The 576,716-nt window shown below is 37.1% G+C and overlaps 2 protein-coding genes and 1 pseudogene across 7 annotated transcripts; 2 read left to right on the forward strand and 1 right to left on the reverse strand.

Moving 5' to 3' along the window:
* Positions 1–1,547: 1,547 nt before the first annotated feature.
* GABRA6 (gamma-aminobutyric acid type A receptor subunit alpha6) lies at positions 1,548–17,486 on the reverse strand. 4 transcript variants are annotated; one of them, XM_049708483.1, is made up of 10 exons: positions 17,046–17,486; positions 16,728–16,846; positions 16,074–16,141; positions 15,448–15,543; positions 13,893–14,113; positions 13,725–13,807; positions 13,266–13,409; positions 12,474–12,626; positions 11,013–11,272; positions 1,548–2,176 (listed from the first exon to the last, which is right to left on the reverse strand). In XM_049708483.1, the coding sequence occupies exons 1-10, from the start codon at positions 17,081–17,083 to the stop codon at positions 1,907–1,909; spliced, it is 1,452 nt and encodes a 483-aa protein (XP_049564440.1). In that variant the 5' UTR covers positions 17,084–17,486; the 3' UTR covers positions 1,548–1,906. The 4 variants fall into 4 exon arrangements, with proteins under 4 accessions (XP_049564440.1, XP_004272009.1, XP_033287922.1 ...); XM_004271961.4 differs by lacking the exon at positions 15,448–15,543 and having other exon boundaries at positions 17,046–17,478; XM_033432031.2 differs by lacking the exons at positions 15,448–15,543; positions 16,074–16,141 and having other exon boundaries at positions 17,046–17,482.
* A 98,810-nt stretch (positions 17,487–116,296) lies between these two features.
* On the forward strand, positions 116,297–416,441 carry GABRB2 (gamma-aminobutyric acid type A receptor subunit beta2). Of its 3 annotated transcripts, none has more exons than XM_049708482.1 (11): positions 116,297–116,866; positions 118,027–118,236; positions 118,392–118,483; positions 119,501–119,568; positions 219,526–219,746; positions 260,276–260,358; positions 354,277–354,414; positions 356,045–356,197; positions 360,085–360,329; positions 364,768–364,881; positions 410,493–416,441. In XM_049708482.1, the coding sequence occupies exons 2-11, from the start codon at positions 118,160–118,162 to the stop codon at positions 410,838–410,840; spliced, it is 1,539 nt and encodes a 512-aa protein (XP_049564439.1). In that variant the 5' UTR covers positions 116,297–116,866; positions 118,027–118,159; the 3' UTR covers positions 410,841–416,441. The 3 variants fall into 3 exon arrangements, with proteins under 3 accessions (XP_049564439.1, XP_004272008.1, XP_004272006.1); XM_004271958.3 differs by lacking the exon at positions 116,297–116,866 and adding an exon at positions 117,203–117,313; XM_004271960.2 differs by lacking the exon at positions 364,768–364,881 and having other exon boundaries at positions 116,310–116,866.
* A 3,769-nt stretch (positions 416,442–420,210) lies between these two features.
* Positions 420,211–420,931, forward strand: LOC101288577 (YEATS domain-containing protein 4-like; annotated as a pseudogene).
* Positions 420,932–576,716: the final 155,785 nt, after the last annotated feature.

A 576,716-nucleotide genomic window follows, 5' to 3' on the forward strand; every position in this document is an offset into this window, starting at 1 on the left:
GTGAGCCATGGCTGCTGAGCCTGCGCGTCCGGAGCCTGCGCTCCGCAATGGGAGAGGCCACAACAGTGAGAGGCCCGCGTACCACAAAAAAAAAAAAAAAAAAAAAGTAATGAAACAAACATAAGCTGTTCAAAATGGAAGGACCTTCAGAGGGTGTCCATTCCATCCCCCTCGTCCTATAGGTGAGACTAGAGCTATGTCTTCCAGAGGCTGATTTTTTTATGAGCTAATTAATAGGGAAGTTAGATGGATATCTCAACTTCCTCACCCTTAGTAGAGAGCTATTTCAATTAAACTCTAATTTGTTTGGCTGTAGGATTTTTTTTTGTATTTTCCTGGATAAAGGCAAGAGGTAGTAATTCCAGAATATTTCTTTCTGGGTTCAGAGCTCTGGCTGATCTCAATGATGTTTAAGACCCAGCTACAACTCATGAGGGGTTTATTGATTTGCACAAACCACACCACATGCTTTCTCCCACTCCTAGTTCCTGTTTCCCTAATACCATTCTGTGTGGGAGAAACATGGGTAGAGTTAGCATCAGAAAGAGCTGGAATAGTAGAAAGGAAGAAAAAGAGTTTCATTCATTTTTTTCAGCTTGATTGAAGTACAGCTGATAAATAAATATTGCAAGATATTTAACATATCCGTCATTTCACATATTTACTTTTTTCTTTTTGTTGAGAACATTTAATTTCTGCTCTCTTAGCAAATTTCAATTACACAATACAGTGTCATCAACTATAGTCACCAAGTTATACATTAGATCCTCAGACCCCATTCATCTTATAACAGAAAGTGTGTTGAGTGAGCAGAAAAGAGATGAAGGATTGACTTTTTTAATATATCCTCTATCTTTATTTTGCTGGTTACAGAATTCTGGGTTGAAAATCATTTTCCCTCAGCATTTTGAAGATGTTGTTCCGTTGTTTTCTAGCAGGATTGACTATTTGAATACAAATTCACGTGTTTTTTTTAGAGCTGGGTGACCAAGCCTGGCTGTCCCATACCTTCTATCTCTCAGAATCTGCAGGGACACTAACACTGGGGAGGTAACCACTTCATTTCCCCATACTTAAGGAAACTTCTGAGCTTTATTAAACAGACCCAGAGAACCATGTTTATTGTTGTTTTGTTTAGTGATACACTTAGAAAGGTAAAGCATGTGAGATATAAGAACAGTCATAATATACAAGCCTTCGACCACTTCATGGAATTATGAATGAGCATATTATTTTAACAGGAGAGCTTAGTGAGATAAAACAACACTGTATTGCAGTCCAACTAAAGCTATGTACAAATGCATATATAATTTATGATCTATGTATAATTCATATGTATACAAACACCATATTTTATTGAGGTAAAGTAGCACAGCAAGGTTAAAAACAAATGGCTAAGCTCAATGCAGGCTTTATAATGTCACTGAAAGCCATTTTACTAGCATAAAGGCCTCCAACATGCTGGTATTAACCTACTGATAAATATTTAGACTATTTATATTTTGTTCTCTTGAGAACTAAGCCAAAATAAACATTTAAAGGCAGGCTTTGGAAGTGTCAGCATTTCTTATTTTTATTTGCTTTGTGGTAAATGATATTCACAGTGACAATTAAAATATTAAACAATGAAGGACAAAGATTGGCAACTTCATCTTGAATCCATTTTATCCTTTTATAAAATTTTCTCTAATGTGCGGAAAAGTCATATTTTTCACCAACCTTCACCTTCCAATTTTGAAGAGTAACGTTATTGCTTTTCTTGCCCATACATGCTTACTCAAAGCTATGTGTGAGAGATTTTCAATTTCGATTTCATGTTCAGAAAAGCATCTATACAAGTCTCATTGCTATTTTTAAACATTCAGAAAATGAGAACTCACAGAATACAGGTTATTACGGCTACAACCTATTCAACACTGCTGCTCACTTCCATCGTGTCTTTGGAAAGATAAACTATCCAGTATACAAGGTTGAATCCTGCAAATGCAACTGGGAAGAGAATCCGAGAATACTGGTCTATTTTACTGGTACCCGCAAAGGTAGGAGAGAGGGGTGGGGGCGTGACAGGTGTTGACTGTAAGATGGGAGCTCTTGTGAGGACTGTGCTGGAGGATGGAACTATTGGCAACGTCAGAGAGGTGATTCTTTTCTTCAGATAGTACTTGGAATCAGGATGCTGTAGAGGAAAAGATACATATATATTCAGCCTGGGTAAAAGAATAGACATCCCTTAATCATTCATTTTTTCCGTCATTGACAGATAGTTATTGACTACTTACTATATAAGTTAAAATATCAGCAAATTCTTGATAGTAATTGATGGCGCTACTTTTCCAAGAAAGCGGTAAAACAAATTTTAAAAACATCGATTTGCTAACATCCAACGTCCTCTAATTTAATACATCAGCAATTGATGCTAAGCATGTTCCATGCCCCAGAAACTGTGTTGAGTGTTGTACCATTAGGAGATAAGCCAGGTTATAAGGGCTTATCCACCCACCACCCCAGTTATGCATAAACCTATAGGGCAATGGGTATGGGCAATGAGAGGGAATTTCATTTGGGAATGTGTGGGCAATTACTCAATACAAGAAAATAACAGCTCGGCTAAATGTTATTTAGACACATTCTAGACACATTCCCAGCCAACAGTCTAATCTTTACCATTCATAAATTTGAACCAACTGAGGTATCAACAACAGCAAAAAAAATATAAAGGTGCTTATGTACATCAAATGCCAGTGACAAAATAGAAATACCCTTATATTGAGTGGGATGACTATTCTTCCCTGGAAATACGACTACCTCTTGGTCCAGAGTTGTATATTGAGAGCTTTCTGCTTTCCATTCAGAGCTTCTCCACTGGTCTCCCTCCATCTTAAGTTACCAAAGTGATATATTTACTAACCTCAGAATTGTCATATGTTCTTTTCTATCATGAGATTTTCTGTTCCACTGAAATCATAAGACAACCAATCCTAGTCTTGAAAGGGATCTTCAGTGCATTAAGTAACAGATGAGAAGGCTGAGGTCCAGATGTGGGAATTGCTTCGCCCATAGTTTCACAGCCCGTAATAAACCGCCTTGGTCAATCTCACTGCTTGTTTCATCCCAGCATTTTCTCACCTTTAAAGTATTGAGCCTGGTTCAGAGACTCTAATTCTATTTGCGTTAGACTCTTTTCATAATGGTGGAGACTGGGGGGCTTCCTCTGATTCTTACATTTTCTTGTCTACGGCCTATAACAATCACTCTCCTTGTGGCCAGGTTGTCCTTGCTGGGTCCCTGCCTTCACACCCTGGCTGTACATTAACCCTGCTCTTGTAAAACTGCCTCGTTTTCTCCTTGGCAGCAGAATTACCACTTTGCTGCCTGGCAGGGTGTGTTACTCACGTGGACACAGACTCCTGGAGCTTTAGACAGCAGCGCCCCCAGCAACGGGATGAGGCTGCCGCCTCCCCTGTGCTGGTTGAGCCACAGGACCAGAATTACCCACCGACGTGGTGACATTTGGACTGCGGGAAACAACCACCCCGAGAACCGCTCCTCTCTATACTCCCATCCTGAATTTTGCTTTTGATTTGTCATGGAAGTTTGCCCAGTATCTATAATAGTCATCATAGAGAGTTCAAGCCCACTGTGCTTTTAGGGGCCATGGGAAAATTTGTTTCTTTACCAAAAGCAAAAATAAATCAGTATGAAGTCTGATGTGACATGACCATGGTGAATTTCAAGCAAAGAATATCTTTATTTGTTATCTGTTGACCCAGTATTAGGCTAGGCACTCTGGACAGAATGAAATAAATCATAGGTATTGGAGGTAGAAGAGAATTTAAAATAGAAGAGTGCCAAGTCTACTGATCTTGGATAGGAAATAAGTGACATTTTCTATTAAAAATATGTGACAACCCAGGACTACTGTGCCCAGGGTCACTAGATAGTGTGTGGATAGGACCAGAGTAGTGGTATTTTGGTCTCAATGCATGCTACCTGTATTAGAGAATAAACATAGCATTGTCTGCCAAGAGCTTTCTATCATGTTTCTCAAACTCTGATTTGAATTTTCATCTATTATATATGTTATTAAAATATTCTCCACCTGAAAGAGCAAAATTTGTCACAGTTTAATTCTTCAGAAAGAGTTCTCCTCCTCCCAGATATAAGGAACATTAAAATATTTTGCTCTAGTAAATTTTCTAAGGATCGTAATGGAAAGAAAGAGGGCAAGGCTTTAGAGCAGATTTTCTTCTAAACACGTCTTGATTTTTAATAGCATGCATTGTCTGTCTGACACCTATGTTTCTTCCTTTTTTAGGGAGAAACAGGGCAGACATGAATAAGTTCACTGAGATGAAAGTGATTATAAACCATAATCTAGCATAAAAATGTAAGGCATTGTTTTACCTCTCTCTCTCTTTTGGAGATGTTGGGAAAACTTATTTGTCAATCTCTTGGCATCGTCACAGTGTCACAAATGACTTAATGAAGATTGCTGAATAACCCTTGTCCAGAGTTAAGCAACATCATTCACCACCTAACAGCATGAAAAATGTATGCACAATGGCATTAGCCTGGAATTAAAGGTCTCCTACAGTAGGATTCCTCTTTTCCTCATCTGCTTCCCCAGACAATCTCTATGGAGGGTTGCTTAGGAGTTAAGAGGGCAGCAGAGTCAGAAAGCCCTAGACTGCAATTCCATAGATACTACTTAGCTGCTGTATGACTTAGACATGCCTTAGGAGTCACTGACTCTCCCTAAGCTTACATTGAAATCAACTATACTTGAATAAAAAAAAGAAAGAAAATTAAACAAAAAAGAAAAAAAGAAAGGGGCAATTACTGTTTCAGCTGTAAGGTTTTTTTCTTTAAGAACTTGAGAAAGGAAATGTGTTTTTTCTCTGTACACATTTCTGCCTACCTACCTAACTGTTACAACTCTCTGCTGTCATCACCTCTTCCCTGTAAATATTATTTCCATTGTGCTTTATCCCCTTTCCTGACATGAAATCGCCTTAGTGGTAGAGGGCATATTATTCTCATGTGTAAGTGTTCCACAGTGCCTAGCCAGTGCACAGAACACAGTGAACGCTTAATAAACATATGCCGAATAAACGAATGAAAATCTAAACATTTCCCAAGACTCTGTAGTCAGGCAAAGAGAAGGGAACAAAAGGTTTTATGATTATTTTACACTATATTTTAGCATATTGTTGATATTACATTATATTATCGTTACCATATCTAAATGCCTACCATTAACAAGCACTGCATGGCACTTTGCATGCATTATTTTGCTTATTCCTAGGAAGAATCTATCATGTAAAAATATTATTTTCATTTCAGAGATGAGCAAATGAAGGTGTAAGCAGAAAGCTCACACAAGTAATAAGCAGCAGTACCTCACTCAATCCCTCTCAGATCCCTAAGACCATACTCTTTTTTTTTTTTTTTTTTTTTTTGCGGTACGCGGGCCTCTCACTGTTGTGGCCTCTCCCGTTGCGGAGCACAGGCTCCGGACGCGCAGGCTCAGCGGCCATGGCTTGCGGGCCCAGCCGCTCCGCGGCATGTGGGATCTTCCCGGACCGGGGCTCGAACCTGTGTCCCCTGCATCGGCAGGCGGACTCTCAACCACTGTGCCACCAGGGAAGCCCCACTCTTAATAAATATTACTTTTTCTTTCCATCAGCTTTAGGGTTTAGGGCATGGTTTCTCAACCACAAAGCTACGGATATACTGATACTTCTTAGTTGTGGGAACTGCCCTGTACATCATGGGGTGTTGAGCAGCATCCCTGTCCTCTACCCACAAGATGCCTGTAGCAACCACCTCCTCGGGGTTTTGACAACCAAAAATATCCTTGTTCCTTGACAAATGTCCTCTGGGGGAAAATTCACCCACCATTGAGCTTCGCTGGTTTAGAATTACACTGTCTCATTGCCCAATGATGGCTGGGGGATTTCTAGCAGTCAGCAAATACAAGGTGCTCGAGGAAATGCCAGAGGGCTGGCTAACCCACACGCTGGATAATCAGCTCCTGGATAATTGGGAATCGGCAGTGTAGGAGACTGGACACCTAAAATTTAGAAGAATCACACTGAATTTCTGAAATGAAAAGAAAGCCAATATTGCAAACCATTCAAGCTACAGGTTTGTGTCAGATCCCGCCTGCTCTATTGTAAGCTCAGCAGCTTCAGCTGATGGTAAAATAAGCTTTTGTCAGAGTCCAGATGAGGGCTCAGCTTGGGGCTGTCACTGTTTTGAGTGGAACGCCTGTGGTTTTGAATTTTTCCGGGGCTCCCCTGCTGTTCAGTGTCATCCTGCTTTGGGTATTTTTAGAGCACTGTTTTGTTTTAAGTAACGCCATATTGCAAAGGTACTTGGAGTCAAACTGGACTTTGTGACAATCAGTTATTTGGTATAGGGATGAGGCATTTGGGAAGTACTTAGAGCAATTCTGATACAGCATTTAGTGAGTCTAATATATTAAAGAAGAGGGGGCAACGGGTTACCTCTTAGGAGAGATATTCTAACCAGGGCTGCATTACTCAAAGGACAAACAAAGTATCTGCTTTTAGAACCAGCGAACAGGGGCACCAAAAACAAGAGAAAATATTTTTGAAAACATTTATTATTTGACCTTTTTTAAGCTACATATTAATCATTATGGAGAAAATAAACTCTGTCAAATGTCCCCACATTTATTTTACAGCTGGTAGAATTGAGGAGCGGAGACAATTCCAGAATGCCTGCAGAGAAGCAGCTTATTGGTAGCAATCTGGTGGGTCAGTGGTGCTAGTGGCATGTCTGAAAACCATACTGGAATGTTTGGAGGGTGCAAAAAGGAATATTGGGTGGTGATTTGATGGAAGGTATAGGGAGAGAGCCAACCACCTACACCCCTCATCTAATCCACCCCACCCTCCCTATAAGTCATATGATGGCGCTACCATGGGGAAGGGACATCGTGATCTTTCTGGTGCTCAGAGTCTCTGATGGTCTTAATTCAACTGTTCATTCTTTGGAGTAATGGTAGTACTGAAAGAAATCTTAGCACGATTTGGAACAGGGGAGGTAAATCTTTCAGTATGCTATGATTCATATTTTTCTACACAGGTGAAGGGCAACATAGTAATGGCCCAGCAGACGTTCCAACCTTGAAAGGAGTGCAGGAAGGAAAATATGTCTTATTTCCCTCTCTGTGCCCAAGTTTCTCACAACTGACTGAGAGTTTCTAGAGCAGGGCCAGGCTCATCTTTCTTTTCTCTGCATAGGCATCACTTCCTCCACAATCACCCCTCCAGACTGAGTTAGGTACTGTCTCATGGCTTTTTTTCAGCCTTCTATACATCTCTAACCACAGCCTTTATCACAGTATATTGTCATGGCTCCTTGAGTAGTTTCCTCTCTTCATGCTCAACAGGCAGCTCCATGATGGAAGAGGCCCTGTTGACATCACTTACTAAGGTAGCTTCAGCATTCTACAAAGGATCTGGCAAAAAAGCACTTAACAAATAAAGGCTTATGGTATGAATAATTTGATGAACACATAGGTACTCAATAAATTGGTGTCAGGTGAAAAGAAGTAATGTAATCAGTATAAATATAGTTATTATCTTGACCAATTAAATTTTGGTCAACTTAGTTTGTAGATAATTTACCAAGAACATCACACGTTCTGTGAAAAAGAGAAGCCACAGGGCTTCCCCGGTGGCGCAGTGGTTGAGAGTCCGCCTGCCGATGCAGGGGACACAGGTTCGTGACCCGGTCTGGGAAGATACCACATGCCACGGAGCGGCTGGGCCCGTGAGCCATGGCCGCTGAACCTGCGCGTCCGGAGCCTGTGCCCCACAACGGGAGAGGCCACAACAGTGAGAGGCCCACGTACCGCAAGAAAAAAAAAAAAAAAAAAAGAGAAACCGCATTGGATGTATTGATGGGTAGGGGGCCAGGGGATTCATTCTTAGGAACATAGTGGTGAGGGCTTAGATTTTTAAAGTAACAAGAAAACTAGCAAAACATCCAGAAAGAGATCAAAGTCTAAATTTGGTCTTATATATAAAATAAATCTACCCCAGACACGTAATAAGCTCTGAAACATAAATACAGGAATAACTCTCTAAAGCCAAAATAGCATACCAAATAAAAACAATATGGAAAGATACCCTATAAGCAGGAAAGAAACTGTGGACAATTTCTTCTCCAAATCCAAAAATGTAAAGTCTCCACTTCCAAATGCCTTAAAATAAGAAAGATTAATACTCCATAGAGCACTTCTGAAGATTTAGTTTTAGATGAGTCTTCAGGTGTGAGTACTAGGCTTTAAATGCCTGAATCTCTTTGTCATTATTATAATAAATTTCAAGGTCAAATTCAAAGTGATAAAGTTTTCACATTCATTCTAAGCAGTTTCCTTTGAAAAGCAATGTGCATATTAAAACATACAAGTTAGAATCACATGAAATATCCAAGCACTTAATCTCATTTCAGCTTTACCACATTGGTTTCTATTTCAATGTCCAACTTACTCAAATAATGTCATTTTGAGTACAACTGAATAGGCATTTTAAAATGTCATGGTATTTGAAAGAAAAAATGACCTTGCAATCATAATATACCATTGTGCTGTATAAATTTGAAATGTGTAATTTGTTTGTTCCTCTATATTATATAAGGCAATAGCCAAGTTTTGACATAAATAAATAAAACTGTACATGTTCTATGTAATCATCTATATTTTTTGATGCCTACAAGGTTAATATTGTTAGGTTTGGTTACTTTTCTTTTTATTTTTACACTTTAACTTAGCCTTTCAGAAACAAAATTCTCCTTTTCATTGCCTTGGAATATTTTAAGTGGAGCCAGGTTTAGAAATATTTTTTGTAGGGAAAAAAGTCAACTTGCAAGGAAAAAACTACTTTGAGATGGTTTAAATGCAATTTTTTATCCAACTTCCCAAAGAACCTGCTCATTATATGTTACTACTTTAGAACTATTAGAAGATAGTTTATATGAAGACCTGAGATCTTAAATTCCATCTTATTAATAAATTATACCTTTAAAATAATGGACTTAGGGAACGATAACTCTATGCTTTCTCTAAGGATTTGAAATCATATTCTTCTTAGTAATATATATTTTAAAAGAGTTGAAGTAAGGAAGTTGGTCTTTCTTTTTGTTTCAATATCAGATCAGTGACTATATTCAAAATCACTTTTCTTAGCCGCTTTTTCATGAATTTCTTTTTTTATTTTTACTGTGTTTCTCAAATAAGAAACTGTTAAATGGAATTATGATAAATTCCTTCTTCCTTTCCAGCTATATGTTAAGATAATATATGACCTTTGGACAATATGCCAATTATATACCTATGTAAGTACAGATAGGTTGTAACATAATCACTTATTTTTACAAACAAAATAATTCTCAAAAATATTTTGAATTTATCTTTTCTGAAATATATAATTTTCAAGTCTTTTGAACTGGATCCTTAACATATTTGTTACAAAATTTATATTTTTGTGAACTTTCAAAGCACACACACATATATAAAGAAAACATCATTAAATTAAGGGAAGAATTTTGGGAATAACCTTACCTACATACAGAAAATGTTTTGTCCAGGGGTACACACTCTATTATATTTCAGTCTTTGAAAAAGTGTTGGGCCTCAGCCTCTGTAAATCTGTGGATGTTAGGAGTTCTGGAATCAATTCCTAGTTTTTCTACCAACTAGTGCCTAATGTTTTCCTTCTCTGAGGCTCTGTTTTTTATTCGTAAGTGTAATTAGACCAGATTACTGGATGGCAAACTTTTTTTTTTGTTTGTTTAAAAACAAAGTCTAATTCAAGAAAAAAAAGTCTTTAAATTACATATTGCCACTTATCATGGGATTGGTCTTATCCTTTAAAGAAAATGTAAATTCTTTAACAAGTTTCTAAGTTTATCAAAGAGAAAAGTTTCAATACAAAATTATCTTTTAAAGCCAATAAACACCTGAGTATTTGGAAAGTAAAACACATATAGCTTTATAATTTTTATCATAAGATTTAACCAAGAATTAATTCGGCTGTATGTGGTTTTGCGATTTGGAAATAGTCATGAGAATTGATCAGTTATAAAGAAATTTTCAGTTCAAAGTGTCTGCATTACTTGATTTTGTAGAGCAAAATTTTCCTCTTTTCAAGAGCTACTTGTTTAGAGTTTGTTTTGAAATAAAAATGTACACTTGTCAATCAGTTCTATAATCCAGTTTTTAAAAAGTACATGCGATTTGATTGTTGTGAGAATTTATTCATATGTGAAATTGAAATTTGGGGGCACATTTAAGACCCTTGAATTATTAATACTATCATTTATTTTTTATTCAAAAAAACTTTGGGGACCAGAGCTTAGCCACAGCAAATCTAAACTTAATTTTATAGGTATTTCTCACTGATTGTGTCTCAAAAAAACCACATTAATATACATAATAATATGTATATTATATACATATAACATGAATGTGAACATGAGAACGTTTTCACATGAGTCAAAAACTTGGCTTATGACTCAGCATTCATAGAACCTAATATACACATTGTGCCCTCCTGAAATAAAGCAGCGAGTGGATTTCTAACAGAAATGGTCCATGGAGTCCCTGCTTGTTTCCTTCAGACTCTGAAACCTCATTAGGAACTTTTTTTTTTTAACTTTATTCTCCCTAGTCGGTATAACGGAACCTGTTCAAAGAAAACATCTAAAGGCTAAGAATTTTCTGTCTCCTCTGAGAGCTTGCAATCTGCCAGTATTAGTGAGGGTGATAAAAGAGGAATACCAAAAGTTTAGAGCAAAGATAAATGAAGGATTGTTGCTTGGCTTTTTTCTGTGAAGCTGGAGAAGAAGTTGGCCTTGGAACCAAATTTATGTAACTCATGCCCCACTAATATTACTTTTGGACTATTTAATTGTTTGTGGTAACTATTCTGGCTGCCTTTTCCTATATGGTAGCTAACATTAGAAAAGTAAACAATTACCAAAACAATCTCAGCTTCCAAGGGTTCAGTCGCTTTTGCTATTGTCACTGGGGGTGAGGCTGCAATCTGTGCCTTCCTTTTGGCCTTCTGTGTCTGAAGATTGGTAAAGTAGTTGACAGCTGCGAACTCAATAAGAGCAGAGAAGACAAAAGCAAAGCAAACAGCTATAAACCAATCCATGGCGGTCGCATAAGACACTTTTGGCAAGGAGTGCCTGGCACTGATGCTTAGAGTGGTCATGGTTAAGACAGTGGTGATCCCTAGAATGAAACAGAATGAGAAATGCACTATTAGCATTTGCAATCCAATAACAAGATCAAGTGGGAACATGCTGGTGGAGAGGATTTTTGTTACAAATGTATTTTTTGTTATTTTATTATTTTTAATTGTTCACAGTTATCATAGGCATTCACATTTTGGTTTCCTTCAAAGCCTAGTGTGGTGATGTGTATTAATAATAATATATTATAATATAATAGCAAATTATTACATAACTAATAAAGCTTTGAACTTCTGATCAAATTTAATGCTGATATAATCTTTCATCATATTTAATAAGTCTATTTGGTGTGAATAATAAATATAAATCAGATTTCTCAATTTTTTTTATTTCTAGCTTGGTTTTAAGATAAAATATCTAATCATGAGAAAATAATTTCATTACTCATCTGCCAGCAGTCTTCTGTCTTGGAGGATTTATATAATTCAAAGATGGTAAACATCAGTATATAAATATTCTTTTATAACTTGCAAAAAGAGATCTATTTTAGTATGAAATTAAAAAGTCAAAATTCATCTGAGATTTCAATTAAACTCAGGTCTTCCCTATGAACTACTAAATTTATAATCACAAAAACTGAGAAAAATATTGGATTTCGTTACAGATGATATTTTTCTGTTATAGCTCTTTTTCTTATTTCATTTTGTTCCATCACACTAGTAATGATTCTGTGCATCATAAATGTAACTAAATATTTAGGTTGAACAATGGGGAAACTGGTGATATTTATCTATTTTTAGACCTAAAAATGGCAATTTTTTTTAAGATCCAACCTAATAAAAGTGAGATATAATTTATGTATTTGTGGGTTCAATATCTTAGCCTTTGTTTTCATTGCTTTACATGTCAGTTTTTAATTTTCTGCTTTTTTTTTAGTTATGAAAACGCAAATTGAGTTTAAAAAACAAAACAAACCAACAAAAAAACAACTTTCCTAAATAGGGCACGTCAAAGTCACAGGAAACCAGCCAGAATTCTTGCTGAGACTAATCTTTTGTTGATTCGCCACACAATGTGAGATAAGATGAGGGTCATTTTATATGATACATGTGTCTGAATGAGATAGGAGTTTATTTCCTTTGTGGGTTGAAAAAGTGCACTGGTGTGAACATTCCCCTAAGATACACAAGCAATGTGAGCTGGAGGATGACAGAAAGTAGAGCCCAAAGAGTGAAGCATACCAAAGACAGTTCTGGCTGGAACAGACTCCTTATTAATCCAGAAAGACACCTGGGAAAGAATGACCGTCATAATGCAAGGAGTATAGATCTGTATCATAAAATAGCCCATCTTCCTTTGCAAGTGGAAATAAACTGTCATTATTACGTATTCACCTGTTGGAAGACAGGTATATCAGGATTATTGCTGTTGACAGTGTGCAGAAAGAATGCAACTGGAAATAAATCTTGCAGATCTTTAAATTAATATGGGTGGGAAGAAAACAAGCAAAGGCATTTTTTCAATATATGACAAAGCTACTCAATCAGCAGATGATAGATACATCAGCTCATTGTTTTCTGTGGGGTTCTTTGTGTCATATACATACAAAACTACTCACTCCAAGGCTACACAAATCTTTATATGCACATGGTTGCAAAATCAATTTTTTTTTTTTTTTTTTTTTTGCATTACGCGGGCCTCTCACTGCTGTGGCCTCTCCCGCCGCGAAGCACAGGCTCCGGACGCGCAGGCCCAGCGGCCACGGCTCACGGGCCCAGCCGCTCCGCGGCATGCGGGACCCTCCCAGACCGGGGCACGAACCCGCGCCCCCCGCATCGGCAGGCGGACTCCCAACCACTGCGCCACCAGGGAAGCCCGGTTGCAAAATCAATTTTAAAGAAAGCTACTTATCACTTTAAAACAATAAGTTTAGCTGAGGATGGATAATGCAGAAGAAAAAGAAATAGATATTTTGAAAATGTGCACTGGAGTCACCATGCAGGATTACATCCATGCATTGATCAAATGCTTACCTGTGTTAGATTTAATTGTCTCACTAGATACTGTTTGTCCAATCAGATCATACTGAAGGAGGCTTGAAGATTCTTCTGGGACTTCCACTGAGTAAAGTGGTCCTTTTTTCCATGTATATATGATTTCACTTTTGGGGTAAGCATCTGAATTTTTTAAACAAATTAAACAGAGAAGTAAATCTGGCTAATTGTGTGTTTTTTTTTTTTTCTTTCAAAGCAAATCTTGTTCATTATAAAAAGGAAGTACAAACAAATTTTTTAAATGATTTTCTTTAATCCTGGTGACCAAAACCTCTGACTGTATGATTGAGAGAGACGTGATTAAGTAAGTTAATTCCTGGAATCATACTGAGAACGTCAGAGTAATATTTCTCTTTTGCTTTCCAGTGTCTGACTAAAACCAAATAATTATATATTTTGAATGCATTATTTGACTCTCAGAAGCTTTTTGTAACTTACAACTCCCAAACTTGAGTGGACAAGCATGCCCATCCATAGGAAAGTTAACCAGCCTCATAGGACAGTCAGCGTTGATGGTAAGCCTAAGGAACATTGAAATAAGTGGTTCTGAGTTAGTGTGATGGACAGATAATTTGGGCAGAGGAAGTAGAATTGGGGAAACCTCACCTCATGGTGTATAGAATTGTTCCATTCTGCATTATTCTGAAGAGTTTGTTAGGAGTTGTCATATTGTGAGCAATTGATTTTTTGCCATTCCTGAAAAAAGTGTCAGGTGTCCAGATTTTACTGACCATCAGGTTATTCAAACTCAGAATCTCAGCTGGCCCCCCAAACTTCAACCTCTCATCGGTCCAAGTCTGGCGGAAGAAAACGTCCATTGTATACTCCTAAGACAAAATAAGAGATTCATGCATGCTGGGCAGATGGCTTATTAAGAATAGTTTATTCACTAGCTTACATACCCAATCTTAAAACTTAAGAAATGAAGCAACTTTTGATGACAATAACCTATCAGGAAAGTGATAATTTCAGTGACTTATTATGTTTTCACACTCCAAGATTGTAATATTATTATAAAAGGTAGTGTGGTATTGTGCAAACCTCTCTCTTCCACCTTCACCCTCCTTAACATTCTTCCTCTTTTTCTATCAGTCATCCATCTCTTCATCTATTGACCTATTGAGCTCCCCCTCCTTAATTTAGAAGAAAAATAGAAAAAGATTTAGTCTAGGTTTTATGCTGACCTTCCTACCATCAGTGAGTCTAACCAGTCCCTTAGCAGCTTGTTCACCTTCAAAGGTATCTCTGAGCAACATGGTACCACTTAGTAAAGTTCCAAGGATAGAGAAACTTTACTTGATAAGCATACTCTTGTCTGCACATCATGATTGTTTTATACTGTTCTCAGAGAACATAAAAAGCAAATGTTACCATAATTACCCAAACAGAGCATCATTTAAGCATGCATAATCAAAATTATGAGTTTTAATTTGTGGCTTTTATGAAATAACATTAAAAATCTTAAGAATTATGATAAGGGCCTTTGCAAAAGTCAATGATAAATAACAACTTATAATTAGGTCAAAATATTGCCAAGAATTGCTTTGCCTACTTTATATGTTCCTTTATGAGACCTATTACTGCAAGTGGTGATTATATTTTAAAACTATAATTTGACACACAACATATCCATATAATGATGATCCAGGCTATAACAAGCCTCTCTTGTACAAATATAAGATGTATGTCTTAAAAAAGAGACACATGCATAAAATAAATTCTAAGTGTCCCCAGATTTCAATGGTACCATAAGATATGGTTGTGGTTATTTATTCTTGGGGTGAGTCAGTACTCAAATGAAAAAATATGATAAGTAATTGAGAATTCTGGAGAATGCTGACTCTAATTTCTCTCAAGTCTTAAGACATTTATCTCTTAAATAAAGTACTCCTCACTCTCTCCCCCTCTTCTGTGTTGTTTTTTCTTCTCTTCTCCTGCACCCCCTTTCTCTTTCTCTTTTACTCCTTCCTTTTTCCCTTTTTTTAATTCCTCCTCCTTTCCTTTCTCCTTATCTCGTCAACTCAAAAAGCAGAAGATGAAAGTATCTAATAACTGTTTTTCTAGAATTACATTCCCCTAATACATTTAATGCACCACTTTAAAGAGTTATGTTTTTCTTCAGTTTTAGTATGTATATTTTACTTTTAGGGGGACATACTACCTGAGAAATATGAAGGAATATCATAATATACTTTGTTCTAGAAGGCTGGTTCAGGTTTTCATTGCCGCTTACTATGAATCCTATAGCCATCTGTACCTGGAACAGAGTCCCCAGAACACCTATTGGTCCATTTGCAAACATAAAAGGTGGAATGCATTACTCTTTCCAAAGGACTCCCTTTACTGTTTTAATAACACATACCGAGAAAGATACACTGCCCAAACAGCTATGTTTTAAATTTAATAGACATTCTCAATATACACTTATGTAGCATACCATCTTTGCTGGTTTCTCTTTTTTCTCCTCCAAAAATTTACTAGGACTTCATAAAGATGGGGAAAGATCTTCTCTTTGTAGGGAAGAATAGATGCATGATATGTGAACAGAAGAGAGGGTATCACCATAAAAGGCCCCTCAGATTAGTATTCAAGCAGAGCCTTTAGTGAAATGTGAAAGAGATGAAGCCAGGAATCTGCTCTAAGGGCCATTCCTTCCCAGCAGGAGCACACATATTGCTTTTGGATCTGGAGCCAAGTTTGGTAACAACGCCCCTTATCACTCATTCTGGGATTCAGCCCTCTCCCCCAACTAAGCAAAATTACTCTCCTCACTCAGAGCTCACTCACCATCTCCACATCTGACACGGGCCCAAAACTTGTTACGTAAATGTCTGTTTTGACTTCAGTGACAGCACCTGAAATGAGCCCAGAGGGATGGGGGCAATTATCATCAATGATGTTAAGGGGACTGAACTGAATAAGTCTATCACAAAGTCCCTTCTCATGGCCAGAATCTGCAACCATCCTAAAGTAATTCCAGCAGCAGGAATTCTTTGGATTTTCAACTTTACAAACTCACACCAGTTGCATTATTTTGAATGCATTCTGGCAAAATTGTGAAATTTAAGGAATGGACGAGAACTAGGTTAGTATTCTAAAGAAAATTACAACAATAATTAATGTTTAGTGATGGCATTCATGGGATAAATGCTAAAGGAAGTGTTTTATATGGCAAATCTCATTTTACACTCAAACGCCCTATGAGGCAAGCACTGTTCATACACCCACACTACATTTGAGAAAGCTGAGGCTTAGAGTTCAAATGACTGGCATATAAGGTTGCAAATTGAGGAAGGGACAGAGACTGGATGGGAACATACACATGGTCCCTCCCCAAGCTCTGCAACCTGCCACTCTGCTATCCTGAGGCCTCTGTGCCTTGGAATGGCACTAAGGGGGAAGAAAAGTACAGACGTTTGGTCTAGTAAGGACACCTCTCACCTCCAAATCCCGGTCGCAGCCGATTGTCATAGCCTTCAAGCAAGTTGTCCAAGATCCGACTGATGTTTCTGGAGTAGAAGTTTCCTTCATCTTCCAGTTTCCCTAGGGCATTTTCTACCCTGTGAGTAGACAGTCAATGACCCTCACTCCTGGCCTCAGAGGAAATAGGCTGTTCATTCCAGCCTCGTCTGCCCCACCACACATACATGCCACACCACCCAGGCTGCTTCCATGATTTGGTATAGAAGTCACCCAATGGGTGTGTGCTTGCCCTTTCCTCCGAGCAAAAAGGAAAAATCGGAAAAAAGTCTTACTCACCATAGAATAATGTAGAGCCAGGGCAGAGGCGATGCCATCCTGCGGTGCACTGAAATGCCCAGTTCTCCCTCCTCCTGGGTTCTCCTCCTCCCAACCAGCTCCCCTTTGCCAATTAACTAGAGCAATCTCCCGGACCACTCATAGCCCTTCTTGTTTGTGTCTGGCCAGTAATCCAGTAGGTGAGAAGGTTGCCAGCTAAACTTGCAGGGTTCCCCTTGCTCTCTTCACTCTCTGTTCCGTCTTTTCACATGGAACAAGGTGGTTTGCGGTCTTAGAGTACGTCCTAATGGACACTTAGCCTCCTCTGACTGACTTAGTTGGGAAATGAGAGTCTGAAGCGACAGTGCATGGTCAGAGAGCAGTGACAATAATCGAATAAGGCATAAGGGGAGGTTAGATGGGAGAAATCCACTGCTAGTTTTGGCATGGACTTCGCAGGGCCCTGTGAGGAAATCTGGAAGGCAGTGGCATCTTGCTGATTGAGATTATGTTCCAACGGGCTCAGCATTTATTATTTCCGTGGTTCACAGAAGGATTTCTACACGGCTCTCACGGCTTAAAATGTCTAACAACATTGGGATCCTCTCAGATTCTCTTTCTGATTTCACCAGGTTTATTGCATCAGACGCCCCTTTCCTCTCTATTTAAAAATTGGTCCTCATTCTTCTTTGGAAAAAGCATTTATGAGACACCAGAATTACATTCCCACAGCTCTGGACCATCTTGCTTTTGGATTAGCATTTTTTTAAAGTGCTGAGTACTTCGCTGATCCTTCTTGTCAAAGGTGCGGCGTCTCAAGCTAAGATACAAAGTTCTACCACTATCTTTAGAAGCCTGGCCAGTTTCACGAATGCTGCCTATAAGAGACAGTCTGGAAATAGCTTATTAAGGTTCCCATGTAGAAATGCTGTAAGAATAAAGCATCCATACATAATGGTTAATGATGATGTTGCTGGCACTATTTTATTAGGCTTGCCACAGGTCACAAGCAAAATGTTTGAACCCAAGAAATAGCATTCTCCGCCCAGTCTGGTAAGGGAAAGTTGGAGTAAAAAGAAGTCTCTTTAAACCTTAAAATTGTAATCTTTAAAAAAATAAAATTAATAAAGTATTGTGAATATATATATTTAATTCAGGAGCATAAGAGCAAGAAGCAAATGTCTTCTTCAGCATCTTCCGGCCCACTATCTACCTAGTTCACAGTCTGTATTTTTAGATTCTACAAAAGTGATGGTAACTTGATGCCATACAGCACAGTCTTAAATTAAGAGTTATCTCTGAAGACCTAAGTCATTTGAGAAACATCAAGAAATTAGCTATAAACAAAACAAAACAACAACAACAACAGTGAAAACAGAACAAGTGCAAGATTTCTTATAAAATATATTTTTTAAGATTACCTCATCTTAGTTACATGGAATTTTCTGGTTACTCATCGAAAACCTGAATTCCCTCCAGCATTCCTGGCAAGTGGTATTCAGCGTGTGATTTCTCACATTGTTTTACTTGTGCTGAGTTGAAGCCTGCACCCAGGTCCCAGTTCTCACCTTTGAAGCTACACAAAATAATTTTTCAGGGAAAAGCTACATGACAGCCACATAAACAAAGGTACCTATCATGTCCTCTCTAATTTAAGCTAAGACTCCTAAAATCTTTTTTTGTTCATTATAGAACCTGGTTTTCATCTCTCATTCTTTTCCCTCTACTTTAAAGTTCCTACAACTAATCACCACAACATATTTTCAATTCCCATTGATTGCACTAAAACCCTAAATATATGATGCTATTAAGTAATTCTCTATTCGTTTTTACTACAACTTATTATTTTTATTCATTGTAGGATTCCAAAATATGGCTAAATAATCCCTGCAACTTTGTATCATTTTTTTCAATCATTATGTTTACTATCCATCTCTTATTTGTATCATCCTCAAACTTAGGTTTCTAAGACTGAATATTTTTTCATACGGTAAAAAAAATGATCATGGGTAAAAAAAAATGCAATATGTGCATTTATATACATATTCCTATAGAATAGGCATGTTTTTCTCCTGAAAATTATTTATCCAAAAAAGGAACAAATGATAGTTGTTACATTTGTCTCTAAAGAGAAGATTAACATACTTGAGTCTATTTTCAGATGGGTTTTAATTAGTAGTTTAATGAAGGAGAAGGAATACCTTTACTACTCTCAGTAGGAAGAAAAAAAAAAGAAGTCCTAGGTCTGGAAGGATAATAAGGGCATGTAATCTAAGTCATTTCACCTCTGAGGACTTTACCTGTAAATGAGTGTGCTGGACCTAAGGTACTCAAGCTCTCTAATTCTGTGCATTCAATTTATACGTTGGTGTCTGTACGTAATGAAGTCACTTGTTCACACATCCCTGTCAGAATTGGCAGACAAGCTCTAGTAGCAACATTGTTAATTTGACTGCAGTTATTATTTTCCTATGGAACTAGCCATAAAAGAGAGAGTTCAAAAACATGACAATGGCTATGACTCTGAGAAATGTATGGTCATTTATGTAGCGTACTGTCTATGCAAAGCAAGCATTTGGGAGCGCCCCCTATTTAGAGAATTACCTTCTTCTGGTAAATTAGAGAACATTTATCTCATACCTGTCTCCTTCACAACTGTTTTTCCTAAATATGTTTTTAAATTATCTTGGACAGCCACTTGCTTGCTTTGCTATTTCTCTCCACTGGAAAGCCTAGAACTACCATCCTCCCCAACAATACAGTGGGCTTAGCAGAAGGACAAAGTGAAAACAATCTGTCTCCCTTCTTTGTCCTAAACTTTGAACTCCTTGTACCAACACCTACAACACAGGTTTGTGTGTGTGAAATTAAAGACTCAACGATGACTGGAGGAGGTCATTGCATAGAAAAAACAAACTTGGCACCAGACAATAAATAGTACTTTCTATGATACAAAAGAATGAATACACACATTTATGCATTTATACATTAAGTATAGAACAAACAACCAAAATCTTCAGGATAGGTATGGAATTACCTATCCAGGATAGGTATGGAATTACAGCACAAGGTTGTGTCTTCTCACAGCAAATCTCCACTGGGCTTTAAAACACAGTGTTAGAACTGAGCCTCAAAAAACCAGTAGCTGTTGTTTTGTCAAATAATAACTTCAAGCAAGTAACTTTATTATTTGAGCATTAGTGTTCTTAAATATATGAGGAGCTTGAACCAAAGGATTCCGGTATTTGTATGATTACTTCCCACCTAATACAGGAGGACTTGAAACATTTTCCCTGTTTGTCTTAGAAACTGTTATGGAAAGCAAGTCAGTCAATAAATGCAATTTAAGACTGTGTCAGTGGAAATTAACACAGTATTAATAATAGATACCAAATATTTAACATTTACCATGTACCAAGAATTATGTTAAGAATTCCGCATACTCCAACTTATTCACTGCTAACACAAAAATCTATGAGTTGCCTATAATTGAGTCTATTTTGTAGGTCATTAAGTCTGTAACTTGCCTAATCTCACACAGCTAGTAAGTGACAGAATTAGAATTTAAAACCAGATTATTCTAACTCAAAACCAACTAGGTACAAACTAAGGCCAGTGGGAAGAATCCAATGAAAAATATGTTTCAATTCTTTAAAGGAATAATTTCTGTCATACTTATCCAAAGATGGAATGGACTATCATAGAAGAAAATGAATTTTTTTTATTAACAAAAGTATTCAAGTATGGCCTGGAACACCATGAGTGGGTTTCATGAATATATGTTTCAGGAGGAAATTACATGATCCCTAAGAACATTCAGCAGAAGATTGAGGTTATTTTGGGGACATCCTAAAGATGAGCTGTTTGATAGAGAGCTTGAGTGAATATTTGGGTTCAAAGACTCAGCTATGGAGTATTTCTGGAGTGATGTGAGAAGAATTTAAAGAGGTTCTTGGTGGTAAAATGTACTTTGGAGGTACATTGGAGGAGAAAAATGGAGAGGTCCTACTAAGTTGTATTAAAGGAGGAAGTAAAAGTGGTAGATTATATAATAATGGTTAATATTTATTGAACAATTACTAGATGTCAATCATATACGTTGGTATTATCTCTAATCCGGGTAACTGCCTTATAAAGTAGCCATTTCTAGCATCATTGCGCAAAAGGGTAAAATGAAGCTCACAAACGTATGTAACAGCCTAATGTCTCTGGAGACATTACTCTCCAGAGCTAGAAAGTATCTCAATTCCAAAGTACATGCTCTTATACACAGTGCTTTATATATGACAGATCTGACATCGTTTTCTTTTTTTTAACTGAAATAACGTTGATGTACAATGTTGTGTTAGGTTCAGGTGTACAGGAAAATGATTCATTATACACACACACATACATATATATATATATATATATATGTTCTTTGTTAGATTCTTTTCCATTATAATTTATTACAAGATATTGAATATAGTTCTCCATGCTATACAGTAGGACCTTGTTGTTTATCTATTTCACATATAGTAGCTTGTATATGTTAGTCCCAAACTCCTAATTTATCCTTACCCCCCTTTTTTTTTAACATCTTTATTGGAGTATAATTGCTTTACAATTGTGTGTTAGTTTCTGCTTTATAACAAAGTGAATCAGTTATACATGTAGTTATATCCCCTTATCTCTTCCCTCTTGTGTCTCCCTCCCTCCCACCCTCCCTATCCCACCCCTCTAGGTGGTCACAAAGCACCGAGCTGATCTCCATGTGCTATGTGGCTGCTTCCCACTAGCTATCGGTTTTACATTTGGTATTCCCCTTTGCTAACCATAAGTTTGTTTTTTTATGTCTATGAGTCTGTTTCTGTTTTGTGAAAGTCAATTTGTACCATTTTTTTAGATTCCACAGTTAAGTGATATCGTATGGTATTTGTCTTTCTCTGTCTGACTAACTTCACTTAGTATGATAATCTCTAGGTCCATCCATGTTGATGCAAATGGCATTATTTCATTCTTTTCTATGAGTAATATTCCATTGTATATATATATTTACCACATCTTCTTTATGCATTCATCTGTTGATGGGCATTTAGGTTGTTTCCATGTCTTGGCTATTGTAAATTGTGCTGCTATGAACATTGGGGAGCATGCATCTTTTTGAATTAGAGTTTTCTCTGGTTATATGCCCAGGAGTGGGATTGCTGGATCATACAGTAATTATATTTTTAGTTTTTTAAGGAACCTCCATACTGTTTTCCATAGTGGCTATACTAATTTACATTCTCACCAACAGTGTAGGAGGGCTCCCTTTTCTCCACACCCTCTCCAGCATTTATGGTTCGTAGACTTTTTAATTATGGACATTCTGACTGGTATGAGTTAATACCTCATTGTAGTTTTGATTTGCATTTCCTCTAATAATTAGCGATGTTGACCATCTCTTCATGTGCCTTTTGGCCTTCTATACTGACATTGTTGTCTAAAGTTAAGGCTCTAAACTCCCTGGACCAACAATATTTTTTACATTGTTGTTAAGGTATAAGTGACCTCTCAGTGGACATTGTAGAAAATCCCCATGCAGTCTCTCTTGGGAATTCAGTGCAAAAAGGATAAAATTGCTCTGGGAAACAAAGGACAATAAAGGGACAGTTTTCTGTACAGCCGCTTTAAATTGTTCTGGCTTAGTTAGCAATAGAATGTTGAACATATTATAGGGCATTTTGGTGCTCCCAAAAGTATAGGCAGGCAATATGGATTTCAAACCTCAAGACACAAATATAGAGAGACCAAAATATCATATCTAAAAGAACACAGGCATACGAATTCATGGTTTATACCTGTTCAGCCAGTATCAGTTCAATTTAGACTTTATTTATTGTCATATATTGAGGATATAGTTATTTTTTTAAAATAATACCCTCAGGAAGTTCATGTTGTAGATATTCATAATCAGTGTGATAGAGCAGATAAAATGCTAAGTGCAAAAGATATAATTTATTAACACTGTGCTTATGGAAACAGGGTGAGGAGGCATCTCTGTAGGGAGGGAGGGATCAGTGATTATTTCATGAAAAAGATGACATTTGGACTGAGTTTCAGCAATAGAATAACCTTTTAGTAGATTAGAAAAGGCCTTTCCAGGCTGCATGGTAAGCTCAGAGGCATGGCAATTCAGTGTTTATGAACAACAAATAACTCTGAGAAACTGGAATACAGGAAACAAAGAAGAATGTAATGGATAAAAAGACTAGAAGAGAAAACTGAGTCCAATAGAGGGAGATGTCCATGCTCCTCACTAGAGGATTTGAGAAAAGGCACAGACATCTATACTAGACCATAATGGGGTTTTGTAAACAATTCATAAGAGCACTTTTTCTCTGAGAATTGCCCTGCTGTGTCATGGGGTGGAGCCTTATTTGTCATGCTTGTCCTACTCAACCCTCCTACCTCAACCCTCCATTGTTTAGACCACTTTGGAATCAGGTAATTTGGGTTCATTAGCAGGCAAGTTACTTTAGGCAAATTATTTATCATCTCTAGGCATCATCTTCATCACCCATAAAATGGGATTACAGGGTCTCCATGAGAATTAAGTGAAAAATGCATGAAGGTGTTTATCATGGGGAATTGCCCACAGTAAACACGAAATAAAAATGTCTATCAACACCGCTACCACCGTCATCACTATAATCATCACTGTCGTCATCATTTTTGGTCAGATCAAGTCTTCTTTCTCCATCATTTAGAAATGGGGTCGAAAATTAAAGTTTGGTCTGTGTAATTTACTAAGTCTGTCAGTGTTGGAGGTAGGTGTGCTTGGCCAAGTTCATGCAACATCAGAGAAATATCTGTGTAGAGAGAGGGAAAAAAAAAAACAAAACAAATGTTTCTTTCTACAGAAAGAAACAGAGACAAGTCACTGCAACCCCAAAATCTGAGAGAGCAGCTACCTAGATTTCTGATGGCCTCCTTGATTTCATTCCTTCATTATCTAGTTGCCATTTCTGCCCTTGAGTTCCTCCTGAAAGCACTGTAGCTTTCTTATAAAGTCCACTTTTTTGCTTCAGGTAAGTGGGTTACTGTCACTAGCTCCTAAAAGGAGCCTTTTAACTCGGGAGACTATATCCCAAACTTGACAGTAAAATTTCAGATTGTCATGATACAGTATGACACTTTGATGGACTGCACGACACACTAGATAGCAAACCTAGACAATGTAGAATCTCGAGTGTACTTCGTGGACCTTCTGGAAAGGAATGTGCTAATTGGCAGCTACTTAATGATATTGCTGCTTCATGAATCTCTCACACCTCCTTGGAGTAGAATAAGCACTTTAGTATACTGCATGAACTCTTTCAGGCCACTAGGGGACCACTGAGCATCATCTCCTGGCAGTGCTACCCAAGGCCCAGAATGTATGCCTATTATCTGATGCTTGGAGTATAGGAAAGACAGGACAGAATTTTGGGTTCAAGCCCAGTGATGAGACCTGGGGAAACGTTATAGAAGAACAAGCAGAATGGAAGTCTATTAGCATGCATTCTGTTGGACTTGGATAAGGTGTATAATTCCAAACCTACGGCCTCCTAAAGGGATACTCTCAAAGCAAGAGAAAAAAAATGAACATTTGAAAGTGCCATGGAAAGGTCAGAGGCCTTCATGGGAACAATTGTGTCCTTCATGTTGCCATATTAAATGACTTAATGTTTCTACTTTTTTTAACATCTTTATTGGAGTATAATTGCTTTACAATGGTGCGTTAGTTTCTGCTTTATAACAAAGTGAATCAGTTATACATATACATATATCCCCATATCTCTTCCACTTGCATCTCCCTCCCTCCCACCCTCCCTATCCCACCCCTCTAGGTGGTCACAAAGCACCGAGCTGATCTCCCTATGCTATGCGGCTGCTTCCCACTAGCTATCTAATTCACATTTGGTAGTGTATATATGTCCATGCCACTCTCTCACTTTGTCACAGCTTACCCTTCCCCCTCCCCATATCCTCAAGTCCGTTCTCTAGTAGGTCTGTGTCTTTATTCCCATCTTGCCCCTAGGTTCTTCATGACCATTTTTTTCCCTTACATTCCATATATGTGTGTTAGCATATGTTATTTGTTTTTCTCTTTCTGACTTACTTCACTCTGTATGACAGACTCTAGGTCCATCCAACTCACTACAAATAACTCAATTTCGTTTCTTTTTATAGCTGAGTAATATTTCATTGTATATATGTGTTACATCTTCTTTATCCATTCATCTGTCGATGGACACTTAGGTTGCTTCCATGTCCTGGCTATTGTAAATAGAGCTGCAATGAACATTGTGGTACATGACTCTTTTTGAATTATGGTTTTCTCAGTAGTGGGATTGCTGGGTCGTATGGTAGTTCTATTTGTAGTTTGTAAAGGAACCTCCATACTGTTCTCCATAGTGGCTGTATCAATTTACATTCCCACCAACAGTGCAAGAGGGTTCCCTTTTCTCCATATGCTCTCCAGCATTTATTGTTTGTAGATTTTTTGTTGATGGCCATTCTGACTGGTGTGAGATGATATCTCATTGTAGTTTTGATTTGCATTTCTCTAATGATTAATGATGTTGAGCATTCTTTCATGTGTTTGTTGGCAATCTGTATATGTTCTTTGGAGAAATGTCTATTTAGGTCTTCTGCCCATTTTTGGATTGGGTTTTTTTTTTTTTTTGATATTGAGCTGTATGAGCTGCTTGTAAATTTTGGAGATTAATCCTTTGCCAGTTGCTACATTTGCAAATATTTTCTCCCATTCTGAGGGTTGTCTTTTTGTCTGGTTTATGGTTTCCTTTGCTGTGCAAAACTTTGAAGTTTCATTAGGTCCCATTTGTTTATTTTTGTTTTTATTTCCATTTCTCTAGGAGGTGGGTCAAAAAGGATCTTGCTGTGATTTATGTCATGGAGTGTTCTGCCTAAGTTTTCCTCTAAGAGTTTAATAATGTCTGGCCTTACATTTAGGTCTTTAATCTGTTTTGAGTTTATTTTTGTGTATGGTGTTAGGGAGTGTTCTAATTTCATTCTTTTACATGGAACTGTCCAGTTTTCCCAGAACCACTTATTGAAGAGGCTGTCCTTTCTCCACTGTATATTCTTGCCTCCTTTATCAAAGATAAGGTGACCATGTGTGTGTGGGTTTATCTCTGGGCTTTCTATCTTGTTCCATTGAGCTGTATTTCTGTTTTTGTGCCAGTACCGTACTGTCTTGATTACTGTAGCTTTGTAGTATAGTCTGAAGTCAGGGAGCCTGATTCCTCCAGCTCCATTTTTCATCCTTAAGATTGCTTTGGCTATGTCTTTTGTGTTTCCATACAAATTGTGAGAATTTTTGTTCTAGTTCTATGAAAAATGCCAGTGGTAGTTTGATGTGATTGCATTGAATCTATAAATTGCTTTGGGTAGTATAGTCATTTTCACAATGTTGATTCTTCCAATGCGAGAACATGGTATATCTCTCCATCTATTTGTATCATCTTTAATTTCTTTCATCAGTGTCTTATAATTTTCTGCATACAGGCCTTTTGTCTCCTTAGGTAGGTTTATTCCTAGATATTTTATTCTTTTTGTTGCAATGGTAAATGGGAGTGTTTCTTAATTTCAGTTTGAGATTTTTCATCGTTAGTGTATAGGATTCCAAATTGGGAAAAAAAAAGAAGTAAAGCTGTCACTGTTTGCAGATGACATGATACTATACATAGAGAATCCTAAACATGCTACCAGAAAACTACTGGAGTTAATCAATGAATTTGGTAAAGTAGCAGGATACAAAATTAATGCATAGAAATCTCTTGCATTCCTATACACTAATGATGAAAAATCTGAAAGTGAAGTTAATGTTTCTTTTTAAAATAAAATGTAGGAGGATTGCCATTTATATATGAATGATCTAATCTCAGAGAGGAAAAAATAAGTGATGGGGTGGGGGACTATTCAGAGAAGAAGCTAAGAGGTGTTTGATGCAAAATTTTGAGCTAATGACTCATCAGTGACTGATGATATTGCCCCAGAAAAACAAAAAACCCAACCGGTGAAAGCTCTCTAACAAACTCTGACCATCAAAGGAACAAATGGATTATTTAAAAGTACTTTTAACGGGTTTTGGAGAGAGCATGCTAGGAGTACAGTATCTGATATGTCAGAATTAAAAGAGCTATGTAGCTCTGTGGACTTTATGTGAATTTATTGTTGTTGTTGCTGTGTGCTTTGTTATTATGGCACTGTATCAGTAAGGAATGCAATAGATGAAAAAACAGAAAACCTAACTTGCAGTGGTATAAAGAAAATGGCTTATTTTTTTTCTTACAGTAGGAAAAGGATGGAGGTAGGCAGCCCCTGGCTTTGGCAGCTAAGTAATGGCAGTGCTGACACAGCAGAATTTCATGTAGTCTTCCTTCATGGTTGCAATTTGGCTACCTGGGTTTGTCATCATACTTCCATTCAACAGAAGAAATAAAGGACCGGATCAAAGGGCCACTTCTAGCTACAGAAGAAGCTGAGAATGTTGTAAGAGATTCCCTGCTTCCTGAATTAGGAAATGAATTTATACAGATAAATGTTCAGATGAATCTTATAAAAATCCTTTGATACTTACTGTAGAAATCTAGGAATGAACTAATTCCAATAGCAAGGGATATTCTTGTCTAGTTTTGTCATACTTTATAAGGTAGGTGGCCAAGGAAGATAAGTGATAGTTAAATTGCTTTCTAAGCAGTCTCTCACAGGCAAGGAACCCCCTGTAGGTCGATTAATTACAACAAGATACCCTTTACTCTGAGCTGAAGGCATAGGGAGAGGAGTGCTGGCTATGTTTCTGTTGCCACTGGCACACTCAGCTGCTGGGCCAGGCACAATCTGCACAAATTAAGTGCAGAAGCCTGGTGAGAGGCTTGTGAAAAGTTTGAGAAATACTTTCTCAGTATGTTTCTTAATATCTTTCTTAATATTTTAAGATGTTCTGCCTGAATTCCATGGCCATCTGATATGGTTAATCCAGCCACTCTCCAATGGCTAATAGAAAAAGACCTGATGCTCAGTTAAAGCCCTCAGGCCATCAAAGGCCTAAATAGTTGAACCACCCTAGTTTAGCTCCTACCAGAATTACTCTTCCTGGGTTGCATTTCTAAGTTACAAACTGAGATTTTTTTTAAGTTTCCTACAGGAAAGAAATCAAAATAAATTTTACCCATTACATCAATTAGTATCTATTATAAGTCCCATCTGGGAAGTATCTTGTAAAGCTAAGTGACAGGAAAATATTTGCCTTGATAAGAAATTGACAAGTTCTTCTTTTCACAGACTGTACAACTGAGCATGTTTCTCCTTTTGACCTTGCTGCCAGGAAACTCAAAGTCAAAACTGAATTATATTTGTTTGTGTTCGTCTTCTCTTATTCCTGTCCCTGTTTTTCTATTCCTATTCTATACTTTGCATTTTTCTTTTTCTGTGATGCTCCTCAAAACGTTCAGGGAAGAAGATAGGATATAAATAAATATCAGTCAATGAAACAGTTATTGATGACTTTCACTTAGTCATTTGGATCAACTTTATTCACATTATCTATTGATTACTTCATCTGGAGTAGTATCTGAGCTAAAACCCAAGATAAAATGGAATAATACAGAACGGAGAAGGCATTAATTATGAGAGGAGAGTTGGAAGCAGACGATTCTAGCAAAACCAGAAATCAGACACTAAACTGGAGATAATACATTTTATAGAAAAGAGGCAGTTACTGTGAAGCTCCAGCCAATTTATACTTTGAAACTACATTAGCAAAATGCCACATATCTTATTTTTTAAATTTTATTGCAGTATAGTTGATTTACAATGTTGTGTTAATTTCTGCTGTACAGCAAAACGATTCAGTTATACATACATATATTCTTTTTCATAATTTTGTCCATTATGGTTTATCATAGGATATTGAATATAGTTCCCTGTTTTACACAGTAGGACCTTATTGTTTATCCATGCTATATATAATAGTTTGCATCTGCTAATCCCAAACTCCCAGTCTATCTCTCCTCCATCTCCCCTCCCCCTTGGCAATGACAATTCTGTTTTCTATGACCGTGAGTCTGCTTCTGTTTAGTAGATTGGTTCATTTGTGTCGTATTTAAGATTCCACATATAAGTGATATGGTATTTGTCTTTCTCCTTCTGACTTACTTCACTTCATATGGTAATCTCTAGGTCCATTCATGTTGCTGCAAATGTCATTATTTCATTCTTTTTTATGGCTGAGTAGTATTGCATTGGAATGAATCCATTCCACATCTTCTTTATCCATTCATCTGTCTGTGTACATTTAGGTTGTTTCCATGTCCTGGCTATTGTGAATAGTGCTGCTTTGAACATAGGGGTGCGTGCATCTTTTTGAATTGTACTTTTGTCTGGATATATGCCTAGGAGTGGGGTTGCTGGATAGCTTCTTATATTTAAGGTAAGAAGGAGACAGTGTTTTATTTATGTGGTAAAAATATTATACTTTTTTTACTTTATTTTTTAAGAGAAATTTTAAGTTCACAGCAAAATTAAGAGGAATGTGCAGAGATTTCCCACACATCCCCTACTCATACACGTGCACAGCCTTCTCCATTATCAACTTCTCCCACCAGAGGGGCCGATTTGTTACAATTGGTGAACCTACATGGACGCATCACTGTCACCCAAAGTCCACAGTTTACATCGGGGTTCCCTCTTGGTTTCGTACATTCCCTGGGTTTGGAAAATGTAGAATGACATGTATCCACTACTAGAGTATCACACACAGTGTTTTCATTGCCCTAAAAATGCTCTGTGCTCCACCTATTCAGCCCTCCCCCAGCTGAGCCCCTGAACATTACTGATCTTTTTACTCTCTACATAGTTTTACCTTTTCCAGAATGTCGTATAGCTGGAATCATATAGTGTATAGCTTTTCAGATTGGCTTCTTTCACTTAGCAAAATTCATGTAAGTTTTCTCCTCATCTTTTCATGGCGTGGTAGCTCATTTCCTTTTAACATTGACTAATATTCTATTGTTTGGATGTACCACAATATATTTATGCATTCAATACTGAAGGACATCTTGGTTGCTTCCAAGTTTTGGCAATTATGAATAAAGTTGTTATAAATACCCACGTACAGGTTTTTGCATCGATGTAAGTTTTCAGCTCCTTTGGGTAAATACCAAGGGGCACAATAATGGAATCATATGGTAAGAGTAGGTTTAGTTTTCTAAGAAACCACCAAACTGTTTTCCAAAGTGGCTGTACCATTTTGAATTCCCACCAGCAATAAATGAGAGCTTCTGTTGCTACACATCCTCACCAGCATTTGGTGGTGTCAGCGTTCTGGATCTGGGCTATTCTAATAAAATGCAGTGGTAACACATTGTTGTCTTAATTTGATTTTCCTGATGACATATGATATGGAACATATTTTCATATGCTTATTTTTCATCTGTATATCTTCTTTGATGAGGTTTCTGTTAAGGTCTTTGGCTCACTTAGGTTGTTTGTTTTCTTATTTTTGAGTTTTTAAAGGTCCTTGTATATTTTGGGTAACAGTCTTTCTTTTATCAGATATATCTTTTGCAAATATTTTCTCCCAGTCTGTGGCTTATCTTCTCATTCTCTTGACATTGTCTTCTGCAGAGCAGAAGTTTTTAACTCAAATGAAGTCTAGCTTCCCAATCAGTTTGTCAGTGTTCATAAAATAACTTGGTGGGATTTTTATTGAGATTGCATTGAATCTATAGATTAAGTTAGGAAGAACTGACAAACTGACAATAGTTATTTTATTTTGAAGAGTTTTTCAAATATAGAAATGTGTAGAGAGTAGTCCCCATGCATTGTGCCACCTAGCAGGAGATTATAAACATAAACATGTTTTTCTCTTCAGCTAAAATGTTTTGGACATAGAAAATTCCAAATCAAGCTGTAGTTCTGTTTGTGTCTTTCCAGATTCTTTTCTACTCCCTTGAGAAATTCAAATAATATCTTAATATGTTATATACCTTTAGAGTAAATGCTTTTGTATTTTTACCACATGTGTGTTTGTGCATTAGATAAGTTTATGTTTTTAATTTACAAAAATGTTATACTGTATCAGTCTGTCATTTGCTTCTTTCATTGAATATCACTTTCTAGACTTGCTGTATCATAATTCAATTTTATATTCGCCACTCTACAAACGTTTGAGTTGGGTTGTTTCTAATGTTTTAGATTACAAATAATGCTATAATGCATATCCTTTTACATGTCCCTTATTATACATGTATAAAATACCCTTGAAGGATTTTATGCTTGTGCATTTTCACCTCTATTAGACATTGCAAAATTGTTTTCCAAAGTTGTTTTACCAATACATCAATTCATCAGCCCTAATACATGCAAATTCTTGTCTCCTTTGCACCAATCTTGATATTGTCAATATTGTCAGCCTTTTTTTTCTAATCTGATACATTTGACATATCTCATTGTTGTTTTAATTTGCATATCTTTACTATTAAGATTTCAAAAAATATTTTATGGCCTTTTTGTATTTCTTCCTAGTGTAATCACCTATTTACCGTCCTTATCCATTTTATTACTTAGTTGCTCATCTTTCATATTAATTTATAAATTAGTAAAATTATTTTAAAATTTCATGTTAATTTATATAAATTAAAAATATTTTGCTGTTACATATTCAACCATTGCATTCTCCTAGTCAATTACTTTGTTTCCAGCATATTTTGTCACACACATTTTTACATTTTAATATTGTCAACTTTATTTTGTTTTTTCTTAATAGCATATGATCTTGGGGTTTATCTAATAAATTATTTCCTCCTATAAATAAAAACATCTAGTATATTTTCTTGTAGCTTTGAAGTATATTTCCATTAAAATTCTTTATTATCTGGAATATATTTTTGTGAATGGGTAGTATTAAGGATCTATTTTTTGTTGTAATTGTAATGCAATTATTCCAGTACCAAGCATAAAATGGTTTCTATTTTCTTCACTGATTTATAATATCCCCTCTATTGTATAACAATTTTCCACTTTTGCTTGGGGATATATCTGAGCTCTCAGTTCTGTTCCATTGACTTATTTACTTATATGCACACCATTGTTTTTCATCTTCTTCCTTAAATACTGTGTGTAATGGATGTTACGGTATGCCTCTTGCTGCAAATCTCCTTTTAAGACTGAAGCAGTCATTTCTCTACCTGCTGGGAGTGCTGTGAATCCTTTTCCAGATTCCATCAGCTGAAGAGGCTTGTAGCTAAGCACAAATATTTATTGGAGCGGCCAACATTCAATAACATGGATACAAATATCTAGCCCCCTCCCCAGAACTTGAGACAAATACAGAAGGCCACCTTAGCTTCAGAGCTCCCGCGGAGTTGGCTGGGGCCATTGTTAAGACTGCAAATTCTCTAGTCCAGTCCCTCCCATTCCACAGCTGGTAATCCCAATAGCACTTCCTAATAAAATGCCTACATGCTAACCTCTGATTCAGAATCTGCTGTCTAGGGAAGGCAGCCCGTGACTCAATGCAGATTAATTGGTGGCCTGCCAGTTTGTAAACTCTTGTACAAACTTTTCCATATACGTGGACTTTTGTATCCTATATTTCTAAGTGGTAAGCTATCTTTCCTTGAGAAGATCTGTAGGTATAGCATAATAGGGAATTAGGCCATATATGTAATTTCAGAAATACCACAAAAGAGTATTTTGAAAAAATCTATTATGAAAACATATACACTTCACATTTTTTGGAAAATTTTGACAAACATTTAGATCTAGTATGTACTAGACCTTACATGTGATTCCAGAGATCAAATAAAAAGTATTGGCAGACTGGATTTGGAGACTGCACTTGAAGGCTCAATTTTATTTCACTTATCAATGGATTATCTATTTTTGTTTCATTTTTAATCATTTCTTCTAGACCACACATTCATATTTTGAAATCTTTGGGAAATATTTTGATATCTTTATGTTTTATTTCTTCCTCTTCATTTTACCTCTATATTTTCCCCAGTAAATCAGGCAGCAAATTCTATCCTCCCTTGCTACAGGGCAGAAAGCAATGAATACACTTTAGTTTTTAGCTTTTGTTTCCAAAAGGTCTAGTGTAGGCTTAAACAAAGTGGTTTGAAGAAACATGAAAACAGAAAGATTTCACTCAGACTACAAGTAAATTCCCACAGACTAGGGGAATAGAAAAACATGGAAATATATGTAGGTTGGGAAAGAGCAAGGGAGCTGTGCCATGCTTTCCAGCTCTACCACCTGGGAGGCAAGGCACCAAGATAGAAATGATGTTCTGGTAGATTATGCAAATGGGACTACAAGCAGATGTCTGTCCCCCAGGAATAGCTCAGAAGCTATGGAGAACCACTAGATCTCACAGGACCATACAGGCAGGGGCAATGAAATTTCACTGTCAACTCTGTGAACTGATGCTTGAGAACAGATGCCCTGTCCCCAGTCCATGTCTTGGCACTAAATTAGACCCTATTTCTGTAGCATCAGGAAGGAAGAGTTTTCGTAGTTTGCAAGCCAGAATTTGTCAACAGAGATTTATGTCTGCAACAAACGTGTAATATTCTGTTTTCCTGTCTATTATTTGCCTTCTGTTCAAATACCGCTTCTTTCACTATTTCATAATCCTTTTTCAGGACCCTCTTGGGGGTCAAAATGAGAAAAGAATTTATGAAGAAAATAGGACCTGGAATAGAGAAATAGAAGCAATAAACTAGTTTTCTTCTCAAAAACATTTTTTGGCCTCAGTCTTCAGCTGCAAAATGATATTTCATCTGTAACGGTGGTAAGGGGTATTGGTAATTATTCACAGACTTGATGCCCAGATTTCATTCATTATCTAGTCTTTTCCACTGAGGCATATCCCTCAGAGATTTCTGAATTTATAATCTCAGGAATAGATCTATTATGATGGATATCACTTGTTAATCCTCTTGACCTTGCATCTCATACTCCAAGTTGCAACTTAAATGTCAATTTCACAGTTAAATTTACCTATTTCCAATTTCCTACTCCAAATAAATAGTTTTGATTCTTCAATTAGCTATCCTCACAGAACATAGTAGTCTATTGTGCACTTATCATAATAATAGTTAAATATTTTATGTAATTCTTTGTTTAACAGTATCCCTCCTCCCACTTAGAATGTAAGCTGATATTCAAAGAGTTACTTCCAGAGTACTTAGTACAGTGTTTGACACATAAAATGTATTTAATACATATTGCTTAAGTGAGCATGTGAATGAATAAACTTCATTTTATTGTTTCCGTTCTTCCCAATAATACACACACACACACACACACACACACACACACACACACACACATTTGTGTGCATATGGATATACACATGCCTATAGTCCATGAACACATGGCGTTTTTAATAGGTGTCATTTTATAATGGATAGAAAAAATTCAGGTGGTAATTCATATGAGAATAGAGTAGAGTGAAAAACTGCAAATTGAATAAAGGATTTTTTGCATCCATTTCTGCAGCCTCTGCTGTTGGATCAAGCTTGAAGAGTATTCAGATAATGCATATTCAGGGAGATATATGTGACCAGATAAAAACCATGGTGTTATGAGCAATTCAAGGTTGTTATTCAGTTATACTTCTCTCCTGGGGTGCTCTTCATGTATTTGCACATCTGAGGGATATTTATTGGGCTCCATATTGGCTCTTTATGCCAAGAAAATCATTGAGAAAAACGTAATTGTGTACCTTCAACACCCACAATGTACTGGGTGGCAGAATCTGAATGCCGGAAAGCATTGTCAAATGAAGGAAAATGAATATGGCAAAAAAAAAAAAAAGCAATTCCCAAAGTGTCCCAACCAACCCATTAAAAACTACTTGTATTTCGCAAGATCACACCAGTCAGTTATATTTGAAGGTTTTATAAACACAAGTCCCTTAAGACTTTGTGAAAGATAAAAGATGATATCACTTTAGCCCACAGTACCTTGTTGCTCAGGGTAGTGGCTTCATTTTAGTCACTAATAAAAAAATATTATTCTAGATGTGAAGCCCAGTAACAGTCGTGTCTATATCATGTGACCTGGGTCAGAAACTCTATAATCATTCTGAAGATGTTGTTCTAGTAAATGTAAAATAATCATTAAGCTAACTTTTGTCATTTCTGTTTTATTTCTGTTTCTGATGCATAAGACTAAGAAACAACTTTTTTCGTTTTGTTTAATGTTCTGTATATTGTGTTCACTTTTGCCCAACATTTTTTTTTAACATCTTTATTGGAGTGTAATTGCTTTACAATGGTGTGTTAGTTTCTGCTGTATAACAAAGTGAATCAGCTATACGTATACATATATCCCCGTACCGCTCCCTCTTACGTCTCCCTCCCACTCTCCCTATCCCACCCCTCTACATGGTCACAAAGCACCGAGCTGATCTCCCTGTGCTATGCACCTGCTTCCCACTAGCTATCTATTTTACATTTGGTAGTGTATATATGTCCATGCCACTCTCTTACTTCGTCCCATCTTACCCTTCCTCCTCCCCATGTCCTCAAGTCCATTCTCTACGTCTGCGTCTTTATTCCTGTCCTGCCCCTACGTTCATCAGAACCATTTTTTTTTTAGATTCCATATATGTGTTAGCATAATGTATTTGTTTTTCTCTTTCTGAGTTACTTCACTCTGTATGACAGTATCTAGGTCCATCTACCTCACTACAAATAACTCAATTTTGTTTCTTTTTATGGCTGAGTAATATTCCATTGTATATATGTGCCACCTCTTCTTTATCCATAAGAAACAGCTTTTAAAAGGCACTCATCTTGCCCTATGTTTTGATATATTTTGTTTAAATCTTTTATTTATTGCTTATATTAGGGAAATAGCATAACAATAGTGTTTAATTTGATTATGTAATTTAAAATATATTTAATGTGCTATAAAAATGTTTTCATCATTGCAAATAATGTTATTCTGGCATACTAATAAGTGCCAATGTGTGAACAGAATATAAGTATACATAGATATTATTAAGGATACTAGATACTTTATCCATATTTCATATTTTTTCTGTAATAGAGACGTGGATATAAATGTGTACCTCTTTCTAATGTTCTTCACTTGGGGTTATTTATAAGGACATCTCAATGGGTGTTACACTATTACATTGCTGGAGGAGTGCTTATTTTATTTAGTGTGAATTCTTCTTTTTAGGTAAGTGTGTAGATGAATCAGGCTCCTGTGTACTCTGAGAAACTTCCCAGAAACCTACAGGCAGTGCTACATTAAAGCTGGAAAAAAAAATCAAACCTCAAGCATTCTTATTAAATTACAGTTTTGGTTAATACCCACTGAGAGATAGGTCAGAAATTCAACGAAAGAAATAAGGACGTTCTTAGAACTTTCATGAAGATAGAAAGGGATGGAGTAGGACAGAGATCTATATTGGGAGCAAAAAGACCTACCCAAATTTTGTTACTTACATGTGTTAGAGTTGTCTAGAGAAATAGAGCCAATACGGTATGAAGCTATTTATTATAAGGAATTGGCTCACAGGATTATGGAGGCTGAAATGTACCAGGATCTACCGTCAGCAAACTGGAGACATAGAGAGGAAATCATGTAGAAAAAGTCAAATCTTGGTTGCATAGAGAAATGACAGGAAACCTAAAGTCAGCTACTCTCCTTTGAGTCACTTGGCCTTATTCCTTTAGAAACATGATGCACAGCTTTCACCTCCACCAAAACCTCTACCATAATTATGAGATATTTTACTGTTCATGTAACTCCTCGTGGATCTGTTTTATGTCAGCAGTGTTCTCACTGAGTCCACTACAGCCACCTATTCCCAGGGACACATCCTAGGAACTTCAGGGCCTGGAAAAACCCCACCTCAGAAACACCTAACAGTATTTACTCTCTGAACACCAGACCCATCAATGCAAGGTTGTCATCATCTTGTTTGCAACGCTTCTGCTCTGTGTTCTCATGGAGATTTCCAGTCTTTTGATAATTCCTCAGTCTATATGTCTCTTCTTGATATCTTTTCCCTAAACCTACTAGAACCACAAGCTTGATTGTCTCAACTATTTTCTCCCCAGTAGCCCCCATTTTATAGCACACTTATCTTACTAACATATATGCCAGGAAAAAAAGGAAAAAACAAAAACAAACAAAACTCTGCTCTGAACACCAAACATCTTATCAGATTGCTGTCTACTATTGGAGAAAAAAAAATTAAACCATCATGATTATAAGCACACTAAATCCATAGTCTCCAAAATTACCATAATTCTCTGTGCATTATTCAGTCATTTGACTTATTCTTGATCAGCTTGAGCCCCCATGTTTTCTAACGCCTATTCTAAGTCTTCATCTCTGAGCCAGCTAATAAGAATCATCCTCTCTCTGTACTATGATTCCACAGGAAATATTTAGTCAGTAAAGATTCAGGAGATTTTATGGAACACATGGTACCTTCAAAGACTGAAAAAAACAGATGTGCAAGGAGATTCCATAAATTTCAATCATTTGCCAATTCCTCTACTTCTCTTCTAATGAAACACACTCAGGAACACCCTTAAAGCATTATTGAACTAAGATCATGTTTCTGTATATGGATTTCAAATTACATAACTCCCAAATAAGAGTAAGGAAGTCGAATAAACATTTTATTATTTTTTGATTTATGACAGCTTTGGTGGTTTCTTAAAAAAATCCTGTATGAAATTGTTTCAATAATTTTACTACTTTGGTGCTCTTGTTTTGCTGGAATCTGTTCAGATGTTTAATTTACCTGTTGAGTAGTACAGAACTGAACACCAGAAACACCCACATGCAAAAGGGGAAGGAAGTATAAAGAAAAACATTGAGAAATTTTGCAACTTTAATTCTTTGTACTGAGAAATCTTTTCCCATTCCTTAGTATTTTAAATAACTAATGAGTAGATTCCTTAGCACATCATGCTACACCTAAAAAATCCAAATTTCTATGGTTATTACATCAGATGGAGAAATGGAGCAATATAGACTTTTTAAGTCTTTCCCACCTTAACCCATGTTCACAGAAGGATGTACATGTGTCCAAGAAACAGAACTTGTTTGTTTAATAGAGATATTCTAACTCAGTTGGCTGCAAAGGAATAAAAGAAAGTCATTTTGTAGATGTTTGTCCATTGAAAGCCACCCACATCAAAGACGTTCATTAAAGACTGGGTCAGTGGTAAGAGATTTAAATTTTTCTGATCAGTTCATTTTCAATTTTGATTTACTGTTAAATCGCCATTTTTTTTCCAGTAACGGGCTTAATGATATATAACTTAATTTACATTCTATAAAATTCACCCTCAAAGTTATACAATTCAGGAGTTTTTAGTATATTCACATTGTTGTGAGTGATGGCAGGTGGATAATGGCAGCTCCACACTTGCATTCTTCCAGCTCATTAGCTTCTCTAGGACATATGACTACCCCTTCATAATAGCTCAAACAATTTTCCAAGATTGAGTCTTATTTGGCTATCTGGGGTCTAAATAAAACTGCAGTGGTTTCACATTGCACTGAAAATTAAATGTAAACTTCTTTCTTTGACCTATGAAACCATCTCTAAAAGATACGGCCACTCTCTCCCTTCCTCTCTGATCTTATAGCCTAATACTACGCCCGCCCATCCCTCTCCAGACATGCAGAGTTTCTGTCTGGTCTTAGAATATTCTGGTCTTTTTCCTACTCTGTAGGCTTTAGGGTTTTATACTTGATCTTCCTTTGTTGAGAGTGTGACATTATGAAAGATGTTAGTAGTTGTTGTAGGAAGTATTTATTATTTAGGTGCTATCCCTTTCTTGTTTTATGCAGTTTTGGTAATAGCTGTAAAACAAGATATTTTTTGTCCTGGCCAAGAGGTAGAAATGTTAGCCTTAGCCAATCAGATTCTTTCTTCTGGAATTTTGTACTTTGATTGAATTTGTGTAAAGACGGACAGAGTTTACACTTATTTAGTACATGGGTTGTGATACTGAAGTAACTATTCACTAGTTTTTACAATTCCTGGAGATCACCTTATTTGCATTCTTTCTGAGACTTGGTTGTTCAGTAACATATTTGTTAGGGCTTCCGTAACAAAGTACCACAGATTGGGAAGCTTAAACAATATAAACTTATTTTCTCATAGTTCTGGAGGTTAGAAGTCCAAGATCAAGGGTTGGTTTCTTTTTAGGCTTGTGGATGGCCCTCTGTCTTCACATGGCCTTTCCTTTGTGCATGCCCATGTCCAATCTCCTCTTATAAAGACATCAGTCATATTGAATTAGGGTCTACCTATAAGAGCTCACTTTAATTATGTCTTTAAGGATTGTATTGAATATCTCCAAATACAGTTCATATTCTGAGGTGCTGGGGAATTGGGACTTCAATTTATGTATTTACGGGGAAATAATTCAGTCCATAATCTCTTCAATTTTATGACTAAACTGTAACTTCCAATACACATATATTTTGTTTAGCTTAGTCTAAATCAGCCTCTGTTGCTTGCAGTCAAAGAACCCAAATGACTAAACTGGACCACAGTTTCAGATATGGAACTCATTGAACCATTATGCTATTTTATGTCCTGTTTACAGAGAATATAAAAATACATGGCCATTTAGTCGTGTGAAAGGAACTCTATGAGGCATGAGTGAATATCGACACTTTTGCTACCTTTACTTAGGGGCCAATTTATTTAAAATTTTGTATTCATAGCTTTTTTTTTCCTGGAACTCGGGCTTCTTTGCTTGTCCAAGGGGAAGGGAAAGTCATTTGGGGGACAGAGGAGAAACAGCAGCCATATTTTATTAAACTTGTACCAACCTAAAATCAGATTCTTAAGTTTATACATGGTTTACATATCAGACCTGTTTTGTTATTGAAAATCTTAGCTCCCTAGTAAAATAATGATTTTTATCATTATTTCAATCTTTATTAAAGCATCATTATTTTTTAAATTTATTTAAACTCAAAGAATAAAAAACACTGTATCATACTTGCTCTCTGTAGCAGTCAGTTATACACTGAAACATCTGTTGTACTCTACACAAGGATTCTGATAGCAGATTTTTTATAAACATACTATTTGTATAAAACTCAAAATAATATATACAATTAAATGTACTATATAAGCAGAAATTTCTTCATTTGCTAAGCTTTTTACATAATCTATGAACATGTATTTCTTCTTAAACTATTCCAAGTAATTATCCCAATGCCACCTGAAAGTAAATTGTTCAAAACTGGATGTTATCCTATTCTTACCTTAAAATTGCTGCTGTTTCTGTTTTCACATTTAGCCATTTTCACTGTTTTAAATGTACTCAGTTTTTCAAACTAAGGAACTTGAAATCACGCTTGATTTTTCTTAATATTTGGGCCTTTTTCAATCAATCACCAAGATCCATTGCCTTGGAATTACCACTTCACTCTCAGTCCATGAGGATTTGGTGGAGATGATGCTATCATTCAGTTCTGGGGCATCCTACTATACTTCGCAGAAGTGATAAATGGTGACCCCAGATGGCCTACTAGGACTCAGTCTTGGGAATGTTTTTGAGTTATTAGGAAGGGTTAGCCATATTTCCCAGAGAAGCTTTTGAGCTGGAAGAATGTAAGTGTGGAGCTGCCATTAGCCACCTTCCAGCATAAGGTAGAAATCTGTTTGAGAATAAATGTGACCAGAGTAAATCACTGATTGATTCTAGAGAGATACAGATATTCAATGACATGTTTGAACTCTAGTCTGTTTCTGAAGTTAGCAGATATCTCTGAACTTTTCTGTTCCCTGAGCAAATAAATTCTCCTTTCCTTTAGTCTGAGCTGGGTTCTGTCAACTACAGTAGAAAGAATCCAGTCTTATAACATTGAATAAATGAGGAGCTATTATTTTAATATTTTGGAAGTTATTTTCCAAATATATCAATACTAACACTTATGGGATTCCTTTATTTCACAATCTCTGCTCTATTCCCCATGGCATATTTAGATTATTGTTACAACTTCTATTCTTTTTTACCCTATGACCCAGTTTACATAACAGTATTCACATTTAGGCTTTTTTTTCATGATTCAAAATAAAGAAGATCTGTGTGTGTGTGTGTGTGTGTGTGTGTGTGTGTGTGTGAGAGAGAGAGAGAGAGAGAGAGAGAGAGAGAGAGATATGAGCCCACTGGAGCTGTAACAAAATATGCTGCTTTCACTCTTGTAATTGTGGTCCAACTACTCCTGCTCCTTCTAAGGCTAATCTTAATACATAGATATAAAATCAACACCATTTCACCTTCTCAAAGTTTTCGCTTCTGAAATCATCTCTGCATCCCTCACTACATTTATCAGTTGTACTCTCTGTACTGAGTCACTTCATCAGCGTAAAATATGCCATAATATACCCCAATTTAAATATATTATATGACCCTTTCCCTATCTCCCTATTCAGCTCTTCTTTCCGTATCACTGCCTCTCTTTTAGGAAAATTCTTCACATTTTTCTCTGTCTTCACATCTTATCCTTCTACCCTCATCAAATTTTTGTTTCTACTACTACTTAGAAACTACTTTTGTTTGGATCAACAGTGGCTCTCAATATTACTAAATTTACATTCTGAAACTGTCTTATTTCCTTAGTATTTAACACAGTGGAAAATTTTTCTTTACTAGAGAAGAGGTATCTCAAATTAAGGTAGTCAACACTGACCTCTTAATATTTCACCAAGCACCCCTTTGCTCCCAGCTGTGCTTTCTTAGATTCCCTCTCACTTAATCATATATAATTCACTTAATTATCCAGGTCAAAAATCTAACAGTTAGTTAGTCTCCTTTTTTCCTCTCCTTTGATATGCAATTAATCAGCAAGTTCTCTTAGCTTCTCCTTCAAAATACATCCTGAATCTAACCGTGTCTCACCAACTCTTCTGCTTCTGTTTTGGTCTGAGTCAGCATCTCCCTCATGCCACAATCCTCCCTGTCACACATCTTGCTTTGTTTCCTGCTACACACCTCCTCTGGTATATTCCCAGCGTGATAGTTCTGTTTATGGTTCCTTGTCTGGCAAATACGGTAAGCCTCATTTTACAAGTACAGCTACAGTTTATAGGGGTGAAGTAATTTGTCCAAAATCATATCATTTCACATATCATTTCTGAAAGTTAGGTTTCACTCAACTCTGCCTGCCTAAAGGTTTGGGCTCTTAATCTTATATCTGTGCATATTGTTTGTCCCTCCGTAAAGAATATATATGCCATTCTTTTGTTTTCCGATTGGTAAATTGAGACTCAAAATTAAGAACGGACTTGCCTAAGATCCCACAGTTAGCTGTCAACGGTGCTCAGGTTATCATCCAGTATCTTAAAATGTAGGAAAGTTTTATTCAGTAGAGGATTCTATTTTTAAAATTGAATAGCTTATTCCTATTGTTGTTTATTTTAAATATACTCTTCATGGTTACAAACTGTGCTGCAAGCAAAACTGTACTATTGAGATCAAGAAACTCAGAACAGTGCGGCTTGAAGAACAAATAAGGAAATCTTTTTTTTTCAGTTGGTTCCGATAAACCAATTAGTTATTTTTTCTTACCATGATGATATACACTAAGACTATAAAAGTATCTTTATTATTGAAAGCACTGGGAAAAAATTGCTTTTGTAAGTTTAATACTTTATAGTCCATAAATGCTTTCTTCCATTGAAATGATTTAACTGAAAATTGCAATGCAAGGTAACTATTGCAATGCACTGTAATACAGCAGATTGGAGTTTCATGAATTAAGTGAATAAAAATTATGTAGACAAATAACCACACTTTCTCTCTTGTATTATATAAAATTATGCTTGAGAAATAGTTATCATTTTTCTTTTTATTATGTTTTCAAAATGAGAGGTTTGAGCGGGTAATATTCTAATTTTGCAAGATTTTAACTAAAACTTTGTAAAAATGGAAAATAATGTCAATAAAATATGAATTAATCATAGCTTTACTTGTCAAATTTAGAATTTATTTCAGGGCTTCCCTGGTGGCGCAGTGGTTGAGAATCTGCCTGCCAATCCAGGGTACACAGGTTCAATCCCTGGTCCGGGAGGATCCCACGTGCCTCAGAGCAGATAAGACTGTGTGCCACAACTACTGAGCCTGCACTCTAGAGCCCATGAGCCACAACTACTGAGCCCGCATGTCACAACTACTGAAGCCCACGCACCTAGAGCCCATGCTCTGAAACAAAGAGAAGGTACCTCAATGAGAAGCCCGCACACTGCAATGAAGAGTAACCCCTGCTCACCACAACTAGAGAAAGCCCACATGCAGCAACGAAGACCCAACACAGCCAAAAATTAATTAATTAATTAATTAATTTAAAAAAATTTATTTCAGCAAGAGAGAATACATTCATAATTAAAAATTTCCATAGCAACCAAAAAATGTTCATTTACAGTAGCAGCTTTAAGGGAGAATGAAACATTAAATTTATCTGGTCTATTAAGATAAAACTTTAAAAGAACCTTGACAGAGGAAAATATTAAACAACAGTTATATTTTTAATCAGTCTTCTAAATCAAGATGATTCTTTTGTATTGATGCAAAATAAAGATAAGCAAATAATAATTATATTTATATAAATTAATAAAAAGTAAGCATATTCTTGGCATAAAAATTGATGAAAGAAAAAAATGAAAAAATGATAAAGTTTTGCTACTTGACATAAGCATATTTAAATATAATTAAAATTAATTATAAAATTGTTTAAAATAACAAATCTATTCACTGTTTGACAATTGAGTGGTTGGATTTTGGCTATTACTTTCATCTTTTTCTATAAGTTTATTTTGCTCTCAATTTACTTAACGAGAAAATAGAAAAAGGATGACAAGGGGGAAATTAACAAAGTTTTAAAAATTCATATCAAAAGCTCTTTTAATTAGAAAAAAATGTGAATTCGTCCAGCTTTTCATCAGATAATCATTTTGCACATATGATATCCAGATGTGAAAAAAGGAACTACCTCAAACCATTTAGCTGTCCTATATTGCTTGCAACGTGCTCATGCTACTAGAAGTAAGATTCAGTTCTTTGATATAAATATTTTGCACAGCTAAAGTTCAAACTTTATTGTTTCTATCATCTATAGTTAAGCAGTCAAATGGAACAGAAACATATTTCCGTTTTGGGTGTGAATTTGTATTCTATATGTTATAAAATAATTTAATCTAGGCCAGATGAAAATTGTTGCATACTTAGAATGGGAGAAGTTTACCCAATCTCTGAATTATAGATCTTGTCCCATATCCAATTGTAGTGAATACAGGAGTCCTTACCTATTCAGATATATTTTTTTAACATCTTTATTGGAGTATAATTGCTTCACAATGGTGTATTAGTTTCTGCTTTATAACAAAGTGAATCAGATATACATAAACACATATCCCCATATCTCCACCCTCTTGTGACTCCCTCCCACTCTCCCTATCCCACCACTCTAGGTGGTCACAAAGCACTGAGCTGATCTCCCTGTGCTATGAGGCTGCTTCCCACTAGCTCTCTATTTTACATTTGGTAGTGTATATAAGTCCATGCCACTCTTTCACTTCGTCCCAGCTTACCCTTCCCCCTCCCCGTGTCCTCAAGTCCATTCTCTACATCTACGTCTTTATTCCTGTCCTGCCTCTAGGTTCTTCAGAACCATTTTTATTTTTTAATTTTTTTTAGATTCCATATATACGTGTTAGCATACGGTATTTGTTTTTCTCTTTCTGACTTACTTCACTCTGTATGACAGACTCTAGGTCCATCCACCTCACCACAAATAACTCAATTTTATTTCTTTTTATGGCTGAGTAATATTCCATTGTATATATGTGCCACATCTTCTTTGTCCATTCATCTGTCGGTGACACTTAGCTTGCTTCCATGTCCTGGGTATTGTAAATAGAGCTGCAATGAACACCGTGGTACATGCCTCTTTTTTTCAATTATGGTTTTCTCAGGGTATATGCCCAGTAGTGGGATTGCTGGGTCGTATGGTAGTTCTATTTTTAGTTCTTCAAGGAACCTCCATACTGTTCTCCATAGTAGCTGTATCAACTTACATTCCCACCAACAGTGTAGAAGGGTTCCCTTTTCTCCACACCCTCTCCAGCATTTATTGTTTGTAAATATTTTGATGATGGCCATTCTGAGTGGTGTGAGGTGATACCTCATTGTAGTTTTGATTTGCATTTCTCTAAAGATTAGTGATGTTGAGCATTCTTTCATGTGTTTGTTGGCAATCTGTATATGTTCTTTGGAGAAATGTCTATTTAGGTCTTCTGCCCATTTTTGGACTGGGTTGTTTGTTTTTTGGATACTGAGCTGCATGAGCTACTTGTAAATTTTGGAGATTAATCCTTTGTCAGTTTCTTCATTTGCAAATATTTTCTCCCATTCTGAGGGTTGTCTTTTTTATTTTTAATGAACATGTTTTCTTTCACTATACTAGAAATCTAGAAATTGTTTTGTTCCCCTTTTTATTAAAGGAGTCTGTTGCACCTCCCTGGCTCACCTTTCCCCCCACCTCCTTCTCTCCCAATTACATTGCTAATGCTCTAGCAATGTTGATGTTGACAATAGCACTGCAAGGGATTGTCCAGTACAACAGATATTCAGTTACAAAGAGTGATTTTTTTAAAATATATTTTTACAACCCATGGCTCTTAAGGCTTTTAAAGCCTAATGGAAAACGTTGGCAATTCCTAAATTCACTACTTTGTACTCTGTGGTACTTAACTATCATGGAATTTTGCTCTATTAAATTATACTCCATTATGTAAACAAGTATTAGCTCTCTGTCTGTTAAAAATAAATGAATTCCCCGGGCAAAAGACTAAAAGGCTAACAAGAAATATGAATTCAATCAGAGTGTTTAAAGTTGATGGCTTCAAATTCTGAAGGCAGAGATTCAGACTTTCTAGAACTTAATTCCAGCCACATCACTGATATTTGGATAGCAGAGAAGTAGAAATGGTAGCCTGTGAATAATTCTCTCACTTGCCTACAAGCTACATATTATATGTTCTAGACAACAGATGGATAAAAGATTATCTTTTGTTTCTATATCTACTAGAGGTACATACTCCCTTACAAATACAGCACTTCAATTGTGAGAACTCAGTGTCAAGCCGTTTCCCTCTGGCACGGAGAATATATTTCTTTTCTCTGTTTTATTTGCAAAATGTATTATAACATGGTGTTCTTTCAGAGTTTTGTGATAAGCATTGCTAGCATCCATGTACTTTAAATTGCACTCAAATACAACTATTTCTCAAACGCTTGTAACATTTTTTCAGGGTTATTCAGTACTCTTCTCACTGATCCTAACACCAAGTACAACATTCTTAACTTGGTAGCAGTTAAACTGTTTGTACCTATAACACTGAAAAGGCTTTTAGGGATTGGTTCCAATGAGGCAATTCAGGTATATCAGCCTGAAGTATTCTGGCATATAGTTCTTCACTCTGTCTGGATGGAAGTCAAATTGGAAGAAAAGAGGCACTTTGGGTCTAGCAGAGAGGTGAGTGATACTTTTGAATATCTACAAATACCATTTTTCTTTCAAGTTCACAGTACTTTTGGGGAAGATTCTTGCCAATATCTCAAGGAAGCTGCTTGCCTCAGAAGAGAGCCCTAGGAAAGGAAAGTTGTGTGAATGAGAGTGTAAAAGGATGGAAAGCAGGCATTTCTGCAATCTTTTACTTGATTTGGCCTCAATCTACTTTTGAATGTGTTTTGGCTAGAAGACTTCCTGTTTTTGCACTTCAGAAGAGACATGGATTTTTAAAAGACTAGATTTTTACATGAGAAAAACTGGATCCTTACGTTCACCAATATAATTCCATCAAAAGAAGTGTCTTAGTAGAGGGTCTAAAACCACTCACATACGTGCCAGTCTCGCCAGGAAGTGATGACATGGGATATTTCAGCACCTTCTGTGTCCTTTCCGTATTCAGAGTGTGAGAATCTCAGAGCTCTTCCAGTTCCTGAAAATGTCATCTTCACAGATCTGTTCAGCCTCACACATGTCACTTGACTTTGGTTTGATCCAAGGATGTTTCAGGGAATAGTCTTTGATGCCGGACATATGTTCTAAGGATGTATCGCCAGAGTGTAAGTGGAGGCCATTAACTGACTACGGACTTAACACCTACATAAAATTTTAGGAGGACTTTTCTTCATAGCTATCATTCCATTTTCACACCTCAGCTCCCAACTCTAGCTTGTCAATGATTATTGTTTGACAGCAAAATGGCAAATTAAATATTCCAAAAAGCGTATTTCTTTTCTATAAGTCCTTTGGGAAGGAAGACAAAGGAGGAATTTATGGCTAAGCAATTTCTTAGGGCGTAGATTTCACCATCCAGTTCTACACAGGTAGTGTTCATATTATTATTATTTCTTTCCCCGTGAAAAAATCTTTTATTAACTCACTTTTTTTCAGAGGTTTAAATTTGAAAAAAACAAAAACAGTCAGTAGCCTATGGGGTGTCAGCACTAGCATTGACATTGTAGATTTAGGATTTATTTTTTATTTATTTATTTTTTACATCTTTATTGGAGTATAATTGCTTAACAATGGTGTGTTAGTTTCTGCTTTATAACAAAGTGAATCAGTTATACATATGTTCCCATATCTCTTCCCTCTTGCATCTCCCTCCCTCCCACCCTCCCTATCCCAACCCTCTAGGTGGCCACAAAGCACCGAGCTGATCTCCCTGTGCTATGCGGCTGCTTCCCACTAGCTATCTATTTTATGTTTGGAAGTGTATATATGTTCATGCCACTCTCTCCCTTTGTCACAGCTTATCCTTCCCCCTCCCCGTATACTCAAGTCCATTCTCTAGTAGGTCTGTATCTTTATTCCTGTCTTACCCCTAGGTTCTTTATGACATTTTTCCCCCCTTAGGTTCCATATATATGTATTAGCATACGGTATTTGTCTTTCTCTTTCTGACTTCCTTCACTCTGTATGACAGACTCTAGGTCCATCCACCTCACCACAAATAACTCAATTTCATTTCTTTTTATGGCTGAGTAATATTCCATTGTATATATGTACCACATCTTCTTTATCCATTCATCTGATGATAGACACTTAGGTTACTTCCATGTCCTGGCTATTGTAGGTAGAGCTGCAATGAACATTTTGGTATGTGACTCTCTTTGAATTATGGTTTTCTCAGGGTATATGCCCAGTAGTGTGATTGCTGGGTCGTATGGTACTTCCATTTGTAGTTTTTTAAGGAATCTCCATACTGTTCTCCATAGTGGCTGTACCAATTCACATTACCACCAGCAGTGCAAGAGTGTTCCTTTTTCTCCACACCGTCTCCGGCATTTATTGTTTGTAGATTTTTTGTTGATGGCCATTCTGACTGGTGTGAAATGATATCTCATTGTAGTTTTGATTTGCATTTCTCTAATGATTAATGATGTTGAGCATTCTTTCATGTGTTTGTTGGCAATCTGTATATGTTCTTTGGAGAAATGTCTATTTAGGTCTTCTGCCCATTTTTGGATTGGGTTGTTTGTTTTTTGGATACTGAGCTGCATGAGCTGCTTGTAAATTTTGGAGATAATCCTTTGCCAGTTGCTTCATTTGCAAATATTTTCTCACATTCTGAGGAGTGTCTTTTGGTCTTGTTTATGGTTTCCTTTGCTGTGCAAAAGCTTTGAAGTTTCATTAGGTCCAATTTGTTTATTTTTGTTTTTATTTCCATTTCTCTAGGAGGTGGGTAAAAAAGGATCTTGCTGTGATTTATGTCATAGAGTGTTCTGCCTATGTTTTCCTCTAAGAATTTGATAGTTTCTGGCCTTATATTTAGGTCTTTAATCCATTTTGAGCTTATTTTTGTGTATGGTGGTAGGGAGTGTTCTAATCTCATACTTCTACATGTACCTGTCCAGTTTTCCCAGCACCACTGATTGAAGAGGCTGTCCTTTCTCCACTGTACATTCCTGCCTCCTTTATCAAAGATAAGGTGACCATATGTGCGTGCGTTTCTCTCTGAGCTTTTTATCCTGTTCCATTGATCTATATTTCTGTTTTTGTGCCAGTACCATACTGTCTTGATTACTGTAGCTTTGTAGTATAGTCTGAAGTCAGGGAGCCTGATTCCTCCAGCTCTGCTTTTCATTCTCAAGATTGCTTTGGCTATTCGGGGTCTTTTGTGTTTCCATACAAATTGTGAAATTTTTTGTTCTAGTTCTGTGAAAAATGCCAGTGGTAGTTTGATAGGGATTGCATTGAATCTGTAGATTGCTTTGCGTAGTAGAGTCAGTTTCACAATGTTGATTCTTCCGATCTAAGAATATGGTATATCTGTCCATCTATTTGTATCATCTTTAATTTCTTTCATCAGTGTCTTATAATTTTCTGCATACAGGTCTCTTGTGTCCTTAGGTAAGTTTATTCCTAGATATTTTATTTTTTGTTGCAATGGTAAATGGGAGTATTTTCTTAATTTCACTTTCAGATTTTTTATCATTAGTTTATAGGAATGCCAGAGATTTCTGTGCATTAATTTTATATCCTGCTACTTTACCAAATTCATTGATTAGCTCTAGTAGTTTTCTGGTAGTGTCTTTAGAATTCTCTATGTATAGTATCATGTCATCTGCAAACAGTGACAGCTTTACTTTTTCTTTTCCTATTTGGATTCCTTTTATTTCCTTTTCTTCTCTGATTGCTGTGTCTAAAACTTCCAAAACTGTGTTGAATAAGAGTGGTGAGAGTGGGCAACCTTGTCTTGTTTCTGATCTTAGTGGAAATGGTTTCAGTTTTTCACCATTGAGGACGATGTTGGCTGTGGGTTTGTCATATATGGCCTTTATTATGTTGAGGAAAGTTCCCTCTATGCCTACTTGCTGCAGGGTTTTTTTCATAAATGGGTGTTGAATTTTGTTGAAAGCTTTCTCTGTATCTATTGAGATGATCATATAGTTTTTCTCCTTCTATTAATATGGTGTATCACGTTGATTGATTTGTTTATATTGAAGAATCCTTGCATTTCTGGAATAAATCCCACTTGCTCATGGTGTATGATCCTTTTAATGTGCTGTTGGATTCTGTTTGCTAGTATTTAGTTGAGAATATTTGCATCTGTGTTCATCAGTGTTATTGGCCTGTAGTTTTCTTTCTTCGTGACATCCTTGTCTGGTTTTGGTATCAGGGTGATGGTGGCCTCGTAGAATGAGTTTGGGAGTGTTCCTCCCTCTGCTACATTTTGGAAGAGTTTGAGAAGGATAGGTGTTAGCTCTTCTCTAAATGTTTGATAGAATTCGCCTGTGAAGCCATCTGGTCCTGGGCTTTTGTTTGTTGGAAGATTTTTAATCACAGTTTCAATTTCAGTGCTTGTGATTGGTCTGTTCATATTTTCTATTTCTTCCTGATTCAGTCTTGGCAGGTTGTGCATTTCTAAGAAATTGTCCATTTCTTCCGGGGTGTCCATTTTATTGGCATAGAGTTGCTTGTAGTAATCTCTCATGTTCTTTTGTATTTCTGCAATTGTAAATATTTCTGCACCCAACACAGGAGCACCTCAATACATAAGGCAAATACTAACAGCCATAGAAAGGGAAATCGACAGTAACACATTCATAGTAGGGGACTTTAACACACCACTTTCACCAATGGACAGATCATCCAAAATGAAAATAAATAAGGAAACAGAAGCTTTAAATGATACATTAAAAAGGATGGACTTAATTGATATTTATAGGACTTTCCATCCAAAAACAACAGAATACACATTTTTCTCAAGTGCTCATGGAATATTCTCCAGGATAGATTATATCTTGGGTCACAAATCAAGCCTTAGTAAAGGAAGAAAATTGAAATTATATCAACTATATTTTCCGACCACTATGCTATGAGACTAGATATCAATTACAGGAAAAGATCTGTAAAAAATACAAACACATGGAGGCTAAACAACACACTACTTAATAACGAAGTGATCACTGAAGAAATAAAAAAATACCTAGAAACAAATGACAATGAAGACACGACGACCCAAAACCTATGGGATGCAGCAAAAGCAGTTCTAAGAGGGAAGTTTATAGCAATACAATCCTACCTTAAGAAACAGGAAACATCTCCCATAAACAACCTAACCTTGTACCTAAAGCAGTTAGAGAAAGAAGAAAAAAGAAACCCCAAAGTTAGCAGAAGGAAAGAAATCATAAATATCAGATCAGAAATAATGAAAAAGAAATGAAGGAAATGATACAAAGATCAATAAAACTAAAAGCTGGTTCTTTGAGAAGATAAATAAAATTGATAAACCATTAGCCAGACTCATCAAGACAAAAAGGGGAATCAATAGAATTAGAAATGAAAAAGGAGTAGTGTTCGTATTATTAATTTCCATATAATCTCTTGTAAAGCACCACTTTGTACTCGTTGCTTTATATTGACTTTCTTTGTGCTTTTTGTGCCTTTGAAGAGAGGAGCTGAAATGTTCAGTTATCAATGATTGTATTTTTCCTTTGTGTCTTTGACCAGAATGGCCTTTAGTCTCAGTTGGTTATTGCTGCAATAAAGAAAAGATGAATTTCACAATTGTGTGATTTCTCAGGTAAAATTGTTGATGAAGATAAGCTGGAAACACAAAATGAACTGTTGGTATGTTAAAATATTGATTTCTATATACAAATCAAGACAACAGTGCTCAGGCAGGATACTGTTTATGATATACTTCAATGAAGTTATTGAACCAATATAAAAACCTATATGAAACTTATGAATTTAGTTAAATGTGTAAGTTGCTTTTTCTTTACTTTGGAAAGATTTGAACAATACGTTGAATTTTGTAACATGCACATATGTGTTGCTGTATTCATAGAAAAAGATGAGAGAAAGTTTAATATTTTTTTCAATAGTACATATACAAACTTTAATTCAAGGCTTGGATTATAAGTCTACGTTGTTCAGTTTATTTACAGAGCTGATTTAAAACTTTATGAACAACAATGAAAGTGAAAAATTATTAATCATAGGCTTTATCTCCAGAAAAATGAAAAAGTTTAGGTGTCAAAGCAAAAATGCAAAGGAAAGACCATCATAAGTATAGCACAAAATTATTATTCTGTTCTTGGTCTCAGAACTCAAGTTATTATAGTTGTAGTTTCCATACATGTGAACTAAGAAGTAACATAAGTTCAATAATCCTTTTATTAGTCCGCTCTGTCTAAACAATGCTATAACCATTTTTAACATATCCATATAACCAAAAAATTAAAACACAGCAGAAAATGATGAATGTGGAACTTAATACCCATATACAGCAATGAAGGAAAAAGGAGACATCTTCTGGAAAGAGGCTCATGGTACCAGTGATAGGAAGGATGACACATGCAGAGAGATTAATTCCACCGACATCTATTCCCAAAGCAACAGACCAAACAGAAGTCTTCCTTTTTGCACGTCCAAATCATGGCCCATGTGTGCACACCACAAAACTGTGTCTATGATATGCATACTGTACTCCTGGTTATATTTTGAACATGCTTCCAAGATGGAGCAAAATCTGATGTTCAGAACAATTCTGTAAATCCAGTGATTTGAGCCATAGAAACAACCAACCCAGGTTAATCATAGAATCACTTCTGTCAGCTGTATAATAAGTGGTGGGCACTGTTATTCAGACAGTTAGCTCAGTTATCACAGGCAGAATCTAACTAAATGCATCAAGGAGCCTTTTTTCATATGGTCAGGCTGTCCAAAGTTTTCAACTTCTTATATTCCATATGGTCAAATTATCCCACATTTTCCATTACTTCTGTGCATTAGCAATAGCCGTCACAATAACATTTCTAGATGTAGGGGAACCATGAGAGCTATACTATAAAATAAATTTTATTTTACATGACAATATGGCTCTGCTGATTATTGCAAAGAGTTTTTAACTTGTTTTTCTGCTGTCTTTATCAGAAACTTCATATATTCAGTAATTTTCTTAACAAACAACTCAAACACCTACAGATTTAAAAAGGAATAATGCTGTAATGATTGTCATATATGCATACTTAATGGATGTATTGTTTCCTTTTCTAGTTTTATTGAGAAATAATTAACATATCATTTTACTTTTTTTAAAAGTTTGTGTCACATGTTCGGCCATCTTCTCTCTTTAGGGTTTGACAAAAGAAGATTGTTTTGAAACTAACCTGGGAACATTTAAATGTTGGATAATTAATGAAGCAGTGATGTCATCATTATATACTATCGATTGGCATTTAATAAATTTGAAAAATCCCTCTTGAATGTGTTATCCCATACAACAGATACTGATTTTCTCTAAAAAATATTTAAACTTCCAGAGTGAAGATTTGAATTTTAAGTTAGTTTTAAGATTTTGATTATATACCAACTATGAAGAGATATTATGATTTTGGAGGCAGATTTTTATGGTGAAATCTTTTGTTTAGAGGTAAAATACAAAAGCATCATTCAAAAAAATTATTTCCATCCAAAATGAAAATAAATAAAGAAACACAAGCTTTAAATGACACATTACACAAGATGGACTTAATTGATATTTAAGGACAGTCCATCCAAAAACAACAGAATACACTTTCTTCTCAGGTGCTCATGGAACATTCTCCAGGATACATCATATCTTGGTCACAATTCAAGCCTTGATAAATTTAAGAAAATTGAAATCATAACAAGTATCTTTTCCGACCAGAATGCTATAAGACTATATATCAATTACAGGAAGAAAAAACTGTAAAAAATACAAACACATGGAGGCTAAACAATATGCTACTAAATAATCAAGAGATCACTGAAGAAATCAAAGAAGAAATAAAAAATTCTAGAAACAAATCACAATGAAAACACAACGACTCAAAACGTATGGGATGCAGCAAGATCAGTTATAAGAGGGAAGTTAACAGCAGTACAATCCTACCTCAAGAAACAAGAAAAATCTCAAACAACCTAACCTTACACCTAAAGCAATTAGAGAAAGAAGAACAAAAAAAAAACCCAGAGTTAGCAGAAGGAAAAGAAATCATAAAGATCAGATCAGAAATAATGAAAAAGAAATGAAGGAAATGATAACAAAGATCAATAAAACTAAAAGCTGGTTCTTTGAGAAGATAAAGAAAATTGATAAACCGGAAGCCAGACTCAAGAAGAAAAAAAGGGAGAAGACTCAAATCAACAGAATTAGAAACGAAAAAGGAGAAGTAACAACTGACACTGCAGAAATACAAAGGGCTGTGAGAGATTACTACAAGCAACTATATGCCAATAAAACGGACAATTTGGAAGAAATGGACAGATTCTTAGAAAAGCACAACCTTCCAACACTGAACCAGGAAGAAATAGAAAATATGAACACACCAATCACAAGCGCTGAAATTGAGACAGTGATTTAAAATCTTCCAACAAACAAAAGACCAGGATCACATGGCTGCACAGATGAATCTATCAAACATTCAGAGAAGAGCTAACACCTATCCTTCTCAAACTCTTCCAGAATATAGCAGAGGGAGGAACACTCCAAAACTCATTCTATGAGGCCACCATCACCCTGATACCAAAACCAGATAAAGATGTCAGAAAGAAAGAAAACTACAGACCAATATCTCTAATGAACATAGATGGAAACATCCTCAACAAAATACTAGCAAACAGAATCCAACAGCACATTAAAAGGATCATACACCATGATCAAGTGGGATTTATCCCAGGAATGCAAGGATTTTTCAATATACGCCAATCAATGAATGTGATACACCATATTAACAAATTGAAGGAGAAAAACCATATGATCATATCAATAAATGCAGAAAAAGCTTTCAACAAAATTCAACACCGATTTATGATAAAAATTCTCCAGAAAGTAGGCATAGAGGGAACTTACCTCAACATAATAAAGGCCATATATGACAAACACACAGCCATCATTGTTCTCAATGGTGAAAACTGAAAGCATTTCTTCTAAGATCAGGAGCAAGACAAGGTTGCCCACTCTCACTGCTATTATTCAACATAGTTTTGGAAGTTTTAGCCACAGTAGTGAGAGAAGAAAAAGAAATAAAAGTAATCCAAATCAGAAAAGAAGAATTAAAACTGTCACTGTTTGCAGATGACATGATACTATACATAGATAATCCTAAAGATGCTACGAGAAAACTTGTAGAGCTAAGCAATGAATTTGGTGAAGTAGCAGGATACAAAATTAATGCACCGAAATCTCTGACATTCCTATACACTAATGATGAAAAATCTGTAAGAGAAATTAAGGAAACACTCCCATTTACCATTGCAACAAAAAGAATAAAATACCTAGGAATAAACCTACATAGGGAGACAAAAGTCCTGTATGCAGAAAATGTAAGACACTAGTGAAAGAAATTAAAGATAATAAAAACAGATGGAAAGATATACCATGTTCTTGGATTAGAAGAATCAACATTGTGAAAATGACTATACTACCCAAAGCAATCTACAGATTCAGTGCATCCCCTATCAAACTACCAATGGCACTTTTCACAGAACTAGAACAAAATATTTCACATTTTGTATGGAAACACAAGAGATCCTGACTAGCCAAAGCAATCTTGAGAAAGAAAAATGGAGCTGTAGGAATCAGGCTCCTGGACTTCAGACTATACTACAAAGCTACAGTAATCAAGACAGTATGATACTGGCACAAAAACAGAAATATAGATCAATGGAACAGGATAGAAAGCCCAGAGATAAACCCACACACATATGGTCACCATATCTTTGATAAAGGAGGCAAGAATATACAGTGGAGAAAAGACAGCCTCTTCAGTAAGTGGTGCTGGGAAAACTGGACAGCTACATGTAAAAGAAAGAAATTAGAACACTCTCTAACACCATATACAAAATAAACTCAAAATGGTTTAAAGACCTAAAGGTAAGGGCAGATACTATCAAACTCTTAGAGGAAAACTTAGGCAGAACACTCTATGACGTAAATCACTGCAAGATCCTTTTTGACCCAGCTCCTAGAGAAATGGAAATAAAAACAAAAATAAACAAATGGGACCTAATCAAACTCAAAAGCTTTTGCACAGCAAAGGAAACCATAAACAAGATGAAAAGACAACCTTCAGAATGGGAGAAAATATTTGCAAACAAAGCAACTGACAAAGGATTAATCTCCAAAATATACAAGCAGCTCATGCAGCTCAACATCAAAAAAACAAACAACCAAATCCAAAAATGGGCAGAAGACCTAAATAGATATTTCTCCAAAGAATATATACAGATGGCCAGCAAACACATAAAAGGATGCTCAACATCACTAATCATTAGAGAAATGAAAATCAAAATTACAATGAGGTATCACCTCACACCAGGCAGAATGGCCATCATCAAAAAAATCTAGAAACAATAAATGCTGGAGAGGGTGTGGAGAAAAGGGAACACTGTTGCACTGCTGGTGGGAATGTGAATTGGTACAGCCACTATGGAGAACAGTATGGAGGTTCCTTAAAAAACTACTAATAGAACTACCATATGACCCAGCAATCCCACTACTGGGCATATACCCTGAGAAAACCAAAATTCAAAAAGAGTCATGTACCAAAATGTTCATTGCAGCTCTATTTACAATAGCCCGGAGATGGAAACAACCTAAGTGTCCATCATCGGATGAATGGATATAGACGATGTGGCCCACATATACAATGGAATATTACTCAGCCATAAAAAGAAACGAAATTGAGTTATTTGTAATGAGGTGGATAGACCTAGAGTCTTTCATACAGAGTGAAGTAAGTCAGAAAGAAAAAGACAAATACCGTATGCTAACACATATATATGGAATTTAAGAAAAAAAAAATGTCATGAAGAACCTAGGGGTAAGACAGGAATAAAGACGCAGACCTACTGGAGAACGGACTTGAGGTTATGGGGAGGGGGAAGGGTGAGCTGTGACAGGGCGAGAGAGAGTCATGGACATATACACACTAACAAACGTAATAAGGTAGATAGCTAGTGGGAAGCAGCCGCGTGGCACAGGGATATTGGCTTGGTGCTTTGCAGCCTGGAGGGGTGGGATAGGGAGGGTGAGAGGGAGGGAGACGCAGGGGGGAAGACATATGGGGATGTGTGTATACGTGTAACTGATTCACTTTGTCGTGGAGCAGAAGCTAACACACCATTGTGAAGCAATTATACCCCAATAAAGATGTTAAAGAAATAAAATAAAATAAAAACATGGGCATAGTAAAAAAAAAAAAAAAAAAAAGAATGAAAAAGGAAGAAAAAAATTAATAAAGAAATGGATATACAGTGACAAAATCATAAGAGTTTCGTAAATGCTGAAAGCAAAGATGTGGGTTTAGAGAATAAATAGAAAGTGATAAAATGATTTTTAGGTGGTGAGACTCACCATTTCAGCAGATAGAGAATGAAGAATGAACACATACATTGTATTTTTTTCCTCACAGAAAGCACTATGATTAAATATAAACTAGATTTTGCCCAAAATATTTTTATGTGCCAAATATTTTTCTGACCAAGTTTGCATTTTCAATGAGGCTAAAAATTATGAAATAAATATTTATGTTTTTTATTTATAGAAATTTTTAAAATGTTTAGCCTGTTGTACATTAGGAGTCTTTATGATGTCATGACAGAAACCTCAATTCTAATTGGCTTTAACTGTAAAAGAAATTTTGGGCCTTATGAAATCAGGAAGCCTAACAGCTGACCCTACTTGAAGCTTTAGGCATGGGCTCAAAAGAAACCACTTGTGATGGTTAATTTTATATGTTAACCTGACTGGGCAATGCCCAGATAGCTGGTAAAACATTATTGCTGGCTGTGTCTGTGAAGGTGTTTCTGGGAGAAATAAGAACGTAGTCTGTTGACTGAGTAAAGAAGATTGCCCTCACCAATGCAGGTGGGCATCATCCAATCTACTGAGGTTCTGAACAGAACAAAGATGGTGGAGAAAGGGCGAATTTGCTCTCTGCTCTCTGCAACCTCTCCCCTCATGATTGCAGGATGTCTGCCAGGTAGTCCTTAAACTACATGCTCTTTTTTCAAGCAGGAAAGATAAAGTATCTATCTCCAATAGCTATGAAATTCACATACTCACTTTAATTGGATGTCCAGTTTATGTATCTATTCCTGAGCCAATTATGATGGCCAAAGGAATGTAATTTTGTGATTTGTTTCGGACTGGTCAAATGCACCACTCCTAGAAACAAGGGTGTATTCATTTTCAATCAGAAGCACATGAGTAAAGAGTAGGGAATGGGTGGTGATCAAGAGGAACATCAGGGTATGGTTCCTTGTAGTGGTTTCCTGAAACTGCAGTAACAAATTGCCACAGACTTGGTGACTTCAAACAAAACACATTTTTTTTAATAGTTCTGGAGGCAAGAAGCCCAAAATCAGGCAGTAGGGCCTCACCCCTTCTTTCTACTCCTCTAAGGAAGAATCTCTTTGAGGCTTCACCAGCATTCCTTGGCTTGTGGTTACTCTGCTGTGTGCCTTTGTGGTCACATTGCCTCCTCTTCCTTGTTTCTCTATAAAAATACCTGTGAGTTTCCTTATGAAAATATTTGTGAGTTTATTTAGGTCCCACCTGGAAATCTAGGATAATTACATTATCTCAAAATCTTTAATTACATCTGCAAGGATCCTCTTCCCAAATATAAAGTTTAAAAGTTACAGGGATCAGGACTTGATATCTTTGGGTCGCTATGATTACATTACATTTATCAAATAATATGAAATCAGAGCTGGATGACCCTAAACAATAAATGTCCACCACATTCACCAATGGAGAGAATATGATACGATGGACGAGTAGGATTGCAGCCCAGCTTTGGTAATTGGGTTGGAATCTTAGCTGTGCCAATTACAGTCTTTATGTCCTGTACAATTTACCTTAGCTATACCTACACGAGCGATAATAAAATTATCTACCTCATAGGGTTGAATGGGGATTAAATAAAATGTATGTAAAAAGTTCGCATAGATATACTACCAAATGTAAAATAGATAGCTAGTGGGAAGCAGCCGCATAGCATAGGGAGATCAGCTCGGTGCTTTGTGACCACCTAGAGGGGTGGGATAGGGAGGGCGGGAGGGAGACGCAAGAGGGAGGGGATATGGGGATATATGTATACGTATAGCTGATTCACTTTGTTATAAAGCAGAAACGAACACACCATTGTAAAGCAATTATACTCCAATAAAGGTGTTAAAAAAAAAGCATTTTACCTAATACATAGTACTGAATAAATATTAGCTATTAGTATTTGTTTAACATTTTAATACTGACATATCAGAATAAAACACCCCTGAAGATTTTAATGCCATTTGTTTCCCTCTTTTTTGCCACACAAAAAAGTAATACAACAGAATGCAAAGAGTGAACAATTGGGAGGTAGGAGATCTGACCTCTCGCCACTGATCTGAAACCAGAGACAGGTATGTCCTGTCTGGACAGCACTCTCTCTATCTACAAATGGAGATGAATGTAGATCAGAGGTCAGCAAACCACACTCTGTGGCCCAAATCTGGCCACATTCATTCATTGAGGTTTTGTCTGTGGCCACTTCCGCTGTAACACAACAGCAGAGCTGAGCAGTCCTTAGGAAGACTGTCTAGCCCTCAAAGCCAAAAATATTCACTATCTGATCCTTTACAGAAAAAAATTGCCAATCTCTAGTTTAGATGCTTACTTAGGACTCTCTGCCTTAAGTTTCTATAATTCCCAAAACCTCACTTTTCAGATTGTGGACCAAGTAAACCAATAGATGTTGGGGTTAATTTATCTAGATCATGCACTGAATTATAGAGCCTCATAGAGATAATACATTTATAGGTATAATACATTTCCAAATAAATCAGTTGGTACTTGATAATTTAATTGGAGGATGGGGATGGAATCAAAACAAAAAGAAACTAATCCTTCTGAATAAATGACAAAGGCTTCTCAAATGGATAAATAACTCAAACATAGTCTTGTTTTCCATAATGATTTTAGCCTAATAAGGACTCACTTGAGGAATAGATGTTTTAAAATATTAAGCGTTATTTATTAGAAGTACACAAATAATTGCAACACTCTACCCTTCTCTAGTTGCCTAATGATGTCTGTTTTAAGGAATAGATAAGAATAGTTATAATTGTCATATCAAAATACCAGTTAAGTAAGACTGGCCTCTACTGGTATCAATGTTATAATAGGCTAGATTCTAAATTTCCATGAGTCTTTGAGGCTCCTGCAGTGAGAAAACCTTTTCCTTATGATTACCACTCTTTAGCAACTGTGTTAAAGAAACAAAGAGGACATTAAAATTAAAAAAAAGCGCCTTGCGTCAAGTTTAGTCAGCACTCCGTAAGAGATTGTCTTTGCACCTGAGGGGGAGTAGTCTGAGTCTAGGGTAGCTGATCCTTGGGTTGGCTGTTGCCGGGCCACCTCCTCTGCGGAAGAATACAATTTTCTGTATGTGCCATGGTGTGAGGAAGGCTGGGAAGCACTCTAGAATCTGAAGTGGGACGGTGGGAGGCTATAAATTAATGGGTGAAATTGTTCCAACATTTGGAGATGTGGTGCCGCTTGATCGCCCACCCCTCCTTTCTAAGATTTCTAACAAATTGATAAATAGATGTAATTAGCCAACTGAAGAGTTCTCAGCGTCGCCGTAAAGCAGAACCGGAGAATGTGGCGGCTGGAAATGCAGTGAATTTTATCATGGATTTGAGAAACCTATTGCTAAAGTTATATCCTTAAATTGATAGTTATTGGCATGGAATGGAGGAAAGGAGGAGGTGAAGGGAGGAAATGTCCATTCAAATATTCTTCCCTAAGAATGGGAAGTCTCCTCCTCCCGCTAGAAACATAAATGAAAGAGAACAAGCATATCTTTTAACACATTTACATAGCACAATAACAAAACTCTGACCTAAAACCAGGAAATTGGGATACTAGTTCTTTACTAGTATGTTGCTAATTCTAGAATTTGCCTTAAATCCTCTGAGCCACCAGTGCATCTTCTATTATGTATAAGTCAAAGTATCTTGCCTTTTAGAAGTCACTCTAATATATTATCATGTGTAGTCCCTTCCCTTCTAAGATCAGTGATAACTTAAAAAGTGACTAATAATCAGTTCTTAGGAGTATTACAAGCTCTGACTTAATTAGAAGAAATTAACTTATCTTAAACATTCTATTCTAAGAAACTATAGTGGGAAGTGGGATGGTATTGTATCACCATATACTCTATTATTTCATGACTCCCTGTTTATAAATGGCACAATAATTATTGCCTATAGGATTAAGTTGCTTAAAATCTCGTGCAGGAAATCTTTTTCTATTAAAGAGGAAGTTTATTAGTAAAAAGAACAGTATATTCTCTTTTCTTTTTGAATGAAAATTTTAACTGTTCTTATATTGTATTATTTTATTTTATTTTGTTTTCTCACTGAACAAATGTCTATTGATTTCTGATTTTGTGCAGAACATTGTGTTAAGCCCCAGAGGGGCGGGGTGCCAGGATTAATACAAGTTTCTGCCACTGAAGAACTGCCAGTGTGTTCATATTACATGTATGGTATGTGACAGTGATGTGAGGGACAGGAATGTCAGAGAAGCACATAGATGACTCTGTCTGAGAAGTTGGGGAGGCTGCATAGAGGAAATGACCTTTGACCCAAGTTATAAATCATGAACAGTAATTTACACTTTACCCAAGAAAAAAGTAAGCTCGTTGATTTTTTTTAAACCTTGCCTCTACTCCTCAATGACTGTGCTGATTGATGACTGTTATCCTTAGCAATGGATGTTAAATTATATAGTGCTGAGGAAGATGAAGAGATCAGAGGCATTTTGCTAGAAACGTCACATGTTATAGAAGAACCTTGTAGAATGGAAAGAGAGAAGAAAAGAAGGAAAATATTTGCTTAATATTATTTCTTCATATAGAAAGAACACTGTCTTCTAATAGAAAAGACACCTTGGGAGCCAATTAAAAATAAACAAATAATAATCTTGGGGAATGAATTAAAAGATATACTTCTACTCTAGACCTGCTAATAATCTTGAAAAAATGTGATAACTGCATTATTATTAAACAATTTCATCCCAGGATGAAATGACTATAATAAAAAATAATTTTGGGGCTTCCCTGGTGGCGCAGTGGTTGAGAGTCCGCCTGCCGATGCAGAGGACACGGTTTCGTGCCCCGGTCCGGGAAGATCACACATGCCGCGGAGCGGCTGGGCCCATAAGCCATGGCAGCTGAGCCTGCGTGTCCAGAGCCTGTGCTCCGCAACGGGAGAGACCACAACAGTGAGAGGCCTGTGTACCACGAAAAAAAAAAATTGATTTTACAGAAACATTTTATTATGGAACAATACAGTATATACAGTACATAACAACTTCACAAATATACTTATGAACATACTAAAATGAAACAATCATTTTTCCCTAATTATTTTCCGTGAATTTTATAGTCATTTAGGTGAGTAAATATAGTTAAATTATGAAAAGATGTGAAAAATGATTTGTATAATGAATGTTGAAAGCACTGCACTTTTTTTTTTTTCCATTAGGCGGGCCTCTCACTGTTGCGGCCTCTCCCGTTGCGGAGCACAGGCTCCGGATGCGCAGGCTCAGCGGTCATAGCTCACGGGCCCAGCCACTCCACGGCATGTGGGATCTTCCCGGACCGGGGCACGAACCTGTGTCCCCTGCATCGGCAGGCGGACTCTCAACCACTGCGCCACCAGGGAAGCCCAGCACTGCACTTTTGACACAGATTTACGGATGAAATTATTTGTCCTGGAAGTAAATTATAATATAAATCAGTGTTAATAATTTATTTTAGCTCTGTTACCTCCAAATAATTACATTTGTATCACAATAGAAACTATCTTGAATATAATGGTGCTAAAAAATCATAACAGAATAGAATAAAATCAATTTGTAATTTTTCAGAAATGTTCACCAGAAGCATAGATATCATCTTCATTAATACAGCATTTTCTATTTATGCAGTGCTTTTGTTTAATTGACTGTGCAAAATTGTTATTTATAAGCAACACAGCATTCTCCTTCTGATCCACAAATTTTGAGATGTTTTAAAAGAAATTACTTTGAATGTATATTGTTTTGGCAGGAGTAGTGGACAGAGAGCCATGCATATAATGAAAGAAATTTTGACCCTGTAAGATTGGGATGAGGGATAAAATACATAAAGTGTCTAACAGAATTCTTGGAACAAAACAACTGTTCAAATCCTACAATTTTGCCATTGGTTATTAGAACAAGAAGGCATCAGTGTTGAATTTGTAGCAAAGAGTTCAAGGTAGAGATGGGTGTTTTAATTCATTTTATTATGCATTTAATCAGCAAAGTTTTATCGATCACCTACTATATGCCAGACGTTTAACTATATACTAGAGATACAATTGTGAAAGCAACACTATCCCTGCCTATAGTTTAGAAATGAGGAAGCTAATAATTAATTTTTAAAAAGTTTATTCAAGGACTTCCCTGGTGGCGCAGTGGTTAAAAATCTGCCTGCCAATGCAGGGGGCACGGGTTCGATCCCTGGTCCAGGAAGATCCCACATGCCGTGGAGCAACTAAGACCATGTACCACAACTACTGAGCCTGCGCTCTAGAGCCTGCGTGCCACAACTACTGAAGCCCGCGTGCCTAGAGCCCATGCTCCGCAACGAGAAGCCACTGCAATGAGAAGCCGGCGCACCGCAACGAAGAGTAGCTCCCGCTCGCCGCAACTAGAGAAAGCCCGTGTGCAGCAACAAAGACCCAACGCGGCCAAAAATAAATTAATTAAAAAAAAAGAAAGGTTATTCAAGCTTATATACCATGTTAATGGAAAGATACAAGACAAGAAAATAACTGCGGAGCAACACCCAGAACTGTAATATTCTATAAATCCTTTCTTAAACTAAATAAGATCAAATACGTAAAATCATCTAACCTAGTACTCAGCATAGTGTAGCAATGGAAAAATAAAATTATGTTTGCAACTGTGTTGTGATACAAACATCTGCTTTTGTAACTCAAACTACCAGACATAAGATGTCAGGACCATACACAGGCGGTGTGAAGTGCTCTGATTTCATTTTGTACATAGTTAATTTTTTTTTTTTCCTGACACCTGAAATATTACTTTGAAAACTTTGTAAATTTACTACTAGGTATACTAGATATTTCTATAGCATGGAGAGAGTGTTTTTTAAAAAATTAAGAATTTGGGGCAATAAAGTTTAACTACACAATTGGACAAAGTAAGGTATCCTACTCATTCAACACATTTTCATTACTTCTAGCACATTCTAGGTCTAGGGATACAATAATAAATGGGATATTGTTCTGACCCTCTAGCAGAAGGGTGCCCCTTGGCTTTTTTTTTTTTTTTTTTTTTTGCGGTACGCGGGCCTGTCACTGCTGTGGCCTCTCCCGTTGCGGAGCACAGCCTCCGGATGCACAGGCTCAGTAGCCATGGCTCACGGGCCCAGCCACTCCGCGGCATGTGGGATCTTCCCAGACCGGGGCACGAACCCGCGTCCCCTGCATCGGCAGGCGAACTCTCAACCACTGAGGCACCAGGGAAGCCCCGCCCCTTGGCATTTTTAAGCAGAAACAGCTCCTGGGATTAGGAGAAACAACAGAATGAAAAGACTATTTGACTTAATAAGAATTGGTAGATTTTTCCAAATACCTGAAATGATAACATATTGAAAAAAGAATTCAAGTTTTATGTAACTCAACAAAGCAGAGTTAGAACCAAAGGGAAGGCAATTTGGCTACCAATGGAATTATCCAATATGGGCACTAGCTGCTTTGAGACTACAGCTATTCAATGCTAAGCTTCTTTGTCCTTTGTCAAGACTATTGGAGGACCTCCTGGAAAATGTGCCCTCTATTCCTCATGCCATGACCAGAGCACACAGCACTGATCAATCATGGTGCTCTGAGCCCAGACGAATCTCAGAAAATGTCTCAACATAGGATTACAGGCAGCCACAGCTATTAGATTAGGTTTTTCTTTTAGCTGAAATGTTGCCATTCCTGAGATGTAATAAACTCCTCGATATATTAGTGATTAGAGTTTACCAAAGATTTTTTTTCTAAATGAATTGTTATATCTCCTATTCATTAAAGCTTTTTAGTCACACCCTTCCTAACTGCTATCTTGATGGAGTGAATAAATATGACAGCCTTACCTTGTTTCTGATCTTAAAAAGCGTTAAATATTTTTCTAAAAGCATGATATTAGCTGTAGGTTCATTCTGTAGATGATTAATTTTAGATTGAATAGTATCTCTTCAATTTCGAGTTTGCTACAGGTTTTCATTAAAAGCAGTTATTGAATTTTATCAAAGGTATTTTTTTACATTGATTATTGTATGATTTTTCTTCTTCATTCTTCTTATGTTATGAATTATATTGATTGAGTTTAAAAGTAATACCAAGTTTGTGTTTCTGGAAGAAGTCCAAGAATTTAGTTCTAGAGTAGTATCATTTTTTTTATGTATTGTTGGATTTTTTTAACATTTCATTAAAGTGTTTGCATCTATGCTAATAAGGGATGCTATCTAAAATTTTATTTTCTTCTAATATTTATTGTCAGTTTTGGTATCAGAGTTATTGTAATGGTCTCAAAAAACAAGTTGGGGACTTCCCTGGTGGTGCAGTGGTTAAGAATCCACCTGCCAATGCAGGGGACATGGGTTTGAGCCCTGTTCTGGGAAGATCCCACATGCCGTGGAGCAACTAAGCCCGTGCACCACAACTACTGAGCCTGAGCTCTAGAGGCCGTGAGCCACAAATATTGAGCCCATGTGCCACAACTTCTGAAGCCCGCACACCTAGAGCCCGTGCTCCCCAACAAACAGAAGCCACTGCAATGAGAAGCCTGCACACTGCAACGAAGAGTATCCCCCGCTTGCCACAACTAGAGAAAGCCTGTGTGCAGTGACGAAGACCCAATGCAGCCGAAAATAAATAATAAATAAATAAATTAAAAAACAAATTGTTACATGTTCCCTCCTCCTGTTTTTGAAAGAATTATTATAAATTGCTATTATTTGATCCTTAAATGTTTGATAAGATTCACCAGTAAAACCATCTGGTCCTGGAGTTTTCTTTGTGGGAAAATGTTTAGTAATTAGTTCACAGCTTTAATAGTTACAAGGTATTACATTTTAATTTTTTTGTGTGTTACTCTTAGTGAATTGTAATTTTCAAGGAGACTGTCCATGTAGTCAGCATCTACATTGCTGACTTTATTAGACTAAAGTTTTTCATGGTAGCCCCATACTATCCTGTCAATGTCTGTAAGCTATGTAGCGATACACCCTGTCTCCTTCCTGATATTGTTAATTTGTGTTTCTTCTTTTTTCTTTGTGTCTTGCTATCGATTCTATCAATATTTTTAATTTTATTATTTTTTCAAAGAAATCAAACTTTCGCTTTGTTAATTTTCTGCATTGTTTATTCTGTATTTAAATCTCTTATGTTCTTATTTTTATTTAATTTATTCTGTTTGAGTTTGTTTATCCTTTTTTAAAAAATTCCTTGAGATATTTGCTTATTTTAAACCTTTAATATTTTCTAAAATATGAATTTAAAGCTAAAAATTTCCTGCTAAACAGGATTTTTAAATTTTTTATTCATTGTCATTGAGTTAACATTTTAAAATTTTCCTTATGATTTCTTCTTTGATACATGGACTATTTAGAAGTAGGTCACTTAAGTTTCAAATATTTGGACATTTTCTAATTTTCTTGTTATTTCCAATTTAATTCCACTATGGTATGAGAGTACAGGCTGTATGCTTTCAATCTTAAATCAGTTAATGCTTAATTTATAGTACAGCACATGGTCTATTTTGAGTAATGTTTTATATGCACCTGAAAAAATGTATTCTGAAATTGTTTCAGGTAGTGTTCAGCAGTGTCAGTTTGGTCACACTTGTTACTAATGTTGTACAATTTTTCTATGTCCTTTCATGATTTTTGTCTCTGTACTCTATTAATTTTTGAGGAAAATAATTTATCATTATAAAATGTTCTTCTTTTGTATCTTGGTAATACTCATTTTCTTAATGCCTACCTTATCTGCTATTAATTGGCTCTTCTGTGATTACTGCTTGCTTTGTTTATTTTTTCTCATCCTTTCATTTCAGCCAGTCTACGTATTTATATATAATTTTAGTACCACTCATCACTAAAACCAGTCTGACAATCTCTTTCTTTTAATTGGTGCGTTTAGTCCATATATAATAAATGCTATTATTGACATATTGGATTTAAGTCTATATTTCGCCTCTTTATTTTCTATATGTCCTGTCTGGTATTTTGTTCCTTTCTTCCTTCTTTTTTACTGAGTATTTTACATTACCTCATTTTATCTCCCCTTTTAAGCTACTAGTTTCATTTCTTTGTTTAATTTTTCAATGTTTGTTTTGAATCATTAACTTTTCATTGTCTAACTTAAATTGATATTATACTTTAACGTGTATAATTTAACTTACCCACTCTGCTTCTATTATCAGATGTTTTATTTCTATGAATATAATTATTTATTCCTTTAAAGAATCAATAGACACTTAAAGAAGTTAAGAATAATACAATCCTTATATACTCATATATTTACTATTTCCAGTTGTCTTAATGTTTTCTTGTATCTAGGTTTCCTTGGTGGATTATTTTTCTTCACCCTGAAGAAATTCTATTAGTTTTTTTTAATGACAAATTAGTTCAGCTTTTATCTCTTCCCTCTCAAATAAAACTGTCAATCTCTTCTCCATTTATAAAAGATATTTGAGGATAGGATCTAGAATTCTAGGTTCACAGTTTTCTTACCACCCTTACTCCCACCAGCACTTAGGAGGTATCTTTATTTTTTTTAAATTTTGTTTTATATGGGAGTAGAGTTGATTAATAGTGTTGTGTTAGTTTCAGGTGTACAGCAAAGTGACTCAGTTATACATGTACATATACGTATTCTTTTTCAAATTCTTTTCCCATTTAGGTTATTACAGAGTATTGAGCAGAGTTCCCTGTGCTATACAGTAGGTCCTTGTTGGTTATCTATTTTAAACATAGCAGTGTGTGCATATCAATCCCAAACTCCCAATCTGTTCCTCCCCCTCGCCCTTCCCCACTGGTAACCTAAGTCATTATCTAAGACTGTGAGTCTGTTTCTGTTTTGTAAATAAGTTCATTTGTATCTTTTTTTTTAAGATTCCACATATAAGCAATACCATATGGTATTGGTCTTTCTCTGTCTGACTTACTTCATTTAGTATGATAATCTCCAGTTCCATCTATGTTGCTGCAAATGGCATTACTTCATTCTTTTTTAATGGCTGAGTAATATTCCATTCTATATATGTAACACATCTTCTTTATCCATTCATCTGTTGATGGACATTTAGATTGCTTCCATGTCTTGGCTATTGTAAACAGTGCTGCAATGAACGTTGGGGTGCATGTATCTTTTCGAAGCATATTTTTCTCTGGATATATGCTCAGGAGTCGGATTGCTGGGTCATATGGTAGCTCTATTTTTAGTTTCTTAAGGAACCTCCCTACTGTTTTCCATAGTGGCTGTACCAATTTGGTTGGTGTTTTTTGATATTGAACCGCATGAACTGTTTGTAAATTTTGGAGGTTAATCCCTTGTCAGTTGCATCATTTGCAAATATTTTCCCCCACTCTGTGGGTTGTCTTTTCATTTCGTGTATGGTTTCCTTTGCTGTGCAAAAGTTTTTGAGTTTCATTAGGTCCCATTTGTTTATTTTTGTTTTTATTTCCCTTACTCTAGGAGATGGATTGAAAAAGATATTGCTGTGATTTATGTCAAAGAGTGTTCTGTCTGTATTTTCCTCTAAGAGTTTTATAGTACCCGGTCTTACATTTAGGTCTTTAATCCATTTTGAGTTTATTTTTGTGTATAATGTTAAAGAGTGTTCTCATTTCATTTCTAATTATATATTTTTTTACATGTAGCTGTCCAGTTTTCCCAGCACCATTTACTGAAGAGACTGTCTTTTCTCCATTGTATATTCTTGCCTCCTCTGTCATAGATTAATTGACCATAGTTGCATGGGTTTATTTCTGGATATTCTATGCGGTTCCACTGATCTATGTTTCTGTTTTTGTGCCAATGCCATACTGTTTTGATTACTATAACTTTGTAGTATAGTTTGAAGTCAGAGAGCCTGATTCCTAGCTCAGTTTTTCTTTCTCAAGTTTGCTTTGGCTATTCGGGGTCTTTTGTGTCTCCATACAAATTTTGATAACTTTCTATTATCATCTGTCTTTGACTTTTTTCCAATAAGAAATGGGTCTTCATTCTTATTCTTGTTTAGTGTAATACCATGAATCTTTTTTTTGTTCTAGCTGCTTTTAACTTTTTTTTCTTTATCTCTGGTTTTCAACAGTCTGACAATAATGCCCGTTGGTGTGTTTTTCTTTGTGTTTTTCTTGCTTGGGGTTTCCTGAGATTTTCCATTAATTTTTGAAATGTTTTGACTATTATCTCTTCATATATTTGTTTTATTTCTTATTCTCTCACCTCCACTTAGGAACCATGATTACGTATTACTATTTTGTATTAGGTAATAAGTCTCAAATGCTCTGTTCTGGCTTTTATTTTCATATTTTAATTCTTTGTTTCAGTTTAAATAGTTTCTCTTGATCTGTCTTTGTAGTTATTGATTATTTTCTCTGCTCTGTCTAGCTGATCCAAATATCTTTTATATGTTAGATGTATTTTTCTCTTATAATAATCCCATTTGGTTCTTTTTTAGGTTTTTCCATTTCTTGGCTGTGATTCTCCATTTCTGGTTCACCCAGTTTCACCATATTTTCCTGAGTCTTCCAATATATCTATAATCCATGTTTCAATATGTTTATTAAACCTGGTTTAAAATTTTTATTGCTAATTCCATTATCTAAGTCATATATGTGTCTATTTCTTTTGACTTCATTTTGATTTTTGCATCCAATTTTTCTCTTTCTTCTCATATCTTGTGAATTTGAAGTGCATACTGGACATTATGGGTAATATATTGTAGAAAATCTGGGTTATGCTATCTTCTTTGAAAGAATGTTGTGTTTCATTCCAGTAGAGATTTAGAAAACTAGCAGGTTCACTTGATGTAATTGTAATTTTCTTTTAATTGGTCCCTTAAGAACCTAGCTTTGCTCTTAGAACTAGAATGTAGCCTTGACTCCTTCTTAAGGCATGGATCTTCTGGGATTTCAAGGGAAATCCAAAGATGTTTACCAAGTTCCTCTAACTTGTTAGGACTTGAACTCCAAGTGTCTCTCTAACAATAGGTTGCCAGAATTTCTGCTCAAGTCTTTATTCTAGCAGCCTTTTTTTCTGAGTTCCTTTTGTATCACCTTGCACATGCAAAGGCATCTGCCAATATTTAAGGAGAATTTGTACACAGTTTTGGTGCTTTTCCCTCTGTGGCATCTTTCTTTAAGGAATGTTCCCCTCAATTTCCAGCCATTCTAGCAGCTCCAAATTCCTGCCTCTGTCTCTTCGTCCCAGTAAAACAGATGATTTCAGCTTCAAGTTCTTTTCCTTCTTTGCTACTGGTACCCTTGGGGAAAAGCTATTTAATTGCAAAACTCACTTAGTTTATTTCCCTTCCTTTAAAGATTGTTTCTCTTTTAGTTTCTACCTTCTTTTGCTTTTCTCCAGAACTTTAAAATAATTGTTTTGTAACACTTGTTTTAATATCTGTCCAAAGTTTATACTTGTCATTAGCAGAATGATTAGTGTGTATCAAGCTACTCTACCTTTATTGAAACCAGAAATTTCGAGTATTAATTTTAAAAATTGATAACATTAGTTGAGCACATTTTATAAAATCCAGGTACTATGTTTTGCATGCATTTTAAGATTTAATTATCAGAAAAGTCTTGTAAGGTATTTACTATTATTATTCTAATTTTTCAGATGAGAAAACTGTATCACAGAGAATGAGGGTAACTCCCACTAAGCCCATAACTAGTAGGAGGTAGCATAGGATTTTAAATCTAGGCAATCTATTGTATATTGCACCTTTAAACTAGTCCCTTCATCTTAATAACAGAAAGTGATTCAAAATGTATCTAGATTATTATTTCCATATCTCAAACATATACTTTTTCTATAATATTTTCTATGAGATATTTCCTTTGGCTCTGAAAAAGTACCATGCAACTCAATTTTGTACCATGTGAGCTGTGGTGTCACTTTTGTAACTTATTCATATCCAATGACTTATCAGACTGTTGCAATCTCTGAAATATATATTCAAAGCCACTCGGATCATGCGTTCACCCAAAGCACATTGGCCCAAAGTGGCTATTAACTGAGTTTACCCATGAATTGGTATTCTCAAATAACCTCATGCTAAACACACATTTTCAACTGGGGCAAGTAGAAAATATGGTGTATTGAATTGACTTACCTTCATATTGACCATAATTCTGACATATCTATATTATTTCATAGAATAAGAGATTTTTAGGCCCAAAGTATGTATGGTCGAAGTCTTTCACCACATATGTAAAAAACATGAGGACCACAGAAGTTAAAGTGGTATCACCTAATGTCACACAGCTATATAGTTTCAGACACAGGACCCAAGTAACAAATTTACCTCTCTTTGTAATAATGATAAAAAAAAATCATTCTTACATTAAAAACAGAGTAAGTATAGCACAGAGTATTTTGTCTTAAAGTGGTAGAAATCCCTTGTTTGTATCCATAACCTCTGAAATAGTGTTGATTAATTCACTGGGTTTCCACAAAATAGCTGTTGTGGATCAAATATATATTAAATATCACCATAATTCATTTTCCCTGGATCCCTAAAACTTTATAATAGCTTTTATTTATTATGACACTTCATATTATTTCAATTGCCCAAATCAGTCTTTTTTTTCCCAGTTGTTTCAGAGACATGCATAGTCAAATCTAAAATCATATGACTGAATAGTAATAAACTTATTAGTGCTATATTGAACAAAACTAAGGGAAAAAAATCACTAAAATTCTTCAGATGCCCCTTTGGGAGGGCTGTAGCTCTTTCAGTGAGCTACACCAACTGCATGCTAACCACACCCAACATGTTCTTTGTCCTGTGTTCATAACTTCTTAAGTGCACTACAGTTTATATTTCATCCTGGTGGTATTATAAGCATATATCTTCAATCTCAAAGTTGGCAGTGATAGCATCAAGAAATAATAAGGTCTAATCTTCACCATTAGAATACAAATCCGTGGTTATTTCACTTTTGTACAATGGAAATAATTTGGTCCAGAGAGGTAAAGTGACTTTTTTAGAGTTGAACAGATAGTGAGTAAGGGTGAAAACTGATATCCTGATTGTCACCCAAACATGGCATCATCCTCCTATGAGACATCGTATCTCCCTCCATGTGTGTTATGTCAGAATGTGGCAAGACTTGGTAAGCTATACTGAGACAATGCTACATCTGACAGGTTTATTTTCCAGAGGGGAATCTATTGGTAACTGGAACAACTGGATGAGAGAGGACATACATAATTCTCCCAGTCAAAAAAGTGTGGGAGGAGCTGGATGAAACAGTCAAGCGTGTTTCTTTGGTGCTTGACTTATCTGAACCTTTAGTATACTAATATGCATGTACATTTCTAAAAGGGGGATAGAAACATTTACCAAAATTATTTGACCAAAGAATTTGTTTAAAAAATTTTTGCAAATATCATCCATTACAATAAATATCTGATAGAACACATTTAGAAAAATTCTTCTCTAGAGGTTTAGCTATCTTCAGAACATTGTCGATATTTAATAAAATTATATTGAAAGAAGGAATGGACATTAAAATTGTATGTACATTCGTAATAATTTATACCTAAGGTCCATCCATTATCAAATCCTGGTTCAGATAATATCACCAAGGGCCATCTTGTGGGAAAAGAGGGTAGTTTATCTTCATGATGGTGACCTCAGTGGATGGAGATATATTCCAAAGACTTCTAACTTCACTCTGTATCCTGATAGGGTACCATGCCTCTTCATCTCATTTAACTGCCATGTCGTTTAGAGTGACTATGTTTTAAAGAGATTAATAGAATCCATTATTGTATGTGAAATTTTAACTGAGTTTAAACATCTACAGGAACACCAACACCCGGGAACATTGCCAAAATTGCCATGTTGATTTCAGAAAGAGAAGTCTGTGAACTGACAGCCCTTTTTTTTTTTTTTTTTTTTTTTTTTTGTGGTACGCGGGCCTCTCACTGCTGTGGCCTCCCCCACCGCAGAGCACAGGCTCCGGATGCGCAGGCCTAGCGGCCACGGGCCACGGACCCAGCCGCCCCGCGGCATGTGGTATCCTCCCGGACCGGGGCACGAACCCGCGTCCCCTGTATCGGCAGGCGGACTCTCAACCACTGCGCCACCAGGGAAGCCCCTGACAGCCCTTTTTAGGTCGTGCCCAGCTAGAGAGTGAATCAAAAAAATAAATAGGTTAGCCAATTTTAATTTCCCTGGAAGCACTGATTTTACTTTCCAATGGAATAAAATGCTATATTAAAGTATGTTAGACAAGAAAGCACAATTAGTAGCAATTGTTTCTTCAAATTTGTTTATAAGAGGAAAAATTCATTCAGAATTGATGATGGTTTTTTGTATACATTTATAATATATATAACTACATATATTTGTAATATTTTATGATTTTATTTCAATTACATCCTTAGAAATGAGAATCAAAACAAGCATTACTTTACCTGTTAGAAATTTCTAATTCAATGAGTATTGAATGAATATATTGCAGAGAATCAAATATAAAGTCCCTACTCTCAAAGAGCTTGAAATCTAAAAAGGGAAAATGACAAGTATACAAAAAAATAACTATAATGACAGGCAGAAAGAGGTAAGTCAATTTTAAACAGGACAGAACCCTATGAAGTTTCCATATAGGGAGAAATCACATTCTACTATGTGGAAATCAGGGAAGGTAACAAGAGGTGGGTGGATTTGGGCTTGTAATCTAGTGTTAAGATTAGTATTATGAGGGATCAATGCAGGGTTTTATGTAAGCATATTGCAGGGATCCTGACAAATACTACTTCTTCCATGGTGTCTTTTCTGGCTGTCCATTACTGAATATGATTTCTGTGCATTTGAGCAGTGTATAGAGTGCATGAATAGAAATATGGAAGAGAAGTCTTTTGGGCTCAACATGAAGCCCTTTGATTGGTGATTTTATTAAATGTTGAAATAGTATTGAAGATTTTTTAAAAAATCAAAACTGACGTAATCAGGACTGATCTGGAAACACTGTTTATGAAGGGGAAAGATAAGGGAAGATGAACTGGAAGCAGAGAAATAAGTGCAATGATTCAGGTAAACAGCCTTCAACTTAGGTACTGGAAGTGAGAATGGAGCGAAGGTGTTGGGGACATGGTATTACAAAGCAGAAATGACAAGTAGAGCAATTATTGAGTAGTGGAGGGAGAGGGACAACTAAAAAAATCAACTCTAGTTTTCAGGCCTGAGTGAAAAGAAAATCATCATGCCATATACCAAAATAAGCACTAGAGGCAAGAAAGTTTGTGCAGAGCCTACAGTGAGTTCAGATTTAGTGATTATGTTTGACAGGTTGGTGAGACTTCCAGATGCAGTGCTTGAAAAGTAAATAGGAAATGTGGGGCATGAGTTACCCAAGGCAAAGGTGAGAATTAATAACTAGTCTGGCGTGGACTACAGGCAATAAGGCATGAGCACTGGGCAGTTAGAATAGCTACTGGTTGTTAAGTAGCTGGTATTAGTGAAGACCATTGGAAGGTCCACGCTGCCTGAATAGAAAAGTAACTGAATCCACCCTGTGAGAAAGTATACAACAAAGAGGGTTGGGAGGAAGCCTTGGGGGAATATTTACATAAGAATCTGTTAGAAGTATAGCCAAACAAAAGTCCAGGGAGGAAATTGTTGGAAGAGGAGGAAATAAAATTCAATAGACATACTCAATGCCTTTAGCTTCTGTGCATATGTAGTTTAAAAGACACCATCGTTCATTGTCTCTCTCATCTCTATTTGATTTATGTATGTGACTTGTTTCCAAACTACACTGGAAGAATTTGAAGAAAAATAACCTATCTTCTATCTAGGTATTCCTCATAGTGTTTTAGATGCTCATGGATGTGGAAGATTTAAATTTTGAATTAGCCAATTAAGTTTACGTATCATTTTAACATGTTATATCACTTGTCTAGCATACCCCACATATCACAATAATGTGGGGTAAGCTAGACAAATGCAAGAGATTCCATTTTACAGATAAAACTCAGAGAGGTTAAGTGACTTGGCTAATGTCTTTGACTTAATTAATGGAGGATTCAGGGCTTCATCCTGGGTCTACTGGTTCATTGTTAAGTGTTCTTTTCTAAGTACCCTACCGGTTTATATTCTACTTCCATTCTTCTGCTTACCTCGGGTAATCCAAATTTTCCTAGTACCTACCCTATGGTCATCTTCACAATTCTCCTCCCAATATGGCAGAAACAGTCCCAACTGCCATGCCATACAGTAGACAGCTCTTCCAGGGAATTAAGCTTATGCATTCTTCCCTTTAAAATATACCAAGTTCAGATAATCTTCTGGGAAAATAGGTTTCTTTTATGTTTGTTTTATTGTATTTATTTTTTATCATAGTGTACACTAGAGGTGTCCAATTCTTTTGCCCACTGTGCATAACAGATGATATATGTCAGCATTAAAACCAAGTAAACACATCTGCTAGGATAGTAGTTACTTCAGTTGGAGCAGGCAAAAGGCCATTGAGGATTAATATTGCCCTCAAACAACGTTTTAATGAATTTAAGGCTACAAGACCTTTCTGAATCCCTAGCTCTTACTCTGTTTACTATGCTTGGCTCTTCTTTTCTGAAGACTATCAAAAGCATTTGGATTGATCTTGTATTATAGGAAGCATATCCCTTTCAGCTTAGGTAATACCATCAGAATCATACCTGGAAATGGACCTCACTTTGAGTTCAAGATTCCTGAAATGACAGCTACACCAGCCTTGACTCACTGCATCTTTAGGAGTCTACTGCCTACGAAGACACATTTCAAAGTTTTTAGTTGAGGCCAGCATTTTTCTGGTAGGCTCACAGAGCTTGAAAGTGAAATCTTTAGAGCCAGGCTTAGAAAATAAACATTTAAACATATTTTGCTCTCTTTGTATACCCACAGGCTTATTTATAGGATTATGAATGTCACATATACATATATTTACACCTAAATGGGCATGTCCATGCTGTAGTTGATGTTTACTGTACATGCCTCCATAAAATGCACCACCATAAAATGGAACTATAACACATTTGCTGAATCACCATTTTCATATTCTGATTTAATGCCTGAATATACTGCTTATAACAATACATTTTTTGATGTAACCCTGGACTGATAAGCAAGATGGTGTTTTGCAGAGAGCTCCCCATGTTATCCAAATTACGGAATTTTTTAGTTGGAAGCCAATAGATGTCATTTATGTCATTTTACAGATAAGGAAACTGAAGTCTTGAGGGTAAGCTTGGGGTTCTGGCCCAACCTCAAGCTAACTGTGGCAGAACCAAGATTGGGACCCTGTTTCACCCACTCCTGAGACCAACACTCGATCAGTAAAAACTGGTTTTAAGCAATGGGGTCATATGATTGAAGCAGCTTTAAATTAGATACTGGAGATAACTTTTCTGGATAAAATGGGTCTGTGCTAATCCTTCTCAAAAGGAATTTGGTTATTACAACATCAAGTTAAATTTATTGAACATTTATTTTGTGCCCAAAATTCTACTAAGCACTTTGCATAGATTGTCCCCTTTAATCATCATAAACATCCTAAGGGGTTATACTATTATGATAGAACAGAGGCTTAGAGAATTCAATTTCCTAGGATCCCACAGCTGGTGATGGGGATCCAGGATCAAACAGAAGATCATCTATTTTAAAGGCACTCCCCTTAACTACTACAGTATAAAAACACTAATAGGCATGCACATTAAAAATTTCAAGTTTCCAGTGAATTCAAGTATGTACAAAGAGACATTCCCATAGAAAAGATGCAGAAAAGATAATGTGGAGCCATAAAACAGCATTAGGGTAAAATTAAATGCTATTTCTATGTTCATGAGATAGCTTTGCAGTAAGGACTAAAGAGATAATTTCCTATCATTTAAACACATTAGGTCTGTTAGACTCCACTTTTGACTACTCACCTACAATGAAACAAAAGAAAGAAAACAGAACCATAAGGTTAAGGATTGGACAGGCACATAAACAACTAGAGAATAAGGTCTAAAGTCTTCATTTCTGTAGTTTAGTGGTTGGTATGCTTGCCTCACAAAAGCTGTATCTCCTGTCTATAACAGGTAGAAAATATCTTGTTCCTCTGCCTCCATGGCTCTGTTTCATTTTTTATTTATCTTTCAAGGTATGTTCAAACAGCGTCTGTGGAGCCCTTCTAAACATCTCCACCTACACCTAGACCTGCCATGTGGCAGACAGAAAAAAATAATAATAATTTAGAACCTCCTCTCTTTTCATGTAGCATGTTACCTGTGTTTCTATTACACAACACATAGCACACAAAATTTTTATTGGCTTATATACACATTTGCCTCCCCAGGAGACTATAAACTGTTCAAAAGTAGGAACATATCTTATTCAACTCTGATACTCAGTCCCTAGCATAGTACTTCCCACAGAGTAGTTGTTCACATTAAACTTTTTTGGATGAGTTAATTAGTAGAATTATTTTGTATTTACTAGAACAGAATCATTTCCCCATGATTATAATTACAACCTCTGAATTTCTTTGGTACAACATCTGTCCCTGACTTTAATCCATGCTCCATCAGAACTCCAGACACACATATGTAACCCAAGTCCAAGCCAATCTAAAGAATTTGCAGAGCGATTGACTCATAAATGAGCACATGACCTAAGCTGGTCCATTCAGAGTGAATGTCAGGACTTTCTAGGGAGTCCCTATTGGGGGGGGCGGGTTCCAATATGGCTCTCTATAGCTTTACATCTCCTACTCAAGAGAGAAGAAAACAGAGCTGAGAAATGGAAAGAAACAGTTCTCTATCAATTTCACTTAAGTTCCTGGACTTAGTCATTTCTGAATCCATCACAACAATCCTGGACTTTCTCAATTTTAAAATAAAAGTTCATTTTACTTTAAGTTAAATTTTCTACCACTTTTAAAAGCAAAAAAAAAAAACACCCCACAAACCCACATCCAAATAACACAATTAATTTATTCAGAATATCTCAGCATCATGCAGGTTGAAGAAAAGGATAAGAGAAACAGAATACATACAGTCTTAAATAGTTCTTCTATCAATAGCTAATTTTTTTCCAAGCCCCCCCAGAAAGTTCAGTGCTAAAAAAGGAGTAAAGGAAAGAGAGGAGTAAAACAGAAAAGCTTTCATTTGATGGAAAAAGCCCCAAATTTCTTACTCCACGGTCTTAAATCACCAACAAGTGTAATCCAGCATTACTCAGGGTTTCATTACTCTCTAATCCCTTCATCGCCTTGGGATTCCTCTGCAGCCACCATTTTTAATGTCTAACAACCAAGTTTGGTGGTGACATGTAAGGTGCCAGCTGACAGGGAGACTCAGGAGTCTCAAAAATAAAGGCTGCCTACGCAGACATGTCTATCTGGCATTTCTCATTGGTGAAATGGTTTGTTAGCAAGATTCAGGGCGGATTCAGCAAAATAACTGAATGTTTAATCAGCTATAACTTCTCTTCTCCTACTTCCTGGTTACATTGAAAGTGGGCCTATTACTGCTTTATGTATCAGCTTCCTGGTACCACAAACTGGGTGGCTTAAAACAATAGAAATGTATTGTCTCAGGCTTATGAAAGCTAGAAGTCCAAAATCAAGATGTTGGCAGGATTGATTCCGTATGGGGGCTACGAGGGAAAATCTGTTCCATACCTCTCTCCTAGCTTCTGGTGGTTTGCTGGCAATATTTAGCCTTCCCTGGCTGATATCTGCCTTCATGTTCACATAGTTTTCTTTTGTGTATGTGTCTGTGTCCAAATTGCCCATTTTATAAGAACATCATTTGTACCAGATTAGAAGCCCCCTCTACTCCAGAATGACCTCACCCTAGTTCATTATATCTGCAACAACCTTATTTCCAAATAAGTTCTCATTCTGAGGTACTAGGGGTTAGAACTTCAACATATCAATTTGTGGGGTGTGGAAATAATACAATAATACAATAACACTCTGGCATTAGCAATGTTCTCACCTTCAAGACAGAAACTTACAGACCATTATATCTAATGCAATAATGCTAAAGAATAAGAGTTTATTAAAACAAGTTTAGGAATCCAGGTTCTGTTAACATAATTTTGACACCATTTTTAAAAGAAGAAAGGTAAATAAATCCAATGACAAGTGAAGTATTATGAAGGTTACAGCTGAGTCATCCAGATTACTACAAAGCACGCACACACACACACACACACACACACACACACACACACAAAGTTTTATATTTAATAGATGAAGAACATGGGAAGAAGATTTATCAGATAGAGTATGGCAACAAATTAGATTCTGCAGTGGGAATTATTGTGTTTTGAATAAAATAAGAAAATTAATATTTGGAGTGAAGGTCTGCAGCTTCTTGGGTTTTTTTTTACATTTTTGCTTTATTTTTTAAGATGGGAGTTTGATTAAAGCAAGGAAAATTATGATCCAACCCAAAGAGACATTTCTTGATGAGGACTTGGGATGACTTATCTTTCTTGGACAACTTCCCAAGGAAGAAGACACTGGTCAGGGGAATTTAAAGTAAGGAACTGGGTCAGCTGGTTTTTCTTTCTTTCTGTTAAAATGACTAGGATTTCTAATAGATGTTTCTACTTCCAATTCACTGCCTTTAAGAAAATTGCCTTGAGAAATAAACAGATTCAAATTCCTTCACAAAACTAGTTGGGTTTATATCCCACTAATTAAACATGGCGATTTGCAGAAGACCAGACTGAAATGGTTTTCATTAACAGGCGGTAATCACATCACTGAAACTCTCCGACACTTACTCAGAGCATGCACTTCGCACCACAATTCTTAATCTGAGCAGGCGGAGAGAGTCAGAAATTGCCCTCACTTTCTTTAAGCTACATATTTTTGACTCTGTGCTACATGAACCACACAAATATTGTGAGAATTAAAACTAACACATACCTATTAAAATTCTTGAAAATGGCATCAGTACCTATTGTTACTATAAAATTATTGTTTACTACAGTTTATAAAAATGTTTAACAGAAAATAGAGAAGATCACAGAAACATTAATTTAACTAACATCTACCAAGCAGACTATATCTGAGAGCACTCTGCCGGCAGTGATGAAGAATCAAAGACGAATAAAACCTAATCCCTGAACACTATAGCATAAAAGGGAAACAGCCTGATTCTCTCCTTCCCTTCTGTTGTGATGAAGAAGGCATCTTCCTGAAATACACTAATTTTAAGTGAATCATTCAATGAGTTTTAGCAAGTGAATACAACCATGAAATCCAAATCCCAACAAAAATATATGGCATTTCCATCATCTCAGAAAAGTTCCCCATGCTCCGTATTAGTCAATCCTATCCCTGTCACTCTTAGAGGCAACCCCTGTTCTAATTATTTTTCACCATGATTAATTTTGCCTGCTTTAGAATTTCAGATAAATGAAATCATATAGCATATACTCTTTGGGGTAAGTCATCTTTTACTCAGCATATTGTTTTTGAGATTCATGGTGTTTGAATGTATCAGTTCCTTTCTTTTTAATGCTGAAATTGAATATACAAATGCCAGTTTTGTTTAAGCATCAGCGTGTGTGTGTGTGTGTGTGTGTGTGTGTGTGTGTGTGTGTGTTAAAATCACTTTCCTGTTGATGGATACCCAGATTGTTTTCACTTTGGGACTATTATGAACAAAGATGCTGTGAATACTCTTGTGCAAGTCTTTTTGTGGAATATATTATCATTTCTCTTGGGTAAATATCTAGAAGCAGAATTGATGGAAATAGTAGATGTTTGTTCAGTCTTATATGAAACTAAACTTTGTTTCCAAAGTGGTGGTGGTAACATTTTATTCTCACACTGTTAACATATGAGAGTCCTAGTTACTCCAGATTCTCATCAACATTTGGAGTTGTCCATCTTTTAAAACTTCACCCATTCTGGTGGGTATGTAGCAGTATCTCAGTGGTTTAACTTACATTTCCCTGATAACTAATAATGTTGAGCACATCTTTGTGTACCAAATGGCAATTCATATGTTCATATTGTTGCTTACTTTTCACTCAGTTATCTATTTATTACTGAGTCTCAGGGGTTCTTTCTATATTCTGGATGTAAGTGTTTTGTCAGGTATGTGTTTTGTCAGTATTTTATCCCAATCTGTGGCTTGCTTTTTTATTTTCTTAACAGTGTTGCTGTATTTTCAAATATTTGGAAATTTCCTAGATAACTCATTGTCTTTGACTTCTAATTTAATTCCATGGTTTTTAGATAATACAGTCACTGGGATTTCAGTGAATGTGCCACGTGCACTTGAAAAGAATGTATATCCTGAACTTCTTGAGGGTAATGTTCTAAATATGTTACTTGAATCAAAGTGTTCCATAGTGTTATTCAGATCTTCTCACCTTTACTGAATCTTTTGACTCACTGTTTTCTCAGTTACTGAGAGAGAGTGTGAAATCTCCAAATGTATTTGTCTATTTCTCTCTTTAATTCTGTCAAATTTTGCTTCACATATTTTGATATTCTGCATACATATTAGGATTGTTATGTCTTGCCAGTGAATTGACCCTTTTATCATTTAAAACTGTCTTGCTTTGTGGCTGGTGATGTACTACGGTAATGAGGTTTATTTTATCTTACCGTAATATACCTAGTCTAGCCTTCTTTATGATTAGTGTTTGCAAGGCCTATCTTTTTCCATTCTTTTACTTTGAACTGACCTATGTCTTCATATTCAGTATGCAATTCTTACAGAAAACACAGTCCAGTCTTGCTTTTTTATTCAGCTTGATAATCTATGTCTTTAACGGGCATGTTTAGTCCATCAGCATTTAATGTCGGATTGATATGATTGGATTTAGGCCAACTATTTTGCTATTTGTTTTCTGCTTGTCCCATCCTTTATTTTTCCCCTTCTGTCCCTCCTTTTTTTCCTTCTTTTGGTTTGAATACTTTCTAAAATTCTATCTCAATTTCTCTATTGGCTTTTTAGCTAATTCCTCTTTTCATTATTGTTTTTTATGTTTCCTCTAGAGATTGAAATTTACATCTTTAACATTCCACAATCTAACTAGAGTTAATATTGTGCTAGTTTATGTAAAATGAAAGATCCACAAATCATATGACTTTATTTATTCCTCATTTTTATAAGTTGTCCTATACATTATGTCTATGTACATTATACAGCCCACAGTACAATGCTATACTTTCAGTTTAAATAGTATCTGAATTTTGAGCCATTAGGAGAAATATAAAATATAGTGTTTTTTTAACTTACATATTTACTATTCAGAGTGATCTCCATTCTTTTCTGAACATTCAAGTTTCATCTAGGATTATTTCTCTTCAGCCAGAACTTCCTTCAGTATTTCTTTTCGTGCAGGTCTGCAGCTAACAAATATGTATATTTATATATTTTTACTTATCACAAAATGCTGTTATTTCTCCTTCATTCTGGAGTGATATTTTTCTTGGATATAAATTTCTGAGTGACAGATTTTTCTTCTCTTAGAACTTTAAATACATTGTTCTTCCATCTTCTTAACACCATTGTTTCTGATGAGAATTTAGCAGTAATTTTTCATTGTTCTCTTGTATATAATGCATCATTTTTCTCTGTACTTTAAAGATTTTCTCTTCATCTTTGTTTTTCAGTAATTTGACAATAATGTGTCAAATGAAGTTTGCTTTGTATTTGTCCTTCTTGGGGTTTGCTAACGAGCTTTTTGAAGAATTTAATTTCTGCCTTTAATCAAATTTTGGAAATATTTTTTCTTGCCCCATTCTCTCTACCCTGTACCCTAAGCCTCTGATTTACACATGTGTTAGACCTCTCCATATTGCTCCATAAATCTCTGAGTCCCTTCTCATCATTTTTCAATCTTTTTTCCCTCTGTTTTTCAACTTTATCATCACCAACTCTTTCTTCTGTCATCTTAAATAGGCTATTAAAGGTATCCAGTAAATTTTTTACTTTAGATATTGTATTTTTTTAATCGTCAAATTTCCATTTAATTCTTTTAATAGTTCATAGTTTTCTGCTGAGATTTGCTAGCTTTTCAATCTTTATGACCTTATTTTTCCTTACATCTATAGTTATAATAGCTACTTGAAAATGTTTGCTAATTCCAAATTTTGGGTCATCTTGGGTCAGTCTCCATTGATTGTATTTTCTCTTGATTATGAGCCATGTTTCCCAAATATTGTCAACGATTTGTTGTAGAGACTGTGGATTCTACTATGCTCTTATGAAGAGAATTTATTTTGTTTTGTTTTATCAGGCTGCTAATTTACTGAATTCAAACTCCACACACTGTCCCCAGACCCTGAAATCTCTATTCTGTTATTTTAGCCTAGCTAGTAAGATTGGAGTTTGTCCCACATATGCATGGTTCATAGCCAGACGTTTGGAGTTTATATGCAGTACAGCACATAGTAAGGCTCAATAAATGTTTTGAAATTAATAAATAAAGGAGACTAAATCACACATGAGGCAGCAGAGTCAGGCAGAACTTAGTTCAAATTCCTCCTCTGCACTTTTTTTGTTACTTGATCTTGGGAAAATCACTCAATCTCTCTGTTTTAGGTTCTCTTCCTTCAAATGAAGAGAATAAAAGCTACTTCTCAAGCTTAAGTTGGAGATTGCATTAATTAGGTAGTGTTTGGCATATCAACATGTGAGGACTCTCATTATTATTCCAAGGTTGATTGAGAAAAGTTTCATGAGAAGGGTGTACTGTCAAGCTTTTCAAAGGACGCAGCAACAATTTTCATTGGAGGGGAGAATTTTTGGAGGGATTTAGTATTTGAGGTAGGCCTTGAGGGGTGGAAATTATTTAATTCAAGATATTTACTTACAGCTTTTCAAATTTATATATTTTATCCTTATGCATCTCTATAAGTACATATAGAGACAATATGTGTACACAAATATGTGTACATATTTATATCTATGTTTTCTATAGATGTAACTATAGAGATATTTATAGATCTAGATATCTATACATCTCTCTATATATGTATATAGCTCTATAGGTGTAGGTAGTATATATATAGATATATGTATATATGCATATATGTATATAGAGAGATCTATAGATATAGATGCAGTTATGGATTTAGATTAGATATATCTATGGATATATAGAGATAAGATAGAAACACACATATACATTTAATAATATAAACAAAGAATCAAAATATCATTTAAATGTAGGTCAAGGACAAAGTCAAAAGCCCGAATATAAGACTTTTGCAAAGCTAAAGATGATGAGGAAAGTCATGAAATGTTTGAGCACTTTCCAGAATTATTATGCTCCCTCTGTCAGAGATGAGCTAAAATCAGAATTTGCATTGTGTCTGACACTTGAAATTTGGATACAAACTTCCTTGTTTCAAAGAATTACAAAATGTGTGCCTCGGAGCTGAGTTTTTGTCCTCTGGAGCTAATCTGATTGTGGCTTCAGATGATGTTTGAAGTTCCACTGGTATTGCAAAAGGAATGGTCTGTGTAAAATATGCAGGCCTTCTTCCTCTGTCATGTCAGGTTTCACCTTGACAACGTTCTCGGTGGTCTGGTAAGCCATGGTATACTGATAGAAGAGATTACTGACCATTTTAAGGCCGTGAAACCCAATGACAGGGAACTGATAGTTTAGAGTTCTGAGTTCTAGCCCTGGCTCAGCTACTTGCTGTGCAAACTTACCCAAGTGAAACTGTATCCCTTGCTCATTTCCGTCTAGTTAAAACGGGGAGCAGGGAGTGGGGGCACTCTCATTTCCCTTCTAAATAATATTTACAAAAATGAATTTGTGAACAGTCTACAAGAAGAATAGGCACTATCATGCTGAAATTTACTTATGATCATGTGGTGCTTTCGGGATTTTTTTCTAAATTGTATCACATTTAGTAACTGAAGGCTAAAAAATTACTTCTAACCACATCATTTAAAAAAAATAACGTAATTATTAAAATAAATACTAAATCAAGCATATCCTCAGTTAGTGACCAATACATTCATTAAAATAGTTGTAATCAACAACAAGGAGCAAATTGCTGTTTTTAAGTTGAAAGAAATCTAAACTTGTTCACATAGTAGCAGTTGTATACTGTCAAAAATACAATTTCTTGGGCTTCCCTGGTGGCGCAGTGGTTAAGAATCCACCTGCTAATGCAAGGGACACGGGTTCGAGCCCTGGTCCGGGAAGATCCCACATGCTGCGGAGCTCTAGAGCCTTCGAGCCACAGATACTGAAGCCCGTGTGCCTAGAGCCCGTGCTCTGCAACAAGAGAAGCCACCACAATGAGAAGCCTGCACACAGCAACGAAGACCCAATGCAGCCATAAATAAGTAAATAAATTAATTAATTAAAAAAATAAAAAGGGAAATCTCTTAAAAAATACAATTTCTCAAATATAAAATGTATTTGCTTTTACACATAGATCCAGTAATTTTTCTTGACAATTTTAATTTGTTTCTTTTTGATAATCTCTCTCTTTTGGAAAGTGAGGGTTAAGGATCAGAAATAACCTCTATTAAAGTATTTTCTTTCGGTTCTAGGACTTGGTTTGAGTTACTTTCTTAATCGTGATCATCATGCAATCTAAGCCTGAATTGTTTTACTATTTTTATCACAACACTAATCAGTTCTATTTTTAGAGTTAATTGCAATGAAGAATGATTTGAAAATGTTATCAATGATCCTGATTGCAAAATAAAATTGCAAATTGTTTGCAGAGCTGAGTTTAAAAACAGGCTTCTCTCTACTGTGCCAGGAATGATCACTACCTCTTCAGACCTCCCTCGTGCTGCTGTCATTGGAGAATAATTCATGACTCTGGGACTCTCGTCCCCGAATTTGTCATTGCCTAGCCATTTGACCTTGAGTATGTCAACTATTAACTTTTTCGTGTCGTGATTTTCTTCACCTGTAATAACAAGGTAATACCTGTCTTGTCTAAGTCACAGGTTTATCATGAAGATATAATAACTTACTATTTGTGAAAATGCTGTGTAAATCATAAAGAGCTATAGAAGGTATTTTTATTATCTTGGTTTAGCTTTAAAAAGATATTCTGAAGAAACAGTATCACAAACAAGTCTTTTATAGAACCACTAAGTCTGAGGACGTTCACATGAAAGTGAATGTATTGCAAGCACTAATTCAAGTCCACGGTATAAGCTTAGTGGTAAAGAGTTGGGCTCTAAAGTCAGAAAGGGTTGTTCAAGTCACAGTTCTTTCTTTTATTGAGTCTTTGACCTTGAACAAATCAGAAATTTACTTGAGTCTTCAACTTATGAGTAAAATGCATATAATACCTACTTGATAACCTATTAATTAGGATAGGCTAGGACAGGTGATGCTATGATAAACAATTTCAAAATTTTAGTGGCCTATACAACAAAGGTTTGTTTGCCCTTTCACTCATGCTGTATGTCTTTTGTGGGTCATTTGAGGAGCTCTCCTCCACTTCTTTTCACTCTGGAACCTTTTTGGATAGAATAGCTACCACGTAAAATTTTGTTGATAATTAGGGCAGAGGGAAAGTGAGAGCAGGTAACTGTATACTGACTTGACTATAACTGCATATATTTCACAAACCAAAGAAAGTCATATGACCCCACCCAACTTCAAGGGGGCAGAGAAGTGTAATCCTATCATAGACCTTGGAGGAGAACTGGAAATATTTGAAGGACAACCTTAATCATTGTCACAACCAAGTTCTTATAAAATTATATAAATATGAAATGCTTATCACAATGCCTGGACTCAATAATATTTTAGTAGGGTGTGCTTTTATCTCAGTTACCTTGTGTTTACACACAGAAATAATTTTGAGATTTCCATCATCTACACTTAAAATACATTGACCGGGGCAGCAGAAAGCTGGAGAATCTAACAGAAGCTTGAGTGTCTAGGTTATTTTGTAATAAGGAATAGTAATTTCTCTCCCTCTTAAATATTTGCTTTTCTCCCTTAAAAAATAATCACAAAGAGAAATATTGTGAGTGTGAAAATATTATATGATATTGCAAAGCAGTTTGAGCTTTTAAGAAGTCCCGGTGTGATATGAACTGAATCTATTTTTTTATTGAGAGATAGCCCAGAGGTATCATTCCTGATGCTTCAAAGAAGGGATGAAACTTGCAAATAGATCCTGCTTTTAAAATGACTTTGAGGTTCTTTCCCTGGAAGCCCTCTGACTGTTCTTCCATTCTACATGGAGACTGTGATTCAGGTTGACTCTCTGTGATCCCCAAAATATCCCAGCTTCTAATCCTGATGACAATTATAAGCAAGTCAAAGGGAGAAAAATGAAAAACAAAGGCACTCATGGAGTGACTAGCATAGTTCCTGGGCATGTACTACACGCAGTGGTAATTTCTTTTTAGTTAGACGGTTGGCATATTACCTCTTTAGTTTACATTTAGTCCTTCAGTTGTCCATTTTTCTGAAACGTGGTGCCAATTATTCAGGTTATATAAGAATAAATATAAGAATTATATAAGAATAAATATCTAGGCTCTGTAATTTTTTATGTCAAATGTAAAAGTATCCTGTACAAAATCGCAAATGTATAGATTAGTTATATTATATAGAATAATGAATTTATGGAACCACAATGCCCACAAAAGAAGACATGAGTCATACTTATTTTGTAGCGGCTACTCCCATCCCTCATCCCCCTACCCGCCTCTGCACAGCTCCAGCACAGGCTCAGAAATGTTCATTAAAAAATGAATAACGATGTTTAATGCCCGCTCAGGTAGCTGGGTGGTTATGTATGAAACGCTAGACAAGCTTCTTGAATATGGTGCTCCAGGTTGAGGTGGCAGCAAGTAGGTAGTATTCTTAACCGGCGTAGAATCAGGCCTTATAAAAGAATGGTTGTGACAATCAGTTCCAGCGAGTGTCTTCATATTTTCTAGCCTACCAGCCGCATGACCAGATGTGTTTAACTATGGGCCTCTTTAGACACATGCACTGGTTTCGGGGCAGCAATTCTCCGTTGCTTTGGAAAGTACTATTTTGGGGGCGTGGGCACAATTAAATATTCAGTTTTATGCAGGTGTTCCATCTCTGACAGGCTTTTCTTTTCTCATCGCCTCCACCCCCCACCTTGTTTCTGTTCTTTTTATTTTTGTAAGTCTATTTGTTGAAGTAGAATTCTGGCCCGGAGAGGCGCAGCATTTGTCAGTGGGAGAAGCTGTGGGTGGGAACAAATGTATTTTTCGAGTCACTGCCTTACTCTGCATTCAGAGCATGACTCCTGCTGTCAGGATGGATACCTGTGAGAATTCTTCCCTCAGGGGCAAGCTTCGATACTTAATTTATGGACAAGCTCAGCCTGATTTTAGAAAATACCTGGCGATGTAAGACTAAGAATCAAGGAAAAAGATCAAGTTCTCACAGTAGCTGCTTGCTAATTAATCCCAGTGATTAACCACCTGAGAGAATCATCTCAGAATAGCTGTACTGGGCAGTATCTTTTTTCTATCGTTTTCCCCTCTATCGTTGGCTCTCCACAAGCAGGAGAAGACAGAGGATATTTGGAAGTGAATATTTTGACAGTTTTAGAACAATAATCAAGGCTGTAGTGACTTCACTGAGTTTTGCTTTGGTGAACTGTATCTTTCCAAGAGGAGCAAGACAGCCTTTCTTTTCATTTGCAGCCTTGTTTTCACTTTGAAATAGTTCAGCTTGGGGTATCCTCAGACGTATGCATAAAGCCATATAAAAGATTTTCATAAAACCCAAACTCTGGAGGCAACATAATCAATTCTAGATAGCATAATCCATTTCTTTATAAAGTATGTACCCCGATAAGGACTGAAAAAGTTACAATTAATGCTTTCATCATATCGACAAAATCTGAATTAGTCCATTTTACATTATCTAAAGTATGTAATAATTTATTAAGTAGTCTAAAGCGTTCTACTGTATGTGTGTTTGTATATATGCATATTTACAAATAAAGCATTCAAAAATGTACTGAACACCTACTATATGGCAAGCATTATATTTGCACACAAACTCCGATGTCTTTATGTATAACATTGTACATTCATATATTTGTCTTAAAACTAATGATGAATGTGTTGGCTAAAATGGTCATAGAATGAACTTTATTGTTCAATAATTATGAGATGCCGTAAAATTCTAACACTCAGAGATCTCTGATAGCATTTCACTATAGGTCACTCTAGGTATTTCTCTCTACATATATAGAAAATTTTCAAAAATGGGATCTACAGACGATTTGGAAATGTAGTATGATTTTAAAAGCCTAAGTATGAATTTTTTAAATAGCATTACTTTTTTTTTTTTTTTTTTTTTGTGGTACGCGGGCCTCTTACTGTTGTGGCCCCTCCCGTTGCAGAGCACAGGCTCCAGACGCGCGCGCTCAGTGGCCATGGCTCACGGGCCCAGCTGCTCCGCGGCATGTGGGATCTTCCCGGACTGGGGCACGAACCGGCATCCCCTGCATCGGCAGGCGGACTCTCAACCACTGCGCCACCAGGGAAGCCCGCATTACTTTTTTATTATCATTACTCTGCAGATGTTTACTCTTAGTGGTCTTGACCTCTCAAAGGTCAAGTATACAGGTATTCCCTTTGAAAGGAACTGCCCTGAGGTTCATCCTCCAACAGTCCATTAATTCCTTCTGTGGTACAGTAGGAAGATGGAAGAAGCTCAGAAATTCTCCTTCTAACTAGACATATGACCTTCAGCAAACATTACCCTTCCCTGGAATTCATTATGTGTATTCATTCAATGAGGGAATTAGAATAAATGACTCCTGAATCTTAATGACTTCATCTAATCTCTCTAGGGAGCTCAAGACTTCCTCTCAGAAATTCACACCATACCCCGCGGTCTGCTAAGATGGGTCCTGGGACAAAGAGGCTCAAAGGAACCCACTTTCATTCTTTCACTCAACAAAAGTTTACCAAGCTCAGCTTCTGTGCTAGGTACTTAAGATATAGGGGTAAACAAGCAGATGTGATTCCCTATCTAACAAACTATATTCTGGATACTTAAAACTTCCTCTCATCTAGATTTGAAGGTAATTCAGAAATTCTGGGGGCTCATATTTTGAATATCAGGACAAGAGATCAAATAGGCAGGATTCAGAGTTAAAGCCTAGCTAATAAAGAAAATCCATTTGTTTGGCTTGTTTTCTGGGTATCACTCAGTTTCTGATCTTTTGTGGTTGCTGATGAGATAGCGTTCAAGGGTTTAGAGATCCTGAATCTGGTCACGTGCCAACATAGTTCTTTGCAACTCTTAAAGTCTGTCTTATTTTGCTAGGCCTAATATACCATGAGTTTTTGGTTGTTAAGTACTTGTTCAAAATCATGATACCAGTCAGCATTTCCAGTACCTGGCACATTGTGAGGGCTTAATGTATGTTTATTAAATGAATTAATTACTCAGGTTCCTCTCTTCTCAAAATGCTAAATCCACACACTGGAACACAAAGGTTAGAGGCAGGGGTTCACTTCATCTACCTAGACCTTAGCTAGAAGATACCAATTGCATCCTTGGTATGCAGAAAGTGAAGGCAAATCAGAAAAGGGAAAATGGCCAAAGACTACTGTTCCTTTGCCTTCTAAATCCGGTGCTTGCTCATCATCCATTGAACTGATTGTGAGTGTTCCTGGAGTTGAGGATAGAGCAAGGACATTAGAGAATCAGCAAGTTCAGTGCTGTTTTTTATTGATGCAATCATTTTTATTGAGAGCCTGTGATGTCTTGAGTATGTCCTACATTCTTCAAATTAAGAAGGAAATATATGTTTTCTTATCCCACCCAATTAGATCTTTATACAAAAATAATCCTAACAAATCTCAGTTTAGAATGAGGATAGAATAAGAATGCTATCCCAAAAATCTTTTCTAGGAAGTTAAACACATTTGTGAAATCACATCACTATTTTCAGTATTATCATCTGCAACAAGGGTGTTCTGGTCCTTTATCTCATTGCTATGCTTGTTCTTAGTGCTCTGTTTTTCCAAACCAGTCCCCGCCACCAATATATATATATATATATATATATATATATATATATAAAATGGAGAAAAAATATCAGTAAGGTGAAATTGCTGCAGTATTTTTCTTCTCAACTGTCTGAATTTCGTTTCTTTACCTGTGTGTCAGTTGCCTAGGAAACCTTAGTAGGGTACCATTTGATTGGCTGTCATGCTGGACTTATCATGAGAGTTCTGAGCATAGAGTTAGAGTGGCATAGCCCCAGATAAGTTGCTTCGAAGCTATAACAATGCATCTCTGTGCTTATTTGCAAGCAGATGCAAACTATACTGAGTTTGAGGTGTCGTCATGTTACAGGAAGAACTGTGCATGGAATTTTAAAGACTCTCATAACAGATACTACACAACACTATTTTCTCAGTACTGCAACCTTGATCCTCTTACCAGGTATCCAAGATTTGTTTTCTAACTTGTAGTCTGGGATTCTTAATTTAAGGTCCAAATTTGAGATTCTTAATTGTACTATGCATCCAGACAAGCAGACCTGTCTACTAAGCTAGGGTATTTTACCTGCTCATGGTTGATGATTAAAGTACCTATGATATATTTTCCAGTACTGTTGCACTCATTACATAATGTATTTGATAATTTTAATATCTGTAATAACACTATAATTTATAAACTGTTTATATATACGTTACCTCATTCGATTCTTTTTGGAACCTGGGACCTAGGTAGGACAATTCTAATTAGGTCACTTAAGACATGAGATAGTAAAGGCCCAAACACATGAAGCTATTTGTGTGTGATCACACAATTGGAAAGTAACAGAGCTGAAATTCACGTCTGGCTCTGATGATTAAGTACAGGGCTCTGTCCATAAGAATTTCTAATGGTTCACATCTAATAAAACAGCATGTCCTTGGTGCCTCCAGCTCCAAAATATATCCCAAATCCATCTATTTTGCACATTCTCTGTTATATCACTTTTTGTTCCTTCCAGACTTGCACAGTAGACTCCTAAGTGGTTTCCTTGATACTATTCTAACTTCCTAAAATTCATTCTCCCCACAGTAGCCAAGTATTTTTAAAATTGTAATGTAGGTGTGTTTGAAGTAAAATTTACATGCCACAAAAGGCACAGATTGTAAAAATACAATTCAATGAGTTTTGATAAATATATTCTTCATGTACCTACTACCAAGATTGGAATATAGAACATTTCAGAACTTGAGAAATTTCTCTCGTGCCCTCTTCCAATCCCCATCCCTTAGAGAAAACCACTATTTTGATTTCTTTCACTTGGAAATTATATAAATGAGATCGTGCAGTATGCACTCTTGATTCTGGCTTCTTTCCTCAATACATTATTTTTTAAATGCATCCACGTTGTTGCATGCATGAGGAGTTTGTTATTTTTAGTGCACTTTAGTAGTCCATCGTAAGCATAGGCCTAAATTTGTTTATTTACTATACTGCTGATGGACTCAAGTTATTTCCTATTTTTTATCATTACACTACAGTCATTTTTTAGTAAAAATTTTATTTTAGAATAATCTCATATTTATAGAAAAGTTGTGAAAAGAGTAAAATGAGTTCCTATATACCCCACACCCAGTTGACTCTATTATTAAAATTTTACGGTCGTGTGGTCTCTTTGTCACAATAATAAACCAATATTGACACGTTATTATTACCTCAAGTTCATACTTTATTCAGATATCCTTAGATTTTACCTAATGTTATTTCTCTATTCCAGGACTCCATCCAGAATACCACATTAGATTCATTTGACGTTTCCTTAGGCTCCTCTAGACTGTGACAGTTTCTCAGACTTGTCCTTGTTTTTGATGACTTGGAGAGTTTTGAAGAGTAGTAGAGAGGTATTTTTTAGAATATCTCTGAATTGGGCTTTCTTTTTTTTATTATTAAAATGGAGTTATGGCGTTTTGGGAAAATAGCCATAGAGGTAAGGTGCCATTTCATTGCATCATAGGAAGAGTTCATAGTACCAACATGACATCACTGTGGATATAAAACGTGATCACTTGGCTGAGGCGGTGTTTGTCAGCTTGCTCCACTGTAAACTTATTCTTTCCTTCTTTCCATAAGGTAATCTTTGGAAGGAAGTCACACTGTGCACAGCTCACACTTAAGGGGTGGAGAGTTATGCCCACTTCCCCCACCTTCGGGGGGTGGTTTTCTATATAAATTATTTGGAATTCTTCTGCAGAAGAAACTTTGCTCTTCTCCATTTATTTATTTATTAAATCACTTATTTATATGTAAGTATGGATTCATGCCTATTTGTTTTATATTTTATGTTATAATCCAATACTATGGGATTTATTTTGCTCCTCGAATTGTTCCAGTTTTGTCCATCGGGAGCTCTTTCAGTTGGCTTCTGTGCCCTTGCCATACCCTGTAGTTGTGTATGGTATTTTATTTTGTTCTGCTTTGTTATGAGTTCTTCCTTGTTTTCTGGCACTACAGTCTGCCCCAGGTTCATCTTGTATATACCAACCCCAGTCCCAGAGTCATGCTTTTCTTCAAAGAGTCTTGGCTCCTTTTATTTGGAGAATAGTATTAGAAACCAAGAGCTCCTCTAAGCTCAACTGTTTCTTTCTCAGATTAAAATATTTTAATTTTAATATAGTTTAATTTACCATCCTTTTTTCTTTCCTGAATGTGTTTTTAGTTGCATCTAAAAGGTCATCACCCAATGTCACATAGATTTTCTCCTGTGTTTTCTTCTATAATTTTTACAGTTCTTCATTTTACATTTACATATATGATCTACCTTAGATTAATTTTTGTATAAGGTATAATATCTGTGATTAGGCTCATATTTGGACTTCCAGATATTTTTTTTCAGCAGCACTGGTTGAAAAAACTATCCTTTCCAGCACCATTGGTTGAAAAGAATATCCTTTGTCCATTGAATTGCCTGTGCATTTGTTAAAAATAAATTAAACTTGTGTGGGTCTATTCCTGAGTTATGTAAATTGTCACATTGATCTGTATGTCTATTCTTTCCCCAAAACAAGGTGCTATGATTACTGTAGCTTTATAGTTACTCTAGAAGTAGGGTAGTTTATTCATCCAATTTTATTTTGCTTCTTCACTGTCATGTTAGCTATTCTATGTCCTTTGCATCTGCATATAAATTTTAGAATCAGTTTGTCGATATCTATACAATAGCTTGTTAGAATTTTGATTGGGAGAGGGTTGAATCTATAGATCAAGTTGGAAAGAACTGACATCTTAACGACACTGAGTCTTCCAATCTATGAACATATATTTCCACTTATTGAGATTTCTTTCATCAGTGTATTTTTAGTTTTCCTCCTACAGATCTTTTGCATATTTTCTTAGATTTATACCCAACTACTTTTGAGGAGCTAATGTAAATATTTTTAATTTCAAATTCCAATTTCTTATAGCTGGTACAAATAGTAAGCTTTGAAACATAAAGCAATGTCATGTTTAACCACTGCCCTTAAAAGGCAAATTCCTTACTCTGTCCTGCAAGACCCTGCCAATCTCTCTAAACTAATCTCAAGCCAGGTTACCCTTTGATCCTGAAGTTCAAAGTGACTCTTTTTTAATTTCTTGACTTATTCCAAGCTTTTTCATGCCTCAGGGGTTTTGCTCTTCATTTTGCTGGGTTTTCTCTTCTCCTAAGTGGTTTTCTCTTTGGTTCTGGCACCTTTCATCTTTCGGGTCTCAAATCAAATTTCAAATGTCAGAGTGGCCTTCCCTCATCATTACATCTAAAGTAGCCTCAGCTTTTCTTCCTCTGCTCTTCTTCGTTTACCTTTCATAGCCTTCATGGTACTTATCACTCTTTGACATTATCTTATTTATTTGTTACTCTTCTTGGTTATTATCTGTCTTTACCAAAATAGAATATAAATTAGATGAGAATAAAGACTTTGCCTTTTTCATTCACCACCTTATTCCCAGTCCTTATTATCATATTTAAAGTATAGTAGATGCTCATGTAAATATCTTTGAATGAACATACTTTCTTATAACAAGAAAGATTCACCAAAATCAAATGCCTCAACTTCAATGAAATCTTTCTTGAGTCCCTAAACTGGAAGTGATACCCTCTGCTCCGAGTTTCCCTAAAAATATATTCCTTCTTATGTAATAACTTATAGTTATGTTTGTTTATATACATCTTTTAACTCCTGCTAGGCTATAAAATCACTGAGAACAGGGGCAGGAATTAATCATCTTTGTATTCTCCATGTCTTTTATAAAAAGTATCTTAATTTGAATTTTTAAAAATTAATAGATAGATAGTGAATTAGCTGGTAACTGGAAGACCTTGGATCTGACCCAGACAAATCTCACCAATTAATTAGGTAACTGTTGGAAAACCACCTCACCTCAGTAGGCCTTATTTTACATTAAGGGAATTAGACTAGATTGGTAATTCTTAAACTATTCTTTTTCTATTGAAGGAGGTATAACAGAAACTGTCAGTGCTTCATCTATACCCCCTGGGAACCCTTTACCACTTTCATGGACATCAGATTCTAGTCTGCTTTTACTCCCAACATCTCTTCACTAGAAGACTGCCCTCAGGCTTCCTGAGAAAGCTTTACCTGCAAACTGAGAAAGTCAGAACTATAACCCGCACCTCTGCTCCAGGAAGCCGTGAGCCACTGACTAAGGATGCAGAGTATAAATGTTCCAGCTTCTTAAGCCCTGATAACCACAGCTCTGAGTGGGGGTTACACAATCTCCAGAGCTCCCCTATAAAAGGGACCCAACGCTACCCTCCGTAGGACTTCGATATCTAACCGTTGCTTGGCCCTGTTGCATTCCCAGCCTCACTTCCTCACTTGACAACCTGTTTTTCTTGGAGAAATTTCTTCATGCATCACTTTCACATGAATACTCATCTCAGAACCGCTTCTGGGGAACTCAACTTGAGACTTGAGACAGTGGGTCAGACTTTGAAATTCTGCTAAAAAACATGGCTTGTCTTCAGAAAAAAAAAAAGCATTATATTATTCATGCAAGGTTATTTATATAATCTATGGATTTTAATTTAAGAATCCCTTGACCAAAAATCCCTAAGGTAATGAACGTCTTGTTCTTAAATTCATTCATTCCTTCAAAAATGTTTATTAAGAATCTACAGGGCTTCCCTGGTGGCACAGTTGTTGGGAGTCCGCCTGCCGGTGCAGGGGATGTGGGTTCGTGCCCTTTTCCGGGAGGATCCCGCATGTTGCGGAGCGGTTGGGCCCGTGAGCCATGGCCGCTGGGCCTGCGCGTCCAGAGCCTGTGCTATGTGGCGGGAGAGGCCGCGGCAGTGAGAGGCCCACGTACCGCAAAAAAAAAAAAAAAAAGGAATCTACAATATACCTGTCAGTATTGTAATTCCCGAGGACACTGGAGTGAACAAAACCAACCAGAACCTTGCATCTGAGGAGTTCATCTTCACGTGGAGGAAGATGATAATAAACTGGGTAAGAAGAAGAGGAGGAAATGTTAAGTGTTAAGATAATTAAAATACATAGAAAGCTAGTAAGCGACTACCTTATGTATGATGAGGAAAGGAGACCTCTGGGAGGATAAGGCATTTAAGCTGCAATTTTAATGACAAGCAGGAACCAGCCATATAAAGTTCAAGGGGTGGCAACACAGGCAGAGGGAACAACCAGTGCAAACTCTCTAAGTTAGGAACAATCTTGGTTAAGTCCGAGGATCCAAAAGGTTTGAGTGTCTAAACCATAGTATGCAAAGCAGAGAATAGTATGAGATGGAGTTTAAAAAGTGGTCGGGCACCTGTTGATAGATGGTAAATAAGGGTAAGGAGTTTGGATTTTCTTCTAGATACAGTGGAAATAATGATAATCAGTGCTAGTCTTCTACTGGAACATTCTACTGCTAAGTGCTATAGTATGGGGTTTGGACTCTAATTGTACTTTAATCAGTTCCATTGATACCACCCCTTTACTGTTCTTTCCTTACGTACCCCTTCTTTGTCACCTGACTATAAGTTAATGGGTCCCTGGTTCCTCCCTGCTAAGTCTTCCCTTACAGGAGAAAAAAGGAAATGACAGGATGAGTAATTGTATAAACTAAAGCCATCTCTGAATGACTCTAACTCCATGAATAATGAGAATTTCCCTGAAAATTTACACTGCTCAGATGAACCATCCTTGACCCCTGACTAGCTCTAGAGCTAGGCTTTTGTTCAGAGGATCGTCCATTAAAGTGATAAAATCTTAGAGCATCCAGGGTATGTGGTACTGCTATCTTCACTTTTGTTTATGTTGGGTGGGTGGAGATTTGGATTGATGGCCATGGTTAGCATTGATTTCATATGGATTTAATTTCAAAGAAAAAAGCTACAGATGCTCATTTACTTAAGTCCGTAAAATTCGGCGGAAGGTTGTCTAAAAGCACAGTAGATATGAACAGAATCTCAAATTCAAGCAAAAAAAAAAAAGTCACAATATGGCTTCTGAAATATTTTTTATTCCAATTCTTTCACTGGCACCATCGTAGTTATTCTGCAACTCATGCCCCCTAACAGGAAAGGAGTCTTTCTGACAAAGCAAGCTTGATAAGACAGCTGGAGTTTCTTGGAGAATGTTGACCAAAGTAATTACTGTATTTCTGACAGCAGCTGTAAAGATTTGTTGCTAAAAATTTAACCCCTGACTAACTGAATTCAAAGGAATGGTCATATTTTGCTGACACATATGAGGATATTACTTTAAAAATATGAGCGGGCTTCCCTGGTGGCGCAGTGGTTGAGAGTCCGCCTGCCGATGCAGGGGACGCGGGTTCGTGCCCCGGTCTGCGAAGATCCCACATGCCGCGGAGCGGCTGGGCCCGTGAGCCATGGCCGCTGAGCCTGCGCCTCCGGAGCCTGTGCTCCGCAACGGGAGAGGCCACAACAGTGAGAGGCCCGCGTACCGCAAAAAAAAAAAAAAAAAAAAAAAAATGAGCTATTTAATTAGATTAAGAGCATAATGATTTCTTCCTTGATACCCTGGGTTCAAAAGCTTTGTAAAAATATTTATAGAACACATGAAGGAAAAGTGATTCTCTTTAGTGGTCTGCTTTTCCCCACTCTGGTTTCCATAGTTGTATGAACCCTAACATTTAACCTACTTGGCAAGCAACAAAACAATCTGCTTTTGGATACAGTTAAGCTTGAAGCAATATGGAGGTAATATAGTGTAAAATGCAGTACCTTCTCTAATCCTAGATTGCTAAAATTATCTCTAAAATTTGTCTCCCGTAGTTCTCCTAAATTATCAAAACTCATTGTTTTGCAACAACCAGTTGCCACATATTGGCTGAGTATCTACTATTTACAAGATATAAAAACGAATGGATTACAAAGAAATATAAAACATGATTTCTGCCTTCAGAGTTTATGCGACACGTATGGCACTGAGCTGTATGGAAAAATAACTATCGAGAGTAGGTAATACCTTTACAGGCATCATCATGATGAAAATTTTATTATTTAGAGCCTGGTTGCTGTGCAGGAGGATTCTGAATAATATTCAAATAAACGATGTGCACAGCATTGTTTTAGGAATTTTGCTGATGTCAAGCTATGAGAATAAAATGCTGCCTTGATTACAGTAGAAGTGTTCATGGTAGTCGTAACAGCAGTAGTAGAGTAGGTAGTATAAGAATAGCAAACATTTACTAATCAGACACTACATGTCACATGCTCTGCATTTATTATTTCTAGCCCACTCAACCATCCTATGAAGTAAGTGCAGTGAGCCACATTTTTACAAATGAGAACTCTGAGGCTCGCATCCATCCCAAATTAGGAATTCAATCAGAATTACAAAGTCAGGACTTCTTGTCTCTGCCGTGATGCCCTTAAACACATCAATTCAGGCTTCAGGGAAGAGACTGGATTGGAAATAAGTTTAGCACATATGAAACTTGATTCAAACATTCACCCCTAAAGGAAGTATCCATTTATTTTCTAGAAATCAACCTAAAACCTTTCTCCAGTTCCCCAGCATGTGGAACATCACATGGGTTATTTTTATTCCACCTCCGGCCATTTGTACCGAGGTTGTTGAATTTGTTTAAAAATGGGCAGGAAGCAGCCTCCCTCCTTGAATGCTGAAGATTCTCTCATTTATGTGCTGAACTGTTGCTAGGCGTCCAGTGCCCTATATACAGCACTCAACCATCCCCTCAGGCATGTGACCTCAGACCTCCATCCGCTTCCCAGGCAGGGGATTCTCCTGATAGCTGCTGCTTCTCAAAGGGCCACTGCCTCCTCCTCCTCAAGAAAACCAGCACAGTTCTTCTCAGTGGCTTATGCCTCAAGAAAGCAAAAAACCGACTAGGATGTGTCTTGCAAGTCACCTTTCTTTCAGCCCAGAAACAGAAATCTCTCCTGAGACAAGGAGACACACAGGGTCATACTATCTTTGTGAAATGGATAGAGATGGGAAAGGACCGTGAGGAAAGAAAGCAAATGAGGATCTCATTGAACCACTCTGTCACATAACCATCAAAGACAAGTAGGAATGAGACAGGCAAAGAGGACTAGGTAGGGCATAGTTCACCTGAGATTTTACTGGCCTCTGTGTAGAGTCTTGCTACCCGAGTGTGGTTCTAGCATCAGCAACCACTGTATCACATGGGAATCTGTTAGAAATGCGTTGCAATCCCAACGCAGACTCAAGAACGCTAATAAATGTGTTCTGTAATAAATACTAATAAATATATACTTTAACAAGATTCCCAGATGACTTGTATACATATTTTAGTTTGCCCGCCAGTATAGAGGGCAAAAAGCACAAAGTAAGTTCAGGGTACAGTAAGTAGATCATTTGGCTAAAACACGGGGTTAGTGCAAGAGAAAAAGTCTGATGTGTCTAGAAATGATGGCTGGTCCAGACAGTCAAGAGACTTGAAAGCCATGTTGAAGGAATTAGAAGTTTTCCGGTAGTCACAGGGAGCCAGTGGAAGTTTCTGCGCTGAAGAATGACATAATTAAAGGGATGGCTTAGGAGGATTTTTCTATCAACTTTGGAAGAAGGAGGACTATTTGTGGAAGAACATGATGATCTGTAATCTCAAATTGTCTCTGTAAGGTACCCCTTTAAGTTTATTAGATACTTTCAGAAATACATAGGTTTTTTCCGGCTGCTGGGAGACTATTAAATGTACTAACATTTTATGATGCAAAGACGTTCCTATTAATAATTTGAAAGAGTAATTTTAGCTTTTGGCGTCACTGGGTTCTGCAAAGAGGCAGTGGGAGCTACAATCCCAGGGATAAGAGAATGTTCATAGCCAGTTAGAAACGAACACCGAACAGACAGAAAATGTAGGGCAAACAGGGCCCTGGGAACACAGTAGATGAATCTTTCACATTTCTCAGCGCTGCAGCATGTACCTCCTTTCACCTGCCCTTCGGCGATTTCACCACTTATTTGAATTCTTACCTGAGGTAGTTCAAGATGCAGAGTGGAGCTAGACGTTGTCATCCTCTAGGTCAGTGGTTTGCAACCATCACTACACATTAGAATCACCCAGGAAGCTTTAAACACAGCAGCTGCCCAGCCATACCCCCAGACCAATCAAATGGTAATTTCTGGTAGTTCTAACAATCAGCCAGGTGTAGCTAGAGCCAAGTAAATGCCCTCAAACTGAAAATTACAATAAAAGAGAAAATGTTCTTCTGGTTCAGTGTGTGGAGTACAATATAAGGGTTCCCTTTTATTAACTCTATGATATATGACAAACACTGAGATCTGTGTTGCACATGCATTATCTGTTTAGCCCCCCCCCCCCCCCGCCAGATAACTTGTGTGTCAAGTAAGATTTTTACCATAATCCCCAATTTACAAAACGGTAAACTGAGGCTCAAAGAAACGAATGCACTTGCCTACACTCAGCAAGCGGTCGAGCCAGGATTCCACTAAGTGGGCAAAACTTAGAGGCTGATCCTTGGTCCAAATCACAGATTCTGAGAATTATTTGTGAGTTCATTCATCCTTTCCACTCTGAACCAAGGCTACTGAATACAAAGTAGTTTTTCAATATTATGAAAAGAGTGTATTCTTGTGATTCAGTCTGCGAATGCTCCAATTTGTTTTGGCATGATGGGTCATTTCTAAAAGCCATCAGTATATAGTGTGGTGCCTTGCCTGCTGCAGGCATTCAATAACTGCTTTGTAAGTGATGAAATATGTGAACTCATGGAACTTTGTAAAAGAGTACAGAGACATCTGATTAAATCAATCCTATCACTGAAAAATACACATGAGAATGTCTTTTCAACAGCCATTGCCAGTAGCTCCACCTTAACTTGGTTTACCTACCAAATAAGGCCAAGTCTCTGTATTTTCGGTCTCACCTGCTCACTTTGCTCCAGCTACATTGGAGATCCTCAGTCAGTCTTTTTCCTGTCTGCAGATGGGGAGACATCACACTTGCTGTTCTCTCCACGAGACTCATCTCTTCCTACTCCTCTCCTCATTTCCCACCCAACACTGTCTCTACCACTCTCTGCCTGGGTAATACCTATCAGATTCCAATTTAAATGGGATTGTTTTACACAGCATATAATGACTTCTCACCACCCCTTCTTCCCATCATTTTCCCTCACTCTTCCCCTTCTTTTCTTAAAACACATTACCACAATTTGTTATTATGTATCTACTTGTAGGCTTATTTATTCAATAACTGATTCCCCACTAAAATACGCCTTCCTTGAGCAAAGGGATAATGTCTTGCTTTCCACCGTATTTCTGTGCCTAAAAGTACCTGGCACACAGTAGGTGCTCAGTAAAAGCGTTGAACATTAAGTGTTTTTAAGTAACTGGTTTAATTTCTAAAAATAGCATTGTTTTTTTCTTAATTTCCAGTCTTACTAAGTGATCTAAATTATATATACAGTAGTCCCCACTTATCCACGGTTTTGCTTTCAGAAGTGTCAGTTACCCACGGTCAACTGAAGTCCAGAAAAAGTAAATGGAAAATTCCAGAAGTAAATGATTCACAAAATTTTAAATGGTGCACCCTTTGACTAGTGTGAGGAAATCTCGTGCCATCCTGCTCTGTCCTGTCCTGGATGTGAATCTTCCCTTTGTCCGTCACATCCCACCTTTTAGGCACTTAGCTTAATTAGTCATTCTTGTTTATCAGATTGGCTAGTACACTATTGCAGTGCTCGTGTTCAAGTCACCCTTATTTTACTTAATAATGGTTCCAAAGTACTAGAGTAGTGATGCTGGCAATCCAGATCTGCCAAAGAGGAGCTGTAAAGTGCGTCCTTCAAGTGAAAAGGTGAAAGTTCTCAACTTAATAAGAAAGTCGTACGTGATGTTGCTAAGATCTATGGTGAGAACGAATCGTATATTGATGAAATTGTGAAGAAAGAAAAAGAAATACACAGTAATTTTAAACTATCACACCTTGAACTATAAAAGTTATGTCCACTACGTGTGATAAGTACTTAGTTACTCTGGAGAAGGCATTAAATTTGTACAGTAAGATGTTCTGAGAGGGAGAGAGACTGCATTCACATAACTTTTATTACAGTATATTGTTTTATTTTATTATTAGTTACTGTTGATAATTTCTGATTGTGCCTATCTTATAAATTAAACTTTATCATAGGTATGTATAGGAAAAAACAGTATATATAGGGCTTGGTACTCTCCATGGCTTCAGGCATTCACTGGGGTCTCAGGATGTATCATCTGTGGATAAGGGGGTACTACTATACTTGTTTTTTCTCACTTCAGTGTTTTCAACTGATGCATAAAAGTAAATCGCCAACTCAATATGTAGTACTTCCATTCAGTAGCCTACTAGTTTTTTTGAAAACCATTTACCTGCAGGAAATCAGTGAGAATCAATGTAAATTCAAGAAAATTCCCTGGAGGCAGAAAGTAATCAGAGAATGAGTCCATTTTGAGACAGGGCTTTTGTGATATGATCTGTTAATCTAGGGGACAGAATATTTTACTTCAGCCAATTTCCTGGAATTTTTCAATAAACTTTAAAAGAACTAGTTAATTTCTACATATAGATATACTACTCTCTTGCAGTAATTCACCTTAAGATATATACTGTGATGACTCAGACTCCATATTTGTTTGGACAGTAGATTCCATTCGGTGCTGAAACAGTGTGAATTCTTAAGAAGTTTCTGTGGGATTTTTTTCTGATTTTTATCGTCTGTCTATTCCTTTAGTCAATTTAGTTCAATAAGCGTTGATAACATGTTTACAAGGTGACTGACCCAATGTTCCTTGATATTGGAATGTAAAAGAAACCTATAACAAGGTATTCAAAGGACTCCTAACCATATCAAGGTTACAGGATAAAACCCATGATTTGAAGTAGGGGAGAGATTGGAATGGAAAAGCATAGGAGACAGCATGTAATAAAGGGAGATACAGAGCACACAAGGACCTCACTTTAATATTGCCACATATGTCAAGCCCACAGCTAACATCACATTCAATGGTGAAAGGTTGAAAGCTCTTCCTTTAAGATCAGAAACAAGTGTGTCCACTCTCACCACTCCTATGCAACATAGTACTATAAGTCCTAGCAAGAGCAATCAGGCAAGAAAAAGAAATAAAAGGCATCCACATAGCTTAATGGCAATCAGCTTTGAAATCACCTGACATCTGTTTAAATTCTGGTTCTGATATTTATTAGCTTTGTCAGTTTCCATGGGCATATTAATAGTTACCTCGATTAATAGTTTTAAGGATCAAAATATGCAAAGTGTCTCATATATCTCAAAAATATGCAGTTTTCTCTCTGATTTGAGGAAGAAAAAAGCAGTATTAAGTCAAGGAAGAAAGATCCATGGAGAAGGAGAAATTTGAAGTTTAGTCATTTATTCAATATACATTTTACTTTAGACCTATTATGTGTCAGATCCTTTGGATACTCTGTCAAAGAAGATAGACGTGATTTCTTGAATTTTATATTTTAGTAGGAGAAAGTAGACAATAAGCAGGTTAAAGAATACAGTTCAGAAGAGGCCATTAAAGGCTATACTGTGATAGAAAGAGACTTGACCAGAGTTGGAGAAGCATAGGGACAGCCACTCTGAGCAGGTCCTATGTGAGATGAGACCTGGACATGCAGCTCATCATGGGAAGATCTGGGGGAAGAGTCTTCCAGGCAGAGGGGCAGCAAGGACAAAGCTCAGAGGCAGGAGCCTGCTTGGTGTACATGGCCACTGTCAATGGAGGGAGTGAAGGAGAGAGAGAGTGATTGAGGTGAGGTTCCAGAAGTAATTCTGGGCTCTAACACAGAGTGCCTGGAAGGCCATGGAGCAAAAGGATTTGACTAGATGCGCCTGTTGCACCTCCTCAAGTCGTGCAGGAGAACACTGCAAGTTAATTACCATAGAAGAAAAAAAAGCATAAGGCATAAAAAGGAAAAATGATCCTGGCTGAAATAAAAAGTCATCATCTGTGCAAGTTCATAGAACAGTACTTTCGATTTAAGCAAAGGAAATTTGATGCCATAATTACTAGTTTTTCTTAAAAGGTACCTATGACTGTCAACAGAAGTTCCTCACCAATTCTAATGCCTTCCATGGCTTGTTTCTTCATTTAAGGATTCGGTTTTCTTCTTGGTCAAATCTTAATGAAACAATGCTGACAAATCAAGTTCTTAAATTCCAAATGCATTATATTCTACATGGAGAACCCTCCTAAAAATAAAGTATTAGGAATGCAGAATTTATATTTTTAAACAGGCTGTCTGCTTTGAACTTTTTATATTACTAAGCAAGAGACCTTATATTTTTTCTGTTTTCCTTATCCTTTTCCAGTCTCAGAGGCAGATTCAATGGTTTATGGAATCCACATGCATAGTATTAAAACGTGGTGAAGAATGATATATACTTCTTTCAAGGCAAGTAGACATTATTTAAACAACAGGTGTTTTCGAAACCATGATACTCTGTCCCTTTGGTTTCTTTAAATTGATTTGCAAAAAAAAAAAAAAAAAAAAACACCAAAATGTTGGAACTTCCCTAAATTATCAGAGCTTTTTCTTTTATAAGCTTATAATACCACCACTCTAGAATGTATATTTTTCTAAGTCTATAGGAGAGTGCCAACATGCTTCCCACTGCTACCCACAGTATACTCTACCTTCTTCCTGTGTAGTTGCAGAAAAGATAACTGACCTCCTGCATCTTTGTTTCATATATGTTTGTGAAGAGAAATGAGCTAACATATATTAGTTTAGGGACAATGCTCAACATAGAGTAAGTCCTCGATAAATGCGGATTCCTTTTCCATAGTTCAGAAAATTTCTGTTTCAGAATCAGGTTCCCTTACATCTTATATGCTAATGAAAGATAATGGAGTTTGTAGGTCCTTCTACCCTGTTTCTTAGCCCAGATGCTAAGAACATCAGACACCTATCCCCAAATCCCTGATCTCTATGAAGCTTCTAAGCAGGATAAATGTTTATTTCTCTAATTACCTTGATGACTGATATTTCCAATCTGTTCTTGACCTTGGTAATACAATTTCTTTACCCTGTTGATCTAGATTCATCATAAGGTCTGATCTCTACTTGGCAGCCTACATCTTTCTTGATTCACCTTGATATTTGAGAATTTCTATATCTTAACTGTTTGGGTTCTTCTATAGGGTTAAGATAGAAGCAGACTGACCTGAGTTGGAATCTTGATTATATTATTTACTGGTCAAGTGACCTTGGGCAAGTCCCTCAACTTTTTACAACCTTAGCTTCCTCATCTGAAAATGGTAGTTGACAAACCCACCGCCAGAGACTAATATGAAGATTAAATGAAGTAAAGCATATTAAGCACTTATCACAGTGGCTAGCACAATTACATTCTCAGGCATTTAGTTAACAACAGAAATGTAAAACACAGACACACAGAGAGAGCAAGAGGGACAGAGACAGAGACAGAGAAATTGGTTTAATCATAATGCAGACCCAAACATTACTACAAATGGTAATGTTAGGAGATCTGGCCTGGGCAGAGTAAGGAATGTTATCATCTACTTTACCTACATGAAGAAAGGAGTTAAATTACAGCTATAATGACCAAAACCACGTATTTGAACCAAGTTCATATGATAAATTAAAGAAACAGGAATTCATATTAGCCACCCCCTACCCCTCCATGAGCAAAATCCTACCTGTCATTTAAGGAAGATACATTGAGAAATGTCTATCTTCTCCTCTTTTGCATGTTTCCTTCTTCCTCAGCTTACATCAGTATATGAACTTGTTCCATCCAAATAAGAATCCACCTCAGTGGAAAAGGATATACAAATATATTTTGAGGGAATTTATGTCAGTGGGCTCTAAAACAACAACAACAACAACAAAAAACCCAAGACAGACTCTGCTGATGCCCTGTAACACTGTGGATTGTTCAAAAGTAAAATTGTCTGCCCTCGGCATTGTCATTCATCACGTTGCCTCAGCAGAATTGCAGTCTCAGAGGAAGTGGGAAGGGGATGAGAAGCGAGAAGTGACATAAAATGATTAGTTCTGCTCCATAGATGCGGGATGCTGGCATGTGAGGACCAAGTCAAGCATCTTAGTTGTGAATTTGTTTGTGAACGTGACTGTGATTTGCACCATGAAGAAAAGATGAAAAGAACATGAAACCACATTTTAGGACTGCATGTGATGGTGAAAAAATAAGCAGGCTATATTTTATTCTTTGTGTTATTTCCTAACAACTTTGCTGAACCTATAGACACCCTCCCTCTCCCTCTCCTCCATTCATGCTTCCACATGCGTTCCTGTTAATACTAACCCCTCTACTAAAGACAAAATAAACACAACATAGTTACTATGAGTCAGAAGGATTCAACATTCATTTTCACTGTGGCCTTCTCAAATCAGGGCAGTTCAGCATGGTGGTTAAAAGTGCTAACTCTGGAAGCAGAATGACTGAATGTGAATCTCAGCTTTGCCTTTACTTGCCCTGTAAACTTGGGCAAGAAGTTACTTGACCGTACTTTGTCTCAATTTCCTCATCAGACTTAAAAAAAATGTTGAGGATGAAAATAGACCTACTTCATAGGCTACTCAGTTCTGTAGTTGTAGCCTGAAAGTAAGCACAGTCAATATCTAAACTAATGAGCATGGCTGTGTTCCAACAAAATTTTATTTATGAAACAGAAGGCAGGACTGGATTTGGCCAGAGAGCCATAGTTTGCCAACCCCTGACTTAGGTCTTAGAATTTTAGGTCTGGGAGGAACTTTTTAGAGATCACCTAGTTTGACACCCTCATTTTACATATGAGACAACTAAGAGACAGGATGACACTGTAACTTGTCCACTTTCTCCCCGCTCCCCCAATCACACAGCTAGTGTTTTTTAAAAAAATAAAGCTAGTTCTTGTTCTTACACAACTCATGATATGCTCGGCTTTAGAGTTCCAACAATGATGTCTGATTTTCTAGAAGTAAATATTTCCCCCTGTTATGCATCTCAAAGTTCCACTGGTCTTAGGTTCATTCTCTAGAAGCAGACCAAGAGGATTCATGGGCAAATGATAATCAGGTGGGGGAAATAAGACAAGGGAGGGAGGGTGAGCCCAAACAAGGGTGAGATTTCAAGCAAAAGCTATTCAGAGGATAAACTTGAGCCTCATCCCACAGGGAACTCTGGAGAGTAAGTTGTTTAAGAATTGTTTTATTTCCCACCTGATAATCATTGATTAATCGGCACCCTGGGAGGCTGCAAACTTTCCGGGTATTTCCCAGTGGCCCATGGCTGCCACAGTAGACCAAGAGTAGCATACTGAAGAGGCTGCATGCAGGTACTGGCCACAGAAATCACTCCCCAAAATATGTTATATGTGTGTGTTGCGGTGCGGTTGGAATACAAAAATGATCTGAGGGAATTTGGGCTGAGCATTTTCATTGTCTCCTGCACGATCTTAATAACAGAGGAAAATAAATAAATGAACTTGTTTGAAGTTATATACCAGAGATTCCTGCTGCAAATTAGGTATTTATTTAAACTTTCTTGTTTTATCTATAAAAATTTATATGACTTTGGTATTTTACCTTAACATCTCAATGATTACTGGAAGGTCTTTCCAAATCTATGAATTTGATTTGCTGTCTTCAAAAGACATGGCTGGAGTATACCAAATTTCCAAAGTAATCACTGCTTCTTGTTGATATATCCTCGGCCCCAACAGCTAAATCATTTAATTCTAAACTCCTGTTAAGATAAGTTATATCTTAAAAAGTAAACATTGGGAGCTATTGATTGTTGGACTTTCTGGCCTGAAAGGGACTTTCTTTAGTTTATAGACATGGCTATGCTCTAGGCCACCACATACCGTAACTGTCAGTAGGAACACTTTCACTCACAGCTCATAATCATTTATTTGAACCTAAAACTAAATTATTATTCTCAGGAACTAGGAACAAAACATGTTTTCATGTAGTTTCTATTACAGGAGAATTATGCTAAAACAAATGGAAGGAAACCGGTTATTATCACCTACTCTTTAGGTTTCCAATTAAAGGAAATCTTCACTCTGATAGACATTGACTAGTTACTTTTCTCCATTCCTCCTTTTCTGGAGAGAAGCTTTTCTTAATCATAATCATAAAAAATTACTTTCAGAAAATTGTGAAGTGAGGATAGTATTAGAACTCACCTCATAGTATTTTGTGAAAATTAAGTGAAGTGTAGAAAGGTTAAATATAAGTATCAGGAAAGGTCATTTATTATCAGCAATGACTTATGTGTCATAGTTAAATATTAAACAAAGGTGAATTTTAATTATGAAGGAAAATCATACGTTGAAACTAATTAGGAAGAAAATATCCTATGATTATAAATATGAGAAATATTTTATTTAAATGCTTAATTAGCAAAAAAGGTTGTTGTAGAATTCATTCTTTCAAAAATTTACTTATTTAGCTATACAGATAGGTCTTACTGTGAATAAGTGGAACTAATGCAATTATTTGACATTAACATTACAATATTTTTACTAATAGGTCTCAGTTACCCACATTTTCAGTTACTGAGTATCTTTATCCTTAGTCATTCTTGTTCATAATTTTATTAAATTTTTCCATTGATTCTTACAAGTATTTATTTATGTTATGACTGTTGTAAAGCAATTTTCAGGATGATTGTTTCATGCATGACTATGTGAGTTGCTGAAATCTGAGTAGCAATCATCCACCCATCCACTCTTGACATGAATCTGAGAGGCCAGGTGTCCTAGATTGATGCATCCATCCATTCAGCCTTGTCATCCAATTGCAAGGACATTCACGTAAGACAGATACCATGAGTGTGGATCCCTCTTCCAGTCACATCCAAGTCGCCATGAGACTATTTATCAACAAGATATGCTTAGTAATAACACCTATCCTACCTTTAGTAGACATCTGTGGCTTCTATCTGTTCATCATTCATGCTTCCTCTTCCTGGAGAGAGCACACTAGTGACCTTTCTTTGGGTAATCATTCCTCAGCCATTCCCAGTCCACAAGGTTTGGATGTGGTTCACCCCAGCTTCAGGACCAGGGGTGAACACATGCCCATCTGTCAGAGCAAGTAATACGTTGAAGGTAGAACTGTGATCCAAGTGCACTGAGAGTGTCCTATCTTGTAATTTTAGGGGAGTTAGTAAATGGCTAATACTCTCAGGGATGCTAAACCAGAGCAGCTGATGGTCATCTTTGCAAGAGAGCCTGTCTGAGAATGAAGCCAACTTCCCTAAAACAGAATTAGGAGGTGAAGTACTTTAAACCTCTGAATCCACGTGTAGCCAAAGCTGAACACCCTTAACTTTTTCGGTTACATGACCTAATAGTCACTTACTGTAGCTAGTTTGAATTTGGTTCCTGTCACTTTCAACCCCAAGGGCACTGAATAATACACTACGGAATAATAAGTACACTTCAAAGAATTAAATGAGTAATCACTGGTGTTTATCACAAAGTGAGCCAGCTAGTGAGCAAGCACTCAATAAGTATTAGCTATCACTAAGAACTGTAATTAATTTATCAATTACTGAGTGCCTTATACAAGTTAGGCAAATGCACTGAGCTTGGGGAATAATAAAAACAGAGTAAAAAAATTCCTTGTAGAATTAGCAAATGGAGATGTTTCCAAAGGGGATTTAAAGGAAAAAACAAAACCAAAACAGAAACAAAAAAGCAAGACACTACAATTGACATTAGGTGCCTAGAAGTAGGGAGAGTAAGTTTGCCTGAGACTGGAGACAGCTGGAGCTTTTTAAGACCTTCATATGTCCAAGTTCTTTAACTTTTGGAGGCCCCTTGACACATAACATAAAGCGCATTAAAATGTACCTTTCCCATATGAAATGTGAATTTGTGAACAGTACTAAATTTTTATAGACTTTTAATTAAACATTAATTAATTTCAACATTTACAGCTTTTTAAAATTTGGACCCAGTATGTACACTGGAATTCCAACATTTTTTATAAGCCCTCAAAAGGCTTGTAAACCCTAGGCTTTCTAACTCAGGCATTTAGTAGAAAAACAGTCCTGGTAGAGGAGCATCAGGAAAGGCCTCAGATTGCGTGACCCACATTCTGGAAAATTCCATTTTGCATACTGGATTATCTATCTTTGGCAATCTCTTACTGGCCATCCCTAAGAAACCAACCTGAGAGGGATGTTGAGAAATTATTCCTTAGGACAGTCAATGTCACTGCTTATACAGCAGTTTTGCTCATTTATTTATATTGATAAGCACACCTCTCCTCCCCTGCCGGTCTGGAGAAGCAGTTGGTGAAAAGGACTTCTCTCCCACTCTATCCTTTTCTAGGATAAGGGATACGGTGTTGCATTGCTTCTGAGACTGTGCATGAATATAATTAGCATCCCCATGGTGTCAGAGCTCAGGTAATTTCCTCGTCTAACAATTTTGCCTCCATTTGGAGCATCAGTAATTTCATTTTGTACTTAGAGGTACACTCTTCTGTACTCTTGAAGATGGACTCATTTGAGGTGGTGCTAAAAGGTATTTTCCTTCAAAAGGTGTCCAGTAACTCTAGCTCTCAAAATTTCCTATTGGTCATTTGATTGTTAAATCAAGTCTCTGTTAGGTGCAGAGATCCTTTGTCTGGGCTATGATTTTATTTCTGTTATATTAACTCAATGGGTGAGACAAGCTGAGAACTGTAGACAAATCTGCAGGAGTTTTATATATAAAGTCACATAGGACTCAGGAAGAGCCTGAGTTCATTAATATTTTCTTATAAACTGTGCAATCTTATAGCTACTTAATCTCTGCTTCTGTTTCCTTATATATAAAATGGGGATATTAATTATTAACATTTTATAGACACATTGTGAGGATTAAATATTTTACTATACATAAAGGATTTGGAACAGTATCTGACACACTGATATTATTATTTTATTATTATTACTACATGTTATATTTTAGTTAAGTAATTTAAATTGATTTATATGTCATCAGTCTTACTGTGGTCAAAAATTTTATAGACACTCAGGTTTAATGTTAGTGCTATCTGCTGAAGGAGGAACAGCCAGACTCAGTGGGCATAGAATTCACGTTTCTAATTCTGCAGATCAAAACTTCATTAACCCATAAGCCCATAATTTGGAATTTATGGTAATATAGGAGAAATTTAATTTTCTGGTGTCTGTGAAGGTAAGGTTTGCCAGACAAATAAATAGAGGGTATTTTTGACTAGCATAAGGGAAAATATTTGATAAAATTAAACTACTCTAGGAATATTCTTTAGCACATAAAAATAAAGGTGCATTCATAAATAAGATATTTGGAGAGGTTATTTTAAAATAGTTCTTATTTGTATATTACAGTAGGTCCAGGAAGCCATATACTTGACAACACTTTATTAATAATTAGTAAGTACTGAAAGTAATAAATGTATATTTTCTTTCAGCATATTCTTTCTGACTTTCTCCCTACTCTTCAATATTAATGAAATTTCTACACACTATTTAAAAAGACCCCAATCAATATTCAAAGCTAAGAGACTCATTATTCATTTTAAAAAAGAATAATAAATACAAATGTTCAATCAATTCAGCAAAACAGGTAACCCACGTTCCATGAGAACTTTGTCCATGCTGCACCAGAGCAGGAGGTCAGGGAAGTTGCCCTGGCACCTGTGGGCATATCCTATACTTGTTCTTCAACAGGATAAAGGCTATGGTGTGGAATACCATGTTACCTTCCCCCCAGCTGAATTGTGTGAGATTCTAGGGAGGGAATCAGGGTGGCAGAGGGACACAATGGCTCAACTTTTGAATTTTATACCAGGAGCATGTCATATCTATTCAAAACTTTTAAAACTTTATAAGGATTTAATACAGTTGACTAGTCCTTTTTTATCAGAATATTATCTTTTCTTGGCTTTGATCATACCACAGTGATTTTCCTCTTACCTTTTGGGCCATTTCTAATTTCACTCTTCTGGATGACTGTAATTGCCCTTCTCTGGAAGATTCTCATCTTAGTCTGTTCATCCTGCCTGCATAAGTCTCATATACTCCCATGACTTAAGTTGTTTGCATCTGCAGGATCATCAAATACAGACTTATTCATTAAAATGTACATATTAGGTTTCTCCTGTGGGCACTAGGCACTAGAATACAGCACTTAGCAAAGCAGGCAAAATTTTCTGTTTTTCTGAACTTGCATTCCAGTCAGGAAGATAGAATTACAATGGGCAAAATAAAATATGTTAGACAGTAATATGTCTTAAAGAGAAACATTCAGACAGAAAGGGAAGTAGTGTCAGGATGGGATGCAGAAATTTTGTACTGGTCCCACATCAGCCCTCAGTTCTGAGCTTCAGGTACATATATCAAAATGTTCAGTGCACCCTGCATGACTAGCTGGGAACTTAAACTCATTGTGACCCAAACTGAATGTACTATCCCTATCAACTATCTTCTACCACCACCACTGAGATGCTCAAACCAGAATGTATGAGTCATTCTTGCATCCTTCTTCTCCCTCATTCCTCATATCCCATGGATGACAAAGTTAGCCAGTTCTCCCACATAACTCTAGCCCCTTCTCTCCATCTTCACCATCACTATCCTAATTTGGACCAACATCACCTGTCACCTGGATTCTTGCAGTAAGAAATCCCCTATAGCCATTACCACCTTCCTCCAGTGTGATTAAAACTCATCTTGTCACTCCTCTACTTGAACAGGTCAGTGACACCAAATTGCTCTTGCCCAGCTCCCCAGACACACCACTCTTGGAGCCACTCTTACCCTTGTCCCCTAGTCTTTGTTCGTCCTTCATTCTTCATTTATGCCATCCTCTCTTGGCCCAGGATATTTTCACATACTGTTTCTTCTTCCTGGAATATTCTTCCCCTAACTCTTCATCAGGCTAACTTGTCCTTCAAATTTCAATTAAAACATCACTCTATCAGGCAAGTTTTACCCAAATTCTCAAACTGAGTTATTTGCATCAATTATGCATTCCATAATATCCTATCTTCCCCACTTCACAATACATGCTACATGTGTTATCACTTCTATACTGCTCTTTCCCACACTGGAACGTAAGCTCCAAGAGGATAAGGACCATGTCTGCCTTTTCAACACATCATCCCTAGTGCTCGTCAAATAATGTTTGACGTAGAGTAGGTGCCCAGTACATATTTACTGAACAAATGAATAAATATTATAGCAAAGACAAATTGCATATGATTAGTGACGGTTATTACTTGGCATTTGTATGCTTCATACTCAGACATGATTTTGAATCATGATCTCTTAAGAGTACTTACATATTGCCTTCTCATCGTACATCTGGGATCATGGAGGATGCTCTCCAGCAACTGACACATTTCCAGAATCCAGCAGTGCCTTCCCTTGCACATTGTTGTTCCAAATTTCACATTCCTAGGCAGCATTACCAGCCCAGTCTTCCAGAGAGATGTCCTACTGTTGATTCTGCTGTAAAATAGAGACCCACTTTAGGCATAAATTGATCTCAGAGTTTGTAACCAGTAGGACTATCTCTAATTATATTAGTTACCGTTATTATTAAGAAATAACAATGAGATGGTACCACATAAAGAAAATAAATACGATTTTGTCTTCTGTCCTTTTGATTGCTGCTTGGGTCTTTAATACATTTTCTTCTTACCCTTATCTTAATTCCCTTGGAATATCTGCTTCTCTGTTCTCAGGCTAATCTATGCCTTCTCAGGATCATTGCACCAAACTGAAGTCCAGTCAGTCTTTATAGGCTAATGCTATTAAACCTTGTTTGCTTTCTTGCCCATTCATTATTCCTTCCTTATTCACTAAAAATTGCCGATATTTATTAATCGCATGCCAAATGCTACACATATGTTTACATCATTCTACAGCAAACAAAGAAGGCACTATATTTTAATTTTTAAAGAAGAGGAAGCTGAGATTTAGAGAAGTTAAGTGACCTGCCCAAGTCCCCAAAACACTAAGTATCTGAACTGGGATTTGAGCCCAAAGGTCTGCCTCCAGTTCCTTTGAAACTGTTGGCACTGTGCTATTGTCTTACTTGCTGAGACGCAGGTTACTGTAGCTGTTCGGCCTCCTTTCCCTTAATTTTCCCTTTATGTTAGGTCTTCAATAAATACTGTTTAACTTTTCCCTGGGCTGTTATTATTATTAGTGGATGATGACTGATGGTATTCGTGGTTTCGTTCTGTTCACTGAATTCTGTTCTTTCAACCGAAATTGAACTGAGCTTAAATAAGAGGAGCTGGTAGTGCAGCAAGTGCAACGTGGATAACCCTGTCAGAAGGAAAACCCTATTTCAAGGTGTTTTCAAGAAGAAGAAGAGCTTTCTAGGGCTTCAGGAGTTGGTGTAGTCAAACTGTTTGGGAATCCTTTGGTATAATGTTAATACGTAATCTAAACTTTCCCCACCTTCAGTAGGGTGAGCCTATGTAAAAGATTACCATTGTTTTGTGAGTCCATAGAAAGAGGGAAATAGGCAGTTTTCCTGAGCCATAGGTCTGTATTTTGATTCCTGTAACTCTCAACCTAAGTAATTAGATAGGAGTTACAGATTTCCAATCTCTCCCTCTCCCTCTCTCTCTGTGTCTCTGTCTCTGTCTCTCTCTCGTGTTCGTATGTGTGTATCTTTGGACCGACTCCTAGGAGCTGGGAGACCGCCACACTCTAAATCTGTACGTCTGCACTATTGAAGAGGCTGTTTTACCGTCTCAAATCCAGAAACTCCCCCTCCCGCTCGCCTTCTGTCCTCGGGGAGCTGTCAGATTCCCGCCTAGCAGCCCTCCCGCCTCCACACTGCCTCTGGAGTCAGTACCCGGCGGCCCCAGAATGACCCCTGACCTTGGCGGGGAAGGAGGGAGATTGCCAAGAGGTATAAATGGGTCAAGAGTGCCGAAGGGACCAGGACCTTGAGGAGTCCGGGTGCGACGTCGGGCGCCCCCTCCTTTCTGCAGACGGAGGCGGGGGCCAGCCTGGTGCGAGGCGCGCGCCCGCATCTCTCGAGGCCTCCGGGGGCTCGGCGGCAGCAGGAGCTGCGCCGCAAGAGGAGTCCGCGGCCGGCAAGGTCGGGGCGAGTCAAGACCGTCTTGTCTAATGGTTAGGGTCGCTGGCTTTCGCGTCCAATCTCGGTTTCACCTCTAGCCACCTGGGTGACCTTGGGCGATTTCCTTAGCGTTAGCGCGCCAGTTTCTAAATCCATAATGTGGGAAAAGCGAGGTGCTGGCTAAACCTGGGCTTGTAAGAATGAACTAATGAAGCACTCTTGGCACGTAGTAGGCGCTCGGTTACAGGTTAAGCTGAGGAGGAGGAGTTAGAAGTTCCGCTTTGGGGTCCGGAACGTAGGTTCCAGCTCTGACTTCTCCTGTATTCACCAAGGAGAGGGGGAGGGGGCAGCGGGAGCACCTATCCTCCCCCCTCCCCTGCTCCTCTGTTGCCAGATAAACTCGGGAGAACCCGGAGAGTTCGTCCCGGGCCGGGGCACCCCCAGACTGCCCGGCTGCCGGAGACTAGCAACGTCTCCGGGCGCCCGCGGCGCATCTCTTTGCCGCGAGCCGAGGAAAGATTTCTTCCGTGTATCTCCCTCCCTCTCGAACCCTGGAGCTCGCTCGCTGCTGCCTCTGGGTCCCGGCGGCCGCGGAGAGCCGGGTCGAGCCTCCGGCTGCAGGGAAGAGGCAACCCCGGGGCGTGCGAGTCCCTCCTGGCCCCGAGCTGGGGAGCGAGGAAGAGGTGGCGCGGAGCCCGCGGGAGGACGCGGAGGCCCCGAGCCCCTTCCTCATCTCGCCCGCCTTCCGGGGACCGCTCTGACTTTTTGCGTCCCAAGGCACCGCCACCCACCCTCCCCGGCCGGGGCCAAGGGCCGAGGGGCCGAGGGGCCGAGGGCCAGAGGAGCCGGGGACCGCAGCGCCGCGCAGCGGGATTGGGCAGCGAGCGCAGGCCGGCGAGGTGAGGAGGGGCGCGCGGCAGGCGGGGAGGGTGCCGCCCGTGCGCGCGCGCGAGTGCGCGTGCTCTGAGGGGGCGTGGGTGCCAGCCAGGCGAGTGCCAGCCAGGCGAGTCCCAGCCAGGCGAGTCCCACCCGGCCGCCAGCCCTTCCTGCACCCGGTCACCGCCGGAGCCTCTCGCCACCCGGCCTCCCTAGGCCCCCAAGTCCCATCAACCCTTCCTGCAAACTCCACCCTCCCTACTAATAATTTCCCAATGCAGAATCAGACCGAAACCTTGAGAGACAGCGCTGTCTTTCTACTCCCCTCGCCCCCCCCCGCCCCCCGCCCTTCCTGCTATAAATAATCCGGACCAGCGGGTCAGGCACGTCACACGGTGAGAAACCGGGACCCCGAGGTTTTCTTCTCTGGGGATAGGGGGCAAAGAGTGAGGAGGAGAAAGAAATTGCTCGTGAGTAGTGAAGAAAAGCTTGCTCTTTAACTCCTAGAAAAGACCAGGCATCATTTTATTATCATTCTTTTTTTTCCTTTTTTTTTTCATTTCCGTGTCTGTCTTATTCTCCATGCTACGTCCCCCCCTCCACTCCCGGCCCCAAATCCAACGCACTGCTCAACACTCCTCCCATCGGTTTCTTTCCTCCCTCCCCCTTTCACTCCCGCTCCCACCTTCCCCTTCCCTCCTCTTCCCTCCGCCACCCCCCGCCCCCACCTCCGCCTCCAGCACCCATTTCGCCCCAGGCAGGGAATGCTATTTGCCACGGAAATAAAGTTCAGATTTCTCTCCCCACCCCACCCCCGCCGCTTGCTGATACCAGAAGTGGACTCTCAGGCACCCATCTTCCCCCTAGCACTACACACCTGCTCTCCTTTAAATTCCTAATCTGGTTTTGCATATTTAAGAGGAAACACCCCCCCACACACACACACCCCAAAACCCCACAACCCGCGAGGTGCAAAACTGCCTCCTGCAAGTACCAAAACTTAACAGACTCTCTAGTTGTTTTTGTCTTAACAAAAGGACAACAAAGATTTTGCTCCGGGTCCTCCTGTGGGGTGACTTTTCTATATTATTCAAATACGCATATATTATACATATATATGTTTTTCCTTTTTCCCCTTTGATTTTTTTTTTCCTCCTTAACAAGAAAATCTTCTCGGTCCCAGGCAACCGCTGCTGCCCCTTTGATGTTTTGGTACGCCTTGCGCATGCGCCTCACATTAGAATTACTGCACTGGGCAGACTAAGTTGGATCTCCTGTCTCCAGTGAAACCCTCAATCCCGTCCAAAACTAAAGGGATGTGGAGAGTCCGGAAAAAGGGCTACTTTGGGATCTGGCCGTTCCCCTTAATAATCGCCGCTGTCTGTGCGCAGAGGTAAGTGTGTCTAGCGTTCCTGTTTCCTTTTTCACTTTGAAAGGCTCTGTCTACCTACCTCTGTGAGCAGGGATCTGTAGTGAGGATCAGATAGATGCTGAAGCGCTGTGCCTGCTGTCTTATTGATGCCTGTTTATTGTCTTTTCTTTCTTTAGTGTCAATGACCCTAGTAATATGTCGCTGGTTAAAGAGACGGTGGACAGACTCCTGAAAGGCTATGATATTCGGCTGAGACCAGATTTTGGAGGTAATGGGGTTGCCTTGGAAATAAGAAACAGCCCAGCAGCTATAGCCTAAGCTGTCTTTTGAGCTTTGTGCGCTGTCTTCCCTCTCCCTCATTGTGGGTTGCATGTGGTGTACTGAACATGTCTCTGTGTTACAATATTGAGAAACAGATCCAAACTTAAGCTGGTTTGTTACTCTCTAGCACTTAGATGGTCTTTCAGAGAGACCTTCTTAGCCTGTAGTGGTGACTGCTGTCCTTCAGCTTCACTGTTTAAATCCTTTGCTTCACTGTCTTTGTTTCCTTGAGATACAAACCTCTTAAGTTTAGTTAATGGTGTGCCCAGTGAACCTGGCTTACTGAAGGCCATCAGGAACATTTTTGGGGACAAGATATGCAGACAGTTGGTTGAGAAGTCGCATTAACCCCCTGTGCCCACCTACTTTGGAAGAGTTCTAGCCATGGTTTAAATTGGCTGGTGTCTGGATATTATCCAGTCCTGGAAACCTCACTGCAGGGGACAGTGGGGTGGGGGGAGAGGGGCCTGGGGGGATGGGAGGATAGGGAGGGTAGTGGAAGAAGGGCTAGAGACCTCTTTTGCTGCAGCCTTAGATACACTGATATGCCTATTTAATTTGACTCCAGACTCTAACAAAGCTCAAAGAGTTAAAACCTGCACAGAAGCGGGGGGTGGGAAGAATGAGGAGGGGGTGCAGTATATAACTGCAGTGCAATATATAACATTTCGCTTGGGCTAGCCAGATTCCGGTGCTTTTGTGGTTGTGTGTATTCTCATGCTAAGATACCTACCTATGTAGACAGACGTGGAATCCCTCACGCATCGGACACGTGTGTGCCTGTTCAATAGAGCATTTCCCAGAGGAGTACCTGTCACTCTTTAAAAAGGAGCAGAGAATTGAAGAATTTGAGTGTGAGCAGTGGGAAGGGATTTGGGGCAGAGTGTCCCGTGCCCGGGGACTACTCTTGCTAAGAATGCATGAAGTTCTGAGAAATCACGTGGCTGGCCATTTTGGTTTGCAGGTCCCCCTGTGGCTGTGGGAATGAACATCGACATCGCCAGCATCGATATGGTTTCTGAAGTCAATATGGTGAGTATTGAGGTTTATGGCTGTGTCTCTGCAAACCTTCATTTGGGGACAGGAAGGAGAAAGGCTCCAACTGGTGAGGGTGGGGTGTGCATGAGTATGTGTAGGAAGTGGGGTGAGGGCAGGGCATTTTGCTTTGGAACCCACTGTCTTTGAGGCTTCAGAGCTGGCTCTTTCTGGTCCCTAAAGATTTTTCCAACCTGGTTTGAAATCGTGGGACTTGGCGAAGAGGGTGTAAAATGCATCACACGTTCATGTGCAAAACGCAGCCACGTGCAGGAGAACCCCTGCAGGAGTCACATTTCCTAAGGTTCAGTGGGAAACCCACTTCATCAAGTGATTTTTCTGAGTTTGGTGTGGGGTCAGGGAAGGAAAGAAGAGGAGAGAAAAGGGAAGTGTTTTGATTTGACATTTCGCAGAGAATATAACCTGGGAACTAAACTAGTGGAGAGGCTGAATAAATGACCCTCGGATACTGATATCCACTTGTTGCTTTTGGAGCCAGCCTCTTTACAGTTGATGGCAAGCCCCGCCCCCTGCCCATGGCTCACCTGCTCCTTTAACCCCCAAAATAAATAAAATAAAAATTGGCCACCCTGCTTTCAAAAGGTAAGCTCAGACCTATGTGTCATCTCTGGTCACTTCTGCAATGGTATTCACTGCATGTCCTAAGCCTGTGTGATTTATGGACAGCAGCACTCCTTAGTGGCCCCCTCCTTGGTCTTGGGGCAAGTGCTAAGAGAAAAAGCCTCCGTCTTCCCCTCCCGGGAACACTTGTGTGTATGGGGGTGGGGGGGGCGGGGGGGGGGGCGGGGCTGAGGGGAGGGTTGCTTCATGCAGGAGCGCCCCCTGCTGCCCATGTTGGGGCACTGCAGACATACAAGACAATAAGTGTCCCAGATACCCCTGCTTACTTGCGCCATTTCTTCAGTGACTTTTCTACTCTGTGTTTTTGAAGTTTTCACCCTTGGAAAAGTCTCTCTAGAAAGGCCACATTTGAATGTAAGATGCCAGGGTTACTTTCAGTCCTAATAGGATACAGCACATTGCAGAAGATTGTATTGTAGTGTAGTTTTGCCTGGAAACAGGATGCACTGTTAAAGAAGAGGGTCTAGTGTGTAAGGTTTTATGCAAAACGGTTCTAAGCCAGCCATCAGGACTTGAAAGTTAGGACACTTATTAATTCACTCGAGAGCCAAATACTAGGTAGTGGATATGCTCTTAACATGATATAAATTTTCATCACCCCAGAATTCAAATATAGAGGAAGCTCAAATAACCAGCCCAACCTTATACAATGTCCAAAGATAGGTGATAATCCTGAGCTATCACAAGCTTATGAAACATCTGTGACTACTCCAGAGAACATTCAACTCTTTCAGTGATGTTTTTAAGGACGTGTATCTTGTTATATTCTAATTATTGGGAAAGCATTTTATGATATAGGATTTGAACACAGACTGAAGATGCTATTGGATGATTCAGAACCATAGATTTCCCACACATTGTGAGAATCTCCTGTGTGGGTAGAGAATATTTCTTTCTTGGGAAACTAAACATTTAACTTCTCAGATGTACAAATATTCACTTCTGTGAAATTTTAGAGGTCTTTCATCAGTTTATATTTTGAATTTTACCATGAAAATAGAAAATGTCCTCATGTGGGTACCTGCTAAGTCCTAGGTACTTGAATCTAAATTGTGTGGCTAAAAAGAAAGTGATATGGAAATCAGGTGTAGTTCTGTGTGTCCTGTCTTGATTTCCTTATGCTCTTTTCCCACATTTTATTCTGTCATCTTCCTCTTCAGAGCATCAGAAAGGTGAGACTTTATGGAAAAATTAAGAAATATTTAGAATCTAAAGAGACAGTGATGAGATGATTAGAAGTTGCTGCATTAGAACTTAGATGTATAAGTTAGCTGAGAACTTAGACCTATTATATCCCAAAATGGCTTAAGAGTAGTGGCATTGTTTTCTTATTCTTAAGTTTTGTTCATTTTTCACCAGCATGCAGCATTTTGGAGAGGTGTCAGAGCTGGACATGATGCCAAGACCTGCTAGTCAAAATATAGACCCAGTTAAGGCGAGGTGTCATCTCTTACAGCTATTTACTGTTGCAGAAAAGTCTCGGGATGTTGAAAGTGTAGAAACAAACGTCAGGTTGTAAATAAGCCAGTACTGCAGCATTAATGATTAGAACCAAGCATTATAAATTCCATGCTAGATTCCTTTCTTAGCCTACTGCTAACACACGTGGACTTGTCCAGACACAGTTTTACTTGTTGAAAAATTAACACTTTTATGATTAACAATCATAGTGACTTTAATCCTTCAAAGAAAAATTTTGTGATATGTACTATTTTTTAAAGTATGGTTATTTGATTTGAAGCAACAGATGGGAAATTCCATCCCTGATGTCTAAATAAAAGAAGATGTTTATGGCATATTGCCCATTGTATACAGGTCTAAAAGGGTTAGGATCTTTCGATTAGATTCAGCTCTGAAAGAATGGTTGATTGATTATTTAAGTGAAACCTCAAAATTGATTAATGCACATGTTTCTGCCTCATTATCCTTTGTGGCCTGCAACCTCTGGTACTTGTAGCTTTCTTTTATTATAGCAAATCTTCCTTTGAAGAATGGTAGGCACCAGACCATTTAGACTGTCATTGACTCATTTGTACTGAAAGGAAAAATGGCCCATGTCGATGTGGTGCTCCTGGTAAATGACAAAGATAGAAAGACCTGAATACTAGTTCTGCTTCTGCTGTTCAGTCAACTTGAGGGAATTGACAGCCCCATGGGGCTTGGTTTCTCTTTATATATATATATATATATATATATTTATTTATTTATTTATTTATTTGGCTGCACCTGGTCTTAGTGGTGGCACGCAGGATCTTTAGTTCTGGCATGTGAACTCTTAGTTGAGGCATGTGGGATCTAGTTCCCTGACCAGGGATCAAACCCGGGCCCCCTGCCTAGAGAGCATGGAGTTTTAGCCACTGGACCACCAGGGAGGTCCTGGGGCTTGATCTCTTCACCTGCTAAAAGGGAATAATAGTCCCCGTTTACATATTTTAGGTGAGTACCAGAATTAATAAAATGATGCAAGTGAAAGTACTGGTGTCCCATGAACATAGCTTATATAGAAGACTGAATATCAGCCTGTCACTAAGGAGACCCAGTGTCCATTCCAGCCGCTGCCCTAAGTGTACTTGGGTCAGTGATTTACATTACGTGGTCTCAGTTTCCATATGTTTGAAATGAGAGGGACATGCCAAATTGACTTCTAACTCAAAGTTACATGTGTTTCTGCTTTGGTTTATTATAATAGCTCTGTTGGGTACAAAGAAGTTCCAGGAAACTTGGAAATCCAGCATAAACGTTAGAAAAATGCAGAATTCCTAAATGGCATGCAGTTCTGAGTTCTTAGGAGGGTGATGATGGTATCTTACTCACCCATGTGACTCAGGTGACTGTTGAGCCAGTGGAAGATCTCTGGAAGAACACAATCTCAATTAGAATGTTCCTGAGCAGAAAGCTTGGCTTTAGAATGAAACATTTTTAGATGTCTTGGTTAAATTGGCAGGACTCTTTTTGTTAAGATTCTTTGATGAAAATGCATTTTAAGTTCCAAAATTGGCTCTGAGGATTATGGACTGAAATAGCTTTCTCTTCATTTAAAGCAGATTCTTCTCCATCTTGGAACAACACATTTGCCAACCGAAGAGTGAAGCAATATTTCACTTTTGAGGAAAGCGTTCTAGTAAACATATACACAAATTACCTTTTTATGGAATGGCAAATGGTGAAAAGTGCTGCCTTTTTTTTTAAAAAACAGATGTTTTCTTGCATCACCAGCTGCACAGTTTAAAATTCAATTCGACACAAGTACTTATTTAGCAGCTACTATGATCCAGCTATGTGTTAGGCCATAGGGACAGAGCAGCAAACAAGAATGACTTGTCCCCTGACCTCATGAAACTTAATATCTTGGTGTTTACTATCGTTAATTCTACTGCAGGCTCCTATCATACTTATGTTTAACATGAGCATTTTCTCTAAAAATTTTATGAGCAGCCTCTTGAGGACCTAGTTGTCTGTATCTCCCATGCGTTCCTTTGTCACTTGTTGATTTCACCATTCGTTATTTGATATTTCAAATTGCCTGATATGTTACATATTTATTGTCTTCCTAAATGATTTGTATAAAATACATGTAGCGAAGGTTATAGTATCTCTCTCCATGTGGTTTTGCTCTGTAAACAACCGTTGGTTGGAAGTTTGACTACATAGTATCATATATGTGGAGAGACAGAGCATGGACTTGTAGGCCTCAAATTCAAGACACTTTTTAAATTACTATTTAAATCAATTAATGTGGAAAGAATCACAGTGTAAGACCACTGAGTTCTTTGAAAGCAGAAATACACAGGGCATATTGGAAATACAGAATTCTGAGGTATTATGTAGAAATTACTAGGTGAAGATGGGGGTTAGAGGTCTGTGGATAAATGTTTTAAGCAGAAAGAGTGGCATATAGGAGAAAAAACAGGAAAAATAAATGGGATTAGGAATTTGCAAGTAGCTTTAAATGGCTGGATTTGGGAGTGGGAGTGAGGAAGTGATAAGATTTGGTATTGAGATCATAAGTGGTGATCAAATTATATAGACCATTTTTGTAGCTTGCAGAAGAGTTTACATTTTGTTCCAAAGGCTGTAGGGACCCATGAAAAGATGTCAGTAGGAGAATCGCTTGAACAGATTCACACTTGAGGAAGATGCTTTTGAAGTATGAGGGGTGCAGCAAGACCAAAGGTTGGGAGATAAGGTGAAAATCCACTGCAAAAATCCAGAAAGAATGGATGAACAGAGACAGGGATGTAAAGGAGAAGATACAAAATCAGGGCTTTTACGAGGCAGAAGTGGCAGGACTTGGTGAATCCTAAGTTTCTGATGGTTTCATTTATCGATATGGGGAACACCAAAAGGGCAGCCAGTTTGGGGGTGGGCTGGGGATTGAGGTGTGTGGGAAGACAGTTCATTTTGGGAAACGCTGACTTTTCTCCACACATGGAATCTCCAAATGGAGATTGGAAAATACAGGTCTGGAGCTTAGTAAGACGTCATGACTAGAGAGATGAACTTGGACATTGTCAGCATATAAGTGGTACTTATAACGGTGTGAATGGATACAATTAAAAAGGGAAAGTGAAAGGACGGCAAAAAATGGGGATCTGGTGAGCAGTGTAATTTAAGTGGTGGAATGCTGAAAAGGAGCCCACACAGATTAGTAAGTAGCTAAGCAGCAGTCAGATGGTAGGAGAACCCACAGATAATAATGTCTTCAAAGCTGAGGCACAAGAGAGTTTAAAAAGGAAGGAAATGTTCATCTGCATCAGATGCCACAACGATCAATTGAAATAAGTTCTGAGACTTGTCTCCCAGCTATAGTAAGTAACAGGAGCGCGTTGGTAAATGTAGCGAGAGGAGTCTTAGTGGTTGAAGACTACACCTTTGAAAAGTGTGGATCTGAAGCAAAGTCGGGAGAGGGCAACTGCTAAAAGAAGTCATATATCATTTGGAGAAGTACCCCTAGAAGGGAGTAGGTTGCAGATACGAAGCAGGAGCTGGGGTGGGTGACGGGATGTGGAGCGAGGGGAAGGGGTTGTGAAGACTCACTGACCCAGACTTCATTCTCAATAAATAACGCATGAAGCTCTCCTACCCAATTTTAGCAAGCTGTCGTTTTCTCGCCTTCTTTTCCTTCTGCTTCCCCTTCTCTTTCCCCTCTACTCCCCCTCTGTGCAATGCCCAACATTTTCCACCATCACAGCACTAATATAAGAAAATAATCACAGTTATTGCTCATTGGGCCCTTAACTTGTGCAGGTATCCTCTTGATGTGTATTATCTCATCCAGTCCTCCTATAAAAGCAGTGGTATGGCTAGTGTCCACCTTTTTATAAAAGAGGAGCCTGAGGCCCAGAGAGGTTAAGTGACTTATTCAAGGTCACCCAGACTGTGATTGACTTTACATCCCTCAGTCTTAGCCCTCTGGTTATACTGCACTTTTAGATGTAGTAAGGCATCATTTAAAAAAAATTATTCTCATTCCTTATGGACCTGTTTTGTTGTAGTTGTTTGTTTTTATTTTATTTTATTTTATTTATTTTTTTGGAAACAGTGGGTAGATCAGATAAACTAATCCTATATGTTACTGTTACTCCTCAATCTCTCCACCTTGAAAAAAAATCTTAATTTCATTAAAATGACTTTTTCAAATAGGTACTTTATTCAGTGTGTATTAAATATAAGACATGGTTTCTGTCCTTGAGAAATTTATACTTTATATTACATCTATTACCAGGTAATAAAGGAAGATTTATATAAGATCTTGAAAAGTCAAGGATGTTGCTTGTGTCATGATTTCTTTCATTATGAATGGGTGCTGTTAACTTGTCTAATAATTTTCCTATTGCTCCAACAGAATCTGTCATATAACCATTAAGGCCAATAGCTGTCACAAAATGTTGGATGATAAAGTTCAAGAACTGTGTCAGTGGTTTTAAGCTTTGGGTGGACACTATGTGAAAAGACCCTTTCCCTTTTTTTCTTTTATTATCAATTGAATTTTTTCCATTGAAAACACATTTTTGTGATTTCTGATAGATTACTCCTGCGAATAATCTCTTAAAAGTGGTGGAGTGTTTTTCTTCTCTTCCCGGATCTTTACTCCCTGTGGCCCACACAGTATAAATGAGGTTCATTATAAAGATTACATCTCAAGAAGATTTATTCATCAATTTTTAAACAATTATTGCACATGATATAGGCAGTTTATAAATCATTTTCTCTGGGTTAACTCTTAGGGCAGGTCCTTTGCTGTTGCTTTGTAGGACCCTAAACAATGCCCTTGCTTGATCGTGACATGAAATAAAAATCTGACTGTGAGCTTACCCTGCAAGAGAAGGAAGGGGAGGGAAATATCCCAAGTTTCATATTTTAGAAGCACCTCAAAGCGTGCTTTAGTGTGATCCCTCCCACCTCCTTGTTAAATGGTCTTGAGAATTTCTATAAGAATGTAAATCAGAGAAAGTCCTTTTCTTAACACTGTGACAGGGGTACTGACTAATTTCGGGGTGGGGCACTGGCTTGTTTTGAAATCATTCATTCTGTAACATTTATTTGTGATCAGTGCTCTTGGCATCGTGACCAGATAATTCGTTGTTGTGAGGGGGCTGTTGTGAGGGGGCTGTCATGTGCATTGTAAGAAGCCAGCATGTCTGGCTTCTACCTACTAGATGCCAGAGGTACCCTCGCAGTTATGAAAACCAAAAATGTCTCCAGATATTGCCAGATGTGTCCTGGGGGATGAACTTGTCCTCAGCTCAGAACCCCCAGTGTAGAATATGGTGTTGTGCTTTTGTCTCCAAACAAGTTGAGAAAAGAAGAGATTTTCTCATTGAGTAATGGTTTTCATACTTAATCACCATTTTCATTTCTGTTTCATGGTACATTATGACAAAGCCAATTTTAAAAGATCAACAAACATCAAAGGCAAAAATTATCCACATCCCCGTCACTTCATTAAAACTGTTTTAATTTGCCTATAATACCTTCTACTTCTTGTCTATTTGCTTATTCATACTTTACACATTACACTTAGTTATTTGTAGAGAGAATTTTATAGTCTGTGTTTTCACTTAACAGACCATGAGTATTTTTGCAGTTTTATGCTTTCTCTAAAAAAATGCACACCTTTATTACTACCAGTGTAAACTGATGTGTATTCTTCTATGGCTTTTTGGTGATCTTACAAACATATACAAACATATGAATATATTGACATTTTCTTTTTTATTGTATATTTTTTCAAAAAAATTTTAAAATACATTTTATAGATTATTAGTCATAATTCTAGCTATAGGTTATTTGAAAATAAATATATAATTTACTTATAAACTATTAACAACTACATAAAAATCATATATAAAATAGAGAACTGGATTTAAATAGCATAAATGGAAACTTTTATCTATCAATTTGATTCTCATTTACACAGCTACTCTTTCCTCTATTTTTAGCCTGATATTACTCAGCTTTTCCAAAATCATTTTACATTTTTGGATGACACAAAAATACTTTGAAACACACAGTTAAAAGAGGAATGAGAAAGTAGATGGTTATGAGTTTTTAAAAGATACAAACACAAGATTTACATGTTCCTTCCAGATATGCATTTTATTTGCAAAATATGTATTTTATTAAACAAGGAGAAAAATGGGTCTATATTATTCTGTCCCTATTTATATGGAAAAATATGGCCATGTCTTTAACCCATTGTCTCTTGCCTAGTGCTCATTTTGTAAACATTCTATTGGCCTTTTTATCGCCAAGTCTTATTTTCCCTGCTCTGTAATTTGGCATGTACTGCCCACTTACCTGCCAAGAGGTCTTAACTTAGAAGTAATTGCTTGGGCAATTAAAGATGAAATAACTTTTCTCCTAACCCAATAGCCAGAATTAAAGTAATGAAGTTTTTAAGGTGACTCTACATGTATCTTAGAAAAGTGATACATGAATAAGCCATGGCTAAATATTAGAGATATTGAGGTATGCGAATGTATGGAAATTGTCTGCATCCCAGTGCCTAGCACAATTCCGGACAATTAGTAGATACTCAACAAATATGTGGTGAAAGGAGTTGTTGGAGGGGGTAATGGAAAGACTGCAGTATATCAGGCTAACAGGAAGTATTTATATAATACTCCTTAACCAGCACCATGTCAGTTAGGCTATTTTGTGGAAGGATATGAAATGGTTCTTACACTAGACCTAAGGCTCACTCTAGAGTCAAGAAAGAGTGATCTTCATTGCCTGAAGAGGGAGGTGAGGGTTGATGGAGAGAAGAGTGTTTCAGATCTGTGGGAGAGGAGAGTAGTATATCCCTGTGGTAGAGGAATCAAAATAAAAGGTTGAGATCCAGGTTTTTACAGTGGTTCTCAGGCTTTACTGTGCAACAGAATCACCTGAGTCTTGTATTAATATTTGTATTTTCAGGGCACATGCCCAGAGTCTAATTCAGGAGGTCTAGGATGGAGTTCAGGAATTCGCATGTTTAAAATCTCTTTATGTGACTGACGTAGGTACTGTCTGAGGGCCACTGTTTTCGGAACACTAGTTTTATAGTGAAGGTGGAAGCTAATACAATCACTAATAAAGGAATTTGACAACAGAACTGGTCTCTAGTTGTCATATGAATTTTTGCAATGAGAAAGCTCCAAGTGGTCAGAGTCGGTGGGATTTGTAGAAGACTTGGTAGAAGAGGGAGAGCTGGACTGAGCAAGAAGGATCAGTGCAATATGAATGGATAGAAAATAAGGAGAACCGTCCTATGTGAGTCAGTGGGCATGGAGACAGTATGAAGAAAGGCATTACATGTTAGCAATAATAATATTGCAAAAATAAACACTTAGAGCGCATATAACTATCCCACTTAATGTTCACAAAAATCTCATGAGCTAGATAATATTATCATCCTCTTTTATAAGCGTAGAAACAAGGACTAGAGGGATTGTATAATTTCTACAATTACAGAGCTAATATATGTGGACAGGAACGGTAGGGTGCATATGTAGGGTATACCTATGTATGGTGAAGCTTAATTGCATAAGACCTTGGCACCTGTGCAGAGGAGACACTGAAATTTCTGGGGTGGATGCTAGGAATGATGAGTCTTAAGCACCTTCACAAAGAATAAAAGTAAGGGTCATTTACTAAGGGTAAGAATGAGAGAGTAGAAAAACATTTTCCAGATCTGATTTTTATTTTTATAAAATGCCCCTTTGAACCTCCATACTAATTTTTTTGACACAAATGATGAAAAGAATCATAGTTCTGTATTTTAAAAGGTCAAACAAAGTTTGTGAAATGGGAGGAGGGATTAGCACAGGGTTTGATGCTATGAATATAATTAATAATAGCTGCATCAGTTATTTGGTTATAAGAGGTCTGGGTAATATCAGAAATACTGATATTTTAACATACGTTTTAGGATAATATGATTTGACTATTCCTTCCTGTTTAGAAAGATAGCTATTTGATTGGTGGTTAGTACTAATAGTATTACACATTTACATGTAGGGAAAATGCCATTAAAATAGCTTCCTACAAATTATTTATGGCTGCTTAATTGTATTTCTTGAAGTATATGCTTAAATTTGAAGGTCTCAGTGATTAAGCATCTTGAGGGTGCTCGTCTACAGATCAGTAATTTAGTGCCTAATTGGTGCAAGACCATCGAATCAAAAATTTTTTTAAAAGTTTATCTACTGGCTTTTACATGTCTCTCTTTTAACTAAATAATCTCTAAAAGTCACCTTTTATTCTGCTATTTTTAAAAAATTTTAGATAGAAATGATGCTGTTATCATGAGAATTGAACCTTTGACTACTTGACTTGCTTAATAAATGAATGTCTGTTTATCTGTGCACCAATATGTAATGTCCATTATAAAACATACCCAAAATAGAGATTTAAAGAGGATTTGATAAAAATATATAAAGTTACAATATTTTTATCTCATACTCACCTTGATACTGGCTTAGAGTTCTTTATTTCCCATGAAAATAAGAATATAGCAAATAGTGATGGAAAATTACAGTCTGTTCTGTTCTGCATATTAGTCTGTTAATGGGAACTTTTGGATAGTAGGGCTTATAATATAGATAATTCAAAGGTGACTGCTATTTTCTATGGATACAGCCCCATTTATTCCTACCTTGCAACTTCTAAAGCATCAACATAGAAAAAATGTTTTAGTGTGCTGTTCATCCCTTCCAGGAGGGAGTATTTGTTTTAAAATAATCGTTGAATCTTCCTGCTTCCTAGGACTACACGTTAACTGGATTGACCAAAAAATTATATAATCAGACAGCTGGCTTTTAAACAAATATACAAAGATCATCTTTAAAATTTGTTCATTTTAGTGAGGGTATTGACATTTCTTTGAGTGTAAATCTTTTACAGTCAATGAAACGTTTTAAATATTAATCTTAAATGATTTATAGGCCATTTAAAAGACTATCACAAAATAAGAAGCAGAAATGTTAAAGAGTTTTAAATGTGAGTGAGCAGGTGCCAGTTATTAGGTTGTAAAATCAAATCACCATTCTGTGTTTTCACTGTTATTGAAGACACAGTGCTCCAAAAAATGAAATTTAAGTAACTTTTCTCTTTCTTTTCCTTGACCTACAGACAAAGAAAGACTTATTTTGTAAATACAGATTTCTGAATTTTTTTGTTTTTTGTTTTGCTTTTCTTTTTTCTTTTTCTTTTTCTTTTTTTTTTTTGCCAAATGAACGTTTGAGTTAATAGACTGAAGATCTTTTGAAATGTTCTCTGATCAGTCAGTCATGTAAACCATTCCTCTTTCAAGCACTGCTAAGCCAGTACTCTCTTGGACACTGGTGGGACTGATCTGCTAGGCTGTGTAAATTTGCGTCTGGCTTATGTGTTGTAAGAATGCTCATTACTTGAATCCCATTAGTAGACCTGTGTGGCAAACCATTTTTCTAACAGAATTCATTAGAGAATGATACCTTTGTCATTCTAAAAGTCATAATATTTTAAGCACTTGCCAGATTTACAGTTGAAAGATCTATGGAATTACAGACCACATGACAAACAAAGAGCTTATTTCCTTCGGAGTTTTTAGATGATTTATTTTTAGACTTCAGGTTTTGGAGGCCAATTTTCTATCTATTTAATGAGCCAGTTTTGAGAACCACATTTTAAAATGGCTTTATCTTTTTATTTTACTAACTGGATGTGATCATCATCACCAGGTAGATCACTTAGGTAGAAATTTGTTGTAATGGAATTTTCTTGACTTAGGATGCTTTAGTCAAAGTGGCAAATGTTATAAATGGGTTCTGGTAGTACAATTCCCAGATTTGGACATAATACCTCTTAAGGGTTTATGCTCTCATTTTAAAAATTAGCCACAATTCTGGAGCTCTGGTTTTCCTGCTTTGTTGTTTTGGTGCATAGTGCAATCGTGGCAAGAATAAAACCTGATTAAATTAAATGCCACTTGTGCTGTTGGGCTTTAAAGAGAGAGAGAACGAGAAAGAGAGACCAAGAGAGGGAGATGGAGGAAGAGATAGACAAATGTGGTTCCTGGCCTTGAGGAATTTGTAATTGTTTTCAATAGTTGAGAAATAACAGAAGGCCTTTTTTTAATAAAGTTATCTGTGTTTTGTTTTTTGTTAGCATAAATGAGTATCATATAAAATATGCAACAAGGATTTGCCATATAAGAATGTGTATATAATCAGGGACTGTCCTTTTGAATTTACATGATATGGAATCAAAGGTATCAAAGTGCATGTGGATTCTCTTTGTTCTTTTAAGCATTTGATAGTTTGCAAACAAATACTATTAAAAAGAGTCAATGAAAAACAGGATTTGAAAAAATTGCATTATACCTTTTAACTGGGATATATATTTTTTATGACTAATAACACTACTAAGAATCACCACCATTTATTGAGATAATTTTATGAAATGAAGTTTAATTTTTCAGTGACTTCACATTTAATTTTCAAAAACCTCTATGAAATAAGAAGTGTTATCACAGTTTACAGATGGCTAAACTGAGGGTTAGAAGATGTGTGTGAGTTAGAACCAAGACAATACAGCTTTCCTTTATTTTACAGCTAGAAAGTGCTGGAACTGGAGTTAGAGCCCAGTTTGTCTCCTATCCTACTTATTTTGTGTTTTTCTCAAGTTAAAGGAAGGGGAAGTTTAAAAAATTGAATGGACCTGCCTCCACTATAATCTCCCAGAATGATTAATAGTCCACATTCCAGTTCCCCAGATAAATTTTGGGAAACTTATAAAAATCAAACAAATAGAACATGAAGGATAAAATCTGTAATATGCAAAAATAGTCTAAGTCATTTGGAAATAAATTACAATAGTAATTATCACTGTTTAGGTATCATTAGGGTTGGTGGGTAAATTGAAAATTATGATTTACTTTTTTCTTGGTCATTTTAAATCATCTTTCATCACTAGGGAATGATTTCAATTCTGGCTCAAAACAAAAATCTGCTCTGAAAAAATGTATCTGGTAATCCTGAGAATTAATAACAAAATTAGATTTGACTAAATTTAAGAGAGGCTTTTTTAGAACCAAGAAAATATCAGCCCTTCATATCTTACTTGTTATTTTAATGAGGTGGAACGTATCTCAGAATATTCAGTAAAATGACGATTGGTATTTGTGTGAAATAATAATTGTGATGCATTTCAAGGTCAGTTCAAAAGACTTCAGTTTAAATATATTTGTGTTCCTCAAGGTTGGGAAAAATATGTGGCTTAAACAAAATGTTTCTAATCTCTTTTCTTTTTTTCTTTCTTAAATGTCCAACTGGGTTGATAAAAATTATGAATAAAATTAAGCCAGGTATATCATGTATATCTAAAAACACTGTGTATATATACATATATGAATATGACTATATGAACATATATAATTTAAAAATAATTACTAAGTTCTGTATTTCTTTTGAAAGCAAACAGTCCTTGGACTAAAATATGCTATTGCATTTTTTTAGAGATTATTTCTGTGGTTACTGTGGAAAGGTATTTATATCAAAAGCAGGGACTGGGAAGTTCTGAATTTGTCCTGAATTTGTCACTGATGATAAAACTTTGTAAACATTTCTTAAATTCTAGTTCAGAGTTACTGTATTTGAAAATGAAACAAATTAAATGAAAGAGATAAGGTTACTTCCAGCTAAGTGTTATGTTTGCTTTGTAAAACAGGTAAGTTTGTCTGTCACATAATTTTCTTAAGAGTCTGCAATTTTTAAATCTGAATTGCTTTTATTACTTATTTCTCTCCATTATAGAAAAATCAGTAATAAACTGTAGTGAAAAGTGAAGATCTCTATTAATATCACTCAGAAATAAATACTGTTAGCAAAAGGATCGCTAAACCTCAAGACTTCTTGGGAATTCACGTGTGTACATGAAATAGAATCAGATAGTATACATTATGGGTTTTTTTTTCTTTTTTTAGAGAGACATTTAATCTTTATTTTTAACATAGACATTCTTTACTTCTGGTCAATGTGCCATTTTCTTCAAAAATTAAACAGTTGTACAACATATGTTTCATAGGCCACAAATGACCTATTAGCATAAAATTCAAGTAAACTCATATATAAGCCAGAGTGACTTTTCTATATCACAATATGTAAAAATTTATTTTATCATTCCCCCCTCTTTTTTTTAACATCTTTATTGGAGTATAATTGCTTTACAATGGTGTGTTAGTTTCTGCTGTATAACAAAGTAAGTCAGCTATACATATACATATATCCCCATATCCCTTCCCTTTCGCATCTCCTTCCCACCCTCCCTATCGCACCCCTCTAGGTGGACACAAAGCACCGAGCTGATCTCCCTGTGCTATGCAGCTGCTTCCCACAAGCTATTTTACATTTGGTAGTGTATATATGTCTATGCCACTCTCTCACTTCGTCCCAGCTTACCCTTCCCCCTCCCCATGTCCTCAAGTCCATTCTCTACGTCTGTGTCTTTATTCCTGTCCTGCCCCTAGGTTCTTCATTACCTTTTTTTTTTTTAGATTCCATATATATGTGTTAGGATACGGTATTTGTTTTTCTCTTTCTGACTTACTTCACTCTGTATGACAGACTCTGGGTCCATCCACCTCACTACAAATAGCTCAATTTCATTTCTTTTTATGGCTGAGTAATATTCCATTGTATATATGTGCCACATCTTCTTTATCCATTCATCTGTTGATGGACACTTAGGTTGCTTCCAATACATTATGTTCTATAATATGATTTCTGCACTTAACATTTTGTGAGCATCTTTTGATGCTATCTAAAATTTTTCTGTAACAAAATATCCAGTGGTTGTATAGAATTTCATTGTATGGCTGTACCATATTTATGAAATCAGTCCTCTGTTGGTGGTCATTATGATTATTTTGTGTATTTTTACTCTTATGAACTAAACTGTATTAAACTGTCCTGTGTATTCATATTTGATGCAATTATAACATTTTTCCCCTAAATTCTTAGAACTAGGATTACTGGAACCCAAAGCAGGGTTGATACATATTTTAGATATTATACATTTTACATATTTATATATTTAGATTTGGATACATATTACAAATCTATCCTTCCTTTAAAACATTGTTAATTAATGTTCACACCACCCAGTGTATGGGAGTTCCATTTGCACACTCCCAGACCAGTCCTGGGTATCTCCCTCAGGATATTCATCCTTTCCATCTTTGCTAATCTCTAAGGTGAAATTAGTAATTTCCTTTATCAGTTAAAATTTTTATTGCCAGGTAACTATCTCAAATACCTTTTTGTATTCATAGACCATTTGCATTTTTTCATTTTGAATTGCCTTTTTATGTCATTTATTGATTTTTTTTCTATTAGAATAATTTTTTGTTAGCTATTTGTTAGAACTTTCTATACATTGGGTTGGCCAAAATGTTCATTCGGGTTTTTCCATAAGATGTTACGGAAAAACCCAAACGAACATTTTGGCCAACCCAATATTAAGATTATAACCCTTTGTCATATATTGCAAACATACTTCTTTGTATAATAACTTTGTGAATACTATCTTTTGATGTACTAAAGAATGTTATGGATTTTGATCTTGGCTTTTAGACTTTGAAAAGTCTTATTTGCCATAAGATTTAAAAAAAGAAATGTTCAAATCATCTGTCATTATTTTACGTATTTTTTACCATAGAAATTGAATCCATTTGAGATGTATTTTAGAGTAAGTTCTGAAGCAGGAATATACATAGGTAGGATAGATAGATAGATAGATAGATGTCACAATAATTTTTAAGGCAATCTGTCATTTTCCTAATGATTTGAAATGTTGTCTTCCTCACATATGAAATCTCATATGTCCTTAGGTCTTTGTTTTTATTCTGTAACTTATCTCATTAATATTTTCCTATATTGTTGTACCAAAACTATGTGTTTTTAATTTTTCTAGCTTTAAATATTAAGACAGATTTCCCACAATGTAGTCTTATCTCACACCTGTTAGAGTGGCTGTCACCAAAAAGACAAGAAATAACAAGTGTTGGTGAGGGTGTGGAGAAAAGGGAACCCTTGTGCACTGTTGCTGGGAATGTAAATTGGTGCAGCCACTATGGAAAACAGCATGGAGGTTCCTCAAAAAATTAAAAATAGAACTACCATATGATTCAGCAATTCTGCTTCTGTGTATTTAGCCAAAGGAAATGAACCACCAACTCAAAAAGATACTTTATCTGTCTGTCTACCTATCTATCTGTCTATCTGCCTATCTACATAAATATCCCCATGTTCATTGCAGTCTTATTTACAATAGCCAAGATATGGGAAAAAAATCTAAGTATCCATCAATGGATGGATAAAGAAAATGTGATATATAAATATATAAAATATATACAATGGAATATTATTCTGCCATAAAAAGAATAAAGTCTTACTATTTGTGACAATATGGGTGGACCTTGAGGGCATTATGCTAAGAGAAATAAGTCAGAGAAAGACAAATACTGTATAATCTCACTTATATATGGAATCTAAAAGCAAACAAAGAACGAACTCATAGATAAGACAGAGAACAGATTGATGGATGCCAGAGGCAGGGGCTGGGAAGTGGGCATAGTAAGTGACGGCGGTCAAAAGATACAGACTTTTATAAAAATAAATACAGTGTAAAGTTTTAAAATAAATGTCATGGGGATGTAATTTACAGCATAGTGGCTATAGCTGATAATACTGTTTTGCATATTGAAAGTTGCCGAGAGAGTAGATCTTAAAAGTTCTCATCACAAGAGAAAATTTGTAGCTGTGTGTGGTGATGGATGCTAAGTAGACTTATTGTGGAGATCATTTTGCCACATATACAGATACTGAATTACCCTGTTATACAATGAAACTGAGTTAATGTTTTATGTCAGTTATAACTAAAAAAAAGGACAAATCTCCCCTCATTATGTTTCTACTTAATTGTACTTAACCTTTATGAAATAGTTATGCCTTCATACAATCTTTAAATTTTGGCAAGTTGAAAATAATGCTACTAAGGGTAAGCTGGGATGAAGTGAGAGAGTGGCATGGACACATATATGCTACCAAATGTAAAATAGATAGCTAGTGGGAAGCAGCCGCATAGCACAGGGAGACCAACTCGGTGCTTTGTGACCACCTAGAGGGGTGGGATAGAGAGGGTGGGACGGAAACGCAAGAGGGAGGGGATATGGGGATATATGTATACGTACAGCTGGTTCACTTTGTTATACAGCAGACACTAACACAACACTGCAAAGCAATTATACTCAAATAAAGATGTTAAAAAAAATAATGCTACTTGTATTTTGGTTGTAATTGCAGTATAATTTATGAAGGAGTTTGGAAGGAAATTTACTTAGCGGTATTGGTTCTTCCTATTGAAGAACATACTGTGTCTCCTCATTTATACATATTCTTTTATGTCCTTCTGTAAAATTTTACAGTTTTCTCTGGGTAAGTCTTGCAGATTTCTTGTTAAATTTATTCCCATAGGGCTTACATAATTCTTGTTAAATTCAGTGCTTTTCAGCTTTTATGGTTATTGTGAATGGGATTTTTATATCCAGTGATTATTTTTCATTCCTGGCCAAAAGAACAAATGCCATATAACCACCCTAGAAGGGGGTGTCTTTTAACTTTACAACTCAGAGCACCATTTCCATTTCAATTTATGCATACACCTTGGGTATCACTAATATATTTAAGATGTATGCACAGAAACATTGTGCATTTTTTTTTTGCAGTTTGTTATATTTCTAATCAGTGTAAACATTTTAAAAGTGATTGTTTTACTTCCACTTCAGTCTTCTACATAGGACTCATTTACTTGGCCCCATAGAACCAACACAAATTACCACTGAGGGTACAGTCTAGATTTAAAGCAGTAGTCTCTGCTTAATATATCCCATTTTTTATTTTGTACATAATAACTTTATGAAAGCAAGAAAATTTTTTGGATATAGTAAGCCAAATTATCATCATGTGCTATATCTAAACTCTGGTGTCTATTACTTGCAGTGTGGATGATTCAATTACAAATAGTTCAGGAGGGGCTATTTCATGTTAAGAACAGTTACAAGCAGAAAATAAAACACCATAACTGACACACTGTGTGCGGATATTGCTACAAATACTGTTTCAGAGTGAAGACTTGGCTACATCATGACTTTTATCCACAGGCTTGATCACCAAAGATTAAGAACTATAAAAGCTCTTTCATTATGGTAAATTATAAATCATAATTGGTTTGACTGTTTTAAATACATTTTTTTTACATCTTTATTGGAGTATAATTACTTTACAATGGTGTGTTAGTTTCTGCTTTATAACAAAGTGAATCAGTTATACATATACATATGTTCCCATATCTCTTCCCTCTTGTGTCTCCCTCCCTCCCACCCTCCCTATCCCACCCCTCCAGGAGGTCACAAAGCACCAAGCTGATTTCCCTGTGCTATGCGGCTGCTTCCCACTAGCTATCTACCTTACCTTTGGTAGTGTATATATGTCCATGCGTCTCTCTCGCTTTGTCACAGCTTACCCTTCCCCCTCCCCATATCCTCAAGTCCATTCTCTAGTAGGTCTGTGTCTTTATTCCTGTCTTACCCCTAGGTTCTTCATGACATTCTTTTTCTCTTAAATTCCATATATATGTGTTAGCATACAGTATTTGTCTTTCTCTTTCTGATTTACTTCACTCTGTATGACAGACTCTACATGTGTCCACCTCATTACAAATAGCTCAATTTCATTCCTCTTTATGGCTGAGTAATATTCCATTGTATATATGTGCCACATCTTCTTTATCCATTCATCCGTCGATGGACACTTAGGTTGTTTCCATCTCCGGGCTATTGTAAATACAGTTGCGATGAACATTTTGGTACATGACTCTTTTTTTTTTTTTTTTTTTTTTTTTTTTTTTTTTTTTTTTTAACATCTTTATTGGGGTATAATTGCTTTACAATGGTGTGTTAGTTTCTGCTTTATAACAAAGTGAATCAGTCATACATAAACATATGTTCCCATATGTCTTCCCTGTTGCGTCTCCCTCCCTCCCACCCTCCCCATCCCACCCCTCCAGGCTGTCACAAAGCACCGAGCCAATATCCCTGTGCCATGCGGCTGCTTCCCACTAGCTATCTACCTTACTGCGTTTGTTAGTGTGTATATGCCCATGACTCTCTCTCGCCCTGTCACAGCTCACCCTTCCCCCTCCCCATAACCTCAAGTCCGTTCTCTAAGAGGTCTGCGTCTTTATTCCTGCTTTACCCCTAGGTTCTTCATGACATTTTTTTCTTAAATTCCATATATATGTGTTAGCATACGGTATTTGTCTTTTTCTTTCTGACTTACTTCACTCTGTATGACAGACTCTAGGTCTATCCACCTCATTACAAATAGCTCAATTTCGTTTCTTTTTATGGCTGAGTAATATTCCATTGTATATATGTGCCACATCTTCTTTATCCATTCATCCGATGACGGGCACTTAGGTTGTTTCCATCTCCGGGCTATTGTAAATAGAGCTGCAATGAACATTTTGGTACATGACTCTTTTTGAATTTTGGTTTTCTCAGGGTATATGCCCAGTAGTGGGATTGCTGGGTCATATGGTAGTTCTATTTGTAGTTTGTAAAGGAACCTCCATACTGTTCTCCATAGTGGCTGAACCAATTCACATTCCCACCAGCAGTGCAAGAGTGTTCCCTTTTCTCCACACCCTCTCCAGCATTTATTGTTTCAACATTTTTTGATGATGGCCATTCTGACTGGTGTGAGATGATATCTCATTGTAGTTTTGATTTGCATTTCCCTAATGATTAGTGATGTTGAGCATTCTTTCATGTGTTTGTTGGCAGTCTGTATATCTTCTTTGGAGAAATGTCTATTGAGGTCTTCTGCCCATTTTTGGATTGGGTTGTTTGGTTTTTTGTTATTGAGCTACATGAGCTGCTTATAAATTTTGGAGATTAATCCTTTGTCAGTTGCTTCATTTGCAAATATTTTCTCCCATTCTGAGGGTTGTCTTTTGGTCTTGTTTATAGTTTCCTTTGCTCTGCAAAAGCTTTGAAGTTTCATTAGGTCCCATTTGTTTATTTTTGTTTCCATTTCTCTAGGAGCTGGGTCAAAAAGGACCTTGCTGTGATTTATGTCATAGAGTGTTCTGCCTAAGTTTTCTTCTAAGAGTTTGATAGTTTCTGGCCTTACATTTAGGTCTTTAAACCATTTTGAGCTTATTTTTGTGTATGGTGGTAGGGAGTGATCTAATCTCATACTTTTACATGTACCTGTCCAGTTTTCCCAGCACCACTTACTGAAGAGGCTGTCCTTTCTCCACTGTACATTCCTGCCTCCTTTATCAAAGATAAGGTGACCATATGTGCGTGGGTTTATCTCTGGGCTTTCTATCCTGTTCCATCGATCTATCTTTCTGTTTTTGTGCTATTACCATACTGTCTTGATTACTGTAGCTTTGTAGTATAGTCTGAAGTCAGGGAGCCTGATCCCTCCAGCTCCGTTTTTCGTTCTCAAGATTGCTTTGGCTATTTGGGGTCTTTTGTGTTTCCATGCAAATTGCGAAATTTTTTGTTCTAGTTCTGTGAAAAATACCAGTGCTAGTTTGATAGGGATTGCATCGAATCTGTAGATTGCTTTGGGTAGTAGAGTCATTTTCACAATGTTGATTCTTCCAGTCCGAGAACGTGGTATATCTCTCCATCTATTTGTATCATCTTTAATTTCTTTTATCAGTGTCATAATTTTCTGCATATAGGTCTTTTGTCTCCTTAGGTAGGTTTATTCCTAGATATTTTATTCTTTTTGTTGCAATGGTAAATGGGAGTGTTTTCTTGATCTCACTGTCAGATTTTTCATCATTAGTGTATAGGAATGCCAGAGATTTCTGCTACTTTACCAAATTCATTGATTAGCTCTAGTAGTTTTCTGGTAGCATCTTTAGGATTCTCTGTGTTTGGTATCATGTCATCAAATTCATTGATTAGCTCTGGTAGATTCCTGGTCACACCTTTAGGATTCTCTATGTATAGTATCGTGTCATCTGCAAACAGTAACAGTTTTACTTCTTCTTTTCCAATTTGGATACCTTTTATTTCTTTTTCTTCTCTGATTGCTGTGGCTAGAACTTCCAAAGCTATGTTGTGATGAGAGTGGGCAACCTTGTCTTGTTCCTGATCTTAGTGGAAATGCTTTCAGTGTTTCACCATTGAGGATGATGTTGGCTGTGGGTTTGTCATATATGGCCTTTATTATGTTGAGGAAAGTTCCTTCTATGCCTACTTTCTGCAGGGTTTTTATCATAAATCGGTGTTGAATTTTGTCGAAAGCTTTCTCTGCATCTATTGAGATGATCATATGGTTTTTCTCCTTCAATTTGTTAATATGGTGTATATCATGTTGATTGATTTGCGTATATTGAAGAATCCTTGCATTCCTGGGTTAAACCCCACTTCATCATTGTGTATGATCCTTTTAATGTGCTGTTGGATTCTGTTTGCTAGTATTTTGTTGAGGATTTTTGCATCTATATTCATCAATGATATTGGCCTGTAGTTTTCTTTCTTTGTGGCATCCTTGTCTGGTTTTGGTATCAAGGTGATGGTGCCCTCGTAGAATGAGTTTGAGAGTGTTCCTCCCTCTGCTATAGTTTGGAAGAGTTTGAGAAGGATAGGTGTTAGTTCTTTTCTAAATGCTTGATAGAATTTGCCTGTGAAGCCATTTGGTCCTGGGCTTTTGTTTGTTGGAAGATTTTTAATCACAGTTTCAATTTCAGTGCTTGTGATTGGTCTGTTCATATTTTCTATTTCTTCCTGATTCAGTCTTGGCAGGTTGTGCATTTCTAAGAATTTGTCCATTTCTTCCAGGTTGTCCATTTTATTGGCATAGAGTTGCTTGTAGTAATCTCTCATGATCCTTTGTATTTCTGCAGTGTCAGTTGTTACTTCTCCTTTTTCATTTCTAATTCTATTGATTTGAGTCTTCTCCCTTTTTTTCTTGATGAGTCTGGCTAATGGTTTATCAATTTTGTTCATCTTCTCAAAGAACCAGCTTTTAGTTTTATTGATCTTTGCTATAGTTTTCTTCATTTCTTTTTCATTTATTTCTGATCTAATTTTTATTATTTCTTTCCTTCTGCTAACTTTGGGTTTTTTTTGTTCTTCTTTCTCTAATTGCTTTAGGTACAAGGTTAGGTTGTTTATTTGAGATGTTTCCTGTTTCTTAAGGTAGGATTGTATTGCTATAAACTTCCCTCTTAGAACTGCTTTTGCTGCATCCCATAGGTTTTGGGTCATCGTGTCTCCATTGTCATTTGTTTCTAGGTATTTTTTGATTTCCTCTTTGATTTCTTCAGTGATCACTTCGTTATTAAGTAGTGTATTGTTTAGCCTCTGTGTGTTTGTTTTTTTACAGATCTTTTTCTGTAATTGATATGTAGTCTCATAGCATTGTGGTTGGAAAAGATACTTGATACAATTTCAATTTTCTTAAATTTACCAAGGCTTGATTTGTGACCCAAGATATGATCTATCCTGGAGAATGTTCCATGAGCACTTAAGAAAACTGTGTATTCTGTTGTTTTTGAATGGAATGTCCTATAAATATCAATTAAGTACATCTTGTTTAATTATCATTTAAGGCTTGTGTTTCCTTATTTATTTTCATTTTGGATGATCTGTCCATTGGTGAAAGTGGGGTATTAAAGTCCCCTACTATGAATGTGTTACTGTCGATTTCCCCTTTTATAGCTGTTAGTATTTGCCTTATGTATTGAGGTGCTCCTATGTTGGGTGCGTAAATATTTACAATTGTTATATCTTCTTCTTGGATCGATCCCTTGATCATTATGTAGTGTCCTTCCTTGTCTCTTGTAATAGTCTTTATTTTGAAGTCTATTTTGTCTGATATGAGAATTGCTACTCCAGCTTTCTTTTGGTTTCCATTTGCATGAAATATCTTTTTCCATCTCCTTACTTTCAGTCTGTATGTGTCTTTAGGTCTGAAGTGGGTCTCTTGTAGACAGCATATATATGGGTCTTGTTTTTGTATCCATTCAGCCAATCTGTGTCTTTTGGTGGGAGCATTTAGTCCATTTACATTTAAGGTAATTATCGATATGTATGTTCCTATTCCCATTTTCTTAATTGTTTTGGGTTTGTTATTGTAGGTCTTTTCCTTCTCTTGTGTTTCTTGCCTAGAGAAGTTCCTTTAGCATTGTTGTAAAGCTGGTTTGGTGGTGCTGAACTCTCTCAGCTTTTGCTTGTCTCTAAAGGTTTTAATTTCTCCATGAAATCTGAATGAGATCCTTGCTGGGAGAGTAATCTTGGTTGCAGGTTTTTTGCCTTCATCACTTTAAATATGTCCTGCCAGTCCCTCTGGCTTGCAGAGTTTAAGCTGAAAGATCAACTGTTAACCTTATGGGGATTCCCTTGTGTGTTATTTGTTGTTTTTCCCTTTCTGCTTTTAATATGTTTTCTTTGTATTTAATTTTTGACAGTTTGATTAATATGTGTCTTGGCGTATTTCTCCTTGGATTTATCCTGTATGGGACTCTCTGTGCTTCCTGGACTTGATTAACTATTTCCTTTCCCTTATTAGGAAAGTTTTCAACTATAATCTCTTCAAATATTTTCTCAGTCCCTTTATTTTTCTCTTCTTCTTCTGGAGCCCTTATAATTCGAATGTTGGTGCGTTTAATGTTGTCCCAGAGGTCTCTGAGACTGTCCTTAGTTCTTTTTATTCTTTTTTCTTTATTCTGCTCTGCAGTAGTTATTTCCACAAGTATTTTATCTTCCCGGTCACTTATCCGTTCTTCTGCCTCAGTTATTCTGCTATTGATCCCATCTAGAGTATTTTTAATTTCATTTATTGTGTTGTTCATCATTGCTTGTTTCATCTTTAGTTCTTCTAGGTCATTTTTAAATGTTTCTTGCATTTTGTCTATTCTCTTTCCAAGATTTTGGATCATCTTTACTATCACTATTCTGAATTCTTTTTTCAGGTAGACTGCCTATTTCCTCTTCATTTGTTAGGTCTGGTGGGTTTTTATCTTGCTCCTTCATCTGCTGTGTGTTTTTCTGTCTTCTCATTTTGCTTATCTTACTGTGTTTGGGGTCTCCTTTTTGCAGGCCGCCAGTTTGTAGTTCCCGTTGTTTTTGGTGTCTGTCCCCAGTGGCTAATGTTGGTTCATTGGGTTGTGTAGGTTTCCTGGTGGAGGGGACTCGTGCCTGTGTTTTGGTGGATGAGGCTGGATCTTGTCTTTCTGGTGGGCAGGTCCACGTCTGGTGGTGTGTTTTGGGGTGTCTGTGGACTTATTATGATTTTTGGCAGCCTCTCTGCTAATGGGCGGGGTTGTGTTCCTGTCTTGCTTGTTGTTTGGCATAGGGTGTCCAGCACTGTAGCTTGCTGGTCATTGAGTGAAGCTGGATGTTGGTGTTGAGATGGAGATCTCTGGGAGATTTTCGCCATTTGATATTATGTGGGGCTGAGAGATCTCTTGTGGACCAGTGTCCTGAAGTTGGCTCTCCCACCTCAGAGGTACAGCACTGACTCCTTGCTGCAGCACCAAGATCCTTTTATCCACACGGCTCAGAATAAAAGGGAGAAAAAGTAGAAAGAAAGAATTAGTAGGAGTAGAAGGAAAGAAAGAAAGAAGATAAAGTAAATTAAAATAAAGTAAGATAAAATAAAGTTATTAAAATAAAAAATAATTATTAAGAAAAAAAACGGAAGGATAGAAGCCTAGGACAAATGGTGGAAGCAAAGCTATACAGACAAAATCTCACACAGAAGCATACACATACACACTCACAAAAAGAGGAAAAGGGGAAAAAATCATAAATCTTGCTCTCAAAGTCCACCTCCTCAATTTGGGATGATTCGTTGTCTATTCATGTATTCCACAGACATCAAGTTGATTGTGGAGATTTAATCCGCTGCTTCTGAGGCTGCTGGGAGAGATTTCCCTTTCTCTTCTTTGTTCTCACAGCTCCCGGGGCTCAGCTTTGGATTTGGCCCCGGCACTGCGTGTAGGTCGCCGGAGGGCGTCTGTTCTTCGCTCAGACAGGACGGGGTTAAAGGAGCAGCTGCTTCAGGGACTCTGGCTCACTCAGGCCGCGGGGAGGGTGGGGTACGGAGTGCGGGGCTAGCCTGCCGCGGCAGAGGCCGGCGTGACGTTGCACCAGCCTGAGGCGCGCCGTGCGTTCTCCCGGGGAAGTTGTACCTGGATCCTGGGACCCTGGCAGTGGCGGGCTGCACAGGCTTCCCGGAAGGGGGGTGTGGATAGTGACCTGTGCTCGCACACAGACTTCTTGGTGGCGGCAGTAGCCGCCTTAGCGTCTCATGCCTGTCTCTGGGGTCCGCGCTTTTAGCCGTGGCTCGCGCCTGTCTCTGGAGCTCCTTTAAGCAGCGTTCTTAATCCCCTCTCCTCGCGCACCAGGAAGCAAAGAGGGAAGAAAAAGTCTCTTGCCTCTTCGTCAGGTCCAGACTTTTCCCCGGACTCCCTCCCAGCTAGCCGTGGTGCACTAACCCCCTGCAGGCTGTGTTCATGCCGCCAGCCCCAGTCCTCTCCCTGCGCTCCGACCCGAAGCCCGAGCCTCAGCTCCTAAATACCTTGTTAATCTGAACAATTCTAATTATCATTCTGAGCCTGTCAGCTAGAATAGTTTAGTTATGCATGAGATTTTTTAGAAAATATCTCAATGAATGTTATAAAAGTTTGGAGAAAATATACCATATACATTTTACTGGATTTAGTGACTCCTTAGTTGAGTTGTAACTTTTGTGTTGGTTAAATCAGATGTGCCTTCTGAGCAAAAGCTCAGAAGTTGTAGGAGAAAAGAATTCTATAAACCAGCTCCACATTGTCAATAGTATACAGTATTTGGCTGTCATGCACATAGACACACACACATACACATGCATATGTAATATAAAACCAAGTATGAAATGGTTATATTTTTCCTAAGTAATTACTTATTTATCACTAAGTAATCAACTTATCAGGTTGAATTATTTAAGACTAGTGAGCTTAAATTAGATGTAGACTGGAATATAATGTGAAATTAACAATGCTGCATTCATCAGCTTGAAAAGACCTTGGGTATCCTTAGGCAGGAAGGTGTGCTTCCTGTGACTCAATATAGAGAAAGTAAAACAAAGCTGGAATTCCATGCTATTTTGCATGAGTTTACTGAAAATACATTTTTATATGCAAAATGAAATGTCTATACTAGAATCTTTTTGTATTAAAGTATGGACATGCTACATTTCAATAAATTCAGACTTGTATCAAGAGAGACTTAAGTCTTTTGAAAACTGTCTTGGTTTTGTATATTTTTATAAAAAATACAAATAAAGTACTATCATAAATGGAACACTTACTACAGCACAATTGAAAGGGAATACAGATTTATTTCTCCTTTTCAAATATAATTATGAAATTTTATCTTCAAAGATATACTTCAGAATACTTTTTAAACTGGATTTTAATGAGACACGCTTTTGACGCCTGTGCTTTTCAGCTAGTGTTGGCCAAAAGATTACTGATATTTTAGAGCAGAAGTAAACCAAATATGGCTGGGTGCCTGTTTTTATTTTTTATTTATTTATATATATTTTTGGCTGTGCTGCATGGCTTGTGGGATCTTAGTTCCCCGGCCAGGGATTGAACCCAGGCCCTGGCAATGAAAGCTCCGAGTCCTAACCACTGGACCACCAGGGACCATATGGTCTGCAGAGTCGAAAATATTTACTATGGGGTCAGTACAGAAAAAAAAAAGTTATTGTTTGTTTTGAAGCAATAAGTATGGCATGAAATATAACATACTCTGTATATAATCCAGTGGAAGGTACAGCATATGAAATTGCATATCATTACTCGGTTTTTATGCTTGTATATTTATTAGGACTTCACTTGAAAGAGAAATGATTCAAATTAAATAAGAATGTGTTAAAGGTGTAATTTCATGGAGAAATAAATTTTTATTAATTGAGGTTATTGAAGCACGAAAAGGAAAACATCTTTATTAAGATTGGAATAGTTATGGAAAATAATGTGAGGCTCTTTGTGTCATATTAATTATCTTAGATTGGCTCTTCAACTCTCACAGTTTTTAAAAAAGTGATAGCAATTTATGTTCAGATTTGTTTACAGCAAATTATGAAGTTTTATGAACTAATAACATATGAATGCTTTTAAGAAGATTGATATATTGTTGGTATAAGAATTAGAATCAAGAAAATCTTTTTTACTCTTGAACTTTAAAAGTTTTGCTCCACTAGGTAATAATACCATTGCTTTGTGTCATGAGGTCAAGACCGTGTCTGTTTTCTTGACTATTCCAATCTCAGCCAGGTCTAGCTCAAAAAGGTTCTGACTCATGGAAGTTACATAAGAAATGAATTAAACACATGTTAGAATAACCTATAATTCCTTTTTAGTTCTTTTTGCTCTTAAGAAGTTGCAATGCAACAAAATTATAGTTTTGTTCAGAAGTTTTTATCCTTTGCTTACATTGAACTTGCAATTTTTATTGAAGGGTGTTTTCATTGATTTTCAGAATTTGCTCTTGGATGTCTTGTACAACATTATCACAGTAGTCCTACAGTTATGTAAGGATCTGCATATCAGTAAAGATGACTGTAGAATACACAAATCTCTTCAAAAATGCTTCCCAACTTGACATCTTTAAGGCAGATAGCATTCACTCCTGAAGTTTGGACACTGGAATCATGGCTAGGATTAAAAACTAAACCAAAGAGCAGAGCTAAGCAGGAGTACCAGATTGTACATAAAATGAGGTATAATTGTTGTGAATTAACGTTTAATAAATATGCTGTAATATTTCAGATGTAAGAAGAGCAGGAAAATTAACAGTGAATTAATTTAGCCTATCAGATAAATAAAGCCAAATTGTAACCTCGATCCCCGAACGTCTTTATTAATATTGTCTTTGAAGTTGGTGAAGTATTTAAAGAACTGAATGATACACAATCTGTTTTTTATTGCTTGGTTAGAACTAAATGCATTTGGTTGTTACTTCTCCAACTGGTAGAAATTTACTTTTCTTTCTTAAGCCTGACAAAAGTAGGGTTACTTGTGAAAATTTATGGGGTGTATGTTTTCTCTTTGATGTTTTTATAAACACTGGTAGCATTTCATAGTAGTAGTTGAAAATCTAGGCCCTGAAATCTTGGCTCTTTCTACTTATACTGTGTAATTTGGTCCAGATTACTTAATTCATTAAACTATCCCTTTTCTCGCCTGTAGAATAGGATTAATAGTAGTATTAGCCTTAAAATATTATTCTAAAAGTTAAATGATTTAATATGCATAGAAGGGTTAGTAAAGTTCTTTGCACATAATAAATCTCAAAAATAATATCTAATAATAATATCACACACACACACATAAATAATTTTATACGATGCCACAAGACCTCTGATACGTTCATGATTTCAGTTTATACACAGTGGACACCAAATCAAGGGTAATGTTATCCTGAAGATAATTCTTTGTGATAATTCAGTGTTCAGAGAAGCTATGGAGTAGATAGATTCCTAGATACTAGGGCACTAGACTAGGATTCAGGAGACCTGTATTCTAAATCTGGTTCACCTACGCACTAGTGTGTGATGTAAACCACAGTTAGATTTCTGTTGGGAGAGTGGGGAAGGATTGGGTTAATATATCCTTCCAGTTCTGAAATCCTGAAGACTGAGTCTAAAAAAATTTTTTAACAGATATTTTTTATTTCTAAATTGTTAAATTTGCAGCCAAAGTTGGAAAGAACTAGGGAAAAAAAAAAGACAGAATTGCTTATTAGGCCAGAAAAAGAGCTGACAAGTAGTAGTTGTGTTGTTTATCAGAAAATGTGCCTCTTTCCAACTGAATATTTTGCAATTGTTTTGCAGAATAAGCACTTTGCTAATTCTGTAGAGCTTTAGGGGTATAATCATCCCAAGGTGTTCTGGCTGCAGGATGAGGCTATGAAGTTGTTAGATGCTAATATTTCTATATGCTAATATCTGTTCATATTTCTGAGAATTTTACTGAGAAGCTAAAATATAAAACAAATCACCAATTCTACTGTCAGCTCTTTAGTCTTCTTTCTGAATCAAATGTGTGTTATCTTAAAAGTGTGATAACATGTAGGGAGCTATTAAATGTACATGAGTCTAACAAGAGTGTTGTCTTCGAAAGACAAAGATCAAAGGTTCATATACAGAAAATGACACTCTTCTTTTTGGAAATAGCCTGGGATTTCACCTTGGGAAATTCAGATGCCCTACAACATGGCTTTATAGCTCCCCTTTGCCTTCTATGATAGAGGAAAATAAAAGAACTGATTGTACAGCTTAGTAATGCTAGAAAGACCACTCAGTCTTCTCTAGTTCATTTGGAAGTAATTGCCAAGGTCATTCTCAGAGTGTTAAAAATAGTAAAATAAAATACAAATGTTCAGAGTACACAGCCTGTCCTACCTTCATAGTTTGATTTACTTGCTTTTCTGAGACAGAAATCTATGACTTTGACATCACAGAGTTGCTCAGATCTCACCCTCCATAGTTTGGTTTAGATACCATCTTTCAGCACTATTTTTTGAAATTTAATATGTGCTACCAAAGCTATTTCCTGGTTAAGTATAAATACTTAGAACAATGATAATACCAATGCTAACATTTTTACCACATCTGAGAATTTTAAAAGCACTTTAATATAACCTACCACATTTGATCCTCTCACCATTTCTGAGAGGAGTGAACATAACAAATGTTTGTATATCTTTCCTTCTTTCCCTCTCTCTCTTTCTCTTTTTCAAAGAAAAAAAAATATCCAGGGTTGTTAAGTGACTTATTATTACTTAACTCATATGGTTAACCTAATAGCAAAATTTGAACTAGAATCCTGATTTTACAACTCAAATCCAGTGTTCTATTTACTATTTCAGAAAGCACATGAGTGGAAGTATAATCAAGGAAAAGGTTTTGTCAAGTATTAAGAGTGATGGGGGTTTTGGTGACCAGGATTAAGGTACTTGGAGTAAGCACCAAATACATTGTTTTGAAGAGCTGATAAACCTAATAGTTAATCCAAAAGGAGCAAGTTGGATTTGCTAAGCATCATTTCATTTTAATGCCTTGGGCAATCTCAAGAAACCACTAAAACCAATGGACCTCCAGCTTTTCTGTCCCCGTGAGATTTGTCTAGGTTTGAAGGATTGGTATACTTAATCAAGCATTGTAAAATCATAGATGTTCCTAGTCACAGCCAACAAAGTACATCTCTTGCAGACAACCACCCAAATCAGTAAGTATGATTTGTTATATCTGTTTTCTGAGGCAGTGTATTGCATCAGCTGTTGTTTGGCAAGCTTTATTTTACCATTGAAGTCTAATGTGGCAAGCTGTGGTGAGGAGTTTAGCCATGCTTCTTTTTTGTTGATTTCACAAAGACAAATATGCGTTATCTATGGTCCTAGAGCCCATACAAAAACAACCAGGTTATCAGCTGTCATAGGATGCATGCATTCTTGTGAACTAGTTTCATAGTACATGGTCTGGACACAGATGGACTATATTAACATCTCAAGCACATGTGAACTTAACCAAGTTACTAATTCCTGAGCCTCAATGTCCTCATCTGTACAATGAAGTAAGTCTCCTCATGGAGTTATTGCCGATTATATATGACAGTGTCTTTAATTTTTTTAGGATATCTCCTGGGAGAGGAAAGCATTCGGCATTCATTAAAAATCAGGTTTAATACATATGAATGTTGGCTATCACAGTGTGTCAAAAAAGAGGGACACTCTTCCCAAAGAAGCTAAGGAAAAAGGATGAACTAGTGGTCAGCTGGTAACTGAATACTGAGAATTTGAACAGACTGAAAAAAGTAAAAGAGTCTTTTGATTTTCTAACTCCATAGTTACATAAGGATTTTTTCTTTGTTAAATTAAAACATGCAAATAAATATTAGCAAAGCAAAAAGGCATCTGCAGGTCACTATGTCCCGGTCTCGTAATTTTATGGTGAAAGAGCTGAGTATCAGTTAGGTAAGTGTTCAGGATTATAGATGACACGAGACAAGTACTCTGACATCGAGCTTTTACAAGCCTGTTCTCCCTACATACTCTTAGAGGCAGCTGCAGACATAACTTCCTAATTATACAACTCACAAAACCTCATGTCCAGGTGGGAGGCTTGGTTCTTTTTTTTAAGTTGCTACGAACTTTTTCCTCTTTCCTTTAATGTCCTTACATTGCACTTGGTGGTAAATTATCTTAAAAGCAGGTCGCTAAGACCCATTTTCTGCTCCATTTTAATGCAAAATCTAACATCAACACTGCTAAGGAGGCAAAAACAGTGCTGGAAAAGGGAACTATAAAAAGAAAATATGATCATGGTGTTCGATGCCATGTAAAACAATCAAATGTATTTTCTATCCCACTTTGACCTCTCTTGGCTTGTTGGAAAGATTTCTTTGACTTAACTTTTATATCACACAATTTGCAGATTTAGAGAACAAACAAACTGCAGAATGACTTGCAAAACTTCACCTTTCTTCACCTTTGTTCACGTTCAAATCATTTTTTTGTCTTCTTGAATTGTGATATTATATTTTAATTTTAGTTTCCCATAAAAATGTTCCTGGGATTTTTCAGAATTTAGTCCTGTTCCTTTAATCTGCATTTCCTTTAGTAATTATGAACCATTTATTGATTGCATTTATGCTTTAGTTGGTGCCTCAATCTTTGATGAGACTTTGAGGAGACTTACATCTAATAAAATTATGATAATGACTTTTGTTGAATCTCACAAGTTTCAGTGCAAGGCTTCATTGATTTTCCCTTCATCAGTAGATATTGGGTGGCCACTTTTAGTGGTAGAATGATTCGCAGAAGGGTAGGTACCTAGGGGAGAGATCGTAAAGCCTCCTGCATACGTTCATGATTGTGTTTCTAAAAAAAAAGTGTTCCTCTTCAAAAAACGGTGGTATCTTAGTGTAGGCCAAATATAATCACTGTACTTCAGGGAAAGCAGTTTGGAATTGCAAGGTAATTGAAATGAATGTATGGTGAGTGCACTCTGTGAGTCTGTATGTGTGCCTGGATCAATTTCTAGTCTCTTTTTAAAGTGTTATCAGTTCAGCTGTGGCTCATGGTCTCCAGAAGGAAACCTCTGACCTGCTTATTCATCTCTTTTCTAGTACGTGTTAAAGGGCGTAGCAGCTTTCAACATAGTGACATCTAAACGTAACCTTTCTTTAGAGACTCTGAAAAGGCCATCTGAACATGTTCATTACCACTTCATAAATTCTGCCCTGAAGCTACATACTGTTCTTTGTTAACCTTATAAAGCTCAAAGGTAGTTGTTAGATTGGTGCCTAAGAAACGGCCACCACTGCTTTCCACAGTGATTTGTTTCAAGAGTTAATAAATTCCACTTTGAACTCAAATTTGATATTGGAGCTTGGGTCAATAGCTTGTGTTATAGATATGACACAAAGAATTCTGATTTAGTTTATAAATTGTAGTTTATAATATGTCTTTTATTACTTTTGAAAATAATATGTATACTTGAAGATATCTTCTCAAAATACCTAGTGGTACCCAGACACTCTGTCGGTGTCTCTTTTTCATTACCTAGTGTGAATCAGAACATTTCTTTGTCATGTGGGTATATTTATAGCAACTTTTAGAAATCTTTGGCTTCTGTGGGATGCACTGTTTATGAATGGTATGCTCTCAGTAATCAAGAATAATTCTAGGGCTTCCCTGGTGGCTCAGTGGTTGAGAGTCCGCCTGCCGATGCAGGGGACATGGGTTCGTGCCCTGGTCCGGGAGGATCCCACATGCCGCGGAGCGGCTGGGCCCGTGAGCCATGGCCGCTGAGCCTGCGCGTCCGGAGCCTGTGCTCCGCAATGGGAGAGGCCACAACAGTGAGAGGCCCGCATAACGCAAAAAAAAAAAAAAAAAAAAGAATAATTCTACGGTCAAGTAGCATCACCTATAAAAGACTGCTTTATGGTGGAGTCATAAATATAATAGATATATTTCCAACTTTCACAGTCAAATGTACTTTTACTATAAACTGTTACAGAAGTCAGAGAGTCCCAGAGGATTTTAACTGATGATTAAAAACATTAATCCCGACAACCTGTTTTTCAGTGAAGTTATAGCAACAGGGAATGGTAATGTCCCCAGTTGGAGATGTCTGTATGAGGCCTCCTTTTTAGGCACATAAAAACTTGGTCTTTATTTCCCTTAAAATTTGTTTTTTAGATCACTGGGATTTTTTTAGATCAGGAACCTATTTTCAAGGGGATTCATTTTGTTCATACTTTTTATTTTGTATAAAATATTGAGAAAATAATAAGCTTTCCCCATGTGGTACAGAAAGTTCTTTTCTTCACATTTACCTCTCATGAACAAATCAGAAATTTCCAGTTTTATTTTGTCATCTATGAGTTATTTCAGTCACACTCCCTTGTTTCTCACCAAAATGTAGGTAGGATGTGTTCATTAGACTCAGCCCTTTAAACACACCCCTATGGCATTAAGGCATGATTCTGTGACTTAATAGGACCCATTTGGCAGCCTGAGTATAGAGAGTGATGCAGTCAGTGGGTCACTATAATTGAAGCAATGCCTAGCCAAATTTTGCATTAATTCCCCCTCCAGGTTTTCTTGCAGGCCATAGGAGGATGAGTGGCACAGACATAAAAATGTCATGTGTAACCTTATATTACCCCAAATTGCTTCAGCCAAAGTCATTGGGAAAAACAGTAGTTATCCACCATACTTATAAGTCAAGATCAAGGTTAATTAACCCTTTTAAATCTAACTCACATTTTTTTTTTGTAGTGACCTCACTCTTTGCCTGCTGCATAAATTCATCGTCAGAGAGAAACTCAAATTTGAGTTACTCCCAGCCCTAAGGATACAGTGTTATATATCCTATGAGATCTAGAGTCTTTTATGTTGCCTTTGGCAGGTATGACCTTATTACTTCTTGCAGAATGATGTGAGATTTTCTCTCTCAAGGTCGCTAATCTAACTCTATGAAGGACATAAGAGGGAAACTTTTATGCCTCTCAAGGATACCGTAATAATAACCACATATACCTGATAATATTCACCTTGTCCCAATTCTGCCTCCATCACAGCTGTCCTGGTGAAAAGTTTGGGCACAAACACATAATGAATGTTTCATATAATATCCCTCATCATGCCAGTTTCTGTCCTGTTAATTTATGTATCGTACCATACCATCAAAATTCAGTCACAGAACAGATTAAGGCCTAGTGAAATATCTGGAAAATTGATGCTGCTTTACAGACATGAAAAAGGTGAGAATGTTTACTAAGTGAGATGAGGTGAGCTGTTCTCATAAGTAGAGATTGTTGCTAGGAACAAAAGTAGAGACATCTCTAGGACTAGGAACTAATAGATGTGAATGACCGTGCTTTTCAGTTCCTTGAGTCAGAGCTTCATTTTTTTTTTTGTGGTACGCGGGCCTCTCACTGTTGTGGCCTCTCCCATTGCGGAGCACAGGCTCCAGACGCGCAGGCTCAGCGGCCATGGCTCACGGGCCTAGCCGCTCCACGGCATGTGGGATCCTCCCGGACCGGGGCACGAACCCATGTCCCCTGCATCAGCTGGCGGATTCTCAACCACTGCGCCACCAGGGAAGCCCCCAGAGCTTCATTTTTATCTTTGGCACTTGGGCTATTGATAGCAGTCCGTTATGCCTTTCTTTTTGTTTTGATTATTTGAACATGGATTGAGCAAAACAATTTTTGGACAAAGTAAATTTATAATTTCCCAGTAAGCGTATTTGGTGAAATGTGCTACAGTGGCACTTGCAAGAATAAAATCCATTGTGTTGAAATCTTCCTCAAAGACAGGAATTAGGTGTTCTCTTTCTTTTGCACACCTACAGCACATGTATCAGAAGAGTGTGCCATATCAGAAACACCACTGCTCTTAACATCATAAAATAGCTGAGTACAAGTTTGGCCTCATTAATTACCTATGTCTGGGGAGGTTTCATTGCCTTTCTTATCTCCAGTTTTCTCTTCCATAATTTGGGCGCAGAAGTGATTAACTTTGGTTGCAGTGATGAAATCATGTGTCTTCTGCAGAAACCATGGTGTCTATAGGGGTTAAGAAGAGGAGTTTGGAAGTCAGGCAGTCACCAACCGTGAAACCACAGCTGATTCACATCGTTTCCTCATCTGCAAAGCAGGGATAACGATAATATCTACCTCATGGGGTTGTTGTGGCGATTAAATGAAAGAATCTGTATAAATCCCTTCATACTGTACACTTAGTAACTATGAAATAGTCAATAAATATTAACTAAAGTATTGAGAAATATATATATGGCAAAGCAGTTGAGATTAGTCAGCAACAGTAAAAGACCTTCAACTTATTTAAGTACCATTAAATGCAGGTGATGCTAATTGGTATAATTTTGCAGATGAGGAAAGTAAGAGTAAGAACGTACAGTACACGTGACCGCCCCACTGGTAAATGCTAGGGTCAAAACTCAAAGTCTTGTAAGCAACACTCAGTGCTCATTTACTAAAACTGCTGCCTCTTGGCAAACCTCCGTGAAGCAGCAGGCAGACAAGCTACCCAGGAATCAAGCCAACCTTTGCACGCCAGGTTAGTCGTACCTCTGACTTCCTCACATACCTTTTTAGCACGGCATGCTGCTTGTTCTCTTGTTCTAGCGAAATTACGATACCTGTTGATTATTTCATAAAGGTGTTTTCTTACCTATAAAACAGATATGGTAATGGGTTTCTCTTGAAGCTATTTGAGAATTACATTTTTAATATATTGAAAATAATCTTAAGGTGTTCCAGCCACAGAGTAGGAATTCATAAATTATTTTTTGTTATTAACAGGAAAGAGGCAAATTCCTTTATCAGCTCTTCTCCATGTGCTTCTAACCTTTAGCTCTAAGAAGCTTAGTTAATACATTTGCATGGTAATTAAAAATCAGTGACGTTTAAAGGAACTTAAATCCAGTGTGGAATTAATGGGATATGTGAAGCATACCAGAACTTAAATATTTTGTTTAGCCAATTGCAGTGCTTAGGAAAAATCTCTAGTAGAGTTCCTCACAGCTACACTTGTATGTAATAATATACTTATTCATTTCCCAGATTAAAAAAGTCTATTTTGCAAATTGTCTCCTAGGTAGAATGGAACATATTTTCCGATAATAGACACGTTGCTGAAAACAAAAGTTTTATTTTACTTTTGATTTTTTTTGCACTTTAGCTTTCTTTTAACTCATATTTAGTAGAAGTTAAATATGGTTTTAGAGAAATCTTGAAGATTTTAATGTGGAAGTGATTAGGGGGATATTTTTAATGAGAAAAAAAGGATGTCACTTAAAGAAGAGGTTGATTTAAAGGCCGAGTTAATATTTCCTAACATGGTCCTTTTTCTTATCTCTCTATGCTGTATTTCAAGTGAACTCAGCAGCAGTTGAAATTAACTGGTCTAAATGGATAGAGTATAATTGCATATGGCAGCATCACCAAACATGGATTAATGATATGGTGATGGTTAATTTTATATGTCAACTTGATCCTAAATAATACAGGTGTTATAGCTACTCCTTAATGAGCACTTGCTCTGATAAGGCCTTGGGATAACATACATTTTCTTTTTCTTTCCTTTTTTTTTTTAACATACATTTTCTTATTTAAAAGTCATTAACAATTCTGAGAGTAAGGTATATTTAATGTGCAGAAAGTAGAGATTAGAAAGCATAAGCAATCTCTTAAACTCACAACATCTCCTAAATGAAGGAGACCAGTTTGGCTCAAAATCTAAGCTAACGTTTGAGATGACTGGAGTATGGAGTGGTGTGTGGACATTAATTTTGACTGAGGAATCTGGGAGACCTCAGAGCACTGTAGAGTTGTCTAAAAGGCCCAAATTCTATGGTGACTGTGGATCCTCTGTACATAAGTTTCATAATTAGTGCACGATGTTTCGCATGCACACTGAAGGCCATTTTCAGACAGTCAACTTGTAAGAATGACTCCATTAAAATATACATATATATACAATTTAGTGATAGAAAGAAGGCAAAAAAATGTACTTTCTCATTCTTGTTTTTATTTATTTATTCAACAAGTACTCATTAAGCATTTACTCTAGGGCAGACCCTCTTCTATGTGTTTTATATTTAGGAGATGAAAAGATAAACACGACAGACCAGATCTTTTATATTATGATGCTTTTTCTAGTACAGGAGATAAACAATAGTCAAGTCAAAATGCAAATAAGAATATGATACATTATTCTGTGCAGCAAATAAACAGGTGGATGATGAGGGAGTAATTTAGGGTAGAGGGACTGTTTTAGAACAAGGGGTAAGCCCTCCCAAGAGGTTGCATTTAAGCACAAGGTGAAGGATGAGAGGGTGCCACCTTTGGGAATGGTTGAGGGAAGAGTGTCCAAAACTCTGGTCAGATAATTAGCAAACACATTTGTGACTATTTAAGCAAAAGTGTCAGGTGATGAGCACATCATTGTGTTCTCTAGAGCTGCCATCATGAAGTTCTGGAATGAAATCACACTTGGCTAACATTTTTGGCTGGGAAGAGTATAACTATATGAAAAACATTTCCTTTTTTGCTTCAAATGAAATATACCCCAAATTCCTGACTTTGAAATGAATTTGTCTTTGAAAACACAAATGGTAAGGAACCCACATTTTAGTACTGTTTAGTACTGAGCTTAGGTGCAGTTGGCATTTCCAGTGTGTGTGATTTTTTTGTTGCAATTTTTTTCTATTGATGGTTGGTGTTAGTTGGGATATTTGGCTATCTGTTATAGATGAGAGTACTAGAGATTTATCTAAACCCTAGTATTTTGATATAAAATCTTGTTTGAAATTCAATTTGTTTAGTTTGGTAATATTAATCCTTAAGTTTTCAAAACAATATGTAATGAACTTACGCTAAAGATAGTATTTGAGTATATTTCCTATTCTAGACTATTATTATTTTGCATTTGTTGGCTCTGTTTGAAGCTACTGCTTTGCTTTTCAACTTAAGTGATGAGGAAGTTTTGTTTTGATTAGTGCCTTAGTAAGAATAGCCTATGTATTATATAACTGGATGGTAGGAATTATAAATGTTTAAACTTTGTATACTTCTCTATATTTTTAAAGTTTTTTTTCAAAGACTGTTTATTTTACAGTCTGAAAAAGATGTTTTCTTGAACGTAAAATAAAAGTGACACAGTTTATATAAGAGCAAGATTTTCTAGGTGTGTTGATCTGTCTTTTTAACCTTTCTATGTCTTCAGTTTTGATATAGAATAGTACAATAACCTCAACCATCAGACTAAATCTGTTCATGAGAAACACCACTATAATGATGTATTTAGTACATATTTGAGGTTGCTACTTTTGCAGTCATTGTAGACAAGCCCTTTTACTTTACCATAAAACTAACTGTGGTGTAGTATGAGTACACACAGTCAAAATGCTAATAGTATCATGTTTGTTTCCATAACCTGATAATCATTATCTTGTCTATTGTGGTGTAGAAGGGATATGGTTCTGAGCCTCTAACAATTATGAATATACACTTAAAGACCAAAGAAATAAATTAGAAGATGCAAAAATTTAGGGATAGTCAAATCATTAGGAAAAATGGATTTTTCTTCCTTCTTGCCTTCTTTCCATAATGATTTTTTTAGCGAAGTATAAATGTCAGATATAAAGTAGTTAGGATATACTAATGGATATGCAAATTTAAAGACCCAACTACTGTCCTTGAGACTGTAGTGGAAATCCGGGCTTAAATAATTAAAATTCACAAATACTATATAATAAAAGTTTTTAAAGAGTGAGAGAACCTTATATTTTGGATTTATGTTGAAAAATAATTTTCTGAGAAAGTGAAAGCCAAGCTGAATCTTAGAAGAGTAATCAGAATTAGCTCTATAGAAAGATTATGCTAGTCACAGTGTGAAGAGGGAACTCAAGCGGGCGACTTTAGAGGCAGGGAGGCCTTTAGGAAGTAATGCAAGTGGCTAAGCAGAAATGACGGTGGCCTTCCCTAGGACAGTGGCAATGGGGTATGGTGGAAAGTTTCATATTTATGCACTGTGTACTGGTTGTAGAAGGCCAGTGTTTGTTCTCATTGGTCAGTCTGTATATCACACTGAGTATAATATCTTTAGTGTGATTCATGGGAGGAGGTGGTATGAAGAGAGGGTTGAGAAATATTTATGAGGAAGAGTCAAAAGGGTAGACATGTAAATAAATAACAGTGCTGAGTGCAGTAATCAGCCTGGATGTGTGTAAGATAGAACTGATCCTAAGGATACAGTGAGCATGTCAGAGAAGACTTTTCAGAGAATGTGATGCCTGAGCTGGTTTTACTCCAGTAATAAATGAAACAGGCTGTTGAGGGAAAAGAAACAGCACATGCCCAATTTGCAAGGTAATAAAACAAGAGTGTGATATTCAGGGATGTACACGTGGATTGGCATTGCTAACCTATAGTGTACACAGTAAGAAGGTGTGGTAGGCATATTACTGGGAAGCTATTTTCTCTTGCAAGACATTGGGGTGGATGAAAATCACTGAAGTTCCCTTAGCTAATCATATTTAATGTATTTTGTATCTGATATTTATTAGTTGTTGAGGTACTTTAATCAAAGAGTGAATTGTCCATGGCATGTTTTACATCTATTTTTTTGAGACTTAATGCAAAGTGAATGAAATAAGAGCGATCTAGCACTCCGCTTATGTAGTGTTGCCTCATTTCTTTATATAGCTTTCTGTAATGGAGTTAAGTATTGCTGCTTTAAAAAGGAGCCACAAAGCCTCTCCGGAGAGAGAATAGCTTAGAGAAAATTAGGTTAGTCTGGCAAATTCACTCTACCTTAATTATACAATGGTGGTTTACAGATTTACCTGCCTTGTTTTTATTATATTAGCAAAAACTTGATGATTCTAGGGCCATGTACCATAAATATGATGTGTGAAACCAAATAAGAATAGCCGAGGAGAATAATTTGGCCTACCCTGTTCTGAATTGGTGCTGGGGCCAGATACCGTGTACTTATCTCTTTATCTACTTACTGTATTCCCAGGTCTCTTTGTTGTTGCCTCTTCTTCATGGAAATCACAGACTTGGTCCTATTTTCTGTTCAGAAACCTGGACCGTTTATCTTCCTTTTTATAAATTTAGTTAAAAGTTACTTACTTAAGTTTGTTTTAATGTCTGTCTACTTGCTAAAGTGTCAACTTGAGAGGAGCGATGCCATCTTGAGAGACAAGAAATGTAATGTGGTATTCTTTTTGGTACGATAGTGTTGTGGTCAGGGTTCTACATTTGGGGTCAGAGAAATTGGATCCAAATCCCAGCCTCCATCTCTCAGGCCTCATCTGTAAAATGAGGACAACATTGTTACCCATGTCAACGTTGTCTTAATTTATCTATCAGCCCTCTCCCCGTCCAGAGTGCAAGCTTTATGGGAACAGGGAAATTGACATGCAGTTTGTTATGTGCGAGAGCATTGCTTGACACACTGTAAGTTCTTAAATATTTGTGGAATAACTGAATTAATAGGCAACCTATGTAGCTATGTAGTGCTTCTGTGAGGGTTAAATAAGTTTTTTATCTCTAAAGCTCTTAGCACAGTGCCTATGACAGAGTAGGCATTTCGTGATAGAAAAAAGAATCTGCTTTTATTTAATAGCTAGTATTAAAACAGTTTTTCGCTTAAAACAGTCTTTGCACATTTTTGTTCAAGTCATTTTGTGTAGATATGTTTCCATTTATCTTGGATAAATAGCCAGTACTAAGTGGGATTAGAGAGTTTTTGTGTAGTTATGTTTAACTTTACAAGAGACTGCCAAACTATTCTCCAAAGTGGTCATTTCACTTTACACTCCCACCAGCAGTGTATGAAAATTTGGTTTGCTCTACATCCTTGCCAACTGTTGGTGTTGTTCTTTATAAATTTAGCCGTTCTAGTGGGGGTGTAGTGGTATCTCACTGTAGTTTTAATTTGCATTTTCTCTGATGACTAATGCTATGGAGCAATCTTTCATATGCTTATTGACCGGTTTGCATAGCTTCTTTTGTGAAGTGTCTGTTTTAGTTTTTTGTTCATTTTTAATTGGCTTGTTTGTTTTATAACTGAATCAGTTATGTACACATTCTGCTTATAGTCCCTTACACGATATATATACATCTATATGTGAATGTATATATATATATTTTTTTCTTTTTTTCTCCTGGTCTGTGACTTGTCTGTTCATTTTCATAGCAGCATTTTTTTCCTCTCAGTAGTTTTATTTCAGCATAATTTTAGATTTACAGAGGAGTTTCAAAGAGAGTCCAGAGAGTTCCCAAATACCCTTCATCTAGCTTCCTCTAATGTTAACATCTTATGTAACATTTTTCAAAACTAAGAAATTAACATTGGTACAATACTATTAAATAACCTACAGTCTTTATGCAGATTTCCCCAGTTTTTCCACTGATGTCCTTTTTCTGGTCCGGAATGCATTCTAGGATACCACATTACATTTAGTTTTCATGTCTCCTTAGTCTCCAACAATGTGTGATAGTTTCTTGGGCTTTCCTTGTCTTTCAGGACCTCAGAAATTTTTTAGGTTCTGGTCATTTATTTTTTGGAATATGCCTCAGTTTGGGATTAACAACTTTTTATAAGCAGAAGTTTTAATTTTTTTTGGAGTTCACTTTAGCACTGTTTTCTTACCTAATTAATACTTTCTGTGCTCTGTTCAAAAAATCTTTGACTATCTAAAGGTTATAAAATATTCTCCTATGTTTTCTTCAGGGAGCTTTGTAGTTGTTGCTTTTATGTTTAAGTCTATGATCCAATTTGAATTAATTTTTCTCTGTGGATTGAGATAGGAAATCGAGGTTCTTTTTTATGGATAACAAGTTTTCCAATATTATTTGTTTAAAAAAGTGACCCTTTTTCACTATATTGCTTTAGTGTCTCTGACAAAAATTAGAATATGTGTGAGTCCCTTGCTGGATTCTAGTCTGTTCCATTGCTCACTTTGTCTCATGCTGGTATCACCATCTTGATTACTGTAGCTTTACATCAGGGGTTGATAAACTTTTTCTAAAAGAGGCAAACAGTAAGTGTTTTGGGTTTGCAGGCCATAAGGTCTCTCTTAAAATGACTTGGCTCTGATGTAAAATGATAGCAGCCACAAATAATATGTAAGTGAATGGCTGTTTCTGTGTTCCACTAAAACTTTATTTACAAAAACAAGCAGCCAGCCTGTGGGCAATAGTTTGCTCATCCCTGCTTTAGAGTAGGACTTGAAATCAGATCATGCAGGTCCTCTAACTTGGTTCTTCTTTTTTGTAATTGTTTTGGTTTTCTAGGTCCTTTGCAAGTTCATATAAATTGTGGAATAAAGTTATCAATTTCTGAAAAAAAAAAAACCCTGCTGGAAGATTTATTTTGATTGCATTGAATTTACGTATCAATTTGGGGAGAATTGACAACTTAAGAATATTTTGTCTTCCATTCCATGAGCATGATGTATTTCTTAATTTATTTTGGTTTTCTCTAATTTATCTCATGAATGTTTGTGTAGAGGTATTGCACATGGTTTGTTAAAATGGTCCCCAAGTATTTTGCGTTTTTGATGTTTTTATAAATGGTATGAGTTAATTTATTTTACAGTTGTCCTATCGTTAACCTTGCCTTCTGTGAGCTTCCTAAATTCCCTTATCAAACTTAGTACTTTTGCTTGTGCGTTCTTTAGGATTTCCTATGTACATAGTCATGTCGTCTGTGAACACAGACAGTTTTATGCCTTCCTTTTTAATCCCTTTTATTTTATTTACTTAACTAAGATATTACAGTGGCTTCGATTTCCAGTACAATATTTGATAGACGTAGAAGTGATGATAGCAGAGATCCTAGCTTTATTTCTGATCTTAGGAGGAAATAAGTTTCTGAATATTAAATATGATATTATCTGCAGATTTTTCAGAGATGTCTTTTATTAGAGTAAGAAAGTTCCTGTCTATGTCTAATTGCTGTGGTTTTTTTAAAATCACAAATTGGTATTGAGTTTTACAACATGCTTTTTGAACCTACTCATGAACTTACTTTTATGAACCTAGTCATATGATCATGTTATTTTTCTTGTCCACTTGGTTAATGAGTAGAGAAATATATGAATTGATTTTAAAATACTAAAGCATGTTGACATGCCTAGGATAAACTCCTTTTGATCATGCTGTATTACACTTTTAATGTATTACTAGGTTTTATTTGCTAACATTTTGTTAAAGATTTGTGTGCCTATATTCATGTGGAATATAGGTGTATACTTTTCTTGTAATGTCCTTTGCAGGTGTTGGTATTAGGGTTATACTGGCTTCAAGATAAGACTTGGGAATGTTTAATCTTCACCTATTTTTTGAAGTTATGTATATAAAATTAATAACATTTCTTCTTTAAATTTGATAACACTCACTAGTGAAGCTACCTGGGATTATAGGGCTTCTTTATGTGGAAAATTTTTCATTAGGAATTATTTTTATTTTTATTTTATAGTTATTGGGCAGTTTATATTCACTCTTTACTCGTGTGTCATTTTTGTGAGTTGTCTTTGTAAATGAATTTGCTACCCTTCAACTAATTTGGAAAATGTATGCACATAAAGGCCATAATATTTCCTTATTTTTCTTTTAATGCCTTGAGGCTTTTTAGTGATATTTCCTTTTGCATTCCAGGTATTGGTAGTGTGTATTCTCTCTCTCTCTCTCATCTTTTCTCTCTCCCTCCCCCTCATCAATGTGAATAAGAGTTTATCAATGTCTTTGACATTTTCAAAGAATCTGCTTTTGGTCTAACTAATTTGTAACTGTTTTCCACCTTACAGTTTCCTTCTCTTATATTTATTATTTCCATCTTTATACCTTGTGTTTGATTTGCACTTGTTTTGATAATTCCTCAAGGTAAATCTTAGATCATTATATTTAAACCTTTCTTTTTTTCAAATATAACCATATACAAGGCTATGAATTTCTCTATAAACACTGTTTTGGGTGCATCCCAGAAATTTTGAAATGTTCTGTTTTTGGTTATCATTCAATTTAAGATATTTTAATATCCCATGGATTCACTTACACAATCCATGAGGTATTTAAAAGTATTTTGTTTAATTTCTAAATACTGTGTGTTTTTCCAAGGTTGTGTTGTTGCTCTTGTTATTGGAATCTAATTTTATTCCGTTGTTATCAGAGAATACACCAGACACACACACACACACACACAAAGATAACATTAATTCTTATAAATTTTTGAGACATTAAATGCCCTGACATATAATTTACCTTAGTAAATATTCCATGTGCATTAGAAAATTATGTATATTCTTCTGTCTGGGTGTAGTATTCTATAAATATTAATTAGGTTATCTTGTTTGTTCATTCACATCATCAGTGTCCTTCTTGATTTTTTGGTCTACTTTATCTATCAGTTACTAAGAGAAGGTTGTTAACATTTCCAACCATAGTTATGGATTAGTCTTTTTTCCCTTTAGATCTATCAGTTTTTGCTTCATGTATTTCAAAGCTCTACAGTCAGGTGCATACACATCTCATGTTGTCTTTTGATGAATTGATGCTTTTACCAGTGTGATATTCTCTGTTTATGTTTAGTTACATTTCTTATCTAGAAGTCTAATTTGTCAATTTTTAACTAGCCTCTCTACTTTTCCTATTTTTAGTTTTAGAATTGTGTGTGTGTATTTTATATATATATATATATATATATATATATGTGTGTATATATATATATATATATACACACACACATATATAATTTTACATCTCTCTGGACCTTTATATTCAAAATATATCTCTTGTGAGATATAATTGAGTCTTTCCTTCTTATCCAATTCAACAGTCTCTGTATGAATGGAGTGTCTGGTCTATTTATACCAACATTCAATATAATTATTGAGCTGTTTGGGGGCTTAAATCAACCATATTGCTATTTCAGATCTGTTTGTCCCATTTGCTTTTTTTTTCTTTTTAAAAAATTCTTCCTGCCATATTTTTAATTTACTGACAATATTTCAGTTACATTTTTTCTTTTCTTTTTCAATTCCAGAACTTCTAATTGATTTTAATAAAATATTTTTTATATATGTGCTGAGATTTCCCATCTATTTCTTTTTTATATACATCTTTTCCTTTGAATCCATGAAAATATTTATGAAAGCTGTTTTAAAGTCCTTATCTAAGAATACTAGAATACCTCCCCCCGCAAAAAAAGAACCCTGGGTCTTCTCTCATTGACTATTTTTTCTCCTGTTTATCAGTCATTTTCCTCTTCCCCCAGTCTAGTAATATTTGAATTCATGTTGAACTTTTTTTTTAAAGGCTACATTGTCAATAGTTTAGATTTTGTTTTCATTTAAATTTTGTTGAGTGTTCTGATAGGTAATTAGTAGTAGGTTAGTTTGCTCTTGTTGAGGCTGATTTTTAGGCTTTTTATTTTTTTGGTGGGGGGAGGGGGGAAGGGCTAGAGTAGTTGGACTCCTAAGGAATGGCTTCTTTGAATCTCAACTAGAGTTTCCCTCTGAAAGTCTTCATTCTCTGTCTCGTTGAAAGTCCAATGCCTGTAATTACTGTCTTATTGAATTCCCATTTAGCTCACAGATCCCCAGATCCATTTCTTCTACTTACCAGACACTTCCCATTGCTGTGCTTTGGACAGTGCTTCCAAGCAAGAGGTTATGGAGCTTATGAATCTTACTTCCTATGTTTCCTTTCTTCCAAGGATTACAGCCCTGTGCTGATCTGATGTCCAGTACTTGAACGGAGTTGCTTCATACTATGTCTGATTTTATAGTTGTTTACAGCAGGCAGTAAAGGGAGGAAGAACCTGAGATATGGCAATTTAAGTGTAATACCCATTAGTCCTCATAACTAGAACCAGAAGTTAGAAATCGATTTTAATCTCATGTTCATGTTCAAGATAACTTTTGATTTGTAGATCATACAGTTCATTCATTTGCACATACATGTATACATTCCATATTTATTCTAATAAACTACTTGTCTCTCTTATGGTGAATATATTAAATAATGAAAGTACTGATATTTTACACAATCTATATACTTTTGTTTATCATCATTTACACTGGAATAAATGTATCTCATTATTCTAGTGGAGCTCATCGTACCAAAAAGACAACTCTATTTTTTCACCTTATTTTATATTTTGATTTAGATACACTTGATATCTGTGTAATATTGGATGTGTAGCAGTAACTTAAGATGAAACACTTTAGCTGATAAGTCTCTAAAATTGTGCCATTAACATTGAAAAATAAAAGCTTAATTAGGTTGCTATCTTTTAAATTGTCAAAAGGAAAAGTTACATAGTTCAACATTTTAGAAAATAAAACACTCAAAAGGCCGCTGCAATTTAAAATGGATAATGGAAAATCACAACTGTTTGTTTAAAGATCTGTGGTTTAAATTAATTATAATTAATTCCACCTTGCTAACGGCCAATTATTTTCTCATCCTTTGAATACCACTCACGACACTTTTCTTTTTTTTTGTAACAACAACTTGACACACAGATTTTTAAAAAGAAATTCAGACTTCTTTTAGAAAGCAGATCTCATTTATGTGTATAGCTTTTTGTGTTTTCCTCTTTAAGGTGGTTTTATAATTTGGCCAATGTGATTTTTTTTTTTTTTTTTTTTTTTGCGGTACGCAGGCCTCCCACTGTTGTGGCCTCTCCCATTGCGGAGCACAGGCTCCGGACGCGCAGGCCCAGCGGCCACGGCTCACGGGCCCAGCCGCTCCGCGGCACGTGGGATCCTCCCGGACCGGGGCACGAACCCGTGTCCCCTGCATCAGCAGGCGGGTTCTCAACCACTGCGCCACCAGGGAAGCCCTGGCCAATGTGATTTTAATGTATATTTTCTTTATATGACCACTTATTCCATACCTTTTAAGGGGTTTCACTAAGTACTGAAAATTTATTTATTATTTAAAACATTCTATGTATTAGATGATATAAGCCCATTTTAAAATAAATACATTGGGAAAAACTTGATTAAAAATAATTTGAGATTAAAATATTTGGGGAAATTTTATGAACCTACTTGACATGTTTGGAGACATCTTTTAATAGCATAAAACCTGAAGTAGAAATCACTGATCAGTAATCTCCCTTAAATTATATGAATTTTTACTTTTACCGTTGAGAGAATATTGTACATATGAGCCTTTAGTTATTAAAGGCTTAAGGGAGACCCATGCTAGTGGTTGGATATCATTCAAAGAGGAGTTACAAAGTAAGAGAGATGGGAAAGGAAAACAGATCAAAGGCAACAACAGTAGCAATAAAAAACAAGTAAACCAAAAAGTCCATTCACCAACTTCCCATTAAGGGTTACCCAAAATGGTAGTCACTTTATATACATTTAGTAGTTAATCCCCACAACAATTGTATGATATCCACTGTACAAATGGAGCCCCATTTGCCAGATCCCTAAGCCCATGTTCTGTTCATTAGTCCATATTGACTTTAAGGTCTTTCAGTCTAGCCCCTTTTTTTATATATGGGGGAAAAAAAGGAAAAGAAAAACAATAACCAAACACACAAAGGCCAGAAACTGGCACAGAAAAAATAGAAGTACTTAGTTTATTTAATTAATGACACACAGCAAGTAAGTAGTAGCCTGGGTATTTAGTCTCAAACCTCCCCACTGCTTTCCTCTGTATCACTCAAGCAATGTTATACTTAGAATGATAAAACTCACCTTAGGAAATGAACTCTGAGAGAATTTGCATATTTAAATTCTAAAAATCTGCATCCACAAGATCTACAGATTTCCACCCTTGGGGACTTTGTACTACTTGTCTTGTTTTATTTTTGAATGACCTTTTTTCATTGCTCTCGTAGCCAGTAGGCTTGATATTTGAACCATGAAATCAATTTTCCTCATCATAGAGTGTGAAGAGCAACAAAATATAGTATTTTCTTAAAAAATTTATTAATAGAGATAAGCAAAACAATTAGTGAGTGAACAATTCATGTTCACCAACCTTTGTCTTTCCCTTCCCCCACCCCAGGATGAAGACTAAATACTTGGGCTTTTTATGCTTCTCTTTTATCTAATCTATCTGGTGGTCATTGTAATAAATGGCTTGAAAATATTTGCCAGATGGTTCTCATATTAGTAGAAAAAAATTATTGTTATATTTGTTTTTGTTATATCTTTATTATTGTTTTGTTATATTGTTTATTTATGTTGTATTTTGTTTAGTCAATTATTTTCAAAATGCTAAGGAGTCATTAAAAGTCATGGTATTGGTAATACCTCGAGAGGGGATGATAATTCCATTATTTAAAGTTACACTGCATATATTTTACACATTTCAACTACACATTGAAATGTTGAACTCTTGAATGTTTTGGAGGAAGGTCATGAACATTCACACTTTACAAGGGCCCAGAGAGGATTAAATAGTCTAGTTTATTCCTCTTATTGTACAGATGAAGAAATGAGCCCCAATGAGAATAATTTGCTCAAGGTCACTCTGACTGTCAGTCTAAGGCCACACTGTACAGGCTCCTAATGTAATTCAATTTCAGGAAAAAAAAAACCAACAAAAAAAACTTACTAAATTATTTCACTGTTTTCAAAATGAGATTCTGTTCTCCTCATGTTTGCCACCTATTGTGGCTTATAATTTGGGCCTCAGAAAGTGATGCATGCTTTCTCTCTTAAATAAGATTACTGATTCTTATTTTCCTGTTTTTTGAATTATTTTTAAAATAGTGATTGATGAGCTAGTATTGGAAAAAGGGATTGATGCACAGACTTTGAAACAGGTGCCTGCAAGTAGAATCTAGTGGATTACTGTCTTTGATCGGGTGAGTGACCTTTAATAGTTTTCCAACCAAAATTTAAGGTTCTTATAGCTCTGGAATATGAGAGCCAATAGAGATAAAGGAATATGACATTTTGGTTCTTAGTTTATTTAAAAAATGCATTGGCATTGGTGCTACTCTAAGTGTGGCTAGAAGAAATGAAATAAAACTAATTTTAATCTGTCTTAATTCCTTGTTAAAGAAAGAGCAGTGATTCTTCAAAAGATACCAAGGAAAGTTAACGTAATACATTTATATGGCACATACTCGTTGCTATTTGAATGCTTGTAAGGATCAGCTATGATATATTTTAAGGCATCCATTTCAGTCACCTTTCTCTTTCTATATTTTTATCCTTTGTGTCTGTTGTATGACAAAAACATGCTCAAAGATCCATGCAGAGCCTTCTAAATTTCGTGGTCAAATCAGTATTTCCCATATGCAAGAAAGTAGTATTTTCATGGCTGTACTACTATTCAGTAGCTTTTCAAAGAAAATAAGCTATGTTTGCCCTCTTTATTTCCAAAAGTTGATTATTTCCAAATGTTTCTCTAAAACACATCCCAATATATCATATTGAAGACAGTTAAGAAATGTTTAAATAATCTTGAATTTGACCAAGAGACCCAAGTAAAGAAAATTTTCACCCAAAGTGATTATAGGCCAGGGGTGGTGTCACTCCAAGAAAAGAGGCAGAATCATGGAAGGCTTTGCGAGTCAAGATCAGTTTGAGGACAGTCCAGCAGCCCCACTGGACAGGGAATGACATAAGTGACCTTGCATGAGCCCTCTGTCCCCTCTATCAAGTAGAAAGGTTGTAATAAACTCAGCTTGTGCGATGCGTAGAACGAGTTCAGCTTTGAGGGGACAAAGGGATTTTGTGAAGATACTACTGCGTTAGTATTATTTTCTTGATTATGCTGTCTCATACTCTAGGCTTCACAGGTCTTCATTAGCATCAAAGACTGGCTGCCTTCTGCACAGGCTCACTGGGAAATTCTAGTCATTGTTTAAAAAGGAAAAAGGCAGTACAGTTAAACTTGAGTTCCTATGGAATCGTGTAATTATGCCCTGCTGAGTTCACATTAGATTCTGCCTCTTAGATAGAACACCTTAGAAGTCTTAATGCCTTGAGACTTAATGGTGCTTTCTACCTGGTCAGTGCTAATGACTATCACCTTACCTGGGGCTGTGTCCTTCAGGTTTAGTCCTCTAGCAAGCCTCAACATTCAGGGCTTGGGAGAGGTTTTCCAGATGCTGAGTGAATTATTGCTAAGATTCCCTGCTGCCATATTCACTTAAAGAAGGGATATAATCATATGGAAAAATCATCTTTGAGCTTGAAGTAAATTTTTAAAATCTAAAACATAATAGAGTTAGAACTCATTGAGTTAGAACTCATCTTGGTAGGTTCAATAACTTTGAACTCAGTTTCTAAATATTTCATACATAAGATTCAAAACTTCCACCTTGGGGGCATCTCCCCTCAAATGTTGGATATTGTTGGGTTATTCACTTTTTAAATGGAACTTTAAAAATTCACTTCTAAGGGCAGCTGAGGGGGCATGAGACTTATGGAGAATACAGCTATTATTATGTAATAGTTATATCAAATAATAATAATAGATATAAAGTACTCCCTAAGGAAATATTTTGCCAAGTGTATAAAAAGGAAATATTTAAGAATGCTCCTTGCAGAGTTATTCATACTTTTTTGAATGTTAATGAAAACATTTTATTTTATAATGTTGGATACATCTAAAAATGTATTTCAAGGTATATTTGTAGCTTTTTTTTCACACACACACACACACACACACACACACACACTGTATTTTATTTTTACAAGAGATAAATAAACTGACACCAAGCATTGTAAATGGATGACCACAACAAAAGCAACAATGATTGCAATTACCAAACATGAAACACACTCATACTATGTCATAATATTGACATTCAGTCCAGTAATCCTCCACTGTAACAGCTCCTTTACTCTGCAGTGAAAATTGATTTGTATAGTTTTTGCCTCTGAGTCCTTGTGGGATTTTTTTTTTTATTCAAACAGAAAGTCACAAAAATTATAGTCATCCTCATCAGTTCACTCAGTCCCATGTAATTAACTTTTTTTTCATCTTGATCTTTTGTTAGCACTTTTATGAATTCATCAGTTTTCCATTAGAGTTCTGAAAATGCTTATTCATTCAGTTCAGCAGTGTAGTCAGTTAACAGAAACCTGTACTTGTCAGAGTCCTTTCCATGAATTCCTTGAAGATGAAACCCTTTTATAGGAACATTTTTGCAAAAGCATCAGAGTACACCCAGAACTGTCTGTAAATGACAAAAGACTTAAAAATGACCGTGGTTAAAGATTTGATGAAAGCTCATAATAATGCAATTGACAAGGAAATTTAGTTATTTCTGAGATATACATTTTAAAGTAATAACTAGAATTATGACTTACAGCATTATACCAGAACATATAAGGTTTTTAGAAATTTCATGTAATGTCTAAAACATTTATATTAACATATTTACATACAAATATCCCAAAGAAAGTTTAGTATTAGTTGTTTTGTTTGTTTGTTTGTATCTTTGTTTTTTTATACTGCAGGTTCTTATTAGTCATCAATTTTATACACATCAGTGTATACATGTCAATCCCAGTAGCCCAATTCAGCACACCACCATCCCCACTCCACCGTGGTTTTCCCTTCTTGGTGTCCATACGTTTGTTTTCTACATCTGTGTCTCAACTTCTGCCCTGAAAACCGGTTCATCTGTACCAGTTTTCTAGGTTCCACATACATGCGTTAATATACGATATTTGTTTTTCTCTTTCTGACTTACTTCACTCTGTATGACAGTCTTTAGATCCATCCACGTCTCAACAAATGACTTAATTTCATTCCTTTCTATGGCTGAGTAATATTCCATTGTATATATGTATCACATCTTCTTTATCCATTTGTCTGTCGATGGGCATCTAGGTTGCATCGATGACCTGGCTATTGTAAATAGTGCTGCAAAGAACATGGGGTGCATGTGTCTTTTTTTTTTTTTTAACATCTTTATTGGAGTATAATTGCTTTAAATGGTGTGTTAGTTTCTGCTTTATAACAAAGTGAATCAGTTATACATATACATATGTTCCCATATCTCTTCCCTCTTGTGTCTCCCTCCCTCTCACCCTCCCTATCCCACCCCTCTAGGAGGCAACAAAGCACTGAGCTGATCTCCCTGTGCTATGCAGCTGCTTCCCACTAGCTATCTACCTTACCTTTGGTAGTGTAAATATGTCCATGCCTCTCTCTCGCTTTGTCACAGCTTACCCTTCCCCCTTCCCATATCCTCAAGTCCATTCTCTAGTAGGTTTTTGTCTTTATTCGTGTCTTACCCCTAGGTTCTTCATGACATTTTTATTTTTCTTAAATTCCATATATGTGTTAGCATACGGTATTTGTCTTTCTCTTTCTGACTTACTTCACTCTGTATGACAGACTCTAGGTCTATCCACCTCATTACAAATAACTCAATTTCGTTTCTTTTTATGGCTGAGTAATATTCCATTGTATATGTGGGCCACATCTTCTATATCCATTCATCCGATGATGGACACTTAGGTTGTTTCCATCTCCGGGCTATTGTAAATAGAGCTGCAATGAACATTTTGGTACATGACTCTTTTTGAATTATGGTTTTCTCAGGGTATATGCCCAGTAGTGGGATTGCTGGGTCATATGGTAGTTCTATTTGTAGTTTTTTAAGGAACCTCCATACTGTTCTCCACAGTGGCTGTATCAATTTACATTCCCACCAACAGTGCAAGAGGGTTCGCTTTTCTCCACACCCTCTCCAGCATTTATTGTTTCTAGATTTTTTGATGATGGCCATTGTGACTGGTGTAAGATGATATCTCATTGCAGTTTTGATTTGCATTTCTCTAATGATCAGTGATGTTGAGCATTCTTTCATGTGTTTGTTGGCAATCTGTGTATCTTCTTTGGAGAAATGTCTATTGAGGTCTTCTGCCAATTTTTGGATTGGATTGTTTATATTTTGTTATTAAGCTGCATGAGCTGCTTGTGTCTTTTTGAATTATGGTTTTCTCTGGGTATATGCCCAGTAGTGGGATTGCTGGGTCATATGGTAATTCTATTTTTAGTTCTTTAAGGAACCTCCATACTGTTCTCCATAGTGGCTGTATCAATTTACATTCCCACCAACAGTGCAAGAGGGTTCCCTTTTCTCCACACCCTCTCCAGCATTTGTTTGTAGATTTTCTGATGATGGCCATTCTGACTGGTGTGAGATGATACCTTATTGTAGTTTTGATTTGCATTTCTCTAATGATTAGTGATTTTGAGCATCCTTTCACGTGTTTGTTGGCAATCTGTATATCTTCTTTGGAGAAAAGTCTATTTAGGTTTTCTGCCCACTTTTGGATTGGGTTGTTTGTTTTTTTGATATTGAGCTGCATGACCTGCTTGTAAATTTTAGAGATTAATCCTTTGTCTGATGTTTCATTTGCAAATATTTTCTCCCATACTGAGGGTTGTCTTTTCATCTTGTTTATGGTTTCCTGTGCTGTGCAAAAGCTTTTAAGTTTCATTAGGTCCCAATTGTTTATCTTTGTTTTTATTTCCATTGCTCTGGGAGGTGGATCAAAAAAGACCCTGCTGTGATTTATGTCAAAGAGTACTCTTCCTATGTTTTCCTCTAAGAGTTTTATAGTGCCCGGTCTTACATTTAGGTTTCTAATCCATTTTGAGTTTATTTTTGTGTATGGTGTTAGGGAGTGTTCTCATTTCATTCTTTTACATGTACCTGTCCAGTTTTCCCAGCACCACTTATTGAGAGACTGTCTTTTCTCCATTGTATATCTTTGCCTCCTTTGTCATAGATTAGTTGACCATAGGTGCATGGGTTTATCTCTGGGCTTTCTATCTTGTACCATTGATCTATGTTTCTGTTTTTCTGCCAGTACCATACTGTCTTGATGACTGTAGCTTTGTATTATAGTCTGAAATCAGGGAGTCTGATTCCTCCAGCTCCGTTTTTTTCCTTCAAGACTGCTTTGGCTATTCGGGGTCTTTTGTGTCTCCATACAAATATTAAGATGATTTGTTCTAGTTCCGTAAAAAATGCCATTGGTATTTTGAAAGGGATTGCATTGAATCTGTAGATTGCTTTGGGTAGTAGAGTCATTTTCACAATATTGATTCTTCCAATCCAAGAACACGGTATATCTCTCCATCTGTTGGTATCATCTTAAATTTCTTACATCAGTGTCTTATAATTTTCTGCATACAGGTTTTTTGTCTCCCTAGGTAGGTTTATTCCTAGGTATTTTATTCTTTTTGTTGCAATGGTAAATGTGAGTGTTTCCATAATTTCTCTTTCAGATTTTTCATCATTAGTGTATAGGAATGCAAGCGATTTCTGTGCATTAATTTTGTATCCTGCAGCTTTACCAAATTCATTGATTAGCTGTAGTAGTTTTCTGGTGGCATTTTTAGGATTGTCTATATATAGTATCATGTCATCTGCAAACAGTAACAGCTTTACTTCTTCTTTTCCAATTTGTATTCCTTTTATTTCCTTTTCTTCTCTGATTGCCATGGCTAGGACTTCCAAAACTATGTTGAATAATAGTGATGAGAGTGGACATCCTTGTCATTTTCCTGATCTTAGAGGAAATGTTTTCAGTTTTTCACCCTTGAGAGTGATGTTTGCTGTGGGTTTGTTGTATATGGCCTTTATTATTTTGAGGTAGGGTCCCTCTGTGCCCACTTTCTGGAGAGTTTTTATCATAAATGGGTGTTGAATTTTGTCAGAAGCTTTTTCTGCATCTACTGAGATGATCATATGGTTTTTTTTCTTCAATTTGTTAATATGGTGTATCACATTGATTGATTTGCGTATATTGAAGAATCCTTGCATCCCTAGGATAAATCCCACTTGATCGTGGTGTATGATCCTTTTAATGTGTTGTTGGATTCTGTTTGCTAGTATTTTATTGAGAATTTTTGCATCTATATTCATGAGTGATATTGGTCTGTAATTTTCTTTTTTTGTAGTATCTTTGTCTGGTTTTGGTATCAGGGTGATGGTGGCCTCATAGAATGAGTTTGTGAGTGTTCCTCTGCAATTTTTTGGAAGAGTTTGAGAAGGACGGGTGTTAGCTCTTCTCTAAATGTTTGATAGAATTCACCTGTGAAGCCATCTGGTCCTGGACTTTTGTTTGTTGGAAGATTTTTAATCACAGTTTCAATTTCATTACTTGTGATTGGTCTGTTCATATTTTCTGTTTCTTCCTGGTTCAGTCTTGGAAGGTTTTACCTTTCTAAGAATTTTTCCATTTCTTCCAGGTTGTCCATTTTATTGGCATATAGTTGCTTGTAGTAATCTCTTATGACGCTTTGTATTTCTGCAGTTTCAGTTGTTACTTCTCCTTTTTCATTTCTAATGGTATTGATTTGAGTCTTCTCCCTTTTTTTCCTGATGAGTCTGTCCAATGGTTTATCAATTTTGTTTATCTTCTCAAAGAACCAGCTTTTAGTTTTATTGATCTTTGCTATTGTTTTCTTTGTTTCTATTTCATTTATTTCTGCTCTGATCTTTATGATTTCTTTCCTTCTGCTAACTTTGGGTTTTGTTTGTTCTTCTTTCTCTAGTTCCTTTAGGTGTAAGGTTAGATTGTTTACTTGGGATTTTTCTTGTTTCTTGAGGTAGGCTTGTATAGCTATAAACTTCCCTCTTAGAACTGCTTTTCTGCATCCCATAGGTTTTGGATCGTCATATTTTCATTGTCATTTGTCTCTAGGTATTTTTTGCTTTCCTCTTTGAATTCTTCAGTGACCTCTTGGTTATTTAGTAACATATTGTTTAGCCTTCATGTGTTTGTGTTTTTTACGTTTTTTTCCCTCTAATTCATTTCTAATCTCATAGAGTTGTGGTCAGAAAAGATGCTTGATATGATTTCAATTTTCTTAAATTTAGTGAGGCTTGATTTGTGACCCAAGATGTGATATATTGGAGAATGTTCCATGTGCACTTGAGAAGAAAGTGTATACTGCTGTTTTTGGATGCAATGTCCTATAAATATCAATTAAATCTATCTGGTCTGTTTTGTCATTTAAAGCTTCTGTTTCCTTATTTATTTTCATTTTGCATGACCTGTACATTGGTGTAAGTGAGGTGTTAAAGTCCCCCACTGTTATTGTGTTACTGTCAGTTTCCTCTTTTATAGCTGTTAACAGTTGCCTTATGTATTGAGGTGCTCCTATGTTGGGTGCATATATATTTATAATTGTTATATTTTCTTCTTGGATTGATCCCTTGATCATTATATAGTGTCCTTCCTTGTCTCTTGTAATATTCTTTATTTTAAAGTCTATTTTTTTTTTTTTTTTGGCGGTACACGGGCCTCTCCCGTTGCGAGCACAGGCTCCAGACGCGCAGGCTTAGTGGCCATGGCTCACGGGTGCAACTGCTCTGTGGCATGTGCGATCTTCCCAGACCGAGGCATGAACCCATGTCCACTGCATCGGCAGGCGGACTCTCAACCACTGCGCCACCAGGGAAGCCCTAAAGTCTATTTTATCTGATAGGAGTATAGCTACTTCAGCTTTCCTTTAATTTCCATTTGCATGGAATATCTTTTTCCATCCCCTCACTTTCAGTCTGTATGTGTCCCTAGGTCTGAAGTGGGTCTCTTGATATATATGGGTCTTGTTTTTGTATCTCTTCAGCCAGCCTGTGTCTCTTGGTTGGAGCATTTAATCCATTCACGTTTAAGGTAACTATCGATATGTATGTTCCTGTGACCATTTTCTTAATTGTTTTGGGTTTGTTTTTGTAGGTCCTTTCCTTCTCTTGTGTTTCCCACTTAGAGAAGTTCCTTTAGCATTTGTTGTAGAGCTGGTTTGGTGGTGCTGAATTCTCTTACCTTTTGCTTGTCTGTAAAGCTTTTGATTGCTCCATCGAATCTGAATGAGATCCTTGCCGGGTAGAGTAATGTTGGTTGTAGGTTCTTCCCTTTCATCACTCTAAGTATATCATGCCACTCCCTTCTGGCTTGTAGAGTTTCTGCTGAGAATTCAGCTGTTAACCTTATGGGAGATCACTTGTATGTTATTTGTCATTTTTCCTTAGCTGCTTTCAATAATTTTTCTGTCTTTAATTTTTGCCAGTTTGATTACTATGTGTCTCAGCATGTTTCTCCTTGGGTTTATCCTGTATGGGACTTACTGCGCTTCCTGGACTTGGGTGGCTAATTCCTTTCCCATGTTAGGGAATTTTCGACTATAATCTCTTCAAATATTTTCTCTGGTCCTTTCTCTTTCTCTTCTCCTTCTGGGACCCCTATAATGTGAATGTTGTTGCGTTTAATGTTGTCCCAGTGCTCTTAGGCTGTCCTCATTTCTTTTCATTCTTTATTCTTTATTCTGTTCCACAGCAGTGAATTCCACCATTCTGTCTTCCAGGTCACTTATCCGTTCTTCTGCCTCAGTTATTCTGCTATTGATTCCTTCTAGTGTAGTTATCATTTCAGTTATTGTATTGTTCATCTTTGTTTGTTTGTTCTTTAATTCTTCTAGGTCTTTGTTAAAGATTTCTTGCATCTTCTCGATCTTTGCCTCCATTCTTTTTCCAAGGTCCTGGATCATCTTCACTATTATTATTCTGAATACTTTTTCTGGAAGGTTGCCTATCTCCACTTTATTTAGTTGTTTTTCTGGGGTTTTATCTTTTTCCTTCATATAGTACATAGCCCTCTGCCTTTTCATCTTGTCTATGTTTCTGTGAATGTCCAAGTTATTCATATTAAAAGGAAAAAAATGTTACAGAAGAAAAACACATTAATCAATAAGAGAGTATCAGTGGTTTCTAAAACTGAGGACATTGAATATGTTAATTAAAATAATGACATTAAAATGATGATGTAGAAGATATCTAGGATATGTTTTAAATTTAAAAAGTTAAAAAATAGCATATACAGTATGGTTATATAAATGTTTACATTTATATTTGTTTTCTGCTAGGTTATATGCCAGTTTTTTAACAGTGGCTATTTCTAAGTGGTGTGTTATGGCTTATTACTTTCCCCTTTATTATTTTCTGTGGTCTCTAGTTTTTCTATAATTACTATGGATTATTTTTATAAGAAAAACATCTGTTTTAATTTTGAGAAAAATAATCTTATCTGGAGACAAAATAAATTGAAAAATTAATATGTACTGAGCAGCTACTAAGTACCTTATACCTGTTGGGCATTTTGAATGGTTCATTTATTTAACCCTCACGTAAATCCTCTAAGGTAGGTAGTATGGTCACTATTTTACTAGTAGGAAAAAAGAATCAGAAGTTGTATTACTTGTCCAAAGTCGAATCACATAGATAGTAAGTAATAGAATCAGGAATAGCTATCAGATTTCTCTGAATCTGTCAGTTGTTCCCACATTGCCTCCCTGAAGACAGTTCGGTGGCCTGTTGTCAATGGCCTATTAGCCTTGGAAATGGGAAAGTGGTAGTGCTTGTCACCATTGATGATAGCCTCTGCTTTCCAGTATGGGTTGTAGCATCATTCTAGATGTCCAGTTAGGGATGGTGACAGAAGGATGTCCAGTTAGGGATGGTGACAGAAGTCTTCCTTGATTACAGAAAGTGTAATGTGAAGGTTTACAGCAGTGGATCAGAGGAAGCATGCACAGCTTGTCTGCTTTCATTTATTTTAGTTTTCCCAACTCATTATAGAAGGGAGGCATAAGGGTATGAAATTATAAAATGCATTTTTTTGTGTGCTGCCAACTCATGAGGATGTCTCACTCTATCTCTATTTTAGAGTGGCATATTTCCTTGTGGAGTGTGTCCCTGAATTATTTCTGGTTCAGCTAATAACATGGTTGAAACCCCACTAATATTAGCAGAAAAATCTTCCATTTGTGGCCACGATTTTAATCATTGAGCCTTGAATGCCATTCAGCCTCTGGAGTATAGAAACCACTATTTTCAGATGTTAACATTTAATTTCTCAAGGGTACATTGATATAGCAGAAATTCAGGGTGACTCAGGGAAGCCATCTTTAAACTTTTTTATAGAAGAAGAAACTGTAAAAGCAAAATCTTTAAAATGAGTGAAACAAACATTTTTCTTTTTAAAAGTTCTAATGCCATTAAACCATTCATTTGTTTTCAAATTATTCTATATAAATCAGTTTTCCCTTTCTTCTGTAGTATTTTGTTATGCAATAATACTTGATATCTCTTTTTATATTATATTTACTTTTGATCAAACTTGTAGAATTCAAACAACAACGAATACCATAAATAATAGATTCTTCTCATGGGCATGTAAAGTAGGGCTTATTCAAGAAAGTGTCCCTATAATAATTTGTTCAATTAATCTAACATTTAATCAGACAATAACAGACTAATACTTGAAAAGTGTATTTTAAAGTATTCAAAAAATGGAGAATGTAACTTTAGGATAGTTGGATGTTAATTTGTGACTTATCATGTGAGTTGGTAATTTAACTATACAATAACAGCAGTAACAACAGCAAGCACTTTAAACATGGAATATTTTGTAAGCCAGTTAAAATGTTACATGTCAAACTCTTGGGAAAGAGTTAGGAAGCTAGAATCTTTGTATAAACTAGTTTTCTAAGTTTCTACTACCCATGTGCATAGAGAGTTGCTGAGTAATGGATATATTCTCTCTTCCAGGAGGCATTAGGAGAAATGGTTATGGAATATTTGTTTACTGATTTGAATTTTTCTTTTAGCAGGATTTTAAAAGAAAGATACCAAGTGACATTTAAGGTTTGAAAACACACAATATTCCAGTAACTTTGAACATTACACACTGCCTGGAGAAATACTAAGTACATTATATGGTGTAAAATTTGGCTTCATATTTAATGTTTTTCCACATAGAAAAGTAAATTTACTCTTTACCCTTCAGGAGATACTGGAAAATATTTTCAGTATTCATTAATCCCATTCACACATATGCTCACGCACACACATATGCACACAAAAACATATGTATCAGGAAATTTATCCCCACTGCTTTTGAATTGTTAAGGTGAAGTTGTATATAACCATTGGTTAACTCATTTAAATAATGTATTGCAAGGCACCATGATTTATATTCCATATTGGAACTAGGGCAGTAGAGGAGAAATTAAGTCAATTCTTATACAGTCTCTCCTCATCTACTACATAATCCAGTGGGCAATTCCCAGATTCTTTTTTTTTTTTTGCTTGTTATCAAATGTAGACAGTCTTAGAATAGCACCTAACAGTCATCTGGTAATTGATAAAAGTTTTCGTTATATATTTCTGATTATATTATAAGCTCCCCTAGGAAATAGATCATGTTCATTCAATTCTGTTACCACCTTAGTAGCTAACGTGATATTCTATACACATGATAAATCAGTGCTCAATATGTGATCACTGGATAAATGAAAAACAGAGAACAGATACCTTTTGCGCAAAGAACGCATACCAAGACATACTGCTATCACTTATTTATTTATTCTTGGTGTCTTTACTTGAAAGACATATAATGAACATGTGTTTTTAAGTACCAGACATCTATTTTTCAGTTCATAGCAGCCCTTACTATTCCCTAAGTCTAACTCTGTACTAGTTTATGTCACTTGCTTGGTTCCCATAGACATTTGAGTTTGAGATCTTGTTAGAGATCATTTCTTATTGTGACTATAGATGTATAATTAGCAGTGTTTTCAGATATATCATATCAAGGAGGGGTTTTTAGCTGAAAATCCTTCCATGTTAGCAAATATATTAGTGCAGTTCCTTATATTAATACATTAAAGGCAAAAATTATCATCATCTCCATAGATGATAAAAAGATAGTTTATTACAGTGGTCAGATACCATATAATTATACAAAAATTGGTAGTTTTCCTTTGGGTCAACAGTCATCTGTGAAAATGTGATAGAAATACACCTTGAAATACACATAGTTGTTTATGAAAAGAAAAACAAAATTGAATCTGAATAACTTTATAAACACACATTTTCTTGTTGTTGGAACCAATGTTATAAAGACCTCAGTTCTCCCACATTGATCTGAAAATACAACAGAATTTATATGAAAATCTCAATGGAATTTATTAAAGAGAAAATGAGGCTTTCAGCCCAAATAGTAAATTTCTGAATTAAGTAGATCAGTGAAGCTTAGTCTATGAAAAGGTGACATTTAGGATCAATGCGAAAAGGATGAAATATCTAAAATGATTAACAGCTATATGATCAAGCATGGAATTAATAAAATAGAAGATTTTTCTCCTGCTTTTCCAGAATTAGGGGAGGGCAAACCACTTAGGATAAAGTGTTATTATCTATGATATGTAAGCATCTCATTTGTAACAATAAGGAAAAAGTAGAAAAATGAGAAGAAGAGACATTAATGGCAAATTAATATGTGAAATGTGCCTCAGCCTCAGTGATAATTAAAGGGATGATAAGTTAAAGTAATAAGGAGATACCTCCTTATTTTTTGAAGACATTAAAATATCATTAGCACTCTAAACAATTCAAAACACTGTTCCTGGCTACTTGACAGTATCTGTCAAAATTAAAAATGCAGCTTGGTGGAGCTGTCTTTTTTTGGATATGTATATAAGCTATCTTTGATTTAGGAATCTATAATTCAGCAATACTAGCATTGGTGCAAAAATATGTATTTGCAATGACTTTTTCAACATTATTTTTAATACAAAAAATTGAAACCAACATAGTAGTATCTCAATGAGAGAATGAATGTATAAATTTTTGTAAATCAATACAACAAAAAATTAGGTAGAAATAAAAAAGTTAAGGTAAATTTACATATACTCATTTGAAACATGTCTTAGCTGTATCATGAAGTGAAAAAAAATGCCTGTTGAAGGTAAACATGTCTAGTATGACCCAGTTAGAACCACACCAAGCTGTTTGCAGTGTCTACCTTTGAAGTGTGGGCTACCTTGAAATTATACAATTTCATCTTTTTTTGATGAAAAAAGAACTTTCCTTTTTATATTGTATACATTGTTTGAATTTATCACAAGTTATTTGTTATTTTTTTAAAAAAACAAATGAACAGATTCTAAAAAAGGAAGGAAAAAAGAAGAAAAAAGCAAGAGAAAAAGAAAAGAAGAAATGCGAAGTCATAGACCCTGGTAACCATGTGGAACATGCATGGATTGCAGGGCAATGGGAAGAGTAGCAGGAAGAACTTTTAGGAGCTCTCTGCATTAATCTAAGGGGCGGATGATCCTTTATGGAGTAGGGACTAGAATGAGGACAAGGGACTAGGTTCTATAGATACTTAGGAGGTAGGATTAACATAATTGGATATAGAGAGGAAGAGACAGAGAAGTGCTAACAATAACATCTAATGAGAATACCTTGAGCCTTGAGACTGATTTTTAAAATTAGTAATTTAAGACCTTATGCTGGGATTATAGGGATGATTAAAGGTATTTGGTGAGTCTAGCTACCTCATATAAAAATGAAGAGAATCAAGTTCTTTTTTTAGAGTTCTGAATGATTCTTATTTTCTGAGATCTTTTAGTGAAGGAGTAGGTTCTTAATAGACAAGATAGAAATATGGACATATAAGCAGATAGAATTCATAAACATACTATACTTATTTGTATTGGGAACATAAATAATTTACTTATTAATCTGTTTTTGCATGTGACTTATAAGGAGTCCCCTTCCCAGCACACCACTTTCTCTATTGACCGTGTCACATGATACTATTACTTGTGCAAGACTTGATATGCCACTGCCTCTTGATACTCATTCTTGTTCTGTTGGTGATGCCAAACTCCTGGCAAAAGGTAAAACAGCTGCTCTCATGCAGACAGAATGCAGTGTGTGTGTAATCAGAATGCCAGCTTACTTAATTTACTCTAAAATATAATCTCCAGTAATACGGAGCAGATTTCTGAGGCTGAGAATTTTCTAGGCAAATCTCTCTTACCTTACAATGAAGAACTCCTGGAAGACTAATCACGTTTCCTGGTTTTGAGTTCCAAAAAGGGATGCTGCTCACTACACCCTTGGGCAGTTATCTTCCCAAATGAATAGAACAATCCTTGTGGTATTGATGGACCCCTAGAAAAGATTCCAAATGACATCTTCAGAAGCCTTTCTTCTGGTCTGGAACCAGTACTGTTCCTATCAGAAGATGACAGAAATAACTGCTTTTATTTAATTACTTTATTAGTTTCATTCACATAGTTCCTGTGAATTGCACTTGCACCCAAGTTTTGCATTGAAAACATGAATTGTAAATAACAGCATTCCTTTCTTAAGGAACACTAATGACAAGTAATGAGTTATAGACTTAAATCTCATAGGAAAGAACTTTAGTCTTCCAACTGTTCATTAAGTTTTCATTTTCATTATGCAGATGGTAACCATTTTCTACTTTAAATAATTTGCTGGGACCCTTATATTAGGAAACTTGTTTTCTCATCTCCTTCTCCTCTTCCTCCCTCTCCCCGTCTTCCCCCTCCTTCCCCGTCCTTCTCCTTTTCCTGACTTTTTTCTGTGAATTACAGGGGCAACAGTTATATCTTTTTTAAAGTCTCTTTTCCTTGTCATGGGTAAATTTGGTAAGTATTATTTTCATTTTGCAATGCTGGCTTTATCTACCCCCAAATAGGATTTCCCTTTTATGAAGAAAGATTTACAAATGGGGGAGGGTCTGATGTCTTGTGATGCCGTTAAGGACTGTAATGAAATTTTAGCATAAGGAAAAAAAGTTATAAACAGGTGTTACTCTGACTGCTATCTGGAGATAGACCTAGAAGAAATAACTTTCTAGAAGTAACTTAGGATCAGTAAACATGAGGTACAGTTTGAGAATCTTTTAAAGAAAAAGCAATTCACCAGGAGGCAGATGTGTGTTTTACATTCTATATTATCTCTTTATCAAAATTTATTGTAAACTTACTATGTGACAAATTCAGCCATGGGTACTCTGTCAGGTTACTCATTAATTTTAGACCCATGTTGCCTCTTCTGTAAACTTGAGGTAATTTTTTTACAGCCTAAAGTTTGGGGGTTGAGCAGACAGTAGTAATTCCGTAAGCTCATTGAACACTTACCCTGGGCTGGATAGTATTCTGAATGTTTAATGAACAATGGTTCTGCCAGGTAGAATTGATCCTCCCCATTTTATAATTCATTGAAAGGGTTTAGGAGGTACATATGCAACTTACACAAGTTCATGTTGTTGATAAACTATAAACCATCTTTGTGAATCAAGTTTGTCTGGCTCTAAGAACTTTCTACCAGTCCCTACATTGTTTCCACAGATGATTTTTTCTGATGTTTTATTTTGAAGATCTGTGTTTATTATATCTCCCCAAATGCTTAGCCTAGTGCTGGACATATGTACAGTTTATATTTTTAAAACTTGCTTTTAGGCATGGCATGTAGAATCCAAGGCAGTCTCAGAAATCTTTGTGAATTTGGTTTAGACTCCGAGCCAGAGAGAGTAAGTCTAGGTAAGTGACTTAAATGTTTACACAACTGAACACATTTGCAGCTGAGATAATAATATCCCCCCACCCCCCCACCAAAACACTGTGGGACAAATTTCATTTTTTTCTGAAGTCTAGCAATCACCTTCCATGCTTAAAGCACAAACGTTGAATTTTCTGATCTGCTACAAAAAGCATTTTGCTATCTGCTGCCCCATAATCTGTAATTTGAGACCTATGGTATGCTTTAGGGGAAACATTTGACAGAACTTAGAATTTAAGTCTATAAAAACAGTTCGATCTCATAAAGAGAAGGAGCTTGTATTCTTATAGTCATCAAATGGAGGGATTTTAATAAGCCTAAGGCTAAGCATTTTTGGGTAGCTTTTTTGTTTCTTTTGCTTCTCTAAAGATCAGTCCTTGACTGCATAAATCCTTCAATGAAGATTGTTTAACTTGGTATGGAGAAAAAATTTATATGAAAATTACAATATTGCTCAAGCATATGGCCTGATACAGTTTTTTCTCATTGTAGCCTATGTCAGTAATTTCCTTAAGATGCTGTACTAGTGAAAACTTCAGCCCTTTAAACTGCCTGGATTTGAGTTCAGGTTCCTTCATTTCCTACCTGTGTGACCTTGACACATATATTTACACTGTCTGTCCTTTGGTTTCATCGTATGTAAGAAAGAAAGATGGTGATAATACCCACCTCATAAGGTTGTTGGGAAGATTAAATTAGTTGAGATAACTATGGAAATTGCCTGGTTCAGAAAATGTGCTTCATAAATGTTACCTATTATTACCTTCCTCATTTATGGTATCTTTTTCATGGGTTATAAAAAAATCTTAATACATTAATGTTGAGGATTCTTCTATCTTCTACTGTATTAGTATTATTACAAGAAATATAGTTTTCTAAAAAACTGGGTTGATCATCTCTGCAGGGAAGAAACTGTGATTAGAAAGCCTATTACAGCTTTGTTACTCTGCAGCCATCACCTTCAACACTGATCATCTGTTCTTTTGAAGAGTGTTGGCTGTTTGATTAGAGTACACAGTTCCAACCATCAAATAATTATCAACTTGAATTTCAGTGTGTCTTACTTTTCTTTAGAAGGCATTTCTGGCCTCTAATAATCCGTTAACCCCTTGACACATAATCTAAGTATAGGCACTTAACATAGTGTAAAAAATAATTATCCTTTGCAACACAGCTGTGAACAGATTTCTGATTCATGAGTTTGCTAAGTGCTTTTTCCTGGCTGGGAATAATATCTATTGCTTACTGTACAGCCATGACATCAGTTTACATCTTTTGTTAATATTGTGTTCTGAAGAGAGACTACACAAAATTAGTAACAAAGCAACAATTAAACATGTTTTGCTTTAGGCTGGAAAAGAGCTTTTTTGGTGCTATGCATATGGAATGGATTCGGTAAGAATTTAGAGGAGTAATTAATTTTATTACTTGAGGATAATAAAAAGATAACCGTAATATGAAAAAAATCAGCCATTTTAATAACTGAGAAATTTCCTTAAAACATTCTGTAATCCAAAGCCAATAATCATAAAATAGTAAGAGGCAATAACTTTTTTCCCACCCCAAGGGTTTTATAATATCTCTTAAGGCATAAAACCATATTTATACAATCATTTCTCACCAAAGCTGCATAGTTAAAGTGAGATAATGAGCTATAGGTAGAAGAGACTAAAGACCAGAGGGGAGAAATTGTATACCCCTCCTCTGAGAGGCTGGGGAACAAAGCGTCCTGGGCCTGGAATCTTGTCCTAGGACAGAACCTCAGTGTCTGCGTTGGCATGTGACTTGAAGGGTGTCTTGAAGCTGTTGGAGTCTTAAGGTCCTTGGAAGAAAGTAAAGAACTAAAACTGAAAGAAAAATCCAAACTGCTGTGCCAAGCCAGCCTCTTCTGTTATACTCTCTCAAGGGTTCTCCACTTTTCATCCAATCCATTTTGACCTTTGAAGCATTATTTCCATAAGTGGGAAAAGCAACGGAGGAGGAGCAGTGATTAATTTGTTCATTTTTCAAAACTGGTCAATTATTCTTGTGCATGAAAGTAAATGTACCTATGCATTTAAATGGAGATGGGTGTGCTCTGTTCTCTTCTAGTGCTTAAGGATTTTTTATTCTTTGCCACTGAATGATCTAGTTTCAGCCAGTAGTTTTACAGTCAGAGGCCCTGCCAGACTCTCCTTTTGAATTTTGGGTAGTAAAAGTATCACAGTATAAGAATTTAGGAGGATGGCAGTGGGGGAATTCTCTTTACAGCAGTCCCCCCCTTAACTGTGGGGAATACGTTCCAAGACCCCCGTGGATGCCTAAAACCACACGTAGTACCAAACCGTGTGTACACTATGCTTTTTCCTGTACACACATACCTATGATAAAGCTTAGTTTATAAATTAGGCACAGTAAGAGGTTAACAACATAACTAATAATAAAATAGAACAGTTCTAATAATATACTATTACAAAAGTTATCTGAATGTGGTCCCTCTCTTTGTCTCTCAAAATACCTTATTGTAAAAAGTTAATGCCTTTTCCATCTTAACAAAGCACTTACCATGAACTGTGGTCTAACTTTGCAGCTTGAGGTGCAACAGTAGAACTAGCACAAATCTCTTTTTTCTTCTTCACAGTATCATGGAAAGAAGATTCATTCTTACCATAGATCTTAGCAATCCCACATAGAACTTTCTTCTTTTCTTATAAGGTTGAGAAGTTTCACCTTTTTACTTAAACCTTCATGGCTTCTCTTTGGCATGTCCAAATTGCAAGCATCACTACTCTTGCACTTTGGGACCACCATTAAATATAATAGGAATTGCTTAAATAGAAGCACAGTGATATCTCAACAATTGAGATGGCTACTAAGTGACTAACAGACAGGATACACTGGACAAAAGGATGATTCCCACCCAGGCAGGACAGAGCAGGATGGCTGGAGATTTCATCACACAACTCAGAGTGGTGCACAATTTAAAACTTATGAGTTGTTTATTTCTGGAATTTTCCATGTAAAATATTTGGACCGTTGTTGACCTTGAGTAACTGAAACCATGGAAAGCAAAATAGAAGATAAGGGGGAACTACTGTACCCATTTATAATTCCCATCATCCCAGCTACCATTTATTCAGTGCTTACTATATATCAGTCACCAGGATAAATGTTTTTCACGTGTTATTTTGTTTAACTCTGTAAATTGGGCATTAATGTTACTAATTTACGGGTACGAAAACTTACTGAAAGGGTGAATGAGTAGCCCAATTCACACAACTGAAAAGAAGCAGAGCCAGGCCTGAGTTCCAAATCCATGTATGTGCCATACCTCTTACGACAGACCTTTCATCAGTGCCCTACAGTCAAGGGATAGGAAGCATTTTCCTTACATTTAAGATCTTTTCCAAAACCTTTCTGTTTGGCTCCATAAGCCAAAAATTTATTTGAATTTTTTTCTTTTCAAAAATTCACGTTCAACAGCTTTCAACCCAAATAACAATATATTTACAATTTAATATGATGGCGTTTTTGTTTTTTTTTTTTTACTGTGTCTCTCCCCTCAAATATCTCTTATTACCTGCCTAAGTCCAATTTTTGTCATCTTCTACCACTTTGGGAAAAAATATTGGAGAGCTCTGTGATACTAGGAAGGCAAGAATTTTTCAGATTAACTTGTCACTCAGAAGAAGAGCATGGGACAAAGGACAAATAGTTTTCACCAGGAAAATTTGCAGAGGAACATTTTCAAAACCTGTGGTGCCACTGAGGCAGGCATACCTAGAAAATATATCAATTCCCTGGCTTTTAGACAGCATGAAAGCAAGCTATGGAATGAGGTACTTGTAATCTTCTGGAATTCTGCTTAGGGACTACCCAATCTTATTACTGAATCAAAGACATAATTTTTTCTTTCTTCTTGGTAAATTTGGTAAAGATTCCTTGTCTACTGGAATCCAAAGTATGTAGAAAAGTATTGGCACTTGAGCTGTGTTCAGTGACATCCAAAATTTGTATGAAGTAGTTCATCACAGTGACATGTCTAGCACTTGGAAGACAGTAGATTGCCAGTGTTGAGTTGATGTCTCTCTGAAATGAATATGTGTATCTCCATCTGCAGAGGAAGAGACTTAGAAAGATAGGACTGCATGGGAGGAAAAAGCATATTAGTCTTTTTCAGGGCGGCATTAAGAAAGCCACTGCGTTAGTATATAAATGTATGCATTACACTGCTGACTTAACATGCACACACTAACACACTTGAAATCAATGCACCTGCCTTCCAGCCTAACCTGTTGTGTTCTCAGGCCAAGCTATTGTGATGTGCTGGTATGAGCCAGGTTGGAGTATACTGTAGATGGATCAGTATCTCTTTTAGTGATTTGTGTCGGAGATTAAAATGTAATCCATCATTGTTAAGTGCCTTCATGTGTTCATTTTCTAGGAATTTAGATTCACTGCACAATATATTTAGTTCTGGAGACTATTCACTGATGGTGGATGCAGTGTATAGACCAAACTCTGAGAACGTTGAGGGCAAAAATGGTGGCTTATTAATTTTATGGTGCCTATTTCCAAGCAGGTGGCTTGATATAGATAGGGTGGGCATTTAATGAAAATTCGTGTCACTAGTGAGGAAAACCTTTCTCCTCTTTTCTCTGCAAATCCTACCTATTTTTCAAAGTTCAGTGTGGACCTATTTGGTTATCCTAACCATAAGTAAGTTTCCATATATTAAGCATGTTTCACTTGCATGGCCAGTGACAGAGACAAAACACAGACAGGCTTATGCAAAGAGGGAATGTAATGTATTATCTTAGTAATTACAATGACCGGGGTTGTTTTGGTTTTAGGCATGGCTAAGTCTCTAGGTGCTCAAACAGTGTTACCAGGAATTGGCCTTTCTCCATCTCTTGGCTGTACTTTCCGTTTTGTTGCCTTTGCTCCCAGGAAAAAACGCTTTCCAAATTGTGACCTCCAAACTTCCAGGGCACAAAGGAAAATAGCTTCTTTTTCCAAATTGCTACAACGTAAGTCATGGGATTGAATCCCAATGATACAGCTGGAGTCACACGACCATCTCTGAACCAGGAGGATGAAATAGTCTAGCCAGGTATATCTCACATGAACATCTCAAGAGTGGGAGGTAAATACCATCTGAACAACATGGACACATTGGAAGAGAGGGTTTGTTCCCCAAGGGAGAGGTTTAAGTTGCTATAACCAGAAACTGAAGAAGTGGAATTTGGGCAGGCAGAGGCAACAAATGGTAACTCCTCCCTCTTCTAAACTCTAGTATTGTGCATTCCAGCTCTGGACCTTAGCATATAGTTATGGTGGCTTTGGAAACAGCCCTGAGTTTAAATCCTGCTCTGTCATTTAACTGTGCTCCTTGAATAAGTAACTAAATTCTCAATTTCCTAATTTTGAAACAAGATAATTTTACATTTTTGTGAAGATTATAAATAATTTGTATAAAACATGAAACACTGTGTTTTGCACATATTAATCCCTTAATATTGGATGGTGGCGGTGGTGGTAGTAGTAGTTGTAATAGTAATAGTTATTTCTCTCTCCAACTATAATAATGATAAGCTATCTATTTAAAACATTCATTTCATATTTCTATCTTCTCTACATCATTGATATCTACAATGACTCTCTGACAAGGGATTTTTTTTTAATCCTATTTCTACACTGAACTCCTGCATGGCAGGGTATTTTTTTTTTATTTTATAAGAGACATCTACATTTTGATAGCTATACTTTTCAGATAATTATGTCTTCTGTTAAGTTAAATTTTCCTCCTTAAATTTCTCCCTATTAGCCCTGGTTTCTAGCTCCAGAGTTGTACATAGATGGTGGTCTCTTCCTTCCAGGTAATGGCTCTGTTAATATATGACAAAGTGAACCTACAAGAACTTTATTCCTTTTCCCCTAGATGTCTTCAAATGATCTCCTTTAACTGTTCCTCATGTTGCAGTGTTTGGGGTTGTATTGTCCTTTTGTTGTTGCATTCAGAAGTGCTTTATCCATTCTTCCATGTGTTCAACCTATATTTTGGGATTTACTACTTGTGCTAGTCATCAGTGGTGCTAAGGATATTACAGTGAGTAAAATGACCAGGGGAGGGACAAATTCACAGTTGTATGTATGCAGGGGTAGAGGATTGCAGTAGAGGTGGAGAATCAGTCATTAGAAAAGGTTTCATTGAGGAAGTGGTGTATACTTTAGGACCTCAAGAGTTAATAGGAGTTCTCCAAATGAAGAGGGGATGGCTAGATAGGAGGGGAAGGGAAGATTAATATAGGCAGAAGAAACAGCTTATGCAAAGGTCTAGCTATTGGGTAGCCTAGCAGGTCAAGGAAATTAAATAAGTTGAATGTTCTGAAAAATAACCTCTGAGCTTGGACATTTCTGGAGAGGCGACTGGAAAAATGTGCAGGTGCTGATATGCACACTAAGAAGTTTCGTTCTGTCCTGAGGACTGTAGATCACTATTGAAAGAATTATAAGCAGGGTAATGACATGATCAGAATTGCATTTTGAGAAGCTGTCTCTGGAAAAATGTGGAAAATAAGTGAGAGAGAACAAGTTTGGATGCAAAGAGACAGTTTTAATAATACAGGGGAGACACAATGATGACCTAAATACAGTTGGGAGTTGTGGGATGGAGATAAGTGAATACATTGTGTACACTGCATTTACATAAAGTAAACTCCTTACTGTGAAAATTGGATGTCCTTTTAGATATTTAGTTTTATACTTAGGCTAGTATTTCTATAAAATGAACAGTAAAAACAATGAACCTCATTTTTCAAAAGTTTCCTTTGGGTAGAAATGGAGTAGAAGAAGGATTTTATGTACCAGGAGCTGATTCCTTTGGAGGTCCTTCTCCCAGGCAGGTACTTTTCTCCTCCATGACTCATCTCTGCTTCTCTGTTGTACTTTGAAAGGTGGGCCATCCCTCAGTAGATAAGTGTCCAGTTATAGTTAGCCACATGACGGAGGATCTAGGGCATGGCAGAGAAGGGAGAATTTAGTAAGGGAGTTAATATAGGAGAGGAAATGAACACAAGTTGATGACTTCTTTTTAATTCAAGAATGAATGGTATATAAATGTAGATGTCTTCAGGAGATAAATATATCTCAGTAGACGTATTTTGGGCTAATGTTTTTAATCCAGTAGTAGTTGTAAGGAAACTGTCCAGGCAGAAATTCGAGGATTGGATCAAATGCGATGGGCATAATGATAACCAAGTGGACGTGGAACACGCTTCAGTGAAATAAAGGTCTGCTTATTTTTGGTCATTTCCTTTGTCTCTGAGGTGTACTTTGTGACAAAGTTCTCAAGCCACACATCAGCTACGTTTTTAAAGGAAGAATCAGTTTTAGTATATCTGTGGGTGAAAATACTAGGTAAGCATATTTCTTATAATTGTCACCATCCAAAAGTGCAAATCCAGCCTTGCCAGGGAGAGATTTTTGTTACTGGACACATCCAAGCAAAATTTGGGTTACCATCTCTCAGGGATTTGGGAGAAAGGATTCTTTCATTAAAGAAAGATGTTGGAATAAGAAAATAAAATCATAATAATCCTACTGCTTTTAACACCTTACTGTATTTTCATCCAGATTTTTTTAGGCTAACTCATAAATATATGTATTTTATGCTACATTTTAAACTAGCAACTACCTTTCTATTTCAATATGTTTGCTCCTATAACATACCATGTTAAAATTCTTTACCAAGTTTTCCTTAACAGTGGGCTTTTCTAAAGCTGAATCCTGAATCCAGGATTACAGCATGCATCTGAGAGTTATTCATCTTAAATCTATTTTAATTCACTCCAATCCCTATTTCTTAAAATACTGACTCAATAAAGAGATGAGACAGTAATCTTATAGAATATTTAACCTACTGTTTTGTTTTTTTGTTTTCTTGGCTGTATCATAATTTTTTAATAATGGAATTTGTCAATTTGCTCATTCAGAATTATTTTTGAGACATAACTGTGTTAGGTCATCTGTTCAGCCCTGGGAATACAGCAGTAAGCGAGAGAGAGGAGTCTTGTCTTGGTATAGCTTGCAGTCTAAGAAGGAAATAAAAATAGAGAGGTCTTTTTAAAATAATACAAAAACATTACATGTAAACTGGGGAGGAATTAGGAATGGAGCTTCCTGTAATGCGTGATCATTTCTTAGTGAGTTTGCAGAAGTCTAATTCTATCAATACTAGCTCCTATTCATTACATGGTCAATGAGTTTGAAAGATTCTGGATTAAACAAGGTTAATATTTCTTAACTATAGGACTTCTCAGAGCTATTAATAAACTAATATGCATGGTAAATCTCTAAGGAAAAATAAACATGGAATGTATGTAGAGTTTTCCTAATACATTTGTCTTAACATCTTTATTGGAGTATAATTGCTTTACAATGGTGTGTTAGCTTCTGCTTTATCACAAAGTGGATCAGCTATACATATACATATATCCCCATATCTCCTTCCTCTTATATCTCTCTCCCACCCTCCATGTCCCACCCCTCTAGATGGTCACAAAGCACTGAGCTGATCTTCCTGTGCTATGCGGCTGCTTCCCACTAGCTATCTATTTTACATTTAGTAGTGTATATATGTCCATGCCACTCTCTCACTTCGTCCCAGCTTACCCTTCCCACTCCCCCTGTCCTCAAGTCACTCTCTACATCTGCATCTTTATTCCTGTCCTGCCCAGAGGTTCTTCAGAACCTTTTTTTCCCCCTAGATTCCTTATATATGTGTTAGCACACAGTATTGGTTTATCTCTTTCTGACTTACTTCACTCTGTATGACAGACTCTAGGTCCATCCACCTCACTACAAATAACTCAATTTCATTTCCTTTTATGGCTGGGTAATATTCCATTGTATATAGGTGCCACATCTTCTTTATCCATTCATCTGTCGATGGACACTTGGGTTGCTTCCATATCCTGGCTATTGTAAATAGTGTTATAGTGAACATTGTGGTACATGACTTTTTGAATTATGGTTTTCTCAGGGTATATGCCCAGTAGTGGGATTGCTGGGTCATATGGTAACTCTATTTTCAGTTTTTTAAGGAACCTCCATACTATTCTCCATAGCGGCTGTATCAATTTACATTCCCACCAACAGTGCAAGAGGGTTCCCTTTTCTCCACACCCTCTCCAGCATGTGTTGTTTGTAGAGTTTTTGATGATGGCCATCCTGACTTGTGTGAGGTGATACCTCATTGTAGTTTTGATTTACTTTTTTCTAATAATTAGTGACGTTGAGCATCTTTTCATGTATTTGTTGGTAATCTGTATATCTTCTTTGTAGAAATGTCTATTTAGGTCTTCTGCCTATTTTTAGATTGGGTTGTTTGTTTTTTTGATTGAGCCTGCATGAGCTGCTTGTATATTTTGGAGATTAATCCCTTGTCAGTTGCTGCGTTTGCAAATATTTTCTCCCATTCTGAGGGTTGTCTTTTCATCTTGTTTACAGTTTCCTTTGCTGTGCAAAAGCTTTTAAGTTTCATTAGGTCCCATTTGTTTATTTTTGTTTTCATTTCCATTTCTCTAGGAGGTGGGTCAAAAAGGATCTTGCTGTGATTTATGTCATAGAGTGTTCTGCCTATGTTTTCCTCTAATAGTTTTATACTGTCTGGCCTAACATTTAGGTCTTTAATCCATTTTGAGTTTGTTTTTGTGTATGGTGTTAGGGAGTGTTCTAATTTCATTCTTTTACATGTAGCTATCAGGTTTTCCCAGCACCACTTATTGAAGAGACTGTCTTTTCTCCATTGTATATTCTCGCCTCTTTTATCAAAGATAAGGTGACCATATGTACGTGGGTTTATCTCTGGGCTTTCTATCCTGTTCCATTGATCTATATTTCTGGTTTTGTGCCACTACCATACTGTCGATTACCGTAGCTTTGTAGTATAGTGGGAAGTCAGGCAGCCTGATTCCTCCAGCTCCGTTTTCCTTTCTCAAGGTTGCTTTGGTTATTAAGGGTCTTTTGTGTTTCCATAAAAATTGTGAAATGTTTTGTTCTAGTTCTATGAAAAATGCCATTGGTAGTTTGATAGGGATTGCATTGAATCTGTAGATTGCTTTGGGTAGTAGAGTCATTTTCACAATGTTGATTCTTTCAATCCAAGAACGTGGTATATCTCTCCATCTGTTTGTATCATCTTTAATTTCTTTCATCAGTGTCTTATAGTTTTCTGCATACAGGTCTTTTGTCTCCTTAGGTAGGTTTATTCCTAGGTTTTTATTCTTTTTGTTGCCATGGTAAATGGGAGTGTTTCCTTAATTTCACTTTCAGATTTTTCATCATTAGTGTATAGGAATGCAAGAGATTTCTGTGCATTAATTTTGTATCCTTCTACTTTACCAAATTCATTGATTAGCTCTAGTAGTTTTTTGGTAGCATCTTTAGGATTCTCTATGTATAGTATTGTGTCATCTGCAAACAATGACAGTTTTACCTTTTCTTTTCCGATTTGGATTCCTTTTATTTCTTTCTCTTCTCTGATTGCTGTAGCTGAAACTTCCAAAACTATGTTGAATAATAGTGGTGAGAGTGGACAACCTTTTCTTGTTCCTGATCTTAGTGGAAATGATTTCTGTTTTTCACCACTGGGAATGATGTTGGCTGTGTGTTTGTCACATGTGGTCTTTATTATGTTAAGTTCCCTCTATGCCTAGTTTCTGGAGGGTTTTTATCATAAATGGGTGTTGAATTTTGTCAAAAGCTTTTTCTGCATCTATTGAGATGATCATATGGTTTTTCTCCTTCAATTTGTTAATATGGTTTATCTAATTGATTGATTTGCATATATTGAAGAATCTTTGCATTCCTGGGATAAACCCCACTTGATCATGGTGTATGATCCTTTTAGTGTGCTGTTGGATTCTGTTTGCTAGTATTTTGTTGAGGATTTTTGCATCTATATTCATCAGTGATATTGGCCTGTAGTTTTCTTTCTTTGTGACATCTTTGTCTGGTTTTGGTGTCAGGGTGATGGTGGCCTCGTAGAATGAATTTGAGAGTGTTCCTCCCTCTGCTATATTCTGGAAGAGTTTGAGAAGGATAGGTGTTAGCTCTTCTCTAAATGTTTTTTAGAGATAGAAGATAGAATTTGCCTGTGAAGCCATCTGGTCCTGGGCTTTGGTTTCTTGGAAGATATTTAATCACAGTCTCAATTTCAGTGCTTGTGATTTGTCTGTTTATATTTTCTATTTCTTCCTGGTTCAGTCTCAGAAAGTTGTGCTTCTCTAAAAGAATTTGTCCATTTCTTCCAGGTTGTCCATTTTATTGGCATATAGCTGCTTGTAGTAATCTCTCATGATGCTTTGTATTTCTGCAGTTTCAGTTGTTACTTCTTCTGTTTCATTTCTAATGCTATTGATTTGAGTCTTCTCCCTTTTTTTCCTGATGGGTCTGTCCAATGGTTTATCAATTTTGTTTATCTTCTCAAAGAACCAGCTTTTAGTTTTATTGATCATTGCTATTGGTCTCTTCATTTCTTTTTCATTTATTTCTGATGTGATCTTTATGATTTCTTTCCTTCTGCTAACTTTGGGGATTTTTTGTTGTTCTTTCTCTAATTGCTTTAGGTGTAAGGTTAGATTGTTTATTTGAGATGCTTCTTTTTTCCTGAGGTAGGATTGTATTGCTATAAAATTCCCTCTTAGAACTGCTTTTGCTGCATCCCATAGGTTTTGGGTCATCGTGTTTTCATTGTCATTTGTTTCTAGGTATTTTTTAATTTCCTCTTTGATTTCTTTAGTGAACTCTTGGTTATTTAGTAGTGTATTGTTTAGCCTCCATGTGTTGTATTTTTTACAGGTTTTTTTCCTGTAATTGATATCTAGTCTCATAGTATTGTGGTTGGAAAAGATACTTGATACGATTTCAATTTTCTTACATTAACCAAGGTTTGATTTGTGACCCAAGATATCATCTATCCTGGAGAATGTTCCATGAGTGCTTGAGAAGAATGTGTATTCTGTTGGTTTTGGTTGGAATGTCCTATAAATATCAATTAAGTCCATCTTGTTTAATGTATCATTTAAAGCTTGTGTTTCCTTATTTATTTTCATTGTGGAAGATCTTTCCATTGGTGAAAGTGGGGTGTTAACGTCCCCTACATGATTGTGTTACTGTTGATTTCCCCTTTTATGGCTGTTAGTGTTTGCCTTATGTATTGAGGTGCTCCTATGTTGGGTGCATAAATATTTACAATTGTTATATCTTCTTCTTGGATTGATCCCTTGATCATTATGTAATGTCCTTCTTTGTCTCTTTTAATAATCTTTATTCTAATGTCTATTTTGTCTGATATGAGAATCGCTACTCCAGCTTTCTTTTGATTTCCATTTGCATGGAATATCTTTTTCCATCCCCTCACTTTCAGTCTGTATGTGTCCCTAGGTCTGAAGTGGAACTCTTGGAGACAGCATGTATATGGGTCTTGTTTTTGTGTCCATTCAGCCAGTCTATGTCTTTTGGATGGAGCATTTAATCTGTTTACATTTAAGGTAATTATTGATATGTAAGTTCCTATGACCATTTTCTTAATTGTTTTGCATTTGGTTTTGTAGGTCTTTTCCTTATCCCATGTTTCCTGCCTAGAGAAATTCCTTTAGCATTTGTTGTAAAGCTGGTTTGGTGGTGCTGACTTATCTCAGCTTTTGGTTGGCTGTAAAGATTTTAATTTCTGTATCTAATCTGAATGAGATCCTTGCTGGGTAGAATAATCTTGGTTGTAGGTTTTTCCCTTTCATCACTTTAAATATGTCCTGCCAGTCCCTTCTGGCTTGCAGAGTTTCTGCTGAAAGATCAGCTGTTAACCTTATGGGGACTCCTTTTGTATGTTATTTGTTGTTTTTCCCTTGCTGCTTTTAATATTTTTTCTTTGTATTTAATTTTTGACAGTGTGATTAATATGTTTCTTGGCGTGTTTCTCATTGAATTTATCCTGTATGGGACCCTCTGTGCTTCGCGGACTTGATTGACTATTTCCTTTCCCACATTAAGGAAGTTTCAACTGTAATCTTTTGAAATATTTTCTCAGTCCCTTTCTTTTTCTCTTCTTCTTTTGGGACCCCTATCATTCGAATGTTGGTGTGTTTAATGTCATCTCAGAGGTCTCTAAGACTGTCCTCAATTCTTTTCATTCTTTTTTCTTTTTTGTGCTCTCCAGTAGTTATTTCCACTATTTTTTCTTCCAGATCACTTCTCTGTTCTTCTGCCTCAGTTATTCTGCTATTGATTCCTTCTAGAGAATTTTTAATTTCATTTATTGTGTTGTTTGTTTGCTCTTTAGTTCTTCTAGGTCCTTGTTAAACATTTCTTGTATTTTCTGCATTGTATTTCCAAAATTTTGGATCATCTTTACTATGATTACTCTGAATTCTTTTTCAGGTGGACTGCCTATTTCCTCTTCATTTGTTTGGTTTGGTGGGATTTTGTTTGCTCCTTCGTCTGCTGTGTTTCTCTGTCTTCTCATTTTGCTTAACTTACTGTGTTTGGGGTGTCCTTTTCACAGGCTGCAGGTCTGTAGTTCTTGTGGTTTTTGGTGTCTGCCTCCAGTGGCTAAGGTTGATTCAGTTGGTTGTGTAGGCTTCCTGGTGGAAGGGACTGTTGCCAGTGTTCTGGTGGGTGAGGCTGGATTTTGTCTTTAGGTGGGCAGGACTGCATCTGGTGGTGTGTTTTTGGATGTCTGTCATCTTATTATGATTTTATGCAGCCTGTCTGCTAATGGATGGGGTTGTGTTCCTGTGTTGCTAGTTGTTTGGCATAGGGTGTCCAGCACTGTAGCTAGCTGGTCATTGAGTGGAGCTGTATCTAAGCATTGACATGGAGATCTCTGGAAGAGCTTTTGACATTTGATACTATGTGGAGCCAGGAGGTCTCTGAGGGACCAGTGTCCTGAAGTCGGCTCTCCCACCTCAAAGGCACAGGCCTGACACCCAGCCAGAGCACCAAGACCCTGTCAGCCACACGACTCAGAAGAAAAGGGAGAAAAAAAGAAAGAAAGAAAATTAAAAAAAGTTATTAAAGAATAAAAAACATTATTAAAAACAAAAAGTAGTTTAAAAAAAAGAAAATAAGAAAGAAGCGAGTGACCAAACCAAAACACAAATCCACCAATTATAACAAGTGCTAAAAACTATACTAAAAAAACAAAAATGGAGAGATAGAACCCTAGGACAAATACTAAAAGCAAAACTATACAGACAGAATCACACAAAGAAGCATACACATACACACTCACAAAAAGAGAAGAAGGAAAAAATATATATATCATGGCCTCTGCTGACCCCTTAGTCCCTCCAGTTCAGTGTACTTCAGCTACACTGGACATCTTTCAGGTCCTCAACCACATTAAATTCTTTTCCAGTTTAGAGACTGTGCACTTGCTGTTTCCTCTTCACTCTGTTCAGTGGCCACCAACTGGATCCTTAGGTTCACTTAACTTCTTGGAAAACGCATGTTGTTCACAAAGAGAACAGGAGGGCAGTGAGGAAATGTATCACTTCTTCTAACTGGGCTCCCAGCACCGGAATCCCTGCCTCAACCTGCGAGGGAGTGGCCGAGGGGGGTGCAGGTGAGTTTTCCTAATACATTTGACCATGGCACACTTTTCTTGAGAAACATCTTAGTGGAACTATTGTTGTGTAGAATACGTTTTGGCTAGGCTGATGGTATATGTGAAAATTCCTAGCACAGTCAAGTAGGAAATATTCTACAAAAGTCTAGAGATTCTAAAGTCAAACAGAATGGTTGCTGTCTACTTTTCAGCCTTTGTAAGTGGCAATTAAATATGGAGCAAAATACCCAACTCAAAATAAAATAATCTTCTCGAACTTCTGTGTTCAATAGGGTATATTTCATCAAAGGACTTGTATGCCAGAGGAGGTATCTTTGAGTGTTTATCACATACAGATCTATAAAGTATGTGCTTTAAAAGAAGTAATATGATCATGCCTATGCCTCTGGGGCACCACCTACTTTTAAGGATAGGATGTTGGTTCAGCACTATAGAGGGGAAGGTTACTGTGATCTAGATAGACTTGTCAGGGGCCCAAAGATCGACTTAATTTGTATAGAGAAGGCAGCTTCAGTATTAACATACATTAAAGATTCTGCTTTCTGCCATGAGACAGCCCCTGAGCCACACTTGAGAAAGAAGAATTAAAGTGAGAAGAAATGGTGTTGGACTTTGAAAACTGTCACAGTAATTATCTTGCTGTAAAGTCACCTAAAATCCTGTCTTTCAATCAGGAACCAACCCTACTATGTGGAACCAAAAGAAGACAGGAACAGTACATGGATAGATGTAGCTGAAGAGTTTGGGCAGGTCTTTTTTTTGTAGAAAGCATATAGTTTCATTTTCTAAATCTCTGAAACTCAGACACAAATGCACACATTGTGAAGGACATGTTTCATTTGCCACCTTCCTGCTCACATCCTCAGAAGGTATTTTAATGTTGAATGAGAAGGTTTGAAAGCAGCAAAGCTTACTATTCATGATGAAGCTGAGAATGGGGAGAGAGTACAGGATAGCATGGTACAGCACCTTGGGATCTGTCTCCACCCAGCCCTTAAGTGGTTATATGGTCGCGGGAAGAATTACAGGTTTCAGGATTTCATTTTTCTCTTTGTAAATTTAGAAGACTGGACTCCAGAGAGCCTCCCAGTTCCAAGCATTGGACTCTCTGTAATGATTTGGGGATTCAGGACCATTGCTGCCTTTTGGATCATTTACCCTGGAGTCTGGGAAAGATGAATGTCTAAGTCATTCTAGTTTCAGACTATTGATGTTTGGTTCGGAATTAGGCACTGAAAGCACGTGGACAGCTCTGCCCTCAAAATGCATGGGGTCAAAATGTACAAATAAGACTAGTACCACATTTTTATTATTAAAGTTCTTTGAATGGATTAAAGCTAACCATGGTCCATACCAGGTTTGGGGATGGAATTAATTGTACATTATTAACGTGCTTCTGCTTTCAGTGAGGTAAGATATATTTCTTTTCACAGAAAAAAAGATGCAGAGAACAGGCCTATTCTAAATGATAGTTGTGCCATGTATAAGAGTGCATCACATATTTTTAATTGCCATTTATATATTCATGTTGGTGAAGTCAGACATTTCTTTTGCTGTAGAGTAACTCAGTTTCCCATAGGACCCTGGTATATCTATGGCAGTTTCTTTTACCTTCAGAAATAAGTCAGTGTAGTTATTAGGAGACTTATTCCTATTCTGTGCCAAAGCCTTTATGTACATTAACTCTTATCCTCACTATGACTCTGCCAGTAGGCTTCTTCACTAGTATGACCATATTTAATATGTGATTCTGTTCCCCTCATTGCCTTTGTCTATGTTTTCAGGGGAAACTAGATTTAGTACATGAAATACTGTACTTGAAGAATGGGCCTGTATATTATAGTTGGCATCAGCACTTAATACCTGATAGGTAACCAAGTATTCAGGTAAACGCATTTGTTGCCTAAAGAGGTGTATATTTATGTAATTATGTGTGTATATGCTGTTTCATATTTGTTTTTCCTCTGTCATTTATCTCCTGTTAGGTAAGACTGGAAGTATAAATTTATTATTGATTTAAAAACCCAAATTGATAACGCTTTAGCTTAGTGACAGAATGTTTTCCCATCATTTTAAATATACTAAAATGAGAAGCATTATTACATTCCCCATCACACTGTAAACGTTTATGCATTTCTTAATGAATACCAGTAGCACTTTTATGAATTTTAAGAAGGCTGCTAATGGTCCAAAGTTGACCACGTTTAACACTTCTATTGTATCTAATTTGCTTCAGCACTGGTTCCTGGCAAACGTGTTTTTGACTCGGTCAGCTCAAATCCTCTTGAGAAGTAGGTGCAGCATGATATACTAAGTAATAAGAAAATGAAAATATCTATTTTTTAGTTTGATACAGGAAAAACAATAGGCATCCTTTTAAGAACAGTTATCATTTGTTTAATCTGCTTGTTTAAATAATAACCGTCAATACGGAACACTGACTTTGTACTGGGCACAGACACACTTATATGTGCTCTTTCATTCTTTTTTTTTTTAATATCTTTATTGGAGTATAATTGCTTTACAATGGTGTGTTAGTTTCTGCTTTATAACAAAGTGAATCAGTTATACATACACACATGTCCCCATATCTCTTCCCTCTTGCGTCTCCCTCCCTCCCACCCTCCCTACTCTTTCATTCTTAACAATAGTCTTGCAAGATACTCATCATTCTGTTCAGTTTGCAGAGGAGAGTGCAGGCCTTCTCTTGTTGGAGGCTGCACAGGAAGTTAGTAATCCAGTCATTGAAACTCCGGTTCTGTCATGACCTATGAATTTAATAGGTAAACATCTGGCGAATTTATTCATTTCTGCAGCATTAGGCTAACACCAGCTTCTATAATCAACCTCCAAGTTTCTGTGATGTAACACAGTAGAGGTTCATTTCTCACTCATTGACCAAACCAGTGAAGTTGTTCCCTTTTTAACAGGTAGCTTTCATTTATGCTGTGACTCTGAGACTTGGTTTCTTTCCATTTTGGGGCTCTGTCATTCCCCAGGGTCAGGAAAGAGAAGAGAGAGGGCCACTGTGGTCTAAAAGTGACATGCTATACAGGCTTGCATCTGATGGCCTCAAAAAGATGAGGAGAGAGGGGGTGGGGAGGGCTGGGAAGGGTAGTCTCAGGCTTGGCTTTTTAAAATACAAGCATTAAGAAGTGTGCTTGACATAGAGAATGGACTTGAGGACACGGAGTGGGGGAAGGGTAAGCTGGGACGAAGTGAGAGAGTGGCATGGACATATATACACTACCAAAGGTGAAATAGATAGCTAGTGGGAAGCAGTTGCATAGCACAGGGAGATCAGCTCGGTGCTTTGTGACCACCTAGAGGGGTTGGATAGGGAGGGTGGGAGAGAGACGCAAGAGGGAGCGGGTACGGGGATATATGTGTATGTATAGCTGATTCACTTTGTTATACAGCAGAAGCTAACACACCATTGTAAAGCAATTATACTCCAATAAAGATGGTAAAATTACTAAATAACTAAATAAAATAGTGAAAAAAAAAAGAAGTGTGTGTGTGTGCACCCGTGTAGGATAAGATCCTAACTTTGTAATACTAAGGGCACTGCGTTGAAAAATTGCCTAAAAGGTCTAATGTGTTCATGGTTACTCTGGATAGTGATACTTTGAGCTATTTAAATTTTCTTCATCTTATCTTTATATAGTGTCCAAATTTTCTATAATCAGTTTTATAATAATAAAAACCAGTAAACACCATTTTTCAAGGCTCCTGAGAGGTGTACCGGTACATCATGCAGGGCCAAGACTAGCGGGGGTGTCAGGGCCTACAATTTAAAAAGGCTTGTCGAGTGCTGACTCTACACTCGCAGAAGGCAGCTATGCGGTAGGTGATTATACTCACAAAGGAAGGGGATGCCACTCCAGCCCCAGAAATGCCAGACCGTTGGTGCATTCAGTGGATATTAAGAATATCTGATGCAGACAGAGGCAGTGGTAAAGCTCTGTGCCCAATGTCACTTTCATCTCAGTTTCTTTTAAAAATTGGCTTTGCCTCCAAAAGTGATCACATGCATTTCTGTTTCATCTCAGCACATCAGGTATTCTCTTGGAAGCCTTGGCTAGGTATATTCTCTTTGCTCCAGCCTGGGTCGGCGTATTGGCCTTCTTCTCAGCTTCTACAAGCTTGTCAAAAGTATGAAAGCAGTGATATGTACTTACTTGAAAACGTCCTTTTTTGTTAATACTGTCAGATCTCTTCAGAGGATGCTGCTTCAGAGAGAATGAGCCTATCCCATGCTGAGTAGAATAAAAATAAGCGTCTAAAGTATTGAAAAGGGTCTACTTAGCACTTTCTGTCTCTCTGTGTCAGTTTCCTCATACTTTTCACTTTTCCTATAAAAATCACTTCTTAGATTGAAGGGAAGAAAATAGTCAAATAAGAGAGGATGAGCTCTACCCCTTTCAAGTATGCATAAGACAAATTTGGTTGAAAGAAGGACACATAATGTGATATAGTATGTGTTATAGTCAACCATAACAAATGCTTATTGAAATCTATGTGAGATATTTGTCTGTCTGTTCCCTGATCCTTGATATCTGTTGCAAAGTTGTTCTTCTGTAAATAGCAGATTAATGATCCATTGTTGCAAACTTTATGGGGATCAAAAAACACAAGAAGCATCTTGTAAATAATTTTATTTTGATGTACTTAATAATACTGTGCACGACTGGCCAGAGTGCCATAGACAGAAAATGGATTCTTAAAACTTAATAGCACTGATTTCAAAGATCATTTTCGAGACCACCATCAGATGTACCACATCTGGAAAAAGTCAAAATTTACAGCAGTGATCACTCAACGAATTTGGTTTGAAAATAGAATGGTGATGTGTAAGTAACTTCTGTTATTCAAGGTGAGTTTTTAAAAATAACAATGGTGTCGTGTCAGTTAGTCATATATGCAATTTTCCTTGGAGATTATATACATATATGTGATTTTCCTGATTAACTTGATCAAACCAATCTCTCTGTACCCTGTAGCAACAGAGACTTTGTGATATTGAGCTCTTTACTTAGTGTATCTGTGCAGAAGGAGAGACAAAGAATAGTTCTAGCTTTTCTTATGTTTTATAACACCTCATGTTAGTGAAGTAAGTCAGAAAGAGAAAAACAAATACATATGCTAATGCATATATATGGAATCTAGAAAAATGGTACTGATGAACCTAGTGGCAGGGCAGGAATAAAGATGCAGACGTAGAGACCAGACTTGAGGACACAGGGCGGCGGGGGGAAAGGGAAGCTGGGATGAAGTGAGAAAGTAACTTTGACATATCTACACTACCAAATGTAAAATGTATGGCTAGTGAGAAGCAGCTGCATAGCACAGGAAGATCTACTCGATGCTTTGTGACCACCTAGAGAGGTGGGACAAGGATGGGGGGAGGGTGGCTCAAGAGGGAGGGGACATGAGGATGTATGTATACATATAGCTGATTCACTTTGTTGTACAGCAGAAACTAACACACCATTGTAAAGCAATTATACTCCAATAAAGATGTGAAAAAAATAAATGAGAAGGTTTACTAAATAAATATGTAGAAATCCAAAATTATAAAGCAAGTGATCATTTCTTTGCAAAATGATTCTTGCATTTTCCACACACAATACCTTAGCTAATTAAGTGTCCCTAATATACTTTTTTAAGTGTACAGTTCAGTAGCAATAAGTATTTTCGTATTGTTATGCCCCTAATCTCCAGGACACTTTTCATCTTGCAAAACTGAAACTCTGTACCTATTAAACAACTCTACCTTTCCTTCTCCTCCCAGCCCCTAGTAAATACCATTCTATTTTCTGTCTCAATGGATTTGGCTATTTTAGATATCTCACATGAGCAGAATCTGTTTGTGATTAGGTCACTTTACTTAGCATAATGGTCTCAAGCATCATCTATGTTGTAGCATGTGCCCGAATTTTCTTCCCTCTTAAAGCTGAAAAATAATCCATTGTCTATGCAACATTTTGTTTAACCACTCCCCTGCTAATGAACATTTGGGTTGCTACCACCTCTTGACTATTGTGAATAATGTTGTTATGAAAATGAGTGTGCAAATATCTCTTAGAGATCCTGCTTTCAATTCTTTTGGCTATATATCCAGAAGTGAGATTGCTGGATCATATAGTAATTCTATTTTTAATGTTTTGAAGAACCACCATATTGTTTTTCATAGCAGTTCCTTCATTTTGCGTTCACACCAACAATGTGTAAGAGTTCTAATTTCTCTATATCCTCGTCAACGCTTGTTATTTTCTTCCTTTCTTTCTTTTTTCCTCCCTCCCTCCTCCCTTTTCTTTCCCTCTTTATTTTTTATTCTTTCTTCCTTCCTTCCTTCCTCCCTCCCTCCCCCTCCTTTCTTTCTCTCCTTTTCTTTCTTCCTTCCTTTCTTCCTTCCTTCCTTCCTTCCTTCCTTCCTTCCTTCCTTCCTTTGACATTCTAATGGATATGAGGTGATATCTATTGTGGTTTTGATTAGCATTCTCTAATGATTAGTGATGTTTCAAATCTTGCTATATGCTTATTGGCCATTTGTATGTCATGTTTGGAGAAATGTCGATTTAAGTCCTTTGCCCATTTTTCAGTCTGGTTATTTATTTATTGCTGAGTTGTAGGAATTCTTTATATATTCTGTATATTAACTCCTTGTCAGATATGTGACCTGCAAATATTTTCTCCCATTCCATAAGTTGTATTTTCACTCTAGTGACTGTGTCCTTTGATGCACAAGGTATTTTAGATTTGCTGTAGTCCCATTTGTATATTTTTGCTTCTGTTGCCAATGCTTTTGATCTCATGTCCAAGAAATCATTGGCAAATCCATGTCATGAAGCTTTTTCCCTATATTGTCTTCAGTTTTAGGTCTTACATTTAGGTCTTTAATACATTTTGAGTTACTTTTGGTATATGGGTAAGATAAGGGTCCAAGTTCATTCTTTTGCATGTGGATCTCCACTTTTTCCAGCATAGCTTGTTGAAGAGACTACTATACCTTTCCAATTGAGTGGTCTTGGCACCCCTGTTAAAGATAATTTTCCATTTTTTTATTCCAATTTTTATTTCTTGACTTTCCATTCTATTCCGTTGGTCTGTGTATCTGTCTTTATTGCCAGTACCACACTGTTCAGGTTACTGAAGCTTTGTAACACATTTTTAAATTAGAAAGTGTGAGGCCATCTGCTTGGTACTGCTTTTTCAAGGTTATTTTGTCTATTCAGGATCTGTTGAGATTCCTTGTGAATTTTAGGATGGATTTTTCTATTTCTACAAAAGACACTGTTTGGGTTTTGATCGGGATTGCATTAATACTGTAGGTAACTTAATGATATTAAGCGTTCCAAACCATGAACATAGGGTGTCCTCCCAGTTTTTTGTGACTTGTTTAATTTCTTTCAGCAACACTTTGTAGTTTTCAGAGTACAGGTCTTTTGCCTCCTTTGTTTATTCCTAAATAATTTATTCTTTTTGATGCTATTGTAAACAGTTTTTTTTTTTTAATTTCTTCTTTGGATTGTCCATTGTTAGTGTATAGAGACACAACTGATTTTTGAGTCTTGATCTTGTGTCCTGAAACTTTGCTGAATTCATTTATTCTAACAGTTATTGTGTTTGTGTGTGTTTGGAATCTTTAGGATTTTCTACATATAACATCATGTTTTCTGTGAACAGAGATAATTTTACTTCTTCCTTTCCAATTTGGATGCTTTTTATTTCTTTTTCCTGCCTAATTCTTCTGGCTAGGATTTCCAGTACTGTGTTGAATAAGAGTAGTGAAAGTGGGCATTCTTGTCTTGTCCCTGATCTTAGAGAAAAAGCTATCAGGCTTTGACCATTGAATAGAACATTAGCTGTGGGCTTGTCATATATGGCCTTTATTATATTGAGGTAGTTTCCTTCTATTCCTAGTTTGTTGTGTGTTTTTATCATGAAAACGTGTTTAATTTTATATAGTGCTTTATTATATCAATTGAAATAATCACATGGCTTTTCCCCCTCATTTGGTAATGTGTTATATTGCATTGATTGATTTTCTTATGTTGAACCATTCTTGCATTCCAGGAATAAATCCCCCTGGTTTTAGTATCAAGTAACAGGTTCCTTCCTTTTCAATTATTTGGAAGATTTGGGGGTGGATTAGTGTTAATTCTTCTTTAAATGTTTGATAGAACTCACCAGTGAAGCCATCAGGTCCTGGGCTTTTCCTTTTTGGGAGAGCTCCAATATAATTTTGTACCATTTTGTTTACGTATAACAGTTTCCATTCATTCGGTTGTAAACTGGGGAATAATAGTAAATTTTTATCTTTGTGAGCAAAGTTAGCAAATGCAGTCATTTTTCCTGTTGGCTTTTTCTTTAACTTTTTCATGAACAATTAATAAAAATCAACACTCTTAAATTAATGCTTTAATGGTATACACTGCCTACTTATTGAGTGCTATGATCATCAGGGTTTGGATTTATATTATTTCATTTATTTCTGCCAGCAGCTAGTGAGGTAATCATTATTTTACAGTTGAGGACACCCAAGCTTTGGGATATTAAAATATGTGCCTGGGATTATACACAAAGTAAGTGGTGGAGCTGGAATTTCAACCAACCCTCTGGAATCCAGAAACCTTCTGCTTAAACATTAGGCTATGCTGCTTCCCACATATAGACATTAGTGAGAGCTTTCACATATCATGTTTGACGTGTGTCTTGGGGTAAAGTTACAAGGTACATGCTTCTCAGGTACAGTATTGGTAATCCCATTTCACAGAAGCAAAAACTGAAATGTAGAGAGGTTAAGCTACTTCTCTGAGACCATCAGATAATAAGTAATGGAGGAAGCCCTCAATCATGTCTCCTACTTTCCAATTCAATGTTCTTTCCATTGCCCCCTCTGACTCCCTCCACTGGTGCCATGACACTTTGCCTTCTCTGAATGCATAGCAGAAAACAACATAGTCAACTTTTTTCACTAGCCAACTTTTAGTTAGTCGCACCCAGATCTCAAGAGATATTAAAACTAGATACATCCTAAGAAGATCACTCTTATAATGGTGGGCCTAAGGGTATAACATTAACTCCTAATAAAAAGAATTTTTAGAGGTACAATTGATTGCATCATGTAGTTATTAACAGATTTGAAAACGATTAATTTGAGTGAGTGTAGGAAGGGAAAGAGACAAAAATTTATTAAGGACTCTAGGGTAGTGTCTGCTATACAGTAATGTAACTTTCTTTTAGTATTAAGTTTTCCTATAAATGTAGCTTTTTTTAGGAATCACTAAGATAAGACAAAACAATGAAAAGGGAATGCTCACACATACTAATTTTGAAAAAGAAAAACCTTAGTATTTTTATAATTGCATTTTTTAATGGTTTATATCTGAGTTTTATTCTGAACACAGATTTCAGAACCATTAAAAAACGCAATTATAAAAATCATAAGCTTTTTCTTCAAAATTAGTATGTATGAGTGTATGTTACAAGTTATTTAGAACATAAAATTACTAATTTTAGACAAATAAATTTAATAATTTTACTCTTATACTAGCTACCATATATTTGGGTTGAACTATATAAAACTGTCAAAATTCAAACATTTTTCAACTCACAAAAAATGGAATTTCTTGCAGCTTAATCTAACAGTTAAGTAATCATTGCTACCATTCTGTTGAACAAACCTCCTGAAGTGGGTATGAAATACTCAGCTTAGGCTGAACATGTTTTAGTTGGATAGAAATATTATTCCAATTGAATTACTTCTGAATAAGTACATTACTACACATACTACCCTACAGTCCCTCTGGTTACTTTGGACTTCTCAGTAGTAAGGTATACACCCTGCAAAAACCAGAGATGTTTTCATCATTCTGTGAGATCAAAGTGGGTTGATGTGAATACCTTTTGTGTAAAATTGGGTCTCTTTATGTGTATTCCGGAACACGTGCATGTGCCTGTATGCACAACTTCAGTATCAAATCCCAGAGAGTTCTCAAAATCAACATTCACCCCCCCCACCAAGAAATATTGTAATTTATGTATGCCCAAAATTGTTCTACTTTTTTTTGTTGCTGTAAATATGGCTGTGTAGATAGAAAGTTAGGTCGAGGTATATTTTCTCCCTTACTTTTTGGAGGGGGTAAAGGAGAATAAATGCAATGTTGGGAAATGATGAGTCAATCAAAACTGACAGGGAGGTGAATGTTCCAGAGGCAGCTCAATACAATACTACGAACATGGGCTCCATCACCAGAGAGCCCCCTGGCCAAATCAACACCTAGAAAATTATTGACTGAAAGACATAGGAAAGTCACTGACCTCTCTGTTTCAGATGTGTCACCTGGAAAATGGCAGTAATGAGAATAATGAGCATGATAATGGCAAATGTTTGTAGAGCACTTATTATGAGCCAGGCGTTCTGCTAATTACTTTCCTTGAGTAAATTTACTTATTACTAGGAACTATTATTTCCATTGTTTTACAGAGCAGGATGTCTCAGGGAGGTTAAACAGCATGAAGGTCTCACAGCAGCTAGTACCTGGAGAACTAGTGCATAACTTACAGAGCTGTTGTGATGATTAATGAGATAATACATGTAAAAAGGTTTAGCCCGGGGCCAAGGTTAGGTAGATATAAGGTATATATAAGGGGCAGGCTAATTAGAATGCAAAATACTCTAAAGCAATAACTCTTTGAGATAAAGTTATAGAGTAATTAAAAAGCACACAATGAGAAAACAAATCATACATACAAAGTGTATTTTTAATGTTGATTATCTCAGGGTGAACTGAGTCCCCTGATGAGGGTATTATGTATTCATATAAGAGACAGATATAATGAGTTACACTTGCTTGATTTTTTTAGCCATCCTTAGATTGAGTCCCATTATAACTGAGAAGGTGAATCTGTAATAAAATGCAAAATGAGCTAAGCAAAAATAGTGGGAAAGCTTATTGCATTGACCATGTTTGTTGTAGTTTCACATACAAGAAAATAATCAATCACTTCCGATCTTGGATTCCCCTTATGGGTGGTCTTTGGTGCAGCTCTCGTATCCCAAATGTGTCTCTAGCAATTAGAGCTGCTACCATGTGCTTCTTCCAAAATATTGCAACTGAACATCTGGTGTGATGGCTTCTATTAAGGGGGAGCTCAGTTTTACTCCATTACATTCTAGTTTATGAGGTTGAGAATGTGGAAATATTACCATGACCTATAATTGGATCAGCAATTTGTGGGCTGAGGTGTGGAAGATGGAAAACATTTTAAAGATTTTTTTTTTTTTTTTGTGGGAATATTCACACTTCTCTCTGAGTTCTTTTTGCTTTGGACAGATAAATTGTGTCCTTCAGAAATCCTCATCCCCAGCATTGGGGACTTTTCTAGTAGAACTAGAGAAGCTATGAAAAACTGAAAGAACAACAGTAGCTCTGAGGGTGTTTGAAACATGCGGAAAAAGGATAGAATGAAAACTCATTCTCAAATGCCAGTGGGTGGAGAGAACAAATCTCTGGGGGGATTCAGGGATAGTGATTAGTAAAGAGGTTTAAAGAATCAAAATTTGAAACCCATGCAGGAAGAGTGAAGAAGTGAGAAGAAGCTTTATTGTGCCCGTGAATAAATATTCATGGAGGATCAGTTGTGTTAAAGACAAGATGCTTGGATCACTTGTAAAGAGATGACGGCATGGTTTCTGACTTAAGAGAAAACAGTGCAGTTTAGTTGGGAGATTTCCTGTCTCCTCTAAATAACATTACAAGAGGTAGCAGTTCAATTCAACAATGCTTAGGATGCTACAGACCACCACATTAAAGGAGTCAGAGGATGAACATGGACTGTGATGGGGAGAAGTGGTAAAGGTCCTCATGAATGCTTAGAGGATGGGTGTGATTGGGGTAAGCAGCAAAGGAGGGGCATGGGGAAAAATAATAAGCAGAATGGAAAGTAAAAGGTTGTCTGTTGGAATGCAGAAAAATTCAGTTCAAGCAAAAGTTTCAGGAAGATGATTAGTTGAAGTTAAATGGAGTGACAGAATCCTAGAACACCTGACACTCTTAAACAGGGATCCTCACTCTATCTCAGTTCATTCACTGTGGATAAGGAAACAGATACCAAGAGGTGAAGTGACTAGAACAGACTGGGAAAAGGCTTGTAAGGAGCTGGGACTATACAAACAGTGGCATCTCCTTGAATGCTTTTGTAGAAGAATCTGTGGACTTGAACTTCCAGTGCAGTGTAGAGGATGCTATTAAAGCTAAAAGTAGAGTGAACAGGTGTGTGTGTGTTCATCTCCACTGAGTATTAAATAAGAAACAGATATGAAGGCTTTACATTAGAAATAAAGTGAAATTTCCTAACAGATTGAAGAAGACTGAAGTTAGTGCCAGAGGAAGATTCTGGGATCTCCATCTTCGGTGGTTAGAAAGAAAAATAGGGATGGATTTTTACTTCTCAGTGATGGCTTAAATGTGAACTTTCAAAAGAAAGAATGGTGGCCACTTAAAGCTCTTACTTCTTATGTGATTCTAGGCAATATCCTTTGGTCAATACAAAGGAGATGTGTGCTTTGTTAATAACAAGCTGAAAGGCTTAGGTTTTCTCATTTATTTGTGACTATGAGTAAATTTCCTTTTTCTTCATGCTGAGCTCTAAAATACGCGGAGAGTGAAGACATATTTGTAATGCTAGGTTCTATTTTTATAATTTAATTCAACAAGGAATTGGTTATATAATTTTTGTTGCATAAATAATTTATATTTAAAACAAAAATATATAGAAGAAAACAAAAACAATTGAAAATCACTTATCTTGCCATAAAGAGATACCACTGTTAATATTTATATTTGCTATTAGACACATTTCTCCAATATATACCTGTATGTTTCTGAAATGGAATCACGTTGTGCTTACTGTTTTTTAGTATTCTTTAAAAATAATAATATATAGTAATATATTAATAGTATGTTAAGAATACCTATTCATGTCAATAAATATTTTACAATGTTATTTTAATTCCTGCATATATTATACTATATAGTAGTACTGTGTTTTATTTACTCAGTTTCATGCTGATGAACATTTAGGTCTTTACTAATTTTGATTTTATTGCTAATATAGTAGTACATATTTTAGGGGAATAAATGTACATTGTCTTACATTTATTCTTTCACATCTTTCAATATATAGATTTTTATTGCTACTATGTGCTAAGCTCTCTTTTAAGAATGGAGTTACAGTGATGTACAAGTTTAGCAAAGCTTTATATTTTCATGGAACTTACCTTCTAGCTGAGAGAAATGAAAAATAAAAAAGTAAACCAATAAATGATTATGATTAGTTGAAAAAAGTGATAAATGCTATAAACATAATAAAAATGGGGGATGTGATAAGGTCCGATGGGGTTGGGAGTAGGACGGTCAGGGACGGTCCCAGTGAATAGATTTGACATTTTAGTTGAGCTCTGAGTCCCAAGAAAGAGCCAACCACACTTGGGGACATAGTTTTTCCAGACATAGTTTTTCCAGTTAGTCACTAGTTAGGACAAAGTTAAGGCTGAAAAAGCTTGTAATATTTGTAGAAGAGAAGACAAGCTAGCGTGACTGGTCTTAGTGAGGTGAGGTGAGGGAAGAGCAGAGGTAGTAGGTAAGATCAGAGAGGTGTGCAGAGTCCAGGTCATATACGACCTTTAAGGCCAAAGTCATAAGTTTGTGTTTTACTCTGAATGCAATAAAAAGCCTTTGGGTGATAATTAACCAAGGTAGACGTGTGATCTGCTTTTCGTTCCTACCACCATGAGAGGAAAAGGGTCAGAAGCAAGGAGACAGTAACAGTCTCCACTGAGTAACAGTGGCATCATAATGACTTAACAAGTAATGGTGTCTGAGACTAGGTTATTAGCATTGGAAACAGAAGTAAGAGAGTTGTAATATTTGTAGATAAAGCTGTCAGAATGTACTGCTTAATTATTTTCTGCAAATATCCTTTGGAATGTAAATATCAGAGCAAAGGGTACGCACAGATTAGAGACCTCTGTACATACTCCCAAGTATTTGCAAGGAAATTTGTACCATTTCACAGGTAATGGTAGTTGTTACCATTTACCAGAAAGTATGCACAGTATTGGTCATATACACAGGAATAAGGTACAGTCTTTGCTCTCAAGGGGGTAACAGCTTATAATGTTGAGAATATGCTTACTGTGTAAGTATTATGAATGTGCTTACTCTTACTATGGTGTTTATTTAGGTGATACTTTCTCCATCAGATGTAGTGTCTTTTCTCCCATGAGGGAGTAAAAACAGAAGTTTTAAATTAGGGAAATAATTTGACATCCTAATCTTTGGAATTCAATCCTCTTGTGTCACCTTTTTTAAAAGTGGAAAAGCCAAACAAAAATAATGAAAGACTTTTCTAAACATGCCCCAAATTAAAAGGCTATGCAAAGAATGATAGTAAAAGCTGTAAATGTGCTATTTGAACAAACTATCATGGAGTTTTATTCACACGAAACTTGCATTTTGTTTAAATTAAACTTGCACTCACAGTTGCTATAATATAATTCTATAATCACAGGTTTTACTTCCTTAAATACATTAGCCGTATCTTACAAAAGCCAGAAGCTCAGATTCTTAGCTCAGAATCAATCTAGCATAAGTTAAAGGAAAGTAACACATGATAGTATATTAGAAGTTGTTATTTCAGCAAGGGATAATAAGATGAAGCTAAAATTTTTATTTTCTTTCAAAATTATAAATCGTGAGCAGAGAGAGAAGATATTTCTCTGAACATATCTAATTTTGGAGACAAAATTGTTACCTGGGAGACCACGAAACAAGATTAATCACCAAAGCTCAAGATTCTAGGACAGCAGCAGCAATTTTCAAAGCTAGAAGATGTAATTGCAATAGGTAAAGCAAATTAAACAACCCACACATTATCAGTGATGAAAATAAACCGTAAACCCTGATCATTACAAAAGTAACTGTTAGGCGTCTTTATGTCCTCAGATGGCCGACCAAATACCTGTGAACCCAATCCCCTACACCACCATCTTCTCCGCAAACAGAGAAATAGGAAAAAAAACACAAAGATAGGGAAAATGACATAATTACACTTATAATTGTTCCCATATACATAAACATGCATTGCAAAAAAAAAAAGGAAAGCTTGGAAATGGTCTCCAGAGAAGAAAAAGCATATGGAAAACCATAGACACAAATGAAGATAGGAGAAATCTGAAGCAAGTCCAGGTGGGAATATACACCACCCAAGTGCAACTGGCAGACTTGAGAGCAGGGTAAGATGCTGCACCATCCAGAGTAAAAGTCTATACTAGAAGCAGGCACCTGCTGTGGCCAGAATGATGCCACTAATCTGTGAAAGGAGTAGGTGGAGAGAATGAGCCTCAAGAAGATATTTCCCATTATTTGATGGTAAAACACCTTAAATGGCTTATGTTGGTATTTACTTCTTTTGGTTTGTCTTATTAATAGTTAAGCATTGTCAACTGACTGAATATGTCGATTCAGGTTGAGTTGAAAGAAGATAAATAGAAATTTGGAAAGTATGCAAAACCCAAAAACACAGTGATTATAGAAGTCAGCCTAATAACCTTATTGCTTTCATAGTTCTAAAGTACCTACCCCAAGATATGTATCAATTTACAAGGGAAAATAGTAACTTCACAGTGGAGAAACGGGGCAGGTACTACATTAACCAACTGTTCAAGATTAATATCCTCACCAGTTATAAGACATATTGATATCATATACCTGTTATATGATGGATACAGTGTTTCTTTGGTGATATTCTGACCAAAACTGTATAAACTCAGTCTCATCATAAACACATCAGACAAGCTCAAATTGAGAGACATTCAACAAGATAACTGAGCAGTACTCTTCGAAAGCATTACATCATCAAAGACAAGGAAAGACTGAGGAACTCTCACAGATTGACGGATGCTAAGGAACAGAAAAACTAAATACATGGTGGGATCTTGGACTGCATCCTGGAACAGGAAAAGAACTTTAGTGAATAAACAGGTGATATTCTAATAAGGTCTGTAGTCTAGTAAATAGTATATTTATATTAATGTTAATATCCTAGTTTGATATTGTTCTATAATTATGCAAAATGTTAATCTTAGAGGAGGCTGTGTGAAAAGTATACAGAAGCCCTCTGAACTATTGATATTTTTTGTTTGTTTTAAACTATAAAGTTAAACTATAAGAATAACTTTAAAAGGAAACAGCAAAATAATAAAATGTTTTATGTAGATTGATATCCACCTATCAAATATACAGTAACAGGAGGTAAACAGAAAAGTGTTCATAAAGCATGAATAGGACGTTCACAAAATAATAAAGTTTAAAAAAGATAATAAACACATACACACATTATTTCATACCATATATTTTGTAGAACACTAAACCAAAGAAACAGGAAGAGTTTGAATCTTGGTATTGGGAATGAATTACAAAGACAGCAAGAAACAATTATGAAAGTACTTTAGATGTTTAGAAGATTTTGAAATGGCGAGATGCATTTGAACACAGGGGTGGCAAAGCATTTCTTAGAACGGAATTGTTTTATTCCTAGGGGTGGAGTTGGAAACTACCTAGTCCAACTGCCTCATTGTACACATGGGGAATTGTGAAACTCTGACCATTTAGTGGTAATCTTAGTGCATCCTGATGGGGCCACGTGTTCCCTGGTATGCATGGAGATGACTTATTTTGTAGCATCGCTGTACTCCACCCCCCTCCAGGTGTCAAAGCAGCTCTTGTTTTCCCCAATTCCTAAGTTCATTAGCTTCAGTTTCTTCTTTTGAGTTGGAAACAGAGACTCATTCACCTCAACCGAGGTTATGACAGATGGACATGAAAGTACTGGGGTAAGAACCTGGGTGTGTCTGACCTTAGAGATCATGGGTTTTTTTGTTTGTTTGTTCGTTTTGTTTAAGCAGTTTTTAAATTTGTTTTTTAAATTTACATACAGAAAAATGCACTCATTTTGGTGTATAGTCCTATGAGTTAACTAATGCCTAGAGTTGTGTAACCACCACTACAGTTTAGATGCAGAGCAGTTCTGCTACCCAAAATCATTCCTCATGCTGTCCCTTTGTAGTTAACCTCTCCAGCACCTCAAATACCAGAGAAACACTCATCTGTTCTTTGTTCCTATAGTTTTACGTTTTCCAGAATTTCATATAAATGGAATCATATACTGTGTATTCTTTTGAATCTGCCTTCTTCGACTTAACTTTCTTTGAAAATCATTGATGATGTTGCATGTATCAGGAGCTGCTCTGAACATTTGCACACAGGAGTGGGATTGCTGGGTTGTACGTCAAATGTATGTTAAGTTTGTAAGAGATTGTCTAGCTGTTTTCCAAGTGGCTGATTATTTGTATTCCCACCTGCAATGTGTAAGAGTTTTAGTTGCTCTGCATCATCATCAGCACTTGAAATGGTCAGTTGTGTTTTTGTTTTGTTTTATTTTGGGGGCCTTGTTCAACATATTCACTTGTGTACAATTTTAAAGTTTGGAGACCACCTACCTTTGGGATGTGGGAGCGTCACATTTACAAATTTCACATATACAATAGTGAATACGTGGATCTCACACTAACTTAGACATCTATCTTGCTTACTTGTTTGCTTATTTATTTACATTTGCACGCTCCAGTTGATTCACACTATTTGCTGAATATATTATGCTTTCTCAAATCTACTACCTTTCTACCTTTGTCAGAAATCTTTGAGCATATTTGTGTGGGTTTGTTTTTAGATTCTACTATTTTATTGACCTATGTTTCTATCAATACTACACTATCATATTGTCTTAATGTAGTTTCTGAGTGAGTCTTGAAATTAGGTAGTGTGAATCCTCCAGTTTTGTTCTTTCCTTTCTAAGTTGTTTTGTTTATTCCCATTCCTTTGCTTGCCATATAAACTTTAGGATCAGCTTGTTCATATCTACAAAAATCCTGCTTGGGTATTGATTGGGATTAAATTTTTAAACTTTATCTGCAGATCAATTTGAGAATTGACATCTTAACAATACTCACTTTTCAAATCCAGGAACTTGGTGTATCTCTCCATTTATTTTTGCTTTTGGCTGTGTTTGTGTGAGTGTGTGTTACTTTAAGAAGATAAAAGAGGCAGAAAAAATAAATAAGAAGCTCACTATTGTAATGGGTTTTCTTCACATTTTGATTTTCTGCCAATCTGCCTATTAGTTTTCACTTTGCACAGTCCTTAGATAGTGGCTTTTTTATTCTTTCCAGGATGGTTAGTTGTGATTAGCAGGAGAGAGAGCCTGTAGTAGGCTTACTCCATCTTGCTCAGCATTGAAAGTCAATTGGTTTTAGTTTTGATTATCTAACTGCTTCTTGCATGGTGATGCCATGGGTTGTGGAGCACCCAGAAGTGGTTTACTTGCTTTTTTTCGGTTTGAATAGACCAACAGTGACACAGCTTCCTGAAGGCAGGCTTGTTGGATCGGTGTAAAAGATGTTTTCTACATAAAAGTTCAAAGCCTCATGGGGGCATGAGGGTCTGGGAGAGTAGAACACAGAACCATTGTTTCCTTTTATGTCCAGTAACATTTATTTCGATTCAGGAACCTATTCCTTTCTTGACAGTGTCATGATGTGTCATTTAAAATAAAAGAAATGAAAATTGATGTGACAGTTAGCAGAATCACCAGGGTCTGTCTGGGAGCATTTCTTACCAGGCACTGCCTTGCTGACAAATAACAGGAGTTAGCATATGACTCTGGATCTCACAATATTACCATTTATTTAGCCCAAAAGAAAATACAATTTCCTGTGTCCAAACACATCTCAGCTGACTGATAAACTCCAGCACCTTCCAAACTGTGTTATCTCCCCTAACTCTTAAGAGGGCTGATGTAGCTTCATCTTCTAATAGAGATAATAATCAAATGTTCCATTTTATCTCCAAGAATCGGAAATCACTAAGTGTGTTCTCTCAAGCACAATGTAAATTGCCCATTTTATTTATGGCCAAGTTTTTAGGCCGTTTGCAACATAGAGACATGTAAAAAATGTATCTGATCCATTTTCTGTCCTCTCGTTATATAATTCATAAGTCTTCAAGTTAGCTTTTATTATAAATCAGGATGTTATGCTAGAGATCCTCAGACTAATTCTTTAATAAAGCAGAGTGTGCTAGAACAGTCCAGAGCACTGACTAAAGTAATCCACTCAAGTAAATTTCACCTACAATTATTTGATATACCTTTAGGATATGAATATTCTTCTGTTAGAATAGAAGTTTGATTCTGTGCTTCTCATTCAGAAGTCAGCTCTACACTGACTTCTGAGTGAGATAAAAATTCGTATATTTGTGAAACCAGGGAAAATATTTAAATTTTTTGCCGGAGGATTATACTTTTCCTATGAAGCTATTTAATGTTTTTAGCAGGTGATATTTTGCAAGTCGTATTTTAAAATTGCATAGCCAAATTAAGATGTATAAATCTCAGCAAGGGTTGGAAAAACTCAGGAACTTCACAGCGATTGAAGTGTGTATTTTATCCACAAAAGTAGGCAAGTATGTGCAGAAATCCAATAGGCATACATATTGGATATCCATTCATTCATTATTTGTGCCCTAGGACTGTGCTGGCTCTCAGGTTGCAGATATGATTAATACATAATTCTAGTTTTGTTTTTTTTTAAAGCCCTCAAGTAGGGCATTGTGAACTGATATTAAAATAGAGTGGTAATTATCCTTTTCAAATGAATATTTGGTCCTTCATTTAGTCATTCAAATGAGGGTGAAAGAGCAATTACATTGTACCCGTAGGCCTCTAATGGAGAGAACATGTCACAATATGTATGTAAATACTTTGTTCATAATTTATAGCTTTTTGTAGTTTACAGATTGCATTTGAGTTATATATTTAATTGTCATAGTAATCTTCTGATAGATCAGGGATATATTAAAAGCCCATTTATAGTTAAGGAACTGAAGTGAAAAGAAGTTATGTAAATTTACTCCTAGAAATAGCTGGAAGATGCTGGAGCCTGGGACTCCAAGACCAGTGCTCCCTTTATAACAACGCACAGTTTCTCAAAACGAAAGAGCCTAGCCTGATGATCCAGAATCCCAAAAATTCTCATGAAATACTAACTGAGCTAATATTTTTTAGATAGGTGGGAAGCTACATTAGTCTCAGTATAACTGTTGCCTCCACTAGGAAACTCACTTTGATCAGACAGATTGAGATTCTCATTATAAACTCTTATAATTACTACTGTAATAAATTAACCACTTTTTACAATTGTATTTATGTTCCACCTAAAACAATCCTGGGTACCGCACTTTAAGACAAATTAATTATTAAATAATTATTTCTTACCATCTTTCTTCCTGAATAATGTATGATAAATTTCACAAGGATATGCTCTCTTCACTTCTGTATATACTGCGGTGCCCGACACATAGTATGGGCTCAGTAAGAACGGGTTTAGTAAATTAATATTTGCGTATATGCGAATAGTATATGTTTTTGGTATTTGTGTATTTTCTTGTGAATACTGAAGTGTTTGCCTGTCTCCCGAGTCCATTTATGTACAAAATAACCCTTTTTTTCTTTTATCTTCTCCATTTCACAGGATTATACCTTGACAATGTACTTCCAGCAAGCTTGGAGAGATAAGAGGCTGTCCTATAATGTAATACCTTTAAACTTGACTCTGGACAATAGAGTGGCAGACCAGCTCTGGGTGCCTGATACTTACTTCCTGAACGATAAGAAGTCCTTTGTGCACGGAGTGACTGTCAAGAACCGCATGATCCGCCTGCATCCAGATGGGACGGTCCTTTACGGCCTCAGGTCTGTAGCGTCCATTTCAGAATTGAACTCTTCCTGAACACACTAGTTACTGCTTTTTTTTGGAGGGGCATATTGTGCTGTTTTTCTTAGTCCTCCTTTAATTCTGCTGATAAGCCGTTAAACCTCCTGGTCAATAGACATCTGAGAGCTCAGTGTTCCATGTTTACAAAGGGACTTATCCCAGCTAAGCCTAAGTTTTTCTGAATTATCTTCCAATATCAGCTGCTGATCCTAAAGCTGCTTTCTTTTTTCTTAATTGCTTAAATATTTATTGTTAATGGTGATGATTTTTTTATTTAGTGAAAAATTTATATATTATATATACACACATATATATAACACAGTTATATCCTTTGTCTATTAACATTAGATGCATTAACAAATTTCTGTCAATTTTGTATTAACATTTCACTTCAGTTGATAGAGAAATTTTAGAAATTATGCCACTTTGGAGGTTCTTGTAATAGTTCAAACAGGGTATGATAGAGGCCTGAAATAAAGTATGTCAAGAAAAATATAAATAAGGAGGCAAAATGTTTATTTATACTGAAGGGCAAAACAATATTTTTTTTGGCTCATAAAGCTGCTTTCTTTAAGGAGTAGGGATAAACAATATCAAAATAGCTTAGACACAGGGTCTCTTTAAAGTGGAAAAAAATTATGAGTGTTTCAATGTGGCAGATATTCTGTTTCATAAATTGTTCCTGAGCTCTAGGAACTGGGTCTGGTCCTCTGAGAACAGGAAGGCTTTTTTTGCCCTCTTACCTCCAAGGAGCAATCAGATTTGCAAATAAATAGCCATCATCTCAGGTTTATTAATAATGAATTTACACTATTAAATGTACCTTTCTATCAGAGAAGAATTGTGATGCTCTGCTCTTTGGAGGATGAATTGTGAAATATGACAGTGTCTTCTTTTAAAGTTTATTTTGTATTAGATGGTTCCCTGGAAAAAAAGATGAAGAAAAAAGATATCTGTCTTATTCTGAAAACATTGCAATGTAAAGAATTCCTCTCCATTATTGGGGAAGACTCTCTATTCTGAAATGTTCAGTTGTCTCTGATATATTCTGTTTTACGTGAACATGTGGTGACTTTTTCATAATAATGATAATAATACTATTATTCATTTATTGAACACTTGTTAGGGGTCAGACAGTAGTGAGTACACTCCATGTATTATTACAGTTACAATAACTTATAACAACCTCATAAGTTAAAACTTTTACGATCTTTATTTCAAATGAAGGCTGGTGTAACTTGTCTAAGATCACAGAGAAAGTAAGCAGTGAAGATGGGATCTGAGTCCTGTTCTAAGTTCAGAGCCAGAGCTCCTAACCGTTACCGTAGGTTGCCTCTCACTCCCACACTTTTCTTATCTGTTATATCTAATTTTCATTATCTGCTGTGTTCATCGTTCCTGACTGGTGCATTGTCTTAGATCCTTATAAGCCAGCTTCTTGTTTGTTTATCCTGTTTGTAGAGAAAATGGCATTTGTTTGTCAAGGGAGGGAGAGACTGAGGCCAAGAGAGAGCATGTTTGTACACTGTGTCAGCCATTGGAAGTAAAGAGATGAATTGGATACAGGCACTGCTCGCATACAGGCCTTAGGGAAAAAGAGAAATAGCGGAAAGATAAAATCAGTTGACTGGCAGTGTCTGCAAAGACTCCACCAAAGTGGTGGAATTTGAAAGTACTTTTGGAAAGAATTATCTTAGCAGATACATTGTGCTAAACTTATTGCTTGGAATCCACTACAATTTATTGCTTGTGTCTATGTTCAATAGTGGCTGCAATGAAAATATGGTATCACAAAGACCTTGATGAGATGGGGACCACATGGGCAGTGGAGGAATGCAAAGAGGTTGTAGTTCACACATTTTAAGAGTTAAGCACAGAAAGAAGTCAGAATCCTGAAGAAGGCAGAGAGAAGCACAGCAGTAATGAGTTACTCATTTGGCAGGGAGTGAGCGGGGAGAGGCCTGGGAAGTAGCAAGTCTTGGCTAAGCGTCAGACCCAGTGCTGGATACATTTTTCCCATCAAATCTTCACGGCAATCATGTAGACATTACATTGTGTTTTCCTTTTTTTGGTGATACCCACATTTAGACCAGAGAACCAGTTGTGTTCTCTTTGTTATACCTAGCACTGACAAAGCACCTACACTGTAAATAAACTCAGTAAAGATTGTCAATGAATTCTGAATGTACATATGCAAAGTTGGATGGGTGGGAAAAAATCAGCGATCAAAAGCCTTTGAGAGGGACAAGAGAGGGCCAATATAGATGATAAATATGGCTTCTAATCGTTAAGCCAATAATCAGACAAAAATGGTGGTGGCTGTTCATTCTTGTCATTAAGACCGACTGGACACTATTACTGCACATCATCACCCTCTCAGCCCCACTTCCAATAAGGGCTAATGGCAAAATGTGCAGGTTCCTGAACACATTTGACGTGCATAAAATTGACACTCCTGGACGAAGAAGAAGACTCATGGATTGTGACTGTTCTCTCAGTTGTGTAGTTAATCCTGAGTTTGAAATTGATAAGAGGTTTTTCAGGAAATTTGTAAATATCCCATTCCAGTTTTTACTGATAAATAGAACAGTTTATTTCACAGCTGAAATTCAGTGCAGGCCAGATATTCCTTTTCAACAGCAGAAGTTTCATTTGTAATAAAAAGTAAAAGGAATTCAATTAAAATTGCTGCTGCTGGATTGATTCAGATCTACTTAGTTCCTTCTCCTACTTACCCACTCTCCTACCCCAGTCATTCTCTGTTACTGATAGTCTGCTAAGAAATTTATTTTGTTTCTGTGTTCAATAGTGGCAGCATTCAAGCAGCGTTTAGAATAGTAATAGTATTAATATTAGTAGTTAGTACGCATTAAAGGACTTAGCCTGTACGTGTCACTGTGCCAGAGCATTGCTTATATTATCTCATTTAAAATTGACTTTATTCCTACAAACTGGGCGCTATTGGTTGGTTGGTTTTTCTGTCTTACATGAAGAAATTAAGGAACTTGTGTACCAAGTTACACAGCTGCGGCACCAGAAAGTTTAATAGTTTGAATACAAAGATGTTGCTCTTCATTATCGTTCTGTCCTACTCCTTACGTACTGGCAAATGGAAATAAAGAATAGTAGAAATCACCTGAGAGCGTGCAAGGGAAAAAAAAGAAGGTAAAGAAAAGTGATATGGAAACAGCTTGCATTAGATCCATAGATACAGACTTTTTTAAAATTTTTGTGGTACGTGGGCCTCTCACTGTTGTGGCCTCTCCCATTGCGGAACACAGGCTCCAGACGCGCAGGCTCAGCGGCCATGGCTCATGGGCTCAGCTGTTCCACGGCATGTGGGATCTTCCTGGACCGGGGCACGAACCCATGTCCCCAACCCATGTCCCCTGCATCGGCAGGAGGACTCTCAACCACTGCGCCACCAGGGAAGCCCCAGACTTTGTTCTTGATTGATAGGATAAAGCCCTAGAGAACAGCAGTCCTGAGTCATCTATGGAAGATGCATCTTTAGGTTCTGAGAGTCACATCATTCCCAGTTTACTAAGGGATGATTTTTGCTGTGTGGAATCCTGGGGCACAGACAAGATCATTGCAAAGAAGTTGGTACAGGCAAGGTTCATCAGTCGGAATAAGGAGAATTGAAAGGCAATCATGAAGACCTAGACATAGAAAGCTGGTTCAAGGAAGACTTCAAATATAAGGCAGTGACCAATAAATTAGGTAGAACAAGTCCTCTGGGCTGAATGTCATGCATGTTCAAGGCAAAATCCTTTAAGGACTTAAATGCTTCTTCCGTTGAGATGCACAAAGATTGGCAGGGATGAGGGGGCTGGAGGGGAAGCCATTCAGAGAATCTGAGTAAGCTTCTTTTGTAGAGTTTTCTTAGTGAAATTTTTAGGTATTAAAACATATTAAAGATAAAGTAGTATGCAAAATATTAATGCTTGTTGAATTTCACGGTGGGTACATAGGTGTTTGTCATGCTCTTCTTTCAACTTGTCTGTATGTTTGAAAATTTCCATGATCAAATTTGGAAAAGAAAAAATGGCCTAGGAATCTCTGGTTCTATTATCTAAGAACTAGCACTCAAGATTGAAAAGTCTGAAGCCAAAGAATGGTATTTCTGATCTCTTAGAGGTAGAGAATTACCTGTATGTGACATGTACTTTTAGTAGCTGTGTCTGAAAACGAGGTCATCTCATCTCAGAGGATGCATACTTAGTGGGTGGGATCCATGACCACAGACAACCAGGCTAAGCCATAACCCAGGGAGGACTGGTCATAGCTCTACACTTGAAGCTCGGATAACCTCCTTGTGAAATCATCCTCCTGCAAGGATGTACCCATTGCTTTTGACTGTACAGCAGGAGCTCTGAGTCCACTCATGGTGAAACAGTGTGTTTGGATAGCATGAGTTTTAAGGATAGCGCTCAGCTAATTGACAGACTTGCATTAAGGTAGTTCAGAAAATGAACTTGGGAAGTTCAGAAAACGGAGATTGAGATTTAGAAATATGGGAAATGTTTTAGTTATTGCTGTTATAGGCTAGGTTTTAACAGTTTTCATTCTGATTGGATTTTTGTTTCCCCATTGCCAAAAACACGGATTAGCAGCTTACTCTCAGTTATTCCATTACTTTTCAGGTTGATAATCATTTTAGAAGGATAGAGTTCTGATGCTGTGCAAAGAGATGAATGGACACAATTGAGCAATGCAACCAACTTCCTTAACAAAGTATTATGATAATGGAACTTGTATTTTCGTTTGGACTTTTGTCACTGACCTCTTGTTGAACCTTAAGCATCTTCTTCAGGTTTTAATTTCCTCATATATAAAGAGGGGGGGATAAATTAGATAATGTCATTTTAACAACCCAGTCATCTTCTGAATCAAATGAGATCAGTGAATGTAAAAAATTTTATAATCTGACATCAGACTGGAAAGTGAAATTATGTATTTTGAGTAGCACAGTAATTGGTAGATAGTAAGTGTGCAGTGTTACTTAATATTTGATAAATAGATGGATGCTGGGGATATTTGATAAATAAACAGAAGGTTGGAACAGAGAAAGGTTTAGATATCAAGGCAGTGGTTTTATATTGTAGAATTTTACCCCAGGTATCTTTTCATGATTCTGTGAAGATATTCCTTTGTGTAGAACAAAAAGGACAAGAGGAGCACAAGTGAGCAAGTCTGTTGAAGAGAATGGGAAAGGTCTCGGTCAGGCATGTCTAAAATGAAGAAGGGGACTACTAAAATACTAAGAGGATTGAAACCTGCAGTGGAGCCAATTATCTCCAGCCATTGCACTGGCAGGCTGAGATGAAGAGGAAGGAAACTAGATGCCTGGCTTGAGACCCAAGTGGCCATGACAGCATTTAGAAGCTGCCCTGTAGCCCCAAACCCAGTACCTCATTTGTAGCATGGACTCAGTAATTTTCGTTTAATCAGCGTTATATAGTTTCTCTTAAACCAGGCCATTCCTCTTATTCTCATCACGTCTTATCATGCATCTATTTTCTCAACCTTGTTTAAAGATCTGCAGGAATAATTAAGAAAAGTGATGAATAATGTTGTTTTTCAAGTCTAAGTTTATAGTTTGTGGCTAAAGAGCAATATAATCCTTAAATATAGATTCTTACCTTCACTCTTGGCTAGTTGATAACTCAGTTATACCAATGTGATCATAAAATAAAATACCTGCTTTCTTTTATGATACTATTTAGATATTTCTGTTAGGAGATATAAGTGGAGGTAGGGAAGAATATTTTCTTGGGATGAACCCAGCTGTAGAAGTGGTGACAGCAGACTTCTCATTGACTAGGCAGAAGAATTCCTAGCAATGTATAAAGCACATATTCCAAACAGATTATCTGTATTTTATTCCAAAATAAAATTAACCCAATCAAATTATTTTCAGAACACTTAAGGAAAAATGTCATAGAAAGTACAGGATTTCTGCTGACGAATTCATCTAAAGCACTAGCCAATAAAAATCAGGTTTAATCTGGTGTTGACGTGGCATCATAAAGAATGTTACATAGGTATAATTTAGTCTGTTATTTACTTAAAGTAGGAGATAATTATTAGATTTCAGAAAGCTAGTGATAACTACACTGATCAGAGAATTAGGAGAGCTGCATTCTAATCTTACATTTAGTAGTTCTTATAATTATTCATTTAAATAATTTCTAAATTTTATTATCACTCCCCAAATCTCAATACCTGTGATTTTGCTAATCTAGGACTTCCACCTCATTACGTATACAGCAGTATTTAACGTGATACTGCAGTGCTTTAGCAATTGTAGTTATCTTCTTGAAAAAGATCTTCTGATTAATTAAGAAGGCAAAAACAAAATCAGTGCACTCAGGTATATGAGAAAACCTGAATTATCAACTGATGACACCCTTTTGTGAATGTAAAAATGTATATTTTTTATGAAAATTTAGAATCTGAATCCCAATTGGACTCTATATGCTAAGTCATTAACATTATATCATAAGCATTTTAGCACATTACTAAATTGTTCAACAAAAACATGAAAACAAAACCTATTTCCTCTTATGAGATGTTACATAATTATTTTTAAACATTTAGAAAATACAGTTAAGTTATGAAAATATAGCTACCCTTAATCCTATCATACCTGCATCTTGGTTTATACTCTTCCAGATATTTTTCTAGTAAAAAAGCATATAGGTAATTTGTCATAAAACAGATTCACATTATACATACAATTTTCTGATCTTATTTTTTTCTTTAACCATGAGTGCACCATAAACATGTTTGCCATGTCAGTAAAACTCTGCTCACCATCATTATTTAACCATTATAAGACATATTTGGGATATATTTCTTTATCCAATATAGGATATGGTGTATGGCTTTGACATAAGGTGAAATATGTAGTTATTGCTATAAAATGCAGGACTACTATTTCAGATTTACTTAATATTTTAGTGACAAACAGGCAAAGCTTTTTGCAACACAATTTGTAATCTTGTATTTGTGCTGTTGTAACTTGTGGTGTCATTAGCTAAATAAATGGCTCAGGAGATGTACTGGTGCTGATTATTAGGACAGTTCTTATGGAAAGTGTGACTTTCTTACTCTTCTGGTAGTAGTTGACCCATCTAAAAATAGCTGTTTGTCTTTTGGTGTGAAGGGGCAGCCCTTGATTTCATATGTCTGTACACCTCCCATATGTAACATTGGGTCAGCAACATGTCACTTCTGATTAAAGGTTCACATTCTTAAAGAAAGATTCAGCAGGAAGCAGAAGGCAATTCAACCACCTCCCGCTATGTATGTTCTGTCATTGGGAAAATGGCAAAGGATAACGTTAGCCTGTAATGAATTTAGACAGGCAAGTTTTATTAATTGTATCTTCTTCCTCTACTCCTAAAGCTTTACCACAGGGTATTCGGCAAGTGAATAACTGAGTAGCCATCTCACACTGAAATGTAGTCTATTAAACATTAATATATCAATTTTTTTACTTGGATTTCCTAATTGGTTTAATTCATTTTCATAGAGATATGGAGTGAATGCATTTTGTCAAGCAGAACAACAGAGATTTTATTAAGAATATCAGTTCTTCTGGCCAGAGTGTGAGACCCTGTGCTCTAGATTCTCAGTCTTCTAAGCAGGAAAAAACACCTTCATCTACCTCCACCTCCGTGGGAAGAGACACATGCATCCTCCTTAAAGAGCTGTAATTATTATTATTTTTTTTTGTCTGCGTTGAGTCTTCGTTGCTGCGCGGGGGCTTTCTCTAGTTGCAGTGAGCGGGGCCGCTCTTCGTTGTGGTGGGCGGGCTTCGCATTGCGGTGGCTTCTCTCTTGTTGTGGAGCATGGGCTCTAGGCGCGCAGGCTTCAGTAGTTGTGGCTCCTGGTCTCTAGAGCGCAGGCTCAGTAGTTGTGGCGCATGGGTTTAGTTGCTCTGCAGCATGTGGGATCTTCCCGGACCAGGGCTCGAATCCATGTCGCCTGCATTGGCAGGTGGATTCTTAACCACTGCACCACCAGGGAAGTCCCTGGATGAATTTTTAAAAGAAATTTCTTGCCCATTATTTTTCACTATAAAATAAAATTATTTATATGAAAAGTGAATGTATTTAGAAGTAATTTCTGTCATCTTCAAGTTCACCTTCTTCATTATTACAGAAAAGAAGAGGGAAGCTCAGAGAGGGAAGTGATTGTGCCTAACATCACACAGACGATTGATGGCAAAGCACAGAGCAGAATCCCAACCTCCTGACTCCTAATCCAGGGCTGGTTATTGTTCCTGCTGCTGGAGTCATTTGGTTACTTGCCGTCATCATGGTCTGACTGACCTCAGCGAATAAGTCAAATCCAAACTGGAAATAGCAGAATCAGAATTACACCATTAGGTGTAATCCAGGGCTCTTTTGGTTGCAATATTTTTGCTGGGTTTTTAGATAACAACATTTAAAGAGGAAAAGAAAATCTGCCTGACTTCTTTTTCTCAAATATTACTGAGTCATCATGTTCTTGTAATCAGTGAGTCTCCTTTACTACCCTAGTTGTCTTCATGTCCATTGATTTCAGTCCAATGAGAGCTGAATATGGCAGAACTGAAACCAAAGATATGAAAGATGAGTGGTCAGAGACTCCAGGGGTTTCAAAGCAGGAAAGACACCAACTGTGTTCCCAGTAAAGATATGGATCTTGTATTGAAGACCCAAAGAATGAGTACAGGGTGTCATCGAAGTGGGCCTTGTCTGCAAAGAGGAGAAGACCTGAAACCCCTGAGAACACGCCATTCATTGGCTTGCGGATGTATCTGTATACAGCATGGCTATACATAAGCGCATTCAGAAGTAGCACTAGCATAGTCGCGATTTCACTAGGAACGAACCCTCTGGGTCACGAGAGTACTGGCAGCATTGAGAGAAGCCAGATATTTATTTTGTTTTGTCTTGTTTTATTTTATTTTAAGAAAAGTATTTTCTAGTGGATGATTAAAACTGTTGCTGTTGTATATGTGCTTGTGTGTGTATATGTATATGTCCCCATTTATAGGTATAAATATGCATATGTATTCATTTATAGATTTGTATTTGTGTGTATATGCATATTATATATATATATACACACACACACATATACCTGCAAAATTTTTTCTGTTTGCTTTATATTAAAAATAAAGAAAACAGAAATGACTCCATTAAATTAAACTTGAAACCATGCCTATTATCCTCACTATTAGTTTGAAGATAAAGTTTTCTCTAATCACATTTTGTATATCTTTTGTTCCACCCTGATTTCATGAAATCAGTGAACTTTGTTGGCAGCTTTCGCTGGCAACTTGCTTATTAGCAAATAGGCAAAATACAGGGTTAGACCAGATAGCCTTTGTAATGGGTTCACTCATGATAGAGTTTTAATTACACAAAGACCTGTTCAAAACAAATATATATGAATACTTATTTAGCTGAGATAGTTGAAGTAGTGGTAGTAGTGGTGGTAGTAGTAAAATTTATTGAGTACTTTTTTGTTGTTCATCATACAAATTTACTTTTTAAAATTTATTTTGATGAAGTATATTTGATTTCAATGTGTTAATTTCTGCTATACAGCAAAGTGGTCTATACATATATGTATATATATTCTTTTTCATATTCCTTTCCATTATGGTTTATTACAGGGTATTGGATATAGTTCCCCATGCTATACAGTAGGACCTTGTTGTTTATCCATTCCATATATAATAGTTTGCATTTGCTAATCCCAAACTCCCAATCCGTCCCTCCCTGTCCCCGCCCCCGACACTTGGCAACCACAAGTCTGTTCTCTATGTCTGTTTCTGTTTCATACATAGGTTCATGTGTGTCATATTTTAGATTCCACATGTAAAGTGATATCATATGGTATTTGTGTTTCTCTTTCTGATTTACTTCATTTAGTGTGATAATCTCTAGGTCCATCCATGTTGCTGCAAATGACATTATTTCATTCTTTTTTATGAATGATTCCATTATTTATATATTCCATTATATATATATATTATATATATATATATATATACACCACATCTTCTGTATCCATTCATCTGTTGATGGACATTTAGGTTGCTTCCATGACCTGGCTATTGTGAATAGTGCTGCTATGAACATAGGGGTGCCTGTATCTTTTTGAATTACAGTTTTGTCTGGATATATATGCCCATGAGTGGTATTGCTGGATCATATAGAAGCTCCAGTTTTAGTTTTTTGAGGAATGTCTATACTGTTTTCCATAGTGGCTGATTCCTATCAGTAGTGTAGGAGGGTTCCCTTTTCTATTGAGTACCTTCTGTATGTCAAGCCCTGAATTATTTATATTAAACAATCCTGTGAAGCAGGCTACCATCAGTGCCATTTTATAGTTGAGGAAACTCAGGCTTTGGGAAAGTGAGTAACTTTCTAGTGAGTTTCCAGGCTTAGTATTGAACTCAAAGGCTATGATCTCAGTCACCTTCCCAAAGACTGAGAGAACACTGTCTCTGTCCAGGTAGATGGATGCAAAAGACTCTTGGAAAAAGGCGGTACTGAAAACGCTGATGGAAGGAGAAGAATGGAGAGCCTAAATTCCCAAGGCTCCTGAAAGGAACTTCTAAGAGTCATTCATCTCCCCTCTAGAGAGATTTTTGTGGGTATCATTCCTAAATAGATGAGTATGACTCTCAATCTTGAATAGGACTCCACAATAGGGACCTGTGCATTGTTTTCGGCATTGCTATTCCCATACATATAGGACATAGAGTATGTTCCTCAGGTATAACTTAATATCATCACTTCTCCTTTCATCCTTTATTCTTGAATGGATCTCTACTTTGCAACAGTTTAGATGCAGAGAGTTATTTTTGTTTCACTTTTCTGAATACCCAAGTTCAAGGAAAAGCAGCATGCACTACAGTTTGTAACTTGGTGTGTAGGGATTTTGAAAATCTCTTCTATTTCACAATTGTACATCCATATTGTGGAGTTTCAAGAAGGTTACAGACTAGGGAAAAGCAACCACTGTAAGATTTGATTAAGTCTCAATTTAGTTAGCCAGAGATGTAAAACCCTAGTGCATTGAGGAGGCACATGGCTGCTGTGGTTTGCAGAGACTCTCAAGGCTGCCTGCAAGTCACCCGGTCCACAAGCTTTCCTGCTGGATTGAAGAAGGTCAATTCTTACTTGATAATCCAGGATGGAATGACCCAAGTAACCTGTACACCTTCGTGTCCCGGATTTAAAATACTCTCTCAGTGAGACCCTTGTCTCTAACTCTAGCATCAATACTCTCATACTGGAAGGGAAAGCAGAAAGAGTACTGAGCCATTAGACACACCTCTAAATTTCAGACAAGTGGTATCTTTGTCTACTGGCCTATCACAGAAGACCCTAGAGTACACGGAAGAAAATCTATATTTATTTTCTGGAACGAGTGAAAAATATTTGTTTCACAGATATTCATGTCACCCTTATTCTCCATGGGCAGAAAAAAAGGAAGGAGATAAAGCATTACCCAGCCTCTGGAAGTCACCTCCATATTTTTTTGGTTAAAAGACTTTTGGTAAAAGTTTAATTACTTGATTTACTAAATGGGTGGTAAGGGAGGATTTCTAGCCCATTCCTACCTCTTTATTCTGGAGGTCACAAATAAAGCAAGCCAGACCACTGTAATAGGTTAATGACAGATCACAGTCACCGTATTATGAAATGCTCAAGCTATTTTACTTCTGAGAAGTAGCTCATTATCTGCACTCGAATGGACAGAATAAAAGGTACCAAAATGCTAAATGGTCATAAATCCTTGGAGGAAGATTCCAATTCCATGTTGGATTGTTCTCAGTAGCAATAATAGAGAATATAATTAGGACTTTATATTTTAGCAGCTGTAGTACACTGACAACTAAGGGAAAATACTGAAAAGACCAGGAGAGAGAGACCAACTTCTTCTGGCATGTTTGCAGCATGGGTGTGGAATCTGACCTCCTTGTTGCAAGGCCTTCCTCTATCTCTAACTAGCTGTGCTCCATCTTTCTGAGCTTCAGCTCCCTCATCAGGAATATAGGGCTTTATAGTACCCAGCTTATAGAATTACTGGGGTGATTAAGCAGACAAATACTTGTAAAGATTTTCGTAAAGTGTTTGGCACATACTAAGTTGTTTGTAAAGATTAATTGCTGTTATTAAGATTTCTACATGTATCTAACGTTGGCCTCTTCTGCTGTTTCCCATCCTGATTCATGTGGGATGATATTTGGCAAGAAGGAATGGTAGTGGTAAATCCTTATTATGTACCAACACTGTGCCAGGTTTCGGGGATACACAAAGACAAATGAGACATTCAAAACTTGAGACTCAAAACTTGGAGGTTAGTAGGAGAAGAATATATGTAATAGGGAGATGGAAGAGGTAGGATAGGATGGTAGGTAAGAACCAAGTTCTGGAGTTTGTTCTTATAGGCTTTGGGGCTTTTTAAAAAGTTACCTAACTTTAAACTGAAAATTATAATATCATTTAACTTGCAGGAATATGGTCAAAATTAACTAATATAACCCATGTAAAGTAGCTGGCAAACAGTAGGTACCTAATAAGTAATTGTTGTTGTAGTTTATTACTGTAGTTACCAAGATAATCATAATAGTCAAAATTAATTGGGTACATGCTGTGTGTCAAGTACTGTGCATACATTGTATCTTCTAATCCCCAAATAATCCAATCTGGTAGATACTGATATCCTTCTATCTTTTAAGAGGAAACTGAGGCTTAGATAAATTCAGTAACTTGTTCAAAGCGGTACAACTATAAGCATCAAAACTGGGAATAGAATTCAAGCCTGTTTGACTTCAAAGCCCATGCCCTTAGTGCTTTCACAGGTTTAATGTGGAGAAATGACCCAGTGCCTGGGCTGGGAGGTAGCAGAGCAGACATGACATACTCAGAATTTTCATAAGGCTAATAGCTGAATGCAGTTTTTCATTTTGACTACCTAATATTAGGACGTTGGTGTAGTGTTCCAAAAGGAAGCTTGAGAAAATACTAGTAGTTCTAATACATGTTTAATGAAACAAAGCCATTGTAGTGAAGTGAATTGCTGAACATTTAATTCATTTACCCCTCTATCTATCCAGTCAACTAGTGAGTGAGCATCTCTTGTTGCTCTAGGTGGGGGATGGGTGTTGCAGAAGTGAATAAGCCAGGTATAGACTCTACCTCCAGAAGCTTGTACTTAGAGAAGGAAACATGTAAGCCACCATGAAAAAAAAATGTTTAATGATAAATGAGGGCAGCAAATTGTGATGAATTCTATGGAGAAAAACAGAATGAAAGATTGGATAAAAAGTAGCTGGAAGAGTAAGGTGGAGTCCTATTTTAGGAGGTGACACCTGAGCTGAGATGTTATTTATGAAGATTGACAGCAGTGATCTGAAGAATGAGAGTTCCAGTTGTAAAGGACAGAAGCAAAATGGTCCTAAGGGCAGAACAAACTCATGTGCTCACAGGAAGAAAGTTTAAGTAACACTGCTTTACTCAGAACTTTGTTTCTTCTCTTTCACATTACTGCATTTTATGTTCTTTATAACTAGATGCATTATTCATTTGTTTACTATTTTTGTTGGCCTCATTCCACTAATATATAAGCTCCATGAGAGCAGGGACCTCAGTTTTATCCCCAACTGTATTTCAGCATCTTGAATAGTGCCTGTCTCAGAAGAGTCCATGAAAAAAAATGTTGAATAAATGTATGTGTAAATGAATTAGTAATTACAATTTCTTCACAGTATTTCCTATGTTATCAATCCAACCACCTGATTCAGTTTATCAGTTGAATGGGATCTGTGCTCTCTTCAGTGTTTATCTCAAATTGATTTATTATTCTGTCTCTATTCAGGCACTCATGCAAAATCGTATCTAACGTTATTAAACAATGGATTTGCATACTGAGTAGAAAAAGAAGCATAAAATCAAATCAATAGCATTTGATACCCAATTATCAAAGGTTATTAGGTTTTGATGAGGAGAAAAAAAAAATCTGACTATCCTCCCTAGTAGATACCATGTGCATTTCTCTGTCTTAGTGAGAAGAACTACATTAACAATGAGATGGTGCTTGGGCTGATGCCAATTGAACAGCTGATAAGAAGGCATTTTGAAAACAAAAACAGGATCAGAAATTGTCATGAATTCAGCTTCCCAAATTGTGACTTAAATACATCTATGAGTTGATTTTGTAGAAATTTCCATTGGTGCCTGGTGTTTTGTTATGTTACCTTGTCATTTGCAATCAGTATGGTTCTTTGAACGATATACAGAGATGTGAAGGTGGAGAGAATTGTATCAAAGTGGAATTCAGGTGACCCGTATTAGCCTTCCACCACAGAATGAATCAATGAGAAAACACCTTCTAATGAGAGCTAGCTCTTTTTAGGTACACGCCTCAGAAAATTTGTCACTGTTGAGTTCAAGGGGGAAGTTCTATTTATGGTAATCAAATATTTTATGAATAAAAATGTGTATGGATTCTCATTGATGGCAGAGCAGAGACATCATATTCTTCGCTTAGTATAGAGAATATCTCTGTGTTATATTTGGACTATCTTGTTTGAACTTCACAATGTATAAGTGTGTGTGTATGCGTGTGTGCATATACACAGTGCACATGTGTGTTTTCTGTATTTGTGTGACAGAACATAGGACAGGCAGTGGGGGGAATGAAGGTTGATTACTGTGAGGGGAAAAGAAGCACTTACGTTTGCTCGAAACAGTATTTTTCCCAAATCATAAGTATTTTAGCCCATTTTCCTGGAATCATGGGTTGATTTTTCTTTAGGGAAGTTAGATATAAGAAACACAACGGTCAACCTTGTGCCCATATAAAAAATGCTCATAGTGTGATAATGAGAAACACTGCCTCTACCCCAATGGGCTCCTTCTTTGTTCTTAGTATTTGAATGAATTGTGTATTTCATTGCTACACGAATGTTAGTCAATAAAGGTTAATTCATGGAGCCTTGTTAAATTACTCCATCTCTACACCTCCTGATAAAGGGATGAGACAAACCATGGATCTGGTCCTTGTTTGATGGTAGGTGGAGTTACTCTCAAGGAGGAAAAAAAATCTGTATTCACTGCATGGGTGGCCAGGGGCTGGGCAGGGATATGCAATGAAAGAACAGAGGGGGAAATCAACACAGAGCGAGAATGAACTTCTGAATCCTCAGTGTAATATAAACAGTGTCCTATTCTGAGTCACCAAGTTCCAAATAATATGGATTATCAGACATTCCTCTTTGGGGAAACTTGATTCTGAAACCACCTAGGAGGCTAAATTTAGTCTGTGTCAATAGATAGATTTTAGTTTTAGTGTTTATTTTATTACAAAACTCTCAAGCATCTTAGATAAGGAAGAAGCTATTTCCCTGTTACTTCTCCTTTCTTTGTGATTTTGTTCTTTTCTATTGATCTTCAGGCTTCTGGGTTTTTTTCCATCATAAGTGGGATGCTTGGCTCAACTGCATCTTGTGTAGTATTTTTAAATTGTGTAAAACCAAATTACTATCATTCAGTGACAACCTTCTTTAATTTCAAAAAGCTATTTTGTTCTTGCAAGTTTTCAGTTTCTATAAGCATGGATAGAAAAGAGTGTGTACATTATACATAGAGCCACATTTACGATAGATTACTTACTGTAGTTGCTGACCTGGTGGACAATGGGGAGGAGGGCCGGTAGCGCTTGACTCTGTATTAGGTGCAATCAGCTGTTGCAGACACAGTTTTGTTCAGAAGAATGTCAGGGTAAGGGCTTACCTATGTAGACAGCATTCACTTCAAACCAGATACTGAACATGAGTGTATTCCTTGTATGAGCTGTGACCTGTCTGTGCTTTGAAATGTGGTTTCCAGTTTCTCATTTGTTTTCCCTACTGCTCTGTGATAAAGAGAACCGACTGAATCAAGAGGGATTTGGGGACACCAAACTTTTTGACTTCTCTGGATGGTACCATCTGCATGAACAGATGGTGAAACATGTCACAGGGCTAGAGGGGACTCCAAGATATAAAAAAGAGAGAGAGAGAGAAATAAAAGGGGAATGCAATGGCAGGGTGGAACAGGTGAGTGTCAGTGGCCAGGAATTCTTTGCAGTCTGACTCAGGTAGTGTCCTTGAGTGGCTGCCACCCATGGAATCCAAAGGTCCCCAGGACAGTGGTGCCCTGCGTGTTCTGCAGGCAGATTGCTCAGCACTGGGAATGGGTGTGCGCGTTCTTTTTTCACTCTGTTCTGATGGGAGGAGATGTCTGGTGTTGTTGGTTAAAATACCCCATGGCAAGTAGCTAGGTTTAGTTTCCATTAAGCTTTCCATGTGGCCGTTGGCCACCAAAAGGGCTGCCTCAGTGTTCTGGTGGTAGAAGATTCTGCACAGGATTGGATGTGTCATTATAAATGCAAAGCATCTACTTTTGCTCATGGTATTTTATTTATTTTCATGTTTAGTTTTTCTGTTCATTCATTTGCTTACTTAATAGTTCTTTTTAATTCACATTTATTAAATAGTTATTTTGTGCCAGGCACACTAATACTAAATGTTTTACATGCTTTAACTCCAGGAGGTAGATATTTTTACACAAGATGAAAGTGGAGCTCAGAGAGGTTAAATAATGTGCCTAAAATCTGTGGAAACTGTGGAGCTGAATATTGATCCACGTCTACTTGACTCTTGAAATTACTCTGTACTGTGTTTTTCGCTTTCTGTAAAAACATGACATTATAATTGACAAAAAATTAGTCTTCATACTTGAAGCTACATAAGTGTGAATGGTTTGTTTTCTTAGCTATAGCTCCTACATTACAGAAAAAATCCCATAAATTTCAATATAAGCCACATATCTTCTAGATAAGAAATTTTGCTCATAGATTATTCTATTTAGAACATCACTGTTCCATATCTGTCATATCTATAGGCCATATAGGCTGATAGAGTTTACAGCATAATTGTTGGTACTGTTGTGAAGTTATGTGTCTGTAAAATGATGAGATGCTGAAGGTTTTAAGCAATTGAGTCATCTGCCCACCATCTTCTATGGATTTATTCAAAAAGTGTCATTTCTCTCTCTCTCTCCCTTCCTTTCTTTTAATAAGAGTAAGGGTTTGTTTTCTGGATACCTAAATACTACATGTTAGTCACAGAAAACTTGGAAAGTAAAGAATTAAACATCAAATATTAAAAAAAAATTTTCCTCTGAAGATACCCATCATTAATAGGTTAGGTAGAGTTTCCTTCTGTATTCTTTGAATATTTTTTTCCATAGAAAATTGTGAGTATTTTGTATGTCCATTTTATAATTTGCTTCATTCACTTAATATTATATGATGAATATTCCTTCATTTTTCTACAGTATGATTTTTAAGACTACATAATCTGTCATATTTGTGGGTAACTCTGTATGTTGCCAACCTTTTACTTTGGAATATTTAGGTGCGTTTCAACTTTTTACTATTTTAATGCTGTCTTTAACATCTTTTATGTTGATTTTCCATTTTTAATTATAATTTTCTATATTAGATTTGATCATGAAATCCCCTGATTAAAATTCTCTCCTGATTTGTAAATTTTTCAAAATAAGTTTGTGTGCTTTTCATAAGGAAAGGAGAGTGCAGTTTTTAAGAAAAGGGAAAAATTCTTTAAGAATAACTAGACTTGATATAAAGCATATGAACACTTTGAGGTTCTTAATGCACAGCATCTCTGTAACTATGCACTTTAATGCTAATAGTAAACTGACCTGTGATTCAGTTAGGGAATGGGGCATATTTGTTGATCAAACCAGAGAGGCAATATGGAGCGAACACTGCCCTGCTCTGAATTTGATGAGCTGATAACCTGATTTCTAATTCCTTCCTGGAAAGTCATCTGATTTCACTGGGCCACTTTTGCCTTTGTAAAGTGGTTATGATATCTTATCTGCTTTCATGATGCGTAGCTACCTGAGGCACTTAGTTTCTATCAGATGAAGAAGTGTAAAAAAAATTTTTCCAAGTAATCAACTTGGGGTGTGTGCGTGCGTGCGTGCGTGCGTGCGTGTGTGTGTGTGTGTGTGTGTGTGTGTTGGGGGTGGGAAAGAGAGGGGCAGTAATGTGTAAAATGAGACCTGAGGGAAAACTTACAGTTAACCAGGTAAAGAGTATGGAGAAGAACAGAGGGAAGGAGATGCCAGGTAGAGGGAACAGCATGTTTAGGAAAAAGTAAAGGAAGAAAGGTAAGTAAAAGAATTTCAGAATGGCTAAAGTATGGACCGTGAGGGAGCGAGCTATGAAAGTGAGGTATGAGTTGGAGAGGAAAGAAGGGCCTTTTGTTTGTAACATTGAGGGGTTTGGACTTCATCTTTAGAGGAAAGGAAGCCATTAAGAATTTTAATCAGGGAGTGTGTGATCAAATGTGCATTTACTCATCCTTTTTATGACTTGGAAAATAATTTAAAATCTTTGAATTTTTAGGACTTGACTACAAAGAGCATTTATCATTGCACTGAAGAATCTTCTGAAGTATTTGTTACAAAGTATCAGTTGATGTAATAATATATATAAGCATTTTTACAGTATAATATTAAATGTTTCTCAGTTCAGAAGGAAGTTTGGGTATGCTTGCTGCCTAAATCCACAATACTTTTCCCTAATATTTAGTAAATTCTTGCATCGGAGCTCTTTCTTATGAAATATCATGTATTCCAATTTAAATATACAGGAAGAGATGGTTGAGACAGTTCAGTAATATTTTCATCAAAACAAATAAATATCAAGCATTAGAACAGAGATTTGACATATGTTTCAAAGAAATCTATAACCTTTTCTAGGAAATGTAACCTTTTTTCATAAAGGACTGATACATCAGTGATACTTTTATTTAAGCATATAGGAAGGTAAATATATTATTGCTTTATAAATACTTTTTACAATATTTGAATATTGGCAGAGAAACATCCGACAAGGCTCTTCTGATAGGAAATAATCGATAAATGTACCAGTAAAGTATTTTTAGGAATAATTTGAATAAAGTCGAGAAATGTTTAACAGGTAAATAATCAGAAACTGATGTGAAGAGGGCAATTAGGAAAAATAATAGTGAACATAATTCTTTACTGCTTTTTTTGTGGCCAAAGGTGACATTTGTCAAAGAATTACTGGAAGGTCCATATAAATTAGTAACATTGATGTTTCCTTCAACACTTTGGGTGCTACACCTCTCTCTTTTCTTAATATATATATATCCATGGATGGAGAAACATTTGATATTTTTTCCCTAAAGTACTTCTTAATGCGTAATCCTTGTTATAGCTTATATGTATATATTTCTTATTTTCCAGCTTCTACTGTGCATTTTCCTTTCAAATTACCCCACATATATAGAAAAGCATACAGTGAATCCCTGTGAGTACATCTTGTCAGAGCCCTTGGCACATAATGTCAGATGATTTTGCTACTCTCATCCCCCTAAAGTATAAGCATAAATCTCAGAAGTAATGTTGAATTCAAAAAACCAAACACAAAATAGAGCACACTGTGATTCCTTTCATAAGAAGTTCTATTGCAGGAAAACTATCTAAGGTGAGAGAAGTAGGGAAAGTGGATACCTTGGGGAGGGGCAGCTACTGGAAGGGCCTTGAGGAAGGCTTCTGGACGCTGGAAATAATCCATACCTTCTGGGTGCTATTACTCAAGTATGGTACCCCACCAAATTCATCAAGCTATATACTTATAAATTGAGCACTTTTCTGGACATATATTTCAATGAAACAGTTTTCAAAGGTTATATTTCAATAAAGAGTTTAAAAGTTTGCATCCTCTTACAGAGATGGTCTGTACACCATCGCTTTGAGATCTCTTGAAGGCACTGCTGTTTACCTTATTTGATTGTTCATTGCCCCAATAACTCACAAATCCATCAATTTGACTTACAGAAGAGTTATTTCTCTCAAAGATGGAATAAGTTCTTCAGTATAGATTGTGTTCATCTAGTTCCGATAAACCCTTATGTTCATATGAAAAACAGCGCTGATTGGACAAATATATTTGAAAGCTTGTAATGATTCTGCTTTTGGACTACTGGTATCTGCTATGCAGCAGATCAAGTATCTGCGAGCCAGGGTCACAAACTCAGATATCCATTGGGGCTGGGCAGATTACTAAATGAAGAGAACCTGGAAAGGTGTCATAGGGAAGGATGGGCACTTAGAGAAACTGGAAAATGCACATCCTCCTTAAAGGCATTCAGACTCACATTTTCAAAGCCATGTGCTAACCAATTTGATAGTTTGGCCCCTACAAAGTATTATTCTAATATAACTTGTTCTATATATAACATGGTCCAGTTCTTCAGACAGATAAAGCAATCCCCAAATTTTTATTAAATATTTCATAATTAATGAACACCAGTCTTATAAATGGTACCAGTTCAATAGCTACATATATCAAATATTACACTAATAATGCTTTAAACATAAAATAGTATTTTCCAGAATTGAGAAAATTGATTGGACATTCACCTTAGGAAATGACTAATCTTAGGTATTTATTTTCAAATGAATCTGAGGATGGACGTGTTACGTGTCTCATTCCTTTCCATCTCTTAAAAACCCCATTGTTAGAGAAAGAAGTATAAAGACTGTACAGAGAAAATCTGGAAACTGCTCTACATTGTTAAGTGGTTTGCCTGCATAGTTTTTGTAGGATACTTTACTAATTGTTATGAGAGACACAAAACGTATACTTAACGCGTCCCCTGTTGTCATGGAAGCTACTATTTGATGGAGCATTCCCAACATTACGTAAAAGGAAGGTATAAATATGAATTTGTTGTTCTAGACTTGACATAAATTATGTTACTTTTAATATAAAAAGACATCATACCATCCATGTGTCCAAAGCATTAATTGCAATATATTTTGCAATATTATTTTTAATTGCTTCCTTTTTTCCTTTAATCTCATTAAAAATATTTCACCATTTTCCTCTTGACCTCATTCAGAATCTTAAAATAGATTATAATAGCGATGGTAAGAACAGGTACCATATACTGAACACTGAGGATTTGCAAGTGATTGCTCTAAATGCTTCATGGACATCATTTGATTTGATTTCCCATCAGCACTGCTACAAAACAGACATTTTTATCCACGTGTTACAGAAAAGGAAACTGAGAGAAGAATTAATAACATCCACGTGTTACAGAAAAGGAAACTGAGAGAAGAATTAATAACATCCACAGGGTCGCAGAGCTAGAAATGCCAGGTCCAGATATGAATCCAAGAAACTAAGAAACAGGTCCAGATATGAATCCAAGACTGGTTCCAAATATTATCCCACCTCTTTTCCAAAAATGTTAATTTTGTGTATTTAGAAGTCACAGTTGTAAATCCAGGAGAACTCTCCTGTTCTGTTAGAAATCTTGCTTATTTCTTCAACTCATTAATTTTCTTGAAATTTTTCAGTAACTCATTTCCTCACACTGTGAAAACTGACTTTAATTCACAATTCTTCTATCCTGTAGTGCATCATAAAAGCAATTAATCTCAATAACAATACCATATCTAACTCGTCCTTACTTATTTCTGCTTTACCATGGTCTGAAATTTTCACTGACCTATATTATGTGAATGGTAGAATAGTATATTAATAATTTAATTGGCTGTTACAATTGCTGAGTTTTAACTTATGCTTCCCAGGGAAGTTGACTGGAAATGCTCATATCAGAACATCCGTTTCTAATTGTTAAATCGTTCTTTCCTGACTTTCTTAAATCAGTGTTTAAAACCAAGTTTCAAGACATTATCACTCTTCCTTGTATGTGATAGCATGTCATCAAGTTATACAATTCCATGTTATCCTCCAGAAACTCTATATGCTAGACATCGTTATTTTCATTTTAAAGGCAAGCAAACTGACCTCCTCAAGCGGCATAACTAGGAAATGGTGAACAGTGGTGTTTGCACCCAGGTCTGAATGGCTGCGTGACTCCCCAGGACATGTTCTTTCCTCTCTACTGCACTGAAATGAAGAAAAGAAAACCCATACTCACACTTGTTTTTTTTTTAAATTTTATTTTGACTTGTGTTCATCTCCTTTGAGGTTGTAATGAAAAATAATCTAAAATGTGAAGACACCTATTAGTGAAATGAAGGTGCACTGAAACCTCACAGCTGTCCTGGCTCTGGGCATGTGTTCACCCTGTTCCACACTAAGTGGCATAAAGCCTTAACCTCCAGTGAGTTCTAGTTTAATCTTGGATAAAGTTTCCATTGGTTCAGATCCCAGCACTGCCTGTAACTCACTCTCCGTGTCAATTATAGTGAATCACTCCATGCCTCAGAGACTTGCTTTCCTCATTTATAAAATTACATAATATCAAGAGCTGCCTACTATCAGCCCTCAGGACATACCCAATTCATACAAGTATTTTATTTGACTAACATGGTACTTTTAAAAATTAAGCACATTTCATTTTAATATTTATATTTCCTAGTTATCATTTAAAAAATCGAAAGGTCGGAAACACTGGGCCTTATTACCCACATGGCAACAAGTAACTGAACTGAGACATTGGTACCTTGTTCTGACAGAGTATGTTTTTTCCATTTGACCCTGATTCCCACCATTCCCTGTTGTCTTAGGTAGAGTCTACTCCTCATAGTACAGAGGCCATAAGCCTGACCCTCTGGGCATCTGAGTTTATGACTCATCAATCAGATTTAAGTAAATTATAATCTTAGCACTTTGTTTCATATTATGTCATACTGTGCTCTGCGGTTTTCAATAGATAAAATATAAACTAGGTGACCTGGACTTAAGATCAACCACTGTTTGTCTTCATCAGCCTTTCATCAGGTGTAAATCTCAACAAATTTTCTTACCACTCAAGTTTCTGTAGCCATTTTACTCATATGTCCTTGGCTCTGGGCATGTGCTCACACTGCTGGGATGGAAAACCCTCCCTTACACTCTGTCTAGCAAAATCTTGCCCATCCTTCATCACCTAGCCAATAGCTCATTTCCTCTGCAATGACTCCTTCAGCTTCCAATTATCTCCCTTATCAGAGATCTTATGACACAAATTATTCATACTTAACACATATGACTAATAATAATAAATATAAATAAAAATAAATATATAATTATTTTTATATTTAGAGCTAAAGTTTGTAAGAATGTTTAAGCCATGATAAACAATTTCTATGCATTAAGTCCTTACATCCATTCTAAGTGGTAGTTGCTCATATTGTTATGCTATTAATAGTATTGAGGCTTGGAACTTCCCTGGTGGTGCAGTGGTTAAGAATCCTCCTGCCAATGCAGGGGACACAGGTTCGAGCCCTGGTCTGGGAAGATCCCACATGCCGTGGAGCAGCTAAGCCCGTGGGCCATAACTACTGAGCCTGCACTCTAGAGCCTGCGAGCCACAACTACTGAAGCCCGCATGCCTAGAGCCCATGCTCCACAACAAGAGAAGCCACTGCAATGAGAAGGCCACGCCCCACAATGAAGAGTAGCCCCTGCTCACCGCAACTAGAGAAAAGCCCATGCACAGCAGTGAAGACCCAATGCGGCCAAAAATAAATAAATAAATTTATTTTAAAAAAAAATAGTATTGAGGCTCAAAGAGGCTCAAAGAGATTAAGGCCTTTGCTTTAGTTGCGATCCAGGATGACAAAGCTAATATCTTCCTACAGCAGATTATCTTGTATCTGGGCTTTGATTTTAAGGTTTTTAGGGCCAAAGACTATATCTTAATAATTTTACTAAATATCTTCTATAGGGCTTAGTAAACACCATGCAGAATGTAAGCTCTCTGTGGGTAAATTAATATTGGTCAACACCTTTATTATCATTCAGGTATATTACAATTCAGAGGCTTAATACCTTTCTCTCACTCATTGACCAAATGATGATAAACTTGTAAATTTTAGGTTTTAAATGTATATATTATCCAACTCAAAATCCTGATACTCTCTTCAACTCCTTAATGGTAGCTTAAGAATTAGCAGACATTAGCTTGCTGCATTGTACTTCTCTCAGGAACAGCATGCATTTGGTAATTATTAATCTATTATTTTCCTGTGAGAAAAAGACAATCTAATATGCTTCAGGAAGGGGGGGTGGTAGGGAAGACAAGGAAGCTATTGAGAAAGCAAATATAAAGTCAGTTGGGTCACAGCGATACAATGCATCTTAATCACTTAAAAAGTAATTGCTCTAGAAATAATTACTCATTAGTGACATTATGGTGTTACACCACCACAAATGCCTTAACTAATGTGAATGCTAAGCATGAAAATGATAGCCAACGTTTAATGTTGTATCCCAGTCCTCTGCGTCCTAAACAATTATGTTAGTAATTACCTGACAGAAATACATCTTTACCTGGACGTGGTTGTCATTAAGTGTGTGTTGAAATACTTTAATGTTTATAGGTTGTATTACACCTCTTCAGTTATTTAATTACATTTAGCAACTCCTCAAGTTATTGTCTGTTTTATTAAGCTAAAATCCATTACAAGCCAAATTAGCAAAGGTGTGCCCAGGCTCTAAGGGGTTTAGGCATTTGCTTTAGTTGCTGGAAATTAAAGATAGAGGCTGCTTTAGTGAACCAGAAAATACAGACTGTCACCGAGACCATCCTGATACCGTGCTTAGGTCCCCCTCCATCATCCTGACAGACGAGCCTCTTCTTTACACATCATTTCCAGAAAGGGAAATCTACCATCCACCCCGGGGAGCCATTTCATGATTTTATAGCCTTCACTATCAGCCAAGTCATCTTTCTATTTAACCTAAATCCTCCATGTCCTTCATGTTAGAATTTATGACCATAGCTTCCTGTTTGGACCATGCGAACAGCAGATCATCTCTCCCTTGAGCCCTCCGTAAAAATAGAGGCTCCTATTACATCTATCAGTCTGTTCTCTTCTCCAGCTGGAACAGCAGAGCTCACTCAGCTATTTGTTAAACAATTAATTTTCAGGGTTTAAATACTCAGTAACATTTTACTGAATTATGAAGCCATTTTTCCATACTTTTTTTCTAGAGAGAAACTAACAGAGAGACCAGGCGAGCTGGGGAAAGTATTGACAGCGTAGCCATTCTTTAATTTGGCTGTCCATCTTCTCATTCTTCCAACCCTGTTCCCATCTCCCAGGTTGGAGGAAATGAAATTATCCATATAAAAAGACTGCTACACACCTTTTCCTTATGATATCTTCTATTTTCAATTTTCATTTTTCATCCAGGAATTGGATGTGCTTGTCTTCATTTTTACCTTTTTGTGATGTGCTGTAATATTTTAGTGACCTATATTGTAAATTGTCTGTTATTTTCTTTTTTTTTTTCTTGCGGTACGCGGGCCTCTCACTGTTGTGGCCTCTCCCGTTGCGGAACACAGGCTCCGGACGCGCAGGCTCAGCGGCCATGGCTCATGGGCCCAGCCGCTTCGCGGCACGTGGGATCCTCCCGGACCGGGGCACGAACCCACGGCCCCTGCATCGGCAGGCGGACTCTCAACCACTGCACCACCAGAGAAGCCCTGTCATTTTCAACATAAGTGTTTATGCTCTTTTTTTGTGAGGCTTTTCTGTTTCTTTGAATGTTTTCTTTAAAATGAGCCCCAGGTTTTTTTTTAAATGATTCACTTTATTCTGCTTCAATTCTTTATTTAGTCAGTTAAGCTTCCTATTCAGTGCATCGTCATTTGGGTACAAGGCAATTTGTTTTTTCTTTTCTTCTTGTTTTTTCAAACTACCCTGTATTACAGATGTGTTTTAGGGGTAACTTTTCAAATATATCGTTTCCATCTTAGCTTCTAAATTTTTTGTTTTAATTAGTCTTCACCTATAAGGGGCTCTGTGATCCACAGGCACCCCCTGCCCCCCACTTCAGAACTTCATCCTAAGTAGCTAAAAGCTTCTGAAGAAATGAGGTGATTTTTACAAGTCAGAAGAAAGTTATTGCTTTTTGGTGAGATGCTTAGGGTCATGCTTCCATAGAATTCTGAAGAAATAATTGTCCAGCATTCAAGAGGACCTTTTATTATAGCAGCTCCTCTTTATGTGTTGGCTCAGGGTCACACAGCAAGAGACAGAGTCAAGATGTGGGCCCAGGACCACTCATTGCCAAGGCCTCTGTTCTTGACCTCTGTGCCCCTGTGTATCCCACTCTTACAGAAGATCACCAAACACTATGCTGGCCATTTTTCTCTATTACAGTACCCTCCTGAAAGTCTGTTCTGATTTATAATTCTACTGGCAGTGTGTGTGAGAGGGTCTGTTTCCCTGCAGAATCTGTAGCAGTGAATATTATAATGTCTTTAATTTTTTGCTGATTAGATAGGTAATAATCCTCATGGTTTAATTTATATTTTTCTCATCTTTTTAATTTTGTATTATGCTTTTTATTTATTTTTAATTTTTTTCTTCCAGTTCCATTGAGATATAATTGACATAGAGCACTGTATAAGTTTTTAACACAAATGTGTGGTTTCTAATGATGTGAAACATTTTCCCACATATTTGCTGCCTGTTTTATGTAAAAGACTTAAATAGCGAAAATGCCATTGAGATGGAAATCTTTTGCCATTAGAGATCAGAGTGGCAGATAAGTCTGAGACAGCAGTGTTGGTGGCTTTTATTAGAGTAGGAAATACAAGCTGAGTTGCCAGTATGTGACAGGAGGCAGCTCTGAGTAATTTATGTTTTGTGTTTAAAAATTAACAGCAGCAGTAATTCAGGTTATCACAGTTGCAACCATGCACTGCAGGGAAAATACGTATGTGTGAGGGCATGTCAAGGCCTGGATCAACCTCAGAACATGTTTCCCACTGACCTTTTAATTCATTGAATCTTCTCCTCAGACATCAGATGGCAGCCACTCAAGGAAAGTGTGTGTGTGTGTAGTGATGGTAGAGGACAGAGGTGGTTTAAAAGTCATTTCAGTCTCATGTGAGTAACTCTGGTGGCAGTACTCCCATCAGAACTTCCGTATTGTTGGGCCAGCATCCTGCATCAGCATCTTCCTTTGTCCAGTCCTTCTTCTTCTCCCTTCCTTTCACAGGTGGTGATCCCTGGTGAGCATCCTTCAGTGTCTGCTTCGTAGAAACCCAACTTAATGTAGACTCAGTCTACTAGGGAGACAGAGAATGATGAATAAGCCAGTGCATACACAGACTAAATTAAGATAGTGATAAGTATTACGAAGGAAATAAAGTGAGATGAGACAGTGACCAATGGTAGGGGACGACGGGCTGCTTTAGCTAAGGTGGAGGGAGAACGCTTTTTGGGTGGGCTACAGAGAACTGAGACTGGAATCATAGGACGGAGGCAGTTCATTTAAGGTGGAAGGAAACTTCATCCTCTCATCCCTAAAATCCCAAGACAAAAGACCCAGAAATGGAATGCTTCGAATTTTTTTGACAGCCTAGCTAGAGAAACTTCAGATTTTAAATACATTTCTATAATATATTCTATCAGTCAGGGGCCCAACAGGAAACAGATGGCATAGTGAAAATGGGATAATTTGGGATGAATGTAATAAAAGGGCGATTTACAAAGAGAAGGAACAGCGCCCCCTCCCTCTCAGAGTTAGGATCAGCAGGTTGCCATCTGCTCCCTAGCATCCCAGACTTGGAAAAGAGGGAATGGTCAGGGGACCTGTATACAAGTTCCTCTGTATGGGACCTGGGGTACACGTCCCCTGATCTCTCACTCTCCCCCTCTCCCAAACTCCTGGTCTGCTCCCTGTTGGCCAAATCCAACCTGAAGCCAGAGAACCGGGGTGGTAGTTTTTAAGTCGATGCAGTCTAGTCTGGTGATTAAGGGTGGAGGGTGGAGCTGCAGAGACAAAGGAAAACCTCCAGCATGTGGCGTTTACATTTTAAATTAATACTGGACTGGATGTGGAAGAAGTGACAGCAGACCCAGCTGAGGTTGTAACCTCCGTCAGTCACTGACCAGCTATAAATCAGTGTCTGTGAGCCACTTACTTTGTTAAAAAAAAGAAAATTAAAGGACTGGAATAAAGTCGATGAACTTATTCTGAAATGGTATGTCTCTGATGCATCATAAATCAAAATAAAATATTTTAAATATTGAATGCAGCAAAAAGTATCTGACATATCTAAACATTGTTTTAAATTGTGAAAACAAACCAAAAAAAAAAATCCCTGTTGAAATAATTAGAGTCCTGGCAATATATCTTTCCAGTGGCTCTGGTATAATTAAATCTCTTACAGTGATCTGAAGCCAGATTTCATTTGTTAGGGTGTGAGTCAAAAAGCAGAAAAAAAATTAGATTGCTTTTTCTCAGGGTCAGGCTCCCTTTAAGATATAACCTAGAAAGAAGAGAGGATATTCTCATTGTGCGATAAGCATAGGATATGTGGATGAGACCACCAGGAATGTAATATGGGGAATCTTGGTGAACAAGGGACTGACTACAGATTGGTATGTCTGTATCTATTAATCTTTTGATTGATTAGGATTTATATGCTTACAAAATGAGACTATGTTAGATACTGCTGTTTGGATTCCATAGGCGTGTTACTCAAGGAAATGTCTTTCATTATAATCCCTGAGTTTGTAGTAGAAACCTGTGTCTCCTTTAATGAGCAGGGTATCTTTACAGGGAATAAGATTCCAGAAAAGCAAGGAGTCACAGAAAGCCAAACAGCTGCAGAAGAGTACAAATAGCTCTCATCTGAAAGGCACGATTTATCAAATGGGAGCATGATTGCTAGCAATCTTACTTTTTTTGGTGATTACAAAGTTGAGCATAGTAGCCCATGTGACTCTACATGAAGACTTGTAAAGAGTTTTTAAAAACAGTTATGCATAAGTATTGGAGATTTTCATTTAAGCAGAAGGCTTCTGTGGAGGTAAATCAAGAGCATACGCTGGAAGAAAAATGCTGAGGGAGCCTTCGATCAGGAGAGAACATTAAGTGGGACTCCTAGGGGAAAGGCCTGTTTGTGCCTGTCTGGGGTGGGCTAATCTACATAATTGACTAAAACAGAATGAACAGCTGTGAAATACAGCATTTGAGTGTGTGGGTAAAACAAAATTACAAAATATACAGGGTCACTGAACATGTAATGTATTTTCATAGCATTATAGAATTTCCAAGCTCATTTGGGATATAAGAAATTGGCCAGTCCTCCAGAGAAGCTAAATGACTTCATCAAGGTCAACTAGCTAGTTAGTGATAGCCTGGTAGTTAAGTACCTGGGCTCTGGAGACAACCATCCTCGATTTCAATCTCAAGTCCACCACACCGTCTGTGACTTTTAGAGAAAATCACTCTACCAACCTGTGCCTCAGTTTTCTTTTTCAAATTTTTTTCTTGAATTTTATTTTATTTATTTTTTTATGGCAGGATATTACTAGTTATCTATTTTATACATATTAGTGTATACATGTCAATCCCAGTCTCCCGATTCATCCCACTACCACCCCCCACGTCTGCTTTCCCCCCTTGGTGTCCATACATTTGTTCTCTACATCTGTGTCTCTATTTCTGCCCTGCAAACGGGTTCATCTGTACGATTTTTCTAGATTCCACATATAGGCGTTAATATAGGATATTTTTCTCTTTCTGACTTACTTCACTCTGTATCACAGACACTATGGTCCATCCACCTCACTACAAATAATTCAATTTCATTTCTTTTTATGGCTGAGTAATATTCCATTGTGTGTATGTGCCACATCTTCTTTATCCATTCGTCTGTCGAAGGACACTTATGTTGCTTCCATGTCCTGGCTATTGTAAATAGAGCTGCAGTGAACATTGTGGTACATGACTCTTTTTGAATTATGGTTTTCTCAGGGTATAGGCCCAGCAGTGGGATTGCTGGATCATATGGTAGTTCTATTTTTAGTTTTTTCAGGAACCTCCGTACTGTTCTCCTCAGTGGCTGTATCAATTTACATTCCTATCAACAGTGCAAGAGGTTTGCCTTTTCTCCACACCCTCTCCAGCATTTATATATTTATTTATTTTTAAAAGTTTATATTTTTTTTCTTATTAGTCATCCATTTAATACACATCAGTGGATACATGTCAATCGCAATCACCCAATTCATCACACGACCACCCCCACCCCCCGCTGCTTTCCCCCCTTGGTGTCCATACATTTGTTCTCTGCATCTGTGTCTCAATTTCTGCTCTGCAAACCGGTTCATCTGTACCATTTTCTAGGTTCCACATATATGTATTAATATACAATATTTGTTTTCCTCTTTCTGACTTACTTCATTCTGTATGACAGTCTCTAGATGCATCCACGTCTCTACAAATGACCCAGTTTCGTTCCTTTTTATGGCTGAGTAATATTCCATTGTATATATGTACCACATCTTTTTTATCCATTTCTCTGTCGATGGGCATCTAGGTTGCTTCCATGACCTGGCTATTGTAAATAGTGCTGCAAAGAACATTGAGGTGCATGTATCTTTTAAATTACGGTTATCTCTGGGTATATGCCCAGTAGTGGGATTGCTGGGTCATATGATAATTCTGTTTTTAGTTCTTTAAGGAACCTCCATACTGTTCTCCATAGTGGCTGTACCAATTCACATTCCCACCAGCAGTTCAAGAGTGTTCCCTTTTCTCCACACCCTCTCCAGCATTTATTGTTTCTAGATTTTTTGATGACGGCCATTCTGACTGGTGTGAGATGATATCTGATTGTAGTTTTGATTTGCATTTCTCTAATGATTAGTGATTTTGAGCATCCTTCCACGTGTTTGTTGGCAATCTGTATATCTTCTTTAGAGAAATGTCTATTTAGGTCTTCTGCCCATTTTTGGATTGAGTTGTTTGTTTTTTTGATATTGAGCTCCATGAGCTGCTTGTAAATTTTAGAGATTAATCCTTTGTCTGATGATTCATTTGCAAATATTTTCTTCCATACTGAGGGTTGTCTTTTCATCTTGTTTATGGTTTTCTTTGCTGTGCAAAAGCTTTTAAGTTTCATTAGGTCCCAATTGTTTATCTTTGTTTTTATTTCCATTGCTCTGGGAGGTGGGTCAAAAAACACCTTGCTGTGATTTATGTCAAACAGTGCTCTTCCTATGTTTTCCTCTAAGAGTTTTATAGTGCCCAGTCTTACATTTAGGTCTTTAATCCATTTTGAGTTTATTTTTGTGTATGGTGTTAGGCAGTGTTCTCATTTCATTCTTTTACATGTACCTGTCCAGTTTTCCCAGCATCACTTATTGAAGAGACTGTCTTTTCTCCATTGTATATCTTTGCCTGCTTTCTCATAGATTAGTTGACCATAGGTGTGTGAGTTTATCTCTGGGCTTTCTATCCTGTTCCATTGATCCATATTTCTGTTTTTGTGCCAGTACCATATTGTCTTGATTACTGTAGCTTTGTAGTATAGTCTGAAGTCAGGGAATCTGATTCCTCCAGCTCCATTTTTTTCCCTCAATACTGCTTTGGCTCTTCCGGGTCTTTTGTGTCTCCATACAAGTATTAAGACTTTTTGTTCTAGATCTGTAAAAAATGCCATTGGTAATTTGATAGGGATTGCATTGAATCTGTAGCTTGCTTTGGGTGGTATAGTCATTTTCACAATATTTATTCTTCCAATCCAAGAACATGGTATATCTCTCCATTTGTTGGTATCATCTTTCATTTCTTTCATCAGTGTCTTATAGTTTTCTGCATACAGGTCTTTTGTCTCCCTAGGTAGGTTTATTCCTAGGTATTTTATTATTTTTGTTGCAGTGGTAAATGGGAGTGTTTCCTTAAATTCTCTTTCAGATTTTTCATCATTACTGTATAGGAATGCAGGAGATTTCTGTGCATTAATTTTGTATCCAGCAACTTTACCAAATTCGTTGATTAGCTCTAGTAGTTTCTTGGTGGCATCTTTAGGATTCGCTATGTATGCTATCGTGTCATTTGCAAACAGTGACAGTTTTACTTCTTCTTTTCCAATTTGTGTTCCTTTTATTTTTTTTTTCTTCTCTGATTGCCACGGCTAGGACTACCAGAGCTATGTTGAATAATAGTGGTGAGAGTGGACGTCCTTGTCTTGTTCCTGATCTTAGAGGAAATGCTTTCAGTTTTTCACCATTGAGAATGATGTTTGCTCTGTGTTTGTCATATATGGCCTTTATAATGTTGAAATAGGTTCCCTCTGTGTCCACTTTCTGGAGAGTTTTTATCATAAATGAGTGTTGAATTTTGTCGAAAGCTTTCTCTGGCTCTTTTGAGATGATCATATGGTTTTTATTCTTCAGTTTGTTAATATGGTGTATCACATTGATTGATTTGTGTATACTGAAGAATCCTTGCATCTCTGGGATAAATCCCACTTGATCATGGTGTATGATCCTTTTAATGTATTGTTGGATTCTGTTTGCTAGCATTTTGTTGAGGATTTTTCAGTCTATTTTCATCAGTGATATTGGTCTCTAATTTTCTTTTTTTGAAGTATCTCTGTCTGGTTTTGGTATCAGGGTGATGGTGGCCTCATAGAATGAGTTTGTGAGTGTTCCTTCCTCTGCAATTTTTTGGAAGAGTTTGAGAAGGATGGGTGTTAGCTCTTCTCTAAATGTTTGATAGAATTCACCTGTGAAGCCATCTGGTCCTGGACTTTTGTTTGTTGGAAGATTTTTAATCACAGTTCCAATTTCATTACTTGTGATTGGTCTGTTCATATTTTCTGTTTCTTCCTGGTTCAGTCTTGGAAGGTTATACCTTTCTAAGAATTTGTCCATTTCTTCCAGGTTGTTCATTTTATTGGCATAGAGTTGCTTGTAGTAGTCTCTTAGGATGCTTTGTATTTCTGCAGTGTCTGTTGTAACTTCTCCTTTTTCATTCCTAATTTTATTGATTTGAGTCCTCTCCCTCTTTTTCTTGTTGTGTCTGGCTAATGGTTTATCAATTTTGTTTATCTTCTCAAAGAACCAGCTTTTAGTTTTATTGATCTTTGCTATTGTTTTCTTTGTTTCTATTTCATTTATTTCTGTTCTGATCTTTATGATTTCTTTCCTTCTACTAAATTTAGGTTTTGTTTGTTCTTCTTTCTCTAGTTTCTTTAGGTGTAAGGTTAGATTGTTTATTTGAGATTTTCGTTGTTTGTTAAGGTAGGATTGTATTGCTATAAACTTCCCTCTTAAAACTGCTTTTTGCTGTATCCCATAGGTTTTGGGTCGTTGTGTTTTCATTGTCATTTGTCTCTAGGTATTTTTGATTTCCTCTCTGATTTCTTCAGTGATCTCTTGGTTATTTAGTAACGTATTGTTTAGCCTCCATGTTTTTGTGTTTTTTACGTTTTTTTCCCCTCTAATTCATTTCTAATCTCATAGCGTTGTGGTCAGAAAAGATGCTTGGTACGATTTCAATTTTCTTAAATTTAGTGAGGCTTGATTTGGACCCAAGATGTGATCTATCCTGGAGAATGTTTCGTGCGCACTTGAGAAGAAAGTGTAATCTGCTGTTATTGGATAGAATGTCCTATAAATATCAATTAAATCTATCTCGTCTATTGTGTCTTTTAAAGATTCTGTTTCCTTATTTACTTTCATTTTGGATGAGCTGTCCATTGGTGTAAGTGAGGTGTTAAAGTCCCCCACTATTATTCTGTTACTGTCGATTTCCTCTTTTAGAGCTGTTAGCAGTTGCCTTATGTATTGAGGTGCTCCTATGTTGGGTGCGTATATATTTATAATTGTTACATCTTCTTCTTGGATTGATCCCTTGATCATTATGTAGTGTCCTTCCTTGTCTCTTGTAACATTCTTTATTTTAAAGTCTATTTTATCTGATATGAGTATGGCTACTCCAGCTTTCTTTTGATTTCCATTTGCATGGAATATCTTTTTCCATCCCCTCACTTTCAGTCTGTATGTGTCCCTAGGTCAGAAGTGGGTCTCTTGTAGACAGCATATATATGGGTCTTATTTTTGTATCCAGTCAGCAAGCCTGTGTCTTTTGGTTGGAGCATTTAATCCTTTGACATTTAAGGTAATTATCGATATGTATGTTTCCATTACCGTTTTCTTAATTGTTTTGGGTTTGTTTTTGTAGGTCCTTTTCTTGTCTTGCGTTTCCCACTTAGAGAAGTTCCTTTAGCATTTGTTGTAGAGCTGGTTTGATGGTGCTGAGTTCTCTTAGCTTTTGCTTGTCTATAAAGCTTTTGATTTCTCCATCGAATCTGAATGAGATCTGTGCTTGGTAGAGTAATCTAGGTTGTAGGTTCTTCCCTTTCATCACATTAAGTATATCATGCCACTCCCTTCTGACTTGTAGAGTTTCTGCTGAGAAATTAGCTGTTAACCTTGTGGGAGTTCCCTTGTATGTTATTTGTCATTTTTCCCTTGCTGCTTTCAATAATTTTTCTTTGTTTTAATTGTTGTCAATATGATTACTATGTGTCTTGGCATATTTCTCCTTGGGTTTATCCTGCCTGGAACTCTCAGTTCTTCCTGGACTTGGGTGGCTATTTCCTTTCCCATGTTAGGGAAGTTTTTCACTATAATCTCTTCAAATATTTTTCTGGGTCCTTTCTCTCTCTCTTCTCCTTCTGGGACCTGTATAATGCGAATGTTGGTGTGTTTAATGTTGTCCCAATTCTCTCTTAGGCTGTCTTCATTTCTTTTCATTCTTTTTTCTTTATTCTTTATTCACTGCTCCGTGGCAGTGAATTCCACCATTCTGTCTTCCCAGTCACTTATCCATTCTTCTGCCTCAGTTTTTCTGCTATTGATTCCTTCTAGTGTGGTTTTCATTTCAGTTATTGTACTGTTCATCTCTGTTTGCTTGTTCTTTAATTCTTCTAGGTCTTTGTTAAACATTTCTTTCATCTTCTTGATCTTTGTCTCCATTCTTTTTCTGAGGTCCTGGATCATCTTCACTATCATTATTCTGACTCTTTTTCTAGAAGATTGCCTATCTCCACTTCTTTAGGTGTCTTTATGGGGTTTTATCTCGTTCCTTCATGTCGTGCATAGTCCTCTGCCTTTTCCTTTTGTCTATCTTTCTGTGAATGTGGTTTTCATTCCACAGGCTGCAGGATTGTAGTTCTTCTCGCTTATTCTGTCTGCCCTCTCTCAATTTTCCTATCTGTAAAATGGGAATAGTAATAGGACTCTCCACATGTTAAATGAGATGATACATTTCAGTAACACTAGATCGTGTCTGGAATATAGTAGGTGGTCAATTAATTTGAGGTGTATTTACTATTATTGAGCATGCCAAGCTGAAGTCACCTAAACCCTACAGTAGATTTTCTATCTACTCTACAAAAAGCAAGAGCATATCACAAGAGCGGATATATGTGAGAAATTAGTTTCCCAGCTAAAATAGTTTTAAGATACAAAATAATGTCAAGTCTTCTTGGAGATATTAAAACAAAAAATTTTAAGTACCTTTGTGGGAAATGACTCAGATGAGCTCTTTAGAACTTTTTGAAATTTCAGTTCATCCTCTAATGCTTAAATTCAGTAATTGGAATTTTCCCCCAGAGCTGAAGTCTTTAATGTTTGTTTTACAGTTCACAAAATATGTATCAATGTATTTTTTGATAACTGACCTTTTTTAACATCCTAATTTTTCTCTATTAATCCTGCATACTAATACCAGGGGGTTCCTTTATTCCTTGTAATTAGAATAAGTTATGCTTTTAGGTAAATGTACATTTTGAACAAAGGAAAAGCATGTGTTGAATTAGAACAATATGTTTTGAATATAGTTGAGGATAAGGCAGCTGACTTTCTTAAAAAATATGCAAAGATGCTGAAAACAAGTTTTTTTGTGTGGAATAGCTAGATAGTTGTCTAGATAAAGAAATCAAACAAAGTAAAAGTCCAGAGTCACTTTTCAATAATCTCTGGATGAAATCCTAACAAGTTTTCACATTTTAAAGCACATGTTTAACCATGTATTCTAGCTCCTGAAGTCCCTCTTGAAGAATCTGCTGAAAGACCCCAAGTGTGTCACGTTGATGATTCTGAGTTATTTCCTATTGGCTGAGTGGCAGAGGCATTTATTATTACTTAATAACTGTCTTTGGTCATATTCAAACTTGGAATGATATAGTAGTATCAGTAAATCTCAGGTAATGACACCATAAAATATCTATTATGGCTTTAATATGAAATGCTGGCATAATTGTTGTATTTCTTGATTTTATGCATGACTTTAGTGACTCTTATTTTATTTTACATATTTAGTTTCCTTGCACTATGTCAGTATTTTATGACATAAATCATTTTTGATGACAGTGTCCAATGGCTGAGGAATAAAAATTTATCTAAAAATCTCTTAGCCCAGTCGGAATAATCAGTATTCCCCAAAGGTGGCTCTCTTCATGCCATAGTATTCAGCCCCAAAGAAGACACATTTCCACTTTTAGCTATAGACGATTTGCTACAGGTAAATGAGGTAAATTTTGTAGGTATCCTTGACTGTTTCCTTTGACTGAAAACAGAACTGTCTTCATATATTTCACAATGGTCTTGAAACTTAATCAGGATGCCTGCCTAATGAGTTACTAGCTTCACTTCAAAGACTCCTAGTAGTGATGTTGAGTAATTTAAGGCCCATTAAGGATCTTTATCAGGATTCAGAAAGGCATGTTCATGAAAACCCTTTAAGTATATTTGTTTTATTGACTTATTCTTAGAGAAACAACCCTGTTACAAATCTGAAAGTCCCCGAGAATAGATTTTGATGTTGATTGTTGAGCTTTTCTGAGTAAGATTCACTTCAGGGTAGCTTCTTCTGTAAGGATGATTTTGACTTTTAAATTTGCTTGAGAATTTTTTATATAAATTAAATCAGACACTTAATCTAGAGAATTACTTCAAAATCCTCAATTTGGGAATACTTATGACCATGGCTGTCTTTGTTTGGTTTATGTTGTTGTTATTATTATTATTTTTATTTTAATCTTGGGTTATTGACATATGTCAACACCTGGCAAGATTTTTGAGGTAGAAATAAGGAAAAAATTGTTCCTGCTCTCACAGAGCACCTAGAAGATATGCAGATTTGTTACATGTCAGTACTTTGTCCTAAAAGTTGTTAGTAAGAATTTCGTATACACATATGGCATGATGACTCTTTTGAATATTTATATATCATATTTTATAGCTCTGCTTTGCTTATAAAGTAAGTTTGTGGGTATTCTACATTTCTTCATGTATACAAACATATACATATGCACACTACCAAGTAACGACTGGCTAAATGAGTTATCACTGTATTTACTCATTAGCAGTGAGTAATAACAAAAGATGCAGAATATTTAATGTTACCGATTTTTTCCTACTTTTATCATCTCACAGCAAAGCAGGATGGCAAGTTTTTAGTTCAGGGTTTCAGGAGCAACCTACTATTGGCGCGTGTAAGTGACTTATCTCAGGTCACTCATCCTGGTTTGTATGATCAGGATTCCAAATGGATTATTTTGCCTACAGTTTCTGTTTTAATCCAACAGGAGATACAAATGCTTATAAACATCAACTAGAAAACATTTATATATATTTTTTAGTTTTACAGAGTATACTATAGCATTAAAAACAGTAAAACATTGGTGTGAATATGAATGTTGTTGATGTGAGAAAAACACTTTCATAATACTTCATTTTTAAAACATGAGTAGAAACTCAGTTGCTTCTACAATAGAATTAGTCAATTTATTTTTCTTGCTCACAGCACTAGTGTTCACAGATCTTAGTTGCCATGAATATGCATCAGCAGAAAGTGTAAACTACAACCTGTTGTAGCAATTGCAAATTTCACCTCACTTACACAGTCAGTCATCTATTTATGGCTCTCCTTTTTTATGGTATGTATGCTCTTGTATCTTTCATGTCTTTTGTGTTCATTCCATCAAATGAAGTTGATTTTCTCTAGTGTCTCAAGATGGACATTGTCTGCTATTTTTCATAAATAGCATGAGAATTTGGTATGCCCACTATGCACCTAATTATATTTCCTTTGAATATTTCTCTTCTGCACAATTCAGTTTCCTGTATGTTAGTGGTAATTCAGGTTGGATCTACACTTTGGAAAAAGTCAGTGGACCAGTGAAAATTTTAGCCAAGTGTCACATAGCCAAAATAAATTCTTTTTTTAACCCTGAGTAAATGTGAATGTTAATTTTTATATAATTTTTAGAATTTATAAAATATAGGTATTTGATCAGTCCCACTGAAAGGAAAAACAATCAGTTCGATACTAAGATAAACTCTGGTACCAGTTATGTAATGCTAATTAAGTGGATTAAAATTTACTTACTGTGAAAAATATAAAAAGAATCCCTAAAACCTAAGACACATTGTAAGTTTAAAAAAAGAGAAATGATGCAATAAAATAATCCTCCAAATAAAAGATTTATGCACAGCAAAACCAGCTGCTTGACTGTGTATAATTCATGTATTTATCCTTTCAACAGATACTTTTTGATTCACTTACACAGAAAAAAGTCTGTGTCTTTAAACAGCTTAAATTTTACTGGGAAAAATAGTTCTTACAAGAAAAGAAATAAGCAAGATAATTTCAGATTGTAGTAATTCCTTGAAGGAAATAAACAGCTAAGATGGAGCGTTAGTTAAGGCAGCCACTTTGGGTGGACTGCTCAGGAAAGCCCTTTCAGAGGAGTTGATTTTTCAGCTAAAGGATCGGAAAACATGCTCTGTGAGTATCGGGGGGGACACATGTTCTAGGCAGAGAGAACAAATGTTAAGGCTGGAAATAGTGAGTGAGGACTTGGTATGAGAAAATACTGGGAGAGAAGGGTGAGATTACTCAGGGCACAATAGGCCACAGCCAAGACTGGAGTTTTTGGAAGAGCCACTGAAAATTTTAAAGAGGCGGGATGAAATCTGATCTATGGTTTTAAAACATCTGACTGTTGTATGAATTATAGTTAGTAGGGAGGCACATGGAGAGGCTAGGAGACCAAGATACTATAATAACATGGAAGTGAGGCAGTGGGACCATAGACGCTGAGGAAGGCAGTGGAGGTGGAAAGGAGTTGAGGCAGGGTAGCCATCTCCTGGTGGAGGAGAGCAAGGAGCCCAGGATGAACATCACCCCTAGGATGCTCACTTATCTCTAAAGAGGAAAACAAAAATGAACAGAGCACAAACCCGAATGAAGAAGTCATCAAACTAAAGAGGCATGAACTACTTACATGAAGTCATTTAGGTATTTCCATCCTACAGCTGAGGAGTAGGACTCTCACACCTAACTAAGGAATTTCAGAGATTCAGTCTACCTGCACTACTTGTCTAAGCTCTGCCCAAGACCTTCTAATGAAAAAGGCCTAGCTATGGATTGTTTCTCCCAAGCTGGATCTGCATCTTATTTCTCTGTTTCCAACACACAGTATATAGTACCTCTAGGAGCAGAGTAAGCAAAGTTGGTCAAATTTAACATCAGTTTGTCCTCTTAGTTTTTTTCAGCAGATGTGAAGGGCCTATTACATAAATTATTCTATTAGTTCATACAGAAACTCTGTTAGGCTGTTATTACTGCTGTTGTTAAGAATGCCCCCTTTTTACAGACAAAGAAACTAAGGTTGATTAGGAGATATTAACCATCTGGATGTGTATCACAGTTAGTGAGGCAGAATTAGAATCCAAACCTATGTCTGTGTGTTTTAAAACTTCTGCTTTTCCATAACATTGTGCTGCCTTATTGATCAGAAACCAAATTGATAAATCATTTAGGGCTGTATGCTTTTTGGCTCTTTCTAGCAGGTCTTCAATTAGTGAAAAGTGAGATTAGTGAAAAATGGTGACAGAGAAATATAAAGACATTAAAGAGACATATTCATTTCTTCCTGATAAATTAATAAAGGTACAGTGTGTCCTAAATAAATAACTCTGCCAACCAACAGGAGGAAGCTCTCCAACAGGCCTTGAGAATATCAGATTACTCAGGACAGAGCAAATCAGGTGACAGATGAAAGGCATATGGTACGTTATACTAATACACTTGCAAAGCACCACACTATGTATAGAAAGGTCAAAAATGATGGACCAAAGCCAAGATTGTTGGAAGGTTTGATTTTCGGGTCTTGAGAAGGGGAGGAGAAAACAAATGTGAGTGCAAGAGTAATATCCATGTTGGTTTTCTCAATCACCTTTGATGCTTGTAAGCTAGAGTCCTGGGACGGCCCCCTCCCACCCCCAAGACCTTCTGGAGAATGGGAACTGCCTGTTTAACAAACGTTCCCAGGTGATTTGGGTACCAAGTAGGTAATGGACCACATCTTGGGAGAATACTGATTTAGTCCACTCTGTTTAATTTACAAAGCATCGTGAGGCTCATCAAGGAAAATGGTTATCCAAAGTTGTAGCACTCTTTTTTTTGTTGTTAGAGCTTAAGCTAAATCAGTCTCCTAGAGGCCCAGTGCTGTCTTCTTTGAGACTTAGATTTAATCTTTCCAGCTCAGTCATGGATCAGCTAACAGCATGTATCATTGATATTTCTCTTCTAGAATCACAACCACAGCTGCCTGCATGATGGACCTGAGGCGGTACCCACTGGATGAACAAAACTGCACCTTGGAAATTGAAAGCTGTAAGTTTTTCTGACAATCCAGTTAGACTGAACTTGGCTTTAAGGTTCTCCTTGGGCAAAGGTCTCCTACCCTGGTTCACATCCACAACACAAGTCCTGCAAAGGTTGTGCTAGTGTGCCAAATTTGGTGGAGGGAGGTGCTTACAGTGTCTTCCCTCAGTCATGCTGCCACCCTCTTAGTGTCATCCCTAAGTCCCTGGGAGGGATGTGTAGGGAAGCAGTAATCTAGCAATAAAAGGAAGATACTAAGAGTCTGGAAGGACACCAAGGGCTATTTCAGGAATTTATTATATGGAATTGTTGCAACTAGCTGCAACAGGCTTGGAAAAATAGGTGGAGATGGCAGCATAACACGAGATGTCCTTATTGCCTTTGCCTTTCACAAATGTTATCTCTGCAATTAATTGCAGAGTAAAAGTGGCCTCTGGATTAGTTAAAACATTCATAGAGTGTGGATTGGTGGAATATTTTTTACTTCGAGGGACTATTTTCATTGTTTCAAATTTATTTTATATTCTTGCTGAAGGCCATATGATGAGCAAGATTGGTGTATGTGTGTTTTTATTCTCTTTCCTGTGCTGACCTGTTTTACAATGTTGGTGCTTTTCTAGGCCGCATTTTCAGCATCCTTCTTGATGATTCAGTCACCTACCCTGTTGACTGGGCTAAAGCGTTTATTTCATAACCCATTTCCATTTCAGAGGTCACACAGAGAGGTCGTTTGAGGTGGAGTAGGATTTCAAATCTTTTTTCTCTCTCAATTCTTTGCAATGTTTTCCTATTTAATCCTATCAAACAATTGGAAGCTGATGATTTTATATCCAGCATTCTAGATAATGACTAGCTTGACTGCTTTGTGGATACTCTCAGTCTTTGGGAGGAACTCTAGCCTTGGCGAGCCATGAAACTCTAAATCACTGCTCTGAGCAGAAATACTGCATTTATGACACATTGCTGGTAGTTTTGCCCATTTCAAAAAATAGCTTCAAGGGATAATTAAATTTATATGCACTTTTTGAAGAACCTGATTGCATACTTGTATTTCCAAATCATCATTATTTTCACATTAGATCTTTGCCATAAAGAACTATTTAATGAAATTGGTCCAAGGGATTTTGATTATGATTATTTTTATGTAGATATCTCTCGGATAACTTTGCATTTTTGTAACTCATGACACAGTTTAGAGAATAATGTTCTTCAAAGTTCAAATTCTTTCATTGTTTCAAATCGCTGATATAAGGATATTTTGAAAAAAGTATGTTGCTGTGTACTACAAATGAATTTTTGTGGTAAGAGCATTTTTTTGTGGTAGAATTTGACTGGAATTTTAAATAATCATAATTGTACATGGTTAAAGCACCTGCACTGATGTAATGTCACTTGCGCCTTTCACAACCCTCATAGTAGTAAACGAGGCCTTTTTATTTTGAAGAACCGATGATGCCTAAGGACACAGGCAGCATCCAAGTGTTCCATGTAATTAAAGTATAATTCTGACATGAATATTCTTTTTGACATGAATATTTAAAAATTAACATGATAACTCCTGGACTTCCCTGGTGACGCAGTGGTTAAAAATCTGCCTGCCAATGCAGGAGACACAGGTTGGAGCCCTGGTCCAGAAGATCCCACATGCCGCAGGGCAAATAAGCCCATGTGCCACAACTACTGAAACCCGCGTGCCACAACTACTGAAGCCCACGCGCCTAGAGCCCATGCTCTGCAACAAGAGAAGCCACCTCAATGAGAAGCCCATGCACAGCAACGAAGAGTAGCCCCCGCTCACCACAGCTAGAGAAAGCCCTCGTGCAGCAATGAAGACCCAACGTAACCAAAAATAAATAAATTAATTAATTAAAAAAAGAAACATGATAACTCCTTAGACTTTTAGAAAGTTTAAGTTTTATAAAGGGGCTTTTACATATCTCATTTCAGTTCACAATTACCCTGGTAAATGATATAGATTTTTCCAGCTTTTTTGAGATACAATTGACATATGTCATTGTGTGAGTTTAAGATGTACAGTGTGGTGATTTGTTATGTGTATGTATTACAAAATGATTACCACAATATGGTTAGTTAACACATTCGTCACTTCACATAGTTACCGTGTGTGTGTGTGTGTGTGTGTGTGTGTGTGTGTGTGTGTGTGTGTATATTAAGAACTTCTAAGATTTACTCTATTAGAAACTTTAAGTATATTGTACAGTATTGTTAACTATAGTCACCATTCTGTAGATTAGATACTCAGATCTTATTCACCTTATGAATGAAAGTTTGTACCCTTTAAGTGTTTCTATGAGTTCGGTATTTTTTTAGATTCCATGTATAAGTAAGATCATACAGAGCTGGTCTTCCTCTCTCTGACTTATTTCACTTAACCTAATGCCCTCATGGTTCATCCATGTTGTCACAAGGATTTCCTTTTTATAGAAGAATAATATCCCATTCTCTGTTTGTGTGTATCACATCTTCTTTATCCATTCATCCATCAACAGACACCTAGGTTGCCTCTACATCTTGGCTATTATAAAGAATGCTGCATCAGTTAATCTACGACAAAGGAGGCAAGACTACACAATGGTGGAAAGACAGTCTCTTCAACAAATGGTGCGGGAAAAACTGGACAGCTACATGTAAAAAAATGAAATTAGATCACTCTTTTACACTAAAATAAGCTCAATATAGATTGAAGACCTAAATGTGAGACTGGACACTATAAAACTCCTAGAGGAAAACATAGGCAGAACACTCTCTGACATAAATCGCAGCAATATCTTTTTCAATCCATCTCCCAGAATAATGGAAATAAAAATAAAAATAAACAAATGAGACCTAATTAAACTCAAAAGTTTTTGAACAGCAAAGGCAACCATAAACAAAACAAAAAGACAACCCACAGATTGGGAGAAAATATTTGCAAATATTTTTTGACCGACAAGGGATTAGTCTCCAAAATTTACCAACAGCTCATGAGGCTTAATATCATCAAAACAAACAAGCCAATCAAAAAATGTGCAGAAGACCTAAATAGACATTTCTCCAAAAAAGACATACAGATGGGCAAGAGGCACATGAAAAGATGTTTAATATCACTAATTATTAGAGAAATGCAAGTCAAAACTACAATGAGATATCACCTCACGCCAGTCAAAACAACTATCGTGAAAAAATCTCTAAACAGTAAATGCTGGAGAGGGTGTGGAGTGAAGGGAACCTTCCTACACTGTTGGTGAGAATGTAAATTGGTAAAGCCACTATGGAGTTTCCTTTAAAAACTAAAAATAGAGCTACCATATGACCCTGCAATCCCACTTCTGGGCATGTATCTGGAGAAAAACATGGTCCGAAAGGATGCACACACCCCAGTGTTCATTGCAGCACTGTTTACAATAGCCAAGACATGGAAGCAACCTAAATGTCCATCGACAGAGGAATGGATAAAGAAGATGTTGTACATGTATACAATGGAATATAACTCAGCCATTAAAAAGAATGAAATAATGCCATTTGCAGCAACATGGACGGACTTAGAGATTGTCATACTGAGTGAAGTAAGTCAGACAGAGAAAGAGAAATATTGTATGATATCCATTATATATGGAATCTAAAAAAAATGATACAAATGAACTTATTTACAAAACAGAAACAGACTCATAGACTTAGAGAACGCACTTATGATTACCGGGCAGAAGGGTGGGAGGAAGGGATAGTTAGGGAGTTTGGGATGGACATGTACACAGTGCTATATTCAAAATGGATAACAAACCAGGGCCTACTGTATAGCACAGGGAACTCTGCTCAATGTCATGTGGCAGCCTGGATGGGAGGGGAGTTTGGAGGAGAATGGATACATGTATATGTATGCTGAGTCACTTTGCTGTGCACCTGAAGCTGTCATAACGTTGTTCGTTGGCTATACTACAATATAAAATAAAAAGTTTAAAAAAAAAGAATGTTGCAATGAACATGGTTGTACAGGAACTTCTTAGTGCTAGTGATTTAATTTCTTTTGGATATGTACCCAGAAGCAGAATTGCTGGATCATATGGTAGTTCTGGCTTTAATTTTTTGAGAAACTTCCATACTGTTTTCCATAGTGACTGTACTAATTTACATTCTTATCATCAGTGTACAAGATTCCCTGTTTTTCACATCCTAGCTAGCAAGCACTTATCTGTTGTCTTTTTTATGATAGCCATTCTAACAGGTGTGAGGTTGTTGTTCATTGTGGTTCTGATTTGCATTTCCCTGGTGCAAATTCTTCTGCATGTGGTTATCCAGTTTTCCCAACACCATTCATTGAATGAGACTATCATTTCTCCATTGAGCATTCTTGACTCCCTTGTCAAATATTAGTTGGCCATATATGTGAGGGTTTATTTCTGGATTCTCAGTTCTGCTTCATTGGTCTATGTGTCTGTTTTTACGACAGACCCATACTGCTTTGATTACTGTAGTTTTGTAGGATAGTTTAAAATCAGGAGTGTGATACCTCCAGCTTTATTATTCTTGTTTCATATTGCTTTAGCTATTCAGAATCTTTTGTTCCATACAAATTTTACGGTTGTTTGTTCAATTTCTGTAAAAACTGCCATTGGAATTTGGTAAGTATTGCATTGAATCTATAGATGGCTTTGGGTGGTGGATATTTTAACAATATTAATTCTTCTGATTCATGAACATGGGATATCTTTCCATTTATTTGCATCTTCTTTAGTTTCTTTCATCAATGTTTTATAGATTTCATTGTACAGATCTTTAACCTCCTTGATCAAGCATTCCTTATCTCTAAGTATTGTATTGTTTTTGATGCTCCTGTGAAGAGGATTGTTTTCTTAATTTCATTTTCAGATAGTTTATTGTTAGTGTATAAAATTACAACTGATTTTTATATGTTAATTTTGTATACTGCAACTTTATTGAATTAGTTTGTTCTAGCAGCTTTTTGGCAGTCTTTAGGGTTTTCTATATGCAAGATCATATCACCTGCCAACAGAGACAGTTTTACTTCTTTCTTTCTAATTTGGATATCTTTTATTTCTTTTTTTCTTGCTTGATTGCTATGGCTAGGACTTTTAGTACTGTGTTGAATAGGAGTTGTGAGTGGGCCCCCCTTTTTCTGATCTGAGAGGAAAAGCTTTCAGCCTCTCCTCATTGAGTATGATATGAGCTGTGGGCTTGTTATATAATGGCCTTTATTATGTTGAGGTACATTCCTTCTAACCTAATTTGTCAAGGATTTTTATCATGAAAAAGTGTTGCTTTTTTCAAATGCTTTTTCTGCATCTATTGAGTTAATTATTATTTTTACCTTTCATTTTGATTTGCATATGCTGAATCATCCTTGCATTCCAGAGCTGAATCCCACTTGCTCATGGGGTATGATTTTTCCAATGTGCTGTTGAATTTGGTTTGCTAGTATTTTGTTGAGGATTTTTGCATCTATATGTATCAAGGATATTAGCCTGTAGTTTTCTTTTCTTGCAGTATCCTTATCTGACTTTGGTGTCAGGGTAATCCTGGCCTTGTAAAGTGAGTTTGGGAGCATTCCTTTCTCTTTAATTTTTTTTGAATAGTTTAAGAATATTTGGCATTAATTCTTCTTTGAATGCTTGGTAAAATTCACCAGTGAAAACATTTGGTTCTGGTCTTTTCTTTGTTGGGAAGTTTTTCATTACTGATTAAATCTTTTTAGTTATCTCTTACTTATAATTGTTTTGTTCATATTTTCTTTTTCTTCATGACTCAGTCTTAGTAAATTGTATGTTTCTAGTAATTTATCCATTTCTTCTAGATTGTTTAATTTATTGGCATACAACTGTTCCTAGTAGTCTCATGACCCTTTGTATTTCTGTGGTATCAGCTGGAATGGAATGTCTCCTCTTCCATTAATAATTCTATTTATTTGTGCCCTTTTTTTTTCTTGTTTAGTCTAGCTAAAGGTTTGTCAGTTTTGTTTATCTTTTCAAATACCCAACTCTTAATCTTCTTGATCTTCTATGATTGTTTTATTTTTATTGGTATCCTGTTTTCTATTTTATTTATTTCTGATCTAATCTTTATAATTTCCTCTTTCTGCCAACTTTGGGCCTAGCTTTTTCTTCTTTTCCTAGTTCCTCAAGGTATGTTAGGTTGTTTATTTGAGACTTTATGTTTTTCTTGATACATGAGTTTACAGCTATGAACATCCTCTTGGAACAGTTTTTGTTGCATACCATAAGTTTTGTTATGTTGTGTTTCTGTTTCATTTGTCTCAAAAAAATTTTTTTTCACTTTTGATGTATTCTTTTATCCACTGATTGTTCAGGATTGTGTTGTTTTATTTCATATATGTGTGCATTTTCCAGGTTTCCTCCTGTTATTGATTTCCAGTTTCATACCATTATGGCAGGAAAAGATACTTGATATAATTTCTATCTTCTTGAATTTTTTGAGACTTGTTTTGTGACCTAGCATATAATATATACTAGAAAATGTTCTGTGCGTGCTTGAGAAGAATGTATATTCTGTTGCTGTCAGGTGGAATGTTCTGTATGTCTCTTAGGTCCATTTGTTCTACAGCATTGTTCAAATCTACTGTTTCCTTATTGATTCTTGGTCTGGATGCTCTAACCATTGTTAAGAGTGGAGTATTAAAGTCCCCAACTATTATTGTATTCCTGTTTATTTCTCCTTTTAGTTCTATTAGTGTTTGCTTTATATATTAAGGTGCTCTAATGTTGCATATATATTTACAATTGTTATATCTTGCTAAATTGACCCCTTTATCATTATATAATGACCTTCTTTGTCTCCTGTGGGCATTTTAGTTTAAAATCTATAAGGTAGGTATTAATATTTCTGTCTTTACAGCTAGAGAAACAGACTCAAAGAAGTAAAGTGATTTGCCCCAGATTATGCAGCTACTGACTGGCACAATTTCTCTATACTGATGTGGTAATTGTTAGCTGATTTATCTTAGTAAAGCCCCTGATTTTGTAGGGACCAGATTAACCAGAAGATCTGTATTCTAAAAATTGAACAAATAGCCTATCCTTATGAAAAATTGGAGTTTATTCATATTTAGTCAGACAGTGAATCATTGTTATAGAGAATAAAACATGGTGTTATATTAGTAACATACATGATATTATTATAAGTACATAGTTAACTAATTAAATTGAAATAAGTTTAGGATCCTATCCCTTAAACAACTGGCTTTGAAGTTGATGCCTGACATTTTACCTTATTTGTCATTTCTTTCTGTTAAGCAAACTCTAGGCATTCATCCATTCTCCTGCTCCCTCTCCCCTCCCCCCTTCTCCTTACTTCCTTCTTCTCTTCCCTCCTTCCCCTCTTTATTTCTCTTCCTACCTCTCTCAAATGCAAATGAGCCTAATAGTTGCATTACTAAATCACTATCATCTTGTCTCCATATCAACAATTAATTTATTGGTTCCATTCCAGGATAATATAACTTGATTCTGGGAAGCTTAGAGTAGGAGAATATTAGGATTGAGTTTATTGTTAATTCATTCATGCTTTCATTCATTCAAGAATTTATTTATTCATTAAATATTAATTGAGCACTAATTATATACCAGGTATTGTAATAAACTCTAGAGACATAATGGTGAACAAAAAAAATAGTATCTCTGCCCTCCTTTATTATAATGAGGAAGATAGATATTATTTAAATAAACACATATATGAATGTAAAAATTGCATTAGTGAAAAGTGCTACCAAGATGAAATATTTAGTTCTTTAAGATCTTAAAGTAAGATTAGAGCAAGCCTTGAAATAAAGTGCTGAGGAATCTAGAAGGCCAGTATGGACTATGCTTACTTTATAACTTTTCTTAAATTTAGAGGGATGGAGAAGCTCTGTAGAATTAATGGAATTTGCTGAACTAAATGGGGCCCTGATAATATTTACCACCATGTAGGCAATGAAACCTAATTGCCAAAATAAAAAGGAGAAATCCATCTCCAGGTATTTCCAGTCTTTTCACTTAGAACTAGTTCTCCTTACTTTATACCTACATGCTTCTGTTACCTGTGTGGTCAGCTACATCATACTTTATCCACATAATTTATATGTATATGTCTATATGTTTCTCTGAATCTTTCAGTCAGTTTGGAAAAGGTATACTGGAATACTCACCTATATTTCTAGGGAAATGTCACCCTAAAAGCACCAAATGATGACAAAGTTACAAGCTAGCCTATATAAATAAAGTTCTTTTGAACTTTGCTGTTTAGGAATAAGATGAATTCTAATAAAGAAACAATAAATTGTCCCAGGTGTGCTGATGCTTTGGAAAGTATGATGCTGCCAGATATAATTTAAGAGTATTAGGACAAATCAAAGACTTATCTCTTTTAAAAAATAGATACAGTTCAAATTATGTTACAGAGACACAACATTCCATTATACTACAAGGCCACTTAGTATGTTTCATTCGGGAATGAAAAGTACTGGAAAAAGGGTGAGGGGAGTATTACATATCTTTAAAAGGGTAATAGTTAGGGGGCTCCTCTGTTGTATGCTGAGCCAGTTAAGCTTCTCAATACCAGTATCAGCTACATGGTCCCTCTCCCCTCCTCAGAAGGGTAAGGCTGTCTTATACAGTCTTCATCCCCATATCCAAGTCCTCCAGTTGGGCCATGTGAGCTGCTTGTCTGAAAGGAAGTATGGAATCTTCTCAACTGGATCCATTGACAGTCTGCTCACGTTACCAAAACGCAAAGGTTCCTTTTTTTCTCATTTATTTGTGTGTTTTTATTTCAGCCTGTCTCTGGGTGATTTGGACTGGACAGTGTCAGCATCCCAGAGAATAAGATCAGTGCTCTGTTTCTGAGTGGTGTTGATTTGTTGGTCAATCTCAGCCTTAGTGCAATCCACAGTGAATTAGAGACTGTAGAAATTTCTCAGCAGCTCTTTCATAGACAGCTTCACAGGACTATGCCAAGTGTTTACTGAGACAGCCAGTCAGGCATCTCCTTTTAGTTTCTTAAAAAAAAAATTCTACTACTGCCCTTTGTGGCAGCATCAGAAACCAGTTCTTGCTGGCCTCTCATAGTCACTGACTACCAGAATGACATGGAGAACATCACCCTACTTAGCTGAGCCTTGGTTTCCTCATAGATAAAATGGGGATAATAATATCTACCACCTGAAGTTCTTATGAGGATTAAAAAACTAATATAGATAAAGAATGTAGCACTTTGCTTGGTACGTGGTAGACAACTAAATAAACAGTAACTTCAGTAATTAATAATTATTTTTATAACATTAATTTTTTATTTTTATATATAGAAAGTCCCACACTGCCACAGATGTTCCCTAATTTTGAGATGTAGTAAATCCAGCCAAGAAGAGACCCAAAGCACAGCATTGCTCTTTTCAACCTTTGTAGATCTTCATCTGGCCCTTGATTTTATTTTCCAAGCGAATTTCATTGTCTGTAGGGCTATCTACTTCCTCATAGATTGTCTCAGCCAGCTGTGCCTACAGTATAAAGTGCAAATTAATTTCTTTTACTTCTTCCAAAAGGAAAAGAATTAGTAACTGGCTTCAAAGTCCAAAGAGGGAGATTTAATAGTTCTTTGACATCTGTACTTAGATGAAGTGAAAGGATAGTTCATTTTTAAATATAATCCATTTATGATTTTGTTAACATTTAAGCAGGTCCAGAGAAGACAGTCATCACCTGCTCAACATCTAAAGCCTCTGTGGTCAAATATGAAAAGGTCCCTGTGAGGGTGTTGGAACAGGCATCTCTTCTTCCTAGCGATATTCACCATGCTTTAGGAAGCAGAAAATATAAATGTGCTTGTTGTCACCTTATTAAATTCCAATTGAATATCATGTAAAAACATCTTCCTATTAGGATATTGTTGGAATAAAAACTCTTCTTTTCAACCGGTTCATTCTAAATAATTCTTATTAAAGAAGTCAATGTAGATGGATACATTTAAGCAGCTTGGATAGTGAATCCAAATTTACTATAGCACAGGATGAATGTATTATTTTAAGCTAGTTTTGATCCTTTTATTATTTTTTTAATATTTTAATTTTATTGGAGTATAGTTGATTTACAGCACTGTGTTAGTTTCAGATGTACAGCAAAGTGATTCAGTTATACATATATTCATTCTTTTTTAGATTCTTTTCTCATATAGGTTATCACAGAATATTGAGTAGAGTTCCCTGTGCTGTACAGTAGGTCTTTGTTGGTTATCTATCTTATATATAATAGTGTGTGTATGTTCATCCCAAGCTCCTGATTTATCCCTTGCCCCCATGTTTCCCCTCTGGTAACCATAAGTTTGTTTTCGATATCTGTAAGTCTGTTTTGTAAGTAAGTTCATTTGTGTCTTTTTAAAAAAATTAGATTCCACATATGAGTGATATCATATGATATTTGTCTTTCTGTCTGGCTTAGTTCACTTAGTATGATAGTCTCTAGGTCCATCCATGTTACTGCAAATGATATTATTTCATTCTTTTTTTATGGCTGAGTAATATTCCATTGTATATATGTACCACATCTTCTTTATCCATTCCTCTGTCTTTGGACACTTAGGTTGCTTCCATGTCCTGGTTATTGTAAATAGTGCTGCAGTGAACATTGGGAAGTATGTATCCTTTTGGATTATGGTTTTCTCTGCATATACGGAGGGCGAATATTTTGGATCCAGGTTATGCTATGTGCTGGTCAATATTTCAGTAGATATGCATACAGAATTTTAAGAACTTAGAAAACAAAAAGAGAGCATTGTGTTTATCCACTGCCAAAGTGAAAATTAGTGACACTTTATAGTATGTCAGTAGGTTAAAAATACCTTGCACAGAGGAAGTGGTGATCAGATAGGGTTTTGAGCTCATGGGGGATGGTGGATGAGAAGACATGCATTGAATACAGATGCCGTCTGGTATGGGTTCCTCCAGCTCACAAAACAGGTCACTTAGCTTCTTCAAGCTGTGGTTTCTCATCTGTACAATATTTTGATACCTTGAAGGTAATGAGATAATCAAGACAGAGATCTTTGTACAATGCTTGGTACTGATATTTCCATCAGTAGCAGCTGTTCTCATTATAGCATAATTATTATCATTATTAAATTATACCTGGAATATTGTGCTCAGTTAGAGGCACAACATTTTTAAAAGGGATATTTAGCGATCAGAAAACTAAAATATGAGTGACACATAAACCACGGAGTATGAAGAACCAGTAGAAGAAAGTAGAGGAGGGGCATATTTCCCTTGAGGAAGGGAAGCTAGGAGAGGGAGGATGGCAGTGTTTAAACAGGATAGCTATTTTTAAATCACTACAAACTTTCCTCTTAAAAGAGCACACTATGTCTGCCCTAAGGGCAAAACTAGATTAATGGTAAAAGATGCCAAAAGGCAATTTTTTACTGGAATATATTTTTAAAAAAAGAAGGAAAGAAAGAAAAGTTCGTAGCAGTTGCAGCTGGTAAAAAATATCCAGTAGGTTGCTGTGTGCTGTAAAACCATTTTCTAGGAAAGAAGGAATTCTTGCATTGAGCAAGTGGTGGGATTATATAATTTCTAGGGAGCTCTGGGTTGATATTTACTTGGCATCAGCAAAAATATGTAGGACTTTAGTTAAAGGACATTTAGGAAATCACTGGATTATGTGAGGATGCAGCTCCCATATGCATATACCTCTGGTAGCAGTGCTATTTAGGAAAGATGAAAATCATATCCCTGCTAAGATTTTAAGTAGAATGGCGTGTGTGTTTTGCTGATAGTCTGTTGCCATGTCGCTGGCAATCTTCCTTTTCTTAGGTTTTCCTCACAGGAATACATTTTACAGTTGCGTCTGTGACGAATCAGTCTAAGGCCCCCACGTTTTCCCATCTTTCTAAATAATCTTAGAACCCCCTTGAGGTTTTTGATCAGTCTCCTTAATGCTTTAAGAAGTATCAGAACAGAAGAAAATGTATGTGTGCATGTGTCTGTGTCTGTAGGGGGGGTGGTAAATAATGAAGTTACCAGATATTTCAGGTGATCTTCATATTATTTCAAATAAGAAAAATATTCTTGTGACATTCAAGTGAGCCTTCGACATAATTATTTATCAAGGGGAAAGCAAATGCATTGCAAATGCCCCATGGTGTCATGGTATACAAATTTAATTCGAGCCACTGACCTGTTTTGATATTTTCTTGAAGTTTATCTAGTACTGTGGAAGTAGGAGGTTTGTCTTCCATTCCTTGTGGTGTGGAGATACCTTGTTAGATGTGATCTTCGTTTAACAATTATTAGTCCCATGTGACCATAGACAAGTACCGGGATGTGTGTTTAGAATATCTGGCACCTCACACAGATATTATATGTGACCTTCGTGTATCTCTGGACTTTGACTTCCGCCCTTTCAATTCCTCCTGACTTCCGCCCTTTCAATTCTTCCACTGTTAGAAAGTAGAGTAGTGACTTGGATATCCAGGGTGCACCTTTTTTTAAAATTTGTTTTATTGAAGTATAGTTGATTTACAGTGTTGTATTAATTTCTGCTCTGTAGCAAAGTGATTCAGTTATACATGTGTGTGTGTATATATATATATATATATATATATATATTCTTTTTCATATTCTTTTCCATTACGGTTTATTACAGGATATTGAATATAGCTCCCCGTACTGTACACTAGGTCCTTGTTGTTTATTCATTCTATGTATAATAGTTTGCCTCTGCTAATCCCAAACTCCGAATCCATCCCTCCCCCACCCCTTCCCCCTTGGCAACCACAGGTCTGTTCTATCTGTGAATCTGTTTCATACATAAGTTCATTTGTGTTATATTTTAGATTCCACATATAAGTGGTGATATCCTATGGTATTTGTCTTTCTCTGTCTGACTTACTTCATTCAGTATGATAATCTCTAGGTCCACATATGTTGCTGCAAATGGCATTATTTCATTCTTCTTTATGGCTGAGTAATATTCCATTATATATATGTACCAGATCTTCTTTATCCATTCATGTGTCATTACACATTTAGGTTGTATCCATGTCCTGGCTATTGTAAATAGTGCTGCTGTGAACATAGGGGTGTGTGTATCCTTTCGAATTATAGTTTTTTCCAGTTATATGACCAGGAGTGGGATAGCTGGATCATGTGGCAACTCTATTTTTAGTTTTTTTGGCCCCTCCATACTGTTTTCCATAGTGGCTACACCAATTTACGTTCCCACCAACAGTGTAGGAGGGTTCCCTTTTCTCCACACTAAAGGGTGCATCTTGATGTTGAGTATGAAAAATGAAAATAGTGAACTCTACAGTTTTTTTCCCCCAGAGTAAAAAGAAATTTTTTTTACATTTTTCATTTTCTCTTTCTGTAGTCTCTATTTTTTTCCTCCTGGGATCCCAGTAGGTTGATCTTGGATCCCTCATGGCTCTGAACTAAAATTCTTAGATATTTTTCTCTCAACTTTGTAATATTTCTTTTATTCTAAAGAAATTATTACTAGTGAATATTATATTTTGGCAATCATGTTTTCAATTTATAAGACCTCTTCCTAACGCTTTGACTACTAGTTTTCCATAGTCATTTGTTCTCTTTTGGAGTGTTCTTTTTAATTTAAATGATATCAGTTTAAGCTGTTTTACAAGTTTGCTTCTGCTTTCTTCATCTGTTTCCTTTTGTGATGATATATGTTTGTTTATCTTGATCTTTCTTTTTCATGCTGATGGTTTCCCTTATACATCTGCTGATCTTGGTAGTCTGTTTATATTTGTAAATAAACAGCTAGTTTGATCAGCTCAGGTTACTGAGAGAGGTTTTCTGACCTGACGTGAGTTTCCCCAGCACTGTTATATGATTGTTTGCATAGCCAACTTCTTCGCTGACAAGTGCAGGGCAAGAGGAGAATTGGGCATGCTGATCAGACAACCCCTCTCTTTGTTTTTTAACTTTTTATTTTATATTGGAGTACAGTTTATTAACAGTGTTGTGTTAGTTTCAGGTGTACAACAAAGTGATTCAGTTATACATATACATGTATCTATTCTTTTTCAAATTCTTTTCCCAGTTGGGTTGTTACAGAATATTGAGCCGAGTTCCCTGTGCTACAGGGTAAAGACGACCTCTCTCTTTCGTACAATACGCTAGGACCTTTCACAGGTAACCAAGACTCATCTGAGGCTTAAGCACTTTAGATTATTTCACTTTTTCACTCCTGGAAGGAACTGATGGTACTACCACCTAGCTTTTTCCCCTCCGTTTATAGAGGTGCCTCTGTCTATCCGGGGCTCTGTTCTGGTCCTCTCTTCAGCCCAGTATTTAAACTAGGAATCCGGGCATCCCCCACTTTGTGTAGGGAGCTTTCTTCCAACATTATCTTGAGTGCAGTCACCAGAGCCAGTTGTAGGAGAAAGATGAAGACTGGTCTAGTGGTTCCATGTGGTTCCCACTCTGGGTTTCCTAACTGAGTTTGCAAATTCTCCAGTACATAGGTTCTCACCCTTGCTGCACCATGAAATCACCTGAGAAGTTTTTAAAAGTCCAGATGAATGGGTCACACCACAGACCTACTGAATCAGTAATTTTAAAAGCTCCCTGAGTGATGACAATGAACAGCCAAAGTTGAGAAAGCGTGTTCTAGGGGACTGGTTCTCAGACTTGAGTGGCATGAGAACCTCCTGGAGGGCTTGTTAAAACACAGAGCGTCGGGTCCCATTCCTGGGGTTTCTAAATTAGTGGGTCTGGGATGAGGCCTGAGAATTTGCATTTCTCACAATGCCTTGGTCACACTAATGCTGCAGGTTTGAGGACCACCCTGTGAAGTCATGGCTCTAGTATGCTAGTGAGGAGATGGACTCCCTCCTTTGCATGCCCCCATGTAAAACTTCTTTCTCCATTTGGTTTTCTTTATCTGTGTAACCTCACCTACATCCAAACTTCTGTACATTTTTCAAAATTACTGGTCCATTGATGGCATACTTTCCTATTTTGTAGGGCTATCATGGATTTTAACTCTTCCTTCCTTTTATAGTTATTTATGAGATTCAAGTAAGACGGGAAAGGTATATATGTCATCTGAAACTGGAACTCTTCTTTTTAATACACATATGTAATTTTTAACTGCCTATACAATTTTCAACCTCATTTTTTTTTCCACAAAGAAATACATTTATTTTTTTAGAATTTGGCTCAGAACAGTAACATAAAAATATTTACATTAAAATAAATTAAGATGTGATCATTTAGCTATATGTAATAATTATGTTGGAATATATTAGCTTTCCATGAATTTAATAAAAACTAAGATTCGGTTTTAGATTCAATACCATCCTTCCAAATACTTTGTATGAAACTTGGTAGCAGTGCAACTGTCTGGTGTATACAGTGGTTGTAGGTTTTGTCAAAGAACAGCTGATGCCCCTTCACGGTATACTGACCCACCCCAGACATTGATGGCCAAGCCAACTAGCTTCCTTCCCAGGAATCAGCCAGGACCTGGAGATTATTTCAGAGCTGACAGAATTCTAAGAATCAGCCAACCTATCTTTTCACATTAACCCACCAGGAAGGAAGTAATTCAAATGCAAACTTGATTCCTTCATTTTATATGTGAACACTGAAATAATGTTGTAGAAACCTTCAGGTTTTCCTAAAATAATAAACAATCTGAAAAACATATGCATGTCCTTTTTTAGGTCATCTAAAAGTACCCATAAAAACCTGTCACTAGACCAAATACTGTACTGGCAAAATTTCCACAACAAACAGGAATATTTTATTAAATTCATCACTGAGAGATAGTGTCAAGGATGAATCGATTCATTTGCTAATGAGATATTCTTGTGAAAGCTCTTGGTAGCCTGGAATAAATTAGAATATATTTTCACTTTGGAAGTTTTTGGTATGAAGAGAGGTTTGTGTGGCTTAGCAGAAAAAACACAGAGGGACCCGGGTCAAACCCTGTCTTTAAGACTCATTAGCCACGCGGCTTTAGGTACACCACTTAACTTAGTTTGGGGTTCTGTAAAATGAGAATTAAAACACATACCTTACTGGTTGTGAGAATTTAGAATAATGCATATGAAGCACCAAGTTCAGAGCCTGGCACACAGTAGGCACTTAATAAATAGTGGCTATCAGTATTTCTTCCAGGTTGAAATTAATAGCAAGAGCCTTGGCCTTTGTTATCTTGACACCAATGCGAGCGTGGAACCTTATTGAGCCAGAATCCAGATTCACAGACGTGGGCTCTAGGTACGACACACAACAAACACTGCCTTAATCAACACTCCAGGGTCATATTCAACATAGTACGAAAAGCTATTGAAGGGAGAGGTGTCTGCTTGTCAGTAGCAACGATCCTTCTGGGATGGTTAATCTTTCAGAGGCTGTAAGTCCTAGTGGCTTCTCAGCTGGCCTGATTCCACCAAGGAGCTCTTGAATCTCCGTCCACGTCCACCCTTCGGAGGACTAGTAGATCCCGCAAGTTGTGTAGTCCAGAACCATGCTGGCGGCGCCGAGCAGGGCGGTTTCCACCAAATTCGAAACCACCACGTCCACGTCCTGAACCGAGGACAAGGCTTGCTGGCGGATGACGTCTTTGACAGTGTGGATATAGTGACTGGCTAGGACTTCAGAGAGGATCACAAGGGAAGGATTCATCGTGTGGAGGATGTTCACAACCCCAAGACCCAACGTGGTTCCAGCTGTTCTCAAGATGCTCTGGGCCTCTTCATTGCCAAGTTTCGCAGCTTGGATAAGATGGAGTGCGCCCACAGCTTCGTCTTTTGGCACTGACATCCCTTCCACCAAGAGCTGGTCTTCTGTTTGAGCCGAGGTGAGAAGGAGAAGCAGTCATTCATCTCAACCTCATTTTTAAAATTTAAAAGCATATCACAAATACCTTATTTTCTGAAATAATTCTCTTATAATTTGTAGTGTCTGGTATAGCTTATATAGCTGGACCATAATTTATTTAATCTGTTCTCTATTGTAGAATGTAATTCTACTAGTTGCTTTTTTCAATAATGTTATAATTTGTGTACGATCAAAGCTATATTGTTAAATGCAATTATGATTATATATGCGTGTGTATAGATATACGGCTCTTCTATTCAATATAATACATAATGTTAAGTGTAAGTCAATTAATATTAAACTAAAAATTCAGTTCCACGGTCAGTGCAGGCATGTAACATATGCTCAGTAGCCGTATGTTTATGTCACGTTAGACAGTGAAAATATACAGAACGTTTCCACCATCTCAGAAAAGTCTGATAACACTAATATATAAACAAATCCATAGAAGTTGAATAGCTACAACATAGAAAATATAAAATTTAAAGTTTTTTGATATGGTTTTATAGGAAATGTATGCATTTCAACTTTCAGGATGAGAGTTTTCTTCACACTTGGTTTACATTCGTGGTGACATCTTGTGCAGCTTACAGGTTATATGGACATTTTTTCTAATGTAAAAGGAATGGACTAAAAGAAAAAAGAACTTAAGGAGCATTAGAATTATTGTATACACTGCAGGTCAGCCTTTGAGCAAGTATGACGGCAATGCAGGATATCTATTTTATAAGATGTCAATGCCATTTGTCAATGGCAAATGACTATTTTCTTCTCTTAAATACCGTCAGTTGTAAGATTCACCATTACATTAATAAGAATAATAAAATTCTACATTGAATGTACTCATCTCTTGGTAGATATATCCTGATTTCAAAAATGCTGAAATATAAAAGGAACATCAAGCACATTAGAATTGAAGACGTATAAGAAATTCCTTTTCTTAATTGCAAAGGAATCCATTATTTTATTATTCCTAAGTGGGCAAACCCAAAAGAAGCAAAATTCAGTGTTATCAAATTAGTATCTGCCAATCTCACTGGTGAAAATCTCCCTGCTTGGTTCATTTTCCTGAACACACCATTAGGCTGTTTCTGCCATGGTGTGCAAAGTGAAGCAGTTTATTAAGTGTGTACGTTTACATAGTACCTGCTGGCCTAAAGGGTAGAGTGTGGGTAGACTGTCTATATTACTCTGGCAGTGATCAAGACTTCCACATGAATCAACAGATGCCTTTGGAATTTAGAGTTTTAAATACAGAGAATTTGGGGAGAAATATTTTAGCAGTAGACACAATGCCTTATTGGATTTTTGCTCTGTAACATTGAAAAGACATCAATATAAATAATATGTGAAACCCCCGTCAGTTGAACACACTGGCTTCCATTCCTCACCTGCATTGAGCTGACTTGGTAATTAAATGAGCTCAGAGCCCAAAAGCTGCTCACCCCTCTGACCACATGGTAAGCACAGCTGTGAAGTTTAGGAATGTGCTGGCCCAAGCTCAGCTTGAAGCTCAACGAACAGCAAGGAGCAATTATAAGAAAACTGATTGGCGTTATGGGTTCGTAAAGGTGACTCATTTTCTTAAAAACTAAATGATTCCTAAGTCCCTCAGGACCCTGAGTGTTGGATAAGGCTCTGCTCAAAAACTCACACTGTATAATATTTACCTTTCTGAAAGTCATGGCCACCTTCTCTGATGGTCCTAATGCTCATTTATTTCTTGCTTTGAAATTGCCCATTAGAGCCAACAATGCAGTTTCAGTGCATGTTGTATATTAAAAATTTTTCTATGGCAAATCTCCTGGAGGGAAGGTAGTGGGAGGGGATACAAACTTGTTCACTAGGTTTTCCTTTAGGCTCAGGAGAGGTGCCAACACTGCTGTCATCCCACAAAAACCGTCTCTTCTTGGATCAAGTGATCCTGGTTAAGTGAAAATGCCACATTTGTGGCGTTCTTAGCATTTTTAGTGAAGGCTAGAGAGCACTTTGTGAAACCTGACGTGAACCTAAGAAGCCAGAGGCGTAAATACATCCAAAAACCTTCCCTGAAGCATTTCCAGAAGACTCATGTTGTATTTGTTTGATAGTTGCAGCCCAGTGAATCCAACTCAGACTGACCGTTCTCATATCCTGAACCTGGCTTCCTGTGTTAGCACTTGAAGATACGTTCCTTTCAGTAGGCTTTCAATACTGCAAACCAGATACCCCTCTCTTTGTGATGGCCTCCAGAGCCTACCGTCTATCCCTGAGCCATTTCCACTGTAGCTGCTACCATGATTATTATGTTTATTGTCGTCATGATCACCGTCATCTGTAATAGCAACTACCATTTATTAAATGCTTACTTTGTGCCAGATATGGTATTGTGTCTATACAGACTTGATGTCACCTAAATCTCGCATGTGGCAGCTATTAATGTTATTTCCTCTTTACAAATGAAGATATGATGTCTTGGGAAAGTTGTGTAACTTACGAAGGCCACACAGGTTAGCACGTGAATGTCTGCTTGAAGAAAATAGGAGTTTGGGATTGACATGTACACACTGCTCTATTTAAAATAGATAACCAACAAGGACCTGCTATATAGCACAGGGAACTCTGCTCAGTGTTCTGTAATAACCTAAATGGGAAAAGAATCTTAAAAGGAATGAATATATGTATATATATGAATACTGTGTTTGAAGAATCCTCTACATTATGAGACAGAACCCACCTCCCATAACAAAAGCTAAAAAAAGCCAGAAACTCATTCTCTAGTTTCCCTTGCAGCTAGAAGGTGGGTGCAAGACCAAGACACTACCAGTTATATAACTTTGAATTGGAAACCATGCAGTAAGAACCACTGACTGTGGAAAAGTCCACCCTAAATAAAAGGAGGAGCCTTGGCAGTAGATGGGAAGAGGTACTCAAGGACACATGTCAAAGGTGTCCACAATGAGAACTGCACTACCTCTACCCGTGGGTGTGGCAATGATAACTTCACTAAACAAGTTCTGCTATATAATTTTTGATATTTTTCTTGATTTGAAGAAGTATATGCAATATAATACTAAACAACAGCTGCTACTTGGAATGTCATTTTGTGTGGATTCTTTTAGCTAAACCTTCTACACTGATAATCTTATTGAATCCTCCCAGCAGTTACTTGGGTAGGTACATTGTTATTCCCATTTTACGGATGGGTAAACTGAGGGCTAAAGAATTTAAAACACACATCCAGAAGTGGTGAGGTTAGAATTCATTTAATCCCAAGAGTCTAGTTGCAGAGTCTGGTAATTTAACCATGCTGGTGGTGCTTATTCATTTAGTTAATAAAAACAATAACAGGTTTAAGAACACAACTTCAAACTGTAACTGATACTCAGTTAAACACACACTTACTGATACCTTAGTGGGCTTGGGAAACCATGAAACAAATTGGAAGAAATTATGAAAAAAAAAAAAAAAGAGTTGTTGAAGAGCCAACGAAAGGATTTATGATAAGCAAAAGGGGGTTTGTAATTCTCATTTTAACCATTTCTCTCTTCTGAGAAATATGAGACAGTGAGAATGTTTAATCAGGTTTTCCAGAAAGGAAAAAATAATAATAAAAAAAGAAAAAAAACAGGTAATCTACCCAATTCTCTTTTGACAAGTACGAGATAAATGACACTCCTAAAGCAATGAGAAATCTTCAGTCCCTCTAATCACTCTGCCCTAACATATTAAAGTCCCAGTGGGCCAGGATTCAACTCCTACACCAGGAGGAGTGAATGGAATTTACGTAGACTCAGTGTGGTCTTACTTTTCTAGACCTAATTTCTAACATTTTAAGCATTTTGTTTAACCATTATGGGCGTCTATAACTCAAACCAAAAATATCTAAGAACAATTTCTGAAGCACAATATGCTACATAGAAAAACTTTTGTCTGAAATGTCCACTTAAACAAAGAAATTAAGGCTTTTTTTTTTTCTTTTCTTTTCTTTTGACTATGGAATGCAGGAAGAGAGGATCAAACAATAAAAGCTTCTCTTTGACTTTCTTTCCTGGACTTTCATAAGTTCCCCGAAAGATGTATCAGTATTAGTAATTGTTATATTCTCACAAATCACAATGAGTTGGTGAGAATTACCTCTTGATGACTGCAAGATAGAAGAGGTGTGAAGGGGAGTGAGCAGTCTTGGCCCCTCAACCTAACCATGCTTTACCTAAGCTCCAGAGAAGGCAGTCCGTGTACCTGTACCATTTTTGAATAGCCTCAAGAACTTTTTACTTGCTGTTCTCTTTGCCTAGAGTACTTTTCCTCCCTTCCTTATTTAGCTAACTCCTAGTCATGCTTCAAACCTAAAGTTAGAATTCATTTCGTAGCATATCCTTCTCTAATTTCCCTCTCTCAAAGCACCTGCCCCACTTCTTCACAGCAGTTGTTGCAATTGTGGTATTTATTTGTATTATTATTATTTTTTAAGATGAAGACTATTTTTTTTTAAATGTTGAGCCTTCTTTTAATTAATTAATTTATTTATTTTTATTTTTTGCTGTGTTGGGTCTTCGTTTCTGTGCGAGGGCTTTCTCTAGTTGTGGCAAGTGGGGGCCACTCTTCATCGCGGTGCGCGGGCCTCTCACTGTCGCGGCTTCTCTTGTTGCGGAGCACAGACTCCAGATGCGCAGGCTCAGTAGTTGTGGCTCACGGGCCCAGTTGCTCCGTGGCATGTGGGATCCTCCCAGACCAGGTCTCGAACCCGTGTCCCCTGCATTAGCAGGCAGATTCTCAACCCCTGAGCCACCAGGGAAGCCCTATTTGTATTATTTTATAATCAATGTCTGCCTTTCTTTATTGACTGTAAACTCCGTGAGGTGAGCATTGTGTTTACTTATTTTTTTAATTAGAAGTCCAAAGTGCTGAGTACAAAGTATTGCAAAACCCAGAAGTATTTGTTGAATAACGGATGGGTGGGGTGAATGGCTAGATGAATGGTTACCTGAATAAGGTCAGCCAGTCCAAACCATGTTTGTTCATCACTTGCTACATTCAGGGAAATCTGTTCTGTTTTACCCTCAAACTTTGGCCATCACTACCTCCTCAAATTATGAAATAAATAAGAGGAAGGAAAAATGGGACTAGTGTGTTTCATTAAGCTAGAAACTCTCAGATTTTAAAGGATACCCTTTCATAAGGAAATTGAGTTCCAGCTATCAGGTGCCTCCTTCTCAGTCTTATTAAAAGTGAAGAATAAGTAGCTCTTTAGTGGGTGATCATATGGGTTTTTTTTCCTTCATTATGTTATCTTGTGGATTATATTAATTGATTTGAACAATAAGCTAACCTTGCACTCCTGGGATAAATATTACCTGATCATGATGCATTGTCATTTTTATGTTATTGATTGTGATATTCTAATATTTTGTTAAAGAATTTTGCTCCATAAGGGATACTGAACTATAATTTTGCATTTTTGGAAATGCCTTTGTCAGGATTTGGTATTAGAGTTATGCTGGCTTCAAAAATGACTGAGGATGATGGCCCCCATTCTCCATTTTCTGAAAATGTTTGTATAAGCTTGGTGTTTTTTTCTTCCTTAAATGTTTGATAGAATTCACAAGTGAAGCTATCTGGGTCTGGAATTTTCCTTTGGGGAAGTTTTTGATAAATTGAACGTCTTAATAGATATAGGGCTAAGCAGATTTTCTGTTTCTTCTTGTGTCATTTTTGGTAAGTTGCATTTCTCAATAAATGGTTCTGTTTCTTCAAAGACGTTGAATTTTGGCATAAAGTTGTTCATCATATTCTCTGATTATGCTTTTAATGTCCATACCATCTGTAGTGATAATCCCATTTCCATTTTTGATATTGGTAATTTGTGTTCTTTTCTTTCGTTGATCAGTTTTGTTAGAGGTTTGTCAATTTTGTTAGTATTTCTTTAAAAAAATGTCTTTTTCCTCTGTTAGTTTTCTCTACTGTCTGTCTGTTTTGTATTTCATTTATGGTCTTTATTACTTTCTTCCTATACTTCGTTTATATTTACTTTACCTATCTTTTTCTAGATTTTTTTAGATGAAACTTAGGCCCACTGATTAAAAATCTTTCTTCTATTCTGATATGAAACTTAAAGATACAAGCTTCTCTCTAAACTCTGCTTTACTTGCTTTCCTAAAATGTTAATGTATTTTCATGGTCATTCTTTTCAAAATACATAGTTTCTCATTTTTCTTATGATTTTGTCTTTGTCTTATGAATTCTTTGAAATCGTGCTGTTTTACTTCTGATTAATTGAAGTTTTCCTAGAGAGTATTATTAGTAATTTCTAATTAAATACTGCTGTTGTCAGAAAATATATTTTTTATAATTTCTATCCTTTTAAAATTTATGGAAGCTTGTTTATCTTGGGTAAATGTGCTGTGTGCATTTTAAGAGAATGTGTGTTCTATACCTGAAGGATGTACCGTTCTATATATGACAGTTACAACAAGATGGTTAATAGTATTTGTGACATACATATTGATAATTGTTATGTCTTCCTGATGAATTTTCCCTTTTATCATTAGGAAAGATTGCCTTTTATCTCTGGTAATATTCTTTGTCTCAAAGTGTAGTTTATTTGATGTTAAAAGCATTATCATGCTTGCTTTTTACATGATAAGTCTTTCTATCCACTTATTTCCAGTGTACCTTTGCCCTTATATTTAAAGTCTGTCTCTCGTACATCTCACAGTATAGGACCTTACTTTTTATATGTTTTGACAAACTCTGCTTTTTAATTGGATGAAAATATTTAGACCAGAGGTTGGCACACAATGACCAACTCCAGCCCATGGCTTTTTTGCATGGCATACCTGCTGAAAATGCTTTTTACATTTTTAAAGATTTTTGCAAAGGAATGTATTGAGAAACTTTAGACCTGTGCCGTTACTTTTGGCTCCACTATTAGCTGACACTAAAATTTGACCTCTTTTCACCCTTTCTTTCATTGGATACCCTGTTAATGCAACTTAAAATTGTACTTAATTTCTGGAAAATCACAGTGCCTTGTGATTCCACGTGGAGCTTTCAGTCAACTTTACCGTCACATATCTTTCATATTTTTTTAAATTAAAAAAGTCAGGTCTCCTTGTGAAATTTTATCTTGTTTATTCTTTCCTTCTGTCAGTAATTTCTGCATCCTGATTTTCAGAAATAAAACAAAAAAAGCTCTCTTTCAGAATTGTTCCATTAACAAATTTTATACCATATTAACCATATCACACACACTTTTATCTAAACTGTTAGTAAAACGTTTGAATAATGCACAAGGGTAGCCCCGCCATATGCACATCAACTCATTAATGTAAATTTGTATTAAAAAATTATTCATCTAGCTGGAGATCCACTTAGCTCTCTAATTTAGCTTTTATTTCATGTACCAATCAGTATGATTAACCATAGAGTTTCCAAAAAAAGGTGTTTTTAGAAGTGAAGTATGAAATATTAATAGCTAACATTTATAAACATTCTCTGTATGACAGTGTTTTGAATTTTTATATGAAATAATTAATCCTGGGAAGTACTATTAGTATGCCCATTTTCAGATAAGAAAACTGAGGCACAGAGAAGTTAAGCAATTTGCCCGAAGTTTCACAGAGTAGTGGATTCAGAATATGGGTTCAGGATATTTGGTTCCAAAGCCTGAGCCGTTAACAACGACTCTTGCACCACGATGTTACTGAAAGAGTACTGTATTTGGGGTCAGGAGACCTAAGTTGGAGCCATTGACTAGTGCTAGAAATCATTTAAGTTCTTCAGGGAGTGGAAGAGTTAGACCAGATAGTCACTAGATGTTCTCTTAGTTCAAAATATTATGATCGTTCTTGTTTACTTGGATGTCTGATCATTTCTGTATGAAGAGGCGAGGAGAATCATAAATACTCTCATGTGGACCTTTTGTCATGGTTCCAGGTGAATATTTCATTTGTCTGAGTAAGTGACAGAACTGGAGATGAGCACATCTCTGGCTGCCTTCCAAGTTAAAATCTCTGTCAGGTTCACATCATGAGTACATGATGTTGTCACTGTCCTGAAATTCTTAATAATTTTTGAGGAAGGGTCCCCTCATTTTAATTTTGTACCCCACAAATTATGTCACCAGTCCTGCTCTCAATCCTTCTGCAGTAATCTTGAGCTGCTGCACTGATAGCACAAGTCTTGGCCAGGAGGTGCTTCCTAACGTGATTCAGCCCCTTCTTAGAGACAACTAATGAACCATCAGTGAATGCTGAGTCTCTTGGTTTGGTGATCCATTCTCTATTGTTTCCTGCCTTTTAGACTCTGGAAGAGCAGAATTTTCCATTACATTTTGTTGATATCTGCAGCCAAGTTCTGTGGGTCAGTACCTGTTATCTCTCTAACTGGAGAAATAATTGAAACATATTTGCTTAGATCTTGCATATATAAAAGGAGGAGAAGAGACTTTTCCTGATGTGTTATCCCAATTTTCTCCCTGGGCATGATTCCTAATGCTAATATTGTATATTCTTTGTGGGCTATGAAGTTAAGTTTTCTATGCCATGTAAAAATTCAGAATTTACATTTTAAATAGAACAAGGCCTTTTTCTCTCCTGTGAAACTATTTCACATTCAACCTACTCTTATTCCCACCACTGCACCCCGGGAGAATACCTCAGTGATTAAAGAAACTAAGTGAAAGTTGTTTTGCAAAAAGTCTACCCCACGAATGCTTCTTTGATATCACAGATTTTTAAAAACCTGTCTTGTTAAATTGACCCACTGTTCTCACCAAAAAAAAAAAAAAAAAAGAAGGCATGTTTTGCCATTTTATAACATACGCTCCTGCTTAACTAAGTTAGTTGAAGCAAACCTGTCAAATGCCAAAGTGTAGAGTATTAAAATTTCAACAAAATGTCAGGAGAAATGGTAAAAGTGGTGAATTTAAGAAAATCTGTCATAAAGATTGCATTGCCTGTTTCTTTCTGCCTAACTTGAGGTGACATATGGAAGTTTAAAAATATAACCTAATGATGGGTCTTTGTGGTAAGAAGTTTATATAACCTAATTGCCACAAAACTGTCATTGCTGATTAATTTATTAGAGTAATAAAATATGTTGTGTTCTTCGAAATTAGCTGGAATGAGTTCTGGCTAACAACACCGATGGTCCCTGAACCGTAAATTTTCTATTTTTGACACTTACTTGAAACCTGAGAAGTTGCACATGGTTAAATGTGGGTATAATATTCTCAAACATTTTCCTTGGAGGCCTGGTGTGGACGTTAGAACATAGGTGAGTTCAGGACAGTGCTGAGAGCCTTCTGTTATGGGAGAAGCCTGTATGTAAAGGATTGGGGGAAAGAAATAGAGATACGCAAGGGCTTGGTCATTTATGGGAGGTATTAGCCCTCAGTTTCCACCCAAACATTTTTTTTGCTTTCTGTGTTTGGAAATAACTTTATTTTTTTTCCTGCTTTATAACAAAGTGAATCAGCTATACATACACATATATCCCCATATCTCCTCCCTCTTGCGTCTCCCTCCCACCCTCCCTATCCCACCCCTCTAGGTGATCACAAAGCACGGAGCTGATCTCCCCGTGCTATGCGGCTGCTTCCCACTAGCTATCTATTTTACGTTTGGTAGTGTATATATGTCCATGCCACTCTCTCATAACTTTAGATTTACAGAGAAGCTGCAAAGATAACACAGAGAGTTCCCTCAGGTTTTTCACCCAACTTCGCCTAATGTTAACATTTTTCAAAACATGATGCATTTATAAAACTGAAGAAGTTAGGATTGTTAAAATTCGATGGACTAAACTAGTCTTTTTAAAGATTTCACCACTTTTTCCACTAATCACCTTTTTCTGTTTGAGGAACAAATCCAGATGTGGCATTTAGTCATCATGCCTTGATCGTCTCTTTTAACGTGACAGTTTCTCAATCTTTCTTTTTGTTTCATGACCTTGTCATTTTGGATGAGTACTGGTCATGTATATTTAGAAAAATCCGTCAACTAGGGTTTATCTATATTTTCTCATGATTAGACTGATCCACCCAAATATTTAATTTACTTCCTTAAGAAAGTATACAAAACCCAGCAGAGCTGACTCCAAGGAGGGTAAGAACCAGGCTATACTGAGATATTTCCATTTAAACAGGTAAAGGCCAATATGATCAAACTGGACTAATTGTTTATTAGTTTACACATTAGTGGTAAGTTTATCTTATGAAAATTTATTTCACAGTAAACTTTCTTCAAAGGAGAATAATACCAAGTAATATGTGCCAGGCACTGTGCTTTATATATGTTGCCTAATTTTATTGTCAAAACAACCCCATGGATTAGATGATGACATCATCATCATCACCATCATCATCACCACCATTCTTATCTTGGAGCAGAGGAAATTTAAGCTCACGAAAAGTTTCATGAAGTTTCCAGTAGCACAACTTGTAATGCCTGTGGAATGTATCCTTAAACCTATATCTTTCTGACTCCAGAGTCCATATTATTTATTCATTAAGCAATAGAAATTTAGATCCTCTGTAATTTGTTCCTCCTTCTCTGAGAGTAGCCCATATAAAATATTGTAATCAAGAGCTATTCCAGAGGTTTTTAATTGAGTTATCCCAGATACTAATATTATATTGATGAAACCATCTATGAAGATTCCTTTCATCAATATTGGTAAAAACATACTCTAAAACAATTCCTTCTTGTCCCAGTCACAGTCTTCTCTTCTTCTTCTTCCTCCACTCCCCCTCCTCCCCCCCTTCTTTTCCAACTCCATCGTCTCCTTCTTCTTCCTCTCCTGCTTCTTCTGCCTCTCCCTCTCTCCCCCCATCTCTCTTTCTCTTTCTCCACACACACACACGCACGCATTTTATACATGTGCCTGTGTGTGTGTATCCATGTACCTATAATTTATCTACTATCTATCTACCTACCTACTTACCTACCGATGAATGTAATACAGAATTTGAGATCTATGAAGAATCATGCTTTCAAAACAAATCTCATTAGTTAGTGAAATTTCTTTTCTTTAGCACCAAGAATATATTAAAGTCCAGATTTTTTGCACACTTTTAACATGAGTCAGTAGAGGAAAGAATTTTAGGAGTATATCTTAGAAGTTTATTTATCTACAGTGTTGACATCGTACATCTGGCTAAATTGGGTGATCTGGATGACTACAAATTACTAAACTGTAACCTCTAATAGTTTAAGTATTAACTTGGATGCATCGAATTCTGGCACTGTTCCCATTGTTAGAACAAAGTGCACTGGACTGAGAGCTACATATTGTCTAGCTCAACAATTCAATTTTACAGATAAGTAATCAGTATTTTCAAGGTCATTGATCTGGTTAATGACAGAATCAGAGCTAGAACATCTGGGTTATAAGTCTCTTCCTCCTTGATACTGTGTGATTCTGAAAAAAAATGAGTCAGGGATTGGTGAAAATAAAGCTTTCTATTTATTCTGCACATATGATTTTAAGGGAGAAATTATCAAAGGCCTATAGTACACCACGTGGGTATTATACATAATTTTATTTCCATTTTTACCAAAAATAAGGAAAAAACAGTATATTTTTTGATTAATCAACACGTTGCCATTGAAGACAAATTGGAATTTAAGGATGGCTAAAGATTTGATGATACATTAAAATTTATGGTATTTATTCGGCAGCAAAAATATCTTTTAAAAAATCTAACATACCATCTGATTTTATGGAGGATACTGCATGGCACAAGAATGATGAAGTGCGTAATGGCCAATATATTTCATGTTATCTATCTTCGAGAGTTAAAATTAATCAAGATTATTACTTATTTCCATAAGACAGCTTTTGTGCAAACAAAAATGTGGTTTGTATAATAAAAACTCAGAATCACAAGCAAATTATACCCCCCAGTTTGAAAAATGTAGATAGGCTATAAATAATAAATTTGTGGAATAATGCATCTTTAAATGGTTACTTTTAACATATTAACAGACTAATTTTTAAAGTCCTTTTCTATTGACATTGTTGATAAATGTTGTTTTGAAAATCTTTTTTGCTGAATTTTTCTGAAATATTTTTTACAAGTTGGAATCAAGGGGAAGGCAACTCATTTATGTGACATCTATAGATATTTTGTGCACGTAATAAAGCGACTTAAGAATATGTGTTGAAACACAATTTCCCACTATCTCAAATCCTCCCATGGTTTCTTAGAATTGTGGCCAGCAAGTTTGCTCCTAATGGACTAGGACCAATTTTAAATTGAAAAATACATGTTCTACTTTGAGATCCCAAATCATAGTTCTATTGTCTGTGTAATAAGCAACTTACGTTTTGGACCTTGTCTTTCAAAACCTGCTATTGGCTTTATTGCCAGTTATATGAGGTTTTATTGAAATTAAATACTTAAAGCTATTAGGATTTATATATTAATGTATGCCGATTTAATCATGTCTGGTTCATTTTTAAAAGCATGACATTTAAAAACCTCTGGATGTGTTGGTGTTTAGTTGTTTAACTTTATTTAAACTAAGAGTTTCTTATACAGTATTACATTTGATTTGCAACTTCCTAGGTTTAAGTATCAAGTTTTAGCTATATAGTTCTTTCCTAAAGAAAAATGTTTGATATGAAAGATGGGGCATCAGGTGGTAGATGGATTCTGTGTGGTATAGATGCTCTGCACTCTCCACTCAGCTAATATACACCAATGATTTTAATACACATGCTCTTTGATTCTATAAAATCCATCACAGGACTGGATTTGACAAAAAATTAAAATTTTGACCCATAAATCTTAGAAAAATTTTAGGTTACTCTGATAACCTCAAAGAATACATTCTCAGCAGAATGAACTAGATGTCAGGCTGGGGAATGCTTGAGTGAGTACAACCTCTCGGTTCCCCAAGAGAGGTTTGGTGGTGTTGGTACTTCGCCTGCCTTGGGTGAAAAACTGCCAGGACACAGAAAGCACCCAGTGGGGATGAACAAACCTCTTATACCAACAACTTCAACATAATTAATGTACATCATTAGGAAGACCAGTCTGCAAATATGCACATTCAGAAATTCACAAGGCCAAAGACTGAGGGAGTGTGGCGGGCCCAGTGACTGCCTGACACTGGATTAGAAAATGGACATTTCATTTATTTTAATTATAAAACATCACATTTGTATTTGATTATGATATATGAATATAAAAAGTAAAATATAAAATCTCTTCATTCTTTCCTCCTACCCTCCAGGGACAACCAGAGTGAACAGATTCTGTACCTGCCTTTAGAACTTTTTTCTATGCAGTACTGCTCTGTAACCACACTCCCAGTACTGTATATGTCATGGACTCCTTCAGTGTCAATACTAATAGATATCACTCACCTTTTTCAACACTTACATAGTATTGAATTATATGGATGTGCCATGAATTGTTTAATCATTATTCTGTTGATGAACCTTTAGGTTTTCTGCAAGTTTTCACTCTCAATACAGTGGAGGCAATGAAAATCACCATCCACCTATCTTTTCACTCTCTTATATTCCTTAGGATATTAGGTTAAGAAAACTGAAATTATTGGTTGAATAGTATATCTCCACTGAAAATACAGTATTCCTAGAGACCTCCATATTGCCCTCTAAAGGATTGTATAAATCATAAACTCACTGTATATTTTATCAATATTTTAGAGAATTTTTGCCAGTCTGATTGGTAGAGACTGTTTTCTCTAATTAACCTGCATTTTCCCTGACCACTAGTGAATTTCAGCATCTCTTCACATACTTATCAGACATTGATATTTTTCTTCTGTCAGTTTTTGGCCAATATCATGCTAATGTTTCTTCTTTTAAAAATATTTCATTCTTTTTTATTCTGGGAAGATTAACCCTTTGTCTCATATTTATAATGACTCTCTCAGTTCATCATTTGTCTTTTCACTTGGTTTATGGTAAATTTCATTATAGAGAAGTTGCATTTTTTTATGTCGTCTAGTCAGCTGGTTTTTTGCTTTCTTACCTTTAGATGTTGTGTTTTTCTTATGATATTTTGCTACCCCAAGGTAATAAAAATATTTTTTTATTTTCTATATAATTACATATTTTCCAAAATATTGGTATAACCCAATATTTCCATAACAAGCTCAGCTTGTTAAGTCCTTTGGCAGAATTTTAAATGCCAGTCAGCCTCCCATGATGTATAAAGAATAGGCCTACGTACGCTCAATCAAAGAAATGGAAGGAGCTGCAGTGTAAATTTAGCAAGAGTGTAGTGTATTGGAGTGTCAAGCTAATTTCATATTTCAGTTTCTGGACTGTCTTTAATGTAGAGATAGTCAAATAATATTAAAATTTATTTAAGCCGTTCCTGTGGCACTAAATGACAATAAGGTCCTTTAGGCTGGGAGATTCAAAGGGGGAAATCATTTCACTATTTAAAATGTTGGCAGACACTATAGAGAACAGTATGGGGGTTCCTTAAAAAACTACAAATAGAACTACCATATGACCCAGCAATCCCACTACTGGGCATATACCCTGAGAAAACCATAATTCAAAAACAGTCATGTACCAAAATGTTCACTGCAGCTCTATTTACAATAGCCAGGATACGGAAGCAACCTAAGCGCCCACCATCGGATGAATGGATAAAGAAGATGTGGCACATATATACAATGGAATATTATTCAGCCATAAAAAGAAACGAAATTGAGTTCTTTGTAATGAGGTGGATGGACCTAGAGTCTGTCATACAGAGTGAAGCAAGTCAGAAAGAGAAAGACAAATACCGTATGCTAACACATATATATGGAATTTAAGAAAAAAAAATGTCATGAAGAACCTAGGGGTAAGACACAGACCTACTAGAGAACGGACTTGAGGATATGGGGAGGGGGAAGGGTGAGCTGTGACAAAGCAAGAGAGAGGCATGGACATATATACACTACCAAACGTAAGGTAGATAGCTAGTGGGAAGGAGCCGCATAGCACAGGGAGATCAGCTCGGTGCTTTGTGACCGCCTGGAGGGGTGGAATAGGGAGGGTGGGAGGAAGGGAGATGCAAGAGGGAAGAGATATGGGAACATATGTATATGTATAACTGATTCACTTTGTTATAAAGCAGAAACTAACACACCATTGTAAAGCAATTATACCCCAGTAAAGATGTTAAAAAAAAAAAATGTTGGCAGAGATCGCAGGCTTAAATAGATCAATGAGGGCCACTTAGGTTAAGTGTAGACTTCAGATGGGTGAAAATGATGATTGTGTGAGTGCATTGCATCAAAGCACAAATTTGTGGAAGTTGTCTGGTGGTCATTTTAGCAGAATAATTTGGACATGAAAGAAGAACAGAAGAAACAATTTGAGTTGGAAGTGCTCAAGAAATATCCAAGAAATCCAGGGATTCACTGAGCTTCTGAATATGTATTTCTACAAATTACATCCCACCACACACACACACACACACACACGCACACACACATGCACACATACATGCACACACACGTACAGTAGGTAACAGTTATTAAAAGTTAATGATAGGACAGATACTGTTCTATATGCTTTAGTTGATTTATCTTACATGAGGCTCATAATAAGTGTATCAACTAAGGACTGTTATTTTTCTGATTTTCTGGGTAAAGAGATAGAAGTGTAACGAGGTAAATTACTACCTAAGCTGGTACAGGTACAGTGAAGGGTGGCAGTTTGGACACTGGCATTTTGATTCCAGAGCCCAAGTGCATAGCCACTGCACATACGGCCATGCCCCTCCTAACAACTCCTCTGAAAAAATGACAGGGAACATTTGTATAGCACTTCATATTTTTCTAAGATAATTTCACAATCTTCATAACACTTAATTATCCCAGTGTTCTCCTAAATTCCCCAAGGCTAACTTTTTTTTAATGCTGGTTTTATAGTCAGGAGAACTGAGGCATATAATCTTTAAATAAGTTGCCAAAGTTCACACAAAAAAGGTATTGCCAGACCCTACAACAGAATGCAGATATTTGGATCTTTCTAGGGTGATAATTCCACTCTCTCCCTCCCAGTCACAGGAAAGACCACATGGGAATAGCAGGTTGAAAACACACCCACACTTTTAAAACCTACCGGCAGGAGTATCATTGCGGCAATGGACATAAAATTTAAAATGGGTTTTCCCCACGGTCTCTTTTGGACTCACCCTCTGTCTTATTAATTCCCTGCCTTTTATTGGAAAATAATATTGAAGAGCTAAGTATACACAAGAGAGAAAACTAATTTTCTTTGGGGAAAAAAAGGTACGTAAAACAGAAGTATACTCCCAGCTTATCCCATATTTGATAGAAGGGACACTTCAAATTGAAAAAAGCCCCTCTAGTTGCCACATATTCTTCCATTTTCTCTGCTGCTTTGCAAACTAGCCAACTTCTTTCCTCCTTATTGTTTTCACAGATGTCTTTTCCTCTTTCTGGGGGGGAATTGTATTTCCACAGCCAATCTCCCAGCTTCTCCTGGCTAAGTCTTATTCACACAGCTTTACTATCATTTTTTTAGAAAAAAGTTTTTACCAATCAAATTAGCTAAGCCCCCTTATTATTAAGGTTTTTTTTTTTGGTACCAGATCTATTTTCCTATTCCACAGCTCTTCTTGAAATGTGTAGTTATGTATTCATTGTTATTCATTTGTTAAGTGTCTGTTTCCCCTGTAAAGTGTATTCTCCACTAGAACAGGGACCATGTTTATGTCACTCAATATTCAGTATCCAGCAGAGTTAGCACAGAGCATGGCACAAATCAGTTAATATTTGTGGACTTAGTAAAAGAATTTTGCTTTCAGATTTTGTATGTGTAGGGATTCTTAAACTACTGAATGCTAACAAGCTAAGATAAATTTCCCTGCCTCCCATTTTGCCACCCAGAACCATTTTTCCCACCCTAAAAAGAAAAAAAAAACCTTGAAATACTAAGGAACATGTAAAGTGACCATTTTAAGCATCAATAACCAAGACTGTTTCTGTTTGTTCCATAAAGAATTTTCCAAATGAGAAGGCCTCTGTGCGTCGCCACTCCTGAGAAATAAATGAGGAGAGAAGTTTGCTGGAAAAAGTGTTTACAGAGAAATATTCATGAAAGACTTTGCAGTGGAGACTTCAAAAATGATTGATGTGCTAGAATTCAGTTAGGCGTATGTGCAGTGTGTGGATATACAGGTATATTTAGTAGATATTTGGGAATACTCATCCCAGCTTTTGTGATGGGGTGTCTTAGGAAAAAACAGGAAATCAGAGTCCCGTAACTTTCTGGAAAAGGTTAGGAATGCTCAACAGACACCAGCTGCAGTTGGGTTTTGCTCATTCTACAGTTGACTTCACGGGTGTCCGGGCTGTCTATGTGAAGGGGCAACAGGTCTGCTACCATGTTGAGAGTAGAAAGTTAGGAGAACAACTCAGAGGATGAAAGAAGACGAGTCATAGCAAATGTAAGACCATATACTCCCACCTTCCCTTTCTTACCACCCTAAATACTGTACAACAAGGGGCGATTCTCCCCCCAGCTCTTAGAATTGGGTTGTTGGGTGGGATGCAAGGGAGGATATAATCTCTGTAGAAAAAGACTGCATCTGTGTGGCTTGCCTAGTACAGGTCCTGCCTTATAATACTAATTGTATAAATATTTGTTGTTGAATTAAGAAAACTCTCTTCTCTCACCTTGTCCCTGGACTTTGCCACAATTATCCTCAGTAATGCAGTCTCAAGAGCCAAAGTTATATTCCAGGAGAGAGTTCATTAAGAGCTGAGATCATCTCTTATCTACATCAACACTGTGAACTTATGTTCCTGGCACATGGCCAGTGCTATTAATAAACAGGTGTTGGATGAATGAATGGATAAATGAATGAAGTGAACACTTACAGTTACCACTAGAGAAGCTGGGGCAAACGCTTCACTTTTCTGAGAAGTCTTAACCTAATTATACCAAAGACAAACTGAGAAGCATGTTCCACTTCACTCCATGATCTCCGCCAATTAAACACATAACAAATGAAAACTCCAGACACCCATCTACATTCTAGCAAGTTAAAGATAATAAGGTATGTAAAACAAAGATGTCTTTAATAATATATTCTTTATTCCACATTTATAAAGTTAATTTTACTGTTGCCTTTGCAATTAAACTATTCCACCTCTTTAATTATCTAGTTGACCACACGTCTTTCGAAGGGAATGATTCTTGAATTCAGAGAAATTGACCTTTATCAGAATTTGAGAACCACCATAAATTATCTCCCCAGAAAAATGCATGTATATCCTTTAACACATTTTTTATAGAAAACCTAAGAGCTTTTGCTGAGCCCTTGAAGGCTCCCCATGTACCCCAGTTTAAGAAACTTTATGATAAATGGGGAAGTTTTAACAATTACTGCATATTTAATGTTAGTAAATATTAGTATTATTATTATATATTATTAAAATGTATGTTATAACATGAGGCTAATTTATTGGTGTTATGTTTAGATGACACGATATTTGATAGATTCAAAATATTCTGTGGTGGGGAAGAAGATTGAATATAGGTTAGCACTGCCCAATAAAAAGTTCTGTGATGATGGAAATACTCAACTGTTTGGTAGAGCTTCACTGTTTCCTACAGTATTCACTGGCCACGTGTAGCTGTTGAGCCCTTGAAATGTGTGGCTAGTGTACCTGAGGAACTGAACTTTTTATGTTACTTAACTTTAATTAACAAGTGGCAAGTAGCTACTGTATTGAACAGTATAGGAACAGATAAATACAGCTGGCCATGAAGTGATGGTGCTTAAAGCTGGGTGATGGGAATATGACTGTTATTTAAACTATTTTCTTGATTCTACATTTGGAATAGTCCACAGTAAGCCAATAACAGAAGGACAAATACTGTATGATTCTACTTATATGAGGTCTCTAAAATAATCAAAGTCAGAAACAGAATAGAATGGTAGTTGCCAGGGGCTGATGGGTGGGGAAATGGGGAGTTACTATTCAATGGGTAAAACATTTCTGTTGTACAAGATGAATAAGTTCTAACGATCTGCTCTGCAACATTGGGCCTACAGTTAACAATACTGTTTTGTGTACTTTAAAAATTTATTAAAAGGGTATATATGCTATTAAATGTTCTTACTACAATAAAAAAGTAAAATTTTCTAAAATTTAAAAATAAAGTAAGACTATTGGAAAAAACCCATTTGAATAGACCAAAGGAGAGGGAAACAAATTAAGTCTTTAAAACTTTATTCTTTTGATGTCCATCCAGAGCTCCCTTTGAAGGATGAGGAGAGGTTTGTTGGATTCTTGGCAGTCTTTCCTCAGAAGAGGTTGCCAAGAGACTGGCACAAAGGCATGCATGGCAGGACTGGTTGACTCAGGATCTCCACAGAGTTGCTTGGGTGGAGAATAGAAGCTTGGTTTGTCAAAGTGAAGAGTAGGCCTGTAAGACCAGACTGCAGAGTGAGTGTGGAACTGTGATTTCGAATTGAGCTGTGGGGCTACCACTAGAAATATAACATCCTAGGAACCATGAGTAGAATTAGGTCCTTGCAAGGAAGATCATGTGACAATGAACAAGGCTGGGAAGGAGCAGGACCTGGGGTGAAAGTCGATGGAGGACACATAGAATCAGAGTCGTATTAAGTGTTTATTTTCCCGGCAAGGAAAGAGAATGGCTTAGAATAAGCAGAAGTATTATTAATATGGAATCATTCACGTATAGGCCTAAAGACTCTGATCCAAATAGAGGGTTGTAAAAGCTCAAACTATAATCAGTAGAAGAATGGAGGAGAAATGGGTTTGTGCTGCAGTAGGAGATGGGGAGCTTGCACCCCCTCTGATCTGACAAGTCTATGCATAACTTTGGGAAAGACTTTGATGAAATATTTTTTTATGCCATAACAACATGCTCTCCAAAGTTTTCAGGTTGGCTATAGAGGATAGAGCTCTTCCTGGGAGGGAAGGGGAGCTGAGCCATGTGGTCCTGACATTTGTCCTCATCAGCCACTTGCGGGCTCTTCTCCCTCTTTCTCTTCCTTCTCTCCTTCTTTGTTCCTTTTTTTCAATGTCTTAGATCAAGTACAGACAAAAATATTTTTTTAAATCTGTACAGCAAAGCTGAGATTAGATTGTCTGAATAGCTCTTCAGTGAAGGTGTGACAATATCTAAAAGGAAATGAAAAGGAAACGTAACATGCAGCCAGATAATATATCTTATTAATGATATTAGTGGATTAATATGCATTGAAAATGCGCATACTGTCCTGTGTGTTTTATACATATTGTCTTAGTTGATCTGTATGCCATATTTATGAAACGAATATTCTCATTTAATGGAAGAGAAAAATGAGGTTAACCTTTTGGTCTAAACTACAAAGCTGAAAAATAAGGAGGTCGAGCTTGAACGACAGTTTGACTACTCTAAAGTTCATGCTCTTAACCACTTCAGTATACTTTTTAATTTCATCTTCAGCTTGGACACTCCTAGCGGTTATCACCCTACCTGCCTCCTGACCTGTCTCCAAGGGTCAGAGGACATTTTTCCTTTGGTAAAGAGCACACTGAGAATCCACTAACTGCCTTCTGAATAAAGTCCATCCCCTCCCATAAGGACATGGCCTCATCTTAAGACCTCAACCAGTCAACCATGTCAGAATACATCTCTACATATAATAAATGCATTATTCATCCAAATCACCTGTAGACTTTCCCTTTCACCCCTCGTCCCCTACCCTGGGTACCACTCTTGCCTTATCTGCAGAGGAGGACACAAGTTCACTTCACCTCCTTGCTTCACCCTAAATCCTTATGATGAGACTGTTGTGGTGATGGTACTGCTGGGAGCGATGGCTTCCATTTACCAAATACCTCATATATCCAAAGAGCTATACTCAGCACATTGATAGTAGACTCAACAGTAGACATTGTGACCTCCATTTTACAGCTGTGGAAACTGGTGATCTGAAAGTTCAAATGATTTGCCCAAGGTCCCTCAGCTTGGTAAATGCTAATGCTGGGTTTTGAACCCAGCACTGCCTGATTCCAAAGTTCACATTTCTTCTACTGAAAAAGATTAAAAAGGAAATAAGAATATGTACAGAGAAGGTTGAAGGTCCCCCTAAATCTGCCACTTGGGTACAAGAATCTGTCTTTCACCATCTTCTCCTGTTCTGAAGTTTTGTGATAGCGCCTATGAAGTCAGGTAAAGATCTGTTTATTTTTGAGCCAATGACATTTTTATATCTTTCCTTTGACCCCCCCTCTTACTCACCCTCACATTCAGTAAAGCCCATTTCTTTTTCCCCTTGGACAATCTTGAGAACAATTGATCTCTTGTCACATCATGTAATACCCATACAGCCGTTTTATTTCCACCTCATTCTACCATCTCACATTCTGGTTTCCGGTGATATGTATTCACCTTCACGCTGATAGCACTGTGTTGTCAAAAGTTTCTGCATTACTTAAAGCTTGATTGAACTCACCTCTAGACATGCTTTATTTCCTAATTTTCAAAAGTCAGATTCCTTTCTCACAAGAGCACTTCATATCCTACACAGAAATGTTAGTGACTCAGCATTGCTCCTGAGATTTTCCACAGGAAGGTAACTCCCCACAAGAGGTGCAGTGCAGTTCTATTCTCATCTCCCAAAGTTAGAAGTTGTTACTTGTGAACGCAACTGATAAAAAGCTGGTACACTTGGGATCTAAATAGAGGGATATAGAACATTGGAGCATGGCATTGAGAAAATGAAAGAGAAAGGAATGTATAAAGTCCAGAATTTTGATAAGCTATGGCAAAGGTGATCTGGCTTTTCATAAAATAATAAAGCTGCTTTCTATGCCCAGGTGACAGTTCATACACTCAAAGGTAAATTAAATTCCTGAAGAGGTAAAATTTTGTGGAAGGAAATTTTTTCATTATAGAGTTGTGGAATAAGGCAGAGCTGATTCCAGTAATAAAAGACTATTGCAGAGGACGTGTTTGATTACGTGTGGTCCTTGAACCACTTGCATCAGACTGACCTGTATTATTTGTTTAAAATATAGACTTCTGGACTCAAACTTAATGAATCAGATTCTATAGAGGTAGGTCCCCAAGCAAAAAAAAAAAAAAAAAATACGGACAGATAGAAAAGTCATTTATAAGGTAATTAAATGAGATGAACACTATAAAGTTGGCAAGTATTGAGCTCTCAGTATTTATCTATTACTGTAGTTTTGTCCTTTGCCTCTCTTTTTGTACCCTACCGCTTTCTTCCTTCAGGCTTTTTTCAGTACTTTTTCGTGTTTGTTCTCTAGAAAAAATGCATTCAGCACTTTCATACTGTGGCAGGAACACAGACAATGGTTTCAAAGGTTACCCCTCACAGGATTCACATTTACAATTTAACATATGTTAAACCCTAAGCTTCATTTTAACCAGAGGAATGAAGCACTAATGGTGCAGTTTAAGTCCAGGAGAGGAGATAATTGGAAGTAGTGTGCAGTGAAGTCTTATTTTAATGGATACTAGGAATAATGCATGAAAGTCTGCTCTATGGCCAGAGTGTTGACTCATCATCCAGAATACTTTAGCACCTGGAAGGGGAAAACAGTTGTCATAGGAATAGAATGAAATGTGAAAATGTTACTTAAAATATCTTAATAGGGGGACTTCCCTGGTGGCACAGTGGTTAAGAATCCACCTGCCAGTGCAGGGACACGGGTTCGATCCCTGATCCAGGAAGATTCCACATGCCACGGAGCAACTAAGCCCGTGTGCCACAACTCTAAGCCTGTGCTGTGGAACCCGCGAGCCACAACGACTGAGCCCATGTGCCACAACTACTGAAGCCCGTGTGCCTAGAGCCTGTGCTCTGCAACAAGAGAAGCCACCTCATGAGCAGTCCATACATCACAACGAAGAGTAGCCCCCGCTCACCACAACTAGAGAAAGCCCGTGTACTGCAAGAAAGACCCAATGCAGCCAAAAAAATAAATAAATAAACTAAAAATAAAAAACACCAATAGAAATTATCTCGTAGGTATATTCCTGTGTGATTGCCATGTGATTTTTTTTTTGCGTAAATATTTGAAATGTTTATAAATACAAGCACATGTCTCAGAAAAAATAAAAGCAAACCCTTAAAACTCAGGAAATTCAAACACACATACACAACCCTGCAGCAGTGATTATTTTTGGAATATTAAGGAAGTGTGTTTGAAACTTCTTATAAGTTCCACAGTGTGGAAATGAATATCAAAGCCTGTGTTGTTGGTCTTTTAGTTTTGTTGGTGTTTAGCTTCCACATGTGTTTATATTGCTTAGACAACTGTACTCACCTCTCTCTCTTAGTTATTCTCTGTATTCCCAGCACCTAACTTAGGATAGGTGTGTAGAGAGGTCCAGGCACCTGTTTCATTAAAAACTGTGTCACTCAAAATGATAGTTAATGCCATTTCTGAGTACTTTATTTTTATTTTCTTAATTTAGTTTTATTTTTTAAATGAAGTACAGTTGATTTACAATGTTGTGTTAGTTTCAGGTGTACAGCAAAGTGATTCAGAGATATATATATATATATATATATTCTTTTCTAGATTCTTTTCCCTTATAGGTTATTACAAAATATTGAGTGCAGTTCCCTGTGCTATACACTAGATCTTGTTGGTTATCTATTTTACATATAATAGTGTGTATATGTTAATCCCACTCCTAATTTATTCCTCCCTCCTTTCTCCTTTGGTAACCATAAGTTTGTTTTCTATGTCTGTGGGTCTATTTCTGTTTTGTATATTAGTTCATTTGTATCATTTTCTTTCAGATTCCACATATAAGTGATATCATATGGTATTTTTCTTTCTCTGTCTGGCTTACTTCACTTAGTATGATAATCTCCATGTTGCTGCAAATGGCATTATTTCATTCTTTTTTATGGCTGAGTAATATTCCTGTGTGTGTGTGTGTGTGTGTGTGTGTGTGTATATATATCACATCTTCTACCCATTCATCTGTCGATGGACATTTAGGTTGCTTCCATGTCCAGTATCACTGATGAACATAGACACAAAAATCCTCAACAAAATACTAGCAATCTGAATCCAACAATACGTTAAAAGGATCACACACCATGATCAAGTGGGATTTATCCCAGGGATTTAAGGATTTTTCAATATCTGCGAGTCAATCGGTGTGATACAGCACATTAACAAAATGAAGAATAAAAACCATGTGATCATTCCAATAGATACAGAAAAGTTTTCAATAAAATTCAACATCCATTTATGATAAAAACTCTCCAGAAAGTGAGCATAAAGGGAACCTACCTCAACATAATAAAGGCCATATATGGCAAACCCACAGCTAACCTCATACTCAATGGTGAAAAGTTGAAAGCATTTCCTCTAAGATCAGGAACAAGACAAGGATGTCCACTCTCGCCACTTTTATTCAATATAGTTTTGGAAGTCCTAGCAACACCAATCAGAGAAGAAAAAGAAACAAAAGGAATCCAAATTGGAAAAGAAGTAGAGCTGTCACTGTTTGCAGATGACATGATACTATACATAGAAAATTTAAAAGATGCTCCCAGCAAACTACTAGAGCTCATCAATGAATTCTAAGAACTTTAAACCAGAAAGTAAGAGAGGATGGTTTAATGAAGAGTGGTAAGGATGAGGAAATCACATTTCTAGTCTAGTTGGATGACTAGAAAGCCACTTCTCTAGAGTACCTTACCTTTAAAGTGAGACGGTTCAACTAGCTCTCCTGTGACCTGTGTGGGTGGACCCCTCTGCACCTCATGTTCAGAATTCCATCAAGTACTCTGACTTGAATTAATCTATAATTGATTCTGTTGTAATAGCTCCCAATTTTGCTTCAAAATTTAACCATGTGTTTTTCAAATGTACTACATATTGTGTTATTAAGACTTACAGTTTTGTGATATTTTACCATTAATGGCTGCACCTTTCAAACCAGAGTAATTGTAATCTACTTATATCAAATTTTATTTTTAGCAAAATAGAACTCATTTAGGGAAATGCCTTTTATTCAGTCTCAGCAATTCTCCTACGTGCTTTTTCACTTGTGCATCACAGTAAAAACATCACCTGATTGCTGTTAACTTAAAGTCATAAGTGGTACAGTTGGTGAAAACATATGTTTGCCCTCAGAACTATAAATAAAAACTCATATGACCTTAATCCAAATGTGTCTTGCCATTAGCTTGTTTTGAGGACTAGGGTAGGTTCATTGGGAATTGATTTAATTACAGATATTGTAGGAAATTAAGATAGATGTGGAAATAATGGCTTCCTCCCTCAGGAAGTTCATATTTCAGTATGTTTAAGACTGAACATTTTTACTTTCATGATAAGTACTAACAACTTTCATTGAATATTTACTATGTGCTACTAAGATGCATAATTTAGCTTACTTAAGCTACACAACAACCACCTACTGGCTATGGTTATTCTTTCAATACACAGATGATAAAATACAGCTTCCAAAATGTTAAATAAATTTTGCAAAGGTATAAAGCTAGTAAGCCTGTTCTCTTAAATATTTAGCTTCACAGGCCCCAAAGTTCTCAAAGAAATGGAGAGTAGAAAATTTGAAACTGGAATCCCAAGAGGGAAATTCCAACTGGATATCCAATATAAATAGCATTTTACATGGTGGTTAAAGATTTAACAGTAAGTAAAATACTATATTCAGACAAATTATGAGTTAAAAAGGATTTTGTGAGCTGATCTGCAAATGTAGCCATTCTCTGTATTTTATATAGGAAAGTAAGTTTTACATACCAAATAACTGGTTTATAAATTTAATAAGGGCTTTCTATAATGAGAAAAATGAGTATTGAGCTCTCTGGGCTCCTAGACCACACATAACTTAGCCAGTCCTTTGTATAAATTGCTTTCCAGCTTAAAGTAGCCCTTGACATCAAAGAACTTGTAGCCTAAAACAATTCTTGTTCCTTTCTCTTTAGGGGGCAATAACAACTTTGTTTAGTGTTTTTTTATAAAGATTTCAGATAGCTAAATAGCAGAAGAATTCTTGTCAGGTATAATGATTTCAACTGCATTTGTTGCTTAAAATATACTTTTCTCAGTGATGTGGGTTTAATCTCTCAGTAATGCTATCATATGTTATATTTCTCCCTCAGTAACCATTCTCTGTAAAAATGCAAAGCTTACTTCAGAGACTTATGACTAATTCCTGGAGATGAGCCATGATTAACACCCTTAGAAAGCAAATCTGAGATGTAGAGGCACTGGTCCTCTCTTGGGGTTTTTCATAATGCTAGTGGACTACTAAAACTCGATTTGTGTGTCAACCCGCATACATACACACTGACTGTTTAGACACTCAAACTTCAAAAAGTGATGTTTATGCCCATATTCGTTTTTTTCTTTTTTTATTGAGGTATAGTTCACTTACAATTATATTAGTTTCAGGTGTACAGCATAGTAATTCAAAAGTTTTATAGATTATACTCCATTGCCTGTATTCATTTTTTTAAGATTATTTACTAAAACTTCAAAGCTTCACAATTGTGACTTGACAATGAAAAAAATGCTATATTTCAGATATGGAGCAGAATAGCTTAAATGTCCTTTAGTTTAGGTAAAGCTTTAAATATTATCACTGGGACAAGTATATTTTAAAAACTTGACTTAGCTGCCCTATGTTCTACCCCTACTTTTTATTCCTCTTTCTCTGTTTTATCTTCTTTCCCTCTCCCCTCATTTACAACTTTCTTACATAAAATCTCTTTAATATATAGTACAAGGCTGCCTTTTTAAACATTTTGAAATGTGCAGTAAATATTTTCCCAAATGTCACCCCCCCTACTTTTGTCTCATGACTCATTTGCCTTGCACCTGCAATGGGATTGACCATGATTACAGTGGTAATTAAAATGCATTACAGGAAATGGGGTATAGAGCAGTTTATATTGTTTCTTATGAACATTCAAGATGTTGATAATGTCCTTGATATTGGTTAATGTTAAGGCAGGAAGTATTGTTTTACCACAGATAAATTACATTTAGTTATAAATTTGTTTTCCATTGGTTAATTCTCTGTAAAACCCAACAATACTATAAATATCCTTACATAAATAGCAGATGAGACCAAGAGTTTAAGGATTTCTGCAACCTCTACCCCTAAGTAACTCTTGATTATCTTCTTTTATTCTGGTTCTCAACTACTTACAACTTAGGAAAGAGGCATTCTTTCTCATCTTTTCACAATTCAAGCTTGATTTCCCACATTTACCTATATTGGACCTTATTAGCCATGTCAGGTGCTTATGAAGTTTAAATTCATCTCTCTCCTAGAATTCTCTTGACCCCATGGCTGATTTTAATTCAGTCATTTGTATATAGGGAAAGTTGGCTCCATTGCTATCATTTCTATTATTAGCATAAACTAAGGTTAATTAATGCTATGTCCATGAAATCATCACTCATATCCCAAAGAGGCTTCACCCTCACTTTTGTTTTGTATTTCTGCTTTCAAGAAGTTTGAGACTATATCTTTGTGATACCTAATAAATGATTTCAGATTTTTTTAATTTATTAAAATTTTAAATGGTAAATACAGGACTAAATGGCTAAATAAATCCTGTGGTTTTGGTGAAGGAAGTAGTAAAAAAAAACAAAAAAAAGGTCAAGATGCACACTTTTTCTTTTTTTTTTTTTTTTGTGGTACGTGGACCTCTCACTGCTGTGGCCTCTTCCGTTGCGGAGCACAGCCTCCGGACGCGCAGGCTCAGTGGCCATGGCTCACGGGCCCAACCGCTCTGCGGCAGGTGGGATCTTCCCGGACTGTAGTACAAACCCGTGTCCCCTGCATCGGCAGGCGGACTCTCAACCACTGCGCCACCAGGGAAGCCAAGATGCACATTTTTATCTCTTATCCAAGGTGATATTTCAGCTTGACTATGTATTAAGTAGAAGCAACAACAGATTAAGTTACCAATGATATGGTCAATGATACAACCTAAAACAATGACTGTATTTTCTAATTATAAGACAAAAAATAGTAGGACTTTTTTTTCTGGTTGGTCAAGAATAATCATCCAAAACGTTATTATTGATATTATAGCTAACACTTATTGAGTATTTTAAAATGCCAGGATATTTAAGGACATTATCGTATTTAAGCCTTATAGTGTCGTTGTGTTGCCCCTGTTTGACATATAAGAAAACTGAGATTTAAAGAGTTCAGTTAAAAGTTTTCCTAGCCCCACAGATAGAAGTGATGCAGCTGATGCTGGAAACCAAGTCTGTTTGACTCAAAACCCCTCAATTTTATCCTTGCCATTCGTTAGTAGTGGAATGATGGGGACTGTTATTTATGCAAATGCAGAATCACAAAGGCAAGTCACAATAGGGATCAGGTAGAAAACATCCATGAGTGAAGCAGGAAATGCAGGGACTCTGTCACATACCCTTTCTAAAGCAAGGAGCTACTCTTCAACTCCAGGCGATGGCTTCCAGAAGGAGACACTAAACCCCTGTTGCTAGATCTGCTGATTTTTCAAGGGAAACTAGGTCCCCAAATTTTTATATGAAATTATTTTTAAGCAATACTTGTCTATTATAATATTTAGTCCCCTGGCCAACAATTTGTAACCTCTCTCCTAAAGATTTAAACTTGATCTCTTCCTGCTTTGTGTTTTGAAGTCATTGTTTGATAAATAGCTCTTGAATACTTACTGTGGGCTATGATTTATGCTTGTGTCTGAGAACTAGCTCAGCTCATGCACTCAGATGGCTTCCTGAGTAATGAAGGATGTAAGAAGCAAATAATCAGTTTCTAAATCTCCTTTTTATGTTTTGACCGAGCTAGATACTGTAAGGGATAGTAAAACGTATAAAACAAGCTTTTATGTCTACCAGGAGTATCCGTGCATTTACCAAGTCAACAAATCTCTAAGTGTTCACTGTGCCAAGCACTCTCCTCAGCACAGGAGATAAGCTGTTAAAAAAAAAAAAGTTGTTAATCTCTTGCCCTTGAAGAGATTAAGTTCCACTGGAGGAAACATACAGTAAACCAATAAATATATAACACGGGTGCTGGTAATATGCACCGTGAAGATCATAATGTAAGGTACCAGAATAGATTAGAGAGTGAGAAAGAAAAGATTGCTAGTTTATAATATGATTATCGTGGCAGGCCATTCCAATAAGTGATATTTGAATGAAGACCTGAAGGAAGTTAGGGATTGAGCCATGGGTATATTGAAAAAAGATCATTTCTAGGAAGAAAGTAAAGTAAGTGCAAAGGTCCTGTGGAAACCGTTTGAAGGCTCTTGCTGACAGTTCAGATAAGAGATTTGATAGCTTGGACAGGGTAGCATTTGTGAGAAATGATAGGATCTTGAGTATATTTAGAAGGAAATACCAGTAGCATATTCTGATGGGTTCACTGGGTAGCTGCAGAGAAGTGAGGAGTCCAAGGATGACTTGGCAGTTGGAGGAATGGAGGTTTCATTTACTGAAGTGGGGGCATCTATGTGAGGAACAGGTTTGTTATAGAAATCAAGATTCCCATTTTGAAGAGGTTAGGCTTGAGGTGCCTGTAGACATTGAAGTCTAGGTGAAATGTCAATGAGTCATTTGGATACAAGAAGTTAGAGCTCAGAAGAGAAAACTGAGCTAGAGGTGGCAATGTGAAAAAGAAAAGAAGGAAGTCAAGTCAGTGGCACAGATTTGAAGTACTGTGGGTGTTCAGAGAATGAAGGCGTTGTTAGGATCTGAAAGATTTGGAAACCACTTGGTAGTGAGATGGGCCCGAGTGAAGGGGGAGCTGTAGAGTAAACACAGTTAGGGGCAGCAAAGCCCTGACAGGCATGGAATCTAGAGGTGATAATAAGTAAGTGAGAAGGAATCAGAAGACTTGAGCGTCCCATCCTTCAGGACAGTCCTGGATATTTCTAACTCACAGGAATCTTTTCCAAAGATGGTTTATTGTCGAGAGAGAGAGAGACAGAAATGCTGCACCATGAAAGTAGAAAGGGTTAATAAACAATGGCTGATAAAATGTATTCTCTCAATGGAACAGTGAGTGAAAGGTGAGTTTTTCAAATGAGGGTCTCCTTGGGCACCAGCCCCAAAGGAGCGCAGCAGTTCCAGAATTAATATAGATACCAGTGCTGTCAGATGTATTATTTGTTGTTTTGGTTTTTTCTTAATTTTATGAGTGTACTGAAATGTGTTGTCTATTTGAAGTGCTTCTTTAAGTCACAGACTTGGTGGGAATCTGTGGGGACATTTAGCCCAGAAAGGCAGAACTTGTGTGTCTGTGACTGATAACCTCTCTTGTGTTTGAGTTGAGAAGGGACCATTCCTTAGGTCTTTTTTTTAATGATTATTTACCCATAGTTATTGTACTTGGATGCCCAAGGGATGTCTTTATGTATCCACATTTTCGTATGGAATTCCAATCTGCTTTGGAATTTCCAAGAAGGAAAAAGAATATAGGCATCTGCCTAGAGAACAGCAAGTGTGTGAGTTTGGAATACAGATGCCCCAGCACTTCATGGTTTTGACTTTCCCCATAAGTAAGCGTTATATGTTAGTGCTTTCTTCCTAAAGAGGCCAGAAGCTGCTCATTCCCTGAGTGGCGGAACCCTGTTCCAGTGATTTTAGTGCAGTAGAGCTGAGTGCATGCAGAACAGCAGAACGAGGACAGGCTCTGGGGCCACACTGCCCGGGTGTGGATCCCGACTCTACCACTGCTTCCATAACTGGTCCTTTAATTGCCTCATCTGTAAATCAGGGATTACAGTAACCAGCTAGAACTGATGTGAAGTTTAAATGAATGAACAAATCTTGCAAAAGCTTCAGTATATGGAACAGAGTAAGCATTCAATAAATTTAAGTGTTTTTATTATTATGAATCTTATCTAAATGATATTGTTAGAAGGAAGGCAGGTGCATGAATGTTTTTCTTACAATGAAGAGAAACATACAAAAAGAGGGAGCCATGAAGATTATCATACCTTAGTGGACGTTAGGTTATTCTGACTCTTAGGGCACATCTAAATGAGTGTGTTTCCCAATATTAAGGGCATATTTTAGAAATGACCCAAAATAGGGGCCATAATCTCAAATGCCTGTGGAAGTTAGAGAGGTAAAGAAAATAAACAAAGCAGACCATGTATACAACAAAAGGCTGGAGGGGGTGATGGGGGCTATGGAGAACTAGAAGAGGACATTCCCCTCCCTTCAAAAGAGGGCAGGCAGCATCAGCTGCAGGTGGCTTTGGCATATAGGACCATCCTGCACAGGAATATAATCCCAGTGGGGCTACATTCTCTCATTTTTCAAAGAGAACTTGCAAATTCCGTTATGTAAGATTAAGACACAAAATGTTTGGCAAGTAATTTAAACAAATTTTTCTGAACACTGAGGGTGGTTTAAAAGAACACACTGCAGGTCTGATTTGATCTGTTTGTCACCTCTGGGTAAAATGGCAATAACAAAAATTCAACACATAAGAATAATTTGATTTGATAGGTAATCATTGAATTCATCTCATTATGAAACATTTTTGTGGCTCTCCTTTGGGTCCAACAATAGGACTTTGGGGACCTGTTCCCATCCTTAGACTTTCAGCATTGATACGTAAAGTTCTTCTCATTTAATATCCTATTACAAAACTTATCAAAAAACAAAACAAAACAAAACAAAACAAAACCTTCTCATCTTACCCTTGTCGCTAACAATCAGCTCTGGAATAAGGCTCTGATGCTTAGATTGATTGTGGTTCTATTTTACATCATCCCATCAATGTTCTCTTTTCAAAGAGATTCAAACCAATGAACTTTTAAAGTTTCTAGTTCACAGGAGGCATTAAAGGCTGTTAAAAGAGATGATACTGTGCCTTGTCTTCTCTTTAGATACATATTTTAGAGACTTAGAAATAGCCCAAAATAGATGAATAGAAAAGATAGATGATAGATAGATATGGTAAATGGATGGATGATAAATGGATAGATAGTTATGTAGATATTATTACTACAAGACAATTGTCTATGTTTAAATATATATCTAAATGAACAGTCATTATTTTTACCTTGTCTTTTAATGTTGAGATCATTCTGAAAGTGTACTTCCAAGACAGTTTCTGCCTATGCCATGGCTAAGAAGGGAAGAATTGTCTACTAATAACAACATTCTCTCTTTTATATTCTGGAATTTGATTTTTGTCAGAGAGAGGGATGGGGATAAGAATAAGGCTTAGCACACCCTTGGTACCCAGTCCGAGCAGCTGTCAGAGCTAAAAAAAGGGAGAGGTGAGTAAAAGTGTAGGAATATCAACCTCAGAACTCTTAAATAATAGCAACATACTGCTCCATGATTTTTCTAAGAACAGGCTAGGAATATTCTTTCATGCACTCTAGGGAATCCATAGCAAAGTATTTCTTAAAAGCTGAAGGATGGTGTTTCTTGTTCACATTAATGGTTCTTCCACCAACCTAATCATCAAGGGGACATCTTTAATGATCACATGTCAAGTCTTCCAAGTTAGATTTTCCAGGGAGTAATAAAGGTGACTGCTGCCTAATGACTTCAGTTTCAATGCCACCTCCTTGGAAGGAGGATCCTTAAGAGTATGGACTACTAAATTGTTACTTTATTTACGAGTAACAGAAGATTTAATTCCTTGCCTGGAAAATGCTGAGTGTGTCGTCTTGCCAAAATGCCAAATTGAATGCTGGAGAAGAAAGGAGAGCAGATTTTTTTGGGTGATCCACAGCTGATGGGAAGTTATAGAATACAGGTTCCTCTAGGCAAAATGACAGATTTACAGAGTTTGGCTGCAAAGTCCCTGGCACATTTTGCTAACTGGATATGGTAGATCTGTTCCCATTTCTCTTTCTAGATAGGCAACCCCAAAGTCACGTATTCTCCTACAGTTATTTTCAACTCTGCTTCCACACAAGCTAGATCTCTTAAAACTAGAGGTAAGTTCAGATTATCAGCGTTGTGATTGATAGACTGAGCTAAGCCTACCTTTCATGAAAGGATAAGAGACCAAATGACACTTGCTCTAACTTACTGTATTTCTCCTTTATAGTATAAATCATTCGGTTGTTCTCCTGATTACAATTTGGAACTTTTTTCCTCTTCATTTTTGAAAAAGAAACATCTTCTTGAAAATCATATATTCCAAAGCCTTATACTACTAAAGTACGTCTCACCTTTGTTTCTTCTTTATAACTAGCCTTATGATTTTTAGCCCTGCTGAGGACTTCATTACACTAAGCTTTAGCTATCACTGAGATGATAGATTAAAAACTTACCAGGAGATTCTAGACACAGGTTGGTCTTCAATGGGCTGGAAGAAGGAGACTAGCAAGCAGAAATAGCTTTATTTATTACAAAAGAAAAGATTCAAAGTGACAAGTTAGAGAAACTTCTTCGACACCACTAATTACCTTCTCAAATTAGGTGCATATAAGAAAGCCACCATTTAATATTAAACTCTGAAGAAATACAAATAAGAAGATAAGCAAATGTACTAAAGAATATTGCTTTAAAGTTTTCAGATCAGTATTAACATGGTTGAATTCTAGTTATTGGAGAAGATAGCCAACCTGTAATGAAAATTCTGTATGTATCTTGGCAAATCCATTTCCAAGGACAAGAAGAAACATTTTCCCACAAGTGTATCAGCTCCCTGCTTTCTTTTTCTCCAGTTTTATAAAGATACAGTTGAAATTAACATTGTATTAGTTTAAGGTATAAAACAATGATTTGGTATATGAATATATTACAAAATGATTACCATAATAAATGTAGTTAACATCCATCACCCCTCATGGTTACACATTTTTTGTGTAGTGAGCACTTTTAAGATCTACTCCCTTCGCAACTTTCAAATGTACAATACAGTATTGTTAACTATAGCCACCATGCTGTACATTGCATCCCCAGGACTTATAATTGGAAGTTCGTACCTTTTGGCCATCTTAACCCATTTTCCCCCACCATCCACCACCCATTTCTAGCAACCACCTATCTGTTCTCTGTTTCTATGAGTTCAGTTGTTTTAGATTCCTCATGTAAGTGAGATCATGTAGCGTTTGTCTTTCTCTATCTGACTTATTTCACTTAGCATAGTGCCCTCAAGGTCCATCCAAGTTGTCACCAATGGCATGATTTCCTTTTTATGGCTGAATAATATTCCATTATGTGTGTATATACTAGATTTTCTTTACCCATTCAATCATCATTGGGCACTTAGGCTGCTTTACTATCTTGGCTATTGTAAATAATGCTGTCATAAACCCAGGGGTATAGCTCTCTTCAAATAGTCATTTCATTTCATATATATAGATATATAGGTATCTCTATCTGGAAGTGCAATTACTGGGTCATATAGTAGTTCTATTCCTTAATTTTTTGAGGACCCTGCATACTGTTTTTAATAGTGGCTGCAGTAATTTACATTCCTACAAACAGTACACAGGGGTTCCCTTTTCTCCATATCCTCACCAACGCTTGTTATTTCTTTTCTTTTTCATGGCAGCCATTGTAACAGGTGTGAGATGGTATCTCGTTGTGGTTTTGATTTGTGTTTTCCTCATGATTAGTGATATTGAGCATCTTTTCATGTACCTGTTGGCCATTTGTGTGTGTTCTCTGGAAAAATGTCCATTCAGTTCTGCCAATTTTTAATCAGATTATTTATTTCTTTGTTATTGGGTTGTATACGTTCTTTATATATTTTGGATATTAACTTCTTATCACATATGATTTGCAAATATTTTCTCCTATTCCATAGGTTTTCTTTTTATTTTGGTGATGGTTTTCTTTGCTACACAAGAGTGTTGTGTTTTTTGTTTTCAGTTTGATATTGTCCTCCCTATTTGTTTTTTAGCTCTCTAAGGCCATCTTGATAAAGTTAACTACTCCATGTCAGAGATTACAGTTTCCATTCCATTCTGTCCTTTTTTCTTCCTTCCTCCCTTCTTCCTTTCCTTCCTTCCTTCCTTCCTTCCTCTCTCTCTGTCTCTCTCCCTCCCTCCCTTCTGTACCTCTCTGTCTCTCTCTCTCTAAGAGAGAGAGAGACAGAGAGAGACAAAGAGACTCTCATTTTCCCCCTTCATAAATTAGGTTTTCCTTGCATGTTATTTAAATGATCAGACTAAGTCATTTGTTCTTTCTAGTTTAAAGGAAAAGTTAAATTCTGTCTTGTAGACATTTTATATTTACAAAAGAAAGGGAGGTATTCACTCGTGTGTGAGAAACCTGCAGTATATGTGCATATTTTAATGTATATTCTTAGCTACATGATTTAAAAATAGAACTGCTATTTAAGTATTATTTTTAGGAAAGAATGTTGCATTTAAACTCCTTAATTGAGAACAATCCACTGGTCTCTCAGCAGGAGCTGCCATTTTCTCTTCAAGAAATCTATTTTGCAATATAGATTTGGGCATGCTCATCTATTCACAGCCACACAAGAGAAACTGGGAACTTTATCAGAATTGCTAAGCAAGTTGTCCTAATAATAAAACCTAAAGAAATAGGAAGGCAAGCATTCCCCAGGGTTAGAAGTTGCCAAAGATAGACCTTCAGGTCCAGTGGGACCCATAGGCATTATTTAGTTGTCAGCACTTATAATTGGGTTGATTTCTAGCTTCTCTTTTTTAAAAAAATAAGATCTGTGGACACTGATTCTTTTATAAATGTAAAAGTTGATATACAGGAGACTACACTATACTTTCAAACACATTGTTAAATGTGAAAATTTTACCCTAGGAAGAGATGAAATAAACAGTAGCCTATCAATCTAGAAAATTGGAAAGACATAATTAACTAAAATATGCCTTACTCTTTCCACTTAATCTCTAACAGGTTCTACAAGTGCTCCATCACAATATCTGTTAGCTTCTTCCCTGTTCAACTCCACAAATACTTCTCTAGTCTAAGGCTTTATCATGTCTTACTTGGACCACAGGAGCTTCTCAGACTAGAACTGAAAATTGTCCCCACCCCAAACTAGGTGGGATGTTTAAATAAGTTAATCGGACCAGGTGGGAAGAGTACGCAACAGGCATTCTACTCAACTCCAGTAGATTATTTCCAGATAGTCTTTTTTTTCCAAGAGAAATTAGAAACCTCCCAATTTTCAAGTGTTAGTAATAAGTAATGTCTGTAAACCAAGCCAGACCTGAGGTCCGTGGTTGGCAGCTTCTGACCCTACAGCTACCAGTTTTTAGATTTTTCTGCCTTCCGTTGTAATCTCTAAAACATTACTAGATAAAACTTTCCAAAACCCTTCCTTATATTATACCTTGTTGCTCAAGAACTTAATACAATTTTCATGGCTTACAATAACAAATCAGAATTTTGATTTTAAAAAAGATTTGTTCAATAAGGGTTTGAACCCATCGAAAGCTTTCAAGTAGAAAGGTGATATGGTCATTATTGCATTTAGGTAGTTCACTGATTAGCTCTGTGGGATGCCTTTTGGACACTGGCTATGAGATAGTATTGAAAATTAACTTTATAGTTAGTCCTGGTTTAGGAAGGAAAAACTCGAACTGATAGATTGGGAAGTTTGGGATGAGTAGAAAATCCAATATAGTTAGAAAAAATATCAGTGAAATGTAAAACACAAGCAGTTCAGGTAGCAGAAATCTCAGTAATGGAAAAGGGTTTGGGAGATTATGGGGCTGACTACTTTCTCTGCATTCTGGCAGTCTGTTCATTTAAAAGCCAACTCATTTTATTTACTGTGTGTAAGACATTGTGACGTTAATTCTTTTCTATTTCACATGCATTTTCTCACTGAATATTTGCAGTAGCCTTGTGAGTTGTGACAAGTATTATGATCTCCACTTTGTTTATCAGGAAGGGGTATTTAAGAGAGACTGTGGCTTGTCTAAAGCCACAGGCTTGATCAGTAGTTGAATCTAAGTAATATACTTGTTTCCCAAATCCTAGTCTAGAAAAATTTCACTTCACTAATTCTGTAAAGGCAGATACTATGGGTACCATAGACATTTGCTGCATTTGTCTTCCATCGCTTGACCTATAATACCCAACACAGTGACAGAGGCCTCTAATTAAATCACTGACCTATAATTGGCCGTTTACTGTCACTTTAATAGATTTTTCAGCAGTTAATCCCAGAAGAGCATTAGTACTTTGTGGAAATATTTGTCTTTAGTTGAGAGAGCTCTAATTGTTCCTCCCTTTCCAAATATACTTTTTTTCCTCTGGACTTTATCCTTTCTATAGTTTAGGAGATGGAAATGGTTGGGGAGGGGTGCCCATGTGCGAACTGGATCGTAAATTAAACTGAATATTTGTGTGAAATGAGGTTGTAAAGTTAAAGCACAATTTTGCAGGCAGCTTAGACTTATGAATGTTAGATGATAGATTTGGGATTTCTGCATCAGGTATGCTGTGTACAGTGAACTGAATCTTTGCTGAATGGCCTGACTATAGACAGATTATGAAGTTTCATTCCAGATGAAACTTGAAAATTTCTCATTAAAATGCCTCCTTAACTTTGGAGGAGACATTTAATGCTGTGACATTCTGTTGACTATTTCCTGGTGTTAATGTTTTGAAGCTAAACTTGGTCTTTGGATGTATATGTGAGTCCCACTGAACTTTGAAACATGTTGTAACATTTTCTGACACTCAAAGTGACATTTCCTGGGGTGTTTTGAAGATAAGGAAAAATTAAGCTTTATAAAATGCATATGAGAAAGACACAATCTATACTAAATGCATATGTGCATATTAATTGTGCTGTTAGTAGCAGATTTTGGGGGAGGGGGGAGAAATGAGGTAAATATGAAAAATAAACCAGAAATTCCAATGTACAAATTGGAGTGGACTAAAAAATGATGATAATCACTAGTCATTGCTTTTGGAGAGAAAAAAATGCTAATTCATAATATTTTAGCAAACTCAAAATATGTGATTGTTTATCTTTAACATTTTATTTGAATTTTCAACAACAAAAATAATAATATCTAACATTGACTGAGCTCTTAATGTGTGCCAGGCCTCATGCTGAGCATTTTTATATAGATTATCTCATTAAGTCTTCCCAACAAGCCCGTGTGTTTGAATTCAGTTATAGCATTTTAATGTGTTTTTTAAATTGTATACAGAAAATTTCTCTCATGGTTACGATTTGAAATAATTTATAAAAATGCTAAATCATGAGGTAAAGGAATTCAAAGAATGGAGAACTGAATATGGAATATTGATATCAAGGGATTCCTAACCAAGAACTTGGAACAACCTTAGAGCAATATCTGAATTTCTAAAAGGGTAATTTCTCTTTAAACAATATTTTGGATGTCTTTATCAACAACAGAGTAGATAATGACCAGTTCATCCTGGTAACTGTGCCCTGATTTTTCTATTAAAAATGGAGCACCGTTCATTCATTCATGTGTGCGTGCATGCATACATCCTTTCAGTTCAGAACTAACTGAGCACTTAACATAAGCTAAGTGGGACAGTGGTGAATTTTATTCTGTTCTCAAGGTACCCAAATTACTGGCATTTGGGTAGAAGTTTTTCTTTGGTTAAATTAGATCTCTGCTGATTTTGTTCAGATAATGTCAAATGATTTGTTCTAAATTTATAGTCCTTTGTGCACATTTACTTGAATGAGATTCAAGCATCTAAATGTGGAGAACAATCGCTTGCCAATTTCATAGCTAAGAGCAATGGAAACACAGAAACCCTTAGATGATGGAGAGATAATAGATGTTCTTTGGTCATTGCTTCATCAGCAGCATTCTGCCTTGGAGCTAGCTGTGCCAGCCATACTTTTCATTTTAGATGCAGTTTTGAAAGAGATTCCCCTTCTATGACTGTCATTTCCTTTCAAAATGGTTTATTGTATTCTTTAGAATTTGGGTTACTTTTTTATAACATTGAGTCTCTGGGGAATTGGGCAGAACAAAATGCTCCCTGACAAAAGTGCCAATTTAGCTGACTTTACATAACTCATCCTAGATGAATTGAGAACTTTTAATGCCAGCTCGGTGGACACCTGAAGTACCTAATACCTGTTAGGTACAGGCAAAAAGCCCACCTAAGCATAGACAGCACTAAGGAATGTCCCTAGTATCAGATTCCAGAGACAGAAAGAAGAGTCATTCACAAATCCCGCTTTGCAACAGGAATAAAAATGAAATAACATCATTAATTCTCAACATCTTCATTACACTCCTGTCTCAGAGGCTCATGTGTATCCTACTTGAACAAAGCAGTTCATAAGAGAAACTCCAAAACATAGTGAATAACAATGACAAACACACACACACACACACACACACACACACACACACACACACACACACACCCCTTGGAGATACATAGGCAAAGGATAGAATACTGGCTCTGCTACTAGCTAGTTGATTAGTAGCAGATACCTTAACCTCTCTGTACTTCTATAAAACTGTGATGATAATATTATTTTTCCAATAGGGTTATTTGATGTACAGTAAAAATGCTTGATTGTCAAAGAATTCCTTTAGGTTATTAAAACATGGTGGTAGTGGTGGCATCTTTTAATAAAACCCAGAAAGCCTTTCTTAAAGCATTTTAAAAAGTGTTTATTGAATGGATCTTCTGGACAAGTCACTTTATCCTATAGTATAATATTAAAATTATTCAATAATTTTAAATGAATTTGCAAGAAATCTGGCTTAGTGTAATATCATAATTATAGTGACTAGAATTGTACTTCTTGTAGATTTGTCACATATTTACTCTCAAACTTGAGAATTGTATTGAAAGAAGAAACACTTAAAAACTAAATTATTAGATTTTTTTCTCTTTAGGATAGGAAGATAGTGGCCTTATTATCAGTCAGCTAGCAGTATCTAATTTAGATATTTGAGGCAAAGCTGTATTAAGAATCATTTTTCTATTTCTCACCTTAAGGTATTCTGCAAGTATATCTATATGTATATTATAAGGTATAAACAAATGTGAAACAGGTAGATGGAGTAGATAAATTTTAAGATTGCTTTATATCTAAAGTGTTATATTTACATGATCATTCTACTTGTACACTATCTGGAAAGTCATCATTTTGAACTTTAGCATAAAGAATTCAGTACCATTCATGCTGTTTTTATCAAGTATCTACTATATGTCAGGCATTGTTCCAGGCAGTTGAGATAATATGGTGAACAAACCAAAGAAGAAAATAAACCAAAAGTTTGTGTTACATAGTCCTCCTATTTAGTGATCACAACGTTCAGATTATTTTACTTTAACACATAAACTTTGAGGAAAATGTTAGAATTTAAAACAAAATGATTACTAACTAATTCAATTATATATATACATGCACATATTTTCCTATGTAGATTTATATATATGCATATAATCATAAAAGAATCGTGTCTTTGTGTATTTCCCACTCAGTATACATACATAAAAATTGAAGTAGTATGGGCTGTAGAATAAATAATATAACTAGATAAATGTTATTCCAGTATTGTGTACTTACAAAATAAATGTTTAATTCATTATATATATATTTAATGTTATTTTTATCACTTGAGTAATCTCAGTAAAGTGTGAAGCAGAGAAAAAATGAATTTTACTAAAACACTATAATGTTTCTCCTTCAACTTACTAAATTTATAAACAAAACTAATCTTTAAATTCTGCTTGTTTTAGAATGTTCTTTGGTTAAAATTACATTATGACTATAGCAGTACTAGCCTCTCTGGTGATTCAGAAAACACAGCAGCTGTCCCTGTGTCTAAGAACCTGACTCTTCCTAATATTCCATCCTGTCTTATTTGTATGGCTTTTCTATATAAAGAAAGAAAGATTGCTTTATAACCTAAATGCTTCATATGCTGCAGAACTATCAAGATGTAGCTTAAAGTCAAACAAAAAAGAACAAGTAAACAAACAAGTCATGGACCTGGGCTTAAATCCCTACTCTGTTGTCTACTAGTGTTATGCCCAGGGGAAAGAAAGTCAAATTCTGTTTGTCTTTTATTTCTCTCTCTCTTTTTTTATAATAGAAAATTTCAGCCATATACAAAAACAGAGATTATTGTATAATGAAGTCTCATGTACCTACTACATAGCTTCAACAGTTTTATTTAACCTATATGGTTATCATGCTCTCACCCTGGATCAAATCACAGACAATGAATAATTGTATCAATAAGTGTTTCAGTTGTAACACCAAAATATAAGGACCATTTTTAAAACGTAAATAAATACCATTATTACAATTTACAGTAATTTTGGTATCCTCAGAAATTCAGCATTCAAATATACTTAATTATCCTTTTTGTTAAAAATTGGTTCAAATCTAGATCCAAATGAAGTCCATACAATTGTACTCATTTCAGTCTCTTAACTAATTTTTAATCTGTAATTCATTGCCTCCTCATTTTTTTCTTATAATTTTTATGTTAAAAAAAAAACTGAGTCACATTTTCCTTTAGAGTTTTCCACAGTCTGAAAGATTTCTGATTTCATTATTGTGATATCTTTTAACATGTTCTTATCTCTTATCTTTTTTCTATTTCCCATAGTTTTTAAAATTAGATCTAAAGACTTAATCAGATTCAGTTTATTGGTTTTATTTGTTTGTTTTGGCAAAATACTTCATAGTGAGAATTGTCTTTGCATTAGGAAATGTATAACATTTGGTTGACTCTCTTTTTGTGACAGCAGCCTAGATTCAATATATCACTAAAACTTGCACAGTGGTCATATTCTTATTCCATTGTTCTATCTTAATTAATTAGCTGGTATATTTCTTTAGAAAAGCAGTCCCTTTATATCAACTGTTTGATTACCTTGAGAACAGAAAAAGCAGAATAAATGTCTGCTTCTTCCTCTTTATTTACCAGTTTTCAAAATAATGCCTTGGTTCCCTCCAGTGTTAACCACTAAATGGCCTCTGTGTGAGTGTGTGTGTGTGTGTGTGTGTGTGTGTGTGTGTGTGTGTGTGTGTGTATAAACAGCTCATGGTATTTCAATACACTGCAGATACCATCTTTGCTGATGTTCAAATCATCCCATTATTTTTGCCAGTAGGAACCTTTTAGTTGACATCTAAGCTTTTTTGATATATCCTAGTATTCTTCCATTCCTTCCTTACTTTCTAATATAATATAGGCTCATCTTGTACATTTCCTGCTACAGACTGGGAATCAGCCATTTTTTAAGTAACCTTAGTTCTTTTTAGTGGGAAATGTTAATTAGAGACTACAGTCTAGGCAACAAAGGTGCTCACTGCTACAGGGTGGGTCACTTCTGAGGCCTTTTCAGTGGGCAGACCCCAAAAATATATGTTCTTTTAAATGTTTTTAAGATAAAACACAGCATGATTTCTTAAAGAATTGCTTACCTCATTGTTCTTTCATCTGTATCTCTTTTCTACCATAATGTCAATGTTTCTAATAGCTTATAAACCAAAATGGGGATAGAAATAATCCATTCATAGGATTATTGTGAATATTAAGAAGTAATTTAAAGCATTCATAATGTTTGACATATGGCAGTTTCCATAGACTATTATTATCATTTATTATCATCATCAATATTCTAGTAAAAACATATCTATCTTCCTACCACCTTTATGCCCTGAGAGAAATCATGTGTCTTCAGAAACTCTGTGTGTGTGTGTATGCGTGTGTGTGTGTGTAGGATGTGTGTTAATCCTTTGGGCTGCTATAGCAGAATACCACAGACTGCGCGGCTTATAAACAGCAGACATTTATTTCTCGTGGGTCTGGGGAATGGAAGTCCAAGTTGAAGGTGCCATCAGATTCAGTGTCTGGTGAGAGCCCACTTCCTTGTTCATAGACGGCCGTCTTTTTGCTGTGCCCTCACATGGTGGAAGGGGTGAGGGAGCTCTCTGGGGTTTCTTATAAGGCCACTAATCCATTCATAAGGACTTCACCTTTATGACCTAATCATCTCTCAAAGGCTTGGTCTCCCAATACCATCACATTAGGGATTAAATTTCAACATATGAATGGGGGGGGCGGCACAAACATTCAGTCTATAGCAAGATGCAATTTTGTGTTCTTGAAAGGTATTTCATTTCAAAATTAGCTACAATGCTATTTAAAACAAAGAAACAAATTTGAAGTTTATAGAACTTTATCAATGTTGTTATGCAGAGGTCCTAAAACTATATATTGTCAGTGCTGCATAATAGTGAAGGACTGGAGAAATGACATAGGTCAGGCAAAATAGCAAATATTTCAAAAATTGTCTTCTTGAGTTTTGAATGCATATGTTTTTTTCCTGTACATCTAACTTGTGAATCCTTAACAATTTGGATTAAGTCTGCTTAGATGGACTAAGATGAGTTAGGGTTTTTTCCCCCTTCCAATGTAAAAAAAGACAGTGACATATAATGATGTCCTAGATTCTCATTATTAAAACATCAAAATAAAAAGTTGCCACCTACAGATTTCCCAGGAGGCAAAACTGTTTTCCATGTAATTTTATATTCTGGTCAAGGCTTTTTGGATACAAAGAAACAGCTCACTTAAACTAGCTCAGGTAAAAGACACAATGACTGGTCTACATTTAAATTCGTGACCACAAGCTTCAAGTAAACCGTTAATGCTGCTGGATAATATTATACCTGCCTGGTCCATTCAGTAACCCTTTCTTCTTCTTGCCTTCTTCACTTCTTCTTACATTCCTAACACCTCCTCCCCCATTACCACTCTCAGCTAATGATCTTCCTTCCCACCTCACAAAGAGAACTGAATCATAATAGGAGAACGTAGAATACGCCCACTACACCTACCCACCTCCCAACATTCACACCCACACATCTACTTTACCCCTGCTGTTGTCGTGCTTCTATCTAAATATAATTCCTTCATCTTGCCCACTCAAGGGGATGACTCCAGCAATTTGTATTCTCTTTCCTACCTCATCCATTTTTAGTTCTCTGCTGATTATGCCCATCAATATTAGAAGCATGCCATTGTTATTTCTGACCAAAAAAATCTTTCTTCTACCCAATGAACCCTGCTAGCTACCATGCCACTTCTTTTGTCCCTTTTGTAGCAAAATTTCTTTAGTCACTAATTCTCTCAGTTTATCATAAAGCCATTCCAGTCTGCCTTTCTCTTCCACCATTCCACCCAAACTGCATTTGTCATGCTTGACAATGACCTTCACATTGCTAACTCAAATGGACACTCTTCGGTTTTCATCTTGTGTGACCTGTTACAGCAGGATCACTTGACACTGTTGATTATTCCCTTCTCCTCTGTACATTTTCCTCCTTTGATTTCATTGGCCACACTCTCTGTAGGTTTCTTTCTTATCTCACTTCTAATTTTTTCTCAGTCTCCTTTGCAGTTTCTTTCTCTTCAAGCTGAATTCTTAATACAGGAGCACACCAGGAGTCTGTTCTTGGATTTCTTCCCAATCTTCATTCACTTCTAGGCTATCTCATAAAGTTTCATGGCTTTAAATATCACCAATATGCTGATTGCACCCAAATATTTATCTCCAATCCAGACTGTTCTCCCAGACATCAGACTGTATGTATACAATTGCATGTCCAAAGCTGAACTCCTTCTCTCCAAAATCCATAATGCATGCAGCCTTTCCCAACTCATTTAATGCCAACTTCATCCTTCTATTTGCTCAGGGCAGAAACTTGAGGTATAATTGTCTACTTTCTTTCTTTCACATCCTACATGAAATCCTTTTATCTGAGACTTCAAAATATATCTTAAATTCCCTCATTTCTCACCACCTCTTTTGCATCCACTGCACTGTAAGATACCATTATCTCTTACTTGGACTACTGCAAGAGTCTTCTGATTGGTTTCCCTTCTTTAAACTTTACTGACTCCTATATAGATCATTCTCAACATAAAACTAGAATAATTCTCTTAATATACATGTAAGATCTTGTCATTTCTCTGCTCAAAGCCCTCACTCAGAGTAGAAACCAAATTCCAAACAATAGCCTACATGATTCCATATTATATGCCCCCCTTCCCCAGTGCCTCTCTGACCTCATCTCCTATTCATTCACCTTGCTCATTTTGTTCCAGCCACACTGGGTTTCTCATTGTTCTTCCAGTACATCAAACATCTTGCAGCTTTTGTCCTTTGCACTGTTTGTTCTCTCTACCAAAAATGCTCTTCCGTAGGGAAGCTGATGGCTAAGTCCTTCATCACTTTTGAGTCTTTGCTCATATGTCAGCTTTCCAATGAAGCCTCACTGACCATCCTATTTAAAATTGCAACCTAAGTGCCCTTCCAAGACTCCACATACTTCTCACCTTACTCTACTTTATTTGTCTATAGCACATAAAAATCTCACCTTATTCTATTTGTCTATGGTACATATAAATCATGTTACTTTCTATCATAGTATATAATTCACCTGTTTGTTATGCCTATATTTATTGTCTGTCCTCCCCACCCCACCCCGGAATGTATTCTCAGTGAGGGCAGGTGTTTTCTTAATCTTTTTATTAACCAATGTGACATAAATCCTGAGAACCATTCCTGCACATAGTAAGCATTCAATACATACGTATTGAATGAGAACACAATAAGCAATCTCAGAGACATCCCCATAAAGGCTGTCTAAAATTATTTCAGAAAATCCAGGATTCCAAGGATGTCCAGGATTCTTTGGGAACTGGAGACCTAAACTAGGCTTTTAGGAACCAGAGTACCTCTCTGTCCATGCCTCTCTCTGATTTTCTCTGGAGTCTCATATACCTTTTCCCATCATATCTATGATTCATTGTTCTATCTCTACATATTGACTTCCTATATTTCCTTATAGCTAGTTACGGTCTCTTTCTTTCTGGTCTCCACTCCCTTTCTAAATCGTGACCTTTTCATATTCCACTGATAAATATACTGACTTAGTCTCTCAATATTTGGATTTCAGATTCTTAGCAAAGGAATATGATTGATCCAGCCAAAACATCTAACCAAGTATAATCAGCCATGGTTGAGAAGGTGGTACAGTCCAAGTTCAGCAGGGGCTGTGGAGGAAAGCAGTTCCCACTGAGGTTGGCTTTGGGTGGGTAGAGAACCCTAAATGTATCCACTATTGTCATCCTCTTTAATATGCTGTATCTCTAGCATAAATTGTAAAAATATATAGAAGACAGATTTAGATCATACAGGGTCTCCTAGATTACATTGCTACTTAAAAAAAATTAAATTATTCTGATGGTTCTTTGTTACAACAAATCTTAAAATAGGGTGTCCAGTTAGCCTATTCAGTAATCTACTTGCTTAAATTTGAGTAGGTTTGCAAATTTAAAAGTGTAGCAAAACATCAATCTTCCTTTTCCTTCATCTGATCCTATTTATGTTTGGCTCTAAACTCTGGTTTTAAATTTTATTTACCTCATCCTTGCTTTTTTTATTTGTTAAAACCATATATCTACCATGATGCCTTGTTATGTTGGAGAAACTTGAGACTGATGACAAAATAAGGAATGAGAACTCAACTAATATGTCAACAAATGAATAATAGAAGTCTATTTTTAGGTAAAACAGTTTTGTGACATAAATAAGACTCTTTATGAAAGTATTACCATTGTATAAAGCATGAACTGAGAGGATCTCTTCCTTGTAGTATGAATGCTAAATAATCCTCCACACACTCTTGTACCTATTACAAAGTAACAAAGCTCACATCTACATAAAGAACCATCAGGATGTCTTCCTGTCTGTGTATTTATGTATGTTTGATGTGGTTTGACTCCAGTACTTTTAAAAAGTCAGTTATTAATCTGATAGATTTTAAACTTCATACCTAGTGAAGATGTTTTTGGCCCAGGTGGGTGGTTTGGTTTATTTTTCAACATATGCAGGTGATGAGACCAATGATATCAATTATTTAGATGTTAATCAACAGAGTTTATTTATTCATTCAAAAACATTTATTTAGCACCTACCATGTACCAAGCAATATCCTAGGTGTTTCATATACCTCAGTGAATAAAATAGACACATTCCTGCCCTATAGGAATGTACATTATAATGTAGAGACAGACAATGGAATAAACAAATAGAGAACCTCATTTGTGAATGATCATTTATAAAGAAATTAAAGGTAAAAATGCAGGAGAAAAACCGTAATTCAAAAGGAGACATGTACCACAGTGTTCATTGAAGCTCTATTTACAATAGCCAGGACATGGAAGCAACCTAAGTGTCCATCGACAGATGAATGGATAAAGAAGATGTGGCACATATATACAATGGAATATTACTCAGCCATAAAAAGAAGCAAAATTGAGTTATTTGTAGTGAGGTGGATGGACCTAGAGTCTGTCATACAGAGTAAAGTAAGTCAGAAAGAGAAAGACAAGTACTGTATGCTAACTCATGTATATGGAATCTAAAAAAAAAAAAAAAATGGTTCTGAAGAACCTAGGGGCAGGACAGAAACAAAGACACAAACGTAGAGAATGGACTTGAGGACACGGAGGGGGAAGGGTAAGCTAGGACGAAGTGAGAGAGTGGCATGGACATATGTACACTACCAAATGTAAAATAGATAGCTAGTGGGAAGCAGCCGCATAGCACAGGGAGATCAGCTCAGTGCTTTGTGACTGTGTAGAGGGGTGGGATAGGGAGGGTGGGAGGGAGGCACAAGAGGGAGGGGATATGGGGATATATGTATACGAATAGCTGATTCACTTTGTTATACAGCAGAAATTAACACACCATTGTAAAGCAATTATACTCCAATAAAGATGTTAAAAAAAAATGTAGGGAGCTACTGTTGTGGGGAATCAGGTTGACATCTCAGCATAAAACGGAGGCCAGGCTTATGAGGAGGTCAGTAAGGCTGAAACCTGAATGAGGGATAAGAACACCCATGTGAAGATCTGCGTGAAGGTAGTGTGAGGCAAGTGCTAAGACTTGGAGACAGGAATGAGCTTCTGGTGCTCAAAGAGCAAGGAGAAGGCCAGTATAGTTTGGCTGAAAGAACATAGTAAGAGTAAAAGATGACTTCAAAGAGATAGGCAGGATCAGAGTCCATCATGTAAGGAGGTTTGTGTGTTTTATGTGTAAAGTAAAATGAGAAGCTATTGGAAGATTTTGAGCAGAGTGACATGGTCAGAGTTACTCTTTTTAAAGTTCACTGCCTACTGTAGATTGCAAGGGAATACAAATTGAAGCTGGGAAACCAGTTAGGCAGCTAGGGCAGTTTTTGCAAGTGTGAAATGGTGTAGACACGGCATATATTAGTAGTGAGAAATGGAATTAGATGGATATATTTTGAAGGTAGAGCCCAAAGAACATCTAGAGTTTTATTTTGGACACGGAATGAAGTGACAAATTTGCAGGTATAGATGCCTTAAGCCAGAGGGGCGGTCCATTGTCTCAGATATTGATGCCAGGATTATAGAGTCCCATAGTCCCCTGGATACCCCACATCTAAGAACATACAAAGATATATATGTCCTAGGACATTCTTGAATTTTTTAAGGGATTTTTCAGATTCTAGAGCAGAGGTTCTCTCCATGCATGGAAGTGTGATCCACGCATCAGAATCAGCTGGTACATTTATTAATGTGCCTGCACAGTTAGCCTCTCTGTCGGAAGGACCCAGGAATAGGCATATTTAACGAGTGCTGGATATGATGTGTTGACTTACTAAAATTTGAGGGCACTCCTGAAGTAAAGTACTTCGTAAGTCCTAGAGCTATTGTTTTAAATACCAATTTGCTGTGTTGGTAATATTAGTCCTTTATTTTTCCCTCTCATCACAGAAACCACTTGTACTATAAAACCACAGTTCTATAAATATTATATGGTTTGGAGAAAACAGCCCCTTGAATTTGAAAATCATTTGAGTTCTCCTCCAGTCAGAAAATTGCCCTGTTATCTGCAACTGCACATCCTTGGGGACTAAGTAAGTTTTAGTAATTTGGGGTTTTTTTGTTTGTTTTGCTTTATTAAATCTTTGTAGAGAGTTTGCTTCAATGTTGGATACTGAAGAATAACCAAATTCTATGTAGAAAAATTATAATTAAAAAGTTGATTTGGACTAGTAGGGTTAGTGTAAGCCGCCATGTACATTGGACCCTGCTGCCAAATCAAAGGTATTGCCTTAGCTATTTTTTAGACATTCAAACAACTTGTCTTGGACAAGCTAGATTATAAATATTCAAAGTGCAAATGCTAGAGCTGCAATTTAGGCGGCTGGCAACAGCTTGCACAAATCACTTAAATACCCCCACCATCTTGAAAATTATGTTTACTTTTGGTATTTATTGGTTTGAAATCACTGACCCAGTTATTAGGTTAGGATAAGCACAAAGCTCTTGTGTCTATTAATAACAAATGGTGGAAAGAAGGGATTTCCACATTTCTAACTAAAGTGGCTTTACCCAATTTGGAAAGCAATGTAATGGCACCCGTGACCATCAGATTACTCCACAAGTATGGAAATGTGCTTCTGTGATTTTTAAGATGGAAACTCTTGGATTCAGGCGACAGATTTATCCAGAATACACATTTTTGTGTGTGTGTTTTGTTTTGGCCAGTACAGTGTCACTGTTTCTGGTGATAGTTCGTGACTTTGAATTGTTTCAGATATGGGAGCATGCTCTCCAGTTCAGCATTGTCCTCAGGACTTAAATATTACCCAGTTTGCTTGACCCTTAAAGCATTTGAAAATCTTAGCCCTTGTTTGACTACCAAATGTTTTAACTCAGGTACTGGTAATATGAGACAAATAACCATTAAATCAGTTCCTTCCTTTGCTGCTCTGTTCAGACCCTCCAAGAGAAGTAATATTGCTCTATCATGTATTAAAGATTGTACCTATTATTTACTTAAAATAAACAGTACTTGATTTACCCACTTACCCACTTGCATCCCTCAGAGTGAGTATTTAGTAGCTTTTGCATAGTCAATGAACAACTGTTTTCTAACTTGATTTGAACCTAAAAGTTACATTTGGAAACTTAATTTTTAAATTATGTAAAATTAAAAAATAAAAACTTTTTTTAATTGAAGTATAGTTGACTTACAGTGTTATATTAGTTTCAGGTGTACAACATAGTAATTTGATATTTTTATAGATTATACTCCATTTAAAGTTATTATAAAATATTGGCTATATTCCCTGTGCTGTATAAAATATTCTTGTATCTTATTTATTTTATACCTAGTAGTTTGTACCTCTTAATTATTTTCCTTTATCTTGCCCATCCTCCCACCCCTTTCCCCACTGGTAACCACCAGTTTGTTCTCTGTATCTGTGAGCCTGTTTCTGTTTTGCTATACTCATGTGTTTGCTTCTTTTTTAGATTCCACATATAAGTGATAACATGCAGTATTTGTCTTTCTCTATCTTACTTACTTCACTAAGCATAATAACTTGTAGGTCCATCCATGTTGTTACAAAAGTCAAAATTTCATTATTTCTTGTGGCTGAGCAATATTCCATTGTATATATACATGCCACATCTTCTTTACCCATTCATCTGTTGATGGACACTTATGTTGCTTCCATATCTTGGCTATTGTAAATACTGCTGCTATAAACATTAGGGAGCATATATCTTTTCAAATTAGAGTAAAATCTTGGCTTTAACTATTGATATCAGTAATCAGGATAATAACATTATCCTGATTAAGTAACATTAAATCAGTATGCTAATTGCTTTGCAAGCATTTTCTCTAGCTCTCAGAACAACCTGGAAAATATAGGTGACATTATTCACTTTTTTAGAGAAGTTAGGCTTTAGAGACATGGTAGGAAGAAGACAGTATTTGAATGAAAACTCATCTGTTTCTTCTACTGGGCAATGTGCAGTTGCAAGACAGCAGGTTTATTTTATTTATTTCTGGGTAACAAATTACCCTAAAGCTTAGCAGCTTAAAATAATTTATTATATCATAGTTTCTGTGAGTCAGGAATCACAAGTGGCTTAGCTAGGTGTTTCTGGCTCAGGGTTTCTCATGAGGTTGTGGTCAAGTTGTTGTTCAAGACTGTGGTCTCATCTGAGGGCCCAGCTGGGCAAGGACCTGCTTGTAAGCTCACTCACAGAGTTGTGGCAGTTACCTCCCAATGTTCCTGTTGGACTGAGGGCCTCAGTTCCTCTGACTGTTGGCTGGAGGCCTCCCTCAGTTCCTCACCACGTGGGTCTCTTCACAGGGCAGTTCATGACATGGTGGAGCAAGGAATCTGAAGAAGAGGAAAAGGAAAGAGAGAGAGGGACAGAGAAGAGACAGAGAGAGTACATCTAAGACAGAAGCCTCAGTCTCTTTATAACCTAATCTCAAAAGTGGCATCCCGTCACTTCTGCTGTGTTCTGTATCCTAGAAGTGCATCACTAAATCTAGCACACACTCCATGAGAGGGGAATTAAAAGCTCCACCATTTGTGGGCAGGAATATCAAAGAATTAGTGGACATAACTTTAAAATCACCACAGCATGCTAATTCTCTATTCATCTTGGAAAAAAGAACTATATAAACTGAAGGATGCTGAACTCAGCTTGGCTGAATTTGGGTTACATCTTGATAATTATTTAGTTTTCAGTGTCTTCCACATGTCATGTATTTCATCTTTGGTGTCAACATTAAAAAAAAATTCTATTTAGAGAACAATTTTTCTCTCAAGCCAGGAATATAATCAATAGTTTAGAAAAGAGCAGATTTGCATAAATATTGGTCAAAGCTTTAGGCATTACTTGAGCTGTTTTTCTATATAACTCTTTTTTTTAAGATGCAAATGTTTTATTCCATGTTAGAAGCCCCAAATGTTAACTCCTTAGCCTGCACTAATGAAGTCACTTTCAGGGTCTTATTTATATGAATTAATTTGCATAGGTATTTAGAGGCCAGTGAGAGTCAGAAGTTCACTTTATTCACATATATATACCTTCCACCGGATTGGGTGGACAGTAGCTTCCATTGTATACAAGTGCTTTAGTATCCTTTTTTTAAATACACAGGTTCCACTTTACCAAAGAAGAAGCAAATGATTTACATTTAATTTTAAGAATTTCACATATATATTTTTTTAACTGAGTCTAAGGAAGAAAAATGAACTTTCAAGATTCCTAGCTATTCAAAAGAAAATTATTTTTATTTCTAATCTAGAGAAAATTGCTAGTTTGGGGTAATTCTTAATAACTTACATTAAAATGAATTATTTGGAGTTTTCCTTAAATAACATAATTTCAGATTGGAGATCCTCTAAAACAATGATTCACAGTGTGTGGTCAAGAGTGTGGGCGTACTGAAACCCCTTTGGAGTGTCCTTGAGGTCAGAGATCCCTTCATAATAATACCAAGACTTTATTTGCCTTCTTCACTTTCATTCTTTCAAAATGTACAGTCATGTTTTCCAGAGGCTACATGAAACACGTTATCACAACCACTGAATGCAAAAGCAAATATGAGAATCCAGCTATCTTCTGTTAAGCCAATCATTAAAGAGATTTACAAAAATATAAAACAGTGCCACTCTTCTCAATAATACTTTCTGTTTTGTAAAGTGTCATTGTTATTCATAATAATATTATCTATATTAGCATGTAATAGGATCATTATTATTTCAAATGAATTGAGGAATAAATATTTTTATTTTTTTTAATTTTTAAAGAATTTTTATTGGAGTATAGTTGATATACAATGTTACATTTGTTCCCGGTATAGAGCAAAGATAATCAGTTGTACATATACATATATCCACTCTTTTCTAGATTCTTTTCCCATATAGGCCATTACACAGTATTAAGTAGAGTTCCCTGTGCTCTACAGTAGGTCCTTATTAGTTATCTATTTTATATATAGTACTGTGTATATATCAATCTCCCAATTTATCCCTCCTCCTTACCCCATGATAGCCGTAAGTTTGTTTTCTACATCTGTAACACTATTTCTGCTTGGTAGATAAATTCATTTATATCCTCTTTGTAGATTCCACATATAAGTGATATCATATGATCTTTGTCTGTCTGACTTACTTCACTCCTATGACAATCTCTAGGTCCATCCATGTTGCTGCAAATGGCATTATTTTGTTCTTTTATATGGCTGAGTAATATCCCCTTGTATATATGTACCACATCTTCTTTATCCATTCCTCTGTTGATGGGCATTTAGGTTGTTTCCATGTCCTGGCTTTTGTAAATAGAGCTGCAATGAACATTGGGGTGCATATATCTTTTCAAATTATGGTTTTCTCTGGATATATGCCCAGGAGTGGGATTTCTGGATCATATCATAGCTCTATTTTTAGTTTTTTGAGGAACCTCCATACTGTTCCCTAGAGTGGCTGTACCAATTTACATTCCCACCAACAGTGTAGGAGGGTTCCCTTTTCTCTACACCTTCTCCAGCATTTATTGTTTGTAGATATTTTCATGATGGCCATTATGAATGGTATGAGGTGATACCTCATTGTAGTTCTGATTTGCATTTCTCTAATAATTAGTGATTTTGAATGTCTTTTCATCTGCCTCTTAGCCATCTGAATGTCTACTTTGGAGAAATATCTATTTAGATCTTCCCCCCATTTTTTAATTGTCTTTTTTTCCTTCTGTTGAGCTCCATGAGCTGTTTGTATATTTTGGAGATTAATTCCTTCTCAGTTGCTTTGTTTGCAAATATTTTCTACCATTCTGAGGATTGTTTGTTCAGTTTGTTTACGGTTTGCTTTGCTGTGCAAAAGCTTTTAAGTTAATGAGGTCCCATTTGTTTATTTTTGTTTTTAGTTCCATTACTCTAGGCGGTGGATCGAAAAAGATCTTGCTGCAATTTATGTCAAAGTGTGTTCTGCGTATGTTTTCCTGTAAGAATTTTATAGTATCCAGCCTTACATTTAGGTCTTTAATCCATTTTGAGGATTTTTTTTGTGTATGGTATTAGGGAGTGTTCTAATTTCATTCATTTACATGTAGCTGCCCAGTTTTTCCAGCACCACTTATTGCAGAGACTGTCTTTTCTCCATTGTATATTCTTGCCTCCTTTCTCATAGATTAGGTGACCATAGGTGAGTGGGTTTATCTCAGGGCTTTCTATCCTGTTCCACCGATGTATATTTCTGTTTTTGTGCCAGTACCAAACTGTTTTGATTATTATAGCTTTGTAGTATAGTCTGAAGTCAGGAAGCCTGATTCCTCCAGCTCCATTTTTCTTTCTCAAGATTCCTTTGGCTATTCGTGGTCTTCTGTGTTTCCATACAAATTGTAAATTTTCTGTTCTAATTCTGTAAAAAATGTCATTGGTAATTTGATAGGGATTGCATTGAACCTGTAGATTACTTTGGGTAGTACAGTAATTTTCACAATGTTTATTCTTCCAATCCAAGAACATGGTATATCTCTCTATCTGTTTGTGTCATCTTTGATTTCTTTCATCAGTATCTTATGGTTTTCTGAGCACAGTTTTTTTGTTTCCTTAGGTAGGTTTATTCCTAGGTATCTTATTCTTTTTGATGCGATGGTAAATGGGATTGTTTCCTTGATTTCGCTTTCTGATCTTTCATAGTTAGTGTATAGGAATGCAAGATATTTCTGGGCATTAATTTTGTATCCTGCAATGTTACCAAATTTATTGATAAGCTCTAGTAGTTTATTGGTGGTATTTTTATGATTTTCTATGTATAGTATCATGTCATCTGCAAACAGTGACAGTTTTACTTCTTTTACAATTTGGATTGCTTTTATTTCATTTTCTTCTCTGACTGCCGTGGCTAAGACTTCCAAAACAATGTGGAATAATAGTGGCAAGAGTGGACATCTTTGTCTTTTTACTGATCTTAGAGGAAATGCTTTCAGCTTTTCACCATTGAGAATGATGTTTGCTGTGGGTCTATCATATATTGTTTTTATTATGTTGAGGTAGGTTCTCTCTGTGCCCACTTTCAGGAGAGTTTTTATCATAAATGGGTGTTGAATTTTGTCAGAAGCTTTCTCTGCATCTATTGACATAATGGGTTTTATTCTTCAATTTGTTAATGTGGTGTTTCACACTGATTGATTTGCAGATATTGAAAAATCCTTGCATCCCTGGGAGAAGTCCCACTTGATCATGGTGTATGATCCTTTTAATGTGTTGTTGGAATCCCTTTGCTATTATTTTGTTGAGGATTTTTGCGTTTGTATTCATCAGTGATATTGGCCTGTAATTTTCTTTTTTTTTGATATCTTTGTCTGGTTTTGGTATCAGGATGATGGTGGCCTCATAGAATGAGCTTGGGAGTGTTCCTTCCTCTGCAATTTTTTGGAAGAGTTTCAGATATGTAGGTGTTAACTGTTCTCTAAATTTTTGACCAAATTCGCCTGTGAAGCCATCTGGTCCTGGACTTTTGTTTGTTGGAAGATTCTTTTTTTCCTTCTTTATTGGAGTATAATTGCTTTACAATGTTGTGTTAGTTTCTGCTGTACAACAAAGTGAATCAGCTTTATGTATACATATATCCCCATATCCCCTCCCTCTTGAGCCTCCCTCTCACCCTCTGTATCCTACTCCTCTAGGTCATCACAAACTATTAAGCTGATCTCCCTGTGCTATGCAGCAGCTTCCCACTAGCCAGCCATTTTACATTTGGTAGTGTATATATGTCAATGGTACTCTCTGACTCTGTCCCATCTTCCCCTTCCCCACTGTGTCTTCAAGTCCATTCTCTACGTCTGTGCCTTTATTCCTGCCCTGCCACTAGGTTCATCAGTACTGTTTTTTTAGATTCCATATATATGTGTTAGCATACGGTATTTGTTTTTCTCTTTCTGACTTACTTCACTCCGTATGACAGACTCTAGGTCCATCCACCTCTCTACAAATAACTCAATTTCAGTTTTTTTTATGGCTGAGTAATATTCCATTGTATATATATGTGCCACATCTTCCTTATCCATTCATCTGTTGATGGACACTTAGGTTGATTCCATGTCCTGGCTATTGTAAACAGAGCTGCATTGAACATTGTGGTACATGACTCTTTTTGAATTATGGTTTTCTCAGGGTATATGCCCAGTAGTGGGATTGCTGGGTTATATGGTAGTTCTATTTTTAGTTTTTTAAGGAACCTCCATACTGTTCTCCATAGTGGCAGTATCAGTCTACATTCCCACCAACAGTGCAAGAGGGCTCCCTTTTCTCCAGACCCTCTCCAGGATTTATCGTTTGTAGATTTTTTGATGACGGCCATTCTGACCAGTGTCATTTGATACCTCATTTCAGTTTTTATTTGCATTTTTCCTGTAATTAGTGATGTTGAGCATCTTTTCATGTGTTTGTTGGCAATCTGTATGTTTTCTTTGGAGAAATGTCTATTTAGGTCTTCCACCCATTTTTTGGATTGGGTTGTGTGTTTTTTTACTATTGAGTTGCATGAGCTGCTGTATATTTTGGAGATTAATCCTTTGTCATTTGCTTCATTTGCAAATATTTTCTCCCATTCTGAGGATTGTATTTTCATCTTGTTTATGGTTTCCTTTGCTGTGCAAAAGCTTTGAAGTTTCATTAGGTCCCATTTGTTTGTTTTTGTTTTTACTTCCATTACTCTAAGGGGTGGGTCAAAAACGAACTTGCTGTGATTTATGTCATAGAGTGTTCTGCCTATGTTTTCCTCTAAGAGTTTTATAGTGTCTGGCCTTGCATTTAGGTTTTAAATCCATTTTGAGTTTATTTTTGTGTATGGTGTTAGGAAGTGTTCTAATTTTGTTCCTTTACATGTAGCTGCCCAGGTTTCCCAGCACCACTTATTGAAGAAGGTGTCTTTTCTCCATTTTACATTCTTGCCTCCTTTATCAAAGATAAGGTGACCATATGTGCATGGGTTTATCTCTGGGCCTTCTATCCTGTTCCATTGAACTATATTTCCGTTTTTGTGGTAGTACCATACTGTCTTGATTTCTGTAGTTTCATAGTATAGTCTGAAGTCAGGGAGCCTGATTCCTCCAGCTCTGTTTTTCTTTCTCAAGATTGCTTTGGCGATTCAGAGTCTTTTGTGTTTCCATGCAAATTGTTAAATTTTTTTTCTAGTTCTGTGTAAAATGCGATTGGTAGTTTGATAGGGATTGCACTGAATCTGTAGATTGCTTTGGGTAGTGTAGTCGTTTTCACAATGTTGATTCTTCCAATCTAAGAACATGGTATATCTCTCCATCTGTTTGTATTGTCTTTGATATCTTTCATCAGTATCTTATAGTTTTCTGCATACAGGTCTTTTGCCTTCTTAGGTAGGTTTATTTCTAGGCATTTTATTCTTTTTGTTGCAGTGGTAAATGGGAGTTTTCCTTAATTTCTCTTTCTGAATTTTCATTGTTACTGTATAAGAATGCAAGAGATTTCTGTGCATTAATTTTGTATCCTGCTACTTTACCAAATTCATTGATTAGCTCTAGTTGTTTCTTGGTGGCATCTTTAGGATTTTCTATGTATAGTATCATGCCATCTGCAAACAATGACAGTTTTACTGCTCTACTGTTTTGGATTACTTTTATTTCTTTTTCTTCTCTGATTGCTGTGGCTAAAACTCCAAAATTATGTTTAATAAGAGTGGTGGGAGTGGGCACCCTTGTCTTGTTCCTGATCTTAGAGGAAATGCTTTCAGTTTTTCATTATTGAGAATGATGTTGGCTGTGAGTCTGTCATTATATTGTCTTTATTATGTTGAGGTAGGTTCCCTCTATGCCCACTTTCTGGAGAGTTTTTATCATAAATGAGTGTTGAATTTTGTCAAACACTTTTTCTGCATCTATTGAGATTATCATATGGTTTTTGTCCTTCAAGTGGTTAATATGGTGTATCACATTGATTGATTTGTGTACACTGAAGAATCCTTACAATCCTGGGATAAACCCCACTTGATAATGGTGTATGATCCTTTTAATGTGCTGTTGGATTCTCTTTGCTAGTATTTTGTTGATGTTTTTTGCATCTATGTTCATCAGTGATACTGCCCTGTAATTTTCTTTTTTTGTGTGATATCTTTGTCTGTTTTTGGTATCAGGGTGATGGTGGCCTCGTAGAATGAGTTTGGGTGTTTTCCTCACTCTGCTATATTTTGGAAGAGTTTGAGAAGGATAGGTGTTAGGTCTTCTCTAAATATTTGATAGAATTCACCTGTGAAGCCATCTGGCCCTGGGCTTTTGTTTGTTGCAAGATTTTTAATCACAGTTTCAACTTCAGTGCTTGTGATTGGAAGGTTGTACTTTTCTAACTATTTGTTCATTTATTACGGGTTGTCCATTTTATTGGCATAGAGTTGCTTGTAGTAGTCTCTCATGATCCTTTGTATTTCTGTGGTGTCAGTTGTTACTTCTCCTTTTTCATTTCTATTTCTGTTGATTTGAGTCTTCTCCCATTTTTTCCTGATGAGTCTGACTAATGGTTTATCAATTTTGTTTATCTTCTCAAAGAACCAGCTTTTAGTTTTATTGATCATTGCTATTGGTTTCTTCATTTCTTTTTCATTTATTTCTGATCTGATCTTTATGATTTCTTTCCTTCTCCTAACTTTGGGGTTTTTTCTGTTTGTTTGTTCTTCTTTCTCTAATTGCTTTACATGTAAGATTAGGTCATTTATTTAAGATTTTTCTTGTTTCTTGTGGTGGGTTTGTATTGCTGTAAACTTCCCTCCTAGAACTGCTTTTGCTGCATCCCATAGGTTTTGGGTCGTTGTGTTTTCATCGTCATTTGTTTCTAGGTATCTTTTGATTTCCTCAGTGATCTCTTGGTTGGAATAACTATTTTTAAATGTCTCAGTTTCAGTTTGTAACATGGTAAGTATAAACAGGTATGACCCACACAAAGAAAAGCTTTTGGGAGGTCTCAATCATTTTTCAGAGTATAAAGGAGTTCTGAGATCAGAAATTTGAGGATGGCTGTTTTAGAAAAAAACAACTTTATTTTTCAGCTGTAGAAACTGAGCTCTAAAGAGTATATGATCTGCCCAAATTGTACAGCTCATAGGTTGCAACACTGGAACAGGAATATAGGTAGATCTCCTGATTTGGGTTGTGCCATATAACTCAGCCTATAATATTCATAAAACCAGTTGGAGATTCTCTGAAGCAGTGCCCAACTGTGAGTATGAATGTTAACCTGGAAATACAGGTATAGATTCTATTCTGTAAAGACAAATGTTTGCTTTTCTGTTTTCTCTGTAACCTAGTGTTCTCCATTAGCTTTTGCTACTTAACAGTCTGCCCCGAAACCTGATCTACTAAAACAAAAACTGTTTATTATTGCTCAGGAGGCTACGGGTCAACCGGGAGGTTCTGATGCTCTGAGCCAGGCTCAGGCCTGTATGTGTGATCCTCACGTGCTGAATGCTGTGATGAGGTGAGAGGGTCACATGTCTGTCATCCTCCATGGGTTCTCCAAGGCCTGTTCCCATGGAGATGGCAGCACTCCAAAAGAGCCAGGGGAAGTGTCCAACCCTCTAGTAGCCCAAGCTCAGAACTGGCTCAACATTGCTTCTTTGATTAAAACAAGTGGCAAGGGCAGCTCAGATTCAAGGTATGGGGAGATATTTTACCTCTTCTTGAAAGGAGCTGCAACATTATGTTGCAAAGGAGTGTGGATACACTGAGAGGAATAATTACAGACATATTTCCATAGTATTTTAGAATAATCTAAAAATAATGACATTAATAATATTGTGAGGTTGTAAATACAGTAATAGGAATTGGACTCCAGTATAAAGAGAATTTAGTTAAAAATCTCATTTCTGACATTTGAGCAAGTCACTTACCCTCTGTAAATTGTAGCTCCTTCATCTGTAAAATGGGGATAATAATAGTTTCTACCTCAAAGGGATTAAATGAGATAATGCTTGTGAAGCTCTTGGCTTCACACAGGAAATGCTTTTAAAATGTCATCTAGTAGTGATTTTAAAAATCTTGTACATTAGATAAGCTCAGAGGATTCTTCCTGACTCCCTGTGAACAAAACAGCAATGCCATGTTTATGGGTATATGTCTGCCCGAGGAGCTTGTGTGCCATCAGCCCCAAAAGCTTCCTTCCTGCTGGTCCCATAAGCCCTCTCGCCGAACACAATTCTATTCCATCTCAACAGATGTACTAAATACCTGGTATTTACCACCTTTCCACTCGAAGCCATGGTTACAGGTTTGAAAAATGTATGCTCTCTGTTTAAATAAGAACCTGCAATTGAGTATAGGAGATAGATTCCTTAACAGATAATTTAAATTAAATAGACTGAGTACTAACAGAAGAGATTATGCAAGCACCGAGGAAAGGGTCCCATATCTGGAGTTTCAGGGCAGTATTAACATTTTTCTTATTAGTCAGGATACATACTAACAGTTCATATCACAGGTCAGCCACTCTTTTAGACCAAAAATTCCTCTGCAGGCACATCCTGCCTGACATCCTTAAATGTACAAGTCCTCAGCTGACCTTCTATCACAGTGACAATGCATGGAAGAATAGGTTAAGGTGGAGAGGTTCTGACCACTTCCAAATTCAGTAAACTAGGCCTTCACGTCCTCTTCCACCCCTTATTAGAAAGCAGACGGGCTGGTGTAACAGTTGATGGCATTTTATTACACAGCTGTGCATGTCTGCTAGGCCATTCAATTGGCCTTGTTAATTTAAACATCTTCCATTACCACTCTTGAATTAACAAACTCTTCCATGTGACCATACCCCCTTTTCACCAGGGCACATTATTCCATTTGAGCAATAGGTACTGGCTGCTTCTGGAGGCTGTTTTGGCACATTGGTTTCCAAAATCTATCAGCCCAGAGAAAGTCATTACCAGAGGGCCATGGCCAATCCAAGGATATTTTTCTTCACTGAAGAATGGCAGTATATATTAAAAATCAGGAGACACAAAAAGGAGTCCAGGCAGCCTGTAGGAACAGAGAGGAGCTCCCAGCTTCCAGCAGCCAGGAAACAGGACCTCAGAGCCGTAGCCACAAGAAACTGAATTTTGCCAACAACCTGAATGAGTTTTGAAGCAGGTTCTTCCCGAAAGCCTCCAGTTCCCTGACCAGGGATCAAACCTGCACTCTCAGGACTGAAAGCTCAGAGTCTTAACCACTGGACCGTCAGGGAATTCCCCAGAATCCCCCACTTCTTACCACCTCTGCCACCCTCATCCAAGCCACCATCATCTGAGGTTTAACTACTGAGAGGGACTGGGGGTGGCAACATCCCAAAGCAAGGAGCCCACTTAGCAACCGGATCTTAGATTCTGAGTGCTAAGATATCTGGCAGAGACCACTTCATCAAATGAATCAAGTAAACAAAGTTAACATCACAAGGAATGCAACACACTGAAATTGTGCACCCCTGATATGATGCAGTAGGAAGAACACAGCATCGCTTGCATGATATTCCTGCCAAAGTGCATCCTTGAGACCTGTGTCTTGTGCATATGGCAACTCCAGTGGAATCCTTTTGGACATAACTCATTTTCCACGTGGATAGGAATTATCAAAGCAAAAACTGCACTGGTAGAGTTATAGAGTTGTGTGGCTGACAAGGTTTTGGTACTCCGGCCGGGTGTCAGGTCTGAGCCTCTGAGGTGGGAGAGCCGAGTTCATGACATTGGTGCACCAAAGACCTCCCAGCCCCATGTAATATCAATCAGTGAGAGCTCTCCCAGAGATCTCCATCTCAACGTTAATACCTAGTTCCACTCAACGACCAGCAAGCTCCAGAGCTGGACACCCCAAACCAAACAACTAGCAAGACAAGAACACAACCCCACCCATTAGCAGAGAGGCAGTCTAAAATCATAATAAGTTCACAGACACACCAAAACACAGCACCAGATGTGGCCCTGCCCACCAGAAAGACAAATCCTACCATATCCACCAGAACACAGGAACAGTCCCCTCCACCAGGAAGCTAATACAGCACACTGAACCAACCTTACACACTGGGGGCAGACATCAAAAACAACAGGAACTACGAACCTGCAGCCTGCAAAAAGGAGATGCAAAACACAGTAAGTTAAGCAAAATGAGAAAACAGAGAAATACACAGCAGATGAAGGAGCAAGGTAAAGACCCACCAGACCAAACAATTGAAGAGGAAATAGGTAGTCTACCTGAAAAAGAATTCAGAGTAATGATACTAAAGATGATCCAAATCTTAGAATGGAGAAAATACAAGAAATGTTAAACAAGGACCTAGAAGAACTAAAGAGCAAACAAACAATGATGAACAACAAAATAAATGAAATGAAAAATTCTCTAGAAGGAATCAATACCAGAATAACTGAGGCAGAAGAACGGATAAGTGACCTGGAAGATAAAATAATAGAAATAACTACCGCAGGGCAGAATAAAGAAAAATGAATGAAAAAAATTGAGGACAGTCTCAGAGACCTCTGGGACAACACTAAATGTGCACCATAATACGAATTATAGGGGTCCCAGAAGACGAAGAGAAAAAGAAAGGGACTGAGAAAATATTTGAAGAGATTATAGTTGAAAACTTCCCTAATATGGGAAAGGAAATAGTCATTCAAGTCCAGGAAGTGCAGAGAGTCCCATACGGGATAAATCCAAGAGGAATCATGCCAAGACACATATTATCCAAACTATCAAAAAGTAAGTACAAAGAAAAAATATTAAATGCAGCAAGGGAAAAGCAACCAGTAATATACAAGGGAATCCCCATAAGATTAACAGCTGATCTTTCAGCAGAAGCTCTGCAAGCCAGAAGGGAGTGGCAGGACATAGTTAAAGTAATGAAAGGGAAAAACCTACAACCAAGCTTAGTCAACCCAGAAGGATCTCATTCAGATTCAACAGACAACCTTTACAGACAAGCAAGAGCTAAGAGAATTCAGCACCACCAATCCAGCTTTACAACGAATGTTAAAAGAACTTCTCTAGGCAAAAACACAAGAGAAGGAAAAGACCTACAATAACAAACCCAAAACAATTAAGAAAATGGTAATAGGAACATACATGTGAATAACTACCTTAAATGTAAATGGATTAAAGTCTCCAACCAAAAGACATAGACTGGCTGAATGGATACAAACACAAGACCTGTATATATGCTGTCTACAAGAGACCCACTTCAGACCTAGGGACACATACAGACTGAAAGTGAGGGGATGGAAAAAGATATTCCATGCAAAGGGAAATCAAAAGAAGGCGGGAGTAGCGATTATCATATCAGACAAAATAGAGTTTAAAATCAAGACTATTACAAGAGACAAAGAAGGACACTACATAATGATCAAGGGATCATTCCAAGAAGAAAAAATAACAATTATAAATATTTATGCACCAAACATAGGAGCACTTCAATACATAAGGCAAATGCTAACAGCCATAAAAGGGGAAATTGACAGTAACACAATCATAGTAGGAGACTTTAACACCCCACTCTCACCAATGGACAGATCATACAAAATGAAAATACATAAGGAAAAGCAAGCTTTAAATGACACATTAAACAAGATGGACTTACTTGATATTTATAGGATATTCCATCCCAAAACAACAGAATACATTTTCTTCTCAAGTGCTCACGGAACATTCTCTAGGATAGATCATAACATGGGTCACAAATCAAGCCCTTGGTAAACTTAAAGAAATTGAAATTGTAGCAAATATCTTTTCCGAACACAATGCTATAAGACTAGATATCAATTACAGAAAAAAAACTGTAAAAAATACAAACACATGGAAGCTAAATAATACACTACTAAACAACCAAAAGATCACTGGAGAAGTCAAACAGGAAATCAGAAAATACGTAGAAGCAAATGACAATGAAAACACAATGACCCACAACCTATGTGATGCAGCAAAAGCAGTTCTAAGAGGGAGGTGGATAGCAATGCTAGCCTACCTAAAGAAACAAGAAACATCTCAAATACACAACCGGACCTTACACCTAAAGGAACTACAGAAAGAAGAACAAACAAAACCCAAAGTTCATACAAGGAAAGAAATCATAAAGATCAGAGCAGAAATAAATGAAATAGAAACAAAGAAAACAATAGCAAAGATCAATAAAACTAAAAGCTGGTTCTTTGAGAAGATAAACAAAATTAATAAACCATTAGCCAGACTTATTAAGAGAAAGAGGGTGAGGACTCAAATCAATAAAATTAGGAACAAAAAAGGAGAAGTAACAACTGACACTGCAGAAATACAAAGGATCATGAGAGATTACTACAAGCAACTGTATGCCAATAAAATGGACAGCCTGGAAAAAATGGACAAATTCTTAGAAAAGCACAACCTTCCGAGACTGAAGCAGGAAGAAATAGAAAATATAAACGGACCAATCACAGGTACTGAAATTAAAACTGTGATTAAAAATCTTCCAACAAACAGAAGCTCAAGAGCAGATGCTTCACAGGAGAATTCTATCAAACATTTAGAGAAGAGCTAACACCTGTCCTTCTCAAACTCTTCCAAAATATAGTAGAGAGAGGAACACTCCCAAACTCAATCTACAAGGCCACCATCACCCTGATACCAAAAAAAAGACAAAGATGTCACAAAAAACAAAAACTACAGGCTAATATCACTCATGAACATAGATGCAAAAATCCTCAACAAAATACCAGCAAACAGAATCCAACAGCACATTAAAAGGAGCATACACCATGATCAAGCGGGGTTTATCCCAGGAATGCAAGGATTCTTCAATATATGCAAATCAATCAATGTGATACACCATATTAACAAATTGAAGGGTAAAAACCATGTGATAATCTCAATAGATGCAGAAAAAGCTTTTGAAAAAATGGGTGTTGACCCATTTATGATAAAAACCCTCCAGAAAGTAGGCATAGAGGGAACTTACCTCAACATAATAAAGGCCATATATGACAAATCCACAGCCAACATTGTTCTCAATGGTGAAAAACTGAAACCATTTCCACTAAGATCAGGAACAAGACAAGGTTGCCCACACTAACCACTCTTATTCAACATAGTTTTGGAAGTTTTAGCTACAGCAGTCAGAGAAGAAAAAGAAATAAAAGGAATCCAAATCATAAAAGAAGAAGGAAATCTGTCACTGTTTGCAGATGACATGATACTATACATAGGGAACCCTAGGATGCTACCAGAAAACTACTAGAGCTAATCAATGAATATGGTAAAGTAGCAGGATACAAAATTAATGCACAGAAATATCTTGCATTCCTATACACTTACAACGAACAATCAGAAAGAAAAATTAAGGAAACATACCCATTCTCCATTGCAACAAAAAGAATAAAATATCTAGGAATAAACCTACCTAAGGAGACAAAAGAACTGTATGCAGGAAACTATAAGACACTGATGAAAGAAATTAAAGATGATACAAACAGATGGAGAGATATAACATCTTCTTGGATTGGAAAAATCAATATTGTAAAAATGACTGTACTACCCAAAACAATCTACATATTCAACACAATCCCTATGAAACTACCAGTGGCATTTTTCACAGAGCTAGAACAAAAAATTTTGCAATTTGTATAGAAACACAAAAGACCCCCAAATAGCCAAAGCAATCTTGAGAAAGAAAAATGGAGCTGGAGGAATCAGGCTCCCTCACTTCAGACTATACTACAAAGCTACAGTCATCAAGACAGTATGGTTCTAGCACAAAAACAGAAATATAGATCAATGGAACCAGATAGAAAACCCAGAGGTAAACCCACACACATATGGTCGCCTTATCTTTGATAAAGGAGGCAAGAATATACAATGGAGAAAAGAGAGCCTCTTCAATAAGTGGTCCTGGGAAAACTGGACAGTTACATATAAAAGAATGAAATTAGAACACTCCCTAACACCATACACAAAAATAAACTCAAAATGGATTAAAGGCCTAAATGTAATAGCAGACACTATAAAACTCTTAGAAGATAACATAGGCAGAACACTCTATGACATAAATCACAGCAAGATCCTTTTTGACTCACCTCCTAGAGGAAGGGAAATAAAAACGAAAATAAACAAATCAGACCTAAGGAAACTTAAAAGCTTTTGCACAGCAAAGGGAAGCATAAACAATAGAAAAAGACAGCCTTCCGAATGGGAGAAAATATTTTCAAACGAAGCAACTGACAAAGGATTAATCTCCAAAATTTACAAGTAGTTCATGCAGTTCAATATCAAGAAAACAAACAACCCAATCCAAAAATGGGCAGAAGACCTAAATAGACATTTCTCCAAGATATACAGATTGCCGACAAATACATCAAAGGATGCTCAACATCACTAATCATCAGAGAAATGCAGATCAAAACTACAGTGAGGTATCACCTCACAGCAGTTAGAATGGCCATCATCAAAAAATCTACGAACAATAAATGCTGGAGAGGGTGTGGAGAAAAGGGAACCCTCTTGCGCTGTTGGTGGGAATGTCAATTGATACAGCCACTATGGAGAACAGTTGGAAGTTCCTTAAAACACTAAAAATAGAACTCCCATATGACCCAGCAATCCCACTACTGGGCATATACCCTGAGAAAACCATAGTTCAAAAAGAGTCATGTACCACAATGTTCATTGCCGCTCTATTTACAGTAGCCAAGACATGGAAGCAACTGAAGTGTCCATCAACAGATGAATGGATAAAGAAGATGTGGCACATATACATACAATGGAATATTACTCAGCCATAAAATGAAACAAAATTGAGTTATTTGAAGTGAGGTGGATGGACCTAGAGTCTGTTATACAGAGTGAAGTAAGTCAGAAGGAGGAAAACAAATACCGTCTCTAACACACACACACACACACACATATATGGAATCTAAAAAGGAATAGGACAGGAATAAGGATGCAGACATAGAGAATGGACTTGAGGACACGGGGATGGAGAAGGGTAAGCTGGGACGAAGTGAGAGAGTGTCATGGGCATATATATACTACCAAATGTAAATTAGATAGCTAGCTGGAAACAGCTGCATAGCATAGGGAGATCAGCTCGGTGCTTTGTTGCCTCCTAGAGGGGTGGGATATGGTGGGTAGGAGGGATACGCAAGAGGGAGGGGATATGGGGATATTTGTATATGTATAGCTGATTCATTTTGTTATACAGCAGAAACTAACACACCATTGTAAAGCACTTATACTCCAATAAAGATGTTAAACAAAAAAATCAGCAATGTTGGGAAGTTTTTTTTTCAACACAGGGCCTTTGCTTTAACTTGGTAGCTCCCTTTTATGGAGTGGTACCAGTAGCACTGCCTTTTTAATGATTTGGAGCCTGGTGCATGGAAATAACACATCCCAAGACATAAATAATGTTCAGGTTTGCAATTCTTCCACCTTGCAATTCAGCAAATGGCATCTGTTCACTGCACTCAAAGGGAGCAGGGATCTGATGAACCACAGCTAATGGGTAGCATGTTGACAGTTCAGTTCAGCAAGCTTGTACAAGTGCCACCCTTGGTAAAACCTGTATTAATGTCTTACCTATATTAAGGAGGAGGGGGGGCTACAGAGAAGTTATCAGACATGGTTCTTCAGCCTCCAGCGTATTCTAGTGGCTGAGACCAACACATTCACAAATCCTCTATTGCAAAACTAGTCGATGAGCAGGGATTCCAGCACAGTGCTGTGGAAACCTCAGGGTAGGAAAGAAAAGCATCCCCACTGAAGGAAGATGAGATGTGTCTTGGGAAAGGTGAAAGCTGAGATGAGGCCTGAAAGTATACAGAAATGTGATGTGAGAGGTAAAACTATTTCAAGTATCTTAAATAATTTGAACAAAGGCCTGGAGGTCAAAGGGTTACTAAAGACTGTGGGCAGAAGATAGAAGCTTTAGAAGAGGAAGAAGTATAACAGAAGATGAGGCTGCAAGATAGAGTTTTGAATGCCTGACCAAAGAATTTGCATTTAATTCTCAATCTACTGGGAAGGCCATCAAAAAGTTCTCCATATTTTTTTTTTTTTTTTAAGGCATGGAAGTAGCATTATCAACCTGTTTGTAAACAAAGTAATAATAGCAGCATGTTTAGTGTAGATTAGAGGAAGGGGGGAAACCTAAAAGGTTGTTGACTAGTCTATTGAGGAAAGTAAATAAAAGATGCAGACATCTGATGCTAGAGTGGAATCTTCTTAGTCCGAATATCATTAAATATTCAAATAAAACTTGAATGAATACAAATTTGCAGGAAACTTTTAGAGGTAGCCCCATCTCCCTTTTCTCTTCTATTATTGCTTTATTGGTGAGCATAGGTCATAGATTATTAAAGAAAACCAGACCCCTGGATACTGGCAGCATCAGAAACATCTCCTGTTGTTCCTTATAAGAGAGGTGGAACTGGGAGAAGATATTTTAATTTTGGAGGTATAAAACCTTTATTCAGAAGAAACATTCTTCTTCTCTGGGTCAGGATAGATACCAAACATGCCTTTCCTGACTCCCATGGCAAGGCAAATGACTTTTGCTCTATAAAATCTCCTGATCACTTGCTATCCAGAGGATGGTACATGGACAAACAGCATCCTTCCTACCTGGGAGGTTATTAAAAATACAGAATCTCAGTCTCTACCTACTTAATCAGTGTTTGCATTTTAACAAGGTTTCCGGGTGATTTCTATGCATATTAAATTTGAGAAGCACCAGCCTATTTTATTTTTTTTCCAGCTAAAAGTTCTCCTACTTTTCTATATTACTTCAGGATTTAGGGCTCATGCATATGGAAAAAGCAGGGTTGGGTGGAGGAGAGGAATCCTGGTAGCCATAACCCAGTCTAGTTCTCCTTTCAAGACAAAAACATATAGAGTTTAAGGCAGTGCCTGACACAGAAGAGCTTTGTAAAACATAGCTACTGTTATGGTGGCTCTTTTTGCCTATTATTATTTTTTTTCAGTTGATTTCTCTTACCTGGACCATTATTTTAATTGCTTCAGCCTCTCCAATCACAAGAAATCATAAGAAACACTTCACAGAGCTAAACTGGCAGAAAGGGCTACCCGTTCACCCTGCTCCCATACAGAGACAATAAATACTAAGTTTGCATTGAAATCCAAATAAAGGAATGATCTTTAAGGTACAATATCTAACATTTGCTTGATTATGATCAATTTCCTGTTCTCTTACATCATACAATTTGAATTTGAAAACAGTAATAGCACGAAAAGATAGATTATCTTTGATGTGGGACGAATTCTGGGCCATGACTTGATGGTGTCCTCACTAAGATGCCACTAGGTAATCAAGTCTGACCCATCCTAGGCCAATTGTTTGGGGCTGCTTGAGGCCTAGAAATGATTTGAGAGCAGAACATTTGTGTCTAGCAGTCCATCTTAAAGAGCAGAGTGAAGAATAAGACAATCCAGGAGTCAGAGCAATCACTCAGAGTGTCTTTGGAACACTTTCATTGCTGAATTTAAGGAGTCGTGGCTGACAAGTGAGTTTCTCTCTCTCCCTCTTGAAAAATCCCTGTAACTTTAATTGGCATTGACTGAAGTCAGTCTTGCACCTTTGCACTTACATACAGGCCTCTTCATGGAGTGGAGTCCATTCTGATTGTGGAGCCTTCTAATCGTGGTCACTGAGTTAGTCATGAAAAAAATGTTTGTATTCTTGTTCTTGTAAATGGCAGTACAGTTGACCATTGAACAATGCAGCTGTTAGGGGCCCAACCATCCACACAGTCGAAAATCCCCTTCTAATTTATAGTCAGCTCTCCATACCCACGTTTTTCTGCATCCACAGTTCCACATCCGTGGATTCAACCAACCGTGGATCGTGTAGTACTGTAGTATTTCCTATTGAAGACAATCCTTGTATAAGTGGGCCCATGCAGTTCAAACCATGTTGTTTAAAGGTCAGTTATACTATGTTACTATTGCTATGTTGATACAATGGGAGACAGAAAATGGATAACTACCAGAGAACATTTAACAGTCCAATTGAGGAGCAAAGTGTAAATAAGTAACAGGAGAATAATAAGTCACTTTAATTTTCCACTAGGAAAAAATATGGTAGCATTGATAATTCAGTTAATTCTTCTAAATGTTCTCATCAGCCTCCCCTGTTTAATATCTTGTTACAGGTTCATATTTTTTGCATAGTAGTATCCTTCTAAAATGTAACATTTACTTAGTAGATAACAAAACAAACGTAAACTATCAGTAAAGTGAGAAAAAAACTTGTTTAAATGCCATGTTATGTAATAAGATACATAAGAGTTGTGAGAATCTGTTCAGTTATTACGTAAATGATTTTAAAATGGCATTTTTGCTCCTTAAATCTCATATAGTACAGATATTTACCAATATCTATCATTTGTGTCTTATACAGATTTATAAATTTACATATTTATCCTTCCTGATCAGGGTTTTGTAACATTTCATGCAGTTTTAATTCCTCCAGGTAAATTCCAATAAATTTGTGTTTTGGTTTATTCATAGGCCAATTGAATTGATGTGGATTATGTTTTTAATGATAACAATACAATATAATTTAATCACTCAGTTTCTGGAATCCCATGAATAAAATATAAAAGATGAATTTATTTTGCAAGACATTAATGAGGAGCTTCAGTGCATCTCCTCCTTCTGATACCTTTTAAAGATATCTAATTATTTTTTACTCATTATTATTATGACAGATGTAAAGTCAGGTCATATGTATTTGCATATGTTTTATTTTTTAATTACATTGAGAGACCACTAAATATTCCTTGAGAGAAAATTCAAAGAAAAGAAGAAAACTAGGTCTGCTTTCAGCTAATCCTACACAGTATATTGAGCTGGCTTTTGAACTTGACCACCCTGGCACTGTTATGGATTGTTGGTCTTTCATCTACAGAAATTGATGATGCAAGAGCATATACTTGCTTTCCATTTGCAACATTCTATCCTTGGTTAACCCAAAATGAAGTCAAGAAGACTGAGGTTTTTAAAACCAGCAGTAGCCAAGGAGCATATACGATATCCTGCTCCATTGTGTCAGATTCCACAATCATAGGCATCAAAATAACCTTCTAATGTGTTTTTTTTAAAATTGGAGTATAATTGCTTTACAGTGTTGTGTTAGTTTCTGCTGCACAGCGAAGTGAATGAGCCATATGCATACACATATCCCCGCCCTCTTGGAACTCCCTCCCTCACCCCCATCCCACCCAACTAGGCCATCACAGAGCACCCAGCTGACCTCCCTGTACAGCAGGTCCCCACTAGCTATCTATTTAACACACGGTAGTGTATTTATGTCAAACCTAATCTCCCAATTCATCCCACCCTCCCCTTCTGCCCCTCTGTGTCCACACGTCCGTTCTCTACATCTGCCTTTCTATTCCTGCCCTGCAAACAAGGTTCATCTGTACCATTTTTCTAGATTCCACATATATACATTAACATACTATATCTGTTTTCCCTTTCTGACTTACTTCACTCTGTATGACAGACTCTGGGTCCATCTACATCTCAACAAATGACCCCATTTCATTTTTTTATGGCTGAGTAATATTCCATTATATATATGTACCACATCTTCTTTATCCATTCATCTGTTGATGGACATTTAGGTTGTTTCCATGTCCTGGCTATTGTGAATAGTGCTGCAATGAACATTGGTATACATGTGTCTTTTTGATGGTTTCTCAGGGTATATGCCCAGTAGTGGGATTGCTGGGTCGTATGGTAGTTCTATTTTTAGTTTTTTAAGGAACCTCCATACTGTTCTCCATAGTGGCTGTATCAATTTCCATGCACACCAACAGTGCAAGAGGGTTTCCTTTTCTCCACACCCTCTCCACCATTTATTGTTTGCAGATTTTCTGATGATGACCATTCTGACCAGTGTGAGGTGATACCTCATTGTAGTTTTGATTTGCATTTCTCTATTTTTTATTTTATTTATTTTTTAAATTTATTTATTTATTTTTAGCTGTGTTGGTTCTTCATTGCTCTGTGCGGCTTTCTCTAGTAGTGGCAAGTGGGGGCTACTCAGCTACTCTTTGTTGGGGTGCACAGGCTTCTCATTGCAGTGGCTTCTCTTGTTGCAGAGCACAGACTCTAGATGCGTCGGCTTCAGTAGTTGTGGCTCACGGGCTCTAGAGGACAGGCTCCGTAGTTGTGACACATGGGCTTATTTGCTCCATGGCATGTGGGATCTTCCCGGACCAGGGATCAAACCCATGTGCCTAGCATCGGCAGGCAGATTCTTTTTGTTTTGTTTTGTTTGTTTTCTTAATTTTTTTATTGAAGTACAGTTTATTTACAATGTTAGTTTCTGCTGTACAGCAAAGTGATTCAGTTACACACACACACACACACACACACACACACACATATATATATATATATATACCTTCTTTTTTTATATATTCTTTTCCATTACAGTTTATCATAGGATTTTTTTAACATTTTTATTGGAATATAATTGCTTTACAATGGTGTTAGTTTCTGCTTTAAAACAAAGTAAATCAGCTATACATATACATATATCCCCATATCTCTTCCCTCTTGCATCTCCCTCCCTCCCACCCTCCCTATCCCACCCCTCTAGGTGGTCACAAAGCACCGAGCTGATCTCCCTGTGCTATGCAGCTGCTTTCCACTAGCTATCGGTTTTACACTTGGTAGTCCATATATGTCCATCCCAGTCTCTCACTTTGTCCCAGCTTACCCCTCCCCCTCCCCATGTGGTCAACTCCATTCTCTAGTAGGTCTGCATCTTTATTCCCCTCCTGCCCCTAGGTTCTTCATGACCTTTTTTTTTTTTTTTTAGATTCCATATATATGTGTTAGCATATGGTATTTGTTTTTCTCTTTCTTACTTACTTCACTCTGTATGAGAGATGCTATGGTCCATCCACCTCACTACAAATAACTCAATTTCGTTTCTTTTTATGGCTGAGTAATATTCCATTGTATATATGTGCCACATCTTCTTTATCCATTCATCTGTCAGTGGATGCTTAGGTTGCTTCCATGTCCTGGCTATTGTAAGTAGAGCTGCAGTGAACATTGTGGTACATGACTCTTTCTGAATTATGGTTTTCTCAGGGTATAGGCCCAGTAGTGGGATTGCTGGGTCGTATGCTAGTTCTATTTTTAGTTTTTTAAGGAACCTCCATACTATTCTCCATAGTGGCTGTATCAATTTACATTCCCACCAACAGTTCAAGAGGGTTCCCTTTTCTCCACACCCTCTCTAGCATTTATTGTTTGTAGAGTTTTTGATGATGGCCGTTCTGACTGGTGTAAGATGATATCTCATTGCAGTTTTGATCTGCATTTCTCTAATGATTAATGATGTTGAGCATTCTTTCATGTGTTTGTTGGCAATCTGTTTATATTCTTTGGAGAAATGTCTGTTTAGGTCTTCTGCCCATTTTTGGATTGGGTTGTTTGTTTTTTTGTTATTGAGCTGCATGAGCTGCTTATAAATTTTGGAAATTAATCCTTTGTCAGTTGCTTTATTTGCAAATATTTTCTCCCATTCTGAGGGTTGTATTTTCGTCTTGTTTATGGTTTCCTTTGCTGTGCAAAAGCTTTTAAGCTTCATTAGGTCTCATTTGTTTATTTTTGTTTTTATTTCCATTTCTCTAGGAGGTGGGTCAAAAAGGATCTTGCTGTTATTTATGTCATAGAGTGTTCTGCCTATGTTTTCCTCTAAGAGTTTTATAGTGTCTGGCCTTACATTTAGGTCTTTAATCCATTTTGAGTTTATTTTTGCATATGGTGTTTGGGAGTGTTCTAATTTCATTCTTTTACATGTAGCTGTCCAGTTTTCCCAGCACCACTTATTGAAGAGACTGTCCTTTCTCCATTGTATATTCTTGCCTCCTTTGTCAAAGGTAAGGTGACCATATGTGTGTGCGCTTATCTCTGGGCTTTCTATCCTGTTCCATTGATCTATATTTCTCTTTTTGTGCCAGTACCATACTGTCTTGATTACTGTAGCTTTGTAGTGTAGTCTGAAGTCTGGGAGCCTGATTCCTCCAGCTCCATTTTTCTTTCTCAAGACGGCTTTGGCTATTCAGGGTCTTTTGTGTCTCCATACAAATTTTAAGATTTTTTGTTCTAGTTCTGTAAAAAAAAAAAAATGCCATTGGTAATTTGATAGGGATTGCATTGAATCTGTAGATTGCTTTGGGTAGTAGAGTCATTTTCACAATGTTGATTCTTCCAATCCAAGAACATAGTATATCTCTCCATCTATTTGTATCATCTTTAATTTCTTTCCTCAGTGTTTTATAATTTTCTGCATACAGGTCTTTTGTCTCCTTAGGTAGGTTTATTCCTAGGTGTTTTATTCTTTTTGTTGCAATGGTAAATAATTCTTATTTAAAGAGAAGGTATTAGCTAACCTTTTTGAGCACTATCTACCAGTTACTTTTTTAAAGTATTTTACAGGGAACAACTTATTTTTCTGGCATAACTGCTCTGTGAAGTAGCTATTACTATTATTACCCTAATTTTCAGATGAGAAAATGGAGGACAGAGAGGCTAGGTAGCTTGCCCAACTAATACATAAGGAAAAATATATAATGAAGGGTTTTTGGATTATTCTCAAGGGTTATGTTATCACTGGGTGAATTTTTTTGAATTCACTCAGAAGATACTTATTTAATGCTGACTATGTGCCAGGTACTGTGCTAGGAGCAAGAGACAGAGATATTAACATGATGAATACCTTCACATTGCCAAGCATCTGGATAAACAACCATTGTCCAAATCCACATGTATATTAAATAATTGTTGTATTAATTCAATAATTTATCCCAAGTACCTATTCTCTGCCAGGTGTTGTCTAGCAAGCACTGTGTCAAATATCTGGCTTTTTGACAGAAGTCTGTATTTTATTATAATGTTTCTACCTATTAAATACCCATTAGGCATCTCCTCTACAGCTGTATTGAAATGCCATTGATATTCCCATGCCTCTGCCTACAGAGAGCTTCTGTTACAAGATTTGTAGTGATGAATAAAAGAAGCTAAATACTGAGGAAAGGAAGCTGGAGGACCAGAAACACACCCTTCACTAGTTTATACTTAGTCCTCTATTGGCAGTAGTGAGTTGACTTTTCCCTTGTTCTCTTCTTTCGAAGATGGCTGCATTCTAGAAAACTATTGCCTCCTTGTTTCATAAATACCTTTTTTTGTTTATACACAGATTCAATTTTACAATACATTTCTAAATATCTAGCTTGATTCTAGGAGTAAGTTGACCCTCTTTTTTATTTTAAACTGTTTTATGAATGGTGCGGTTGTCATTGACTCTAAACAATTTCATAACTGAGAGATGTGTACAGATAACCAATGACAAATGCGACTTAATTTGAGTTGAAGTTCTGGACTCTGAGAGTTCCCATGGCCACATTAAGAAAGTTGCCATCTTAGGAAAAGAGCAGTTATACTTTGGGACAGACACCTGAGTTCTTAGGTTTAGATAGCGAATATTAATGGAGTATTAATAAGGAGTGAGAGCTCTTATCTGAGAATCAGCTTGCTGAGTCATTCACTTAATACCTGGGGTTTCCTTTAAAGCCAAGAGTAATTTACTTTTAAATCTAGTTTTCTATGAAGAAAGACATTCTCTAACAAAACAAAGGCTGTAAGTGAGATCATGCTAATAAAAATGTTGGTGGTCTATAATCTATTTAAACTCCACCATCTTTATTACAATTTATGATGTTTGCAAGTAAATAACCCTTTTGAAAATCATTAGCTATTATCCAAAAGCCTATTGTTAGGGAACTGCAAGTTCAAGTTTTCAAACACTCTTCCAAAAAATCTCTATATCTATTATCAGATAAAGATGGCTACTCTTTTGAATAAAGAAGACTTCAGATTTCTAGAAAAGTTAAGACAGCGCCTGAGCTATGCTATGGTTGATATAGATTCTCAAATTGAGGGTATTGTAGTTCTTTGAAAAATAATTTGCTTCCACTTTTTTGGAGATATGACTTTCTCTCTTTGGAAGAAATGTGGTTTTTTGGAAATCATAAGAGCTAAGAATCAAAGAATTGATGTTCACATCCTCAGTGTTACATTAACTAGTTACATGTCAAAAGACAGAAACTTAAGCAGTTTTCTCATTGGTTTTATTGCTTTTGAAATTGGAGGAGATTCTCCGTGCTGCCTGCCTCCTAGACTCGTAAAGATTCAGCTATCTGGGTGCAAATGTTCTTTGAAGAGATAAATGTGATATACAAATATAACGAATGCTTTTGGGGGGACTTGTGGGGGATGCGTGAGTTTGTAAAATATTGGTATTCACTGGATTTCATTGCATGCTTCCCTGTACAGCATTGTTTGCAATATAATATGTGTTTATTCACTGCAGTTATATGTGTGCTTACTAATTAGAATACGTGTGTTTGTCCCACTCTACCCCATGGATTTGAAAGGATCATTATAAAAGAGGTCATGTTTTTATTGTGCAGAGTCCTATCCCCAGCAACTGCACTGACAAGCATAGTAGGTGCTCAATAAGTAATTGTTGGATGAATGGAGCCAGACCCCCTAAATGCACTGTGCATTTGCGGTGTACACTCTGCATTTGTACTTACTGCTTAAAACTGCTGGAAATTATATGTTGTTTTGAATTTTTAGGGCATTTTTTGGGGGGTTTAGATATGGTGCAAAATCAAATTTGGAGATCATGTCTATGAATGTTAAAAAATTAATGACTCACTTCTTCATAATCACTTCTCTTCCGACTTAAAATCCAAATATTTTGTAATTCAGATATTTTGTATTGGCGGGGAAGGGTTTGGTACCATTTAATACTGTACTGATAACTTAAATGATTTTTCTCTTCTTTTGTCTTCTCTTAGAGTACAACCCAGGGTTATGTGATAATGTGATGCTGTTTGAGAGAATGAGGTTCATAATCAGATAAACCTAGGTTCAAGTCCCAACGATACCACTTCCTAGTTACAAGACTTAATATAAGCTGTTAATTTCTCTCAGCCTTTGTTGCCTCATGTGAGCCTAATTATACTTCCCCAATGGGATTATTGTGAGGATTAAAGATAGTAATATACTTAAGGTGCTTGGCGTGATACCTAACACATAATAACCTTTAGCTGTAGCTATTATTGTTTATACAGTTCATTTCCTAAACAGTTATTTTTTTCTATTTTGTTTGTCTTTTTTGTGTGTATCTGTATATGTGTTTGTGTGTTTCCTTTTACAGATGGATATACAACTGATGACATTGAGTTTTACTGGCGTGGGGATGATAATGCAGTAACAGGAGTAACCAAGATTGAACTTCCACAGTTCTCTATTGTAGATTATAAACTTATCACCAAGAAGGTTGTTTTTTCCACAGGTTTGTATCAGGGCAAATAGTTAAGAGAAAAGGGGCTTTATTATATTTTGCCAAAAGGGTTCACTTATATCAGGATCAGGTCCCAGGGAAGGATGGGGACTCTGGAAGACTTAGATCTGCTGAAAATGCTCAGTTCCCCAGCAAGCCCATTTGGAACCCATCCATTTACTTTCAAGAAGGCACCCCCAGCAAAGCAAATGTCTCTCATGTACTATCATAATTCCTTGAAACATACTGAGGACAGCCAGGTCATAGTTCACTCAAGTCTGACCACAGTGAAATTCTCTAAACACAGTAGGGTGGGAGGACTTCACATTTTTCTCAAAGGGTAGGACTTTCTTTACGTAGCCTTACCTACTGTTTTGGAGCTAAAATCTTTTCCAGATGTTGAGATTATCCTGATACATTTACCATTCTTATTCTTCCAGTATTGAGGTCAGACTTGTTTTCATCAGCACAGATTTTTAACAAAAAAGCCCAGGAATGCAGTAATTTGCTCCATACTCATTAAAAGAAAAATAAGTCCACAGGAATATCCCTCTTTATATTTTTCTTATTGAAATGAATTCCCCAAGCACAGAAATAGCTAATACAGTAACTGTAGATTTTGAATTGTCTGCTAAGGACTCAGGCACTTGCTGTCCCTGAAAACTACTTCAAGCAAGAATACAAAATAGCCTCCAGCTTTGCAAAAGAAACAACAGAAACTTTTCTTAGGTTTGAGGTTCTTTGAACCCCCGAGACACTATAGAAATGAGTTTCTACTTAAAATATTTTTACTTTAATATTAATATACTTGCTTCAGTCCAAGAGGGCTAGACAAGGCTTTCAGTTAGTAAGAATATCCCCCCCCTCACACACACACACACACACACACACACACACACACACACACACACCATTTGTCAATGTGACTCTTTTAGGTTATAAGACTGTATTCTGTTACATATCTCATTTAAAATGTAATTCCCCAGGTCCACACCATCAAAAGACCCAGCTTCAAGAATCTGATCCTTAGTTATATCTCCCACAAACATTGCTCAGGAAAAGTGACTCTCCACCTTTTGGTGGGTCAGGAGTCCTTTTAAAACTTTGATGGAAGCAATGAAATTAGAAAAATTACTGCGTACACATGAAAACCTTCACAAAATTTCAGGGATTTGCTGCACTAACTGCAGCCTTGCCACTGATCCTCGCCTTAAAATGCATCCTGGGGCTTGTGAAGAGATTTCTTTCCCTATAATCAGAGTGTACAGCCTTATTCTTATATACATAAATGTACAGGATGGACTTGCTGAGAAACAGTTAAAGGGGGAACCAAGGGACTGTCTCAAATTGTCTTGTCATCACAGTTGCAGAGAATGAGAACGTTTGATTCAGTGTAGGAGGCTGAGGAGGGAAGAGCTGGAATTCTTTCAATTACTGATGAGTGTGGAATATATTTAACACTGAGTAAGTCCTGCTAATTAAAAGCCCTGTTTTCTCAGACCACTTTTGCAGAAGAAAATGCCCTTCACCAGGAGCTAAAATTGAGTTTAGGAAAGATATACAAACTGTTTGTGGGCCTTTAAAGAAAAGTATCCTATAAATATTGATTGATAACGATGATGTTTTAAAATTGTCTTTCTAGGTTCCTATCCCAGGTTGTCCCTCAGCTTTAAGCTTAAGAGAAACATTGGTTACTTTATCCTGCAAACATACATGCCATCTATCTTGATCACTATCCTCTCCTGGGTCTCCTTCTGGATTAATTACGATGCTTCAGCTGCAAGAGTGGCATTAGGTAGGCATCAATCTGACTGCTTGTGGAGTGTGCCTGTGTGTGCGCGTGAGTGCACGTGCACTTTCCTTACCCTCGAATTTGCGATGCGTGACGAGACCGGACTGCGCACATTATAAGAATTTGGCTATGAGACGTTGGGTGATCTGATTCAGCGTTAAATCAGTTAAACACAAATTAAAACTCTTTCATGTCAAAATTAGTTAACTATGTAGCTGTCGGTAATGAAATTAGTCCCATCAGCTTGATATTTTTATTGAAGCATAGTTCATGTAATATTGCTAGATAATTGTTGTTTTTATCTGTGTTTCCTTACCTGGGAAGAGCTCTCTTCCATCTTTTTTTTAATTATTATTCTGAACAAGAAACAAAGAAATGAAATGTGCAACTAATCAATGAGCAGAAAATTCTGAAGTCTTAACTAAGATTTTGGGATAGCATGGCAGAGGGCAGGAGACAACAAAGTAAGAATATTGGGAAATCATCCATGGCATCACTTATCTTATGCATGACGTTTTTCCATCATGACTCCAGAGGAAGAGAATAAATTGTATTTCGTGAACATTTTTATGTTGCTAACTCCAGATATAGTAAATTTATGACCTTTTATGCAATCTTTATTATTCTGAGTTCTGACTAATCCCTTTAAATTTTGAGTTAAGTGCTTCACCAGTATATCTCAATTAAATCATTAATTCCTTAGCAAAGTCATTATTCATACAACAAAAATTTTTTGAGCACCTACTATGTGTCAAACATACTGGGCACTGGAGATAAAGCCAGTGTCCTTCTGGAAGTTATGTTCTAGCAATAAAAGGTAAAAAAGTAAATTTATTTTGCATTTAACATGCAAATTATATAATATGGTAAACCTGTAGAGTGGAAATAAGCAAGGTAAGGGGGTGGGTATACTAGGGGTACAGTTTAGAACAATCAGCGTAGACTTCATTGATTGCTAATGGATAAAGACTTGAAGAAGATCGAGTCACATAAATGTCTGGATGAGAATATTCCAGCTTGATGAAGAGACCCTCAGGTAGAAACATGCCAAGCAAGTGAGCAAGGTGGCCTGTAAGGCAGATGCAGAGTGAGTTCAGGAGTAAAGATAATGTCAGGGAGAGGGGACTAAAAGATGATGAAATGGTCCAGGGGCCATAATAAAAGTTTTGCTTTTATTCTGAGTGAAATTAGAGCAACACTGAGCAAAGAACTGACATGATTTCAGATACAAAGGGATAACTTTGGCTGCTGTGTTGAGATTAGATTGTGGTGGTTCAGGGATGGAAGGAGAATTAATTACCTCCTGGACTGAGTCAAGTCCCTTGTGATATATTCTCTTAAAATACTGTAGACCAACCTTGGAGACCAGCCACAGTTATAATTTATATTTATTTGGTTTGTGATGTTCATTTTCCTCATGGTACTGAAGATACCTTGGAGGAAGGTCCATATCTAATTTTGCTTCCATTATATTTGTAGTGTCTCACACAGTGAATGGTGTCCAGTAAATACCTGCTGAATAAAGTAATGAATGGAATTTGTAAATATCCTGTTATTCCAAAATGAAAATCTGTTATCAATTTGATGCCTATTACAGGAATAATACATAAGTTATTTACTTTTTGAAAGAAAATTGTCAAATGTCTTTTATGTGAGCAGTTTATTACTAGGTCAGAAACACCTTAACATGAGATTTAGATAAATAGTAAAATCAGTGTTGTCTGTTTTATAATATACATGTAATATTCATGTCATCCAAGATAAGCTCTAGATGAAATAATGAAGAGAAAAGTAAAATTGGAAAATGTGTCAAAATGACTAACATAGGGCTTCCCTGGTGGCGCAGTGGTTGAGAGTCCGCCTGCCAATGGAGGGGACGTGGGTTCGTGCCCCGGTCCGGGAAGATCCCACATGCCGCGGAGCGGCTGGTCCCGTGAGCTATGGCCGCTGAGCCTGAGCGTCCGGAGCCTGTGCTCCGCAACGGGAGAGGCCACAGCAGTGAGAGGCCCACGTATCGCAAAAAAAAAAAAAAAAAATGACTAACATAGAAAAGATGTGAGAACTATAAAATACCTAGATCTAAAGTATAACCATATTTTTTTGGCCATGCTCAGAATTGGCTGCTCAAATTTATTTTTTCTGTATCTGTTTCATGAGCATATAGAAAAGCAAGGCAAAAATTATCTTATTAGAGAGAAAAAATTAAATCAGAAAACATATGTTCTTAAAAAATAGAATTGAAAATTAACTTTTGTTCTGTGTTATCAGGTAGTGTTTAAGGGCACAGGTTTCTGAGTCAGAGACACCCCAGTTCAAATTTTGACTCTGCAACTTCCCATCTGTGTGATCTTGACCTAGGAGCTCTGTTTTCACATCACTCTTTTCCTACAAAGCTGAGCCTTTGTAGGAAACTCAGGGCTCTGGACTCCCACTGCTTTTACCCAGCATATCTCTGTCTATCCCTCCAATTACAGCTTTGGGAAAACTACTCCCCACTGTTGGAGATGTTCCCTCAGCTGGACTAGTGGTAATAACCTGACATAGTGTGGCGTTTCCCATAGAGTCTTGTAATACTTCTATATTATTTATCTGTGCATTATGTGCCTACATTCCCAACCCAGAAACACGAAGGCTAGACAGCTGCTTCTCTGTTACTCTCCACCTCTAGTTTCCATATTTTTTGCAATCATTGTTCATATCATCTGTTTAATGCATTCATTGAGTTCAGTACTTTTACAGTGATTTTAATTTATTTTCCCTTCATCACTTACTTATTCTGAAAAACTCTCAGCTGGTATTCTGCTTCCTGTCTTGCATGCTTACCCTCATGATCGTCCTAAACACAGTTTGTCCCTGATACCTCCCTACTGGAAGCTGGTCAGTAGCCTCACATTGCCTTCAATTTTAAGTTCAAGTTCTGCATTAGGCACTGTGTATGTAACTTTCCATTATGCAGCCCTTAATCTCCACTTTGCTCATCATTCTTCCCATCATATCCTATAATGTACCCACATTGAGTTTCTTGAGATTCTTTTGATGGGCTGTGTACTTTCACCTCCACAAAGCACCCCTTTAAAAAAACTCTCTCGGGCTTCCCTGGTGGCACAGTGGTTAAGAATCTGCCTGCCAATGAAGGGGACACGGGTTCGAGCCCTGGTCCAGGAAGATCCCACAAGCCCGTGCACCACAATTACTGATCCTGTGCTCTAGAGCCCGCGAGGCATTACTACTGAAGCCCGTGCGCCTAGAGCCCGTGCTCCGCAACAAGAGAAGCCACCACAATGAGAAGCCCGCACATGGCAACAGAGAAGCACCTGCTCGCCACAATTAGAGAAAGCCCGTGCATAGCAACAAAGACTGAACACAGCAAAAAATAATAAATAAACAAATTTATTTTAAAAATAAATAAATAAATAAACTCTCCCCACCACCAATGCTCTTAGGTCCACTATCACTTTTCACCTCCAGGTTTTGTTTGCCTGGGTAACTCTGACTCATTCTTCAAGACTCAGCTCCGAAGTCTATATTTCCTGATCTCTTCCCTGCCACATCATGGGCTAAACTAGGATCTTCTCCATATTCTCAACTTTCACCTTACACAGATGTCTATCATAGCATTTAATTCACATCTCTAGCCCCCCACTAGATACATAACTATAAATATAAAAATGTAATTAAAGGAAATGCCCCCCAAATGATTAATGTTTGCTATAAATTAATGATTTATACATATTGCCAGGGCCTATCACAGGGCTGCTATATAATAAGTGCCTGGTATATATTTTGCAGGATCTATAAACAAGTAAAAAAATACAGTTAAACTTTCCAGCTATGATGAAAGCAGAAAGGAAATACAAACACTATTACTCTCACTCTCTCATTTTTTACAGGAATTACAACTGTGCTAACAATGACCACTATCAATACCCACCTCCGGGAAACTCTCCCTAAAATCCCTTATGTGAAGGCCATTGACATGTACCTGATGGGGTGCTTTGTCTTTGTTTTCATGGCCCTTCTGGAATATGCTTTGGTCAACTACATCTTTTTTGGGAGGGGACCTCAACGCCAAAAGAAAGCAGCTGAAAAGGCTGCCAGTGCCAACAATGAGAAGATGCGTCTGGATGTCAACAAGGTAAGTTCAAAGGGCAAAGCCCTCCTTGCTTCTTAAACTCATAGAAGAATGCCTGCAATATAGGTTCATGGCCTTGTTAACAAATGAGAAAACCAAAGCCCAGGGAAGAGATAATTAGTGATGGAGGCACAATTAGGGCCCAAATTTATGGTACAACATTTACATGCCCTTTACCTTAACACTAGGGTGGCCCAAACCATAGTCATCTGAGAACCACCTTTGTGACTTATTCCATATATGAGTATAATATGTACTATTATTTACTTTATGTTTATTTAAATTTACTCACTTTATTTAAATTTATTTTAAAAAAGGAAATTTCATATCACTTAAATCAGTATTACTTGCTGGAAGATAATCTTAAGTATAAATAAAAATGGAACTGTGTTATTAAATTCTAGGTTATACTAGATAAAGGCTCTAGGCCTGAGCTCTGCATTCTCATTGATTTAAAAAGGAAATAAGCATGTACAGACATGTGGTAAAGACCCACCAGCAACAAACTGAGACTGTGTTCTTGAAGTCATCAGATGGATAGAAAAAGAAGTGGAAGGGAAAAAAAGAATAACTTACTTTTTAAGTGACAGATAATTACTTAATGCCTTGCACAGGTACTACTTAAAATCCTTGAAGCATTTGAGTACAGGAGGCTACCATGTTGCTTAAGTCAGGCATAGCCAAAGAAAAATTCCTACACAGTTGTAAATCTAATTTATTCTTGAAAGCAATGGTTCTCAACTTTGGGTGCTCAATTAAATGACTAGGAAAGCATTAAAAAATACTGAAGCCTGGGTTTCATCCCCAGAAATTCTGATTTGATTGTTCCTGGGGTATGCCTGGGCATCATAATTTTTTTTAATTCTCCAAATATTATTCTTATTTGCATTCAAGATTTAGAATCTCAATTTTGAGGCTTTCGACAATAGTTCCAATAGATCTAGCCATCTTTACTCCCAAAATGTGACTTCACCTGGCTTCCTGTTATATAACTTTCGGCACTGAACAGAATATTTACATATGCATTTTCCCATAGTGCAAATTTAGGCGCTTCAAAATAGACAAAAAAAACAAGGACTTATTTTAATATCTGCCATAAATAGCGTTTATAAAGTAGTGCATGATGTTGGATTTGGTAAATAGTTCATAGTGATGGAACTAAGAAAATAGTAAGACTTTTAAGCTATCTGGGATTGTTAACCATCCAATAATTATTGCATTTACATTTTAATATTTCTAACTTCAATTTAATTCCAAGGGTGGCACACCATAAATAATCCCTGCCATTGAGTTTTATTTGGCGCAAACCCAATGAAAGCTTCTGACTCACTGATATTTTCCATATATCCATAGGTCTGATATTCGATTTTGGACTATTCTCTAATCAAAAGCACTCCTTCCCAGGAGATGATATTCATAATGATGCAAATTTTAAGTATGGCCCTTATAAGCCAGTGAACCACAGGGTCTAGGAAGTTGTCAATCTCTTTTCAGTGCTCCGGGTTTCATTTATTGGAATCTGTTAATAGATTCCAAGGTAGCATTATGATTCTCTCGGGCTGTCAAATAGAGAATGCTTTTTAAACCCATTTTACAATTTTCCTGATAGAGTACCTTTAGTAAAGAAAATGAACAAATAAAACAATCTCCTAGGACAGCAGTTTGAAATGAGTCTCAATAAATTGCCTAAAGCAAAGCTGGCTTAACATCTGATCTCTCTTCACTTTCACCTACCCTATTTTTTCATACCAATTTGCATTTACATAATAAATTTAAGTACCAGAGAGTGGCAGTTTTGTAGCAGACTGAACCTGGAGAGCTTCAGGTAGTTTTAAACTCAATGTACTGAGATGGAGGTAGGGAATGGTTCACTGGGCAGGTACCCCATAGTGATGCAAAACCCATCCATCCTCTTGGCTGAAGTTGGATCCACAATTCAGAGCATAGAATGAGAGAATAAAAAAGATACCAGAATTCTTCTAGTACAGTGGTTCTCAAATCTCAGGCCATTTTGCCACCACGCCCCCCCGCCCCCGTCAGAGGATCATTGACAATGTCTGTAGATGTTTTGGATTATCAAAACCAGGAGGAGGGGATTGCCACTGGTATCTAGTGGGTAGAGGCCAGCCGTGCTGCTAAACATCCTACAGTGCATTGGACGGCCTCCCCATAACAATTATCCAGCCCAAAACGTCAGTATTGCTGAGGTTAAAAAACTCTATGCTAGTCCAATCTTCCGGCTTCAAACTTGAGAAAAATGTAAGATACGTGTCCTATTCTTAAAACTCTTTAGCACAAGTGGAGTCTCTTCTTTCTTTGATCAGTGTGCAATAACATCATGGTATCAGGAGTTATCATTTAGCACAGTAATTCTGAACAGATATTTTAGAGTCAGTCAGGTTTGATATTTACCCTCTATTTAGTAGTTGTGTGATAATAGGGGGGAAAAAAGTCTCTCTGACCCTTTAGTTTCCTCATCTGTAAAATGGAGTTAATTCCTCTCATAAGTTATGAAGTTATGATAAAATGTAGAAAATAGCATAGTCCCCAGTATATGATAAGCACTAGGTAAGTGATAAATATTAACAAAATATTATAAACGATAAACATTATTACTTTTCAAAATAAAATTTACAGTCTCCAGACCTATTGGCGATACTTGCTTGTGCGTTCTGCATGCTCTAGTATGTAGGATGCAGTCCTATCCCTAAAAAAGTATTACCTACAGAGGAATGTTTCACTTTGGAAGTTTTAAAGTCAAAGCAACGAAATCATTTTTCAACAGGTATTCGCTGTAAAATCGATAGCAAGCCAACTATAAACTTTATCAATTATTTCTTAGGCCAGAATACTTAGAGCCATGTTGATTAGATATTTTAAAGGTAGCCATCTAACATTCCAGGCTCCCTTTTTTTTTTTTTTTTTTTAACACAGCATGAAGGGTTAGAGGAGACCCACAGAGGGCTCTGATTGCACAATGCTTTCTTTTGTGTCGGCATCATGAATAATGTCACTCTATTTCTTATCAAGAATGTTCCTTCTTTTTAACTGTAATTTTACAGTTTTTTTTTTTTTTAAAGATCAGGCACATATAATCAACTAAGTATTGTTGGATGCTCCGGAGCAATCAGTCACTAGGAGAGGGATTGACTTTTTCTGGTTCCATTGATGGTTTCCTAGAGACAGAAGCAGCATGTCATATGGTCTAAAGTGATTTTTAAACTCTTCTCTGTCCTGAGGGCAGGAGGGATGAAAATGGGAAGCCTAGCCAGGTGGGAGCCCACTGTCACTCAAAGGCATGCTTCCACATTTTTCTAATCTCTTCCCTGTATGAAGTTTCCTGTAAATTCTTATTTTAACAAGAGTTATCTGCAGCTCTTAAAACAATTCTTAGTCTGGTGTTTAACTGATGGAAAAACTAAGGCTCTGAAAGAAAGTTAACTATCCAAGGTTGCATAGCAAAGTTAACAAGATTTCTGAGATGATCTAGGTTTTCTAGTCGTTATCCAGTGTACATTCCTCTGTGCAAGCAAGTGAAAAAATAATATAAAATTTAAAAGCTGATTCCAGATTAGTCTATATATTCAGTTCACATCACCTAAAAAAACCCGTCTGTCTACAGGAGTCTGTAGCTGACAAGCCTTGTTACTTTCACAGTTGTCTCCATGCGACAAATTAAGTTGTTAACTACTAAGATTTTTAAAAATAAACCTCAAAACAGTAAGAGTTCTACCGAATATTTTTCTTCAGTGTTTTCAGGAGTAGCTAAAAAACTACAGTCTCTTTTTCTAGTGTTAGGAAAGCTCTCCTGTTATACCTTGCATTCTTCTATTGTGTGTGTGTGTGTGTGTGTGTGTGTGTTTCCTTATAGGATTTTCTCTTGATCAATTTTCCCACTTTTCTTGTTCATGCCTTCAAGTTTTCAGCTCTCCCTTTTTTTCTTTTAAGCTTTATGTTGTTTTCTTGTTTATTTTTCTGCCAATAACTAGGTGTATATATATTTGAGACTTTAGTTACTTCTGTCTTTTCACCACCCTGATTCTTGCATACCTGAAATGCCTCCAATATCCTTACTGTATCGAGAGACCCACAACCACCAGTTTTCCCAATAAAGCTGCACCGAAAAGATCTACTGGGGGGGGTGGCATCCTTTATTCTGCATTCATGGGTGTTGGAGTCTCTGTGTTGTCTTTATCCATTACACCTAAATTTTTGGTTAAGCAGAGCACTAAGATCTTTTAAATTTATTTATTTCTAGTGCTTGAAACTAGATTTTGTAAGTGATACATTAAAAAGAACTATTTAGAAGTTCTAGTCTCTGTTAGCATCGGTCTTTCTAGAGACCAGTAGCATTTATCTATAGCCAATTTACTTTAACCACCAATTCTAATCTAGTGGCATCAGTCGACTTAATTAGCACATTCTCTACTTTGTCTTCCAGATTTTTTATAAAGATATTAAACAAAATGGGACCCAATATCGATCCTTGTGGGACCCAACTGGAAACCTCTCCCCAACTAGACGGACTACCAATTACGATTTCTCTCTGTATACGGTTAGATAGCCAGTTTTTAATCCATTTATTTGTATTTCTGTTGGAGCCAATATGTTTAGCTGTTCCCTTTAAATTAATGTATGGCGTTTTTGCGGATAACCTATGGACTTGTATCCTGAGACGTGGGGATACGTTAAATGTTTTCATGAGACCATAATGGGGTTTTCCTGGGTTTGTTTTTTTTAAATGTAGTTATGATGAACCTAAGCTTCAGTGTTCCACTCATACATTATTGTTGTGCTAAAGAAAGAAAACAAGCGGATCGTATTTTGAGACTTCTTGTCATTTGTATTGAGAGTATAGAGTATCATTATATACTCTGGCATTTCTTAGTTTTCTTGTTGTGTTTCTTTGGGTTGGTGGAATAGGTGGAGAATTATACAGTCCTTCCGTAGGTTGGCTTAGAATTCAGGAACCTATATTTTCTGCCCTAGATCATTCACTTGTGTGTGAGAATGTTATGTTTGCATCAAGTCCTTGTTCCTTTATTGTTATTTATATTTTAGAAATAAGTATTATCTCAGCAGGCCCAGTTTGTTATAATGATAGATAAGAGGCAATAATTGAGATTGTTTCTTGACAATGCTCTTGACTTAAATGAACTCCGAAGAAAGCCCATTGGGGGCTAAAACTTAGAGTTCAGTTTCTGAATCCTCATGTGTTTACATTTCTTAATTGGCAAATTGTCATTCACATTACCCGCCAAACTGGAGGAGGAAGATGGTGATCGTCACCATTCCACATTATCATCTACTGCCTACCTCTCATTTGTTTTCGTTCTGTTTCTTGGTGAGGCAGTGAATGATACTGAACGCTGTGAATCTTTCCTATGAGGACTTGATGCCAGAGAAGCTGTCATTATTATACCTTGAAGTGTCATGTTCTACCTTAGTTTTGTGGCTCTGACCCCAAATTCCTTGATTCCTCATTGTTATTACCTTTGGGGTGGGAAACAGTTATGGTTAACCTCTTAAATTGCTAGTTGGTTTTACTATTTTAAGTTGTTCTTTTAACTTCATTACTTGTTGTGTTATACGTAGCATGAGTCTGATAAATGATATTAGGTAGATTCCAGGAGAAGAGGTGTTTGAAATTTTGTTACTCACTATTTTAGTCCCAATCCCCTACTATGTCTGTTCTCTCAGGCTATCTCATTTGTGATGTTGCTGCGGTTCTTGTTTTTAACTGAAGCCACTATTGTTGAAATGGAAGTAGACTGATTTGATTGGGCAGTATTCTGGGTAGAATGCTAATCATTTAGAAGAAAATATGTCTGACAGTTGGAGTTCGGGTTTATGATGAAAATGGTTGAAAAATAATGTATTTTCCAAAATCAAAATCAGAGTATACTGCATGATTGGTCTATGACTGGGTAAAAGTTACATGAAAATTCAGGAAAATCCTCAGATTATGAGAATATTTGAAAGAAAATTTGCCTCTGTTGTTCTTGTCAGCCGATGGATTGAAAGTTAATGATACTCTCCGATGCCATGATTTGGACCCTCATTTGTCAAGAACTCTTTCTCTCTATTTCATAAAACATTATGTTAAAGAGAATGATTTACATTGAAATATGAATCTTAATGTCATCTGCCTTTATACTTTTCTTTGTTGGGTGTGTCTTTACTCTGTCTTTTTAATTCTCTTTTAAGTTCATATTTAGAGTATGAAATAAGGGCCAATATTCAAAAGTTTGAATGATGAGCTGTTAAACCTGTAACCTGCAAAAGCATTGAAATGTATTTGACAATCCTCAGAGGCAATAGAATGCACTGGGATGATGGTAGCTGTTAGAATCAGACTGAACTGGGTTCACCTTCAGGCATGGTCTTCTATGAGCTGTGTAACATTACACATGTTTAACTTTTCCATCCTTCAAGTTCCTCAGCTGAAAACTGAAACAATAAAATTTTGCTTCATGGAGCTACTGAGAGGATTAAATGAGATAATTTGCTAAGGGCCTTATACAGTACCAGACATAGAGCACTCCATAAATTGTTGCTGTTATTCTGGAGATGGTAGCAGTGTGTATCTTTCTCAATTTTTCTTTTTTTATCCCTATTACTGTTTTATGATTGTAAAACTAATTTATGGTCAGTCTTTTAAAAAAAATGTGCAAAGGCAATGAAAACCACCTGTACTCCACACCCAGATATAATCATTGTTAGCATTGTCCTTTTATCACACTTAATGACATACTTTTATACAAATAATTATGCTCTACTATTGTGTGTATGCTATTTTCTACTTACCTTTTTTGTGTCTTTAAACATCAGTATAAGTATACAGCATTTCTAATAACTACAAAATATTTTATTGAATGTATATACCATAATCTATATAACAAACACCTATTGTTAGACATTTACATTGTTTTAAGTGTTTTTTTTGTTTTGTTTTGGTTTTTTTGCGGTACGCGGGCCTCTCACTGTTGTGGCCTCTCCCGTTGCGGAGCACAGGCTCCAGACACGCAGGCTCAGTGGCCATGGCTCACGGGCCCAGCCACTCCACAGCATGTGGGATCTTCCCGGACCGGGGCACGAACCCGTGTCCCCTGCATCGGCAGGTGGACTCTCAACCACTGCGCCACCAGGGAAGCCCCTCTAAGTGGTTTTTGATTATAAACAACTAAAATAAGTACCCCATTGCTGACATGTATACACACCATTGATTCCTAATATATTTCTTAAAGTGAAATTTCTGAGTCAAAAAGTATATGCTTTAAAATGGTGATACATATTGCCAAATTGTTCCCTAGAAAAGTTCTACTATAGTTTACATACCTACTATGAGAGTGTGGCAGTACACACACACACACACACACACACACACACACATATACATATCACCCAGCCCTTAAAATGATGAAGAAACAGAAAACTGATGTCTAACTGCTTTCTGTTGTGAAAAGTGTTAGAGAAATGGAGATATAAGAATCCAAAAACCCAGGTGCAGTTTTTCTCTTCTCTGTCCAAAAGCCGTAAAGGATAAAATGGCAATGGAAAAGCAAAACAAAAACAACACCCAACTAAAACTGAAGCTCTGCAGAGAGACAGAAATGCATAAGGAGGGCCAGTGTTAGTGCAAGCAAAATCCAGAAGAATCTACCCAAGCTATATTTGAGCAAATAGGAAAACTCTATAGAAAGGTCTGCCTATAAATGAAGCATCTAAACAAAGAATCAGCATGGCAGCTGTGCAGGAAAACTACCAAATGACATTGTCTCTCCCTGCTCTCTTTCTCTCTCTCTCTCTCACTCGTTCGTAGGGAGAGAGAGAGGAACTCAGCACGCAAAAGACAGATAATGACCCGTTAATGGAAAAAATATTTCAGGGTATATTAAAAACTTTCATTAAAAAAGTGTTTTTCTTGCAAAAATTGAAAGAGAATGTGAAACAAAAGATCAAGGATGAACAATTTTCATAGACACTAATAACTGCATCTAAAATAGTTAAGAAAGAAAATCAATATGGCAAAAAAATCAAGGCAGTAACACAAAGTTCAGGCTGTAGAAAATCATGCCAAATACAGAAAAAAAGAGATGTACAGTTAAAAACCACTTAGAGAAAACATAATATACAGGACAGGTACAGCAGAGCAAACATGCAGAGCCATAATGTTGGTGAAATATAGAATGGAACAAAAAGCAAATAGAAAAAAATATTTAAATCTGACATCAATAGCTAATTATAATAATGATAATGATAAATACTTCTTGAATGCCATGTATATGCTTAAACACTCTCTATATATTATCTCATAACATTAGTCATTATTACCCTGTGTTGTAGCAGTTATAATTTTATAAATGATGAACAGAGACCCAGAACGTGTAATTAATTTTCTTAAGGTTGAACAGCTAAAAAAATGGTTGAACAGCAAGTATGACTAGAGGATACACTCTAACTACTCTGCTGTACATTGTGTGTTTATACATACCTGTAATGAAATTAATCAGTAAGCCAAAAGGATATACTGGGTTCTAAGATTAAAATTATATAATACCATTGCCACCTTATTATATTCTTCTAACATTATTAAACTTCCAGTCAGAAAAAGTGACCAACAGGTAAGGAAAAAAAATCTCAAACTACTCCACGGCAATATTAAATTTTATAAGACAATGGAAAAATATTACAGGGTTCTGAGGGGGAAAAATATAACCTAAGAATATTATGGATATTATTTTAATGCAAAAGAAAGACAATCTATCCTCAATATGCAAAGTCTAAGGGAACATAGCATCCATGCGTCCTTATTCAAAGAAAAATATTATAGCTTTAGTATAAAGAAAAATCTAGCCCCCAACAAAAGAGAGTCAAAGAAAGAACTTTAGAACAGAAAAAGTCAGTATATGCTAGCATGTAGAGCTAAAGATAACAGGTAGAACTAAAACTATACAACTCCAGAAATTAAAGTTGTAGAATAAAAGATAATTGAAATAGTTTTAAATATTAGATACTGAAGATATATAAAAATAAATCAGGATGGTATTGTTGATGAGGGAGAAGTATTTGTTTTCTAATTCACAACAAGGACTCAATAATTACCTTTTATTCTTGAGTTTATGAATCAAGAATTTGAAGATTAAGGATACGTTTAAAATTAACATAGATAACTTCTATACAACAGTGTTTCTGCTATAGACTTCCTTAAGGTCATTTGGGATGCTTGCTTAAAAAGTAGATTCCACCTGAGATGTAAATCAAAATCTTTAGTGGAAGAGATCAGCTTTCTCAGATCTTTATGGTATTACACTAAAGCATGAAAATCTGAGTCATTATGGTAGAAGAAGAATCAAGAACTGACAATTCATCTTATAAAAATCTCAGAGAAGAAGGTGGAAATAAACTAAAGAGAGATGCAGAGCAGCATTATTTACAATAGCCAAGATATGAAATCAACCTAGGTGCCCATCAATAGGCAAATAGATAAAAAGATGTAGTGTATATATACAGTGGAATGTTACTCCTCCATAAAAAATGAAATATTGCCATTTGTGACAATACGGATGGACCTAGAATGCATTATGCTAAGTAAAATAAGTCAGAGAAAGACAAATACTGTATGATCTCACTTGTGGAATCCACAAAACTAAACAAAACAATATGAAAACAGACCCATAGATACAGAGAATAAACAGCTGTTTGTCAAAGGGAGAGGGGTGCCCATACCCCATGGGCAGTACAGATGAAGAGTATTAAGAGGTACAGACTTTCAGTTACATAATAAATAGTTATGGGGATATAGACAACATAAGGGATATGGTCAATGATATTGTAATAAACTTGTAGGAGGACAGATGGTTACTTGACTTAATGTGGTGATTATTTCATAATGCATACAAATTTCAAATCATTATGTAGTGTACCTGAAGCTAACAAAATATTATATGTCAACTATATTTCAGTAAAAAAAAGATGCAGATAATGTAGGTAAAGTTAGACATCAGAATAAGGATAAGGACAACTTAAAAGCAAATGTAGAACAGGAATTAAGATAATAGACTTAAGACCAAGGTTGTCTTAACTGTTTTAACTAGAACATATATCAACTCACATATCAAAAGAATAAGATTCTCAAATTAAATCAAGAACTAAACCCAATAAAATGCTATTTATTAGAAATACTTCTAAAATAAAAGTATGGGAAAAATATTCTAAGTAAAGTCACAGACAAAAACAAATGAGGTAAATACAAATCCAAAGAAAATAGAAGATTGAATATTATTACTCTATAAGGATGAATTGAAGTTAAAATTTATTAAGACTGAGATATAATTATAATGTAAAACAAATATATAATGATTGGTTAATAATTCATACATAATTTATAAAACTAAAATTGAAATAGCATCTAAATGAACTTAAATGATTGGAAATAAAGAGAGAAAATGAAAGAAACATTAAGCAGTATATTTAATAAAGTTTATTAGTTGTATAAACTCATTTTTATACAACCATGTATCAAAGGTACAATAAAAATTAATTTGAAGAACATTTAGAAAATAATGGCAGCTTAAAATACTACATAATTAATCCTAAGGGATGTGGTTAAAATAGTTAACAGTCAGAAAGTTGTAGTTTCAAATACATCTCTAGCAAGTACTTTTAAAAGGTGAATATAATATTCAATTCAAGAAGTTAAAAAAAAAAGCAAACCAAACACCTAAAAGTAGAAGGAAGTAATTAAGACAAATTGTAAATTAACAAATAAGAAAATTAAAACAAAATAATTTACAAGTAAGTCAGTTATTTTTTAAAAATTTAAGTACAATAGGCAAATAATTGACCAAGGAAAAGCTTATTAAAGAAGCAAAGAGGGAGCCAATGTGGTAAACCACAATAGAAAATTTTAAAACATGACAATTACATAGAAAGGTGCAAATAAAAGAAAATTATGCAGATATGTTAGAAAATGTGGTAAAATACATGATATCCTTAGAAATTCTAAATTAGAAAAACTGACCCTGGGAGAAAGAGAAAACAAAAACAGATTAATTACCAAAGATAAAACTAAGATAATTGACAGAAAAATTTAACTCCCACTGCAAAGGGTCAGCTGGCCTAGAAAGTTTCAGCAATAAGTCCTGTCAAATTTTAAAAAGCAAGTACTGGGACTTCGCTGGTGGCTCAGTGTTTAAGAATCCACCTGCCAATGCAGGGGACACAGGTTCGATCCCTTGTCTGGGAAGATCCCACATGCCGTGGAGCAATTAAGCCCGTGTGCCACAACTACTGAGCCTGTGCTCTAGAGCCCGTGAGCCACAACTACTGAGCTCTCATGCCACAACTACTGAAGCTTTCACACCTAGAGCCTGTACTCCGCAACAAGATAAGCCACTGCAATGAGAAGCCCACGCACTGCAACGAAGAGTAGCCCCCGCTCGCTGCAACTAGAGAAAGCCTGTGCACAGCAACGAAGACCCAATGCAGCCAAAAAAATAAATAAAATGAATAAATTTATTTAAAAAAAAAAGCAAATACCTTCATTGGTATTTAAACTCTAGCAGATCGTAGCAGAAAGAAAGAGGAACTTCCAAATGATTTAGAAAGTAATATAACATAAATAAGGTGCCAAAACCATATCTAAAAAAACACAAAGGTACGTAAAGGACGCTATGGATCCACTTCACTAATGAATGTCAGTGGGGGAAAAAATAATCTTTAAATTAACTTATCACTTTGAATCCACAGAATACTCAAAGCAAACTACAACATAACCACATAGTATCATTTCAAAATAAAAATATAGTATTATTTACCATATTAATAAGTTGAAAAGGTGAAAAGTTTTTCATCCTTTTAATAGATACCAAAAGGTTTACAAAGGTATCTATTGAATTCAGTATTCATTTTTAGTTATAAATTTAAAATCCCTTAGGAAATTGGGAAGCAATGGCTATTTCCCTGTTGTGGTTTCTCTATTTATCTATGTAACCAGAGGCTTTATCTGTTACCTTTTGTCTAAAGCTGGGACAGTAAAGACAGGAACAAGAAATGGATGCTCACCATCACCACTATTATTTAACTTTTTCAAAATTGTTAGCCAGTGAAATTATATGAGAGAAAAAAAGAAATGTTAGAAAAGGAGGAAATAATAATTGTACCCTTAGCAAAAAGAATTACTTTATTCAAGCAAAATCCAAGAGAATTAACTGGGAGGAAGCAAGCTTTAGAAATCATATCAGAAGTATGGGAAGTTTTTGTAGCTTTTCTATGTAAGGGGTATATAAACAATAATGAAAAATATAATGAAAAGGAGGAATAGAGCCCTTTTACCAATAATGTTTTTAATGAAAGCCATCTTTGTTTAAAAAAAACCTTATTTTTTAAAAAAGATAACATTTTAAAGGAATTGGTTATTTCTAAACTATTCTATGAGTTTAGTGTAATCTCAATGGGCCTCATTTTGGAGTTTCTTTTTTTAGTGGTTTGTTTTAGAAATTTGAAACAGTAATTCTAAAGTTTCTTTGAAAGGAAAAAATTATAGGAAAAATCAGGAAAATGAAAAATAGAAAGAAATGAATAACTCTACAAGAAGTTTAAATAAATTATAAAACCACAGTGATTAATGTAGTATAGGACTACATCAGCACTCTCTAAATAAAGCGAGTAGAAGCTGACTTGGAAATATAATAAAATTAAGTTCTTAATAAAAGTATAATTTCATATCTTGGGAACATGTGAATTATCTCATAAATAGCAATGACAACTGGATGACCATTTGGGTATATTTAAATATAGTGCCATATAACTAACACCCCTTCCTCTGGATTAAATTCTATATACATCAAAGATCTAATTTTCTTTTTAAAGAGGAAAAGGCAGAAAATCACACACAAACATTTTAATAAACATATATAAGGTAAAGCAAGGCAGAAAATCCAGACTCCAGAAAAGAATTAATATTTGACCTTGTAAAAATGTTTAATGTTTATACTTTTCTTTCTCTCTTACCATTCCTATCAGATTAACCGCTTTCCACAAGGAAAATTTTTTTAATCTTCTTTCTGATTACATTTTTAAAGCACATGATTATTTTCATTTACATAATACTTAAAAACAGAAAGTAAAAACCCATCTGAATCTCACTTTGTTCCCTGGGGGAACAAAACAACAATATTTTGTAATAATTTTTATAAATCTCTTATGTCTCTTTGTGCTTCTATATGAACATATCCTCTTTCTCACTTTCCCTTCAGCAATATTGATTATTGATTGCTCTTTACAATTTATTATGGGTCTGTCTTATTTTAACTTGTATTTCTCACATTTGTTAAATAACTGAGTAACTTTTCATACATTTATGTGCTCTTTGAATTGGCTTCCCCTATGAATTGCCTATGATTATTCTTATCCATTTTCTTTGTTTTCAGTTTCTAGAGTTCTAAGCATAATAAATAATTAACCATTTATTAGTATGTTACATTGCAGATATTTTTCCCCAGCTTTCATTCATGCCATACTGTTTTTAATTTTTGTATTGTCTAATTATGTGTACTTTTATAATTTCTGGGTCTTCTGGAATAGATAAAAATTCCTATTGAAACTCTAGGTTAGACATGTGGTCTTCTAAATTTTTCTGAAATTTTTTCTTTTTATACATAATTCATTGTTTCATGTTTTACATTTGATCCATCCTGAGTACTATGTTATTAGTAGTACAGGATAATGGTCAACTTTATATTTTTCCAGTCACAAAACCAATAACACAAGATTATTGCATTATTTTATTTTTAAAATTTGTTTCCCTAGTGGCTACATTTGGAGGATGGGATAGTAGGAATACTTCTGTTTTTCACTTTATATATTTCTATAGTGTTTAAACTGTTACAATGAGTATATATTACTTTTAAATTTTAAGAAAGTGTATGTGTGTGTATGTATACATATTCCCATCTGATTTGCAAGTACGATCCTATGATCCTTTATTACATTCTCTCTTTCTCAGACACACACGTACTCTTACCATGCCTTCCACACCCATACACATACACACCACACACAATCCCTACTTTTCCCAATGCTTCATGTATTTCTTAATCAGAATAACCCAAGGTAATTACATATAAATAGCACATCCTCATTTCTAATTACTACTGCTTATATTATAGTCTAATAATAATTGCTGGCAAAAAGGAAAAGGCGGGGAATAAAGAAAGAAAGGGAGAGAATGGTCTGGACTACACAGTAACTGCTCTGATCTGGGACCAGCCAAGCCCATGCTGTCCAGCTTTCTTCTCAGTGTTGTCACCAGAGAGTCAAGATTCCACTGACTCAGTTAGACAAAGAGACCTTGAATATTTTTTCCAAGCTTTCATGTACCTGTAGCAACAGTACTCACAGCTTCCTACAGATACAGCTGCCCATCAAAAACCATTAATTTTCTAATAGTGCAGTATACTGAACCTCAGAAGACTCAGGATTCAAGTTTTAACTCTGACACTGAAGCCATATTTGTAATATCAGAGATGTAAAGCTGTCTTGTAAAATAAGGATATGATCTCTAAGATCTTAACAACCTTAAAATCATATTCTAGAATGTTTACCAAACATTCTGGCCTAAAAGTCATTAGTCTCATAGCCTACTTTCAACTAAACCTACTACCATTTATTTCCATTACAAGCAATTGCTTGCTAACTTAAAATTTACACACACTTGCAATACATATCATACCTTGTGGTTAAAAACCATTTCCTTTAACAAGTTTCCCTTTAAAAAACAATGAAAAATATTGATAAAGAGAAATATGATAAAACAATTTCCTGGATTAGGAAAAACTAAAAGTACTTTAGATCCAACTACTATCCTACAAATAACTCATCTAAAAAGACATACTTCTTATATTAAATAAATTGGGATATAAACTAAATAGTAAGATCTAAAGTAAGTAGTACATAACCAACCAGGCAGGTCCATTAGATGATAATAATATTGTTCCTCAGTATAGTATTTGTACTTTTTCAATGTGCTTCCTGTGATACCTTATTTAATTATCTCAAAAATCACCAGAAACATAGAGGGTAGATATAATCCCCATTTTATAGATGAGAAAATGTAACAGACACCTGGTGAGTCATCATCAGTGAAAAAATTCCCAGGACCAAAGCCCCTTAAGTGTTCCTGCCATGTTCTTTGCTGCTGCATGATCAGTTTCTCTGTGAGTTCCTTCTCATTCAGAGAATCTGGACATCTCCTGTCCTGCAAGGAGGCAAAAACTTACTATGACTTATTTCCCTTCAATTAGGCATTTTCCTAGGGTGGGAATGACACACAAAAAAATAAATTTTGCAAATACAATTTATTCTCTCAGAATGCCCAAGTCACCACTAAACAAAACTAATAAACAGCACAAAAAGTTCATTATTCACAGAAAGATAGATAAGATGAAAAGGCAGAGGGCTATGTACCAGACGAAGGAACAAGATAAAACCCCAGGAAAACAACTAAATAAAGTGGAGATAGGCAACCGTCCAGAAAAAGAATTCAGAATAATGATAGTGAAGATGATCCAGGACCTCGGAAAAAGAATGGAGGCAAAGATCAAGAAGATGCAAGAAATGTTTAACAAAGGCCTAGAAGAATTAAATAACAAACAAACAGAGATGAACAATACAATAACTGAAATGAAAAATACACTAGAAGGAATCAATAGCAGAATAACTGAGGCAGAAGAACGGATAAGTGTCCTGGAAGACAGAATGGTGGAATTCATTGCCATGGAACAGAATAAAGAAAAAAGAATGAAAAGAAATGAAGACAGCCTAAGAGACCTCTGGGACAACATTAAACCTAACAACATTTGCATTATAGGGGTCCCACAAGGAGAAGAGAGAGAAAGGACCTGAGAAAATATTAGAAGAGATTATAGTCGACAACTTCCCTAAGATGGGAAAGGTAATAGCCACTCAAGTCCAGGAAGTGCAGAGAGTCCCATACAGTATAAACCCAAAGAGAAACACGCTGAGACACATAGTAATCAAACTGGCAGAAGTTAAAGACAAAGAAAAATTATTGAAAGCAGCAAGGGAAAAACAACAAATAACATACAAGGGAACTCCCATAAGGTTAACAGCTGATTTCTCAGCAGAAACTCTACAAGCCAGAAGGGAGTGGCATGATATACTTAATGTGATGAAAGGGAAGAATCTACAACCAAGATTACTCTACCTGGCAAGGATCCCATTCCGATTCACTGGAGAAATCAAAAGCCTAACAGACAAGCAAAAGCTAAGAGAATTCAGCACTACCAAACCAGCTCTGCAACAAATGCTAAAGGAACTTCTCTCAGTGGGAAACACAAGAGAAGAAAAGGACCTACAAAACCAAACCCAAAACAATTAAGAAAATGGTAATAGGAACATACATATCAATAATTACCTTAAATGTGAATGGATTAAATGCTCCAACCAAAAAACACAGGCTTGCTGAATGGATACAAAAACAAGACCCATATATATGCTGTCTACAAGAGACCCACTTCAGACCTAGGGACACATACAGACTGAAAGTAAGGGGATGGAGAAAAATATTCCATGCAAATGGAAATCAAAAGAAAGCTGGAGTAGCAATACTCATATCAGACAAAATACACTTTAAAATAAAGGTTACAAAAGACAAGGAAGGACACTACATAATGATCAAGGAATCAACCAGAGAAGATATAACAATTATAAATATATATGCACCCAACATAGGAACACCTCAACACATAAGGCAACTGCTAACAGCTGTAAAAGAGGAAATCAACAGTAACACAATAATAATGGGGGACATTAACCACTCACTTACACCAACGGAAGATCATACAAACAGAAAATTAATAGCAAAACACAAGCTTTAAATGACACAATAGACTAGATAGATTTAAGTGATATTTATAGTACATTCCATCCAAAAACAGCAGATTACACTTTCTCCTCAAGTGTGCACAGAATTTTCTCCAGGATTGCTCACATCTTGGCTCACAAATCAAGCCTCAGCAATTTTAAGAAAATTGAAATCATATCAAGCATCTTTTCTAACCACAACGCTATGAGATTAGAAATCAATTAGAGGGAAAAAAACGTAAAAAACACAAACACATGGAGGCTAAACAATACGTTACTAAATAACCAAGAGATAACTGAAGAAATCAAAGAGGAAATCAAAAAACACTTAGAGAAAAATGACAATGAAAACACGACGATCCAAAACCTATGGGATGCCGCAAAAGCAGTTCTAAGAGGGAAGTTTATAGCAATACAAGCCTACTTCAAGAAACAAGAAAAATCCCCAATAAACAATCTAACCTTACGCCTAAAGGAACAAGAGAAGGAAGAACAAGCAAAAGCCAAAGTTAACAGAAGGAAAGAAATCATAAAGATCAGAGCAGAAATAAATGAAATAGAAACAAAGAAAACAATAGCAAAGATCAATAAAACTAAAAGCTGGTTCTTTGAGGACCATTAGCCAAACTCATCACAGAAAGGAGCGAGAGGACTCAAAACAAAATCAGAAATGAAAAAGGAGAAGTTACAACAGACACCACAAAAATACAAAGCATCCTAAGAGACTACTACAAGCAACTCTATGCCAATAAAATGGACAACCTGGAAGAAATTCACAAATTCTTAGAAAGGTATAACCTTCTAAGACTGAACCAGGAAGAAACAGAAAATATGAACAGACCAATCACAAGTAATGAAATTGAAATTGTGATTAAAAATCTTCCAACAAACAAAAGCCCAGGACCAAATGGCTTCACAGGTGAATCCTATCAAACATTTAGTGAAGAGCTAACACCCATCCTTCTCAAACTCTTCCAAAAAATTTCAGAGGAAGGAACACTCCCACACTCATTCTATGAGGCCACTACCACCCTAATAGCAAAACCAGACAAAGATACTACAAAAAAAGAAAATTACAGACCAATATCACTGATGAATATAGATGCAAAAATCCTTAACGAAATACTAGCAAACAGATTCCAACAGCATATTAAAAGGATTCTACACCATGATCAAGTGGGATTTATCCCAGAGATGCAAGGATTCTTCAATATATGCAAATCAATGTGATACACCATATTAACAAATTGAAGGAAGAAAACCATATGATCATCTCAATAGATGCAGAAAAAGCTTTTGACAAAATTCAACACTCATTTATGATAAAAACTCTGCAGAAAGTGGGAATAGAGGGAACCTACTTCAACATATTGAAGACCATATATGACAAACCCACAGCAAACATCATTCTCAATGGTGAAAAACTGAAAGCATTTCCTCTAAGATAAGGAACAAGACAAGGATGTCCACTCTCACCACTATTATTCAACTTAGTTTTGCACATTTTAGCCACAGAAATCAGAGAAGAAAAAGAAATAAAAGAAATACAAATTGGAAAAGAAGAAGTAAAACTGTCACTGTTTGCAGATGACATGATACTATACAGAGAATCCTAAAGATGCCACCAGAAAACTACTAGAGCTAATCAATGAATTTGGTAAAGTTGCTGGATACAAAATTAATGCACAGAATCTCTTGCCTTCCTATACAGTAATGTTGAAAAATGTGAAAGAGAAATTAAGGAAACACTCCCATTTACCACTGCAACAAAAAGAATATAATACCTAGGAATAAAACTACCTAGGGAGACAAAAGACCTGTATGCAGAAAAGCATAAGACACTGATGAAATAACTTAAAGATGATACCATCAGTTGGAGACATATACCATGTTCTTGGATTGGAAGAATGAATATTGTGAAAAGGACTATACTAACGAAAGCAATCTATGGATTCAATGCAATCCCTATCACACTACCACTGGCATTTTTCACAGAACTAGAAAAAAAATCTTAAAATTTGTATGGAAATACAAAAGAACCCAAATAGCCAAAGCAGTCTTGAGGGGGAATAATGGAGCTGGAGTAATCAGACTCCCTGACTTCAGACTATACTACAGAGGTACAGTAATCAAGACAATATGGTACTGGCAGAAAAACAGAAATATAGGTCAATGGCACAGGATAGAAAGCCCAGAGAGAAACCCACGCACCTATGGTCAACTAAACTATGACAAAGGGGGCAAGGGTATACAATGGAGAAAGGACAATCTCTTCAATAAGTCGTGCTGGGAAAACTGGACAGCTACATGTAAAACAATGAAATTAGAACACTCCCTAACACCATACACAAAAATAAACTCAAAATGGATTAGAGACCTAGATATACGACCAGACACTATAAAACTCGTATAGGAAAACATAGGAAGAACACCCTTTGACATAAATTACAGCAAGATCTTTTTTGATACACCTCTTTGAGTAATGGAAATAAAAACAAAAATAAACAAATGGAACCTAATGGAAGTTAAAAGCTTTCGCACAGCAAAGGAAAACATAAGACGAAAAGACAACCTTCAGAATGGGAAAAAATATTTGCAAATGAATCAACAGACAAAGGATTAATCTCCAAAATATATAAATAATTCATGCGTCTCAATACTAAAAAAACCAAACAACCCAATCCAAAAATGGGCAGAAGACCTAAATACACATTGCTCCAAAGAAGATATACACATGGCCAAGAAGCACATGAAAAGCTGCTCAATATCAAAAATTATTAGAGAAATGCAAATCAAAACTACAATGAGGTATCACTTCACACCAGTTAGAATGGGCATCATCAAAAAATCTACAAACAACAAATGCTGGAGAGGGTGTGAAGAAAAGGGAACCCTCTTCCACTGTTGCTGTGAATGGAAATTGATACAGCCACTATGGAGAACAGTATAGAGGTTCCTTATGAAACTAAAAATAGAATTACCATATGACCCAGCAATCCCACTACTGTGCATATACCCAGCGAAAACCATAATTCAAAAAGACACATGCACCCCAGTGTGCACTGAAGCACTATTTACAATAGCCAGGTCATGGAAGCAACCTAAATGCCCATCGACAGACAAATGGATCAAGAAGATGTTGTACATATATACAATGGAATATTAATCAGACATAAAAAGGAATGAAATTGTGTCATTTGTAGAGAAGTGGATGAATCTAGAGACTGTTGTACAGAGTGAAGTAACTCAGAAAGAGAAAAAAAAATATCATGTATTAACGCATATATTTGGAACCTAGAAAAATGGTATGGATGAACCAGTTTGCAGGGCCGAAAATGAGACACAGATGTAAAGAACAAACGTATGGACAACAAGCGGGGAGAGCAGCACAGGGGTGGTGGTGGTGGTGGTGTGATGAATTGGGAGATTGGGATTGACATATATACACTTATTTGTATAAAATGAATAACAAGAACTGCTGTATAAAAAAATAAATAAGATTCAAATATTCAAACAGGGCTTCCCTGGTGGCACAGTGGTTGAGAGCCCACCTGCCCTTGCAGGGGACACGGGTTCGTGCCCTGGTCTGGGAAGATCCCACATGCCGCAGAGTGGCTAAGCCCGTGAGCCTGCGCATCCAGAGCCTGTGCTCTGCAGTGGGAGAGGCCACAACAGTGAGAGGCCCGCGTACCGCAAAAAAAAAAAAAAAAAAAAATTCAAAAAAATTCAAGTTCATATGTAATACTTCAGTTTTTCAGAGATTTTACAGTAATACTTTCTCTCTTTGGGTGCTCAGTCTCACTCTAGAATTTGAAATAGGGCACCCCTAACATATATTACCATGTTGTTATATCAGGACTGGAAATCAAACCCACTCTGCAGTGAATTATTAATAGCCCTTCAGGAGCAACATGCACTAGTTTTCAGTTTTTTTAATTAACAGCTTTATTGGAGTATAATTGCTTTACAATGGTGTGTTACTTTCTGCTGTACCACAAAGGGAATCAGCTATACATTTAAATATATCCCCATACGCCCCCTTTCTTGCATCTCCCTCCCACCCTCCCTATCGCACCCCTTTAGGTGGACACAAAGCACCGAGCTGATCTCCCTGTGCTATGCAGCTGCTTCCCACAAGCTATTTTACATTTGGTAGTGTATATATTGTCCATGCCACTCTTTCACTTCATCCCAGTTTACCCTTCCCCCTTCCTGTGTCTTCAAGTCTGTTCTAAACATCTGAATCTTTATTCCTGTCCTGCCCCTAAGTTCTTCAGAACCTTTTTTTTTTTTGTAGATTCCATATATATGTGTTAGCATACGGTATTTCTTTTTCTCTTTCTGACTTACTTCACTCTGTATGACAGACTCTAGGTCCATCCACCTCACTACAAATAACTCAATTTCGGTTTTTTTATGGCTGAGTAATATTCCATTGTATATATGTGCCACATCTTCTTTATCCATTCATCTGTCGATGGACACTTAGGTTACTTACATGTCCTGGCTATTGTAAACAGAGCTGCAATGAACATTGTGGTACATGACTCTTTTTGAATTATGGTTTTCTCAGGGTATATGCCAGTAGTGGGATTGCTGGGTCATATGGTAGTTCTATTTTTAGTTTTTTAAGGAACCTCCACACTGTTCTCCATAGTGGCTGTATCAATTGACATTCACACCAACAGTGCAAGAGGGTTCCCTTTTCTCCACACCCTCTCCAGCATTTATTGTTTGTACACTTTTTGATAATATCCCTTCTGTCCAGTGTGAGGTGATACCTCATTGTAGTTTTGATTTGCATTTCTCTAATGATTAGTGATGATGAGCAGCTTTTCATCTGTTTGTTGGCAATCTGTCTGTCTTCTTTGGAAAAATATCTATTTATGTCTTCTCCCCATTTTTGGATTGGGTTGTTTCTTTTTTTGATATTGAGCTCCATGAGCTGCTTGTATATTTTGGAGATTAATCCTTTGTCGCTTGCTTCATTTGCAAATATTTTCTCCCATTCTGAGGGTTGTCTTTTGGTCTTGTTTATGGTTTCCTTTGCTGTGCAAAAGCTTTTAAGTTTCATTAGGTCCCATTTGTTTATTTTTGTTTTTATTTCCATTTCTCTAGGACGTGGGTCAAGAAGGATCTTGGTGTGATGTATGTCATAGAGTGTTCTGCCTATGTTTTCCTCTAAGAGTTTTATAGTGTCTTGCCTTACATTTAGGTGTTTAATCCATTTTGAGTTTATTTTTGTGTATGGTGTTAAAAAATGTTCTAAATTTCATTCTTTTACATGTAGATGTTCAGTTTTCCCAGCACCACTTATTGAAGAGGCTGTCTTTTCTCCATTGTATATTCTTGCCTCCTTTATCAAAGATAAGGTGACCATATGTGCATGGGTTTGTCTCTGGGCTTTCTATCCTGTTCCACTGATCTATATTTTGTTTTTTTGTGGTAGTACCATACTGTCTTGATTACTGTAGCTTTGTACTATAGTCTGAAGGCAGGGAGCCTGATTCTTCCAGCTCAGTTTTTCTGTCTTCAGATTGCTTTGGCTCTTCAGGGCCTTCTGTGTTTCCATACAAATTGTGAAATTTTTTGTTCTAGTTCTGTGAAAAATGCCAGTGGTAGTTTCATAGGGATTGCTTTAAATCTCTAGTGTGCTTTGGGTAGTATAGTCATTTTCACAATGTTGATTCTTCCAATCCAAGAGCATGGTATATCTCTCCATCTGTTGGTATCATCTTTCAATTCTTTCATCAGTGTCTTATAGTTTTCTGCATACAGGTCTTTTGTCTCCTTAGGTAGGTTTATTCCTAGATATTTTATTCTTTTTGTTGCAATGGTAAATGGCGGTGTTCCCTTAATATCTCTCAGATTTTTCATCATTAGTGTATAGGAATGCAAGAGATTTCTGTGCATTAATTTTGTATCCTGCTACCTTACGAAATTCATTGATTAGCTCTAGTAGTTTTCTGGTAGCATCTTTAGGATTCTCTATGTATAGTATCATGTCATCTGCAAACAGTGACAGTTTTACTTCTTTTCCAATTTGTATTCCTTTCATTTCTTTTTCTTCTCTGATTGCTGTGGCTAAAACTTCCAAAACTATGTTGAATAATAGTGGTGAGAGTGGGCAACCTTGTCTTGCTCCTGATCTTAGTGGAAATGGTTTCAGTTTTTCACCACTGAGAATGATGTTTGCTGTGGGTTTGTCATATATGGCCTTTATTATGTTGACATAAGTTCCCTCTATGCCTACTTTCTGGAGGGTTTTTATCATAAATTGGTGTTGAATTTTGTCGAAAATTTTTCTGCATCTGTTGAGATTATCATATATTTTTTATTCTTCAATTTGTTAATATGGTTTATTTCATGGATTGATTTGTGTATATTGAAGAATCCTTGCATTCCTGGGATAACCCCCACATGAACATGATGTATGATCCTTTTTTTTTTTTTTTTTTTTTTTTTTGCGGTACGCAGGCCTCTCACTGTTGTGGCCTTTCCCATTGCGGAGCACAGGCTCCGGACACACAGGCTCAACGGCCATGGCTCACGGGCCTAGCCACTCTCTGTGGCATGTGGGATCTTCCCGGACCGGGGCACGAACCCATATGCCCTGCATCGGCAGGCGGACTCTCAACCACTGCGCCACCAGGGAAGCCCGATGTATGATCCTTTTAATGTGCTGGTGGATTCTGTTTCCTTGTATTTTCTTGAGGATTTTTTCGTCTGTGTTCATCCGTGATATTAGCCTGAAGTTTTCTTTTATGTGTCATCTTTATCTAGTTTTGGTATCAGGGTGATGGTGGCCTCATAGAATGAGTTTGGGAGTGTTCCTCCCTCTGCAGTATTTTGGAAGATTTTGAGAATGATGGGTGTTAGCTCTTCACTTAATGTATGATAGAATTTGCCTGTGAAGGCTTCTAGTCCTGGGCGTTTGTTTGTTGGAAGATTTTTAATCACAGTTTCAATTTCAGTGCTTGTGATTGGTCTTTTTATATTTTCTATTTATTCCTGGTTCAGTCTCAGAAGGTTGTGCTTTTCTAAGAATTTGTCCATTTCTTCCAGGTTTTCCATTTTATTGGCATAGAGTTGCTTGTAGTAGTCTCTTAGGATTCTTTTTATTTCTGCAGTGTCAGTTGTTACTTCTTCTTTTTCATTTCTTACTCTATTGATTTGAGTCTTTTCCCTTTTTTTCTTGATGAATCTGGCTAACGGTTTATCAGTTTTGTTTGTTTTCTCAAAGAACCAGCTTTTAGTTTTATTGATCTTTGCTGTCATTTCCTTCATTCATTTTCATTTATTTTTGATCCGATCTTTATGATTTCTTTCCTTCTAACTTTGGGGGTTTTTTTTTGTTCTTCTTTCTCTAATTGCTTTAAGTGTCAGGTTAGGTTGTGTTTTTGAGATGTTTCTTGTTTCTTGAGGTTGGATTGTATTGCTGTAAACTTCCCTCTTAGAACTGCTTTTGCTGCATCCCATAGGTTTTGGGTCATGGTGTTTTCATTGTCATTTGTTTCTAGGTATTTTTTGATTTCCTCTTTTATTTCTTCAGTGATCTCTTGGTTATTTAGTAGTCTATTTAACCTCCATGTGTTTGTATTTTTTAGTTTTTTTCCTGTAGTTGATATCTAATCTAATAGTGCTGTGGTCAGAAAAGATACTTTATGTAATTTCAGTTTTCTTAAATTTACCAAGGCTTGATTTGTGACCCATGATATGATCTATCCTGGAGAATGTTCCATGAGCACTTGAGAAGAAAGTGTATTCTGTTGTTTTTGGATGGAATGTCCTATAAATGTCAATTAAGTCCATCTTGTTTAAAGTGTCATTTAAAGCTTGTGTTTCTCTATTTATTTTCATTTTGCATTATCTGTCCATTGGTGAAAGTTGGGTGTTAAAGTCCCCCACTATGATTGTGTTACTGTCGATTTCCCCTTTTATGGCTGTTTACATTTTCCTTATGTATTGAGGTGCTCCTATGTTTGATGCATAAATATAAATGTTATATCCTCTTCTTGGTTTGATCCCTTGATCATTATGTAGTGTACTTCTTTGTCTTCTGTAATAGTCTTTATTTTGAAGTCTATTTTGTCTGATACGAGAATTGCTACTCCAGCTTTCTTTTGATTTCCATTTGCATGGAATATCTTTTTCCATCCCCTCACTTTCAGTCTGTACGTGTCCCTAGGTCTGAAGTGGGTCTTTTGTAGGCAGCATATATACAAGTCTTGTGTTTGTATCCATTCAGCAAGTCTGTGTCTTTTGGTTGGAGCATTTATTCCATTTACATTTAAGGTATTTATTGATATGTATGTTCCTATTACCATTTTCTTAATTGTTTTTGGTTTGTTATTTTGGCCTTTTCCCTCTCCTGTGTTTCCTGCCTAGAGAAGTTCCTTTAGCATTTGTTATAATGCTGGTTTGGTGGTGCTGAATTCTCTTAGCTCTTGCTTGTCTGTAAAGGTTTTAATTTATCTGTCAAATCTGAATGAGATCCTTGCCGGGTAGAATAATCTTGGTTGTAGGTTTTTCCCTTTCATCACTTTAAATATGTCCTGCCACTGCCTTCTGGCTTGCAGAGTTTCTGCTGAAAGATCAGCTGTTAACCTTATGAGGATTCCCTTGTATGTTATTTGTTGATTTTCCCTTGCTGCTTTTAATATTTTTCTTTGTATTTAATTTTTGATTGTTTGATAATATGTGTCTTGGCATGTTTCTCCGTGGATTTATCCCGTATGGGACTCTTTGTGCTTCCTGGGCTCTATTGACTGTTTCCTTTCCCATATCAGGTAAGTTTTCAACTACAATCTCTTCAAATATTTTCTCCTTCCTTTCTTTTTCTTTTCTTTTTCTGGGACCCCTACAATTCAAATGTTGGTGTGTTTAATGTTGTCCCAGAAGTCTCTGAGACTGTCCAGAATTCTTTTCATTCTTTCTTCTGTATTCTCCTCTGCCATAGTTATTTCCACTATTTTATCTTCCCGGTCACTTATCCATTCTTCTGCCTCAGTTATTCTGCTTAACTTACTGTGGTTGGGGTTTCCTTTTTGCAGGCTGCAAGTTGTTAGTTCCCATTGTCTTTGCTGTCTGCCCCCAATGGATAAATTTGGTTCAGTGGATTGTGTAGGCTTCCTCGTGTAGGGGACTGGTGCCTGTGTTCTGATGGATGAGGCTGGATCTTGTCTTTCTGGTGAGCAGGACTGCCTCTGGTGGTGTGTTTTGGGGTGTCTGTGACCTTATTATGATTTTAGGCAGCCTCTCTGCTAATGGGTGGGGTTGTGTTGCTGTCTTGCTAGTTGTTTGTTTGGCATGGGTTGTCCAGCACTGGAGCTTGCTGGTCGTTGAGTAGAGCTGTGTCTTAGCGTTGGATGGAGATCTCTGGGAGAGCTCTCACTGATTGATATTATGAGGGGCCGGGAGGTCTCTGGTGGACCAATGTCCTGAACTTGGCTCTCTCACCTCAGAGGCTCAGGCCTGACACCTGGCCGGAGCACCAAGACCCTGGGTCATCCTGGAGAAGAGGGCCTGAAGCCAGGAGAAAGCTAGAGGATGGGAGACCTGTCAGAAGGCTTGTTTGATGAAATCAGGCAAAGGTTGGTGACATTCTGTACCCACTTTCTACTCGTGAAGGGGAAAGGGGTGCATCAGGAAGCTGAGCCTGCACTTCCACCTAGTTTTCAGTTTTTAGGGCAAATATTCACTTATTAAAGCACATGAAGTTAGTATGATATTTAAATATACTATAAGCACTTAATTTATTTTCTCCTTAATAAATGGTGGTGTATTTTGCAGTTGATAAAAATCTCAGATTCTAGGAAATAAAGTGATAATCCTAGTATCATGAACACAATGATTACTGAAAAAACTTTAGAAAGATTATGAATTGTTGAGAAATGTAAAGAAAGAAAAAAAAATGTTCCATGGGCAGCTTGGGGAATCAAGGACTGGCATTAAATTTTTAATAACCATCTCTCTATTAATATTAAATTATTTTGTTAAAAATGAAAAACAAGTACAGTACCTCCATCAACCCTCTGTTCCTAAAGAAATTAGGAATTTTTTATGGCCTCTGCTGCGAAGAGGTTTGCAGGATTGCTTGATGCCCGTTTAATTTTGGCAAAGGGCACCTAGCAAACATGACCAAAATGGACGCTGACATAATTTTGAAAACTCCCCCAGCAATAAACCAGCTGTCTCTTTGCCTCTCGACACTTCTGCTAGCTTCTGCTGCAGAAAGTCTCTGGAAGCTGCACTGGCTTCAAGGGCACCATAGCTGGGTTTCTCCACTGAGTCACATGATGCTTGCAGTGACTGCTTACAGGGAGGGAAGCACCTCTGAGTTGTGCAGGGCAAGCCTGCTCACCCATGAAAATGCACTGCAGCAACAAGTCCTCAACAGTGAATACCGCTTTAGAGCATTGCAAATTTCCTCGGCCCAGGACCAGGGGATTTTTTTAGTTTAGCAGTTTCAGATGTTGGCCCCCTTGAAGTCAAAGCCATGGCTTTCAGCTCTACTTTGCTCCCCTCATTGTAGGCAGCTGCAAGATAACATTCAGTTTCTCACAAGGAACACAGATTTGGAAGGATCATCACAAATGTGCTGATCATTCAGCAAAGTATTGCTCATGGAGAGTAGCCTAATGGTTAAGAGCACAGGCACGCCTAGCTTAATCACTTATGTTTGATTTTGGATTTGAGATAGTTCTGAGTTCAAGCCCCAGGACTGTCACTTATTAGCTATGTGAGCATGGGAAAGCTCTCTGAGCCTCAGTTTCCTCATTTGTAAAATGGGGCTTGCAGTTCTACCCTCAAAAGATGGTTTTAAGGATTGCAGGAGGAAGTATGTGTAAAGTACTTGGCCAGTAGTAAGTGTTAAATGAGCAGTAACTCTGATGTTGATGTCGACCATGAAAGGGATCACAAGCACATAACTCTGACATTTCCAGGTTCTTAAGATTGTATCTAAATTCAGAAGCCCTGTTCTCTGTTAGTCTGCTGGAAGAGTCCACTGCCCCTGTAATATTCTTCAGAATGAATAGAATATGGCACAGATGATACATGCTACTAAGTTTCAGAGGAGGGAGATGTCACCTTCAGATGCACATTCAGGAAAAGCTTCACAGAGTGAAAGGTGCATTCCATCTCAAAAAAGGGAGTAAGGAGTTGTTTCTCCCAGGCAGGTTGTACACAGCTATGGTAGAACAAGAATAATTGAACCCTTGAAAGAATATTAAAGGATTCTCTCATTTTATGAATGCTGAAACTGATACCCAGAGAGGGGGAGTGACTAATCCAAGGACACACAGCAATTTAATAACAAAGACCCCAGTTCTTGAGAATAACCTGCCCATTGTGCAGCAGTGCCTTTCATTCCTTGATTTGACAATGCATGATAGTTTGACCAGCACCCTTCTTCAATCTCACTAATTATTCCAACAAAGCATTCTGAGAAATGTTAGTAAACAGGAAACCATTCTGGTCCATTGGAAAAAGTTTTTTTCCTGCTCCTACCCACTGTGTAACGTGCAGCAAGGCACTCATAAATCTGAACTACTAATAATGTCTTTTCAAAGCTGACATTTATCAAGAGTTAACAAGTGATCTACTTGAATTATCCCTTACCATACACTGTCCCATAGCAGCATGTCGTAGGGGGTCATCCACAGACCACAACGTTGGAAGCACTAATACAGATCCCCATCCCTAGACTTACTAAATCAGAAATTCTGGTGGCCTAAGAATTTAAGTTGTAGCCAGCTCCCCAGATGATTCTGATGCTCATGAAAGTTTGAAGCTTTCTATACACTAGGTACTCTTATCATCCTCTAAAATTCTATAAAGACAAAAGCTGAGGCCCAGAGAGAAGTAACATATTCAGCCACACAGCTCGTAAGTAGCAAATCTGGGATTTGAACCCACGTCTCTCTCTTTTTTTTTTTTTTTTTTGAGAGTTTTCAATAGTTGACTTGGAGTCCAGCTAAAATTTTAGTTTTTAGTGAAACGTCCAGAGTGGCAGCTGGGCTTGATGTTCTTCCCTATTTTCTCAAACTCATAATTTTCTTCATTTCTCAACTCAGCCTGCAGCCTATGTTTTGTGATGTTCAGTCACTTTCATTGTTCACCATCATCTGCAGATCTCAGAGCCGAGGGTCATGTGGTGTTAAAATGGAGTAGAGAGATGTTTGACAAGGTGGTGTCATCTTAACAGCGGTTCTCTTAACAAGAGTTGGGTTGTGAGGATGGATGGTGCATTTGGCGGATTCTCACCGGGGTAATTCACCGTGTAATTAGCTAAATGCACGGAAGCCATCGGACCACAGCTGTACAAGGGATGCCTAGCTGAGGCGGACGTCATGTTCCTCTCCAGCCCAGTCTCCCCTTGAGGGTTTAGTCAGTACCTTGGTTGTGATTAAGTGAACATTCTGAAAGGGAGCTCAAAAAAAACATTACCAATTACCTCCTGCACCCCTTTACTGTACGGAGGATGAAGACTTCATTTAACACACTTGGAGAGCTACCCAAGCTTCCTGGAAAAATTATTATTATTATTATTTTTTTTTTTTTTTGAAAATCCTACAGTCTTTGACACTTAGAACTTTAAGGGGATCTAAGACAGGATCTAACCCAGTGCTTCTCAGTCTTCAATGTGCATAAGCGCTGCCTACGCATGTTGTTAAAGGGCAGGTTCTTACTTAGTAAGTCTAGGCTGAGGCTTCGGATTCTACATTTCTAACAAATTTCTGCTGATGCCAAAGCTGCTGATCTCTGGACCACACTGAATAGCAAGGACCTCACCCAGGGAAGGCAAATGAGTTGCACCTTGAATACAGACTCGCACAGCTCATGATTGCTGTCTTGAGAACTAGACTAAGGATTCTGCAGTTGGCTCTGGGACCAGCAGGTCAATTCTCCGAGCCTATCACAGGCTTAAGAGTAGGAAACCTCACTTCAAAAATTTCTTTCGTTTTTTTATTGGCACTTCCTTTTACTTGCAGTTGCATTTTTACAACAGTTTTGAATTCCTGAGTTTTTGTTTGTTTGTCTTTTGTTTTTATTGAGATATACTTGGCATAACGTTATATTAGTTTCAGGTGTACAGTGCAATGATTCGATGCTTGCATATACTGAAAAATGATCACCACCATAAGTGCAGTTAATATCCATCACCCTACACAGCTACATTTTTTTTTGTGTGAAGTCTCATTTTTATATGCAGAAGCTGAAACCCAGAAATGTCAGTGACTTGCTCAGGGTAATATTAGCAGTTAGTGGTAGAGCTGGGACTAACTTAAGCTGGAATGTAAACCTAGGTTTCTCTCTCTGAGCTGCACATTTTCATTGCAGATTGCATGTGAAGCTGTTTTAAAATGTCGTTCCTCAGTTCTATCATTGGCAGAATCAGCCACGGAGTCCAATTTGGATTCAAGAAGCCAGGACACTCAGCCTGGCTTAACTTCTGAAAAGTTTTGCAACTTTGGGAAAAGAATTTCTCTGGGCCTTAGTTTTGTTATCCAGGATACGAGGAAGTCCTTGCTTCATCTTTCAGGTTTATTCTGATGTTGTGGAAGGCAGTGAGATAAAAGATATGAAAGTCATTTGACAAAACATAAGTGACTTAAATAAATAGAGGACATTTTTATTAAAATTGCTGTAGGATAACAATAAACTTTTCTATAGGTTGCCGATTTTGGAAAAGTAGAAATATATATATATATATATATATATATGTACATATATGTATAATACATGCACTTACCTTTGTCCTAGGTTGTATTTTATTCGGAATGATTAAAAATGACTATTTTGAATTTTATTAATGAGGCCTTTTTGATTTTCTACCCATTTTAATGTATCCAGCTTGTGCAAAGGATGCATAGAGGCATGGAGGAGGGAGGGAAGGAAGGAAGAAGGGGGGGAGAGGGGGAGAGAGAGAGAAGTATCAAGCCATCCAGCCAAATCTTGTCTAAGATATCTTCTCGTCCTAGGCTGCCAGGAACAACAAGGCTCCTTGTTTCCTCATTCATATCCAGAAGGGGAGATGGGGATTTTCTTTTTTAATCCAAAGCCTCCAACAAACCTTTCCTTTTTTTTTTCGTTAGCTCATTTGACTTAGGCCTCCCATTCCTGAACCAATCCCTGGCAATGGGAGGGGAAATACCAAGAGTGGCTTAGAGCAGTCAGGCCCACACCTGGAACAGAAGAACAGTCTCTACTCTTGTTACAAGGGGTAGGATAGATTCAACCGTTACATCCACGGCAAGGGGCTAATGGGAAAATATAAAGAATTAGCTTTACCTGCCTATGTAATTCCATGAATTTATACCTCCTCTCCCACTTGTGGAAGTTTAAAGTTGTAAGTATCATAGCAGTGGTTATCTTTGGTTACACACCTGATTGTGTGCCAGACATGATGGTCAGCTCCTTAAATATCTTACTGCAATCTTTAAACAAACCTTCATATGATGTAGCTTCATTTTAAAGATGAGGTGATGTAACTTCATTTTAAAGGTGAGGGGAACTGAGGCTCAGCTAAGCTACAGAACTTGCCCTAGGGCATCTATAGAGAAGCTGGAATTCGAAGTTGATTCCAAAACTCATGTCTTTAGGACTTAATTAATTAATATAGATATTCTTATCTACACTGGAATTTAAAACACAGTGTACAAAGATGATCTCCAAAATGTAATTTCATATTATCATTATCATCATAATGAAACTGTCTTTGTAGATGCATTTAATTGAGAGAAAAAGAGATTTATTTCCCATAAATACATGAAGCTGAAAATAAATCTGAAAACTTAGTTGTGCTGATGGGTGCAAAGCTCTCCCTTCCCCAACTTTGACTGATCCTATTGGCAAATTAAAAAATGGAACATTTGAGTTACCCCTTGCCTCTTCCTACTATAAGGGTAAAGAACCAAACAAGGTCTCCAGATTAAGCGTTAGGAGGAAATATTATTCAAAGTTTTTCTCAGTCTGTGAATAGTGAGGTCTCAGCTCTTAGATACTTTCCTGGGAGACTGAAACTAGAAGATTCACACAGGAAGCTCCCTGCCAACAGGCTGTAGCAAAGAGAAGCACAACTGTATCGATGCATTCACGTGTCTTGTAAAGAGTGATGGAGCAACTGCTGTGTGTCACCTCTGTCACCACTTCCAAGGCTGTTTAAGTTGGGAACTGGTTTACCATCCCCAGCTTCTCCTGATCATGATCTCGCACAAGTTCAGTTCCTTCCCCTGCTTACTTTCGTAATAATTAAAGTTACTATTCCTTGAATTTTTCAAATAGGCATTGTTTTAGATGCTTTATATGAATTATCTCATTTAATCCTCACAACAACCCAATAAGACAGATACTGTTTTACCTTTTTTACAGTGGAGAAAACTGAGGCTCAGAAAGGTTAAGTATCTTGTCCAAGATTGTGACCTCGCCTTTAACTTGGTCTGTTTTTAACCCAAGGAGCCTGGCTTCAGAGCCCCCTGTTACCTCAGCCCAAATAAAGGTGAATGCTTACAGGTTTACCCTGAGAGTTCCCACAGCTGAGAAGTAGAGAGTTTGGATATTTGTGGTAGTTGACTTTAAAATCTAACCTCTCATTTCACAAAGTGGCTCTTCCTAAAATGCAGTCACACCAGAGTTAGAAAGAACAGTTCAGAGGGAAAAGGTAAGATCCCTCAAGTTGTTTATCTTGGTACCTACTGAATAGAATGCTGTATAGACCTAGGGGCCTCCTCTCTACTTTCCCACTTCCTTTCCTCGGGGATGAGAGGCGGGGGTCCCCTCCGACCCCACCATTACGAAGGCCCAGGGCTGCCTCTTTCATCCTTCTCCTCTCTTTACTCAGGCCACGATCTCTGACCTGCCCCTGCCCCTGCCCTTGTTCTTGTCACTGCTCCTTCACTTCCATGGTGCATGTACGTATTTCCTAAACGTCTTCTCCTCAAAACAAGAGGGGATTTCACTCTTTCAAGGGGACATATAATGGGTCCTAATGTACCATCAATCTTAAGTGTGATGACTCTGAAATAAGACTGTCCAGGTTCAAGTCTCAGTCCCTTATTTACTCATTGTGATACTTTCAGCAAGTGACTGAAAGTAACCTGAGCCTGCACATCTGAGAAGTGAGAGTTAATCAGAGCACCCACCTCAAAAGATTGTGGTGAAGAAAAGATGCACTGATCCAGGTAGGGTGCTCATAACTGTGCCTGGACGGTAATATATAGGCCCGCTAAATACTGCCTAATGAGATTATCTACTAATTCAACAGATACTTCTTGAGTCCCTACCAGACATGCTCCTTGCCCTGACAGAGACCACATCTTAAATAGAAGATGCACTTTAAACAACCACCTATGGAAATAATGTATAATTACAAATGTAAATAAGGGCAGTTAGGGAAGTGTCTACATTGCTCTGAGAGCATATGTCAGAGGACTTGAGAGACAGAGGTATGATCAAGGAAGACTCCTCCATGGAAGGGACATTTGAACTGAGGTCTGCAAGGTGCATAAGAGCAAGGAATTCCAATTATCTGATGGATATTCCCAATTATCTGTTCGAAAGCAAATGTTCGAAATTCCTTGGTCCTATTTAAACATCTGCATATTATTTAGTATCAGTAACGTTCTATTAGGAAATTGTCTGGTGCCTATACTTTTTTTTTTTTTTTTTGCGGTACGCGGGCCTCTCACTGCTGTGGCGTCTCCCATTGCGGAGCACAGGCTCCGGACGCGCAGGCTCAGTGGCCATGGCTCACGGGCCCAGCCGCTCCGCGGCATGTGGGATCCTCCCGGACCGGGGCACGAACCCGTGTCCCCTGCATCGGCAGGCGGACTCTCAACCACTGCGCCACCAGGGAAGCCCTGGTGCCTATACTTTTGTTGTAAGTAGATATTTGCTGTTCCTATTCGTTGTAAAGGCATTTGTTCTATAATCAGACAGCTCTTAGCATCATTTATTTTGCCTTTGTTGTGTACACTGGGTACATGCTTACAAGTACACACTTTAAGTTATCATAATTATATCAATTTTTTAAATTACTGCTGAGTCCCTTTTCACCAGTGCATTTTTTTAAACATAGCTATTAAATCCAGTGCTGGTTAGGAGTAAACATGTGTCTAAACTTCCACTCACAGGATTCAGTAATCAGCATGAATCCATGCACCCTCCCCATCAGCCTATCTCTGTTCAAGAGATCCGTCTCAGCACCACCCGCATGCCCCCTGCCATTCAAGAGCCCAACAAAATTGTAAATCCGCCAAAGCAAAGGTCACTGGCTGTGTTCCTGCATCTCTGTAATGTTGAATGTGCTGCTTCTTTCTGTTACCCTTTTGTTACCTGTTCCTGGGAATCCTGCCCATATGGTCTGCATTAGGTCAGCTTTCTGTTCTTAGCCAAATTAAATAAAAAACAATAAGAGACAGTGGGTAAGATTCTGTGGAAGGGGGTATCTCTGATACATGTGAGTGGAACTGATTATACCCTAGATGGGGTTTTTTGAAGTCTGTAGGATAATTCTCTTTTTGAGTCAATATCTTCTGGGGGAAGGAACTATCAAGACTCCTAGATGCATTAAAACATTAGCACCTTGTCTAAGGAGGACAGAAACCAAACCTTGACTTCTTTGCTTCCTAGCTGAAAGCTAGAAGCAGATTGTAATTTCCCTCTGGCCCGGAACGGAAGCAGTGGGAGGTTTTGTATGTTCAAACCCATCCTCATTAGCTCATGGGGCAAGGCTGGGGTCAGTTTCAAAACCCAGGGCTAAGAGGAAACCATGAGTCTCCCAATGACCTGGGATGATTTGAATCACAACTTTTAAGTCAGTCATGACCTGCCATTAAGTCATGAAATTTGACCTGATCAACTACCACATTTATTACTCACTGTCCTGGGTTTTAGAAGATTACGAAGAGGAGGGGTATGTGACTGGAAAGGCACCCCTTTTCCCTCTTAGTGATGTGCATTGTCATCACCCTTGACAATACGCGGAAGCCCCAGGAATATGTAGCTCTGCTTCTGCTAGTGTTTACCCGTAATTCCCCTCCCTCTACCCCTGTGCGCTGGAAACACTTGACTGGAATGTTTCCAGCCTTGAGGAAAGAAACCAAAACAAATGTCCTCTGTGGTATTATTTAAAAATGGATCGGGAAATGAGGAATTATTAGTTACAGGGTATGTATAAAAATCTCTAGCAAGTCATCACACATAATGCTTTGAGTTGTATGAACCGGCTAATGAAAAGATTAGCTCAATCGTCTCTCTCCAACTTGGGACTTAAGTCAATAATTCAGATGAAAATTGAACTAGAACAAGCCTTTCCTGTCAGGATACAAACTCCCGGGTGTTAAAACTTCTTTGAGTTATCAGAATTGAGTATACAGATTCTCACATCTATTTCTGAAAAGTGTCAGAAGAGGACTTTGGGCCTAGGTGAGTTCATTGTAAAACCTGGTTCCGTTCCACACTTCCTGAGGATCTGTAATAGTTTCCAGTGAGTCCCTCCTTTGGAAGAAAGAAATATCCATTAAAATTATAGATTGTTAATATAGTTGCCTTCACTTTTTCTTCCTTCCGGGGATTTCAGTATGATCTCAATCTTTTTTTTTCCATGCAATTACAGTGACTCCTGGCTTTCAACTTTATTTGAAAGTAGTAGCTTGTACTTGGTTAAATTGAGAAGTGGAGCCCAAAAGGAATTCTACCAACCTTCTAAAAGTATTCATTTCATCATATATTTTATTAATTGTGCTTTATTATTATTAAATGTAACATTTCAGATGTTCTCGGGAATTCCCTGGTGGTCCAGTAGTTAAGACGGGGCTTTCACTGCGTGGGCCTGGGTTCAATCCCTGGTCAGGGAACTAAGATCCCGCAAGCCACGTGGCACAGCCAAAAATAATAATAAAGTGGCCTCCCCAGCAGATGCTTTAAAAAAAAAAAAAGAAGAAAAACAGATGTACTCGCCTTTCCCCCAAATGTAGCATTTATCCTTCTATTTCCATCCATCTGTTATGTGGAAAATCAGTAATGTGCGATTTATGTGTCATTCCCAATGAATTCCACACAAATTAACACATAACTAGAAAGTAATAATCTTTCAAGAGAAATGAATTTGCTTTTGTGAGAATAAAAGCAATGGAAGAGATTAAGCCACAAAAATGAGGAACACTACTTAAGTTCCAGCCCAAAGAAGTACTGCAGAATTTGCCATAGCGAGGCCTCACACTGTTAGGAAAGCACACTAGCCCTCTATCAAGATCACAGTTTGCAAGGGAAATGCAAGCCTGAGGCTTTTTGCTGGCAGAATTTTCCTTATTCATTATTCCTATTTTATGCCATGTAGTTTTTTGAAAAGCAGTTAAAGCAGTTGGTAATTATAGATTAAATGGAACTGAAAGGCAAACTTTTAATAAATTAAATCTGAAAGGAATTTGATGCAGCCACCAGTGGTCTGAACCCTTAGTTGTGATTTTGACCATTGCAATGATCTCTAAAAATTTGAATTTAAATGCCCTCCAGGCAGGCCTGTATTTTTATAGTCTGGTTAACTACAATCTCTTCGTATTCTTCATTACACCCACTTCATGCTTTTATATGATATCCTTCGCCAGATATTTTTTTCCTTTTTTAAAATTAATTTATTTATTTTTGGCTGCGTTGGGTCTTCGTTGCTGCTATGTGGGCTTTCTCTAGTTGCAACGAGCGGGGGCTACTCTTCGTTCTGGTGCGTGGGCCTCTCATTGCAGTGGCTTCTCTTATTGTAGAGCACGGGCTCTAGGCATGCAGGCTTCAGTAGTTGTGGCTCACGGGCTCTAGAGCGCAGGCTCAGTAGTTGTGGCTCATGGGCTTAGTTGCTCTGCGGCATGTGGGATTCTCCCAGGCCAGGGCTCGAACCCGTCCATGTCCCCTGCATTGGCAGGCGGATTCTTAACCCCTGTGCCACCAGTGAAGCCCCCCTTAGTCGGATTTGAATGTGTGATCCTGGACTTAGTCTAACCCTCTCAGTAACTCAATTTAGCAAGTTTTATTCTGAGGACTTATTTTGTATCAACGGTAGTGGTCAGCATTAGGGACACATAAGCAACAGGATACATGTTTGCCATCATGAGGGAAACAAGGATTCAACGAGATTCAGTATCAAGAAGACTGACCCTGGTAAAAGGAGTTAGCAAAGACTTCCCTAAATTCACATAGACTTTCTAGAAGAAGAACACCGGCGCCCAGAATCCGCCAGGATTAGAACTGGCTCTCATCTCTAGAGTTGGTGTTCTTTCCACTCTGCTGTGAGTGTTGGAAGGGGCAGAGACCCATTTGAGGGGACCAAAAAGCCTTTACCTCTCAGCCTTTACCTTTCAGACCCACATGAGGAGCCTCAGTCCACTGGACAGGCCAGGCTTGTTGAGTGCCTTTTTTACAACTGACCCTGTATTAGTCATAACTTTTATAAAAGCCTTCTCTTCTGGGGTCCTTTGGAGAGAAGAGCCTTACTCTCTCTGCTCCTGAGGTCTACCTCTTACTTCATCTAAAAGCTTCACTGTCACTTGAAACAAGAACTTAAAACCTCACCAAGCTCACTTGGTTTATCCACGTGTCCAGATGGATTATTTTGGTGCATGACTGAAGCAGAATCTTTCCACCTTATGACAACGTTAGAGCCACACAAGTGACTGATCCATAAATAATACATTAATGTGGTTCCTTAACAGGGAATCAGTCCACTAAGATAACCTCAAGATACGTATTCACATGATCTACCCATGAGAATTTAAAAATTGAAAATCAAAACAATTAAGTCGCTCATATCTTAATGCCACCAGTGTCCACTTCATAAGTATTTTACCCCATAGTGAAAATACTTAGTAGAAAAAGTACAAGGTTTGAATCTGCAAACATAAATTTAAATTATTGTTTTACCACTTAACTACCCAAGAGCTTTGGGATTTTGGTGGGAAGGGTTATTTACAAAATGCTGATAATACTAACTTCTCACTATATGGTTGTGAGATTTCAAACATTTACAATAGCCTCATAGAAGCAAAAAAGGCAGGGTGAAAATAACCTCAGCCCTTTTATTTTTCTACTAGCTTTTATTAAAAATGGCCATCCTTCTGCAACTACCTGGTATCTCAGCAATATTCTCCTATTATTTATATTCCAGTTCTAAACTCCATATCTGCTTACTATTTCTCCATTTACTTCGGTAGAGGGATTCGAAAAGTCAAAGATGTTGGCCTTCTCTTGGATCTCCATTTCATATTCTAGTTGGGTAAAATTTGCTTTCACCTCTTAGAACGCTGAGTGCACGCTAGGTAGTTTCAGAGTGTTTTTCTCTTGGAAAGAGTGTTTTGGATATTCCCAGATGGTTAACAGTTCATTGCCTTAACATTTAAAGTTACTCAGGGCACAATGTCATTTCATGGGCAATAAAACAAGGTCTCCTACCCACACACTAGTCACAGTAATTGAAAATTGCAGAGTGAGAATTTCTTGGATTTTTTTGCAATTTCTCACTGTTCTCTGGATGATATGAGTGGTGAACTGGGATTTAAAATAGCCCTGTTGTCCCTTCCCAAGATAAGCGTGTGATGCTGCTGGGTCACTGACGGATGCGATTTGTTTCTCTATATAAGACAATAGGACAAGGACATCTCTCCAGAACATATACCTATCACTGAAAAAGTTTCATGAAAAGAAGCAGCAAACCTGAAATCAGTCCTGGAATTAGCTATTTATTATATAAAAATAAGGTCCACGCTTCATTGTTTAATGCAGTATCTTTTAAGCAAAGTGGAACTCGGTTAACCAAATGTGTTTCTTTTCTTTTTGGAGAAAGATGTTGGGATGGGAATGGGAAGAAGGAAAAGAAAACCTCTTAATCCAAATGTTTAGCATGAAGTTGCCACTGTTAGAACCATCAGTGCATGGGTCAGTCTGGAAAAGGAATCCATCCCACTACCTAACAGAACAGCTGAACAATCTATGTGAAAACTGCCCTCCTTCGCAGAGGATCATTTGTGGAAGGTTCAGAATGTTGGTGCAAATAAATCAGTCTGTTTCCCCAAATTTCAGCATTTCATTCTTGATTGATAAGCACAGTAATTCCAGGTAAAGCATAATTTCAACAGCAGATTGTTGAACGGGGAACAGAGGACTTTCTTTTATTGGCATTGGCCTGCTTAGTAGGGCCTCTCCAAAAACCCTTGTCGGGAATGGACACTTGTGAGTTAAAAGTCAACTGTAGAAAGCCAGTAGTGTAGACCCTTAGACAAAAGCAAGGCCTGCAGCAAGCTTCTTGCAAAGGCAATTTATCTACAGAGAATGACAATTTATTCATTAGTCTCTCCCTTTCATCTGTTTCCCTTCATGTATTTTTGGTTTCCTTCTCTCTCATTTTAATTACTGTCAACAATAATCTCATGGGTGTTTAAATAGGTGAAAATTACAAGACAAAAAATATTGATCAGTATTTTGTTATGTTTTCCAGGGCACTAGAGATTGCTCCATGCTCTTTCTGATAAGTTAAAGAGGAACCATCTCTTGTTAATGTTCTTACCAAAAAAAGGGACAGTTTAGTGGTTTCTCCTGTGTCTCTACAAGACAAGTGAAGAGAAAGGCAATTAGGAAGGCCACTTGGGCAAGTCTGGAAAGGGTGGGATAGAGACTCATTTTTAAAACAGATTAGCTAAATTCATGTGACAGTTGCTATTCCTTCCATTTTCTGAAATTTCATCACCTAAGTACAGCCTGATACTGAGAAGGCATTCCAAGAAAGAACTTATAATTGAAGAAAGTGTCAAGATATGCAATTGTATCATTTCATCCTTAGGAGCAGGAACCATGGAACAAACAGATTAAATGCCAGCTGTACTACTTATTAACTGCAGCTCTGGGCAGATCACTAACTATCCTTAATTCTCAATCTCCTTATTTTTAAAATGAGACTATTAATAATAATAACTTCCTCATATGTTATTGTCAAGATTAAACATTACAACCTAGCAATTCCACTCCTGGAGATAGATATATATATATATATATATATATATATATATATATCCAAAAAAAACCCAAAAAACTCTAATTTGAAAAGATAAATGCCACCCCAGTGTTCATAACAGCATTATTTACAATAGCCAAGATATGGAAACAACCTAAGTGTCCATCAACAAATGAATGGGTAAAGAAGATGTGGTATATACAGACAATGGAATACTACTCAGCCATAAAAAAGAATGAAATTTTGCCATTTGCAGCAACATGGATGGACTTGGAGGGCATTATGCTAAGTGAAATAAGTCAGACAGAGAAAGACAAATACTGTATGATGTCACTTATATGTGGAATATTAAAAATACAACAAACTGGTGAATATACCAAAAAAAGAAGCAGACTCACAGATACAGAGAACAAACTAGTGATTACCAGAGGGGAGGGGGAGGAGGGGCAACATAGGGATGGGGAAGTGGAAGGTACGAAGTACTGGGTATAAGATAGGCTCAAGGATGTATACAACACAGGGAATACGAGGATGTATCAACACAGGGAATATAGCTAATATTTTGGAATAACTATAAATGGCAAGTAACCTTTCAAAATTGTAGAAAAAATTAAAATTAAAAAATTCTTTAAAAAGATTAAATATTACAGTTGTGTAAAGACTTTAACACAATGCCTGTCTCTAGTAAATGATAAATGGAAGTTACATGTGTTCTCTCTCTATGAAAACTGCTTTTCACCTTGATGGTGTGGACAGTGGTCAGAACTTCAGCTTTTTCATTGTTCCTCAAGGCCTCTGCTGCTGCTTTATTTAGTCATGTCCTTCTCCTACTGTACAACAGACCAGTAGTTTTCCAAATGTGAACCCTAGCCCAGCATCACCTGGGAACTTTTTAGAAATGCAGATTACTGAGCCTCCCAGACTTACTAACTGAGGAATTCTGGGAGGGGGCCCAGAGATCTGTGTCTTAACAAGGCTTCCCAGGGAACTCTGGTGCACATTAAAGTTTGGGAGCCACTGAAATAGACTCTCCCCCCACCAAACCACTACCTGAGTCAGGCTTCCTTGGCTAATTTTAGGAGATGCTGAAGGCAGCATGGAATCTTATTGCATTGAAATAATCATCAACAGACAGGAGCTATTACACTGTTTATTACTCTTAATTAACTCACTTCATTTTTCTGAACTTCGGTTTCCTGACCTGTAAAATGGAAATACAGCGTATTCTGCAGTGGTGCAGTAGGTACGTCCTTCAAAAAAAACCCTCACATCAGCAACCACCTTCCAAAAACAAACATTTCAAAGGGGAAAGAAGGAAAGATAATAGTTGTTCAATTTCACATGCATAAAAGTTATTTTTATTTATTTTTATTTTATTTAAACAATAAAGGTGATTAAAAGTAAATAAACTCTACAGATAATTTACTATTACAAGCTCAACATAATAAATTTAAAAGGCTCTCCCCTTTTACCACTTGAGGTACATATAAAAGAGCCTGTTGAAACACATATACAAAGCTTTTACCCTTGATCTTTGCTCCCAACACAGTTCATTCACATCCTTTGAAGGGAAGAGAGCAGTAAAAAGACAAGGGGGAAAAAGGAAAATGCAGCTAGTTAACCAGCTAGCCACCAAACCCAGCAGCTGCTAGATGCTTTTGGTCCCAGCCAGAAGGATTGAAACCCAGCACTGTTCTGCATACTGAAGATTGTATTACTCTAGCAGAGTTCCTTAATTTCAGTTGGAGTTGTGAAAAATTCTTATTATAGGTGGAAACTGTCTCTGATGTCTTTCCTGCCCTGCCTATGTAATAGGGTTGTTGAGACCCATAAACAGGATGAATTGTGTCTCAGTTGAGACTCGAAGAGAGAGACATGTATTATCTTGCTTAGCATCAGCAAGTCAGGCATGTCCAGATACAGACGCAGTGTCATCAGGTCATGGATTCTCCATGTCTCCTTATGTTTGCTCCTTTTCAAGTTAGGATCTCCTCTTACAGTTGAAGCATCTCAACAGATTCAGTAGATTCAGGGCCACATACTTCTAGGTACAAATCCAGTGGAAAAGTTTGAGAGTCTTTACTCCGGTATGCCTATCTGAAGGCTCATGACATGCCGTTGGTTCTGAAATGGGCATGTATCCATCACTGAAACAAGCACTGTGTCAGGATTGCTCTGATTGGCTATGGCCACACCTGAAGCACAGAAACTGAGAGTGGGGAAAGTGGTGGTTCCTTAAGTAGAATTTTTGCTAGTGGGGCTGATGGACATTCAAACCACAGATGTTTACTTACTTGCAAGTGTTATAGTTAACAGGACTTTACATGAGCTCTCATCTTTACTGATGTATTTAAATCAAGACACTCTTTATCTACCCCCTCATTAAGGAAATTTTGCAAGCCTCCAAGTGACTGCCCCTACCATGCACTGAGACCGTCTTCTTTTTATGAGTTGTAGAGTGCTCTAGGGGTTTGGTGCTGTGGCTGTGCCTTAGCATGGCACAGTGAAAGAGACCTGATTACAGTTCCTGCTCTGCCACCTATTCACTGGGTGAACTTGTGTTAAGTTTCTTAACCTCTCTGTGCCTTATCTCCTGAGCATGAGATCTGTGCTGATCCCAGAGGACTAATGGGAAACTGAAAGGTCAGTATGTAAAATGCTTAGTCTTAGTTACTAGATACTACTCACTAAATTCCATTCTCGTGCATAAAAATGGGGCATCTGCCATATAAGTGGTCCAGGGTATCATTGGAAATGTTTCCAGATCTCGGGTGCCTGAGCCTGCTGCTCTAGCAAGAGACCTGTATGAATAGAGGCAGAAGCCTTAGAGTAGAAAAGGAACTCAAGGGGTAGTCCCATGCAGTTCCAGTCTTCAGAATGGTGTTGCCAAATTAAATCCATCGTATTGTTGAAGCATGAAGACGTTAAGTGAGATATTAAGTGTCACAAAATTAATTTCATTCAATCAGCATTTATTTCTTGAGCATCTGCTAGGTTCCAGGCACTAGGTACAAATTTTAGTTATGAGATAAATAGTTACTAGGGATATACTGTACAGCGTGATGACTATAGTGAACACAGCTGTATGATACATAGGAAAGTTAAGAGAGTAAATCCTAAGAGTTCTCATCAGAAATTTTTTTTCCTTTTTTTTTTCTTTTCTTTGTATTGTATCTACATGAGAAGATGGATGTTAGCTTAACCTATTATGGTAATCATTTCACAATATATGTAAATCAAACCATCATGCTGTGTGCCTTAAAATTATACAGTGATATATGTCAATTATTTCTCAGTAAAACTGGAAACAGAAAAAGTAAAATACACAAACATTGATTTAAAAATTTTTTTTTTAATTATTGGCAATAGATACATTCTGAGTCATCACCAAAATAAATATACTATATTGTTAATAATAGCTTGTTGCAGTTAAGTTTTATTATCCAGAGCGATGGAGGCCTCTTAAAAATAAGACACAAAAATCTTCCCTGCTTACAGAACAAAAAGCATTACATAATCATTTAATTTGGGGGATTCATGATGTCAGTATTCATCCTTTACTTTAGCTTTGCCAAGAAGAAATAATCCAAGAGAAAAAAGGGTCACTGTATCTACATAGCCACCTTAATTCTACTCCCTGGGCCCAGAATTCAACTCAGTATAGATAACTCTGGGCTAACTCTTAAGTCCTGCCTGCTTCCCTTCCATTGCAAGTCAATTCCTCACCCCTTTCATCCCTCCACCACCCGCAGTCTGTTCAGCTCTTATTTTCAAGTTCCTTGTTCTGAATTCTGTTGCATTTTGGCAAGTCACATGTTGCCTGCATTTTTATTGTTCAGAATTCTTCCTTTACCCTATTTACAATGACACTGCAAATTTAAGGTGACATCTTGTAACTGGGCATTAAGATACATCAATTAAATGAAGTTATACAAAAATGTTTCTGGCGTGTATATCAGGTGCTTAATATATGTTACCTGTGGTTTTTCTTTTTCTTTTTTTTTTCTTTTTCTTGGCAATGAATAAAAGATTTATTTCTTTTTCTTTCTTTTAACATCTTTATTGGAGTATAATTGCTTGACAATGGTGTGTTAGTTTCTGCTTTATAATAAAGTGAATCACCTATACCAACACACATATCCCCATATCTCCTCCCTCTTGCGTCTCCCTCCCACCCTCCCTATCCCACCCCTCTAGGTGGTCACAAAGCACCCAGCTGTCTCTCTGTGATATGTGGCTGCTTCCCACTAGCTATCTGTTTTACGTTTGGTAGTGTATATATGTCCATGCCACTCTCTCGCTTTGTCACAGCTTACCCTTCCCCCTCCCCATGTCCTCAAGTCCATTCTGTACATCTGCGTCTTTATTCCGGTCCTGGCCCTAGGTTCTTCACAACCACTTTTTTTTTTTAGATTCATATATATGTGTTAGCATACAGTATTTTTTTTTTGTCTTTCTCACTTACTTCACTCTGTATAACAGACTCTAGGTCCATCCAGCACTCTACGAATAACTCAATTTCGTTTCTTATTATGGCTGAGTAATATTCCATTGTATATATATGTGCCACATCTTCCTTATCCATTCGTCTGTGGATGGACACTTAGATTGCTTCCATGTCCTGGCTATTGTAAACAGAGCTGCAGTGAACATTGTGGTACATGACTCTTTTTGAATTATGGTTTTCTCAGGATATATGCCCAGTAGTGGGATTGCTGGGTCATATGGTAGTTCTATTTTTAGTTTTTTAAGGAACCTCCATACTGTTCTCCTAGTGGCTGTATCAATCTACATTCCCAGCAACACTGCAAGAGGGTTCCCTTTTCTCCACACCCTCTCCAGCATTTATTGTTTGTAGATTTTTTGATGATGGCCATTCTGACAGGTGTGAGGTGATACCTCATTATAGTTTGGATTTGCATTTCTCTAATGATTGGTGACTTAGAGCATCCTTTCATATGTTTGTTGGCAATCTGTATATCTTCTTTGGAGCACTATCTATTTAGGTCTTCTGCCCATTGTTGGATTGGGTTATTTGTTTTCTTGATATTGAGCTGCATGAGCTGCTTGTAAATTTTGGAGATTAATCCTTTGTCAGTTGCTTCATTTGCAAATACTTTCTCCCATTCTGAGGGTTGTCTTTTCATCTTGTTTATGGTTTCCTTTGCTGTGCAAAAGCTTTTAAGTTTCATTAGGTCCCATTTGTTTATTTTTGTTTTTATTTCCATTTCTCTAGGACGTGGGTCAAAAAGGTTCTTGCTGTGATGTATGTCATAGAGTGTTCTGCCTATGTTTTTCTCTAAGAGTTTTATAGTGTCTGCCCTTACATTTAGGTCTTTAATCCATTTTGAGTTTATTTTTGTATGTGGTGTTAGGAACTGTTCTAATTTCATTCTTTTACTTGTAGCTGTGCAGTTTTCCTAGCGCCACTACTTGAAGAGTCTGTCTTTCCTCCATTGTATATTCTCGCCTCTTTTATCAAGGATAAGGTGACCATATGTGTGTGGGTTTATCTCTGGGCTTTCTATCTGGTTCCATTGATCTATATTTCTGTTTTTCTGCCAGTACCATACTGTTTTGATGACTGTAGCTTTGTAGTATAGTCTGAAGTCCGGGAACCTGATTCCTCCACCTCCGTTTTTCTTTCTCAAGATTGCTTTGGCTATTTGGAGTCTTTTGTGTTTCCATACACATTCTGCTCTGTGAAAAATGCCATTGGTAGTTTGATAGGGATTGCATTGAATCTGTAGATTGCTTTGGGTAGTGTAGTCATTTTCACAATGTTGATTCTTCCAATCCAAGAACATGATATATCTCTCCATCTGTTTGTATCATCTTTCATTTCTTTCATCAGTGTCTTATATAGTTTTCTGCATACAGAAATATATAGTTTTCTGCATATAGGTCTTTTGTCTCCTTAGGTAGGTTTATTCCTAGGTATTTTATTCTTTTTGCTGCAATGGTAAATGGGAGTGTTTCCTTAATTCTCTTTCACATTTTTCAACATTACTGTATAGGAATGCAAGAGATTTCTGTGCATTAATGTAGTATCCTACTACTTTACCACGTTCATTGATTAGCTGTAGTAGTTTTCTAGTAGCATCTTTTGGATTCTCTATGTATAGTATCATGTCATCTACAAACAGTGACACCTTTACTTCTTCTTTTCCGATTTTGATTCCTTTTATTTCTTTATCTTCTCTGATTGCTGTGGCTAAAACTTCCAAAACTATGTCGAATAATAGTGGTAAGAGTGAACAACCTTGTCTTGTTCCTGATCTTACAGGAAATGGTTTCAGTTTTTCACCATTAAGAATGATGTTGGCTGTAGGTTTGTCATATATGGCCTTTATTATGTTGAGGTAAGTTCCTTTTACGCCTACTTTCTGGAGGGTTTTTATCATAAATGGGTGTTGAATTTTGTCAAAAGCTTTTTCTGCATCTATTGAGATGATCATATGGTTTTTCTCCTTCAGTTTGTTAATATGGTGTATCATTGCTTGATTTGTGTATATTGAAGAATGTTTGCATTCCTGGGATAAACCCCACTTGATCATGGTGTATGATCCTTTTAATGTGCTGTGGGATTCTGTTTGCTAGTATTTTGTTGAGGATTTTTACATCGATGTTCATCAGTGATATTGGCCTGTAGTTTTCTTTCTTTGTGACATCTTTGTCTTGTTTTGGTATCAGGGTGATGGTGGCCTCATAAAGTGAGTTTGGGAGTGTTCCTCCCTCTGCTATCTTTTCGAAGAGTTTGAGAAGGATAGGTGTTAGCTCTTCTCTAAATGTTTGATAGAATTCGACTGTGAAGCCATCTGGTCCTGGGCTTCCATTTGTTGCAAGATTTTTAGTCACAGTCTCAATTTCAGTGCTTGTGATTGGTCTGTTTCTATTTTCTATTTCTTCCTGGTTCAGTCTCAGAAGGTTGTGCTTTTCTAAGAATTTGTCCATTTCTTCCAGGTTGTCCATTTTATTGGAATATAGTTGCTTGTAGTAATCTCTCATGATCCTTTGTATTTCTGCAGTGTCAGTTTTTACTTCTCCTTTTTCATTTCTAATTTTGTTGATTTGAGTCCTCACCCTCTTTTTCTTGATGAGTCTGGCTAATGGTTTATCAATTTTGTTTGTCTTCTCAAAGAACCAGCTTTTAGTTTTATTGATCTTTGCTATTGTTTTCTTTGTTTCTATTTCATTTATTTCTGCTCTGATTTTATGATTTCTTCCCTTCTACTAACTTTGGGTTTTGTTTGTTCTTTCCCTTGTACCTTTAGGTGTAAGGTTAGGTTGTTTATTTGAGATGTTTCTTGTTTCTTGAGGTAGGATTGTATTTCTATAAACTTCCTTCTTTGAACTGTTTTTGCTGCATCCCATAGATTTGGGGTTTTCGTGTTTTCATTGTCTTTTGTTTCTATGTATTTTTTTATTTCCTCTTTGAGTTCTTCAGTGATCTCTTGGTTATTTAGTAGTGTATTGTTTAGCTTTTATGTGTTTGTATATTTACTGATTTTTTTCTCTCATGGGTATCTAGTCTCATAGCGTTGTGGTCGAAAAGATACTTGATACGATTTCAATTTTCTTAAATTTACCAAGGCTTGATATGTGACCCATGATATGATCTATCCTGGAGAATGTTCCATGAGCACTTGAGAAGAAAGTGGATTCTGTTATTTTTGTATGGAATGTCCTATAAATATCAATTAAGTCCATCTTGTTTAATGTATCATTTAAATCTTGTGTTTTCTTATTTATTTTAATTTTGGATGATGTGTGCATTGGTGAAATTGGGGTGTTAAAGTCCCCCACTATGATTGTGTTACTGTCAATTTCCCCTTTTATGGCTGTTCGCATTTGCCTATGTATTGAGGTGCTCCTATGTTGGGTGCATAAATATTTACAATTGTTATATCTTCTTCTTAGATTGATCCCTTGATCATTATGTAGTGTCATTCTTTGTCTCTTGTAATAGTCTTTATTTTAAAGTCTATTTTGTCTGATACAAGAATTGCTACTCCAGCTTTATTTTGATTTCCATTTGCTTGGAATATCTTTTTCCATCCCCTCACTTTCAGTCTGTATGTGTCCCTAGGTCTGAAGTGGGTCTCTTGTAGACAGCATATATACAGGTGTTGTTTTTGTATCCATTCAGCCAGTCTATGTCTTTTGGTTGGAGCATTTAATCCATTTACATTTAAGGTAGTTATTGATATGTATGTTCCTATTACCATTTTCTTAATTGTTTTGGGTTTGTTATTGTAGATATTTCCTTCTCCTGTGTTTCCTGTCTAGGGAAGTTCCTTTAGCATTTGTTGTAAAGCTGGTTTTGTGGTGCTGAATTCTCTTAGCTTTTGCTTGTCTGTAAAGGTTTTAATTTCTCCGTCAAATCCGAAGGAGATTCTTGCTGGGTAGAGTAGTATTGGTTGTAGGTTCTTCCCTTTCATCACTTTAAATATGTCCTGCCACTCCCTTCTGGCTTGTAGGGTTTCTGCTGAAAGATCAGCTGTTAACCTCATGAGGATTCCCTTGTATATTATTTGTTGTTTTTCCCTTGCTGCTTTTAATATTTTTTCTTTGTACTTAATTTCTGATAGTTTGATTAATATGTGTCTTGGCATGTTTCTCCTTGGATTTATCTGGAATAGGACTCTCAGCGCTTCCTGGACAGGATTAACTCTTTTCTTTCCCATATTAAGGAAGTTTTCAACTATAATCTCTTCAAATATTTTCTCAGTCCCTTTCTTTTTCTCTTCGTCCTCTAGGACCCCTGTATTTTGAATATTGGTGTGTTTAATGTTGTCCCAGTGGTTTCTGAGACTGTCCTCAATTCTTTTCATTCTTTTTTCTTTATTCTGATCTGCAGTAGTTATTTCCACTATTTTATCTTCCAGGTCACTTACCCGTTTTCTGCCTCAGTTATTCTGTTATTGATTCCTTCTAGAGAATTTTTAATTTCATGTATTGTGTTGTTCATCATTGTTTATTTGCTCTTTACTTCTTCTAGGTCCTTGTTAAACGTTTCTTGTATTTTCTGCAGTCTATTTCCAAGATTTTGGATCATCTTTAGTATCATTACTCTGAATTCTTTTTCAGGTAGACTGCCTATTTCCTCTTCATTTGTTTGGTCTGGTGGGTTTTTACCTTACTCCTTCATCTGCTGTGTGTTTCTCTGTCTTCTCATTTTGCTTATCTTAGTGTGTTTGGGGTCTCCTTTTCACAGGCTGCAGGTTCTTAGTTCCCGTTGTTTTTGGTGTCTGCCCCCGGTATCTAAGGTAGGTTCAGTGGGTTGTGTAGGCTTCCTGGTAGAGGAGACTGGTGCCTGTGTTCTGGTGGATAAGGCTGGATCTTGTCTTTCTGGTGGGCAGGACCGCATCCGGTGATGTGTTTTGGGGTGTCTCTGACCTTATTATGATTTTAGGCAGCCTCTCTGCTAATGGATGGGGTTGTGTTCCTGTCTTGCTAGGTGTTTGGCATAGGGTGTCCAGCACTGTAGCTTGCTGGTCATTGAGTGGATCTGGGTCTTAGTATTGAGATGGAGATCTCTGGGAGAGCTTTTGCCATTTGATATTACGTGGAGCCAGGAGGTCTTTGGTGGACCAATGTCCTGATCTCAGCTCTCCCACCTCAGAGACACAGTCCTGACACCCGGCTGGAGCACAAAGACCCTTTTGGGAAGTCTGCGGTCTTCTGCCAACATTCAGTAGGTGTTCTGTAGGAGTTGTTCCACGCATAGATGTATTTCTGATGTATTTGTGGGGAGGAAGGTGATCTGCATGTCTTTCTCCTCTGCCATCTTGAAGACCTCTCCTTACCTACTGTTTTTAGTTCTAGTTTTATCATGAATTCATCTGTAGTTAGTCTTCTATTTTGAGCACAATTCAATAATTCATCCTCTAATGCTATTTCATACCTAGTTCAGTTTAATTTTTTAGGTAGTTGTAATTAAGACTGTAAATTCTTTAAAGGGGGGTGTCATGCTTTCCATTTATCTGTGTGCTCTAAGTAGAAATCATGAAAATGATACTCGCAACAATCTATTATACCTTTACGTCATTACAGCCGTCCTCTAGGGTTGGATTATTATACCATTTAATAAATGAAGAAGCTGAAACTCACATAGGTGATAGTTGCAGAGCCACAATTCAAATTTAGATCATGTCACTGCAAATCCAGTTCTCTTAACCACTATGATAAATTTCTAAACTACATATCATAGTGCCTTGTGTAATAATCACCATTAAAGGCTTATTATTTTGAAAGTCTTGTTTGGTTCTTCTCCTTTCCAGATGGACCCCCATGAGAACATATTACTGAGCACTCTTGAGATAAAAAATGAAATGGCCACTTCCGAGGCTGTGCTGGGACTTGGAGACCCCAGGAGCACAATGCTGGCCTGCGATGCCTCCAGCATCCAGTATCGGAAAGCCGGGTTACCCAGGCATAGTTTTGGCCGAAATGCCCTGGAACGGCACGTGGCACAGAAGAAAAGCCGCCTGCGGAGACGCGCCTCCCAACTGAAAATCACCATCCCCGACTTGACTGATGTGAATGCCATAGATCGGTGGTCCCGCATATTCTTCCCAGTGGTTTTTTCCTTCTTCAACATCGTCTATTGGCTTTACTATGTGAACTAAAACATAGCCTCCCATGGGAAGCAAGGACTAGATCCCTCCTCAAACCAGTTGTACAGCCTGACGTAGAACTTGGAAAACACATCACTCCAGGACAAAAGTGATGCTAAAATACCTTAGTTGCTGGCCTATCCTGTGGTCCATTTCATACCATTTGGGTTGCTTCTGCTAAGTCATGAATACACTAAGGTCCCTGTGGTTTTCCAGTTAAAATGCAAGTGATTTGTACACATGCTGGCAAAACTGAGTCTGAGTGTCCCACTTTTTCTGCTTAGTACACAGCCTATATGGAGGGCAGTAATTTAGAAGATATTCTAGAAGGGTCAATAGCGTCATCAGTCATTTCGCAGAGAAGCGGTCGTACCCAGATACCCCCCGTCTTCCTTCCTAAGGTTGGCATCCGGTCTGCTGTGCCACGCAAACATGCTAACTGAAGATGGTCTATGCCTGTCTTATTAAGGTGATAATGGTGCCATGGGAAGTTGATTCCCACTGGATTGTAGAAGGTTCTCATGTAGTTCAAACAGGATAGGGAGAGTCAAGACAGAGACTCAGGAAACCAGTTTGGCCAGGCTCTGTTTGCTTGAGCATAAGAATCAACTCCAACATATTCTACTTTGACATTTAGAGAAGGGGAGACTTCTGAACGTTTTCATGCATGGGGGCCAAAGAAATTTTTCTAAGAGGCTATTTCCGAGGTCGTTAAACTAAGAGTTAATAACCCAGAGCAGAGTGGAAAAATCCAGAAACAGCTGTTGTAACAAAATTAAAGCAAGTGAGCAGCATGACCCTTATCAGCCCCTTGTAGCATCTGGTCCACACATACTGTGTTCAGTGGCGAAAGGTAGAGTGAGAGAGATTTTTTTCCTCCAACCTCACAAGCTTTTGACAGCATACCTAGAGAGGTTTTTATAGTTTATCTAATAAAAAGACACCCCCCAAATAGAAAAGATAGTGGAATTAGAATCATCTTAGGTTACGCTGGGAGTCATTCCAATATATGAATATAAAGCACAGACAGAGCTAGCAAACAGGATGCTTTTCTCAGACAGTGTCAGCTGTCTCTACAACATTTTCCTACAGTTTATTTCTGAATTTAGGTTATTTCAAAGGAAGGATTTGTTTATTTCTTTAGAGGATTAATGGTCTTTTCTAACTTTTCTTGCTTCTGAAATTCTGATTATATTCTTAAGAGACAGACAAAGTAAGGCTTTGGAGAGATTTTGAGAGAACTATGTTTCCTTATGTGCAGTGAAGTTCACCTTTGTATCTTTCATAGCAAACAGTACTTCAAAGATTATGTGCACAAGTAGGGTTACTTTGTAGTTTTGCTGGGTTTGATTTTTTTAAGGGTGATTTCATTGTGTATGTTGCAATCTGCCTAATCAAAGAAAATAGGAAAAGTCATGGAAAACAGAATAACATTAACATGGTGAATGTTATGAGCCTCAGTTGATACTGTAGAAAAATATATAACATAATCAGGCAGGCACGATGTACTGTTTTTATTCAATTTTTAAATTATGTCATTGTGCTTCTTTCTATACTAATTGGATATATGCATTCATATGTTGGACAGGCAAGAGAATAAGCTAATATATTTTATTCTGTCAATGTGCGGTTCATATTTTGCCTTTCTTGGAGAAAATAGTGAATTGCTCATTTTTCCTTAGAGTTTGATTTGACTGAACTTTTTCTTGGAGGGTGACTTTGCTATTTCTATTTAAAAAATAAACACTTCTTTTCAGAGTAACATCCCTAATTGTGCATAGTAGCCAAGGCCAGTATCTGCCTGTGGATAAAATGTATGTTTTCTTTCCCTGATGATTCAGCAGCTTCAAATATGATGGAGTCTTGCTGCCCTTCTATTCCCACTATTAGAGAAAAAAAAGGTTTAACATCCAGCTTTCTGAATTTGCCCCCCCCAAATGGGATGATATTTTTTTTCACCAGCATAGGGAACTCTGGCCCTTATTTTTTTGATTATACACTTGAACACCTCTGAGTATGATCTTTGGGCAGAATCCAACCTTCATGCTGCCCCTGGGCTCAGAGCAGAGATTCCTCAAGTTTCTCCGGGGACACACTTTCCCCTGGGCAATCATTTTGGGACATCACGCTAATAAAAGTGCCTGCCCCTTGTCACTAGGGCTTAAAGTTTGAGTAGCATATATCAGGAAGGAGCATATTGATAACTCAGGTGTACAACTCCAAAATGCCATTCTGGAAAGGTTTTTCTAGAGACAACTCAGAGCTCCAACCTAAAAATGGGCTCTTAATTGCAATTATCATAAAAGCCATAAAAATCCTTCATATTGTCATTTATGGTTACAACAAAATTTTGATGTCCAGGGAAGTCAACAGAGAAATCTAGATCAAAGTGGACAGAAGCAGCTTTGCAACATGAGCCTCAAAAGCATATGACCAGGGATTCATTTCCGCCTGCAGAGATAAGAAAAATCTAGGGAAAAGGAGAAGATGGGACCTTGAAACAGAAGCCCTAGAGCGAAATCCATATATTGGCATTCAGTAACCATGTAGGTAGAAAAAACGGCCTCATCCTGCCCAGAGATAACAGTAGATATAGAATTTATTCTTAAAGTGTATATTTATTGTGTTTGAATTGGATTTTAGTCACCAAATTGGGGGAGGGCCAGGGAGGGGTGCTAGATCTTTAAGTCTTCAAAAAGACCAGTCAGCTTGACATCCAGTGTTTAAATTTAAGGACCACAAAAGTATGTTTTGGCAATTCTGATATGGTATTACTATCAGTTTATATATATATGTATAGTTTTTCTTTTGGTAATAAAATAGCCAGATAGCCAGCAATTAAGGTGTTTTTCATCTTTGTGAAATTCATAGGCAAATTCTGACTCTCAAATGCACAGTCTAAATGCAATCTTTGATCTCAATCTGTATATATATTGTACATGACTGCTAGTAGGTATGAAATGCATTTTCAGAACTGAAAACTCATGCAACATAATCATGTGTTTGCATAAGGAATGTTACAATTCTTTCTACTGCAATTCAATAACGGGAAAAGACTTAAGCAGTGCCATCTAGACCTTTTCTCATTTCTTCAAAAGCAGTGCTAAGTGGAAAAAAAAATAATAATAATAAAAATGGTTTAGGAACCAAAAGACTTTACATTCTAGCATTAGGAACACAAAAAATCTGTCAGCTTACAAAAGCACAATGCATAGAGAAAGTAGTGGAATGCATAATGAGGAAATGAGTCACGTTTATTTTAAGCAAGACCCGCATTAAATTGGCAACTAAGACAAATTTCCATTTTCTATAGGTAACTGTTGTCCAATTTGATGAGTAAAGTCATACTCAATAACAAAAACAGCCAACAAGCAGGTCTACAACATATCTACATGTATATATGTGTATATATAGATCCATGTAAACATACATACATATATATGCATTCATACGTTGGAAAACAAAAGGAATAAGCTAATATGTTTATTTCCTTCATTAAATCAGTGTATGAATTTTTTTATTTGGCAACTGACAAATCAACATATTGAAACAAGTAATACAGGGTACTGAGCATTTCTCTATCAGCGAATCAATGCCTACAGTTCTTACGAACCACTGCACAGTTTGACACTACAATAGTACTGTACCTCAGAACATAGAAATTAACTAGTTTTCACATTGCTTGTCTATTCTCTTTTTCAAGGAAACAAATAACATTGTCCATTGGTGATTTAAAAAGAAAAATGTCTTAAGAAAACACAAAATGATAAAAGAAAAAAAAAATTCCTCCTAGGAGGAGGAAAAAAAATAACTAAATCCCACCATGTTGGTTAGGGCAGATATTCTCAACTGTAGCAATCATGCCATTTTGCTGAGTATACAGAGTCCATGTAATGTGAGCAACCATAACTTTCACTGAACGTGTGTAAATATTAAAACAGATTTCTTAAATATTTTTAACTTCTAATTTGTATTTTATGGTAAGGCAACATGCTAATTCTGTTTATGGCTTAAGTTGATGTGTTATTATGTAAATAATTAAACATGCTGTAAATGAATAGTCGATAGATACAAAGAATTGTTTAGGTTTTTTTCCCTTAATTTTTATTTATTTTTTTACTAAGTACAGTTGCTGCAGCCCCAGCAGAGAAATTTAAATACCCTTTTGCATAAATGGTTTGGGATCCCAGACAGAAGGGTTTCAATTTGCTATCACACAGACACACACACACACACACACACACACACACACATTCAAACACACGTACGCTTTTACTTGCCCGCTCAGTCATTCCCACTCCTGCCCCCTCTATGGGAAATGCTATAGTGTTTATGTAGTCGATGAAACAACCAAGAGATAGCCTTAGAAATGTCAACTGGGAAAAGCAGAAATGATCATTGATTACTTGATAGAATTTTTTATATGTAAGAGTTTAAGAAATCAAAGATCATAACTTAAATCTCAATTTTCAAAGAGTAAAGGTTTATATTGATGGCACTTCAGGAAATAAAAATGCTTTTTATTCATACCTGCTCCAGAAATGTGTTACACATAATACATAGAGAAGACCTTTTTTTTAATAATAGCATTTTGTCCTTAGGTAGTATTGTTCCTTTTAACCAAAGACTCCAGAATTATTAAAAAAGAAAAAAGAAAACGAAAAAGAAAAAATGAGGGAAAGTGGGAAAAAAAGACACTGCTTCACACCAAAGGTTTAAAAAATATTTTCCAAATACACTAGGAACATTGTAAAAAGTAGTAAGGAGCCAACAGAATGCTAATTAAGACACCACACTAAAGAAGTCATTTAAGGAAAAAAACCACTTAAATATCTATTAGTTATTTGCAAATTGAAGTAAAACATTTCTGTAAATCCATAGATGAATGCAAAACGCTGACATCGGGTTTTAATTTGCTTTGAGAATTTGTTTTGTGAAAAAGGTAAATGCGATCCAAACTGAAGAACAAATCTTTGTGTTTTTTTAACTTTAAAACCAAATGTCTCTTTCCTGTCACACGTCGTTATTCTGATGCCCATATGTGTGTCCTGGCACCATCTGAAGCAAGTTGACAGTTTCATCAGCTTGTATCTTTCTCTTTTTAGTTCAATAATTTGAGTTCAGTGTTCATTTTAAACATACTAATTCAAAGTTGAAAATAATTTAAATTCCATAACATTTTAAAGTTTTTATTTGCATGGGTGTTTAAATAGTTCTGTTATGAATATTGTCCCTGCACAGTTCTGAATTGTCCTTTTATAAAAAGTGATATTCTAGTTTCTTCACAATGTAGTGATTATCAGCCTTACTAATTACCTTGTAGCCTTTCTTAATATGCACATAATGCACATTTTCCAATGGCTAGAAAATGCAAAACACAAGTGGATATCATTGCATCTATTTTCATGTCTTTCTAAAAAACAGGATTACTACAATCTCTGGGATACATGAGATAGTAACAAATGAGGATTATAAATGAGTAGCACATAAGAATTATTTTCTTGGATTTAAACATTACAGCCACTTTCAGCATGTAAATATATAATAATGTTGGCTAGTGTGTAATTCTTGAACTAAGAAGTATAAATAAAACTTAAAACGATGTGTGTATAAGTGGTTTCATTGAGTTCAGAATTTTTTTTGATCTATGAATATGAGTTAGAATGTAGAATTATAACTTCTAAAAAGCAATAAAAATTTGGGAACTTGGGATGGGCTCTAGGGCAGACTTGAGTTTGAGCTCTGATTTGTCACATATTAGGTGTATGATTGTGTAGCTATCTAATCCATCCGCCTCTCATTTTTCTTATCTGAAGAAAAAAATATAATTGTACCTCCTTCATAGAGCTGCTGTATAGTTGAAATGAAATAACCCGTAAGAAGTCCTTAGCATGGTACCAACACGTTAAGTGGTTTGTAAACAGTAGATGACAGTAGATAATAGCAACAACAGTAGTATTGTTGCTATTGTTAATTATAATCGTTACTAGAATATTCAGCATGTTTTATCACGAATTCTATCATGATACCTAAAACGTCATAGTAATTATTAAATGTTCTCTTAGGTTATATACTTATGGGTAATTAATTAAGAACTTGGCTTCAATCATGAAAATCATATGACAAACATGTGATTCATTTAACATTCTACATATATTCTCTGAAGACGTTACACTAAGTACTTTGAGAATTGAATACTTACTTAATCCTTACCACATTCCTAAGAGTAGCAGAAATTCAAGATCGGAAGGAATAAGTACCTTGCCCGTGAGAGTAGAAGAACTTGGATTCCTACCCAGCCTGGACTCACTCACAATTCCTTGCAAATTCTTTCCTTAACCTCATCATTAAAAGTGGGTGACCAGGCATGTTCAGTTCTCATTCATTTTGGTCATTTCCCAAGAAACATTTGCTGAGAGCCTGCCATCTGCCAGACCTTGTAATGCTACTAGAAAATTAGTGCTTAGGCTCACAAGGTCCCTACCCTCTTGGATTGTATGGAAGCTCTCAAATGCATGGGAAGTCTCCTGAGGCCAGCGAATTAGTTGGGGACAAGCCTAGTGTCTCTCGCTCTTATTGACTTTCGAATGTCCAAATAGCACCTCATAGACTCTGTCCACCTGAGCAAGGCCGACTGTCAGGGCAAAATTGTCCAATGAAGTCATGATTAAAAGGAGCTATAGCTACCAAGGAATGACACTACTGAAAATAACTCACCTATAGTGAAGACCCAGTTCCTGCCAGCTTACACTGCAAATTGCACATCGTATCATCTAGAAACGTACAGTTCTTCCATTTGCATTTGCTATCCTTCATGCTAACTTTCTACATTTCTGTCCAGCAGAGAGAACACACGTATGCTCAAATCCATGAACACGTTCACATAACTGGTGGTGCGTGCGTGCGTGCATGTGTGTGCGTGTGTGTTCATGAGCCTGTGTGGGCGGGGTATGCTGAGAGGGCCAATAGGAAATGGTACTGTAGGTGGGGTCATGGTCTATTACTTACCTTGGGAGGAGAACATTCCCAGATATTTCCCCCCAAAAAAGCTAATCAATTGGCAATGAGAAAATTCCCCCACTCATATTCTAACTACTATAATATCCTAAAGTGGAACTACCCTTGCTCTCTTCTGAAACTTGTTCTAATTATGAAATATCATATGACATTTCCCATACAGAGTCTTTTTCTAAACCTTTAGATCCACCTCCCAGAATAATACCAGTTTAGTGAGAAATATTCTCAGGGATGGCAGGAGACACAATCAGTCCACAGTCCTTGATTTCCTAAAGCAGACAGCAACAAAATAAACACATTCTTGTCTCTTCAAATCTCTGTATCAGAGCATTAGCCAAATGTGCACATTACCCACTACAGCATCACCCCACCACATGGCCTAGAACCAAGGAGTGATCATGGGATGACAAGTTGCAGACAAGCCCCAAACGATTAGGCTTCTTAGGTGGTCTTCTTATCAATATGTTGATTTGTGCATGTTCTGATCTTTCCTTTTGTTTCAGGTAGCCAACTAGGTTATTAGTATTTATATATATATATATCTTTTCATTTCAGAGATTTGTATTGGATACAAAGGAGACACTGCTGGAAGATACTCAGAGATGATGCTTAGCACCCCACAAGTACTGAGGCACATCAGTGTCTTTCAGGGTAAGGAGAGAGGGAGGGATGCTTTCTCTGAGACTGGGAAGGAGAAAAGCAGCAGGTTCCAGGCAAGTGGAGACCTGCATACCATTCAGCGGTAGTGACCTGGGGAAATGGCAGACCTCGGAGCAGATGGCACAATGAAGCTTAGGAAGCCAACCCGTGGCACTGGCCCAGGTGTGCCGCTAGAGTGGCAGTCTTTGACCCATGAAAGAATCAAACAGGCTGGAACACGGAGTAGGAAAGAAATGTGTTTTTTTTTTTCCTCTACAGCTTCATTTAAGATGTTAGATTCATCACTGCACTCCCATCCGTGACCTAGTAGGTCCTTGGTCACTCCACCTCGGAAAGTGCTGAGACTCAAAAGCATGAATTTGATATTGGATCAGTGATACAGTATTTCTAGTAATAGATGTCCAAAGCGGGTGGGGAATAATTGGTTCCAGTTCTGAAGGTCAAAAGGCTAATGAGATACAAAATTTAGTTAAAGGATTGATATATCTTATGTCTTGGAAGCTCAAATGTGGACACAGGGCTTAATGAAATTGTAGACAAATAACACAGGCCTGGTGTAATACATAGGGAGTGGTGGGGACTGTGGGTAACTGGGGAGAAACAAGCTCTATCTAAAGAGGCGGTCACTACTGAGCACCATCCAGTTGTCGTCTTGAGGAATTGCAAGCCCAGTGATGCCAGATTAATCTGAGAATGCAAGAAGCCCCCATGGCACTGAGTCTTTTACTTTATGGGCAGGTACAGTAAGGCCAGAGAGACACAGAAACTTTCATCTTTCTTGTGCCAAAAATCCATGCTGAGGTTTTAGAGTCGTAATCCTCAAACCGAGATTGAGGAAGGAGCATATGACAAGCTCCATGAGAGTGTGTGTAGAGTGAACAAGCTTCTATGCCATTATAGTTGTGGAATGATCAGTTTTCTTCCCTTTCCTGGAAGCTGACACCTTATAAACGTAAGAAAGTAAAATACTTCCGTGTACTCTCAAAACAAAAAATAGAGAAACTTTTTTAGTAGAAATAGGTACAGAAAATTGCCAGCAGAAGTTTTCACAATGTAAACAGTCTGGTTGGCTTTTAGATCACTCACGCGGAGGGCTTTTGTCTCTCTCCTACCGGTAGAGCAGAAGCCCCTTACTCTCCTACAACACCTCCTGGGCCCACTCAGCAGGCACATGGCCCTGACGGAGAATAAGACAGAGCCACCAGAGCAAGGATTTGGGAGAGGAGCAAAGAATCCTGAAGGGGCAAAGAACTGCTGGGAGAGCACCCAAAGGAGAAAAGGGAGGCGAGGGTGGAGGCTCTGGGGCACTTTGTCACTGATGGGGTGGAGGGGGGTCATGAGCCCTAAGATTCTCCACTATGTCAACTCTGGGGATGAAGCATGGGCACAAATTCAGTGGGCAAGGGAAGCTACCCACACATTTCCACCTCCCCAAAGACCCTGTGTAGACTGGAATTTAGTGAATGAACCTGAAAGTGAAGAACTAATAAAAGGTCCCGCTTTCCACCGCTCTCCTCTCCGCGACGCCCCCCGCGGTGAGGCGTTGGTGATCCCTCAGCACCCCGAGTCCTGCTGACCCGTCCTCCTTCAGCTAGAAACCCTCCTCCTGGTACCGCGTGGGAGGTGCGGGGCCTCTGAGCGGAGCGGCGAGTCCGCCAGCCCCGGTCTCTTTCCCTGGTGGTGCCGGCTTCTTCCGTAGGACAATATGTTCAAGAGAATGGCAGAATCTGGGCCTGACTCTGGCGCGAGAGTGAAGGGGGTTACTACCGTTAAACCAATCATTTATGGTAATGTTGCTCGATATTTTGGAAAGAAAAGAGGATGGGCACACCCATCAGTGGACAGTATATGTAAAACCATATCAAAATGAGGATATGTCAGCATATGTGAAGAAAATCCAGTTTAAATTACATGAAAGCTATGGCAGTCCTTTAAGAGTTGTTACTAAGCCTCCCTATGAAATTACTGAAGCAGGCTGGGGGGAATTCGAAATAGTCATCAAAGTATTTTTCATTGATCCTAATGAAAGACCTGTAACCCTATATCATTTATTAAAGCTATTTCAATCAGACACCAATGCAATGCTGGGAAAAAAGACAATGGTTTCAGAGCTCTATGATGAAATGATATTTCAAGACGCAACAGCGATGATACAACAATTATTAACATCTCGTCAGCTTACCTTAGGATCCTATAAGCATGAAACAGAATTTGCAGAACTTGAAGTGAAGACCAGAGAAAAATTAGAAGCTGCGGAAAAAAAAAAAACAAGCTTTGAAATTGCAGAGCTTAAGGAGAGATTAAAAGCAAGTCGTGAAACTATAAATTGTTTAAAAAATGAAATCAGGAAACTCGAAGAAGATGATCAGACAAAAGAAATATAAACGGGTCTGAAGAGAACTCGATAGTAAGTGAAACTAAAATAAGGTGGAGTTTAAAGGAGAGATGGACTACAAATGCTGCAATGTTTCTTAAAGGAACTGCACATATAGTTGTCAACCATAGATTTCTCAACAATGGGGTCAAATCTTTAATGTGAAATATATGTGTATAATGCTGTATAGGCATTTTATCAACCCATTTCAGGGTAGTTCTGTGATATTAAGCACAATTTTAAAACATTTTTATTACATTGTATGTATAGCTTATCCTTTTGACAGACATCAAAATTTCATTATAAAGTATAATTTGTACAAATTTTGTACTTCCCTAGTTAGAATTTGTGGTAAAATTAATGTGTATATTTAAGTTCTTAAGTTCTTACCTGCCCCCATCCCAACTCTTTTGTATCTGATGTGCCCAGTGCCCAGTAAGCACAATAAATGTAGTTTACAGATGATTAAAAAAAAAAAAGAACTAATAAAAGAAAGTATCCAGAAATTTCTGAGATGAAGCTGCAGTGGTTGGAGAGGGGAAATGCAAAGAAGAAATTTCATCCTAATCACAATAATAAAATGTATTATTATTGGTTGATAAACAAAACAGTTTGAAAATCACTAATCCATAGTGATGAGCAGAAGAACCTGCTCCCACCTTGGTGTCCTGGGAAAGGAGAGAAGGAGGAAGAAAGCGAAGAGGACAAGACAAAATAAAGGGAGGAAGGAAAGAAGAACCTGAGAAATATTTCCAGTACCTGACACTCTCCCCTCCCAGAATGTGTTATGAATTCAATTCTCTAAACAACTCTGTGAGGTGTGAACTCTTGCCATATCTATGTTGCAGAGGACACAAAATGGCAATGATTGGTATTGCATCCCAGAGCTGGCCAACTGCAAATCCCACGCCCTTAACCCCTTTACTTAGCTGCTACCCGATATATTCCACAGCCTCAGTTTAGCTTTTGGAGATACAGCATCTTTGACAGTGAAATTAGAAACAAGTCCAAAATCTTTAGGGGATCAAAAAGAAGAGAGAAGTGTTTACTCCTAAATGTCCATTTTATGTTTATAGGTTTACATTTTTTAAATGTTATTTTTAAAAGCTGAGAATTGTCAAATTCTAGATATTTTGATGTTTCCCTTAATTTATTTGGGTGAGAGCAGAGAGCTGTTGAAATAAATCAAGTAACTTAAACACATCTTTCAAAGGATTTTGAAAATCTACTTTCTTTCTCTTTAAATACCATTATCTTTTCTCTGTCCTCTTTTTAAAATTATGAATTACAAAAGCCATACTTTTCAGTGTGGAAGATTATGTTGTTGTTGTTATTTATGTCTCAGCAGTAAAGGCTGGACTTTCTTTATAGCTAAGACAACACAGAGAGAGAAAGCCCGCCTCTCTTGTCAACTGGTCAACTGGACATTAGGAAACCTGGCCAGTAGAAGTTTCCCAGGAGATCAAGAGAGTTTCTGAACGTGCAGGCTAATAAATGCTCCTGAAATTGTGTGAGATTCATGGCAGGGAAATATCAGGGCTCTTGGAACATCAGTACAGGAGTGGCCCAGGGTAGAGTTCACATTTCTCATTCTCTGAGTGGATCAACCTGACAAAAAATTGGAAGGATTCTTTTTACACCTAGTTTTCTCTCCACGCTTCAAAACACCCTTGGATGGATCAGAGATCCATTTGAGGTTGGCACGTTTCAGAAGTGGCTTGCCAGCTCTTTATTTATTCATTCTCATTTCTCATTCGACTTGTCAGGAAGTCGTTTGAACATTTAAAGAATCTCTCTTGATAAGACAAAACTATGGATGCATACAAAGTACAAGAAGATTAATAAATGAAAACTTTTAAATGTTTACGAATCTTTATCTAAAATTAAATTACAGGTGGGATCTTGCCAGTTTGAAGTGAGTTTTTCCTGGTCCAGCATTGGCAGGTAGTAAGGACGCTGGCTCCTGGCTCTGACTCTCATGCCAGGAGCAGTCTTGGAGCACTCAGGACAGCCTCTCTGAGATCCCTGGTGTGGAGTAGGCAGGGAAAAACAAATGCTCAGGGAGCTACCCAAGCCTACATGGCATATGCAGAGCCTGGTGAGTCCTCCTGCTTCCAATCTCCCCTTCTCAGCTATGTTAGTCAGGGTTTTACAGAGAGACAGAGCCGATAGGATGTGTGTATATAGAGAGAGGAATTTATTTTAAGGAATTTGCTCGTGCAATTATGGAGGCTGGCACATCTAAAATTTGAAAGGTAGACTAGCAGACTGGAGACTCAGGGAAGGGCTAAAGTTGCTATTCAAATGCAAAGGCCCTCAGTCTGGAAGCTGGGAAAGACCTGATGTTGTAGTTCAAGTCCAAAGGCCATCTGCTGGCAGAATTTCTTCTTGCTCAAGGAAGTCAATTTTTTTTCTATTCAGGCCTTCAACTGATTGGATGAGACCCATCCACAATATGGAGGGCAATCTGCTTTACTCAGAGTCACCAGTTTCAATGTTAACATCATCCAAAAAACACCCTCACAGAAACATCCAGAATAACGCTTGACTATCTGAGCGTCATAGCCCAGCAGAGTTGACACATAAAATTAACCATCACAATACCCTATGTTGTTTTTATGGTTTGGGGTTTTTTGTTTTTTTTTTTAGTAAGGAAGAAGATATTTAATAATAAAGAGCAAATAATTACATGCTATAAAAATGAAAATAAAAGCATAGGCACTCACTTTACCAGGTATCAAAACATATTATAAAGTCTAATTGTCACTTCCCTTCTTATAAACCTTCAAACTTTCTGCTTTAACCTAAGGAAAACCTTTAAATTTATCATGGTACTCAAAGTCCTTTGTGATCTGTTTATTGCTCATTTCTAGATCTTGCTTTTTCATCCTGTCCTTGAGTCCCAGGCTCCCACCAGGCTGAATTACTTTCAATTCCACAGAGACAGTATTCATTCTCTTGCCTTTCTAAGCCTTTGCTCTTACTGTTTCTTCTTCCTGAAACATTTTTTCTCATCCCTAAAACTCCGTCTTTCATGAATTCCTATTCACACTTTCCAGGTAAAAACTTAAACATCACTTTATCTGGGGAGATTTCTTGGCTCCAAAGACTGATGATTAATTCCCAGCACACAGCATCCTGCTTAACTATTTGTTAAATAACTGAATAAAATCCATGTGTTCTGCCGAACCAAAAGTAACCCCAAGTATGGGTAAGCATAGTATTAGGTGACAGCACAAGCTATTTAATAGTGGACACTGGCTCATGAAACCAGCCTTCTTAGCCCTCTCTGGGTTTTGCTTCTGCTTCACTGATTGCCCTTCCTCAGAGCTCTTTGCTGGTTTCTCATCTGCTCCCCAGCCACTTCATGCTGGAGTGCCTCAAATTAATATCTTCATTCCATACTCCTCCCCTGAACTCCAGGGGAGTTTCTTATCTAGTTTCTTGACATTATATCTTGAATGTCTAATGGACATCTCAAATGTTCAAGACTGATCTTTCTTCCAAAGTTGGTGGCAACTTCAGTTAGTCTGGCCAAGACACCTATAGTCATTTTTTATTCCTCTTTTCTGCTCACCTTACTTCTAATTCATCTGAAAATCATGCTGGCTATAACTTCAAAATATATCCAGAATCTGACTACCTCTCATCCTCTTCCCTGTTACCAGCCTTGTCTGAGTCACCACAATCTTTTATCTGGATTATTTCAACAAGGCTTCTAGCTGGTCTTCCTGTAGCTACCCTTGCTGCCCTACAGACTGTTTTCAACACAACAGCCAGACTGATCTTTTTTAAAGGCAAGACAGATCATAGAATTGTTCTGCTCAAAAGGCTATGATGCCTCTGTATTTCAGTCAGAGTAAAAGCCAACTTTCTTAAAATGGCCTGAAAGTCTATACATAGCCCAAATCCCTGCATGGGCCTAGCTGATGCTGGATCTTATTATTCTCCCCTGGTTCTCTGAGCTCCAGCCACACTGACCTTCTTGCTCCACTTCAGATGAACTAGACATGCTTCTGACCAGGGCTTACACTCTGTTCCTTCTGCCTGGAACCATCCTCCCAAGAATCTGCTTGAGTAATTCCCTCATCCCCTTCCAGTCTTTCAATAAGTCCTAGCCTTACTACCCAATTTGGTACTGCCCTCTACTCCCTAACCACACCCACCCAGGTACACTTGACCCCATACCTGCTCTGCTTTTTATTTCTCCATCCATCATGTCATAGAGTTGACTTATTTATTATGCTCTTCATTTGGCATCTGTCTCTCCTGCTTAAGGGTGTACATTCTAGCCTTTTTTTTTAATTGATGTATCCCCATGTAGAAAAATATACATAGTAGGTATTTGATAAATATTTATTGGATGAACAAATGAACAAATTCAACAATCAAATACCAGTATTGGGGAACTTATTAAAAGAATATTTACCTTGACCACAGCCAAAGATTCTAGATTAGTAAGTTTGGGGGTGGGACCAGGTGAACTGTATTTTTCATAAGCTACCTAGGTCTTGTCATGACCATCAGAGTTTTTGAACACTGCTGAAAACCACAGGGTCTTGATTTGGCTTGACAGTGGCAGTTCCTCTTAAAACTTTCTGAGTTTGCACGTTAGGGTGGGGTGTGGCTAAAGATTTTATTTTATCAATAAATGATCAGTTGATCCAAAGAGTATCCTACGTGGAGAAAAAAAAAAAGATTCTTGACCCATTCTCCTCTTGAGTAATAATAATAATAAATATGCTTGGGTATGTGCAGAGCTTAATGGGAAAAATAAGTATGCATTTGCTAGAATAGAGATATTACTAATCTCTTTCTGCAAATGGAAATATTTCCATTATGAAGTCTTTTATCCTGATACTTATTGACCCCGTGCCTCACCTTTCCATGTATCATATTTATTTCTAACTCGTGATCTTCTCTTCTCCTGACCCTGACACCTATTAGAAGAAAAGGGCTAACAATGAAAATGAGACTGTGATGTTTGATCCAGGTTATAAATACAAAAGCCCAACACTTTAAAAAATGGATACAGCCCTTAACTTGCTATATGATCTCAGGAACTACATTTCAGCTCTCTCAAGCTCAGTTTCATCATCTATGAATGAAGGACTCATCTGGCATAATCTTTTGATGTGTATGGGAAAGCACTCTGTAAAGTGCAGCATGTACTAAGACACTTTTAATATTATTAGTAATAGTCCTCCATTTTCTGGATCCACAACAATAATGGACATCTGAAATATTTTTCTGTCCATATTTTCCTCGGGACAGTGGCTTACCAAAAACAGGGAGGATTAGACATGAGTAGTTCTCTCTAGGTATAGGCAATTGTCTGAAAAGAATTTTAAAACAATAATAAAATTGACTGAAATTTGGTCTGTATTTTATTATCACCTTAAGCCCACAGGCTAAACAAAAGTCAGTGATAAAATGCTACCCCCGACTGGGTCAGACTGCTTCCATTGCCCCCACCTCCACCTTAGGCTCCCCCCTCTTCCACACATAATCCTTGTGATCTACTAGGACTTACACCCCTGCAGACTCCAGAGTAAACACATGACCCAGACCTGACCAATTATTTTATTATATCCCTCCTGGACACAGTGATCTGTTGGAAGATAAATGAGTGACCAAGTCAGTCCAGTCAATGCCATGCAACTGTGGGACTTCTCTGTGGGGTGGGTAAGATACCTCTTTATTTCAGCAAGATTTGAGGATGCGTCAGGACACAAGTGTGGCAGCTTCTGGTAGCCATCCTGCCAGCACAAGAAGAGTCTGCCTGGGAATTGAGCCAACATAAATGAAAGCAGAGACAAGAAATGGGAAGACTGAGATCATGGCTAGATGTTGTCATTCCATCACTCAGAGACACCTGTGCCTGCACTTTCTAGATTCACAGTCCCGTGCTAGTTTGAGTTGGGTTTTGATAACTTACATCCTGAAAATCACCAAGATCAAAGACTTTGTTAAAGGAGATTGATTTACACTGGGAGGCACGTGAGTGGAAGGTTAGGTCATGTCAGAAGTAGAGCGTGAGGTGTCACGTAGTCTATGAAAGGACCTCAGTTATACCACCTACAAAGTGAGAAATGGAAAAGTAGAAGAGATGATTGCTGGATAATTCAAATTCTCCTAATTCCAAAAGTTTCTTAGCAAAGCTCAGACATACCCTGGTACATGATGGAAATTTTGGAAACTGGTCCACATATGAAAATAGAAAGATTTTGAATCACCTGCCAAAACATAAATTGACCGTATAAAACTAAGACACTGGATTGATGACATGGAATACCTAAGGTAATTAACATGCCTTTGGCTTCCACAGCAGCTGATATCAAAAGCACACGAGGTTTCTGTATTTACAGTTGTTCTGTTAATGCATTATAATTACAGATGTAATCAAACATAAAAGTTTGATTTTTTTGCCTAAATGACACCTTGAATCACTTCTGAATAAGATACGACTCCAATTAGAGATATCTTCAGAAAATGACACCTAATAGCATCATTTATTAGAATTCTAAATAGGAGCTCTTTATTTCAGTGCCATCTCCCTTTAATCTGTTTTCCTAGAGAAGGGCATGGTTTCCTGTGCATTATGGCTGCGGGTAAAATTCTATGACTGGAATTGAGCATAACAGATCCTCCACCAGAGAAATCACTAAACAAATTTTTTTCTCAATTAAAATAAATTCAACAAACTGTTCTGAGTACCCACCAAATGCTAAATAGTATTTTAAAATGTGTACGTGAGCAAGTCTTTAAACCTGTCCACAATAGATTTAGGATGTAATGGAGATTGCAAATGCATGAGTTAGGCCTTGAAGCAGCATATGACTAACAGAGAAAGGAGAGCATACTTCATGCACAAGGAATGGCCTGAGTGACCATGAAGTCTGGGAGGTGGAAGAAGAGAGATTACATTTGGAAATGAAATCAAGTCAAGATGAGGTCATAATGGGTAAAGGATAGGCCCTAATCCAATGAATGCCGTCTTTATGAGAAGAAATTTGGACACAGCGACATAGAGGAAGATGGTCATGTTAAGACAGAGATAGAAGCTGAAGTTATAATATTGCAAGGTAAGGAATGCCAGGGATTGCTGGTGACTACTAGAAGACAGGAAGAAAGGAAGGATCCTCTCCTAAAGCCTTCAGATAGAGCATGGCCCGGCTGTCCACCATGAGAAGGGGATGCTCCTGGTTACTGAACCCAAAAACAGAAAGGCAAAAGAAGTAGGTCTGATATCAACACCCTTTCCCAGTAGAGTGACCTCAGCAGACGAGCAAAGACCCATGAGCAACGAACAAATGGTTGGCACTGAGATTTAGAAGTTGTTTGCAATGTTGCATTATTTCATTAAAAAAAAAGAAAAAAAAACATTAACCTAGTATTTCCTCTTGCTTTTTAGCTGCTTTTGCCACCCCAGCTTCTTTTTCTCTGACATTCCCAGAAGAAGCAGCTTTATTTGATAGCCAACTTTTTCTCTTTACCTGGTGATTCAACGTCCTGTTGTAGACACTTAACGGTTCATAATCTAGGATGAAAAGAATTTTTCCTGAAGCTGTAGGTCAATATGTCTCATGAGACAATTTCTTGTAAATGTCTTCTTTTTTTTTTCATGGAAAGGCATTTCTCCCAAAGACTAAGAACTTTGGCAGGAATAACCGTAGCAACAATGAAAAAGCGCTGGTTCTCTGTGTATCCTCGGTGCCTAGCATTATGCCCTGCACAAAGCAGAACTAGAGACACAGGTGTAGAGAACAAACGTATGGACACCAAGGGGGTGGGTGGGATGGACTGGGAGATTGGGATTGATGGATGTACACATTGTGTTTCTTATCGGAGCTAAATGAGAGGACCTGTTTTCCCAATTCTCTCCACACTGTTATAATTTTTGCTCAACTTAAAATGTTTTCAAGTTTGTTAGTCATGAAAAAATAACCATTTCCTTTTGCGTTTCTTTGGTGGTTAGTGAGATCAAATATTTTCATATGTCTGTTGACCATTTTTACTTCTTTTGTGAGCTGATTGGAAATGGCAAGTTAGAAAATAGACACATTTCTGGGCTACCAGGTTAAACAGAGTTGAATTCAGTGAAATGACAAGCAGCTTACAATGGAACCAAGAATCGCAAATAATCTTTCCTAAAGGATATAAGAAAATTTGTATTATTTCTAAGTACCTCTGGATCCGTTTTTTTGCTTTTCTTGTCTTACTAGTATATGATCACAATGCAGCTTGCCTATCTTTGTTAGGGAATGTCCTTTATTGTTCTTCTACCAGTGATTATTATGTACATATTATAGGTATATAAATTTAGGACCCTGAAATTCCCATCCAGGGTTTCGGAATAATGGAAGAAGCTGGGGAAATAGACTCAGGTTACTGAAAATTCTTTCAGAAGAAATTCATATATGCCTCAGAACTCTATTGATCCTTGAGGGAAATAAACTGCAAGGTTCACAAATGTCTCAATGTAGAATAAATATTATATTCAAAACCCTTTTGTCAGTTGTACAGCCTCTAGAAGCTATATCTCGGAAATCCCTCAAGAAAACCTCTGAATTTGCATAGTTTAATTTTTAACTTTTCCAAATGCTCTTACAGAATGTTTATCAATACACAAAACTAAGACCAAGAGAGGATTAGAACCCAGGACTCCTGGCACTTAATCCAGTCTGCTATCATTACAGTGTGTCCTTTCCAATATAATCTAACAATTATAGGTTATAATCACCAAACTTTGATCTAGCAATAGGGCAAGAGGGATGGGACCACATCTAACAAGAATCAAGTTAATTTTTGAGTTACTACACCAACATTTTCCAAATTGTTTGCCTGTTGGTGAATCACTTGTATCTAAATCACCCGGGGTTAAATTGGGAGATTGGGATTGACATATACACACCGTTATGTATAAAAGAGATAACTAGGGCTTCCCTGGTGGCGCAGTGGTTGAGAGTCCGCCTGCCGATGCAGGGGACATGGGTTCGTGCCCTGGTCCGGGAAGATCCCACATGCCGCAGAGTGGCTAAGCCCGTGAGCCGTGGCCGCTGGGCCTACGCGTCCGGAGCCTGTGCTCCGCAACGGGAGAGGCCACAACAGTGAGAATCCCACGTACTGGAAAAAGAAAAAAAGATAACTAATGAGAACCTAATGTTTAGCGCAGGGAACCCTACTGAATGATCTGTGGTGACCTAAATGGGAAGGAAATCTAAAAAAGAGTGAATATATATATATATATATATATATATATATATATATATATATATACGTATAGCTGATTCACTTTGCTGTAGAGCAGAAACTAACATAACATTGTAAAGCAACTAGACTCCAATAAAAATTTAAAAAAAAAAAAATCACCCAGGCTGGTCCCATTCCACATCTACCAAAGCATGGACTCTGTGATTGAAACTTAAAGCAGCTCCGTTTGTTAACAAGCTCCCAGAGCTTCTGTTGCATACTGTTCCCTCTGATAATTCATTCTTGCCTCTCTTCCTTTTAAGGAGAAGGCATTAGAATAGACTCAAATTTGATTTCAGCTTCTTATAGATTTTTGTTGTGGTATTTATGCATTGATCATTTAAACTCACTTATTAATATGAGGCCAGCTAGAAAGAAAGGAAACAATGATGTGAGAGACTCGGGATGCAGAAACAAATTAACTATTAATGCTCCAGAAGGTTTGGATGAATGGTGTTCCCCAGTCTCACCAAAAACAGAGCATTCCTTATTTAAGAGGGCCTTCACTTAGCTGTTTTGATAAGGGCTAGTCAACTGAAAGACATCTTTGAACAAATGATAAAGAACATGGTGTCTCATGCATAAACAATATGGTATCCTGTAAGACAGTTGGGCTTGGAGCCAGACAGGTCTGGCTCTGAATCCCAGCTCTTCTCCTTATTAGCTCCGTGGCCTTGCTTTAACAATTTAAATGTTCTTACCTTCAGTTTCATTATCTATAAATTGAGGCTGATACTTACTCTTCTTTATAAATGTGTGAATATTTTCAAAGTTCCTAGAATTTAATAGATACTCAGTAAGCCCCAAGATAAGAAATGATGATTAATCAAAAATGTAGACTATGACCAATGCCAAAGAACGTGTCAGAACATGGAGTTGCTGGGTCTTATAACTGGTAGCTTTTATTTAATATAGGACTATCTGAATAGTCTGTTTATGGTTTTATTGACCTGAAGGATTAAAAAACAAGAATAGACCTCAATTCTTCTCCCTCATCTCAGATAATATAAGAAACAGAAGAAGCAAACTTTTAGCCGCCAGTTGTTTTAATTTTTTGTGTTACTAAACTTGCTTTCACGGGGAAAGATAAATCAGTTAATCCAATAAAAAGGAATCCACTATTTCTAATGAGCGGGCCCTAAGAGGAGATAAACCAATAAGAAGCTCCCACCTCGGCTGTAACAAGCACAGGAGAGAGCAGGGAAATACCTTGCTTTACATGACAGGAGTAGAAGAAAATATTCTAAGAAGATTGAGCTCTGGTTCTGGATGGAGACCCTGCAGTGCACATCCTATTCTTACGTAGCTGTGAAACCCAACTCAACTCCTTGGCTTTCTGCTTTTGAGGAAGCATCTAAATGGGCCCATCAGGGGCCCTATTCCATGTTCCCAGGTGGGACTACCAAGCAAGTTACCCACATTCCCCACTTCCAGAGTGAGCTTTGCGAAGCAATCAGACAATTCTCCTAAACTCAGTGATTTGTACTGGGGTAGGCATGTCACCCTCAGGCCATGAGGAGTCATTTTGGAGAGACTGATATGAAATTTGAAGAGAGATTTTTTTTTTTTTTCCCTCAATCAGAGGAAAGAGAAAGAGAGTGGGGGAGAGAAAAAGATAGAGATTTCTGATGAGGCTGTTTAAAAAAACCCAAGACTTTTCAGTTACATGAGTCAATAAATTCTTCTCTTGTGATTGAGCTGATTTGACTTGATCTATTAAGAGTCTAATTTCATTGGTCTGAGAGTTTGGGTGAGAAAAAACTGGAAACAACTGTGTCCTCCCACCCCCCTTGACTCTGCCAGCTAACTCAGTGGTCTTCAGCAATGGTTTTCTGTTTTTAAGCATTTTAAGTAAATGGTCCAAGATGTTGTTATTGCTGCTGCTATTGTCATTCTTGTGTTAATATGAAACAATGAATGTCATAACTCTGCTTTTTATTTCACTAGTTTTGACCTGGCCCTAGAAGATACATACCTACAGGTGTACATATTCTCCTGATTCTACAGCATGGGTGAGCTTTAGAGCATTCAGTCAGCTGGAAAGACCATAAACAAGACTGGCTTTCTGAGAAAGAGCCTGCCAGCAATGCTGCTACAAGCATATTGTGTGAGCAGCTGGCCTCAGCAGCAGTGAGAATCTACCAAAAAATAAATAAATAAATAAATAAAATGGACAAATAGGTTTATAAGCAATATTTAGGGATCAAGGGGGTCCAGAGGGCATAGCTTGTACATGTATCCACTGCCTTTAGGATGGGACCCTCAAGAGAGAAGCCTCAACCCATTCATCCAATGAAAGGGGGTCAGGGATTTACTGTAAAGCCCGTCTACAACCTGAGTGGAACTTATCTTATTCTAAACTCAAAAGATGATTCACTCTGTAGTTGGACCTCCTCCACTAAACAGTCTATGCAACCTTTTTGGCTACCCGGCCAAGAGGCAGGCTTCCAGATTGCTTCTTTCCTCCTGCCTCCACCTCCTTTATTCTTGAACCTGTTCCAATCAGAAGTGACCTCCTAGGTCACTGGGATTTAGCCAATAGCCCTCAGAGGGATTTGGATTGCAAGACAGGATTACAACAGAGAGAGCAACTTTTGAAATTAGATAGACCTGGGTTTCAATCTCGATTTTCATTCTTTGCTCTCTCTTTTCCTTTCTTCATCATTTAAGGAGTATATATCATATGCCAGACACTGTATCAGATACTAGAGATGCAGAGATTAACTAAAAAAAGTCTCTGCTTTCTTGAAATACAGAGGGACATTTAATGGTAAATACCTTAAATAGCTTGTTGGGGCCAAGTCATTTCCTCTACTTGGCCTCAGTTTCCTCATATGTAATACGGATAGGAAAATGCCTACCTTGCATGGCTGTTTTGATTACTATAGCTTTGTAATATAGGTTGAAATCAGAAAGTGTGATACCTTCAGTTTTGTTCTTCTTTCTCAAGATTGCTTTGGCTATTAGGGGTGTTTTCTAGTTCCACACAAATTTAAAAATTGTTCTATCTATTTTTGTGAAAAATGACATTAGGATTACATTAAAACTGTAGATCACTTTGGGTAGTATGGCTATTTTACAATGTTAATTCTTCTAATCAATAAGCACAGAATATTTTTCATTTATTTGTTTCCTCTTCAATTTATTTCATCAATGTCTTATAGTTTTCAGTGTACAGGTATTTCACCTCCTTGGTTAAATTCATCCCTAAATGTTTTATTCTTTTTGATGTTTTTATAAATAGGATTTTTTTCTTTATTTCTCTTTCTGATAGTTCATAGTTGTGTGTATAGAAATGCAACTGATTTTTGTATACTGATTTTTTATCCTGCAAATTTATTGAAATTATTTATTAGTTCTAATGTTTTTTGGTGGAGTCTTTAGTTTTCTATACATGTTACATCATCTGCAAATAGAGACAGTTTTACCTCTTCCTTTCCTTTTCAGATACCTTTTATTCTTTCTCCTAATTGCTCTAGCTACAATTTCCTGTACTATGTTAATAAAAGTGGTAAGGCTGAGCATCCTTGGCTCAGTGGAAAAGCTGTCAGCCATTTCACCACTGAGTGTAACGTTAACTATGGGCTTGTCACATATGACTTTTATTATGTTGAGGTATGTTTCCTCTATGCCTAGTTTGTTGAGAGTCTTTATCATGAAAGAATGTTGAATTTTGTCAATTTTTTTGCATCTGTTGAGATGATCATATGAGTTTTTTTTTTTTTTTTGTGGTATGCAGGCCTCTCACTGTTGTGGCCTCTCCCGTTGGGGAGCACAGGCTCCAGACGCGCAGGCTCAGCAGCCATGGCTCACGGGCCCAGCCGCTCTGCGACATGCGGGATATTCCCGGACCGGGGCACGAACCCATGTCCCCTGCATTGGCAGGCGGACTCTCAACCACTGCACCACCAGGGAAGCCCAATCATATGACTTTTATTCTTTATTTTATTAATGTGGTTTGTTACAGTAATTGATTTGAGGTTGTTGAACCATCCTTCTATCCCTGGAATGTATCCCACTAGATCATGGTGTATGATCGTTTTAATGTATCATTGAATTCAGTTTGCTAATATTTTGTTGAGGATTTTTGCATGTATGTTCATGCAAAAATATGTTCAGGGATATTGGTACAATTTCTTTTCTTGTAGTGTCCTTGTCTGGCTTTGGGATCAGAGTAATACTGATATCATAAAATGAGTTTGGAAGTGTTCCCTCCTCTTCTGTTTTTTGGAAAAGTTTGAGAAGTATTAGTACTAGTTATTCTTTAAATATTTGGTAGAATTCAACAGGGAAGCCATCTGGTCCGGGAGTAATCAAATCCTCAAAGGATTTGATTACTGATTTAATTTCCTTCCTAGTAATTTGTCTGTTCAGAGGTTCTATTTCTTCATGATTCAGTCTTGCTGGATTGTATGTTTCTAGGAATTTATCCATTGTTTCTAGGTTATCCAATTTGTTGGTTTATAATCGTTCATTTAGTCTCTTATGAGCGTTTGCATTATCAGTTGTAATGTCTCATCTTTCATTTCTAATTTTATATTTGAGTCCTCTCTCTTTTTTTCTGGTAAGTCTAGCTAGCAGTTTGTCTATTTTGTTTCTTTTCAAACAACCAGCTCTTAGTTTCATTGATCTTTTCTATTATCTTTTTAGTCTCTATTTCATTTATTCCCATTCTGATCATTGTTATTTTCTTCCTACTGCTAACTTTGGGCTTAGTTTGTTCTTGTATTTTTAGTTCCTTGAGGTTAAAGTTAGGTTGTTTACGTCTGACAGTTTCAAAGGTGTTGTTTGATTGTCATAACTGGTGGAGGAAGAGAGGAAGGTGTTACTAGCATCCAGCTGGTAGAGGCCAGGGATGGTGCCTAAATGTCCTACAATGCACAGGACACCCCCACCCACCCACCCACCCCACACACACACTTCCCCCCGCACACACAACAATAAATGATTGGGACCAATACGTCATGTCAAGGTTGAGAACACGAGCTGTAAAGTGCTATGCAAATGCAAATTAATATTATTTCAGGTAGGCCTGGATGTTTGTAGGCAAACATGGTGGGGGACAAGGTGGACAAAAAGGGGAGAACTGGCAAAGTCTAAGAAGCAACACTGCCCTCAAAGATCTTGAAGTGTCATTGAGGAAAGAAAACTCACACAGGAAAATAATTTATAGAACAAAATAAAGACATCTTATACCTCAATGTAAAATTCTTGAAAGGAAGTCAGATGATAATTCTTCCAGATCTGCTGTTGGCTTGTCTTGAAAGGAAGTCAGATGATAATTCTTCCAGATCTGCTGTTGGCTTGACCATGGACAAGCCACTTACTGTCCCTTGGCTGCTAAACTTAGCATTAAAAATGGACTAGATAGTTCTGAAGGCTAATCCAACACTAGCATTTCATTTTCAATTATAATCACTAGTATAATAAGCATAGAATTTTGAATCTTGTATCACAGACAAGTTCTTCTTCATATTCCATATGAGGATTTGGATAGGTCTTTGAGCCTCAGTTTTATTACCTGTAACTGGGGGAAATAATAAATACCTTGCAGTAAAGAGTCTGGCATATAGAAGCTATAATATTATGGTACATGGGGAATATTTCCATCTTTTTCATGTGTGTGCATTTGGGTGAAGGCATGCCTCCATAGTACTAATCAGGAACAAAAGAAAGGGTCATGTCCTTTTTAGGGTAAGTGTATGCAGTCTCCCAATAAGCCTCTTAGTGTGCACCAAAGACTATTCTGGCCATGCATCATGGGTAAGTCATTGCCCTTCTGAAAACTTGGCCACCCCATCTGAGAGGTGGAAAAACTATTGCCCTAAAAGAACAATAGGAAGTTATATATGTATTTTTAATACTTCCATTTAAATCTATTTTCTTTATCTCCTAGTACCATGCCCATCCTTCAAGATATTCTCGGCTTCTCCATCTGTATGTCCAAAAGGTAACAACAAATCTTGTCTTCAGAAGTCAGCTATAGGACCCTCCATATTTGTACCCATTCCAGGAAATAGGTGAAAAGAAAATTAAAGTTTAAAATCTAGTATTAAAAAAAGAGCTGATTCAGGGGCTTCCCTGGTGGCACAGTGGTTGAGAGTCCACCTGCCGATGCAGGGGACACGGGTTCGTGCCCCGGTCCTGGAAGATCCCACATGCCACGGAGCGGCTGGGCCTGTGAACCACGGCCACTGAGCCTGCGCGTCTGGAGCCTGTGCTCCGCAATGGGAGAGGCCACAACAGTGAGAGGCCCGCGTACCGCAAAAAAAAGAAAAAGAGCTGATTCAGAGATTAAAAGTAGAGTTGGAGAAAACAGTCTCTGCCTCAGTTGAGATGGGTAGAGCAGTTTGGGGAAGAATTGTGTGGAAAGAAAAGGGAGTATGGGGACAGCTATGGTTTTTGTGACATACTGAAATTTTAAAAATTCAGTGGAGAACAAAGAGCTCTAAGAAGTATTACTCTGGACTGTGAATGGAAGGTTTTCTCAAAAACTTTTCAGTTTTTAGCAGAATGTAATAAGGTCTTAATTAGAAATTTTAAATCTCAGTGTAAAGGAATTTAGGAGGAATCAAAGAAAAAACTGCATTTCTCATCCAAATGGATGCACGACAAAGTAGACATGACATGTGTAAGATAGAAGAGTTCCAGGCAGTAAGGACTATGAAGTAGTAAGTATTTGAGGAATTTTTGAAATTATAGCAGAGGGTCTATATCCACAGGCCAGAAATTGGGGGTTGAATCAAGTTTATTTAGATTTTTAGGAAGGAGACCCACCAAAGCCCTAAGTAAGTCATTGCCATTTAACAAATCACTTAACAACTCTGGGTCTCAGTTTTCTCACCTCTTAAATGATGAGATTGCAACCTGAAATACCTAAACACCTACTTCATAGTGATGACAAATTAAAATTATAATGGTGGAATCACAGTTTAGGCATACAAAAATGTAGTCTGGCAGCTATTAAGGATCTGGTCTCAGACATATCTCTGCACCACTGAGAACCTGAATTTTCTTTGAACTGTACCAGACCCAAAGACATTAACAGCCATATTCAGAACAATACTTGCCAGCTGCAATCTTGTGGTCTCAAGGTCTTCCATTGTAACTATGCAACCATTTCAGACCCCAACTAATCTTTACTTAACAAACATCCTTACTTCTTGCCAGCTCCAATTATAATTTTTGATAAACAACTCATGTAGCAAACTGTAACCCTGTGGCTTTTGCTTTTGCCTTTTGCCTGCCCCATTTTGTAGTCAGGTGGAACACAATTCAACTGCTTTATGAATCTGTTTCTCCAGGGCTGCAATCCTAACATAACTCAAATACATACCTTTTTATTTCACTCAGGTCTCCAGTTCTAAAATTTTAGTTTACAGTAGAGACCTTGTGGTAATCAAATAATAAAGTTGTTATGGGTGAATTTTGGAAAGCTAAAAGTATTCGATAGATGGGAAGGAAGCTGGAATAATGGAGAAGATTTAAGCAATGACTGTTCAGAAGGGATAGGCAATGGGAATATTAGGAGGGAGACTAATAATTTCAGACCTCAGTATAGTGTTTGGATATAATATATTACTATTGAAAATATTGGTACTACAGGAGATAAACTAGATATTGGAGAGATATTTTGTGTAAAGAAAGAAGAGTCTTATGACATGGAATTTTCTTTGTTCCCAATTGAACCTTAACATGTAACAATATGTACTAAACAGCAGTGCTGTGAAAAGCCTATGTTTTACTAACATAAATGTAGGAGGAAAAAATTCTGCTGGTTCTACCATTTATCTGACCCATTAAGTCATATTTCTTTTTAAAATTCCAGAGTTTCAGAGGGGTATGCTGGTAGAACGCTTACACACTAAATCTATTTCTTCTTGAATTGTGCCCCAGATAATAAAGCTGTAACACTAATTCTTTAGCAATAGAACTTATTTAATATGTTTATGGCTGAAAAAGTTTAAACATTTCCAGAAACTCTGGATGTTAACTTACTTCTGAAGAAAATAAAGAGAGGGAAAACTATTTTTTAAGAAAACCATTCATCTATAAAACTCATAATGGTTAAAATGATCTACTAGATCTCCAAAGTTTATTAGCCCATGACATCTCTTGAGATTTATTTTCTGGATTTTTTTTTGTTACATGTACATGCATTCAGCAATAAAAAGTACTGTGGGTTGAATATTGTGACTTATTAATCTACCATCCCCTCTGTGAGATTTTAAGGAGCTAAATAAGACATTCACAAGTTTAGTTTTCCTAGGACATCCTCTGAGATTTACTACAGGTCTCACCTGTCTTGGTTTGCACAGAATGTAGCTCAACTAACACAGAAAAAGTTCTACCTCCACCCAAGGATTAGGAGAAAGAGGATGTAGATAAAGTTAGGTGTGAGTTCCCTAACAAACAGGGAAATTAATCTTTTTTTTTTTTTCCCTTGGAGGTAAAACATATCCCTCTGTAGTTTACGATGGACATAATCACTGGGGAAACTAAACCACAATACCAATGTCTTCTCCCAGTGCCTCAGAAATATTTTTATAGGAAGGCATAGAGGAACCAAATTCCTTTTCCCCGTGCTACTTAATCTATGAGGCATTGCTCCTCTGGTCATATATAGTACCCAATTTACCTCACTGAATGTTGGATATTGACTGCAAGGAGATTGTAGATGTCATGAAGTTATTTCATGAAGGAATAAGCTGGTCTGTTCTCTCCCTCAGGCCTCCGAAAACTGTCGCAGAAGCCTAGTGAAGTCTGGGACAAGTTCCAGGTCAAATTAAGTATGAGTTATTATAAAAATTCTTGTCTATAGCCTGAAAAAGTTGATCTCATTTTAACATTCTAGTCAATTTTTATTGTGTCATTATCAGTGACATTTTCAACTATTGATATTTATGCTATTTTGTGAAATTATTGCATGTTCTTTAAAAAAAGCTTTATTGAGATATAAATCAATTACCATAAAATTCACCGTTTTGAAGTATACAACTTAGTAGATTTTTGCAAATTCAGAATTGAAAAACCGTCACCACTATCTAATTTTAAAACATTTTCATCAACTTCCCCTTAACAAAAAAACCCCCAAAAAACAAAAAAAGCCTGGAAACAGTAGCCTTCCCCAGTCACACCATTCCTCCATTTTGGTGTTGAGAAGCTTTGGGCTCTTTATCACCCCCCCTGAGAATTGTCTGAGTTTTCATGAGAAACCACAACAGCCATTAATGTTCCTTCTATTTATGATTCAGGAACAATGGCTCCGTCTAAATGTATCTGCTCCAATGCATACTCTTAAGATTCTGTGTACTCTCTTAGTAAGTAGTGGATATGCCAGATGACCTCCTTATACTTATTAAAGAAAATAAGCATTAGAGCAAAAGCAAAAGCAGCCATGCTATGTGAAATGAGTACCTTCCTGGGGTCATGGTTGCTGGGGTTAAGAGCATAGGCTCTGTTTTGAGATAGTTTCTCACATTCTGACTTGCAGTGGTTGCCAATGCCAAGGAAGAGATCTGCTCTATTCAAGTATTGATTCTAAAACAAATTTTTATGTCAGTTTAAGAATGCTATCCCCCCAAACTAATACCTTGACTAGGATCATATCAGTAAAGGGAATCTCAAAGAGTTATCTCATTGAACTTTCTGTTTTCTAAAAGGGGGATTTTTACACCTTGTCCTTCAAAACAAATACATGTAAGTACTAAATCTTGAAACCTTGTAAAAGGTCTTTTCAACCAGTTTTCTAATTCTCTTTTTTTCTTTTCTCCATTCTCACTGGCTTATAAACTTGCTCTCAACTGTCTGCAAGTAATAGAAACCCGTTTAAACTAACTCACATGTAAATAGCTTAGGGTTCGCTCTTGTTAAGAGTTCAGGGTTATCTCTCAGAACCCAAAGGCAAAAATGCTTTATAATGAATTAGAACTGGGAAAGCCACCCGGAAGTAGTACAGCCACTCTCACTCTCTTTCTCTGGATGTTTATAAACTCACTTCTCTGCTTCTCCTTCTGTATTTCTGCCTCATTTTTCTCTCTCTCTTCCTCACACTATCTGCTGTTCTGTGAGCATAATTTAAAAGAACTACCCCATCATAGCTGCCAAGGTCAAATGTCCTCTGAGTTCAAATACTAAAAGAATCTAACTAATATCTTTGAATACTAATTCCAAATTCTCAAGAGAGAGAACATGATGGCCCAGCTTGGTCAGGTTTTCTGTCATGGCCCAGACAGATTTGGTCAGAGGATCGGGACAAGCAATTGTCAGAGAGAATGGGGTTGAGTTGTTGACCCAAAAGGTCACACTCCTTGATGGTTTCTCATTCTTATCTTTTTTCTTCAGAATGGTAGCCTAAACTTTTTTTCTCTAAACAATTTCAAAAAATCAATCCCATCAGTCATAAAGAGTCAGGCCTTCTTCCAAAGAAAGTGGTGGGATGGGAAAGAGTCTCTAGCAGTTTTGGGGGCATTCCAAGAGCCTACAGACTATGATGGGGCTCATACACAGGGCAATTGAATGAGGTCTGCTATCCCATGGAGTTACTGATGGACAGAAATCCAGTTCCATCCATTTCTGTAGCCTGGCAGTTCACAGAAAAAGTCAGTGCTATTACTCTCTCTCAGAGCAGTGTCCAAATAATATAATAACATTACATAAAATGAATGTTAACATTTCACAATTATTAGCCTTTTCTAAGTTATTGCACTTTGCTCAGTCCTGGAAAGAAGCCCATGTCCTGGAGCAGAACTCTATTTTTAAACACTGTAGTGATTGTCCTATTGTAAATAATGGATTTGCCAATGAAGACAAAGGAATTTTATGACCCTTAAAGAATCATTCACTTGTCTATCTTAAATGTTAAGGGTTTAATGATCTGGGTTGATTAAATCAAAGCCAGGGCAGTGATTTCTCTACAGGTGTCAAAAGAAAGTGAACCACATTTTTGCCTTTTGAGCTCACTTGTTTATGAGGTTCCAATAACCCAAAAGGAAAATTTTCAGCATAATAGAAGATTATTGCTGTGGAAGTTACCTGGGGGGGCAGGGGTGGATATGTTTGTGAGGCACGGAGGGAGCATGGAATGTACAGTAAAAGGATAATATCTGTTATTCTAAATACCTTATTGTGTCTTCTAATGATGTTAGGTCTCTACTCAATGGCCTAATTATATCTAATTATATCTGAGTAATATTGGGAAAAGTCACTAACCCTTCCCTATTCTTTTTTTTGTTGTTGCGGTACACGGGCCTCTCACTGTTGTGGCCTCTCCCGTTGCGGAGCACAGTCTCTGGACGCGCAGGCTCAGCGGCCATGAGCTCCGGACGCGTGAGCTCAGCGGCTCACGGGCCCAGCCGCTCCGCAGCATGTGGGATCTTCCCGGACCGGGGCATGAACCCGTGTCCCCTGCATTGGCAGGCAGACTCTCCACCACTGCGCCACCAGGGAAGCCCTTCCTATTCTTTATTCTTCACTCTCAAAGGATATTTGACTATACAGAGGTACCAAATATAAAAAATGTTGAGTTTCTTTCAAGAAATGTTCTGTGGGCACCTAGAGTAGAGATGGCAATCCTCTCTTCCTCACCCTATACTTCCTTCTTATAAAAAATGTCTCATCACGGCCTAGAAAAGCCAGCCTTAGACACCTCTGACTCACAGCCTCTGTCTACAGCTCACTGAACACTGAGGTTCACCCCTGCACTAACCTGAGTCCATCACATGCTTTCTCTTGAGAAAGGGGAATTGCAACACAGAGGCAGATGCAGTTCCTCTAGGATAGCCAAAATGGAAAGTCACATAGACGGCAGGGGCTTAAGGCACCTTAAGGGACAGCTATGTGCATGTGGATGAGTGGACAGAAAAGTTGTTTTTTTAGAGAAAAGAATTAAGCAGATGTCTAGAAGATACATGTATTGAGGGAAAAGGAAAAAAGGGAAAGAAAATTCCTGGGCTCTCGGCAGCTGTCCTCAGAAGGTATGGCTCTATTGATGAAGTTTTCTGAGATACCCAGGATCTTTACAATATACCTCGCTGTATTAAGTTAGCTGAATCAGTTTCTAGCTCTTGCTACTGTTAGCTTGAGCATTTCCTATTTCTGCGTCTTAATTGAAACATTATATTAACTGGAGATTCATTAGAACAAAAGGAGAACGAGATGCATTATCGGCCAAATCAAGCCCCATCGTTTAAAATAACTCCAAACAGAACTGGTAATCAGAGTCAAAGGGTTTTCACTGTCACTGCAAAATTTAACCTCCATACATTCTAAAGAAGCAAAACTCATTTTGCAGATAAGAAAAAGGAACCTCAGAAAGATTAAATAACTTCTCCAAAACTGCATCAATCATGTGTGACAGAAACATGGCTAGACTGAAGTCTTCTGACTTTCACACTCCTGCATTTTCCATGGCGTATTATCTCCAGGTAAAGACAAATTCGATGACCAAACTCCAGTTGCAGAAAAGGAATTCCTGATATCTTATTAGCTGTAATTGTTAACCAGGGCCTCCGACGATGTCCTAATTGTTCCCAGCTGAACCAATCACTAGCCTCTGTGGATTCAGGTGGTTACCTGTTCGCTGTCTCAGTCCTCAGCTGTAAAATGCAGGCAAGATGGCGGTGCAGATGAGAGATGAGTGAAAAGGACCCAGCGCAGTACCTGGCATCCAAAAAATTTTACCCAGTACACTGCCATCACAGCAGAGAACTTTCTCCTGGTAAATGAAGCAAGGGGGAGGTGTGTCCAGTAGCATCTGCCTTCTGCTGTTCAACCCTGAAATGCCTTGCAGTAGCAAGACCAAGTAAGTGCTTACGACCTTCAGAAAGAGCCTCTATATCTAGTGAGTGGGTTTTATGCCACCCCAAGCTCCAGAATTGTTTGCCTTACTTTGAGATCTTATCTTAGCAATGTTTCTTTTTGCGTCCTGGCTGGTAAATGACAGAAGTTCCTAGTTTCTGCTTCGGCTTGTCGTGCGTGGCTTGACTTTGGTGTGACCCCCTGTCCTAGTTGAATTTTTGTCTGGAAAGACCAGGCAGGACTCTTATTCCCGACCTGTCCAAATTCTTCACTGGGTATTTTCACTGACTCTGCTCGTTAAGGGAGTCACTTTCATGCACATATTTCTATTCCTACTCAACTATTACCTTTCTCAAAGCACCTTCTAATCTTTATTTTGTGAAGTCATATTCTGATCACTTTCAATCCCACCCAAACCACATTGGTATCATGGGTATTTGTCTTGACATTTTCCCTTTTATCTCCCCTAAATACTGTATGAGCAAACTTACACCAGGAAAGCATTCCAAACCTGCCCGTTATTTAGTCTTTTCTTTCTCTTGCTCTCTACCAATTGCTTTGCCATTTTTGTTCTGTTTTTTGCAGCAGTGACTGCTCCCAGTTTGTCAGCCACCTTCATTTTCTTATGAGTCTCACTGTAAAACATTTGAAATATTTTGTGTAGGAAACCCTAGATAAGTTGAATTGTATGACCGTGAAGGGCACAGCAGCATTCAGCTGAGGGGTGTGTATGTGGGAAAGTGCTTAGTCTCTTCAGATCTCTTGTTTTATTTCCCCAAACCCTTATGAAGGAACTAATGAACGTCAGGAAAGGGTAAATGAGGTCTTCTACTTAACCTGTTCTCTTGATTTCCTACTAGGGCTTCATTATCCCCTCCCAAAAAGAAAAAAGTAGAGTTGTAGTGTCATATTATTTTTTAGAAAGATAAATCTGAGACTGCCAGAGTTTTGTTCTGAAAGGGATAGAAAGATCTCAGTTCTGATATCAATGCCGCCACTCACCAACACAATAGACTTGAGAAAAGCTTCCCACTGTTTGAGTTTGCCCTGGGAAGAAATGCCAGTTATGTGGACCTTGAGCCCAACCTGGGAAAAGAATCTCAGATGCCTTAAAAAAAAAAAAGAAATTAAATGTCAAATTTTACTAAGTCTTTGCATGACTCCATAGAGTCTTAAACTTGATGTTAAAGGTCATATTTCTCTTGTTTGGGGAGAAAAATATGCCATTGCAAACATCTTGTTTTTTCAAAGACAAGCTTAGAGCCTGTACTGGGAGGAAGAGATGGAGGTATGAGGGTTTGAAGGTCCACCTTCACTGATGACAGAGTAGAACATAATTTGATTTTCAGGTTTATTTCCTCTGTCTACAGGCCATGGGCAAGGCCAAGAGAAAAACAGGGAGCAGTATGTACACATCTGCAAAAATGTGGCAGGTCAAGGTAAAAAAAAAAAAGAGGTCTAACTGTGTACCCCTTAGACTAGCTGGTCAATGGACCCCAGGAACAGTGATACTTGACAACCAGCTGGGAAGGTTGAAGTTTCCCATTTCTGCATTTAAATTCCTATATGTTATCCCTATGTCTTTAGTAAAGTTCCATTAATCACCATAACCTGGTTTCAGCCGTGCTTATGGGGAAATGATGTTTGGTTCTTGGATGAAATGAAGCAGGCTTGGAGGTGGGGGGCCCACAATGCAGAGAGAGGCAGTCCTCACCGGAGTAGTGCACAGAGGGGTAGGAGACAGGATGGATTTTTAACAGTATATATTGTCATTCCCAGAGGATTTGTAGAAATGCTTGCAAGTAATGGGGGAGAGAAGCTGACAGATTCTCTGCAGCTGCGTAGGCTGCGGGTTCAGACTTAGTCAACTCTTGAACAATGCACTTGATGCTGGAGACATGAGGACTTTTAGATTGTACTCATAAGTGCTTTTATTTGTAAGGCAGTGGGTTTCTTTAGCTGATCTTACTCTAAGATCTGGAGATATATTACTCTTCCTTCTTTACTCTGTTGATAATTCTGCATATCTGCTTTATTTTCTTTGCAGTCTCACCTCTAACAGAATTTGTATCTGTTTCTGTGTGTGTTTCCATAATACATGTTTGGATTCAAGATCCAGTCAGTTGAATCCCTCAAGGAGAAATTCAAAGGAGAGAAGGAGAAGGGGTGGGAAAAAAATAAAGGAAAATAAAGGGGGAAAGAGAGGGAGGATGGGAAGGTGGAGGAAAGTAGTAGGTTGAACTATTGCTGAGGCTGAACTGTGCAGCACTGATTTTCTTAGCATCTCTGGAGTTGAGACAAGCCATCACCATCACCTAATTTAATCCACTGTAACCAGTTATCACACGGCAGTGATGTGATCTTGAGAGACAACCTTTATATTGGGCTGCATCACTATTCAGAAATCGGTGGGGACTGATTCAAAATACCACTCCAAACAGTCATATCACTGTTAGACAAAGCACACACACACAGATGGATATAGTGAACTGTGCCTTCACTTTCCATGTCTAAGCACAGTCACAGGTCATGCACAGCCACATGGTCCTAACTCCATCACTCCACCATCTAATAAAAGCTAATATGTACTGAGCATTTGCTTAGCACCCAGCCTTGGGCTCCGTGCTTGACCTGCCTCATCTCCTCCCACCTACAACCACTGAGAGAGGTCGGTGCTATAATTATCCATATTTTAAATGAGAAACTCAAGGTTTAGAGAGATTCTGAAACTTGTTCAAATAATATGGTAAAGAGTGGGGACTGGCACCCAGCCTGTACTGCTAACCACCGTGCTCCAAGCTTTCTGTCTCCTGCCAGGCTTTCTGTTTCCCCATCTGCAATAATCTCTTACCTTTCTCTCTCTCTTAATTCCCTTGCATGTGCTTTATTCACCTCAGGTGACTCTAATTTTTTAGTATTGCTGCCTACCTTGAGTGGCTGAAGCAGGGCAATTATTCACATCTGAACTTTATCCTGCTGGTATTTTCCCTCTGAAGGGCTCTGGGTGCCACTCAGTGGGCGTCTGCCCATCTTCCATCTCTCATCAGTGGTGATGTGCTCAGAGAATGAAAAGCCTCGTTAGTAGATCTGAAATCTGGAAATCTAAGGACGCTGTCAGAACTCCTTCTCAATACAATCGTTCTTCAGATGGAGCAATTTATTTAAATCCTTTGGGCGTCTATTTCCTCATCTGTAAAAATGAAGCAGATACAATGCCTACCGCATAAAACTGTTGTGTGGAATAAATGAGATGAAGCAAGAAAAATTGTCTGTAGACTTATGCCTGACCTAAAGTACGTGCTCTAGAAATTTTAGCCGTTTAGCTGTTTAGCGTCAGACATGCTGACGCCTAAGCTGCTACCCATTCCATTCCACCCAACCTGCCTTCAGCTGAGTGTAATTAGGAAAGTATATCTTTAGAAAACTAATACCCATTACACAATGTATTCCAACATCAACTATAAATTATTCTCTCCATCAGTGCAGGAAATTGGGTGTTGACTGTGTTTAAGTTAGAAAAAGAGTTGATTTAAATTCTACTTGAGAATATCATTTAGACCTCAATTTAAAAAGTCTCAGACCAAGAGTTTAGAAAACTTGGTTCTAGTCCACGTTGCTCGTAGTTACATTGCTTCCTACATTGAATGAGCAGGTTTTTATTTCTGGTACAAATGGGATTATGTGCATGTGGGGAGGGGCTGGCTGGGGAGGTAGGGAATGAAAAGTAAGCCAGGATGTTTATATTGCTGGCTTTCCTGCTGGCACCGTCTTTATACTATATTATTTTTATTTTTATTTTATTCTTAGTTCTTGGAGGAATCACCACTTAATAGAGAGTCTTTATACCCAAAGAATGGAAGAGGACTCACCCATATCCACTGGGAAGATACTGTTTCTCTGACTTCCTAGATGTTAATGGAACGCAGGGGTTTGGATTCTGAGGAAAGGGGCAGAACAAGTGGCCAGTGCCTTCCCAGCTTCAGGAGTAAATCAGCAGAGAGGAGCTTTTCTCTCTCTTGTCATCACTTCCAGTTCTGGCACCACAGGTCTTTTCCTGGCCAGTCTTAGAATGAGATGAGAAGCAGAGACAAAGTTGAGGAAGATGACCCTAGATAACAAAGGCTGAAAGAGAAGGAAGGAGAAGTGGAAATGTGACAGAGCATGCTGTCTCAGAGGTGAGAGATCCATGATAGTAATAAGAGCGGCTCCCATTTTGAGTGCCCACCCTATGCCAAACATTGTTTTTAAGTTGTTTCTAATACTTGCAACAAGTGAAGTATGACATCTGTATTCTTTTTGTTTATTTATTTATTTTTTGCGGTACGCGGGCCTCTCACTGTTGTGGCCTCTCCCATTGCGGAGCACAGGCTCCGGAGGCGCAGGCTCAGCGGCCATGGCTCACGGGCCCAGCCGCTCCGCGGCATGTGGGATCTTCCCGGACCAGGGCACGAACCCGTGACCCCTGCATCGGCAGGTGGACTCTCAACCACTGCACCACCATGGAAGCCCAACATCTGTATTCTAATGATGAGGAAGTGGAGACTCAGAGAGGTTAATTAACTTACCCAAGGCTAAACAGTAACTGTCAGAGCTTAGATTTACACTCATATCTGTCTGTCTCTAAAATCTATTCATTCTATATATGCTATGCTGAGATATGGCTATGAAAGGATATAGAAAGTTGACAATATTTATATCAGTTACTGCCTGTATTCAAAACTCAAAAACCTCAGTTTCCTCCTCTGTAAAACAACGAGATTTAGGTCCCATCTAGAAGCATAATTTTGGACAAACCAAAGCTTAACACCCTTTGACATCTGCGTTGGCAAAGCACACATTATAATAATTCAAAAGAAACCTCATCTAATTCTCAGTAAGTAAAATCTTCCTTGAATAAACAGGATAAACAAGATAAGCACAAGAGCCATGCAAGCTTCTGCAAGTGCAGATAAATAACTATAAGTAGAAAAGTAAGTTTCAGTTTCCTGAGATTTATGAAGCCTAAGAACTAAAATAGAGATAGATCTTTGGGTGTAGTGGCCTGATGATAAATCATGGAGAGGAATGGTTGGGAGGGAGTTTTTAAGGTCATTTATTCTAGTGCATCTACTTCACCTTCATGCCCCCAGGTAATCTTCCAGGCTGTGCTTAAACATGGTCAGAAAAATGGAACACAACATTTCTGAAAAATTCTTGCATAGAGCTCAAGTCTCTGCCATGATAAAACATAGACAATATAGTGCCTAAATAATTCATTTTAGTTGAGCAGTGGTATTCATCTGGCACTGTCTCTGGACTCCTGACAAACAAGCTGAAATAAAGAGGAGAAAAGGCTCAAACAGTTTGGTGGAATGTTTTCAAGATAACGTGTAATCAGAATAATTAATGCAAGTGCAAATGTGATGTTAGTTTCTGGTTACATTTACCTTACAAAATGAATCATAATTACAATGTCAAAGGTTGGCATCAAAAGAAAGGGACAAAAAGTCTTTTTACAAAATTTTTTTTCTCAATAGGATTTAGGCCAATTACTTGGGGTTAGCACGCTCATAAGATTTATAATCAAAGGTATTCTTTTTAGGCTCTAGCTTTTTTATAAGGCCACCTTTTCTTGGATGAATTGGTTTGGTGGAAAAACCACATTATATGTAATCAAATGGCTACTCACCTGGACAAAAAGTACTTGGGAAATGTAGAAGGAATGAATTTCCTGAATGCCATGAACTGAATTGTGCCCCCTCAAAATTCACATGTTTAAGTCTTACCCACAATGTGACTCTGTTTAGAAATAGGACCTTTAGGAGATAATTAAAGCAAAATGAGGTCATAAGGGTGGAGCACTGATCTGATGGTATTACTATGTGTATAAAAAGAGCCATCAGGGCTTCCCTGGTGGCGCAGTGGTTGAGAGTCCGCCTGCCGATGCAGGAGTCACGGGTTCGTGCCCCGGTCCGGGAAGATCCCACATGCCGCGGAGCGGCTGGACCCGTGAGCCATGGCCGCTGGGCCTGCGCGTCCGGAGCCTGTGCTCCGCAACGGGAGAGGCCACAACAGTGAGAGGCCCGCGTACCGCAAAAAAAAAAAAAAAAAACCATCAGTGAGCTTGCTCCCACCCCTAACACGCACACTGAGGAAAGGCCATGTGAGCACCCCAAGAGAAGAGAGCCCTCATGAAAAACTGAACCCTGCCAGACCTTGATCTTGGACTTCCCAGCTTCTAGAACCATGAGAAAATTAATTTCTGTTGTAGAAGCCATGCAGTCTATGGTATTTTGTTATGGCAGCCCAAGCAGGGTATCACAGTTCATCATAGATTATATATTTTCCTATGTAATTTCAATATAGTCTATGATCTCCTCCTGTTTACCCCTTTGGCCTCACATCTTTCCATTCTCGATCTATACAATTTTTCCCCCTCCTGCCTTGGTAGATTTTTTTCTTTTTAATTTTATTGTAATATAGTTGATTTACAATGTCATGTTAGTTTCAGGTGTACAGCAAATTGATTCAGTTATACATATACATACATTCATTCTTTTTCAGATTCTTTTCCCATATAGGTTATTACAGAATACTGAGTAGAGTTCCCTGTGCTATACAATAGGTCCTTGTTGATTATCTGTTTTATATATAAATAGTAGTGTGTGTATGTTAATCCCAAGCTCTTAATTTATCCCTCCCCTCCATGTTTGCCCTTTGGTAAGCATAAGTTGACTTTTGAAATCTGTGAATAGGTTCACTTATATCATTTTTTAAAATTAGATTCCACATATGAGTGATCATATGAAATTTGTCTTTCTCTGTCCGACTTACTTCAGTTCTTGACTTCCAATAAGACAGAATTATTTTTAGTTCCTTAGATCCATACTTTTGTCTTCCTCACTCCCAACCACGGATATGCTCTCCACAGTAGTCAGTGTGATCATTTTAAAAATCAAATGCAAGTATATTCCTGCTCTGCCTGACCCTCACTGGAACATTACTGCACTTAGGTTCAAGCCAAAATCTTTCAACTGACCCTGCAAGGTCAGTTTGCTTCCTACCTTTCCCCTTTTCTTCCATCATGACTCCGGAGCTCCCTGCTCCACTCACACGAATCTCTCAAGTGTCTCTCCTTCCTCACTCTGTGTCTCCTAGGTCTAGTCCTCCTGTGGCTAAATAAGTAGAAATAAGACATGCTATTTTTATCTTCTGAAGAGGTGATTTTCCCTTATACTTTTCCTTCCTGGCATTCAACACTGTTTTTTTCTGATACTTTGATTATTCTTGGGCTTCCCATTCGGTTGAAAATTCAGAGGCTGTGTGAATTAGTCTCCACTGTATCCCCAGGGCATCGCCCAAAGCCTGGCATTTAATCATTTTTTTAATAAATATATACCCTCGATTAACTGCTTTTACCTCCTTTACTCTCTCCTCTCTACCTTAACCTCCCAAACATCCTTCAGGTCTTATCCCAGAGAACATTCTTCCAAAGTCATCTGTCCTTCTCCCATCCTAAAACTTATTTCCTGCGTCTTAATATTTTCCTGTTTGCTTAACCATCCCTTCCACTAAATTCTGATCTCTCTAAGGATATGAACCATACTTTGTTCATTTCTCTATCATCAGAACATCTGGCACTAGCAGAACCTCAAAAATCATTTAACAAATGTTTGACGTATAGAGTACAGTGCTGTCTAGTGGTTAGTAGCTAGCATGCCAGTTGTTTGGTTTTTTTTTTTAAATCTTTATTGGAGTATAATTGCTTTACAATGGTGTGTTAGTTTCTGCTTTATAACAAAGTGAATCAGTTATACATATACATATGTTCCCATATCTCTTCCCTCTTGCATCTCCCTCCCTCCCACCCTCCCTATCCCACCCCTCCAGGGGGTCACAAAGCACCGAGCTGATCTCCCTGTGCTATGCAGCTGCTTCCCACTAGCTATCTACCTTACGTTTGGTAGTGTATATATGTCCATGCCTCTCTCTCGCTTTGTCACAGCTTACCCTTCCCCCTCCCCATATCCTCAAGTCCATTCTCTAGTAGGTCTGTTGTTTTTAAAAACAATCTAAGCTCTGCTTCTTAAAAAAAATGCCTTCGTGTATGTGGGTATGTGGGGTGTTTGTGTCTGTGTCAGAAAAAAAAGCTGATATTGATTAGAATGTGTCCTTGATGTTTTCCATGGCATCAGCACAACTGTTTAAAGAGGCAAAGGCAGTAGAAGGCTGCTCAGCCTGTCTATAAGGTGCTCCTCTGGATGGCTTTGTTTGAACTGAATTGATTTATTCATTTGACATCACCTAGCTATGCAGGATACCTCCCAGAGATTAGCTATGGTGTCTTCATTAGCTTTTGAAAGTATGAATAGCTTTGGCATTGCTTGGCAGGAGTTACACTCTTCTCCCTGAGGTAATAAAAATGGGAAAACCGTTTTAGGAAAGAATGTGGATGGGAAATGATCTTTTCAAAAGGGAGAACAGAATAGTAGACACCATAGAGGGTGTTTTCTTAGTCCATACCACAGCCTATATGCCCTGTACCCCTGGAGTACAGACGGACGTGCAGGGTCGTGCTGATGTCCTGTTTATGTTGTAAAAATCCCTTCTCCCACATGGAAGTTATTGGACCAAGAATGTGTTTGACCCCTGTGTAGGTTAATTCCAATGCCTCTGCTAGAAGTTTGGAAGTAGCATTTCCAAACGCTGGTCATCTTTCTTCTTCCTTGAGTCGAGGAGACATAAGCTGAAAGACTACAGGGCAGGCATTTTGCATCATGGGCTGGGGAGGAAGACGAAACAGTTCTGCCAAGAGGAAAGACGTAAAGAGACGAAGGAAAGCAGCAACAATGAAAAATGATGTGGCTCCAGAGAGACGGAGACAACTACACAGAGGGGGCTGGGGGTTAGCTGCCTTGGTGTAGGACTAAGGTCAGTTACTGGAGAGTTTAACATATGTTGGCATGTTTTCTTGTTTCCATCCTTTTTAAGATTGGACTGCCCATGCTGCCTGTGATATGTGATATGCTCTTGCTTCTAAGTTGCTTTGTTGACTTAATATAGTTTAAGTGGATTTTCTTTACTCGAAACCAAAAGTACTCGACCAAGGCAAGGATTTTATAGCAATATTGAGTCTCAAGTCACTGAAAAGTGACTTTTAAAAAAATGTAAACAGAAAAACCACATAAAACTAAGGAACTGAGACCTATAGGAAAGTGAAGGGAAGCGGAAACTGGACTGAAAGGTGGTGATCTGGATTCAGCTGAGCTGCTATGGGAATTTTCTATCCTCCTCTAGGCAAGAAAGAGAATCAAAGTGCAGAGACTGTCTGGCATGGTATTTGTTTCTCTACATTGTCATAGAGAAGTCAGCAAGTGATAGAAAGCAATGCTCCAAATTGTGCAGAAAATCAAATTGTTTGCTAATTACTGAAAGAAGTGCTTGTGTCCCAGACCCAAATGCAGTTTTCCTAGCTAATCCTCACTATTTTTGAGTCACAAAGGATTTTTGTTTTTAGGCTCCAAAGTCAATTGAGGACACAATGGCTTGCAGTAAATGAGATGTGAACACACTTGTACCCTCAGAAATAAACTCCAATATCACGTGGATGTAAAAAACATAATTGTGAAACGTTAAGGCTGCCTCTTTCAACTGGTTCATTAGCTGGCTCTGAAGCTTGATTTCAATGCTGTGTTGTAACATTTTGAGGAATAGCAGAATCATTGGAATAAGTGTAGAACCAAGGTACTATTTTAAAAAGAGTTATCCTTGAAATCTATCCACGCCATAAATTTAAATAAGATACAATGTAATTGCAATACTTTATAGTTAACCTTGCAATGCAGACATTTTCCTGTGAGGGTCTGTTAGCCCCAACTGTTAGTAGTTAATGCTGGTAATGACACGTAGCAACTACCATTTGTGGAGAATTTACTGTATGCTAGGCACTGTGCAAAGATCTTCATGAATAGTTAATTTGGGGCACTCAATAACCCTATGATGAACATAATTTTTTATAAAAAAATAGTGCATAAATAAGAGGAGAGGATATATTTAAATAATCTACAAATACATGTAGATTTAAACCAGCCTTCATTCTTAAAAAATCATTACAATACATAAAATACATGTAAGACTAAGAAGTAAAGTGGCATCTGGTACATTTTTTTTAATTGAAGTACAGTTGATTTACAATGCTGTGTTAGTTTCAGGTGTACAGCAAAGTGATTGTGTCATATATATATGAAATATATACATATTGTTTTTCAGATTCTCTTCCCTTACAGGTTATTACAAAATATTGAGTATAGCTCTCTGTGGTATACCGTAGGTCCTTGTTGGTTACCTATTTTATATATAGTAGTGTGTATATGTTAATCCCAAACTCCTAATTAATTCCCCCCCCCACCCCTTTCCCCTTTGGTAACCATAAGTTTGTTTTCTATGTCTGTGGGTCTATTTCTAGTTTATATATAAGTTCATTTGTATCATTTTTTTTTTAGATTCCACATAAAAGTGATATCATCTGATATTTGTCTTCTCAGTCTGGCTTAATTCACTTAATATGATAATGTCTAAGTTCATTCATGTTGCTGCAAATGGCATTGTTTCATTCTTTTTTATGGCTGAGTAATATTCCCATTGTGTGTGTGTGTGTGTGTGTGTGTGTGTGTGTGTGTGTATGCCTTTATATATATATATATATATATATATATATATATATATATATATATATATCACATCTTCTTTATCCATTCATCTGTCGACGGATGTTTAGGTCGTTTCCATGTCTTGGCTATTGTGAATAGTGCTGCTATGAACATTGGTGGCATCTGGTACATATAAACAGGTTTTGGTTACAACCCTGATGGCAAATCTTAGAGCAATTGTAGGAAAAAAAAAGAATTTCAAAGCCTAAAATCCCACATCTATTAAAAACTAATGAATTTTCAGGGTCTCCTCGTACTTCAGTCATTTTTTCTTGAAAAAATATACCATTGAGTATTTCATAGAGTCCTTCAAAGCTTACTTTACATTTCAATTTTTTTTTAAAAAGGAAGAATTTTGTTCATGAATCCCCCTAAATTACTCTAAGTTTAAAATTTTCTACTTTGCTAATAAGCAAAATATATCATTTATATGCAAAGTGCTTACAATATTTGTCTCTCCCAGTGCTTGCAAGGGTCCTCTCGTGTGTGTGTGTTTGTGTGTGTGTGAGTATTCTAGATGAGAAAACAACACAAAAACTTAAAGAGATCTAAATTAGAGTCCTACATTTTGACTATAATTCTCTAAATATCCCTGGACAATCACTTAACTTCCATTTCCCCACTTTTCTCAGTTGTAACGTTGAAATTTAAATATGCATGGTCTTATTTGGAGAATGGAAATGCAAAGTAATGGTATTATATGCTTAATCTTGTTGATATTTTCTCCCACAGGGAGTGATGATCATTCACAAACCATGGGATACTTTCTATTAAGGGGGTTTTCCAGTTGTTTTGCTTTCTTTTTTCCTACTTTGCCTTAGACCTTCAGAAAACATTATTTTAAAGGGAAACTGTAATTTCTTTAGAGGGTTAATGGGAGTTTTTGTAGCATAAAATCGTACAACTATGACTGAAACAAATGGAGCATTTAAATCAATAACAACAAATCATTAGAACAGCTGGTAATTAACCTTTCATCTCTGTAAAGGATTATTTAGACAGCAACGCAGGGTAGCATCTTGTATACAAGTGTGGTGTTAGTGGAAAACCTGCTGGTCCAACACTGTTCTAATCATGAGTTAGAATATGAAATGGAGCATAATTTGATTTTAAAACTGATGCTTTTCAGATGCAAAATTTCCAAAGGTAACTGAAGATAATAGTGCAGGTTTTTCCATTTACATAGAAGTTTTCATCTCTAGATTGCAGAATATTTTTGTAAACATAATTTATTTATGCTCTGTGTGACTGGAGTATGAAGGTATAGATTTTGAGAAATGAGAAATATATCATATAAAGAGACATAAATATTCCTCTAAGCAAGGGACAGGGAAAAGAATAACTCTTTTTTCTCAAGTCAAATAACCACCAAACCATTGCACAGTTCTTGGTGTTTCAGACTAATTTACCTGTCACCTCTTGGGAGATCTCAAAACAGATCAGATTTTATTTGAAATAAACTAGACTTCAGCCAAGGCAATGGGTCTGACGCATAGCATAGCCTCAGCAAGACATAGCAATTGATATACCCTTCTAAGGCAAACGGAAGAGCAGACTTCATTTTTTATTCATTTATTTACTCAACAAAATTAAGACCTATTTAGTATGTACCTAGCACTTTACGAGATAGTGGGAGAACACAGTGGCAAGTTAAGCTCTTTTCTAAACTCCAAGAGGATAAATGTTAACAAAAGCATACAGGCAACTCATACCTACTATGATAACCACTGGATAGTGATAACCACTATTATAACCTACGGATAACCACTGGATAAAGTGGAAACACATAAAAAGAACATATAATTCACTCTTAGAGAGTCAGGGAAGGCCACTTATAGAAAGCATCAGCTAAACAAAGTTCTGAGGGATGAATAGGAGTTAACCAGGGGAAGAAGGAAGGACTGGGTCTGGGCTTAGAGGAATATCAATGCAATAGTGTAGAAAAAAGAGAAAACTGTGGAGCTGCAAGTATTTCAGTTTAACGGAGTTTAGAGCTCAATGGAAGGAGAGGAAAATGATAAGGTTGAAGGGATAAGTATTAACTATATCCGAGTGACTGGTCCCTCTACTAAATTTTAAGGGTGGGTTCACAGACAAGATTCTACACGTTCAAGTCTCTGCCTCCTAGCCTCCTTGTGGATTATTTGAGCTGAGTATTTAGGTTTCAGATATAATTTTCAAAGCCATCCTTACATCTTGCCCAGAGCCATACTATCAAACTTCCTTAGCAATAGAAGTTTGTCTTAGCATCTCCATACCCCAACCAAGAACTTTTCCTCTCAAGTGTGTCAACATGGTCTTCCAGTGTTTTTCATTTTTGATCCATTGGGGTAACCACGTCTTCCCTGGTTGTGTTATACTGACTTTAGGTTGATAAATTATTGCTAACTCATGGATATGTCAGTCTCGCTGGAAGATTCTGTCCCAAGAACCAGTGCAAATCATCCATAAAAACAAGCTAAGAATTAACTCTTTTCTGATGTAAGCCTAAAGAAATCATGACTAATGAAAGCATAACTGATCTCATAACCATCAGGGGGTAGAATTCTTCCCTAGTGGAGAAAAACTTACATTTATATCCCTTCATGATTTATAAACCAGTTTCACCAGTAGCCACTGTAGAATTTAGTTAAAAGTATGATATTGTGGGGCTGTTTTTAACCAATCAAATTATGCCAACTCTTTGTGTATGTAGACATAATATGAGGGCTCAATTACCTGATTGTAATTTTGAAAAAACTGTCTTTCTTGCATTTTAGTTATTCTGAGATCAGCAACTAGGAAAATCAAATTTTTATAGCTTATCCAAAGGATACAAAGAAAGTTAGAGGTGGAGAAAGAAATTCTGACAAAAGCATTATGATTTTCTTTAGACAGAATTTTCACAATGCCTATTGTAAGTAGATGATAGAAATTGTCCAACAAAATTGTTCAAGCCTGTTTTTCATTCTTAGGATGCTAAAAAGAGTATGCTACTTTAGTCAATCTTAAAACTTTTTCCCATTCTTCTGCATTTCACTTGAACATGGATAAGTTATATGTTCTTTGCCATTGTACCATTTTCAGATTTCTTGCTTTTCTTGAATCTAGCTAGGGTAAGGGTGGAGGAGTCATTCATTCTCATGATACATTTTGAATACATGTTTGATGTTCAATAGTCAAAAATGAGAATTAATAAAACCTTTCTCAATGTAGAGGAAATGTTCAATGAAGGGTTATTATTAGTCACAATAACCACTACTATTTGCAGAACACTGTGATAAACTTAGAACAATTCAGTGAATACAGGCATTTTTAACTTCATTTGTAGATGAGGAAAATCATATGGAGAGAGATTATTACGTATTACATAGGTCACTGAGTGGCAGAGCCGGGCTACCTCATAACCCAATCTATTTTGCCTTTTTTTCTGAAAACACACTCAGAGTAGATTTTCCAGCTTTCCTTTCCAGTTGACTGTGGCCATGGTATTGGGTTCTAGACAATGCACTTTGAGAGAAGTGAAGAGTACCACTTCCAGGCTGGACGTGTAATTAATATCCCGTACTCAGTCCTCCATGCATCTTCCTCCTTCTACCATGAATTCTGGAAGCCATCTTTGAGAATGTAAAATCACAAGATGGGTGAGCCTGGGAACTTGAATCACTACTTGGAGGATGGCCACTAACCAATCGGGAGTACTAGTTTTGGTCTTTTGATAAGAGAGCAATAGACTTGTGTTGTATTAAACCACTAAGATCTGGGGATTTGTTTATTACAGCAGCTAGTGTTACCCTAACCAATGCATGCAGCTACGTCCTGAAGGGAAAAAAAAAATGAATAAAGGTATTCCTTGTCCCAAAGCATGTGCTCTTCAACACTTCTCTGCTGTCAGACAGTACATCTCCAATATGTTGCCACTGGCATTGTTGTAATGGGGAAACTATTTGGAAACTAATTATCTGAACCATTAGCAAAATATTTCCCAAGCCTCAAGCTCAGTGCTGGTTCCATCCATAAGTTGCATTTTTCCCCTCTCTAGGAATTCAGAATCATAGAAAATATGATATGCCTAATGGATTACAAAATGGGGCAATGACAATGGCTGCTTGTTTATTTATGACAACTTACTTACTGATTTAATGGTTTCTTTAATTAAGATCATTTTTAACAACTGCACCCAAGAAACATAAATTATTTGGACTTCACTGACTAAACACAAGCTATTATTTGTCATCTGTCACTACAGAACCTAGGAATTTAAACGTGCATTGGAATTTGGCAAGATAAATGGAAAATAAATTCCTGTTTTGGGTGCATTCATGATAATTGAGAATAATAAAAATCATTATCCAGATGAGATGACACAACCCTTTTATTCTAGAACTTCGGTCTAAAAGACTTAATGGAAATCTTGTCAGGATCAAAAAAAAATGAGTTGTGATTGGACTTACTGATACATTTCAACATCATAGTTAATCCCTTTCTTCCACTCAGTGCCCCTGAACTCTGAATAAAATCATTTGCCAGAAGGGTCCAAGAGTAAATGCTGTATTTATAAGGCTATAGAAAAATCTGTTCTTTTCGTGTTTGATCTACTTGTTGTTTCTCAAATAAGGATATAAAGTGGGAAGATAATATCTTGTCACTCTGGGGTGATGTATTGTTTTGAGCTGCAATATGAAAATTCTTTGGGTATACCAATGGAACTAACACTGGGTGAAGTAAAAAGTTCCTAAATTTTATTTAAATATCTTGGGTAGTAAGAAGATCCTTCTCTCTAAGAAAAACTTCTCCGTCTGCTTTTTGGTGCTGGAAGTTGTTCAACAAGCTACAAAGACAAAATCTCAAAAGATGTAAAAATCCCCCCTGGATAGGAAATATAGGGACCAAAACTTACACTACCTGAAAATGACTTATTTCAGAGCTTCTTCCAGGAGCAAGAAGAAAGACAATAGTGCAATGCCACAAAAACGGCAAAAAGTTCAAAAAGAAGAGGTTGAGAGCTCACCAAACTTAATTTCCTCTACTTCTCTGCTCTGCCCTGGGCCAGTTTGGTAACCAAATTTTATCTCCATGAATGTATGCATAAAGTAGAAATAAAATTCAGTAGCATCTGTTGGTCATGGCTATGTTGCATGAACATATTTTTATATCCTTAATATACCTTTTAAAGCCAAAGAAACTGAATAGAAAAGCTTTTAAAAAGCTTCAAATTGATGGTAATAATTCATTTACAAAATAATTCATTTACAAAAGTAGTTGGTGGTACTCTCTCATTTAAATCTCATCTCCATGGTATATGTGTAGGCCTCGTTTTTAGTATGCAGAGCACTTTGTTTGAATTGAATTTCTCTGTGCTTATTAATCACATACAATATTGAGAATGGAACCTCAAAATAACATTGCCTCCCAGAGAGTGGCTTGTTCACAGCTGCCCAGAATACATTATTCAGTATTAAAATACAGCATGAGAAACTATTCCTCCATGCTTGCCTGTTATGTAAGGTATTTCAAAATTTATGTATAACTGCTTGAGATATTTTGTAATAGCTGTGTTCTTATCAACCTAATTCCTTTTTCACTAGTATGAAAAGTGACTGAAAAACAAGACGATGAGAATAAATTAAGATGGATTTATCTTAAGTCACACATGTGTGTTTCATATTCCTTATTTGGGAAGGACTGTAGGAAGGACAATAGCAGAGGTGAGGAGAGAGGCTGAGAAGAAACATTTTCCTCTTATACCTGAGGGGAATCCTTTCTCAAACCCTTCCTTTCTAAATCAAGAAGGGAAGATAATTTGGTCAGATTCTAAACCATTTGTTGGGCATCAGTCACAAGGTGGTGTCATCTTGTGCCTTTAGTAGAAGCCAGGTGCTATGGGTGGTTCTCCAGAAATCTCCACTTCTTGAGTTTCAGCACCATCTCTCAAAGGGATACTTGGATTTCATTTTTTGCCATTTTCAGTTCTATTAAGAACCTCATAAAGAGGAATGCAGGCTATGATTTGGGGCAGAATTATGGTATTCTAGGCTCCCTTGACCAAATTGCCATCTAATACACTCCCCTCCCCCACCAACAACTCAGAATGCCACATTTACCTTTTATCATTTATATAAATAAGTGAAATTAGTATTTATTGCACTGGAGAGATGCAAATTTGACAAAACAACAGATAAAGAGGCTGTCATATTTTTAGCAGGTTTGGAAGTTGAAGAAAGAAATAATAAATTCTGCATATAGATCATTGCCTTTGATTTTGACCAGCTGAATTTCTAGAAAGCATTCTTGCAAATTCAGTGTTGCCCCAGAGAAAATCAGTAACTTCTGTGTATTTTATTTAGCTCCATTTCCATATCCAGACAATTCTCCCAAAGCTTTTAGTCAGAAGATTGAAGAGGGTAGACATGGTTTAAGTAATTAGAATTTTTTTCCCTTTCCATTGGGCAGGTGTGGATTGGCCTAGCTTTGTCATTGTGGTGTTTTGGTGTTTTAGCAGAGCAGCAATAAGGAACATGGTACAGTGTGTCAGGTTATCAGTGTCTATCTTACAGGATGGATTACTTTGAAAACTATGCCATCTCCTGCCAAATCATTAGCACTTAAAACTAAAGGGACCGAAAAGTTAATAAGATGCTACAAGTTCCTCTACTTTTATCCTGAATCTTAAAAAATAAAGTCTATCATATAAAGTGTATAGATAACATATGGGGATATTAAGGAAAACAGCTGTGTTCCACATTTGTTTAATGAAGATTACAGAAAAGAAAATAACCACAAAAAGAGACATACAAAAGACAATGGTAAGTGGAAGCAGAGATTCTGAATGAGAAATTACCAGGAGAAACATGGTCTTTACAAGAAACCAGAGATCATGAGGAAGATTCTGGGTTTCCCACCATACTTGGGATTCAAACCACATTTTAAAAGCCAGTAATAAACAAGTTTTGGCGAGGATGTGGAGAAAAGGGAAACCTCATACACTGTTGATGTGAATGTAAATTGGTGCAGCCACTATAGAAAACAGTATGGAGGTTCCTCAAAAAACTAAAAATAGAACTACCATACAATCTAGCAATTCCACTTCTGGGTATTTATCCAAAGAAAATAAAAACAATAGTTTGAAAAGTTATATGTACCCCTGTGTTTATTGCATCACTATTTACAATAGCCAAGATATGGAAGCAACCTAAGTGTCTGTCAGTTGATGAAAGGATAAAGATGTACTATGTATATACAACGCAGTTTTATTGTCATAAAAAAGAATGAAATCTTGTCATTTGCAGTAACATGAATGGACCTAAAGGGTATTATGCTAAGTGGAGTAAGTCAGACCGAGAAAACCAAATACCATATGATTTCACTTTTATGGAATCTAAAAAAAACCCAATGAAACAAAATGAAACAGAACCAGACTCTTAGATACAAAGAACAAGCTGTGGTTGCTAGAGGGGAGAGGGGTGGGAGGACAGATGAAATAGGTGAAAGGGATTAACAGGTATGGACTCCCAGCTATAAAATAAGTAAGTGAGAGGGATGTAATGTACACTTAGGGAATATAGTCAGTAATATTGTAACAATTTTGTATGGTGATGGATGGTAACTGAACTTATTATGGTGATCATTTCACAGTGTATAAAAATATAAAATCACTATGTTAGACACCTGAAACTAATATAATGTATGTTAATTATAACTAAACCAAAATAAATAAATAAAAAACCAGTGATCATGATAAGCTCAGCAGGCTAAAAGGCTTTGGTCCTCCAGGTGCCTGATGTTAGGGTTACAGGCCCTCCTGGCAGAGAGCCTTCCTTTGGAGTGTTTAGCTAAAGATGCTGCCTAAAGTCAGGCTGATTTTCACGGCAAACCTTAAAGGCGGTTGTCAGGAACAGAGGAGAGGAGGCTCTAGATTCATGCCAGTGATGTTGCCAAGAGGGTGAAAAAGTGGTCTGAGGCTAGCTTGAGGGCTTGGCTCCCCATCCCATCATTATGTAGCTGCAAACAAGTCATTTACCATCGATGTGCCTCAGTTTCCTCTAAAAAGGGCATAACAGCATTACCTACAACATTGGGTTGTGGTGAGAGTCAAATGGGATGATGCATAGGCAGCATTTACTGAGTTGCTGGCATAGTTAGAGCTCCATGGCGGCATCACCACTCAGCCCTGGGCCCTGTGGTACAGAAGGTATGTGGAGGTTATCCAATCCAACCAGTTCCCATTGTAGAGATGGGAAAACTGAGGATATTTCTAGTGAGCTAGTGCTTAAACAAGGTGTTCTAATCTTATGTCACAAAGAGGTCACATAAGCTACATAATGGAAATATGTGCAGTGGCAATAAGGAACCTAGAAGCCCAGCACTAAGGCAGGGTGTGCTACCTGTGCCTGAAACAACTGACAATTGTTTTCACAAAAACCAAAGGGTAAGAGTGTCTGCTGGAGTTAGCAGGGCATGAGGACAAGGACCCATTTCAAAGGTGAAGCAGAGGGTGACTTCAAGCTGTTCTGTAAATCCCCAGGCTCTTCCCAGAGTGGGGGAAGCTGAGGCGGGCTCCTATTTGATGCTTCAATTCTTTACTGGAAAAAAAAAAAGAAAATCTCTAGGCTTCATCATTGCTCAAGGTGAGCCAAAATAGGGCACACCACGTACTGCTCCCAGGCAGCTGTATTTATTCACCTGTGCTGTTCCCAGCTGCATGGGGTCGTGCAGTGTGGTCTCTGTCAGGAGTCCAAAAAATGCTTAGTGAGACTCTCTTTGATTGTTAAAGCTTTTATAGTATGGCAGGGAATAATTATCACTGCCAGGCGTAAGACTGCTTCTTTCTTTTTAATACAACGGAAATAGATGTTCTCTCTCTTTCGTCCTGATCATCTTCAGACACTGACTCTGAGAATGGGGACTCTGGAGATGGCCAAAAATGGCTTTGTATGTTCGCTCTGCGTCTTTGAGAAAGAAATATTAGAGACATAATTAAATGCATCTGAATCTATTAAGCTGTCTGCTGGCATCAGAACCAGTTTCTTAGAACATAAAACTCTCTAATGCACACCTAAAATTTAGAATCTTTAGGACTTTGGGGAGCTGTCCCTGAGTCCACTGAAAGCAGGCACAAAATTATGTTTATATCTACATGTCTTAGGAGAAAGTCTCCAAAACATCTCAAATTTTAATAAGGATCTATATAACAAAAATGTTAAGACCTGCTCATCTCAATGTGCCTCACGTAATAATCTGAGTTCCTACTCCAGCGCTGTAGTTATAATATAGCTAGCCTTGAGTTTGCAAGTCCTTCAAACCCAGATCAAGCTGACTTAGGAAGTAAGGAAAGTACATAGTTTCCTGTTATTAAAAAAGTGCAGGGACATCTTGCTTCAGAAATGGCTGGATACAGGCCTTTAAAGAAGATCACCAAGATTAATTTTTTTTCGTTTCTCTCTTCATCTCTTGACTCACTCTTTTTCAGTTTCAAGAAAGGCCTTGCCGCATCCTGGCAAGAAGTCCATTGTAGTTTCAATCTTACAACCTCCCCTGCCTTCCCCTACGCCAGCTGAGCAAAACCAGGGAAATAGTGCATCTCCTACCTGGTAATTCCAATGACTGACTCTGATTGGACCAATATGAGTTACATATCCTACCCCTGAGCCAATCACTACTGTCCAGTGGATTTCAATTTTGCACATTTGGGAATGCCTGAAGACAGTTTTGGTTGTCACAGTTCAAGCATGCTACTGGAATCGAATAGGTGGAGGACAGTGATGCTGCTAAACATACAATGCACAAGTCAGTCCCCCACAGTAAAGAATTATTCAGCTCCACATTTAATAGTGCTGAAGTTGGGAAACCCTACTGTAGGAAACACAGTGGAAGACTAATTGATCAGGCCTGGAACTCATGCCTATCCCTGGAATGAGATAAGAGGATCCAACAATAAAAAGTATAGAAAGGGAGGCTTCCAGAGGAAAATGAGGATGCTGCCACTAGAGGAAGGAGAAATGTGTTCCATGCAGGCAAAATCTAAACAGATGTGTGCTAAAGAAGTTATTTTTAACAGTGCTCTGTCATTGAAGGCTTATGATGTGTCAGGTACTGGGCTTATTATTTAACCCTCATAAAACAATAAAGTATTTATTATTATACCCATTTCATAGATAAAGCATTTAAAGCTCACCCAGCTAATGAGGCAGAGAAGCATATCAAACTCATGATTTATGGCTCCATAGTCTGAGCTCTCTCTCACATTATTCTGTGTCAAAAAATTCTGTTTGGTGGAGAGACAAAAATAATTCTATTACTTAAAAAATAAGAAGAAATAAAATAAATAAGAAGAAATAAAAAAAAAAAGAAGAAAAAAATGGCAATTGATTACTCAGAACAGTCTTGACTTGACTCCAGTGAAAAGGAATACTTGCCTTACAAAGACATTACCTGGGTTGCACATATTCAGTATTGGTATGAGTGCACTGGTTTTCACTTGTATATTTTAGGTCATTGAGTAATTCCTTTTTCTTTTTGCTTGTATGAATTGTGTTTATTTAGGAAAAAAAGAGAATTCTTTTAGGGCATATATTTTCTGACTTCTTGCCTATTCTTTATCACAAATGTCAAATTTCAAACTTCTTGCCACAGGTCAGTGGCAATTTACTCTCCTCCTTAACTTTGGTGAACTAGTAAAATTAGAAGTGAGAAATACATCTAAAAAAGAACATACAGCCCTGGATTTATATGTGTGTATATATGTTTTAGTGGTTGGATATAAGGATTAATGGATTCATTAACAAAGTGTGGTGGACTGATTTTATATGTCTCAGCTATTTTGGTTGGTTTGTAAATCATATCAGACAGAGTTTGTATTTCAGTCATTTTTTAAACTTTATTATGGAAATTTCTAAACATACCCCAAAATAAAAGATACAACCTACCTCCATGTACCAGTTACCCAACTCTAATAACCATCGATATTTTTGTATTCTTATTTCATCTAATTCTCTGAGTTTTTTCTGAAATATTTTATAGCAAACGTCAGATATACTATCATTTAACACCAAGGTATTTTAATAAACATCTTTAAAATGAGACATTTTCTTACATACTACAATGCCATTACCAACACAAAACAAAATCAACTCCAATTCTTTGGTCTAATACCAAAGCTATATTCAAATCTCTCTAATGGAATTCATTTACATTTGTTTTCTTCAAATTAGTATTTAAGCAGTGTCCACTCATAATATTAAGTTGTTAACACTTAAGTACTAAGTATTGATACTTAGGTTGTTGACAATGAAGTTGCCATTTAAGTCTTTTTTAAGATAGAAGAGTGCCCCCTCCCTACTCCCATTTTTTATGTCACTGATTTGTTAACCCAGATAAGATGTGCTGCTCTGCATTCTGGATTTGGCACTTTGTTTCTTCATGGTGTAGTTGAACTTGTTTATCATGAGTGTATTATCTGTAGACTGTAATGTGGACCTAAAACTCTGATTAAGTTCAGGAAAAATTTGCATTTCTGAGAATCCATTGTTGTTATATCATATGAGGGAACATATCTCACTTTTAGTGACAATAAGATAGATCAGTGATTATAGGTCATGACCGTGTGATTCTTTGATTATAAAGCCCTTCATTGAATTTCATTCAGTAGTTTACCATTATTTGATGACCATTTACTTGAATCAGCTCTTTTATTATGGATTGCAAAATGGTGGATTTTCTAATTCTGTCACCTCCTTTGCACTTATTAGCTGGAATTCTTTATAAAAGAAATTTCTCTTGTTTACGAGGGCTATTTAATTTCCCTGAGGTAGGGTTCGTTAGGCAAAAGCAATATAAATATTTATTTCCTTTTAATTATCAATGTTCAGAGTAATGGTTACTATCCTAGAGTCTTAGTGCTGCCCAATAATTTGTATTTTCTGTGTGTGCATGTGTGTGTGATCTGCTCATTTTGGGGGTGGAAGGGATATGTTTTCTTATGAATTCATGGCATTTTAAAATATATTTAATGTCCTCTAATGAATTATAGCCATAATCCTTTTTGTAACTGTTTCACATTGACAACTTCAAATATATACAATTATTGAGAGGATAGTAAATAATAAATTCATGTATCTATCATCCAGCTTCAATAATTAGCAATTTATGGCAAATCTTCTTTTTAATCTATGGGTACACAGTCTATACCCCAAATCCATATTATTTAGAAATAAAATCTTGATATATATTTCTTCTATAAATATTTACTACGTATCTCTGATGAAAAGAGACTCATTCAAAAATCAAATGATGTCCATAATAACACTGTTAAAACCATCATTACAGTTTCTCAAAATCATCAGATAACCAGTCAGTATTCACATTTCCCCATTCTCTTACAAATGTATGTTATGTGTGTTTACATTCTGTTTGTTTGAGTCAAGATCCAAATAAGTCCAATATATTGAATTGCTTGACGTGTCTCCTAATTCTCTTTTAATTGTGAGGTTCCCCCTTCATCTCTTTCTTTCTTTGCTATTTTTTTTTTTTTTTTTTTTTGCGGTACGTGGGCCTCCCACTGCTGTGGCCTCTCCTATTGTGGAGCACAGGCTCCGGACACACAGGCTCAGCGGCCATGCCTCACAGGCCCAGCCACTCCATGGCATGTGGATCCTCTCAGACCGGGGCACGAACCCGTGTCCCCTGCATCGGCAGGCAGACTCTCAACCACTGTGCCACCAGAGAAGCCCTGCTTTTCTTTTTTAATTGCAGAATTTAGCTTTTAATTCCTGTAGATTTCCCCACAGCTTGGAATTTTCTGACTTGATTACTATTAATCAGCTACAGAACAGAATTTCAACCATCATTCTTTCTAGTGCTCAGGTTATCCCATCTTTAGCCAGTGGAAGAAAGAAGTGGTTATTAATTAATTTCATTATTTCTTATAAGAGAAAAGTATAGAAAGTATTAAAATTAAAGAGAAATTAAAGAAATAGAAAAAACATTAAAACTTTCCAAACTATTAAAATAGAAAGAAGGACCAGAGGGAAGACAGCAGAAGCAAGAAGAACTACAATCCTGCAGCCTGTGGGGAAAAAAACCCACATTCATAGAAAGACAGACAAGATGAAAACGCAGAGGGCTATGTACCAGACGAAGGAACAAGATAAAACGCCAGAAAAACAACTAAATGAAGTGGAGATATGAAACCTTCCAGAAAAAAGAATTCAGAATAATGATAGTGAAGATGATCCAGGACCTCAGAAAAAGAATGGAGGCAAAAATCGAGAATATGCAAGGAATACTTAACAAAGACCTAGAAGAATTAAAGAACAAACACCTAGAAGAATTAAAGAACAAACAAACAGAGATGAACAGTACAAAAACTGAAATGAAAAACACACTAGAAGGAATCGATAGCAGAATAACTGAGGCAGAAGAATAGATAAGTGACCTGGAAGAAAGAATGGTGGAATTCACTGCCACAGAACAGAATAAAGAAAAAAGAATGAAAAGAAATGAAGACAGCCTAAGAGACATCTGGGAAAACATTAAATGCGTCAACATTCGCATTATGGGGTCACAGAAGGAGAAGAGAGAGAGAAAGGATCTGAGAAAATATTTGAAGAGACTACAGTTGAAAATTTTGCTAACATGGGAAATGAAATAGCCACCCAAGTCCAGGAAGTGCAGAGAGTGCCAGGCAGGATAAACCCAAGGAGAAACATGGTGAGACACATAGTAATCAAATTGACAAAAATTAAAGACAAACAAAAATTATTGAGAGCAACAAGGGAAAAATGACAACATACAATGGAATTCTCATAAGGTTAACAGCTGATTTCTCAGCAGAAACTCTACAAGCCAGAAGGCAGTAGCATGATATATTTAAAGTGAGGAAAGGGAAGAAACTACAACCAAGATTACTCTACCCAGCAAGGATCTCATTCAGATTTGACAGAGAAATCAAAAGCTTTACAGACAAGCAAAAGCTAAGAGAATTCAGCACCACCAAACCAGCTCTGCAACAAATGCTTAAGGAACTTCTCTAAGTGGGAAACACACAAGAGAAGAAAATGACCTACAGAAACAAACCCATAACAATTATGAAAATGGTAATAGGAACATACATACCAATAATTACTTTAAATGTGAATGGATTAAATACTCCAACCAAAAGACACAGACTTGCTGAATGGATACAAAAAAAGACCCATATGTATGCTGTCTACAAGAGACCCACTTCAGACCTTGGGGCACATATAGACTGAAAGTGAGGGAATGGAAAAGGATATTCCATGCAAATGGAAATCAAAAGAAAGCTGGAGTAGCAATACTCATATCAGATAAAATAGACTTTCAAATAAACAGTGTTACAAGAGACAAGGAAGGACACTACATAATGATCAAGGGATCAATCCAAGAAGAAGATATACAAATTATAAAAATATATGTGCCCAACATAAGAGCACCTCAATACATAAGGCAACTGCTAACAACTATAAAATAGGAAATTGAGAATAACACAATAATAGTGGGGGACTTTAGCACCTCACTTACACCAATGGACAGATCATCCAAACAGAAAATTAATAAGGAAACACAAGCTTTAAATTACACAATATAACAGATTTAATTGATATTTATAGGACATTCCATCCAAAAACAGCAGATTGCACTTTCTTCTCAAGTGCGCACGGGACATTCTCCAGGATAGATCACATCTTGGCTCACAAATCAAGCCTCAGTAAATTTAAGAAAATTGAAATCATATCAAGCATCTTTTCTGACCACAGCACTATTAGATTACAAATCAATTACAGAGAAAGAAACATAAAAAACACAAAAACAGGGCTTCCCTGGTGGTGCAGTGGTTGAGAGTCCGCCTGCCAATGCAGGGGACACGGGTTTGTGCCCCAGATTGGGAAGAACCCACATGGCCGTGAGCCTTGGCCACTGAGCCTGCGCGTCTGGAGGCTGTGCTCCACAATGGGAGAGGCCACAACAGTGAGAGGCCTGTGTACTGCAAAAAAAAAAAAAAAAAATGGAGGCTAACCAATACATTACTAAATAACCAAGAGATCACTGAAGAAGTCAAACAGGAAAATCAAAAAATACCTAGAGACAAATGACAATGAAAACACAACCATCCAAAACCTAGGTGATGCAACAAAAGCAGTTCTAAGAGGGAAGTTTATAGCTCTACAAGCCTACCTCAAGAAACAAGAAGAATCTCAAATAAACAACCTAACCTTACACCTAAAGGAACTAGAGAAAAGAATAAACAAAACCGAAAGTTAGTAGGAGGAAAGAAATCATAAAGATCAAACCAGAAATAAATGAAATAGAAACAAAGAAAACAATAGCAAAGATGAATAAAATTAAAGCTGGTTCTTTGAGAAGATAAGCAAAATTGTTAAACCATTAGCCAGACTCATCAAGAAAAAGAGGGAGAGGACTCAAATGAATAAAATTAGAAATGAAAAAGGAGAACTTACAACAGACACTGCAGAAATACAAAGCATCCTAAGAGACTACTACAAGCAACTCTATGCCAATAAAATGGACAACCTGGAAGAAATTCACAAATTCTTAGAAAGGTATAACCTTTCAAGACTGAACCAGGAAGAAATAGAAAATATGAACAGGCCAATCACAAGCACTGAAATTGAAACTGTGATTAAAAATCTTCCAACAAACAAAAGCCCAGGACCAGATGGCTTCACAGGTGAATTCTAACAAACATTTCGAGAAGAGCTAACACCTATCCTTCTCAAAATCTTCCAAAAAATTGCAGAGGAAGGAACACTCCCAAACTCATTCCATGAAGCCACCATCACCCTGATACCAAAACCAGACGAAGATACTACAAAAAAAGAAAATTACAGACCAATATCACTGATGAATATGATGCAAAAATCCTTGAAAAAAACTAGCAAACAGAATCCAACAACACATTAAAAGGATCATAAACCATGATCAAGTAGAATTTCCCCCAGGGATTCAAGGATTCTTCAATACACACAAATCAATCAATGTGATACACCATATTAAAAAACTGAAGAATAAAAACCATATGATCATCTCAATAGATACAGAAAAAGCTTCTGACAAAATTCAACACCCATTTATGATAAAAACTTTCCAGAAAGTGGGCATAGAGGAAACCTACCTCAAAATAATAAAGGCCATATACCACAAACCCGCAGCAAACATCATTCTTAATGGTGAAAACCTGAAAGCATTTCCTCTAAGATCAAGAACAAGACAAGGATATCCACTCTAACCAGTATTATTCAACACAGTTTTGGAAGTTTTAGCCATAGCAATCAGAGAAGAAAAGGAATACAAATTGGAAAAGAAGTAAAACTGTCACTGTTTGCAGATGACATGATACTATACATAGAGAATCCTAAAGATGCCACCAGAAAACTATAGAGCTAATCAATGAATTTGGTAAAGTTGCAGGATACAAAATTAATGCACAGAAATCTTTTGCATTCCTATACACTAATGGTGAAAAATGTGAAAGAGAAATTAAGGAAATGCTCCCATTTGCCATTGCAACAAAAAGAATAAAATACCTAGGAATAAACCTACCTAGGGAGACAAAAGACCTTTATGCAGAAAACTATAAGACACTGATGAACGTAATTAAAGGTGATGCAAAAAGATGGAGAGATATACCATGTTCTTGGATTGGAGGAATCAATATTGTGAAAATGACTATACTACACAGAGGAATCTACTGATTCAATGCAATACCTATCAAATTACCAATGGCATTTTTTACAGAACTAGAAGAAAAATTCTTAAAATTTGTATGGAGACACAAAAGACCCCGAATAGCCAAAGCAGTCTTGAGGGGAAAAAATGGAACTGGAGGAATCATACTCCCTGACTTCAGACTATACTACAGAGCTACAGTAATCAAGATAATATGGTACTGGCACAAAAACAGAAATATAGATCTATGGAACAGGATAGAAAGCCCAGAGATAAACCCACGCACCTATGGTCAACTAATCTATGACAAAGGAGGCAAGGATATACAATGCAGAAAAGACAGTCTCCTCAATAGATGGTGCTGGGAAAATTGGACAGCTATATGTAAAAGAATGAAATTAGAACACTCCCTAACACCATACACAAAAATAAATGGCTTAGAGATGTAAGTGTAAGACTGGACACTGTAAAACTCTTAGAGTAAAACATAGGAAGGACACTCTTTGACATGAATCACAGCAAGATCTTTTTTGATCCACATCCTAGAGTAATGGAAATAAAAACAAAAATAAACAAATGGGACCTAATGAAACTTCAAAGCTTTTTCACAGCAAAGGAAACCATAAACAAGAAGAAAAGAGAACTCTCAGAATGGGAGGAAATATTTGCAAACAAATCAACGGACAAAGGATTAATCTCCAAAATATATAAACATCTCATGCAGCTCAATATTAAACAACAAAAACCCAATCAAAAAATCGGGAAGTCATAAATAGACATTTCTCCAAAGAAGACATACAGATGGCCAAGAAGCACATGAAAAGCTGCTCAGCATCACTAATTATTAGAGAAATGCAAATCAAAACTACAACGAGGTATCAACTCACACCAGTTAGAATGAGCATCATCAGAAAACGTACAAACAACAAATGCTGGAGAGGGTGTGGAGAAAAGGGAACCCTCTTGCACTGTTGTTGGGAATGTAAATTGATATAGCCACTATGGAGAACAGTATGGAGGTTCCTTAGAAATCTAAAAATGAACTACCATACGACCCAGCAATCCCACTACTGGGCATGTACTCTGAGAAAACCATAATTCATAAAGACACATGCACCCAAATGTTCATTGCAGCACTATTTACAATAGCCAGGTCATGGAAACAACCTAAATGCCCATCGACAGACGAATGGATAAAGAAGATGTGGTACATATATACAATGGGATATTACTCAGCCATAAATAAGAATGAAATTGGGTCATTTGTAGAGACGTGGATGGACCTAGAGACTGTCATACAGAGTGAAGTAAGTCAGAAAGAAAATAACAAATGTCATATATTAATGCATATATGTGGAACCTAGAAAAATGGTACAGATGAGCCGGTTTGTAGGGCAGAAATATAGGCACAGATGTAGAGAACAAACGTATGAACACCAAGGGGGGAAGTGACGGTGGGGGAGTGGTGGTGTGATAAATTGAGAGATTGGCATTGATGTATATACACTAATATGTACAAAATGGATAACTAATAAGAACCTGCTGTATAAGAAAATTTTAAAAATTTAAAATTCAAAAAAAAAATAGAAAGGAAAATAGACCACAGTAAAAGACTATATAAATTCTAAATCATTTAAAAAATTTGGAACCAAGAACAAATATTATGTCACATGAGTACAGTTAGTGGGCTTATTTTTTCATTAAAATAAAAACATTGACTAACAAAGCAAAATACAATTCGATGTGGGGTAGAAGATGCACAACTTAAAGAGTATCCCAAAAGATAAAAATAAAAGAAGAGCAAAGATATACTAGGGAAATTCATATGAAAAGAAAACTGTGGCTATTATCTTGATAAAGAACAATAGATAAATCAGGCCTAAAAATAAAATCAGGCAAGAAAGACTACTTTATAATACTGAAAATCACAATATGCAGAAGATATATTAATTATTAATACCTATGCACCAAATAATACAGCCACAAATTTCATAAAGAGGACTATAGGCAATGTGAAGATAAATAGACAAAAGATACTACTAATAATTTAACATATCCATTGGTCTAAGATCAAGTAAGGGAAATATCGCTAATAATATACAAGACCTAATCAGCATAATCAATGAGTGTACATAATAGATGTAAATAAGAATATGAACCTTAATAATAGAAATTATAACTTTTTAACTACAAGCAGAATATTTGTGAAAATTGATTGCGTATTTTGCCACAAATTAATTTTGATACATTTCCCCAGAATGTAATACAAACAAAAATTGTATAATCATAATGCAGTAAAGTTAGAATTTAATAACAGGATTAAAATCAGAACAAATCACAAGAGGACTTCCCACCTAGAATCGGACAAACAAAATCCAACATAAAACAAAAATAAAATATCTATTAAAACACCTCTGATTAAAGTGAAAATCCAAAATACAGGAAGACTTTTTTTTTTCCTTTCATTTACTGTGATCTGGATTTACCAATGTTGTTGGTCCTTTTAAATAATCAAGTTTTAACTGTGCTAATCCAATCTATTTTATGTTTAGTAGTTTCTTCTATCATTTTCCTCTTTCTAGTTATTTTAGTTTTAACTTGTTTTTGTTTGTTTTGTATTTTACTTCTTGGGATGGATGTTTAGCTTGTTGATTTTATCCTATATTCATATGCTCATATATTCATAATTTTCCTTGTAATCCTGGCTTTAGCTGTACCCCACAAGTTTTGATTTGTCATATATCCATTCTCATTGATTCCAAGATGTATTTTAATTTCCATTGTTATTTCTGTTTAACACTTGGGCTTATTAAGAAGAATATTTCTGGGCTTCCCTGGTGGCACAGTGGTTAACTATCCGCCTGCCAAAGCAGGGGACACGGGTTCAAGCCCTGGTCTGGGAAGGTCCCACATGCTGTGGAGCAACTAAGCCCATGTGCCACAACTACTGAAGCTTGTGCACCTAGAGCCTGTGCTCTGCAACAAGAAAAGCCACTGCAATGAGAAGCCCGCACGACGAAGAGAAGTCCCCGCTTGCCACAACTAGAGAAAGCCCGCGTGCAGCATGAGGACCCAACGCAGGCGAAAATAAAATAATAAATAAATTTATTTTGGGCTTCCCTTGTGGCGCAGTGGTTGAGAGTCCGCCTGCCGATGCAGGGGACATGGGTTCGTGCCCCGGTCCGGGAGGATCCCACATGCCGTGGAGCGGCTGTGCCCGTGAGCCGTGGCCGGTGAGCCTGCACGTCTGGAGCCTGTGCTCCGCAGCGGGAGAGGCCACAGCAGTTAGAGGCCTGTGTACTGCAAAAAAAAAGGAAAAAAATAAAGAAATTTATTTAAAAAAAAAGAATATTTTAGTTTCCAGCATATGAGGTATTTGCAGTTGTTTTTTTGTTTTTTGCGGTACGTGGGCCTCTCACTGTTGTGGCCTTTCCCGTTGCGGAGCACAGGCTCAGAGGCCATGGCTCACGGGCCTAGCCGCTCCACAGCACGTGAGATCTTCCCAGATGGGGGCACGAACCTGTGTCCCCTGCATCGGCAGGTGGACTCTCAACCACTGCACCACCAGGGAAACCCCATATTTGTAGTTTTAAATTTGCATTGCAGTATGAACAGAAAACATTAGTATAAATTTTAATCCCTTGAAATTTTTTAAGACTTGCTTTTTGGCCGAGCATTTGGTCAGTTATTGAAATTATACTTTTGTTTTTGGAATGAATGTGCATATGTTGCTGTGTTCTGTTGGTTGAGTTTACTGATTGTGCTGTTCGAATAGTCTGTGTTCTTATTGATTTTTTGTCTACTTTTTCTCTATATTATTGATACAAGTGATTAAAATTTCCCACAGTGATTGTGGATTTGGCTATTTCTTAGTTTACTTACGTCAAAATTCGAATACAGTTTTGAATTGCGATATTGTCCTGGTGAATTGAAACTTTTGTCATTAGGAAATATCTCTCTTTGACAATGCTTTCTGCTTTAAAATTTACTTTCTGATATAATACAGCTATATTAACTTTTAGTTACTTCTGATCTATATCTGACATATATCTGTATATATAGAGAGAGAGAGAGAAATTTATTGAAAAATATTTTACATGTCACAAATACACATAAAATATACACCACCATAATGAGGAGCATGATTGTTTCTACCACTCACAAAAGTCTTCTCATGCCCTTTTGTAAGCTCTACAGCTCTGTCTGCAAGCAACTACTGATGTGCTGTCTCCACAAATGTTTTAATTTTCTACAATTTTATATAAATAAAATAAAAATTTTTAGCCACTTTTTCGGGTTCAAAATATAATATTGGGATTAATTCATGTTATGTGTATCTATGGTCCACTCCTTTTTATTGCTCAGTAGTATTCCACTGCAAGAATATATCATTTGTTTATCCATTCACTTAATTTATGGATTTTTAGGGTTTTTTCCTCTTCAGTTTGGAACTATTACAAAGTCCCATGGACATTTGAGTACAAGTGTTTGTATACACATATTCTTTATTTCTCTTGAGTTAATAGCTTGGGTAAAAACTTTTTAATCTTTATCCTGTTCTGTGGCTTAATATCCATCCATTTTCAGCCATTATCTTCACAAATAATGTTTTTGTCCGATTTTCTTCTCTCTGGGGACATTCATAGCATGCAAATGACCTTCTCTTACCTCTTTTCAATTTTATTAATCATTTATTTCTGTGTTTAATTCTGGTTATTTTATTTATTTGTTTTTACATATCTTCTGGTATGCTGATTTCTTTTTTGGTTCTCTCTTAATTCTGATTTTAACCTACCCTTTGAATCCTGTATTTCACATAGTTAATTTTTTTAGTTCTTGAATTTTTATGCTTTATGGTTTCTAGTTCTCTGCGAAAACTGCCTCTTCCTTCCTTCCTTCCTTCCTTCCTTCCTTCCTTCCTTCCTTTCTTCCTTTCTTCCTTTCTTCCTTTCTCTCTCTCTCTCCCTTCCTTTCTCTCCCTCCCTCCCTCCCTCCTTTTCTTTCTTCCTGCCTTTCTTTCTTTTTTTTTCCTACAGAGAAAGCATGATTACTTAAATGTCTGTATTTCAAGACTCCCGTAACTGGAGAATGTGTGTCTGTCTTTTTTTCTGTCATGTCATTAATGTTGTATGGTCTATTAGTGTGCTTTTTTGTTTTTTAATGTGTACTTGGCATTGTATTGAGAAAGTATGTGTACAAATGTGTTGAGTTCTACAAATATATTATCTTCCTCTAGGAAGGACTTACATCTGACCTATGAGAACTAATACTCCAGGATGCCTAGGGGCATTGGCACCCTGGGCTCACCTCAATCTAACTTCAGGAATTGAGATCATTCTATTTTGAGATGCAATATCTATAAAAGCTATGAAAGTCTGCCGACTTCTGGAGACCCTACTCAAAGTGAGGGGGTTCAGCAGAGCTGTGTACACTTGGGAGACCTTGGACTCCGGATACTGTTCTCCTAGCCTATTAGACTATCAGGAAGCATTTTTTAGGATCTCAGTGGCATCCCTGGAATCAGAAAAACAAAGCAAACCAAATTCAAAAACAACAACTTTTATTTTAAAAAGCCAAACAAAACAAAACAGACGAAGAATGGCCCAAACACCAGTCTGATTAATAGAGGAAACATGTTGGTAGCAAAAGCGTTAACACGGTTAAAATAAAACTTCTGAAATTTTTTTTAAGTGTTTGTTGTTTGTTTATTTATTTATTGGCCATGCCGCGTGACCTGTGGGATCTTAGTTCCCTGACCAGGGATTGAACCCAGCCCTTGGCAGTGAAAGCATGGAGTCCTAATCACTGGACCAACAGGGAATTCCCCTGAAATTCTTTTAATTACTTAAACCATATATATTTGGGGTATGTAAAGTATGTTTTTTTAAGGATATGTTCTTGGTAAGTGTGACTTGAGTTTGTCTTTCTCTTTCTAGACAAGTAAGATATTTGTACGCTATCGGGCATTTTTTTTCCCCTGAGTGACAGACTTTGCTGCTTACTCATTCAGAAACTAAGAGGTCTCCATGGCCACCTCTGAATGGTAATGATGAGTTACCCACTGTGTATTGCTCTTCCAAAAAGTGGAAATTGAAGGCCAGGGAATACTGTAGGCAGCCACAAAAGGAATGTTTATGTGCTCGGATCCAGATGAGAATTTTGTGGGAAATATAATAATTTACCCAAGATTTCAAAAATTATTGCTTCAGATTACGCTAAAGCAGTATCTTTAACTTTTTAAATATTTGATTTAAAGTCATTTCCTATCGATATCAACTATGAAACATAGATGTGCTATTTGGACTGCTGCTCCTGAATTCTGTCAAATGATTGTACTCTTCATAAACTACGATTTATATTGAGGAGCCCCTTCTGTGCCACCTGCTGCCACAAGAAAATAGTACGGGGTTCACCCAGTATCCAAAAGCCTCTCTGCTGAATATTTACAACATGGTCCTGAGGGAAGCAGGGAGCTAAAAGCATCAGCCAGGCAGTGGAACAAACAATAGCAAGCAAGGTTCAAACAAGTGGTTCACTTATGCTCTCATTCAGGGCCATCTCTGAATGTCCTCTTCACTATTTCAAAACCTCAGCATTTTACTGGTCATTTTCTCTTTGGGCTGTCCATAATTGGAAACCCTGTCCTGTGTTACAGGAAATTTTCCATCCTGTGAGGCTTTGTGGGAGAAACAAGGTCTATGTGAGGACTTTCCCAGGCCCCTTGAAGCTTAGGTATAAAGGTGATGTAGGCTTTGTCTGGCAAAAGCAATAACCTGAAACAGAAACTAGTGTCTCAAAGAAAGAGGGGCAAGGGAGCTGTAGCAGTAACAGGTTTCTATGGGCACCGGTGGCAAAATTACCATTAACTCTGCTTTTTAGCTTCAGTGCAAGGCATGGCATTGTACGTTCACTGCAGTCCCTACCACCTGGTTCTGTATGATGAGTTTGATGTTAGCTACCTGGATTCTGGTGATTCTTGCCTGTTTTCAGAACCTGATTTTCCAGTCTTTTACCTTGTGCCTTTGTGAGCTACCAGTATTGTTTCAATAAGTTCCTTTCCAGCTTCAGTCAGCCAGAAGTTGTTTCTCTTGTTTACAATTATGGCTCATGAGCAGGGCAGTCACCATCATCGTTATCATCTTCCTCATCCTGAATAGCTAAAGGTTACTGTTCATTTAAGATGTGCCCAGGTACTCTGCTAAACACTTCATGGGCATTATTCCAAACAACACTTTCAACAAAAATGGTCTTTCAACTGTTCTGAGAGGTAGGTACCATAATTGTCCTCATTTTACTTTTGACAAAACTGAACCTTGAAGCAGTTAAGGAATTTGGCCAAAGTTAATAAGCATGAATGCTAGGATCTCAATTCAAGCACTTTTAATTCTCATACTGTACTGTTTCCATTAATAATAGTAGCATCATTGATTTTATTACTCTACTTCCTCACTCCTTAACAAACTTTATTATTTCTAATCATTTATGCTATCCTAGTGCTAGATCAGTGTTTCCAGTCCTCGTGAATTAATCATGGAAGGTATTGTTAGCCTCATTTTACAGACGAGAAAACTTAGAAGATACCTGAGTTGCTCAAGGTCACGTGCAGTGAGGTGATGGAGACAGGGATGGAACCCAGATCTTCAGACTCTAATGTGATCCTAATTTTATCACCCTAGTAAAAATCCTAAAATAATTTTGCTCCCCTTTCTAGTCAGGGATCACTTTAGTAATGGTTACTACTGTGTAAAACACTGAGGAATCAGGAGCCATCTGTTTTTCGATCATATTTGTATCTCCAAAAGATCTGTGAGCCTAATAGACTTTCATTAAATACTTGTTCAGGTGATAAATTGAATCAAGTGATATCCTATCCCTCAGCTTTAAAAACGGTATACTGTTGACATATGTAGATTTTTTTTCTCTTCAATATATAGAAGCTTGGCTTCCCTGAAAAATACCTCCTTTCTTTTGTCCCCATTAGAAAGTAATATTTAAGGCTAATATGTGAACTCCTACAAAAGAAAAAAAATGTAATATTAAGCTGTTAACAAGAAAAAGAAAATGTATCCATAGGGCTAGGCTCATGGAAGCATTAATTTATAATAGTGAAAGATTGCAAATAACTCAAAATTTCTCCATGAACCTAAAAATCTCACTTCAATTCATTTTTTAATATTCTGTATTTGCTATTATTTATTAAAAGTATTACTGTGTTTAAATAGCATTTGGAAGTCTTCCATCCAAATCCATGTAGTAACAGGCTCAGACCTTAGAGTCGACTTAAGTCCTCTCCCCGCGACCTCTCCTATCTTATTTCCTACAACTCTCCACCGAGTTTACCCCATTCCAAACACACTGGCTTTCTCAGTGTTCCTTGAATATGTCAACCCAGCTTCTGCCTCAGGGTCTTTGCACTTTCTCTTTCCTCTGCTTAAACAATATTCCCCTTGATATCCATGTGGCTAGTTTCCTCACTTCACTGATGCTTCCATTCAAATGTCAGATGCTTTTCCTTTAGGAAAAATATTACAGTTTTTATTGAAATGTAGTTGATGTACAATATTATGTTCGTTTTAGGTATACTAAATAATGATTTGATATTTCCATGCATTATGAAATGATCACAATAAATCTAGTAAACATCTGTCTCCACACAAAGTTATTACAATATTATTGATCATATTTTTTGTGCTGTATATTATAGTCCCATGACTTATTTATCTTGTTTATTTATATAACTGGAAATTTGTATCTCTTAATCCCATTCACCTATTTCACCCACCTCCCTCAACTCCTTCCCATCTGGCAACCACTGGTTTGTTCTCTTATATCTATAAATCTGTTTTCATTTGGTTTTGTTTGTTTATTTTGTTTTTTAGATTACACATATAAGTGAGATTATGTGGTATTTGTCTTTCTGTCTGAATTATTTCATTTAGCATAGTATCCACTAGATCCATCCATGTTGTCACAAATGACAAGATTTCCTTTACATGGCTGAGTAATATTTAGTCTTTATCCATTCATCTATTGATGCTTCCATATCTTGACTATTGTAGATAAATACTGCAATGAACATTGGAGTGCATGTATCTTTTAGAATCAGTGCTTTTGTTTTCTTTGGGTAAACACCTCAAAGTGAAATTTCTGGATCATATGGCAGTTCTATTTTTAACTTTTTGAGGACCCTCCATTACTGTTTTCCATAGTGGATGCACCAGTCTACAATCCCACCAACAGTGCACAAGGGTTCCCTTTTCTCCACACTCTAACCAACACTTGTTATTTCTTGTCTTTTTGATGATAGCCATCTGACAGGTATCCCATTGTAGTTTTAGTTTGCATCTCCCTGATGATTAGTGATGTTGAGCACCTTTTCATGTGTCTGTTGGCCATCTGTATGTCTTTTTTGGAAAATGTCTATTTAAGTCCTATGCCCATTTTTAGGCTGTTCGTTTGTTTTGTTTTGTTTTATGTTGAGTTGTATAAGTTTCTTCTGTATTTTGGATATTAATCTTTTATTGGGTGTATCACTTTCAAATATCTTCTCCCATTCAGTAGGCTACCTTTTCATTTTGTTGGTAGTTTCCTTTGCTGTGCAAAAGCATTCCCAGGTGTATCAGAGAAGCATTCACTGACCTTTGTAAATTAACGTCATTCTACATTCACTCTCTACCCAACACCCTGCTTTCTTCTTCTTTATTGCACTTATATTTGATGTCATATATATGTATATATACACATACATACTCACACACGTGTGTGTGTTTAATTGCGTATTGTTTTATTTTCTCACTAAAATACAAGCTTCAAAAACAAACTTTGTTTTGTTTTGATCACTGCCAAATTCACAATGACTAATTCAATCCTGGACAAAGAGTTATTGATCAGTAAATATTTGTTGAGTGAAAGAAATTTGTTTGGTTTCATGTAAGCCCACTATTGAAAACCTGGCTGAGTGTTTACTCTTGTCTTTTTGAAATAATTACCTTCTTTTCTCTGAATAGAAGAGTTGAGCCCTGCTGGTCATCTTTAGTTTCTTTGCCATTCCACATTGAGCACTGGTTCTATTCCTTATCTGTATTGTGTTTGAATTCAGTGCTTCTTTTTGATAAACCTTGACACTAGGCTGGGATTTTTGGTCTTACCCATAAATTACTTTGAATGTTAGCAAGTAGAATGCTGTGTGTTTTTTAAATGGTATTTATGGACCATAAATGAAAATAGGTAGAAAGATATTCAAAATAAAGAAAGAAAAAAAGAACATCTATAATACTATTGGGTCATTTAGCCTGAAAGTAAAACAGTTAAATCTATCTACATAGATGTGTATGTGTGTGTGTGTGTGTGTGTGTGTGTGTGTGTGTGTATATACATATATATATATATATATATATATATATATATATATGGAGAGAGAGAGAGAGACAGTGAGAATCAAAAGTATTGGTGTTCAGATATTCTATATTTATTACTCATTTTTGTGTGATTATTCTAACAGATACCATTCATTCAGTAAATATTTACTGAGTCTTACTATTAGGCACAGTGTTAAGCAGTTTTCATGGGTCATTGATTCAATACTTACAATAATTCTATGAAATTATAGAAGGGAAACCAAGACTCTAAGAGGTTAAGTAATTGCCCATAGCCCCACAGCTTGGGGAGTGTGATGGGATGGGGTCAGTGATCAAACCAGTACTGGAATCCAATTCTATATTGCTCCAAGTTCATACACTCATGACATTGCTTAAAATCTCTTTAGGTAATATTCTTTATCATGGATATGGCAAATATTTTTGTTTGTTTTTCCCTATCTATCTGTTGTGCAAAACCCTATTTAATTCCTCCTTACCCAGGAATGATTCCGGGTTGATGCTGCAACTTTTTCCTGTTGATATGAAGAACTAGTAACTATGTTGTGATTCTCACAGGGAAGGTTGATTTCCATGATTTATTGAAGAAAAATATAACATCCAATTGGGAATGTGAACTGAGAAGAGATTCCCATTTATCTGGAAGAGAAGGAAAGAAAGAAAGAATGAAGGAAGAATAGATGGAGAGATAGACAGATAGATATTGAAAATCATACTACTCTATAAACCTCTTAATTGTTCTCCAAGACAGAAATACTTGAGCAGTCTTACTCTGGTGACTTCTTGACAGGGACTTTATCCGATTTGTCCATTGCTATGTCTCTAGCACTTAGTACAATGTAGATTCTTTGTAACTATTTGATGAATTAATGAGTACATATCATGAAAATTATATATGTAAAGAAATTACTGACTTGTTTTTATTTAAATCATATAAAGATACAAAGAGTAGATAAAGCCTTGAACTATAAGACTGGTACAACTACAAAACGGACTTTTCTTGCTCTGCTTCAAACTTACCTTCAATCCCTGTTTCAAAGCCTCAGTGAATTAGCTGATTTTATGGTGTGGTAACAAGACAATCTCACACACAACTGAAATTTCAAATTGGGAACTTACCTTCAGGTTTTCCTCCATAACTTGCAATCCACAAATCACTTAAGTTATCCACGTATTATGAACTTTAAATGGTCTCCAGAGAAAACTATTTTAATACCTTTATTTTATTTTATTTTTAGTACAACTGAAGGAATTACGATCAATCCCTTATTGAAAAATGTATGAGACAAGATAATAAGTAGTGAAGCTTGTACAATAAATCATTTTGACCAGGTATGGAAGTAATAAACATAGATCAAATAAAAGGCTGGCACGTTGACTAATGGTACCATCGCGGTCATTTCTATAGGGAGCAACCTGTTCATCTCTTCGTTGAACATGTGCTGTTGTAGAAAACAGAATCATTATGGCTTATTTTGTTGTTTTTGCTTTATTATTATTATTTTTGAAATCACAAAAGTTTGAGACTGGCTTGGTAATATGAGAAGCCCAAGTTTGAAATATATATAAATACAAGTCTTGTGCAGTGACAACTTTTTCCATTATTTTAATGATATTTGTAATGCTCCAATCATTCAAATAATAGCATATAAGAAATTAATAGGTATTGTGCAAATTGATATTGAAAGCTTTGGATTTAAATGTAAACTGGGAAAGAACTTCATATAAGCATGACGACTGCAAATGAAGTTGCAGAAATACATTTAACAACTTTTCAAATCCTTGCCAGGTTTTACTCCTTGTTTCAGGTAAGGGAAATTCATTTAACTGAATAAAAAACCTCTAAGAGAAGCTGCCATATAGCTTCTGTAGAGCATTTAGGGGACATCACAAACATTTTGAGCTCCTTTGTTTCCATAGTGTCAGTCCTAGTGCTGATTTAGAAGTTTTGTGACTGACAAATACAGAATCATTCAAAATGTTCAGTACCTGGAAAGATGAAATTGATCCTTAAAAATAAAAGAAACAGATTTATTGAGGGATAATTGTATGCAATACACTACACATATTAAAGTGTATGATTTCATAAATTTTGACATACCGTCTTGATTACTGTAGTTTTGTAGTATAGTCTGAAGTCAGGGAGCAGGATTCCTCCAGCTCCATATTTCTTTCTCAAGATTGCTTTGGCTGTTCAATCTTTTATATTTCCATACAAGTTGTGAATTTTTTTGTTCTAGTTCTGTGAAAAATGCCATTGGTAGTTTGATAGGGATTGCATTGAATCTGTAGATTGCTTTGGGTAGTATAGTCATTTTCAAAATGTTTATTCTTCCAATGCAAGAACATGGTATATCTCACCATCTGTTTGTGTCAACTTTAATTTCTTTCATCAGTGTCTTATAGTTATCTGCATACAGGTCTTTTGTCTCCTTAGGTAGGTTTATTCCTAGGTAGTTTATTCTTTTTGTTGCAATGGTAAATGAGAGTGTTTCCTTAATTTCTCTTTCAGATTTTTCATCATTAGTGTATAGGAATGCAAGAGATTTCTGTGCATTAATTTAGTATCCTACTATTTTACCAAATTCATTGATTAGCTCTAGTAGTTTTCTGGTAGTGTCTTTAGGATTCTCTATGTATAGTATCATGTCATCTGCAAACAGTGACAGCTTAACTTCTTCTTTTCCAATTTGGACTCCTTTTATTTCTTTTTCTTCTCTGACTTCTGTGGCTACAACTTCCAAAACTATGTTGAATAATAGCAGTGAGAGTGGGCAACGTTGTCTTGTTCTTGATCTTAAAGGAAACAGTTTCAGTTTTTCAACTTTGAGAACGATGTTGACTATGGGTTTGTCATTTATGGCCTTTATTATATTGAGGTAAGTTTGCTTTATGCCTACTTTCTGGAGGGTTTTTATCATAAATCGGTGTTGAATTTTGTCAAAAGCTTTTTCTGCATCTATTGAGATGATCATATGGTTTTTATCCTTCATCTTGTTAATATGGTGTATCACATTGATTGATTTGTGTATATTGAAGAATGCTTGCATTTCTGGGATAAACTCCACTTGAACATGGTGTATGATCCTTTTAATGTGGTGTTGGATTCTGTTTGCTAGTATTTTGTTGAGGATTTTTGCATGTATGTTCATCAGTGATATTGGCCTGTATTTTTCTTTCTTTGTGACATCTTTGTCTGGTTTTGGTATTGGGGTGATGGTGGCATCGTAGAGTGAGTTTGGGAGTGTTCTTCCCTCTGCTGTATTTTCGAAGAGTTTGAGAAGGATAGGTGTTAGCTCTTTTCTAAATGTTTGATAGAATTCGCCTGTGAAGCCATCTGGTCCTGGGCTTTTCTTTGTTGGAAGATTTTTAATCACAGTCTCAATTTCAGTGCTTGTGATTGGTCTCTTCATATTTTCTATTTCTTCCTGGTTCAGTCTCAGAAGGTTGTGCTTTTCTAAGAATGTGTCCATTTCTTCCAGGTTGTCCATTTTATTGGCATATAGTTCCTTGTAGTAATCTCTCATGATCCTTTGTATTTCTGCAGTGTCAGTTGTTACTTCTCCTTTTTCATTTCTTATTCTATTGATTTGAGTCTTCTCCCTTTTTTTCTTGATAAGTCAGGCTAATGGCTTATCAATTTTGTTTATCTTCTTTTTTTTTTTTTTTTTTTTTGCTGTATGCAGGCCTCTCACTGTTGTGCCCTCTGCCATTGCAGATCACAGGCTCCGGATGCGCAGGCTCAGCAGCCATGGCTCACGGGCCCAGCCACTCCATGGCATGTGGGATCTTCCCGGACTGGGGCACAAACCTGTGTCCCCTGCATTGGCAGGCAGACTCTCAACAACTGTGTCACCAGGGAAGCCTGATCTTCTTAAAGAACCAGCTTTTAGTTTTATTGGTCTTTGCTATTGTTTCCTTCATTTCTTTATTTTTGACCTGATCTTTATGATTTCTTTCCTTCTGCTAACTTTGGGGGTTTTTGTTCTTCTTTCTCTGATTACTGTAGGTGTAATATTAGCTTGTTTATTTGATATGTTTCTTGTTTCTTGAAGTAGGATTGTATTGCTATAAACTTCCCTCTTAGAACTGCTTTTGCTGCATCCCATAGGTTTTGGGTCATTGTGTTTTCTTTGTCATTTGTTTCTAGGTATTTTTTGATTTCCTCTTTTACTTCTTCAGTGATCTCTTGGTTATTAAGTAGTGTATTGTTTAGCCTCCATGTATTTGTATCTTTTTCCTGTAATTGATACCTAGTCTCATAGCGTTGTGGTCAGAAAAGATACTTGATATGATTTCAATTTTCTTAAATTTACTAAGGCTTAATTTGTTCCAAAGATATGATCCTTCCTGGAGAATGTTCCATGAGCACTTGTGAAGAAAGTGTACTCTGTTGTTTTCATATGGAATGTCCCATAAGTATCAATTAAGTCCATCTTGTTTAATGTATCATTTAAAGCTTGTGTTTCCTTATTTATTTTCATTTTGGATGATCTGTCCATTGGTGAAAGTGGGGTGTTAAAGTTCCCTACTAGGATAGTGTTATTGTCGATTTCCCCTTTGATGGCTGCTAGAATTTGCCTTATGTATTGAGATGCTCCTATGTTGGATGCATAAATATTTAAAATTGCTTTTTCTTCTTCTTGGACTGATCCATTGATCATTATGTAGTGTCCTTTGTCTCTTGTAATAGTCTTTGTTTTAAAGTCTATTTTGTCTGATATGAGAATTGCTACTCCAGCTTTCCTTTGATTTCCATTTGCATGGAATATCTTTTTCCACCCCCTCACTTTCAGTCTGTATGTGTCCCTAGGTCTGAAGTGGGTCTCTTGTAGACAGCATATATACAGGTGTTGTTTTTGTATCCATTCAGCCAGTCTATGTCTTTTGGTTGGAGCATTTAATCCATTTACATTTAAGGTAGTTATTGATATGCATGTTCCTATTACCATTTTCTTAATTGTTTTGGGTTTGTTATTGTAGGTCTTTTCCTCTCTTGTGTTTCCGGCCTAGAGAAGTTCCTTTAGCATTTGTTGTAAAGCTGGTTTGGTGGTGCTGAATTCTCTTAGCTTTTGCTTATCTGTAAAGGTTTTAATTTCTCTGTCGAATCTGAATGAGATCCTTGCTGGGTAGAATAATCTTGGTTGTAGGTTTTTCCCTTTCATCACTTTCAATATGTCCTGCCACTCCCTTCTGGCTTACAGAGTTTCTGCTGAAAGATCAGCTATTTACTTTATGGGGATTCTCTTGTATGTTATTTTCTGGTTTTCACTTGCTTCTTTTAATATTTTTTCTTTGTATTTAATTTTTGATAGTTTGATTAATATGTGTCTTGGCATGTTTCTCCTTGGATTTATCCTGCATGGGACTCTTTGTGCTTCCTGGATGTGATTAACTCTTTTCTTTCCCATATTAAGGAAGTTTTCAACTATAATCTCTTCAAATATTTTCTCAGTCCCTTTCTTTTCCTCTTCTTCTTCTGGGAACCCTATGATTCAAATGTTCGTGCATTTATTGTTGTCCCAGTAGTCTCTGAAACTGTCCTCAAATCTTTTCCTTCTTTTTTCTTTATTCTGCTCTACAGTAGTTATTTCCACTCTTTTATCTTCCAGGTCACTTTTCCATTCTTCTGCCTCTGTTATTCTATTAATTCCTTCTAGAGAATTTTTATTTTCATTTATTGTTTTGTTCATCATTGTTTGTTTACTCTTTAGTTCTTCTAGGTACTCGTTAAACGCTTCCTGTATTTTCTCCATTCTATTTTCAAGTTTTTGGATCATCTTTACTATCATTACTCTGAATTCTTTCACAGGTAGACTGCCTATTTCCTCTTATTTGTTTGGTCTGGTAGGTTTTTACCTTGCTCCTTCATCTGCTGTGTGTTTCTCTGTCTTCTTATTTTGCTTAAGTTACTGTGTTTGGGGTCTGCTTTTCACAGGCTGCAGGTTTTTCTTTGCTGTTGTTTTTGGTGTCTGGCCCCAGTGGGTAAGGTTGGTTCAGTGGGTTGTGTCAGCTTCCTGGTGGAGGGGACTGGTGCCTGTTTTCTGGACGGCGAGGCTGGATGTTGTCTTTCTGGTGGGCATGACCACATTCAGTGGTGTGTTTTTGGGTGTCTTTGACCTTGTTATGATTTTAGGCAGCCTCTTTGCTAATGGGTGAGGTTGTGTTCCTGTCTTGCTTGTTGTTTGGCATAGGATGTCTATCACTTTAGCTTGCTGGTTGTTGAGTGGAGCTGGGTCTTAACATTGAGATAGAGATCTCTGGGAGAGCTTTCGCCATTTAATGTTACATGGAGCCGGGAGGTCTCTTGTGAACCAATATCCTGAACTCAGCTCTTCCACCTGAGAGGCCCAGGCCTGATACCCAGCCGGAGCACCAAGACACTGTCAACCACACAGCTCAGAAGAAAGGGAGAAAAAAAGAAAGAAAGAAAGAAAAAAGAAAAGAAAATTATTAAAATAAATTCTTTTTAATTATTAAAAATAAAAAAAATTAAAAAGTAATTTTAAAAAATGGACAGACAGAACCCTAGGACAAATGGTAAAAGCAGAGCTAGAGAGACAAAATCACACAAAGAATCATACACATATACCCTCACAGAAAGAGAAAAAGGAAAAAAAATATATATATATCATTGTTCCCAAAGTCCACCACCTGAATTTTGGGAAGATTCGTTGTCTATTCAAGTATTCCAAGATGCAGGATACATCAAGTTGATTGTGGATTTAATCCACTGCTCCTGAGGCTGCTGAGAGAAGTTTCCCTTTCTATTCTTTGTTCGCACAGCACCTGGGGTTCAGGTTTGGATTTGGCCCTGCCTCTGTGTGTAGGTCGCCTGAAGGCATCTGTTCTTCTCTCAAACAAGATGGGGTTAAAGTAGCAGCTGATTAGGGGGCTCTGGTCACTCAGGAGGGGGGTTGGGAGGGGTATGGAATGCAGGGTGAGCCTGCTGCCGCAGAGGCCAGTGGGATGTTGCAACAGCCTGTGGCATGCCATGTGTTCTCCTGGGGAAGTTGTCCCTGTATCAGTGGACCCTGGCAGTGGCGGGCTGCACAGGATCCCGGGAGGGGAGTTGTAGATAGTGACCTGTGCTTGCACACAGGCTTCTTGGTGGCTGCAGCAGCAGCGTTAGCATTTTATGCCCATCTCCGGGGTCCACGCTGATAGCTGCAGCTCACGCCCGTCTCTGGAGCTCATTTAGGTGGTGCTCTGAATCCCTCTCCTCACGCACCCTGAAACAACGTTCTCTTGCCTCTTAGGCAGTTCCAGACTTTTTCCCGGACTCTCCCCAGGCTAGCTGTGTCACACTAGGCCCCTTCAGGCTGTGTTCACGCAGCCAACCCCAGTCCTCTCCCTGGGGTCTGACCTCTGAAGCCAGAGCCTCAGCTCCCAGCCTCCACCCGCACCAGCGGGTGAGCAGACAAGCGTCTTAGGCTGGTGAGTGCTGGTCGGCACCGATCCTCTGTGCAGGAGTGTCTCCACTTTGCCCTCTGCAACCCTGTTGCTTTGCTCTCCCCCATGACTCCAAAGCTTCCCCCCTGCCTACCCCTCCCCTCCATCTCCACCAGTGAAGGGGCTTCCTAGTGTGTGGAAACTTTTCCTCCTTCACAGCTCCCTCCCAGAGGTGCAGGTTCCATCCCTATTCTTTTGTCTCTGTTTGTTCTTTTTTCTTTTGCCATACCCAGGTACGTGGGGAGTTTCTTTCTTTTTGGAAAGTCTGAGGTCTTCAGCCAGCATTCAGTAGGTGTTCTGTAGTTGTTCCACATGTAGATGTATTTCTGATGTATTTGTGGGGAGGAAGGCAATCTCCACGTCTCACTCCTCCACCATATTGAAGGTCTCCAAGGTGAACATAACTTTAAATGCTGGCATAACTCCAGTGGTCTCTCCTCCTGTAGCACTGCCCTCTTCTCACCTGGCTCTTCCAAGTTATCGAGAATTCAAGTGGGGAAAACAGGTCGAAGGGGTCACCTGTATGATGCCAGTCTTAGCAAAACCAGAGCCTCAGTACAGCCTGAACTGCTGCAGTCTTGACCCAGAGGCAGGACTGCCAGGTTTCTTTTTTAAAAGGGTCTTTGTCTGATTTTAGTAACTGGTCTCACAGAATGAGTTGGGAAGTATTGCCTCCTCTTTGATTTCCTAGATACTTTTGTATAAAATCCTGGTTTAAAAAAAAAATGAAGAAATGGCATGAATACAGTTCACAGAAAAGAAATATAATATTTCAAAAAATTTTTACCCATATTCATCATATAAGAAATGAATTTAATTCTATGAACTACCATCTTCACTTGTCACACTAACAAAAACCAGAGTTTAATAAATTACTCTTAGTGAAGTTATGGGTCAACAGTGACATTCTTCTCTGGTGAGATGGTAAACTGGTTCAACCTACATGTAGGAAAACTTCACAATATTTCTAATTTAAACAAAAGAACTGAGCAATCTTCATGTATTGATATATGACCTTCATGATAAATAAGAAAAGCAAAGTGAAGAGCAATGTTTATAGTTATATTAAAATTCATGTTAAATATTAAAGGGTTATTTTCTTTATACATAGACAAACTTACCAGTAACATTGATGATCATTAGGTAGATGTACTAGATACCAGGGACCGGGATTAGGAGGGAGACAATTTTTACTGGGTGCCTTTTTGAAACTTTTGATTTATAAAGTATGTTTATCGAGGACTTATTCAAGTAAATGAATAGTCAAAAAGAGCTAGTAATTAATATATGTATATATTAGTCATCCATGATCACTCAGGACTTAGAGCAAAATGTCAAGAAATTTATTCATTTTTTTCCTCCTACTTACAAAAATACTGACCCTCAGATTCACTACTCAGTGTGTGTGTGTGTGCATGTCTGTGTAAATTTTATTTTTCTGCTTAAATGAAGCAGAAGATACCATATTTGTTCATATTTATTCAAAGATTTTTTAATCATTGATTTATCTCAGTAATTCACACACTTAAAATCAATTATTGTCATCAAATCATTCAAAATATTAGTTTTGAAAAAACATCAAAGTGAACTGTTTATATGTTTGTCATTTTATACTGTTTAATTTGTATTTCATTAAAATAAAAAATTATTTATATAATTTATTATCATTAGTAAATAACTGACCTACAATAAACTACATAAATTTAAGGTATGCAGTGTAATAAATTTTGACATATGTATACACACAGGAAACCACCACCACAATCATGATATTGACCATAACCATCACCCTCAAAAGTTTCCTCATCTCCCCAGTTAATCCTCTTTACCACTATATCTCCTCATTCCCCAAGCAACCCATCACACACTTTCTATCAAAATGGATTAGTTTATATTTTCTAGAGTTCTATATATTTAGAATTCCACTGTATGGAACTTTTTTCTGGCTTCTTTAACTTAGCATAGTAATTTTGAGAGTAATCTGACGTGTACAACAGTAATCTTTTTCCTTTGGACTGTGGAATAGTATTCCATTGTGTGGATAACCACAATTTGTTTATCTCTTCCCCTATTGATGGGCATCTGGTTTGGGTTCAGGTTTTGGCTATTGCAAACAAACATGCTATGAGCACTCATATACAAATTTTTGCATGAACATATGTATTTTCTTTCCTCTTGGGTTCATATCTGAGAGTGAAATGGTTGTACAAGATCGTAAGCATGTTTGTAACACTTTAAAACACTGACAAAATCTCTTCTAAGGTGTGTGCATGATATTACAATCCCAGCAGCAACGTATGAGAGTTTATTTCCTCCACAATTTCCCCACCAATTGGTATAATCAAGTCTTTTCTAATTTTAGTCATTCTAATAGGTGTGGAGAGATATATCATTACGGTTTTAATTTACAATTCCCCAATGCCTAATATGTTGACATCTTTTCTTGTGCTTTTTTGTCATCAACAAAGTTTATAACATGTTAATATTTGTGTGAAACATTAGAGGGTACACATTCATATATTTTCATGTATACATAGAATACTTCACCAATAATATTGATGGTCATTGGGTAGAGGTATTTGGTGTTAGAATATTTACATCACCTTGAAAAGAATATCCATTCCCATTAATAGTAACTGCCCATTATCCCCTCCACCCAGTTCCAGGTCCCTACTGATCTACTTCCTACCCCTGTAGGTTTGCCTATTCTAGACATTACACATAAATGGAATTTTATAATATGTGGCATTTTGTTTTTGCTTCCTTCACTTGGCTTAATGTTATCAAGGTCATTCCATGTAGCAGTATTTAATTCTTTTTTATGGCTGAAGAATCTACTGTTATATGAATATACTATATTTTGTTCATCCATTCATTAGTTGATGGACATTTATTTTTTCTTTCTACTACTAGGTTATTATGAATAACATATAAACATTTGTGTATATATGGTTTCAATTATTTTGGATATATACATAAGAGTAGAATTATGTTCATTATTATAGGTATCTCCATGTTTAATATTTTGAAAAACTATCAAACTGGTTTTCACAGTGGCTTCATCATTATGTAATCCCACCAGAAGTGTATGACATTTCCAATCTCTCCATGTCCTTACTAACACTTGTTTTTGACTTTTTTTTTTAATAGCCATCCTAGTGAATATAAAGTAGTATCTCATTGTGATTTGGAATTACATTTCCCTACTGGATACTGATTTTGAACACTTCTGATGTGCTTATTGATCATTTGTATATATTCTTGGGAATAATGTCTATTCAAATTATTCACTCATTTTTATGGTTATTTGTCTTTTTATTGTTGAGGTGTAAGAATACTGGAAGCTATCTGAGGTTAAAACCTACTTAGATAAAATTAGACCTCTGGTTACCTGGCTACAGCAAGTCTCCCGCGAAGTGTTAGATCCAGACAGGTTTTCAGGTTTATTCTCCTGAATTCTGCAGGGAATGAGATCTGTTTTGTCTATTAAAGTTCAGGTTGTCACTTCTCTTGTTACTGAACTCAAGTTTGGCTGCTCCCCACTTAAAAGCCAATAATTGAGAGGCAAGTGTCAGTAGAAAGGAAAGATCCTTTATTCAGAAAAGCCAGCATTCTGGGGAGAAGGTAGACTCATGTCCCGAGACCAGCTTCAAAGATTCTGCTCAGCCATGACAGTTTTTAAAGGGGAAAAGGGGGGAAGAAATCTCAGTGAATACTCAAGGCAGGAAGTTGGATTCTGCATCATTCTCCATTGTCTGCAGACTGGCTGACTCTCGCTTCAGAAGTTATCTTGCCTGCATGATCTGCCTGCAGGATTCCTAAGGGGGCTGTTGTGGGTAGAGAGCTAGTCATTCTTTAACTACTTAATTCTTCATTCTTACTTCTTTTAATCTAGGAAAAGAATCAACAGGTTATGCAAGGCAGGGTGTGCGTAAGTCAGGAGTTAGGTTAAATTGCCTAATGATCTCATTCCTGTAATCAGGTTCTTTTAACATTAGAGGGAAACAGAAATGGGAAAACAGGAAAGGGGCAAAAGAACTGCTTTCACTCGAACTACTTCTGATTGGGTCTGTTGCACCAAAATGGTGGACTAAGGGACTGAGATCTTAATCATACAAGATGTGGATCCAAGTCTTGGAATTCTGGAATATCTCGAACTTGGTGTCCATTCCCCAAATTGAGGCAGCACTATCCCCTGTTTCACCATTCCCTGAAAGATTTGGAGAAGATTGAAACAGGATTGGGGACTGAAACTGAGTCCCCCTAAAACCAAATTCCTCTGCAGGGTTTATGACTAACCTGTCTACCCAAAACATTATTCCCTTTCTTGTCCAACATTTGTTCTCCTCAAGATTGAGGAATATTGAAGAAAAGCGGGGAATTCGAACCAAGCAGGACCCTGTGGGGCCCTCCTGAGTACAAAAGCCTTTCCGTATCCCCCCATTTCTTGTTTGTAAGAAAAAGTCTTCAGCCTCTTAGACCTCCCCTGAGTTCAAAAGGGTAGATTCGGTTTCTAATTCTGGAAAGGAAAGAATGCAGAAACAAAAGAGCAATCAAGAAACAATAGTGCAGTGATAAAGCAGGGTCCTGCCTCCTCCTCAAGGGATATATAAAACAATGTATCTTTGACTTCTGCAGGAACAAAGTTCCCTACCACGTGGAGGACAGTAACTTCATGGTGCACACAAGATTCCTGGAACACAACAACAAACAAACAAACAAACAAGAAAAAAAGAATATTGGTTGCTAAATCCTTAGATATATAGATACATGGTTTGCAAATATTTTCTCCTGTTATTTGGGCTGCCTTTTTATTTTAATAATACATTCTAAAGCATACATTATTTAATCCTGATGAAGTCCAATTTACCTATTTTTTCTTTGATTGCTTGTGCTTTGGGTGTCATATCTAAGAAACCAAAACCTATACCAAGGTCACAAAGATTTATCCCTATATGTTTTCTTCTGAGACTTTCATAGTTTTAGCACTTACTTTTAGGTCTTCGTTCCATTTTGAGGTAATTTTTAAATGTGATGTGAGGTAAGGAGGTCCATAGTAACCATTTGTCATGCCACCATCCATTTGTCCTAACATCATGTGTTGAAAAGAATATTCTTTTCCAATTGAATTGATTTGGAATCCTTTTCAAAAATCATTTGACTATAAATGAATAGGTTGCTTCTGTACTCTTATTTCTCTTCCATTGACCTGTATGTCTAGCCTTATGGCAGTACCCTGCAGTCTTGATTACTGTAACTTCGTAGTAAATTTTGAAAGTGTGAAGTTTGAGTCCTCCAACTTTGTTCTTCTTTTTCAAGATTGTTTGGCTATTCTGGGTCTCTTTAATTTCCATACAAATTTTAGGATCAATTTGTCACTTTCTGCAAAAAAGCCAGAAATTTTGATAGGGATTTTGTTAAATCTGTAGATTAATTTGGGCAGTATTGCCATTGTAACAATATTAGGTCTGCCAATCTGTGAACATGGGCCGTCTTTCAATTTATTCAGTTTTTCTTTAGTATCTCTCAGTGATGTTTTGTAGTTTTCAGTGCACAAGTCTTCACAGTACACATCTTCAGTTAAATTTATTCCTAAATATTTTATTCTTTTTGAATTTAAGTGGAATTATTTCATAATTTTATTTTCAGAGCTTATTGCTAGTGTATAGATATACAATTGATTTTTGTGTATTGATCTTGTATTCTGTAAACTTGCTGAACTTGTTTATTAGATGTAATAGTATTTTTGTGTTTATTCCTCAGGTCTTTTATATGGAAATCATTTTATTTCTTCCTTTCCAGTCTTGATGCTTTTTTTCTTTTTGTTTCCTAATTACAGTGGCTAGAACCTCCACTGCAGTTTTAAGTGTAAGAGGCAAGAGTGGGCATCCTTGCTGTATTCCTGATCTAAGGGAGAAAGCTTTCAATCTTTCTCCTTTAAGAATGATGCTATCAGTCTTTGGGTTTTTTTTAAAAATAGGGGCCCTTTATCAGGTTGAGGAAGTTTACTCCTATTCCTAGTTTGTTGAGTGTTCTTTATCAGGAAAGGGAGTTGTATTTTTTCAAATGCTTATTCTTCATCAAATGATATGATCATGTCATTTTTGTCTTTTATTAATATGTTGTATTACATTGATCGATTTACATATATTGATCCAATCTTGCATTTCTGGGATAAATCTCATTTGGTGGTGGTATATGCTCTTGTTTTTTGTATATGTTACCAAATTCTGTTTCTATTATTTTTGAGTTTGTATTCATGAGAGATATTGGTCTGTAGTTTTCTTGTAATGTCATTGTCTACTTTTGGTATCAGGGTAGAAATTTTTCATAGAAGGAAGTGGGAAGGAGGTTTCCTTCTCTTAAATTTTTTTTGGATGAGTTTGTGATAGACTACTGTTAATTCATTTTTCAATATTTGGCAGAATTTACCATTGAAATCATCTATTTGTAGGCTTTTCTCTGTGGAAAAATATTTGATTACCAATTCAGTCTCTTATTATAGGTCTATTCAGATTTTTTTCTTTACTATTTTTTAATAGTTTGTGTCTTTCTAAGACTTTGTCCATTTTCTGTAAGGTACTTAATTTGTTGATATGCAGTCATCCTTAGTACTCCCTTATAATAGATTTTTTGATGCGGACCATTTTTGAAGTCTTTATTGAGTTTGTTACAATATTGCTTCTGTTTTATGTTTTGATTTTTTGGCCCCGAGGCATGTGAGATCTTAGCTCCCTGAACAGAGAGCAAACCTGCACCCGCTGCATGGGAAGGCAAAGTCTCAACCACTGAACCACCAGGGAAGTCCCTCACCTTCATTTTTGAAAGATAGTTTCATTGGGTGTAAATTTATCAGCTGACACTTTTTACTTCCAGTACTTTTTTTTTTTTTTTTTTTTTTTTGCGGTATGTGGGCCTCTCACTGCTGTGGCCTCTCCTGCCACGGAGCACAGGCTCTGGACACGCAGGCCCAGTGGCCATGGCCCACGGGCCCAGCCGCTCTGTGGCACATGGGATCCTCCCAGACCGGGGCACGAACCCGCATCCCCTGCATCAGCAGGCAGACTCTCAACCACTGCACCACCAGGGAAGCCCTACTTGCAGTACTTTAAAGATGTTTTCACTTGCACAGTTTTATTGTTTCTGGTGAGAATTCTGCTATTATCTTTAATTTTATTACCTTGTACATAAGATTTTTCTCAATTATTAGTTTTGAGCAATTTGATTATAATGTGCCTCAGTATAGTTTTCATCATGTTTCCTGTAATTGAGATCTCTTGTCGTTTCTTAGATCCATTGGTTTATAGTTTCCATCAAATTTGGAAAGTTGTTAGTCATTGTTTCTTGGTATAATTTTTCTGTGCCTTATCTCCTTTGGATACTCTTACAAGTACATTAGGCTGCTTGACGTATTCCCACTGCTCACTAATACTCTTTTTGTTTCTAGTCTATTTTTTATTCTTACTGTGTTTCATTGTGGATAGGTTCTATTGATACATCTTCAATTTCTGTACCCCATACTGATCTATTTGATCTGATGTGAAATCAATTCAGCATATTTTTCATCTTAGTTACTATTGTTTTTATTTCTAGAAATTTAATTTGATTGATTTTTGTATCTTATATGTCTACTTAACTTTTTGAAATTTTATACTATAATTATTGTTTTAATGTCTTTGTCTGCTAATTTAAAAATCTGTGTCAGTTCTGTGTCAGTACTACCCTCCCTGTGTGACTGCCAGGCACTTTAATCCTTCTGTATGGTTCCTTCTCTCATCTCAGGTAATTTTCTCATGTTCATGCTCTGATCAGTCCTCTGCTGTATACTCTATGAAGACCCTATGCGAATCTCTGTGATTATCTCTCTGTAGGTTTTCTCCTCTCCAGTACTCTGTCCTGTGAACTCTAATTGTCTTGGTTTCCTTGGACTCTCAGCTCTGTTCCCTCAACTCAGGGGATCTGTTGTGTTCTGCTTGTATTTTCCCCCACTGCACCATGGCCTAGAAACTTTCCCAAGGCAACAAGCTAAGGCAATTATTGGTTCATCTCATTCGTTTCTTGTTTCCCAAGGATCACTGTTCCTCATTGACTGTTGTTCAGTGTTTTGAACACTGCTGTTTCATATATTTCTGTGGTTATTTTTAAATGTTTCATGGAAGAGGGTAAATATGATTCCTGCTATGCCATATTGACTGGAATCAGTTTACATCTGAAAAGAATTCCTTTTGGATATTATTTCAAACATCCCATGGGCCCAGGGCCTCCACATTTCAGAAACTTGACACAAGCCAAATATATTTTTATTCCTACATTTTTATTGCCTTTTATTCATCCATGCATTCATTCATTCATTACTGAGTAAAAAGGAGGGTCTATTAATTGTGGTGTTTTAGGCTGGTCACTATGAATTTAGTGACAGGCAAAACCAAGTACATCTTCTGCTTTAATGAGCCTCATTGACTAATGAAGGAGAAATATATTTCCAAGTTCTAAGATAAATACTCTAAAAAAAGTAATATGGTCCTATGAGCCTATTTTAAAAAATAAACCGACTGTGATGACTGTGTAGTGTGTCAACTTTACTAGACCGAAGTACATTTTCAGTACTCACTTTCTGGTACGTTTCTGGTTAGGTTGTGCTACAGGGAAGATTCTTGAGAGATTTGGAGGATGAAAGGGAAGCAACATCCATTATTTAGTTCATGTACATATTTGCTGATCTGAGGACACTTTGTTTTCATGAAGCAGGAGCTAGATCTGAAATTGCTCTGCCTTTTCATGAATCCTTTTTAGCTTCTCCAGCTTCTGGGCGAGGTATGTGTAATTACTTTTGTGATGAAGGACCCTGGCTTCTACAGGGCACTGTTGTCAACAAGTTCAGAGGCACAAACTGACAGGGTTTCAGTGGGGTTCCAGGCTGAGCTTGTGTCTTCAAGGTTGCTCTTGATCCCCCTGCTTTACATCCATCTTCCCTTCCAGCCAAACATGGAAACAACAGTCTTCACAGAGACTGCTTAACCAGCTTCCACAATTGCTTACGGCTAATTCCCTGTTAAAAATCCCTTTATCTGTTTATATCTTGTTAAGCTCTCTTAGCAGCTAATTGAATTCGGGATGTGAAAAAATTATTGCCTTTTATCCTCAACTTTGGGTCTTACTATAATTTCAGAATAACAGGAAAAATTCCTCTCAGGATCCTGTTAAATTTTATCCTGAAGGAAATATGGAGCCATTCAAGGATTTTAGGTTGGGTCATGACATACGATTTGCATTTTGAAAAATAGCTCTGTCTTCTATATGAAAAGCCATAATGGAGGTAAAAGGCGAGATGTCTAAGATGTCTAATTAAGGTGCTCCTGGAGCAATCCAGGGGAAAAATGATAAGGGCACAAAAAGAAAGGGCATAGAACATTAAGAGCTGTGATAAAGATATCTGGAAGTAGACTCAAGAGAATTTGTTAAACTTTGATGTATTTCAGCTCATAAATTATTTGCATTTTGAGAGAGAAAACAAGAGGGGAAAACACACAGGAGGAAACCAGTCATTATGGGCATTCAGGGCTCTAAGACTCCTAAGTAGGAAAATAGATTTATAACGAAGTTGTCTTACCAGTATCTCTTATCAACTCTGTATCACCCTAACTTTAAAATAGATTTTATAGCTCCTTACACATTTTGGCTCAGGGACCAGCACCTCCTGCATCCCCAGGAGCTTGTTAGAAATGCAGGATGTTGGCCCCACCTGTAAGTTTCCAAAGCAAAATCTGCATCTTAACAAAATGCCCAGATGAGTCACATGCACATTAAAGTTGGGAGAGTTCTGCAAAGATTCTAGCAGGCTGACATTTGCAACAACATAGATAGACTTTGAGGGCATTATGCTAAGTTAAATAAGTCAGACATAGAAAGACAAATACTGTCTGATCTCATTTATATGTGCAATCTAAAAAACACAAAAAACAAAGACAAAAAAATGAGCTCACAGAGGCAGGGGGTAGGGTGTGATGGGTGGACAAAATGGGTGAAGGGCCTCAAAAGGTACAAATTTCCAGTTATAAAATAAATAAGTTATGAGAATGTAATGTACAACATGTGACTATAGCTAATAGTACTGTACTGCATATTTGAAAGTTGCTAAAAAGAGTAAATCGTAAGTGTTCTCATCACAAGAAAAATGTGGTAACTATGTATGGTGACAGAAGTTAACTAGAATTATCATGGTGATCAATTGTCATATACAAATATCAAATCATTACATTGTATACTTGAACCTAAAATAGTGTTATATGTCAATTATACCTCAATTTAAAAAAAATAAAATAAGTGACATTTTTAAAAGGTTAAAGATTCTAGCAGTCTAGAGAAATCTAAATCATGTGTTGCTCTCCCAATCCTTTAAAATGTAACATCCCAGACGCAGTAGGAAATGGCTGGCTATAGAAATGTTTAAAATTTTCCCTCCCACTCTCGGGATCAAAGAAAGGCTGCACGTTCTTCTTCACACTTATCATCCTCTACGTACTATTTTAGCCTCTTCCAACTCGTTGGAGCCAGTGGGACTCCTGACATCTTATCACGGCTTGTAATTTCCAACCATCACAACAGCCATGGCTGTCAGTGGGATTTTCCAAAGCATTTGGCATACAGCAGACTTAGCACAACTCTGGCAATGCTAATAATAAAAGGCCTCCATTTGGGGTGCCCCAGAAGCAGATGTAAAACATTATCTAGTTATAACTAGATTAAAGAAATTTCTTCTGATGAAGGCATTTTTCCCTTTTGTAATTTCCTCTTATTAATGATGAACAGAGAATAGATAAGGCTATTCATATGTCTGAATGCTTATGATGAGACCAAGGGTGAGGACTTGGGCTTAGGAGTGAAGACTTTGTATTTTCAGCCAAACCCTGGGTCTCCTTATCAATAAGTTGCAATAGTCCATTTCAGGGGCACTCCTCTGAGGTCTACCCATTTCAATTTGCCATGAAGCAGTGCCTAGCACTGTGCCTAGTCAGTAATTATTAAGTGATTGAGATCTAAATAAAAAGAAGCTGTGATATACCTAGGTAATTTTCCATCTTACCCAAGTAAACACACTCCCTACAATAACCTACAAAGCTTTGCCTGATCAGCCTGCATTTCCAAACTCATCTCAGGCTATTCTGCTTGCTTTACTGCAGTCACGTGACTTTCTTCCATTTCCTTTAACAAGCCAAGGTGATGACATTTCTAGGGAATTCACACATGTGTTTCCTCTACCTGCATCATCCCATCCTTTCTTGACCGTGTCATCCCCTTGCTTTAGGTCTAAACTTAAGTGTCATCCTCTTAGACAAGCCTTTGAAAATCCCTTTGCCCCTGCCTCCTGCTGAAAGTAGGTCCCCTAAGATATTTTTCTCATACTACCCTGTTAGTTTTTTATCACGGTATTTATCACAGTTTGTAATTATTTATTTCTTTACTTCTCAGTCCCCTCTACTAAATAATAAGCTCCATGAGACCAACTCTGTTTTATCCACCCAGGGACTAGTACATAATTATTGCTTAAAGGCAAATATTAATTTCACAAATACATGTGTTCTACCCTACCACCCAAAGTGAGCACTTGTAACTACAAATGTCCGTAGCTCCTTTAGGTTCTGTTGGGTACTTAACCCTGTGTTCTTTTGTAACTGTGTTGTGCTCATCTAGAATACATGATTAGGTTATCAGCTCCTGAAGAAAAACATGTCTTTGTTCTTTTTTGTATATCTTATTTGGAATAGTTTTCTGAACATGGTGGCTCTCAACAAAAGTTAACTTCAACGATGAGTAAATTATCCTCTAAGCTCTAGGTAGTTCATATCCTACAGGAGAGAGTTTACCTATTTTAAAGCTCAAAGTTATTTGATAAAAGAGGCCAAGTGTTTGCATAATTTAATTGAGATCAATGATTCCTTTTCTTCTCTGGACTTTTTTCCTTGTCCAGAATTTGAGAATTAAGTGATGTTTCTTTTTGTCTATGAAATTTGGAAAGTAAAATGGCACAAGGAGCTTCTTGTAGTCATTAGAGACTTGGCTTAAATTATTCTAGAAGGCGCTTCTTATACCCTGAGTGTTATCTTTCACTAAGAGAGTGAATAAAAATGGGGAGTATAATTTAGGGGAGGAGGAGGGGAGAAGACCTTTGGAGGAATTTAACTGTTGACATTGTGAATCGAATTCTCCCTATGATATCACATAGAGTTATCCTAAGTGGACAAAGAGTTACTAGTCTGTAGCTTCTGACACTGAAACAAAAATCATATGTTTTCCTTTTTATAAGCTCATTCAATATTTGAGTGTCTGTGTGTGTCAAGTACTGTTCTAGGCTCCAAAGACACAGGGACCAAGGAAATCAAGGTCCCTGCTAGTACAGTTATCACCAGAGAGGAAAGATAGAAAAATAAAACACAAAAACAAGAACAAGATCATTCCTCATATTAATAAGTGACACAGAGCAGGTAAAACAGCTGTGTTATAGAGAGAGTGGCTGAGGGGTGCATCTTCAGCTTGGGTGGTCAAGGAAGGCCTGAGGGACACATGAGCAGAGACCTGACTGAAGAGAAGAAGCCATCACACTCTCCTTTCCTCCTCCCTCCCCTGCCTTCTCTCCTTCTCTTCACTTCACCTCTTGCCAAACTGTGGTGCATGAGGCCCTGGTCCTACTCGAGTGAAGTGTCCACTTCTGATACAGGAATGATGAGGTCACGTTGTGTAACATGGCCATCAGGGAAACCTGCTTAAATGAAGGGCCATTTAAGGGGATCCCTGTGACTGGGCAGACTGGGCTGTTTCAAAGACTGAGGACTGTGTCCTCCTACCCACAACCAGTTATCTGGTAATTTGGAAGGAAGGAAAGAGGAAAAGATGGGAGGGGTGAAAATGGATGTGTAAGAGAGATGTATTCCTGCTTAGAAGTGAGGGAGGGAGTAGAATTCAGGTCCCCACCAGACTCATACCTCAAACTCCTGGTTTAAAATTCAGTGTGATTAATTTATTATCCTAGTATATATTATGTAATTTAAACAGTCCAGTTTTAAGGAAACATTTTCCACACTGATGCTAATTGTATCTTTGTAAAGCTGCAACACTGTACAGAAAGACATAATTGTTGCTCCTTTGTTGACGTATAGGTTTAATATACTTTCTTTTATTGTTTAGACATTTAAATGTATGCCTTTCTGTATAAGTGTCCAGGCAGTGAGGGTAGTTAAATGCTGTTAAACAACTTACCACTGTGTCTCCACCGCCTGTGTTTTCCATTTTATACTAAACCTTGCAGAGTGGTAATGGTGTTTCATGATCTATCAGTGTAAAATGGGCCTGTATTGTCCTTCCTTATATTATCTCTCCTAAGTATGAAATACCTATCTCCTTTCTTTTTTACTTCAGTGGAATCTTTGATATCATCAAAGACGTATCAACAAGAATTTTTCAATGCTAATAGGAAGAGAAATAATGTCTCTACAATTTCTAGTACTTTCCTCATAAGAACCTGAAAAATTGGTGAAGCGGTCAAGAACTCAGCTAATTAACAAATTAGGAAGATTCCTGAATGTGGTGTTCTTCTTAACATTCACTCATTTAATAAATACTTGTGTGTACAATAACAGTTTACATGTAAGGTTAGGGAACACAGAACCCTCTGCTGGGTACTAAGAATAGGCTAGAGGAATTCTCAATGTGTTAACAGTGTATTTTCAGACCTCTTAGCTTCTAAATTATTATTTAACAAGAGAATCAATACCATTTTAAGGGTGATGATGGCCTATAATGTTTAGTGAGCATATGTTAATTGCTGAGCATTGTGCTTAAGTGCTTTATATACGTCTTCACCTTTGAACCTCACAACAAGCCTACAGGTGACTACCCTTGTCTACGCTGTAGATCTTGGCCAGTTCTTGAAGGAAAGAACTGTATTCTTTAACAGCCTACTTGGTCTAGCAAACAACCTTTGACATGGCCTCACTGAGGATCTAAGCCCCCAGGCTGAAAACATTTAAATGATTGATAACAGGAACTCTAGCCTATGCAGTTTGCCAATTGTTCATTATCAAACAGAAGAACACTTAATGTTGCCCTCAAAGAAAGAGGTTAGCAGTCATCTCTGTTATGCAGCCAACTGGTGAACTCACCGGGTACTTGCTTTTTCCAGAAATCAGATATCGATCATAGAGCTCTTCCACTGTCAAAAGAAAATTACCACAGACAAATTTGAGGGGAACACGAGTGTAAACAGGGAGTCCATTTAGGTGGCTATTGCAAGTGCCCACAGGAGAACCATGGCTTGGTCCTGGGTTCTGACCTGGATGAAGAGAGAGAGATGGATTTGAAATTAAAAAAAAAAAAAAAAAAAAAAAGAAAGACTCCAAAATAATACTTAACTGCAGACAAGGGAAAGGTGAGGGAAAGTAGGTCCAGTGAACCGCAATCTCACATTTGAAGAGGCACTGAGAAATTGCCCCATTGCCTCTCCGGTATCATCTGGTGCCGTTACTGAGCCACTGAGTCCCAGTGACAGAGAAAATGATGGGTCTGGATTTTCATTTCCTGATCTCACTGTAAAGTTGGTATATCATCTGTCCTGATTACACAGGATTATTGTGAAGAAAAAATAGAATTATCCCTAGGAAGCATTTATTAAAATGTCAAATTTAATGGAAATGCAAACTTCCAGCTCTAGCATTGCCCTAGTAGTAGAAGTCACCGACATTGATTTCAAAAAGTCTTCAAGGGTAAATGAGTGGATAATATTATACTGAGTTTCACTATATAAACTATTTTCTTCTCAATAAGGTTTGATATCTTGGGGCTGGCTCTGTGATTTATTAGCTTAGTAACCTTGAAAAATGTCAATTATCAGGTCACGTACAATGTGCCAAACAGTATGTTTAGTAAGCACTTTGCACACCCTACCTTGTCGACTCCTCACAACAATCAGGTATGTAGGACTTGTCCTTATTTAATAGATGAGGAAGCTATTGCCACTGAGATTAGCTTACTTGACCTCACTTATTAACTAGAAAAGGTCTCTTGACAGAGCCAGACCAAACCTGGTTCTCAACACGAAGCTCAACTTTCCAGATTTCAATTTCTACATCTTGACACAGATATAATCCTGCCAGCTTTACATGTTAGTTAGGAAGATCAAATTCATTAGCTGGTGTAAAATATATCTGTAAACTGTAGTGCATTGTAGCAAGTATATAAGGTTTAAGACAGGTGTAAGCTCTATGTATTTTATTCGACCAGATGGCCATGAATTGGATGCTTAAAAATATGAGTGTTCAGTGTCCTTCTGCTGAATCCTGAAGATGTACTTTTTCTTTATTATCTTTGTGTACTTTTGCATTTGTCATTTAGTTTTTAATCTGTGTGTCCTCTACTGGGACCCGGCTGAGGTGATCTGCTTGGGATAACACATTTTGGTCTGCCTTTAAGTCTGTTATTTCAGAGCTGTCACTGATGAGCTGCCAGTGTTTTTGGACGTCTTGAGATAATACAATTTGAGATTAAGGTCTGTGCTGGCAGCCAGTAATTATAACTTTAAAATGTATTAATAGATACAAAGTCCCAGTTAAGGTCATATCCTATAAAAATTGGGGGGCGGATATCTTTTTCTCATTTTGACTGTGCTCAAAACAGAAAACAATTTAGAAAAATAGGATATCACTCAGATAATCCAGGACCAAAGAACTCCATATTCTTATTGAAAATATGCAAGGGAGAATAGATTGATTTAAATGAAGCAGAGAGTTGATATAAAGAGTTAATAGATAATACCTTTCTTTGCAGATTTGGACATACAAGTGACATCCCTGAGTATTTCAGATATGTTACTGATTGATTGAAAAAGTCTATAGAAACACACAGATACTTGAATTTATGTTTAGTCCAGTTAAGGATATAAAAACTCAGCAGTACATGTAGATACAACATATTTCATCCTAGCTTTCACTAGACATGTGGACCCCTAGTGGAAGGCTTAGATGTTGATGGTAGTTCTTGCAGGATAAGGTCATGTTGGACTTGAGAAAGACCCAATTTGTGGTAAGTTATATCATCATTTAGGAAGAACTTAAATTAGCTGTATTTGTACTTCTATATAAGGGAGTATTGACACATTCTAGGTTCGTCTGACTCTTGAGTTGTGATTGGTTAAGCAAGGCCAAGTCCTCATCCAGGGAAGAAAACAGTCACTGTCTACATTTCTCTGGACAAAATGTCTGTCTACATATTTTCTCTACTCCAAAAAGCCTAACCACAGTCACTTATGAACTGCTTGGGTACTTCGGGAAGACTGCCAACAACTGAGCAGCACAAGGGTTCATCAGAAATCAAAATCTCAAGTGAATAAAACCACTTACATGCAAAACTTTCTAATTGGGAACCTTATACTCTGGCTGTGAGTTATGTAGCCCTTATGGATCAACAGAATGGAGCTTAAGGTAAACACAGAAATGCCAAGGACATTGTGCCCTTTGCCAAGGCCCTGCCCAGTTGTAATCACCGTATTGGCCAATCAATCTAATCACCAGCAAAGCGTTAGTGTCTAACAATAGTCTCTGCACTGTGTGGGGTATGAAGCAGAAAAGGACATAGAACCTGCCCTCAAGGTTCTTGAGATCTGGCTAAAGAGAGAAAATGTGCAAAAATGAAATGCAAGGCAGTATGCAATGAACAAATGAGTGATAAATTCTCCTCAATTTGAGCTACTCAATTCATATAAATAGTTGCTGTTCATTCAGCAGCTTTATTATAACCTTGGCCAAACAATGACTAAGTTCAATTAGAAGAGAGAGCTAATCTCTCACTAAGGCAATCAAGATTGTATGGGCATGATCCTCTTTGAGTTCGGTCATTGAGGATGGAAAGGATTTGGGTAGAGAAGGAGTAACCTTTCCAGGTGAGGGATTAGTGGAAGCAATGACAGTTTTTGGGTCCAGGCCAAAAGTAACGGAACTTAGACTGGAAGGATGGAGAGTATGATTTGGAATTGCTATATCTGTTTTTCTCTGATTAAACTTGAATATTTGATTTTTCAAAAACATTCACTCAGTATCTGCTTCTCAATTTTCCTCACAGAATGAGTGTGGCACTGTCCTCACTGGAGCCTGGTTCACACTCCAGGCTGAGATTTAGACATGGGTCTGTCTGGTGAGATGGGTCTGACAAGAGGTCTCTGCCTGAGACCAAGGAATCTTCAGGAGGTTCCGAGTGAGGATTTTGGTGTCAGATAAGGTTAATTTTGAATCCTGGTGCTGCCAAATTCTTGAGCAAGTTACTTTACCTTTTGCTAAACCTCAGTTTTCTCATGAATAAAATGAAGTTTCATTCATCTCACAAATATCTATTGGACAATTACTCTGTTCCAGACTCTGTTCTAGGTGTTGAGGATATAGCAGGAAACAAAACAAGCAAATCTCTCTGCCCTCCTAGAGATAATGACAGAAATATACCTTAAAGGATTTAGCTGAGATTAAGACATAAAGCACTTAGCACAGTGACAAGCACATGACTAGTCAATGTTAGTGGTTGTTATCGAGTCAGGCAGTTCAGTATGGTTCAGTAAGGAAGACTTAGTCACCAGAGGAGGCTTGCAGTGAGTACATAATTGTTACTTGCATATAGATCCTGCTATGTGTTTGGGCAAACATACTAATAGAGCTGAGGATCAAGAACCTTGGGTGATATCAGAAGCAACTAACTCACCAGGAAACTTAGGAAGACCCTAGCCTCTTTGTTGGAGGCCATGTAACAAAGTGGACTACAGAAAAAAGGAGGGGGAATCAATCCTTTTCCCTCTTCCTGAAATACAGTGGCTTTGTCATCTTGGGGGCTGTGGTGAGTAGTGAGGCTGTTAGGCAGCAAGAATGACAGTGGAGGAAGCAACAGCACATAGTAATGCTCAGGAGAAGCAGGCAGTAGAACATATAGCAACACCTGTGGTGCCTAGAAGATGTAAAGGTTCAGAGAGAGAACTTTCCCTAGAAGGAAGCCAGAACAAGTGGAGAAAACACAGTGCTCTTTTTGGTGACAATTGACCAAATCTGTTCATTAGTCATTTCTGTGGATGTGGAATCCACAAGTAGAATATCTAGAACTGGAAATTCTGCAAAGCAGGTAGGAGAGAGTCGGTGAACTATGCCTGTCTTGATTCCTCCATAACATTACTGAAGACTTGCTAATATATGCCATCTGCATACACAACTGTATGATAAGTAGCACAAATGTTCAGACAGTGTTAATATACTGTCTATCATGTTTATAAATAAATATGCTGAGAAGAGATCTTCATTAGCAGAAATGGCAATTTCTATAGGAAAAATTACCAAATATATTCATGTGGGTGTGTTTGGAGCAATAGCATAAAAAAATGAACAATAAAAAGGATCACAATGAATATAGAGGTCAATGCTTGCCCCTAAATGAATATCTAGCAGATAGTAAATGCAGAATGAATGAGTTCAATTGTGGAGAAAAATCAATATGGCCAGTCTGTGTGAGAGCATTAACTTCAATAGTTCTCATTTTTATGTATAAATTCTACTTCAAAAAGAGTGAAAGAGCAATAAAACAACTTAGGCTGGCCCCTTGTTATTCTTCTTACATGGCAGCTATATTTCTGTGACTCAACCTAATTCCTGGCCATGCAAAACCAGAGGGACAACAGTTTCACCTCATGATTCCAAATAACTAGTTTGACTTCTTTTTATGGCAAACTGACCATTTTTAAAACAGATTATTTACAGTCACCTTTGGTTTGTTTGTTATGATTAAATTCATTTGTTTATCAAATATTTATTGAATTCTTTCTAGGCAACCAGCAAGCACTGTTATAGTCACTGAAGATACAGGAGTGAACAAGGCAGGTATGTTTCTTGCTCCCATGAGATTCTATTTTGATGTGAGAAAGACCATAAAGAAGAAAACAAATAATCAAGATGACTTCATAAAGTAGTAATGCTATAAATAATAAAACTAAAGTCATGCACTAAACTGTTTATGTCTGGTAGGTGGTACTCACGCACATAGGGAGATTTGGGAAAATTTCTCTGAAAAGATGACCTTTTGAGATCTGAATGATGAGGAACCAGCTGAAAAGTTGTGTAAAGAACATTCTAGGCAGAGTGAACAGCCAAGTGAAAAAGCTCTGGTTCAGAAATAAGCTTACAGAGAATAAATTTTTGAAACAGAAGACCAGTAAGCTGGAGCATAATGAAAAAGTGGGAGAGTAGTAAGAACTAAATTAGAAAGAAAAGGGCCAGGACATGGTATACTTTCTAAACCTTGGAAACCAAATTACACTTGTCTTGAATGCTTTGGGAAAGTATTAGATGGTATTAAGTAATCTTTGAAATGACTTACTTTAATTCTTTAATAGGTTATTTTGGCTTCAGTGTAGAGGGTGGGTTGATCAATAAATCCCGGACTTAATAACTGCTTGGTTAGATAGTATCTTGCAATTCAATTACCAAATCCAAATGCCAAAATTCATTCGCTCAACAAATATTTGTTGAGCACGCCATGCTATGCACTGGGAATACAGAGACAAACAAGATATTGCCTGTGCCATAAAGAACCTCACAGTCTAGCAAAAAATGCAGAAATATAAACAAATCGTTTACAGTTTGACTTTACCCAAGTGAAGGTACAGATGTTTCTTCCTAATTTGAATTTGACATGAACTGGAGGATTGGAATCTATGACTCTCCACTGAAAAAGCTCCATTTTTGCCAGAGGTTCTGCTAATTAGTAGAAGCCTTTATATTACACCTTCTTCAGTTGCAACAGATGAAAAACCTAATCAAACTAACTTAAGACAAAAAGAAGTGTATGGAGGATTTATTACTTCATGTAACTGAAAACTCCAAATCTGAAGAGGCATGGCTAGGCTCAGTCTTACTAGCTCAAGGAGTCAGACAATGAAAATCAGTGCAGTCAGAGTCTGTAAAATAAAGGCAGCAATTTTGGAAAAGAAGGTGCCAAAAGACCCCCCAAATCTGCAAATAAACTTGCCCAAATCCTTTGGTGATCTCTGAACTGCTCATGAATCAAGGAAGCACCAAATTTCTCAGTGTAAAGCAACAGATGAAAGACTAAAAATGTTGAACAATTTCGATTGCTGCTCACCACAGGGAAGACAGAGTTTGGATGTTGAGTCCTATTCCAAATACATTCAAAGACTCAAAGGAAAATATGCTTATAATGAGAGAAATTATGTGAAAACCCAGAGCAGAAATGGAGACTATAAGAAGCAAATGGAAATTTTAGAATTATAAAGTAAAACACCTGCAATGAAAAATTTGCTGTATAGAAATGACAGCAGGTAGGTTGGCTGGCAGATGAAAGAATCAGTAAACAAAAACTTAAATAATTTATCACCATCTGACCTCCACCACAAGAAATACTAAAGAAAGTTCTTTAGGCTAGAATGACACCAGAGAAATATTGTATGAAAACTTGTATCTATAAGAAGAAAGAAAGAACACTGAATGTAATAAATATATGATTTTTCTACTCTTAATTTCTTTAAAACATATATGAATATTTGAAAAAATATATAACATGTATTATGTGAGTTATTGTCATATACCTATATAATATATAAAGTAACAATAGCACAAAGGCCAGAGAATAATTGAAACTATTCTGTCACAACATTCTTATATTTTACTATGTGTAGTGCAAATTAATTCTAACAGTGCTAAGTTAAGGATATATATTTTTTTCTTTTTTGAATTTTTTTATATTACAGCAGGTTCTTATTAGTTATCTATTTTATACATATTAGCGTATACATGTCAATCCCAATCTCCCAATTCATCCCACCACCACCACCGCCACCTCACCCTGCTTTCCCCTCTTGGTGTCCATATATGTGTTCTCTACATCTGTGTCTCTATTTCTGCCTTGCAAACCAGTACATCTGTACTATTTTTCTAGTTCCACATATATGCATTAATATACAATATTTGTTTTTCTCTATTTGACTTACTTCACTCTGTATGACAGTCTCTAGGTCCATCCACATCTCTACAAATGACCCAATTTCGTTCCTTTTTATGCCTAATATTCCATTGTATATATGTACCACATCTTTAACCATTAGTCTGTTGATGGACATTTAAGTTGCTTCCATAACCTGGCTATGGTAAATAGAATTGCAATGAACATTGGGGTGCATGTGTCTTTTTGAATTATGGTTTTCTCTGGGTATATGCCCAGTAGTGGGATTGCTGGGTCATATGGTAACTCTATTTTTAGTTTTTAAGGGACCTCCATACTGTTCTCCATAGTGGCTGTATCAATTTACATTCCCACAAACAGTGCAAGAGTGTTGCCTTTTCTCCACACCCTCTCCAGCATTTGTTGTTTGTAGATTTTCTGATGATGCCCATTCTCACTGGTGTGAGGTGATACCTCATTGTAGTTTTGATTTGCATTTCTCTAATGATTAGTGATGTTGAGCAGCTTTTCATGTGCCTCTTGGCCATCTCTATGTCTTCTTTGGAGAAATGTCTATTGAGGCATTCTGCCCATTTTTGGATTGGGTTGTTTGTTTTTTTAATATTGAGCTGCATGAGCTCTTATATATTTTGGAGATTAATCCTTTGTCCGTTGATTTGTTTACAGATATTTTCTCCCATTCTGAGGGTTGTCTTTTCATCTTGTTTATAGTTTCCTTTGCTGTGCAAAAGCTTCTAAATTTCATTAGGTCCCATTTGTTTATTTCTGCTTTTATTTCCATTACTCTAGGAGGTGGGTCAAAAAGGATCTTGCTGTGATTTATGTCAAAGAGTGTTCTGCCTATGTTTTCCTCTAAGAGTTTTATAGCATCTGGTCTTACATTTAGGTCTTTAATCCATTTTGAGTTTATTTTTGTGTATGGTGTTAGGGAGTGTTCTACTTTCATTCTTTTACATGTAGCTGTCCAGTTTTCCCAGCACCACTTATTGAAGAGGCTGTCTTTTCTCCATTGTATATCCTTGCCTCCTTTGTCATTGATTAGTTGACCATAGGTGCGTGGGAAGGATAGACATTGTCACTCTAGAGCAGCCACTAAAGTAATGCTAATAGGTTTAGCTAAAAAGTCAACCAGAGGCATTAAAATGTAATGCTAAAAATGTTTACTAACATCCCTAAGAAAGTACTAAAGGAAGAAATGAACAAAAACTGGCAGGGAAATAGAAAACAAATGGCACAATGGCAGTTAAATTCAACCATATTGATAGTTAAATTTTAATGAACTAAACACCCCAGTTAAAAGTCAATGATTGTTAGATTGGATTTAATCAAAGACCCAAATATATGTTGTCTACAAAACCCCACTTTAAGTTTAATGACATAGATAGGAAAAACTAAAAGGATAGAACAAGAAATGCCATGTAAAGAGTAGGCATAGAAACGTGGAGGGCTATATTAACATTAAAAAAAAATAGACTTAAAGACAAAAAGTATTATTAGAAATAAAGAGGAACATCTCATAATGATAAAAAGGTAGGTTAATTCACCAAAAAATGTAATAATAATATATACAAGCAGACCTCATTGTATTGTCCTTCAATTTATTGCTCTTCACAGATAAGGCGTTGTTTACAAATTGAAGGTTTTTGGAACCCTGTGTTGAGCAAGTGTATAAGTGCCATTTTTCTAACAGCACTTGCTCACTTCACATCTCTGTGCCACATTTTGGTAATTCTCACAGTATTTCAAACTTTTTCCTTATTTTTATATATGTTATGGTGATCTGTGATCTGTGATGTTACTATTGTAAAAAGATTATGACTTGCCCAAGGCTCAGATGACGGTTAGCATTTTTAACAATAAAGTATTTTTAAAGTCAGGTATGTACCTTATTTCTTTAGACCTAATGCTATTGCACGCTTAATAGACTACAGTATAGTATATATATAACTTTTATACGCACTGGGAAACCAAAAAATTTGTGACTCACTTTATTGCAATATTTGCTTTATTGTGGCCATCTGAAACCAGACCCACAGTATCTCTGAAGTATTGGTCTTTATAGGTCTAATAACAAAGCTTTAAATATATGAAGGAAAACTTACAAAATTAAAGGAAGAAAGAGATAAATCCCCAATCATAGTTGGAGATTTAACACCCTGAGCTAATTGACATCTACAGACTTTACCCAACATGTAGAATGCACATACTTTCTAAACCCATAGCTAAGCTAAACATAAGTTTCAATTGATTTCAAAATAATTAAAGTCTTACAAAGTATATCCTCTGAGTAAAATGAAATATATTAGAAATCAATAAAAATGAGATGTTCAGAAAGCCCAAAACTTATAAATAAAACAAAGCACACTTTATATAATCTATGGGTTAAATAAGAAATGACAAAGAATATTAAAGAATATTTCCATCTGAAAGGAAAAATGTATAGTATATCATGTAAAGAGAACGAGGTTAAAATAAACTAAGACATAATTATATGAAGCCCACGATATATTTTGCAAAAAGTACCAAATATCATTTCTGTTGTGCTCTTGTAAAAATAACTGTATAGCCTTATGCTGATTATGTGAAAATATCAGACAAACCCAATTTGAGAAACATTCTAAACCATAACTGACCAGTATTCTTCAAAATGTTAAGGTCACAAAAGATAAGGAACGACTGAGGAACGGTCAAAGATTGTATAAGAATAAGGAGAAATAACAGAAAAACAACAAAAATATTGAAAAAATTGGTGAAATTCAGATAAAGTCTGCAGTTTAGTTAATAGTGTTGTACCGATATTAATTTATTGGTTTTGATAGCCGTACAATGGTTATGTAAGATGGTGACATTAGGAGAAGCTGGGAGGGGTATACATGAACTCTGTACTCTTTTAAAAAATATTTTCTTAAGTCTAAAATTAGTTCAAAGTAAAAAGTTTCTTAAAAAATTGTAAAATGCATTAAAACTGTTTAAAGTTTGTGGCATATAGCAATTTATAACTTCAAATACTTACATTAGAAAAGAAAAAGTGTTTAAAATCAATGATTGAAATTTTTACCTGTGAAGTTAGAAGAAACAGATCTAACTCAAAGTAAATAGAAACAAGAAAAACTTAAATATGAAGACAGAAATTAATAAAATAGAAAACAAGTAGTATTGAATATTAACAGAGAGCAATCCAGCTTTCTAAATTCTACATTTTATATACATATTAAAATAAGGTAAGTAAAAAATAATAATAAAAATACGTATATTTACTTACTTTTGCTAGAAACCTCTAAGTATTTAGGGACTTTTTTTTTTTTTAATTTACAACAAGAAACTTTTTGGACTACCCAAATAACATTAATTTGTGTTTCAAAGCCTGTTCCAGGAAGGTATACTGTTAAACAGTTCAGGGATTGCTGTACCATGCTTAGCATCAAGGCAACATTCATTGTGGTCCCTAGGGGTTGGAGGAGCCATTTATTCCTGATTCATAATTCACAGTAAAAGTATTGCCCTTTGGTCTGCCAGATTTATACAGTGAAAATCTTCTATTAGAACCTCCTTTTTTCAGTTTGCCAGCAAGACCCTGAAAACTGAAGCTCAAATTCACCAGTTTTAAAATACCCTTAGGTCAAAAGCAGTCTCAGTGTTTTGCCTACTGCTCTGGATTCTAACCTTCACTTAAAGCTGATATCAACAAACATTCTTTTGTAAAGGGTTAGATAGTGTACATTTTAGGCATTGTTTGCAGTCATAACATCTCCATCATGACTACTCACCCCTGATATTTTTTTAAAATTTGGTGTATAGTTGTTTTACAATGCTGTGTCAGTTTCCGCTGTACAACGAAGAGAATCAACTATATGTATACATATATCCCCTCCCTCTTGGACTTCCCTCCCACCCATCTAGATCACCACAGAGCCCTGAGCTGAGCTCCCTGTGCTATACAGCAGGTTCCCACTAGCTGTCTACTTTACACATGGTAGTGGGTATTAATTCAAAGGCCAGTGAACAATAGGTAAATGAATGAAGAAGCTGTGGTTCAATAAAACTTCAGTTATGAAGATTGAAATTTGAGTTTCATGTAATTTTCATGTGACACTTCTTTTTGCAATTATTTAAGACTATGGGAAACATTCTTAGCTTAGGGAACATACAAAAACAGGCAGCATCCCAGACTTGGTTCAGAGCTGTAGTTTGCCAACCTCTGACTTAGATATTTGTCTGATAAATTTCTGCTTCTTTGTTAGTCTTCACTAGTATATGTTTATACGTGTGTGTGTGTGTGTGTGTGCTTGTGCATATGCATATGCATGCACATAGCAGAAGGCAGTGGTCAGATATCTAGCCAATCATATTATCAAAAATTGAAGTAAATGCAGAAAAACATTTAGAAATACAATATCCTTAATATTCCTACATTTTTCACACTACTTTTAGATTGCAAATTCTAATGCATTTAGAGCCATTTCTTCACTAGAGCTAGAATCAAAAAGAGCATCTGTAGACCTTATTTCATGAAATATCAATTACACGAACACTTTCTTGTGTTCAGTATGAGACTTTAAGTTGAAAATTATCCATTTTATCTCAACACAATGGAATTGAGTCAAAATGAGTATATAAACTGTAATCAAAAGACATCAATTTTGGGGGGTGGTGGTGTGATGAATTGGAAGATCAGGACTGACATATATACACTAATATGTATAAAAAGGTTAACTAATAAGAACCTGTGGTATAAAAAATAAAATTAAAATTTTTTTTAAAAGACATCAATTTCAGTATAAAATTTAAAAGCTGATAATAAAGAAAATATAAGAAAGTCAATATGTTCCATATTAAATGTATTTCCTAGAGCCATCTTAATAACTGTTTTATAATAGATTAATATTCATGGTAGGTGTTTTAAGTACTTCCTTTAACATTTAATAAAATTTAAGAACCAAAATAAGAAATGTGAAACTAAGCCTGTCAATAACTTTGGTTTCTGTGGGAAAACCACAATTTTATAATAAGAGTAATAAATGCTGGAACAAAAGAACAGTGTAGTATACTATAGTGCAGAATGTCAATATTTACTCTAATAAGTAAAATGCAGGTTGTACTGATTTTTAAAAACAAAGTATGCAAATTAAAAGAACCATGTCTTGTTTTCATTATCCAAGGGGAAAGAAATGTTTATGAGTGTAAAAACATTGGTGAACAAAAATGCATTAACCTTATATATTTATGGTCAATTGATTTTTGACAAATGTTCCAAGACCAGTCAATGTTGTAAGAATATTGTCTTTAACAAATTGTGTTTCAATAAAGGAATATCTAATAGCAAAATGATGAAGCTAGACCCATATCTTACTTCATATACAAATATTAACTCAAAATGGATCAAGACTCAAAATGTATGGGTTAAACCTATTAAACGCTTAGAAGAAAAAATGGGGGTAGATCTTCATGTACTTTATTTTGGCAATGGGTACTTAGATATGACACCAAAAGCACAAGCAACAAAAGAAAAATAGATGAATTGGACTTTATCAAAATTTTGTGCATCAGAAAAGACTTTTGCACATCAAAGGACACCATCTCAAAACTGAAAAGACAACATACAGAAAGGGGAAAGATATTTGCATATATATGTATATATATTTAAAGGTCAAATATATAAAGAACTCTTACAAGTCAACAACAGAAAAATACACAACCCAATTTTTTTAAATGAGCAAAGTAATTGAAGAGACATTTTACCAAAGAAGATATATACATGGCTGAGAAGCACATGAAATGTTGTTCAATATCATAGGCCATTAAGGAAATGCAAGTAAAATCACAATGAAATACCACCTCACACCCACTAGGCTATAATTTTAAAAAATAGATAAAGTGAAAAATAAGTTTCGCTGAAGATGTAGAGATAATGGAGTCTTCATACATTGCTGGTAGGAACGTAAACTGGTGCAACCACTGTAAAAAGCAGTTTGGTGGATCATCATATGATCAGCAGTTATCATATGATCAGCAATTCCACTCCTGGGAATATGCCCAAAATAACTAAAAAACTTGTACACAAATGTTCATAATAGTACTATTCACTGCAACCCCTAAGTATAAACAGACAAATGGATAAACAAGTTGTGGTGTATACATACAATGGAATATTAGTCTGCCATAAAACGAAATGAAGTACTGATGCATGCCACAGTATGAAAGAATGCTGATACAAAAGGTCATGTATCATATGATTGATTCCATTTATATGCAATATTCCAAATAGGTAAATTCATAGAGACAGAAAGTCAACTAGGGGCTGGGGGGAGAGGAAGAAATGAATGGAAGTGAGTGACAGCTTAACGAGTATGAGTTTTCCTTTCGTGGTGATGACAAGTTTTCAGAAATAGAGATGATAGCTGCATAACATTGAGAATGTACTAAATTTCACTGGATTATGTACCTTAAAATGGTTAATTTTGCGTTATGTGAATTTTAGCTGAATTTTTAAATGGTTATATACTGTATAGGGTTTTCAATCCTTATGCTGACGTGATAACAGCACACCTTTCCTTTTTTTCTTTAATTCCTATAAAACAAGTACAAACAAAAAAGAATAAGAATGCATTATGCCTAATTTTAATACACTGCCCATTTTCATTTATTAACTACATCTACCAAAATAAAAATCCCAAAATATCAGATTTCTTCAGTCCTCCTAATGAAAATGAAAGCTGGAATCAAAGACATTTTTAGGGTAGCTAATTGAGTTCTTTGGCTCTCTCTTTTCCCAAACTGTGAAGAAGTGAGATACAAAGTTTTTCAACCAATCCAGTTCTCTCATCTCACCTACATCTTACAGAGGGCTTTATTCTACAGGTTTATGCATCCACATCTCCAATTTTGAAATCCTGAGGTCTTTTCAAACTAAAGTTTTCTGAATCCAAAGATACTTTAATTTCTTTTCAAAAATAAATATATAAAATAAACATAATTTGGCCCTGCATCTGAATCACATAAAATCATTCAGAATCATCAAAACTCAAATGATGATCATATTTGAAAGCTACCAAGAGTGAATACAAAAGAACAGGGTCTAAATTTCTAAGAGTACAGCCCTGATAGCCAGTACACTTATATGGCCTGAGTGCCAAAATAATAAGACTCTCAGATGGTTACATTATCAATTATGTTATAATTATATATGTAATTATATAACAATTATATTAACAATATCTGCAGTCCCTCTGGTATTCCTAATCAGGATATTAGAGATAAACAAGAAAGCAGTAGTGATTTGTAGTATTTGAACCAAACTCATTTGAAGGACCTGAATAAACTACCTGAGATTAACAGCTGAAGCTGTAACGGCTGCAGATAGTAACTTCCTGTAAAGAGAAAGGACGTTGAAGGTGGTAGTTCTTTGAAACAAAAGCAAAGAAAGAATAAGAAAAAATGAGCAATACAGCAGGAATGCTGGAACATAACAGATTTCACTTAGAGAGCTGAAAATCACTTAGAGTCTGGAAGAACCACATATTCTTTGAAGTCCTCAGGAACTGTCTGTCTATCCATTCATTGATCCATCCATCCTTTTGTTCAATACTTATTTTTGTATCTTAACAAACAGCTTCATTACAGAACTTGGATGAAAAAGCCAGAAGCAGTGCCAGTTTACCTTGAGTAGCTCAGGCCTTATAAAATATGGTGATCAGGAGCCCAGAACATCAGGCAGTTAAGAGTATATAGTAGGGACTTCTCTGATGGCACAGTGTTTAAGAATCCACCTGCCAATGCAGGAGACACGGATTCGAGCCCTGGTCCAGGAAGATCCCACATGCCTCAGAGCAACTAATCCCGTGCGCCACAACTACTGAGCCTGTGCTCTAGAGCCTGCGAGCCACAACTACTGAGCCTGTGTGCCACAACTACTGAAGCCCGCATGCCTAGAGCCCGTGCTCCGCAACAAGAAAAGCCACTGCAATGAGCAGCCCATGCACCGCAAAGAAGAGTCGCCCCCTCTCGCCGCAACTAGAGAAAGCCCGCACGCAGCAACGAAGACCCAACGCAACCAAAATAAATATAAAATAATATATAAATTTATTTAAAAAAAAGAATATATAGTATATGCTGGAGTCAGCCAATGTGGGCTCGAGTCCTGGCTCCAGCACCATGACCTTGGTCAAGTTATTTTACCTTTCTGTGCCTTATTTTCCTGATAACAACAGTACCTAATTCAGAGCAGAGAGGATTAAATGAGATATTCTTATGAAGTGATTTGATCCTAATTCTATAGTTAGCACTAATTTTTATCTGCTATTGTTATTATCTCATTAACTGTTACCCCTATTAGAATGACTACTGCTTTGCCAGAGAGAAAGATGCTAAGTGTTTAAGAATTGTTACTGAGGGGAAAAACTAACTCATATAGTTTCCCCTCCACCCACAATAACCTTGATCTTGCTTCCTTAGTGGTCTTCAGAGGTAAAGTGAAAGAATGCAAGAAAGAAGGCAGAACAAGAAGAAAGAAGGGAAATAATAAATTAACCTTTATCAAGAGCACACTTGCTGCCGAGCAGAGTAGGACCTCATGTCATTAGCTTTTTTTAATGCTTGCAATCATATGTGTTCAATGCTATGATATCCACTTTACAGATTAGGAGACAGAGCCTCAGAAAGTCTCAAGAAAACACCCAAGGCCATACAACTGGATACGCAGAGGGGGGATTTGACCACCCAATGTCTTGACACCAAAGCCTAAGGGAAAAAGGGGCAAAAGAGAACACTTCATTGTGTGACACTTTACAAAGGGTTTCCATATTTGATTTTATTCCAACCTCACAGAGGTTGTGAGGTAAGTAAATATGGCAAGTTGGATTTTACAAACGAGGGAAATGGAGTCTCAGAAAGGTTATATGACATGCCCAAGGTCACACAGCAAAGTAGAGAAGGTGGGAACACAAGGCAATTATTGGGGGTCCCATCTCCCCTCTTTCCCTTGTTCCATTCTCAAGTGCATAGAAGACAAAGAGAAATCTGGAGAGACGATGTGTGCAACTATCCCAAAGTGGAAGAGTATATTTGTATCTTCTGAAAAAGAACTTGACAATTTCCCTCCCATTGTGCATCCTCAATCATCATACGAAATTGTAAGCACCATGAGGGCAAGAAAAATAAAATCTGTCTTTTACATGACTGACTATAGCCGCAGTACTTATCACAGTGCTGGCATGAAGTAAGCAGCTGATACAGATTTGTTGAATAAATAAAAGAATTAAGTAGATGCAGAAACAGTACCAAGCCCTCAAATACCTAATAAGAATGAATTTACAGCTTTGGCAGAGGACGCTCACCTATGAGAGTGTTTAACTATCCTCAAGTAAGCCCTGGGTATGTGCATGGATGTTCCTTGAATAAGTTATATTTCACTTTCTTTGGGGTTCCTATGGATAGCATTTTTCACCACTAGAAATGTAAATCTCTAGATTTGCAGTATCCCCCTAACTCCTCCCGTTTCTTTCCAGGAAGAAATAGAACATCTCATGAAGTATGTGACCCTTTGGCCTTCTGAGTAACCCCAGCCCTGAAGCATCTGGCCTGCATCCCAGGTGCCACAGTTTGGAAGTCTGGTGGATGTCTTCGACCACCTGCCAGGTAGGATGACTAGGAATGAGGATTTGCTTTTCAAAGTTTAATTACACAAAGAGTTAAGTTATTAGCTTTCTTCAACAGTCAGCTTAAAATCAAGTTAGTGTGATTCCTAAGACTAGAATAACAGCGTGGCACAACCAATAATACCAAATAAATAGTGGAAAACGTTCATTTTTCTTATCAGAAAAAGAGCGTGTGAGAGAATGCAAACCCGTGGCAGACTTGTTCTGTTAGCTTGCCAGATGGGGATCCGAGGTCCCGGGGGTAGGGACTGAGCCATGGGGTGCCCCTCACACTAATGAGGTTTGCCCTAGAATCCGAGGTGACAGATGGGTCTGCAGGTTGGAAGCCCTCAGCAATCTCTCTGGGAGTTGGCGCCATTTCATTGGGCCGATTCCCACCTCTGGCCACCCCCTTTTCTCTGCTCTCCCTCTGCCTCTTCCACCTCCTCTTCTACTTGTTTTTGTAGCTTGTGCAATACTGTATGCCCCAGTAAACATACTCCCCTGCATACTTCCTTCTGCATCTCATTGACTGACTCCTTTTCTGGTCTCACATAATACTCTCTCTCCCTCCTGCCTTTTTCCCCACCCTCCCATCCCACTATTTTGGTCTATAAGAGTTCCATCTTAATCCTTTCTGACCCCATTAAATTTCTGTTTATTCACAAGAGTTCCAGAAAGAGGTCATGCATGAATTAATGAGAAAGAAAGGAAGATACTGTTCAAAATTCTCATTTCTGTGTCTGATACTCAATTTGAGGATTTTTTTTTATTGAAGTATAGTTGATTTACAATGTTGTGTTGGTTTCTGCTGCACAGCAAAGTGATTCAGTTTTACACACACACACACACACACACACACACACACACACACACACACGCACTTTCTCTTTTTTATATTCTTTTCCTTTATGGTTTAGTACAGGATATCGGATATAGTACCCTGTGCTACACAGTAGGACCTTGTTGTTTACCCTAAGGATTTTTCTGTTGGGAAAGAAAATGGGAGAAAATGCTTTGGTCATTTGAGGAAGAATAGGGGTCTTCCTGCCCACTGCCAGCCTTTTGAACTCTGTAGATGTCAGCTAATACGGATGATCTACTCTCACACAGTGAGAAATGAGTAGATTTCTAAGAATCATGGCAGATTCACCAAGAGGCAGATAATTCCCAGGCACCAAGCTTCATGCCCAAAGCATGTGGTACCCTAGCTTGGGAACTCTGGTTAATTGCCCTTGCATGTGGGAATGCCGGGAATATAAGGACTAATTCCACTAGTGCAATTTGGATATCATAGCCTCCATCATAGTCCACTCCTGTGGGCTATTTCATCTCCCTCCAAACTCCACCAAGAGCAGCCAGACTGCTCTTGCCAAAATAAAGTATACGTTTTAAAAATACTTTAAGTGATATTATATATTTTTTTCAATGGAATATTATTCAGTCTTAAAGAAGAAGAAAATTCTGTTGCATGCTATAACACGGATAAACCCTGAGGACACTATGCTATGTGAAATTAGTCATAAAAAGACAAGTACTGTATGATTCCACTTATACTAGGTAACTAAACAGTCAAAATCATAGAAACAGAAAGTAGAATGGTGGTTGAGAGGGGTAGGGAGAGGGAAAAATGGAAGGTTGATGTCAGATGGATATAATTTCAGTTTTGCAAGATAAAATAATTCTGGATATCTGTTTCACAACAATGTGAATATTTGTAACCCTACTGAATCATACACTTAACAGTGATTAAGATGGTAAATTTTGTTATATATTTTTTACCACAATTCACAATGTTAAAAAAATACATAGGGTTGTAAAACTTCAAACAAAAAAAGAAAACAAGAGAAGGATAAACTCAGAATTTAGGGTAACTGTTACCTTGAACTGGGAAGGGCAGGGCTATGGGACAGGGTGGTTGGAGGAAAGAGATAAAGACTTCTGTCAAAGCCTCATAGCTTTCATAATGAGTAGTGAGTCCAAAGGTGTTATTAAATTATTAAAAATAACTAATTAATCAGTAAAAGCAGACCATACATGGGTCAATGATGGGAATATGGTAATGAGCCAAAAAGTATGAAGAGACCAATTTCATACCAAAAAAGAAAAAAAAGGGTAAAATTTAGTTACATTAGTTCCCACTTTAAAACAATTTATAAATATTTTTCTTAAATTAAAAAAATTTCTTATAACAGCTTTTAAGCTGTTTAAGGCCCTCACGATATCTCCCAGCATCTTTCTCCCCCATTATGCTCGTTATGTACCCTTTTCTCCTACACTGTATTCATGCTAGACTTGTTTCAGTTCCCAATATACTCTGTGTCATCTTGCCTCCAGGCCTTCCAACATGCTACCCCATCACCCAGAGCACTGTTCCCCTTGCTCATATTCTGGCTAACTTCTTGACATCTTGGCTAGAACGTTCAGTCCATTTTCAGGGAGGCCTTCTCTGACCTCCCCTATGAAGTTTGTCCTCTTCCATCCCTATCAGATACTGACTGCAGTGACTACCATTGCCTGTGGACTAACTCTCCCCTCTTCCCTCTTGGCAGCGAGGGCATGCCTATCTTGCTTACCTTTTTATCTTTAGCCCCTTGTACAATATTGGGAACTTTACGAATATTAAAACATGCACAAAATATCGGTGGGCCTTAGAGTAAAATTCTAATCACCATCCCCACAAAGACACTGACCTCTGCTTTGTTGAATGGCCCCAGGCATGATGAGTATCTGGAAAGGGAAAATCTACTGGCTTTCTTGCTGTTCCTCTAATATAACAGGCATATTCCCACCACTGGGTCTGTTCTACCTGTTCTCTTTGCCTTAAATGCTCGCCTTCACCACCTTCCCCCATCCCCACCATGGTTATGTGTTTAGCTAACTCACTCACTGGCATCATGCTTTTGCTCACATATTACCTTTAATGAGGTTTTATATGCTATTTATTTAACAATGAACTTCCCTCTGCAACTGGCCCTTCAAATCCTCCCCTATTTTATCCTTTACTTTTTTCGAGTACTTACCTTCTAACAGACTATATTCTTTCCTTATTATGTTTAGTGTATACTTTCATTTAGCCCCACTGCACCCCTAGTCTCACTAGAATATAAGCTCCATGAGGCTGGAATATATTTTCAATTGTGGTAAAAACATATATCGTAAATTATCATCTTAATCAATTTTAAGCGTACAGTTCAATAGTGTTAAGAATATTTACATTGGTTGTGAAACAGATCTCCATAATTTTTACATCTTACCCAACTGGAACTCTATATCCATTAAACAACTCCGCTTATCTCCCTCCTCCCAGCACCTGGTAACCACCATTTGACTTTCTATTACCATGAATTTGACGATTCTGGATACCTCATATAAGTGGAATCATACAGTGTTTGTCCTTTTGTGACTGGCTTATTTCACTTAGTGTAATGTCCTCAAGCCTGATCCATATTGTAACAAATGACAGGATTGTCTTTCTTTTTTATGATTTTTTGTAAAGTTTTATTTGATAGTGGAGTATGGTAATTTACAGTGTTGTGTTAGTTTCAGGTGTACAGCAAAGTGATTCAGTTATACATATATATATACACATCTATTCTTTTTCAGATTCTTTTCCCAAATAGGTTAATCCAGAGTAGAGTTCCCTGTGCTATACAGTAGATACTTGTTAATTATCTATTTTATATATAGCAGTGTGTATATGGTAATCCCAACCTCCTAATTTATCCCTCCCACCTTTCCCCTTCGGTAACCATAAATTTGTTTTCTAAGTCTGTGAGTCTGTTTCTGTTTTGTAAATAAGGTCATTTGTACCATTTTTTAGATTCCACATATAAGTGATATTATATGATATTTGTCTTTCTCTGACTTCACTTAGTGTGATAACCTCTAGGTCCATCCATGTTGCTACAAATGGCATTATTTCATTCTTTTTTATGGCTGCATAATATTCTGTTGTATATATGTACCACATCTTTATCCCTTCATCTGTTGATGGACATTTAGGTTGTTTCTCTGTCTTATCTATTGTAAATAGTGCTGCAGTGAAAATTGTGGTGCATGTATCTTTTCGAAGTATGGTTTTCTGTGGCCATATGCCCAGGAGTGGGATTGCTGGATCATATGGTATTTTTCTTTCAAGGCCGTACAGTATTTAGTTGTATATGTATACCACATTTTGTTTATCCTTTTCTCCACTGATGAACATTTAGGTTGCTTTCACTTCTTGGGTATTGTGAATGGGAGGCAGGGATTTTTTGTCTGTTTAGTTCACTGATGTTTCCCAAGCATCTAGAACAGTGCCTGTTGCATAGTAGATGTTCAGTAAAAGTTTGTTAACTAAATGAAATATAGAGAGAAGAGTGGAGGCTATTTGCTAATCCTAGAACCTTCTGGATGATTTTTCTATTCTTTAGACACTACAGTCTACCACTATCTTGTGTTTGAGGCATATCTGTGGCATTTTCCTTAATAAGTAACTGGAGTAACTGAGTAAATAAGGTATTTAAGGAACCATGGGGCCTGGATATCCAGACATTTCTTACACACAGGTCTGCTCTAGCATCTGGGTCTTTGGGATAGGTCCTGTCCCAATAAAGTCGCTGGTAAAACGTCATTGCCTTAGCTGGGGTGATTATATTACTCTGAGATGTATAAGCAGGTAATTAGATGAATCCTTGGCCCCCAAAAAGGAAAAGACCTAATGCAGGTATGTTCTAAGAGGAGGAAAAGAGGCTTGGACAGGTACAAAGTGTGCATAATGGGGTGGTACTCTCTCCACTTTAGGAGAGACTATGTGGGTTTTGTTGATTCCTCTGAACAGCTCCAACCCCACAGAGTAGCTGGAGACTGATGTTCTACTATTTCCCTCGAAAAGCCAGAAAAGAATTCTTTTCTACCCAGTGACCTCTAAGTTGAACGTCACCCCAACTTGCCATTCTTCCCTTTGAAAAGAAAATTCCCCAAATATTTTGATGCTTCCAAGATCTTGGTACCAGATTTGAAAATTTGCATGGCTTAACTTATTTAATTTCATCATGGAGTTTATGGCTATTGAATTCTGGAGTCAAAGTTAGGTTTTCATGTGTAAATTATAAAGTGAGATTGACAGGACAGAGCAAAGTCTGACAGCCTGACTGAAAGGGCCTGGTGATGGATGTTCCTAAACCTTCCTTTATGGATACACTCTAGAGCCTTGACATTTGGAAGAGTATATCCACAGATATTCCAAAAGTCCCGATTTGCATATATTTCCATGGCATATAAATTCTTTCAAAAAAGCAGTAATATTTAAAAAACGTAAGCATTCTCTTCACATTCTTACATCTCTATATCAGAAAAAATTGTTCCTGATTCACAGTTCCCTGGAGAATCATATGTTTCTTATGCTCAGCCTCTAGAGAGACATTCCACAAGAGATACTGCATATGGCTGAAGGACCACTCACTCTCTTTTTTTTTTTAATAAATTTATTTATTTGTATTTATTTTTGGCTGCGTTGGGTCTTTGTTGCTACACATGGCCTTTCTCTAATTGTGGTGAGCGGGGCTACTCTTCGATGCAGTACACGGGCTTCTCGTTGCAGTGGCTTCTCTTATTGCAGAGCATGGGCTCTAGGTGTACAGACTTCAGTAGCTGTGGTGCGTGGGCTTAGTTGCTCTGCAGCATGTGGGATCTTCCCGGACCAGGGCTCAAACCCGTGTCCCCTGCATCGGCAGGTGGATTCTTAATCACTGCGCCACCAGGGAAGTAGAGGACCACTCACTCTTTAAGTGCCTCCCTGTTACATACCACGCTTATAGTGCACATAAGTGGTTGTTTCCACAAAATTAAAGTTAATACAACATGGGACATTTGTTTCTTAAAATTAATCAAAACCTTGATCATTAAGTTTATAAAGGTCAAGGGTTTATGACACAGTATGTTGCAATAAATAAAGCATTTAAGCACAAAGGCTTTGGAGTTATTTGGAGGTGCATTCCCAGCTCAGCCACTTAATAATTATGATATTGGGGAAATTCCCAACTGGTTCTTCATTTATAAAATACAAAAATAACCAGTGTCTCTCTGGGCTCTAAAGGGATCCAGCAGGAATAGAAGTGGAGCGCTCAGCACATAAGTGGAGAGGCAGGCACATACTAAGAATGTGATAGTGAATCTGCTCTATGCTACCATGCTTGTCTGCTGCCCCCCAGTCCAGTCTCCACTTAGCAACAAGAGTGATCTTTTCAAAGCTTAATTCAGTTCCTGTTACATGATGGTGTAAAAGTGTTCCAATGACCATCCACTGCAGTCAGAAGAAAATTCAAAGAAGGGCTGAGTCCTGGACCTCTTCGGAAGCCATCCCCTCCCTCACTCATTTTGCTCCAGCTACACTGAACTTCCTTCTCTTTTTGAAATGCACAGGCCTCATTTCCACACCAAGGCCTTTGTACTTAGTGCTTCCTTCTTCCTGGAAGATGTCCATGCCTGCATCTTTGCTTGGCTGACTCTTCGTCATCTGAGTTTGCCTGTCAGCTCCTTAGAGAAGCCTCCTCTAACTACTCATTCCTCCCTTCACTCTACATACCATGATTTGATTTGGTAACTCAGTAGTTGTCATCATGATATATAATTATCTTGCTAATTTGTTTTCTTTTTAAAAAATTTTTACTGGAGTAGAGTTGATTTACAGTGTTGTGTTAGTTTCAGGTGTACAGCAAAGTGAATCAGTTATACATTGACATATCTGTTACCCTTCTTTCCCAACTGGTATATAACTAAGCTCTCTTTCTGCTTGGTTCTATGAATCCACTTGTGTTTGACATAGAGTAGGCACTCAGTAAAGGCTGGTTGACTACATGGATGGATGGATGGATGGATGGATGGATGGATGGATGGATGGATGAGGATTATGTCACCAGTTGTACTGTATATGGTGACGGTGTGGTAAGAAAATGATATACAAATCTACATGACAAAGAAAATATTTTCCAAGGTTGATGTAGTCTCCTAAGGCTGCTCAGAAACAATGGGCTATGAGATGACCATGAAAGGGTAAGTGGAATTCAGAGAGAGGGAGGAACTTTTAGAAAGTTGTTTAACCTCCAAATATCTGAGACTTTCTTCTTGTCCTTTGGGGGTGGAGACAGGTCTGCCCCTCATTTATGGGGATGTTCTGGAGCCAGAGATAATGCCTAAAAGCTGCTGAGTGCTAATTAGCTCTATCTGTCAGGGCACAGGAAGCCAGCAGGTCTGAGTGGCTGATTGCAAGGTCTGTAGCTGAAAATACTTCTTGCCAACTGCCTGGAGGGGCTGATAAGGGAAATGACTACATTCTGTAAATTAACATATTCTAAGCAGGTCAGAAGGGCCAGTTGTAGAAAACAGTGGTAAAGATGGAAAGAAAGGTGAAACCACCCCTATTTTAAGTTACCATGCCTAAGTAATGAAGCTGTGAATTCCTTGACAAGGATCATTGCCTTGGAGTCAGAAGTGGTGACAGCTGGGTTTAATTTCTAGGGGTAGTTACTGACAAAATTAGGAAAGAAATATACTTGTCTTCATTGCAGTTACTTCCTAAGAAGAACTAATTCTCTTCTAACTTCTAACTAACTTCCTAAGAGAACTAATTCTCTTCATTTTGCTCTTTCCTAATTTGAGCCATGAGTTTCACACTTATTCTTCTTTCCTTTAAAAGCAGAGTATTTTCAACTCTGCTACCCCATGTGATATGCCTTCTCTTGATGATTTCACAAGCACCACGTTTCCCTGGACGTCATAGTTTAGGAGAAAGAGCACTGGAGTAGACATCAGAAAAGACCAGAATTCTCGTTCTGGTTTCTGTTCTGTAGGTGTATTAGTCATGAAAATTACAGAAACACAGATTAAACTAGCTTAAGAAAGAAATCATTGGCTTACATAATTGATGTTCAAGGGAGGTGAAGACCTCAGGCTTTGCTGGATCCAAGTGTTTATCAATGACAACATCTTCTCTCAACCCTCCTTCTTTCAACCTAATCCAAACTCTAACCCTTTTTTTTAATTAGACATTTTCTCATATTGACTCTTTCCATGTGACAATAAGTATGACCATTGGTTGCCCCAAGCTTTTTGCATTGACTCACTATCCAAAAGGAAGAAGGATCTCACCATTTCTCCCTGGTCCATACATTAAAACTCAAGGAACCAGGAGAATGCAATCATCTGAGAAGTCAGGCTGGTAGTATGCTCAACCTTGTGTGTCGGCAGTATGGTAGAGCAGAGCAGTTGCTCATGAGCCCCATGACTGACATCCCTAAGACCACTGAAAAGGAGATATTTACCAAAGGAAAGGATGCTTACCAGAAAGACAACCAATGTTCCTATTATTCTCATCTAAAAATAATTGCGTTTAGTGAGATTATGCATGTGGATATACTTTGAAAACAATCAATCCTAGCACAAATGAAAGGTAATATTGTCATATAAACCGTTTTTCTGTGTCAAGATTCCAGAACCCTTGCTATGCAAGATATCAGTTGGCTTGTAAGGCTATTGGAAAGATTAACCGGGACAATGTGTATGAGAGCTTTTCACAGAATACCTGGCAGGAAGTCAATGCCCAATGTTAGTATCTCTCCCTCATGCCAGGTAATGGGCAATTTGCCAAAAGTTTTACCTGAAGAGAAGAATCTAATGGTGAGAATTTATTTATTCTAACCATTATTTCTGCCAAGTGGCAAAGATATTTGGGAACGGGAGAAGAAAATTGCCAGTATTCTTCACATTTTTTCTCTCTGTGTTCCTCTCCTACTTCTCTCTCTCTCCCCCTGCACAATTTTTTTTGTTGGGGGAGAGTAGTGGGGAGAATAATGCAGAGCTGAATTCATGCATAGTAAGAATATATCAATATGCCATTACACCATTTGAATTCTTTACCACCTGAAGTGTCTGGCACATGTTAATGTTAGTTGCGTGGACAAGGCTGGTGATTTTAACACTAACAACAGTGAGGAGGATAATAGGTGTCAGTTTTATGGCACAAAGCCTTTTGAGTGGAACCTTTCTTGATGTGAGCTGCAGCCCCAGATTCAGAGTGTCTTGCTCTGTGCAGTGCCTCCTCACCATGGAAGATGAAAATTGACTGATGTGCTGGTTACCGAGATCATGGGGCATCTGCTATGGGTCTCTCACCTGCATGTGACATATTCAGTGAAAAATGGTTTCTTTGTCAGTAGCTTCTGGAGAGAGATGAGTGGCCTCTCAGACAGCCGTATAAAGTTTCAGTTCATGGAGGTATTGTGATGTGCTCGGCCAAGAGAACACTAGAATAAAAATTGAAAGACCTGTACTGTCACCTTGACTCTTTTGCCAACATCCTTCGTGACCTTGGCTAAACCACTTTCCTCTATTGGACGTGACTACTTGATGATCTTGGAAGTGATATTTGTCAGCTGTGTGTACCTCAGTGCTTCCAGGAATCAGCCCCTATATAGAACCAGGGCAAGTTTATGGGTGTTGTTTCTTCTCATCCAGTTCCTCTGACCTTCATTCTGTGTTGTTTGTCACTTTAGCTTCAGAAAAGAAAGATCGAGTTCATGGACCACTTCATTCCAACACGTACATTAGCACCAAATACCTCTGCTTCTGAGAGGTCACCCACCACTTTACTGATGGATCAAAACTACCTAGTGGGAGGAATTTTGGATATGATCATGGGCAGTGCAAAGGTATTCATTTTAGAGCTAGGAAACAGAGATAGAGTCCCAGAGATAGAGTCCTAAAAATTTATCACCTTTACTCTCATGAAAATATAAACCTCTCTTTCCAGTATTTTTTCCTCCCCAATCCTTTTTCCATCCCCTATAGATCTACGTAGTGATTCAAGTCTAATTTCCAACTACAGACAAAACTGACTTGCTGGAATATCAGTAGTCTTCATTCTCAAGGGCTTGTTTTGTCTCTCTGTCCACATGTATAAAATAACATGGTTCTACTCTCCTACTAGACTATAAGCTCTGTGAGAGAAGGCATCCTAATTCTTTCATTCATTGCCAGAACCCCAGCCCCCAACATATTGTGTGAAACATAGAAAATCAATCAATCAGTAGATAAGTAAATTAATAAGTGATTGAGTGATTCTGAATGATGTTCTGATGGTGAAATTTGTAAAGGAAGCATTTCTGGAATTTTATTATTCATATTTGGTGTGGATTCCCATTGGTTTTTTGGAATGCCATCTCCTCTTAAATTCTACATTGGTTGCTACTTCACTGTTTTGTACATCTCTATGGGAGCAACTCCTGTTCTACATTTTCCAAAATTCAACTTCTTGGGCACAACTGGATTGTTAGCTCCTAATATGCAGGTACATGAATAGACCACTCTCCATATTCAACACAAATTTGAAAGTAAAGAAGAGGTTTGAGCTATTTGGGGTAGATAGATGGAGAGGAATTCAATGGAAGGAATATACAGTACACAGGTCTAGCATGGTTAGGGAGTGGGAGAGAGCTGAGGACCAACCACAGCATAATTCAGTGATGAGCAAAGCTACAGAAACAAAAGGAACGTAATATCAACATTTGTTTCAAAACACCCCGAGGGTCACATGGTATAATTCTTCCCATTTTGCAGTTAAAGAATCTAAAGATCAGAGAAGTTAGGTGACTTATCTACGATCATACAAGTAGTCTGGGATCCTGATTCCAAATTCAAAGACAGTCAGGAATGAAGTCTTCTGAAATGAAAGTTAAATGGTCAGAGGCCAGAAAAGGTCATTAAATATAAATAAATGGACAGCCATGATTGTCTGAGAATTCTCAGAGATCTTTGATTTTACTCTCTCTCAGTCTCAGCTCTTGCCTCCTTAGAGGTCAGACTAAGGAAAGTCAGCCCCTACAAAGGTCCCTTCAAGGTCTTGAGTATCCTATGCGCACTTCTTTATCTCTAGATCATCAGCTCTTTGCATCTAGAAACTAATAAATACCTCTGAATGAATGGCTATAGTTGATTCTTTTCTCTGAACCCTTTTTAGAAGAATTCTTGTGAAACAGAATTGGTCCAGGTTAGTGTTTCTTAAGCTATAATGGATTAAATTTATCTTCAGAATTTAAAAAAGATCCCTGCCAGTAATCCTAATAAACTAGGGAAAGTAGATGGGTGCCTGGAGTACATGTTTTTAATAAGATCCCTAGGATATTCTGTGGCAGATGGTGCACAGACTACACTTAGAAAAAAAATAATGGACTAGGAACAAAAGAAGAGAAAGTGCCCAAACAAGATCCACAGCAGCAGATGTGCATTTCTTGCCTGACACACACTCATTGTAGGTGTTCAACGGATACTCATTAGCTCAGTAGGTGACTGAGAAGATAGATGGATGGATCCATGAGTGGATGGATGGATAAATGGATGGGTGGCTGTGTGGGTAGATAGAATAGAATGATGGATAAATGTTTGACTATTTCCTTTTCTTTGTAGATGAACTAAATGCTGACCTTGCTAACATCACCACAACATCTTTCCTCAGATAAGATGAAATTCATTGCCCATGTGAAACCATTAAGCAGTAGGTAGATATTTGCTCTCCCAGACTGATTTGTATTATTGTAGCTACACATTGAGTATAACTAATATTACTTATGTGCTTACTTTTGAGGTGGTAATGGGGTAATACAAAATATCAGGGAGTCATTTTGCTTGACCTGAGTATTTAGCGCCCTGGCTTCTAGGCAATGCATTCTATTTCTATTATTTACAAACCACTGTAATACTATAGCTGTTGCCCTTTCCAGATGGGATTACCTAAAAAATAATTTGTTATGTAAGATTGTTAATTATGAAGCTAAAGCATACCCATTAAAGGCATTTACCTTGTAATTTTGTGATGAGAGACTGAGTGAAACAAAGCATAGAATATGATTATTGTGGCTGAGGATATAAGGATATAAAGCCACTCGTTTATTTTAGAACTGGTAATTAATTTCACGTGATACGTTAACTTCAGAAAGACTGCCACAGAGCAAAGCTCTTTCTGCCACCTCATCTGAATCCGAGGTCTTTGTCTACCTTCTTAGCTGCCCTGTCCCACCTCCTTCCCCAACTCCCCTATCTTAGACCTCCAAATTTGAATGCTCTGGACCTCTCTCTTTCACTAGATTCACCCATTCAAGAAACAGCTTACTGGAGGAGTTCAGTGCATGGTCCCTGGTGAAAGAATGCCTGGCTTTATATCCTGGTTCTGTCATTTACTAGCTTTAAACCTCTCAGGGATTCAGTTTCCTTATCTGTAAAATAACAATGCAAAATGATAGAAATTAACTCGCAAGACTGTTATGAGGATTATATGAGTTAATTATGCATTAAGTATTTAGACCTTAATAGTAAGTTTTCAGTAAATGTTGTGGTAAAATTTTTATCACAAAGGCAATTAATAACATTACAGAAATCCTGAAAAATTTTTAAAAACACACAATCATAATCCTAACACCCTAACCCACATCTGGTATTTTTCATTGTCGTGTACTAACCTTTGAAAGTGGATTTTTGTCTTCTGGATCCTTTTCATGGTTTGGAGTAACCACAAACATGACCAAGAGCTTTTAATACTCTTTTCCTACGGAAAAGTCTTCTTACACATCTAACTATAAAGGCCAAAAACTCACTTCCTAATTTGAAAAGATCTCTATAACTAAATGGTATTTATTAAGATCTAAGAATATCGCCAGTGAAGAGTACTTTATTAAGCAAATAGCTAATCTTGGATTCGTTTATCAGGTTGGTTCAGTATTTCGTAAAGTTTCATCCACTCCATAGAACACTTTGGATGAATTTATTAGAATCACCGGTTTGAGCTTTGAGGTCAACCAGATCTGGATTCAAATCCTGAATCTAGACCAGTGATCTTGAGGAGATGACTGTGTTTCTCAGATGCCTCGGCTGAAAGAATAAGGTTAATAACCCTGTGCAGTGTTGTCGGAATTACAGTAAGGATAAGAAACAATCCTTGTTTTAGCCATCACAGTGGACAGCGATGAACTGTCCCCGAGCAAAAGGTAGTACGAGGAAATGGCTTTTCCTGGAGGTGAAAAAGCTGGAGGCAGAGATATTGTTTATGGCTTCTGAGCACCTGACTCTCCTTTTCTCTCCTCATACCTCCCTGGCCCACCGCAATCAAGTGTTGCAATGATGCTAGAGAAAAAGGAGTACTATGTGTTTGTAAATTTGCCTTAAGTCAGAAGTGCTAATTAACGGAACCCTAAGTATAAAACAGCAGTGATATAGCAAGACTGGAGCTCTCTGCTCCAGCAAGATCCCTTATGCACGGACAGAGTCTTCGTCAGATGTGGCTCCATCAGAGACCTTCAGGGCTATATTAGGCTGCTTGGGCTTCTATAACAAAGTACCACAGACTGGGAGGCTTAAACAACAGAAATGTATGCCTCACAGTTCTGGAAGCTGGTTAGCCCAAGGTCAAGGTGTCAGCCTATTGTTTCTGATGAAAGGCCACTTCCTTCCTGGGCTGACCTTTCATTGGCATGAGGACAAGGGGCGGGGGTGGGGGCGGTGGGGGTGGAAAGGAAGAGGGAGGAGGGAGGAGAGAGTAAGGTCTCTGATGTTTCCTTCTCTAAAGACACCAATCCCATTGGATCAGACACCCACCCTTATGACCTCATTTAATATTAATCACCTCCTTATAGGTACTCTCTCCAAATACAGTCACATGGTGGGGAGGGGTTAGGGCTTTGACGTATAAATTTGGAGGGGACATAATTCAGTCCACAGCAGGGGCCAAGGGAAAAGTGATGCTAAGTTACGTTGCATCTGCTCTTCTCCCCTAATGAGAGTTGTGTCAGGGTCAGCTTAATAGGTGAGGGGTGTGTGTGTGTGTGTGTGTGTGTGTGTGTGTGTGTGTGTGTGTCCTCTTCTTACCAAACTATAAGCCACAAGAGTTGCTGCAGGTACCGATTATTTCCCCTCCCCACACATGTTTGAGTCTAGGAAACCCACATGAGCAGTCTCATCTCTTTGGAGGCAAGGGCTGGGACTGGGAAATCTGGAACATAATGATGTGAAGAGAGGTGATAGCCCTAGTTTCTCACTTTAACACCAAGTTGATTCTCAAGTGCCATACTCAGGAGGAGGAAGCCACACCTCCCACTTGTTTTCTGTTAAATACGCCTCTGGAAAAATAACCCAGGATGTTAGAGTTTGGTGAGAGGCACATTACACTTTGAGATTTCCGATCATGACTCCTTTCAAGAGTTTACATAGTAGCTTTCCTGCCTCTGTCTCTTTGACTTTTCTTCAGACTCTCTCCTTGCTAATGTATGACACCAGGCTTGGCTTCCTGGAGAGAAGTAATCAAGGAGCACAGGCCCCTTGCTGAGAAACACATTAGCACAATTTCTAAAATGTGCTCTTTAGACTCATTTGATATGTGATATGTGTTATCATTTAATAAATATTGGGCTAGCTGAGGTTCTGTCTACATGTACTAGAAACATCTGTTGCCATGCTCCTTTAAGCAAAACAAAATAGATACTCTGATAATTGCTTCCAAGTTTTTTGTTTTTTTCAAATTAAAGTTGTGATTCAAGACACTTAAATGACATAATTATAAAGTGTGTGTTGAGATAGAATTTATTCCTCCTTAAAAGTATTAATTAGGCCCTTCTTAATCTCTATTTCAGATCTTATGATGAACTTGTTTTTCTTCCAACTGCCTCTTTTGATTATGCACAAATAAGATGTAATTACTTATGGGTGGAAGGTTATTATATACAAATATGTTCAGAAATTATGTGAATAAAATGCGCAATAGGCTTTAATAGTCTTCTCATAAAATAATACAAATTCGGGCCAAAATAAGCAATTTGTTCTCTTTTAGTATCCACCTTTATTCCCTTTTCATATTAGCACCGTGGAGCATGTTAGAAAATACAAAGAAAATAATTAGTCATTTTGACCTCTAGCTGGAAGGAAATTTGGTCTCTTTGTATATTTCCTTAACAGGTGAGTTCATTGTTAGTGTTGCTATTAATATCTCCATTTCTTTGCTTTGCCATCTTTTCTGTCAATTTCTCAACTCAAAATTTAAGATAGATCTCTAAACCCAAGTTCTCTTTTTAAGAGAGGAATGAAAAGAAGAATGTGAAAGGGGACAGTTGAAAATATGATCATTTTTAGTAATGCTTGTCCATACCATAAATATTTTCTTTCCCTAGAAGGTGCACAATGGGAAAGCTTTCCAAAAATGTAATTTTAAGAACAGTCCGCAAATGGATTTCCTTTCCTTATGCTTACAGGCTGTTGCAGCCTCCAGCTTGAAACTGTGTATGCATGTGTGTGTGTGTGTGTGTGTGTGTGTGTGTGTAGAATAAACAGCTAATTACCTGTCAGTTACCATAGCAATGTTTACAGGAAGACTAAGATGCTCACATAGCTCTGTAACCCATCTTGATAGTGGAAAACCCACATAATTTCTTCCTTTCAATCCCCACTGGAGATTCTGGCAGCAATTTTAGGATGCTCTTTGCTTAGTAAATTCTTATGTGACAATTGAGCTTCTTTCCTTTAAGTGGAGACACTGTTGATTTGAGTGAGAAGTGGAAAGAATTAACTTGGAAGAAGCTTTGGGAGGCCAGCACTATTGACTCAAGATTTCTGTCTGCAGAGTTCTGTTAGCAATTGGTATAGCAAGGCTCAACATGAATCCTTCTTCTAAGAGCTTTGCCTAGCCCCATGAATTCTCAAAAAAAAAAAAAAAAAAAATCCTCTATAGATCACCGAGAGAACACACAACTTCATTCTTTCAACAAATATTTTTGAATACCTACAATGGGTCAGCACTGTACAAATCTTAGGGGAAACCATAGTGATTTGGATATAAGTCCCTAGTTTGGGAGAGACATCCATTTATTCAACAAATATTTCTTGACCACTTACCATGTACTGTGTTGGGTTATCTGGAAATGATAAAAGAGTGGCACAACCCAGGTTTGGAGGAGAGGTCAGCTGTAAGGAAAAACATCTAGGAGGAAGCTAGCCAGGAAGGGTAGGGAGGATGGGAGGATGTGATGGGAAAGTATTTCAGAGAGAGGGGTAGTCTTGTGAACAATATCAAAAGTGAGTAAATATGGTAGATTTAGGGGAAAGAGGTCAGTATGTCTAGACAGCAGAGTTCAAGACAGGTGATAGCAATGCTATAGAGATGTAAGCAGGGATCAAATCATAAAAGGCCTTAAGTAAATTGTGGCGGATTCTCTTTTCAAAAGATGATTACAACAATATCTCCCACCTCACATACTCTTCTAAAATGTGACCTTCCCACATTTTTTCCATAAAATGGTGGAGTCAATGCTCTCTCCCCTTGAACTGGGTGGACATTTTGACTTCTGAGACTAGATTATATAATGCCATTACTTCTGTCTTATTCTCTGAGGACATTTGCTTTTGGAACTCAGTCACCAATGAAGTGAGGAAGCCCTAACTAGTCCATGCAAAAAGAACACAAAGAGAGGCTACATATCAGTATTTGGGGGTAATGGCCAACAGCTAACATTATCCACCAGACATGTGAGTGAATTCTCCTCTAGATGATACCAGCCCTCAGCTGTCAGGTTACTCCCAGTCTGCAAATATTCCCAAATGAGCTCCCAGGTCTTGTGGAGCAGAGGCAAGCTGTCCCCACCATGCTCTATTTGAAATTCTAATCTTGGGTGGTTTGTTTTGCAGGAATAGCAGCTAGAACATTTCTTAAGGCGTTTGTCCCTTTTTCTGAGTCAGTGGGGAGCCACTAAAGAGTTTTAAGCAGCTAAGTAACAGAATCAGATTAGCATATTAGAAAGATCATTATCTCTCTGATGTGTGAGGAGTCTTAGTGAGAGTCAACTCTGGAGGCAGGGAGACTGGCTGGGAAGATATTGCCCCAAATGAAGCAGTATGTAAACGTGATCTGGACTTGGGTGATATTAGGAGAAATGAGCAGAGTAATTCAAGGGTTACATGGAAGCGTGGATCTACAGGGTTTTGTCCTAGATTGAATGTGGTGGGTGGAGGAGAGAAACATACAAGACAAAGATTATGTTGGGGTTACTGTCTTGATACAGCATGGCTGATGGTACCTTTTACTTTGACAGGAAACGTTGGGGGAGGAGCACACTTTGGTGGTGGGACATACTGGGGAGTTGGGAAGTGGGAGATGATAAATTCTTTGGGTACACTATGGATGGATCCTTTACATTCTACAGCAACTATTAAAGATGTCCAAGCAGGACTAGGCTATGTGTGACATTCTCAGATGTCTTATTTGTTCTGCTGAGTCAAACAGCTTAAAAAGTATAGTAACCTCTCTCAAAATTTCTGAAAATTAGTTAGAGGTGATTGACTGGCAAGGTCATGTGTAAAGCCAGTCTAGTTTCAAGGCCCTGCACTAAGAACTGTGGGGGCTACAGTGATGAGTTAGATAGAATTCCAAATCCAGTCCTAGATCTAGGAGTCTAGTAGGAAGGTATAATGTGCAATGATAATAAAAATAAGAACTGATATATCATTTAAAAAGGGCAAGAACGTGGTTTTAAAAAGATATCAATCCCAGTGGATTATCAAAAGCCATAAAGAAGAGAAGACATGACAGTGGAAAAATACTATTAGATATGAAGAAAAGAAAGTTTGGGGAAATGCTATATTATGGATTAAGTTGGAAGGTGGGATCTGATATCAGGCTTCCTTGTTTTAAGTACCAGGTCTTCCGCTCAGTAGCTTGGAAAAGTTTTAAACATTTTTTACAGTCTATAGACTGGAGATAATCATAATAGTATCTGCCTCCTAGGTTTTTCAAAAAAAATTAAACAATAAACCATGTATATAAAATATTTAGCTCAGTATCTGGAACTTAGTAAGCATTTAATGGAAGGTAATTGCCATAATAATCAAGAGCATCTTCATCACTGTCATTATCATCATTTTTATTATTACTTAGGAGGAGTGTTAATAGAAAAGAATGAGATAACATGCGTTCACCAAAACTTTTCTCCTTTTTGGAAAAGGACAACACCAATGTATTTGTGAACAAATACTTTACTAGGTGGTTCTGTTTCTACATAGAATGAAGAAATCTGGAAAGTTACTCCCATCCAAACAATGAATAAAAGCTGGACAAAGTGGAAAATCACAACTTTTTTTTTCCTTGCATCTCAGATAGTTAAGGTGGCAGAGAAACCAAATAGCCTGAAATTCAAGGAAAATCTTTCCAACTCATCCCCTAGGAGAAACGGGACTCATGGCTTAACTCTTCTCTGACAGACTACAAGAAGAACATGGGGCCACCATAAAAGCAGGTAGAAAGATATTCGTTAAATTTTTAACAAATTGCTGAAGCTCAAATATGGACTAATGTGCAGTATAGAACTCCTGATGGCCACAGATGAAAAGGGAGTTCAGACACACTTATAGGCTCTTTTCAATGAACCTCTAACTGGCTCTTCACTCAAGTCTTAAGCATCTAGGAGAGGGACATCAAATTCTGTTAACTCCGAAAGCACAGAGTAAAGAGTCAGTATTACTGGGGGACAAATGGAAAACAGCATCCTACCCATGAGATGGGATCCAGAAATTATCCCAAGTGCATAATCCCATAGTTATAATACTATTAGGGGTCTCATACCACTGAGAAGCAGAAGGTAACTCTGCCACACTACAGACACAAGAGAGCTACTGGTTGCTGGCAACTGGGTAGAAGGACAGAACTGATGAGAAAACCTCATTTGCAAGGCCTAGGCACATATGGTCTATCTAAGGCTATCTAAGCAATAATAGGACCATGGGAGACACCCTGGTGCTAACCACTAGTCTGGCAAGAACCAAGTAAAGCAAACAGACTCTACCAGTAGGAGTGGGATAAGAGCATGGAAAGGCCCCTTCTGGGACACTGACATATAGGGAAGGCTGAAAGCTGACATTGGAGCAAAAAATTTAAGAAAAAGCCCTCTGGCAACCTTAGGCTTATCCTAAGCCCAAGGCATCATTAGGGCATTAAAAACCTATAAAATTCTAAAGGAAACTGTGGCCACAACAAACCCCACATGAACTCAACTCTTGATTAGATTGATTCAGTCTTCCATACTTACAGCCTGAGAAGAGTCATGTTTATCTCCAAGTGTAAATGTTATTTAACTCATCTGTTCGACACAGGATGCCTGACTTTCAATCAAACATATGAGGCACACAAAAAGGTAAGGCAAAAGCAACTGATTGCCAAAGACAAAACAAACAAAACAAGAAGACTCAGAGATGACCCAGATGTTGCAACTATCAGATACAGACTCTAAAGCAAATATGATTAACATGTTAAAGTATATAATGGGAAAGATGGACATTTGCAGAAAGAGATAGTATTTTAGCAGAGAGAGAAATAAAAAAGAATTAAATGAAATTGCTAGAAATCAAAAATAGGCTGTGGAAGCAAAATAATGGTCTCTTCCAAAGATGTCCATGTTCTCGGCCCCCAAAATATGTGAATATGTTAACTTACATGACAAACAGAACTTGGCAGATGTGATTAAGTTAAGAATCTTGAGATGGAGAGATCATCTTGGATTTTCCACACGGACTCAAAGTAATCACAAGCGTCCTTATAGGAGGGAGGGAGGTGAGTCAGTGTTGGAGGAGATGTGATGACAGAAGCAGAAGTCAGAAAGAGATAGAGGGATTTGAAAATGCTATGCTGCTGTCTTTGAAAGTGGAAGAGGGTGTTATGAGCTAAGGAAGGCAGGCAGACCCTAGAAGCTGGAAAAAGGAAGGAAATAGATTCTCCCCAGAGTCTCCAGAAAGAATGCAGTCCTGGTGGTCCATTCTAGACTTCTGAACTCCAGAACTGTAACATAATAAATTTGTGTTGTTTTAAACCACTAAGTTGTAGAAATTTGTTCAGCAGAAGTAGAAAACTAATACACAGGGCATTGGAAGTGGAGAATTTATTCAATAGGTTTAAAAATAGATTCAACATAGTCAAAGAAATAATTGGTAAAGTTTAAGATTGGTCAATAGAGATTACCCAAATTGAAACACAAAGAGAAAAAAGATGTGGAAAAAAATAGAATAAAGCTCTAAGAATCATGTGACAATATAAAATTATTTAACATACATGTAACTAGAATTCCAGAAGAACAAGAAAGAGAGACTAGAGTAGAAGAAACGTTTGAAGAGATAATGGCCAAGAACGTTGCAAAAATGCTGAAATACGTCAAACCACAGATCCAAGAAGTAGAGAAAAGTCTAAGTAGGAAAAAAAAAAGATAAAATTATTCAAACTGCTGAAAACCAATATAAAGTATTGAAGACATGTAGAGAAAAAAAGTATACATTACACAGGAGGAAAAAAGATAATGAAATCACATCTTTACTAAAAAGAAAACAAACAAAAAAACCCCAGAATTTGATACCCAGTGAGAATATAATTCAAAAATTTAAAAAGAAATGAAGTTGTTTTAAAACAAAACTAAGAAAGCTAAGGAAACTCACTGTCCAGATACATATTATAAGAAATCTTAACGTTCTTCAAGAAAAAGGACAGAATGCCATAAAGAAACTTGGATCTACACATAACAAGAAGACCTAGAAACAGTTAAAATGAAGGTGAATATAAAATACTTTTTTTCCTTATTTTTGTAATTGCTTGTATGAAGCAAAAAATATCAAAAATATATTTTATTTTATATGTAAAGTAAAATAAAACGAAAACACAAAGGATAGGATAGTGAAACAGGAAGTAATCTTCTGTAAGGTTCTTACTCCATGTGTGAAGTCATATAATACTATTTGAATGTATACCATGATAAATTAAAGATGCATATTGTAAATCCTAAGACAGCCACTAAAAATATCAGAAATAGTGGTAAAACTAATAAGCCAATAGTGGAAATAAAATAGAATAATAAAAATTGTTTCATTCAAAAGCCAGCAGAAATGATAGAAAAAGGAAAAAATAAAAAACAACTAAGAAAATAATAGATTTAAATCCAATAATATCAATAATTATAGTTGTTCTAACACAGCAATTAAAAGATAGATTTTTTTAAAGCACATATTTTTAATTAATTAATTTTTTTGACTGCATTTTGGGTCTTCATTGCTGCATGCGGGCTTTCTCTAGTTGCAGCAAGCAGGGGCTACTCTTCGTTATGGTGCGTGGGCTTCTCATTGAGGTGGCTTCTCTTGTGGGGCATGGGCTCTCAGCACATGGGCTTCAGTAGTTGCAGCATGTGGGCTCAGTAGTTGCGGTGCGCAGACTCTAGAGTGCAGGCTCAGTAGTTGTGGTGCGTGGGCTTAGTTGCTCTGCAGCATGTGGGATCTTATCAGACCAGGTATTGAACCCATGTCCCCTGCATTGGCAGGCAGATTCTTAACCACCATGCCACCAGGGAAGTCCCAGATATTGTTAATTGGATAAAAAAATACTTAACTATATGCTGTCTACAAGAAACACAATTTAATTGTAAATACTTCTGATTAAAAATAAAAGGATGGAAAAAATACACCATGAAAACATTAATCAAAACAAACATGAAATGACTATCTTGACATCAGAAAAGTAGACTTCAAAGCAAAAGCATACCAGAAAAAAAAGAGGGCATTATGCAAAGACATAATTACATAAAGAGGTCAATTCAACAAGAAGTCAAAACCTCACAAATGCTATACACCTAACAACAGGTCTTCAAAATAAATGAAGCAAAAACTGATAAAAGTGAAAGGAGAAATGGACAAACCACAATTATAGCTGGAGGCTTCAACACTCCTTTCTCAGTAATTGATAGAATAAGTAGACCGAAAAATCAATGAAGATGTAGAAGACCTGAACAACACTATCAACCAGTTTGACTGAATTAACATTTATAGAACACTCTACCTAATACTCATACACAAACTTTTCAAGTGCACATAGACCATATTCTGGACCATAAAACAAATCTGAACAAATTTTTAAAACTTAAAATCATACAAAGCATGTTCTCTGACAATAATGAAATTAAATGGAAATCAACACATTTCTAATAACCAAGGACTGCATCTTTAATTAGAATTATCATCTGGTAATAGCAGAGAAACTGGTCCTAATATAAACTAAATATAAATCCTTTAAATAATATTATGCTTAATCTAAACCTTCAAAATTTCAGTACTAGATGGAATTTCAGAATTTGGTTTCAACCATCATGTTGGAGAAGGGGAATGTGAGGCTATAGAAGCCTGAATGACTTACCTGGGTGTCCAGGGGCTAGACTCATCATGGTCTTAGGACAGTTTGCCAAACTGTGGTAGCATTTGAAGGAGAAGATGATGTTTTTCACTTAGAATAGATATCAACTTGTTTGAAAAGGAGGAACCATCTTCAGATAGTGTTGATTCACTTGGCTAGGAATCTGTGCTTTTTTCTTCTCATTCCTTAGAGAGTAATATAGAAAATCTGCATCATCTACCATCACTGTTGGAAAATGAACAGGAGAGTAACTTCCCAGAGTCATGGGAGAGGGAAGGAATAGAATAGAGCAACCTATTGTTGGACCTATAAATTTGATAATTTGATTTAAAAAATATTGATATCTATGTATCTACTTATAAATAAATACATTTTAAAGCTTTTTTTATTTAGACAATTTGTGAAGTAGATAGGGATAATCTCAATTGTTATGAGAGGTATCATATGACATATTACATGAATATCATATATTCACTATATGTTCTGAATTTAAATGGTCCTGTGTCCAAATTCCCAGTTCTGTTATATGGAGCCATATAACCACACTAGTGTGCACGATGGGGATAATAGCACCTTGTCATAGCTTTGTTGTGTGAATTCCTGGATAGATACATGAAGAAACAGTTAGCATAGCACCTGGCACAGAGTAAAACAGGGTGTGGATGTATGTCCCTCCATTCTGTTACCCACCCTGCCTTGATTGACTTGTCTTTGCTTCTCTATGAACATCATCCTGTTACTGCCAAATTTCCTGCCCTCTTATCAAAGAGCAGGTACTTTTTGAACACCTAAAATATGCACAGATTTTCGCTAGATATTGGAGAAAATGGCAAAGATAGATTATTCCTTTGGTAAATAAAAAAGTTTTTACAGTCAATAATCTAGGGAAGAATTTGGAGATTTTCCTCATTTTTACCAAGAAGGAAACTTTTCAATGAAAAGTTTATCGTCCTCTTTGTGCTATATCACATTATTTTTCAGCAAGTAACTTGCCCCCTGAAAATAAGGCAAACATTCTTTCTATAGGACATATGATGTTTAAGTATTTAATTTAAATAATTCAAAGAAGAAGGCAGGGTCAATGAGTACAGAGCCAAGTGGTCAGAATTTTGAAAACTCTGGATAAGAATGAGGATAACTCTGGAAACAAAAAATGGAGGAATGCAGGAACGCAACCAAAAATAAATAAATAAAATAAAATACATTTGTTTTTTAAAAAAATCACATGACTTGTTAAAAGCCTGTTGATCACCCCAATCAGTTGCTTCACATTTATAGCTCCCTAGGGACTTACCCACACCAAATGGGTCAGTTTATCCCAGACAGAAAGAATTAGAGAATGTTATTTTTCTACTAAAAGATCCCAGATTTTGACTTGCAGTTGCTTCTATTTCTGCCACACATTCTGGCTATTGAAAATTAGCCAGACTGGATTCTGTGCTGTGCTGCTGTTTCTGCAGTTTCTTGCCCCTGGGTGAGCCCTCTAGATTACACTCACCACCTCAGACTTTGTCCCTAATCTTGCCCTAAGCATTAGAGCACTAGTCTCAAGGGCCACTTATTCTTTGCCCAAACTAGCTTTCCCACCATGACTACCTTGTTCCTCACCACATTAAATTTCCCTTTCCTCATGATGAATTCATTTTTGATGCCTTTTCTTTGATAGAAAGTCTTTTTTAGAATCATTTTAATTTATCAGTGAATTTCTAATTACTTATCTGAAAGGAAAATGGTTGTTTTCCATCCTTTTCCTTCCAAAAGTCTCATCTGAAGCCAAAGAAATCAACCAGTTTCCTTCCCAGTTCAGCTCATGCCACATGGTTCTCTCAAATACTGTGGACCTCTCCATCTAGCTCTCACCTCCAAGGAGCCAGTCAGATTCTTCCCAGGACAGGAAAACTGCTCCAAGAAGATTTGCTGTCTTCAAAGAAAGTAGCCAGAAACTTTTTAATAGAAGCGTTTATTGTAAACCAAATAAACATTTTATAACAAGACCAGAGAGAAAGTCATGAAGCTCAAAAGCAGTAGGTTTTTTTAAATACAATTTTCAAAGATTACTTTCCATTTACAGTTATTACAAAATATTAGCTATATTCCCCATGCTGTACAATACATCCTTGAGCCTATCTTGCACCCAACTGTTTGTACCTTCCGCTCCCCAACCCCTATACTTCCCCTCTCCCCCTCCCCACTGGTAACCACGAGTTTGTTCTCTATATCTGTGAGTCTGAAAAGCAGTAGGTTTTAAACATGTATAGAAACTGGGAATAGAAAGTGAGAATAGAATACAGTATATGGAATAGAATATATGGAATTTTCTTGAAGCTGAGCCTCTAAATAAGTTCAAAACATATTCTGGAAGATGGACTCCAAATGTGGATCAGCTAGGCTTTGAGGAAATGGCTTCACACTTTGACTGAAACTGAGATAGACAGTGCATATCACTGATAGGCAGAATGTTAGACTAAATGTAATTCAAATTGAGTTAATATTTTTGAGGCCAACCTGGCATAGATCTGTACCAGGCGCTATGCCCAGATAAAGACAGCATAAAAGCCATGCTAGAGAGCCTTGTGGAGCCAGAGTTGGACAATTCTAGTAATTAAGTAATTGAAACTGTAGGGACTCTTTTAAGAGAGTGTATTGCAGATTGTTATAATATGAGCAAAGTAATTTGAGAAACTTTGAATTCAACAGAAGTAAACAGGTTTCTTTACTGTGAGGCTTTGTGATACATTTTGTATATCTCCAGGACAAGTGTAGAGTATGCAAAGTTTTCTCCCTGTACTAACTGAGAAACTGTTTTATCTTTGGAGCAGCTTCCAATACTAGGGAGTTGTCTGCAGGACCCTCTTTGGGAGTTGCTATAGTCATCATTACTTTTTCCCAATCTATAATATTTTGAAACAGACTGACACTTGTACAGACCCTGAGTTTGCCACTCATGCCAGCAAAGGAGAAAGTACAGCATTATGCTAATATCCATTAACTTCTTTGCTTCATTATGCAGTTACTTCAAGGCTTTGATTAATGGAAGCATTATTGGAGACAACAGTACTTGGTTCTTTTTCAGGCAGGCAACACCTTATTCCTAAAGGTGGGCACGTTAATCTTTCTCACTTTGTTTATTTTCACCCTCCTTCTTTATAAATGGCTACCTACACCATTGCTGGGATGTCTTTCATTTGGATGAAGTTGACCACAAGAAAGACTCTTCAGTAGACAGGGATCTACTATAAGAAATACATATGACTCCCTCATACATACACATGTACTGCTAACATACTTCTCCAGTTGATAACCAACTTGAAAAAAACAAGCTATTTCGAGTCTGTGTTTTAAAGAAATGAACTGAAGCAGCTTGAAAAGATAAAAATAAGAACTTTTTTTTTAGTCTGTTACCTGGCAAAGCCAGTAAAATGCAAAATTATTTTGTTAAAGTGAGGGGAAAAGAAATAGAAGACCCAGCTCTGACTTTGGGAACAAGGACTTCTCTTCTTGTGGGAAAACAGGCTGTGAGTATCGGGCTGTGGAGAAGCAGGTGTTGCTGTAAATTAGAGAAGAGAAGAGCTGGGAAGAAACTTAGAAATAATCTAGACTAAACCACTCACATAAAGAATGAAAAATCTACGACTTTGTTGGGCATGTTTAGGAAGAATGCCTGGGATCACTCATATGATCAGAGAGCCACCAAGGCATAGAAATCTGTTCTTCTAATGCCCAATGCATTGCTCTTTTGCCTCTACTACAACCATCTTCAAGGATTTGCTACACCATCTGACACTAGAGACCCAGGTCCTTTTCCAGTCACTTTTACCCCCTGCTTTCTCATCTTGGTAAATGTCATCAACATATATCTAGTTGCACAAATCTTTAACCAAGAACTCATTTTTTATTTCTCTGTTTTCCTCAATACTTTCATTCAACTCATCCTCAAATCCTATTGGCTCCATTTTCAAAATACACCCTTGAAAATATAGCTATCTCTACTGATGACACTGTTCTACGTCTCTTTTCTGGACCATTTCCAATTGGTCACCCTGTTTCCATGCTTGATCCTGACAATCTACACTCCACCAAGCAATCAGAGAGATATTTTTAAATATAAACCGTATCATGTTACTCTACTACTTAAAACTACCCAGTGGCTTCCCATAGCCTTTAGGATACAATACAATTTTATTATTGTTCACAAAGTTCATGATCTGCCCCTGACTTCCTCTGTGACATCATTTTGTACCTTAGAGCCACATTGGCCATATAGGGCCTTTACCGTCCTGTTTCCTCTGCTCTGTATGCTCTCTCCTTCCAGGACTTTGCATGCCTGTTTCCTTATCATTTCTAAAGCCTTAGTTCAAAAGTCTCTTCTTTAAAGATGTTTTCCATGACCAATCAACCACCTCCCCTGTGAAGTCATCCCTCCCACCTAATCCTGTTTTCTTTTTTATAAACAGCTTATCACTATCCACAGTTATGTTTATTTTTCTTCTTTATTGTCTGCTTTGTCCTCACTCTTCATTAACATATGAGCTCCATGAGATCAGAGACTTGTTCATCCCGTTCATCCTTGTACCTTCAGAGCCCAGAAGATTATCTGTCCAATAAAATATCCCCAATAAAGATTTGCTGACTGAATGAGCACCTAGAAAATGACAAAATAAAAATCAATGGTATTTTTCATTAAACATTCATCTTAATAGGAAAAATGAGAAAAAGTTCATAAACGATTATTAGTCTTTGGGATGATAGAGTAATACTATCTAGATTTGGCAATGGGGCAAATAAGACTCAGAGTAGTTAAAGATGCTAATTAAAATTATTCATCTAGTGCCTGAGTGAGACCTCACAGACAGTAAATACTGATTAACATAAAGGAATAGCCATTTTAAGAAAAAAAGTATTTCTTAAGAGATGAGTCTAGGAGTTAATGGAAAAAAAAGACTGGGATTTGAGTTGGAAGACCTTAGTTTGCTAATACCAGTGGTCAAGTCTTCTAACAACTCAGACTCGGGGTTCCCTGGTGGCGCAGTGGTTGAGAGTCTGCCTGCCAATGCAGGGAACACGATTTGAGCCCTGGTTCGGGAAGATCCCATATGCCGCCAAGCAACTAAGTCCTCAAGCCACAACTACTGAGTCCACACCCCCGCTTGACACAACTAGAGAAAAGCCCATGCACAGCAACAAAGACCCAATGCAGCCAAAAATAAATAAACAAATTAAATAAATTAAAAAAAACCTCAGACTCAGTTTCCTTGTATGTTATGAAAATATTTGATACAACAAACTATGAGAACAAATATGAAAGATGTCTGCCTTAATCTTTCTGAAATTAAATAAGAAATTTATTTTAACCTGAGTATGTGTTTATATATAGAAGTCCTGAATATACAGCAATACTGACGTTTTAAAAATTTTATAATCAAGATAACTTGCAGAATTTTTTATAAATTCACATCAAACATCAGTTGAGTTCCTATCATGTTTGATTATATATAAAATACTCAGTGTTTCAGTATACATAAAAATAAGGGTTTTCTTTAAAACATGGGGTTGGCCAATAAGAGGGGAAAAAAGGGAGAAGTTTGTGGATATTTAGCCTGGAAATACATTGGGATGAAGATTAAGAGAGGGGGTGATGTACAAAGAGTTTTATTCAAATATTGGGGGTTAATTACATGGAAGAGTGATTAGACTAGCTCTGTGTTACTGCAGAAAACAAAATGAGAACTAAAAGGGGAAATGGCTCACAGGCAGATTTCAGAAGCTACACTGTCACTAAGTACTTGCAATGGTGAAGCTGTCACACATTGGGTTAGCTGTTATAGCGAGTAGGGAGAGCCCCATTACTGAAACTTTACAAAGAATAGCTGTAGGCATGTGGTGGTGTGCTGGCAAATGTTAATGCGAACTCTCCAGAGATGGTAAAGAGGAAAAAAGAAAAAAATCCCTGACTTGTTGAACTTGCTGATTTCCATAGTGTAAATACTATGTAAATACTAAGTCATGCCTGACTTCAAACTAACACCATTAAAAGTAGAGTTGGGAGGAAATGAGCACATTCCATTTTCATTAGCTGGTGTAAGACAGCTCTAGCACAGCACGGGGAGAAGACCATATCCCGCATTGCTCGATTCATATGCTCAAAAGTTGTGTTAGGAATTTTGCTGCTCTCATTGATTCATTGATTTCTTCACGTCTATTTATTGAATACCCACTCTGTGTCAGGCGCTATTCTGAGTGCTGAGTATACAGGGGTAGAATAGACACAGTCCTGCCTTCATGAAGTTCTAGGGGTAGAGACAATCAATCAATCTGTAATACCATATGGAGTGATAAGTGCTATGAAGAAAAACAAGCCTACCTAAAGAATACGGAATGATGATTGGGTTTGAGGAGGGACTATAACAGACTGATTGGTCAGGGAGGTGACGACAATCAAGAGGTGAGCTGTGTGAATAACCAGGGGAGAGCATGTCAGTGAACAGCAAGTTCACTGTTCACAGTGAACAGCAAGTTCACAGGTGCTGAGACTGGAGCATGCTTTCATATTTGAGTTGTGGAGTGTCAGGAAGTTCAGGTTGGTTGGAGCTGAGTGAGTGAGAGGAAGAGCAGTAGGAAAGGAGTTTGGCAGGGGAAAGGCCCAGGACGTATATGACCTTGAAACCAGAGTAAGTAGCTAGGCTTTTATTACAAGGCTGATGCAAAACCACTGGAGGTTTTGAGCAGTGAAGTGCCATGATCTGATTTCTATATTAAAAGAATTCATCTACCTGCTGAGTGAAGTGTCACCTAACAGGGGCAAGACACTCCAAGAAGCAGCGAACCAGTTAGGGGACTCGGGTTCTAATCCAAGTGAGAGATAGATGGTGGTGGCTTGGACTAAGGTAAAGCTGCAGAGATGGAAAGAGGCAGTCAGGTTTGTGACCGACAGGACTTAATGGTGGACTAGGTGTGTGGTATAAGAGAAAAAGAGAAGTAAAAATGGATATTTTGGGATCTAGACAGAAAAATATTCATGCATGTATATTTGGAGATTCACAGAGATGCATATTAGGCCATCTCAAAGATGAAGTATGGGCTATAGATAAACACATGGGAGATATCCATGAGTGAAAAGATGATATTTAAAGCCATGGACAGCAAATATAAATAGAGGAGAGAGGTGGATCTAGGACTCAGCTCTATTCTAAAAGAGGAAAAGATCCAGCCACAAAAATGAGAAAGGAAGAGCAAATGACAAGGGGAAAACAGATGTTCTCAAAGTCAACTGAAGTCAATACATCAAAAGGTAGGAGTGATCAGTAGTACCAAATTCTACTGAGACATTGAATAAAGTGAGAACATGACAAGAACTATTTCACTGGGAAGATGGGATGGTAATTCCGATTGGTGAGGGTTAAACAGAGATGGGAGGAGAAAGAGGAGACCGGGAGCATAGATACTTTGAAGAAAGTTCACTGTGAAGGACAATAGAGAAATAGGGCAGAACCTGAAGAAGGATGTGTGAGTTAAGGGAAGGAACGGTTTAGTTTTCTAAGTTGGGAAAAGTCACAGAAAATTCATAAACCAGTGGCAATAACATAGTAAAGAGAACTTGGATAATGAAGGAGAGCAAGGGGTAAGTAAAGAAGCAAACTCCTTGAGTAGTAGGTGCCAAGATCCAGTACACAGAGGAGAGGGTTGACAGTATATACAGGCAGGGACTGAACCCTATTGTAATATAAGGGGAGCAAAATATATATGGCTACAGAAGCTGGAAAGTTGATAGATTTGCCAGTGGAAACGTAGGGAATTCTCTTCTGCTTGTTTCTATTTTCTCACTGAAATAAAAAGCAGGATCATCAGATGCAAGTGGCTGGTGAGGGGAGCATACTGGAAGCTTGAAGAGAAAGGAGAAGGTTTGAAGTGGACCTCTCAGAGAATGAGAGAGTAGATTAACCAGGAAAATATATTAGAATTGCCAGGTGTTGCCAAGGGCCCACTTGAGGTTTGCAGTCACATTTCTGGATTTTGCCTTCATTCTCTGGTAAGCTTAACCCTGTTTGTGCCAATGGATACCTGTTTCCCTTTATTTCAATCGAACACCTTAGCAAATCCAATGGAAAGAAAGAGCTTCTTTCCCAAGAGTTCCAATAAAAATCCGAGTGAGCTCTCACCTATTGGACTTCAGCCCTTGCTCAGGCTTTATCTCATTTCTGTGTTTGGGGGGATGTTGTGCTCCGACTAGCTGGGCGGTGTGTCCTCCCCAGGAGCTTTGGGTTGTGATGGATTCAGCCCCATCAAACACAAGGATATGATGCGGGAGGGTGGCTTCCCAAAGAAAAGCATAGTATAATTTACCATGTGAAGGAGGAATAGAAACTGGGCAAAACAGCCTGTATCCACCACTATATATTATTGGCATACCAATAACTGGAAAATTTGCAAGGGCAAGGGACTTCCCTGGTGGTCCAGTTGGTTAGGACTTCACCTTCCAATGCAGGGGGTGCAGGTTCAATCCCTGGTTGGGGAGCTAAGATCCCACATGACTCGCAGCCAAAAACTCAAAACATAAAGCAGAAGCAATATTGTAATAAATTCAATAAAGACTTTAAAAATGGTCCACATCAAAAAAAAAACTTAAAAAAATTTCAAATTTGCGAGGGTGAGTCAAACATCATAAATGACCCCTAAGAACTTTTCCATTTGAATAATCTTTAATACCCTAGCTTTGGAACTCCCAAATTGGGCACCTTTGGCTGGAAACAGGAATGATTCCATAGTCATATTATTGATGATTATCATCAATCCTCTGAAACATTCACCAGCTATACCTATTCAATACATTTTCAACCAGTTTCTAACATACAGATTTTTCCTGCAGCCCTCTGTCATGCATTGCTACACAAGCACTACTTTCATCAGGATTTTTTTTTACAGCTGTCATATTGCATTGAATTTTCCTTACCGAGTTTCTCATATTTAAAAAAATAAAATAAGATTCATTTAAACAATTTCTGTACCATCACCCCACAAAAACACAATTTGGTTTTTATTTAATTCTAACTGTATATGTGTTTAAAAAAATTCCTTCCTAACAGTTTTGTTGTGGATTTCTATTCTCAGTAGCTGTGCAATCACATAAGTTGCTATGGTAATATTATAAAATTATTCCAAATCACGAGGCCTCCCTGAAACCATGCATGCTGGATTTGGAACTGACATTGCTGAAAACCCTGCATTTAAGATAAGAAAGTCCCAGATAAGCAGAGATTCTTAACTAGGTTTACTGCTCCAATTTTTTTCTTTAACTTACCATTAAGTTCTTGGTTTTGAGTGATAACAGGCAGTGTAAAAAAAAAAAAAAATCTCCTGCTCACCAAAAAAATAAATTAAAAGAGCTACATCAATATTTAGAAAGAATCCTGTTAACCAAACATAAAATAGGTTTTATATCCTCTTCTACCTTATGCAACCATATACAACCCTGGGCAAATCACTTGGATAAAAATATTAAACCATCTTTTAGTCTTATTAGAATGTGTTGGAACTTCCCTGGTGTTGCAGTGGTTAAGAATCCGCCTGCCACTGCAGGGGACACTGGTTCGATCCCTGGTCTGGGAAGATCCCACATGCCGCGGAGCAGCTAAGCCCATGCGCCACAACTGCTGAGCCTGTGCTCTAGAGCCCGCAAGCCAGAACTACTGAGCCCACGCACTGCAACTGCTAAAGCCCACGTTCTGCAACTCCTGAAGACCGCACACTGAGAGCTCGTGCTCCGCAAAAGAGAAGCCACCGCAATGAGAATCCCGCACAACGCAACAAAGAGTAGCCCTCGCTTGCTGCAACTAGAGAAAGCCCACTCGCAGGAACAAAGACCCAACGCAGCCAAAAATAAAATTAATTAATTAATTTAAAAAGGAATGTGTTTATTTTTTATTGTAGTAAGAAAACACTTAATATAAGATCTACACTCTTAACAAAATTTTAAGTGTACAATCCAGTACTGTTAACGAGAGGCACAATGCTGTACAGCAGATCTCTAGAACTTATTCATCTAGCAAAACCAAAATTTTATACCCATTGAACAACTCCCATCCTCCCTCCCCGCTGCCCTTAGCAACCACCATTCTACTTTCTGTGACTTTGACTATTTTAGATACCTCTTATAAATAGAAATATGCAATACTTTTCCTACTGTGATTGGCTTATTTCACTCAGCATAATGTCCTCCAGGTTCATCCAACATTACTGCACAACAGCCAAGAAAGGGAGACAACTTACTTGTCCATCAGTGGATGAATGAAGAGTATGTGGTATGTTCAGACGATGGAATATTCTCAGCCTTAAAAAAGAAGGAAATCCTGTCATATGCAGCAGCATGGATGAACCTGGGGGACATTGTGCTAGGTTTATTAGAATTTAAATAAGATGAAGTAACATAAGTTTTGAACACAGTGTCTGCAACTGAATGATGATTTGTTCCCTCCCTTACTATGTCCCCAGTCTTCACAGCACCGAGACTTCACAGGTCTGCTACACCTAGCTCATTTCTGTGTTCTTGGCAATTTGTTTTCGCATCTGCCAGCTGAAAGCCAAACAAATGGCTGATTCTGGACTACCCCTCTAAGCTGAGAGGCAGGACACTGTGGGGGGAATAGCTCCATAAAATTTTTTGAGAGTAGTTGTTAGGTTAGATTCCTTGGGAGCAGAGCCTGAGATGGGGGTTCTTACACAGGGAGTTTTAAGAGAGTGCTCTCGAGTGAAATCAGTTTGGGGGTGAGGAGACAGATGCGGGAAGACCCTAGGCAAAGACTCAGCCTGATCCCTCCAGAAGCCGTATAGCGGGAATGGCAGCATCAAAACATCCCACCTTGGGGCAAGGGAGCAGGGTTTTATTCCTCTCAGTCAGGCATTAGCTGAGAGCTGCACAGGTGGTTGGGGGAGGGGGCGTGGTGTATCCTCCAGGCATCTCTGAGCTAGGTGGCTTCCACTGGCCCAGGGCAAATTTTCACAGAAGAGTATGCAGCTGAGCAGCTGAGTATGCAGTATGAGCCATTAGCAGCCAATGTACATAGCAGCTGGGCCCAGCAAAAGGGATTGGCGCTTACCTTTTAACTTTTTTCCCTTGCACATTCTTACTCACTAAATGTTTTGTTGCCTTTCCTAAGAACCACTCTTCACCTCCCCTACCACACACATGTACACAGTTTTCTGTCTTCACAATGGAAAGGAGACTGTCCTTTGGTAGGAATTACCATTAAGCAGAATGTAATTGAGGGATAAAGGATGGTGATGTTATGAGGCCCAAGGACCAGTGTAATGAGTTTTTTTCTAGAAGGAATGCAGTCTAAACTTTGATGGGAATCATCACTAGGCTCACCATTTACCTGTACGCAACTACGCATCAGAAACTGCTTACTTTATACATTATCATATATAAAGTGTACAATTTTATACATTATCATATATAAGGTGTACAATTTTATACATTATCATATATAAAATGTACAATTTTATATACAATATTGTATATAAACCAACATGTCATTTGATGTTCACATTAAAACCATGAGGTGAATATTACTGAGTCATTTGCCCAGGGCCACATATCTATTAAGAGACAGAATCAGAGTCCAAACCCTAGTCTAGATGATGAGTCTCTAATTGAAACTCCTAATTGCTGTCCTCTATATACCTCCTTGCTCCTTGAGGACAGTAGGGCATTTGCCCCTTCTGGCCCTGTAGCAAGCACTCTTATGTTTGTTCATTGGAGAGGACAGAGAGCGAGCGCATAATATTAAAAAACATAAGAACAACAACTACCAAAAGAAAACCAAACAAATGCTGCCTTGCTAAGGCTAGAGGTTGCATGTAGTGGTTAAGAGCATTGGCTTAGAGGGTCATAACAAAGTGATAATCATCTGGGACTGGAATGCTTTTATTTGATGACCTTCTCATGCTCCCTAGATTTGGGAGGTGCCATTGTCCTTGCTTCTCATTCCTGAACCCTAGCTCTGTGCAGAGAATATATTTGTTAAGTAAAAACTAGGCTGTTCCAGGCTGTCCAACTTTGCCACAGGACATGGGAGAGAAGAGCTGCCTTTACTTGAGCTTCTCTGTCCAGAAATAAAGTTTTGAAGTTGACCTCAAGAGCCAGAGTAGATGAATAGATGCGTTTTCCATCCCAGGGAGGCTCTGCTCAAGGTCTGCATCAAACCCCTCTCTGCTCTATTTCTTCTTGAACAGTATAAGAGACCTAATCAGTCTCCTTGGACACTCCCCTTCACAGTCACTTCCCTTCAGTCTTATCTCCAGTCCTTTCACAGAATGTGGAACTTACTTTCAACTCGAGGATTTAAAGAAAATAATTGACTTAAAGTTTTCTCCACTGAGACAGCCAAGGCAATGAGTTCCCCTCCCCACCCCACTCTTACACTAAAATTTCTGGCTCATGGCTAGCAAAAACAAGGGGGAAGAAAGCTTCACGGGTGAGTTCAGAGGCTCTGGTTGGATTTTCAACTTGACAATATTTGAGAAACGAGTTTTAAATATGAGGCATTAGGATGAAAAGATGAGAAAATATTTCTCTGAAAAACGTCAAGGATATTTACAAACCATTACCAAAAACTCTAATAAACTATACATTTATAAGTAGCTCCCAGTCAACGACTCCCTCTTACTTTTCAGGAGTACATAGCTAGGAAAGCTTTCTCTGCTTTATTGTTCCTCTGTTTCCTGGTGATAGATTATTAATGTGACTCTGATATACCAGAGGTATATTATATATATATATATATATATATATATATATATATATATATATATATATACGAGGTTTCCTGATATACTTCCTGTCCCCTTGCCAGGGCCATCACTGCTAAGATGAGTTTACCTACTAAAACCTCATTTGATCATTTATGCATTTATTGAGCACCTACTATCTGTCCGGCTGTAAGGGTATAGAGCCAAAGAAAGTAGTCCCTGCCCTCAAGGAGCAGAAGACAAAGAATCACAACGTCATGTGTTAAGTGACAGAGGAAGAAGGCACTCTGTGAGCAGAGAGAGCAAGGCCCTGAGCATCTCTTTTAGGCTGGCTAGAGACAGGTGACCATGTTCCCAGTGAATTTAAGAGAAACACACTCCACAGAGTGTGGGCCATCTTGGAAGGCAAAAGACTTCAAAATATGGCATGGTTAGTTTTTATGGGCTGGGTAATTTCATCGGCTAATGAGTGGGAGGATTTTTCCAATTACTTTGGGAAAGAGGTGGGGATTTCCAGGAATTGGGCCACTGCCCACTTTTTGACCTTTTATGGTTGGCCTCACTGTCATAGCGCTGGTGGGTGTGTCATTTAGCATGGTAATGTAGTACAATGAGCATATAATGAGGCTCAAGGTCTACTGGAAGTCGAATCTTCTGCCATCTTGGACCCAAATGGTTCTAACCAGTTTTGGGGATTTTTTTTAATACTTATTTATTTATTTATTTGCTTGCACCGGGTCTTAGTCATGGCAGGCAGGCTCCTTAGTTGCAGCATGTGGGTTCCTTAGTTGTGGCATGCATGTGGGATCTACTTCCCTGACCAGGGATCGAACCTGGGACCCCCGCATTGGGAGTACAGAGTCTTAACCACTGCACCACCAGGGAAGTCCCTCTAACCAGTCTTTGTCATGTCCTATGTCTATATCACTCTTTTTAAAAGTTGTACCCTGCCGCCTTCCTTCCTGTTTCAACCAGGGATCTGGGCAAAGGCTTTGGAGGAGAGAAGGAACTTGAGGTGGGCTGTAAAGATTTCAATAGGTCAAGAGGGCTTTAAGAACCTGAGAAAGAGACTTGGGGATGGGAATAAAGGCAGAAAGTGCTGAAAACCATAGAGAGAAACTTCTGGTTAGAATAATGTTGGATACAAATTATTGAACACTTGATAAGTACCAGGTATTAAGCACAGCTCTGTGTACACATTGACTCATTTAATTTACATGCAAACTATATCAGCCAGGAATAGTTAGGTGGCAAGTAATAGAAAACCCAGCTCCAACACACTTCATGACAATAGAGAATTTATGAGCTTATGTAATTCAATAGTTTAAAGGTATATCCTAGGTATGAGAAGGCTAACTCACTTTTGCAAGTGAATGGGGAAGCGAGATATACCCTCCATCTAGAATAATAATACATTGTTTTCTCTGTCATCTTTAAACACCTTTCCTGGTTTCATATCCTGACTCTTCCACTAACTAGCTGTGTGACCTTGAGGAAGTTACTTAGCTTCTCTGTGCCTCAGTTTCTTCACCTGCAAAATGAAAATGATAATAATAGAACCTACGCTACAAGATGGCCGTGAGGATTCCATGAGTTAATTCACATAAAGCATTTTGAAAAGTGTCTGGCATAAAGTAAGTACAAAATAAATATTCACAGGGATTAAGTCTATTAACTTAGAAACACTGGCTACATCTCAAGCCAGGGGCATTTTTTGCTGACTCAGAGAAACAAATCAAGCTCCCTATCATCTGACATTCTAAAAAAACAGTGATCTCGTTAACTGGCACATCTCTCCATGAGAATTATTCTGCCTCTCAAAGACCCAGAAAAGCTGCAAGAACTAACAGGGCTGGAGAATTACTGAGACAAGATACTATTATATTTACTGTGATTGTATTGTTAAATATATTCTCTTAAGTTTTGGTGTTTATGAACAGAAAACCAGCACCGTAGGCCAAATCAATCGCTTCCTGGGTGTGGGAGACAATTGTTCTAAATGCTGGGTTAGTTCTACGCAATTTCTTCCTGTGTAGTATAGTTAAGGAGTTCAACTAGAAAATCTCAAGAAATCCTTTCCAGTGGTAAAGTCCTATGGTGTCTTTTTTTTTTTTAACATCTTTATTGGAGTATAATTGCTTTACAATGGTGTGTTAGTTTCTGCTGTATAACAAAGTGAATCAGCTATATGCATACATAAATCCCCATATCTCCTCCCTCTTGCGTCTCCCTCCCACCCTCCCTATCCCACCCTTCTAGGTGGACACAAAGCACTGAGCTGATCTCCCTGTGCTATGCGGCTGTTTCCCACTAGCTATTTTACATTTGGTAGTGTATGTATGTCCACGCCACTCTCACTTCGTCCCAGCTTACCCTTCACCCTCCCTGTGTCCTCAAGTCCATTCTCTACGTCTGCGTCTTTATTCCTGTCCTGCCCCTAGGTTCATCAGAACCGTTTTTTGTTTTTTGGGTTTTTTTTTTAGATTCCATATATATGTGTTAGCATACAGTATTTGTTTTTCTCTTTCTCACTTACTTCACTCTGTATGACAGACTCTAAGTCCATTCACCTACTACAAATAACTCAATTTCATTTCTTTTTATGGCTGAGTAATATTCCATTGTATATATGTGCCACATCTTCTTTATCCATTCACCTGTCGATGGACACTTAGGATGCTTCCATGTCCTGGCTGTTGTAAATAGTGCTGCAGTGAACCTATGGCTCTGTTAATTGATCACTTATGTGTACTTGCTATGGAGACTAAAGGCTCTGTACAATCAATTTCAACAATTCAACAAATATTTACTGATTTCTTCCTATATGTCAGTCACTATAATAGGTGCCCGGAATACATTAGTGAACACGAAGATGCTGGTGCCTGCCTTTGTGGAGCTCAAAGGCTAGTGAGGGTGGGCGTAAACAGCCTCCTTTAATACCGTGTGCAGGAGAAGTTGGGACAATTGAGAACTTTTACCTCTTTGACTTGCGTGGAATGTTAGTAGAATAGAATGTCTGGTTCCACCACAATTTAGAAACGGAGGCCAGGGGAAAGCTTTTGGAGAGCTTAAATAACAAAAAGATAAGTGTCTATTGGAACTGAGGTGCTATAATGTGCTCCCTTTTGAAGTGGTGACAAGTCTACTCGGATGAAAATTCTCTTCTCTTTGTTCTCCAGGACGAAGGCATTGCTCTAAGTGATGCTTCAGTCCTCTGTCTTGGCTTGTCTATTAGGCTTGTCTGGAATACCTAGGGAGAGTCAGCACACTATTTTTATTTTAGAATACTTTCAACCTTACCCTTGGCTGATTAAATTAAGCTGAAAATGAAGAAAGATCCAAACTATGATTTAGACATCAAGGTATCTGGGCAAGCCCAATCCATCAGTGTTTATCAGCAAGTGCTAAAAATCAGGAGATGTCAAGGGCAAACTGAAAAACTAGAAAGAGACACTGAAAGATAAACATCTCTGAATTGGTAGCAAAGATTTCTGACTCCTCTCCCCAGAATGCTTTTGCAACATCGCTTCACCTCATTCCTATGAGGTACAGGTGATTACGGTGGTGTGTTGAGACTGGACTGAAATATGTATCTTGAAAAAATGTAACCATTTCATTCATGTAAGCATTTAACAAGCTGTGACAGTGTACCAGCTATAGACTAGTCCATGTACTGTATCAGGGGACATAACATAATACATGAAAGACAAGGTCCCTGCCCTCAAGGAGTTTACAATCCAGTGAGAAAATAGACAATAAAAGAGGAAACAAAAAAACTAAAATATTTGCACAGTGTGATTTATGATTTACAAGATATTTACAGGCTTTTGTGATTGAGAATAACAAAGAGTATCTGCTTATGTCACAAGGTCACTTATGAATCAGTTCTATGTTGTGCTTTTCTTGCCTTCTGTAGGCTTCTTTAATGCCATAAAAAAAAAATAAATGACTGAAATCCAACTTAATCTTTGGCTACAGATTGTTCCTGCTAAAGGAGCATCCTAGATTCAGTAATAAAGTTACTTGCCCAAGCCAGTTTATGGCAGAGGAGAGATGAGAATCCAGGCCTCTGTTCTTACATCTCTTGGTGTAATGGCAGAGGGTTGGCCTTTGCAATTAGAATCCAAAATATGCCTGGCCTTCTCTCATTTCACAGATTCCTTCTAGAGTGAATTTCTGCATTGTCTCCCTTTTAATAAGGTTCTGTTCATTTCATGCATTATCCTATAAATGTTTGGAAGGATTATCCTTATGAGCAAAAACCCAACATGCCAGGCAGGCTAAGAAGCATGTGTGTGTCTTGGCCTCTGGTTGTGAAGGTCTTACAATCTATTTGCAGGGACATTGACACCTAAAAATGACAGAACAAAATGCCTTTTCAAGGGGCATCCAGCATGACTCTAAGGACTGTGGTAATTTGAGGGAAGGTTTTGTCCCTGAGTGCATAGCAAAAAGGACTTCATCGAGGAGGAACAGAAAGATGAGGGTGAGGATGAGGAGGAAGAAGAGGAGAGGGAGAAGCAGAGGAGGAGGGAGAGGAAGAAAACAGGAGGAGGAAGCCTTTGAAGAAAGGGTAGAATTTAGGCACAATTAGTAACTTCTCTGAGCCTTAATTTCCTCACCTGTAAAATAGCAGGGTTGAATACTTGACCTTACAGATTCCTTTGAGCTCCACCAATCTATGAGTCATAGTCAAAGCTACAATGACATCTTGTCTGGAATATTGCAAGTGATTCTTTCTCGACTCTTATGCATCCTGTCCTGCCAAATTTATACATTCTCCCAAGTCAGTTGGTATGATAGTTCAAAAAGAGAAATTTGACCATGTCACTTAACCTACTTGGAACCCCAGCATGGTTTCCCATTCCTCTAGAGAAATAGTCAGAAATTTAATGTGACGTACAAAGCTGCATAGGGTCTGGGCCCTGCTTTCCTCTTCAGTCCTCTCAAGCATTTCTCTACCTTTTGTTCCTCATGTATAAACCATATTGTTTTTCTTTCACTTCCTCAAACAGGCTATTTCCCTTCACATCTCTCCTAAATACACGTGCACACACACACATACACATCCTTAATTTAATACAATTTGATGTTTTTATATCCTTTACACTTTAACTAAAGTGGTCTTACATTGGGTAAACCTTTGATGCCCTAATAGAGATCCATTTCCTATTTAATCTCTCTCATAAATCCCTATAATTTCTGTTAACCACACTGATCACAGTTTGTCAGTTTTTATTTGTTTGATTATTTGATTAATATTTGCCTCACCACATGAAGGAGAAATTTGTTGTTTTGTGTTTTGTTCATCATTGTGTTCACCATTGTGTTTACCTGATAGGTGTGCAATAAGTATTTATTAAGCAAAAAAAAAAAAAGAACTAATCTCTGACTTCAAGACTTACTATAAAGCTACAGTAATCAAGTCAGTGTGGTATTGACAAAAGACTAGACAAATAGATCAATGGAACAGGACAGAGAACCCAGAAATAGACCCACATAAATATGGACACCTGATCTTTGACAAAGAGGCAAAGGCAGTACAATGGAGCAAAGATACACTTTTCAGCAAATAGTTCTGGAACAAATGGATATCCACATGCATAAAAATGAATCAACATAGACATCACACCATTCACAAAGATTAACTCAAAACAGAATGTGTAAACCTAAACGTAAAACACAAAACTATAAAACTCCTAGAAGATAACATAAGAGAAAATCTACATGACCTTGAGTATCGCAAGGCCTTTTAAAATACAATGCCAAAGACACAATCTGTGGAAGAAATAATTGATAAGCTTTACTTCATAAAACTTGAAAACTTCTGCTTTGTAAAAGATAGCATCAAGAGATTGAGAAGACAAGCCACAGACTTGGAGAAGATATTTGCAAAATATACATCTGGTAAAGGACTATTATCCAAAATATGCAAAGGACTTTTAGAACTTAACAATAAGGAAACAAGCAACTTGATTAGAAAATGGGCCAAAGACATTAACAGACATCTCACTAAAAAGATATATACATGGCATGTAAGTAAGCATATGAAAAGATGTTCCACAAGATATGTCATCAGGGAAATGCAAATTAAAACAATGATAAGACACCACTGTGCACCTATTTTAATGGCCAAAATCTGGAATACTGATGACACCAGATGTTGGCGAGGATGTAAATCAACAGGAACTCTCATGCATTGCTGCTGATGGGAATGCATAGTGATATGGCCACTTTGAAAGACAGTTTGGTCATTTCTTTCAAAAATAAACATATTCTAACCATATGATCCAGCACTGGCATTTACCCAAATGAATTGAAAACATGTCCACACAAAAACCTGCACCTAGATGTTTATATCAGCTTTATTCATGAGAACCAAAACTTGGAAGCAACCAAGATGTCCATCAATAGGTGAGCGGATAAATAAACTCTGGTACATACAAACAATGAACTATCATGAATATTATCACATAATTCCTAGGCCTTTTAATTTCTTTTGGAATTCCTCTGTCTGATGGATAAGTAGTATCTCATGGCAATTGAAAAGTTTGAGATTTTACACCTAAATGGCGAGTAGTCCTAAGTGCCGATTAGTGACTGAACAAAGAGAAAGCAAACAGAAGGGTGAAAAGAAATAAAAATCAAACTTCAGCTACTTCAAAAATGTGCCTAAAGGTGGTCTTAGAAATATGTAAATTTAATTTGAAGAAATACTTCTTAACCTAAAATTCTAAGCAAAATGTTAGGGTCATGACTACACATACGTGCATTTTTCTGGAAAGAAGTTCAACACTTTTTCTTAGATTCTCTAAAAGGCAGTTATACTTTATTTTTTAAAGGTTTTGTGGCATCAACACTCTATAATTGAAGAGTCAGCTATCATGGTTTTCTTGGGGCGGATGAGACATAGAACATTAGCCTTGGGTGGTCATCTCAAGTTATGCTACTGTGCAGTTTACACAAAAGTAAATTAAGACCTGAAGTGAAGAAGGAACTAGCTGAAGTTTATGGTAGACCCTGAAGCTAAAACTTGGAGTTATAACTTCCTGTTAAGTACCTTTTTTGTTACACCAGACAGATGTGTCTCCCCAGGCAAACTCTCCAGCTCCCAGCAGGCTCACATTTCCCACTGTACCACACATAAAGATGATGATCATTAATAAATTATTTATGAAGATAGAAGAGTCATAGGATGAAGGAAAGTGTGATCTGTGAAAGAAAGAAATAAAGAGGAATGGAAATGATGAGCACATATATTTTATTCCTTTGATAAATAATTATTGAGTACCCAAAACCTATCAGGCACTCTGCTAGGCCTTAACATAGTAATGGTTCCTAAGACACAGAAATTACAGTTGAACAAGGATAAAAGATGTTAAACAAGAAGTTATAATTACAGTGAATATCATAAAGAAGAAATGTGATGTGTGAATGGAATCATAAAACAGTTCTAAACTGATTTAGAGGTCAGATAAGGCTTCCTGACAAAGTACTATTTAAAATGAAATTTGAAGGATGAATAGGAATGAGCTAATGAAAGAGGGTGGGGCAGTGGAGTGAAAGACAGTGCTTCCATCAAAGGGAACAATGTGTGTAAAGGACATGAGGAAAACCGTGTCACTTGCAGTGATCCGAAGAGGTCTGGTGTGGCTCAAGTATAGTATGTGAGGGGAGAGGGGCAGAAATGAGCCTAGAGAGGCAGGTGGGGTCCCAATCAGCTAAGGCCTTTGAAGCCATGTTAGAGACATACCTCATTACTAGTGAGAAGGCACTGAAAGATCTGAAACAGGAAAGTAACGTGGGCACATCTGCACCCTTCCAATGGACAGCTGCAAGAGTGGAAGGAAATATGGGGCCCACCCTGGGGAGTGTTGCAATTTTCCACATTAGAGGTAGTTTGTGGCTGCATGAAAAAGAAAGAGCCAGATTCCAGAGATGTTTTAGAATCCTAATCAATGGGATTTTGTTTTAAATTGGATGTGGGCCATAAATAAAAGGGGAAAGTTGAGGGTGATGTTTTGGTTACTGTCAAAGGCTAGAGGAGGGGCTGGTTGGCAGGTGGGAGACATGTGTAGATAAATGATAAGCAAAGATCTGAAGACACACTGCTGTTGATTGTATAGACTTTGAGTGTGCCTAGAAGACAGTAATCACCAGAACTCCAGGCTCTACCATATAGATATGCGTAGATAAATGAAGGGAAAGTGATAATGATTAGCCCTGGGAGGGCTGTTGCCAGGTGATCCTGAGCAGCTGGTCACATTTCCTGGTGAGCTTTGACAGCTCCCTATAAGTTATCCAATCCCCTTCCAACTAAGACAATCTATTCTTAGATCGTACAAACATGAAAAAGTGACACTGAATGAGAACATCATCAGTTCATTTACTCATTCATTCAACAGATGTTTACTGATCTCTGCCATGTTCCTGACCCTGTGCTGGATCTAGAAATATAGCTAATCACACAGCTGAGGTGTTTGGGTTTTAATCTATTTGAAGTCAGTAGCTCTTGGAGCTGATTCAATACATCTAGAGTGAAAAAATTGGACAGAAAAGACAATGGTTTGTATCCATGCACCAATTATTAGCTGAATAATCCTGTATGTCAGTTTGCCTGGGAGGCCTTTACATCTCTGTTTTTCTCTTTTTGAAGTGTGGATATGGTAAACTCCATAAAAACTATCCACAAAGTGGATGACAATACCTCAAAGCCTTAATTCCAATTAAAACCAAATTAAGGAAAAGAGGCTTGTATCTCTAGATGGATAGAATAGTCCCTACTGGTTAATTTACTGTGTTCCCTTAAATCCTTCTTGCCTGAGAAAAGCCATTCATCAGACCTATTCAAAGCTTTTGTCATTTCCCTTTTAGGCATGCAACAGTTGAGTAGCTTGAAAATGTACATAGTGAATGCCTGTCACATAACAATTGGATTATTTCAAGAAACCATCTCAATAAATACTCGCTGAGCATCTTCTCTATGCAAACCAATGTTTGTGTGGAAGATATTGAAAAGAATACTTCCCTATATCCCAGGATCTTACTACCTCTTCAATAAAAGTAGAATTAGAAATAATTAACTCTACAATAAGGCAGAGTGTAATATACTGGGGTGGGTGTAGGAAAGAGTTCTTTCTTTCATGGATAGAAAGAAATCTGATCCACTCTCTAGACAAAAGCAATATATTAGATTGAACAACTTTAGCTCATATCTCCATTTTATTATGAATTTCTCCCCATAGGAAAAAGAAGAAACTATCCACTGGTGATTGCAGAGAAATCTGGTTATATAGTGAGGAAAGGCCACTGCTTTTTAAAGGCAGTATTGGGTCAGTATAATTCCCTGGTTTTGTTGTAATTTTTAAAAACATCAGCATTTAAGGAGACAGGCTGAAGGGTTCATGGAACCTTATTCTTCATTTCTTTGCAACTTCTTCGGTCTATAATTACTTCAAAATAAAAATTTATTTTAAAAAGGAAATATAATAGTAGTCTCTGTATTTCTCTAAGGCTTTGCTCTCTAATAGAGTAGCCACTAGCTATATGTGGCTGCTGAGAACTGGAGATGTCTTTTAAGTATAAAATACATACCAGATTTAGTATGACAAAAGAAAGCAGGCAAAGTATCTCATCAATAATTTTTATATTGATTACATGCTAAAATGATAATGCTTTGAATATGCTGGGTTAAATAAAATATATTATTAAATTAATTTTGCCCATTAAAATCTTATATGTGGCTACGAAATTTTTTTTAAACTGTATATGTGTCTTGCATTATATCTCTATTGCAGAGTATTGCTCTAAGTCATTTTCCTGAATGAGTTTGTGAAGGAAGCTATAATTTTGCAATTAGCTGTCCATATAAGCATTTTCTCAATAGACCTGATTTTTCCCACGTGGAATGTAGAGTTGGGAAGGGGTAGAGGAATAGGGAAACCCTTAGGTCTAAGCCATGTTTAACAATCTAGGAAGACTTGTCATTTATGAGTTTTAAGCCTCATTTATTAATTACCCCTTTTGGCTTCTTGCATCCATTTCAATGGCTGGAACAGGAACAAGAGGACAAGGGTGATTAGGGTCCTTTGAACCTCCAGCATGAAGGGACAGATGAACTACTAAGAGAATACAGAGGAAGAAGAGATTATTTTTAATCCAGGGTATATAAAAATGACTAATAACAAAACAGCATTTATGTTGAGCTGTAGAAATATTCTATGAAAAGGGAACATTAGTGACAAAATCATGGAACCAGGAAATGTGAGAGAGGATTGGGAGACAGCTAATAATCCCATTTGGCTGGATATTATGATATTTGCCATAATGTCATAATTATGACATGGGGGCAGTGCATGGTGTCCCCAAGATTTCTTAGGACAGATTATGGAGCAACTTGAATGAAGTCTATGAGTGTGTTATTACCCCATAGGCAGTGAGAAGACATAAAATAATTTTTGAGCAGAGGAGTAGGCTGGGGCTCTGGTTTGAAGTAAATGCTAGCAATGTGAAAAAAAGATTGACATAAAGAGAAGTTAAAGGCAGAGAGACCAGAGTATCCAAGAGTTACCCAATAGTCTATAAAACCTGGACATTAAAGATGAAGAAAGCCAAGCTGGTATCTATAATTTTTCCATTTGAACTCTGTTAGTGATCATTGAAAGTATTCTCAAAGCCAGTCCTGTGTGAGGCAAATGGGTTACCTTGTCCTCATCAAGCATATAGTCCACTGGAGAAAACAGACATTGAGCAAATATTTAAAAGTGTGTCATTGAGTATTATGGAGGTCAAGTGCAAAGTAGTCCTGGCACATTTAATCTCAGAGTCCTAACTTAACTATGGGAATCAGGAAGTGATATTTCAGCTGAGCCCAGCAAAATAATTCACCAGCAGGGACTCAGTGAATTAGAGAGGGGGAGAGTGAATATGCCACACTCAAGGAATGACAGGGGCAAGGAAGCGGAGATGAGACAGAGCATGGTGCTTCTGTAGAACTTAAAGGAGTCCGGTAGGACTAGAATGTGAAAACAAGAAGGGAAGAGGAGAGTGGACAAGTGTGACATCATGCCCAGCCTATGTCATAACAGAGACCGCAGTCCACATCCTTATAAAAAGTAGGAAGTCCCTGAAGGATTTCATACAGGGCAGGAAATGATTAGATATAAATTCGATATTGGGATGGGAAGGTAGGTGGAACCCACCTAACACAGGGCTGAGAGGACAGGAGGGGAGGTGTGCTACAGGGTATAGGAAACACTGTGCCCAGAGGACAGAAAAAGCTGCTAACCAGACTATTAAAGATATCCATTTGCTGAATAAATGAAGGAAAAAATGGATTGGAAAGAGCCATAAAGGGGTGGAAATTTTTTGGGAGGCTGGAATAATGTGGTCAAGAGGAAAATGCTGGTTACTTGAATTTTAGTTGTCCCAGTGGGAGTAGAGACACACAAACCAAAGAGTCTAGAATTCTTTTCAGGGAACTGGTTGAGACTTGATGACCCATTGAATCCAGGGAGGTGATGAAGAGAGAAGAGCCAAGGAGAATATTCAAGTTTGCTGGCATGGCAGATGACACCTTCTATGAAGAAAAGAACAAGGGAAAATGGATAGAGAAGATTGTAAAACACGATGCAAAACATATAGAGGTTCTTTTTCCTGTTGGCTTAGATTTGGCAGGGATTTTTGAGATGACTAAGTCCAACCCCATCATTTTATAGATGAGGAACATTCAAAGCATAAGTGACATTAAAAAGGTCTTGCAACTGATTAATGATAGAACTGAAACTAGACCCAGACTTCTTGGTTCCTACACAGCCCAGCTCTTTGCTCTACGTTCTTGCTTCTCAAAGTGTGATCCGTGGTCCTTGAAGCATCAGTGTCACAGGGGGTCTTGTGAAAAGCACAGATCTAAGGCCCACCCTAGATCTCCTGAATCTGAATCTGCGTTTCCACAAGATTCCAGTGTAATTTGTATTCACATTAGAGTTAGAGTCTTACTTTTCTACATCACATCCCATTTTGTATGTAGAAGTCCAAAGCTAAATCCACAAGAGATCATTCTTTAAGGCTGGAAGACAAATGCATTTATTTTCCTTTTTCTTTTACATAACCCAGAACAATAAATTTCCATCCTGCGTTAAGTAAAAATAGACATTCCTAGTCAAGCCAGAGGGCTGCTTTAACTCTTTTGAAAAGGAAAGGTTAAAAATCTCAGCCAATTTTCCTGTAATAGAGGATATAATTAAATGTAGCTATGAGCTCCAAATACAATCAACCTATTTTTAACAGCTTAAACTGTTCTTAAAGATAACACGGTTGATCTCTTAGATGTTGCTTGCTTTGTAAGTCATTCCTGACACCAATCTGATTAATTCTAGACAGACATCTTGTTCCCAGTTATTTGTAGGAGGAAAGAATATACTCTTTGCTCTCAAAGGCTGTGGATCCTCCCCAAAGATTCTCTGTTCTGCACAAGCTTTTAGGATATTTAAGCGATTTTCATATAAACTGGTTTATTGGCATTGAGATCAAACTTTGTAGACTTTCATTCTTCAATCTATACATAGGAGTAGAACAAGCTTTTGTTGTCTGTTTCTGTATCTTGGCTCCCCTGGTGTAATATTTCTTCCTTTTCCTTCCTTTAATAATTTCCCTTTTAAAATCTCTAATCCAGTCAATTTCTTCTAGTGCTCCAGTGTTATGCCTGAAAGTAGCCAGGTCTCCATCAACCTGTAGCTCAGAGGTTGTATTTCCATGATACAGGAAGTTTCCTGAAACCAAAAGATAATATTATTTGTCTGGGTTTCCCAGAATCTGACACAGTGTGCTTTTACTCTACAAAGACTCTTGAAAACAAGTGACAAAAAGAAACCCAAACCAAACAAGCTTAAGCAATAAAGAGAGTTCATTAACTCACAAAACCAAAAAGTCCAAAATATGTTCTGACCTCATGAAAGGCTTGATTCAGTGGTTTAAACCCACTGAATTACCAAGGCCCAAGGCACTTCTCTTGGCAGCATAAAGGCTTCAGTGGTTCCAGGCTCCACATCTTCATATCACACCATCAGAGGGAGAAAGAGAGAATCTGTTTTAGTTGCTTCCATGGAAGACAGAGGAAGCCCAGTAGCTTCTTTTTGTTTTAAATTGGCTGTGATGTGCCTAACCTTGAAGCAACCTTGGTGTCAAGGGAGGTAGACTATGCTTATTTAAACTGAACCAGGACACTCTTGATGTCAGGGGATGGTGGTGGGGCCCACCCTTGCCACCTGGGAATGTGAACCAAAGAGGATATGGGTGCTGAAGAAAAATTTTAAAGTTATGCCAAGGAGAAGACCAGCAAACTAAAGACTTCTATTTGTTGAATAGAAATTTCTATTTGTTGAGTAAATGAATGAACAATTGAGTTCATATTGATTTTAGATGCCTTACCACAGAACCAAGTCTTCAAATACAGTCTAGGGAAGGTAAAGATTATTTCTTGGATAATTTCTAAGAGGGCAGAGCAGTATCAAAATCTTCTTGTCATTCAAAGAAAAATTATCCATATTTCTATATTTCTTCAGACCAATTTATCCTCTCCCGATCTCTGTTCCCTTCTACATGCATATCGTCATTTTCAAGAAAATATTTAACCCCTATTCTTCTGATCATAATGTGACTGAATCCTGCCACGCACTAATTTTGCTGTTATTCTGAGATTTGGAGTTTATTCAAACTCTCAGCTCAAATCTAACCTCAAATGCCATTTAATTGTTAGCTCATCTTTCTTCCATTTCAAAGACCAAAAGTTGAATGTCAAAGGAGCGTCTGCTTTGCTCTTTATTTGCCTTCAGCTTCTCTATCCCATGGCTGGACTCAGTGTTTTCTAGAATGAACTATGGACTCCCATCCCAGTCGTGTATCTGGTCTGGCAGGACATCAGTTCAACATGGATTGAAAGCACAGTCCAATAGAAATCCAATAACAATGGCTTGTCACCTTAGATTCATGACCCCTTCTCATTATTGCTATCTTTCTTTTAGTCAGATAATGGTTAAAACCTGCTCTTATTTAGTGTTCAAAAATAGCTTTTTGTTATTTATCTGGAAAATATATCATTTATACCATTCTAAGGAACATGTACATCACAATTTGTGCATGAAGCTGAGTCCTCTTGATCTCTGGCTTGTTCTTATTTTTTTAAATTTATTTTCCTTCTAATTAGCTGCTGTTTCAGTGACAGTTATCAACCACTGTAAGTATATTCTTGGTACGGATATAAATGATTTAATTGTCAATATATGAAGTTTCATGCTCTGCTTCCTTCTTGGACCAATCCCAATAAACTATGGAAATCCAGTTTTAAAAATGACTATAGCATAACTAAGACCATGTTCTACATGACAGCACCAAAAGATTTTAGAAATTTTTAAAGCTGTGCAACTGGTCATTTACTCCAAAAATATTTTGACAAAGAGTGGTAGATGCAGCCTCCTTAGACAACCACACAAGTTTCTCTCCACTCCTGGTTTAGACTCCATATATTGAAATATAACTTGCTATGCCATAGAAGAGAATCATTAGCTTTACAAAAATACTACAAAACATTCTATGGCCCTAAGAGGGCAAATTAAGGAGACGGATTGGGTTTATATCTCACTTCAGTGGTTTACTTGCTGAGGATGAGCATGTGGGCAGGTTGCATAGCCTCTATAACCTCAGTTTCTCTCAGAAATAAATGAGCTAAGCAGAAGAGCACTTAGTACGCACCTGGGACAGAGTAGGCACTCAGTAAATGCTGACTATCATTAACCCATGAATCCTTAGACACTCATCCTGAACCCTCCTAGGGTCATCATAGTTCATCTGCATGGGGGGTAGCAGAAAGGAACATATGGAGAAATAATTGGTTATTATAAAGTAAATGTTTTGAGAAAAATATCTTTAGAGTACAAAATTAGAACTACTGTCTTTTTAACATATCTGCCTGAAAAACATCTGAGTTTATATATCACATCTATATTGCAAGTATAGACCTGCCACATGTAAATAAAGACTTATTGAAACACAGCCACACCCATTCATTTACCTTATTACCTTTGACTGCTTTCATGATGCAACAGTAGTCAAGTAGTTGCAACAGCAATTTCCTGCCCTTCAAAGCCTAAAATATTCATTGTCAGTCCCTTGGCAGAAAAGGTTTGCCAACCCCTGGACCAGAATATCACTTAAGATCAACTTAAGGCAGACTAGAAGCATTCAATGGATTAGTGTAAATTATCTTCAAGATATATTTCAGCAATCTTCTTTTAATATCATAAAATGCCTCAGTATGATTCTTAGGAGACAGAATCTAAAAGACAAAATATATTTACTTCACTTTGGCTTATAGCCACATATTATAACATCCTGAGTCCCCCTGAAAGCAGAACTGGAGACAAGTACTTGTGTGCAGGTAGTTTATTTGGGAAGTAATCCTAGAAAACAGCAGTGGAGGATTGGAAAGATTGAAATAAGGTATGAGAAAAAGGATGTGTTACCCAGCTGATCATTGCTATGGGAAACTGGGGCTTAATCCTGAAAAACAAACAAACAAAAACCCCCAAATTGCTGAGTAAATGCAACTGCACCGTCCACCTGAGGGATAGAAGAAGAAAGCATTCATCCACCAGCTTCAGTCTTTCATTGGGAAAGTCCCCCATAGGGTATTAGTTCCCTTAAATTTCCAAATTTGCACATGCACCAGTGCTAAAGAATTTCCTTATATATTCTCCAACTCAGCCACATAGAAAATCCAGGCTCAGAAACTGAGAAACACAGCACAGCTGTGGTGAGGTGGGTGAAGAGCTATCAGGCTGCTCAAACATGAAGTGAGTTGCTATAGCACTGTCAGGAGCAGAACGCAGACCAAGAGGATCTGAGAGGTGTCCAATATAGTACGTATTACTCATTGAGTGCTTAGGCTGTACACATCATTGAATGAGAAATCCTTTCTCCGCATTATCCCATTGACTTCGATACCAATACAATGAGCTGAATAGACTTCTTTAACCAGTTTTTATGGTTAAAGAAATTAATGAGGGAACTTAAGTTAGAGACACTAAATAGATAATAATAACCATAATAGTAGTTAATATTTATTTCCTGAATTTTTTGATAGGCTAGCCAGTACCACAGTCCCTTTACTTGAATTGATTCATTTAATTCACATAATAGACATCTGAGGTAGGGGAACTTGTTTGTATTTTATGGATGAGGACACCGAGGTTTAGAGAGGTTAAGCAACCTGCCTAAAGACACACAGCTAGTAAATGGCACAGGTCTCCCTGACTCCACAGTTTCTGCTCTTAAACATTTCCTTAATCTGTTCTACAAAATTTTTATAATTTCCTCTTGCCCAGACACAAATCTATCATTGCATACATTTTCTGTTAGAATTTTAGTGAGCATTTTAATGATTGCTGCACTCTGACTAGGCCAAACACTCAATCTAGATCAGTCAGTAAAAAGGTTGAAAACCCCAACATGTTTATCATTTAATCAGTTATTTTAATCACTTGATATTGCTTAGCTGACTGGAGAATGGTGTACATCCCAACTAAATTATAATCAATAAGTATGCTGGAGTCTTAACCAAGTGCTTATCGGCTTTTATATTTTCATTACTTAGCTTCTAGGTGGTAAAAAGTGATCCGAGTCTATAAATAGTATTTAAAAGCACATTAGTACATTTTCAAGTGATTTTCATGGCACAGTGTACTATAGCTTTACACAGGCAAAAGGCAGTGTCCCAGGATGGAAAGATAAATTAGGTCTCACAACAACCTGGGGCAATGAGAATAGTCCTGAATCTAGAGTCAGAAGTCATGCGTTCATGATCCAACTCTGCCACACAGGTGGCCCAATGCAAGTCCTTTTGCCCCTCAAAGTCAATTCCCTTATGTTCACAAGGAGGTACAGTATACCTGCCAGACTATCATAAGGTTTGGATGAGATCATATACTTGAGAACACTGAGTAAACCCTAAATATGATAATAAACACAAAGGGTAGCTACCAGGATAGAAGTCTATTTCAGCTGGGGGTTGTAGGAGCAGCTGAGCTGATGTCACATGTGACTCTTGCTCCCTGTGAATACAATCAACTGATTATTTTCTGTCAAAAATGATGCACCTACAGTAATAAATCAAAAAGCCTAAAAGGATAGAAATTTACAAACTGCCAGGGAATCTTTTCAGACCCTGGATGATCATGATTACTACTTATATTTCAGTAAGCCATTCATCAGTAGCCTTGCTGCTTGTGAACATTAGCATTTTGGGCCAAGGAAATAACTAACAATATGTTTTAAACAAGACCCTTTTTTTTTCAGTCAAAGCATAGCTTTGGGACAATTTTTGAAGTTTTCATAGAAATAAGTGTTTCAGTTAAATTAAATTAATGAACAAAATTTACACTAACTATAATTTCAATAGAGGACAAATGATTATTGAGTTGAATAATGATAAAAATTGCTGACTTTTATTAGTTGTTTACCATGCACCAGACATTTAGCTAAACATTTTTATTCTTTCCCATATTCTTGGAGAGTCTACCTTCTACCAGAAACTCATAAATCCCACAGAAGAATTGATTTCTCAGTTTTCCTCTGTACTTACAAAGTTATTCAAAGTCATGTGAATAATATTTTCCCTTCTATTTCCAAGTAAAGTGTTCTGCTTAGTGATTCTAGAACATGAGTCTGCTACATTTGAATTCAAATTCATCCATGCCTGTGTAAGTGGGGAACTGAGTTGAAACACACCTTGAGATTTGTAACGACATGGATGAATCTGGAGGACAGGATGCTAAGAGAGATAAGGCAGCCATAGAAGGACAAAACTGCTTGGTCCCACTTAAGGATGATGGCTACCACGGGCAAGGGGAGGGGGAATGGGGAGTTGTTGTTCAATTGGTATAAAGTCTCACTTATGCAAGATGAATTCGTTCTGGAGATCTGCTGTACAGCATAGTACCCATAGTGAACAATATGGGTATGATGAACATATGTTGTATGATGAACTTAAAAATTTGTTAAGAGAGTAGGTCTCATGCTAAGTGTTCTTACCACAATAAACAAGCAAGGAACAAATCAACCTTGCTAGAGAACAGCAGTACCCAGATCCTGCATGACTAACTGAGTGAGGTAAAACTTCATCTCCCTTGCAAGAACGTCCTCTGGGATGCCTAGGCTTTCTTTATTCCCTGCCTCTGAAGCTTCAGAAGAAAAGTTTCTTTCTGCCAAAGCTCCAGGACAAAGAGGAAATGACCTGCCTGTTCTGCAGCTCAGCGCAAGTGAGTGAGCTGCCAGGAGCCTGGAGGGAAGTGACGTTGGTTGAAGTAAATTTTTTTTTTTTTGCTGTACGCGGGCCTCTCACCGCTGTGGCCTCTCGCACTGTGGAGCACAAGCTCCGGACGCGCAGGCTCAGCGGCCATGGCTCACGGGCCCAGCCACTCCAAGGCATGTGGGATCCTCCCGGACCGGGGCACGAACCCGTGTCCCCTGCATCGGCAGGCAGACTCTCAACCACTGCGCCACATATGTGATGTTTTTGCAGGAAGGTACATGCTGACTCTGACACTGCTCCTGATTCTTTCGTCAAACTCCCCTTGTATCTCCCGCAGTTGGTGATTTAATTCCTCCTTTCGTTTACAAGGATCTTTTGCAAGGTCCCTGGCCTCCTTCATTTTGTATTCTACTAGGTTTAGAGTGGAAGCCCCTGGTGATATGATCCTCCAGTGCGATCACTATGCTAACTGCTGGAACGTTTCTAATTGTCCCACCTCAGCATGCATACACACACACACACACACACACACACACACAAAGGGGAAGATACAACTGATAGCACATGGAAATACTCTAACAGATGTGTTGTTTTCTTTTTAATTTTGGTAAGAACACTTACTACGAGACGTACCCTCTTAACAAAATTTTGAGTACAATACGATTTTGTTAGTTATAGAGACAGTGTTGTACAGCAGATCTGTAGAACATCGTCTTCTTGCATAGCAGAAATTTTATGCCTGTGGAATAATAATTCTCATTTCCCCTTCCCCTCAGTCCCTGGCAACCACAATCCTATGCTCTAATTCTGTGTTTGACTAGTTTAGATATCTCATATAAGTGGAATCATGCATTATTTGTGAAATATTATTCAGCCTTAAAATAGATATTTTTTAATTGGCACAGAGTTTGGGGCTTTATATTTTGTTGTTTTTTACTTTTAATTAATTTTACAAAATTTACAAAATTGAATATTTTACCAAAAAATGAGATTTCTGCCTTCTTTTGAAATACTGGTAGCTTTACAACAATGGTTCACATTCCAGCCTGGGGACAGCCCATGAGAGCTGAGAGGGGCCTGCCTTTATAGACTGGCTAGGTCGCTTTAATACACCACAGTCAGCTCCTGACCCACTTTCGTTACATTTCCTGGCTGGCCACTATAATATGAAAATTTAATCTTGGTTGACAAACTTCATTTTCACCTCCAGAAACTATATGTCTCTTTGTCTGAGTGATCAGCCTCCAAGAGAAAAGCAAAGTTACATGCCTGTGTGTCCCTTGCCAGGGACAAAAACTTTCTTACATCACCCAGACTGACTTAGGTCCTTATTGATAAAATATGAGGAACTAGAATGTACTAGAATATAAGTTCCACGAGGACAAGGATTTCCATTTGTTTTCTTCACTACTGACCGTATCTGTAGGGCCTGAAACGGTGCCTACACATAGGAGGTACTCAATAAACACCTGTTGAATGACTAGATGAACCAAATGCATAAGATACCTGCACGTCTTCCAACTTCTGAGGTAGAAAAAGGATATTCTACTCATTTAATGATTGTGATCCTAAATCTTGGCTAAAGGATAAAACTAAAGTTCTAGACCATTTTATTTCTATGACAAGAGAGTTAGTGGTTAAAGCAATGTGGAGTTAAACAGCTTAAGTTCCAACTCTAGCTTTCTATGAACAGCTGTGTGACCTTGGACAGGTTACTTATCTTTTTTTGTACCTCAAAATCTCTATAAAATGGTATTTACCTCATAGCGCCGTGAGGTTAAATAAGATCATTTATACAAAGGATTTAGCAGAATATTTAGCACCAAGCCCATGCTTGTTAAATGCTAGATGTTAACGTTGTAACTGGAAGCTCATTTTAGAATAGAGGCTAATAACCCCAGTCTGGAAAGATCCCACACGCTGCAGAGCGGCTGGGCCCGTGAGCCATGGCTGCTGAGCCTGCGTGTCCGGAGCCTGTGCTCCGCAACGGGAGAGGCCACAACAGTGAGAGGCCCGTGTACCACAAAAAAAAAAAAAAAAAAAGGCAGGTACTACCCATGATCTCTATATGGAATAACACAGATCCCAGGCTTTCTTTTGCTTCTTTTCTTATCACATTTGTAGAAATTACTCTTAGTTCCCTCAATTTGAGAAGTTCGATAGAGTTCTAAAAGATAAATTTGTTCCTGGATTTGTAAATTAGGCAAAGCCAGGACCTCAGGCTCCCTCCCTCTGAGGCAGAATAATCTGCATCAGCACTTCCAGAATGATAATCAAGGAAGGAAATGTCACGCACTCCCGTTGCTCTCTCTCCATGGTACTTATGCCTTTCAAAATAGCAGGCCCTTGTGACCGAGAGGTCATCTGGAAAGCTATCTTGGGAGCTCTTCAAGCCCAGCCCTCTCCACGAGTTTCTTTATGACCCAGTGAGAGGAGGAAGCAAAGAAGGACATGTTGTTTGGAGTTGTTACAAGCACTGTTCCCTCTGGACTGTCTCCATCCACGGATGGAAAATTCAGTTAGTCTCCAGTTTAAAGCTATTTCTCTAGGAATAATAAACAGTATTACCTAAATTGTTAATATTACTAAACAGGAGGCATCTTAGAGGTCTTTCCAGCCAATACCCAGAGAAGGAAACCACTAAGTAGCATCTTAAGAGGGGATCTGGTTTTATGAACAAAAAAGGAGTTGATTCTATTTTCATTCAGATTATTAGCCTTTCACTCATGCATATATTTATTCACCCATTCAACAAATATATATTGAGTATCTAATTTATTCTTGGCCCTAGCCACATAGTATTGAACAACACAATGTATATGTCAACATGGGACGTATATATATATGTCACAAGTCCCTGTCTAATGCCTTTGGAGTCTGTACAGAATAATAATTAACAGTTTGAATTTCAGAGTCACATAGACCTGAGATAGAATCCCATGCTAGTTATATGGTCTTGGGGAAATTACTTAATTTCTCTAAGCAGCAGCTACTTTATCAGTAAAATGAAGAAATTCATAGAATCTTTTTTTTTTTTTTTTTTTTGCGGTACGCGGGCCTCTCACTGTTGTGGCCTCTCTCATTGCGGAGAACAGGCTCCGATGCGCAGGCTCAGCGGCCATGGCTCACGGGCCCAGCCGCTCCGCGGCATGTGGGATCTTCCCGGACTGTGGCACGAACCCGTGTCCCCTGCATTGGCAGGTGGACTCTTAACCACTGCGCCACCATGGAAGCCCTATCTTATACCTTGTTTTAAAGGTTAAGTGAGATAAAGCATGTAAACAGACTATCATCATGCCAGGGACATAGTAAGTGCTCAGTAAGCATTACATATTATAATTATGGCAAGCATGACGCCTCTTGTGAATACACACTACTTGCTCATCCTCAGTTTTTCAGTAAGAGCTCACTCTAATGACAGATTTCATCCTTGCTCCCACGTACCTGTTCCTGCACAACCATTGGTACATCTTTTAAAATTATCTGGTTATGAACAAAAAATAATGAAAGAAAGAACACCCATCTTTTGGAATCAGTAGAAGAGCAGTAGACCCAATTTATAAACTTGGCTTCATCAGTATTATCAAATAGCTATCAAAGTGTGAGCTAAAGTATTAAAATGATTGATTGGGGCTTCCCTGGTGGTGCAGTGGTTGAGAGTCCGCCTGCCGATGCAGGGTACACGGGTTCGTGCCCCGGTCCGGGAAGAACCCACATGCCTTGGAGCGGCTGGGCCCGTGAGCCATGGCCGCTGAGCCTGTGCGTCCGGAACCTGTGCTCTGCTACAGGAGAGGCCAAGACAGTGAGAGGCCCGCGTACCGCAAAAAAAAAAAAAAAAAAGATTGATTGCTTTAAGAGTTTTCCATTTTTTAATTTTGGATAGTTATTGATAATAAACAAATCAAATAAAGTACATAACACTTAATAAGATAGGCACTAGCAATCATTAGAAAGACAAAATAAAATTATCTGTCCCTAAATAATACTTGTAATTCTCAAAATGTTGTCTCAGTGAAAACGATATTACTTTTACTCAAAAACTGAACAGTCTAGAATAAAAGAGTAATTTAAGGTAATCCTTAACTTACCAATTTCTAAATTATCCTTATAGATTCATTCATAATTAAAGGTATATACATAAAATTTTTATTACTATATTCATAAATGCGTTACTTTTTTCTGAAGATCTTTTACCCATTTAATACCAAACTATGAATTGGGAAAAGATTAGTTTTAGAAATAACTTAAAAGTAGCCACCTATACTGTATAATTTTAGAGGCCAAAGAGGTTACACATATCATATTTCTCCCTTGCTTACCTGGAAGTTCAGTTAATTACTTTAATTAGTATTTTAACTCAAATTCTCATGAGGAAGGTAAACATTTAAGCTGTTATCAAGTGTTTATATTTTGACATGTATAAATTCATTAGCATGTTAATATGTTAATATGTAATTATATGTTCACTGACCAAGATTCAAACAGTACTGAGGATTGGAAAGAACACTGAAACTCTCATTCTTATTCCATGCAAAAAATAAACAATTGTCAAAGCTTCACATACACGCTTACACCTACACACATACATTTTTTATATAAATGGCACCATATTCTACATACTGTTTTTATATGTATTTTTTAAACCAGCTGTGAATTTTGATGACCCTTCTGTATTTGTGTGTGTAGGGTCACTAT

This window comes from Orcinus orca, chromosome 3 (genome assembly GCF_937001465.1).
Source record: "Orcinus orca chromosome 3, mOrcOrc1.1, whole genome shotgun sequence".
Lineage (NCBI taxonomy): Eukaryota > Metazoa > Chordata > Mammalia > Artiodactyla > Delphinidae > Orcinus > Orcinus orca.

Excerpts from the sequence above, each read along its gene's own strand:
- GABRA6 (XM_049708483.1), bottom strand. The coding sequence starts at position 17,083 with ATGGCATCGCCTCTGCCCTGGCTCTACATTATTCTATG. Across the intron at positions 16,847-17,045 it reads TGGCTCTACATTATTCTATG|GGTAGAAAATGCCCTAGGGA; the intron begins GTGAGTAAGACT and ends GTCTACTCACAG. Across the intron at positions 15,544-16,073 it reads CCGTGTCAGATGTGGAGATG|GTACAGATGGCTATAGGATT; the intron begins GTGAGTGAGCTC and ends ACTCTGTTCCAG.
- GABRB2 (XM_049708482.1), top strand. The coding sequence starts at position 118,160 with ATGTGGAGAGTCCGGAAAAAGGGCTACTTTGGGATCTGGCCGTTCCCC. Across the intron at positions 260,359-354,276 it reads CACCTTGGAAATTGAAAGCT|ATGGATATACAACTGATGAC; the intron begins GTAAGTTTTTCT and ends TTCCTTTTACAG. Across the intron at positions 354,415-356,044 it reads GAAGGTTGTTTTTTCCACAG|GTTCCTATCCCAGGTTGTCC; the intron begins GTTTGTATCAGG and ends TTGTCTTTCTAG.